The sequence below is a fragment of the Pieris rapae genome, chromosome 24, assembly GCF_905147795.1.
Source record: "Pieris rapae chromosome 24, ilPieRapa1.1, whole genome shotgun sequence".
Taxonomy (NCBI): Eukaryota; Metazoa; Arthropoda; class Insecta; order Lepidoptera; family Pieridae; genus Pieris; species Pieris rapae.
Window position 1 is genome coordinate 592266 of NC_059532.1, and position 576716 is coordinate 1168981.

Here is a 576716-nt window from a genome sequence, read left to right on the forward strand (position 1 = left end):
TTTATAATTGTGTTTTACCATCACTAACGTTCGATCAATATACGGAACAATTACTACTCCATTTCGAGTTTCATTTCCACTATAGCGGCGGTGCTTCAGATCGAGGCGCCGTACGCTTACAGTTTTGGTCCTTCGAGAAGCCGGATAACCAGAAGAAATATACTCAACGCATCGACGCCGAGAAGAAGGAAGATTTTACCTGCGATCCCAGGAAGATTTTCATCGGCAGTACTACCTGCGATCCCAGGAGTACGTGCAGAGAGTTGACTTCATTGCCTGTACAAAGTGACTCACCGCATCGACGCACTGCTGTCGTGGGTCGCCGACGGAAAGCATTATCCACCAGTTCATCGAAGCGAAGAATACAATCGACTTCAAAATGAACACAAGAAGCCGACAAGCGAGGAGGGCAGATGAAATCGATGAAGATGTACGGACAGAGAACGTGCCGTTACAATCACCATCGAAAGTCCTAGAACGTGGACTAGCTGATATTACACACGACAGGGAGTCAGTTCAGACCTCTAGAAATAAGATGAGGTCAAAGGCGTCCCGTGTAAAGCAAATTGAGTACGAAGCCCAAGAACGCTTAGTTGCATTGAAAAAAGAATATATAAGGAAACAGTTCGAATTAAAGATGCAGGAGATGGAACAAGAGATGGAGCTTGAAATAAAATTGTTAAATGAGCGATTCGCCATTGACTTAAGCAGAGCCGACGAAGAGAGAATCGTCAAATACTTGCCAGAACAGCGGAACGGAAACAAGTCCGCTGCTATGGTAGATAGATGGCTAAGAAGTCATAGCGAGGTGAATAATCTATCTCAAGGTGATAGACAAGAAGACACAGCGCTCCCAGAACACGTAGAGACATTGAAACACAATGTGTGTCGGGAAATAGAGCGTCCCATATCACCTATCGAAGAGGTCTCCGTACCGAAAACGATATCCCAAGATCAAGGGATAGAACAGCTTATCGGAGCCTTTGGAAAAATAGTTACAGACAGACCCCCTGTACGACATGCTCAAGATCTGACGCAGTTTAACGGAAATGTCTGCGACTGGATTTACTTTAAAGTTGCTTATGAAGACTCGAAGAAGCTCTACAAATACTCTAAAACAGAAAACATGGAAAGATTACGCACATGCCTTACGGGAGCCGCTAAAGAAACAGTGGCCGCATTATTGAGTACTGCTTGCGATCCCGAGCTTATTATGAATGCACTAGACCAGTGTAAAAGCCGACCGGAGATTATTATTGATAAAGCGCTGGTAGAAATAAATAGATTACCCAGACCGGGATATACAGCTGTTGAAATAAACCAGTATGCAATAAAAGTGGCAAAAAAGGCGGCAGGAAACGGCGTTTACAAAGAAACATTGAATGAGCGTCTAGAGGCGATATTAAAACAAAGACAAATAGATGCCTTAGGGATAAATAATAAAAAAAGGTTAACAAGCGCCGACGCACGTGCAGTTCAATTGTTCAATAGAACAATAGAGAAACGAGAATGGCGTTACTACCTGGGATTGCCATGGAAGACTGATAACACGAAATTCCCAGAAAGTTATAATATGGCATTTAAGCGGCTTAAAAGCATTGAACGGAAAATGGATCAGTCGTATGAGTTTAAACAGTCATATACGAGACAAATAAATAACCTGTTGGAGAAGAATTACGCCCGCCCTATTGAAAGACCCGAAATACCGACATCAAAAGATTGGTACTTACCTCATTTTGCTGTTACAAACCCTAATAAACCGGGAAAAGTTCGTCTAGTATTTGATGCAGCGGCTAGATCAAATGAAGTATGCTTAAACGATGAGTTGCTAGACGGGCCAGACTTATTGCAATCATTGCCTGGTATATTATTTATGTTTCGCGAGAGAAAATACGCGGCAACAGCTGACATTAGAGAAATGTTCCTGCAGATTAAAGTGAACGAAGACGATCAAGTTGCTCAAAAGTTTCTTTGGCGTGGAGAAAATCGAGATAAGCCCCCAAAAGAATACGTTATGACTTCATTGATATTTGACGCTAAGAGCTCGCCATTTCTAGCACACAGCGTAAGGGATTACAATGCTTCGTGCTACCGTACTACACATCCAAACGCTTATAATGCTATAACAAAAAATCATTATATGGATGACTACGTAGATAGCTTTGATACCGAAGACGAAGCCATAAAAACAATGCAAGAAGTGATTGAAGTTCATAGCTATGCCGAGTTAATATTGGCTGGATGGAATTCAAACTCACAAAGAATAGTGGAAGCTACGCCACCTGAGCTTCGCACTACAAGCCCCAAAGAGTTGGGAACCACACCCTTGTATTATGAGAAGACATTAGGAATAATTTGGGAAGCCACTGAAGACGTACTTTCTTTTAACACAAGCCTCCACAGAGTTCCTCAAGAAGTAAAACAGGGAATTAGGCTGCCAACTAAAAGAGAAGCTATAGGAGCCGTTATGTCGATTTTTGATCCGCTAGGATTAATAAGTTATTATACCGTAACGGCGAAGATAATTCTACAACAATTATGGAGATTAAAGACAGGGTGGGATGAAGAAATTCCTACTGACCAAGCTACTGAGTTTAAACAGTGGTTGAGCCAGTTAGAAAATCTAAAAACACTGAAGATACTTAGATGGTATAATTACACGAGGGGAGCTGAGCTACAATTGCATGTGTTTTATGACGCATCTGAACAAGCCAAGGCGAGAGTAGCATATTGGCGAATTGGAAGCGATGTAATTGACGTCAGACGCACAGCGAAAGCATGGGTGGCACCTATTAAGCCACCGAGTATACCGCGGCTAAAGCAGGCAGCCCTAATCGGAGCGAGATTGGCCGTGGCCATTACAGAAGGTCACAGAATTGAACCAAACAAGATCGTGCTTTGGACGGATTCAACGACGGTATTACAGTGGATCAGAATTGTAAAGAAAACGCATAAAGGTCCTGATGGAGAAACCCGATTAGTAGAACTGAAACATCATAAGCTGAGACGACTGGTATGCGCATCGTTGTCCTACCTACGGAAAGCTTCACATCATAGGAAGGTTTCGCTGAGGGGAGACTGTTACGGACAACGAACAATGCAACTTAGAAAGCTGGTAAACGAAGCTGCCAGCCAGATGTTATTCTACGAAACGGTCGGCGGCTACGCAGGTATCAAAAGGGACGGTCGGCCCCTTTTACCAGCGTGTAGTTTTAAGGCTTAGTTTTAAGTTATTATTTGTATACTTCAGATAGATTTACGCAGCCGTGCCGGACGGACGTTAGTCATAAGCTTGCTTCGCTTTATAATTGTGTTTTACCATCACTAACGTTCGATCAATATACGGAACAATTACTACTCCATTTCGAGTTTCATTTCCACTATAGCGGCGGTGCTTCAGATCGAGGCGCCGTACGCTTACAGTTCTTATGAAAGAAGAAAATAAGAAAACTGCGAAACTTTTAGAATACTTAACCAACATATTAAGTTTCTGACTTTTGTTACGGTAGAAAATTTATGATGCCTATTATAACTTTATATTGAAATATTATTACATTGCATTAAATCATTATGTATACAATTCTACTGTACGTGTAACGGGAGTCCTCTTAAACGGCTGGACCGATTTAAATGAATTTTTGTATGGGTTTTTGTGGCGCCATGGATGGTTTATCACAAATTAGCCCGGCAGATGGCGCTGAAGTCGGTATCTAGCTTATTTATTTATACTGCATTAATAATAATTAATAATGTTTAGGGCCTGTTTCTTAATGTATGGATAAAGTTCCAAATAGCAATGCAACACATAAATTATTCAAAAGATTAAAGTTCTGAATAAGGTACTTCGCGTTTCATGACGAATAGCTATCTGACAGTCGTGAAACGCAAAAATACTGATACTAAAAATATCTTACCAATAAGTAATAAATAGTTTATTTGGAACATATCCGGATATTGTGAAACAGGCCCTTAATATCGTAATAGGCTAAAAATATCACGCAAAAAAACGTTTGTCGTGTTATTAAATAAAAAAACCAGTTGATTTATCAAATGTTTATTTTATAAAATATATTTGGAATGCAAACATAGACACATAGAAATGTAACAAATTTAGGCTGTCAGTTAGAATATTAATTAGGTATAGAAATTGAAATTAGGTTTATTCATGATTTTAAGGAGAATTTGGTCTATAAATATTTATTAATCAATTTTCATGAAATGATTGACACTTTGGAAAATTTTATAACAAGTATAAATGTTATAAATATTTGTGGCAAAAAACGCCATGGAAAATGGTTCCATAACTGGTCAACAGATGGCGCTGTTTTAGTGAGAAATTCTGAACGAATTTATTAATTTGGTTGTTGTTACATCTGTATCAGCAAATAAGTTTTATTATACATATACTATTACTTTAAAACAAGAATATAAATATATATGAAGATTTATGTGTCTATTTCATTTATTTACTTAAAATACTTTTTGAGAAAAGTTAGTTTTGTTTTTGATGTTTTTTTCTGAACAAGAGATGGCGCTATCAACGAATTATTGTGAACAAAGCAGATACAATGTAGTTAGTATTTATTTAACCTATTAAAATTAATATTCTATGACAAAATATATGAGCATATAAAATTGTATATGAAGATTTCCGTGTCTATTTTTTGTAAGTATGGAATATATGTCGTCAAGATATGGCGCTATTTACAATCTGTACATAACATCAATGTTTGATATATAAAGATTTATGTAACTATCTGATTGATTTCTATTATTATTTACCGTAAAGTGAACAATGATTGGTCCAATTAACGAGATTTGCACTGAAACCTAAAAAACAATACTTTTTTGACTTATTTGTGTATTTTTTTTTAACAAAGGGCAAACGGTTAGGAGGCTCATCTGATCTTAAGTGATACCGCCGCCCATGGACACTCTCAATGCCAGAGGGCTCGCGAGTGCGTTGCCGGTATTTGTAAAACTTTTTCTTTAGCAAGGTTTACAATTAAATCCACAGATGGCGCGCATAATAACTGAGTAAAAATTCTATCAATTTATTACGGAAACACTTAGTTAGGTTTTAATATCATACTAGTCGTATTTTTTGTACGCAAATTTTGTAAGCAAATACGCTTCGTATTTATAGAAAGTACTTAAATATGTTAAACAAATAAGTCAAAATAGTATTTTATTAGTATAAAATTTATGATATCTATAAATACAACTAACATTATTTTAAATATACTTTTCACTACTATTGAAACCGTTAAATGTATAAAATTTAATTACAACAAAAATATTTATGGTTCGACAAAAAATAAAAATTTGCAAGTTCATCTTTCCAAAGGTAGATGGCGCTAAAGTCTTACTATTTAAATGTCCCAATAATATAAATCTCATTTATTTACAGTAAATATATATATTTTGATATATCTTTGCTATTTCTTAATATATTTTTAGAATTTGCACAGCACAATTTTTATTGATACCCCAGGGATATTAAATTAAAAAGTGATATATTTATATTGAAGTAGGTCAAAAACATTATTTTTGACATTTGGGAGTCGTTGGCGCTAAATTCCAGTCAATTCTTGGCACGATGTGGAAGAAATTTATATATTTTGTACAAGATATGCTTAAATTTTATCTACATCAGCAATTCTAACGTTATCTTCTGCCAAGTCTTCCACATCGTCTTGACTGGCTTGTAGTCTCTTCCCCTTTGGACATTTCTCATCATTATCTTCCGTCAAGTCTTCCACATCGTCTAGACTGGCTTGGAATTTCTTCCCCTTGGGACTTTTCCTATCATTATCTTCAGCCAAGTCTTCCACATCGTCTAGACTTGCATGAAGTTTCCTCCCTTTTGGGCTTCTTCTATCATCTTCTAGACTTTCGTCAATTATTTCTAAGCGAGATCTAGAAAAGAATCTATGTAACGACTCCAATTTATCTAAAACCCTTTCGGTTCGTTCGCTTTTGTCTTCAGTCATAGATGACGAATCGGTCTTTCTATCAATCGAATCCTCGCTCGTGGACGTCGATTTATCGACTCGAATCACTTTCGGCTTTATTATCAGACTTGGCGGTAGATCCGGTATGTTCCTCAGATCGACCAGACTCTGCGACTTCTGGCTCGGACTTAGCTCAAATTCACGACTGAACTCTTCAGTCGACGGGCCAGAACTGTCTTCGAAGTGTTTTTGGAGTTTATCTTCAATGAATTTCATAAGTTCCGCAGCGCATTCTTTCGCCTGTAGGGATATTCTATCCAATGCAGACGTTTCGTCTTCTTCCAAGATGTCTGATAGTTCTATGCTGTACGGTAAACTGTACTGTGGTGGTTTTGTGTAAGCGTTGTAGTTGTCTACATCTTCTTGTTCGCTCATAGTATCGTCTTCCATCATTTGGAGTTCGCAAACCCGGAGGATGGCCTCTTCGAAAATGTCTTCCAAATCAGATTTAATATTACTCATATCAACCACTGTTTCAGATATTCTTCTTGATCTGTCTCTTTCTATCACTGTGTCTTGGGTGAGTAGGGTTGAATCCGATTTGGTCTTACTCATATCACTAAATTCGTATTTCGATATAGTCATATCTGATTTTGATTTTTCCGATAAAGATGGCGTTAGTGATTTCTCTTTGCCATAGTGTTCCATGTATTTTAGAAGCATTTCTACCAATGTTTCATTTTCTTCAACCGGTGTTTCGTCTATATATGAAAGATTTTTAACGTTTATATCCGATTCGGATAAGCTCATCCCTTTCATGTTGATTTCGATTTTGGGCTTCTCCCATTTATCGTCTGGTCCGAATAGGAACTCCATAAGTGTGATTTTTTTATCATTGTTTTCCTCAACACCTGTAGATGCAAGAAATTCAATCAAAGTTTCCATCTTTTGTTCCAACTCTGTGTTAACTTTAGCTGGTATATATATCTCTTCTTTACTCGCTTCTGATTTAAAGCAACTGCCTTTTCTATCATCCTTTTGGCTTTTGACGATTGTGAAGAAAAAATCTATTAAATTTGCTACCCTGTCCGTTCCTTCTTCTTCATCAGAACTTAAATCGGACTCTTCCTTGACTAATGGACACCGTTTCTCCTCAAATTTCTTGCTGAAAACGGTTTCTTGGACAACTTGTAAGAGGTCTCTGGCAAGTTTTACAGGAGACCTGGATTCGATGGGTTCGTATGTTTGAGTGGAGCGACGTCTTTCTTTATCTATCCTGAAGAAGTCCCAAAGAGATCCCAGGTCCGATGATAGAGATGCACGATGATGCGCCAGACTCGTACCAAGTCGGCGAAAGACCTGAAAGTTTTATATTAATTTACCAAGATATTACTTCCCAGAATTGCCAGCCAATGTCAAGAGTGTCTGTATACGTATAGTATATAATATAGTGTATGTGTGCAAGCTGCACTAGAAATAAATATATGAGAGCGTGTGACGTAAAAACTTAAAAACCCTAACACATATGTAGTGAATATAAATGTTTTTTTTATAAAACAGGGGGCAAACGGGCAGGGCACCTGATGTTAAGTGATACCGCCGCCCATGGACACTCGATGCTAGAGGGCTCGCGAGTGCGTTTACGGCCTTTTAAGAATTTGTACGCTCTTACGGGATGCCTGCATCAAGAGACCAAAAGTAACAGACGGAGCCTTGCTAGGATCAGAGATTCCCAGTGGTGGGATGATTTCAAAGCTATCGAGTGTAGCTACGAAATACTCCTGTTTAGCAAAAATGTCCTCACCTGCCACACTCAGGATCTCCAAGCGCGCAACTTCCGTAAGGATACTCTCTTGAATCGAGCCATTTGCGCCGCAAAAGCCTCCGTTCCCAGGGAAGCACTGGTTTCACCTTCCGACTGGGCCTATTTAAAAAAAAAAGGTATCTTGACTGCATAATGAGGCTAAGGTGATAGAATCGGGAATATCCAATTTTGTCATGGCTGATCGTATATTTTATTAATGGTCTCAAACATACAAATAAGGGCAATTAAGAAGGCAACAGACCAGATCCATGTTCTTCTGTAGTAGCTTTATGGATCCGCCAATCCACGGCATTAATTATTATTTACTTGAATTATTTATAATATAATTTATTTTAATTAAAGAAATAATTTAAGTAAAATTTAGCGCGTTTTTACTTTTTTGTCTTTTGTTCAGACAGTATTGAAATACAATTTTCGTAACCAACCTCTTTAGTGATTTACTAACAATATTCCAAATTTAAATAACTAAATCCGAGTTTGAATAAACAAAAGAACGATCGCGTTTAAACGTTTTTACTTTTACATTCAAGTTGTCTTATCAACCAGTATTGAAATACAATAGTCATAAAACCTCTTTGGTGTACCAAAAATATTCCAAATTCAATTTAGGTTTTCTGTTCACAGAGTAATAAACGCTATTTAAAAATGAAAAAGACTTACATCTCTGGAACCAGATCTCCTTTGTAAAAATCGAATGTCTCTATCCGAATGGCCTTTAGACCGACCCAATCCTTTCGCCAGAGCATTTGATACTCGTCTGAAATAAGACTGCTTTTAAGAAAATCAGAGTTTACATAGAAATATGCTATACATCATCAGATATATCTTTAGACGAAGTTCTTGCCAGTAGGTACGAAGGTATAAAGTCGACGGCGTGTGTCAGGCACAGGCTGATTACTTACATGCCTATTAGATTGACAAATGATGAAACAGATACAGAACTGAGGTCTAGACCTAAAAAGGTTGTAGCGCTGTTTTATTTATAACATATTACATATATATCTTTATGAATAAACTTTTTAATATATTAATTTCTCGTAATAATGTCTTAAGAGTATATATTTTTTTTAATTTAAATTATTAATTGTCTTTACCTGCAATGTGTGGGATCGCTGTATGCAGTCTGTACTGGGGTTTTCTCTATGGTATCGTGTGACGTCATACTGCTTACTAGCGGAAATCCGGTTGTACCTGAAACGATATTTGAATATGACTTATTTTTATTTAACAGCTCATCTAATGTTAAGTGATACCCATGGACACTGAATGCCAGAGGGCTCGCGAGTGCGTTGCCGGCTTTTTAAGAATTGTTACTTATAGAACATGGGGCAAACGGGCAGGAGGCCCACTTCATGTTAAGTAGACCATGGACATACATACACAGCTACAAGCATGTTACGTCATCCTAAACAAATCACGTGACCATATCAAATTTGGTTGATAGTGTTACCTGTTATAGCCCCCCTTGTCATACTGAGACCCCGTTGGATCCTCGCTATGCAGGCTCTATGCCTTGGTATCTGCATGGGCACAGAACAGCCTTTTTCTTGTAGGACAAATCTGCCCAAGGTTTTCCAATTCGCCTGAAATTTTACGCTTTCATTTCAACGAGAAAACAAAAAAGAATCACAAGAAAAGAGAACGACGTACAAGTTCTCTTAACAAACACGTCCAATAAAATGTAGCGTTAGAGGCGTGTCAGGCAATATATAGTATTTTTCGTTTCTATATTGGTTTTGTGTGCCATTTTTATTAAAGTGAATATGAATGCCAGAGCGCTCGCGTTAGACTTTTTAGCATTAGTACTCTTTTGAAGAATCCTAAGTCGAATTAGTCAAGTAATACTTTTTTGCAGCACCATATAACTTGACACAGCGACATCTGTTAGCAATTATTAAGTTCATTAAAAGATTAAAACATTTAATTTTTAAATGTATTACCTGTGCTGTGTATACCACTTCATCATCAGCTAATGCTCTGTGCTGCGGACCGGAATTAGCTCGGCCCCCCCATTCCAACTCCTCTACTAATACGAATCTGAAATTTGAATTTTTAAATAATGCTGATGACAAAAGAATTATAAATTTCTAAATGGAGACAATTTTATTTGAGAAATTCTTTAATAAATTCACAAATCTTTGAAGACTTCTTTACCTACACTGTTAAATATTACTATTATTATTATTTTTTCTATTATTATTATGACATTATTTTTCTTTTTGTGCATCTGAGGCACACAGCACAACACACACACTATTAAACTGTGCTTTAATCCTTCATTTTTCTTTCCAATTTTTTTTATTATTTTTCTTCTTTTCAATATTATTTTTAGTTTGTGTGATTCTTTAGTAACACATGTTTTATAAATAATTTGTAATTTATTTAACACATAAAAAATATCTGTAAGTCGTAATGATACAGAGCGTAGAAAAAACATATACAATACAAAAAAGCGACTGACAGTTCGAAGGCTGGAAGTTTTAAATGACATTTAAAGAAGTAAAAAAAAAATTAAAGTCGTGAAATCGTCTTTAAATGAAGCCAACGCGATCACAAAAACGACATTAAATCTAAAGATCAGATTACAGTAGCACTATTTACCTCTTAGGATCGTCCGTACACCTTGCTTTAGTAAGCGCTTGATAAATGACATACGACGCTGATGCTGTCAGCGGAACCTGTCAAAGTTAAACTTGAAAAGTTAAACTTAAAATGAAGTTAAAACAACCCATATGGTTAGCTAGATAAAATATTATTACGCCATATCAGGATCGTGTCGTAACATGATCGTGTCGTAATATGAACCTGTCGTAATATGAACATGTCGTAATATGACAAAGTCGTAATATGAACGTGTCTTAATATGACTGATGTACTACGACCGTGCCCAACCAGGACCGTGTCGTACCAAAACCGTGTCGTGGAGCATTGAGAATTTTTGCCTGATACCATACCATAAATATAAATCATCATCAAAATGTAACATTGTGTTCATCAAAATGTAAAAATGTTCTAGCGGTGTTCATTTCTGGGATTGACACGTTCATAGCACGATCATTGTACAGTCTTTATTAATAAGAACATCGGACTTGCAGGAGTAAAGACGCCTAACCATAAATATAGTAAAAATATACGTATGAAGCGTACGCAATAATCTACGATAACATTTAATAGAGGGCACTGAATAGAGTTACGTACTTTTAGTATAGCATACGGTATCTCATGACAGACATTATGTACGCAGACTAAGAAATTGTCCGATTTCCGACTGTCTTCCTGAGACTCTTCATCAGACGGAAGTGATTGGGGCTTGCTTGATGCTGACCTGGAAACATAAATAACGTTTTTAGGCCCTTAGATTTCTGTATCTGTTTCATGTTTTGTGAATCTAGTAGGTAAATTGGTGATTAAACGAAAACAGAGAAACGCGAAGGACCCTTGAATGGAGACCACGGCAGAACAAAAGACCATGCGGCCGCCCACCAACACAACGCCAACTTCTAACATTTACAGTATCCATGGGCGGCACTTTACACCGGATGAGTCTCCTGCCCATTGCGTTGTTCTATTTAAAAATAGACAAAGTAAATTTGTCTTTAAATACCTAATACTCGTCAACCAGGCCCTGCTGCTTGGGTCGTCTCCGATCCTCTTCAGCACCAATCGACTTCCAGGTTTGGAGGCCTTTAAGACCCTCTCGTTAGGGCCCAGCACCCTCTGAGTAGGAGTCCTTGAAGGGACCTCTTCCACTAATACATAGTTGGCGCGTGCTGAACGACAGATTCCGGCTTTTGTGAGGCACTGGGCTATTGCCTAAAAGATTTAATTTATTACAAGCTTATAAAGGTACTGGTGTGTAAAGATCGATGGGAAAGAGGAGAAAATATAAAATAAAGAATACATGATTAAGAAGGATAACTAAGGTACAATGAAACTACCAAAAATTCAAGTGGAAGTGGGCACATGGCAAAAGATGCCGAAAAGTAGAGCATGAACAAAATAATGTACAATCTGGTGCCCAAGGTACAATGAACGCAAAAAGGAAGACAATTTAGAAGGTGGATGGACTAGATTAAGTAAACAGCAGAATTTTTACATTACTTTACCTCATTTGTCGTCGTATCATGTGTGACCTTCAAGATGGAGTAGGGCTCGCTCATCAGCACCGCGTGCACCACCACAAAGTGGATTTTCCTCCTTTGAGTGGGTGACGTCGGTTCCATATCCGTCCGAGACGATTCCCCCGCTAACTCTTCAGCGCATCGCGAAAAGATCAACAGAGACGCCATGTTCAGTGGCTGGTTGGTTGGCGACCTGTTAATGAAGAAAATTTCTGTATCTGTTTGATTATGCAAATTGGTGATGTTATTGGGTCCTTACTAATATACAATTTTTATCAGAAATAACACAGAACTCCTTGGCCTACGACCCAGTCCATATTCTTGATGATTTCTGTACTCAGGTCTGTGCGTGACTTTTTGGTCTGTCTTCTGTGCCTGACGTTTTGGGTCCACCGCAGAAGTGAGTGTTCAAAAAATACGTAAAGAATCCAGTAGCTACTAAGGACTAGATCACCGATTTCGGTAAGTTTCGTGATCATGAATAGATGATCAGCCATCTGTACCTGGACCTTGTGGGTTAAAGGTTTCCTCGCGTTGTTTTCCTTCTTGCAAATGGTAAATGGGTAAGATTGGTGCACAGCCGTGTTTCGAAGCTTCTGCCTCAGGATTGGCACGTTCAAGCCAGTTTGTGGCCCAATTAAAAAAAAACTTCTTGGACTAATAATAAAAAAAATGTATTGTATTGCCGCTGTAGCACCACTGGATTTAATAAAATAATTTTAAAGTGCCTCACCGCAGTCTTACGTGCCTGTACCCCGGCCGCAAACATAGCAGAGGAATGACGCGCTGCGACAACATATAGTTCGTGTCCGCGTCATACACCTCGAATCTTATTAGGGCGAGTTCGGGAAAATTCACCTGTAATAAAGAAAAAACTAAAATAGGAATAAAAATTAAAATAAAACGTGTTTAAAAGCCATCATATATTATTACTGAAATTAAATAATTATTTCAAAAACCCGCCGAAACGCTTGAGGCAAGATGGCGTCCGAGTGTTAACTGTCATTTAGACATTTACATGACAGACGACAGAGGACAGTCACGTCCTCGTCGGTTCGTATAATCTATATTTTTACGGAATTTATTGAAAAATAAATGATCATTAATTGGTCCATAACGCTTTTTGTGCAATGCCCCACGTTAGGCTTTCTAATATTATGTTGCCCCTACATAGGAATCTCACATAATTTTTAATATCTTTATTGTCTTAATTTAAATTATAGGCTTTTAAACATATTAACGTCGAGTTCATTTTCGCCCGTCCATCCCCAACAATCAAATTACTCCATAATAATTAAACCCATCGACAATCAAATTGCCCCCTTGACGCCCAACTTGCTCCCTTGACGCTCAACTTGCTCCCCTTAAAATCAATTTACCCCTCATAAATCAAATCTCAATAACACGATGCTGACAAAGCTAACTGAAGAAAACTGACCTTAAACGTAAATGTCTCGTTCCATATTGGGTTCAGGGCATTCTTCCTCGCGACCTTCGTCTTAATCTTCTTACAATCAGCGGGCACGCCCAGCATCTCCACTTCCACATAGGCATTGTAGAAGGAGTAGACGTTCTCCGCCACGTACTGGCCAGATATAACGCCCAAAGTGAGATGGGCAGCGTGTATACCATCAAACTCCTTGTCCATTGGGTTAAACCTAAAGTCCGAGAGAAATTAGTCGGAAATGGAGAGAAGGTGCAGTTAAAGGCCGGAAACGAACACACGCCACACTATGTGGTTCCTAGCTTCCTGTTTAAAAAATCCGTACCATGTAGGATCCTTTAAGAAAAGTACCAATTCATAAAGAGCCGGCAACGCACTTGCGAGCCTTTTGACATTGAAAGTGTCGAAAATGGAGAGAAGGTGCCGTTAAAGGCCGGAAACGCCCCCTGGCAGTATGAGAGTCTATTAACGGTATTACGTAACATCAGGTGAGAACCCGCCCGGTTCACCCTGTTCTATAAGTAACCATTTTTAAAAGGGCGGCAACGCACTCGCTAGCCTACAGGTGTGTTTGGTGCTACCACAGTAGAAATTTAACTAATAAACCAAAGAGTTAAATACAAATTTGGATTTTATATAAATATAGAAGAAATGGCTTTAACACACCACAGAGTACGACTGTATAAAAACCTTCTTTGAAACTGGCAAGTAATAAAAAAAGCATACCTTCTATACGCAATATGGCTGGGATCCCACATTACGCGCGGTTTTCTTACGTAACCATGGCAACCGTTGCTTTCAAACATGGCGGCGTTTACCGCCATCGCGGCGTCCTCCGTCTGATAGTTGAGTGCCACAAGCTGTACGCCACACGACCAGAATAGCACTGGATCGAAGTTTGACGAATCTATTCTTAGGCTGAAAAATGGAGTAAAAATGTATTATGTAATCTGTATATCATAATAGTATTAAATACCTATTTTGCTATATGTTAAGTATTAGTTCTTTATATATATCTCGGAGCAATGCCGCTGGTATCGGCTGCAATTTTCATTATAATTTAACATCAAAGTTATTATAGTTCATAATTGTTATTACGAATGTTTTATTAAATTTGTCAATGTTGCTAGATCTAAAAATTTAACGACTATTCGATTATTTAATGGTCGATAGAAATAATGACCCATAGTCATAATTATTATTATTAAAATTATTTCATTATCTACACTAATATTATAAAGAGAAAAACTTTGTTTGTTTCATTGTAATGAATAGGCTCATAAACTACTGGACCGATTTTAAAAATTCTTTCACCATTCGAAAGCTACATTATCCACGAGTAACATAGGCTATATTTAATTTTGAACAAAAATAGGGTTCCGTAAGATATTAGGGTTTTTCGGACACAAGGTGTAAAAAATCAACCAAAAAAGTTACTTCTTTTGCGTACCCTGCCAAAACTATTAAAGAAAAAACCATAAAATGTTCTAAGTAATAAATGATATACAAAACGACTTTTGCCAGGTCAGCTAGTAATATATAAATTTAATATATAATATATTTTATATATATAGTAATATATAATTTAATATATTATAATTCATCATAATTTCATTTTAATACAATATAAAAAATTATTGTTTTTTAATACTTTTAGGGCTTTTAGACATCGCGTATTCTGTTTTAAAAATTTATTCATTAAACATTTGTTATCTTTCGTCTTCTTATAGAAATGAATTACTTGTAGAAATTATAATCTGCATTTCTTTTTCATATTAAATTGGCTCTGTTTCGAATATAGCACATTTTCTTTACTAAAGTCTCTTTTTATCACAGCGTAAACACAACCTGACAAAACGACGAAATAATTTAATTCAATACGCGTGTTTGTAATTAAACTCCTAAACGGCTGGACCTATTTTGATGATATTTTTGTTCGGATGCGTTGCCGGCCTTTTAAGAACTGGTACGCTCTTTTTTTGAAAGACACTTCTTCCCCCTTTCCAAATACTTATTTGACTTACCCCGCGGGATAAGTCCTAACCAACTGACTCTCAGTATGAGCGATGATGGCCAAAGGATGTTTTCTGCAAATCTTCTTCGCAATCGCCTCATTAACTGACGAACACCTGTAGCATGGATGATGTATCGCAGGCGCGTTGAGGCAGCGACCTTTATGCCCACTAAGGTGTTGCTGGAAGTGATATGAAGGTTTCGTCGAATTATAAGACATAATGACGTCAATAAAACGTTAACTAAAATTTATTTTTTATACTACTTACATTACTTCATTATTAGTCGGTAGATAGTAAAATTATATTATACGAAACGCAATTTATTTTGAGCCTACTTTAAAGAGTGGCACTATAATCCTAAGTTAACGAATTATTAACGATTTTGTTCTTAAGTAGGTGATCAGCCTTCTGTGCCTGGCTTTTTGGGTCTAAGGCGATTTCCTGACGATATTTTGAATTGGAAAACTCGAAGACAACTTGCCCAATTTCAGTGTTTATTCTTTTATTAAGAGGGAAACTTAAAACCAGATTTTATTCTGGAAAAGTAAACAGATTAAACGGGGTAGCTAAATTCTTCATGTTTGGCTAGGGAAGAGGTATATAAGAGCGAAAAGAAGTTCGTGGAGGCAAAAACGTTTTGCTGAAATATTTTATATTAAGTTTGGTTTAAAACTAACCGTGCTATCACTACTTTCTGAAGATTCAAAGCTGCTGCAAGGCGCTGTATTGTCCTTCACAGTGTTCGGTTGTTTCACAGAACTACGTGGTGATAGGGGACTGAGTCCACGGAATTTAATTGCCTGAAACAAAAATTAAGGTAAAATCTGGCTGACGAATCAGACTGCATATCACACATGACTGGCAGTTGAGTAATGAAGACTAGGAAGAAAAATCCTGTACACAGAAGAGGACGGCTAAAGAAGGGAGGATGACCGATGGAGAAGGTTAGCTGGAGGTGGAAACAGAGCATATGTGAAAAGATTTCTAAAACTGTTTTAAGGGAATTATTTTCCTCCACCAATTTTAGTCTTTAATAAGGTGTATAATTTTGACAACTGAAATGGAGATGGGCAGGCCCGTTACACAGATGACAGATGGTTGGAAAAGGTACACGGTTGGACTGGCCAAAAGCAAAGAAAAAAGGACAGACGAAAAGAGCGATGGGGGCGAAGTCTTCTTCACATCATCAAGTCAAAGTCGAAGTCGTCTGAAGTCATCAGACGATGGCCCCATCTTAGAGCATATAATATACTAGCAGACTCGGCTAAGCGTTGCTGTGGCTATGGTTTTGTTATATTACATAGTAGTCAACTATTCGAGGGAAACGGTAGGAGAACTTATGTGAAAGGTAGATAGCTTATGTGAAACTTTATACTTTTAAAACAGCGCCATCTGTTAGAATTGTATCAAATAATAGACAAATATTTGCAATAAAATAAAATTGTGGTTATAATTTAACAACAAAACTATCCTATCTCTTAAGTTGGACTGCTCACGGTGTGCCAATTTAATTTAAAATCGGTTAAGTCGTTTAGCAGTCCATCGCGGACTAACATCGTGACAAGAGATTTATATCTTAATATATATAATAATATAATATATTAAAAATATAGGAAAATGTTGTAAACAACTATACCTGTACATATGTGACCATATCGCTAAGTTCTCTTGCGATTTGATTACTCCTCTTCCTGGCCGAGTGCTTCATACTTCCAGATGTGTCGCCATCACCCTCACTCCTACGAAAACTCTGGTACAGTGACAGAGAGCGTCCAGTCTTTTCCTCCATTGAATTTAGGATTTTGTTTAATTCTTTTTCTGAAAAGTTTCAAACATTAATTTCGGCTCGAAGGACCAAAATTGAATTTATTTGATAGCGATAATTTGCCCTAATATAGATACACAACAATAATATTGGTTTTAAAAATGCACCTTCAAAATCATCATCTTCATCGTAATCATCATCAGACAGATACTCTGTGAGTGACGAGGCAGCTGACTGGTTTGACATGATGGAACTGCTTCGGTTGCTAGCGTCTGGGAGGGATGAACTGGTGTGGCGGAGACCATTTGCCCTAAAAACAAAAACATCATTGAACACGGGGCAGCAGCAGGAGGCTCATTCTTCTCTCTCGCTTAGGCTTCATCAAGTGATATCACCATGGACTAAATTAAGTATTATAATTAAGGTAGCCGTCGTTCTACAACTGAGCTTTAAAGAGAATTTCTGCCGCGTACCACCACTATGTACAAATTCTTAAAAGGCAACGCACTCGCGAGCCCTCTAGCATCGAGAGTGTCCATGGGCGGCGGTATCACTTAACATCAGGTGAGCCTCCTGCCTGTTCTATAAAAAAAATGTCCTTTATCATTTAAAATTTATTGCTTTTTACTTTCGATGGGGTGACATGACACCACCAACTTCCGCGCCGGGTTCCAAGAAAGCTACGCCACAGATGTCATAAAAATATCTTATAGCATACCTGTAGGTAGAAGATAGTGCTCCCCCATGCACTGAAGTCGCCCCTGTCAAGCCAATGGTAGGACTGGACTCAATTGGAAATAGTTTCTTGTTTTTTATCAGCACCTTGAAAATTAATTTCTAGTTATCAAATCAAATTATGATATAATTATTATTATTAATATAATGTATAATTAACTAAATATTTTCGACGTCCTTGTGGACAGAAAAACTGTGTCCAGTTTATGTTTCCGCCATACAAACTTCTACTATTTAAGATTATTTTCTATACTAATATTATAAAGAGGAAAGGTTTGATTTTTTGTTTGTTTGTTTGTATGAATTGAATAGGCTCCGAAACTACTTGGCAGATTTGAAAAATTCTTTCACTGTTGGAAAGCTACATCATTCCTGAGTGACATAGGCTATATTTCATTTTCAAAAAAATAGGCATCCTTACTAAAATTACGATAACATTAACATTTGTTTATTATTTGATACAATTCTAACAGATGGCGCTGAGTTAAAGGTAGTAGTTTGGCAAGACGACGTTTGCCAGGTCAGCTAGTATACAATAAATAAATAAATCAAATCAAATCAAAATATCTTTATTCATATAGGTAACCTTTTACACTTATGAACGTCAAGAAAAACAAATTAAATTAATCGTAAATTTACATTTACAACCAGTTCGCAAGTCAAGGGCGTAGAGCGGGTAAGACGAACTGGCAAGAAACTTTCCGCCACTCTTTTCAATCGCCAAGTTTTTAATACAAATTGTTTGAACTGGAGCAAATGAATCCCAAGGATTAGGATCATTTAAGTATTCGTCACATTTATAATTAAATTAAAATAATTGTTTTCATTACATTAATCGATTGCATATAAGTTTTTATTTTTTTACCTTATATTTGAGTTGCTCTGGGCTAGGCAGTCGTGGCTCGTCCGTGTAATCAACATCAAACAGGAAAGAAGTTACCAATTGCTCTCCAAACACTGCCTGGATGAAAACGGAATTAGTAAACTTTTATCCTAGAAAAAATTACATAAAATAACATCTATAACGCGGCAGACTCGCGTTGGCGTAAACAACGTCACAGTACGGACAAGACGCGTGCACATAACGCACACATAGAAACATGCGGCTCGTCCTACCAAGCAAACACAAGAACCTGATTCAATGAGCGTAATGGGACAATGCGTCGTGCTTTTTGTGAGTGCAGCCGGCGTTCATCGGTTTTTTAGACGTTGTTACGTCAAAAACTTTATTAGACACTAGCTGAACTGGCAAACGTCGTTTTGCCATGTATCTCATTTATGGTTATTGTGCCTCACTCGACATGGATAGGTATAAGGTGTCGCGGACTTTTTTGTAGATATTTATAAGATCTACAATTACTTAGAACATTTTATGGTTCTATCTTTAATAGTTAGGCAGGGTACGCAAAATAAGTATCTTTTTTGGTTGATTTTTTACACCTTGTATCCGAAAAACCCTAATATCTTACGGAACCCTATTTTTGTTCAACATTAAATGTAGCCTATATGACTCGTGGATAATGTAGCTTTCGAATGGTGTAAGAATTAAAATCGGTCCAGTAGTTTATGAGCCTATTCATTACAATCAAACAAACAAAGTTTTCCTCTTTATAATATTAGTGTAGATAACAATGTATGGCACACTTTAAACATGACGTGGAAGACAATGCCTGTCCTCATCTGCGATGCGATGTTCGTAACAACTGACCTCAAATGTGCTCGCCATCACCTGCTGCTGCAGCAGGCTGCAGTGATTCTCAATACTTAAGATCAAGGGATATGGAGACGTTACGAAGGCACTTCTGAAATTACATTTATTTATTTATTTTATTTTATTTATTCACACTTCGTTGCTAGAAAGAAACACAAATAACACAATATATATAAATTACAAGGGATGCAACGGGCGACCTTATCGCTAACAAGCGATCTCTTCCAGGCAACCCTAGTAAGAAAAGAAAACAATAAATAAAAAAAATGATGAGTGCAAGAAGTGCATAACCAGAAGTTATATAAAAAACAAAATATATTTATATTTATCTATAGAACCTTAATCTAGAGAAAATAATAAAAAATGTAATTCTAAATGAGCTGGGCATTTGATAAGAAGTAATACGGAAAAATGGACCAAAGAAGTTATGGAATGTTGCCCTAGACATAAAACGAGAAGTAAAGGTAGACAACATCGTAGATGGGAAGATGATATTAAAAAGGCAGGACCCACATGGATGAGGAAAGCAAGAGATCTTTGTGGAGAACACTTGGGGAGGCCTATGCTGAAAAGCAAGATAAACATTAAAGCAAAATTAAAGTAGAAATAAGATAAAATGTAACTTACAAGATTGTTAATAAAGGCTAAATTTATTTATATAATATTACTTCTAAACCGATTTAACGCCAACGAAGCGTGGGGCTCTGATGTTCTACTTTCTTCAATTATCAATCTTTCAGCCAAGCCAAAATATTTTCTTCATATCAAATGCACCAACTCAAGGTTAATAGTTGCGTAGGCCATAAAGTCAAAGTAAAAAATAATTTATTCATATAGGTAACATAATGTACACTTATGAACGTCAAAAAAAGAAATATTAAATGAATCTAATTTTACATTTACTGCCAGTCCTCAAATAAAGGGCAAAGAAAAGTAAAAATAGGGCTCAATTTGAAAAAAACGATCCTAAAATAACGAAATCAGCTAAATTCTTTGTGCATAAATAATTATGCTATCCAGAACATGACTTGAAAAAGCGGGTTTCCGATTTCATAGACGGAGTTATAGGGGATCGAAAATGACTTGAATTGTTTGAAAGTATGGCCTAATAGCTTCTTTGCTCAAATTAGCAGACCCAGTACCGTATAAGATAAAATAGTTCGGTTCTGTGTCTACAGTGGAATCTTTATAAATAGTTTTTTTCTTATAGAGCAGGGGGCAAACGGGCAGGAGGCTCACCTGATGTTAAGTGATACCACCGCCCATGGACACTCTCGATGCCAGAGGGCTCGCGAGTGCGTTGCCGGCCTTTTAAGAATTGGTACGCTTTATGATCACTCCATGTATTTTTACTTATAGTTTAATCACAATGTTAACAAACTCTGCGTTTACTGCAAAAGATGCTATCTAAAGTTCTAATATTTATGTAACTAAGTACTAAATGAATACATCAACGTGCGTGTATTTTTATTTTTTATCTCCCTTTCTCACTCTCTCAATCGTTCTCAGCCGCTCTCTCCCTTTTATTCGACAAAAACGCTGCACATCTTCGTGACGTTGTGTAAAAATTTTAACCTTAAAGAAGTTTCACATCAAAACCAATCATCACCTGGCAATAGTTTCGACAACCCGTCGAAATGGTATTTTGGTGGTGAATGTATGGCCGTGGTATATCACAGGATTTCCATCATCACCATCCCAGCAGTCCAACTCTACGCACCTGCAGCCTGTTAGTAACACCTGGAAATATATTTTTTAACTTTAAGCTTTTAGTACAGTCACTATAGTAATTGGTTTCTTTTCGTTAATAATAAACTTAAAAATTTCATGTGACACCCGGATGGAACAAAGTTACTATAGATTACTCTCTTATCTCTCTCTCTCTCTTATCTTTAAAGGAGCAATTCTATCTTTAAGTTTATAAAACACGAATAAAACGACATTTTCTAGAAATGATTCCTAGCTACATCGAATTATCCCCCCCGAAACCCCCCGTATACTAAATTTCATGAAAATCGTTGGAGCAGATTCCGAGATTCCAATTATATATATATGTCACCGTAAGATTGTAAACATCGTTATATTACAATCTATCTAGTAAGATTGTAAACTATCGATAGATTGTAAACCGTATCATTATGATTGCAATTTAACGCATCATTATTCGCTATATTGTAATCTACCGAAGTGAAACCGTTAAATTACAATCTGTCCCGCGTCAAATTGTCAACTGTCTGCAAGTTCTTCCTGATTGGTCGGTCTCATTTCATTTAGAAATGAAATAGACGTGTCACTTAAATAAAATAAATTTATTATTTAATAGGAAAGTAGAAATCCTGACATATGTTAGAAACAAATTGTAACGAAATATTTATTCTACAAACACAAATTCTAATTAAAAATTTCAAAAAAAAATCATCAATATGTCTTTAAGTACAAATTATAAAAATAGAAATAACAAACAAATATGATGTGTGGCCGGGGTGGCGGGGGCACATACCGTTCAACCAATCAGAGCGCGAGTTGCATTCCGTCCTACGCCGGTTCACAATTTGACCGCTTCCCATCGATAGATTACAATCAAGCGAAAAATAATGCGTTAAATTGCAATCATAATGATACGGTTCACAATCTATCGATAGTTTACAATCTTACTGGATAGATTGTAATATAACGATGTTTACAATCTTACGGTGACATATATATACAAGAATTGCTCGTTTAAAGATATAAGATAAGATTTATTATTTGTATTAGTATTTCGTGGTTCAGATGTTTTCATTCATTCTCATCTGGTTCATCTCCTTTTATAAGCTGTTGTGATATTAGTTTATTAAGTTTTGAATTCGCAGAATTTCATGACATTTTCCTGAAACACTTTTATTTTATTTATTAAAATGAATATTTTTTTAAGTTGATGATTTAATTTGCAATGTACAGGGATTCTGGTGTACATTTAATCTCTCGAAACAAAAAAAAAGACTAATTTAGTTAAGTGATTCCAAATATAATTTATATTGTTTATTCCAATGAATAATATAGAAAGCCAACATCACGAGGTGTTCCCAGGCGGTCACCCATCCAAGTACTGACCTCGCCCGACGTTGCTTAACTTCGGTGATCGGACGAGAACCGGTGTATTCAACGTGGTATGGACTTTGGCAACAGTGTATTCGAAAATATAAAACAGAACACCTATAGCAAAAAGTGTCGTTATAACTTTCAGTTTAAATATAATATCAAAGTTCAGTTATTTACTATTACTAATTGGTGTCAAATTAACGTTTTGTTGCTAAATATTTATACAGTGGTAACTTTTTTAACCTTTTAAACCATTTTTTACCAACTTTCACAATTTTTTTGTTATTGTGAAAATTAAAAAAAATCTTAGTCAACATTGCAAAAAATTTTGGATGTAAGAAAAACGGATCACACTCTTATTTAAGAAAAGATAATTTGTCTATGGATGTCAGAAAATCAGAGTAAAGAGACAAAGTGGGAAGTCATTCCCAGTCAGACAGTCCCAAAAAGAGAAACAAAACTATTCGTTAAAGGCATCATAGTTTCGTGACTTTGATCTTTGTTCGAAGTAATTTTCTTAAAGATTTTTTTAATTTATAATAAAAAAATAACAAACAAATTGATTTTTAGAGTATTTACTCTTTTATTATCTTATATATTTGGATCTTGTTATTATCTCAAAATTATTTTTCCTTGATAGTGATCCTTCTTTGCCTGTACTATATTTTATACTCTTAATACTGTTTGATAGCTGAAAGAATGATCATAATATTAGTTATATCTCCTAGTTAGAGTTAACTATTGTGTTACGGTAATTAAGTTATTGCTTAATTGAATTAGTTATGTACGCAATGTTTCGATTGAATAGGCAGTTTAATGGTTATAATCTGTGAATGTTAACGTAATCCGCATTTGTGCACATACTCGATTAAACAATACTCTTTAGAATGTTTAAGCTTTTGCGCATGTCCATAACTATTGATTTGGACTATTAGTTCAGTCCACTTTGTGCCCTTGGACAATTGGTATCGCAAGACAATCGGATAAATTTGATATTAATCCATTACTAGTCGTTGACTTTGACAGTTACTAAAAGTCAAGCGTCAGTAAAGGAAACAGGACGTCTGCCACTCTGCTGTCAATTCACAATTGTCATATACTGTGTAAACTTTAATGTTTTGCTTTTGTGGTTAGGAGCCGGGTTTTAATAATTTTGGCTGTAATTAAAATAATTTTGTCGTGAAAATGAAGGAAGATTCCGGTGAAATTGATACGAGAAATGTTGTTAAGAACCGAGAGTTGATGTATCGTATGATTATAAGGTAAACTTTGATAGTAGACTTTAAAATGTACAAGTTAATACTTTTTGTTTTATTATCAACATAAGTTTTTATTTTCATTGAGGTAGTACAATTATAAAATATGTTATCAAGCAGATGTTGTCTTTTGGAGTGTTGTAATAACTGTAAAAAGTAACTTGGCTGTAATATTACATATTATTTGGCTTGTACAAACAAACAAGATATGTGTAAACAACACACAAACAACGAAATGTTAATTAAGTTTCAAGATTTAAATACATACAAAAAGTACATTATTACTTTACAGTAATAAGTATAGTAGTTTATTATTTAACAGTGGCTTTTTATCTGCTACATAAATTTAATCAACCAATATGTGATTGAAACTAAACTATTGTAAGACTTTACGCAGCTATTATCTACTAATTGAAGTGATTGAATTAAATTATATTCTTTAATACCCATATTATATTTCAGTCAACTGTACTATGATGGATTCCAGCCTATTGCAGCCACATTGGCAAGTGCCGTGCATGCAGACCCACCCTGCCCCCCAAGTGACAGGTAAGAAAAGCTCATACTTTACTTACACAAACTTGTGCTTTTATATAAAGCATGATTCAGAGAATTAGATAAAGTTTCTAATAGTATGTATGTAGTTTCTGCACTTGCCTTTTTTGGTTGTGTGGCATAGTTCCTAATAGTAAAATACTATCAAGTGCCACTTACTCAATGAAGTTTAATAAGTCATGTTAAAAATTTTTACTCAAAATATTTAAACACAATGCCAGCAATACCATCTATAGTTACATACTAAATAAAAGATAATATTAATTCAGTTTTTATTTCATGAACTACTTTTTAATGGACTATATTATGACTCCCACTAATATACATTAATATCTTAATTATTATTACAGCTTACACTTATAAAGTACCTTGCTATAGCTGAAATAATATATATTTTTTAATTTTATAAAATTAAATTCATCAAATAGATTCTATGTTTATACATTAGTAATATTAATGCCAAAAACATGAAAAAAATATGTATTGCGTTTGTAGTGCTTATTTAATTTTTTTGCAATTATAAAACATTTTTTAGAAATAAAATTATTAATTTTATTTCTGAACTAAAATGACCAGAGAACAAATATCATTATCATTACCTGCCTTATCTACAAGGTGACTGGTTTATGAAAACTTGAATCGAACAAATTATTTTTTACCTGTTTGTTACAATGACTTGTTAATTTTTCCGGATTTATGTGATTACTAAAGAATACACAGTATATAAATATGTAGCTAAAACCGAGTCATACAATTAATAACCTTTATATAAAACAATTTTCAGGCTTCTTAACCTTATGATGGTTGGACTTCAACACGAACCTGACAGAAAAGACAGATTAGCAGCTGCAAATGTAGCCGAACATTTAATGGGGACAACTGGCTTTGGTGAGTAATTCTATAGATTTTATACAAACAAACAAAAATGTCTTTATTCATATAGGTAAACAAGTACACTTATGAACGTTAAACAATAATTAAATTAATTGTAAATTTAGTATATTATTTTTTAGGGTGGTTTCTGGGGCGATAAATTGCTATATTTCTAGAAAATGTCATTTTATTCGAGTTTTATTTTTTATTATTCTGTCGGTAAGATCGAAAAATATTATTCATATTTCATCATTTCATTAGTATGTAATTCGTACTTAAATGTAATTTCCTAAAAACACAATCATAAAAAAATACTGGGCAAAGCTCCGTCATCCAGTACTGTATATTAGTCTGTATTAATATAAATATAACTATCATTTTGGGTATAAATATAATAATTAAGTTAGTACTATTATATATTTATTGCTTAAAATTGAATAATAAAATAAATAAAACAATGGCGCTTTAACCGTTTTATGACTGGGCCTCACAGTTTGTATCTATTTTATGATTTTCATTTGTCAATCGAATAGGCAAGTAGGTGATCAGTTGAGTGTACTATATCCACTCCATCTAAAGCCAGTTTCCTTACAATTCAGCTAATGTTAAATGCAGACATAGAAAAAAATCAATTGGTGCACAACTGGGGTTCAACGACCTCAGTGACCTATTGAAGTATGGGCTACTCTCAATACTTATGTATAAATTTTAGATTTGGAATTCGAAATGGACGCGTCCTCATTGGCTCCCGAGCCGGCGACGTACGAGACGGCGTACGTGACGTCACACAAGATGGCGTGTCGTGCGGGCGCGTTTAGCTCCTGCGGACAGCTGGTCGCTACGGGCAGTGTGGATGCTAGTATTAAGGTAACTTCATCAGGGCAGTTGGCCTAGTGGATTAAGGGCCTGTTTCACAATGTCCGGATAGGTTCCAAATAAGCTATTTATTACTTATTGGTAGGATAAATAGTATTTTTGTGTTTCACGACTGACAGATAGCGCTATACGTCATGAAATTCGAAGTATCTTATTTGGAACTTTTATCTTTCGAATAATTTATGTGTTGCATAGCTATTTGGCACTTTATCCATACATTGTGAAACGCCCTTAGTGTGATCTTATGTCTGATATTGTATATTTGATGTGTATAGCAATAGACTTTTTGTTTATTTGTTTGAATAAATAGTTAAAGTGAAACTTTTTTTACATCGTCTCAAACTTTTTGGTCTGTGTGGCGTATGTCGCGTGACGGTCGGCCGCGGAGTGGGGATAAAGTGAAAGGCGCTCGTCATAGCAGCCAAGGCCAATATGGCTGCGCACATAGTTCGCTGCAGCTGACCGTGAAGTGACTATTATTCATTTGTGTCAGTGCTCCACGCTATTTTAATGTGTATATATAATCTAAATAATTGTTAAGTATTATGTATGTCGTACTCTCACAGAATTCAATAAAAATATTAGTTTGAGACTTAGTCTACTTTTATTAGTCCCATTATCATTCCAATTTTCCAAGTAAAAAATTAAGATTGATAAAGCGATTTTATACCCTTAATGGAATATTATTCCAAAATTTTTGTGTTTCAGAATGGTTTTTTTACGTTTAGGATGTGTGTATAAGGTCTGTCTGGTCTATTATAAATTATGACTGAATTAGATTTTAGATGTTGAGCGAATGTTGGCGAAGTCTGCTCCGGAGGAAGTGGAAGCTGGAAGGGAGCAACAGGGACATCCGGTGATACGTACTTTGTGAGTGTTTGTTAATATTTATTAATGTATCATTGTCAGGAGAATTTGTTAAATGATAGCGCCCTCAACGGACACTCCTAATGCCAAAGGGCTCGCGGATGCGTCACCGGCCTTTTAAAATTACTATGACCAATCAAAACTATATTGTCAGGAGAATGTATTAAATGATACCACCGCCAATGGACACTAAATGCCAGAGAGCTCGCGAGTGCGTTGCCGGCCATTTAAGAATTTGTACGTTCTTTGAAGGACCCTAATTCCAATTAGTTCGGAAACACCTACGGATACGCCCACAGAGGCTAAATGCCAGTGGACTCAAGAATGTGTTGCCGGCCTTTTAAAAATACTATAATCAAGGCTTTATTCTTAGGAGAGTGTTTTAAATGATACCACCGCTAACGGACACTCAATGCCAGATGGCTCGCGAGTGCGTTGCCGGCCATTTAAGAATTTGTACGTTCTTTAAAGGACCCTAATTCGAATTGGTTCGGAAATACCTACCGCCCATGGACACTCAATGCCAGTGGGCTTATGAGTGTGTTGCCGGCCTTTTAAAAATTGGTACGCTCTTGTCCTTATTATTGTATACAATATTTTTAGATATGACCACACAGACGAAATAACAGCGCTGGACTTTCACCCGCGGGAACAGATCCTGGTGTCGGCGTCTAGAGATTGCTGCATCAAGCTTTTTGATATCACAAAAGCTTCAGCGAAAAAAGCTTACAAGTCCATAACGGTGAGTAAAAAATATATTGACAAAGCTTTCATGAGCCCATAGTGACCAATTAACTTCGGAACGCACACTCACCAGAAAAAATAAATAAAAAAAAAGTGTGTGCAAAATGATTCTATGAATATCTTATTTATTATTTATTATCTATCTTATACACAGAACACTATTAGTATATAACTCTTGACAAGTGTCAGAAGAAATATCTCTGACAGTTGAGAGTCAATTTTAAATCCTTATTTCAATGTATATTTTAAACTCTCAAATACAATATATGACGCACTCAGTAGATTTGTAGAATCTATGTTGCACAGAATACCATTAATATATAATTCTTGACAGGTGTCAGACGAAATATCTCTGACAGTTGAGAGTCAATTTTAAATCCTTATTCCAATGTATATTTTATCTCAAACATACAATATTTGATGAATTTGGTAGTATATATGATATCTTTATTGCACGGAACACCATTAATATATAACTCTTGACAAGTGTCAGAAGAATTATATGACAGTTGTCAGTCAATTATAAAATTCATATTCCAATATATTTTTTTTATCTCAAACATACAATACTTGACGCTTTCAGTAGAGTCTATGATATCTATGTACCACAGATCAGCATAACTATATAACTCTTGACAGCTGTCAGAAGGACTATCTCTCATACAATACGTTCACATTTTCCTCAGGACGCCGAACCCGTATTGAGCGTAGCCTTTCATCCATTAGGTGATCATATCATAGCTGCAACCACTCACCCCGTGATACGACTGTATGACGTCACCACCAGCCAGTGCTTCGTTTGTCCAATCAACAGTCATCATCACAAGAAACAAGTTAATTCTATTCAGTAAGTATTAAAAAAAAAGTTCTTCGTAAATTAATTATTACTATGTAAAAGCCCCAATAGATGATCAAGTACTAGTATATGATCATATGTATTTGTGTATCTATATTCACACTAAACGTGCTAATGATAATATAAAATTAAAAATCTGCATTTACTGTGTTTCTCCCGATCTTTCTATCTCACTCTCTCTCAATCGCTCTCTCCCTTTTCTTTGACAAAAACGCTGCACAACTTTGTGACGTTCCGTAAAAATTTTACCCTCACGCGCCCAAAGAAAACTTGAAAAAATATTATTATTCTGGTATTTAGTGCCCATGGGCGGTCGCTATCGTTGTTATTTTCGTATTTTATTAAACACCGCTTGCATTCAAACACTGTATATTGCGAAAAATCGGCCCCACATGGAGCCATATTTTTCAATCTAATAGACAAGTAGGTCACCTGTGTCTGACATGACTTTTTGAGTCCTAAAAGCAGAAAGTTCCAGAAAGCCTTTTTCAATATGCCTAAGTTAAATTATTTATATAAAAGTTTAGTTTAATAAGCTAAGAGAAAATATCCAATCTATTTTTAAGAGTCCAGTGAATGAATGGTGCACTGATTACATTTTCCGGAAGCCTATTCCAGTCGGCCACTACCCGCTTTGGGAGAAAATTCTTTAGGGAATTTGTTGAGTGGTGTTAAGTTTTAGAGAACTACCCTCAAATGTGTATTTACACTGAAAATAAAAAGCTTCTTAGTAATTCAATAAAATTACAGGTTTTCGCCAAACGGCAAATACTATGCCAGCGGAAGCGCTGATGGAAGCGTGAAGCTTTGGGATACAGTGTCGAATAGGTGTTTTAACACCTTCCGTAACGCACACGAGGGAGAGGTGTGTTCGGTGGCGTTTACGCGTAATAGCAAGGTATGTATTTCACAATTTTAAATAAAAAATCTCTAACACTGACGTCTGACAGCTGTCAGACGAAATGTTGTGATGACCGAATTGATATTAAATTATTTTTTCTTAAATAAGTTGTATATGTATGTTAAATGAAAAAAAATACAGCTGAAGGAAGAGACTGACAATTTAATATTCAGTATTTATCATTTTCATATGTAAAATTCTTAAAATATATTTGTCATTTGACTAATGTCAACTCTCAGAACATTTGACATTTTACTGATGTCAAATCTCAAATCATATTTGTTATATGACATGCGTCAATTCTTAACACAACTGTCTGACATACAAAATGAATACATATTTTTATTAATACGTAAAAAATAATTTTATTTTACTTAATTTTAGTACCTACTGACATCTGGAATGGATTCAACAATTAAATTATGGGAACTGGCTAGCAGCCGATGCCTCATACAGTACACCGGGGCTGGTACCACTGGTATGTTCATGAAATATAATTAAAAAGCAATTTTTTTGATTTCTACTATAAATCTACCCCACCACACCTGAACACCACAGCTGAATAATTTATCTATAATAAACTTTATTGTCAAGGCAAATATAGAATATGATATTTAAATATCTATAAAAATGTCTTTTACATTATCAAGAAATTAATAATTTCTCGATTTCATTGCAATATTATCCTATCCAGAGTATCTTTTTGACTAACTTTAAAGAAGTGGGTCTGATATATTTATGAGTTATTTTCAAGGCAAGAAAGACACAATTTTTTATATAAGTGAATTGTAATCCTTGTTATCTGTCAAAATGTCTAGGTAAGCAAGAGCACCCGGCCCAGGCGATATTTAACCACACCGAAGATTATGTCCTGTTCCCCGATGAGGCCACAACTTCACTCTGCACTTGGCATTCCCGGAGTGCGAGTAGATGTCAGCTCATGTCATTGGGGCATAATGGTGCTGTTAGGTAAGGGCTTCTGACATTTTATTTTAACTTATGACATTTTATGTTAACTTATGACAGTTTTTTTAAATTTATGATAACAAATAAGTTTTTTTTGATAAGTTAGTTTATGTTTAAAGAACTTTATTTCTCATTACAAAAACAGAAATATTTTATTTACATGAGAAACTTAATATTAATATGTGTATATTATATACGAGCGAGATACACGTCGCCATTAGCCGTAACAATTTTAGTCAGCTATGTTCATTCTAACATGCATCTTTAATGCCTTTTTGAATTTGTCAAACACTCCAATATTGCGAATTTGAGATGGTAATTGGTTAAATAATTGCACACCCTCATACCTAATAGATTTCTTCAAATAATTTGTACGCGGCTTCGGTAAGATAAGCAAACTCGCTCGACGAGTATTGCGTGTCGTTGTGTATTTGATTTTTTTAAATGACAAGCAACTATGGATAGAGTTATTTAAATTTTTTTTTATCAAAATACAGGTGCTATATACATACAGTTGTTTAATTGTCATAATTTTGGTTTCTTGGTAGATTTTATTAGTTTAATTATTATTTATGTAAATAAATAATTATTCAATATTTAATTGTGTCAATCACGAGTCTAATCTAATAAGTTTTTGGACTAATGCTAGGCTGAATATTTTCTAATACTACTATTTTATTTTTTCAGACATATCGTACACTCTGCTACGGCGCCAGCGTTTTTGACTTGTAGCGACGATTACAGGGCTCGATTTTGGTATAGACGCAATACGCACTAAATAAATGCACTTTTTGTGATGGATTTTTTATTTTTTCCCCTATATCTATAATATAGCTATCTCTTGAAAAAATTAACTCTAAGGAAATACATTTTTAAATTGTATTTTATGATTATTATTATATTATTAAATTTAGGTCGCTTTAAATATAACTAAATAAAGGCTAGATTAAGAAATAAAACTACGCAACCCTTAAAGAGTCGGTTTCAGATAATTTGCGATAGATGGCGCGGATATACATTTCAGATAAACTTTCAACAGAATACGAATTAATTTGTATAATTTGCTTAGTCGAAGAGAAATGCCTGGTAATACTTGTGTAGATAATTATTCAATATTACTAAATTAAGTAATAGTACGCTGCGCTTCCAGCTTCGGAGTCCTGCCTTTTTAGAAATTTTGTATTGATTCAGTAAGTTTTGGATAGAGGGCGCGGATTTACATTTTAGATATACTTTAAACAGAATATAAATTAAATTGTATAAATTGCTTAGGTGATGAGAAATACCTGGTAATGTTTGTATAAATAATTATTTAAAATTATTAAATTAAGTAATACTACGCTGCGCTTCCAGCTTCGGAGTCCTGCCATTTTAGAAATTTTGTGTTGATTCAGAAAGTTTTGGATAGAGAGCGCGGATTTACATTTTAGATATACTTTAAACAGAATATAAATTGCCCTTTATTTTTTCTAAAATAAATCTCGTTTCCGATAATTTACAATAGGTCGCCTCGTACTTATATTCTAAATAGGAAAAGTTTAACGTAGATTTAAGAACCCTTCAATAAATTAAGTTTTTTGGTATCGTCGCAACCCCTAATTTTTTTTAGTTATAAGCTCATGTTTAAAATATTAAAAACAGTTGACTTAGCTTCAAACAAAGTGTTTTATTTACTTTATCCTCCGCCATTGAACTTAACTCAGGTTAATAATTATTATTAAACATTCTGTTCATAGAGTAACCCTGCTGAATTTTATAGAACCTACCATCGCGTTAAATCAGAGTAGCACTACTGAAAATGCGTTTACGGAGTAACCCTGCTGATATTAGTTTTAATGACCCTATCATCGCGTTAAGATGAGCAGAGCAGCGTTGGCCGAGTGGCTTCAGCGTACGACTCTCATACCTGAGGTCGTAGGTTCGATCCCCGGCTGTGCACCAATGGATTTCTTTTCTATGTGCGCATTTAACAATAGCTCGAACGGTGAGGAAACCATCGTGAGGAAACCGACATGTCTTGGACCCAAAAAGTCGACGACGTGTGTGAGGCACTGGAGGCTGATCAGCTACTTGCCCATTAGATTAAAAATGATCATGAAACGGATTCAGAAATCTGAGGCCAAGACAACAACCTCTTTAGTTGTAGCGCCACTGATTTATTTATTTTCCACCATCGCGTTAATCTAGAATCAGTAAACTACTGAAAATGAGTTTACGGAGTTTACCCTGCTGATAATAGTTCTTAAGAACCTACCACCGCGTTTCATCTGAGTAACACTACTGATTTAAAGAAAAAACACTTTTTTTAACGGATTATAGATATGTATTATTATATTTAAACTTATAATTATTTGTACGCTGTAAAGCACGCGAAACGTCGGTTTAAATTTAAAATTATGTACAAATAATTATAAGTTTAAATATAATAATACATATCTATAATCCGTTAAAAAAGTGTTTTTCTTTAAATGTGTAAAAGTTATGTAAATAAAAGACAATACTAAACACTACTGATATTTATAGAGTAACCCGGCTGTTAGACCACTCACCTGACTGTAAAGCTCGACTGATGACTCTCCCTTCAGCTGATGTCCAGTCAAATATGTGTTGTGACTGCTGGCGATGTAATACTGACTCAATGGTCCAGACATTTCTCGACTTAGCTTTTCTTCATTTTCAGAGGATTTTCTGAAAATTGTAACCCTAATTTAGGAAGTTGCACTAGTGGCTTCAGCGATTCTCATCCCTGATATAGAACCCTGGCTCCAACAATAGGCTTGTTATGTGCTAATATTCGCTTATGAAATTTTTTTAGGAAATATATTTCGAATCCGAGTGGTCGGCATACAGCGATGTCGAATACTCGGATCTGAGAGCTAAAGATGGCAATGTTTAAAAAAAAGACAGGACGCTCGCACGGATCCGAGTGGGCGGCACCGCTACTATGACCCCGCGTCACTCGGATACATAGACATATTATTTATTACAAACAAAACATAATACACACATAAACACAAAATACCAATAATCAAAGAAAAAAATTAAATAAAATATATAATGAGAGGTAAATATTTTTTTTCCCATTCGGTTCGTCGTAGTTTGCGCCTCAGTCGCAAAAAAAGAACATAATAATAATATTAGTGAAAGTTATCAATATCGGTAATGAATTTTTGTGTGATATGGTGTGAAGTAAATAAAATTAAAGGTTAAAAATAAGAATAATTGTTGAGAATTACATTATTTTTTTTGGGGCTGAATAAAAACTAGATTTTAGATAGAAGACAGCACTTAATGTGTTAAGAGTTATAATTTTCTAGACTCACCCAAGATTCCCAGCTCTTCTCTGTTCAGGGACAAATGCATAATTGTCTTTGTCTGACAGAAACCTCACAAATCCCTCGAACGAAAGACAATTGTCAGCTCTCAATGTGGGGTCTGGTTCGTGTCTCTAAAAATACGTCCAGAAATAAAAAACCATGTAGTACCATGACTCTAGATCTAGAAAAAACTGAAAATGATAAACAAATGGTGTATAATTCTGAGGGTTGGGGGGAGGGGAGGTTTGTCTAAATCTTTCAGCAAGTTTAGTCTTGCCTGTGAGATATAACCAGTTGTTTTAAGGAAAATTATCCTCAAGAAGAAGTCTCTAAAAATCTGAGGAAGGTCTTGAAGGAAAAAATTTCGACAGAAAAACTTAAAAATAACATTTCTTTGTCAAAAAAAAAACAGTCAAAACAACAGTTAAAAATAACAGTCTCTCTCAAAGCTAAATGTTCCATGTGTTGGTATGAACTTAGCTCATAAGGCGAAACGACGAAAAGGCGGGGTCTGTTTACTCACCTGTATAATATCTTTCAATTGCTGTTCATTCTTGGGCTCCAATTGTCTTGTTTCACAAAATTTTCCAAGGGTAGGAAGAGAAAGGACTCTGCCACTTAGATCTGGGTTAGCACCTGGAAAAAAAAGTTATTCGACAGATGTATTATATCATCGTATTCATCAGAAACTATGCAGCAAAAGCAATGTTCATTAGGGAAGTGTTTACAGACCAAGGACTAGGGATGGAAGGAGTGTAACTCGTAAATTATTTTATGTTTCTTACTTTACTCTTCTGTATCTGTTACATCATAGTTTATCAATATACTATGCAAGGAAATGATATAGTGAGTGTATACAATATAATAATTGACCTGTATCGTAGTTTTATTCAAGGAGTACATTGTCTTCACATATAATTATTTAACTAATGTTCTAAATATTGTTAATCCTATTTTAAAAGAGTAAGTGTGGAGTTTCTTGCCCATTTTCGACACGAAACTAACCTTTGGAAGGGGCAACTAGAATCATCTTTATATTTTATTTAACGTTCAAAAGTGCCATTTTAGGTGGTCTAATTGGAATACATGATTTGACTTTGACAAGTCGGTGATTAATCACCTGTGCCAAGCTCTCGACTTTTTGGGTCCAAAGCCTGTTTCCTACGATGTTTTCCTTCACCATTTGAGCGCATGATAAATACGCATAGAAAGTCCATTGGTGCACAGCCGGGGTTTGATCCTACGACCTCAGAGATGAGAATCGCACGCTAAAGCCTCTAGACAAATTACAATTCTGGAATAATTCACGAAATGGTGAATAGAAGTACCTGGTAGGGCTGCAGCAGCTAAAATGTCGAAAGCCTTTTTCCTTCCGACCTTATCGCTGGGCGGCTCCAAATCGAGCGAACCGTTTCTAGTTAGAAGACCTGTGGAAAAACAAACGTACAAGCACTATATATAGATAAATATATAATATACTTAACCTACATAGTAATAATGATTAGTGTTGTATGTAATGAGTAATTTATTTATTTATATCGAGACATAACCTAATCTCTCCTCCAAACTCAAACTCAAAAATATCTTTATTCATATAGGTAAACATGTACACTTATGAACGTCAAAAAAACAAATTAAATTAATTGTCAATTTACATTTACTACCAGTTCGCAAGTCAAGGGCGTAGAGCGGGTAAGAAGAACGGCAAAAAACTTTCCGCCACTCATTTCAATTGCCAAGCTTTTAATACAAATTGTTTGAACTGGAGCATGTCAATTATCACATTTATAAAAGGCTTTATTAATTAATTTACTTTTAACGAGGGTTTTGAATTTATTTAGTGATAATTCACTAATTTCGTTTGAGAGTTTGTTGTAAAAACGAATACAATTTCCAGTTGAGAAGTGATGGAACTCTTACCAGTTCTAAACGCTGTCTTGTTCCTGAAGAGTTCTGGCGAGCTTCTACTTTTCTCCGCTCCTAGAAATGGGCATCTCCCCCTTGGAACTGCAAGTTGTTCGAAGACATCACGCAGCTCTGATCGCATCACAAGACTGGAAAGCATTTCATAATTTACCAGCTGCCCCTGCGAACTTGTTCCTAATTCCCAGCCTAGCTTTTTAGTACGAATATGGAACATTTTGCTATGCTACCCCAGAGATTGTTTGGTGGAAATGAAAACTTACCCTAAGTTTTCATTTCAAACCAAACATTCTCTAATTCTCTCTCCAAATTTTTCCCTAACGCGCCAAAGAAGTATAACTTCAAAAATCCCTTTTGGATAGAATTTGACTTGATTATGAATTGGAGTTTATAAGAGCGGTCACACATTTATAGTACGATTTGTTTTCCTCAAATACCACAATACAATTACAGTAGTAGCCTGGAAGAGATCGCTCGAAAGCGATAAGGCCGCCAGTTACTTTTTTCATTTAATAATGTTCAGTTTTTATATTGTAATGTTGATAAATAAATACAGTTTTGGCGATTGGCGTAATAGGTAAACGCATGAACTGATGAAATCATCAGCGCAAAATTTTGCAGCACTCTTGAGGCCTAAGAACAGGAAAACGTCGCTGCAGGTCAAACCTGGGTAATATTGTGGATGCGAAAGTAACTCGAATATAAATTTTACAAGCAATATGATTACTTACCTAAAACTTCTAAAGAGTGAGACAAAATCCATAAATTCTAACTGGGTCTCATACCCCACAGAACCGGTGCGAAGGTGCTTCATGTTCTCCCAAAACCGTTCGCTTGTCTCCAGTCTTCGTAAACTAAAAATAATTATTAAGTCTTAAACAAGAACCATGTTTCAGGGCGTGTCCACATGTTTTAGGGACGACACCGCTGTTTATATTTTCGTATGTAAGTTAATGTTGATATGTGTTTGTCCTAATTTTGTGGTCAAAAAAAAAGACAATACTTAGTCAAAACAGGAAAATGATGTTTCAAAGTCATTTTCATTTAGTTAAATGAAATTACGTCTCGTCGTATTCCAAATTGTACATACGCGAGAAATGAACTCAGACAATTTGTACATTTATACAAAAACATTATACATATTTTATTATTTATTTATTTCATAATCCTACAGCTAACATATAAATTATATATAATAACAAACAAATACACTGAAAATATAGCCAAAGATGGAATACATGATTCATTTTACTACAAAAAGATTTACAAATAGGAACAAACAAACAAAAAGTATTTAATACATTAAACTAATTGTGATTCAATTTATTTAACTAAACCTAATTTGGTTGTGTTGTGTGATGGTGTAAAAGTGTGGGTATGTACGTGATGGTGTGTATGTTGGGTGTGCTCATGATGTAGGTGATTTTGCGCTATGGATATTCTTAATACACTTTTTAACCACATTCCGCGATTACATAACAAAGGCTTAAATACTGGTAATTGTATGTCCGGGCTGCGCGATACAAAACTCATAAAATAAATAGTATTATAGGCAAATAATGTTAGACGATATTTCAACTAAATAGTTTTGGCTAGATTGCGACAGCGAGAACAATATTTAAAAAAACCTTAAAAGGCCGACGACGAACTCGAGAGCCCTCTAGCATCGATAGTGTCCATGGGCGGCGGTATCACTTACCATCAGGTGAGCCTCCTGCCCGTTTGCCCCCTGTTCTATAAAAAAAATTGTTGTGTAAAATGTATCAGTGAATTTATAAGCTTTCTCAAGAAAGACACTAGCTATTGGTAGAAGTACTTTTATTGAATGAATCTTACCTACTCCTGTTAGGAGACCCAGAAACGAGGCTGGTTGCTGTGAGACTGCTATGACGTGGTCCGCATGATGTGTGGTGGGTTGAAGCAGCCGAGTATGAACTGGTAAGATTATCATTTATTATCAATCAAAATAATATAATAAATAATAATCAAAACAAGCGTGCGTACAAAGACAATATGTCCACACACATTCTTCAAATACGTGCGCATCAGCATGATGCTGTGGAAGACATCGACTCCACAGCGTGAGTAAAGGAAAAAAAAATATTAAATTACATAAGGTAGGAAAGAAGTGCAAAAATACATATTACAAATACAATAAGAAGGAAAAAAAACATACTAAACAGAAACAAAAAAAAAACTAAACTGATATAGGATACACAAAAAAACAAAAACTAAAAAGTGATGAATCATGATAATTTATCTAGATCAGTCTCACGTCAGTTAGTAGTTAGTACGCAAGTTGGGGATATGACGTGGATAGGTAATGTATGTACAGCAGAAATTTAAAGGAAGAGAAGGAGCTAAGCAAATAGCAAAAAGAAAAGTGCATAATGCAGTATACACTATCTTGTATGTGGGGCTACGAAAGTCTACTAAAGCATATTCATAAGTTTGCGAACTCAAGGACGGTGTGCGAATCGAAAGGTGTTTTAAGGGCCCACAAAGCCTCGAATCAATAATTAATCCCAGGTATTCGGTTGTTTATATACTACGTAATGTATATATAATGGTGAATGTGGTAAATCACAAAACAGATTTTTATTTTATTTTTTACTTATGTAACTTAAATGACGTTATGGTTTATGACATTTTCCTTTGAATTATTGTTATTTAGAGGGAGGGTAAAACTTGCTCAGTTGCCCGTTCTTCTCAGAACAAGGCCTCCTGGTAGTTTTGCTCTTTCGAATTTTGTAAACGTTTTTGACATTTATAAGCACGCCCTAAGAAGTATCTAAATTGAATAAACTAATTTTAATTGATTTAATAGGTTCCATGTGGTCGACGAAGGTTTGCCCACAGTTCCCCATAGACAACAGAAGAAAAGACAACTAACCTATGTCGAGGTGATGAGGTATACTCCTCCTCACTCCTGGTTCCAGCAGTGCTGTAGCTCCTTGGAGATCCCTTCAGTTCTGATGAGGATCGGTTCTTCTTAAATTTGAGGCCGCTTTTAGTAGAATCGGTGTGAGATTCAGCGAACTTGATTGGAGTGGAATGGGTGGAGCTGCCGTATATAGATTCTCGACCTCCAAATATCTGAAAAAAAATTAGACTTTTCATTCAAGATAAAGATTTAATAGGCAATGGTGCACCAATATAATACATAATATACCATGTTTTGTTTCATCATCTATGTCAAATGAGCCATGAAACTACCTTTTGGAAGGGGCAACAGTATTTTTTTTATAGAACAGGGGGCAAACTGGCAGGAGGCTAAACTGATGTTAAGTGATATCGCCGCCCATGGACACTCTCGATGCTAGAGGGCTCGCGAGTGCGTTGCCGGCCTTTTAAGAATCTTCTTAATAATTTATTTAACGTTCAAAAGTACCATTTTAGGTGGTCTAATTGGATTAAATGGATTGATTGTGATAGGCTGTGAAATTTATCATACCCGTATAGCATCAGAGACCAATGGTTCGCAGCAGCAGCCATCTTCATAGTAGAGACCGGTGTATTTATTCTTCAGCCAGGCGAGACTGCGATCAGCTAGCTTCGTTTGGCTAATTAAGGCTTTGATCACAGAATGGAGACCCACCGCCCATACTCTGAAACGGAAAATAACAGTTTTGACAGTACATGTCAAAAACTCCCCATATGAAACCAGAAGGTATTTTCTTTCTGGTATTGAGTGTTCATGGGTGTTGTTTGATCCCTGGCAATAAAAAGGCGGGGTACATGACAGGAAGAACAGAAAAGTGGAGCAAAAAAGTTGTCCCCCTGTGGGGCTTCACGTCTGGAATCACTGCCTTAGACTCAAATGTCTCTGTGCTCCATGCTGATCAACTTGCTTAGATTGACATGACCATGATACAGTTTCAGATTTTTTTTTTTAATTCCTTCGTGAGGCAAAAGTCTTACCTGAAGGCATGTGGTGGTAATAAAAAGTGTATATGTCTGTTATCACTAAGCGTGTTCCCATACAGAAGTGATATGACATGAGCTCGTTGACTGGTGTCCAGACCGTTCCGCTTCGCACTGGCCACCAGCTCAGCTATGTCTCTCGGTTCTAGAAGTTTACCACCCAGCCGCATGTCTTTGACACACTGGAGATCTATAAATCTGAAATGATATTTTTTTTGGAATAGTACGAATACTTAGCAACAGATGGCGCTTTACACAATTTGTATATAATTAAATTTTAAGTTTTTATAATGCAGGGATTGGGTAACTTTTTTAAAGAAGCGACCTCATCTAATGCTAAGTGATACCGCGGCAATGGACACTCAATGTCCGAAGGTTCGCGAGCAAGTTACCGGCCTTTTAAGAACGCACCCTGAATATAATTAAAACTTCTTACCCCTCTTCACCAACAACACCGGCCTCCGTCTCATGAACAATGTTTCCAGAGTATTTCAGCGGTATTACTTCTTCCGGGTTATATGATAGACTGATTTCCGGCTGTTGAACATTTTCTGATGGGGTTTCTCCTGGGAAAATGATTGAATAGTAAAAAACTCAACTTCAGCATCCACGCAGTCAACTATTCTAGATTGGAAGCCTGCCATTCTTACAGAGACTCAGATATCCTCCCCGGCTGATACTACCTACCTCTTCTACCCAGGATACAAATTGGAACCTTTATTGTGAGTTTGTACGTCAGAGAGGATATCTGTTCTCGCCGCATGGCTTGTAGGAAGGGACCTATCAAAGCTCTGGCTACGCGTAGACTGCGATGATAGCGATTCTATGCGCGCTTGTATAAATGGTGAAATTGACTTATCATCACAGAGAGAAGACTAAAGAAGAGAAGAGGTTTAGGAACTTAGTGAGAACTATGACTCCATTTCCAACTATTATATACACAGATTTATTAATCATAATAAATTAGTGATTTTTTGTGGGACCCCTACATCTTAGCCTATCAGGCACGCCATCAGGCAGACATGTGAACGAGTGGCTAAGCAGCAGGGGAGTGTCAAAACCCCACTTTCCTAAAAAGGGACATTATTAACATAGAGGGTTGGCGTCTCCCGCCGGCCCTGGGCGACAACTACTCCAGACATATTGTCATTACCCCACAAATATTGGGGCCCGCTACTCGGCATTAGTTATATTAATTGATATTATACAAAATTTCTAAGTTGCTAGGTTTGGGTGGAAGAAAAAGTTTATAAACATAGGTGCTCTCAGCTCATAATTTGCTTTGCTTTCCAGGATCTGAGGTACACAGATGAAACTTGATGCGTAAAAGTAATTTAAAAATCGCGATTTAAAAAATTACTCAACGCATTTCGATGAAACTTGGACTGTTTCCTAGACCCTTATATGATTTTGATTTTCCGAGAATATTTGCCAGTGCATCATACTCAAATTTTACGCCGGCGTTCTGACTGATTAGCGTGAGCCTTGTGGCTTTATCGTGTGACTATCATCCCTGAGATCGTTGGTTCGATTCCCAGCTGTGCACCAATTGATCAAAATTCGTTCGAACGGTGAAGAAAAAAATCACGAGGTACTAACCATTTTGCTTTAGACCCTAAAAGTCAGCATGTGTCAGGCACAGGAGGCTGATTACTTGCCTATTAGATTGACAAATGATCATGAAATAGATACAGGAATCTGAGGCCCAGACCTCAAAATGGTTGTAGTGCCACTCATTTATATGATTCTCCCACTTGACCTTACAATTAAAAAAATAAAACACTAACCACACTGAGCAGTCGGCCTATGAGCAGTTTTACACCACGTCAGCAGTGCGCATGCGCGCTCCAGTCTTAAATGGACAAACGCGCCAGCCCACTCTGACTCTCCCACTATACAGGCAGTTCCGTGATGCATTATCTGAAAAAGTATCAGCTATACAGAGCTAATCTTCTTATTCAGCTGACAGCAGATCAGAAGATGAATTTGGTACCTGTAATATATGCCTGTCGATTCTATCACCATTCTGCGGTGCCAAAGGGAACATGGTCACTCCATGGTCATGAAATAATGGTTGAACTGGACTGTACCCACTTCCTTCCAACTCATAAAGCGCCTCGTTCTCAAAGCTTGCTCCTGTCTTTTGTCTTGATTGGGTAAATACTGGCTCTTCACACGAAGAAATTACAGTTCTGAAATTAATAAAAAAACATCAATCTCTGATCTTTGGACAAACTGGTTTTGGCTGATAGACGCCCTTATTAAAACTCTATCATTTAAATGGTGCATGACCTGATATTTTGATAATAAAGAAAATGAGACAAATCCACGTTTTATAAAGTACAAAATTCCAGTCGCTCTACAACTTTTTAGGCCTGGCTTTTAGATTACTGTATCTGCTGCATGTTTTGTTTTTTTTGGGAATATTTTTTTGGAAACTGCGCTATCTATGCTTTGGATTAGCTAACTTTATATCAGCGCCATCTGTTTTCAATTATTGAAAACACTCAAAGACAGTTCTCAAATCAGTCTAGAACGAGATGAGTAAAATAGTAATTCTATTAACCGATAAATATTATAGTTTTACACGTTATTTGTAATGGGCGAATAGATAGCTATTTGCTGTCTTCAAGAATATAATATAATATTATAATAAAATTTATGAGGATGCAGACATTTTCCACTAGAGGGTGTGAGGAAATATTAGAAGAAGCGAGAAGACTTTGACTTTATATAGCAGTAACAATGTAGTTTAGTTTTAGTGGTTGCCTGGAAGAAATCGCTTGAAAGCGATAAGGCCGCCAGTTGCCCTCCTTTTCATTTAATTATGTTCAATTTTTATATTGTAATGTAACGAGGTGTTAATAAATAAAAATAGTTTTTCTTTAAAATATTAAGTTATTATATTTATTTTCAGTTTTTTCTTATTTGCTTTATTTATTTAATTATAAGTAAAGTTTATAATGTTTCGCTGTAACATAAGTTATAAAAAATAACTTACTTCAAATGATCACCAAACACGGGGTTACAAATTCTGGCCAACGCATGCCGGTGCTGGTGGAAGCTGGCTATGTGATCCATGACTGCTTGGGTCCGGTACACCTTCTCCAAATTCAGGAGACCTTCGGGACCAACTCGCCTGAAGGCCTGCTCCCCTTCCTCATCAAATGAGGCTATATACTGGAAGATTACAAATATATTTTATTTACAAGATTTTTTAAACATTAAACGTCTAGTCAAGTCTACGGGATGGCCATTTTAGTGGGTGCGTTGCCGGCTTTTGAGGGAGAAGTATATTATTTAAATAATTGGAGGTTCTATCTTCCAGGACGACGCCCCGGAAGCAACAATCAAGCAGTCAACGACGTATTTTGTTGTTTGTTGTTTAATAGCGTTTTAAACACTTTTCTAAACTTAAAAAAAAAATCATTTAATTTATGTAATGTACACTTATCAATAAAGAAATACATATTAAATGCGTCTAATTTTACATTAACTGCCGGTTCTCAAATCAAGGGCGTAGAACGGAAGAGAAGAACTGGCAATAAACTCTGCCTGAAATGGACTAAATAAAGAGGCTGACGATTATTATTTGTCGGACGAGCAGACTTTATACTTCTTTTCTAGAACGTGGGGAAAACGGGCAGAAAGCGCATGATGTTAAATGATACCCAGTGACCAAGAAGAGAGTCCATAGGTATCATTGGCATATGGCACTAGCTGCCTACTAAAGTACTTCCGAACCAATTCCACTTAGTGTCCTTTAAAGAGCGTACCGATTCTTGAAAACCGGCAACGCACTTGCGAACCTTCTGGCATTGAGAGTGTCCATGGGCAGCGGTATCACTTAACATCAGATGAGCCTCCTACCCGTTTGCCCCCTGTTCTATAAAAAAAAAATCCACTTAGGATCCTTCAAAGAGAGTACCAATTCTTGAAAACCGGCAACGCTCTTGTAAACTTTCTGGAAATGTGTCCATGGGCGGCGGTATCACTTGGCCTCCAAAAAAATAAAAAAATGATGACTGCAACGGTTGATGAAGCTTTTGCTTACCACTTGCCTGGCAGGCTCGCTTCGGGACTCCCGCTTTTCTCGTAATGGACTTGTTGTGTTTTGTTCGTTCCTTTTACTGCTGTCACGTCTGCTATCTCTTTTTAACGATCCTCTAAAAAGGAAAGCTTTTTAAGAAAATTCGATTTTGTTTATAAATATACAGTATTGAGTAATAATATGTTAAAGGTTCGGTTTCTGTGATATCCCTTTAATGCTGGCAGCTATATTGCGATACAGTAGAACTCCAATTATCCGAATTAATGGGGACCGGGACCCATTCGGATAATCAAATATTCGGATAATCGGTTTTTTTTTAAAAAGTTACCATTGGAGAGAACAAAAGCTACATTTTGATATTGCACAATTTTTTTGTTGAATTAAATGAAAGAAACATGAAATTTTCACATGTTTTAAATATAAATAAAATGTACTTATGTACAAGTTTAGAAATAAAAATCATTGTTTTTTAAACATCGCCGTCAATGTAAGCTGTTTTGCGGTCTTTAGAGGCGCGCCGGCCCTTAATAATTATTAGTTATGTAAAACATTAAATTTAATGTATTTTGTTTCTGACATAGATTACTTGGTTGCGATAGAATATATCGTGTATTTATTAAATAATGTTCTATATACATTTTCGTCAAATGAATTCAGTCTCAAAAATTGCCTATGTTGGGATTTTTTTTATCTAGCGAATTTATTTAAATCGTGCATTGATCTTTCAAAATTGATACATAATCTACTCAACTCCACTATATAATTTTTCCATTCGCCCTTCTTCAAGAAACGATTACGAAAAATGGAAAGAAACAATATACTTTTTTGGAGTTTGGCGACGAGATAGGTTGTCTTCTTGGTCATCACTACATCCTTTTTAATGAATACTTTTTCTTACCTGTCTTTTGTTGATTCTCTTTTAAAATCTCTTCGATGTGTTGGCGTCGCAGCCACAGAATGACTTGTAAGAGATGGTGTCGCCGCTAAAATTTCCCTGTAATTATATTTCTTTTATCAACGCAATCTAATTTTGGAATATTGGTGATTATAATAAAAGTAAACTAATTAATAATACAATAACGTAATGTTTTTTTTTGACATGACAACGTCTTATAATTCGATGGACACGAAAATTATTTAATAGAAAACTATTAAAAATTAAATAAAAAGCTAAATGATTATGCTAATGCTTTTTGATTAGAAATTTTGAAAAAGAAGTAAAATTGTCTTCCAAAACCGAAGGCCCGCAACGCACTCGCGAGCCCCCTGGTATTGAGAGTATTAATAGACTCTTTACATCAGATGAGTCTCTTGTTCGTTTGCCCCCTGCTCAATAAATGCCAATTCCTAAAAGGCTGGCAACGCACTCGTGAGCCTACTGACATTAAGAATATTCATAGACACTTAACATCAGATGAGCCTCCTGATCGTTTGCCACCTGCTCAATAAATACAAATTCCTAAAAGGCCGGCAATGTACTCGCGAGATCTCTGACATTGACAATATCCATAGACACAACATCAGGTGAGCCTCTTGCTCTGTAAGTGCAAATTCTTAAAAGGCCGGCAACGCACTCGCGAGCCCTCTGAAATTTTGATTATCCTTAGATAGTTAACATCAGATGAGCCATCTATCCGTTTGCCTCCAGCTCTATAAGTAACAATTATCTAAAGGCCGATAACGCACACGCGAGTCCTCTGACATTAACAGTATCCTTAGACACTTAACATCAGGTTAGCCGATGTTCAGATAGAACAGAATACCAGCGCTGGTAAGGACAAAACGCGGTAACACTTCAATTATTGCGTCAAGAGTAATTATAATAATTAGTGAGTGATGAGGGGCGCAACTATGGAAGTAATTAAAAAACAACAGACGTATGACTGGGATCATTCGTGTGTAAATTGTTTCTATGATTAATATCTGTATAGAGCTGAATATGATTTATGTCTAGGCTCTGAATATGATTTTGTCCCATTCGGTGTCGAGACCCTTGGTCCGTGGGGTCCTAGCGCGTTAAGGCTTTTTAGGGAAATATCAAAAAGGTTAGTCGACATCACAGGAGAACGAAGAGCTGGCAGCTACCTCGCACAAAGATTTAGTCTAGCTATTCAAAGAGGGAACGCTGCCAGTATCTTCGGAACCTTGCCTAAAGGGACTCCTTTTAATAATAATTTTTAATTATTAAATTTTAAGGTTAGTTATTAGATATATTTTTATGTATTATGTTAATTGTTTTGAATTGTGTGTAAATAAATATAATAAAGCTGAATATTGTCCAAGCACGTTTAGAAGGATATTCAAATACAATACTTTTTCTTTATTACTCAAAATGTCATTAGGAACATGGTGTAATGGTTGCAGCTTGCAGCACAAACATTGTGTAAAAAAAACTCGGTGATTAAAAAGAGTGGCGGATAGTTTATTGCCAGTTCTTCTCTTCCGTTCTATGCCGTTGATTTGAGAACTGGCTGTAAATGTAAAATTAGAATCATTTTATAAATATTTCTTTTCTTGTTTGACGTTCATAAGTGTACATTATGTTACCTATATGAATAAATGTTTTTTTTTTACTAGAATTAGTGTAAAATCGATACGTTTTTAACATGAGCTTATAACTGTATTTTCTTTATGTCAAAAACCGATATTCTAAATACATTTATAATCGCATAAATAAACCTAATATATAATTAATGGAAAAATTCTACGAAAGACTAGGCGGTATGGTCGAAAGACTAAATGGTCGAAAAAAAAAACTTTGAGAATCGAACGAAATTTTTGTCTACGTTTTTTTTCATATAGGTAAACAAGTATATATGAACGTCAAAAAATTAAATTAATTGTAAATTTACATTTCCTAACAGTTTGCAAGTCAAGGGCATAGAGCAAGTAAAAAGAACTGGCAAGAAACTTTCCGCCACTCTTTTCAATCGCCAACTTTTTAATACAAATTGTTTGAACTTGAGCAAATCAATCCCAATGATTAGGATCATTTAAGTATTCAGCCTGGTTGGTCGTACAATCAAATTAGTTCTATTTCGCGCATAATACTGGTGAAAGTCACCATTTGTTTTAAAATCGTTTACATTTTTTTGTTTTCTAGTAATTTCAAAACTCTCAATAAAACATCGGATTCAACCTGCGATCGATGAAGCTATTTGTAGTTGATATTCAATAATTTAGTTCATACTACACAACACAGTTTGGCAACTTGATTTTGCGTGCTTAATTGTGAAGTTTGATGCGTAACCGAAAAATGTGACGGTATTTTTTTTCCAACGCCGAAAAAGACGCTTCTCTTCAAAAACTTAACTTATTGAACTGTTCTTAAATCTAAGTTACACTTCTATTGCCTATAAAGAATATAAGTATAATACATTGACGATATTGAACGAATTCAGAGGAAATTTCTCAGAATTTTATGTTATCGTATAAAACCTGGCCGGTCTAACTTAAATTATTGCGATAGACTCCTGAAATTTAAAGTTCAACCATTAGAATCCAGACGCATAGTCTTCGACTTAGTTTACCTTTACAAAATCACCCACTCCATTATAGACTCTCCCGAACTACTAGCTCACATTAGCCTTAACATTAGATTTAGTGCCCGTAGAGCTAACGAAGTCAATTTATTTTCCCTTCAAACTTATAAGAATAACATCTCTTTTTACAACCCTTTGACCAGGATGGCTCGTCAATATAACGAGATGGCAAAGAGCAACCACTTACTTGTGGACATATTCTGTCGCAACATCAATAAATTCATTAGTGTCGTTAAAGACATCCTCCATCGTAGGTTAAGTGCTGACCCTTGTGGTCCTGGTTAACGTTACGTTAAATTGGTGTCGAGGAACTTATTATTATTATTATTATTGTTTTTTTTTTTTTACTATGTTACCTTTGTTAGTTATGAGCCTTTTATTGATGTAACATTAATTTTGCAGTGTGCACATGGTTTTACATTAGAATCCTGTTCATAACTATTAGTTTTAAGTTTATTTTTGTAAAGATTATAATGTGTTTTGTGCACCAAATAAATAAAAATAAAAATAAAATATAAGTGTAGTCGCGATTTTGTCAACGAAAATGTTATATTATAATTTATGAGTCTAGGGAAAAAGTAAAGGGCTCTTAATACTATACTGACGTTAGTAATTTATTGGCTACAAGTGTAAAATGATTGTTGTAACATGATCAGAAAATGTTCTTTTCAAATAGATCGTAGATTTTTATTGAAGTGAAACTTCTTTATCCGCGTTAACAAAAAACCGTCACATTTTTCCGTTACGCGCCATCTTTTTCTTCTACCACGGTTGATTCGAAGAGATTCGAAGCCATTAACAAAAATATATTATAATAATGATAGTAATAATTACAGTCAATGAAATTCTGTAAAACGGTGAAATGAAATAATTGTATTATTAATTGTATTCATGTCTATGATATTAAAAGCCTTTTGTTTGTTTAAACTTTAACCAATTTCTGGAAAGTTGCATATTGTCGATCATTGTTCGAAGAAAAAGGTCATAAGTATTTTTTTTATTTTTATCTTATATCTTTAAACGAGCAATTCTTGTATATATATATAATTGGAATCTCGGAATCGGCTCCAACGATTTTCATGCAATTTTGTATACGGGGGTTTCGGGGGCGATAAATCGATCTAGCTAGGAATAATTTCTAGAAAATGTAATTTTATTCGTGTTTTATCAACTTAAACATAGAATTGCTCGTTTAAAGATGTCAGTCAAATGAAAACTTAAAATTGAATATAATCATCTTTAAATTCGATAATTATATTTACATTTCATCATTTTATTAGTATGTAATTCGTACTTAAATACTTTCCAAAAAACACAATTTATAAAAAGAAAAAAAATACCGAGCAAAGCTCGGTCATCCAGGTACTTAATTTATTAAGTCTACAACATCATATTACATATTACGAAATCTACTGATAATTTTATGAAATCTTCTATCTAATATGTACGACAATATAATATGTAAACATAAGTTTTGGTAAAAATAGGAATTAAAAAAAATACAATTAAAAACATAAACAAGATAAGATAATTACACAATAAAATAAAATAAAATTACAAAGAATGTTGGTACTTAACACTTCTTACTTATATACGGCACAAATTTTTGTTTTTAAGAATCACAATTTAGAATGATTAACAAATACAACTACAAATTTACTACCAGAGAAGAAATGCCTCAAGTGGGGTCGAGGTGCCATCTTGACTTTAGACAGTGCGTTCAGGGAGCGAGAGATTGAGTATTCAGTGGAGCATTCTAAGGATGGAGAGAGTTGGGTATATGTGATTAAAAGACGCCATTAGATCGATGCAAATAGCTGCTCGTTCTTTAAAGTAAAGTATTATTTGTAGTGTTAAAAGGAACTCGCACTTTACCGACATGACGCCGCTATATCATAATATCATCTTAGAGTGATGATATTTAATCGACATATTATATGTCTTACGTTACATACGCGACACTTAAACTAACAACTATGGTGTTATCTACACTAATATTATAAAGAGGAAAACTTTGTTTGTTTGATTGATTGTAATGAATAGGCTCATAAACTACTGGACCGATTTTAAAAATTCTTTCACCATTCGAAAGCTACATTATCCACGAGTAATGTAGGCTATATTTAATTGAACAAAAATAGGGTTTCGTCAGATATTAGGGTCTTTCGGACACAAGGTGTAAAAAATCAACCAAAAAAGTTACTTATTTTGCGTACCCTGCCTAAACTATTAAAGATAGAACCATAGAATGTTCTAAGTAATTGTAGATCTTATAAAATATATCTACAAAAGTCCGCGACATACTATACCTATCTATGTCGAGTGAGGCACAATAACCATAAATGATATACATGGCAAAACGACGTTTGCCAGTTCAGCTATAATTTATAAAACAGTTCCTGTGTTGTTGATAAAGATACCGATTCGTCACAACAGATAGCGCTGTAAAACATTAAATTAATGTACTTTTATCTTCTTTTTATATTTTGAATTTTTTTTATAGAAAAATTCACTATCATCATTTTTCTCCATCACGCCAAAAGGCAACTTCAAAAATAAATACGTAAATAATATCGGCTTTTAATAAGTTATACTTCAAAATGTCTAGACACAAATACAATTCCAATTCCTTAAAATGTACCTGTCTATACTATCACAAACATCTTTAAAACACAATACATTTAGTTTTAAAAGCAAAATGCAATAACAACTCTGTGTAAATCCCTAAAAAGCGGAGAAAAATACGTTAAAATTTTTCGCGAATTATTCTGAGCAAGATTTGAGTGCTCATAATGTGTTAATCTGTTGGCTCTTGGTTAAGTTGTCAATTTTGAAATTTACGAGAATTTATTCCACCGCATTCTTCAGATGTGGCCCAAATGTTAGCCAACGATAGTTAATTGCCAGTTGTTCTCGTACGGTACCTTATTTGAGAACTGGCAGTAAATGTAAAATTGTAAGCATTTAATATGTAATTTTTTATTGAAGTTCATAAGTGTTATCTTAATGAATAAATGATTTTGAATTTTATTTATTAATGAAGAAGTACTTGGAGAAGCGGGAAGACTGATTTTTTTAAGTAGTAGTTTTATATTCTTAGTATTATTTGTTGCTTTTAAATGTCAAGTTTCAGTTTTTCAATTTTATTCTTTGGTTTTTTTAATGTATTTTTGTCTTTTAATGCGCTCCCTTGTTTTCTGTTTTTTATACATAAAATGTTTATCTATGTAATCTGTTTTGGCTGTCTGTATTTTCTTAGTATTTTGTTTTGTAATATTTATAAGTATAAGCTGTTAGATTACTTATAATTAAATAAATTAAAAAAATTAAAGCAAGTGTTTAATTAGTTAAAAGGCGTCACCCATAAGTTTAAATCTACTAGCAATATCTACGTGACTTCAATCAAATAATTTCTAGACAAGTCCTTCTCCAGGATCAAGGGTCATGAACTGTATGATCTGCCTAAGCACCCAAGTCAATGACTTGGAATCAAATCAAAATTTAATAAAAAGTTACATTGTTTTAGCTAGTAAAGCTCTTGGACTAAGTATAAAAAGACAATGACATGTACATTAGAGTACTCTAATAATTGAACGATTAATTGAAATTGTAACTTAACAATCGATCTAACATCAAACATATATATAATATATATAATTAAAAACTAAAAAATAAGGGTTCTGTGAAAATAATTGGTTTTCTTTCTTTTGGTGTAAAAAATAAACCTACACACGATATTTCACAGAAATCTGTCGAGCCATGTCGGTGGAGTTTAAATACATTTTTTTTTCATAGAACATACCGCCGCCCATGGACACTCTCAATGCCAGAAGGCTCGCGAGTGCGTTGCCGGCCTTTTAAAAATCGGTTCGCTCTTTTCTTGAAGGACCGTCGAATTTTACATTTACTGCCAGTTCTTAAATCAAGGGCGGAGAATAATATTGTCATTGAATAGTGCCATTCATTCACAAAACAAATTGAAACATCAACGCTTCATAGATAGCCGATGCAAGAATTCTGTTTCGACGAGAATTCTTATTTGAATAAAGGTTGTATTCCTGTATTTGAATTACTTAGAATTTAATGAAGACGATGTCTGAATAGTAAATTTTTTTGTTTGATTTCAATTTACTAATTGTTTGATTTAAATTTCGAATTTTTAATATTGTTTCTTGTATCAGTAAGCGAGTTTAGACTAAATAATTTTAAAATTTTGATTATTGTATTTGTCATACATAAGTCAAACTTGGCCTACGACGAGCAAAAATAATCAAAAGCTAGTAGTTTGTCAAAGCAGCATGGAAAGGAGGAAACAAAAATAAGAAAAAGAATAAACATCAGACGTGCTACAAAAAACAAGAAAGCTTAAATGGAACTGGAATGGACATATAATGAGGATTAACAAAGAAAAATGGACTAAGGATGGACTAATAGTGGTATCCGAGGAAAGGGAAAAGAAAACGAAGAAAAAGACGATCTCCAAAAGGATGGAGAAGGTCTGCCAAGGATAGAGAAACGTGGAAACAATTGGCCTATGTCCTGACCAAAGTGATTGATAATAAATTATTATATTCATACATAATTTGAATACTAATGTTTAATAAGAATAGCATGTAAGTTAGTTGAAGTAATAGTTAAAGTAAAACTTTTTTTCACATTACAGACATTTAACTAAAAAAAATTGGAATAATAATGGGACTAATAAAAGTAGACTAAGTCTCCAACTAATATTTTTATTGAATTCTGTGAGAGTACGACATACATAATACTTAACAATTATTTAGATTATATACACATTAAAATAGCGTGGAGCACTGGCACAAATGAATAATAGTCACTGCACTGTCAGCTGCTGCGAACTATGTGTGCCGCCATATTGGCCTTAGCTGCTATGACGAGCGCCTTTCACTTTATCCCCACTCCGCGGCCGACCGTCACGCGACATGCGCCACACAGGCCAAAAAGTTTGAGAGGATGTAATAAAAGTTTCACTTTAAAAGAGAATAACAATGTAACAAATATTACTCTCAATTTCCATCTCCTCACAACCTTGGGAACGGTAGGAAAAATTCTCTCTTTTCTCTTACCTAAGCTCGCGTAAGAAGGCACCAAAGAAGGGTATCAGTCGACACTCAGGCATTGCCAACGCTCGACTGAGGGCTCTCTCGTACTCAGCTGACAGCAGCGCAGCGGAGAGGAAGTCCAGAGCTGGTATTGGCTCGTCTGATATGCTGAGCCAGAATGGTTTCAGCTTATGTGACCTGAAATCAAAATTATTGTTAAGTTCAAAATCAAATCAAATCAAATACCATTTATTCATATAGATAACATAATGTACACTTATGAACGTCAAAATATACTTTAAATGATTCTTATTTTACATTTACTGCCAGTTCTCAAATCAAGGGCGTAGAACGGAAGAGAAGAACTGGCAACAAACTCTCCGCTACTCTTTTTTATCGCCAAGTTTTTTTTACACAATGTTTGTAAGGAGCTGCAACCATTACACCATGTTCCATATGACATCTTAAGTTGATGTAGACGATATCTCGAATATTATAAGATTTCTCACAGACGAAAGTTCAGTCTTTGGCGGCACGCGTCTGCCATTTGTAACATGATATGTCAATTACTTTGCGTCTACGTTGAAGATATTCTAAAGATCCTTTGAAATGTCATTCCTTACCACCTAATGGCTTCAGCTGAAAGGTACTTGTGAATGAAAAGCATTTAAAAACATCATATTTCTATTTTATGTTTCGTGTTCTGTCATCTGTGCCCCCTGAAATTGATACAGCCGCTGTATGTACACTCTCAATGCCAGATGACTTGCGAGTGTGTTGCCGGCCTTTTTTTATAAAACAGGGGGCAAACGGGCAGGAGGCTCCCTGATGTTAAATGATACCGCCGCTCTATGGACACTGAATGCCAGAGGGCTCGCGAGTGCGTTGCCGGCCTTTTAAGAATTAATTAGAATGTTCGGATTATAGTGAAAAAGTCGTAGGTCAGTAATTAATAAAATAAAGCATTTCATGGAGGGAATTAATGTATGTAATGTATAAGTTATGTAGGTACATATGTAACTAACTTGTTTTAGAATATAGTATTGTCTTTTATTAACATTTAAAGAAAACTCTTTTTTACCGGATTAAAGCTATGTATTATACATAGACAACACGTTTTATCTTCAGTCACCGTGACCACGCACGCTGTAAAACACCGAAACGTCGGATAAATTTAAAAAAGGCTTGTGTGGTTTTATGAAACCACGGTAAAAGTGAAACTTTTTTCACATTATAGTATATATACATTTAAATAAAAAAATTCGGAATAATATTCCGTTAAGGGTATAAAATTCGCCTTATCAATCTTAATTTTATACTTGGAAAATTGAACTAATCAAAGTAGACTTAATCTCCACCTAATATTTTTATTGAACTCTGTGTCATAGAGAGTACTTACGAAATAATAATACTTAACAATTATTTAGATGTAAAAGCTCTAACTACGGTTAATCTTAAGATTTAAGTGTAAGTCTTAGGATTTACCGACATGAGTTGGTATGTACTTCTGTAAATATCTCATATTTTATAATCAATTTAAACTAAATAAATGAAATTAAACCGTACAAATAATATTAAAATATACATGTCTATGTTTAAAACCTATCAAATAGCTAAAAAATTTCAAAAAATTAAAATTATCTATTTTTCAAGCCCCCTTAGGGGAATCAACTCCCGGTGGGGGTCTCCCCTGAGGGATACGACCTACAAAATTCAAAATTCGAGCGTACTGCTGCCTCAAAGGCCGGCAACGGACCCACTGAAAATGGGTGCCTACGGGCTGCGATGACCCTTTTTGGGCGTCTCGCAGGCTCGTTTGCCCCCCCTAGTAAGTGTTTATTGTGACAGTGACCTTATAAATCTATTTATGTTTTTATAGACGTACATAATATTTTCATACACAACTGTTAAAATACTAATTTATTTAAATAATTCTCTAAGCCAGCCTCGCTGTTAATGTATATAACACAAAAATATCTTGAATACCGCCGCTACTCACAGTTAATACTTAGTTACATTGATACCTTTATGACCGACAATATCCTAATATATATAAATCTCCTGTCACGATGTTTGTCCGCGTTGGACTCCTAAACTACTTAACCGATTTTAAATTAAATTGGCGCACCGTGAGCACCCTTGTCCAATTTAAGAGATAGGATAGCTTAGATCTTTAATTATAGTCGCAATTTTATTTTATTGCAAATTATTTGTTTATTTTGATACAATTCTAACAGATGGCGCTGTGTTAAAAATACCAACGTTTCACATAAGTTCTCCCACCGTTTCCATTGAATACCTTACTACTATGTAATATAACAAAAACATTAGCCACAGCAACGCTTGGCCGAGTCTGCTAGTATATTATATAATATTGGGCAAACGAGTTAATCTGATGATAATTAATACCTCCGCCCGTGGAGAGATTTGCCAGACTCCCAAGGCGCCTTCTAAGACTTGGTGCCCTTTCTATCTTTAACCTATGTCGAACCATCATCATCACTACATAGTATAAAACAAAGTCGCTTTCTCTGTCTTAACTTTTTTTGTCATTTACTTTTTACGACAAATAATGGCTAATTTTCGAAGCGATTTTAACCAATACAGCATTTATCCTTAACCAATTAAATACCTTGAATACATTGTTCATTTAATATAGTACTATACAGCCCATTACAGCTTATTTAGCAGCGATCGAACGCGTATATTATCGGAGCTTTCCAGCGACGGAAATAACAATACATAATAAAACCCTGCTTTTCATCAGCACCCGTGCGAAGATGGGTCGGGTTACTAGTAAAATATATAACTCTATGATTACACGATATTCATCTTGCAGCCGGGTCTACCAGTCGTATTCTCGTTCTTCGGATATCCTCTTCATCAGATAGGCTGCGTGATCACGCCACCTGCAAGTAGTTTCCGCCGGCCTACAGTCTACACAGCTGAAGGCCGAAAGAAACCCCTACAGGAGACGTGCCCTTCTTCAATTCTTCTGTATTCTTCTCTCTTGGTCTCAACTGGTGTCCCGAACACAATTTATAATACGTTTATTTATTAATATCACATCTTAATGCTATACCTATCTCATTGACAGAGGGCTCGCGAGTGCGTTGCCGGCATTTTAGGAATTGGTACGCTCTTTCCTTGGAGTACCCTAAGTGGAATTGGTTCGGAATTACTTACTGCTCACAGACACTCAATGCCAGAGGTCTCACGAGTGCGTTGCCGGCCTTTTAAGAATTGGTACACTCTATTTTGAAGTACTCTAAGTCGAATTGGTTCGGAATTACTTACCACTCACTAACACTCAATGCCAGAGGTCTCACGAGTGCGTTGCCGGCCTTTTAAGAATTGGTACACTCTTTTTTGAAGTACTCTAAGTCGAATTGGTTCGGAATTACTTACCGCTCACATACACTCAACGCCAGAGGTGTCGCGAGTGCGTTGCCGGCGTATTAAGAATTGGTACTGGTAAAAGGACCCTAAGTAGAATTAGTTTGGAAATACTACAGTGGGCAGCTGGTCCCTAAGGGCGGCAAAAATTCGTTACAAATTGTAAGTAAACTAAACAATTTGGAACGAATTTCCCACTAACCATGACGACAATGTCACAGACAATATACCTCCTCGATTGACATCATTTGCATTTAATGAATATCTTAGATGATGCCACAGTCTTAAAATAGCTTTGCAAGAAATTATGTATGCATTTATGATATTGTCCAATCATAAATTTAAAAAGGAAACCGCTGCAGACAGATGAATCAAACAAACCTTCATCTCTGATGCTGAGGAATGAATAGTGTAATGGTTGCAGCTCCTTACAAACGTTGTGTAAAAGAAAAAAAACTTGGCGATTAAAACAGTGGCGGAGAGTTTATTGCCAGTTCCCTTTCCGTTCTACGCCCTTGATTTGAGAACTGGCAGGAAATGTAAAATTAGAAGCATAAAATGTATATATGTCTGTTTTTGACGTTCATAAGTGTACATTACCTACATGAATAAATGATTTTGAATTTGATGTAACAAGCAAATACACACGCAAACTCATAATACTTATATTAATATTATTGTTGACGCGACAAAGTCAAAGGGCCGAAACACATAACGCAAACTGCTTATTTTTGCGGCGCCGCAACGCCAAAATCGGCAGTTGCGTTATGTGTTTCGGCGTCGCGAAACAGGGCATTATGGTAGGGTAACCATTTTCTCGTGATTTTTGAGTGTGGATAGACGTCTCTCTGCGATGGATCGTAATAAACTTATTGCTTATTTGTTATTAAGAAGACATTATTCTATCTTAAAAATACGACAAAGAAGATACTGGATACATCCATTAAGTAAGGGTATGAATCCAAATGGCGAGTTCTTTTCTAAAAAATACGAAGCATTAAAGATAGACGAAAAAAAATTTGTTGCCTACTTTAGAATGAGTATATCATCATTTGAAGAGCTATTAAGCGAGTTATCAAAATATATACAGAAGAAAAAAAATAAAGGAAGGAAACCAGTTACTGCTTTGGAAATGCTGGGCTTAACTTTAAGGTAAAACAAATAGGTTTCTTATTTTTTTTTTATTGATGTTTATGGCACTCGGAATCAAATGTTTAGTTTTATTTGTACCCCTGGCTTTATACACCTGTGGTACTAGCGGGGTGTCGATAAAAATTTTGCATCACTAGTGTTCATGGTTTGGGGGTACCTAGTGGTACAAAGCCAGGTTCAAATGAAACAAGACAGAATCAAATTAAGCTTTTTGCATTATACAATTTTCTTACTTTAAGAATACTTAAATAGGCCTTAAAAAATGTAATGATCAATTTAAGAAAAATCAAACTCCTCATCTTGTGAAACATAGGAAGTAGCTGACGTTTCGTCCAGTAAAAATGGTGAATTTATTGGACGTTGTTGGTTTGATGATGAGGTATCAGTCTGTTCAGTCATCGAACTTCCAGGAGTAGAAGTGTGGTAGCCACTCTGAACCGTATTATCGTATCTCATAGTTGAATATCCTTGATTATAACCCTGATGCTGATATTCTTGATTATAGCCGTGATGTGTATTTTGATGAATTGAAGGTTGAAGAATGTCCGTTAATATTTGAAGCACCCGACTTTGAAATATCAATGTTTGATTCTCATTTAACGTTTGTAGAGATGGTAAAATCCCCTTGAAAAAATGCAAATGTCTATTCTCCGGTGTTTTTAATATTGCCAATAAATCTTCTTCAATATCATCCTTATCATCTGCCTTTCGTTTTCGTGGTTGACTTTTATAACGAGGCAATGCCGTTATTTCATTCTCAATATCTCCTTCCGCTACACATAAACTGGAATCAGTTGCATTTTGTGAAACCTTTTTCAAAAACTGTAATTGTTTATTCAAGTGATATTCTTTAATTTTTGCAGCTCCAGCTCCTGATCGATTGGCATCTTTTAGTTTTTTTTGATATTTAGCAAAATTATCTTTTATGGCCTTCCACTTCTTGACTAAATCATTACCTGCAACAAATAACTTCACAAGTGAAAAATAGTAATAAAGACTAAAATTCCCTAGATTCCATTTATACTACATATAAAATTACATATAAAATTTGATATAACTTTCATAAGTACTTTCGGTCCATCCAATTTCATATAAATGGCTGGCCGCCGAAAAAGAACAATTTTCTGCTTTTTCTTGACTTAGGCAAGTTAAAAACTGATTGACTTTGCCTAGAACAACCATAATGTAAAATATTTCTTGAGTACTTCTTTGAAAAACTACCTGTCTATCTTTGAAAATCTATTCCTTTAGCAACACTATTACCTGCGCAGTTTGAGTTTGATTATACCTACATTTGTATTATTTTATTATTTGCCTACTAATTATTATTTCATTTTAGATTTCTAGCAACCGGCAGTGACTTTAAAACCATGCATACGAATTACTTCCGAGGAGCAAGTACAATAGCAAAAATTGTAAGGACAGTTTGTCGCGCCATATGGAAACATCTATCAAGTCAAAATATACCTCCTATAACAAAACAGGTTCTAGAAGATGTCGCTATTGAGTTTGACAAGAAAGCAAATTTTCCTAACTGCATAGGAGCTCTTGATGGTAAACATGTCCGTATTACATGTCCTGCGCACAGTGGATCACTGTTTTACAATTATAAGGGCTATAATTCAATAGTTTTATTAGCTCTTGTAGATTCTAGATATAGATTCATTTTTGTCGATATAGGAGCGTATGGCAAGGAAAGTGACTCCACCGTTTTCCAGAACTCTAAACTTTATGATTTGATTATGACACGCAAATTACCTATTCCTGTACCAAAGCCTTTACCAGGTTCTCAAAATGAAACTCCATTTGTTTTTGTAGGAGATGAAGCATTCTCAATTTCGAATAACGTCATGCGCCCTTACTCAGGGAAACATTTGTCGGTACAACAAAGAGTTTACAATTATCGACTGAGTCGTGCCCGAAGATATGTCGAGTGCGCTTTTGGCATCCTAGCCAATAAATGGCGCATATTTCATCGATCTATGAATGTGCAATACGAATTTGCGACAGACATTATCAAGGCATGTTGTGTAATGCACAACTTTGTTTTGAATCGAGATATCGGTCGCTTGTACTCCACAAGCGACCGATGACATTATCTTTGATGATTCTGATCTGCAAATGTTGCATTTGCCCACAGCAAATGAAAATAATTTAAGCCCACATCTAATACGGAATGATTTTTGTAATTACTTTTCCAGTGATGTTGGCGCCCTAAGTTGGCAATTAAACAAAATATGAATGTTCGTATACCTACTCAGTTCAAAATACAAATAATACCTTAATACATTTGATTCAAACTATTTAACATGTTGTGAACTGCGAATAAACAATTTAAATGGCAATTTTGTTTTATTTATAGTATTTGTTTACCTTTTTGAATAAGAGCGCGAGAAAAAATATAATTTTAACTTAGAGAAAATCTTTTGCATAGGGCATTAAAATAAATGGTGTATTTCATATGATTAAAAAAAAAAAGATACATGCTACTTACATTAAACTACAATTTTTACAATTTAAACCGCGGATCAGATTTTTACGTTTTTACTACAGTAAAAATTGTAGTTTTATTGTGAATAGTGATCGCGTAAACCTAAGACAATACTATGTTACTACTTACCCAGTTTTGATTTTTCGGTTGAGTTTTTTTCCTTGTAATCAACATAAAAGATCTCACAAATGCTTTTCCATGCTTCTTGTTTTATAAATTTGTCTTTATAGGTTTTGTCACTAGTATCCCACAAACAACGGTGTTCCTGAACCGAAGATATAAACAGATCGACGTCAACGTCAGACATTTTAATTTTAAAACTGCTTCTCGGTTGACACGTGTTGTTTGCAAGAGTGTTAGAAACAAACTGCATCCTTGTCAACAAGTATGACGTCATAACGCTGGAATTCGCGTCGTGCGTTGCGGCGCCGCACCGCTATAGCGCACTGCCGATTTCAGCGGCGCGGCGCCGCAACGCGCTTATGTGTTTCGGCCCTTATAATTCGATAGAGCTGGCTGCACGCACGAAAAAATATGACTCATGCAGCGTTACCTCGCGGCGCGGCGTTACCTCGCGAAGCGTCGTTACCTCTGATGCGTTCCATTTAAAGTTTGAAGTGCAAGCGTATTTATGCGTACAAATAAATGTAACTTGATCAATTCATTTGTGATTTCCATTTACCTCCTCTATATCCATACAAAATTTTCTTTTGAAGATTCAACCATTCCATCAGTAACTGATTTTTTATCACCAGTTTATGTGTATACATATTACGGAGCCAGTATTCTGAAGAACGCTGTTAAAAGAGAATTTCCAAATAGAAGGTAACATACTTTAACCCAGCTACGATCTCCATGGCTCCGTTGAAGTTTCCTATGTTCCAGCACGTCAGTGCCACGCGTAGGATGCAGGCGAGAACTTCTTTTCTCTCCTCTGTCGAGCCCTGGTTGAGGACAAGATCTGTCACCCACGCAGACACCTGAAAAGAAAGACAAGGATTGAATGATTTTTATTTAATAATCCGTTCCGAATTAATCGATTCCCATATCACCCACCCGCATAATATATGAGTCAAGTAAAAAATAAACGTAACTCGGGGTCTCCCGCGGTAAAGCTATTATATATAAAGCATAGCATTATTCACCATCTTATGCAATTATAATTATTTATTTATGCAGTATTTGTTTTTCTTTGATATTAATTCAATGTACCATTCTATCAGACTCAGTCTAACAGGCCTATGTAGTCTGTCTTACTCTAATGAGTACCGGTCGCGCTTACGCTACGTCACCGATCTCGTCAGAGAGATGTGAGTACAGAGTATGCGTTCTGTCCCGCTCTAACGCGTATTGGCCGCGTATTACGTCATCGAGTGTTAGGTTTTAATTTTCGTTACGGAATTTCTTGATTCGGTCGCTGCGCTCAAAGCTCGCGATAAAATCTTTGCTAATAGCTTAAATATGTTTAGACCCACATAAACAAAAGTAACATGTCCTCTATCATAGATTTTAATAGGTATGCTATATTATGTATGTATAGTGACCATTTGTTCTTTGACTCGAAAAGGAATATTGGTTTAATTTAGGTCAAATTATAAGTAATATATTTAGAAAAAGTTAGTTCATTTAAAAGTTACCAAAAAAAAAATGTTTATCAGAAGAAGAAATTTCTTGTGACGATTTCAAATTAGAATTGAACTTCTCTCACGTTTTTTTCATAAGCCGCTGCTCAAATTGTCACGCGATTTCTGAAAACAGGACAATTTGAGGCCCGTTCATTTCAGAGAAACCAGGTCTCCTTATTGGAAAAAGGGACACTATAATATAATATAATGTGACTTACGCTCTATGGCTCACACAATACTCATCACTACATATTATAAAACAAAGTCGCTTTCTCTGTCCCTATGTCCCTTTGTATGCTTAAATCTTTGAAACTACGCAACGGATTTTGATGCGGTTTAATAGATAGAGTGATTCAAGAGGAATGAAAAAGTTTATATGTATAATAACATCCATTAAATAGTGGAGAAGTACTGTTATTTTTGAGGTTTCTAATGTGATGTCGTAAATAATTACATTTTTTCCGCTTACATTGCAAACGCAGGCTGAACCCTACGAGTTTTATCAAAATATTGCACTTAGTATTGTACACATTGAAAAGGTCTACAGAAAAGTCCGTAATGGTATATGTCTATCTCTTATGGATAACCCACATTTTTATATAGGTACAACGTTCACAGATTTTCTGTAGTGTATTTAGTATCAGCATTGCACCCGTGCGAAGCCGGGGCGGGTCGCTTGTTTCATAATAAACACACTAAAATTATCCATGACATGTCCCTATGGAAGGAATTTCATTAATTATTCAGCGAATCGATTTTCAAAAGAGTCGGCCATTCCAATTAAATAAACTAATTTGGTTAACCTATTAAAAATGGTGAGTGTACAGTAGTAGGGATTCACGGGTTCTGCCTCACTCGCTGCCTCAGTCAACCTAACCCCCCGTGCCGGGTCTGCCTCACTCGCTGCCTCAGTCAACCTAACCCCCCGTGTGTTTCTGGCTCAGCGGCAGTCCCCGCCTAAAAAAAAAAAAAAAAAAAAAAAAAAAAAGTTTGGTCTCTTTCCCCACTAAACAGACCGTGCTGAGTCGATAGCACTCACTCCCGAAGCGATATTTCTCTCTGTTTCGAAGTTAGGTTTTGCTATACGTTGCAAATTAATCGATTTACTAATCACCTCATAATAAGAATGTAACGTCTCGTCCAAATCCTCATTTACTAATCACCGAGTCAGTTTCGTATCCATAATTAGCAAATTACCATGCGCATTTACCTGCAAATGCACCAAAACAGATGGGAAAAGTATTTACTGAACATTAAAAATATGATTTCCGTGTTTTATGTGTTTATTTGCATTATGTTACAATACAACTTTACTAGTGTCATTTCTTGGTGAGTCATACGAAAAATTTCTGAGGTAATCTTCCAAGCTGAAACCCCAGAACTTGTAGTACAAATATACTACACAATACTCCCCACAAAAGGCAGAATAGATGTCCTGAACGCTAGCTGTATTATAGCTCCATACCCGACAATTTCTTCTTAAAAAATCCGCTATTACTCTAATAGGTTTACGTCCAAATGAATCAAAATATTCTCCAACTTTTTCGTGGTTGATATGAATAGCTACCCAATGAGATCCTGGTTGTGAGTCAGGGTCGAGATTGCATATAATAAATGTGGGTAAGTGTACGTGCATTGGTAGGCGATTCGAGGGGTACACGCTATACTGGATGCTGGGATGTATTTTATGGAGACTCATTTGCAGGTTTAATGTATTCATTTTTACTCCAACGCGTTTGACCTTCTACTCTTTGTATTTAACAAAAACGGAAAGGACCCTTGAGAATCACGTTGTGCTTACTTAGCAATTTAATACTGTCTTCGAAAACTATCGGAAGTTTATCAGAGCGAATTCGCAAAAGCGACATTAAATCCATAACTGTTAAGATACTTGTATATTTAGAAATAAATAGATCCGCTTACGTTCAATATTTATTCATGATTTGACAAACTTACAATATTTAAAAAATTACACAAACACGGATAAAATCATTACATTACTTATTGTACATACGTTATATGACTGTTGTATTATTAACAAGTTTGGTATAAAAAAATAAAAACATTTTGATTACAATATACTATGATAAGAAATAACAATTATTTTAGTATTCAGAGAAACTTATTTTATATCAAAACATGACTTAAAATGAGTAGACATACTTTTATGATTGCATTAATTATGACAGATTCACATAATACTTTCTCTTTTCATAAAATACAAAAGTAGAAAAGTTGCAACGGAATGTAACAAAAATGAGATTCTGTAGTTGAAATATTATTATATTATCCCATACATTTTCAGATAATGCATCAGTCATACATAATAAAAACTTACAAAATGTGATGTATCCTAACTTTAGTGACAAAAATAGCATTTTTTCTTTTAAACATTATATTTGGCGGTTAAATAGAAGCAACATTTACTAATAAAATGTATTAAAATAGACAGAAATTATAATAACATAGGGCAGGAGAAAGTAAATTAGATATTTAATTATAAACTATAAATTCTTGTTAAACAGTAAAAATATTAACAGGTTTAATGAAGATCTAAAACAATAACAATACTTGTCTTTTTAGTAATAAAAAATCAAAATTGTTATACAATTATAAGAAGAAACTAAAAAAAATTAAATACTATTACCTATTTTAACACCAACAATAAGATTTAAAATGTACATGTTGTCATTAATAAATATTTATCCTAACTATAATTTTTTCAGAACTTTACAATTACTTTTTTTTACAATTTAAAGCTAGTCATTTGTCAGGTTATAATTTTTATGATACATTGAATTCCTAATTACCCTAAGACCATAACTTTGATTACACTACTTATTTATTAATATTATGATACATTTATATATGATACAATTATAAATCTTAAATAATCCATAATACTAGTATTGGAATCTGTAATTAATTATTAACCATAAATATATTTATGTTGTGTTGTATAGATCTCTCAAAATCCTATAAGTAATTAAAATGTCATAGAACATAGACAAATCGAAAAGTGTATGTAGGTAAAACTCATGTGCGTATTCTAAAATATTTTATCTGAATTTTTTGGAGTTTAAATTATGTAGGTACTGATTTCGAATAAGCCTCTTAGACCTTTAATGTGAATAGTAGAAAAATAATAGCAATAGGTGAACAAACAGTCTACTAGTAATAAATAAGACGCAAATGTTGACGATTTGTTAACACAAAAATAATCACATAATCTGGAGTTCCTCTTAGAGTGGAATAATATAGTTTTATACACTTAATTAGTTCTTATAGTGTTTTAATGCCATCCACCAAATTAAAACTTACACAAACTACAAGGTACATACGCGAATGTAAATACAGATATTAGTTTTATAAACTGTTCTATTAAACTGGCATTATTACAAGAGTTACGTTTAATTTTGACAAAACTTTTGCTGGAAGTATGTACGAAATTTGTTTAAGTAATTTACTTTTTGAGGGATTCGTTATTTACTGATAAAATTTCTTCCAAATATTTAGAAGAAATCTTTGTATTGTAGGTAGTAAAAAAACTTAATGTTTTGAAGCATATAAAAATAATACTAATTCTTTTGTGAAATCCTTCAGTGTATATATTTCAAATTATTTTAACTTTATTGAAAGGTGTATGTATTATATGTATAACAATCTAAAAATAATCAAAGAAATACAAACAATTATTTCATTTAGGTTTGAAGTGCCACAAGTATTAATCATCATTTTTTAAATATATAGCAAACGAGCCTGCGGAACGTCCAGTAAGGGACGACTCGATTTATTTTTATATGTTATAGTAAAATTAAAAAAAGACAAATACCTTCCACAAAAACTGCATAATATACTTTAAAATCTTGTAATTGTCTAGAGGTAGCTTTTCGAGAATCAATATTTTCACCTTTCTTGCCTTCCTAGGTATTACCCAGGCTGAAAATATAAATTAAATACATTCCTTTAATTATGACCAACTTCATTAAAATTAGATTAACAATTCTACTCCTGTTTTGTACATATATTTTCTGTTAAGGAAAACTAATATTTTTATGCCAAGACAGAAATAGTTGTTTCCTAGAACTTTAGGACGAAACACGAGAGTAGTTTATTATTTTATATGAGTAAATATATTTTAGGGATTAACCTTAGCTTTATAGTATATACAAGTAAATACACAAATATACTAAACATGTATTTAGTAAATTTCTGTAGCACATTTTAATCACATATTATTGAATTTTCCATCTATGAGTTTTATTCACTAATTGATTTAAATAAACTCGGTTATCATGTTATAAAAATGTAACAGATTTTAATGTATTGAAAACTACAAATAAATTTACTTAAAATATGCATAGATAACCCGCAAATTCTTATACCCACTAAGTACAATTATGATAGTATGTTCATAATACAAAAAACAAATTTTATTATTTCAGAAATAAATAACATAAAAAACCAATATTTATATTTACTAACCTTCATATTTGCTAACTACGTCATAAAAAAATTTGGTTTTTTATGTTATTTATTTCTGAAATAATAAAATTTGTTTTTTGTATTATGAACATACTATCATAATTGTACTTAGTGGGTATAAGAATTTGCGGGTTATCTATGCATATTTTAAGTAAATTTATTTGTAGTTTTCAATACATTAAAATCTGTTACATTTTTATAACATGATAACCGAGTTTATTTAAATCAATTAGTGAATAAAACTCATAGATGGAAAATTCAATAATATGTGATTAAAATGTGCTACAGAAATTTACTAAATACATGTTTAGTATATTTGTGTATTTACTTGTATATACTATAAAGCTAAGGTTAATCCCTAAAATATATTTACTCATATAAAATAATAAACTACTCTCGTGTTTCGTCCTAAAGTTCTAGGAAACAACTATTTCTGTCTTGGCATAAAAATATTAGTTTTCCTTAACAGAAAATATATGTACAAAACAGGAGTAGAATTGTTAATCTAATTTTAATGAAGTTGGTCATAATTAAAGGAATGTATTTAATTTATATTTTCAGCCTGGGTAATACCTAGGAAGGCAAGAAAGGTGAAAATATTGATTCTCGAAAAGCTACCTCTAGACAATTACAAGATTTTAAAGTATATTATGCAGTTTTTGTGGAAGGTATTTGTCTTTTTTTAATTTTACTATAACATATAAAAATAAATCGAGTCGTCCCTTACTGGACGTTCCGCAGGCTCGTTTGCTATATATTTAAAAAATGATGATTAATACTTGTGGCACTTCAAACCTAAATGAAATAATTGTTTGTATTTCTTTGATTATTTTTAGATTGTTATACATATAATACATACACCTTTCAATAAAGTTAAAATAATTTGAAATATATACACTGAAGGATTTCACAAAAGAATTAGTATTATTTTTATATGCTTCAAAACATTAAGTTTTTTTACTACCTACAATACAAAGATTTCTTCTAAATATTTGGAAGAAATTTTATCAGTAAATAACGAATCCCTCAAAAAGTAAATTACTTAAACAAATTTCGTACATACTTCCAGCAAAAGTTTTGTCAAAATTAAACGTAACTCTTGTAATAATGCCAGTTTAATAGAACAGTTTATAAAACTAATATCTGTATTTACATTCGCGTATGTACCTTGTAGTTTGTGTAAGTTTTAATTTGGTGGATGGCATTAAAACACTATAAGAACTAATTAAGTGTATAAAACTATATTATTCCACTCTAAGAGGAACTCCAGATTATGTGATTATTTTTGTGTTAACAAATCGTCAACATTTGCGTCTTATTTATTACTAGTAGACTGTTTGTTCACCTATTGCTATTATTTTTCTACTATTCACATTAAAGGTCTAAGAGGCTTATTCGAAATCAGTACCTACATAATTTAAACTCCAAAAAATTCAGATAAAATATTTTAGAATACGCACATGAGTTTTACCTACATACACTTTTCGATTTGTCTATGTTCTATGACATTTTAATTACTTATAGGATTTTGAGAGATCTATACAACACAACATAAATATATTTATGGTTAATAATTAATTACAGATTCCAATACTAGTATTATGGATTATTTAAGATTTATAATTGTATCATATATAAATGTATCATAATATTAATAAATAAGTAGTGTAATCAAAGTTATGGTCTTAGGGTAATTAGGAATTCAATGTATCATAAAAATTATAACCTGACAAATGACTAGCTTTAAATTGTAAAAAAAAGTAATTGTAAAGTTCTGAAAAAATTATAGTTAGGATAAATATTTATTAATGACAACATGTACATTTTAAATCTTATTGTTGGTGTTAAAATAGGTAATAGTATTTAATTTTTTTTAGTTTCTTCTTATAATTGTATAACAATTTTGATTTTTTATTACTAAAAAGACAAGTATTGTTATTGTTTTAGATCTTCATTAAACCTGTTAATATTTTTACTGTTTAACAAGAATTTATAGTTTATAATTAAATATCTAATTTACTTTCTCCTGCCCTATGTTATTATAATTTCTGTCTATTTTAATACATTTTATTAGTAAATGTTGCTTCTATTTAACCGCCAAATATAATGTTTAAAAGAAAAAATGCTATTTTTGTCACTAAAGTTAGGATACATCACATTTTGTAAGTTTTTATTATGTATGACTGATGCATTATCTGAAAATGTATGGGATAATATAATAATATTTCAACTACAGAATCTCATTTTTGTTACATTCCGTTGCAACTTTTCTACTTTTGTATTTTATGAAAAGAGAAAGTATTATGTGAATCTGTCATAATTAATGCAATCATAAAAGTATGTCTACTCATTTTAAGTCATGTTTTGATATAAAATAAGTTTCTCTGAATACTAAAATAATTGTTATTTCTTATCATAGTATATTGTAATCAAAATGTTTTTATTTTTTTATACCAAACTTGTTAATAATACAACAGTCATATAACGTATGTACAATAAGTAATGTAATGATTTTATCCGTGTTTGTGTAATTTTTTAAATATTGTAAGTTTGTCAAATCATGAATAAATATTGAACGTAAGCGGATCTATTTATTTCTAAATATACAAGTATCTTAACAGTTATGGATTTAATGTCGCTTTTGCGAATTCGCTCTGATAAACTTCCGATAGTTTTCGAAGACAGTATTAAATTGCTAAGTAAGCACAACGTGATTCTCAAGGGTCCTTTCCGTTTTTGTTAAATACAAAGAGTAGAAGGTCAAACGCGTTGGAGTAAAAATGAATACATTAAACCTGCAAATGAGTCTCCATAAAATACATCCCAGCATCCAGTATAGCGTGTACCCCTCGAATCGCCTACCAATGCACGTACACTTACCCACATTTATTATATGCAATCTCGACCCTGACTCACAACCAGGATCTCATTGGGTAGCTATTCATATCAACCACGAAAAAGTTGGAGAATATTTTGATTCATTTGGACGTAAACCTATTAGAGTAATAGCGGATTTTTTAAGAAGAAATTGTCGGGTATGGAGCTATAATACAGCTAGCGTTCAGGACATCTATTCTGCCTTTTGTGGGGAGTATTGTGTAGTATATTTGTACTACAAGTTCTGGGGTTTCAGCTTGGAAGATTACCTCAGAAATTTTTCGTATGACTCACCAAGAAATGACATGACACTAGTAAAGTTGTATTGTAACATAATGCAAATAAACACATAAAACACGGAAATCATATTTTTAATGTTCAGTAAATCCTTTTCCCATCTGTCCTGGTGCATTTGCAGGTAAATGCGCATGGTAATTTGCTAATTATGCATACGAAACTGACTCGGTGATTAGTAAATGAGGATTTGGACGAGACGTTACATTCTTATTATGAGGTGATTAGTAAATCGATTAATTTGCAACGTATAGCAAAACCTAACTTCGAAACAGAGAGAAATATCGCTTCGGGAGTGAGTGCTATCGACTCAGCACGGTCTGTTTAGTGGGGAAAGAGACCAAACTTTTTTTTTTTTTTTTTTTTTTTAGGTGGGGACTGCCGCTGAGCCAGAAACACACGGGGGGTTAGGTTGACTGAGGCAGCGAGTGAGGCAGTCCCCGGCACGGGGGGTTAGGTTGACTGAGGCAGCGAGTGAGGCAGAACCCGGCACGGGGGGTTAGGTTGACTGAGGCAGCGAGTGAGGCAGTCCCCGGCACGGGGGGTTAGGTTGACTGAGGCAGCGAGTGAGGCAGAACCCGGCACGGGGGGTTAGGTTGACTGAGGCAGCGAGTGAGGCAGAACCCGTGAATCCCTACTACTGTGTACACGTCAATACATACGTAAGAATTGAAACTTCTTTATCAACTTATTTACCGAAAAATAGTCTACTATATGCACTACTCGTGTTGGCCTAGTGGCTTCAGCGTGCGACTCTCATACCTGAGATCGTAGGCTCGATACCCGGCTGTGCACCAATGGACTTTCTTTCTATGTGCGCATTTATCATTTGCTCGAACGGTAAAGGAAAACATCGTGAGGAAACCGACATGTCTTAGACACAAAAAGTCGACGAGGTGTGTCAGGCACTGGAGGCTGATCACTTAACAAAAAAGATCATTTTTTAAATCTTATAGAAAAGTATGATTCAGAAGACTGAGGCCAAGACTAAAACATAATTTCAACTACGAAGTACGTGTATTTGGCACGAAGTCATAGCTAAGTGTTTAACCTTGCTATTTCACTTGAAGCGAGCACTTGAACACTTGCCAGTGTGGAAAGCCAAGAAAATATTGAAAAACATCGCTTATCTTGAGTTTTCTGGAAAAATCCATGTTTATTTTCAAACTGGCATATGAATATGTCGGAAAAGGCCCATACATAAGTAAAACACAAGATATAGTAATATCATATCAGATATCAATTATTTAATCAAATTCTAATAATAATTAAAGTCAAAAGAAATATCTTCTAAAATCTTATATCATTGTTACATTATAATAATAATAATAGCCTTTTTTATCGGACATTTCGGCATATTCTTTATTTTTATTTTTCGTAAATTGTTTCCTTCCACCCGAAACGTATCGGGGAAAGGATACTCCTACATTTCTTATGTAAGTATTATAAGAAATGTAGGAGTACTTAATAAACCCTTTTTATAAGGAACATATGGGGGCCGTCGCCTAGGATGACTCTCAATGCCAGAGTGCGTTGCCGGCCTTTGGAGGAACCTAAGTCAAATTGGTTCGAATACTTATGCATATATTCTCGTTACGTTCGTTATATCGTTAATAACGACACCGTTAAACTAAAATATTTGTAACTAGCGGCATGTCCCGGTTCTGCACTGGTAGATAAATGTCCACCATGTTTTGAAACATTTTTTGTGATTTTTACAGCTTGGGAAACATTGTTGTAGTTTTAAAAGGGATCCTTATTTTCTCTCTCTCTAATGCTCGATTACGCTGTCTCATTTGTACCAACAATCAAATACCGCCGACACATATGGTCTGGAATTGTGGACACTTATTGTGGATTAATTAAAAAATAATAAAGTATAAAATATAATATTACAATAAACAGTGATATGATATTTACGACGTATTCTGTGTCCGCCTAACAGGCACACACTTGGCCTTTTCGTAGACAATTTAAGTTCGCTATTTGATTTCGTTCCGTTCACTTTCTTTAAAGCGTTGACGTAATAACATTACCTACCCTCTGTAGGGTGACAATAAATTTTGCTTTTTCAATAAATCCCGTGAATTAAATAAATCAGTGTCGCTACAACCCTTTTTAGGTCTGGGCTTCAGGGTTCTCGGTTTGTTGACCGTTTATCGAAAGTCCATAAGTGGGAAATACAGCATTTCCATGCAGTGGCGTAGCTACATTGGTAACCCGGTGCGGAAGTTGGTGGTGTCACCCCATCGAAAGTAAAAAGCAATAAATTTTATATGATGCACATGGATCATGTCAAGATCGCGAGTATGGGGAATTTGTGGGAATCCCCGAATTCTACAGAGCTGAGCTAGTGCTAGTGGAGGAATCTCTGGAAGAGAAATTTTTATGCTACAGATTTTGTTTTGTTTGTACATACTTAAAGTTGAGAGACCGGGTGGGTGTCACCCCAAAATAGGTGACACCGGTGCGGACCGCTTTTTAACGACAAACTATGGTTTGTTTGTAATAAGTATTTATCCTTCGACAAGACGGCGTCGCACTTGACGAAAATAAAAAAAATCACTGGCGCTTCAGCGGCGCTTATTTAGGTCTAGGCCTCAGATTTCTGAATTTAATGATCAATGTAAAATTTGCCTGATAAAGGTCATCGACTTTTTGTGTCTAATGCATTTTGCAGTTTCCTCACAATGTTTTCCTTCATCGTTTGAATGTAAAATGCGCAGATAGTTCATTGGTACAAAGTCAGAGATCGAACCAACGACCTCAGTATTGATAGCACGCTGCCACTGGCCCAACACTGTAAAATAATAATTTTTTTTTGAACAATTGTTTAAAATTGTAACGTTAAAATTTTCTCGTTAATTAGGTTCTAAAACATTTTATAGGCCGGCAACGCACACGTGCGCCCTCTAGCATCGCGTCTATGGCACTATCACTTTACAGGTGAGCCTCTTTCCCGTTTGCCCCCTGTTCTATAAAAAAAAAACATATTCCACGTTTTCAGCAGAGGAATGGTTACCATCCAGGAAGTTGTCAATCCAATTAATTACGCAAACCTTTGTGGCCTGTCATCTACTTACGTCAGAACTAAGACATTTTCCCATTAATTAATAAAAATTGGCTTTTAAATAGAATAAATATGGCCCATTTTAGGGCATGCCTCAGATTTCTGTATATGTTTTATGAATAATACAGTGCGTGACACATGTAAGGCAAGCTGGTTTTCGAAATTAATTAATAATAATTAATCATAAATTTCTTGAAACTTACAATAAACTTAGCATTTTATTCAGAAATAATTGTTATATTTTCAAGGACCTCTAAAATAAAAATTAGATACAGATATCACTTATTCCACGTCATTTAATTTGTCACAAAATCCTTACTCATCGGCAAAGAAGACAGAGGGTGTAGGCCGAGAGAAAAAGCCGGCAACACTTAGTATTTTCTTTTATTAACATAGCTTTTACACATTTAAAGAAAACACTATTTTACCGGAAGCTAGGAAAGCGAAACGTCGGATAAATTTAAAATTATGTTAAATAATTATAAGTTTACAATAATACAAAGCTTCAATCCGGTAAAAAAGTGTTTTCTTTAAATAACACTTATTTTAAAACAAATATTGCAAATTAATTAGAAGTAGCCTAGCACTAATCCCAGGCCCTTGTATCAACAAGATAATTGTTAACTTTATAGTAAGCCTTTTTACACAGCTTTTCTTTAATACATTTAAATACATATACTCTCTAGGACCCTTCCAACTGGCTTCTGGCATCTTAAGCATTTTTCTTTCAATCCACCCGATCAACTTAGTATCGATTTAGAACTTAGTTAACCTTGCTTCTCTATTTGTTCATGCGAGTGGTGTGGCCCATATTTTATATTATTGTTAACATTACTAGTGTATTGACAACCTTTTCATGTGATGTGTTTCTTAGGTGTTCAGCCTGCCATGAGTCATCATGTCGATTTTAATGGTCTAAAACAATAATTACACAATGTTTTCCTACCCCATTTAAGCGAATGTAAAATCAATAAAATAATAATTGAACCCCATTTAGTCATTGAAACATCGTTAAAATAGATTACTTAACACTTTATACATATATGGTTTTTCAAAGACTTGTTATAGACTTTCTCCAACTGTTTCGTCTCTCTCTTCTTCTATTTCTCCCAATCTCTACCATTCCGTAAGCTCATCAGCCCACCGCACAACGGCGACCTCTCTGTCTTGGTGGCTCTTAATACCTTATTACCCTGTTTGTCCATCGGGAACGTTGTGGCCCGGTTTTTATTATGATTATCATTACCAGTGTCTCGTGAACCATTTAGGTCCATTCGCTATCACGATATTATGTCAATCCTATAGGTAAAATCATCAGCCCAGTGCCTGACACATATCGACTGGGTTCATTGGCTTTTGTGACCTCGGGGACAGCCCCAATGATAAAGCTACTGGCTAACACTGGTCCTGCCCACTTACCCAGTTATATCAAAAAACCTTAGTGTAAAAGTTCTTGAATATGATGGTCACCCTACAGAATATTGTCCCCAAAGCAAATCATGGTCATCCCATATTCAAATAGGCTTATACATGTTAATGTGATCGAATTTTGATAAAGGGGAAACATTTCTGTCGCCGTTCAAATTCTAATACATTGAAGGAGCTGGGACCAGCTTCATCAGGACTAAAGGGATTTCCATTAGTTTCACTGAGCTTTTTAAGGCAGTTTTTGACGCGCACTATGTGGAACCAGCTGCCCACTGAAGTATTTCCAAATCGACTATGTCTTTCAAATTTTTCCTATGGTTCCTGCTGGTCTGGGAGTGTCCATGGGCGGCGGTATCACTTTACATCAGGCCAGCCTGCCAGTTAATGGAGAAGCTGGGTTTTAATGATGAGAAATATAACATTGAGTTCTAGAAAGGAGCATGCAGCGGCAATAAAATTATGTTTTAAATAGTGAATTGGTTAATAAATTTTTATTGTCATGTTGTGTTCCGTCAGAAACGCATTTCGTGACAGTTGTCATTATCATTATATGTCACGGGGCGGTGTTAATCCGATCAGACATTAACATTGTTCATTTGTTCTGTGACATAATGACAATGACAGCTGACAGCTGCGCCATTACTCTGACATAAACATAAATAATAAATAAGCTATTAATAGATAATTATTTCCAGATTTCAACAATAAGGACAAATCAATATCAATTCAAAGTTTATAGTACGCATCTCAAGCCTCAGGTCATCTACCCGGCTTAAAGATTAGGGATGCGCTCGTATCGATTTTTATAAATACTAATCCGGTACATCCCTGCATTTGCAATCCCTGCAATTTTTCGTAGATTGAGGCTGCGTTGTTGCGAGTTTGCGATTTGCCAGATCCTATGCATCATCCCCTGCATATTTCAACTATACCGAGGCAAAACACTAAATGAACTGTTGTAGATCCAACAAGCAGATGGGAGATTTTAGTATTCATATTACATGAAAAAAAAATGACAAACACTCGAAAAAAATCAAAGTACAGACACCAAAATAGATGAGTGTTATCAACTGCAGCTACAAAGTCTTTTTCACCACTAAGAAGTGTAAAAAGTTATTTGCGCTCCACAATCCGCCAGCAAAAACTTCGAGCGCTCTCGCATCTCTCTCTCTCTCTTGCATGTACCTATAAATCTTAATGTATTACGCGGTTACACGACGTTTTGACTGCTTATAATTATGCGTTGTTTTTATAATAATTCAATTATTTTTGGCCTAATTTTTTTAATTTATTGGTCGTTAGCTGACCTGGCAAACGTCGTCTTGCCAAACTACTACCTTTAACTCAGCGCCATCTGTTAGAATTGTATCAAATAATAAACAAATGTTAATGTTATCGTAATTTTAGTAAGGATGCCTATTTTTTTGAAAATGAAATATAGCCTATGTCACTCAGGAATGATGTAGCTTTCCAACAGTGAAAGAATTTTTCAAATCTGCCAAGTAGTTTCGGAGCCTATTCAATTCATACAAACAAACAAACAAAAAATCAAACCTTTCCTCTTTATAATATTATTATTTATTGGTCATAAATAGCGGATGGCACATAGTAGATTCAGACGGCCAGTGCATGGTGTACTTCGGACAATTGAGGGACTACCAGAAATTGACCAAATTACAGTTATTTGGTCAATTTTTGGACTTAGTATAAAAAAAAAAAATACTTTTATTTTGGAACATAAGATCTTCTAGGTATCACTTATTCCACGTCAATCAATTCAAACTTGTAGGCATCCCTACTCATCAGCAAAGAAGACAGAGGGTGTAGGCCGAGAGAAAAAGCCGGCGTAAAAAACTCTCGGTACTCTTATAAAAAAGCAAATCATCAAACAATAACAACAATATCATTATCTTAGCCTGTGCTAATGATACTAAAAAAATATTCTAGATTTTAATTGTGAATTATAAAAAAAAATATGTTTATTATAGAACCTAAGATAGACATCACTTATTCCACGTCATTAAAATTGACCCTGTATCATCCCTACTCGTTATATATATTTCTAATACACTATGTTGTGCTTGTATATAAACTATATAGAAATACTATCAATGTAAAATAATTTTAATTTTATTATCGACCACGCCCCATCACTAGACGGCGCTGGAAGGGACAATCCTGTATAATTATCCGGGTTCTATTTATCGATAATTCGATACTAAAGAGCATTCATTAGACAACTACGTCACTTTACCAAATTACGTCATTTTCAAGTCGTTTACAACTGAGCGTTTTTTAATAATTATTATTTGTTTATTGCAAGAATATGGTACAAAATGTTAAGAACTTGCGAACTGGTTGTAAATATAAATTTACGATTAATTTAATTTGTTTTTCTTGACGTTCATAAGTGTAAAAGTTTACCTATATGAATAAAGATATTTTGATTTGATTTGATTTGATAAGGTTCTACAATCGTAAGTCGTTCGCATATTCTGGCACAAAATGGCAAATTTATCTTAAATTTACATTTGACATTATTAGTTAGTTAGTTAGACGTTTGCAAATGCAAGGACTGGTGCGATGCCATCTTGTCTAATCCAAGTGTTTTTGAAATTATAATTAAATTTGACTTTGAAGCCAATTAACAAAATTAAATCACTTGTATATTTTCTATAAAGTAAATAAGAGGCGCAATTACCCTTTAAGGGTCAGATTTCTGAATCTGTGTAATAATTTTTATATATGTTCACGTCAGTAATGAACTTCTTTGTCAATTAATTATTACTAAGGTAAAAGCCCCAATAGATGATTATGTACCAGTGTATGATCACTCCATGTATTTGTATATCTATATTTACACTATGTACACACTGTATACGTACTAATGATAACATAAATAAATAAAAAATCCGCGTTTACTGCACAAGACGTTTTGCGACAGAATTGCCATCTAAAGTTCTAATATGTACTGAACGAATACATCAACCAACAGGGTGTATTTTTTCTCGATATTCGTTTCTCACTCTTTTTCTATCGCTCTCTCCCTTTTCTTACACAAAAACGCTGCACATGTTCGTGACGTTCCGTACAAAAATTTACCCTCATGCGCCTAAAGACTATAGCTATACTAACAACATATGGACTAATTAATTCGTCTGAAATAAATGATTTTTATTTTTAAAGAAGTTTCACTTCAAAAAATCAGTGGCGTTAAAATCTTTTTAGTCCTGGGCCTCAGATTTTTATCTGTTTCATGATCTCAATGACATACGCCATCGTGCTGGATCTAAGGCACGCCGATTGCCGGCCTAACGCCATTTTCTTTCACTTTTCGATAGACTTGCAACGAATAAATATTCGGCAGTATACGGCATACCGAATATTCGGCGAGGCCCCTGACCGAATAGCCGAATATTCGGCAAAAGTATTCGGCTGGATTTTAGCGCCAAAAACTTGTACAGACGTGATTGTTTCACGCTCCTTTGTCTTGTTCTAATGTACTCATCGCTGTTGCTCTGCGCGGTATATGTATTGCTAACGCATTGCATGTCTACTTAATTATTGATTATAAAAGAAATGAAAACCTTACCCTTCCAAATTTTCATTACCACAATAATTCAAATACATAACCCTCCATTTTTCCAATTCAGGAGATAATTATGTACCTGTTTTATGTACCAATGACTACTTAAATGATTATAACAGAAATGAAAATAAGAATATATACGTAATCAATCGATTTGAATTTTTCATTTTACCAATTATTTAACTATGACAAAATATAATTGAAGTATTCGGTATTCGGCCGAATATAATAAAAGCCGAATAGGCCGAATACCGAATAGTAACTGAATATTCGTAGCAAGTCTATTTTTCGAGCGAATGTTTGCGCACTTTAATAAAGTCCATTGGTGCATCCTCAGGATTGAACGTACGACCTCAAGTGAACCTACAACAACACTCAAATATATACTTACTTTTCTAAGCTAAAATGTATCAGAATCTCTCTAATGGATGCGTGCGAAGTGGATATAAACCGTTCAACTCCTAAATGTAAAATGTCTTTTAAAAGCTCTTATTAAGAGGTTAAGTTTAAGTTCAGAATTAGTTGTGTTTTTGAAGTTAAACCTCTTTTGGCGCGATGGAGAAAAATGATGAGTGTGAATTTTTACGATGCACGTACCGACACCTAAATTCGACATCGTAAAGTTAGGTCTAGGTGGCATGGAAATCGATAACTATGTTCGAGTTGTATATTCTAGTATTCTTATATTTAGAACACGTGTTTCGTAACAATACAATTAATCAGTGTGAATATTTAAATATTATTTTGGTGTTTTTAAATTAATTTCATATACGACGGTGATAGTATTTACCAATAATTTATTTATTAAAATAAAATCTTTTTGATTAATTTTAATATTTATCGTTAATCACTACTACATTTTAGTATTTTTTTTGCATACGCCAAAGAAGTATAACTTCTAACGCGTGTACATAAGTACGCACTCTCTGTTTTTTGCTCGCGTTATTAATGACATTATAAATTAATTACTGAAGTGAAATTTCTTTATCGGCGTTGGAAAAAAAATCTCCGTCACATTTTTCGGTTACACGTCACATTTTTCGGTTACCCGCCATCTTTTTCGTACATCTTTTTAGGTACAAGTACCTACAACGGTTGATTCGAAGAGACTCGAAGCCATCAATAACAAAAATACATTTGTATTGATATAATAACGATAGCAATGATAGTAATAATTATGTTTCAATTAATGAAATTCTGTCTTTATGGTAATCTTATCTTAGTAGTAATAAGGTAAAATGAAATTATTGTATTATTTGTATTAAACTTTAACTAATTAATATTTAACCAATTTCGTTAAGTTTTCGAAAAATATAGTCATAAAGAAGGTTCACTTCTTACGTACGCACGCATTTAAAAAAATATATTTATTGTTTAAATAAAATCCTATAATGGTAATTAGTTTAATTCGTCCCGAAACTTTGTCCCTATCTCAAAGCATAATTGCTTGGGGATAATTCCCCATTGAAATTAATTCAAATGCCATTAATCAGCACTCAATGCACACCTGAGTTTTGTTAAGTCATTTGGATTTAGATTTTTAGCTTTGGCTTGAGGCCTTTACCTGCAGAGGAGTTTTTACACAGTGAAGAATAATGCGTTGTAGTCAATCACCTAAGGACGGTAGCTCATCGGAGTAAGCGGAGTACATACACAAAAAAATATGACCTTCCACAAATATAATTTTTTTTATGACAGAGATACAAAATCATAATTTCTTAGCCTATATTCCAAATCATGTCAAATATCACGAACTGCATTTGATTGCTTCGCTTTATACACTGTAATTTGTGATTTAAATTAAAAGCCAATTTAATAAAAGAAATTCTCGAAAGGAAATTATGAGTGGCTTTGAAATTACTATTTAAAATAAAACTATTAAATTCACCAGTATTATATTGGAGTTTAATACTTTTTAAACTTCTAAAAGCAATATTTTTTTGCGTTAAAATAAGTTTATTTAGAGAGTAGATTGGGCAGACGCCTAGCACCAGATACCAAGAAGACGGACGATTTTAGCCTTGACGTCCGACTATGAAACTATTATTAGTGCGAACAACTCCTTTAAAAAGTCTCCATGATAAATTACAAACCCTTCACACATTCCACACTTAAAACGTATTAAAAGAAAAACAAATATTATCTTTCATTTTTTTTTATTAATATTTTGTGTGTGTTTTGTTAGTAATTCAAGGAGAAGGTGATTAAATTTTTAAAAGCCAGATGTTTTTATAACGATGGTGTGTATCTACACTAAAACTTTTAATTCAAATTCGTGATCGATTCCTCTGTTTTATAGTAGTATATCTAAACAACTACTACTTCAATAGAAACTAAGTATATCAGGAAATTAAATATTTCTGAACGGATACTTAGTTGTGACAATTAATTTTATTAAGGTTCATTACATTTTCAGTAACAGTGAAAGCTTTTCGTGGGCGCGTCAGAGGAATTGCGATTGCGTTGCCGGCCTTTTAAGAATTGGTACGCTCTTGAAGGACCCTAAGTCAAATTGGTTCGGAAATACTTCAGTGGGGAATTCTAGGTTCCAGGCCCAAGCCGAGGTCAAAGTATCTTTAAAGACGCACTACAATAAAGCAAAGCCGCGTTCAAAGTTTGTTTGAACCTGAGCCAATATCAGGAGATTGATGAGCGTCGAAGACTGATGTCGGAGTGTAAATTAAACTCGAAAATTGACATTAATTTAGGTGCTATTTAGATAAAGTCCCCGGATTTAAATGGTTGGTTATTTAGATAGATAGATATTGATGTCCTCTACAAAACTGTAGAACATTACTTTGCTCTATTGTCTATAGTTTCCTCAGCATACGCGATTTAGTATTTTTATTGGTATTTAATACGGTAGCACAATTTTATACTAAGCTTTTCTATAAAAAGACTTTTAAATAAAATAAAAATTGTTAGACATAAGATGCGGTGGACTTTTTTTAGATATTAAAGTCCTCTACAAAAATTTTGCTGTATTGTCTACAGTTTGTGCGTAATAAAACCTTTTTAAACAAAACCCTTTGATTTTTTCATAGAATTTGATTTGATTTTGACAATTTCATGAAGAATCTCTCCCTCCATGGTAATGATGATGTGAGGAAATAAGATGTAAGGAAGAAATTTAAGGACGCGGGAAGACTTTCATTTTAATTAGCATTTAGTATTCCTTTAAAATATTAAGTTGTTATATTTAATTTTCAATTCTTAAAAGGCCGCCGACACACTCGTCAGCCCTCTGGAATTAAGAGTGTCTATAGGCGGTATAGCCTCTTATCATCAGATGATACTTCTAGCCGCTAACCCCAGTTGTATAAACAAGTACCAATTCTTAAAAGGCCAGCAACGCACTCGCCAACGCTCTGGCATTGAAAGTGTCCATAGGTGGTTAATTTAGTTTTTAGTAAAAGCCTCCTGCGCGTTTGCCTTCTGTTCTATAAAAAAACAATTATTAAAAGGCCGACAACGCACACGCTACCTCTCTGCCATTGAGTGTATATGAGCGGTATCATTAAACCATATGCCAGTTTACCCCTTGTTCTATAAGTACCAATTTATATAAGGCCGGCAGCGCACTCGTCATGCCTCTTGCATTGAGAGTCGCCATGGGCGGTATCATTGACATCAGGTTAATCTCCTTTTGCCCAAACAGAAAAAACCTTACCTCGTTAAATCTACGAATGAGAGATCGGACGCTGCTCTTCACTGTTGGTGTATGGGTGGCTGGTGAGCGTCTTATCATATGCCGATCGGTGACTGTTCCCAGCACACCCTCACCACCAAGATCCAGTGTCACTTGACGTAGATAATCTATTGGTGGGACCTGGAACAAGGAGAAAATTCCGTTTAATTCGAATTTAATAATAAAAAAATCCTCCACTGGTGAAGGCCGCCTTCAAGGAACTCCATATATGTTTGTCAAGCTGAATCCAGGTCGATCCAGGTGTTTTTATAGCCACCCATTTCGTAAGCGTTCCTCTGTATCATTTTCCGATACATCCTCTCAAACAGATAGCTTGTCTGACAGTCTTGCTGCATGCCGTGCTCATCTCCTCAAACTCCTCTTTAGAACATAGTTTTGCCATTGGGAGCTTTCGCAATATTGTGTCTTTTTTATTATTTTTTAGACCCCTTACAAAAGATCTGGTTTTTTTGTGTGTGTTCGAATCACAGCTGAGCGTCTCTTTTCTATTCATGCTTAAGTCCAGATAGTAAAGAAGACTTCGTGAGGACACATTTGACCTAACCAACATGTGTCAGGCAGAGAAGGAATAACTGTTAAACAATGATCACGAGACATATACAGAAGATAGAATTGACCAAGAGGTTCCAGCAGTGCTGGCCTAGTGGATTCAACTTGTGACCATCATTCCTGAGGTCGTAGGTTCGAGCCCCGGCTGTGCACCAATGGGCTTTCTATTTCTGCTTAACATTCGCTTGAAATATGAAGGATTGTTATCCTTCATCGTGAGGCAACCGGCTTGGCTTAAGCCCACATCTAAAAAGGCCAATGATTTTTTTTTATTTCTTCTCTAACTTCTAATTTCTACTTAAACAAATCAAATCAAAAGCATTTATTTAGGTAACATTGTGCACATATGAACGTTAAAAAGCTTGCTTCTAATTTTACATTTACTGGCAGTTTCCCAATCAAGGGTTTAGAACGGAAGAGAAGAAGTGGTGATGAACTCTCCACCACCCTTTTTTTTAATTTTCAAGAATCATAGCTTCCAAAAGTTTTTTGTCTCGTTCCTATCGGTGCCTATTTACGTATTCTTCTTTTTTTGAAGAAGGAGAAGTAAGATTAAATCGATTTTCTTGAAAAGGAGTCATTATGATGGGGAGGTCAAACCAGTTGTTAAGTAACACTTCTCATGAACACTTACATTACCTTAGTCTTCTCTTCATGCATCTTATGTGGAGTTTTTCGATCAAATAAAATAATGCACCACTAGATGCTAGATGCTGACATACTTATAAAACGCGCTATCGTTATTATTTTTAAATATCGGAAACTACACAGACAGCGTTACTTTTGCCAGAAAAAAATCCGAGTTAGTTTTCTTCAAAAATTGGTCTTAAACTGTATCCTCCTGATGGATACCATTATCTTTACCATATAAGTAATAGCAATAAAGTATGAATGTATATGAAAATCCCTAGAAAACCTACTACCTACTTGCTGAACATCTAACAATATTCAATTATCTTTCTTACTTTTATTGGCCATTAACCACGCATCGGTGGTTCAAAGATAGTAGAGCGTATTCTAGCGACTTAATTTTCCCTTCAAAACTTATAAGGTTTTGTGGTAATTTCGTATGTCTCGAAAATAAAGAAATATGAATAAGAAAAATTAAAAATAAATGGACCAAGCAATAAAAGTGTTGTGTATTAAAACCTTGCATCTAAAAATAACCTTAATTTATTTTATTTATTTATTTATTCACACTTCGTTGCTAGAAAGAAACACAAATAACACAATATATATAAATTACAAGGGATGCAGAGGGCGGCCTTATCGCTAACAAGCGATCTCTTCCAGGCAACCCTAGTAAGAAAAGAAAACAATAAATAAAAAAAATGATGAGTGCAAGTAGTGCATAACCAGAAGTTATATGAAAAACAAAATATATTTATATTAATCTATAGAACCTTAATCTAGAAAAAATAAAAAATAAAAAAACTAAAAGTAAAATGGTAAAAGGTTGATAAAAAATATGAAAAAAAAAATACGAAAGAATGAAAAAAAAAGTCGTTTGCAATTGTGTTGACAGTTTATAGGTATATATATTTGTCAAATGTGCGGTTTGACAGTGACTTATTTTAATTTGTACTTACCTATCTGACATGAGTTGACAATTGTCTGTTTTTTATATTTAAATTCGACTTGATATAAATTTAAAAATAGTATATTTATGAAAGAAATATGACCCCAAGCTTGAAGGTCATGGTCTACAAGATACCAACGAAACTGTTTTCAAAGCAAATAAGTGAACTTGAGGCGAAGTTGGCAACTCAAACACATGCTAACCTTGTTAATGGTATCTATCCTGAGAGGCCTAATGTGTATATGTTATATTTTACATTTATGTAATAAATATATGTATAATAATATGTTTATTATCAGGACATTGATATTTTCCACCCCAAAAAAATGTGACGAGAAGACTCTGATTTTGTTTAAATTTTTATGAATTACTTGTTTTCTGTTTCATATAATATATTATATTGATTATATTTGTAATCTGTTTTGGCTTTCTGTATAGTCTTTTGTCTTATAACATGTATACGTATAAGCTGTAAGATTACTTAACATTAAATAAAACAAAAATATATAAAACCTTATTTAATATTATATATAACACATTCATTTGTAATAATATCTTTCAATGGGATAGTGTGTGGCCAAATATGGCGCGGCCACAGATCATACCGAATTGAAATATGTCACTGTTAAAGTACTAATACAATAACAGTAAAGTTAAACACTTAGCACTTAAAATGTCGAGTACTTTAGTAAATTTTACTAAATTATGTAAATTTAATAACATAAATATTTCTCTATATTTTAAAAATTTTCAAGAACCAAATTACGCAAAATATACTTTTCATCAATAGATGGTGAATAAAGAAATTAATTATTATTTTTATTTATTATTAATTACACCGCAACAATAGTTCATATCTAATATCAAATTGTCTACCACATTAATGGTCAATCATACTCACAAATTAATGTGATAATTATTACCAAAACGTTGAGTTACCTATGTATTAAATTTTCATTTATTTAAATAGTAATTTATGTGATTACTAGCGGATCCGACAGACGTTGTCCTGTCTACACGTCTTTAATTTCAAAATTTCAATTTTTAATAAGCCATTTTGATGAAAATTATTATTCAAATGTTATGACAATATCTAACGATCCAGCACATGGTCACACACGATATAACACAATGATAACAAAACTTTTTTTAAATTTCGGGACAGACTAAAATTAAAATTCGAATATTATTTAAAATTTGACACTGCGATGGTAGCGCCGTCTGTCGGATCCAATGTAAAACATTCCAAAATCAACAACAACTGATAAATTGAAAATTAATTAAAAAAACATTGTCCAGCGGACTAAATTGTGAATCTAAACCATTCCCAGATCCCCTTGAACACACACAAAAAATTTCGTCTAAATCGGTCCAGTCGTTTAGGAGGAGTTCAGTCACATACACACGCACACAAGAAATATATATATTAAGATTATTTGCAAATACAAACTTATTATATTATAGCAATGATTTACTAGATTATAATCATAATAATTTACCGAATAATTGATAAATGTGACCATAATTGCCTAGTTTTGTTATTAATGCAGTAAGTTTAAATTTATTTAAATAGTAATTTACGCTTAATTGTTTATTTTTATTCATTAAAAAGTAATGACAAAAAATAGGACGGGAGAAAATTACCGCCAACTATCGTGAAATAAAACATGATAAATGTACTTTTATCTCCTTCTTACACGTATGGATAGTCGTTAGAAAATAAAGGACCACCATATTCTGACATTTTTGTTATCGACGCTTTAGTTTCTATTCTAAAATGCAATTTGTATTTATTTTAACCAAACAGTGGTAAGTATCTGTCTCTTTTTGTCACAGCGTAAACACAATTTGATAGAAATAGACTTTCGACTTTCGTTAATATTTTGTTTTTGTATTGAAATAATGAAAATTACAAAGAAATAAGCTGACTAGGTAAAACCATTTGGATATTTTGAATATCACAATACTAATATCGGTAATAATGGGAGTTGGTGGTGAAATAAAAATGATAATATAAACAAATATTCTGCTATACACAGAACCCCCTGCATTTTGGAGAGATTTCATGACAAATACAACAAAATTCTATACATAGCACTTACTGGGCGATAAATTGATACAAAAGTTTATCCAAAACTTCAAAAGTAATAAGCTTCGACCCTCGTCTAATGTTTTGTCCCTTTCTAATCAATATAGCAGAAAGAGATAGATATACGTTGCATGATTTTCATGTAAGACTGAATAAAACTTCTAGATTCTTGTTTTATGATATATTGTTAAAAAATGTCATATTAGTTCTGTGTATATATTATGTAGTTATGATAATACAAACATTTTTCTGTGGTTTTTGAAGAAACCTTCTGTTTTGCGGCCATAAATATGTCCACAAATATTACGTACCTAATATGTATGTCAAATAGACAGTAATTACAATTGGCGATGAAAAAGAGTGGCGAAGAGTTTATTGCCAGTTCTTCTCTTCTGTTCCCTTGATTTGAGAAATGGCAGTAAATGTAAAATTAGTAGCATTGCATATATATATCTCTTTTGACGTTCACAGGTGTACATTGTGTTACCTATATGAATAAATGATTTTGAATTGAATTGCAAAGAAAATATTTATTTCCCATGTCGTTAAATGTCAAAGGATGTACATTGGTGCACAACTGGGAAACGAACCTACGATCTCAGTGATTCGAGTCCCACGCTAAAGCCACTAGGCTAACACTATTTTTTTTAATATTCTCGAATTATCCAAAAATATTGACGTGGTCAAAATTACTTTCATATAGAAACCTAAATTCTTTGAGTATGAAACAAGGTCATTTTCAGATAAATCCCGACCCCCAGAGGGTAACCATGATTTTTAGATTTAAAATACTTTATTTTAATTTAACTTTTCGTCTCTGTCTGTGTGTAAAAGTGACGAAATTGTCTAAAATATTATTGAAGTGAAACTTCTTTATGAGGGTAAAATTTTTACGGATGAAACGCAATAATAATTAGCGTCACTAAGATTTGCAGCGTTTTGGTCGAAGAAAAGGGAGGGAGCGATTAGGACCGATTGAGAGAGAGTGAGAAAGGGCGAACCGAGCAGGAAGGAAATAGCCATGGAGTGATAATAGCGAGGAAGGATGTGAGAATGATCGAGAGAGAGTGACATTTAAGATAGAGCGAATGTCACATTCAGAGAGGGAGCGGGAGAGAGCTATAGTGAGAAAAGTTGAGAAACAGAGTATAAGGGAGATCGTGAGAAACACGCTATTGGTTGATGTACCTATTCGTTTAGTAGAACTTATAGTACTTGGCAATTCTCTCGCATAACGACTTGTGCAGTAAACGCAGATTTTGTATTTATTTCTATTATCATTAGCACGTATACAGTGTGTAAACCGTGTGAATATAGATATACACATAGAGATAGCACAGATATATTAACAAAATTTATGAGTATATCTAATGCCACAGAGCAGTGTTGGCCTAGTGGCTCCAGCGTGCGACTCTCATACCTGAAGTCGTATATTCGATCTCGGGCTGTGCACCAATGGAGTTTCTTTCTATGTGCGCATTTAACATTTGCTCGAACGGTGAAGGAAAACATCTTGAGGAAACTGACATGTCTTAGATCCAGAAAGTAGACGACGTGTGTCAGGCACTGGAGGCTGATCACCTACTTGCCGATTAGATTTAAAAATAATCATGAAACAGATTCAGAAATCTGAGGCTAAGAACTAAAGAGGTTGTAGTGCCATTGATTTTTTATTTATTTATTATCTAATGCCTCAAATCATACTTACCCTACATGTAAGCCACAGTGATGCGGGGTTTAAAATTAGACGAGATCAATACTTTTGCTTTCCGGTTTAAACTAGTTTTTTAACATTGTGTTTTTGACATTTCAAAAGACGTCTTTATGATTCTCTTACTCCTTATATGGAAATTGTATTTAACAACAAACTCCCAAGCGAAGTTAGAGATTTATCACTAAATAAATTCAAAGCTCTCGAAATAATGCTTTTTATAAATTTGACTTATTTAAACGGTTTAGTCATTTATTCATTTAAATCAAGGCTACAACTTCTTTAGGTCTTGGCCTCAGATATCTGAATCTGTTTCATGATCAATTTTTAAATTTAATAGGCAAGTAGGTGATCAGCCTCCAGTGCCTGACTCACTCGACTTTTTGGGTCTAAGAGTTGTCGGTTTCTTCACGATGTTTTCCTTCACCGTTCGACAAAATGTTAATTGCGCTCCGAGAAAATGAGAGATAATCCATTGGTACAGCCCGGGATCGAACCTACGACCTCAGGTATGAGAGTCGCACGCTGAAGACACTAGGCCAACACTGCTCATACATAATATTTGCCTAAATATATTGCGAGGGAAAGGTAAGTATATTCATTGCCTGGAATCTCTCAGATTCCTTACATTTTAAATTATAGATTGCACTCGCACCTTTGGTGTTAAATGTCCATATACTGTATCACTAAACAGCAGATAAGCCCCCTGTCTCATTGACCCCTGTTCTTAAAAATATAATACTAATTGATTATGTTTCCTTTGGAGTTTTGGGTCGTGGGGTTTATGTGCGCAGCTAATCAAAGATTTGGGTTGCTTGGTGGTTCTGGTTATTTCTTCAGCGTAAGTATCGCAATCGAAAAGCTAGTATTAAAGCAAAAAAAAAGAATCTATTAAAAAAAATATGTATAGGACAAACGAGCAAACGGGCAAGCTCACTTGATGTTAAGTGATACCGCCGCCTATGGACATTCTCAAGGACATACGGCTCGCGAGTGCGTTGCCGGCCTTTTAAATTATTAAATTTTTTTATATATATATATATTGTAAATACTGTATTTTTGTGTTGGAAAGACATATATGCATTTTGATAATGAAAAGTTATATACATAAGTATTTACTTTAAGTTACATACTTGATAAAACAATTTATATTCTGTGTCTGTCAGCCTCAGGGCGACTTCCTCTGGAAAATGGAGAAGTGTCCTCAGAGACGCCAGCTCCTCATAGCTGTCTTCAACACCTGCAGATCCTGGAATTAAAAAAAAACATGCGAACATTAGATTGTACCACCAAAACATTATTGTATCATATTCTTGCAAATAAATATTATTATTATAACAATTTTAGTAAACCAAAACACGCATCTAGATGTATTTGCTTTGTGGAGGATGGTTGGTGACTTGTAACATCGACTGGTCTGACTGCCCCAAAGGCACCAGTGGCTAAGGTTTTTGCGTTTTTTGAAGTGACAACGTCTAATAATTCGATGGAGCCGGCTGCACGCACGAAAATACAAGACGCATGTGGCGTTACCTCGCTCTGAGGCGTTCCATTTAAGGCTTGAAGTGTAAGCGAGAGCGCAGAACATGCCGAGTTCGACATTTGTCTCTTATTAATTATTATTATAAGTGTATTTATGTGTACAAATAAATGTAACTGGATCAATTCAATTGTGATTTCCATTTACCTCCTTCTCTATATCCATACAAAATATCTATCAAACAAATAAAATTGAAATTTTCTTTTGAAAAATGCAACCATTCTATCAGTATTTTCTTATAACATTCAACTATCGTCAGTAAACCGACTTTACAGACAACCGATTTTTTTAAATGGAATCTCGCTGTTGGCTTTAAGGGCCTTTTAATAATAAAGATTACTTCACAGTTAATGACTACCTAGAAGATAAAAAACGCTTGGCAATAGTTCTAATTATATTGTTATAATTTGCTTTGTTATCTTGGAAGTGTTCTGAATATGTATGAAATGTGGTAAATAACGTGTAATGTGCTGAATGTAAAATAACAGAACAGACTTTTTATTTTATAATTTACTTATGTGACTTAAATGACGTTTTGGTTTATGACATTTTCCGTATGAATAATTGTTATGTAGAGGGAGGGTAAAACTTGCTGAGTTTCTTGCCCGTTCTTCTCAGAACAAGGCCTCCTTGTAGTTTTGCGAACGGATGGCGTAGTTTTGCTCTTTCGCGAATAGATAATAATTTTGTAAACGTTTTTAGCATATGAATGTCCTAAGAAGCATCTAAATTGAATAATTGAATTTTGATATGATTTGGTGGAGCACGGCAAAAACTGTCTAAAAAATCGATCAGTTGTGTCACAAAAATGTTGTGGAAAATTTTCGAAAAATCTGGATTTGTTAAAGCGATTTTGTTAAAGCGTTTGACAATATATACCATCTGTGTGAAACATCTTTTGAATTATTAATATTTAACAAGGGTCGGACAAACTCATTATTCACCAATTTGTTGAATAATTTTATTCGTTTCCACGACACGTTCCGACCAATTCAATTTTAGTTTCTATATTTTGATTATTGTTTGGGCAACATAAAATAAATCAGTGGCGCTGCAACCTTTTTAGATTTTTTAGCTCAAATTTCTGAATCTGTTTCATGATCATTTTTAAAACTAATAGGCAAGTATCTGATCAGCCTCCAGTGCCTGACACACGTCGTCGACTTTTTTTGGGTCTATGACATGTTGGTTTCCTCACGATGTTTTCCTTCACCGTTCGAGCAAATGTTAAATGCGCATAGAAAGAAAGTCCATTGGTGCACAGCCGGGGATCGAACCTACGACCTCAGGTATGAGAGTCGCACGCTGAAGCCACTAGGCCAATACGGCTCGTTTTGGCCAACATAGTACTGTTTAATTTATTTCTGGGGCAGGGGCGTTGCCAGCCTATCGTCAAGCGAGGGGCAATAGAAACGGGCACAAGGGAAAAAGTATGATTATTTAATTATTGAGTATGAAAATCGATTGTAAAATCAAGACAGGTTCTATAAAAAAATTAACATAGTAACTTATAAGATAAAGTTCGCATATTCTGTCACACATATGTGTTAAAAATAATTTTACACAGAAATTACATAGTCAATTCTTCTATTTATTGTGATAAAATATCACTATATTATAATAGATTATTAAATATCTTAAAATACAATCTTAAATTAGATTGTCATGATTCATGTGTACTTTTTACTTTTTTTTATGTATCCTATATCAGTTTAGTTTATTCTTATTTATTTTTGTTTCTGATAAGTATGTCTTTTTCTTTCTTATTGTATTTGTAATATGTATTTTTGCACTTCTTGCCTACCTTATGAAATTTACTCACAGTGGTTGTCTGGAAGAAATCGCTCTAAAGCGATAAGGCCGCCAGTTGCTTTTCATTAAATTATGTTTAATATTTTTTTTACCTTTTATGTAATGCAACGAAGTGTTAATAAATAAATTATCAAATTAATATTCACTGTAATGTTTTACGCAACTAATCATTAATATAATAATACATTATTTCAAAAATTAGTTCTATGTTATGCCTGGGTCTGCTCTATATGACAATCATAGAGCCTTGACAATATCATTGGGTTGTTGATCTAATTTTACATATTTTTGTTATATTTTGTTTTATAATACTACAAACTGTAAGTATTTTATTTTTATCACACAAACTAATGGATAATAGTCTACAGTTCCGATATTTAAAGATGTGAGGAAAATGTATACTAACAATACTATTATAGACCTGTATAGTAGACCTGTAATTAAATTCTAGAAGTACATTGTCATGACATATAATTATTTAATGTATACAGATATTATAAATTATTTTTCAAAAGAGTAAGTGTGGAGGTTTCCATTCTTCACACAAAACTACATTTTGGAAGGGACAACTAGAATCATCTTTATAATTTATTTTACGTTTATAATAAAATTTGGAACTAATAATTTGATTTGAGTCGATTTTCAAAAATTCAACTAGGATTGAATATTTTAGGTAAATTATTATAATCCTTGAACAAGAAACAAAAGATAGCAAAGCCACTTTCTCCCCATGTTGACCCCTTTGAATTGGTCCTTGCGAACTTGTAATAAATGTAAATTAAAAATCAATTCAACTTATTTTTTGACGTTCCTAATATGTACTTGTTCTATATGAATAAAGATATTTTGAGTTTCAGTTTGATACTTTGCTCCACAAATGGTAATAATACATTTGAGCCTTTTACTTCTGAGTTTTTTTTTAATAGAACAGGGGTCAAACGGGCAGGAGGCTCACCTGATGTTAAGTGATACCGCCGCCAATGGACACTCTCAATGCTAGGCTCGCGAGTGCGTTACCGGCCTTTTAAGAATTGGTACGCTCTTTTCTTGAAGGACCCTAAGTCGAATTGGTTCGGAAATACTTCAGTTGGCAGCTGGTTCCACAGAGTGGTGGTGCGCGGCAAAAACTACCATGAAAAACGCGCAGTTGTGGAACGGCGGACGTCGAGGTGATACGGGTGGAATTTCGTATTCTACCTCGACGTCTGATGATGAAACTCAATGAGTTTCCCCAATCTATGATTCCATATCTAAGTATAGATGCAACGTACCTTCAAAATCCGTGTCAAACGCCTGCCCTGATGAGCCTCCACTGGGGCCAGGTTTGGATCCGTCTCGCATTTCACTTAATTCACTTCTTAACACTACACTACATTACACAAAAAACACAGCGCCATCTAGTAGCCAGTTCACAGCATTATCTGAAACAAAGAAAAAATTAACTTGATTTGGTATTTAATTGACAGACAGACAGACAGACAGACATAACATTAATTACAAACAAAACACAGACACATAACCACACAATATAACAATAGTAAGAAATAATAATAATAAAATATATTTTCTCTTTCGGCTCGTTTCAAATCTGTAATGCGTGTGTGCTATGACTGTAATTGACCCTGGCTTAGCATTATGATGAGAAGGAGAATGTTCCACAGCAGCTCAGTCGCAAAGGAAAGAAAGAAAAGGAATGTAAATACCAAATATAGAGTACGTAATGCAGTCTTGTGTAAAGGTGTATAGTAAAATTTATAAAAATTATATAAATGCAACAATGGACTTTCTTTCCGCTGAAGAAGAAGATCGTGAAGAAGCCGGCTTTGTCCAGAGTCTGCCCTTGGGGCAATTATGTGATATTATAATTTAATAATTAATTATTTATATATAGATATTGATAATATATAACTAAACATAACAAACAAATATGTATACAGTATTTACAATCATCATAAATAATTAAAAACTTACAGAAAGACAATTATAAGAAATTTAACAAGTTAAGTCCCTGTGTGTACCTTTAACGCTAGCAGCATTTTATCGCTAGTTGGTGTTTGGATAGTTTAGATGACCATAACGCTGGTCAATCCCTCAACGACTAAGCATCGCAACACTGCGAGGGTATGCTGCCAGCGTTAAACGTACACAGGGACCAAACTTTTAATATTTGTTTTAATATTCTTTTTATTAAGTTTTAATAATTATTCTTACTATGTTAAGAAAAAAATACTGATATGAACAATTATTGTACGAGCTGTACAATTTTCTCACTCAGGCTTTTATGGTTTTATAAGCGTCATGTTTTCCTATGTTCCTATGTACACTTGGATCACTTATAAGTCAAGATGATTTCCTAAATCGTCGGAGACACGCCCCGAGAGGATAGCCGTCCGCAGGCACTCTCTTCATCTGCAACTAACTAAGTCATGGGAGTTACAACCCGAGAGCTTAGCCAGATGTAAGCTCTTCGACTGTTTAATTGTATAGCAATTATCATTCTACTATTTCGCTCTATTGTTATACGTAAGTGGTGAAGACAAAAATCTTCATATAAAATAAAAATTTATGCTATGATGAAAAAGGGAACAAAGGCAATTGCTGTAACCAATTCTTAATATATAACTGGATAGTCCTTTCTCCATCTACACGACACTGGCAAAGTACCATGTACCCAGTTGGCACAGAGTACTTTGCCAGTGTCGTGCAAGCCATTAAAAAAAACTGGATAAACGTTTGTCCACAATCTTATCTGATGGTTAGTGTAATGCGGCCTTTTAGCCAGGAGATGCTCATTTTTAAACGCTGTTAAACTGTCTATGGATAGAAGAGGGCAAGAAGTTCCATCTCAATGCTGTAAAAAGAAATGATGATCCAATTTGTGCTGTGCCAGGGGATGTCAACAACAAAACTATCGTGCTTAAAAATAAGATTAGAAAGGGGATAACGTTAATTGTTAACCGCGAGCCTTCTATCAATACATTGGCCTGTCAATTAACACCAAGAGAGCCTTCAGCATCAGCTCCCATTCTAAACATATTTAGGTCAACCACAACTGGACATCATAAATATACTATTCGTTTACCAGAATTTTATGAACACACAGAAAACATTTGACAGCATTTGTCGTGGTTGGTTAGAAAACTTCCAGAGTTGATCGAAGTAATTTCGCCGACTGAATATCATGTAGAGTCGGCAAATAAAGAGCGGAAATAAAATTCCGATACAGTGATTTTTTGGAGTAGTCTTAGGCCGTGTGATTCAAATGCAGAAGTCTAATAAAGATTTATGGCGTCTGATAGTATCGGTTACCGCAGACCTGGTGCTTTCCTCGCTCAAATGTAAGAGTCTTTCCTCCAACTTTGATTTTGTTTCCTTTGGAGTAGAGACACTTGGGTCGTGGAGTTCAAGTACACAGCTAATAAAAGATTTAAGTTGGTGCCTGGTGGTACCAGGTGACCCCGGATCTGGTGTTTTCCTTAAGGAATAGGTATCGCAGTACAGCTAGGAAATGCTGCCTGGTTCGAAGGTAAACTGCCACAGAGACCAACTATTTTTTTTTAAACTCCCTATTATTATACTGCATATCTGTAATATATAATCAGAAATCAAATGTAAAAACCTGAGGCCAAGACCTAACAGTGCACAGGTGCTAATTAAAGATTTAAGTTGGTGCCGGTAGATAGTACCGGTGTGATCTCCAAAGACTTCTCTGGGAAGTTGTATTCTATGTTGCTGGCTTCTGCTGAGGAATGCATGGCAGGCCTTCTTAAGTTCTCGTTTCATTTGCACATGTGTTTCTGTATGATGATGGTGAGCATAAATATAAATTGTTAAGAGAGCAAAATTTTAATAATATATTTATAAATTACGATGATGCCGTTGCTGCTGACGCTACAAAAGTTGGAGCAATTCATCATGTTCCATCTGTTGTGACTTGTTCAAGTTAATGAGTTGTGACGAATATCATAATAATAATATTTCAGTAATTTATCTTGTTCTCGTGACAATGCTATACTGATCTCTCTACTTGGGTTTCTGGCTCTTAGGGGCAGTTCAAGCACTATATAGGGGGGGAAGGGGGGTCTTTACTTATTTGGTGATTACGTCAACTGCAATTAATTACTTTCTTATACATATAACCCACTCTCTGTTTGAAAACGAAATGCGAGGATTCGTAGAAAAAAATAATATTTATGTACTATTGATTTTTATCTATATATATATATTGATTTTTATCGGCACCGGCAAATTTGACCTTGGATCGGGAGTTCCACCTTGACATCTGGGGTTCCATGACAGAGCGTTTTCCAGGAGACACGTCTGGTTATGGATCCAACTTCTATTCCAGGTGTTTTCACCATTACGACTTCAATGGAAGAGCGTGTCATATTGGCTGGCAAAAAAAAATGGTTTGCGGTCATCACAAATTTATTTATGAGACACACACCCAACGCCAATTTAAGGTTCCAGGTATTTCAAACATTAAAATCATTGAATCATAAATATATATGAAATGTTTCTTAATTTTATATTTACTTGTGATAAACCCTCCGCCACTCTTGTTAATCACTAAGTTTCGATCTGTTTTGACTTTCTATGGGCGGCAGTAAATTTGTCCTGGGAAACTCTCTTTCTCTCTCTCTGGGAAAGTCGAACCGTGCCTTCTAAGACCTTAAAACCCTTAGTAACTATACATGTTCAGCCGAGCAAAGCAGCGAGACGTCGTAAGTGATGAAGCCGGAGTTATGGTAATAGGTCATGTAAATTGTAACATAATTCACCAATAAGATCTCGTAAGAAAATCTTTGAATCAACTGAATTCTCGGAGGACTAGTGATGCCATATATTTTATATCGATAAAGCCCAATATAAATAAAGTTTATTTATTTATTTCATTTATTTATTTATTTTGTACTCCTACAGCTAACACAAATTACATATAATAGCAAACAAATACACCGAGAACATAGCCACAGATGGATGGAATACATGATACATTATATAACAAAAAGATTTACAAAAGGGAACAAACAGACAAAGTATTTAATAAAATTAACTAACTGATTAAATTTAATTAATTAATTAAGCCTAAATTGGTTGTGTTGTGTAATGGTGTAAAAGTGTGAGTGTGTACGTGATGGTATGTATGTGGGCGCGATGTAGATGATTTTGCGCTATGTATATTCTTAACCTTCGCCTTCTACTTCTACTACATAGCGGTCAATACCGCTCTGCCAAGAGCGAAACGAATGAGAAGAAGAATATTCTTAATACATTTTTTAACCGCATTCCGCGATAACCTAAATATATTTATTATAATAAATTAACATAGAAGGATATTGAAGTGAAAACTTCTTTAGCGGCGTTGTACACTTTTTTTGGAATGGTTAAAAAATGTTAAACTCGCGTCAGGACACGTGACTTTAGATTATTATTATTACCTACTATGTAGGTTGGGAATATTGAAAAATACTGTATATTTGTGTCACAAGATGGGGCTTCATTAAGGAATACTAATCGCAGCCTATCATAGCTCGTCCCGGTAGAATGCGATAGCGACCCCGGAGCCTCTGTAACGCGGCTTTGTAGGTATTTGTCGAGGTGTTTTTAGTGGGTATTGTTCACCCAGTCTCTGAATAGCAGAGATTTTGGTGTGGGTCGAGTCCCACATACCCCTGCAACTTCCTAGGGCAGGGGATGCGCAAATGCATTTCCACCTCGAATAACAAAAAAAAAAAAAAAAAAAAAAAAATCATAGCTTTGTTGTTGAGTAAGCCCATAAAGACAGTAATAGTAAATCATTCATCAAGAGTTTTAGATTTGCCGCCAATTCACAGAAACAAATGACAATCGAATGCAATATACTACGTCAGGTTGCCAAAGAGTTCTGAAATTGAATTTCAAAAAGTTTTCATTAGCAATATTTCTAACTGGCCAGTTATAAACATTTTCAGACCACGCATTATTATTATTTGGTTCCATTTGGAGCCGAGACTCTTGGAGTCTCTGGTCACTAATTAATGGTTTAAGCGCGCAGTGGTACAGATGACCCCAGGGCTGGGGTTTTCCTGAACGCATAAGCCACAGAGACTAAACTTTTTCAATTTGATTTAAATTTCTTTTAATTCATTTTTAATTATTATAACCCGTTAATTTTGGGTTAGGTTAAGAATATTGTATTTGTGTTGGAAATTTAAGAATAAAATATCGATAATATTTGCAAGGTACATCACTAGCGTCACAGCTGTGTTACATCTCCTAAAACCGTTCGCGCTGAAACGTTCAAAACCTACATTGTGTTTTATATTTCTCAAGCGCGGAATTGTTCGTAAAAATTAATAAAAATGTATATTCCTGAGGTTTTAGGCGGTAAACTCTGGATATACTAAACCGATTTTGAAAATTCTTTTTAATAATGCCACGTTCAGACACACTGGCCCCTTCCAATCTTCATGGAACTAACAAGAGAGCTGGTGCGGCTGAAAAAGCTAAAGTCTGCAAATACAGGGGTCTAGGCTCTGAATATGATTTTGTCCCATTCGGTGTCGAGACCCTTGGTCCGTGGGGTCCTAGCGCATTAAAGCTTTTTAGGGAATTATCAAAAAGGTTAGTCGACATCACAGGAGAACGAAGAGCTGGCAGCTACCTCGCACAAAGAATTAGTCTAGCTATTCAAAGGGAAAACGCTGCCAGTATCTTCGGAACCTTGCCTAAAGGGACTCCTTTTAATAATATTTTTTAATAATTAAATTTTAAGGTTAGTTATTAGATATATTTTTAGTTTGTAATTGTATATTAATATAATTAAATGTATTTTTTAAATTAAAACCAAAGTAATATAAAGTTATGCCACGTTATTTATAAGTGTATATACAGATATATGTATGTATATGTTTTTACAGAAGAATAATATTTTAAAAGTAGGAAAAACTAACACAACTAAATTTAGAATACAAATTTAATTACTCACAAAACTTTTTTTTTATTTATTTATTACACTAGTATGATAGTGAACTAACTTAATCCAACTTCTTGTTCTGCTGTAAGAATTAAAAGGCTTTTTTTATATTTATTTTATTCATTATATACTATGTATAACTCATATTAATATTAATAACAGTAAATAAAATAGTTATAGGTATATATATAATATAGAAAATAACTAAAATAAGAAGGTATTCATTTTAATTAGTTAAGTAAGCGTTTGGAGATGGGTTAATGTAAAAAGTTATATTTGTAGGAAATAAAAGGCTTTTTTATTTTTTTATTTTATTTTATTTATGTATAACTCCGAATTGTACTGTAATTGTAGTAAGACTTTTCGTTATCGTAAAAGTAAAACGGGAAAAAACATCTGACACGAAAAAAATATTTCTTTAAAATATTTTTTTATGTCAGACGTTTCACCTCTATAATTTCTGTCACATGTTCATGAGAATGGCCTAAGCATTAGACAGCTTATTGAATGTAACGAACGCTAGGACTGAATACCTTTCAGGCAGCTAGTTTAGCGCCGTTCAGTTAAGAGGCTAGGCTGTTAATTCAACGGCTAATTACACTTCTTCGCTGCGACATTAATTATGTATTTACGCCTTTCCGTGGCTGAGACCACGGATATCCACTTACTCACTCTACCGCTCTCACTATATCAAATAATAACATTCACCATTCATGCTAAATACTTTTAATCTGTACAGCAGTACATCCCTTGGTTCAGGTCTCGACATGTCCTACCTACTTCACCATCCACGGTGCCTGGTCTACATGGTAACTGCTTCTCGTCTCATCCGTTCTCCCACCTAAGCATATTATTTCGTATCATTGTCACTAGACCCCCCTTTGAATTTATTTTTATTTGTAAAACGCGCGGAAAATTGTGAAATCGTAGTTGTTAGCTGTGTTTTTGTTTTTCATCATTTCTCGCAGATTCAAAAACATTTCACAAAATCTTTTGATTCACTGGATCCATTGAAGTAATTCGATGCATCGTGGTGAGTACGATTTAGGATAAATGGAGACTTTTATGAAAATTTTACTGAAGGAAACTTTCAAGTATTATAAATAAAGAACATGAAATATTTATTTTTTATTTTACAAAATTATTACAGTATGTTACAGTAGAAAACAGCTGTGGTTTATATTAATATATAGCAGTCTTGTTTAGGAGCGCGACAAATGCACCAGTTGCCTTCTGAAAGTATTTTCAATTTTTTTTATCGATTATTTATGACGATATATTTAATTTATTTTTATTTTCATCGATTCGACTCCTTCAAAGTTTCTTTTCAATTCTTAAAACGGCCGGCAACGCACTCTCGAGCCTTCTGATAATATGTGTCTATGGCCATGGTATCACTTAACTTCGGTGCCTGCCCATTATATGCAGCATTATATCCATTATAAGCTTATAAATTATTTATTATTGAATTACCTCGAAAGCCTTTTATAGACAAAAAAGGTCGGTATGCATTTTTAATTGCCACGTTGCGCAGATAATTATTTGTTTCTCTGTTAATCATTGAGGTGTCTTTTTTTATGATTGTATTCTTAACTGTTTATATCGTTTTGTTACACTATATATAGTTTAGCATTTCTATCCAATGTAGTTGCTAAAGGCGATTTGATGCCTTCTATTTCATTGTTTTATATTAATTATACTGTATTTCTATATTATTACAATGTAGTGTTAATAATAAAATAACATTCAATTATTTATCAGATTACAGAAAACAAAAATAATGTTTTGGAGAACTGAGAAATTCTGAGAAATCAGGGTAGATGTTACAGGGAAATATGTATGAACACAGATGGCTATAGCAGCTAGGGAAATCGACCAGAATGTAGTAGAACAGAAACGTTAAGTTCCTTAAAACTAGTATTTACCATATTTTGATCAGAGTTCTGGTCAATTAATGCAGCGGACCCAATAAGATATACGAGATGTGTGGTTCAAAAGAAACCAATAAATCTTTAACCAATTCTTAAAAGGTCGGCAGGGCCTGCCCCTGCCGTATAAAAAAAAACAACAAAAAAAAATGTGAGCTGTCACGGGACGCCTGGCATTATTTTGTAAAAGTAATATGCAGAAAAGAACAGAGTGTGATAGGAACCAGGTAAACATGTCATAATGATAAAATAAATTATTACGATTCTTTTCCAGATAACGATGACTATTTGTTGAATAAACATTATTTTCATTAAATATTTTTAATGTGAAATTTACTATTGCATTTAGACTGTATATCATATAGCGTGGTGATGCGTCGCCACGGCATGCGTTGCCACGGCATGCGTCGCCACGCCAGAAATCGGTTTTACATGCGGCTATAGATGTTTCACATCAAAAATCACAACGAGACTGTCATGTATAAACATAGGTTCTTAGTTACTTTGGCCATATTGCCTGGAGAGAACCAGCCTTTGCAAACTATTAATGATGGACTGGAGTGATCGTAGAAGTCTCGGTCAGACCAACATTGACGGTTCGGGCTTTTAAGACAGACAAGATCAACAAACTCTATCCATAAATAATTACTAGACAATTTAACTGATTATTTGAATCAGCTGGATAGATCTAGCTATCTATTTTTTGGCGGTTCATTCTCGGCTCCAAATAGCAGAATAAGTAAAAGCAATACATAGATTTATAAATTTTACGAATGCAAACAGCATGTTTGTCCTTGATAAAACTGCGTAACACATATACATTTTGAGGTAATTGAGGATATGAAAAACAAGGCTTTGATCTTGATCAAATACTTGTGTCACATATCAAAAATACACTTTATTATGCAGCGATATATTGGAGCTAGAGAGAAGAGGCCTATTGTGTAAAACTGCCATTCTTCTTTCGCATTGGCAAGCAATAAACTGTATTTACAAAAAAGTTGTATTAATTAAATCCTATATCAGGTTTGACTGAAGTTAACATGATATTAGTAGACTGTTAGGCGAAGTTTGTCGGGTCAGCTAGTAATTTATAAACCTCTGTCAATCAAAATATTTAACGTATGTCAAATTCTGAAATGACATAACTTTGTCCCACTAATCCCATATCGAATGGTTATCCTACCTGTCATTCTAGTGAGTACCATAAGTGGTTCATCCCGTAACTGGAACAAGGTTATATTGATCCGAAAACATGTAGCCATATTTGGCATCAAGCTTCATCAGACCATTAAAAGTTTTGTTATATTTTTCGGGTGTTAAACCCCTATAGAATTTTTTAATTGACTACAAAAAAGATTATATGGCGTATGGTATCGGAAAAATTCTGAAAATGAATGAGGAGTGAATGTTAGTGATAATGCTCATGGAAAATGCGTTGCCGGCCTTTAAAAACTTCATACACTCTTGAAGGACCCTAAACCGAAATGGTTCGGAAATACCTCATGGACACTGTTACTGGCAAAGGATTCGCTAGCTTAGCCCTTTAACAATTGTTACGTTCTTGAAGGACCCTAAGTCGAATGGTTTAGAGATACCTACCGCCCATGGACACTTTTAATACCAGAGGAGTGCGTTACTGGCTCTTTATGGTACGCTCTTGAAGGACCCTAAGTTGATCGAAGGTTTGGAAAGACATATCGCCCATGGACACTGCCAATGCCAGGGTTTCACTAGTGCGTTGCCGGTCCTTTAACAATTGGTACGAATTGTATCCCTAAGTCAAATGGGTTTAGAGATATGAACAGCCCATGGACGTGCCACAGGGCTCGCGAGTACGTCACCGGTCTTTTAGGTCGAAGTCGAATTGGGTCGGAAATATATCAGTGAGCATCTGGTTTCACATAGTAGTGGTGAAAATTGACACAATAAACCCTACTTAGCTATGATGAAAACACTTTAGTTTTTCAGTTAAAACTTCTACCTTAAAGTATTAATGCGATGGAAACATACGGCTGTCCATTGCGACAACATTAAATATTTTATAGGTGAAAATAAAATGGCGCTAGAACTCTCAGATAATGTGAAAGTAATCTCCGATTCCTTCGGAGCGTAGGAAGGATTTCAATAAACAGTGTTCGTTAAAGTGTTAGCAAAGGTAATCCACTTATTGTCCAGAAGTTAGATGGGGTGGGCCAAACGCCCAAGTCCATCAGACGCAGGTCTAATGTCCAGTTCCTGTTCCTTATTCTGGCTGACGAAGAATTCCGTCTGGTTTGAAAAATGAGGCTCTATCAACCGTCTCCGCTGGAGCAGGCATCGCCGACGATGGACAGACTACATTACCCGTTTTGCTACCGTTTCCCACTTCACTAAGAAGTGGAATCCTGGCTGTGCACCTATGGACTTCCTATGTACACCAACGAACGGTGAAGGAAAACATCTTGAGAAAACCGGCTTGCCTTGGATCCAAAAAGCCTATGGCGTGTATTGTGTTGACAATTGCCCACACATAAAAAGGTTATCACCTTAAATTTATGTTAAAGGTAAAGGCAAAGTTCTGATGATATCTCAGTTATACATATTATAGTTATAGGTGGGCCGTTCGTAGACATAGACAAACTTTTTTGTGCAAAGATTTAGATTTGATTATTCAATAATTCGAGAGCGAAATAATTACTTGATTACTTCTTCATCAGCGCAAAATGTGTCACAAGCAAAGCTATAAATTCTCCTCCTTATTCTCCTCTTATTCGTTCCAGCTTGGCGATCATCATGGCTAGTTTAATTTTGGATTGTGCTTTTAAACAATATCTTGGGGATTTGGTTGTACAAAGGTTTGGTACCTTTGTCGTCGGTTACTCAACCAAGACTTTTAACGATTAGTTGAAGAAACTCATATTTTTTTTTATAGAACAGGGGGCAAACGGGCAGGAGGCTCACCTGATGTTAAGAGATACCGCCGCCCATGGACACTCTCAATGCCAGAGGGCTCGCGAGTGCGTTGCCGGCCTTTTAAGAATTGGTACGCTCTATTACCTAATAATTAATTTGCTGTATAGTTATAGCTAATTAATGAGCTACAGTTTTTAACCCCGTATGTTTACAAAATGCCTACACAACGACAAGTAAAACAGCTGCCTGAAAGTTAAAACAATCCTCTTCATTCACCTGTGAGGGTTGCTAGTGGTGTGCTAGGTGATTTATCGATATTTTTATAATTATTTAATATTATGTACGTTATCTGATATATCGCAACATCCATTTCGACATCTCCTTCAATAGATCGCACACTGCATCCTACCTAGTAGGTGGAATGATGACGTCATCAAGGTTGGCTTTCAGTGTCAGGCAGGAGGCCTACGTTCATAAATGAACCTAATAATGAGGCTGATGATGAAATTTTCTATAGACAGATAAGTATGTTATTTTATATATTATATTATTGTCTCATATAAATAATTACTCACAAGTTAAAGTGAACGATTGTGACATCCAACTAGGGTTTTTTTATATAAAAGGCTTTCATATAAAAGATATCGTTAAAGTCATAACTACAGTTTCAATTTCAAGCTAATATATTTTTTAATTTATTAATTAGTACCGCCCATAAGTTTGTATGTATCCATAACATTAGGAAATCAATAAAATTAATGTTAATTTTGGAACATAAGATCATAATATCACTTATTCCACGTCATTAAATTCAAACCTTTTGGCATGCCTACTCATCGGCAAAGAAGACGGAGGCCGAGAGAAAATGCCGGCGTAAAAAAAACTCTCGGTACTCTTTTAGTAGGCTCTAACAAAACATTTAACAAGACTCTTTTTCTCTTATAGAAAAAAAAAGTAAATTAAATATTTTTTAGAAAATTTTTGGTATCCCTCAAGACCTGACACACTGATATTTTTGAAAATAAACACCGACCTCACATCATATATAACGCAAAACTCACTCACTCACTTAGTTCAACGATTTTTCTCTTTAATCTTTAACCACTTTCAAAACTTTAAACATTAACTAACAATCTTCAGTGCAACAGTTGTTATAAAGTGTTATGTAGAATGTATATACGATAAGAGATAATACAAGTTAATGCAATATTGTAGGTATTCAGGACAAGGCAAAAGAAATCGAGGAAGACCGAGAAGAGAAGATCATAAAAGCAGAAGATAGAGAAGGACAGCCCATAAGTTTATTATATTTTAGTTTGTTTATTATGTTTTGATTTAAGATTGATTATTAGATGTAAAAATTGCTTATAATACAAGCTTCATTCATTCATGTATTTATTTCGCCAAGTATCTACAATGTTTCAAATGGAAGATGCCAATCCAGGGAAGGCTGTGGAGAGAAAGAGAAAAGGAGTGTCTTTTAACTGTGCTTTTTCATACATCATTCGATATGAAAGATTAAATTAAACGACATCCAAAGCAAAAAGGCCTTTTAGATTTTATCGATAATTGCATAGAACGTCACTAGAATCCGATAAGGGGAAATAGGGATGTGCCCTGAATATGACGTTAAGAACACATTGTAAAGTATCTGAGTATTTTAATGGAATTTTCTCTTTGTATAAGAAAATCATTTGCTTATTTTAAGGCAATATTTTCTTACGAAAATTTGTTGCGAAATTAATATTCTTTTTAAATGCGTGTGACTTGAAGTTGTGTGTTTGGAACCTCTAGTGTGTTTTAACAGATAATGTCTGGGTCTGTTGATCTTCACCACCGTTAGAGGGATCATATGCATATGCACCCTTGTTTTGTTTTTTGCGCCCTGCTAAAACAGGGCAGTACGGGCGAAGTAAGCCCTTAATAGGGACTGCAGCAAAAGTCTTCTACATGCATCTTCAGGCGATTCGTATTGCAAATTGGCGTGGTGTTGCTTCCAGCAGGTCATTGGGAACCTTCTAAATATAACAAGAGGTCTCTTAAAGGCAACGCCTACTCATTTTTTTTTATAGAACAGGGGGCAAACGGGCAGGAGGCTCACCTGATGTTAAGTGATACCGCCGCCCATGGACACTCTCAATACGAGAGGACTCGCGAGTGCGTTGCCGGCCTTTTAAGAATTGGTACGCTATTTTCTTGAAGACCCTAAGTCGAATTGATTCGGAAATACTTCAGTTGGCTTAAGGCTTCCACAGCGTTATCATAAAAAACTATGTTAATGGGTTGCAGGGTTGCCTGGAAGAAATAGTGTGGCGTAAATCGTGGTTTTAAAATCGCTTACACATGACATCGTATCAGATAAAATTAATTGTAGCTCTCTTATAGAATTCTTTAAAAAAATTGTTATCTTTAATTTTTTTTATTGAAGTAAAATTTATTTAGGCGCGACTAGGAAGTAACTCTGTGATTGCCCATGGGCAATATCACTTAATATGAGCCTTCTATTACGTATACAAAAATAACTTTCAAGTATTTTATTTCATGAGGCGGAAGATTTATTGTTAGATACGTAGCTATACATTTTTATCGTTTTTATATTTAAGATACATATACTAAAGATAAGATTTCAGTAAATTTCATTGGCAGACTAAAAGGAAATCAATTGGGTTTGTCGAAATGGAATTATATGTGTGAAGCCTGATTCTGGATAAAGTATTTATTTCTACAAGGAGCAATTGATATCCCGATTTATCAACGACACATTGATATTTTGTATATTGCGTTGGTCATCCCCTTTTTTTTATAAAACAGGGGGCAATCGGGCAGGAGGCTCACCTGATGTTAAGTGATACCGCCGCCCATGGACACTCTTAATGCCAGAGGGCCTTTTAGGGATTGGTACGAAAATATAGCCATAGGATATAATAATGATTTCTATGCCCAACTGTAAGCCATTCCAGTTAGTAACGTAACCTTCACTTACAAAGGCAAATTTAAACTACATACGTAGAAATATTGTTATCATAGGCCGACCGGACGCGGACCGGCTCAGGCTACGTCCGGACCGGATGACCGGAATTTGCTCGTAATGTATCATTTACCTGAATATAGCTTTAATAAAGTATTCAGTAGTTTCACGTCAACACGAATTCAGATAAATTTAATTAAAAGTCAAAAACTGTTATTAGTATCAGCTCATCTTGTGTTGACAATGCCAGAAGACACGCACAGCCTTTTTAGAATTCTTCTGAAGCCTTCTGAAAACTCTCTTCTGAAGGAACCTAAGTCGAATTGGTTCGGAAAACTTTCCATTATTTGTTAGTGCCTATAATAGTAAATGTCTTGAATTTTTAATATGCAATTTGGTTTTTACTAAATTTTTTTTTATAATAATAATATTTTTTTTATTGTTTCTCAAATTTTTACATCAATAAATGAGTATGAGATAATACCCGTAAGTAGTCAAGAGTGTGATAATTAATTTCATTTGTTTATTCATTGTTCACTCTTGTCAATTTAGGGTCACCAGTTAAATCAAATCAAATCCTTTATTCCAATTAGACCACCTGAAATGGCACTTGAAAGAGGTTGTAGATTGTTTTTTTTTAAATCATAAGGTGAAATAATTTTTAATCGATCCAGTACTTTTTGAGCTAATTCGTTACAAACATACAAATCATTATAATATTAGTATAGATAATGATTTAAATACTGATTTGATACTTTATATGAAGGCTTTAGATGTACGTAAATATATTTAGGTCCCTTCACGTATAAATACAGCTTATGTGTCCTTCGGGGCTTACGCAAATAATTTGCTATACATTTTTAAAATCGTTTCAAAGGTCATTGACTGAACAGGTTCAATAATTTGACGTGATGTTTTACGTTAACATTTTTAAACATACACCACTCACGACGAGATTCTGATACGAAATATCGACCTGAGTCTCTGATCATGCACACACACTGTGTGTGAGAGACACCAATATTTATTACATTAGCAGCGCGGGCTGCCTTAATATTTTTTTTAAAGTGAAGCTTTTATTACATCGTCTCAAACTTTTTAGTCTGTGTGGCGCATGTCGCGTGACGGTCGGCTGCGGAGTAGGGATAAAGCGAAAGGCGCTCGTCATAGCAGCCAAGGCCAATATGGTGGCGCACATAGTTCGCAGCAGCTGACCATATAGTGTATCTAGACTATTATTTATTTGTGCCAGTGCTGCATGGTTTTTTTTCTACTTGATATTATGGACAATTAACACAATATCTTTCTAAATGGTATCCTATGTGTCATTCTGATTTAAAATTGTATAGTTTCATTAAAATCCATTCAGTAGTTTTTACGTGCTATTTCTCCTAGAACCTTACTCAGAGTACTATTAAAAAATCTGAATAATCCAGCCGTCTCCGAGTTTTCACATATTTTGCGATTAATTTTTATTTTTATATGTTACCTGGTTTTACGATATATATATATATATATATATATATATATATATATATATATTTTATATAACGAGCAGGAGGCTCACCTTATGTTAAGTGACACCGCCGCCCATGGACACTCGCACTACCACTAATAATAATAATAATTTATTAATTGCAAGAATATGGTACAAAACTGTCAGAAGGCTCGCAAGCGCGCCGCCGGCCTATTCTTGTTTTTTGTTAATTTTCGCTACCGTAATAGATAAATAAAACTCGAAAATTATTAAAATTTATTTATCATCCTCAGTACGCCTGTATTCATTTGGAGTATCATGCTTTTATTCCGAAGTTTCGAACCCTGGATTTGTACCAATATACTATGTGCGTATTTAACACTCGGAAGGAAAACGCGAGGAAACCGGTATGAGACCAAAAAATCAGGTCACAGAAGGTCAGGCTTAATAGACAACGCGAAACGAATACATAAACTTGAAGCCGAGAACAAAAAGGTTGCAGTACCGTTTTTATGTATTTATTAAATAATAAATCGTTTATATACAAAGATATAATTACATACATAGGTTATATAAATCCGCACAATCAGCCAGCGAAAAGAGGTACGCAAATGTCATATCTAAATAATAATAATAGTTGATATCCCTTCTATAACATTGAGAGTGTCCATGGGCGGCGGTATCACTTAACATCAGGTGAGCCTCCTGCCCGTTTGCCCCCTGTTCTATAAAAAAAATATAATTGTCATTATTCTCTCCTTATAAAGACCATTCCCTCAACAAATGTCCCCTACACTGCAGTGATATATTATGTATTAATTTAGTTAACAAAATACATAGGTTAACGAACCTTTTTCATTGTCCGTTGAGTGAACTGACAAAAGTTCTATTATTTGTTAGTGCCTATAGTAGTTAGATAATTTCTTGTATTTTTTATGTAATTTTTTTCATAATTAATTTCATATGTTAGTTTTTCTTTGATTCGTTACATCACATTTTTAATGGGGCAAAACAGACGGGCCGCCCAAATGGCCGGCAGTCATAGACACGTTTTGTGAGTGCGTTGCCGGCCTTTGAGCAGGAGTACACTCTTACTTTGAACAATTAGAACGCTTCCATAATTCGGTGATAGGAAGAAGAAAAAGCAGAAGAGCGTTCTACTTCACCTCCATGCTTGTTTTCAGTGGGGAAGTGGTTTTTCCTGGACTACTTTGACTGCGCTGGTGAAGAAATAGTTGTTAAATTATCACCCCAGAGGGCAATGTCAAAATCAAACCCGTGGGAGTCGAAAACACCGTTAAACAACACCCATGGGTTGAGATAGGGAGTTGTTCTATAAGCCGGCAACACAAACAACGATACAAGAAAGCCATTTCTAAGTTGATCTAAATTTGTAACATCGACAATTTCGTAATGTTCTGATATTGAAGAACCAATCTAAGTTGTGTTAACTTATCCTATCAAGGGAGGTAAGTTTCAGCTTCACTAACCACAAATAAGTCTATTATTCATATTGTTTACAGTTATATAATATAATACATAAAAATAAATACTCTCCTAATGTAATAATTAAAAATGGCTAATGGATTTTTCCTTCGAGTTTTTGTTCACATTGAGAAGTGTTGGCCTGGTGGCTTCAGCGTGCGACTCTCATACCTGAGGTCGTAGGTTCGATCTCGGGCTGTGCACCAATGGACTTTATTTCTATGTGCGCATTTAACATTTGCTCGAACGGTGAAGGAAAACATCGTGAGGAAACCGACATGTCTTAGACCCAAAAAGTCGACGACGTGTGTCAGGCACTGGGGGCTGATACTTGCCTATTAGATTTAAAAATGTTCATGAAACAGATTCAGAAATCTCAGGCCAGGATAAAAAAAAACAAATGTTATAATAATAACTAAAACTAAAAGATAAAAAGAACAGTAATAAACAAACAAAATGAAAACTTAAACCACATTAATAGCCTGCAAAACGGTATATTACGGTTAACGGTAAATTTACGGTAAGTTGGTAAACTATTGTAAAACACATCAATATTTTCATCAATGTTTGTTATAAAGTTGTAAGAGCCAGATAGCCTATTCACTGCACCATTAAAACTAAAACCATTTCGATGCAGGGTTTTATGAATACTATCAATATCATAATAGTGGTATAAAAAAAGAGTGGCGGAGAGTTTACTGCCAGTTGTTCTCTTCCGTTCTACGCCCTTGATTTGAGAACTGGCAGTAAATGTAAAATAAGAAAATTTTCATATGAATTTATGTTTTTGACGTTCTGTGTTACCTATATGAATGAATGATTTCGAATTTGAGTTTAAATATGTTTAAATTACAAATAGAAGTACGTTTAGTAAAAAGATTAGTTATATATTTTAAAATCCCTCCTAGGTATGCGACAAGATATTCAAAATTGTTCAGTCTGCCTCGTACGAAATCGAATTACCGGCATAATTCGCCAATATTTCGGGTTTTATCGAACTATGACAACCATTATCAGGATATTAATCTTTTCCACCTCAAAAAGAGAGATGTCAAGAAGATTGAAGAAGCGGGAAGACTCTGATTTTGTTTAAGTAGTAGTTTAAAATTCTAAGTATTATTTGTTTGTTTTTAAATGTTAAATTTCAGTCTGTTTTATTTTTATTTTTTAAATGTATCTTTATCCATTAATGCACTAGCTTGTTTTCTGTTTTTATACATAAATTGTTTATCTATGTAATCTGTTTTGGATTTTTGTATTGTCTTAGTGTTTTGTATATCACTACATAGTATAAAACAAAGTCGCTTTCTCTGTCCCTATGTCCCTTTGTATGCTTAAATCTTTGAAACTACGAAACGGATTTTGATGCGGCGATTTTTTTAATAGATAGAGTGATTCAAGAGGAAGGTTTATATGTATAATAAAACAACTACAAACGTAGGTTGAACCCTACGAGTTTTATCAAAATAATGTACTAAGTATTGTACACATTGAAAAGGTCTACAGAAAAGTCCGTGATGGTATATGTCTATCTCTTATGGATAATCCACATTTTTATATACAACGTTCACAGATTTTCTGTAGTGTATTTAGTATCAGCATTGCACCCGTGCGAAGCCGGGGCGGGCCGCTAGTTATGTATAAATATAAGCTGTTAGATTACTTATAATTGAATAAAATAAAAAATATCTATATATGTAGGCAAACGAAGGCCCTTAATACATTTAAATTATACTAACAGGCCGTCTTGAAAACCTCAAAAACAAAAGAGAATTTTCGACGGAATAATTGAATTTGGGCAGCTAATTATAGACATTTTGTGAAGTTTGGAGAATCCCTCTTTAATAAAGTTTTTCTTTGATAACTTAGAATTACAGTACCTTAAGTATTTGGGTCGAATTCGTTTGAATTTAATAATAATAAACCCCGAGTTATGTAACCTAACATTACTAAAGTGTATATATATAAGGTTCTTACATATAAAATTGGCGTTTTGTATGGAAGGAACAAAAAGTGGAATATTTTTAAATATAATATATTTAATTAATCAAAGTATGAACCATTGTTTTGTATGTACTTTTACCATCTCATAGGTAGTTCATTGATCCCTTTACTAAAATAACCAGTGGGACGGGAATCAATAAAATCTGTGAAGGCGGTTTGGACTGCCCCATCAGAGTTAAATTATTTTCCCTTGCAAGAAGTTGTCCAAATTTCGAAAAAAAATGGTAATCTGTTGGAGCAAGGTCCGGAGAGTACTGAGGATGTCTTAGACATTCCAATTGAAGCTCTTCTAAATTGTGTCGTTCTTCTAAGTTGTTGTGCAGTGTGTGGTCTAGCGTTGTCGTGAAGTAGCAGTGGTGTGGAGCAATTGACCAGCCTATATATATCGAAATCTGTCCCGCCGTGTAGGATAATATACCAGGTATTAGTGTATAGATAAAGACCGCAGCGCCATCTACCGGGCTGATTTGTGTATTTTTGTACGCTGTATAATAAATGTTATCTAAAAAGTACTTTTAGGTGTCCGATTCGCACACCGCAAACAAAATATCACGAAAATCGGTCGAGCCATTTCGTAGGATTTTAATTACAAATACCGTGACACGAGAATACAAAACCTTTTGATATGTATTAATCCGTTCTCCCCTCAAATCATAGTATTAGTATGTGTCGAAAGCTACACAGTACACACACTAAATTAAAAAAATCTTTATTCAATTTACCAAAAATAAAATTATTCGACTATACACATATATTATTCTGTATTCGTATGAGATTTCTCATCTATTACAGGTTTCTTACATCGGCTATCTGCGGAGTGTCAATATTTCCATTGGTTTGTTAAATTTTGCGTACAATTTTAATGGTTATTATATTATAGTGGTTATAATTTTAATGGTTATACACACACTTTTATGCTGGCCATTAATATTAAAGTTTTTAATATAAAAGTTATTTATTTACATATATGAACTGGCAAACTCCGCCACGTGTTTACAATCGCCAAGTTTTTGTTTCAGAAAATGTTTGTACGGAGCTGCAACCATTACACCATGTTCTTTTTAAGTTTTTACAATATTAGATTGAAGATAATCTGTGGCCTAGACCTAAAAATGTTGTTGCGCGATTGTTTTTTTTTTGACAATTTTTAAATATCTGTACTGTTATTATATTTTTGCCCTGTCTTTTGTTTTTTCTTATAAGAATTTTACTCTTAGATAAACTTAGGTAGGGAGAGTGATCAGCCGTGCCTGACGGTAAACGTCTTGATCGCGCATGTGTATATATTTGGATATAGCTTGACAATGTGCTAGAATATCAAAATAGGTAACTCGATGAAACAATTTACCTGCTTTTACCGGCTATTACCGGACAAATCCAGTTATCGTCTATAGAATGAAGTTATACTAATAACTATAGGAACTATGTAGAGAAATATATAAGTCAAGTTAAATGATTATTTCAATTAGGCCAATAAAAGGCAATCTACTAAAAGTCTGGCAGGCTTTGAGAACTCAACTGATCTTAAAAATCTCGATTTTTTGTATTTAGGAGCTATGAAATGAGGAATTCGAGAATTATCTTAATATATATATTTCTTGTGTGCGTGTGTATGTGACTGAACTCCTCCTAAACGACTGGACCGATTTTGACGAAATTTTTTGTGTGTGTTCAAGGGGATCTGAGAATGGTTTAGATTCACAATTTTGTCCGCTGGACAATGTTTTTTTAATTAATTTTTAATTTATTAGTAGTTGTTGATTTTGGAATGTTTAGGATCGCAGTGTCAAATTTTAAATAATATTCGAATTTTAGTCTGTCCCGACAGTTAGCGCTGCGATCAAATTAAAAAAAAGTTTTGTTATCATTGTGTTATTGTAGACCATGGGCTGGATCGTTAGATATTGTCATAACATTTGAATTATAATTTTCATCAAAATGGTCCAGAATGTTTTAGCTTATTAAAAAAAGTTTGAAATTTTCAAATTAAAGACGTGTAGACAGGACAACGTCTATCAGGTCCGCTAGTCACTTAATAAATTCAAAGCTCTCGTTAAACGTAAATTAATAAATAAAGCTTTTTTATAAATTTGACGAATATTTTAATGATCCTAATCCTTAGGATTAATTTTTATGACTCAAAACTTAGTGATTAATATGAGTATAGGAGTTTCTTGCCAGTCTTGCTAGCCCGCCCTACGCGCTACGCCTAAATTTAGAATTAATTTAACTTCTTTTTTATTTTGCCTTTGACCTTGATATACGACGGTGACGGCCAGAACTGGTCTGATGCTGATCAGGTACTGTTCACAAAGCCGTTGCCAACTGATACCTGTATCTTATATTTCATAATAAAGATGTTTTATTTTTTAAGCTATTTCATAGATTTTATCGCGGGTTTTGAGCACAGCGACTGAATCAAAAAATTCCGTAACGAAAAAAAACCTAACACACGATGACGTAATATAGGTGCGGCCAATACGCGTTAGAGCGGGGCAGAACGTATCCTTGGGTAGAATGCCTAGCGTACCCCGAGGGCCGATCTTAAGGGTGCCTAGGGCTGAGGTGTTTTTAGTGGGTGGGGTCTCGCTACCCCTATGAAAAGCAGAGGGATTTGAGTGTAGACCCAGCCCCACAGCCCCGTCAAGCTCAACATCCTTGATGCGGGCATCTGGCGTGATCGGTGACGTAGCGCAGATCGTTAGAGTGGGACAGACCTCATGCTGCGTATTCACATCTTACTGACGAGATCGGTGACGTCGCACGCGTTAGAGTCAGACAGACTATATAGACGTGTTAGTCTGAGTCTGGTAGAGTGGTAGATTGAATTAATATCACATAAAAAAATACTGCATACATAAAAAAAATTGTATAAGTTGATTAAAAATTCAATGCAATACTTTACCACGGCAGACCCCTAATGCCACAGGTTTTCTTTATTTTATTCCGATTTCGCTGGGTGGCTTTTAATATGTCATTACTGTTATGGGATCATCCCGATCCGTTAAAGTATGTTATGAATAAAGCTAGAGTGTATAATGTATAGAGTGTATAAATATTATGATGTGTGACCTGGTCTCGCGTCAGTCTGGACCCGCATATAGCTGACATATCCAGAAGTCTGAAGTATTCCTATGTTACATAGAGTGTTATCGATCTATTTTAATGGCTGGATTAGATAAAAGATAAACGTGATACGGAACCTCGGTTTACGACTGGTGTTCCTAGTGTGAACATCGACATTATTGGAAACGATTTTGATTATATATGCTGGAGTAATTAACATAAGTTGCTTAACATTGATTGTTGCAATGGATACAAAGTAGCCGGAAACCAAAACTTTATAGCAAATTTTGATTTAGTTAATATAAATATGTGTGAATGTTTATTGATTTTTTTTAATTATTTTTCGGATCCGAGTCGTCGGGTGCCGAATACTCGGATCCGAGAGCTGGGAATGGCAATGGTTTCAAAAATGAACGGGACGCTCACACGGATCCGAGTGGGCGGAACCGTTACTATGGCCTTGCTGCATTCGGATTCGTTAAAAGAGCCATTAATATGTAACCTATAACATATAGTAATGAAGCTTTTTTAGCAGTTTTCATCGCAATACAGCGATAAAATGCCGTATAGAAATAGACTTTTTTTATAAAACAGGGGCAGTAGGCTCACCTGATGTTAAGTGATACCGCCGCCCTAGGACACTTAATGCTAGACGGCTCGCGAGTGCGTTGCCGGCCTTTCAAGAACTGGTACGCTCTTTTCTTGAAGGACCCTTAATTGAATTGGTCGGAAATACTTCAAAAAAAATTTTTTTAGTTAAATGTCTATAATGTGAAAAAAAAGTTTCACTTTTACCATGGTTTGATAAAACCATACAACATTTTAAATTAATTTTTTTATATTAACGAAGTTATTATCAATACCCATTATATTCAAACAATAGACTTGTTTCATATAAAAAAGTTTTATGTTCGAGCGAGTACAACGATTTGTGTACATTGTTTGTTTTTCAAACGTGTCCTAGATTTCTTGTAGTGCTGCATGCATTTCCCTTTTCAATGTAAAATTTTATATACAATAAAAAGGTCGATATTAAGACGGAAGGAATATTATTTATTAATGTGAAGCTTCTTTTTCGGCGTTGGTAAAAAAATTACGTCACATTTTTCTGTTACGCGTCACATTTTCCCGTTACGCGTCACATTTTTCCGTTACGCTCCATCTTTTTCTTGTCACTACCACTGTTGATTCGAGGAGATTAATAACAAAATATATAATAACGATAACAACGATAGTGATAGTGCAACCCAAGCGTACTCCAAGAATTGGGTTTCTTAGTGTATATGGGATATGTGCACAGATCCCCGTTATACAGGACCTACTGAATGCTGTCTCCGACACTATCGACATATTTGTATGTTCGCAGAGTGAATTCACATCTGTATATTATGTGTTTAATATTATATATGTACTTTATATTTTTATTAAATGATTCTCAACATTAGCGTATTGGCATAATCTGTAAGGATAATGTAATAAATATAAAACTGTGAAATATTCAGAGGCATATCGATAAAGGTACATCCCTAGTACCAGAGATGATAATAATTCAGAGCAACGTACGCCCGCCGGCAACCAACTACAGACTCCCAATTTCATATTTGTGAAGCTTTTTATCAAATTGTGTTTTATAATTCGGCATTATTTTCGCTGATTTATCATAATTTAACTGAAAAGAATTTTACGATTCGAGGAAAGAAAACGATATCAATAATTCTTAAGGCAACTCACTCGCAAGCCCTCTGGCATTGTCAGTATCCATAGACACTTAATATCAGATGAGCCTCCTGCCCGTTTAACCTCCTATTCTATAAGTACTAATTATCTATAGGCCGGCAACGCACTCGCGACCATCTGACATTTAGAGGAACAGTTATTATTAGGCCGGCAACGCTAAATTATTTTCCAACAATGTCGGCTACGGTCATTCAACTAAACAGCATATCAATTCTTAAAAGGCTGGCAACGCAATGGTGATCGTTCTGGGAGTGTGTCTATGGTTGTTATCGCTTAACATCAGTTGAGCCTCCTGCTCATTTGTTACCTATTCTGTAAGGAACAATTTTCTAAAGGCCGGCAACGCACTCGCGCCCCTCTTTCATTTCATAGGAGCAATCCTTAATAGGCCGGCAACGCTGAAGTATTTCCCATCAAAATCGGCTACAGTCACTCAAGTAAACAGCATATAAATTATTAAAAGGCCGGAACCGCAATCGCGACATTTATAGGAGTCATGGGCGGTATCACTTAACATCAGATGAGCCCCCAACCCATTTGCTCCCTGTTTTAAAAGTTCCAATTATTAAAAAGCCGGCAACACACTCGCGACCCTCTGGCTTTGACAGTACCCATGGGCCTAACATTAACCCATTTCCCCCATTAATTAGAATGATTTACATTTTCTTTTGTATTTTTGTCTCATTAAAAACTGTATTATCTATTATTATTATTATCAATCGTCTCAATTATTAATAATGAACAGTATTGTCAAAATTTGATTGAATGCCATGAATGAAGCCAAATTTGCAAGTAATTTGTGTGTAGATCTGACCGGATCTCGGCTGACAAACATTTAATTACGTTTGGCATCGGCTCGCGTTAACAATACCTGCGTGAAATTTGTACGCGAAAATTAACGATACATTTACTTTAGGTTTAAATACATTTATTCTCATAATAGACATTAGTCACTTACATGAGAACACTTATATTCTAACGTTACAATTTGAAAAAAAAAAAAGAAACTTGGTAGAACTTGGATGAACTTTCATTTCCGTAGATTGGGATAACTCAATAGATGGTCTTTTAATCTTAATTTAAATATTGCTAGGCTGCATGTACTTTTTACATTTTTTAGGAGTCTATTATACCGCAGTACTCCCCCAACGCTCAATGTTTTTTTGCCGTAATTGGTTCTATACTTAGGTAGAATTAAATTATGAGTACTTTTATAAGTCGTATAGTAAGATATAAGTAAGTAATAGTTAACACTAATTGATAAGTAATAAGTCACATTGTTCAATTTTTTTATAAGAAGAGAGAAAAGATCGCTTGTGTCCACCCGCCCGATGTATGCCTTAATTTTTTTTATAGAACAGGGGGCAAACGGGCAGGAGGCTCACCTAATGTAAAGTGATACCGCAGCCTATGGACACTCTCGATGCTAGAGGGCTCGCGAGTGCGTTGCCGGCCTTTGAGGAATTTGTACGCTCTTTTCTTGAAGGACCCTAAGTCGAATTGGTTCGGAAATACTTCAGTGGGCGGTAATAATGGTTAATTTTATATTGAAAACGTCTAAAAAATTTATATTGTTTAAATTGATAGCTCTGAGATACAAAGTATCTCAGAGCTATCAATTTTTACAATAAATAAAAACATAATCAAGTTAGATAAAGCTATTCATAGATGGGGCTTTATTCAAATAAATTAGTTCCGCTATGAATTATGCTTTTAAAATATTTACACTTAAGATTATATATATATATATATATATATATATATATGTCTAGAATCACTAAAGTTCATTATTATATTATTTAATGTGAATATCTGAACTTTTTTGACGATTGACAATCTTAGAATAAATTATATTAGAAGGGTTTTAATTAGAATAAAAGTCTCGTAACAATTGTATATCACTTTATTGTCATTAGGAGCTATCAATTAAGTTGTAACTCTGCATTGGATTTTTTCAATAATCAAAAACATAATCAAATTAAGTAAAGCTGAACATAGATGGCGCTTTATTCAAAGAATTAAACGACTTATTCACAATAACAAGAGTGAAAAATCCGGTATCTGAAAACTACTCCGTGCCTTCAATTGTACTACTACTACTTTGCATTGAATTTTTCAAATAATTAAAAACATAATACAGGGACTTATCAAGCCTAGGCCAACACGATCTCTTTGGTTTTTTAAATTTCTTACCCGGATATCATTTCCACGCGACCGGGGCAAATATTAATATACATTTAGAAAATAATTTTTCGGTCTGGCAACTACGAGGATCAAATATGAAACATTGTCTTTGAAATGGGTAAGGACAAAGGGACTTTGAGATAATACAATTATGTGATATCTAATAAGAAACTAGACAAAACTATTTATATTTTTAATAAGCTGGTGAAGAAGATGAGGTATACCTGACTTGACCAGATTTTTCCAATTACAAGTCCCGGTGTCCCGGAAATGAACTGTGGGACTCAGAATTGTCCCAGTCAGAAAGAGTGCTTAAAAAGAAATTCATTACCCACTTGAAGAATTTTTCCTATGGAGTATTATAAATTTACTAATGTCGCAAATTCTACGTATATGATGTTACGAATTGAAATATGTATAACGAACTATATTGTATTTTTATCTTATTATATAACACATTTTTTTTTAATAAAAACAAATAACATAATACATAGAAAAATACCTAATAACTAACCTTAAAATTTAATAATTTAGAAATATGTATTAGATATAATATATGCGTTATATAGTAAAACCTGTATATTGATTATGACTGTGTGTATCTAATCAATTTTTGACCATCTAAGATAGACATATTAATCCAAATATTTATAAAAGTGTGCCAATAACCACGGATTGTAATAGCCATCTGTCAATATAAGCAATTCAAGGTAGGAGGATCGGTGTATGTGGATCGACCATTGTATGAAAATGACAGTTCAACTGTGCCAATATCCTATCGTAAGATTTTAACTTACACCAGTCTTTAAAATAATTAAAAAGCTTTTTGATATGTTATAAACATAGATATGTATATTTTAATATTATTTGTATGGTTTTATTTACTTTATTTGGTTTATATTGATTATCAAATATGAGTGTAAAGAGCGAAGAGATTGCATTCTATCCGTCCCCAAAAATGGATTGTCTTCGTAGGGTTTGGTTATTGGGATGCAGTCACAGTCTGATCTCATTAATTATTTGGTTCACGCGTAGGTAAACTACGAAAATACTAGGGTCCTTGAAGAAAAGAGCGTACCAATTCTGAAAAGGCCGGCAACGCACTCGCGAGCCCTCTGGCATTGAGTGTCCATGGGCGGTGGTATCACTTAACATCAGGTGAGCCTTCTGCCCGTTTGCCCCCTGTTCTATATAAAAAAAATTAAAATAAAACTTTTATGATAATAAAAATATATCTATAGTCTTAGTAGACATTCTACAACGATGTATCCACTTGAACGAAACGCATTTGTTACTTTTATAAAATTGTTCATTATATTACGCGGCATTTCAGTAATATCTCCGTTGGAAAATCAAGTTTGCTAAAGGAAAACCTTCAGTGGGTAGATGCTTTTCATACCTTCCCTTGGGCCAAATTATAAACACATAATTCTGAATTGTACATTAATGTTAAACATTTGAGGTTTCTCTATTTCTTTTCTTTGTGTATATAAGCTTAAAACGAAATGATATGTTAAGAAATATTTATATTTCTTTGATACTTTATTCATGTAAGTAAAGTTAACTATCAAATATACAGTATAAAACTAAACCTATAGATATAAAAATAATTTAAAAAAATAATAGTAAAGTTGGCGCCTGTTAGTACCGGTGACTCCAGAGGTGGTGAACCCCTCAAAGCATAATTATCGCAATACAGCGAGGCAATACTGTCAGAAGTAAAGGTATACTATCACAGACTATAAAAAAAATCAGTGTTCAACCTCTTTAAATTAAAAAAAAATTGGAATTTAAGATACAAGTATAACCACGTCATTTAATTTGAACCTATAGACAACCCTACTAACCGGCGTATGAAACTCATTTAAAATAGCAAATCATCAAACAACACTTATTTTCAAACAAATACTGCAAATTAATTAGAAGTACCATGCCTAGCACTAGTCCCAGGCCCTTTTATTAACTTGATAATCGCTAACTTTATAGTAAGCCTTTTTACACAGCTTTTCTTTAATACATTTCTTAAATTCACAAAGCAGAGATAAAACAGCCTCTGGGATTTTATTAAAGAAGAGTGTCCCTTTTCCCAAAAAATAATTACTGAATTGAGATAGTCTAGTACGGGAAAATTGCAGCCTGCGTTTGTTCCGAGTATTAACATTGTGCGTATGTTCTATTCGAGTAAACTTATCACTATTTTGTATACATACATAATATTTTCATAAATATATTGCGAGCCTAGGTCTGCCTTAGGTGTCTGTATCTGTGTTATGATTTGTCAATCTAATAGGCAAGTAGAATAACCAGTGCCTGATATACGTCGCCGACCTTTTGTGTCAAAGGCAAGCCGGTTTCCTCGCGATGTTTTCCTTCATCGTTCGTGCACACATAGTCCATTGGTGCACAGCCGGGGTTCTAAGAGTTAATGGAGGCACATTTGTGACATAAAATCTATTTGAAAACCATTTCATTGTCCTTCGTAGATAGTTATTAATTCATATATATAGATAGATAGCTCATTAATTCAATATCGATGACACATTTGCATGCCCCATACCCCAGTGGACTAGTAGCTATTAAAACTTCAATCGCTATAAATGAGATCACTGGAAGGCTGTCGCTTTCACTCGACCCATGTTGGAGCGAGAGGTAAGCCTGTGTTTGAAATCGTGATGTCACTGCAAAGAAGCTTTTCTAAAGTTTTACCTTCAAAGTCGGTATGAGGTTTTATAAGTTCGTGGACACAATACTAAAAAAGCTAATATAAAGAGCTTAATATGATATGATATAATGTACCACTTTCTTTGCAAATTAACAAAAAGGTTTGGGACTTTGAAATCCTGTGATTAATTAACGCTATATTGTCGGGAGAATGTTTTAAATGACACTCTCATTAATAATAATAATAATTTATTTATTTTTCTCCCTTAAACATTAACAATAATATAATAACATTGCCAGATCGATCGCGAGTGCGTTGGTGATCTTTTCAAAATCTCATGCAAGGCCATATTGTAAGGGAGAATGTGCTAAATGATAGCGCCACAAATGGAAAAAAACCTTTTTAAAAACATATTATCAATGAAGAATATATCTGAGAATCTACTAAATGACAGCGCCACTAATAGACACTCAATGCCAGAGGGCTCGCGAGTGCGTCGCCGGCCTTTTAAACATCATATGATCAATCAAGGCGTCAATTTCAAAGTAAAGGGAAATATCGTTTTTGTAGATTGGTACACATATAACGGTGATGGCTTAGTAACTTCAGCGTGTGACTTTCATCTCTGAGGTGATAGAACCCTGGCTGTATCAACGAATTTTCTTAGCTCACTTAACATTCGCACGTACGAAGAAAATTGACAGGTAATCTCTTAGATCCAAAAAGTTGACGGCGTATGTCACCAACTTGCCTATTAGATTGACAAAATCAATAGCGAATTCTTAGGCCCACAACCAAAAGGTTGCAGCGCCATATGTTTGTGTTATAAAAACACTTTTATTTAATGAAAATAAAGTAAAAAGCATTCTGTAGCACTTGCTATGTTGTACCTTATCGCGTGTAGCTTGTTACGACCAAATTGCTTTCGTACGAGCTCGTAGCACATTGCTACGGAAGCGTAAATTCTTTGCTACGAACTACGCAGATACATTTGCAGTAATATATGGTTTTGATAATAAAAAAACGTAAAAACAGCAGGTTTTTCTTAAATTCTGTTTGCAAAAATCTATCGAGAACAGGCTATCTTTTAAATTCTTCTAGAATATAACAGAATAGAAGAACTAATCAGAAGAACTAATGATAATAACTATCATTAGCAGTTTGATTTGGTAGTGGGTTGATAAATTTAAAAATAGTTAAATACCTTATAATCAATCTATCGACATATTATACTGTGGATATAGCATTATCTTATATATAAAACTCGTGTCGTGGTGTTTGTGGTTAAACTGTTCCGAAACGGCTTTCCTGATTTTCATGAAAGTTTGTGTGCATATGGGGTAGGTCTGAGAATCGAACAACATCTATTTTTGAATGTTAAGGGTGATCAACCCTCAAATTTTTTTTTTAATTTTAGTTTAAAAAAAATTATGATACAGCATTAGTTAATACATATAACCCCTAATTTTCCCCTCTACGATCAACCCCTATAAATATAAATTATATAAATGGCAAAACGACGTTTGCCAGGTCAGCTAGTATATTATAATACAAATACATATTTTTAAGGCAAAAACCAAAATATGTCAAGATTGTTTACAAAATTCGCGAAAGATCAAAACTACGCCATCCGTTCGCAAAACTACCAGGAGGCCTTGTTCTGAGAAGAACGGGCAAGAAACTCGGCAAGTTTTACCCTCCCCGTGCATGACAAATTACTAAAAGGAAAATGTCATAAACTGAATCATATATATAAAAACAAATTGTTTAAATTAAAAATTAAATTACAAACCGCGATTCTGTTTTATAAACACCTACGCGTCGTAGTGGCTCTACGAAGCGTAGGCGTAAGTTATCTCGGCCTACGCGTATAATATTGAAGAATATTCTGAAATTTTTAACAGAATCCTTGAATTTATTTTTTATTACAAAATGTACTATTTAGAAATTAGATTTCATAAAGCTTTACGCTGTAAGCGACCAAGGGGGAGATGGAGAAGGCACCCAAAAACAGGTGGAAAGAAGAATTAGAAGTAGGAAGCGAATGGAGAAAGAAATCCATGCACAGAGATATTTGAAATAAGCGTGAAAGGTTTCCGACCAATACTCATAACCCCCCAACAGTTATGTCAACATAAAAGATATTTGTCAAATTGTCTATAACACATAATTCTATATATAAATCCATTTATTAACTATGTTTAATATATGTAGGTTAAGAACACTGTAATTACTGTATATTAGAATGTTATGTTAGGTTTACTAAAGGATTTATTTATTGAAATACACCACGTCATATACACTGTATTTTATACAGTATAATTTATATATCTATTCTTAAATGAACATATAGAATAAGAATACTCTTCAACTACAATTTTTTGATATTTTTAGTAATTTCTTATTGAGAATTACCTAATATTATTCACTTAACAATGCTTAATTAATAATATTTACTGTCCTATGGTTCTAATAATATTTGTCACCATTGGAGTAATCTATTTTCTGTGTAATATTTTTTTTCTAAAATATCGAAATTGTTCGGGGCAGACTAGGACGCAATAAATCACTATAATAATATTTAATTTTAAATAACAAACATAAAATATTTGTCGTAATAATTATATATGTTGATTTTCATTTGTTTGCTTAACCGTAAATACTTAAGAAAATATTGTATTACAAACAGTTTCCATTAGTGGATTTATTTCACTTCGCAAGATGACGTTAGGTATTTTAATACACATAATATACAGGTCTAAGCCCGTATCTTACTTGATATTTAAGAGGCTAAATATTTTAATATTTGTTTTGTATCGTTGGAAAGACATACACAAATACTTTAACCCAACGATAGCATATATATATACTTCTATCATAAAGAATTAGACATCATTAAATGATTAAACAATCATTACTTACCATTAATGACACACAACATACACAATCATTAATCCGTAAACTTAGACGAAACGCGCACAACCGCTCGTGATGAAGCGTTGGAATCGACTGACGAAGGGAAACGCGATAAGGGTATATATACTTTTATAGGACGAAGGGTGGCTGAACACTGAGCGGTTAAATGATTTAATACGTTCACTTGTCTAATTTTAGATTATGCATACATTTTTTCTCCAATATAAAAAAAACGATATAAAAACAATACAATAGAAATGCTCTTTGAAAAATCTCTAGGATAAATTTTGATCTTAATTTTTGATCGTCAATTATACAAATGAATAGCCGGAAACAAGAAATTTTTATGGCGAATTTTTGAAAGTAAATATGAATGTTTGAAAATATGTAAGAAATTATTATTATTTTTTAATCCTAGTCCAAGTATTCGGCACTAGACGTGCTGTATGCTGACCACTCGGATCTGACAGCTAGGGATGGCAATGGCTTAAAAAATGAATGATATGATCGCACGGATCCGAGTGAGTGGTATCGCTACTATAGCTCCGCTCCAGTCGGATCCGAGAAAAGAGAATAATAATAATAATAATAATAATAATAATAATAATAATAATTTATTCATTGCACGAATATGGTACAAAATGTCAAGGTGGTACAATCGCAAGTCGTTCGCATATTCTGCCACACACAGTGGCGCGCAAATTTATCTTAGTTTAGATTTTACATTATTAGTCAGATTCATATCAATTAAGTCAATTATCATACATAATTAAATTTATATAAATTACCATGTCTCACACAAATAATCGTTTATTGAGTAGTACGTTTTTTCTAAAAGTAATGCACTAAGTCGCTTTTTAAAGATTCTTGTCGGAAGATCTTTAAGTTCTTTCGGTAATCTATTGTAAATTTTAATTGCCATACAGAAGGCGTTTTTCCGAAATAATTCTAAATTTATTTTTGGCACAGCCAATTTCTCCCCATGTCTACTACTTACTACATTCGATTTAAAAATATGTATATTTCTGTGTACGAACAGGGACATTTCTAATATATAAATACATGGAAGAAATAACACTTTGAGTCTCTTAAATAGAGGCACGCAACTATCGATGCAATTTGCTCCACAAATTTAGTGTTGCACGAGAAAAAGCAGTGTTGGCCTTGAACTCCTTCAATCAATCACAGTAGGAGACCTGGCCGCAGACGCACGACTTCTTTGAGAAACAATAATTTCATCAAAAATTACGGTAACCATGATGATCGCTAACCTTCGAAGGGACTTCAAAGGGACACTATAAAAAAAGTGTTGGTTATTTGCTAAGTTCAGCGTGAAACTCTCATCCCAAGGAGTCGTAGGTTCAAACCTAGGCAACAATGAATAATGTGAACAGTTAACACTTTCTCTAGATAAAGAAGATGTTTTTTAATACTACAAAATAAATAAAAACATTTAGAAATAGATAATCTTGCTCTTTATTTTGTATCGTCAGTTAATATATCGTTTATTCACAAAGGAAATGGTACATTCATAACCGGTACATGATCATCTATAGGGACTTTCACATAGTAGTCTATCGAGCTGATCTATGGCCAAAAAGATAAAAAAGAAACGTAGAAGAGTTAGTTAATTAGTCTCTCTCGCCGGTTTCCCTCGCCCGGGCGACACCCACTCCAGATATATCGCCATGATATGTATTGGGTGTCTCCGAGATCGCTGGCCGACGGAACCTGCGTTCTTGTGCATCTTACTGACATATTAAAACTGTGTCCAGTTTATGTTTCCACCATACCAACTTCTACTATTTAAGATTATTTATACAATAAAGAAGAAATAAAAAATACATATTTAGACCCCAGATTTGTTGCGCAGTGAAAAAAATATCTACTGAAAATTCAAAATAACAGTTAAAAATCGGTGAAATAGGTATTTTTATTACTTTTATTATAAGTCGTAATATACATTTGTTATTAAAAATATTATTTGACCTAAAAACGTTCGTTAGTAAACAGCCTTAAGCATAGTATAGTAAAGCGATTCTTGGAATTTATTGTTACCGTAGTATGTAGAGTAAAACTTAGAAAATATATTGGTGTTTGGAAAATGTTAATTTTCTTTTTTCCAACATTTTTTTACGTAATTGCTATACAAATGTTCCGTTTCTTATTAAAACTATTTAGTGAGAAATGTTCGTTGTTCTTCTTTCCACTCAGTAAAACATTTAATTCGGAGACAAGAATTCATTAAATTAAATTATTATTTAATCATTCATCATCAAGCCATTTGTCTCCTGTCAAAGTATGTTTATGAAGAAAGAGGCAGGAAGCGTTGGCAATAAATTGTTTTTAAATTAATTATTGTTTATCTCTCTCTAAAATTATATAAGTAATATAAGTAATGAAAATATAAAAAAGTAATTTAAGATGACCAAAACATTACATTATATTTGCTAGTTTATTTGTAAAATTCAAAATCATTTATTCATTTAGGAAGCTCAATGTACACATATGAATGTCAATAAATATATACATATTAAATACTACGAATTTTAAATTTAATTTCAATTCTCAAAACAAGGGCGTAGAACGGAAGAGAAGAACTGGCAATAAACTCTCCGCCACACTTTTACATCGCACAATTTCTGTAAGGAGCATTACCTTATTTTGCATTTTGCAGAATGTCTGTAATGAGCTGAAACCATTACACCATGTTCCATATGACATCTTGAGTAATAAAGAATAATAAAATAAATTAAAAACAAAGATCTGTCCTCTATCAGCAGGAGGCATGGTGGAATAGGAGCATGCACTTATATTCTCGTGGGAATAACACGCCAATATATATCATATACCCATCTTTGCTCTGTCTTTGCCTATGCCTACATCTGTCTCGTGGTTGCCATGTAATTCTTGACCAGTTCAATCTGCTATCTCTCTTCGTATGCCCGGTCCAGCGCGATTTCAATTGAATTATTTCCTTTATAAAATCCTCTCCTTTGGTTGTTGATTTTATAGAGTCGAGAGAGATGGCATCGAAAAAGAGCAGAGATTGCGTAGAGTAGAGAATAGAGTTACACACACCATTCTTCTATCCATTCCTCTTTGGTATCTTCTTAACTTTTAAATTCATACGTGTACATTGTATTACAAATATGAATAAATGATTTTGAGCTTTTTGATATTAAAAATAGGAGGCATAACTTGGGCGAGAGCTACCCTTAGAAAATAGATTACCAAAACCATATGTCGCGGTTTTGACACTTAAATAAGTGTAAATATATATTATACTAAGAGTCTGTTTCACAATGTATGGATAAAGTACCAAATAGCTATGCAACACATAAATTATTTGTAAGAAAAAGTTCCGAATAAGATACTTCGCGTTTCATGACAAATAGCGCTATTTGACAGTCGTGAAACGCAACAAACTCTAGTTTATCCTACCAATAAGTAATAAATAGCTTATTTCGAACTTATCCGGACATTGTGAAACAGGCCCTAAGTGTCATCAATAAAGGCTTAATAATAATCTAAGCGTACCAGGCTCCAGAATATAAACCAATCCTTGTATGGAAATTGTATTCGTTTTTACAATAAACTCCCAAGCGAATTTTGAGAATTATTACTGAATAAAATTAAAATTCTCGTTAAATGTAAATTAATCTATAAAGGTTTTTAAAAATTTGAGTAACATTCACTTGATCCTAATCCTTGGGATTGTTTAGCTCTAGTTAAAACAATTTGTGTGCCTCAAAACTTGGTGATTAAAATCAGTGGTGGAGAGTTGGTATGATCTGAATTCTTCTTGCCCGCTCTACGCCCTAGACTTGCGAATTGGTAGTAAATGTAAATTTACAATTAATTTAACATCTTTTCTGTAGTAGTTCAAGTATAACTGTTTACCTATTTCATATAAAATAAATAAATCAGTGAAGCTACAATCTCTTTAGGTCTTGGCCTCAGATTTCTGAATCTGATACATGATCATTAAATCTAATAGGCAAGTAGGTGATCAGCCTCCAGTGCCTGACACACGCCGTCGACTTTTTGGGTCTAAGACATCTCGGTTTCCTCACGATGTTTTCCTTCACCGTTCGAGCAAATGTTAAATGCGCACATAGAAAGAAACTCCATTGGTGCACAACCGGGGATCGAACCTACGACCTCAGGTATGAGAGTCGCACGCTTATCCTTTAGGCCAACACTGCTCTATACCTATTTCATACAGATAAAGTTATTTTAGGTTTGAGTTTAATTTTATAAAAAATACTCATAATAGAATAAAAAAATCATTCAACAACTAGGTTGGAAATTTACGCCATACATTTTTAATAGAACAATCGACACTTCACCGATCAAACGTGTGTTCTGGCTGGCGTTCGACGCTCGAATGACCAATTTAACGTCACATTTAAATATGGAACGCGCCGAGCGCGAGTAATGATTGGTCAGAGGCTACCATAGATAAGCTTAGACCCTTTGATCATCTTTCGCTCAGTTAAGCTAATCATATAAAGGTGCTTTTCTTTTGATTTTTAGACCGTGCTATGTGGGGTAAAAAGTGGCCTAGTTTTTATTCTAGATGTAGCTACTGTAAAATAGAGTGATGTGTGTAATACAGTGGTGAATGCCTTATAGATAAAAAAAAATAAAACATTTGTGCAATTCACACATGGTAGAAGTGAAACCTTCAAAAACAAATATAAATTAATCATTTTCCACTACCTAAATGTGTGTGTTCTTTAAAAACAGTATATTTTAATTATACATTTTAATTTATAAGTTTAATATAAATCTTTAATTTGACAAAAACTAAAACAACGAAAGTTTGAAATTCGATCAAAAAAAAAGCGGCAGTAAATAGAGGCTGTATAATGCCTCCTATCTCATTTTCTCCCACGTTAAATCATATGAATTAATGTTTCTGTCTCTTTTTACTGTCGCTTTTTCGTTGCATCCGGTTTGAAATCACAACGATTCTAAAGAAGTTTCACTTCAAAAAATCTATAATAATCAATGATAGAAATAGGGAATTAGGTTTTTGAAGTCATACTTCTTTTGGCGCGTTAGGAAAAAATGATGATGGTAAATTTTTACGATGCCCACACACCGTCGCAAAAAACCGACACCCTGAAGTTATCTACAGTCAACATTTTAGTTTTTCAAAAAAAGTTACCAACAAAGTGAAAGTAATAGTAGGGGAACCCACGATACTAAATGGCGATTTACTTGAGTGTCATAGTGACCTATTGGGCATCGAAGCTTATAAAATATTAAGAAAATAATTTATATAACGTGTACCTTTTCATCGGCAGGGGGATATATTTTAAAAAAATGTCTAAAAATCTGTGCCATATTGATAGCATTAATCTACTACGTAATTCTATTATTGTACGATTGTTTGCATAGTGGGGGTTGTACGCATGTTAATTTGATTGTTTTTTTTTTCATAGAACAGGGGGCAAACGAGCAGGAGGCTCAGCTGATGTTAAGTGATACCGCTGCCCATGGACACTCTCAATGCCAGAGGGCTCGCGAGTGCGTTGCCAAGAATCTAATAATCTTCAGATCCAAAGTAATCTTCAGATCTTAAAGATTTGTGCAGTAGCGGAGATGAGACGAGCATTCTATGAATATAGGATAAATAGTAATCTATACTAATATTTTGTATGTAAGTTTGTAATTTAACACAAAAACTACTTGACCGATTTCAAAAATTCCTTCACCATTAGAAAGCTGCATCTTCATTGACTCAGTCTATATGACATTTTCAAATCTAATCAATCAAAAATAGTTTATTCGTGTAGGTAATGTACACTTATAAACGTCAAAAAATAAATATACATTGAATGCTTCTAATTTTATATTTACAGCCAGTTCTCAAATCAAGGGTGCAGAACGGAAGAGAAGAACTGGCAATAAACTCTACGCCACTCTTTTCACTTCGGCACGTTTGTAAGGAGCAAGGATCAAAATGACGGGATCCCTTACAAAAATGCAATATAACCCCAGGTGAAAAAAATATCCATAAAAAATCTGTCATTGTGTGCTCTGTGAAAACTATTGATGTACAAAAAAATGTTTGTTATAGAACGTATCAATATTTACAAAAATAATGTTTTATTGGCAATTGTATGCAGGTCTATCCCGAGTTGGAACTTCAGAAGATGATATTTTGCTGCCACAAAACAAAACTACATACGTCAAATGGGAAATTCTAAGACACAGTTCTACAAATAAGACTCTTCTCTAATATTATGGAAGAAAGTTTAGCAGCTCGAATTGTTGTTTTCTGTGAGAAGTATTGTTCTGGGCATCTACAGGCCTGAAAAAATCTCTAACGAGCAATTTCGGAGCGCTGGTGAGAACCCCCAAGAAGATTGGATGACGCAAAAGGAATTTGTTTGGAGGTTCGCAAAAGGAGGTTGACAGTCTGAACAAGTTGCAATGATGGTCCCGCACGTGTACTGAACAACTACTTTTAATACAGTTGCGAAAAAATTAATCAATTTAATAAAACTATTTGATTTTTTTCTCTTCTCTCTACGGAATAATTCGTTGCACGTAGATATGTATCGACTTATATGTTTCCGGTAAATTGTTATCCGAAGCATTTTGTGCAATTGCACATTGAGTTCGGTTGGTATTAATTCAAATAAAATATCGTCGAAATTACCACTTTTTGAGATTTTTTTTGTCTATTCTTCCCCAATTCTGGTAGGCAAAGGGAACTTCGCCCGTACAGCCAAGTCTTCAGTAGACTATTTTTATTGAAATGAAATGAAAGCAAACCTAACTTATTGAATCCAATCATTAAATCTGATATTGAAACAAATTAGTAGTAGTAGTAAAACTTTTTAAAATATTTGCATGAATCATAAAAACTTCTGTGATTGTTTTTAGTAAAAACTTCGTGGTTGGTTTTTTTCATTTTTAATAATATTTTTAGTACATTATTGAATCTAATTATTTGTAAACTTTTTAGAAATATGTATTTGTATACATAAAAACGTCTATGAATTTTTTTAGTAAAACCTTCGTGGTTGTTTTTTCTTTTTAATAGACATTGTTTTGACAGTTGGGAAAGAGAACGCACGAGTGCGGGAAAGGCAAAGAAAAAGCACGAGTGTGCCCACATCCCAAACGCTATACGTCCCTGCAATATGACACTTTTTGAGCAACTGTATTAAAAAATCATTTACGAAATCTTTTCATGGTTTGATAGTGTGTTAATTATTCATAGTAAAGTTAAAGGCGATACTGAAACCGCCAGACTAAGAACTAGATAATCTGTTTACAGTGAAAAGCAAAAAGCATTAATGCGTGTGAGAATCGAACCTGTATTCACCCATGTGTTTTGCTCACAGCACTGATCAAAGGGATGAACATCCTTTGAACGATTTTGTCACATAGATGTATCTATATACATATATTTTTAAAACGTAGTTGGGTTATAATTATAACGATTATATTATAATATATATAAGGATGTTTTTATTTTATAGTACCTCTTACTAATAAATATAAACTCCGGGAAATAAATACAGATAAAATATTGCTGTGATATTTGTGATGTCAAAGGTGCGACGCCATCTTGTCTAGAAACGTTTTGGGGTATTTCTTTGAAATTATGATATCTAAAAACGTGGCGATTGGCTTGGAGATTTCTGTAGACCGTTTCAATGTGTACAATATTTTATACATTATTTTGATAAATCTCGTAGTGTTCAGCCTGCGTTTGTAATGTTAGCGGAAAAAAATGTAATTATTTACGACATCACATTACAAACCATCGAAACGAAACAAACATCAATAACTCTATCTATTAAAAAGAAACCACAATCGATCAAGTTAAGTAGTAGAGAGACAGATTTCGAACGTTGCCGAACACGGAGGCCTCATGATGGAACGCCTCGTGCGAGGTAACGCCGCATACGTCATGTTTTTCATGCGTGCAGCCATCGAATTATAAGACGTTGTCACGTCAAAGATCGCATCAAAATCCGTTGCTCAGTTTAAAATATTTCAGCATACGTAGGGATATAGGGGCAGAGAAAGCGACTTTGTTTTATGCAATGTAGTGATAATAAACTTTGTTTTATTCCCTATCCTTAATTTACATTTAAAATGTTAGTTTTTTTCTTAAAGCGAAATATTAGTAGCCTGTGGATGTGAACGCCTCTTGGGTAGAGGCCTCTTCCAAGCCTTTTGAGATGACTCTCCTTTTGACAAGTCTCCCAGTCTTTTCCTACTACTCAGTCATCAGCCCGCCGTAATTTTGGGCTACTCATCCCTAATCCCTTCCATTGTGCTGTCTTCAATTAACAGAAATGGGTAAATCTAGGAGTGTTGGTAAAAGGAAATTATTATGACTTCGTAATTAGGAGGCATGCATGGATACGCCCTTTTGCCGATACGATACCGATGCCGATATTCTTAAAAAAATACCGCCAATTCCGATATTGATATAAAGGCTTGTTCATTTAAAATAAAATGAAGGTGAAGTATATCAAGTTTTTTTCTAGTTTTTATTTTTTAATAAAAAACATAAACAGTTACAAACTTAGAATACGATTAAAGGTATATAAAATTAAGAAAAATAATTAAAATAAAATAAATAATTGTCAATAATTCAAATAAACATTAATAATTTTGTTTTAAAAGCATTCTCATGGTTTGCGGAGAAAGTCTATTACGCAAGTCTGTCTGTATTAGACCTGTACATTTTTTTTTTTAATTTGTACAATATCATTGTTTTGGCCATGGAAATATCGCTGCTGACGATATATCGGCAACCCAAAGTATCGGTATCGGTATCGGCAATATTTCTATAAGAGTAGCGAGCAGTGTTGGCCTAGTGGCTTCAGCGTGCGACTCTCATACCTGAGGTCGTAGGTTCGATCCCCGGCTCTGCACCAATGGAATTTCTTTCTATGTGCGATTTAGCTCGAACGGTGAAGGAAAACATCGTGAGGAAACCGACATGTCTTAGACCCAAAAAGTCGAAGATGTCAGGCACTGGAGGCTGATCATCTACTTGCCTATTAGATTTAAATATGATCATGAAACAGATTCAGAAATCTGAGGCCAAGACCTAAACAGGTTGCAGTGCCACTGATTCTTATTTATCGGCTGCATCCCTATTAGCATTTTCATAATTGTTTTTCTGGGAATCAATGAAAAGGATCTATATTTTGAGGCTGACTAATTGATACAGGTTATATTAAATTCTTTATTAACAAATATTTTAACTACAAAATACTTAAATATAACTTAAACTATTGGTTTATATACAAAACCAGACGTATTTACCACGAGTCGTTATATAAACTGTTCATGTAATCGAAGCAAATTTTTTAACGGCCCGTTATATGTACATATGCATTTGTTTTAGCAATTGTTATAATCCCGCCCCACACATTCCCCACAGACAGTGTCCATATAGGCGAATGGGACTAGAATTACAGTTTCATTGTGCTTCTTATAAATCAAGACACCAGTTGCTTCCGACGCTATCCTGACGCCATCATTAATTGGAATCAATCTGAAAAGGATAATTGTCAATTAGTACATGTAGGTTTAATTGACAGTAATTGTATATTTAAACTAGATGCCCCCGCGATACTTCGTTTCTGCTTTTTTTTTGTTATAGAACAGGGGGCAAACGGGCAGGAGGCTCATCTGACGTTAAGTGATACCGCCATTCCTCCTGCCCGTTTGCCCCTGTTCTATAAAAAATAATAATAATAATACTCACGGAGATTCTGTCTTAGTAGAATTTCCCGCGCTGTGGTCTATGTCATACATCTTAATGCCACCAGCACTTTCTCGTAGTATTACAAAGCTGTAAACATAGTTTAGTTAAAACACCTTTATAGGAATTTCAAATAGGTGGAACTATGTATGATATGGAAAAGTATAAAGAACACATGATTAAGAAATAGCAGTGTTGGCCTAATGGCTTCAACCCATCCCTGAGGTAGTAGGTTCAATCCCCGGATGTGTATGCACGGTATATATGCGCATTTAACATTAGCTACTACGAAGGAATCAGATGGGCCCCCACTAGTATATGAATATAGAACAGAAGTATGTGTGAATATATATATATATCGGAACATTTCGTTGGATATCTACGGAGCGTAGATGTTTCATTTGGTTTATGACGATTTATGTTATAGTGTATACTAGCGACCCGCCCCGGCTTCACACGGGTGCAATGCTGATACTAAATACACTACAGAAAATCTGTGAACGTTGTATATAAAAATGTGGGTTATCCATAAGAGATAGACATATACCATCACGGACTTTTCTGTAGACCTTTTTAATGTGTACAATAGTACTTAGTGCATTATTTTGATAAAACTCGTAGGGTTCAGCCTGCGTTTGCAATGTAAGCGGAAAAAATGTAATTATTTACGACATCACATTAGAAACCTCAAAAATAACAGTACTTCTTCACTATTTAATGGATGTTGTTATACATATAAACCTTCCTCTTGAATCTCACTCTATCTATTAAAAAAACCGCATCAAAATCCGTTGCGTAGTTTCAAAGATTTAAGCATACAAAGGGACATAGGGACAGAGAAAGCGACTTTGTTTTATACTGTGTAGTGATTGATGTCACTGGCTTACTATGAAGCTTGCAGTTATGTATTATTGGAAACTTATAATTATTTATTTCGTCGATACCAACTCCGGGGAAATAAACACAGATAATACAATATTTCCTATAGCTGTAATACTTTTTTGACATTCAACACCTTTTGTCTTCAGTCACCGTGACCACGCAAATCACGGGAAACGTCGGTTAAATTTAAAATTAAGTATGTTTAAATAATTATAAGTTTACAATAATACATAACTATAATCCGTTAAAAAAAGTGTAAATGTTATGTTAATAAAAGACAATACTAACTAACTTCTATTTAACATTATGTATACAATAAATAAATAATTTTAAATACCTTGGTAATTCAGAGCAGTCAGCAAGTACTAGAGTCTCAGCGCATTGAATTGGTTGCAATTGATCAACACTTCCTGATAATGTCTGGACTGTTAGACCTTCAAGCCTGCATTCTCCTGAAATAATTTGGAAGCATTTATGTTACTATCTGCCCCCGCGAACTTTGTAAGTACATACATGTCTGAAAGGATAATAAATGTATTTATGTAAATAAATAAATAAATAAAATATAAGATGACATTTGCATTTGCATGACTATTCATATGTGGCGGATTTTGTAATTTATGTAACTAATTGTAAGACTATTCTAGCAAATAAACGATTTGATTTGAAACTCCGTAGGCTTTTTAGTATCCTTTTTAGTAAATACCGTGGAATAAGTGATACCTGTCTGTCTTATGTTATATGAAAATATATTTTATTTTTATTTTAGTGACAAAATCAAGAACTTTGACCAGTTATAATTCTTAAACTACTCGTTCAAAATTAAATTTGAAATATACCATGTTATATATTATATCCTCCTTGGTATTTTTATAATTATATCCACAATTCTGTTATAGGAGCTCGAAAATGGATAAAACGAGAAAGCAACGGTTGTATCTTTTGCTTTAGTTGCCGTGCCCCAAGATATGCCTATTTAGGGGCAATATAATAGTTAAATACAAAGGTGTGTATGTATGTACACGCGTTAGAAGTTATACTTATTTGGCGTATGGAAAACAAATAACTGAAATGCAGTAGTGATTAACGATAAATAATAAAATAAATCAAAAAGATTTTAATTGAAATAAATAAATTATTAGAAAATACTATCATCGTCGTATATGAAATTGATTTAAAATTACCAAAATAATATTTATTTATTTACACTGTTTAATTGTACTGTTACAAATCACGCGTTCTACATATAAAAATACTAGAATATACAACTTGAACATAGTTATCAATTACCATGTCACCTAGACCTAACTTAACGATGTCGAATTCAGGTGTCGGTGTACGCGCGCATCGTAAATTCACTCTCATCATTTTTCTCCATCGCGCCAAAAGAAGTATAACTTCAAAACATACATTTAAAGGTTGTCCTTTCTCAAAGCCACCTCTAGAAAAATCTGTCTGCCTCTCTTTCGTTCTTTTTTGGTTCTCTCTTATTATATGACCTGTCCTTTGTTGTGATGTGTTGTCTTTACATATTGTTTTAATATCACAGATTTGTTTAATTAATATATAATTAACCACATATTATAGATTATATTAGCCACTGGACTATGTTAGAATTGAGTTAAATCAAATTAATTAGGACAAGATACATGTCCTATTAACTGTACTAGCCATTCTCCCGGGTTTTTCTACATTTAGCGAGGTCAGGTTGGCGGATTTGGGTCAAGAACTGGTGGCAATTAAATGTGGTAGTTTTAATAAAAACTCAAAAAAAAAACAAATTTCCAATCCAATATGCGATTAATTTTAAATACTTCCTATTTTTTTCCTTTTTCTTCGTTATACCTAGACATGTCGATCTAGCATCATCCTTTACCAAACAAGAGTTAAATTATATCGTATATCTGGAAGTCGAATCCATGACCACTTACTGTAAAATCCAAATTTCTTCATAAGTTGCATTCCGGTCACACTATCCAAAAGCCACGCAATATTGTCAGACTTGAACTTCATCTCTGGTCCATGGTTGACAACAAGAGATGCCACTCCGTTCTTCTCCTGAAAAATTGTTTAAAACGTCGCCTGCCAGCTTACTCTGATTTTAACATTGAGTACCACGCACAAGATGAAAAAGAAAAGTGACTTACATTATGCCTTAAAACAGAAGTGGCAATAGTATATATCCACAGATAAAAGGTGTACTTTAAGTCAAGACCAAGGAGAAGAGAGCACCTTTTAAAAGGTGGATAGATATAGCAACATTACCAGGTAGCGAATGGAGAAAGAAAGTCATGGTTTGAGATTTTCGAAAAAGGCTGAACTTTGAAGACAACTAAACATAAGTCTGTATTAAATTTATTTATTGGCTTAGTGGTCATAAAACCTTTCTATGGCTAACATTTATATTTATATAGCTCTAAATTTGAAGGAGAACATCATAAGGAAACCGGCCATAGACCCAACAAGTCTTCTAATCATGAAACAGACACAGAAGTCTGAATCTAAAAAGGTGACTATTTTTTTAATATATTTATTATTAAAATTAGTATATATTTATACCTTGACAACTGCTGTAGCATTTATAGTATCCTTGTCAAGACTCCCGAGGATCTGACCAGCTGGAGTACCACCCATCAGACCCAGTTTTGGAAGCAGATCGAAGTCGTGTAGCTGAAATACAAAATATATTGAAGATAATGTTTGAGAGTCATTAATATTTTTTTTTTTATAGAACTGAGGGCAAACGGGCAGGAGGCTCAGCTGATGTTAAGTGATACCGCCGCCCATGGACACTCTCAATGCCAGAGAATTTTATAGGACAACTAAAAGACTAGGCCAAGCGTTGCTGTGGGTAAGGTTTTTGTTATATTACATAGTAGTAAACTATTCAAGGGAAACGGTAGGAGAACTTATGTGAAAAGTTCTGTTCTGTCTGTTAAATTTCTATCAAATAATAAATCATTTGCAATAAAATAAAATTGCGACTTTAATTAAAGATCTAAGCTATCCTATCTCTTAAGTTGGACCAGACTGCTCACGGTGTGCCAATTTAATTTAAAATCGGTTAAGTCGTTTAGGAGTCCATCGCGGACAAACATTGTGACAGGAGATTTATATATATTAAGATAATAATAATGACAATCACAATTATTACTATTGTCGAATGTTCATATTGAGAGGAATTTAATGATAGTTTATTTAAAAACTGATTTTACCACTAATACTATGACCTATCATCGGATTCTTAAACTACGAAAACTCCTAGATACCTATTGTTTATTATAGAGTTCTGGAGTGTTATGTCGTTACTACTTCTTCCTTCCTTTACTTTAATAATAAACATACCCGTTCTCCCACAATCTGAAATTCCACATTCCTCTCCAATCCACCATCTCCGTGTTTCGGAGTCCCTCGGTACTTGACTTCAATCGTGCTACTCTGGTCCGTGGAACAGCTGACGAATTTATCAGAAGACCTGTACGTGATTGTGACGAGACCTTCGTATGCTGAGGGCGTGGTGGTGATGTCTTCGTCTGATGGGGCGTGGCTGACGTCATCTTCTTTGTAGCAGAGCTGATAAGAGACAGTAGAATTTCAGGGCATACATCGACCTTCAAACATTGTTAGGACAAATATATTTCTGCGTTTGATTAATTAGTTTTAAAGGAAAATATGTTTTCTTCCAGAAAAAGAAATAAGTATTCTTTTGATAAGTTCTGAAACTTCAAGTGTATATTGTCAGGTCAATGCTTTACTTAATCCAAAAAATTTGCAAGATAACTAAATTCTATTCTAATATTGACTCAAAATATCAGCTATTTAATGAAGATTGAACTAAAAAAGGTTTTTAATACTGTTTGGGCAGACATTTGTCCACAATCCCACTTAACCTAAGTGAGATGTGGACTATTGGAGGGCACGCCAGTCCAGAAGATGTCTGTTTAAACGCTGCTTAGTAGGCAAGAACTCCTACTTCTCTGCTGTTTATACGATTGAAATTTAAGCAAAGTTAAAATTTGATTTCTATATCCATCACCAATTAGTACCACAGAGTATATACCTTCCAATGAGTCTTCTTTGGGTCTGCTGCTTGCGGCTGCTTCACATATAAGTTCCACTCAGCTGAGACATTCCTCCCTGTACTCTTTATCTTTGTATTAGAATCTATCTTTAAGAAGACGGTCTTTTCATCTAAGCTGTAATTAAAAAAAAAAATTTAAATTATTATCAAATGGTTCGTCGACGACCAGTCACTTTTTGAGCAGCTTGGTCCCTTGGCATTGCGTAGAGATTTCGGGTCTCTCTGCATCTTCTACTGCATTTGCCATGGAAAGTGTTCAGAGGATTTGTTCGGACTAACAGCTGCAGCTGAGTATCATCATCACAAAATACCATCCGTATCACCACGAACTCCATGGTTCCACAAGTGAGCGATACTTAAGGCAGTTTTTTCCACACACCACCACTATATGGAACCAGCTACCCATTGAAGTATTTTCGTACCAATTCTTAAGAGACCTGCAGTGTACAGCCTTCTGGCAGTGTGAGTGTCCATGGGCGGTATCCCTTTACATCGGATGAGCCTCCTGTCTGTTTACCACCTGTTACATAATCTATATATAATACCTATAATAACTTAAGACGACTCCAAAATTAGCTTCAACACTATCTACTCGTTCCAAAGAGATGTTTCCCAAACTAAACTTAAGTCGTATAACTTCATCTCCTCCTTGATCCTGTCTCGTGGGGGGAAGAATGAGTCCACAACCTGGTAGAGGAGTCAGCTGGTGTAATGTGTCCACGAAGGTTTTTTGGGTTTGGGGAGTACTGAAACAAATTTAAAAATTAACCCAGTGACTATATAAGCTTGGCGATTCTGGGTGTTTTTGGTTCGACTTCTGATGATGTATAAACAAATGTGTTCCGCAGATACAACACGCAGATAATCTATTGCAGAGATATTCTGTATCGTTGATGTTTTTCCATCAATTGTTTACACAAATTACTATTACACCATACAAATTAAATGTGAATTAGATGTGCATTTCAAAGCCTGTTACATATATAAGCTGGCTGGCTACTGCCTTAGGCTTCGTAGAGTGAACAGTACGTACGAACGTAGAAATGGCAAAAATAATATAAAAATGAAACATCTGAAATAAAAAATATTTATTTAAAAATTAAACTACATTCTTTTAGTACTATTATATTGGTATATTGTATCAAAGTTGTGGTTTGCCGACACCATTTTGATAGGTTGAAAAATTTCGACACTCGCCGCTAGGTGGCGGAAAGTGGAAGTAAATTTAAATTAACAGGCTAGTAATGAAACGTCAACAATCCAAGTCATTTGCGTAGCTGTTTTATCAACTAAATATCTTTCAGGCCGCTAGTTAAACGGCGATGTTTGGTTAAAAGGCCAGGCTGTTAAAACGGCTTTTAAGCTAGTACGCTGCAACATATATTATGTAACATAAATAGACACTCCTCACGTCTATTACATATAAATTTAACACAAGTTTCACAGTCCACTGGCTGGAATTGTCCATGGGCCGTAACTAATAAATTTTCCAAAAACCAAATTCAAGTGCGTCTACTCACTCGTAATTTATAATTTTCGACATCAAATACTTCTCGAGAACCTCTGCTGCTGAGGTCTGCTGCTCACAGTCGAAGAATATGCCATTTTTATTCACCTGTAAACCAAAAACAGAGGAGTAGGGTAGACTCTCATCTCATCGCCAACTTTCTATGGACTTTCTATATACTTGGTTATCAAAAATGATCACGTATCATACATTGGAGACCAAGATCTTGATCTTGATCTTGAAGGCTGATCACATACTTGTCTTTTAAACGAACACGAAATGAAAAAAAATGCCCAGGCCCTCGCCATGGATGTCAAGCTTGACGTGAAGACTGGATAAAGCCCTTTGCTATGCAGAGGAGTAGCGAACCCTTCATCTAGCAGACACTTAATAAGACTAATAGGCTATGGCTAAAGCTTGCCGTCCACTCTTTCGTTCTCGGTGCTACCCTATTTATATTGTTAGTTTATTTAATTAGGTATTTAGTTAAATCTAGACATGTCATAAATGCAAATCTCATCTAAATATTGCATAGATCCCAGTTTACCTCATTATTAATGTTAAAAATTATAACTTTAGTTTTTATCTGTTTTTTTCTTATAAGTTTTAAAAATAGGAATACTTAATTAATTACTTTAGATATAGGCTTCGAAGATACGGTATAGGAGTCTCTCCCAAGTGCGGAGTCTGTTGTAATTTGTACCCTGGAGTGGATTGCGATTCCCGCCCGCTGTGCGAAGGGATTCAACCACGTAAACCTGTAATAGTATATTTCATTACAAGTGCGGAAATCCTGTCATTGCAACGAGTTCCGACGAATGTCTACCCGAGCCGAGGCGCAGCCGAAGGTGAGGGTTGACAGTCGGGACGAGTACTGAACGACTAATTTTAGTACAGTTGCGAGAAAATAAAGCAATTTAATTAAACTATTTGCTTTTTTTCTATTCTCTCTACGGAATAAATTCGTTGCACGAAGATATGTAGCGACTTATATGTTTCCGGTAAATTGTTCTCCGAAGCATTTTATGCAATTATACTGCGTTCGGGTGGTATTCATTCAAATAAAATATCGTCGAAATTACTCATTTTGTGCAACAAATAACTCAACTCGAAAGAACATCTTTGGAAAATGGCGCCAACCGCAAGAATATGAGCAAAGCTTGTTTTTTCTTTTCTTCACCGATTCTGGGTAGGCAAAGGGAACTTGGCCCATACAGCCAATTCTTCAGTAGACTATTTATATTGAAAGAAAACCAAATATAACTCCATTGAGTCCAATCATTAAATCTGATATCGAAACAAATAGTAGCTTCTTTATTATTATAAATATTTGCATGAATCATAAAAACTTCTGTGATTTTTTTTAGTAAAAACTTCATGGTTAGTTTTTTCTTTTTAATATTTTTTTATTGATATGAAATAAAATAAACCTAACCTAACTTATTGAATCCAATTATTAGTAAACTTTTTAAAAATACGTATTTGCATATATTATAAAATTCTTTTTAATATTTTTTTAATTGATATGAAATGAAAAGAAACCTAACCGAACTCATTGATTCCAATTATTATAATATTTAGAAATCATCATACAGCCAAGTCTTCAGTAGAATATTTTTATTGATATGAAATGAAAAGAAACCAAACCTAACTCATTGAATCCAATCATTAAATCCGACATTGAAACAAATTAGTAGCTTCTTTTTAAAATATTTGCGTAAATCATAAAAACTTCTATGAATCTTTTGAATAAAACCTTCGTGGTTGGTTTTTTCTTTTTAATACACATTGTTTTGACAGTTGGCAAAGAAAACGCACGAGTGCGGGAATGGCAAAGAAAAAGCACGAGTGTGTAATAGCCCACTTTCCGAACGCTATACCTCCCTGCAATATGCCACTTTTTGAGCAACTGTATTAAAAAATATTTTTTAATACAGTTGCTCATATTGCAGTGACGTATAGCGTGCGGAAAGAGGGCTATTACACACTCGTGCTTTTTCTTTACCGCTAGTGCGTTATCATTCCCAACTGTCAAAACAATGTCTATTAAAAAGAAAAAACCAACCACGAAGGTTTTACTAAAAAAAAATCATAGAAGTTTTTATGATTCACGCAAATATTTTAAAAAGAAGCTACTAATTTGTATCAATGTCGGATTTAATGATTGGATTCAATGAGTTAGGTTTGGTTTCTTTTCATTTCATATCAATAAAAATATTCTACTGAAGACTTGGCTGTATGGGCGAAGTTCCCTTTGCCTACCCAGTACTTATTATATATAAATATATAAATAACAAAAGAAGCTACCATTACGGCAATGCCACATAAAACAAGGAACCATAGTCGAATTGGTTCAGCTCATGGACACTTAATGTCACAGGACTCACGAGTGTGTGGCCGGCCTATTGGTATGCTCTTTTCTTGAAGGACCTTTAGTTGAATTGCCAAAGCTCTCAATGCCAGAAGGCTAGCGAGTGCGTTGCCGGTCTTTTAATAATTGGTACGGTCTTTTCTTGGAGGACCCTTAGTCGAATTGGTTCCGGAATGCTACTGTCTTTGGACACTCAATGCAAGAGACCTCGCGATGGCGTTGCCAGCCTTTTATTAGAGCTGTCGAAATTTTTTGTTTAACAAAAATTGCTAGTATTTCTATAAAATTCGTCTACTAATTCTAATTAAAATTAATAAATAATTAATTTACCTAATGTGCGTTTTATCATACAGTATACGAATTGACATGAAGCAGACATTTTGTTTACTCAAGAAGAGGCAGGAAGCTCACTAGAGCAAAGTAACCACGCCTTCCGCGATGAAGGCAGTTTTTAACTCCTATCTGAATATTTGCATTATCTTATAGTTTGTTCTTGGCTAAAGTGACTGGATCCTGTCCTGATGAAGCAGCAGGGCACAGTAATTATAAAATACTTACGCAATAGACCGTGTTGATGCTTGGCAGGTAACATTAAATTTGATGGGCAGATGCGCCACCAGCGATTGTTGGACTCTTCCTGTATGCTCGGATTGTACCAGGGGCGCATAAGTGGAAAGTGATGTGACTTTCGTTCCTTGGAACCTGTTTACAATATATATGTATGGGTTGTATGCGTTGCCTATTTTAGAATTGGGACGCTCCTTTCTTGAAGGACGCAGTCGAATTGGTTCCGAAATAGCTACCGCCTATGGACACTCAATGCCAGAGGGCTGGCGAATGCGTTGTCGGCCTTTTAATAATTGGTAAGCATTTTTTCGAAAATAACTACCGACGCACTCAATACGCATGTCTTTTAAAAATACGCTCTCGCTTTTTTGTTTTGATTAACAAAAATTGCTAGTATTTCTATTTTATTCGTCTAATATCTCTAATTGAAATAAATAAATAATTAATTTACCTAATGTGCAAGTCGTTCTCCCAATCTAGATCCAGTGTGGGGTCAGCTGGTGCTGTAAGATTACCTCTGACAGAGGTAAAACCCATGCTGAGGGACTGTAGGCGAATTGGAGTACCTGAAAAGGCAATGTTATACATTTTCGAAACCTAGCTTTTATTTAAGGGATTGTCTCTTTCTGTCATATTGCGTTTACAATGTGTTAAAAAGAGACAGTTTTAAATGTTTTATTTTACTTGAGAATTCACATTTATTTAATATATTTTTATATTTTGTACTGTTTGAAAAACAAAACTAAACTATGTATAAGCGGGATTGTTATCAACTCTCGGCTATAGATGGCAGTCGTATCAAAACTACTATAAAATAATTAAAATATAGTTATCTGTCAACTTGTGGCAGTCTCTCGCTTGGCGAATATTAATATTTGTTGAGTATGGATTTAAACAGTTGTTTATCTTTGCATATTTATAAGTAATATTTAATACATTACTTACAGCCATCACACAGGGCTGTTTTTGCACATACCCTTCCCCTTGTATTTAAACAATAATTTTGCGTTAAGATAGTTTGCCTACTTACCAATAGATAGCGCGATACGCAACTTATAATTTTATTATAATTTTTCTACAGATAGGTATACCGCGATTATTTCATAATAACTTTTTGTAAATTAAACATTCTTCGGCGTGAGAGTGAGAAACAATACGACTATCTTTCCCTTTTCAATGTCTATACGGCTATTAATAATCAATAATAATAATATTTATTTGCAAGAATATGATACAATAATGATTTGGTGGTAGGTACAATCTGATGTTCGCATATTCTTATACACATACAATGGCGTGCAAATTTGTCTTAAATTGAATTTTACATAGATATTACATATGAGTCATAATATAGTCAATCCTTGTCATATTTTATCACTTCATCATAAATTATTGAAATATATGATTACGTTATCAAATTAATATTAATTATAATAATTCACGACAAGTCAATTATTAAATAACTATTGCATTTTTTTACAATATTGCATTATTTGTGAAATTCATTACTTATTAAAAAATTTTTAACTGAATTAAACGTTTATTATCGTAATTACGCTACAATTTTTATATAACAGACGCGGTCAGCGACTTACACTTCGTATTAAATTCGAGAACACTTCGTATTCGTACATAAGCATGTTAATTAAATACTTATATACATACATACTTAATGCTTAAAGATCCTTACCATCATCAAAATAAGGTCTATATTAATCATTAATGGATATCGGGATACCCTATACTCACACATGTGTAAAAGAACGCGTCTCGCGAGTGAGCATTTCGTGTTGTTGAAATAGCTGCCGTAATTTGATTGTAGTAAGGTTGAAACTCATTTAGAGCTTGCAAGGGGATTTTGTGAATCGGACTAAGCTTTCTAAAGCGAAACCTAGTGTTTATTTAAACTTGTGATAATATGTATATATATATATATTTACAAACAATACAAATATATATAATATACAGTAAACACTTTAAAGTGAATTATAAAATCGCCTTTTTTTAAAGAAATTATTTTGTATATTTATTATTTACATAGGCGTTAATTGGCAGCAAAAATATCCAAAACGTCCTTACCCAGCTCACTCGGTACATTCATCTCCATTTGTGATGGATAGTAGACCATCTGTTGGTTGATATGACTTCCGAATCTTAGAAACTCCATTATTGATTTTGCCACTGGAATTATAATCAACATTAATTATAAAATTATTAATATATAAATTATTCATCTGCTTAAAACATGGCTTGAAAAAGCTGAGTAACATAAATTATAAATAATCATAGACAAAAATATTTTTTTAATCGAGACAAAACGATCATTGATTAGTCAAAATGAATGTGTAAATAAAATATATAATATTTATATCTTTATCTAGGTAATATCTCTATCTATATCTAGGTAATATTTATATCTTTATCTAGGTAATATCTCTATCTATATCTAGGTAATATTTATATCTTTATCTAGGTATATCTAGGTAATATCTCGCTGGAAATAAACTCGTAAAGTATAACGACTGTTTCAATATTTTCTCATTTTGGACTTCTTTGGCTAATGTAATTACAACTGTATTTTTTCAGAATTTTTTAAAACATTTTACTATAAAAAAACACGAGATGGCCTTTATTCTACAGAAATTATTGTCAATGTTAGTAATACTCATTTATCTAATTTTACTTTGCTGTAATAAATCGCAAAAAACAAAAAGATAGTTTTAGTTTCGATTGAAATTCTGCCAAATAGTCATAAAAATTAATGTATCACTTTAAAAATAAATAAAGGGTGGTGAAATTATATCTCTGCTTCACTAAGGTCATAATATTTCCACGAAAAGAGTCGTAAATGATTACGTTTTAGACATTACCGTGGTAATGTGCGATTACTGTGTGATACATATTTTTTTTTAATAGAACAGGGGGCAAACGGCAGGAGGCTCACCTGATGTTAAGTGATACCGCCGCCCATGGATACTCTCGATGCTAGAGGGCTCGCGAGTGCGTTGCCGGCCTTTTAAGAGTTTAAAAAATTATTATGTTGAAACAAATCTTTTGTTCTTTAACTAGATAAATTACTCTTATTTAATTTTATTATTTTTTAACTATTTACACTTTTCAAATTCAAAATCATTTATTCATATTGGTAACAATGTATACTTATAAACGTCAAAAAAAGAAATTTTATGTATGTCAATTCTTCTAATTTCCCACTTACTGCCAGTTCTCAAATCAAGTGCGTAGAACGAAAAAGAAGAACTGGCAATAAACTCTCCGCCACTCTTTTTAAAAAGTTTTTTCTTTTACACAACGTTTGTAAGGAGCTGTAACCATTACACCATGTTCCATATAACATTTTGAGTAATAAGGAATAATAAAATAAATTAAAAGCGATTGTCCTCTGTTACACAAATGCATAAACACTGTATATTATCTTACTTTTTTTAAACAACTTTATTCCCCAGGGCAAGTGATATGTTTACGAGCAAAATACATTTTGCCCACTCAGGCATTCTTAGTTTTATAAGGCGATTAACAAAACAGTCGGATTTACGCCCCGAGAGTATAGCCAGACGCAGGCACTCCCTTCAACATTTAAATTATATAGTAATGAACAATTAATTTAAGCATATATTAAATTGTTCGACGCGTTTATTAAGCGTAAAACTAATGAAACCGTCAATATGTGATAGGTATGGCAATTAATTTTCTCAGGTGGATAAGAGACTCGTTTAATCTACTCTCAAGACGTTCAACCATGCATGCTCATTATACTTCTTACAAGTCACTTCTCTGGTACTTCCTGGTTCAAGGCCCACGGATCTCTACTTACTCACTACCTCTCTCACTGTATCCACTTGCATTCTATTCACCACTCATGCTAAATACTTTTATGTCCCTTCTCTAAGTCACCAACCTAAGCTGATTTTTCCATCCACGGTAGACCTATGTACCATGCCTATTTCTGACGATCACCCCTTTTGCATTTATCAGCCTCCTTCCAAAAACGGCAATGGCAAAAACCATGGATCTCCACTTCCCCACTTTAGCTCTCTTGCTTCATCCACTTTTATTACACTCACAATTCATGCTAAGTATTTTTAACAAGTCCCTTGTCAAGTACGTATGGTTCAGGAGTACCTGTACCCGGCCTACCCAACCCGACTTCATTCAAGGTGGCCTTGTCTACTTGGTACCTGCTTCTCATTCATCTGTTTCACCACCTAAGCATTCCCTTTCGTATCCTAGTCACTAGATCCTCTTTATAATTATTTGTACATACTTTCCACTCCGTTCCAGGTCTCAAATCTTGATTGGTTGATGTGCGTTGCATATACTGTCTTATCTTCTACCTTTATCACTATATCTATATGTACCTGTAAAAAGATACGTTATGACATACATAATTTTAAAATTTCATTGTCTTGTTCATATTCAACTCACAATAGGTAGGAATCACTACGAAATTGTAAACGAAACAGCAAATTTTTCAAATTCAATTTAACAATGTAATGTAAGGAGCATGGTCTCAACCTTGCGAAAAACTGATTCAGAGTAATATTAGAATTCTCTTAGAAAGATAAATTACAATGAACATAAGTTATAGGAATTTTCTAGCGTATTTGCCACATAGTTCAGAGGGGCGGTTCAGAGCCTTTCCATTTGTTTTACGTCTTCCGTAACACGATTGAGGGTTTTTAATCTTCGCCTAGCAATACAATTTGCAACCAGCTGGCCTCTGAAGTATTGGTAAACCAAATTCCAATGGAAGACCCTAAGTCGAATTGAATTGGAAAACCAAATCAATTTGACTTAGGGTCCTTCTTAGGGGAAGTCTTTAAAGGATGCACTCGCAAGCTTTCTGCCATTGAGAGTTTCTATTGGCAGAATCATTTATCATCAGCTTAGCCTCCATCCTGCCAGCCCCTGCGATTCTATAAAGGTGGTGCCGCAGATGCCTTAAAAGCACTTCAGCGGCGAAATTCAAAATATCTGGTGATATTTGATTACGCTGTTTCCTCACGATGCCTTTCTTTGCTTGTGATCTATTGAACACGACGAATAAATTATTTAGAAATTAAATAATTTATTCGTCGTGTTAGTCGTAATAGTCTGGGCGTATCATTAAACCGAAATACGAGAAGTTCTTTAATAGTTCTTTAAAAGGCCGGCAACGCACTCGCGAGTACTCTGGCATTGAAAGTGTCCATGGGCGGCGGTATCACGTAATATCAGGTGAGCCTCCTGCCCGTTTTCCCCCTGTTCTATTAAAAAAAAAAGAACAGTTCCGTTAATATGACTTACTTCTTGTGGAGTCTTCAATGTCCAAATTTTCATCTTCTCCAAAACTTTAACCAGGGTCTCCACATTCAGATCAGCTGAGACACCACGCATCTTTTTGAATATATGAGACGATACACCTTCAGCTATTAAATAAATCTGTAAAATAAAGCATTTGAAATAAATTATGGTGTATTTGTCTTCTTCGACAGCTGGAAATGTTTTAATATTTTGTAAACTAAAACTGGGTTCTAACGCCCGTCGTGAACTAGAACATGGTGGTTGATGGCAAGGTGGCAGGTTGGCATGGGTGTGACCAAATCATGATTATCATGGATCTCCCCATAGCAGCTGCGCTAAGGGTCCTTCAATAAAAGAATTCCATTTCTTAAAAGACCGGCAACGCTCTCGCGAGCCCTCTGGCATTGAGAGTGTCCATGGGCGGAGGTATTACAAAGTTATAGTACGCACACACAATGGCGCTACAACCTCTTTAAGACAAGCCGGTTACCTCACGATATTTTCCTTTGATGAAGTAAATGCGCACATAGAAAGCCTATTTGTTATTCAGCCGGCTATCGAACCTACGACCTTCTGAGAGTTGTCAACAGTCAATGTTTAGTTTTCACCAAGTTTCGACGTCGAGGCAGAATGCGAAATTCCACCCGTATCACCTCGACGTCCACCGTTCCACAACTGCGCGTTTTTCTAAGCAGTTTTTGCCTCGCACCACCACTTTGTGGAACCAGCTGCCAACTGAAGTATTTCCGAACCAATTCGACTTAGGGTCCTTCAAGAAAAGAGCGTACCAATTCTTAAAACGCCGGCAACGCACTCGCGAGCCCTCTGGCATTGAGAGTGTCCATGGGCGGCGGTATCACTTAACATCAGGTGAGCCTCCTGCCCGTTTGCCCCCTGTTCTATAAAAAAAAAGTTTCCTTACCGAAGTGTCATAAGGTCGACGTCCTCCCAAACTTAAGGTGACCCCAGCCATAGCAGGCATCGCACTGAACTCTTCACCAATGCTGAACACCTGTAGTGATGGCCCAAACTCTTCACCATTGGTGATTATGTAGTTGTTCGTGGCCCAATATGTTGTATCTGGATTAGTCACTTGCTTCGCTACGAATGGGATGTAGTATGATCTAAAACATTATTAATAATAACATAAATAATAAAATAAATAATAATATTTGTGGCGTTATACAATTGAGGGTGTTTTAATTGTGGCCACGCACCAACACCATTAGGAACCACTAAAATGTTTCAAAAACAAGTTTCTAATGTGATGTAAATAATTACATTTTTTCCGCTTTCATTGTAAACGCAGGCTTTTATCAAAACAATGTACTAAGTATTGTACACAGTTTTTCTGTAGTATTTAGTATCAGCATTGCACCCGTGCGAAGCCGGTGCGGGTCGCTAGTATAATTATATATACGTGTCCACACACGTATATATAATTATACTTTACATAACATTACATTTATGTAGGTACATATACATATATTAATTTTCTTAATTTTGTCTACTCTGTGATACAGACAATAGGTCTGTAGTATGCTTATATATACGGAACGTATTTGGCTATGAGTGGAAGAGAGAAAGAAAATGTGCGCGCGCGCCGCTATCTCTCTCAACTTCCGTTCGCCTTGCCCGATCACATTTTTCGTAACGCTTACGTCACGCCTTCACCAGCTTACTCCCCAAGTCATTCGTGCGTAAAGAAATTTAACTTAAAAAAAATAACTTATGTACCTATAATCTAAAATGTGTTTTAACATCCTATCTTATTGGCGGGGCGTTAGTGTAAAATACTTACGCAAAACGATATCCCTCAAAGAAGCGATTGGCTTCTAGGCTCTTCACCGTGGAGTACCAGAACCTCTTGAGTTGATCATCATCGGAGCTGGTTATGAAATTGTGGATAAAGAGGAAATCCGTAGCTTGTATTTCTGAACGTAGAATAGCGTGCAACGCCGCGATGCGAAGTTGTATATGCTCAGTTTCGTTTGTTAGGATTGGAAGGCTCACTTCAAGGGCTTGTAAAGCCTGTAAACAGAAATATTTAATTCAAAATATCCTTTCAAAGGTGGCAATTGGCAGTTCTTATCCGCTTTACGCTCTTGCCTTGCGAACTGGAAGTAAATATAGAATCAAACGAATAAACAAAAATCATTTATTCATATACGTAACACAATGTACACATATGAACGTCAAAAAAAATTAAATGAATCTAATTTTACATTTACTGCCAGTTCTCAAATCAAGGGCGTAGAATGGAAGAGAAGAACTGGCAATAATCAATTTACAATCTTTTCTGTGGACGTTCATAAATGTACTTGGTTACCTATATGAATAAAGGTATTTTGAGTTAAGTATTTTAATACTATGTACATTACATATACCAATATGATCAAAAATATACACATATAGTTTTTTTAAATAAGAAGGGTAACATACATACACAGTATATACATATATATACTGACACTACTCACTTGAAACTACCGACTTAAAATAAAAGCTATTTTTATATTCGACGATTTAAAAATTTTGTTAAATATTAAGTGTAAATAGTTATAAGATAACTAAATGTGATTCCAGTTATTTATAAGAGAGAAAAATCGTTTTACGATTATTTCACTGTTTAAACATACGAATGACGCAGTTACCGCTTATTACGAAGGAAATTTTGACAAATGCCTAGACCAGTGATTCTCAACCACTGTTCCGCCAAATTCCAAAAGTGTGCCGCTAAATTATGCAAATATATGATGTTAATATAATTAAATTATAATATCAATTTTTTTTTTCATTATTAGCTTGTAATTAATCCCTTATTAAATGTTTAAATGTTATTAAAGCATGTATTAATTAATTTCGTATATTAAAACTTAGTTATAAACTATTTATATGGTGTGTTGTAAATTAATAATTTTTAACTTTTTCTTTGTGTGCCGCCAAATTTTGAAATCATTTAATATGTGCCGTGACAATAAAAAAGGTTGAGAATCACTGGTCTAGACCGTAATATTGACGTATTATCACTCTCTTCGCGGAACTATTTAACTTTATTAAAAAAGAGATATTTTACAACAAGTTTTGGTTTGTTTTAAAACTGTCGCATTAACTTTGATAGAATTATGATTATTTGTTAGAATTACAATCTAAACTAAAACCTAACCTTAGGTAAACTAGTATTACTAAGATTGAACACGAAATAATTTCCATAGAATAATATGAATATTTTTAATGAAATGTTTTGCAAAAAATCTGAATAAAATTACAGATATATTACATTACCCAAGGAAGTCATAATTGAGGAAACATTAAGACAGTCGTAAAGACCTTATAATATTAAAAGACATATAGTCATACCATATACCCTCTAGCTTCCTGTCCACAAGCCATAGAAGACCATAGACGCTCGTGTCTATTCCTAGACGCGTCACTGTATATCGTCCGAATATATGCCTCTGCGCCGAAACCCAAACTACACAGACCCTGGAGCCAGATCATTCTATCCAGATATTGTGGACAATCTGAAAATATATATTATTGAAGTGAAAATTCTTTAGAATCGTTGGAATTTCAAACCGGATGCAACAGGAAAGCGATGGTAAAATTAGACAGAAACATAGATTTAACGTATGAGAAAATGAGATAGATAGATAAACTTCTTTAGAATCGTAATTTCAAACCAGATGCAACGGAAAAAGCGACGGTAAAAAGAGACAGAAACATATATTCATAAGATTTAACGTGGGAGTAAATGAGATAGATAGATAAACTTCTTTAGAATCGTAATTTCAAACCAGATGCAACGGAAAAAGCGACGGTAAAAAGAGACAGAAACATATATTCATAAGATTTAACGTGGGAGTAAATGAGATAGATAGATAAACTTCTTTAGAATCGTAATTTCAAACCAGATGCAACGGAAAAAGCGACGGTAAAAAGAGACAGAAACATATATTCATAAGATTTAACATGTGAGTAAATGAGATAGGAGGCATTGTACAGCCTCTTTTTACTGCCGCTTTTTCATTTAATCGAATTTCAAAATTTCTTTGTAGTTTTTGTTAAATTAAACATTTATATTAAAATTAATCAATAAAATATAACGTTTATAAAGAAAACTTTAATACATTTAGATAGTGAAAAATGTTTAATTTATACATGATTAATTATAAAAACTTTGTTTTTGAAGGTTTCACCACTTCTACCACGTGTGAATTGCACATAATGTTTTTTATTAACTATGAACTCCTCTCATTAACTCCAGCGTCAGCAAGCTCTCTTTCGTCTGCTCTTGCAGTGTAATAGTTGTCCAGTTTTGCCGGAGACTGACCTTCATAGCTTATGGAACTATGTCGAGTTTTTCATGAACACATTTATAAATATACAAATGGTTGATAGAAACATGATGTTTTTTTTCTGTTAAGTATGTTTTTTCCCACTTATTGTATTTGTAATATTTATTTTTGCACTTCTTGCCTATCTTATGTTATTTAATCCATGTTTTTTTTCCTTTACTCACAGTGGTTGTCTGGATGAAATCGCTCGAAAGCAGCCGCCAGTTGCTTTTCATTAAATTATGTTTATTTTTTTTTCTTTTATGTAATGCAACGAAGTGTTAATAAATAAATAAAAAAACGTGTGGCAAAACTATTGCATAGCATTTTCAATGAACTTATGCAATTATAATTATTTATTTATATTTCATTTATGTAGTATTTTTTTTCTTTAATATTAATTTAATCCACCACTCTACCAGACTCAGAATAACATGCCTATATAGTCTGTCTCACTCTAACGCGTAGCTTATGCTACGTATCCGATCTCGACAGAGAGACGTAAATACGCAGTATGCATTCTGTCCCACTCTAACGCGTATTGGCCACACCTATATTACGTCATCGTGTGTTAGGTTATTTTCGTTATGGAATTTCTTGATTCGGTCGCCACATAGCCCGCGATAAAATCTATGCAATAGCTTTAAAAATGCAAATATCGTATATTGCATTTCAGGAAATCAGAAGAGAGTGAGATTTTAATATTCATCACGCTCTTCTGAATAGCTCTATTTTTGACATGTCACTTGAATGTGAAAATGGATTCCCTCAAACGACGGCAACGCACACGCAAACACTCCGATGTTACAGATTCCCATGCGCAGTGGATAGCACTTTAAAACCTGCACTATGTAGGGAATCTCTGAGAGACAAATTTAAGGAATTTAATATTCTTACCTTTCCCTCGCAATATATATTTTATGAAAATATTATGTTATGTATACAAAAATAGTGATAATTATACTAGAATAGAACATACGCACAATGTTAATACTCGGAACAAACGCAGGCTGCAATTTCCCAGTACTAGACTACAATGTAAAGTTAGTAATTATTTTCTGGGAAAAGGGATACTCTTCTTTAATAAAATCCCAGAGGCTCTTTTATCTCAGCCTTTTATTAAATTTAAGAAATGTATTTAAGAAAAGCTGTGTAAAAAGGCTTACTATAAAGTTAGTGATTATCTAGTTGATAAAAGGGCCTGGGATTAGTGCTAGGCTACTTCTAATTAATTTGCTATATATTTTGTTATATTGTAGAATTGTTTGATGATTTGCTTTTTTTTAAAAAAGTACCGAGAGTTTTTTACGCCGGCTTTTTCTCTCGGCCAACACCCTCTGTCTTCTTTGCCGATGAGTAGGGATGCCTACAGGCTCGAATTTAATGACGTGGAACAAGTGATACCTAGATGATCTTATGTTCCAAAATAAACGTATTTTATTTTATTTAATTTATTTTACTAATAAAAAAACTCACCACTATACATCCGAAAATACTTGACGATAACATTGTCGAAGTAATCCTGTTTCACTTGGCCGGCTTCAGCTGTCTTGAACACCAAGATCGCGAAAGACAAGATCCCGGCGTGGCGTATATCAAGTGGAAAGTCCAGACCTAGTTTGGTGAACGTCTCCAATTCTTCGAGAAGACCCTGGCTGTGATTCGCTACGTTGAAGGGTAGCTTTCGAATAAGAGATAGGAGGATTGCATCCTCGATTTTCGTCTGCAATAAATGAGATGCCAATAAATATTTAATACTAGCTGAACTGGCAAACATCGTTTTGCCATGTACTTATATCATTTATGTTTATTGTGCCTCACTCGACAGACTATAGATAGGTATAGTGTGTCGCTTTTTTTTGTAGATATTTATAAGATCTACAATTACTTAGAACATTCTATGGTTCTATCTTTAATAGTTTAGGCAGGGTACGCAAAATAAGTAACTATTTTGGTTGATATTTTACACCTTGTGTCCGAAAAACCCTAATATTTTACGGAACCCTATTTTTGTTCAAAATTTAATATAGCCTATATTACTCGTGGATAATGTAGCTTTCAAATGGTGAAAGAATTTTTAAAATCAGTCCAGTAGTTTATGAGCCTATCCATTACAATCAAACAAACAAAGTTTTCCTCTTTATAATATTTGTGTAGATATACAATAACGAAGACAATGTTTAGTAATACGATTAATATAGTTTAGTACTTTGTTCCTCCACTTTTCTGTTCTTGCCATGTGTCCCGCCCATTTATAAGAATAAAATAAATCAATGTGTACAATACTTAGCACATTATTTTGATAAAACTCGTAGGGTTCAGCCTGCGTTTGCAATGTAAGCCTAAAAAATGTAAATATTTACGACATCACATTAGAAACCTCAAAATAACAGTACTTCTCCACTATTTAATGGATGTTATTATAAACATATAAACCTTGAATCAGTCTATCTATTAAAAAAACCGCAACTAAATCCGTTGCGTAGTTTGAAAGATTTAAGCATACAAAGGGACATAGGGACAGAGACAGCGACTTTGTTTTATACTATGTAGTGATAGTAGATTTAGTTCTAGGTACGGTTAGGTAGGTCTTCACATACATAATCTAATACTAATGCCCCGTACGGGTTTAGGCATCCACCTCGCGAGGGAGGATGTAACAAAAACTACGATGACTTGAATATGCCTTGCAGTCAACCATATCCATGGTAAAAATACCTTCTGCTCCACAACAAGATATCGTATGAATCTTGCACAGGCATCGCTCCTGGCGTGAGGCAGTACTTCCAGGAAGATATTTCTGGCTGTCTCCAGGTCGTAGCTGGTCCCAAGGACAAGGTCATCGAAAAGTTTCGTCAGAGACTCGTGCGATAGTTGGGATATTGTACTGAAAGAGAAAATAGATTTAAAAGTAATATTATTACAGTATTTAAAAGATATTGTTATATCGAACTCGTTATTTATTGCATTGTTATTTGTATATTATATTGTTAATAATTTTAAAAATAAGCAAAATTTGGTAATGGCAAAATAACCTTCGTTGTGTTCACGTTAAGATAATTATAGTTTTATTCGAGTATCTTTTAAGGAAACAATGACTGAAATTTAAGACATGCTCCATTTGTTTTGCTTTTTGTGTTTATCAACTACATACTCGTGGTATTACTAGGATAAGGCAACACGAATCGAGTTAAGAAGCCTTAATTTAATAAATGTAAAAACTATAAAAAATAAAAAAAGTTACGCCAGAGCTGGTGTTTTCTTTGACGAATAAGTATAGCAATACAATACGCGTTCACACACTCGCTCACACACAAACACACACAGCACACACAAACATGCGCACATACACACACAAACACGCATGCATAGAATAAGTTTATAGCTATTCTTTTTAGAATTTGTATAGATAAGGGAAGTAGCGAGTCAACCCCAACACAAATGTCTCTTGACTACTTACGGGAGCTGTCTCATACTCATTTATTGATATAAAAATTTTAGAAACAATAAAAAAAAAAAATACAGCGAGGAAATGCTGCCAGCTTTAAAGGTACACTGCCACACGGACCAAACTATTTAAATTTGTTTTGAATTTCATTTTAATTATCTATTTCTATTCTTATTATTATTTAATTAAATGAATTATTATTCTTCTATTGTATTATTACTTTGTATGTAAATTTTTTTTTTTTATATTGTATACTTGATTTTAAAGAAATAAATGTTTAGAGGTTTTAATACTGTACATTTGTATGTTGACTTTTTTTATAAAATAAAGATTTAACACTAATGTATATTTATGATAGCGACACTGCGAATCTCACCCCTGATGTCGCAGGTTCGATCCTGGCTGTGAACTGGTGTTGACCAATCAACTTTTATATGCGCAGTTAACATTCGCTCGAACGGTGAAGGAAAACATAATGTTCATAAGGAACATTTGAGGCCGGCAACGCACTCGAGAGCCTTCTGGCATTGAGAGTGTCCATGGGCGGCGGTATCACTTATCATCAGATGAGCCTCCTGCCCGTTTGCCCCCTGTTCTATGAAAAAAAACATCGAGAGTAAACTGGCATTAGTAAAAAAATCTACGTTTTGAAGCATGGGTTACGTAGATATTACTTACTTAAGCAAATCTATGAAATCCAAACTGTGTATCAACGATTCGTTTCTCACTATATTATCAGCATCTATCCCACGTTTTGCGATCTTCATAAGTATCTGTAATTATTGTTGTTCACGTTAAATCAGTGTCAGTCGAAAAAGGATGACAATTGTCGATTTTGGATTTCAAACATGAATCTGAAATTCTGGCGTAATGGCACAAGGATGAAGAGCTGGAATTAATTCCAGCTCTTCATCCTTGCCCTTCCCAGCCGAGGATTGGATATCATACTATCATTTGGATTTAGCACAAACATTTTCAATCTACTTAAATTATATCAAGTTTTCAATAATACCTCATAGGTTTTATTTTTCAAATTCCCTTCACTCATATAGCGTATCCCATTTGTGGGGTCGTTGAAATCACTGGCCTCGTACTGTATGCTATCCCGGGTCACATTTAATTTCTCAACACTGGGTGCCGGGGCATCGCCATCCAGGTAGAAGGACAGTCTGAAATTATGTGTGTAAATTAATTTTAGAAACTCAAAGATTCGAGACATTAGTGTTCGCCATACATGACTGATTCTTGGACTGGGCATCCAAATGGCGGTGGATATATGCCCATGAAACATTGGAGGCAGATGATCAGGATTCTGGACAGCGAAAAGGACTACAAGTGACTTATCTTAAGTGTGTTACTAAAGGGTCCTCAACTTCTTTGGGCAAATAGCAGCGATCCTGATTACTTGGAGACTGTGCATGCATCCGAAAGGGGAATAGACGCCCTGGAAATCAGTCATTGGAGACGGATGATCAGAATTCTGAACAGCGAAATTCACAGACAACTACAAGTACCTTTTCTTCAGTATGTAACCAAAGGTTCCTGAACTTCTTTGGACAAAATAGCACCGATCATATTTACTTGGAGACTGTGCAAACATGCGACAGTAGGATAGATGCCCTGGAAATGTGGAGTGGACTCACTGGAGAGCGAAAAGGAGCCATTTTCAATTCTCAATATTAAGGAAAACAGTGTTAGACCCAAAACGTCAACATAGGAGGCTGATCACCTACTTGTGTCTTAAAAATGACCATGAAACAGACACAGAAATCTGAGAACCAGACCAAACAATGTCAGCCTAAGTTTTATTTATTTTACAGAATTCACTTACTCTGACGAAACACTAAGAATGTGTTCATTGACCTTATACCGGAAGTCGCCTTTCATATAAAGGCTGGTGAGGCCGTGCTCATCCAATTCATAAATACGTTCGGAGGTCGCTACGTTTTCAGGCTGGAAGAAAAATCATAGATGTTGATGAGAATGTTTAGTATTCATAGTCGGTGGGTAAACATCACTATTAATTAATTCCCGCCAATTTTGACAATTAGGCCCAGTCCATTGAAATGTTACAATTGAGGGTCAAACCGACCATTTTTAGAGGACGCTATCTTATTAATGGGACATGTAGGAGGTCAATATATTATATACAAGTTTGTGGGGTTGGAGCCCTTGGCCCTCAGCCGCCATCTTGGAAAAAGGGGTGAAAACACGTACAAAAAATTATTATGACATATTTTGTAGCAAATCGCTTTGCCTACAGTTATGTCGGTTCGACTTCAAATATTTATTTTTTATTTTTATTTTTTTATAGAACAGGGGCAAACGAGCAGGAGGCTCACCTGATGTTAAGTGATACCGCCCGCCCATGGATACTCTCAAAGCCGGAGGGCTCGCGAGTGCGTTGCCAGTCTTTTAAGAATTGGTTTTATTTCTTGAAGGACCCTTAGTCGATTTGGTCTATTTAAACCTTTGATATTTTGATCAATCTCGCGAGTGCGTTGCCGTCCTTTTAAGAATTGGTACGCTCTTTTCTTGAAGCACCCTAAATCGAATTGGTTCGGAAATACTTCAGTAATTAACTTTAAACTCTCTATTTAAACCTTTGATATTTTGAATATTTATAGTTTCAGCAATAATATTTAAATAGCCTCACCACACGACCATACTCATTGCTCCAGGGAACGGAGCTCCAGGTGTGTTCAGTTCCAGATGAAGATCGCTGAAGACTGCTGTATTTCTTAATTGTGTTCCGCCGAGCTGTGTACACCATAACGCATAGAGCGTAAAGGCATGGCTGCAAAAACGTGCAAAAAGTTTTTATATATTAACGTTTCTATCTGGCTTGCAGGTATTAGTCCGATCAACTTCTCTGAACAGTCTGCATGGTAATTTTTTTTTATAGAACAGGGGGCAAACGGGCAGGAGGCTCACCGGGTGTTAAGTGATACCGTCGCCCATGGACACTCGTTGCCAGAGGGCTCGTGAGTGCATTGCCGGCCTTTTAAGAATTTGTACGCTCTTGTCTTGAAGGACACTAAGTCGAATTGGTTCGGAAATACTACAGAGGGCAGCTGGTCCCACAAAGTGGTACGCAGCAGAAACTGCTTAGAATGCTTGGAATTTCGTATTCTGCCTCGACGTCCGATGATGAAACTCAGCTGCAGGTATTAATCCGAACAACTCCTCTGAACCTCTCCATGGTAAATGCGGCAGAAGATGCAGAGAGACCCCACATCTCAACGCAACGCCAATGGTACTATCTACCAGAGGCGATAATAATACTATCTATTACTTCTTAGGATAGGGAGGCAAGCTAGCCCGGGTGACATCCAAAAAGAGCAGCATGGACATCGATTTCAGTGGGTGAAACCACCGGGAGTCGACGTCAATAGTCTCAAAAACAATACGGGTTTTTAAATAAAGATAGTATCATTCATGAACATTTTAATGTACAATTTTATTATGCTTTAAAGTAGTTTGACTAAATATTTAACAAATATTGTTCGAACTAGCTAGAAGATCACTCCTTGTATGGAAATTGTATTAATTTTTACAGCAAACTCCCAAGCGAAAGTAAAAAATTAACGAATATATTCAAAACTCTGGTTATACGTAAATTAATTAATAAAACTTATTATAAACTTGATGATTATTTAATTGATTCTAATTCAAACAATATGTATGACTCTAAACTTGGCGATTAAAAATAGTAGAGAGTTTCTTGCCAGTTCTTATCATCCGCTCTACGCCCTTGACTTGCGAACTGTAGTTAATCATTTAGAATCAATTTAAGATATTTTCTATTGACATGCCTATATAAATAAAGTTATTTTGAGTTTGAACCATTTAGGTCTCGGCCTCAAATCTGTTTCGTGATCATCTACGAGCGAATAGATTAGCGTTAGTTGCCTGAAACCTTTGGGTCTAGGATTACTCAGGATATTTTTTTACGAGCGAAGTAATATTCTTAACCTGCATAATATGTAGTTATAATAATAATGAATAAATAGAAAATTTAAACAAATTTGAAAAGGTTTGATTACTCGTTGTATTGCGATACTTATTCGTTGTCTAAATCACCAACTCCAGGTTTACTGGTATTATCTACCAACTTACAACTTAAATATTTACTAAGCTCTATTCCAAATGCAACACAATCAAAGTTGAAGGAAATAGTCTTATATTTGAGCAGTTTATTTTCTGCTCTGCCGCCGTCCAGTGTTATTCCATACGTTATATTTTTTTTATTTTAGCATATTTCGAACTCTCACACATAGCATACATATACATACTGCGGCTATATATGCATCAGGCTTTTTCTCTCCGCCAACACCCTCTGTCTTCTTTGCTGATGAGTAGGGATGCCAACAGGTTCGAATTTAATGACGTGGAATAAGTGATAGGTGATGATCTTATGTTCCAAAATAAACGTATTTTTTTTTTCATACATACATACCTCGTTATTGGTATATGACCCTAAATCTTTCTTCAACTGAAAGTTGATGGAAATCGCTCGTTTCATGTTCTTTGACCATGATGGCTCATCACCGAAGTATACTGAACTTATGAAGCCTGATTCCTGAAAACCATATTTTTGTCGATAATTTTTTTGTTTAATGTTTATAGAACAGGGAGCTAGAAGCTTAATGTCAGACGGGTCGCGAGTGTGTTGCCGGCCTTTAACGAATTGGTACGTTCTTTTCTTGAAGGTCGAATAGCTTTGGAAATACTTCAGTGGGCAGCTGGTTCCACATAATTGTGGTCAGTGGCACAAATTTATTTTTATTTTTCTATTAAATGTTTCTCCACATTGTCGTATTGGCATAGGCTGTAACAATTATTTGTGTATGTTTGAAATAAATAAATAAATTCTGCCTCGACGTCCGATGATGAAACACAGTTGCAGTTATTATTCCGAACAACGTAAAGATATCGTCATCGGACATCCGTGGTTCCATAACTGAGTGTTTCACAACTTTTTGCTGCCACAAGTATGTGGAACCAGCTGCTCATCGAAGTATTTCCGAATAAATACGTCTTAGAATCCAACCTCTACCAATTCTCAAAAGGCTGGCAAAGCCTTCAGGAGGCCTCTGCCATTAAGAGTGATCATGGGTGGTAGCATCATGTGAGCATCCTGCCGGGTGTTCTAAAAATATATGATGGTGCAAATCATCTTTAAATTAAAATTTCTTACCAAATACTCTACTTCCCATTGTTGTTTCAAGTAGGAGAGTGCTTCAAATGACTGCTCAGAGGTATGGCCTCTGTACTTCGTGTATACTGTGGGCTATAACAAAAGGTAAATAAGAAAAGAATAGACAAAATAAAGAATACAGCCTTAAGAAAAACAACTATGTTACAAGAAAAATAAATATTAGTCCACTTGAAATGGGCTCGTGGCAAGAGTAAAAGAAAATGGAGCAAGTATTTAACTGGTCCATGAAAAACAGGAAGACAATAGAAGATGAAGAGAACAGGTTAAAGAAACAGCAGTTACATGGCTCAGAGTGGCGCAGTGCAAACAGAATAGCGGGTTTTAGTGAAAGCCTTTGCCAAAAAACACACTCAGATACCTAAAAGAAGATTGGTTGACACAGTATCTGTATTGAAGTCTATTTCTATTATAGTACAGCTAAACCTTTTTATGAATGTGGGTTATCTTAATAACGAAATCGGATTTTCTCCAGCGTAACTCGAGAACGGACCGTTGAAGCGAATGTTAAATGCGAACAGCCCTAGGTAAGAGTCACGCTTAACCCTGTTGGTTAATACTCCTTACTTCTCCTCTGCCAAGCTCCAAGACAGTACGAAAATATTTACAATCTACCTCATCGTGGATTTGATAGGACAATCATAGAGCTTTGACAAAATCAAATTGGTTGCTGGTCTAATTTTAGATATTTTTGTTATTTTATATTTTATTAAGCTACGCATACTACATTTTAATTTTATCTCATACACTGTTTTATTGTTTTTTTTTTATTACAATTTAATGTTTAATATTCTACTTTCTTTTTTCATAGAACAGGGGGCAAACGGGCAGGAGGCTCACCTGATGTTAAGTGATACCGCCGCCCATGGACACTCTCAATGCCAGAGGGCTCGCGAGTGCGTTGCCGGCCTTTTAAGTTACTGTTTACTGTTTCTTATAATTGTAAATATGTGATAAATATGTATACTAACGATACATACCTATACAGGTCAATTACCTGTATAGGAGTTTTATTCTAGGCGTACATCATCATCACATAATATAATCATTTATCTAATATATACAAATATTGTAATTCATTTTTTAAAAGAGTAAGAGTGGAGTTTCATATCTTTTTTATATTTTATTTAACTAACTATGGATTTATTGGTCTGACAGTGCCATCTATTGGCAGGATTAGCAACTGATTTTGGGAAAGTTTGCTGAGTCATCCTGGTAATAAATGGCAGGATGGATAAAAACTAACCTTTAAATTATCCAACTCGAATCTTGCTTTAGTATAATTGTCATAAACAAGAACTGTAAGAGATCCACTAATAGTCCAATAACTGAGAGTTAATACACTCCCAGATGAAACATTGCCTTTGAACTCATACGTGTATTTCTTTAGTTCTGGAAAGATTGAGTGGAGGCCTGATGCTGACGTCAAGGTTAGACCTGGAACAGTTGCAGACAATTGCTTAGAAAATTAATAAGAGAGATTTGCCAGTTTTTCTCTTTGCCAATTCAACTTAGGGTCCTTCAAGAAAAGAGCGTACCTATTCTTGAGAAGCCAACGGTATCACTATAGAATGCACTCACATTACCAGAGGACTCGCGAGTGCGTTGCAGGCCTATTAAAAATTGGTACCTTATAGGACACAGGGCAAACAGGCTAGAGGCTCATCTGATTTCTAGTGATACGGCCGCTAATGAATACTAAAAATGCCAGAGGGCTTGAGAGTGCGTTGCCGGCCTATTAAGAATTGGTACTTATAGGACCCAAGGCAAACAGGCTGGAGGCTCATTGATCTTAATTGCGGCCGCTAATGGACACTAAAAATGCCAGAGGATTGGTGCGTGGGTTGCTGGCTTTTAAAATATATAATAAATACAATGTTTACTTACCATAAAATAATATTAAACCCAACGTCAACATAGCGGTTGATTCTGACCTGTAATAAATAAAAAGTTTTTAAAAAATCAAGGGCGTAGAGCTAGCAAGAACTGGCAAGAAACTCTCAGCCACTCTTTTTAACCTCTAAGTTTTGAGTCATATGTTTGAACTTGAGCAAATCAATCCCGAGGATTAGGATCATTTACATATAATGATTAATTTACATTTAACGATAGCTTTGAATATCTATATATTTGCCTATAAGTGCCACTTTTTTTTTTTTTTTTTGTATGTATTAGTCTGCCAAGGATTGGCTTTCCTTTTTTTATGATATAAGTGGCTCCCGAGAAGACCCATCAGATGTTAAATAATACAGCCCAACGACACTGATATTGCCAAAAAGCTCGCTGAAGTAGCGTTGAATTGGTTCCAAAATACTTCAGTGGACAACAACATATACACCAGCTTAATTTAGCTTAGCTTACTTAGGGCCTGTTTCACAATGTATGGATAAAGTGCCAAATAGCTATGCAACACATAAATTATTCGAAAGATAAAAGTTCCAAATAAGATACTTCGAATTTCATGACGTATAGCGCTATCTGACAGTCGTGAAACGCAAAAATACTACTTATCATACCAATAAGTAACAAATAGCTTATTTGGAACTTATCCGGACATCGTGAAACAGGCCCTAAGAATTACAAAAAAAAGTAAGTACGTACAAAGGAAGCCTGTAATCACTAAAACTTGGTGTGGCTATTAACCCTAAAGTCTAAATCAGGCAAGACACATTTCTTATCTTGGCTTATTTTAGGCACAAAAGTCGTCTGTGTCAGGCACAGAGACTACTCAGGAGGCTCATCTGATGTTAAGTGATACCGCCGCACATGGACACTCAATGCCAGAGGGCTCGCGAGTGCGTTGCCGGCCTTTTAAGAATTGGTACGCTCTTGTTGTAATGTTATTGAATTTTTTTTAACGGAACTGAACTGACGTAAGTGTTTTCTCATTATTGTTATAAAATAACTATTATTTATATTTTAAACTGTCAAAACTATTTAATATAAATGATATTAATGCCGACCCAATCCATAAAAATTCAAATAACGCTTTCACATAATAAAATGGTGCACCAAACTCAAATGGTCGCAATAATTACCTATTTTTTATTGTCTTACGCCCGAACCCTATATATAATCCACAATCTCAGATTGAATACCATCTGACCAATAATCAAGAAAATAAGAATGAATAGGACCATGACAGTAGATCGATCTCTGCATCGCATCCCAATAACCAAACACTACGAAAACAATCTATTTTTGGCGACGGAAAGAATGCAATCTCTTTGCTCTTTACAATTATATTTGATAATCAATATAAACCAAATAAACATAATAAAACCATACAAATAATATTAAAATATACATGTCTATGTTTAAAACCTATATAATAGCTTTTTAATTATTATAAAAACTGGTGTGAGTTAAAATCTTAAGATAGGATATTGGTTGTTGTACTAACATTTAAAGAAAAACACTTTTAACGGATTATAGTTATGTATTATTGTATTTAAACTTATAATTATTTAGACATAATTTTAAATTTAAACCGACGTTTCGCGTGCTTTACAGCGTGCGTGGTCACGGTGACTGAAGACAAAGGTGTTAAATGTCAAAAAGTATTACAGCTGCAGAAAATGTTGTGTTATCTGTATTTATTTCCCCGGAGTTGGTATCGACTAAAAGATGTAGGGTTTTTGCAGAAATTGCTCACGGTGTCACATTTTCACGGATTGTTTATTTTGAGATTTTAATTTGGATATTATTGGATCCCAGGTGTTTGATAATTTTAGGCCGTCCTCTCTATTGAAATTTTTGGCGTGTTTTTTGATTTCAATGGCTTCGCGTACCAATCTTGGGAAGAATCTTTTTTCTTTCGCAAGTACTTTCGGTTAAGACAATACTACTAACATTTTCATACAAAGATCTATCCAAATACACCGATTCGACTCACCATGGATAGCTAGTATCGACCGTTGGCTAATACAATCCGTCAATTGGTTATTGGCACACTTTTATCAATATTTAGATTAAGATGTCTATCGCAGATGGTCAAAAATGGATTGAAATAGATTATTGGGTATCTAGAAATGCCGGCCTAATCATTAAAACTTTAAAACAACTTTTGCCCAGAACAAAAATGTCCATCAAAAACAAATTTTCACTATCAGAAACCTATTTTTAAGTCTAAAAACTCAGACAACAAAATAAGAAGAGCACTAGAAAGAACATTGTCTGTAGACACTAAATGCGTTTCCTTGCGATATTGACTGTCTCCTTACTACCAGACGCGGGCTAAAATCGAAGGTATATATTGATAATTTAAACAATACTTACAAATTAAACACACTGTTTTCGTCTCAAGAGAGACATCTGTAATGATTCTTCGGTGTAATGAGATTGAAGCGTCTGCGGTTGTAACTCGGGATTAAAATATGTTGGTGATTTTTAAACGTATCGTTGACAACAAATTCATTTATGTATTTTTTAGCGCCTATACTTTCTACAGAGGGCTCGCGAGTGCGTTGCCAGCATTTTAAAATTAGTAATTAAAGGTGCACACTGGAGGCTGATCACCTACTTGCCTATTAGATTTAAAAATGATCATGAAACAGATTCAGAAATCTAAGGCCAAGACGTAGTAGTAGTAGAAGTAGCGCCACTGCTATTTTTTTTAATTAAAGGAAGCAAACGGGCAGACTACTATGCTATGTAATACATTAACACACTGTCAGAAGTCATGCAGCCTTTAAAGAATTGGTTCTCTCTGTAATGGACCGTAAGTCATTGCTTCAGAAATACTTCGGAGTTCCAGATAGTAATGGTATATAGCATTTGCCTTAATAAACGCTCCTTGTGGAATGACGGATGTCGATGTTTTTTCTATTTTGCCTCGACTGATGAAAGTTAGTTGCAGGTGCAAACAACTGCTCTGAACAATCACGGTACATGCGGTAGAAGACGGAGACCCCATATCTCTACGCAACGACAAGGGATTAAGCTGCTTGGAAACTCGGGTATTCTTCTCAATGTCAGTGAAAAGAATTTCTACCACTTCGAATTTAAGGGCGTAAAGAACTGGCAAAACCCTTCGGCACTGATCGCCAATGGTTATTTAATAGAGTCATATAATGTTTCTTAATCATATTGTAAACTCAAATCCTGTAAGGAATTAATAAACTGACTTGGTTGGACTCTCACCTATTACGGCAGAGATATATTTTCCGTGGAATTTAATAGTTTTAAAATAATAGTACCTGGATGCTCGGTATTTTTTTTATTAATTGTGTTTTTTGGAAATTATATTTAAGTACGAATAGCAAACTAATAAAATGATGAAATATGAATTATATATTTCGATCTTACCGACAGAATAATAAAAAAATATTAACTGCTTATAAAAGAAAAATCCATCATCATTCCTAGATCTAGATCTAGCTAGATCGATTTATCTCCCCCGAAACCCCCCGTATACTAAATTTCATGAAAATCGTTGGCCGATTCCGAGATTCCAATTATATATACATATATACAAGAATTGCTTGTTCAAAGATATAAAATAAAGAAAAATGCATTTATCCTAAGATTAACAAATATATATAAATAAATAAAAGTTGCAACCGTGTTCACTCATCATTATCGCTGTTCGTTGACAACGTTTGACCTTTCACCCATAAATTAAAGACCCGTTATAAACGACCAATCAACTTGACCTCTCGTTTCGCGTACTATTGTATTTTTGATAACGAAAATTCTATGAACCGAAGAATCGCAGAGGTCTACAGAAAGTGGTTATAGCGATTCATTAAGATTGCCAAGGCTAAAAATGTGTAAAGAAAAAATACAGTGAGAAAGTGAGATGGGAGTTATTTTTGTGAACAAATTAAATTCCAAGCCTTCCGAAGCCCTGGACCTTCCAACTCCATCATCAGAGCATTTTAACAAAACAAAAAACAAACAAAAATATATTTATTCATATAGGTAAACAAGTATACTTATGAACATCAAAAAAAACTAAATTAATTGTGAATTTACATTTAAATCTCTCTTTCTTCGTTCTCAAATCAAGGGCGTAGAACAGAAGAGAAGAACTGGCAATAAACTCTCCGCCACTCTTTTTAATTGCCAAGTTTTTTCACATAGCGTTTGTAAGCTGCAACCATTACACCATGTTCCATATGACATCTTGAGTAATAAATAATAATTTCGTGTATCATATGTATATAAAAATAAAGGTAGCAGTGGGATCTAGAAAAACTGGCACCTTTTTAGACCCTGAATCATTTCGTTCTTCTTAACGGTCAAAAATGTCTGACAGAGAGTTGGATAATAGATAAGAGAGATGGAGGATACCTCTTTCTTTGGTAGTCTTATCTACCAGGGAGTTGTTTCTACAGTTTGCTAGGTCCCAAAAGAAAGTGCGACCAAGAAGAAAAGATTTCCAGCCATCCTGGTGCTGCTGATGAAATTTTATTATACGGCTCGTAGGGTGATGCTACAAGGATCAACTCAACTCTTCAAAACACTCAATACTTTGTAGAATACGCATAGAAACGGAATGTATAGAGATAGAGTATCATGCTCTGTATGTATTGGAGATTGACAATTCGAGACAAGTCCCACAATTTGGTAGATGAAACTGGTACTTGAGAGGACGATTCGCCTGTATTTATCTCCTATAGACAAACAAAAAATAACATACCAACGATAATGTTAATTAATAATAATGATAAAAGTGTGTGGCATTGTACTAAACGAATTGACTGATTATCATGTTGTTATAATTAATTCATTTTCTAGCATAAGATGCTGTGTTTCTCTTATAGACTTGGTACGGAATAAATTAAAGGAATTATAATATTACTAGTGACCCGCCCCAGCTTCGCACGGGTTTAATGCTGATTAAAAGCAGTTTTTTATTATGTATTGTTATTTCCGTCGCTGGAAAGCTCCGATAATATACGCCACATATACCGTATACCAGACATATACCATCACGGACTTTTCTGTAGACCTTTTCAATGTGTACAATACTGAGTACATTATTTTAATAAAACTCGTAGGGTTCAGCCTGCGTTTGCAATGTAAGCGGAATAAATGTAATTATTTACGACATCACATTAGAAACCTCAAAAATAACAGTACTTTTCCACTATTTAATGGTGTTATTATACATATAAACGTTCCTATTGAATGTTCCTATCTATTAAAAAAAATCGCATCAAAATCCTTGGCGTAGTTTCAAAGATTTAAGCATACAAAGGGACATAGGGACAGAGAAAGCGACTTTGTTTTATACTATGTAGTGATGACACTATCTGGTCAATATATTATTGAAACCTTGTTGTATGTACAAAAAAAATAAAAACGATTTTGAAGCAAATTGTGACTTTCACCAGTATAATACTCCAAACAGAACTAATCTAAGCGTACGACCAACCAGGCTCCATAAGATAAACCACTCCTTATATGGAAATTGTATTCGTTTTTATAACATTCTCCGAAACAAAATATAGTCACTAAATACAATAAAAGTGTTTGTTTTTTATTTATTTTTATATTATATTTCTTTTATTTTATTTATAGCCTTATATCAGTATACAAGATATATACATTATAGCTATTGTTTTTGTTGTATAGCATTGAAATTTAAATTTCAGTATAAATAAATAGGTAATATTGTTTTAATGCATGCACATATGTAATAATTAATTATATGATAATAAAAAAGAAGAGTAAGAGTCTTTCCTCCAACTTCGATTTTCTTCCCTTTGGAGTAGAGTACTCTTCGCTGCCACTTTTTGGTTTTGTTTTTCATTTTAATTATTTCTATTATTACTTTGTAGGTTAAGAAAATTGTAAATATTTTACTGTATTGTAAATCTTAAAAAGTCTATTGTGTTTTATTTACAATTTCTAAGTAATTTCTTACATCTATTGTTTAAGTGTCTTGAGTACTTAACTCAATTTTAGATATTATTTAAAATTATAATTTATTTTAGTTCTTTTAATTAAATATATTAAATAAACTTGTAGGACAAAACGTACTATTAATTCGACTTCATTAAGGTAGGTACAAACCATTTGTTTTTTAAAATGTAAAATTAGGTTGTTGTGAAAAGTTTTATTGAAACGAAACTGAAGTTAAATAAAAATTACATGGGGTCGTATCATACTGCATGGCACTGGTTTAGAGAGTGATGTTGTATCTTATAATTACACCCGCATCGGTGATTAAGCATTTCAAATATATAAAAAAATTTACAAACATATTTTTATCAGTATAAAATGTGTCGCATCGCTCTCGTTTTGTTTCTGCTAATAAATGATGGTAAGTTTTTAAAATACAAACGTTAATTAAATACTCATATCATCTTAAATGTTTTTTTATAAGACATGGGGCAGGAGGCTCATCTGATGTTAAGTGATATGCCCATGGACACTCTCAATGCCAGAGGGATCGCGAGTGCGTTGCCGGCCTATTAAGAATTGGTACGCTCTTGAAGGACCCTAAGTCAAATTGGTTCGTAAATACTTCAGAGGGCAAGACAAAGACAAGAAAGGCAAAAACTGCCTAGATAACGCGCAGTTGTGGAACGGCGGACGTCGAGGTGATACGGGTGGAATTTAGTATTCTGCCTCGACGTCCGATGATGAAACTCAGCTGCTATTAATCCGAACAACAAATAAACAAACGTAACATATAAAAGGCCGGTTACATAACAACGGGCGACTTTAATAAAAAATACACGCAACACTAGAATTGCAGAACTGAAATCTAAAAACACATTTGTTGTGTTACAAAAATAATGACAACTTTTTAATTCGACTTAAGGTCCTTCAAGAAAAGAGCGTACCAATTCTTAAAAGGCCGGCAACGCACTCGCGAGCCTTCTGGCATTGAGAGTGTCCATGGGCATATCACTTAACATCAGATGAGCCTCCTGCCCGTTTGCCCCCTGTTCTATAAAAAAAATTAAAAAAAAAGTATCTGTTTCTTGGTTTTCAACACATTGAATGCTTAAACAATGGATACAAAGTAATAAAACCAAAAGTTTTTATTGCGAATTTGATTTAATATGTTTGATAATACATATTATGAACGTACATAAATATTTTTAGTCTAACACTTAGATCAATACATAAATGAATGTTATGTTTGCCTCTAATTGCTTGTCACATTAAAAAATTTAATTTGTGTTTGTTTTTACCTATGTATCGGTGTGCCGAGCGTTGGCAAACTTTATCAATAAAAAAAAATACAGACAGATCTGGAGTAAAATAGAGGAATCTCGTAAATGATTTATGACTTTGATTCTTTTTAATTTATTTATCATTTAAAATTTATATATATATTAAAATTTATTTATTTATTAAAGTATTCCTATAGCTACTCACTAAATAATATTCAAATAATTATTTTATACACAACAGCCAAAACGGAATATTAAATTAAAATTAATTTACATTCAAATATGAATAAAATAAAAAATACGGTTGCAATTTCATATCTCAGTTTGTTTCAGATATATTCGGAAATGCACTGCAAAGACAGAAACGGTTAGTTGAAATTTTTCATATATTTTTATATATTTTAATATATATTTTTTTTTTGTTTTGTTTTCCAAAAATTATATTATATTTAAAAATATATTAAATAGAGCCGCGTCTTGTCTGAACGCGATAAGCAATGGTTTTGATAAAATGCGTTTTTTTTAGGTTGCTTCAACAGAAAATGTCTTTAAACAATTATTAATCTATACTAAATTTTTTTTTAAAAATTCGTTTATTTTGGAACAGAAGATCATTATGGTATCACTTATTCCAAGTCATTAAATTCGAACCTGTAGATATCCCTACTCATCGGCAAAGAAGACAGAAAGAGGTGTTGCCGAGAGAAAAAGCCAGCGTAAAAATCTCTCGGTACTCTTTTAAAAAAGCAAATCATCAAAATCTAATACTAATATACTAATATAGGCAATATAAAGCGGAAAGATTTCTATGTAAGTATGTTTGCCTCATAAAGTCAATTTCAGATGTGCACAAATATTTCATTAGGAATGTTGATAAATTATGTAATTATTATTATCTGACAATTATCATTTATTTTTTTAAATAATCCAACCAAATAAGAAAGTCGCGCACCAAACAAGTAACGAGGTCATTCATCAGTAGATTTTACCTGTCATATGTTTCTCATACCGGGCGCCTTATATATGAAAATCGATTCTTTAGGAGTAAACTCCAAAAACCTATAGAATATCTTTCATATCATGCGCTGTGTAAACAATTGATGATAAAAAAATGTTCCACAATATTAAAGAACTACATATCTACGAAAATAAATGAAATACCTAAAGGTTTTTCAATCACTATAATATTTAAAAAAACATTTGATTAAAACACATAAGAACTAAACAATTGCTGGAACTACAAAATTGAAATATCCAGAACAAACAAAATTGCTTCTATGGCTATTGCTGTCTTCCGCGCTGCACCCGTGGGTGGCGCCGGGAGCCCCGTTACGCCCGTGGGCTTGCGGGGGTATCAGTTTCGCGCCCCGCTCATGGGCGGGGCGGTCGTTGTGGCGGGCCTGGAGCGCCCTGGGTCTTGTAGATGTAGCGTCTTGGCTGCAATGTTGTTGTGTGTCATGGTGAGCCCACGATGCTAAATGGGGATTTACTCGAGCGTCGTGGAGACCTATTGGGTTGCAAAGCTTAGATGATAAGAAGAAAAAAATATTAAATGATATATACCTTTTCATCGGTGGGGAAAGCGGCTATAGATGTTTAAATATGTAAAAAAAAAAAACTGTTGCATGGACATACTCGAGCGCGTCAGATATTGATAGCATCAATGTCCTACGTATTTTTAATAATGTACGTATGTTAATCTGATCATTTGCATGAAATCCCCTCTTGGGCTCCCCTACTATCAGCGGGAATGGAGAAAGCGTAGATACTTCTTCAGGCATCGGAGTCCTCCTCGCGTACTAGCTCGCGCGGGTAGGATCGGCGGTGGTCGGGAGGCCTGGTGTGATGCGTGGCGAGATTCTGGAGGTGCTCGAACATGCGTCTCGCCAGCGCGCTGATGAAGTCATCCAGGCTCTCCTGTTTGAGGTCTCGTATGGTGGAATTTCTTACGTAGCTTCTATCTACAGGTGTATCGTGGTCCAGAAGCAGTCAACAGGTGGCGCGGAGAGCAGTTCAGAGGATTCTGACAGGCGATCCAGTCACCGATTTTCAGACAGACGATATGAGGGAATCAACCGTGATTCGGAGGTAATTAGCCTGTTTAAAAAAAATGTGTGCGTATACTAGAACACACACATTTTTTGTATCTACGTAAAAAACTAGAAATAAAAAATTAAACGTAAAAAATTAAACTATCCCAATATAGACTCTTTAAAATACAATTAAAATATTTACATTAATTACAATTGTCGTCGCAGATAAAATGCAATAAATTTTTACAGGTAGGTAACGTAAGACATGAAACTTCATTATTACTTTATTTTTCGAAAATGATCTAATATATGCAACTTTATGGAAGTTGGTTAAAGTTAAATGAGATAAAGTTAACAAAGGGTTTTATTATCATAGACATCAATACAAATAATACAATTATTTTATTCTACCTTATTACTACTAAGATTATTATAGAATTTCATTAATTGTAATTGAATTATTACTATCATTGTTGTTATATATAATATTAAATTTTATTTTCCTTTGAATTGTAGCAAATTCAAACAAAGATATCTTATTAATTCTTATTTAATAACAAATATGTATATGTAGTATGTGAGAACTATCACAAGAACAAATGCTCTTTAAAATACAATTAAAATATTTACATTAATTACAGTTACCGTCGCAGATAAAATGCTATTAAATTTTACAGGTAGTTAATGTGAGAAAAGTCATTAGCATTTGTCATTGAACTGTGTTTAAAATTAATTAATAAATAATTTATCTACCATTACATTTAGTTTTTACAGAATTTCATTAATTGTAATAGAATTTTTATTATCATTGATATCGTTACTGCTAATGTAAGAAATCTCTACTGGATTGTCATTGCACTGTGTATACATGATGTATTAAATAAATAATCTTTCAACCATTAGATTTATTTTTTACAGATTTTCATTAATAGTAATAGAATACTATCATTGTTATCGTTATTATATATTTTTGTTATTAATGGCTTCGATTCAACCGTGGTAGGGACAAGAAAAAAATGGCGCCAAACGTCAAAAAAAAAATTTAACTGACTCCAAAAGAACCAAAAAGTATATATTTAATGAATACCTCCTTGATATTAACTAAGATGTATTATTAAAACTAGTCCTTTTAGACAAGGTTCCAAAGATACTGAAAATACTAAAATATCTGTCTCCGTTTTATCGTGTACGTTTTTCGTTGATGGCGTATGTATGTATTCACTTCACACATGGCAATACCCATACTTACCTACATAATGACCTAATCTCTATTTTTTACCTTGTATAAGTAACCCAATTGTTTACGTAGTGATAAGTTAACGAAAATGCGCACATTTTTATGTTTTACAGTTTCATTACGATTATTCATTTATCTACTTATGACTGTTTATTATTGCAGATACTCCCAGAATTACTAAACTACAAAGTGCCGATGAAGAAGATCCAGGATCTATTCAATATAAGGAAATTCATTCAAATCTAATAAAACAAATGAACACATTAATTTTTTTATTAAAAACTTGTACAATCACAAAACACCAAGCAACGCCGAAAGTGATTTTTCAATTGTCATTGATTTTTAAGTCATCATCATCAATCATGCCTGACGTCATCGACTCTTTGGCTCTAGGGGACAATTTAGTTACGTAAGCAGTTTCTCCCCCTCCTCGAAAAGCAAAAAATAATAACTGTATATTAACGTATTATTTTAGTTTTGTAAGTTTCTCCCCCCCCCCTCCCCCACTTTTAAGTTAAGGCCGGCAACGCGCTCGCGAGCCCTCTGGCATTGAGTGTCCATGGGCGGCGGTATCACTTAACATCAGCCCGTTTGCCCCCTGTTCTTTAAATAAAAGAAAACCTTTTTTTTGGAGGGAAAATGCATTGCATTGAAAATGCGTTTTTAAGCCCATGCTTCGGCCATCCGATATGTGGGTAAAAGTTTATAAAAGTAAATAGTTACTGTTGACGTATTTACCAAATAATAAAACCAAAGACAGCCCCCCCTTCCCCCACTCTCTCCATAGTGCTTACGTATTACTTGAACCGCCCCTAAAGCAAGACGGATTCCTTACGATTTCCACAGCCAGGGTAGGGGGTGACACATTGATGACAATTGAAATATCAACTTTCTCTTATATTCATTTTATATAAAACAATTTAACTTATCTATGTAAAACAATTTAAATCGCATAGTCGTGAGTAGACATTTTAATTAATATCACATTTAAATGTCTTAAGAAATCGTTTAGAGAGGCTATCTGCATGGTCAGGGTCATGTGTCATTGCAATAACAGCTAACGCTTTAGTAAGACTAGAACTGACTTTTGACTGTCAGACCCTTACTTTTAACCGACTATATCTTCAACTGCATGGTCATGGTACGGTGTCATTCACGTCGACACGTCAGAAACAGCTAACGATTTATGTAGGTATTAGAACTGACTTTTGAAAGTCAGAACATTGTCAGAACAATTTTTACTATGTCTCATACTGCATGGTCAGGGTAACGCCTGCGTTATTGAAATGACATCTATGTCATTTCAGTAACAGCTAAAACTTTAAAAAGGTTCAGGTCAATCAAAAACTGACTTCTGACTGATCGACTATATCTCAATTATTCTGAAACAAAGACTATATCAACCATGACCATGCAGACTATAAATACAAAACAGGATAGATCTGATCTGACATAACTGTCAATCGAAATAATTGTAATATTTACATATGGTTCTTCCTTCTTCCATTGGTTTTTGAAAAGTCTGAGTACATAATACATAATAGTACATAATCATAAAACATAAGCCAAGCTCCAAGAGATACATTGGGTCCTATTAAACGTAGTCAAAGAACCTTTCGTTGCCATGGCAACGATATCAATAACACAGATGTTAAAGCCTTACTGTGAACCAAGCTTTAAACTGGGGTCCGTAGTATTAAATTACGAATTAAATTTGACACCCATAGTAAAAAAATACTATCGAAAAGTATTCGTGTATACTATATATAATAATAATAAAACAGGTTCTATCTGTGTTGGGGTTTCCACAGGATTTGTCTGACAATGGCGTTAGTGTCAGCTGTCATTGTCCTTTTTCTGTCACAGAGGTCGTAAATTAACAAGATCTGACATTACTGATATTATAGACTATCAGTCTCGTAATATTGACAAATTGAATACACACAAGTATTAACAGTTACAAACTGATTCGACTTTGACGTTGTTAATTTACGACCTCTGCGACAGAAAAAGTACAATGATATCTGACACTAACGCCATTGCTCTGACATTACAATTATTACAGACTATTAAAGTCTCAAAATATTGACAATCGAATAAACACATGTCGAATTAACATTTATAATCTTTTTAGACTTTGACGTAATGACCACAGCAGATACTATCAGCACAGGTGAATAGTATTAGTTTACTACACGAATACTATTCGATAGTTTGCTGTGGTAAGTAAGAAACTTTTGGCACACTGTTTCATTAAAGTATAGTCTACGCAATCACTTATCAAACCCACTTAAAACATAACTTAAATATAGACTTAGGCAAACTTTTAATGTTGTACGCTAAAAATCATCATTTAAAATTCCAAACATCAATCACGCATGTTATTATTACAACAAATTTAACACCACCTTTTAATGTAAATATGAAAACATTTTTTTTTATAGATGAGGGGGCAAACGGGCAGGAGGCTCAGCTGATGTTAAATGATAGCGCTGCCCATGGACGGATTGGTAATTTTAACATGTTGAATTATTATTGTCCCTTATATAAATAAAAACGAATCGCAAAGTATGTTAGCTGTGATCCTTCCAATTCCAGTATTTATTCCTTGAACTCTGAGGAATGTTTTTTTTGGAGGGAATTTGGTATTAGGTGGAATAAGTTTTCCATGTTGGTAATAAATATTTACGAAATTGCAAACAGCTGAGATTAATTGGTCGTCGAGGAAAACAAAATTGCACCCAAACGATATGTCGTAGTAAAGTAGTTAAAACAGAAAGTTAATTGAATCTCTAGAGTCTAGACAGTTAATTAAAAATCGATATTCACCGACCGTTAACGGTCTTCTTTTACATTATTACAAGACGCTGGCGTCGATCAGACAGATACTGAAACGTTTTCGACGCTTCTATATTCAAATGCTAGCGACTTGATTGAATATCGATCTTTAATTAAGTGTCTAGAGTATCTATTAACTCTCTGATATATCTACTTTACTGAGACAGATATACAATTGCAGCATGTGTTGAACCAGCTGCTTCAACCTATAGTCTTTCGGCCTATAGTTCTTCAAAAGTAAAAATGCAAAAGGGCAGATCAGTCGCCATTTGCCTCATAGTTACAGGAGTTAGGAGTTCACAAGATTTGCTTGCTATATTGTTAGTTATAAGATTTAGGAATTTAAGTTTAATTTTCTAATGTTTGTATGTAGGTTAGTTGGTGTGGGTAATATTTTGGAATTCTATCGCAATAGTTGTAACTGTTAAGATAGGAAAATTTACTGGAAATAAATATGTTTTCTTAAGGTGGTGTTAAAAATTCCTATATAAACTTAATATATCTAAATATACATTACGCTTAGGATACAATTCGCTTCAAATATAATATATATGTGAAATGATCTATGAATATACAATATTTTTTAGTAAAAAATTGACAATTAATTTTTAAATTCTGGGGAAAGCCTTGACAGTCTTAAACAAAACTTATTCATTTTAACGTATCAACGTTCTAATAAAAGCCGGCTGTCCTGCTACGCTCATTGTACGCTTGCGCCTTATTTATATTTCTTCCACTCGATTGGCCTATGCATCCAAGTATTCAGCCCCTCTTTGTATCCATTAAAAATAGTGCTAATTCAATAAAAAATAATCAATTTTATTCATAAAAGTCTGCAATCATTTAATCAATGTTTTGTTAATATTGTACTTTAAGAAAAGGGACTAAAAAAAGGAAAAACAAAACAGTTCGATGAACCATTTAATATCCCATCACTGCTTTAAGATGTTTCAGTTTTATAAAAAAAATAATCCGTGGCGCTACAACCTCTTTAGGTCTTGGCCTCAGATTTCTGAATCTATTACATGATCATTTTTAAATCTAATAGGCGAGTAGGTGATCAGCTTCCAGAGCCTGATACACTTCGTTTTTTTGGGTCTAAGGCATGTCGGTTTCCTCATGATTGGTGCACAGCCGGGGATCAAACCTACGACTTCAGGTATGAGAGTTGCACGCTGAAGCCACTAGGCCAACACTGCTTTTTTCAGTTTGGCAGAAATCCGTTTGCTAGAAATGGAGGTCAATTTTGTATGTCATGTTAAATATTATTGTACTTCACAGATCATAGGTAGGTATAAAATCTACAGTTTGTCAAAGTGTAATTCTAACACAGACTAGAGCGCACAAACAGTGCTCGTCAACGTCAAAATGACATTTCAATATTATATATCCATCGATATTTTTCAATGCAAAACCAAGTCCTGGGAATAATTAATATATATATATAAGATTATCAATTAATAGACATAAGGTTTGAAGGGTACGTAGGCATAGACATTAGTTATCTTTTACATAATGGGTTCCTAAAGTACACACAAGTCCACAGATAAAACTGATAGAAAGACAGATATTAAAAAGCGTATATTTGAATTACAAGTACAGTAACACAAACTTTTCTTGTCCGGTGGCTAACATTAGTACTACCTTGATGGTTGGAAATCTTCTCAAATCAAGGGCATAGAACGCAAGAGAAGAACTGGCAATAGAGTCGCATTTGGCGCTATTGATGTCAAAATCTTTTATTTATTCAGTTCACTATTCTCAGCTGTCTCTTTTCATCGCAGCGTAAACTCAATTTGTCAGAAAGAGATGAACATACTTTAGTTATATTGTCGATGAATGTATAGAAGTCCCTTCAAACCTTTATCTATAGATATGAAAATATAGACTATAAAATTACACTTTGGTAGTCTAGGCAAGTATTTGAACATGTTTTTTCTCCCGCGGTTCCTTTAGTACGTAGGACGAAGTTCGTCTGAGGGTAGATGTTGAATCTGAAAAGCAAGAAACTAAGACGTAATTTATTATAACATACATTTAATTATTCAAATCATTTATTCATGTAGTTAACTTAATGTTCACGTTAAAAAGAGAAATATACATTAAATGCTTTTAATTTTACTATATATGGAATATACTATCAATGGAAACAGTTGAATATATAAAAAATCTGTGTATTATTTTAACTTTACAATTATTAACATAATTTTTAATTTATCCAACATTTCGCGCGCTTCACAGCGTGCGTGGTCACGGTGACTGAAGACAAAAGGTGTTAAATGTCAAAAAAGTATCACAGCTATAGAATATGTTGTATTATCTGTATTTGGAACCAACTTAAAGATGAAGGGTTTCTGCAGAAATTGCTGTGTCCTCCATTTTCGCGGATTGTTTGTATTGAGATTTTAATTTGGATATTATAAATTAAACAAATACTTATTTTGCATAACATAATATTATGACAGTCGACAAGTTTAGATTGAATATATTTTAAAAAAATATTATTTTTATTGCATGCTTGTATTCAAGTTGATAAGCGAAATACGTCAATTGAATTTATGATTTAAAATTATTTAAACACCGCTTAGTTACTTAAATTTAAAGGACCTGGATGACCGAGCTTAGCTCGGTTTTTTTTTATAAATCGTGTTTTTTGGAAATTTTATTTAAGTACGAATTACATACTAATAAAATTATGAAATATGAATATAATAATCGAATAAATATAATTATATTCATATTTAAATTTTTATTTGACTGACATCTTTAAACGAGCAATTCTATGTTTAAGTTGATAAAACACAAATAAAATGACATTTTCTAGAAATGATTCCTAGCTAAATCGATTTATCGCCCCCGAAACCCTCTGATTTTCGAATTTCATGAAAATCGTTGGAGCCGATTCCGAGATTCCAATTATATATATATATATATACAAGAATTGCTCGTTTAAAGATATAAGATATATAAGATAACGTTTAAGTACCCTCTCAAATATCGGTTTATAGTAGAAGATAATTAAAATACAGTTTAAAACGTTGAAAGGCGGGGGAGCTAATGTATATGAAGTACCAGGCTAGCATAAACTTACTGCAGTAAGCAGGCGGTCGCACGCAGCGCGGCAGGGAGTGCGAGGGGCGGCGGGGGGAGGAGGGTGCGGACGCCCCCCTCCGCGCCCCGCGCTACGACCAACGCAGTTCCTTCAGCTCCACGGTGCTTGACGCGTCTGCCTGAAATATTTTTCACCATCTCACTGCGAGTACTACATGGTTCCTAGAGAATGGGAATACTTCAAAACTCAAAGTCAAATAATAAAAAATATATTATTTGAGTTTGAGTTTGAAATCTCAACTCAAACTCAAATCTTTATTGCATTCCTTAATATTTAACGTGACAATTTTTTTTTATAGAACAGGGGGAAAACGGGTAGGAGGCTCATCTGATGTTAAGTCATACCGCCGCCCATGGACACTCAATGCCAGAGGGCTCGTGAGTGCGTTGCCGGCATTTTAAGAATTGGTACGCTCTTTTCTTGAAGGACTCTAAGTCGAATTAATTATAATTGAGTTTTAATTTATTACAATAAGGACCTTGGTTAGGCACAGCAATTTTAGAGGACACCACCATAGTTAATAAGTACATTTCTAATCTTACAAGTTATTTACTTGCTTTGGCTTCACATTGCTAATAGTAGAATATACATTATTAATAAACTTAACCTCTATACAATAAATTAAAGTGTAAGCTCAAACTCAAAAATATCTTTATTCAGATAGGTAAACATGTACACTTATGAACGTCAAAAAAAACAAATTAAATTAATTGTAAATTTACGTTTACAACCAGTTCGCAAGTCAAGGGCGTAGAGTGGGCAAGAAGAACTGGCAAGAAAGTTTCCGCCACTCTTTTCAGTCCTACACCCTGTAAGAGTGTCATGCCAAAGAACTATTTTCTTTTTTGTGTTTTTTTTCATTCCTTGAACTCTTTTATCCCGGAAAAGAGAACACAGCAAAATGTTCAGAATGTAGGAAGTTATTGATGGAGATAAAATAAAGGAAAATCGTGTTAAAAAAATCGTATTAAGGCGAAACGAATTTTTGAAGCTAGTACCCAAATATATCTAAAAACTTTTACAGTTATCTGTGGCTGAACGAAACCAAACCTCATATCTAGAAGGTGCAGGTGGAACATGAGTAGCTGGTGAACATCTGGAACATCCAGGCTTCAATACAGTCCGCGAGGACCCACCTCGCATCGCTGTACGCAACTCCTGAAAACATGATGAATACCAGTTTTTTTTTTTCAATTTTGTTTTCCCCGGGAATCAAAGTCGTAAACCACTATTACGACTGTTGTAATATTTTTACATTTTAGCTGTATAGTTTTTAGACTTTTTCAAAACTTTTGAAGTTATACTTCTTTTGGCGCCATGGAGAAAAATGATGAGAGTGAATTTTTACGATGCGCGCACACCGACACCTGAATTCTACATCGTAAAGTTCGTTCTAGAGGGCATGGAAATCGATAACTATGTTCAAGTTGTATATCCTAGTATTTTAATATTTAGAACACGTGTTTCGTAACAGTACAATTAAACAGTGTGAATAAATAAATATTTTGGTGTTTTTAAATCAAATTTATATACGACAGTGATAGTATTTACTAATTATTTATTTATTTAATATTTTTTTGAATAATTTTAATATTTATCGTTAATGAATTTTAGTTATTTTTTTATATACGCCAAAGAAGTATAACTTCTAACGCGTATACATAAGTACACACACTCTTTTTTATATAAAACGATCTGTATTATACGGAAATTATTTTGTGTACAATGTTAGTAATTATCGTTTACCAAATATTACTCTCCTGAATTAGATCGCAGTAACCTTAGGAGTTATATATTTGATATTATAAGGGTCTGTTTCACAATGTATGGATAAAGTACCAAATAGCTATGCAACACATAAATTATTCGAAAGATAAAAGTTTCAAATAAGATACTTGGCATTTCATATTTATTATTCAATAGCGCTATCTGACAGTCGTGAAACGCAAAAATACTGTTTATCCTACCAATACAAAAAAATAAAAAGAAACACAATTACACCAGTCACGATTGATCAGGATAGGATATAAACAAATAGAGTAGTTATGAAATGAATGAATATATATATATATATAATACATAATCTTTATTCAAAGGCTAGTCGACATCACAGGAGAACGAAGAGCTGGCAGCTACCTCGCACACAGAATTAGTCTAGCTATTCAAAGAGGGAACGCTGCCAGTATCTTCGGAACCTTGCCTAAATAGAATTCCTTTTAATAATATTTTTTAATAATTAAATTTTAAGGTTAGTAATTAGGTATATTTTTATGTATTATAGACACATAATACCTGAACTATTTTAAATATATATTAAATTTCGTATACCTGCCCCATCTCGCTGCACAATGATTGCCGTCCCTGAGACGCGGTCTTTCTTGTGTTCCAGCAAAACTCTAATATCGCGACAACTATAGCTAGCACCAGCCCACAGAGCAGGGTCACGAAGACTCCACCTGTTAAAAAAAATGCGTGAGTGCAAAGTACACTTGTCAGAAGTGAAAGTTCTTTGTAAATTAATTATTACTTATTAGGTAAAAGCCCCAATAGATAATCATGCACCAGTATATAATCACTCCATGTATTTATATAGAGCGTACCAATTGTTAATAATAATATAAAATCTGCGTTTACAAGACGTTGTGCGACAGAATTGCCATCTAAAGTTCTAATATGTACTAAACGAATACATCAACCAATAGCGTGTATTCTTCTCGATCAACCTTCTTCTCTCTCTCTCTCTCAATCTTTCTCACTCTTTCTCTCGCACAAGCAGTATCTTGCGTGATGCGACGTTCGCTCTATCTCACTCTCTCATAATCGGTCTCAATCGCTCTCTCAATTTTCTTCGATAAAAACGCTGCACACATTCGTGACGCTATTATATTATTGCGTTTCAGCCGTAAAAAAATTATCCTCATGCGCCTAAAGTAGTTTCACTTCAAAAATCTTTATTAAAAACAAAATTGACTAATTATTGCAACTAAAAATATTTCAACCAGTAACGCCACAACCTTTTTATGTTTTTTTATAGAACAGGGGGCAAACGGGCAGGAGGCTCTCCTGATGTTAAGTGATACCGCCGCCCATGGAAACTCTCAATGCCAGAGGCTCGCGAGTGCGTTGCCGGCTTTTTAAGAATTGGTACGCTCTTTTCTTGGATGTTTTTATAATTCTCCTATTACCCAATTGCTTGTACCCTGATACCCTAGGCTGTTTGATGGTGAGGTGAGGTCTGATGATGACCCCAGGTCCCTCAGAATGTCACTCCCCTCACATTTTGACACTTATTCTATATACCTTCATGATTTTTGACTTATTATTTTCCCTACTACTGATATGGATACAACTTTTCTTCTTTGCCAATGGCGTCAGATGCCTTACCAATATTCTGTACTCCAAGAGGGCTGGCCTTGCTGTCTTTTCCGTCTCTGTTGCAGACGTCACCCGTATTCTTCCACCACTTGTCATATAATATTTGTATCACCCCTTTCTCTTGAAGTTCCAGAATGGCTAAAGAGATCTTATCTCTCCAAGGGCTGCCTTTCCAGGTGGCTATTCCGTAACCCTAGACACCAAATATTTATATAATGAGAATAATTTAACCACATCTGACAGACAATATAGAAGGATTGACCAAGTATTAACGTAAGCAGATTTCTTGTAAATTTCCCCCACCCTTCCTCTTGTCAGCAAAAGTAAGTTTTTTTTCAAGCATAGAAAATGTGAGGGTATGAATATGAAAGCCCCCCCCAACCTCTTTGCAGATTTCTTGCAATTTATCCCCACCCCCTTTCTCTTGTCAGCAAAAGTAAGCTTTTCAAGCATAGACGATGTGTGGGTATGAATATGAAAAATTGTAGTTTCCTGAAAACGAGAAGAAAAGAAAAGAAGATACATTTTTCAAGCCGTCTTCATAAAAATACGGAAATAATGTGATTCTCACCTTCGAGTCCAAGAGTCCGCCAATTTGGGTCAAATTGCAGTCCCTCTGGACCCTGTGGTCCAACATGGTGGACTCCATTAGAAAAGCATAGTTACCCCCTAAAACCCGCCTTACCCCCTCTTCATAAGACGACACCAACGCGGGAGGAGTGGCAGATGACATGTGCTGCCACATACGTTGGTAGATGTCTATATTCGAGTCCTGGAAATAGAAACATAACTTGTTCCAAAAACAAGTCTCGCAACGCGTTCTTCTACTGTTTAATCAGATACTGGTGTGAGTGGGAATGTGTGATTATGTGTGTGTGTGTGGTCTTAAAAGCCCATTCAACTTTTTTAATCGTTTAAATATATCTACTGAATATACGAGGTTTGTAGGCTAACATTAGTTGAGTTACATATTTATATTTTAGTTGATAATTAGAAGTATAAACCAAATGTAAACAATCCATGTAACAACAACAATCAATGTATAAAAACCTTGTACTGACCAGTGAGGTATGTGGGAATGTGTGCGTGAGTATGTGTATGCGTGTTGTAGAATAAAGCCACGGGTTATATATAATGGATATTTACTACTTTATCTTTATTAATGAATGAATAATTGACATGAAATTGAATCTGAATTATCATAATTTGTGATTTTAATGTATTGTACTAACATAGCTATTAAGTAAATTGTTACTAACAAATAATTATGGAACCTTGTTTTCTGATAATAAATGAATATATATATATATATATATATATAATATACAAAGAACACTATAACTAAAACTATGTACTACTACTTACCTTGTTGAGGTGTGTGTAGAAATGTGTAAGTGTGTGTGTCTATGCGTGTTGTTTTAAAAGTTAATTCGCAATAATAAGAACCACGGGTTATACATGCAACGAACATTAAAACTTAAACCATGTTCTAATAATTACCCTGTTAAGGTGTGTGTGGGAATGTGTGGGTGTGTATGTCTGTGCGTATTGTCTTAAAAGTTAATTCGTAAAAATAAAACCCACCCACTTCATATATACATACAACGAACTCTATAACTAAAACCATGTAATCATTTGCTCATAATAATTTAACTTTTCACAGACTACTACGCGAATTAATTTTGACAATACACTTACTCGAAAGAACGTCATCGTCGACCCGCCATTCAGAGTGCCGTACTGCACGCTGTTCTGTGCAGCCAAATCTGCCGCGCTTTGTATGGGCAATACGGTTCGTTCCACGGTGAGGAAGGCAGCCAAATTGGCAGTGTATGAAGACAAGATTATCAGCGTGAAGAACCACCAAATACCACCAACTATACGGGTCGAGGTTGCCTGGAATATGAGAGAATTTGAATTTTTGAAGTTAGACTTCTTTGGGCGCATGAGAGTAATTTATTATGGATGCAACGTCACGAATAAGTGCAGCGTTTTTGTCCAAGAAAAGGGAGAGAGAGATTGAGACCGATTGAGAGAGAGTGAGTAAGGGAGTCATTTAGTAGTTAAATAGTAGAATTTTAGATGGCAATTCTGTCGCATAAAGTCTAGTGCAGTATATGCAGATTTTTTATTTATTTACTATCATTAGCACGTACATAGTGTGTGAACAGTGTGAATATAGATATACAAATACATGGAGTATCATATGCTGGTACATGATCATCTATTGGAGCATAGTAATAAGTCACCTGATGTTAAGTAATACTGCCGCCCATGGACAGTCGCCAGTGCCAGAAGGCGAATAAAAATTGGTACGCTCTCTTCTTGGTCAAAACAACAGGATCTAACAAAATGCAAATCAAAATAACCAATGATTTTGGCCTAATCACTACAAACCAAGACTTACTTTTGGATTCAGCCCCGAACCCTGCCTCAGAAATGTTCCTGTGATGAACCAAATGGAGTTGCAGACGCTGAACTGATTCGTCAGCATTTTGGTTTCGTGGCCACATACGTGTGTGCTACTCGACCTGAATTAAAAAAGCGCCTTTGATTTAAGGGGCATATTCCTACCATACCCCCTTTGGGTGGTATGGTAGGTCGCACCCTACTGATACAGGGAGGTACGGGGGCAGTCTATATAGCCCTTGGTGGGGCTGCTTCGCGCGAGGAGGCATTGTCTCGCTGCGCGCAGCCGATGAGAAACTCTTGCAAATCAATCATTTTTTTAATAGAACGTGTCAAAGGCAGGAGGTCCACCTCATGTTAAGTGATACCACCACCCCTGTATGCACAACGCGAGATGGCTCGCGAGTACGTTGCCGGCCTTTTAAGAATTGGGATGGTCTTGAAGGGCCTTTAGTTGATAGTGGTGGTGCGCGGCAAAATAAATTACAATTGCACGAATATCTGTACAGTATAACGCGTTTTCCTATAACACGATTTACGTCCCTCTTATAACGCGGAGAACTTTAGTTATCTCTGTAGTGTGGAATTTATAATTCAAGAAAAACTGTCAAGGTACACTTGTCTACATAAAAAAAGACAGCAAATCCTCATTTGATATAATAGACACTGCACAGACTATATCCGTATACTCTTTAAAGTTGACAGATATCTATTATAATTAATAGTGTAGATTTACTTTCATGCTTTTGTGAAATAAATGTTTCTTTGAAATATATTACTTACCATTCGTAAGGCGAGAATCGGGCCATCACAAACAACGTGAAGGATACTAATATATAGGCCGCCAGCACATACAACCATATCTCAATTGCAAGTGGGTTTAAAAAGCTAAAGAGCCGCGTCGGCTGCGATGATGGTACCTGGAGTAAATTGAATAATGTCATTTTTAAATAAACAAAAACTGTTGTATTGTAAAGACGGTTTACGAACGATAGTTCAACGTGACATCATGTCAAAACATTGCTAAAATATGAGTGCATACTGCATAAGTACTTTTTAAATAAAATTGAATCATCAATATCTTGTATGGATACAAAGAATCAGTCCTTTATCTAGGACCCATAGGCTAATCGAGTGCAAGAGATATAGATGAGGTGCAAACGAGCATAACGGGACAATGAGCGCATCGGGACAATGAATGTAACGGGACAATGAGCGCAACGGGACAATGATATAATCCCCTTTAAAAACATTGCCTACCGAATGCTGTCCGTGACTTCTGACATCTTTAGCGATAGTTTAACGTGAAATTTAGTGCATACTTTTTTGAAAAAATTGAATCATCAATATTTTGTATGGATATAAAGGAGTGAATCCTCGGACGCATAGGACAATAGAGTACAAGAGATATAGTCGCGGCGCAAACGTACAACGAGCGCAACAGGACAATAAATGTAACGGGACAATTACACATTCCCCATTAGAGACATTGTCAGCCGAATGCTGTCTGAGACTTCTGACATCTTTATCTACGCATAGTGAGTTCACAGGAATTTTATACCTTATGTTTTCATTTTTCGACTTTATCGCTTAGTATTGTAATAGTGTATGTATTTTTGTAGAGAAATGTTGGTCAAGCGGGTTCAGCGTACGACTCTCATCTCTGAGGTCGTAAGTTCGATCCCCGGCTGTGCACCAATAGACTTTATATTATGTGCGCATGTTACATTCGCTCGAACGGTGAAGGAAAAGGCTTGCCTTAGACCCAACAATTCGATGGCGTGTGTGCGCAGGTTGATCACCTTCTTACTTATGACAAATGATCATTATACAGATATCTGAGGCCCAGGCCTAAAAAAAATTTAGCGTTACTGATTCTTTTGTTTGTATTTTGTAAATAAAGCAAATGTTTGGTGCTGGTGTTTTATACATTTTAATTGCGTATTGTGCTAACCTTCAGAACAAAAAATTTGACCCAAAGTCTGATCCTACTATTAGAAGTATGACATCAAAATTATAACTTAAAAAGATTCGCAACGTAGTTTTACCAAACGGATTTTTATACAATTTACCGGTTTTACAGCGTAATCTACCGGTTTTCCTGTTCACCATAGATAGACTCCTCTTCCTCTATTTTTTTTACAGTTTTATATCTGAAATATAAGGTTTATTGTTGATGAAGTTTTCTGACCTTGAATAAAATTCCTATTCCCAAGTTCATGAAAGGCTTTGTGAAGTCAATAACAACTTCCCTGGCGTAGGATATCGTCATGGAAGCCACGGCGATGTCTGCTTTCTGAAAAGATACCATTAAAATCTCGCGAGTGCGTCGCCGGCCTTTAAGAACTTGTACATAGAATAAAGGGCAACAGAAAGTCTGATCTGATGTTAAATGATACCGACCATAGATACTTAATACCAGAGACCGCGCGTGTGCGTTGCCGGCCTTTTAAGAATTGGTACGCTTTTTTCCTCAAGGACCCTACGTCGAAGTGGTTCGGAAATACTTCCGGGGCTGCCTTCAAAACTGCCTTAAGAAACACTCAGTTATGGAGCGACGGACGTCTATTATGAAGTGAAGAACTCACCCTATCAATCAGTTCCCTGACGATGCCATTCCATTGCCCCGTTTCCGGGTCCCACGCACCATACATGTTATCCGGGACGAGTCTTAACCGGTAATCGAAGCCGGCTCTTGCTGCTACCCGGGCGAGAAGGTCTATACAAAACCCCTCGAACCTGGCGTTGCCTTGCAGGTTCCAGCCTTCTTTCACCATCACGTATGGCTTCTCCTGAAAACAAGCCTGGAATGTCTCTGAACCCTTGATGCATTAGAATGGGGAGCGTACTAAACGTATGTCTGCAGAAGCTGGTACGGTGAAAGTTCAGTGTCATAAAGGTGGGACAGGATTAGAGTGACGTCAGGCAAGCCTGGTAGAAGATGCACTGGACTTTCTCTCATTAAAGCGGTCTTAAAAATGAAGTCTTCCTTCACCGTACAGGCAGCCTGAGCCGTGGTCCAAGACTCGTAGGAGACTCAGACCAACAAGGAGATTCCATTAAAAAAATTCTACACCACTGGGGCCTTGAGACCAGTCAGTTGGAGGCCGATCACCATCCTTCCTCTAGAAGAGAATATTACATTGATATTCGATAGGAAAAAAACTATTTCCTCTTGATACCTTCCCAAAGTCAGCCATTCTTTTTGTATGGTCACGCTTAGACCAATTCATGAAACTTCAGGATATAATTTTTCAGGGCGTAAAGAAACGGGCCGGAAGATCTGATGTTAAGTGATATCCTAAAAAGAATCTTGAAGACCCTTTGAAAGACCCTAAGTCGGAAAAACAAAAATAGGCAGCTACAGAACAGCTCTGCGGTGGGTGCAAGTGCAACTTCATGTTCTGTCTCGTCTTATAGCAGGATTCCCTTACCTCAACTGTGACCACTGTAAGCGTAACATTCGGTGGTGGATCCCGTCTGTACGCCGCTGGATCTGTGACTTCCAGCCCTTCGTCTGGACTCCAGGTGCCAGACATGACCGTTCCTCCATCTTCTCCTCCCACCAGCCTCATTAGCTGAAGGTTGAAGGTGGTACGGACGCCATTTGTGAACTCTATGGGACCTGTGAGGCCGTGTGCTTGGACCTACAAAGGTTTTGATTAAGTAGAAGACTCGGTAAACTTTGTATTTACAAATGTCAAAACTTAAAACAACATTTTAAAAACAGACACAAAGATCAGATCTTCTAGCTATGAAACACAAATTTCTGTGTCAAAACGATAAACGATATTTTGTTGGGCATCCATTACCTTTTTTACCCGGTTTTGTTTCTTGGTCCTAGAGTTATATTATTATTATTATTATTAATAAATTCATTGAAGACATCGTTTTTTTATTTATTTATTAACTTGCACCGACTGCAAGTTAATAAATAAATAAATAAATAAAAATAGTTTTATTTTTATAAAATGTACGTTTAATAGTCAAGAATTAGAGAAGATAGCTTGCAACATACATTGTAGATATAGCATTATATTTCAACTCTAATAAATAAACTTGATATAGCGCCATCTGTTTTAATACCTGAAACTGTACTTCACACACACACACACACACACATACCTTATGAATATTCTGTAGAAGCGTCGTGCCATGCGCCAGAGGCACCTCCGTATCACATGATACGTTGGTCTTCTGTTCATCCTTGGTCGACGCCAGCGCCAATGCCAGCACTTGCACCGCGTCGTATAGAAGTGCTGGATCAGTCTAGAATATAGGCAAGATACTGGTACCAAGATCTAGCTTTCACAGTCATATAACGTAATCTGGCTGGTGTGAAGGGCCTTTACAGCCTGAGCCGTTGCAGGGTCAATCGACTGCAAGACAAGAAGGAAGCTCACTGGAGTCAGTAAAGCATCCACGCCTTCCAGGGTAGATGGTTTCTTATAGCTGACTATGCTTAAGTATTTTAATTTATCATCAGCCAATGGTCTGACATGGTCCTTAGAGACTTCATACATAGATGGCTTACTCAGAACAGATGAATGAGGCAAAGGATTCGAATTGGTTCGGAACCGCACATGGACACTCAATGCCAGAATGCTAGCAAGTGAGATAAGGAATCGATATGCTCTTGAAAGACCTAGGCCGAAATGGTTCAGAAATACTTTAGATCCAGTCTCGTAGCAGGTTTGGTACAGACCTTTTAGCTGGATCTCGCTGTGGGGCCGGACAGCTCAGCTGTTTTGGAATAGCTCGGCTGGGATGGGTTTTCTCGCGACTAGTGCAAGGACTTCTTCAAGACTCGGACCACGGTTTGGGCGTTGTCAACCGACTGAGGACAGCTCACTGGAGTGAGTGAAGTGAAGGAAGTAATTATATGCAAACCTTAATATATCCACCAGAGAGTATCGACGCTCCAATTGGATGGAACTTCTCCATCACTTGCAACGCGTCCTTCACTTTATCAGAGTCTCGGTTCACGAGACGCCACCCGCTCATGTTCACGCGATTGTAATAAAAGTCTTCCAGATCGAATAGTTCCATATCCTGAAAATTTAGATGCAATTAAAATAATTCGTGATCTCCTCCAGGTTCTTCTTCTTCTTCTTAGCTGTGAGGAGAGAAAAATTAAATAAGGTGAGTCAGTTAAAGGAACTAGGCCTGACAGATAATTCCCTGTGCAAACGCAGTTTCGGTGCAGAGGAATCAGACACCCACGTAGTCCTGGAATGTGTGGGTATTTCCCAACGAGTAGAAACCATCGCACTTAGAGCACTTAAACTTCTGAGTTTCTGGAGACTTTTTTATAGAACAGGGACAAACTTTACCAAGGACCAAATGGGCGTCTAATTACGGATATTAGGTCCACACTGAACTTCATCTAAATGTCATCAAAATCTGTCCACCCGTTTAGGAGTTTCATAACAAACACATGCACAGAAGACTTACATATACAGCTGTTTGTGTATCGATAAAAACCTAGATACCGACTGATTTTTGAATCCTAACCATCCAGGACGCCACCCAAACGCATACAAAATTCATTCAAATCGATCCAGCCGTTTAAGAGGAGTTCAGTTACACACGTACAGTAGAATTATATATATAAAGATATATACTTACAAAAGATGTAAAAATATAGTGATAATTTTCGTTGTTCATTTGTAATTGGAGAATCTGTAAAGATGTTTTTTTTTAATTATCACACTGTTTGGAACTGTCATCGTAAACTTGAAAATACCGCGAGGTTGTAGCCATCAAATTACAAAAAAAGTAAAAACAAAATAAAAATAAAAAAGCCTTTTATTTCCAGTATTTAAAATTTACACTGCTTACAATTTATTTTAGTGTTAGTTCATGTAGTTTAATCTATGTTAGTATAATTTTTCTTTCCTTAACTTATTTTATGTGTACCTAAATTTCTATATATTTTTACTGGAACCCCGAGAAAGTTACTTTTTTAGTCCATCTATGATCAGTTAGCCGGGCATCAAATTACAAATCAATGTCAATTGTCAACTGTCAGAAGGCTGACTCTGATTGGTCGACCGTAGAACAAACAAATATGGTGGGGCGTTCAACCAATCAGGGTGCGAGTTGCGTTCCGTTTCACGGTTTTGACGCTTTCACTTCGATAGATTATAATCTAAGGATTAATAATACGTTGAATATTGGTATATATTAAAAACTAAGATTATATATTTTCACGTGTAACAAGAGTTTACAACATATGTATATTATTTAATAATGTAATAACATTTAATGTTTTTTTTTATATAGAACAGGGGGCAAACGGGCAGGAGGCTCACCTGATGTTAAGTGATACCGCCGCCCATGTACACTCTCAATGCCAGAGGGCTCGCGAGTGCGTTGCCGGCCTTTTAAGAATTGGTAAGCTCTTTTCTTCGAAATATTTCTGTCGAATTAAAAACGAACTTTAAACATTATCCTCATTACAGAAAGCTCTGTGAAGGAACCGAGTCGAATTGTTTTTAAAAAACACTCCATGGTCTGGTTTAACCTGGTGCTGCTGCAGGTATTAATGCTACTCCAAATGGGAGAAAATGATTAATTGTAATTTATTATTACAGTTATATTATACTTACAGCTCTAGCCAACTGTCGCAAATGCTTTGGATCTGTATCGACAATGATCCGGGAGATACCCTGCGCCTTCAGCTGCGAAAGCGCACGCCTGTACTCGTGTGACGTACACCGCATCGCGTACATGTCCCTACCGTCGTTCGCCATTCGCAGCACGTTCAGTTCACCTGCATTATATTAAAAAATTAAACCTCGGTCTGCACCTCTGATTCCTGTATGTGTTTCATGATTTGTCAATCTAATACAGACCGGGAGAGTGACACAAAATATTGGGTCATTAATGCCAGTATGGCGGTTCTTCTTTCATTATGCAATGAAAAGAATCGGTTGACTTTAGTCGGCACATAGCTGAACGTGACGTCATAAGAAAATAAGGAATGGTTGCATTTTTCAAAAGAAAATTTCAATTTTATTCGTTTGATAGATATATTGTATGGATAGAGGAGGTAAATGGATTGTGCCTCTTTGTCGTTCGTTCCAATCTCTGGATTGCACTTCAAGCATTAAATGGAACGCCTCAGAGCGAGGTAACGCCGTATACGTCATGTTTTTTCTTGCGTGCAGCCGGCTCTATCGAATTATAAGACGTTGTCACGATTCCTCGAATGCACCGCATTTACGAATTCAAGTTCGACCATTCACCACAAGTAGCACTTGTTCACAAGCATGACGCATGGCCAGCCATCGGCCCTATGTACACATAATATCGCTATACATACCAAATCCATAGTCTTCATAAATTATTCCCATCCTTGTCCAATTCAAATAAGCTGAGAGGTCTGTAAATGCTACATCCAGGAGTTCCCTGGAGGGATATAGGTTCAATGTGAATGATGCTGTGCTGTTAGACGCTGAAATTTTAAAGTTTTTGTTGTCTATATTTATTTCCAACACACAAAATATGGAGTCATCGATAAAATCAATTCACAATTACTTTATTCATAGAGATAATCATGTACACTTATGAACATTAACAGAAAAGTTACTGATTCTAAATTTACATTTATTGCCAGTTCGCAAGTCAAGGGCGTAGACCAAGCAAGAAGAACTGGCAAGAAACTCTCCGCCAAGCTTTGTAATCGCCGTTTGACGTCATACAAATTGTTTGAATTAGGATCATATAAATAATCGTCAAATTTATAGAAAGCTTTATTGATTAATTTATGAAGACATATTTTTTTTAATGTACCAAAAACTCTTGGTAATTTTATTTTATTGTATGTTTGTCTTATCTTGTATATGTTTTTAATTGTATTTTTTAAATTTCTATTTTTAGCAAAACTTATGTTTACATATATTGTCGTACATTTTAAATAGAAGATGAATGAATAAATTATTAAATAAAATTCAGTGATAATTCTCTAATTTCGCTTGGGAGTTTGTTTCCATATAGGGAGTGTAGCTTAGATTAGTTCTATTACGAGTATTATACTGGTGAAATTAATTTGTTTTAAATTGCTTATATTATTCTGTACGAGGCTTCAAGAATATATTGACCAGACAGTTTACTTCATTTGCATGGACACTCTTTTTTAGAGGCATACCTCTCCTCTCTCTTTCTGAGTCTGAGAAAAGTCAAAGTCAAGAAGGAAGAAAAACAGACCAGTAAGCAAATTTTACTTACGTGTGTAATAACTAGGATCTATTGTGAAATGTGGAGTGTGAAGAGAGTTGCTCATCGCTGACAGAGTAGAACCAAGCAGAGGTCCCGCGTTGCTGAATATTGCAACCGCACCCGATTTTATCTGGATACAGGCTGAAAGATTGAATAAACCACATCAGTTATAAAACCCCACGAACCGCTGACTTCAGATTTCAACCGTCACATTGCAAGTGCGTTACCGGCCTTTGATCAATTGGTACACTCTTTTCTTGAAGGACCCTAAGTCGAATTGGTTCAGAAATACTCACTGCCCATGGACAGTCTAAGTAGCAGAGGGTTCGTGAGTGCGTTGCCGGCCTTTTAAATTGGTACAGTTTTTTCTTAAAGGACCCTAAGCTGAATTGGATTTGAAATACCTATCACCCATGAATCACGATAGCAGAAGGCTCGAATGTACGTTGCCGGCCTTTTAAGAATTGGTACGCTCTTTTCTTAAAGGACCCTAAGTTGAATTGGATTAGAAATACCCACCACCCATGAATCACATTGCCAGAAGTCTCGCAAGTGCGTTGCCGGTCTTTTAAATTGGTCTTTGGCAGTAATACTAGGCAGCAGATGAGGGAAGCCTCCAATCTAAGTGACAGCACCAAGGAACAGTTTCGCTAATTTCTTAGGCCGATTGCAAATACTCGCAGAAAGTGTGTGTATGTACTTATATACACGAGTTAGAAGTTGAACTTCTTTGGAGTACAAAGATAAGAATCTTTTCAAATACTTTTTTCTACATTTGTAGAAAATCGAGACTAGCAATAGACAAAAGGTATTCAATACATTGAAAGTTTTATTTTTACGCATTTCTAGTTAAATAAAGTTTATTCAAATCACAAAAAATTTTGACTATAGCTAACTTCAGGGTATCGGTTTTTTGTGACGATGTGCTTACAAAAATTACTCTTAATTTTTCCCTAATACGCTTAAACTATAGCTTCATAAAACGACTGATTGAATACTTTCTGGAAAAAGTTACGTCATTATTTAAACGCCGATTAAAAATTAAAACTTGTTTCAACTCTTAAAAGTAGAGTACTTAGAAGGCGTTTTATATTAAAGAGTTGAGCGCTCTTGTTTGCATTCTATGAAACCGGAACCACCTACTTCACGTGAAAGCCTACCGGAAGTGGGAATTCAAAATAAGAAAGCTCTGCACAAATTGTATGACTTTACTTTTAATATAATTTCGCATATTTTTTTTGTGTTAATTTATTTTTCAATATCTTCATTGATGCAACAATAAAAGAAATCAACTCAATAATAGGTAGAGCTTTTGACTCATGAAAATGTAATTAAAAGAAAGCTTCTCATTACTTGTGCATAACTCGCATTAACATATGGATCTTAAACTTTTCCCACTAATCACACACAAAGCTATATGTCAAAGATCGATGGAACGATGTGGAAATAGAAGAGACCTAATAGAGAAAAAGCTTTAAGAAAAACAACTAAGATATCAGATGTTAGAGAAATACTAAAGTGGGAAAAGGAACACAGAAGAAGAGCAAAACACAACTTATCTGATGCCTAAGGTACTGCAACTGATAAAACAATTTAGAAGGTACTTGGTAAATGGCAGAGACTGCCACAGTGCCTTTGCACTATGGCAATCGCAAATCCTACCATTTCTCTTTAGAAATGGTAGGATTTGCGACCTGGCCGCAGACGGACTTTCTGGTTAAAAAACTTGAGACAGTGGTTTGGTCAAAGCACCAAGATGTTCAGAAGCGCGGCATCCATAAATAAAATAGCCATTATGATAGCCAAGCTTAGCAAGGAGAGAGCACTATAAGAAGGGTTTGCAGGAGCCTTTGCCAAACACACACGAAAATTTATAAATATAGAAAAATATGTTTAAATGTAAAACTGTGTTAATTAAAAGCGTAACGTGGGTAACACTGAAAATGTTTAGAACTGGCCAGTTAGAAACATTGAAACAAATAAAAACTCTTTTCTAAATTTCAATTTGAGAACTCTTTGGTAACATTCGATTGTCATTTGTTTTTATGAATCGGGGGCACTGGCAATTCTTAAATTTTTTCTTACAACTGGAAATGAAACAAACGCGAGAAAATTTTCGGTCAATGATTTATTATGACTTTCGTCGTGGGCTTACTCAACAACAAAGCTATGATAGGGTGTGATTAGCATTCCACAATGAAGCCCCATCTCGTGTCACTATTTACAATTGGTTTAACGAGTTTAAGCAGTGGATTCCATCGAATCCGACGATTACTTCGAAAAACAATAAAAATGTGCCAAGTTCCTCATATCAACTGTTTAAAGCACTAAGACTTGTTAAAGTATAATGGAGCTTAAAAGGAATATTAAGAAATAATATTTAACTAGTGTATTTAATATTTTTTAAAGATTTTTTCGTTATTTTTTTAATCTTCTTGCCACGCGTTCGTGGAAAAATCCACTGAAGTATTTCCAAACCAATTTGACTTGGGTCCTTCAAAGATCGTACCAATTCTTGCACTTGCAAGGACCCTGGAATTGTGAGTGTCCACGTGCGGCGTTATCAGGTTTTTTTTTTATAGAAACTCAAACCTCGGATTGGGCTCAAGAAAAAACCTCAACCTTTTTTGTGGGTAGAGTCTTGCTACCTCTTTAGCTATTCGGATGTTGACCTTAAATTATAATATATATAATGTGTGTATGTTTGAAATAAATAAATAAATAAATAAACTGGTGAGCGTGCGCATCTCAACCCTGCTGCGTTCGACATCTTACTGCACCAATGACTTTCATTTCTACGTAACACTCGAATGCAAACTGGCTCACCTGAGCCTCCTGCCCGTTTGCCCCCTGTTCTATTAAGAAAAAGAGGGGGGGGGGGGATGAGTTACAGTAAATCTCCTTACGTAATATTTAAACAGTCCCCAATCCAACTTTACCTTTTTTATACGCCCTGAAAGTGTCTCTCGGAGTGATGTATTGTATGTCGTACACCAAAGTTGATTCTGGTAATATACTCCTTTCTTTATTAACTCGGTAGATCGCGTACTTGAATGCTAGCTCTGTGCTTCCACCTCGTGCTTCTTCTGCAAAAATTGCTCCTGTAACAAGATACTGTGGGTTAGAACTCTTAGGTGGGTGTAGATAACGAAAACAATAAAGGAATCCTTCTAAACTACTTAACCGAGTTTAATAAAATTTGTACACCACGTGAAGTTTGATCTCATTTACAAGATAGGATATATATATCTTCTTATATATAAAATTCTTGTGTCACGGGGTTAGTAACCGAACTCCTCCGAAACGGCTCGACCGATTCTCATGAAATTTTGTGTGCGTATTGGGTAGGTCTGAGAATCGAACAACATCTATTTTTCATCCCCCTAAATGTTAAGGGTGGTCCACCCCTAAATTTTTTTATTTATATTTTAGACAAAATTTTTCGTTATTTTTTTACGATACACCATACACAGTTTGATCTAACTTAAAAGAGAATAGCTTACACCTCAATTTCAACCCGCAATATTATTTTATTGCAAATATCTGTTTATTATTTTATACAATTCTAACAGATGGCGCTGTGTTAAAAGTACCAACGTTTCACATAAGTTCTCCTACCGTTTCGCTTGATTAATTTACTACTATGTCATATAATAAAAACCTTAGCCACAGCAACGCTTGGCCGAGTCTGCTAGTGATGAAGTGTGTACGGAATTGTAGTAGAAGACGATAAAGAAGATTACGTCAAAAATAAGGTGTGATCATAAATGCTCGTTTTACTCACCAATCTTAATAACAGGCGACAGACCAGCAACCACATTGACCATCACCAGAATCGAACCCAGACAGCTCCACATGATGTCTCCTCATCACAGCATCCAAGTATTTGGCCTGCACCTTAAAAAACCCAAAAATATCATGGCGATAAAGTTTTTAATTTAAGTTGGGGCATGGTTCCGAGGAACTCTTCAGAACCTGTGACAAAATTTCATCATCAGACATCAAGACCTTGACGTCTGGCATTCCACAGACACAACTGAGCTGAAGACCTGCCCCGTAGGATGGACAGAGCTACAATTCCAGGTATTTGAACCATTACGACTCACTTCAAGAGAAGACTAAAGGGCCAGCAACGCACTTGCAACAGGTGTCGATGGGTGGTAAACAGTTATTTTAGGTAAACCGCCTGTTCAAAAAAGGCTTTGACAAAAACACATACATACACACGAAATTATTACAATCAAGTATACAGTATTTACAATTCTCTTTACCTACATTGTAACAATACAAATAACTTAATATATCAATTATAAGTTATCGTCTATGTATTGGGCAGGCTACTGCTAATTAATTAGCTACATTTGTTTTAAATATTGTAGAATTGTTTCATGATTTCCTTTTTTTAAAAAGAGTACCGAGAGTTTTTTTACGCCGGCTTTTTCTCTCGGCCAACACCCTCTGTCTTGTTTGCTGATGAGTAGGGATGCCAACAGGCTCGAATTTAATGACGTGGAATAAGTGATGCCATGATGATCTTATGTTCCAAAATAAACGTATTTTAATTATTAATTATTTTATTCTTGAACTGTGTAATATCAGGACTTGTGTTGAAAACATAACAATTAAGATTATTAGACTGCGATTTACTTTTTAGATGTTCAAAATTATTATTTTTTGAGTATTTATTGTTAAATACGTATTTGTAGACTTATTATCATTGATAATAATTATTGTATCCACTTCTCTTGGTAATACAAATAAGAATTATTTAATAATGTTTATAGACGATTCATGACAGAAGAAACAAAGGAAGACAAATAGAGCGATGGTCTGACGGGATCGAGAGGATAGCTGGAAGAAACTGGATGATGCCACAAAATAAATTAGGGTGCAAAAAGTTGGATGAGGCCTTCTCCCAGACAGGGACCGCATCTTAGTTAAAATTGTATTCATATCTATTTTATTTATGTAAATAGGATGTGGAAGGATAACGGCTTATTATTATTATATTATTTAGGTATCTAAAATCTAATCAAGCTACCTAATAAAAATAGTAAATATTACATATGTAGTAGCAAATATTATATAGTATAATATTAATAATAGTAAATAAAATAGTTATAGGTAAATAATATAGAAAATTAATAAGAATAAGTAGGTATTAAGACCAATTAGTTAAGCGTTTAAATGGTATTGTCAAACAAGTATAATAATACTAGTAAATAGCTACATAATATAGGACATAAACAAATAAGTAGGTATTAATATTAATTTTAAATAGTTTAAAGATAGTTAATGTAAAAATTATATGTAAAATTAATTTGTAGGAAATAAAAGGCTTTTTTATTTTCATTTTATTGATTTATTTATTATTATTATAGACGATTCAATTGGTTTAATCTTAAAGATCGAAGGGCATTTTTCTTTCCAAACTGCAAAGCCAGTGTTAAAGTAGGCGTTTACTTTTCCTAGTCGTCAAAATTTCAATGACACTCAACGTCAGTGGTCTCACGCGAGATCGTAGATAAACACATGCCCTCTTCAAATCTGCGTCAGCAAATTCTTAGTGGTTTGACTACGATTTGAAATTATATATTACTAGCGACCCGCCCCGGCTTCGCACGGGTGCAATGCTGATACTAAATACACTACAGAAAATCTGTGAACGTTGTATATAAAAATGTGGGTTATCCATAAGAGATAGACATATACCATCAACTCGTAGGGTTCTTCCTGCGTTTGCAATGTAAGCGGAAAAAATGTAATTATTTACGACATCACATTAGAAACCTCAAAAATAACAGTACTTCTCCACTATTTAATGGATGTTATTATACATATAAACCTTCCTCTTGAATCACTCTATCTATTAAAAGAAACCGCATCAAAATCCGTTGCGTAGTTTCAAAGATTTAAGCATACAAAGGGACATAGGGACAGAGAAAGCGACTTTATTTTATACTATGTAGTGATCAATAATAATACGAACTTGGAGAAACTGATCGTGGTTGGTAACACAGAAGGCAAAAGATCACGTGGGTGTTATACTTGGGAAAAGGGATATTCTTGTTTACTAAAATCCCAGAGGCTTTTTTATATCTGCCTTTTAATAAATTTAAGAAATGTATTAAAGAAAAGCTGTGTAAAAATGCGTACTATAAAGTTAGCGATTATCTAGTTCATAAAAACCTGGGACTAGTACTGGGCTATTTTTAATGAATTTTCTATTTTTCTTTAAAAATAAGTGCTGTTTGACCATTTGCTATTATAAAAGAGTACCGAGAGTTTCTTACGTCGGCTTTTTCTCTCAGCCTACACCCTCTGTCTTCTTTGCCGATGAGTGATTCCTGGATGATCTTACGTTCCATAAAGCATATTTTTATTTTATTTTATTCATAGCTTTCCTCTCACTTTGAAATAAATTTTCCTTTAGTTTTTATATTAATTTTTCTCTGTGTTTATGTTTACCTTTAGTATTACCTAAGAAGATTTACTGAAATTTATTGCCCCCTCTCCTTCCAATTTTCAGTAAGCAAAGCTCTCAGAAATAAAAGTAGGTACATATTATTTTTTTAAAAAACGTCAGTAATTACTGTTGACGTTATCACCAAGTAAGAAAATAAAAGACTTCCCCACTCCCCAATAGTTCTTATGTAATACTTAAACGGTCTCTTAACAGCAAGAATATTTGAAGGAACCGTGAAGGAAAAGAAAGCGTCAAATAAAGTGATGAAAAGACGATCTCCCGGATGGATGGAGAACAGCTCGAAGGAGGCGAGTGTAAACAAGGAGATTCCAATGTCAGAAGACAGCCTGGCCAACTGGTGTGCTATACGGAAAACCTCAGCGATGACTTTGGTAAATGAAAAGTTTTTTATTCAGTTCTCTTTATGTCCAAACTCCTGTGGCCTACATATGTCGTAAACGTATAATAGAAACAGCAACCCGACATGAACACTTTTAACCTACATTCATGCATAATACTTTGTAATTTTCACAGCTGATGCATTGTGCTTTGAGAAAGTTTTGCTTTAATCTCGCTTGTTTAGCCACACAACATTTATAATATTATAATAAGTCATTGTTTTTAAGCTGAATCAATAAATTCCGTAACGAAAATAAAACCTAACACACGATGACGTAATATAGGTGCAGACAATACGCGTTAGAGCGGGACAGAACGCATACTGCGTGGTCACATCTCTCTGAAAAGATCGGTGGCAAAAGCGCGGCCGGTGAACCCGGTACGCGTTAGCGTGTTAGTCGGAGTCCGGTAGTGATAGAGTGGTTGATTGAATTAATATCAAAAAAATCAAACTGCATAAATAAATAATGCTTTCTTTAAAGAATAAGTATCGCAAAACCGCGAGAAAATGCTGCCAGCGTTAAAGGTACACTGACAGGGACCAAGCTTTTTAATGTGATTTAATCTAATATATAAAATTCTTGTGTCACGGGGTTAGTAACCGAACTCTTCCGAAACGGCTCGACCGATTCTCATGAAGTTTTGTGTGCGTATTGGGTAGGTCTGAGAATCGAACAACATCTATTTTTCATCCTAAATGTTAAGGGTGGTCCACCCCAAATTTTTTTTATTTATTTTTTAGACAAAATTTTTCGTTTTTATTTTTTTACGATACACCATACAAAAATACATGCAACCCTAAATTTTCACCCTTCTACAATCATCCCTTATGTTTTTTTTGTTAATTATAAACATTAATTTTTTGGCACAAAAACATGGCAAAACAACGTTTGCCGGGTCAGCTAGTTATTTTATAAAAAATTTTAGTTACTTATATTATTTCTATGTAGGTTAGATATTTGTAAATACTGTATACTGTTCATCTAAATACATTTTTTTTTAATTTCACGATGAGATATAAATCAAGACTAAAAAATATATGGAATTTCATACAGCCTATACGCTCACATACGAATTAGCTTGTTGAGGTGTGTAAAGGTATGTGCAGTGTGTGTGATCTCCAAAGAAAAGAAAAGTCCTAAGTTAAGTACTCATATAGATCCACAATAGTTGTTCGCATATTTATGTGATACGCATGTACAATTAATTCCATAGGTATCGCGACTACGTCGCCGGCCTTCTCAATATTTCCAACGCTCTTTACGCTCGATTTGATTCAGAAAATACCTATGTTATGTAGAAGTAGATTCATAGATATCGCGAATACGTCGCCGGAATTCTAAAAAATTGGAACGCTCTCTTTTTTTGACTTGGTTCGGAAAATGTCTGTGATACCCATGTGCAATTAATTCCATATGTAAGGCGAATACGTCGCCGGCCTTCTAAAAATTGGAACGCTTCTTTCTTAACTTGCTTCATAATATTTATGTGATATTTGTACAATTAATTCATATCAAAGTGCAGGGTTGGCCTAGTGGCTTCAGCGTGCGACTCTCATACCTGAGATCGTAGGATCGATCCCCGACTATGTACCAATGGCCTTTCTTTCTATGTGCACATTTAACATTTGCTCGAACGGTGAAGGAAAACATCGTGAGGAAACCGACATGTCTTAGACCCAAAAAGTCGACGACGTCTGTCAGGCACTGGAGGCTGATCACCTACTTGCCTATTAGATTTAAAAATGATCATGAAACAGATTCAGAAATCTGAGGCCAAGACCTAAAGAGCTTGTAGCGCCACTGATGTATTTATTTATGTACAATTAATTCCATAGGTATCGCGACTATTTTCCCAGCTTTATACAAAATTCTTGCTTCGGAAAATTTGCTTTAGTATATAATTCTCACATCGGTTCAAAATGTATGTCAATACTATGTTACAGTTGACACAAATATCTCAGGGCTTCACTTTAACCTATATTTTAAACTAAAAACCATCTTTACTTGGCTCATATCTTTTTATTTATTAATAGTTTTCATAAAAGATATTGCAAATAAATCTTCAATTCTTAAAAGGCCTGTAACGCACTCGCGAGCCCTCTGGCATTGAGAGTCCATGGGCGGCGGCACAACATCAGGTTAACCTCCTGCCCGTTTGCCCCCTGTTCTATAAAAAAAAATACGGACTAGAAATTTAATCTTTATACAATGTCAAAGCAAGACTGAAAGACATGTGAAACAACATTACTTTAAATTGTACTGCCTTATTAAAGTTACAAGGATGTTATAATGAAGACATTGTCACAGTTAAATAGAAAAAACCTCTGACAGCGATAACAGTAAGGCAGCGCCGATCACAAATTACAAATCCAATTATCAATATCCACTAATTAAACATCAATATCGATGGCGCGTTTTGTAATTTTCAAAAAAACTAACCTCAAATGTCAAACTCACCATCAAAAAATTCCTCGTTTCTTGCAAAGAATCACGAATTTCATGTCACCAGTGTATACATTCTTACAATCTCCATAATAATGAATTTGTTATTATTCACACAAAACACATTTGGAACTAGAATCACGTCTCAAACACTCATTCTCATTGTAATAATCGATAGATTGTTAATTCTGTATGAAAAATGCGATGATTTTTGCATATAATCTCTACGTTAAATACACGGGCGTATCGTATGCGGAAACGGGATATACTGAATACTGATTATTTCATAGCAATACATAGCTATGATTATGTAAAATAACATAAATTTGTTAAAACAAAGAAAAATGATCCTTATAATAACTCATAGTGAGTTAATATTGCGATCATCACGACAGGGTGGTAAAATTGCACCCTCAACTCCATAGGGTGTTGGTAAGTAGGGATGTGCTTAATGTAACGCTGTTTGCAATTCTATTGTCTTTTTCTATTGTCTACGTTTAATCGATTCCGATAGTATTTCTGTAGCAATTTAAATACACGTTTTCTTATTGATACCAAATCACTTTTTGTTTAGATTGATAATAAAAATTAGAGGCACACAAACAATTGATTACTTAAGATGTCATGTGGAAGACGGTGTAATGATTAAGAGGGGCGGAAAGTTCAACCATGATACGCCCATGATTTGGAAACAGGCAGAAATTAATTAGAAGCATTTAAAATATATTTATTTTTAACGTTCATAAGAGTACATTTTGTTACCTAAATAAATAAATGAATTTGATTTGATAAAACTACTTAAAATAATAAAACTTGGCACTGATTCGACTCAAATAATAATAATAATAATAATTTATTCATTGGAAGAATATGGTATAAAATGTCAAGGTGGTACAATTGTCAGTCGTTCGCATATTCTGCCACACACAGTGGCGCGCAAATTTATCTTAGTTTAGATTTTACTATATGCACTAAGTCGCATTTTGAAGACTCTTGTCGGAAGATCTATAAGTTCCTTCGGTAATCTATTGTAAATTTTAATTGCCATACAGAAGGCGTTTTTCCGAAACAATTCTAAATTTATTTTTGGCACAGCCAATTTCAAAAAATAGTAACAGGACAATAATATAAACTGATACTTATTGGATCTATTATTTTCAGCCATTATATTACTTATTAATTAAACCTCTCAAGTTTAAATATATTATTAATAATAATAATTATAGGTCGATTATTATAATTCGATTCACTACATAAAAATGTCAAAGCCATAAAACCTTTTCACTATCCCAAGTCATTTTGTGTCCCGAATGACATTTGACAATTAACATATATTGTGTTTTGAATTTTTGAGTTATTTATTAACCTATAAAATAAAAAAGTTAGATTTTTAAAAGATAAAATATTTATTTAAAAAATATAAGCTATTAAATATAAACACTTAAGAAGCAGTTTCATATTTAAGTGAAAACAATGAATATTGCAAGGAAATTAACCACAATACCCTATAATGTGCGAAAAACTTTTTACAGAAAATTCAAAATTTCAGCTATAAACAATGATACTGTTGAAGCAACTCAGCCAAAAGTGCAAGAAGAGAAGTTTGATTTTGAAGATTTAAAGGTGTTTGAGCGCACAGAACGAAGGAGCGCCAAGATAGACCCGTTTATGAAAGAAGTTTTCGTATCAAAATTTAACCGTGACTTGCTCGCTTTTCCGGAAATTTTAACTAAAGAAGAGGATACAGCCCTCGAAAACAGGATATCCTTTCTCAAAAAGTCATTTTCTAACGCTAACAGTACAAAAGAAGAACGCAAAAACACGTTAAGGCGAGCAAGTATGTATGCGGCTACTGTAAATCTCACTAAGAACGGTTTAGCAGCTAATTATACAGAACTATTACGATATTTAGAAATAATAGGAGCTGATTTAGAATTAGGACAGGCTATAAGCGAGCATTGGGTTGGTGTGACAGCTCTTTCACAGGGTTTATCAGCAGATGACTACACAGATATTATTGATGAAATAGTGTCTGGTGATGATACAATTAGTATTTGTATTAAAGAGAGGATGTCTGATAAATTGACTCAACCAGACTTCAGGACCACAGCTGAAATTGATGAGAAAGGTTAGTTGAAATATTTTTTCTGCCAAGTAAGTAACAAACCTTTAGGTAAACTATATATATAGGGCTAGGTAAATTCATGATAAAATGAAACATAACTTCTACCAACAAAGAATACTAATAAATTAAAATTATTATAAAGTTAGAAATTCTTTTAATGCTCAAATTCAAATTTAAAATTCATGTAGGTAACATAATATACACTGAACGTCAAATAAGAAATATACATTGATTGCTTCTAATTTTACATTTACTGCCAGTTGGCAATTCAAGGGTGTAGAACGGAAGAGAAGAACTAGCTATAAACTCTCTGCCACTCTTTTTAATTGCGCTTTTTAATCTCTTTAATTAGGATGTAAAATTGAGTTTGAACACATTTTGGTATTGACTTGATACTGTTAATTATATATTTTTAAAGTACTCTGATGAAGATCATACATTCATGGTAATTTTTGAAGTCAAAGCTTTGACAGTTATAAATGATGATTATTGCTTTGAATGTTAGAAAATACATTATTGGTGTACACTGACTTTTATTTAGCCTTTTCTATCCAATGACTGTGAAACTGAATGTTATTACTATTAAATAATTATAGCATAAAATAAAGCTATGAGTTTCTCAAAAATTGGACAAACATGTGGCAAGAGGTGTCTGTGGAGTGTTAGTACTTAAGTATTATCTTCATCAATTTGTGATTTTCAGGAATTTGGAGAATAAATGGGGAGAAAATTCACATAAACAAAACTGGTTATATTCTTGTTCTGGCTATAACGGACGGCAGTATACTAAAAGCGTTACTTATCCGACCTGGAGCTGAAGGAATAAGTTATAAGGACAATTTTGTTACCTTCTCCAATACACCTGGTACTTATTATGAATATATATAAAGCTTAGTTTAACTGATATTGTTAACATTATAAAACTTAAGACCACTCAACATAACACAATACCCTAAAGAACTTTCTCCCGAACCGGGTAGTGGCTGACTGGAATAGGCTTCCGGGAAGTGTAATCTGTGCACCATCATTGAACTCTTTTAAAAATAGATTGGACATTTTCTCCAAATCTCAAAATAGGCGGGCAACAGCTGCTAGTGTGTTTAAATACATAATAATAATTATTATAATTAATTTCATATTTACCAGCTTGTTGCCAGCAAAGTTTGCTGCCAATTGTTGTTCTATGCCCTAAAATTGAGAACTATTTTTTTACCAACCAATTTATAATAACATACGAACTACGAACTGGTTTAATATAATATATTTTTTTATGAATTTAATATACACACAGTTTTAATACTTTAGATTTTAGATATTTTGTGAAACGAATGTTGTTATAATTATAATATCCTGTAAGTTAAAGACTAAAGTTTAACAATATGTGTAATTAATTACAGCTTTAGAATTGAATATGGCAAATGAAGCAATTCTAAGTCAGACATTAGGTACGAATCGCCTGCATACAGCAACACTGTGCCGGACAAGCTTACAACAGGCAACACAGGCTTGTATGGAGTATATTCGTCCGCGGTTTATAAATGGTAAGTGATGTAAAATAAATTTAAAAAAATTTGAGATTATAGCCTATAAATATATGTCAAATAGTGTATATGATAAAAAGAGGTAGAAAAAGACTCATCGGAGTTACCAATATCACTTATGTAAGCTATTTAATACCTCCAACGACATTAGGGATTTATCTAGAAAATTTAAAGCTTAGCTTAGCTTAGTTAAATAAATTAAATCACAATTAGTCAAATGTATTAAATAATTTTTGTTTGTTTGTTCCCTTTTATAAATCTTTTTATTGTAAATGTATCATGTATTCCATCTTTGGCTATATTCTCAGTGTATTTGTATGTAATTATGTATAATTTATGTTAGCTGTAGGATTACTAAGTAAATAAATAAATAATAAATAAAAATATTTATAATAAAAAAAGAGGCAGATATCATCTTTAATTGAATTAAATTGAGGCTGATTTAACTGGTTTAAAAATAATGTAGGACCCTGTTATTAAAATAAGTAATTATGTTGCATGTTCCATTACATTGCATAAACAGGAAATTGAAATAAATAGATAAATTATTTATATATTTAATTCTGTTGGTAATACAATTAAAAATATTGAATATAATACAGTACTATTTCTGGATTATGTTGGATTATATTAATACAAATTTTAAGTTGAATAAGAAAAATGATATGACGGTTTTATCTTAATACTACCGACCCGCCCCGGCTTCGCACGGGTGCAATGCTGATACTAAATACACTACAGAAAATCTGTGAACGTTGTATATAAAAATGTGGGTTTTCCATAAGAGATAGACATATATAATCTCGGACTTTTCTGTAGACCTTTTCAATGTGTACAATACTTAGTGCATTATTTTGATAAAACTCAAAAATAACAGTACTTCTCCACTATTTAATGTATGTTCTTATACATGTCCTCTTAACTCTATCTATTAAAAAAAACCGCATCAAAATCCGTTACGTAGTTTCAAAGATTTAAGCATACAAAGGGACATAGGGACAGAGAAAGCGACTTTGTTTTATACTATGTAGTGAAGTAAAATGTTTTTGGTAAACCTAATTGCTAATTTAAAATACCTTACTACCAACTTAAAGGCATTCTATTATTAGTCAAGTATGGGGAGTTAATAGAAACCCATGTTGATTGCATACCTTTTAATAACTTAGAATACTTAAATGATCCTAATCCTTGGGATTGATTTGCTCCAGTTCAAACAATTTGTATTAAAAACTTAGCAATTAAAAAGAGTGGCGGAAAGTTTCTTGCCAGTTCTTCTTACCCGCTCTACGCCCTTGACTTGCGAACTGGTTGTAAATGTAAATTTACGATTAATTTAATTAGTTTTTCTTTACGTTCATAAGTGTACATGTTTACCTAAATGAATAAAGATATTTTGATTTTGATTTGACTCTCCTTGGACCACTATTGTATACCAATGCTACTGCTGCATCACATCCAGTCTATGAGGATTCCGCCTAGAGCAGCCCTCTATACCTGAGGTCGTGGGTTCGTTCTTCGGTTGTGCACATGGACTTTCAGACAGTTTTTTTTTTATCTCAAATTTTTACATCATTAAATGAGTATTCAAGAGTAGTAGTCAAGAGACACTTGTTGGTTGTACTAAACAAACTTTAACTAAATCTAAATTAACTTAATCTATGAATGCGTGTTTGTGTGTGTATGTGTGCATGTGTGTGTATGTGTGCCTGTGTGTGAGCGAGTGTGTACACGCTGTCTAGTATACAATTCGGCCTGTTTCAAACTAGCGAATTCGTGTTCGAAAAGTGCACATTTAACTAAGAAAACATCGTCTGGAACCCACAGAGTTTTTTTTTTAATTTTCATATTCCATCTTTAGGCAAACCGCTATCAGAATTATCAACAATCAGATCGACGATAGGTGAAGCTTTATTATATATATACGCGAGTGAAAGCGCCGAGTACTTCACAGCTGGTATACTCGATGGCTTCATGGATCCTGATGCTGAACTGGAGATGGCTATGTGCAGGTATAAGGCTTTTTTATAAACATAATAAAACAATTTGTATAGAATTTAGTCATTGATAAATAATTTGATATCATTTTATATTTAATTTTAAAATAATATGTAAAGGCAGAATAAATTGGTAAATATAAAAATATTTTGTAAGGTTACAAATAATTAGTAAATGTAAAAATAATTTGTAAATGTAAGAAATCATTAGTAAATTAAGTATTTCTAAAATTAAAAATTTGTAGATGAAAAATTATTTTTGGTTAACGTAAAAATAATTTGTAAATGTAAAAATATTTTCTAAATTTAAAAATAAATGGGATATACTCTGATTTTTAATTCCGTAGAATTCTGACATCTGTCATTTTGTGACATGTCAGAGATGACAAACCTTTCTGACAGGGCACATTTTTCAATACGAATCTGAACATCTGAATCTGTACATACATTTTATTTGTTAGTGAATCTATCCATTTTAAGTGCGCTGCGGCTAGTGATAATTATGTCCCTTTTTTTCAATCAACTTATGCAATTATAATCATTTATTTACTTTTTATTTATGCAGTATTTTTTATAGACCGTCTCACTCTAACGCGTAACGCGGCGAGCATATGTCAATTTCCTGAATAATAAATGATTGATATGTTTCTTCAGAAATTTTATATCGCATCACGGGCAGCGTGTACTTCTGAAACTTCTGGCGATACCAGGAGTGGAGAAACAGAAGGACTGTCTCCGTTTGCTGGAGAATATGAGGTCGTTAACACTTCGAGGGGAGAACGTTGAAGAAGTTAACATGTTTATAGGTTAATTTTTTTTGTTTATATTTGATATCTTGACATGAATGTCCATGGGCGGTAGGTATTTCCGAAATCAATTTAAGGAGCACAAAAGAGCGTGCCCATATTTAAAAGGCCGGCAACGCACTTGCGAACCCTCTGTCATTTAGTGTCCATGGGCGGTATGTATTTTCAAACCAATTCGACTTCGAAAAAGAACAGCAAGTACCAATATTTAAAAGGCCGGCAACACACTTGTGAGCCCTCTGTCATTTAGGATGTCCATGGGCCGTAGGTATTTCCAAACCAATTTGACTTAGAAAAAAGAGGGTACCGATTTTAAAAGGCTGCCAACGCACTCGATATTCCTCTGTTACATAGATTGTCCATGGGCGGTAGGTATTTTCGAACCAATCTGACTTCGAAAAAGAACAGCCGGTACCAATATTTAAAAGGTCGGCAACGCACTTGCGAACCTGAGAGTTACTATTCCTGCTTACTTAACATCAGGTGACCCTCCGCCTTTTAATTAATAAAAAATCAGCGTTTACTGCACTATACGTTATACGACAGAAAATAGCGTTAATAATTCTCAATCTCACTTTCTCACTCTCTCTCAATTGGTCTCAATCGCTCTCTCCCTTTTCGTCGGCAAAAAACGCTGCACATCTTCGTGACGCTTCATAAAATTTCTACCCTCAGCCTTGCACGGAGTCCATTACGCCACCAAATCAATGGCGGAAGAGATTAAGAAGATAAGGAATCCATTTTTCAATCCCTCTTTCGTCTTCAAGAAGATGATTTCCAACAGGCATCAGGTGAGTGATCAAACAAACCTTTACAACCTTTTTAGCTCTGGGACTCAGGTTTCTGCATCATAATCAATCTAATAGGCAGGTTGCTGATCAGCTGTTCCAAGAAGTTCTTCAGGGAGAGAGTCACACGCTGCTGCTTGATTTAATCATGTAAATATCGAAAGAAATTTACAAAATAGGTTCAATTCTATTCGTTACATAGCGAAAGGCCGGCAACGCACTTGTGAACCCTCTGTCATTTAGTGTCCATGGGCGTTAGGTATTTTCGAACGAATTCGACTTAGTAGAAGAATAAAGAGTATTTAATAGACCGGCAACACATTTACAGACTCGCGAGCCCTCTGTAGTTTAGGGTATCCATAGACGTTAGGTATTTTCGAACGAATTCGACATAGAAGAAAAGCGCGTACCCATATTTAAAAGGCCGGCAACGTACTCGAAATCCCTCTGTAATTTCAATTGTCCATGGGCGATAGGTATTTTCGAAGCAATTCAACTTAAAATCAGAAAGGAGCGTAGCAATTTTCAAAAGGCCGGCTACGCACTTGCGAGCCCTGACAATGTGAATGTATGGCCATCACTTAACGTCAAGTCAATGCTCGTTTGCATAAAGTAGGCACCAGTTTATTAAATGTTGTAACAAACGCTACGGCTGAATATCTTTCAGGCCGTTAGTTAAACGGCCCCGTTTAGTTAAAAGGCCAGACTGTTAATTAAACGGCTAATTAAGCTAGTTGGCTGCAACATAGGTAGCAACGAGGCAGTGGAAAAATGATCATAAAGATTTCAAAATAAATTTTAATATCATTTTCAGGAGAAAGACGATCCAAAACTGGATCTACACTTGTCCGAACATCTTCACCCGAGTCTAAAGCCACCATCAGAGAGCCTAGAGTATTGCGTCAAACGCATGCGGTTCGTCAGTGAGACCATTATGGCCAGGCATGGCTTGGAAGTCGCAAGCGCATACACGTAAGTGCAAACTATTCATAAATTTAATACTTCTTATTGTGTATTTTTTGTATTAATTTATGTAATTTATTGAGAATTATATTACATATGTAAATACTTAATAACATTTATAAATACTCTACAATTAATACTTCTTATTTGTCTTAGTAATTTTTGTATTAATTTATGTAATTTAATGAGAATTATTTACAAAGTTAATAATTTATTGAGAATTATTTACAAAGCTATTCCTATTACAAATTATAAACTGTATTAATTATATGACATATGTAAATACTTAATAACATTTATAAATACTCTACAATTAATACTTCTTATTTGTCTTAGTAATTTTTGTATTCATTTATGTAATTTATTAAGAATTATTTACAAAGTTAATAAGTGATTTGTATTGTATTAATGGATGGTGCATTTTAAAAATTATAGGCTGGCATATATTTTTAATGTCCAAACAATTTAATACTTCTCATCTGTATGGATTCTTGTATTAAAATTAATTCGGTGAAATTTGTTCGATATTTGATATATAAATATTTTTTCCAGGGAGTTGAACCGGTTCGCTGAGGCTGCAACTGAAATATTGGTGTGTACCGCTGTCCTGGCGAGAGCTTCGAGGTGAGTTAAAATAGTGCTTCTGATTTGGTTTTTGGTTAATAGCCACCATTCACTATCCACCATACACCTTCCACCATTCACCATCCACCATACACATTCCACCATCCACCATCCATCATCCAAAATCCACATCCACTATCCAACCACTAATATTTTTATTGAATTCTGTGTCTTAGAGAGTACGACATACATAATACTTAACAATTATTAAGATTATATACAAATTAAAATAGCGTGGAGCACTGGCACAAATGAATAATAGTCTATACACTACACGGTCAGCTGCTGCAAACTATGTGCGCCGCCATATTGGCCTTGGCTGCTATGACGAGCGCCTTTCACTTTATCCCTACTCCGCGGCCGACCGTCACGCGACATGCGCCACACAGACCAAAAAGTTTGAGACGATGTAATTAAAGTTTCACTTTAAAAAAAATTATTCTTTTCAGATCTTACTGCATCGGACTGAGAAATGCGGAGAACGAAATGAAGTTGGCAGCGTGCTACGTAGAGATGACTAAAGCTAGGGTCAAAACTCTATTAACAGAAATTATTGATGGAGAGTACCTCAATTTAGACCATTTTAAACTGCAATTTGGTCGGAAATATCTGGATACGAACGAAAGTTTGACTGTAAAACCTACTGCTAGGGTGTTTTGGTAGAAAAATTATTAAAATTAGTGAATATTTAACAATTTAAAAAAGCGCCATCTATTGAGCTCAAATGTAAACTTTTGATATTTAGATTTTCAGTTTACTAGGACATTAAATTTGTCTATGGTTTCAAGAGCTCTGAAACCATTTCTGTAAGTTTTTGACATTTGAGCGCTCAAGACTGGATTGTGACTTGAGATGAGTCTACATGGTATAACAAGAAATTTAATCTTTTAGTAATTGATAATAAATATCTTACTTTAATAGATAAAGTTAACTAAAATTATAAATACAGTTAAGCCTCATATAACACGATAAATTCCGCGTTGTAGGAGTATTATCGCGCTTGTATTATATGTTAAGCAAGAGAATAAAACGCGTAATATTAAAATATTTAAATGTATCGTCTTATTAGAGGGTGTACTTTATTGTCTTTAGCGCCATCTATTAAAATATATGAAAATGGTGAAATTTTATTGCAACGCCATCTATCGAGCTTAATTATAACTAACCTATACTACATTTATTAGAAACATTTTAATTTGATATATTAATGGCCTGTTTCACAATGACCGGATAAGTTCCAAATAAGCTATTTATTATTTATTGGTAGGATAAACAGTATTTTTGCGTTTCACGACTGTCAGATAGCGCTATACGTCATCAAATGCCAAGTATCTTATTTGGAACTTTTATCTTTCGAATAATTTATGTGTTGCATAGCTATTTGGCACTTTATCCAGACATTGTGAAACAGGCCCTAAAGATTGTAAATTATTGGTTTATCCAAGAAATATATTAGCATAAGAAACATTGTATTTCGTTCATATTCAGAATCTTGTCTTCAGCGCCATCTATTGGATGTTTAAATCATACAAAACTGTTTTATTAAATTGCCACTTTCATGAATTTTATATTATTTATTTAAAGATATTATATCTACATTACGTACTTTTCTTTGATTCGAATCCAGTTCCTAGAGAACGCATTTAATAACCCAATTGTATCCCGCTATCAAAACATGTTTTTAGTAACAAAAGTTGTTAGAAATAATAAGTATTTTAGTTATTTGTTAATAAAAAATATAAAATTCTTTGTTTTATTTAATATTTTTATATCACTTATCACATCGGTTATATGCAAGTCGGGGGGGAATTGGCTGCGCCATACTTGTCTATAGTTTATTTATTTAATTATTAGTTGTTTTTTTATAGAATAGGGGGCAAACGGGCAGGAGGCTCACCTGATGTTAAGTGATACCACCGCCCATGGACACTCAATGCCCAAAGGCCCAAAGGCCTTAAACCTTATACTTATGCATATTATAAAGAAAAGACTATACAGAAAATCAAAACAGGTTACATAAATAATCAATATATGTATATCAAACATGCTAGTACATTAAAAAACCTAACTTAAATTTAACATTTGAAACAACAAATAATACTTAGATTTTAAAATTAAACAAATCAAGTCTTCCTGCTTCTTCAAGTACTTCTTGACATCTCTTTTTAAAAGTAGAAAAAAAGCACTACATCCTTATAATGGATATTAAAAAAACTTTAATAAATCATACCAACCAATCAACCTAAAAAATATTTTTAATAATGGATGTCATAGTTCGATAAATCTCGAAACTTTGGCGAATGATGCGGGTAATTCGACATCATACGAGGCACACAGAACAATTTTGTGCATCTTCTTTCTTTATTTGGACAAACACGTCAAAATTAACATACATACGAAAATATAAAAAGCGGCGTCGTCCCAAAAACATGTGGACATGACCAGTATCTCGTCGCAGAGGGATTTAAAAAAATGCGATAGGAAATAGGGTTTATCTATCCGCCTAGGAATAGCGTGTAAATAGAAAATCTTACTGACTCCATCGATATTCTAATGTATCTAAATTAAACTATTTGAAAGAAACTATATAACTATCGAAACATTGATATTTTACATAAACGAAAATTTTTTGAGAACTTTTTAATGCGTAAAACTTAATATTATTTTCAATTTAACGATACAAGGCTATTTTTTTATTATTCCCTCATTATTTATAAATTATATATATTATATAGGTTATAAAGAAAATATATAATAGTAAATAAATAGACATTAATGTTTTCTACGACGCAGTAGCGTAAATAAAACATAGAACTATGATTGGATTTGTATAATAAACATATACAGACAATGTATTCTTTGTTCATTATAAAAACTAGATGCAACGTTGTTATGCTTTCTAGTTGACATTCATCGCTCTACGACATTTACGAAAATATTTCCCGGGAATGTCATTGTAAGTATTTCGTTAATTTTAACATATTTTAAAAGAAAATATAACATATTAGAAACAAGATGGGACTTGAAATAATACGTCGTTAAAACTGAAAATGTTTAGAACTGGCCAGTTAGAAACACTACTAATAAAAGCTTTTTAAATATCAATTTGAGAACTCTTTGGTAACCTCATGTATATTGCATTCGATTGTCATTTGTTTTTGTGAATTGGCGGCAAATCTAAAACTCTTGTGACGCGTGAAAATGAACCGAACGCGAGAAAATTTACGGTCTATGATTTATTATGACTTTTGTTGTGGGCTTACTAAAAAACAAAGGGATTGGGTGCGATTGGCATTTCTTAATGAATAAAATAATTAGTTGCAAGAATATGGTACAAAAATGTCTAAAATCGTTCGTTCTCATATTCTGCCACACACGCAAATTTGTTTTTAAAAGAATTTTACATTTAACAGTCATATGAATTGGTCAATTCTTATATTATTTATACTGTACACATCATAATGTCATTAAATTTATATCAACTATAGTGTCTTACGCAAATAATCATGTATTGAATTACATTTTTTCTAAAAGTAATACACTAAGACGATTTTTACACATTCTAGTATATCTTTGTCTTATGTAAAAGCCATTATATACAATGAAAATTGATAATTTATATCTAATGCAAATTTGTTAGTAATTAACTGATTACTAAATGAAATAGATACTTTAATTCACTTCTGATATATAAAGTAGTTAAATTATGTCCTTCACGATTTCACATCAATATCTATTTATATTTTCTTGTATAAATAGAAATTGGCTTAGTAATTTGTGTTTCTTTATTAACAGTTACGCTCAACGAAGTACCACTCTTCTCTTCTTGGTTCTATCACTACACATGGGTGGCGGTGATGCCTTCTGGGACGTTGGCACCAGCACACCATACCCTTTACGTCTTGACAATTTGGGGCGCACCAGTTTCTTCCGATGGCAGAAAGCAGAGTCAACCTATATGGCTTTCTCGAAACCAGTTTTGGATTGGAATGAAGAATATAATAGATTCAGGCTGAGGGTCGTAGCTGGGATTTCTATTGGTAAATTGCTGCTTCTTCTTCATTTCTTCTTTTAAAGTTCTACTGGTAATTCACGGCACGGCCTATGTTCAGACTGAATGCTATTACACTCATAGTAAGATAGGCAAGAGCATCACGATTTTTTCTTTAGGAACACGTACTCCTGGTGTATTTAGACTTCCTGACTGACACGTATCATGTCAATGCTAGAAGACTGTTGCGTTGCCATCCTTAAAATAATTATTACGCTCTTTTCTTGAAGACCTCTAAGTAGAATTGGTTTGATAATTTCGTACGGGCATACATTAAGAGGAAAATTGGAATCATGAACAGCTGGAACATATCTGTGTGTGTCGAAATTCGAGCGTACTCCTTCCTTAAACGCCGGCAACGCACCCACTCAAAATGAGTGTCTATGGGCTGTAACGACTGCCTTTTTTGGCGTCCCGCAGGCTCGTTTGCCCCCCTATCATATAAAAAAAAGAAAAAAGTGTAAAGACTGTTTTAAATGTTAGAACTGTAAGTTCTTCGCTTTGGATTACCTGCATCTGAGTTTTATCGCCAGAAATCCAGGTAGAATATAAAATTCCACCCGTATTACAACGTTCTGACCGTTTTTAAGGTAGTTTTTTCCGTGCACCACCACTAAGAAATAGCTGCTTACAGATGTGTCCTTCAAGGAAAGAGCGTACCATTCCTTAAAAGGCCGCACTGGCGAGCCCTCTGGCATTGTGAGTGTCGGGGCTGTATCACTTAATATTAGGTGGAATCCTACTTGTTTGTCCCCCGTTGAAACATGAATCAACTAAGGCGTTTCCATCTGTAACATTCTAATTGTCTTCTTTCTTCCGCCCACTTATATCAAGAGAACCATTTTCAAACAACAAGTCTAAAACCACCTTGATAGCTGGATCTTATGGGCCCTTTACCGCTCTTTTGTGAACTAGCGAACTGTGAAATCGGCTTCCAGGGTCTCACCTGCTGAGCTCCAAGTTTAAAAAAATAACTCCTCAGGCAACGCTCCCACTAATATGGTTGGAGTGCGATGACTGCCTTTTGGGCGTGCCGTTTTTCTCCCCCTCATATACATAGCCAATTTAAGTCTCAAATGAGTCTCTATTTTCAGACATGACCCCACTCTCAACTGCTGCAATTCTGAACAATCGAATATTGCTGACGTCTGCCAACTTCCTGATGCCGCACATGCACAGGCAGACTGACCTTCGTATCTGGGCTTTGGGAAAATCGGGGCTGTACAACACGCCCTATCGGTACCGAGTCTGGCGGATCTGGCGATTGTTCAGCACAAGTCTGAACCCCGAACACCAGCATGGGCCGAAGGGGGAACATACCCCGCGACACGATGTGGCGATAATCTTCACCCGGGATCAGATGTTCGTGTTCTGGAAGCCGTCCAACGCTGAGCAGTACCCGTACCAGACCTGGCTGATCTATCCTCACTGGACGATAGTTAACACAAAAACTGATGATGAAGACAAGCTTCTATTCGCCGGGTCAGGCTACGAGTATATGGAACACGTGCGGGAGAACTACAAAATCTACTTTGCGCTCCCCAAAGAAGAAGATATCGTTGACTGTTCCAAATACATACCAAAGTTTTGGGGGAAGTTTATATGTTTTAGGAATGTTATGAGGTTTTCTGGGGTTCAGAACGGTGGTCCACTGTTACTAGGGTCACATATTCTTGGGGTTGGTTGCTTCGAGATTCGAGTAAATGAGGATAGGATTTTGGTGTTCACTGATTTGAGGTACTACGTCCATATAATTAAACAAGTGGCGGAACTGAAGGCCCATCAGTATTATGAATACGCGTATCCCCAGTGGGGCATATACTATGGATACTTTGGTTCCATATCCGGGAACTACCCGAGAATTCCCGAACTCTACACTCCGTGGTGGGTGAGGATTGATCACCTTGGCTAACCCGTAGTGTATACGAGAGCGTTCAAGTATTACGTAACGAAAAACGGTAAAACGTTACGATGCGGGGCGGGTATTGAATTATGCGTTATTGTTAATATTATTTTCGACTTTCCGATACTTTACACCACATAAATGGCAACTTTTGGGGGGGGGGAAACTATGGGGGGGGGGTCAAGACTCTTCAAAAATTGCGTGACGTCATACTTGAATGGTCCTTAAGTTGTTGAATAAATTATTAAACAAGATTTTGTTGTTGATTTAAACCCTCACTAAAGTTAAACTCGAATTTATTAGATTAGAGTCAATATTTGGTCTGCTTTAATAATATAAAAATGGAAAGCGATGTAAGGGATGTCTTGATCCCTCGGAAGATGAGACAGGGTTTCGATAATAATAATAATTTATTAGCAAGAATATGGTATAAAATATTATGGTAAGTACAATCTAAAGTTTGTATATTCTGTCACACATAATGGATTAATGGCGTGCAAATTTGTCTGAAAAGGAATTTTACATAGAATTTACGTATAATATATTTATAATAATATAATGATATGATATCATTATATTATTATTTTATCCCTACATCATCAGATTTTTTTATAATAACGGCAAACGAGCTTGCCGGACGCCCAAAAAGACAGTCGTTGCAACCGATAGACACCCATTTTTAGTGATTGCGTTGCCGGCCTTTAAGCAAGAAGTACGCTCGAATTTTGAATTTATTTATACTATTACATTGCCAAATTAATTTTAATTATTTTTTCACGCAAATATTATTAGAATAATATTTTATTTTATTTTATTAAAGAAATATTTCAATAAAATATTTCATAACACCTTTAGTAATGTGGAAAATATAAAATTCAAACAATCTTCACAATTTAAGTCGTAGTAAAAACGTTGGCGAATTAGGCAGGGACCGAATTTTCTACATTTTTACAAAATTATATGTTATCCGTATTAAAAATAAATACGTAGTATCGCTAGTCCACACAGTCCATGGACAAACAAATCCAGATACATCTAACAGGCGTTTTTAGGGCCCTTCTTTAAAATTAAATCTTTCAATGGATTGACATCACTACATAGTATAAAACAAAGTCGCTTTCTCTGTCCCTATGATCCTTTGTATGCTTAAATCTTTGAAACTACGCAACGGATTTTGATGCGGTTTTTTTAAATTGATATAGTGATTCAAGAGAAAGGTTTATATTGTGTATAATAACATCCATTAAATAGTGGAGAAGGACTGTTATTTTTGAGGTTTCTAATGTGATGTCGTATATAATTACATTTTTTCCGCTTACATTGCAAACGCAGTCTGAACCCTACCCTACGAGTTTTATCAAAATAATGTAATAAGTATTGTACACATTGAAAAGGTCTACAGAAAAGTCCGTGATGGTATATGTCGCGTATATTATCGGAGCTTTCCAGCGACGGAAAGAACAATACATAATAAAAACCTGCTTTTCATCAGCATTGCACCCGTGCGAAGCTGGGTCGGGTCACTAGTATATTATTTTTAATCCATAATTAAATTAAAATATTTACCCGTATCACCTCGACGTCCACCGTTCCACAACTGCGCGTTTTTCTAGGCAGTTTTTGCCGCGCACCACCACTTTATGGAATTAGCTGCCAACTGAAGTATTTCCGAACCAATTAGACTTATGGTCCTTCAAGAAAAGCGTGCCAATTCTTAAAAGACCGGCAACGCACTCGCGAGATATCTCAATCCAAATATTGATGAAAGTGTGCCAATAACCAATCAACGGATTGTAATAACCAATCAATACAAGCTATCCATGGTAGGTCGGATCGGTGTATGTGGACCGACCTTTGTATGAAAATGACAGTTCAACTGTGACAATATGCAATCTTAAGATTTTAACTTACACCAGTTTTTATGATGATATGTTTCAAACATAGACATGTATTATATATATATATATTATCAAATGTCAGTGTAAAGAGCGAAGGGATTGCATTCTATCCGTCGCCAAAAATGGATTGTCTTCATAAGGTTTGGTTATTGGGATGCAGACAGGAGACTGATCGACTGTCACTGTCCGATGTTAAATTATTGGGTTGGTACCAATTCTTAAAAGGCCGACAGCGCGCTTGCGAGTCTTCTGGCAGTGTGTCCATGGGCGGCGGTATCAGTAAATTGTTGAGCCTCCTATAGCATAAACGGGTGACTAGCAAAAGATAAATTGCCACAATGCATAAGTCATGAACAAAGTTTTTATTATTATTAACTATTACGGAAGTTGAAGAATGTATTGTATAATAAACATAGGTTTAAACAATCTTATTGACAATTTATATAAAAAGAAATGCTTGCAGTTAGTTGACATTTAGTTGTTGGAAAGATATTGAATATGTTTTTGTAAGTATGTTGTTACTAATACTTCACGAATTATATCTTATACATAAAATTCTCGGGTCGCGGTGTTTGTGGTTAAACTCCTCCGAAATGGCTTGACCGATTCTCATGCAATTTGTGTACATATTGGGTAGGTCTGAGAATCGGACAACATCTTTTATACAATATTTATTAAAGTTTACTACATCATATATTTGTGCTAAATTAGGCTAGTTTTAATGGTCCAGTGAATAGGCTATCTCGCTCTTATAACTTTTACACAAACATTGATGAAAATATTGATGTGTTTTGCAACAGTCTACCAACATCCCGTCACTTTGTTTTGCAAGCTATTAAATATTAATGTGGTTTAAGTTTTAATTTTGTTTGTTTATAACTGTTATTTTTATAATCAAATCAAATCAAAATTTATTTATTCAGTTTAGATGCATCTTAAGGCATGCTTATGAATGTCAAAAACGTTTACAAAATTCGCGAAAGAGCAAAACTACGCCATATATTTTAGTTTTAGTTATTATTTATATTTTGTTTTGTTTTATTTTATTTTTGTTTATTTAGTGGTCGTCTGTTTAGTTTTTTCCTTTGATATATTGCAAAGTTCTAATGTAATTGATGTGTATGTGTATGTTAAATTTGTGATGTCATATTTTCTTGTATTTTTTAGTTACACATATTTTAGCATACACATTGTTTTAGAATGTATATATAAATAAAAAAATCCACGGCATATTTTACCAAATCTTCCATCTAAAATGCCAATTTACGTAAACAAAAGTGTTACAAAAAGAAAATATTAAAAATATACAATACTAGCGACCCGAGTAGACCAGAGAGTGATATAAAAATTCTTTGTTGGTTTTTCCGGCGTGTATATAAATAGTTTTGTTGGTATGGACACGGGAACACGCGGCCTATGAAAACTATGTGAAAAACATGGATTTTCAAGATTTAATTAAAAAAAATAGCGACTGTAATTATTATTTTATATGTTTATCAATACATTGACTCCCATCGAAGCATTTGTTAACGATATTATTTTTTCTTACATCCTCTTTGACGATATTTCTGTCTGTCAATGGCCATAAGGTTACATCTAATGCACAAAAAAAATGCTGTACCAAAAATCTGGATTACTTAATTAAATTCTGTATTTTTTTTCTTACATAAGAACCTTCTCCAACAAAAATAAAAACAATAAAAAAATCATGTCTAATTCTGATTGCATATTTTGATCAGCTATTAGCTCTTAGTTGTAATAAATAACTTCTATTCAAATGGTACAGTTCTATAGTCTATTACTATTTTGTTGAACGACAACATTCTTTCTTTTAGATTACTTCTCTCGCTAAGTGTGCCTGTGGGTGAAGCATTCTGGGACGTTGGCACCAGTACACCGTTCCCTGATCGTCTTGACAAATTGGGGCGCACCAGTTTCTTCCGATGGCAGAAAGCAGAGTCAACCTCCATGTCGTTCTCCAAAGGAACTATTGACTGGAGGGATGAATATAATAGATTTCGTTTGAGTGTCGTCGCTGGAATATCTATAGGTATTTATTTTTGTTTATTCTTAGCGGATAATTGCTTGAACTATCAGGTTGTCTCTCTCCCTAAAATATGGCGAGGGGGCCGATGGCTGGCCATGCGTCATACTCGTGAACGGGTGCTACTTGTGGTGACTGGTCGTACTTGAATTCGTGTATGCGGTGATATTAGTTGTTTATACTACGTATTTGCGTGTTATTCTCACGAGTATGTAAGTGCTCCTATTTCACCATGCCTCCTCCTGATAGAGGACAAATCTTTGTTTTTAATGTATTTTATTATTCTTGGTTACTCAAGATGTCATATGGAACATGGTGTAATGGTTGCAGCACCTTACATACGTTGTGTAAAAAACTTGGCGATTAAAACGAGTGGCGGAGAGTTTATTGCCAGTTCTTCTCTTCTATTCTACGCCTTTGATTTGAGAACTGGCAGTAAATGTAAATTCACAATTAAATTATTTTTTTAGACGTTCATAAGTGTACTGGTTTACCTATATGAATAAAGATATTTTTTTTGTTTGTTTATATATAACAAAAAAAACAATTACACTAACGATATAGCCAAAGATAAACGCAAAAAGGTTCAAACATTTACAAAAGAAAATGTCAGTGAACATTACTGAATACATTTAAATATGATGAAGCAACGAAGCATTGCGTGCTGACTAACTAACCTTTTTTTTTGTTTCCTACATCTTATACTATATCTTTCTAATTAAAAACAATTATACCAAAGATATAGTAGAAGCCAAAGACACAACAACGAAACTTAGAAAGAATAAATTAAATAAAAAATATTAAATACATATAATTTGTCGTACATGGATGCTTGAAAACGATGTACCAAAAAAAATATCCTTATGTTTGTCAAGATATATTATCTATTATTATAGATATATGTATATTCACCGATCAAAATCCTTCGTGCCTTCTCCACGACACTGGCGAAGTTCCTTGTGCCCAGTTGGCAGAAATTAAAGCCATTAAATTTTTTTTTTATCTATATAATATGTTCTGAGAGCAGTGTTGTGCACCAATGCACTGCAGCAATGGATAAGATTGGCCTTCTCGCCTATCAGGATTCGTGATCGTTTATCACGTAAATCACATAAATCTGCAGCCCAGACCTAAATGGTGCCATTCGTTTTTTTAAGTTTGAAATAAACGCGGGTTACATCACTTCAGATGTTATTAAATACAAGAAAAAAAGTCTAACGTTTAAATCGTTGTATTTTTTAGATAAGAATTATTACAAATATTGGTGTCTAACTAACTCTGCGCTGTCAGTTTTATAAATGAAAGATTTAGGGCCTGTTTCACAATGTCCGGATAAGTTCCAAATAAGCTATTGTTACTTATTTGTAGGATAAACAGTATTTTTGCGTTTCACGACTGTCAGATAGCGCTATACGTCATGAAATTCGAAGTATCTTATTTGGAAATTTTATCTTTCGAATAATTTATGTGTTGCATTTTTGTTGCTATTTTTAACTTTATCCATACATAGTGAAACAGGCCCTTAATAACTAGTCTTGTTATTCAATAGATCAAATAAATAAATAAAAAAAATATAAAATGACATTTGCATGCCTATTCATATGTGGCGGATTTTTGTAATTTATGTAACTAATTGTAAGATTATTCTAGCAAATAAACGATTTTGACTTTTTGACTTTTTTTACTTTTGACTAAATGTAATTTATACGGCTAAAAATCACGGCAATATGTGGATAGGAATTGGAAAAAATGTTATGCATAGTACTTATAAACATGTCTTCTCATTTCAGACGCAATTCCCCTGTCCACAGCTGCGATATTAAACCAACGCATTTTGCTGACTTCCGCCAACTACCTCACTCCCTATCTCCACAGACAGATGGACCTTCGTATCTGGGCTTTGGGCAAGGTTGGCTATTATAATACACCATACCGTTATCGCGTCTGGAGGGTCTGGCGTATCTTCGCACCCAGCGCCAATCCCGAACACCAGCACGGTCCAAAAGGAGAGCACACACCAAGGCACGACATCGCTGTGATATTCAGCCTGGATCGTATGTTCGTCTACTGGAAACCGTCGCAAACCTCACAGTATCCTTATCAAACGTTCCTAATCCAGCCGCATTGGACAATCATCAACACGGAGACACCTGAAGAGGATAAACTGCTCTTCGCCGGCTCGGGATATGAATATATGGAGCACATCAGAGAGAATTACAAAATATACTTCGCATTGCCAAAGGAGGAGCACATTGTGGACTGTTCCAAGTACCTTCCGAAATTCTGGGGGAAATTTCTTTGCTTCAAGAATGTGATGAGATTTCCTGGGGTGCAAAACGGTGGTCCACTGTTGCTGGGGTCGCATCTTCTTGGGATTGGATGCTTCGAGATTCGTGTAAATGAGGACAGGATTCTTGCGTTCACTGATTTGAGGTACTACGTCCATATAATTAAACAAGTGGCGGAACTGAAGGCTCATCAGTATTATGAATACGCGTATCCCCAGTGGGGGGTTCATTACGGGGCCTTTAGTTCCGTCTCCGGTAATGTCCCCAGAATTCCGAAGCTGTATACGCCGTGGTGGGTCAAGGTGGATCATCTTGGCTAATATTTGGTCAGTGAAAGAAGAGAGATAATGCAAAACCCGATAGACTTATACTCAGATTTTAAATTCCGTTTTTTTTATGTAATAGAAGGACCATGGACATTTCCAGGAGGCTCGCAAGTGCATTGCCGGCCGGCATTTAAGAATTGGTACGATCTTTTCTGACCCTAAGTCGAATTGGTGCGGAAATACTTTAGTGGGCAACTGGTTCATATAGTGGTGGTGCGCAAAATCTGCCTTAGAAAACGCTCAAGTGTGGAACTACGGACGTCGAGGTGATACGGATGGTATTTTGCCTGGACGTCCGATAAATTTCATAGAATTTAGCATTTTTTCATCTCTGAGATTACCAACCTTTTTGTCGGCACATTTCTCAATTTCAATACGAATTTGAACAACACATGTTTTCATATGTTGGTGAATGTACTAATTTTATTAAGTGCGATGCACCACATTAAAAATGTTTTTACGGCGAATGGCGTCCCATTTCATGACAAACAGTAAAATACGCACAAGTAAAGATAACATTTTTTGTAAAGGTTTACTAAATCTGGAATTAGAAGAAGGGATGCCAGCTAAGGAATAAAATAAAGTAATTAAAGTTAATGCGATATGTTGTTCGTGATATTGAAATAGTTGTTTTTTTGTATTAGGTCACTTGAATAAGTAAATATTTAGATTTACCTTTTTGTAGGTAAAACATTTCATTTTTATTGCTCACAAATGTTTTTTTCGTGGGACAACTTTTTTTGTGGCAACACTTATGTCGAAATTCTACGTAAAAAGCAGTATTTAGTAATTTATTTAAATATATTTTACTGTTATAAATTATTGTACAATTTTTTTTTTACGTTTATAAATGTAATCTGTACTTTTTAATAAAAGACTTTTTATCAAGACTCATTTTTATTTAAGTGTTGCAATATGAATATACTGCGCAATTGACTCTGGTAAGGGAACCATGAGAACCCTGCTCATCACAATTCTATTAAAAAAATTACAATCCATGCAGTAATCAGTAGCCAAACTAAAAGTATGTACTGGCATTTCAAAATTAAGCGTTTGAAGGACCAAATCGCAGAACTCCATTTGAAAATGAAGACAGTTGTGTTTCATCAAGAACATTCAACACAAATCAATGAATAATTTCAATAAAGAATTGCTTCCATACTCCAAATTCGGTTCCCAGTGACATTTCCTGTCCTCAAACCTCAAGAGAATTCTTGCTGGAAATTTGGCACTAATGATGTAATCGCCAAAATCGCCTATAGCTCTCGACGGCTTATTGAATAATAAAATCAAATTCTATACAAATAGATTTCTTTTTAAATATTTCAAAACATGCTGGTATCATGTTGTATGCTTATCTGTAATAAGTAAAAGTAATGTTTGATATGTCGATGTAAAGTAGTTAAATCAGAGAGTTAATTGAATCTCTAGACAGTTAATTAAAGATCGATATTCAATCTAGTCGCTAGCAACAGAAGAATGTTCGTTGGAATGTTCGGCGGTTTTTATCATCATCAAGGGCGGATGCAGCTTTGGCGCCAGAAGGTGGTCACATAGTCATTGTCAACTCAAGAACTTATACGTCATCATAAAAAGTTATTATATTATATTTAATTAAATACATATTGTATATATGTAGTTACATAAAATCTGGATGGTAACAAAATATTGAAATAAAATCATTATGTTTTAGTGGTCCAAAGTCCTGGAACCACCTCAGGGGGGAGGGGGTCATGACCCCCATGCCCCCCCCCCCTGGATGAGCCTGATTGTAATAATAAAACATTGTTAGACGTGCTTACTTTTTATTAAGACAAACTATGTTAACAAAACAAATACATAACTTTGATAAGTAACATTACTGAAGTTATACTTCCTTTGGCGCGTTAGGGAAATAGAGAGTATTTTTAGCGATGCGCGCGCACACCGACGCAAAAAACCGACACCCTGAAGTCAGCTGTAGTCAACCTTTTAGAGTTTTGTGATATTTTTACAATCTTTATTTAAGTAGATAATGTGTAATAATAGTAAATGTATAAAATACCTTTTTCTATTGTTAGGGTAGTTTTTTTCTACAAACGAGAAATCAATACGACGAATATCTTGTTACGCCAAAGTAGTATAACTTCTAACGCGTGTACATAACACATGTTTTTTTACATTAAGGCACACTGACGAAACACAACACACAATATTTGTGGGCATTATAATTAATAAATGACTAAGAAATACAAATATGTCATATGGAACAGGGTGTAATGGTTGCAGCTCCTTACAAACATTGTAAAAAAATTTAGCAATCAAAAAGAGTGGCGGAGAGTTTATTGCCAGTTCTTCTCTTCCGTTCTACGCCCTTTTGAGAACTGGCAGTAAATGTAAAATTAGATTCATTTAATGTATATTTTGACGTTCATAAGTGTACATTATGTTACCTATATGAATAAATGATTTCTGTTTTGTTTTATTTTAAGGTATGTAATCGGTTTTTGGATTTACACTGATGTGTGACACTGGTTTGAACCTGTCCCCAATCGTGACCTGGCCTTTCCTCTTCTTCGCTTTGGAAAATGCAATTTTCTTCGGCTTTTCCCACACATCCACTTTTCTCTCCTTTCGTTTGTAGTAAAACACCTCCCAGGCTAAGGTGATCATCGCTAAACCAAGTCCAAATAATGTCGCAATAAACACCCCACCTGTCATACAATTGTGTTAATTTAATTCGTAATAAATAAAAAAACAGTATAGTTAGTTAGCACAGTTCTATTTCCTCGGATTCTAATGCCCATTTGCTCTCTGTTCTATAAAAAAATCCGTGCGAGCGAATAATTTTTTTCAAACATTTCCCTCTTGGATTTTTTTTATAGAACAGGGGGCAAACGGGCAGGAGGCTCACCTGATGTTAAGTGATACCGCCGCCCATGGACAATAGCAGAGAGTTAGCCTTCTAACTCACTTTTAAAACGAATAATATAAAATATATTTTACTCACCAATGATTTCGTAATTATAATAATTAAAGTTATTTTTATATGAATTATTAATATCTAAATGTCGCTAATATTATTGGAGCAGCTTGAATAAAACATTAAAACAGTGTTGGCTTAGTGGCTTCAGTGCGACTCTCATACCTGAGGTCGTAGGCTCGATCCCCGGCTGTGCACCAATGCAGTTTCTTTCTATGTGCGCATTTAACATTTGCTCGAACGGTGAAGGAAAACATCGTGAGGAAACCGACATGTCTTAGACCCAAAAAGTCGACGACGTCTGTCTAGGGCATCGAGCCCGGGTTTACCCGGGCCGTAAAAACCCGGGTTTTCCCGGTTCTGCGGATTACAAAAAAAACCGGGTTTCAATTTTTAAAACTCGGGTTTTCGGGTTTTTCGGGTTTTTTTTATACTTTTGTTTTTGTTGTTTATTAAGTTTAAAGCACTTTGAATGCAATAATAAGTAAATTGAATAAAAATTCGCTTTGATAAATTATTATTTATGACACAAAAAGTAGCTTCTTTGCTACGTTCCTACCCATAAACAAGACATGCAAGTTAAATGCGCGTCCATCTCAGGACATGAGAGGGGTGAACTGTGGAGTAGTTGAGAGGGGAGGGTGTATCGTTGCGCGGGTGATGAATACCGGCGCCATTTGAGACTGATGCCAACCCAAGTATGCAGGTTATGGTGTCTCATATGGCTGCAGTTGATGGAATTTCTCTTAGAACGTTCTCAAAATCACAAAATTTAAAGTACCTTTCTGAAAAGACCGGCAACAAATTACCAACTACTGCTGATACCGTTCGCCACATAATTCTCAAAGACTTTGATAAAAGGAAGCTAGAAATAATAAACGAGATAAAAATTATACTGTCAGATGAAAAGAAGTTTTCGATATCATTCGATGAATGGACATCCATGAAAAATAGAAGATATATAGGGATCACTTTACATTCACCAAATTTTGCGAGGGATAGCAGTTTTCGAAATCTAGGTCTCATACGCATTCACGGGTCCATGAATGCTTACAATTGATTGAGGCCAAGTTGGATGAATATGGGGTATCTCTAACAAATGGCATCGTCGCTCAAACCACAGACGGTTGCAGGCTATTGGTTGCATTAGGGAAGTCCATTAAGTCATGCATCGCTCATGCCATTCAGCAGGCAATTGTAGACGTAATGTAGAAACGCAATGCTGGCTTCGAGGAAAACGTTGACGAGGATGAAGATTTGCCTTTATCGGTATTGGCTCAAAGACTGCAAACTGTTGAATTTAACGACGACACGAATTCTACAGAAAATGACGAGGATGGCGTTGAATTTAATAATGAATCCTCGTTTATGGAGTCCTTCAGTTCACAGTCTTTGCGATACAATGATCTGCTATCAGAAGTACGAAAAGTTTTAAAAATTTTCAAGAACTCTCCGACAAAAAACGATGAAATCCTTCAAAAACATTTCAGAGCTGATTTTGGACAGGAGTACTCCCGCTGTTAGATGATGATGATCAGGAACTGAACAGACAGTTATGTCAAGCTGTTGCTACTGATAATTCAGCTCCTGACACTGGATCAACTTGTCCATCAGACGATTTGCTTAATACTGTGAGGGTTGAAATGGCACTCTTCGAGAATGGAGGTTTAAAAGGCACTAGATAACTTATTTAGTTTAAAGATATTCTGAAGAAAAAATAAATATTTATCACTTTTTTAAACATTAAAAGTGTTTTTGTAATTTGTAAAGTACTGTTTCATTTATTTACATTCTTCCTCACCCTTTATATTTTGTACACATTATAGGAAATCGATATTTAAACGCAGATTAGTGTATGTAAAAAAAATGCAATAAAAAGATCGAAATGCTCGAAAAAACCGGTCTACCCGGGTTTTGATTACTCTTAGACCCGAAAACCCGGGTTTTCAGAATTGAACCGAGTTTCGATGCCCTACGTCTGTCAGGCACTGAAGGATGATCACCTACTTGCCTATTAGATTTAAAAATGATCATGAAACGGATTCAGAAATCTGAGGCCAAGACCTAAAGAGGTTGTAGCGCCACTGATTTTTTTAAAAAAAAACCCGAAAAGATATTCGAATCGAAGATAAAAGATGCGTTTAAAATACTAAATGGTGTCTTTGATTGATAAATCAAATCTGACTGAAGTATGTACGAACCAATTCGACTAAAATAAAATGAAAATTATGTTTTAAAAAAAATACCTAAACTCTCTAGAGTGATCCCTTCAGATTCGTCAGCATCAGGACATGTATGACGGGCTGTTTCGTTCCAGTATCTTAAATGTAAAAACAATTGATATGAATTAATCTTTTTCAATAATTTTTTTTATACTTCTTTGACGTTTTTATTTTCACTTTTGATCAAATCAAATCGTTTATTTGCCAGAATAGTTTTACAATTAGTTACATAAATTACAAAAATCCGCCACATATGAATAGGTATGCAAATGTCATCTTATATTTTATTTATTTATTTATTTGATCTATTGAATAACAAGACTAGTTATTAAATCTTACATTTAGATAAATACATTTAGAAAAATGACAGCGCAGAGTTAGACACCAATATTTGTAATAATTCTTATCTAAAAAAAAATACAACGATTTAATCGTTAGGCTTCTTTTTCTTGTATTTAATAACATCTAAAGTGATGTTCCCCGCGATAATATTAAACTTATGATCTAGGTAGTCGCCCACGCTACAAAAGCACCTTGCCTTTAAGAACCCAATCACCTTCCCCTTGAAAACATTACATGGCAGCGATCTATAGCTTCTAGGAAGGTGATTAAATATTCTTACGGCCATGGCGTAGCAATTTTTGGAATATATCTCATCTTTCATATTTGACAATTGTACATATAGTAATTCTAATATACCTAATAACTAACCTTAAAATTTAATAATTAAAATATATTATTAAAAGGAGTCCCTTTAGGCAAGGTTCTGAAGATACTGGCAGCGGTCCCCCTTTGAATAGCTAGACTAATTCTTTGTGCGAGGTAGCTGCCAGGTCTTCGTTCTCCTGTGATGTCGACTAACCTTTTTGATAATTCCCTAAAAAGCTTTAATGCGCTAGGACCCCACGGACCAAGGGTCTCGACACCGTATGGGACAAAATCATATTCAGAGCCTAAACCCCTGTATTTGCAAGCTTTAAAAATGATGAGGGTAAATGTTTACGATGCGCGCGCACACCGTTACAAAAAACCGAAACCCTGAAGATAGCTACCGTCAACATTTTAGTTTTTTTTTTATATTTAAATAAACTTTATTTAACTTATGCGTTATAATAAAACTTTCAATGTATTAAATAGCTTTTTTTTATTGTTCGTGTCATTTTTTCTATAAACATAGAATATGGCGAAAGATTTCTACCTTTTTACGCCAAAGCAGTATAATATCTTCTGATGCAGTCTTGTGTAAATGTGTATAGTAAAATAAATAAAAATTTAAATAAAATAATAAAAAGAATTATATAACAATTTTTTAAACACAAGTTATGTTTTATTACTTTAACTGCGTGTGTGCTATGGCTGTAATTGACTCTTGCTCAGCATTGATGAGGAGCGGAATGTTCCACAGCACGGGTCGTTCTGCCGGAGACTACATCAGCTAGCAATTATAATAATAATAGTAGTAAAAGCTAGCAGTTTAAGTAATGAAGTCTTGTATTGTATCGTATTATATACATACAATACAATAATATATGTTTTCCTAAATAATAAATTTCGTGTTATATTGTCTACTTAGTTAACGTTCTGCTTTGTATCTTATTTTGGAAGTGAAACTGAAAAAAAAACAGGCATTGAGCGTGTCCATGGGCGGCGGTATCACTTAACATCAGGTGAGCCTCCTGCCCGTTTGCCGCCGGTTCTATAAAAAAAAATAACTTCTTTAGGCGCATGAGGGCGTATTTACGGATGAAACGTCACGAACATGTGCAGCGTTTTTTGTCGAAGAAACGGGAGAGAGCTATTGAGAGAGTGAGAAAAAATACACGCTATTGGCCGATGTATTCGTTTAGTACATATTAGAACTTTGGATGGCAATTCTGTCGCATAACCTCTTGTGCAGTAAACGTAGTTTTTTTTACTTTTTTTATTTATATTATCACTAGCAAGTTATGTGCCAGCCCTGCACATAACGATATACTATTTCTGCTGCCGGCGTCGCTTCGATATCGTACTTAGTTTTAAGAATTCCTTTCTTAGCATCGCGCTTCAGAGGACTATGTTAATTTGTAATTTTATAGTAAATTCGTTTGTATTAAATTGTTTTTTTTAAGTGCACCGGCGTGTGAAATATAATTAGTACGTATACAGTATATAGTGTGAATATAGATTTACATATACGTGGAGTGATCATATACTGGTACATGATCATCTATTTGGGCTTTTACCTTAGTAATAATTAATTTACGAAGAAGTTTCACTTCTGAATTGTACTTTGTATGCACGCATTTTATTATCAGTGAAATTTCTTGTGGATATATCCAATGTGTTAATTTAATATTTTATTAAACAAAACAGAGTTATCTGTTTATTTTCTAAATAATCCACTTTTAGTGTGTGCCGTGATGGATCACAACTTAACCTTAAAATCGGTCAAGCAGTTTTGGATGAGTTGGTAACACGAAAATTTAATACATGCTTGTTTATTTACATTTAAATTCTGTCTTAAGGATATTTTTTAATATCAAAATCTCACTTAGAAGCCAGCTGTTCCAGGAACCTTTCCTTCTGCAAATCCAGAAGCGTCCTTGACAAGTCCTCTTGTAACCTGGAACCTAATGTTTTATTTAGAATAACCTTCACAATTTAACCACACCCCGATCTGTTCTTTTGTGACCAGCTAGAGGAGAACCGGCACTAGCAGGCATCCTTTCTTTTGAACCCGTGCTTCCCCACTTGGGAACTTTTTAGATGACGATGGCAGTAAATGTAAAATTAGAAGCATTTCTTTTTTACCACCTCCATAAAAATATATAAAAAAATACCGGCAAGTTTGAAGAGGCGAGGCAAATAACTTAAGATTTACCAAATCTTTAAAGAAATTATTATATAAGAAGTATTAGATTTACCAAATCTTTAAAGAAATTATTATATAAGAAGTATTAGATTTATCAAATCTTTAAAGAAATTATTATATTAGAATTACACTGTTTCAGAGTATCTTTTATTTGACTTGCGAACTGGTAGTTAACGTAAATTTACAATTAATTTAATTTTCTTGACGTACCTAAGTGTACTTGTTTTCCTATATGAATAAAGATATTTTTTTTTTGTTTGTTTGAATAAATACCTTGTTGGACTGCAATTGCGTAAGGCTGCTCCGCGAATACTTCACCCACTTCAGTGAGGTTGCAATTTCTTGTTATCTCGTATCTAAAACGAGTTCTCTACCTCAGAAATGTCTTGACTCTTCTCTTAGGAGAACCGTGAGGAAACCGGAGTGTTTTAGAATCGTCAGAAGATCGCTGATCACCTACTTCTGTACAGTAATGATGTATCCCGATAACCCCTTTCCTCGGGTCAGCAAAAGTAAGCAAATATCTCACAAATCTTTATATATATAATTCTTCTGTGAGTGTGTATGTCACTGAACTTCTCTCAAACGACTGGACCGTATTTGACGAAATTTTTTGTGTGTGTTCAAGGGGATCTGGGAATGGTTTAGATTCACAATTTTGTCCGCTGGACAATGTTTTTTTAATTTATTAGTAGTTGTTGATTTTGGAATGTTTTACATTGGATTTTTTTGAATGATTTACATTGGATCCGACAGACGGCGCTACCATCGCATTGTCAAATTTTAAATAATATTCGTATTTTAATTTTAGTCTGTCCCGACAGTTAGCGCTGCGATCAAATAAAAAAAAAAGTTTTGTTATCATTGTGTTATTGTAGACCATGTGCTGGATCGTTAGATATTGTCATAACATTTGAATAATAATTTTCATCAAAATGGTCCAGAATGTTTTAGCTTATTAAAAAAAGTTTGAAATTTTCAAATTAAAGACGTGTAGACAGGACAACGTCTGTCGGGTCCGCTAGTAATAGTATATTAACGTGTTATTTTTATTTTGTAAGTTTCTCCACCCCTCCCCCCATACATGCTATAAGGCTGTAGCGCTGCCGGCTTTTGTTAGAAATACGCTCTTTGAAGGACACTAACGCCCGAACCCAATAATTAATCCACAATCTGGGATCAGACCGTGACAGTCGATCGATCTCCTATCTATATCCCAATAACCAAACCCTACGAAGACAATCCATTTACGACAACCAATAGAATGTAATCTCATTGCTTTTTATCGTTGTATTTTAGCGACAATAAATATTTAAATTTAATGTCTACGTTTAAAACATATCAAATAGCTTTTTAATTATTTTAAAAACACATAGAAATTAAAATCTTAAGAAAGGATATTAGCACAGTTGAAGTGTCATTTTCATACAAAGATCTATCCACAAACTCCAATCCGACCTACCATGGATAGTTTTTATCGACAGATGGCTATTACAATCGATTGGTTATTGGCACTTTTATCAGTGTTTGGATTAAGATGTCTATCTCAGATGGTCAAAAATGGTTTGAGATGGGTTATTGGGTTTGGGCGTAAGTCGAAGGTTTTGGAAGTTCAGTGGGTAACTTACTTCACTTCTGCTGAATCATGTATGAACGCAAAGTCGGCTTCTGTGTGTTCATTCACTTGTCGAAAGCCGGTTTTCGCATCTGGTACTGGACCTGCGAAGACCTGGATGTGAGATACTTCTGTCTGATCAGCATAGGATCGTTAATTTGTGAGGCTTAGGCTGATCTAATTTTACATATTTCGTTCGAGCATTGTTAAATGCTAAAGAAAGTTTATTAAGCCAGGGTTCAAAGACCTCAACTTTTCTGCTTTCTCCACACATAGTTATATATATTAAAAAAAGAGTGTGTGTACTTATGTACACGCGTTAGATACTTCTTTGGCGTATGGAGAAAAATAACTAAAACGCAGTAGTGATTAACAATAAATATTAAAATTACTCAAAAAGATTTTATTTAAATAAATAAATTATTAGTAAATAATTACCGTCCCAATATGAAATTGATTTAAAAACACCAAAATATTTATTTATTCGCACTGTTTAATTGTATTGTTACGAAACACGTTCTAAATATAAAAATACTAGAATATACAACTTGAACATAGTTATTTCCATGCCACCTAGACCTAACTTAATTCTGTTAATTTTGTGTCACGGTGCGCGCGCATCGTAAAAATTCACTCTCATCATTATTCTCCATCGCGCCAAAAGAAGAAGAAGAAGAAGCTTTACCTGATGCATTAATAGCGAGCAATATATGACCATATTGCTCACGAATTGGATAATCCCAAACTCTGTACTGCGCTTGATCAGTGGTCGCGTTTAATGTTATTTCTTTCCACACTCTAAAAATAATTTAGAATATTAATGGATTAAAAGGCCGGCAGCGCGCTTGCGAGCCTTCTGGCAGTGCGAGTGTCCATGGGCGGCTTTTTTTATATAACATGGGGCAAACGGGCAAACTCACCTGATGTTAAGTGATACCGCCACCCATGGACACTCTCGATGCTAGAGGGCTCGCGAGTGCGTTGCCGGCCTTTTAAGAATTTGTACGCTCCTTTCTTGAAGGGCCCTAAGCTGTGTCACTTAACATCAGGTGGTCCATAAAAAAACCTTTAAAAGGAACAGTTTATAACCATACTTAATGCATATATAGGCGGATGCCCTTCATCATCAGAATCGGCCATTTCGTATTTAAGTTGAAATGAGGGTAGGAATAGAAGAATCATCGAAGTCACAATAAAAACCGCACAAAGAAATTCAGAAATTCACTTGTAATTAGGGAATCATTTAATCAATCATTTTCAATTAGTTTTGAAACAGCAAGGCACTAGATTAATAAAAATAATAATCCTTTATTCTTCCACATCCTATTTACATAGATTAAATAAAATAGATATGATTACAATTTTAACAAAGATGCGATCCCTGTCCGGGAGAAGGCCTCCTCCAACTTTTTCCACCCTAATTTATTTTGTGCCAACGTCATCCAATTGAATGAGAATATATATATACTAATAGATATAAAATAGTGATTATATTCTGGTACATGATCATCTATTGGGGCTTTTACCTTAGTCTACATCTACACTAATATTATAAAGAGGAAAACTTTGTTTGTTTGTTTGTTTATAGGCTCATAAACTACTGGACCGATTTTAAAAATTATTTCACCATTCGAAAGCTACATTATCCACGAATAATATAGGCTATATTTGAACAAAAATAGGGTTCCGTAAGATATTTGGGTTTTTCGGACACAATGTGTAAAAAATCAACCAAAAAAGTTACTTATTTTGCGTACCCTGCCTAAACTATTAAAGATAAAACCATAAAATGTTTTAAGTAATTGTAGATCTTATAAATATCTACGAAAAAGTCGGCGACACACTATACCTATCTATGTCGAGTGAGGCACAATAACCATAAATGATATAAATGGCAAAACGACCTTTGCCAGTTCAGCTAGTAATAAATAATTTCGTTTATATATATATAATATTATAATAATAATAATAATAATAATTAAGTTTCACTTCTGACATGTACTTTGTACGCAATTAGTCAAACCTGTATAATGTGTCTTCAGCGAACTTCATGTTAATAAAATATTGGTGTACTGTCGAACCCTCGACTACAGTGTAATTGATGCGTGACTGCCGAGCCAACTGCTCCAATGATGACACAGGTGTCTGAAATATGTCTTAAATATTAAGACATCGACAGACAGATAGACAACAAACAAACACACACATAAATACACAATATAACAATATTATAAAATACTAGCGGATCCGACAGACGTTGTCCTGTCTACGTCTTTAATTTCAAAATTTCAATTTTTAATAAGCCATTTTGATGAAAATTATTATTCAAATGTTATGACAATATCTAACGATCCAGCACATGGTCACACACGATATAACACAATGATAACAAAACTTTTTTTAAATTTCGGGACAGACTAAAATTAAAATTCGAATATTATTTATAATTTGACAGTCTGTCGGATCCAATGTAAAACATTCCAAAATCAACAACAACTAATAAATTGAAAATTAATTAAAAAAACATTGACCAGCGGACAAAATTGTGAATCTAAACCATTCCCAGATCCCCTTGAACACACACAAAAAATTTCGTCTAAATCGGTCCAGTCGTTTAGGAGGAGTTCAGTCACATACACACGCACACAAGAAATATATATATTAAGATATATAATCGGATATTAAAAACAATTGATGTCTCATTATATTTTTTTATAATATTGTTATTTTGTCTATGACTGTTTCATAATTAAAAATCATTTGTGGTGTTTTGAGGTGTGTATAGTCTAAAGTCAGAGTTCCCCAAACTTTTTTGTGTCGTAGACCCGTTGCCATGTTTTTCCGGGTTGGGTAGACCCCCTACTTCCCTGATATTGATTTCCTGTAAATTTCTAACTGTAGTGAAGTTTAGTATTAAAAACTGAAAGTAAAAACACATGTTAATTTATACATTTATTAATTGAATTGATCTTTTTTGTTTTTACAAGTTCAGAATGTATTGCAACCACAAAGCGAATACTTTTATAAATAATGTATATGTTTTGATATTATAATACAGTATGATGTAAGTAAATAGGTACTATCAGTGTATGAAAGTGAACCACCATTTTCATTTCATGGGCACCCAAATTTTCGCTGACGTAGACCCCTATATAGACCACTTTGGGAATCACTGACTCTAAATCAAATATTTAAAAAAAATCTATAAAGGAATACCTGCATCCTCTCAACTGTAAGGAACGCAGCCAGATTGGCTGTAAACGTCGCCAGCATGAGTACCACAAACAACCAGTATGCAGCCACAAGTGTCCGACCCGAGAGGGCCTTGGGCGCCTCACCACCGCCTTGTGGTGTAAAGGAGGTTAGGGCGAACCAAAAACTCTCTTTTAAAGTGAACTCCCTAAAACAGGAATTTAACAAATCAAAAGTCCAGTGTTGGTGGAGTAGCTTGATTCGAAAACAGAAGCTCTCTAGGAAAGCTTATTATAAAATGTCAGATTACCTAGAAGAAAGGAAGCTTGTTGAAGTATTTATAATTCATGTAAATATTTTAAAAAGAAGCTACTTGTCTGTTAAAAACTTCTTTGATTTTTTAGTAAAAACTTTGCGGTTGGTTTTTTTCTTTTTAAAAGACATTATTTTGACAGTTGGGAAAGAAAAAGCACGAGTGTGTGAGCCCACACCCCGAACGCTATACGTCCCTGCAATATGCCACTTTTGAGCAACTGTATAAAAAAAGTGTTTTCTCTAAATGTGTAAAATAAAATTAATAAAAGATTATAATATATATAATAAACGACTAATAGTTATAATATATAAAATAATAATACTAACAGTTAAATTATAGTTTTAAAACTTGTTATAAAAACTCTAGTACCTGCATGGGTACGGATATGCATCTGGATTATTCCTGGCCGAATACGGTGAATATTTCTCCAGAAGCCATATCATCAGGCCAGTTAGTAATAGGGCAGCGACGATACTGAGCCACACCTCCGTCCGTAAAACAGTCATGAATTTAAACAACGAAGTCTTACGGATTGGCTTACGAATTACTGAAAAAACAATCATTGATTTTTATGGCACTGGCATCTAGTCATCTGAGGGTATGGCAGAGCATCAACCAGGTCGAGCAAGAACCGGCACAGCCATTCTTTTCTCGAAGCAGTTCAGGTCTTTTATAAGCCCCAAAATTCCGTTTTAAATGAAATGAAATGAAATCGTTTGCTAAGATAATGGTACAATTGGATCGACTATTATAAAACTCCGCACAAACAGCCATATATAAAGCATGCAAATGTCATATTGATTTTTATAATGTCATATAATAAGACCATAAACAGAACGTCATAAGATTAACTTAAGTCATTTATAACTGTTGTCAAGATTTATGGTCTGAATACTCTCCCTTGCGAGACACCTTGCCTTTAAATTTAATCACCTTCCCCTTGAAAGAATTACATGGCAGTGATCGATAACTTCTAGGAAGGTGATTAAATAGTTTAATAGGCATGGCGTAACAATTTATATGGAAAAAATAAGAAACCTGAATTAGCCATCATTTACCAAGTAAATAATAAATAAAAGTATTTTATACATTGTATATTTCAAATTTCATTCGATTTGAACCAGTGGTTGAAACAAAAATTTGGCGGTTAAAAAGAGTGGCGGAAAGTTTATTGCCAGTTCTTCTCTTCCGTTCTACGGCCTCGATTTGAACTGGCAGTAAATGTGAATTTAGAACCATTTGATACGTATTATTTTTAAGCTTCATATTATGTGTACATTGTGTTACTTAGGTAAATTATTTTCAATGATTTTTAAGTAGAATATAAAAATTATTAATTTTGTCATTCACTAGCATGTATAGAAGCTTCAAGAATACAAATACTGTTTAATATTAATATAGTCACTAGTTAACGTAGTTAATTACTTAATAACTTAATAGTTTTTTTTTCTAGTTATATTTTTTCATGGCATACATTACCAATAAGTATTCCAGTTTGTTCGAAATAAGGCGCTACAAAGTCAATAACCTCCTCCCTTTCAGCCGTCATGGTTAAAGCGGATATCGCTATATCAGTCTCCTAAGGTAAAATACATTTTATTAGATACATTGTCCATATGTATTTTTCAACATCAGTAGAGGTTGCTTCCAACTCACACAAACTGTGTCAGTTATGGACGGACGACGATGCGCCTGTGTGGCAAAGTGAAATCAGACTAGGGTAAAAAACCTAAATGGTACTTTGCACTTCGCTCGCCATAGTGTCAGCAACCTAATAAAGCCTATTCCGGCTAAGCTACCAAGCATAGGCTATAAGATCAACAGCTAGATTACATTTAAAAATAAAGTGTTTAACAGAACATAAGTAAGTAGAATTAATAAGTTTTCCTTTATGCTAAATCCTTATCTAATATGTAAAATTCTCGTGTCGCGGTGTTTGTGGTTAAACTCCTCCGAAACGGCTTCACCGATTCTCATGAAATTTTGTGTGCATATTGGGTATGTCTGAGAATCGGACAACATCTATTTTTCATCCCCCTAAATGTTAAGGGTAGTCCACATCTATTATTACACTTTTTATTTTTTGGAAAAAAATATATTTCTTATTTTTTTATAGTACAGCATTAAAATACATACAACCATAAATTTTCAACCCTCTACGATCAACCCCTATTTTTTATTATAATCGATATACATGGCAAAACTAACGTTTGAAAGGTCAGCTAGTATTAGTATGAATGTATATCTGAATGTATTTTTTAATCTTTGAATGTATCTTTAGATTTTTCGTCTTATTATTTACGAAATAAACACATTACCCCAGTCATCAGATCACCGACAACACCATCCCACGTACCATTTGGTAGTCTCTTGCCAAAATCACCAGTCCTTGGAGTAATTATCTCATAGTCAAAACCCATTTCCTGAGAAATAAGATCACTTCTAATTATTATTCTTATTTATTTATTTATTCACACTTCGTTGCTAGAAAGAAACACAAATAACACAATATATATAAATTACAAGGGATGCAACGGGCGGCCGTATCGCTAACAAGCGATCTCTTCCAGGCAACCCTAGTAAGAAAAGAAAACAGTAAATAAAAAATGATGAGTGCAAGAAGTGCATAACCAGAAGTTATATAAAAAACAAAATATATTTATATTAATCTATAGAACTTTAATCTAGAGAAAAAAAAAACAATATTAATAACTAACTAAAACTAAAAAGCTAATCTTACAGATTTAAGAATAGCAAATAGTGAATTACATTTACAAAAAGAACAGGAAATTTATCTTTCAAGGAACGCTAAATAAGTGAAATAATTAGGTAAATATCATAAAATAATATGTCATAGACAAATGGCGGGCTTTTTGACATCACTTTCATCACTTTACTCTATTGTCAATAGTTTCCACAGCGTATGCGATTTAAGAGTTTTATTAGCATTCACTTGGCTTACATTATCTTTTTAAAAATATTCTATCGTCTTTGATCATTTGGACTAATAAGGTGAAGTTTTTAAGTAAATCTGAATAATATACTGAGCTGTGCTCTGCGGCACGTACATAACCTAAACATTTTTAAATACAAAATGATATATTTTAGTGTAGATATTGATGTCCTCTATAAAATTGTATTACATCACATTGTCAATAGTTTTCGCATCGTGCGCGATTTGCGATTTTGATTTGTATTCACATTAACTCAGTCGAACGATTAATAATTATACTAATAATACGAATAAGTATAATTATTATTACTTGTATTTTTTTAAATTAATGAGTATTTAAGTATTTTTTTATAGGTGATATAGGAACATAATGTCCACAAGCCACATTACATCTTTTAGGATTGATTTAAAAAAACGATTCCTCATAATCTTTGCATATATACTAAAAACCCTTAAAAGAGTTTTTTTATTGACTACTTAATATTTGACCTAAACTAACCCAATATGTCATTTTGAGTCTCAGAATAAATGACCACGTTATTTATTTATTGATACTTCGTTGCATTACAATATAAAAATTTAACATAATTAAATGAAAAGAGAGCAACTGGCGGCCTTATCGCTTTCGAGCGATTTCTTCCAGGCAACCATTATAAGTGACTAAATTATAATAATGGAAATAAATTCATTCAAAAATAATTGAAATTTAATAGAGCGTTATTCTCGTCTTACCTCTGCGATTTTTTCTATAAGATCCACACAATATCCTTCGTACATTGGCTGTCCTTCTTCTGTGAACATAGCATCGCCTGTCACTGGATCCAGTTTTGGGAGAGTCCAGGGCACAGCCTGTAAATTAAATGACGCTAGAACTTTTTAATCCTCAGATTTGAGTATAGGCAGAATATGAAATTCCACCCGTATCACCTCGACGTCCACCGTTCCACAACTGCGCGTTTTTCGAGGCAGTTTTTGCCGCGCACCGCCACTTTGTGGAACCAGCTGCCGACTGAAGTATTTCCGAACCAATTCGATTTAGGGTCCTTCAAGAAAAGAGCGTACCAATTCTTAAAAGACCGGCAACGCACTCGCGAGCCCTCTGGCATTGAGAATGTCCATGGGCGGCGGTATCACTTAACATCAGGTGAGCCTCTTGCCCGTTTGCCCCCTGTTCTATAAAAAATCAGTTACGTCATCTTTTCTTCTTCTAATGAAGAAGTAGTAGTTGCTGCCAGTTCTCTTGTGAATTTATTAGAACAATATAGAACATTCTATAAAGTAGTAGGTACTTACCGGATAAGTCCCAATCCTAAAGAAATCTCTCAGAGGCTCAAATTCAAACCCCGGTATTATTTTAAAGTCTTCATTTGAGGACCAAGAAGCAGCTCGTTGCAGACCTTCATTCGGTTTGAAGGTGGACAAGATGAACGGAGATCGGAGGTTTAAACTGGAACTAAAAATGCTACAATTCAGATACTGAACTGACAGATGACAGTTGTCATAAACGATTGACATGGCAACTGGACTCACAAAAATTAAACTCTTATTATTATGATAAAACAAATAAATAATATATATCATATAATAAATAATTATTATTATTATTTATTGCAAGAATATGGTACAAAAATGTTAAGTAAATCTGTTTAAATCGTTCGCATATTCTGCCACACACAATGGCGCGCAAATTTATTTTAATTTACATTATAAGTCAAGTCTGTTCTATTCTGTTCTGTTCTATTCTGTTTTATTCTGTTCTATTCTGTTCTATTCTATTCTATTTTTGGCTTTACTTTACAGTCTTTATTACCTTATTCAAAAACATACACATAACAAACAAAAGTTACAAGGCAACGGACGGCTTTATCGCTTACAAGCGATTTCTTCCAGGCAACCCTAATATGAAAATATAATTTTTTTTACGATATTACCATTATAATACTCACTCTTCTTCATTCCAATAAAACATGCTGTCATTGCCACCATTTTGAAATATGTCAATTTGATCCAAAGTGTCATTCTTGTGTGCGTCACATGTCATCTTCGATAAACCTATGTTTAATTTAATAAACGCGTCTGATATGTACTGAAGTAAATTTGTTAGTATCAATTGTTTACGCTGAAAAGACAAAACTTTATTAGTAACTTTTTAGAATTTGCATAGATAAGGGAAGTAGCTAGTCAATTCAAAAATTCTTTTATTCATATAGTTAACATAATGTACACTTATGAACGTCAAAAAAAAGAAATATACATTAAATGATTCTAATTTGACATTTACTGCCAGTTCTCAAATCAAGGGCGTAGAACGGAAGAGAAGAACAGGCAATAAATACTCATTTATTGATGTAAGAATTTGAGAAATAAGTTTTTTTTTTTAATTTAATAACTAATTAAATTAATTAATTCACCAGCTCTGGAGTCACCGGTACCCATATACCAGGCGCCAACTAACTAACGCCCGAACCCAATAATTAATCCACAATCTCAGTGTAATGAATTTATGATTACTTATTACTATCTTACAAATTTATTATTTATAAATCACGTTTATATTTAATTAATATTTATATTCAAGTTACAAGCTACTTTATTTGATTGTACTTTGTACTTGTCGATGTAACGAATTTATGATTATATGTTATTATTTTACAATTTTATTAGCTAAATTATGTTTATAATTAATATTTATAATTTACAGTATAGATTATTTGATGACTGTAGTTGTTTAATATGTTTTACTCGATGTTAATAATTTTATTGATTTTGATAAAGACGTTTTGGTACGATCTAAAATAAATGAGGGTATTCTGATTCGCTTGACCAAGACGGACGTTAAATTATTATTTGTGTGGTTGATTAAGAATAAGACTTATTGGAATAATATAATTGTTGTAACGAAGCCAGCATTTTTATTATACACCAGAATCGAATTGTGAGAATTCATCACATCAGATTAAAAACAATCTGGGATCAGACCGTGATAGTCGATAATATATCTTCTGTCTGCAATTCATAACCAAACCCTACGGAGACAATCCATTTTTGGCGACGGATAGAATGGAATCTCTTCGCTCTTTACACTCATATTTGATAAGTAATCAATATCAAAGTAAATAAAACCGTACAAATAATATTAAAATATACATGTATAAAATCTTCAGATAGGATATTGGCACAGTTGAACTGTCATTTTCATACAAAGGTCTATCGACATAAACCGATCCGACCTACCATGGATAGCTTGTATCGACAGATGGCTTAAACATTCCGTCGATTACTTATCTACCCTACTTTTGTAGTTTACTTCTACTTTTTACGATTTATTGTAAACTTTTGTTTAGATTTTGGGTTTTTTGAAATATATAATGTATTGGATTGTTTATTAAGTTACATTAAGTTATATTAAGGTATAAGTACTACTTAGTATGTAAGTTCATTGTTTTGTTTAGATTAGACCTTTGTTAAGAAACAACATATAGGAAAGAGTGTGCATCCCTAACACAGGTTATAGAACTTAAAAGGGATGTACTAAAATGTATATTTAAGACCAGGAACTTAATAAAGGGAATTTTTGTTTTTTTTTTATTTTTGTTTTTTTTGATTGCTTATTGGAACACATTTATCAATATTTGGATTAAGTTGTCTATATCAGATATCCAAAAATGGATTGAGATTGGGTTTGGGTGTATGAATAAATGTTTTTTTTTTAATTCAGTAATATTGGTAAAAGTTTATTAATTTTGTCACTACAGCAGCAGACGTTGAAGCTTCAAGAATACAATTACATACTTAATATGTAAAAATAATTCTAATATAATAACTATCCTTAAAATGTAATAACTAAAATATATTATTAAAAGGAGTCCCTTTAGGCGAGGTTCCGAAGATACTGGCAGCGTTCCCCCTTTGAATAGCTAGACTAATTCTTTGTCCGAGGTAGCTGCCAGCTCTTCGGTCTCCAGTGATGTCGACTAACCTTTTTGATATCTTTCTGAAAAGCTTTATAGCGCTAGGACCCCACGGATAAGAGTCATGTTGATGTTCATATTAGTGTTATATATTTTAGCTAATTACGTTATAACATGCAACAAAAACATGACGCATGCGGCGTTACCTCGCGTGAGGTGTTCCATTTAAGGATTGAAGTGCAAGCGAGAGCGCGGAACGAGCGACAAAGAGGCAGCATAGGCTTCGTTTGTTCGTTTAAAAATTGACATAATTGTATTTATGCGTACAAATAATTGATGCCTTGATGAATTCAATTGTGATTTCCATTTACCTCCTACTCTATATCCATACAAAATATCTACCAAACAAATAAAATTATAATTTTCTTTTGGAAAATACAACCATTCCATCAGTATTTTTTTATGACGTCTTTTTTCCAATAGAAGAACAGTGGGATTTGTTTTGATGGCATTACCTGAGTATTCGAAGGACAAGTACACTCGCTGACACCCAAAAGCTTGCAACATTCATTTGTATCAATTTGCAATATGACAGATGGCAACACCAAAACTGCTGGGTCAAACGGCTCGTAATCATTTAGTACCAGGTTCCAGCGGTAATCTCGACGCACAAGCTTTTCTTTAACAGCCTAAAAACATTTTAACAAAATAAGCAGATTACAGATTACGTACTCCAATGACCAAATTTTTAATTAAAAATAAATCACATACGAAACAACACATAGTGTTTAACATTGAGCATATTGAGCGTTAAATAGCATAACATATATATATTATTGGTCTTGATTAATATTTACGTTTAGCTGAAGACTAATATAGGTAAAAACTTTGTTTAAAAATTGTGTTCACAATAATATCAACAATAGATGCGACATCTATCCACCTGTCGTCGACTACCCTGAAACGCGGTATAGTCTATAGGGTACATTAATGGTAAGCACGCATATACAACAGCTGATGGACTCCTTGAGTCACGTCTCCATTAGATAGACCAGAAGACCTTCGAGCAACCCACCCAAGAGATGGATGTGACATCACAAAACATGCAAGCCAATGGATGCAAAGGGCTCAATGCTGGGAGTATGAAAGTCAACATCCAAATATGGACGTCAAAGAATGATGATGGTGGTGATGAAGATGGTAACAGAATTAAGTAGGGTGGTTTCAATTCAGTAGACTAACCCGTTTATAAGTACTTGTGACGAAATTTCTATCTCCGGCAATGATGTAGAAGCTCGGATCTGGTCTCATCTTTGACAGGGACCTGGCGGAGTCCCTCGTTAGACCTGAATTGACCCACACTCTGACGTTCGATTTGCCCAGGAGCGTGTATAGCGTCCTGTCAACATCTAAAAAAAGTCATTTATATAATCTTATATCTTTAAACGAGCAATTCTTGTATATATATATATTTCACAGCGTACGCGATTTACGATTAATAATTATCTTATATCTTTAAACGAGCAATTCTTGTATATATATATAATTGGAATCTCAGGATCGGCTCCAACGATTTTCATGAAATTTAGTATACGGGGGGTTTCGGGGGCGATAAATCGATCCAGCTAGGAATAAAGGATAAAAAATAACAAAAAGGTGGTGTTTGAGTCGTCCCAATTTAAACTGAAAAATGAATCTTCCTGACATCTATCGGCGAATAATAATACTATTTTTTTTAAATTGCTTTAACGACACAACAACACTAAAGCATATATAATATATATTGTTCATATTTCATCATTTTATTAGTATGTAATTCGTACTTATATATAATTTCCAAAAACACAATTTATAAAAAATAAAAATAGCGAGCAAAGCTCGGCCATCCAGGTACTTTAATTTATTGATCAAATCGCTCATCCTAGGCAATTCTCCGCCATTAAGTTCTGGAACAGCCCGACTCCATACGATTGGCAGCCTCCCTATCTTTTTAATCTCTTCTACATAAACATTGCTTACTGCTACTTAATTCTTCTGTAATGCATCGCATGAATCCGTGTGATTAGCGTTTTAGTTTATTTTATTAAATATTTTTGTATTATTTTTATTTTTTTCGTAATGTTAAATCTTTATTTTTTTATATGATTTGGGTTTTGAACTTTATGCACTACCAATAAATATCTGGATCATAGAAGTAATCGCTTGTTAGATATATAGCCACCCTTATTATTATTATGTAATTATAACGAAGTGTAAATAAATAAAAATTAAAAAAAAACATTCAGCATTATTTACTTATTCAAACTTACCATTTTCAGTTTTAACTAAAATGGCTGCATCCGTCGCATTCCTTGATTCCAAATAGCTATTGATAGCGGTAATCAGATCCTGTGAGTCCAAAGACGATCTGATGATGGGCAGACCAGATCCAATCTTCCAAGAGGCCCACGACAAATCAATTATTGAAGATACACCCTTAGAGAGTGAGGAACAAACTAAAAAAGATATTAAAATTCTTATCTATACTTAATATTATAAAGAGGAAAGGTTTGATTTTTTGTTTGTTTGTATGAATTGAATAGGCTCCGAAACTACTTGGCAGATTTGAAAAATTCTATCACTGTTGGAAAGCTACATCATTCCTGAGTGACATAGGCTATATTTCATTTTCAAAAAAAATAGGCATCCTTACTAAAATTACGATTACATTGTTTATTATTTGATACAATTCTAACAGATGGCGCTGAGTTAAAGGTAGTTTAGTTTAGGTCCGTGTCGTGGTACCAACGTTTCACATAAGTTCTCCTACGGTTTCCCTTGATTAATTTACTACTATGCAAAAACCTTAGCCACAGCAACGCTTGGCCGAGTCTGCTAGTTTTTTTTATAGAACAGACGGCAAAGTTGGAGGAAAGTCTATTATATTATATTTGTGTCGATTATCATTTTCTATCCGCTCTGTGGCCGCCGCATTTTCCAAGGGATCAACGACAAGCAAGAATACTGGGGTGGCAGCCCCCACTAAATTATGCGCTAAGTAAAATATTTAGCTTAAACCGATAACCTGGTGATTTCTAAAATTTTAAAGGTACAGGGATCAAACTTTTAAATTATTATTAAAATTGTTTATTATGGAATATAAGATAGGTATCACTTATTCCACGTCATTAAATTTGAACCTGTAGGCATCCCTGCTCATCAGCAATTGACAGAGGGTGTTGGTCGAGAGAAAAAGCAGGCGTAAAAAACTCTCGGTACTCTTTAAAAAAGCAAATCATCAAACCACATTTAATTTAGAACAAACTAGTGACCCGCCCCAGCTTCGCACGGGTGAAATGCTGATGAAAAGCAGGTTTTTATTATGTAGTGTTATTTCCGTCGCTGGAAAGCTCCGATAATATACGCGTTCGATTGCTGCTAAATAAGCTGTAATGGGCTGTATAGATCTATATTAAATGAACAATGTATTCAAGGTATTTAATTGGTTAAGGATTAATGCTGTATTGGTTAAAATCGCTTCGAAAATTAGCCATTATTTGTCGTAAAAAGTAAATGACAAAAAAAAGTTATTGTGGGTTATCCATAAGAGATAGATATAAACCATCATGGACTTTTCTGTAGACCTTTTCAATGTGTACAATACTTAGTAAATTATTTTAATAAAACTCGTAGGGTTCAGCCTGCGTTTGCAAAGTAAGCGGAAAAAATGTAATTATTTACGACATCACATTAGAAACCTCAAAAATAACAGTACTTCTCCACTATTTAATAGATGTTATTATACATATAAACCTTTCTCTTGAATCACTATATCAATTAAAAAAAACCGCATCAAAATCCGTTGCGTAGTTTCAAAGATTTAAGTATACAAAGGGACATAGGGACAGAGAAAGCGACTTTGTTTTATACTATGTAGTGATATCGCTAATTAATTAGAAATAGCCTGCCCAGCACTAGTCCCAGGCCCTTTTATCAACTAGATAAGCCTTTTTACAGCTTTTCTTTATTAAAAGGCAGACATAAAAGAGCCTCTGGGATTTTATTAAAGAAGAGTATCCCTTTTCCCAAAAAATAATTACTAACTTTAGGTAGTCTACATTAAAAAAAAAGTCTATCTTAAAAATATTTGGGTATTTGAAATCAGTAAGATATATTTACGTTGGTTGTAGGCATCTTCTTCGTTTTCTCTGTCTAGAAATATGATGTCATCAGAGACATGGAGTCCTGGTTTTGCTTTCTCAATTGTTTTGATTGCTGTGGCAATTTGTTCTGGTACATCAACATCGTGTTTTTCAAGGATGAATACTAAAAAATATATAAAGACACTCCATTTAAGGAAGCAGAAATAAAAAACAAAGAACAGTTTTGTTTAGAATTAATGAATTTTGTGTAAAAATATATTTTTTCATGTATATTTTTTTTTTATGTTACAGTTGGCAAACGGGCAGAAGGCTCATCAGATGTTAAGTGATACCGCCGCCCATGGACACTCAATGTCAGAGGGCTCGCAAGTGCGTTGCCAGCCTTTTAAGATTTTTTTTTTTTATAGAACCGGGGGCAAACGGGCAGGAGGCTCTTCTTTTTTTTGCTTGCTGTTTTCTTTCTTTGAAGAACCCTGAATGGAATTGGTTCGGAATTTGGAAATAACTACCGCCCAAGGATCCTCAATCCCAGAGTTCGTAGTCGGCCACCAGCCAATCGCCTGAAGGCTCACTGAAGTGAGTGTGAAATACGAAGTAGATATCCAAATCATCCACAACTCACAACTTGAACTGACCCAGATGTAGGCGGTTTTTACTTTTAACCCTAATTTGTTATTATATATTGTTGTTGTAGACTGCATTGCCGCACGGGCGGATTTTAACTATTAATTATTATTATTAGGTACATTTTGTATCAAAGACGTGGTTATTCATGAGAAATTACTCTACGTATACATGCTTAGTTGAAAATACTTCGTCAGCGCGTTTGGGGATATGACGTCATCGCATTGATTTTAGCTGGCGCGGCGATTGTACACCGTTGTATAAGTATTTTTAGTATGCGCAATATATCAATATGTAAGATACTTACTGTACCTAAGACTAGCCTCAGACGCGACGCAACATAGATTAAACAAAAAAATAAATAACAGTAAATAATAAATCTCCATCTCAATTTCCACAAGTTCTACAAGTATTGGAACGGCCGACTTTATTAATAAGAATAACCGTGATATATTCTTGTAATAAATACGGAATTAATAACATTAAACAAACATAGAAAATTATACGCAATTTCTCAAACATGTCTAAGACATCGCGTCACAGACTACAAAAAAGTCAATTAAACCCCCTTTGTCAGCGTTCACAAAAAGACTATAAACTTCTTAGAAGAAAGCGGCAAGTGACGGACGACAAATGGCGCCAAAAACATGACGTGATTTTAAGTAATAACACAGTAATCAAATATTTAAAATGAAGGGTTAGTTTCGTTAAACAAAGCAAACAGTGATTTTCATTTATTATTCGCGTGTACACTCGTGCAGTTATATCTATTTTATGGAGTTTATTTTCAAGTAAATGAAAAGTCAAGAATTGCATAAACGAATGTAAACTTTTTTTTAATTTGTCGTGATTAAATAGGTATTGTTTATTTCTTTGGTATTCCTACAGCCACAACTTATATATAACGAAAACTAATACTAAATATATTGCAAAATATGGTATAAATATATAAAAAAAGGTTCAATCATTTACGAATGGAAAATAATAACAATTATTGTTTTCCATACGTAAATGATTTTATTGACCTATTTGTCAACTACAACAACAACACTGGCTGAGTTCACAAGAGTTGCTTGCTTTATTGTTAGTTATAAGATTTAGGCATATAAGTTAATTTTTTTAATGTTTTATGTAGGATAATTGGTGTGGGAATTATTATGGATTTCTATCGAATTAGTAGTAACTGTTAAGATAGAAAAATGTAGTGGAATAAATAAATAAATTAATTAAAAAAAAAAAACATATGTGCAATTCACACATGGTAGAAGTGAAACCTTCAAAAACATTTTTTTTATTATTAATCATATATAAATTAATCATTTTCCATTATCTAAATGTGTGTGTTCTTTTAAAACAGTATATTTTAATGATAAATTTTAATTTATAAGTTTAATATAAATTTTTAATTTGGGAAAAACTAAAACATCGAAAGTTTGAAATTCGATCAAATGAAAAAGCGGCAGTAAAGAGAGGCTGTATAATGCCTGCTATCTCATTTTCTCCCACGTTAAATCATATGATGAATTGATGTTTCTGTCTCTCTTTACCGCTGCATCCGGTTTGAAATCACGACGATTCGAAAGAAGTTTATCTATCTCATTTTCTCCCACGTTAAATCATATGAATTAATGTTTCTGTCTCTTTTTACTGTCGCTTTTTCGTTGCATCCGGTTTGAAATCACAACGATTCTAAAGAAGTTTCACTTCAAAAAAATATTCCTAATTCGCTGCAATGCTGTTGTGTGATCACTTATATCCACGACTGTACCCATTATTCACCCACACGGGACTAAGAAAGGAAATCGTGTGAACTACACCACTTGCAGTTCAAAGGCAAGGTATATACTATCCTCATGATGCTTTTAATACGTAGAAGTAGAAAAAAAATCCAGCAACACCAAGGGATCTCTCGCGAAGTCAGTTATCTCTTTTTATACAAAGTAATAATTAAAAATTTAAAAAGAAAATCTAAACAAATTTTAAAAGTTTAGTCCCTATTGTACCTTTAAATAAATTTATTATTCACGTCAAAAGAAATAATCACGAAACTTTAAAAAAATTGCATCATGTGTGGAAATAAAAAAAACATTATATTATAATTACCGATTCATTTAAATGATTGCGTAAAGAGAATTTAATATTTAAAGTTAATTATCAAAGTCTCTTCGTTTACTCTATCCAATACCTAAAGGATTTTGGCCTTTTATACTTACATTACATCTATTCTCATAATAGACATTAGTCACTTACATGAGTACACTTATATGCTAACGTTACAATTAAAAAAAAAACATGTGCAATTCACACGTGGTAGAAGTGAAACCTTCAAAAACAAAGTTTTTATAATTAATCATATATAAATCAAACATTTTTTACTTTCTAAATGTATTAAACTTTTTATTAAAAACAGTATATTTTAATGATAAACTTTAATTTATAGGTTAATATAAATCTTTAATTTGACAAAAACTAAAACAACGAAAGTTCGAAATTCGATTAAATGAAAAAGCGGCAGTAAAAAGAGGCTGTATAATGCCTCCTGTCTCATTTTCTCCCACGTTAAATCTTATGAATATATGTTTCTGTCTCTTTTTACTGTCGCTTTTTCCGTTGCATCCGGTTTGAAATCACATCGATTCTAAAGAAGTTTCACTTCAAAAAGAAACTTGGTAGAGTATACTTTACATATTTTAAGCAACTCTCAACGGCCTTTCGGTGTAGTCAAAAATTACCCTTCGGTTTTCTAAAAGAGCCAACAGGCTATTATACTTTTAATGAAATATGTGGCTACATGATTGCTGACTGTGTAGGTAGCCCAAAAATACAAAAAACTTTTTATTGCACAATACATGGCTGAAAAATGTTTATCTCCGCATATTTTGGCAACTGTATATGGCTTGGCTAAAAAATACTTTGCCCCGAAGTATTCTTGAGTATTTCACACCCTCGCTGTCGTTCGTTACAAAATGACCCGTCTATGAGTCCCTATAAACTGCCACGTATTCTGTAAGTTTTTTAAATCCATGAATTCCGCCTTTAGAAATTATCAAATCAAATCAAAAATCATTTATTCATATAGGCAACATAAGGTACACTTATAAACGTCAAAATATATGATTCTAATTTTACATTAACTGCCAGTTCTCAAATCAATACTTTAGTACCTACTTAACTTTGAGTATAAGTTAGTGTGTTTAGTCTAATATCACATTTATTTTCATTTGTAGCATTTAACTCATCATGTTTACCAGTGCCCGATTAGCCACGTAGCAAGAGTAGCAAATATATATATAGTATATATATATACGCGCTCTAGCGTACTCGTATTAAGATATAGAATGAAAGATATAGCAATGAAAAAAGGCAGAAGTAGAAATAGATTTTATTGAAATCATATTGCTTAAGACAAACATTATTAACATTGCTTACAATTCACAATTGATCGCATCTTTGTAAATAAAATAATGAATATAATCTGCAGCTGAGTTTCATCATCAGACGTCGAGGCTGAATACGAAATTCCACCCGTATCACCTCGACGTCCGCCGTTCCACAACTACGCGTTTTTCCAGGCAGTTTTTGCCGCGCACCACCACTTTGTGGAACCAGCTGCCCACTGAAGTATTTCCGAACCAATTCGACTTAGGGTCCTTCAAGAAAATATTATACCAATTCTTAAAAGGCCGGCAAAGCACTCTGGCATTGCGAGTGTCCATGGGCGGCGGTTTAACATCAAGTGAGCCTCCTGCCCGTTTGCTCAGTTCTATAAAAAAAAAGTATCGCTACTGTGAATTCACTCTGCGAACATACAAATATGTCGATAGTGTCGGAGACAGCATTCGCAACGTCCTGGATAACGGGGATCTGTGCAACAGACTGATTCTTGCCCCTGGTAACGCAAATAACCTAGTCCTTCGCCGTCGCCCATATCCCATAGGAAGTAAGAAACCCAGTTCTTGGAGTACACTTGGGTTGCACACTGTAATACTACATTATGGGTAAAGGCCTCTTGTATAACAGATTGAATTTCAATTGCAGCAATGGTGCTACATTTTTAGATCCTACTAGGCAAGTTATTAACCATCTGTGGCACCTACTTTTTGGGTTTAAAGCCTAACGATGTTTTCTTTCACCATACGAACTCCAACGTTGAAGGAACAAGTGCAGAACCGGCTTGCGTTAGACACAAATGTCGATGCGTCAGGCACAGTAGTCTGATAACCTACTTTGCCTTGCCAACACATGAAACAGATATAGAAATCTGAGGCCCAGATCTAAAAACTTTGCAGAACTTAAAACTTAATAAGTAATTGAATGTAGTTTAGTTTTATAGGTCATAAAATGCTTCAGACAGAATTCCATAGGTGATATTAAATCCTTAAGTTAGGGATTAAAATAAAACGACCAATCAATATATAATAACTATTTATGTAAGTATATAAACAGTACATCGATAAGAAAAAATAATTCATTTACCTAAATCGAAATTAAACATAATATAGTAAAACTATTGTTGACGAAAGACATCTAAACTAATAATAAAAAAATATTCAATTGTTTCGTTATATTCAATTTGACAACTGCAATAAACACATTTCCCGCGATTGTGTGACAATTATCGCGTTGACAGATGACGCGTTTGACAGTTCCAATTGAGTTATAGACAGATGTCACTGCGTTATATTATGCGCTGTTTAAACAGAATTGTGTGCTAATAAGGTTTTAATATCGGAATATATTGCGATAGCTTAGCGCCATTTTGGAGATTTACGAAGTATTTTAAACACGCTGTCCCCTTTTGAAATTAACATAGCAACATACACTTGTTTATGGACTGTATTAAACAAAATGTCTTAAGTACCCTCACAATAGCTAAACTATATTTTAACATACAATCACACTACATATATTAAATAAAAAAACCAATAGAAATTCCATTTTTAAAAAAATTCATGTCCATTTGCAATTTATCGATCTATTTTACGCTAACTTAATCTATAAACACTGCACGTTTCAACAATTTTTCGGTCCTGGCAACAAAGAGAAAAAAACAAAAATATTTACAAATCCATGACAAAACCAGTGATGTGCACTCGTAAACATTTATCGATACTTTGCGATTCCATATACGAATTTCGTTCGAAGCCGAGGACCCAAAACTTGCGCACTATGGACAGGGCGGAGCCCTAACTTAGACGCTACCTCACCGAAAAATCTCTATAATAACCTATTTTATACAAATTTCCATACACCCCGAAAAAAAAACTTAAATACCGGATTGAAATGAAATTTTAGTACAAAATTCCATAAAAACGCTTCCGCGGACTCCCAAAGGTTGGACACAAAAATCAATTCCTGTAATTGGTCGCCCGCACTACAACTATATAATTATAATAATTTATGAATAAATGCATATTTTCATAAATACATTTCGCTTTGGGAATTATAAGAAATGTACATCTTTTTTTTTAAAGGCAAACGAGCCTACGGGGACAACCATAAAAGGCAGACAGTCCTCCTGAACCCCCATTTTAGTTGCGCCTCTATAACTACTTTCGCCACTTTACCGGCAGCGCAGGAGTCGATTTTAGGTCCCATACGCTATGTCCCCTAAAAGCTGATTTTTAGCCATATGAAAAGAATTTTCCCAAATGTTCGTCAACCAATGAAACTTATAAATAAAAATACGAATCTAGGAACATTATATCTTAAACAAAAGCTAAAATAATTTATATTAAAAATGGAAGATGTGATACACCTATTTCTTTCAATTTTGAGATTGAATGTTCAGTGTGAAAACACATTAAAACCAAAATCAAATATTTTTAAGCAAATAAAGAGCCGATAGCACTAAATTGATTACACAATTATTCTTATTAAATAAATATAACTGAAAAATCTTTACTTAAAATAAATATGGAATTAAGTAATCTTGGCTAAAAACCGTTGTCAATATAAAAAAATAATGTTAAAACATCAAAAAACCATTCAAGCAATACTAATGTATTAATACACAATACATTTAGATGTTTAAATTAATTCTATATAAAAACATATATTCGAAATAAAATTAATATCGACATGTATAGAACATCACTATTGCGACAATTTGAATAAAGAATTTACACATTCGATACACAAGATGGCGACGAAAAAAATTTCCTAAACTGCCAGTCCATAAAGATTCAAATTTCGAACTTCAATTGTGCGAAACAAAAATCGTCGACACAATAAAAAAAATTGCAAATGAATTGATTGAGGTCCTAGCACGAACTAAACAATTACATATACAGTGCGAATCGTTTCGCTTAATCGTCAATATCGTGATTAAATTCGTGCTAGGCGCGAAGAATACTTTGTATTTTAAACAGTAGCCAATATCAATACATATATCTACTGTGCTATATTTTGGCAGATCGTACCGTTATGCATCAATAAAAAAGTATGAAACCACTTAGAACAGGTCGAAAACATAAGACGTCCCCGTTCCAAACTTTCATAACAGGAAGCTCGCATGTCATAACGCTGACAACCCGCCAAAATTCAAATATAGAAAACGGTGCACTAAAATTAATAAACGCGCCAATCGGATCGCGCGGGATTGCCAACATACCGGTCTCCCATTTCTGAGATCAGACTCGCTTGAAATGGCGCCAAATTCAAATTTCGAAAAATTTACTAAAAGCCGCGTAATTTCAATTCGATATTCAAAAATAACTCTACGCTAACGTGACGCACACACTGAAACGACACTCCACGTCGCTGACATCTGACAGTTGACAGTTGGCGCCATTACGAGTCAATGTATAATCCCGGTATGTTATGTCGAACCCCGCTCACTGCATAAAGTAGTCAGGGTGATCTGGGTCCTTTTCGAATCGCTTCGCCTCCTCTTGCATGCTCTCTTTAATTTTCAATATGGCGGCCGATTCCGTCTGGTCACTTTGATCCCCGCCGGGCCCACCGAAACCTTTCAATCAGAAATCAACAACACCACCTGTTTTAAATTATCATCTGATGCTCTGAATTCGAAGGCCCATACCCCAGAACGTATGTCAAAACAGCAACTGTCACAAATATCAAAACAGGCGACACGTCCTGGGGTAGGAGCCCGTGTCCATTATGACCATTTCAGTGGTGGCAATAATTATGATTTTAATTTAAATATTTGAAATTTGGAAGTACATTACAAAATAAAACAAAAGTTTCAAAATATAAGTTTTAATGTACTTTTACAATTCAATTAAAAAATGAACAAAATTATGTCAAACCGTATTTACATATGTTGTTTACAAATGTCAATTAATGTCACACGACACTTTACAATGGGTTTCTAAATCAGAGCAACAGATGGCGCAAATAGCAATGGCAAGATTATTATATACATAACACGACTTTACGCCAACACCTAGTCTACTTAGCCTATTGGGACGGTATTTTCAAATTGTTTGTAAGCTCGCAATGCTAAAATTAATAAATAGTTCATTATTAAGTATCAAGAGCTTTAAGAGCTTTAGCAGACCGAGCTTAAAACATTAGCAGTTTTACAAGGATATTTTGGCAGTTAATAAGGCGAGAACGCAAACATTACAAGTGATTGAGAAACGAGACTGCTGTCAAAATGTCTCGTATCTGACGAAGACGTTTTAGACTGACTTCAGTACGTCAAAAACGTGATAGATTTTGACATACGAGAGTAACAAGTCGTTTCTAAACCCGACTCGTAGAGTCGAGACTAATAAATTGTGGCCTATGGGAGTCTCCACACTGAATCATCCAAAACTCCTTAGCTGTTAACAAAGTCTAGCCAAAACAACCTTGTAAAACCCAGGCCTATATTCAAAAACATTTCTTGAGCAGTGTCAAACAAAATGTCAAGCTTAGAGAGTTTAGGGGCCTACCACGACATTTTTCCAGTCAATTAACTCCCATTTGTACCACAACACAGGGGCCATGGGCCCGAACATTTCAACCAAGTAATATTTATTTTTCTACCATTCCGTACTTCCGAATGATCTCCATAACTTCCAATTGCGATTCCGACATTTTTCTATCAAATTTGTTCTGTCAATATTCAGTTAATAACCGCCAATTGGAAGTTAGAGAGTCACCACATTGGTTTCTTTTCTAGATTTTCGCTAGCATGGTAAAAAACCTGTTCATTTTTGATTTGGCTGGTCAGCCCTGGTAAGCCCCCAAGAATAATACTATTCATCTCCTAAAGTGCTTAATTGACAAACGCGCCATCTAGTACTTCATAAAACACTTACTTAAGTTGTAATCCCCCATTCCAGAGGCCGAGTCCTCACGGGGCGTTCCCGGCCCTCCTCCACCGACGCCACCCGGAGATGACTTCATACCATCAACACCACCTAATCCTGTAATACATGAACCACGCATAACTAAACTAATTAGTTGTTGGTCATATCCAATCCGATTGGATTTTTACAAATCTTGGTTAATGTCAAATGGGTTTTGACATATTCTGCGAACTTAAGCTTAGTAATTACTTGACCAATATGTTCAAATGCCATCGTTTTATACAAATCTTTGTCAAATGGGTTTTGAAATTTACAGGCAACTTAGGCAAATAAAAACTTTACTACTAATTAACTTACGCATCGGCCATCGGATGTGTAAGGCAAGAATGAGTAAGATACATAAGGAAAAAGCAAAAAAATCCTACGACGGTTCTCTTTCCGCACAGTCTAGTCCAAAAGCCATCACAAGCCACAATCTTCGCTAAAGCACTGTCAAATATGTTAGCTTCGAATAGAAAAAACTATTTGACAGCTCTTGATAGATAAAACTTGAGCGACATACAATAATACATAAACACGGGCATACATGAAATTATGACAGATTAAACTTTCTACTGTATCTGTTCTAAAACCTACTTCTGTAATCCACGAGTATATGTCAATTGTCAATCCAATTTGCTTCATTCTCATTTTTAGAACTGCAAAGATTGGATGTACGCCCAAGGAGGTCACGGATTTCATCATCTGTTGTATACGATATCGACATTTTATGACATTAACAGTCCGGAACATATAGCTGTGCTTGTAGTATACTTTACCTAATAGGATTTTCATGATTCCTAATTCAATATATTGCCGTTATCGATTTATATCGATATCGAGATATCGATTAATATCGATTTTAATAACCACTTATACAATTACAGATAAAGGCTATCTCTGTACTATATATTATACAACATTGCCCCAATTAGAGACATACCTAAAATACGTTCCAAAAGAGAAAAAATATTTAACTCAATTTAACTGAACTCAAACTAACTTTATTCATATAGTTGACCAAGTACACTTATGAAGGTCAAAAGAAAAGATGTTAAATTCTAAGGTTACATTTAGTAACAGTTCGCAAGTCTAAGAAATGGCAAGAAACTCTCCGCCACTCTTTTTAAACGTCAAGTTTTGAGTGGTACAAACTGTTTGATTAGGATTTAAATAATCGTCAAATTTTAAAAAGTTTTATTAATTAATTGACGTTTTCAGTGATAATTCTCCAATTTCGCTTGGAAGTTTGTTGTAAAAACGAATACAATTTCCGTATAAGGAGTAACTACTTCTAAGATAAACTTATCTTCAGAGTTCTAGTTCTATTTCGAGTATTATACGGTATACAGTCACAATTCGTTTTAAAATCGTTTTATGGTTCTATTTCTATCTATTTGTTAATACCTATAGCAGTTAGTTCATTTCTTGTATTTTTTATTACGTAATTTTGTTATTCCTAATTAATTTCCTGCTTTTATTTGCTTTTAAAAGCAAAATAATTTACTTTTATTTGTTTCATCTGAAATTTTTATTCACATATTGTACACTTTTGTCAATTTAAGGTCGCCTGTTAGGGCAGGAGTGGTTTTTAAAATAATTACGAAGCGTTTCAATAGATTCATCATTATGCTTAGACGCGTCAATATTGCGGTAACAAAAACTCTATTTTGACACGTGACGAAACATGAGATAATCTGTCAAGTTGCTAAGTCAGCGCGTGGATAAAAAGAAACTAGCTTTGACATATGTCAAATCTCTAAGTTAATTGTTATGCCATTATTAATTATTACCATTCAAAATTACAATTATCTCTTAATTATTAATTAGTAATACAAATTTATAGATAGTTAATTAATATAGATAATCGTGATGATACAATATTTTTTAGGTCTCGGCCTCAGATTTCTGAATCTGTCTCCGAAATATATTTATTTACGTAATAGCTAACAAATAATCATGAAAAATCGTGACGCTACAATATTTTTAAGTATCGGCCTCAGATTTCCTTATCTCTGTCTCCGACATGTTTTTTTACGTAAAAACAAATAGAATATAGAAAATCGTGACGCTGCAATCTTATTAGGTCTCGGCCTCAGATTTCGACATCTATGTCTAAGACATGCCTTCTACGTAATAACTAATAGAATATAGAAAATCCTGATGCTACAATATTTTTAGGTCTCGGCCTCAGATTTCTGAATCTGTCTCCGAAATATATTTATTTACGTAATAGCTAACAAATAATAATAAAAAATCGTGACGTTATAATCTTTTTAGGTCTGAGCCTCAGATTTCTGTATCTGTTTCATGATTTGTCAATCTGATATACAAGTAGGTGATCAGCCTCATACTTGACACACTCAGTTGCAGAACCGGTGATTCTACCATCTTCAGGATATTGATGATCTCATGTCTGTGGTCAGCAAGAAAGCATTTGAAGCGGACTATTGGTTTCCATCGGTATCTCTCCAGTGCCTCTCTTACGTGTTCATCATTCCATCTGGCATCTTCCATCACCGTAGACAGGCAAGTCCATATGCTATGGATGGAGATGGACCAGAATGTGTTCAGCGCAACATCTCAAAGGCATCATTCCTTTGCCAAGATAGTCCACATTTCTGTCCATACATCCCGGGTTCCCACTACGCCGGCCAGGTATATATTATATATAATAAAATAAATCCTAATAGGTTCACATTACACCGGTGTAATGTGAACCTATTAGGATTTATTTTATTATATATAATATATATTTATTTTATTATAACCTAGGATCCGGATCCCACAAGAGAATCGGACAACCAAGTCGGTCTCAGTTGAGGTGGTTAATAGAAGGCAGAATAAAAGAAAACATTGGGTGCAGTATTTCACGGGAAAGAGTTTCACTTGGAACAATTGAAAGGATCATGAATTGAATTGACGAATCCAAGTTCATCCATTATATTCGTACTCCCCGTACGGGCAACTCGTTCATATTTCTCCGGTTAGGTGGTTCTACCAGCATCAAAATCGACAAAACGCCGTTAAAAAGTGGTTAAAATGGCGGAGTCGTGATGATCTGAATAGCTTTATAGAAATTGTTCAGCCAACCCTTCCTGCAGTTTCAACGTACTGGCAGATCTGCCATCCAGCCTACAGGAAAATAGGGAACGCCAGACCCCGTATCAGTCTTTTTGGTGTTGTTACCTTCCTCTTCTCTTCTTTTAAAATTGGTTCTTCATAATACAGGAGTAAAATATCAAATCTAATTGTGTATTGTTACTACATTCCAGCAAATTCCAATATACAGATAACCGATTCCAAGTATAAGACAAAAAAATCACTTACCTGAGTTCGATGAATCCTGTGGGCTCGGCATTATGGGTGTAGGGGGCCCCGGGGGTCCATTTGACCCCGGCGGCGCCCCGTACGCACCCGGCGAGCCGCCGCTGTAATTAAGGGGGGCTGAGCCCCCGGCTGACCCACTACCGCCCGCCCATGCGCCCCTCGGCCCCATGCCCATCGGAGGCATGCCTGTACAATCATTCAAAATATTTTATTAGCTACCCTAACTTAAAAAATTTGCGGCGATACAAACATTTGAGGTCTGGGCCTCAGATGTCTGTATCTAACCTAACCCAAAAAACAGAGAGAGATTATTACGATGTTTTGTGTATTTTTAGTTTGTGATATTTGGGATTCAAATGCATACCCCCTAATTTTCAAGTTTCCGCCATCTATTTCGCCAACTTTTCTTCTATCTTACAAAATCTTATTTCTAAATTAAAAAATGGTACTACCAAATAAAAAAAAACATTAAATTTATTTCAATGTATATAGTTTCAAATTAAAAAGAGAAATTTTTAATTAAAAATGTGAAAATACCAAATTAAAAAAAAGTTATTTACAAATTAAAAAAGTGAAATTTCCAAATTAAAAAGTGAAATTTTCATATTGAAAAGTAAAATTAAAAATTTCATATTTGCTAAACAGTCATTTTTCAATTACCAATATAATAACAAATAACTTTGTCACCACAGCAATTAATTACATACCTGCTCCCTGCGGCGGTGGGCCTCTCATACCCGCAGCGTAGGCCCCGGGGCTCATCGGCCCCATGCCAGGTCGAGGAGGTGTCATACGAGGCCCGCCCAACATTCCCGCACCTCCAGCACCACCTCTTTCCAATGAGTTGCCCATCATACCTTGTCCTGAGAAAAAAAAATTAATCTATATTACATATATTTACATTTATTGACATGATAAAAACAAACATTTAAAATATAGGTTAATAGGAAATTTATGGTATAAAAAATGTGTCAATTTTTAAGGATTCTCAAAGGATCTAAAAACACCCTAACCTTTAATCCTACAATACATTTTAATCACACAATACATTTTTCAAAAGAATACTATTTTTCACAGCCAGTTTGAATTTAAAAAAAAATATGGATATTTGATCCCATATGCTTACAAACCTAAATTATAAAAAGTATATTATATACTTATTTTTATACTATATCTACTGCATACTAAAAACTAAAAATTTCTTAATCCGTACCTGGTGGTCCATTAAAGTCGTTGCCCATTCCCATTCGTACAGCTGATCGTGGTCCGCCTGAATACCATGGTCCAATAAACGGTTGTCCGGAGCCCATCAGCTGCGGCTGTGGCCCGTGCGGTGATGGCTGAGAGCCTGGATGTGGGGCTGGTGGTGACGGCCGTAGTGAGGAGTTGGGGAAGAAACCAGGTGGCATACCACCTCCACCCATGCCTGGAATTATCATTTAATTAAGAATATATCGAGTCTTCCTGAGGTTACAATTCAACATTACAAGATGTGATGTTAAGTATGAAAATGCTTAAATTTAATTTTCTCCCAATCATTATTGTGACAATATTATTCTGACTGGCATTAGCCAGTGCCCATACTTTTTACGGATTACGCACAACATAGCTAATAGAAGTCTAAGTGCAAAAACTAGGTTCACCAACAATTAATCCCATACTGGGAATATAACTAAGGGAGTACCTGTATTGTAGGCTAGACTACTCTTCCTACCACAGTAAATATTTAAAGAGTAATATTGAAGAAAAAGTTATTAGTAGAATAAAGTATGCATGGCCTGATTAACACTGTCTCATTTGACATGTGAATGTTAATTTCAAACATACAAGTTTTATAATTATACTTATCATAATTATGGCAAGAGAGCAGCGTCACATGCCACATACAACTCTAATATTCCCATCGAAAGCAATATTTCTCATTTTAAATGCAAAACCATTAATTAGGCAATATTGTGAGAAATCAAGACAGTATAATGTTAAGATTCAATCTCATAAAAGTTTTTACATTAGTAAAAATACAAATTTCATAAATGTTTTCTGTTTTAATATATATAAACACCTGAAGACACTCCAATACCAATTAAGTTTATAAATACACAAAATAAGTTATTTATGATTGACAAGGTTTTAAAAATACTATGTTAATAGGATTCAATATATGCAACATTTTTCATACAAAATACAGTATGTTTTATGACAAATCAGACCTTAAAAAAATATCTGAAACATTATACTTGTACTATATTATATATAAGTGTGTTTTTAAGAATTAAGGTAAATACTAAGTTTTTAAGCATATATGTTGCACTTTAGCTTCCCTGAGATGAAATAAGTGTATTTCAGAAAGTATTGAATCTAATGATTGAAGAGATGATCATGATTAAGATGATGAAATTGAAATATAATGATCATACAAACTCAGATTGGCCTCATTTTATAAAATGTAAAGGTATTGAATATTCCTATTACTTATTACAACTATTTACTTAATTAATTACATTTTTTTTATCACCTTCCTCAACATGCAAATTCAGATTGAACTTTTATTGTTTGCATTATTTTATATTCTGTTACTAATTGATAGAATATAATATATAGTCAGACTATAGTATACATTTTTATTTCATTTCATTTCACATATAGTTTATGTATATTGTTTTTTTAATTATACTGGCTAGATGCTTTAATTTTAAATTATATTCATCATTTAAAATTAAAGCCACTTGATACTTATATACAAAAAGTGATCTAATAGATGGGTCATAAAAAATTATGTTACTATGCCATTTTCACATCTACTCAGCACTCTTTTCATAGATAAATTAACAATGTAAACTCATTATTACCAAATGAAAAACGTCGAAAACACATTATTTGCACAAAAAGATAAGAAACATAGTGTCCTAGAAATCTAATTTCTAGATGTTAACAACCTCATTTCTGTTGGGTGAATGTTAAAAATAGCTCGCTTACCATCGTTCGGCGGCGCTGGGCCTGCATTGTGACCGATTCCGTTAACACCATATCCAGAATTGACAAAACCATAGTCGTGAAATGCTTTCGCTTCTGAAGAGTGCTCACATGTGTCCCGCCGTTCTGGCGCGGCGCAGTAAAGATCCCAAAACACACACCACCACGAGTGGAGGAACCCAGGGGGTTCTCCAAGCGTTATATTCTTCTCCCATCGGATTTCCGAAAGGAAAGTTTGCGCCGCTTTCTGTGCCCCAACATGCAGTAAGTATTCGTAGACATAGAGGGCCAACTTCTCGCGTGCCTGAGCGTCCGAAGGTACCGTAGAGCCTTTGCCCTTGGCATACATATCGACTGAAAGCCGACGTTTATGTTAGAATTGTTTATTATTTACATTAACGCTTTATATCAATAAATTCAACTACACAAAATGTCATTGATCGATGGCGACATTTGGCGTCTGTGGCATAGAGAACTCGGATTGTTTTCTATTTCCAACTGTACATTTTTGTTATGTCATAAAATATTCACTATGGTTTTATACAGACCAAATAAACAGTGTTATGTAGTGTAATAGAGTATAAATAAAAAGTATTTAGCTTTTTGTAGGTATTTTCACTCAGTTGAATTTCTATATCAAATTTAATAGTACATAATTATAGTTCAAAATTTACTTATTTATTTGACAATAATAACGAAAAAGTAAATATAGGTTGCATTTAAATAAAATAACTATATAAATCGAAGATTCGACTATAAATATGTTTGATTATTTTAAAATAATTAACTTTAATGAATACTAAAACACTTTTACATTTATATTTTTATTTAAATATAAAATAATAATATTAATTTATTTTTATAATCGTAATTACTCTTATAAATTTGCCATAAAAATTGCCTCAGAGATGGAGAGGTGAAGTACCATAGTCGAAATAATATACAGAATTGGTTTAGTATATTATAATCAAACAAAAACAATAATTAATCAATATCTTTATAATATAAGTAGGTATATACCATATACACATTTTGACCTCAAGTTTCTAGATTGGGTACTTAACGTTTAATTTTTCACTATAATACATAATTGATAACACAAATCATAAATAATAAAAAAAGTATGTGCGTACAAAGTACACATGTCAGAAGTGAAACTTCTTTGTGAATTAATAATTACTAAGGTAAGCCGTTGGCAAGCTTTATCAATAAATAAATAAATAAAGGTAAAAGCCATAATACTCCATGTATGTATTTGTATATCTCTATTCATTGTACGTATAAGTGCTAATAATAATATATATTATAAAGAAATTAACTAGTAAACGAATACACAAACCAATATAGCATGTATTATTTCTCAATATCCCTTATCTTTCTCAATCTTTCTCACTATAGCTCTCTCCCACCTCTCGCTCCATGGCACTGTGCGTGATACGACAATCGCTCTATCTCACTTTTTCTCTCGATCTTTCTCACTTGCTTGCTCCCTACTCTCACTCCATCGCTAGTTGCTTCATGCTACGTTCGCCCTGTCTTACTCTCTCTCCATCGGTCTCGATCGCTCTCTCTCTCTTTTTCAACACTTCCGTTGCATACTTGCATGACGTTACATTTGTAAAAAATTTACCCTCATGCGCCTAAAGAAGTTTCACTTCAAAAATGTTGTGTGGTTTTATGAAACCACGGTAAATGTGAAACTTTTTTTCACATTATAGACATTTAACTAAAATTATTTGGAATAATATTCCATTAAGCGCATAAAATCGATTTATCAATCTTAATTTTATACTTGGAAAATTGGAATGATAATGGGACTAATAAAAGTGTCCGACTACTGACTTTGTCTTTGTATTTATGTTTTTTCATTGCAATATGACGTCTTTGTTCACATATTGCATAAGATAAATGATTGTTTGACGCAAAATCGTTTAAATTTATGAAAACTAAGTGGTGGCTAAATAGTAATTTCGATATAAAATAATCATTGAACCAATTTATGAAAAATGTTTTCAAATAATTATTCAAAAGAAGGAATTTTTCTGTGGAAACTCATAGACAATATATTTCTTATAAAAATAATTGAAATATTGACAGTGAAAACACATATTACCTCTAGGAATTGTAATTGTCTATAACTTCTTCCTTTTTGTGCGGCCGTGTCACCGCGTGGTTCACAGTCGTGTTTCGTTTAAGAAACAAAACTTAAAATGGCAATCAGACCTGTATATAGGCCTACTATCGTCAAAAAGAGGACGAAAAGATTCATCAGGCATCAATCGGATCGCTATGACAAACTTAAACGCAACTGGCGCAAACCCAGAGGTAAGATGGTGTTTTTTTGCAACTCGTGCACGTTTTAATCTAAATAATTAACATTTATTTTCTTTTTCATATTTCTATTATCATTTGTTTCACATTGTATAATCCTGTACCATTTCGTTTTTAGCATTACAAATAATCACACTGTCTATATTTATTAACCATACTTTTTCAGGTTGAGGTTATATTTATACTTGATAGCAAAAACTAACGCAAGATGAAATTAAATAATTGATGTCGTTAAAAATGTATATAAACCATAGCGCTTTCTAGTCTCATAAGCTTTCTGTACAAGCTCCTGTGGTTATTATCGGCTAGAATATTTTTTTATGTATGATCCATCACTTTAAAACAATATTACAAACGTTATTTAAATCTTACAATAAAAGCAACCGCGTGAATCTAATTAGAAGACAAGATTATAGAAATTGTGACAATAACGCAAGGGCACTCTGTGCTAATTTACCTATAAGTTAGTAGCAATTTGTTACCTTGCTATAATAAATCTACTAAACCCTATTCCGAGAACTACTAAATTGTTACTTGGTCATCTTAGTAGAGACAATTCTTACACACTAACTATATTTAGTTGTATCCTTATTATATATGTATATTTTAAGTGTCAATTTATTGGAGGCATAGGTATAATAATAAATATTTAATGTTTAAATTATGAAGAAATTCGATTTTATTTTTACATAGGTCTTTAAAAGACAGCAATTAATGGTTTGTGTATACAACTTGTTCCTTATTTTCAATCCTTAAACATCCCAATGTGAATTTCAGGTATTGACAACAGAGTCCGTAGGCGTTTCAAGGGACAGTATTTGATGCCCAGCATTGGATATGGTTCAAACAAGAAGACACGTCACATGCTACCCAATGGCTTCCGCAAGGTAATTAATTCATCTATACTCAGATTCATTGTACTGACTAATCTACTTTAAACTGTTTAGCTCTATGTGACATCTTGCCTTTAATGCAACTGTCTATTGACTTAAAAGTTTATTAATATATAAATAGCTCATGACAAAGAATGTTAATACAAAAGGATTTCTCAATTGCAAAGTATTTCTATCAAAGCACCTCAGAGTTAGCAGGACATTAATAAAATTAATTGATGAGAATATAGTAATTAAATTTCAGTTATTCAAAAATACTGAATTTTAACTGTTTTATTTTATACATACTTTCTTTTACATTTTATATGCAAGGGCACTCTGTGCTAATCATTATTAATATGTTAGTAACAATTTGTTACCTTGCTAGATTAAATTCTACTAAACCCTATTCCGAGAACCACTACATGGTTACTTGGTCATATTAGTAGAAACATTTCATTTTCAAAAAATAACCTCTAACCTCACATAATTTGATGAAAGCAAACCAGTCAGATAAACCTTTCAAGATCATTTGAATAATAATTTGGTTTTTTCATTTTTTATATTTATTTATTTATAAAAACACTCCTGCCTTAACAAGTGACCCTAAATTGACAGGAGTGAGCAATATCCTACAGAAAAAGCAAAAAAACAAAACATATTAAATTATATAATAAAAAAATACAAGAGATTAAGTAACTACTATAGGCATTAACTAATAATAGAACTTTTACCAGTTCACTCAACGGATATTGCACACTAGAAAACTGGTCGCCTTTACACTTGTAAGCAATCTTCAAACAGTTCTGTGCTTATTGAGACCATAATAAAGCAGAAACACAGAAAAGTGCAAACCATATTCTTAATATAATAGAACTAACCATTGACTTCTTGATATCTGCTAGATGGATCAGAGCGTTCGACATTGCTGTTTTGCCTTATCACTTCATAACTAACACAATACTTGTCAAGTGAATTTATGCTTGTCTGCATAAATAAATATTATTCTAAAAACATCTGAACGAATCAGTGGCACTACAACCTCTTTTTAGGACTTGGCCTCAGATTTCTGAATCTGTTTCAAGATCATATTTAAATCTAATAGCCAAGTAGTTGATCAGCCTCCAGTGCCTGACACACATTATCGACTTTTTGGATCTAAGACATGTCGGTTTCCTTACGATGTTTTCCTTCACCATTCGTATGTTAAATGCGCACATAGAAAGAAAGTCCATTGGTGCACAGCCCGGGTCGAACCTACGACGTCAGGTATGAGAGTCGCACGCTGAAGCCACTAGGCCAACACTGCTCTAAAAACATCTATATATATTGTTATAGGAAAAGACGTGGTTAACATGTTTTTGTCTCAAATATGTTGAAATAAAAGTTGGTTGTTTTCAGCTAGAAATTAATTTGTATTCCAGGTGCTAGTACACAACGTCAAAGAGCTAGAGATCCTTATGATGCAAAACCGTAAATACTGTGCGGAGATTGCACACGGTGTATCCTCCAAGAAGCGGAAGGCGATCGTCGAACGCGCCCAACAGCTCAGTATCAGAGTGACAAACGCCGCCGCGCGTCTCCGAAGCCAGGAGAATGAATAAGCTAACAAATAAATTTAAGAAAGTTTCTTGAGTTTTATTTATAAGTGATTGACCATTTCTGTTGTAGATTTAAATCTATATTGTCTATGGCAATTTCATATATACATTATTTTTAAATATGTAGTGAGGTCTGTGGATGAAATTGATTTTTTATTTATTTACTAGCGGATCCGACAGACGTTGTCCTGTCTACACGTCTTTAATTTCAAAATTTCAATTTTTAATAAGCCATTTTGATGAAAATTATTATTCAAATGTTATGACAATATCTAACGATCCAGCACATGGTCACACTGCACACACGATATAACACAATGATAACAAAACTTTTTTTAAATTTCGGGACAGACTAAAATTAAAATTCGAATATTATTTAAAATTTGACACTGCGATGGTAGCACCGTCTGTCGGATCCAATGTAAAACATTCCAAAAGCAACAACAACTAATAAATTGAAAATTAATTAAAAAAACATTGTCCAGCGGACAAAATTGTCATGAATCTAAACCATTCCCAGATCCCCTTGAACACACACAAAAAATTTCGTCTAAATCGGTCCAGTCGTTTAGGAGTTCAGTCACATACACACGCACACAAGAAATATATATATTAAGATTGTATATAAGTTGCCAGACTTTTTTAAAAGATACAATTAAACAAGAAAGGGTAGCCTAGGAAAATATGGTGTAAATCGAGCCGTAGCTCACAAATATTATCTTATATGCAAGATTTACCATGTAACATTAAATTATTTTGACTTATATAAATAAGTATTATAGTATTATTTTACTTATATAAGGGTGTGCATTCTGTATAAAAAATAGTTTTCTCTTTTTTGAATTCATTTCAACAAACACCTAATATTCTTTTTATCGTGATTTTATTAATTTAACATAAGTAATATAAATTATTAGATAACACTAAAGTTTAAAAGTAATCAAAATGGAGATTTTAGATGAACTTTGATAGATTCTTAGTATACCTTTTCAGTAGCACATTACAGTATTTTTGTTGTCTTGATTATTGTATGTAACTTTGTACTGCTGAATAAATTAATTTTACTTATAAATTAAGTATAGTGTTCAATTCAAACTTGAGATATTTATTTTTAAGAAATCAATTAAACTTTAACTTCCCTACTTTAATTGTAAAAACTACAATGAAGTATCTGATTCTCAAAAAAATCTATGCGTGATTGCATCGCGTGCTTTGCAAATATAATTCAAGCCTTACCGAACTTCTGTCAAAAGAAGGATGTGCTTATGCAACATTACAAAATTTATTCATGTTAGATTTCTGTAAATATTGCTTTGCCCGTTGTTTATAGAGGCAAGTAAGTAGGATTAGCTTTTTGAAGATGCTTGCGAATTTTGGATTTTAGTTCTACAACGTAGGATATATTATTATATAAAATTTTCCTAAATATATGTTTATACTGATAATGATGTTTATAACTACATTTTTAATTTATATGTTTTGAAACAGCCGTTTTCATTGTATATTGTCAACATATCTAACGCACATTAAACAAAGTAGAGTAAGAGAAAAGCGTCTATCTGAAATACGGCTAGCCTGTCTACCACTGCCCTATGCGTTTCCCCATTGGTTTTCCCTCCTTTAAGAAGTTATTACTTCAGAAAACTTCCTAAAACCTTATATAAACAAAAGGCTAAGGTCGGGAAACACTGATCTAAAGCCTTTATCTTGATAATAATTATTATTGAAATCGCTATCATTGAAAGAATTGTGTTGCATACAGCGGTCCAACGAGCAGATCACTCGCAAAATGGTATGGAAAACGATCATTGGCAATGTTATGATATTTTTTATGATGCACGAGCTCGTACCAAGTACGGCTTGTTAGAGTTTTATACGGTATGTTCACTAAATTAATTGTATATAATATGTAATTGTTTTTGATGTGAAACATCTATACCCGCACGTAAAACCGATTTCTGGCGTGGCGACGCATGCCGTGGTGACGCGTCGCCACGCTATATGATATACAGTCTAAATGCAGTAGTAAATTTCACATTAAAAATATTTAATGAAAATAATGTTTATTCAACAAATAGTCATCGTTATCTGGAAAAAAATCGTAATATTTTATTTTATCATTATAACATATTTATTTCCTATCACGTTCTGTTCTTTTCTGCATATTACTTTTAAAAAAATAATATCGATGTTTCACATCTGCCAGGCGTCCCGTCACATTTTTTTTCCAAGGGGTTAGGCATATAGAACGGATCTCCACTCGCCACTTGCTACCTTTTTCGCTTCTTTCGATGGCTATTATAATCCGTCAATTGGTTATTGGCACACTTTTATCAATATTTGGATTAAGATGTCTATATCAGATGGTCAAAAATGGGTTGAGATAAGTTATAGGGTTTGATCATAAATTTATAACAAATACGATTAATATAAATAATATAATATATAACAATTACCATATTTATATTTATTGTTAGTTCATATGGATACAGTTGATATAAGTAAAAACATTATTTATTCAAAACAAATAACATAATACATAAAAATATACTAATCTTAAAATTTAATTATCTAAAAAATATTATTAAAAGGAGTCCCTTTAGGCAAGGTTCCGAAGATACTGGCAACATAAATAATTTAAATACAACAAGTAGTTGATATATACTTGTTGTATTTAATAATTAGAATATAAATGACACTTCTGTTACCGGCCGGATATTCGGCCACATGGTTAGCCGAATATCCGGTATCCAGGCGTTTACTGCTATCCGTTTCATCTCATTGAGAGTGTCCATGGGCGGCGGTATCACTTAACATCAGGTGAGCCTCCTGCCCGTTTGCCCCCTGTTCTATAAAAAAAAATACCTAGAATGAACGTGAAATTGTGTTTAAGTGTAAATATATCTGAAACAAAAGGATATTATTATATATATATTTTTACGTATTACCTATACGTAAAAATATATACAATAATAACCCCTAATAAAAGTAATGGTTAGGAGTTTCAATATAACGAACATCCTGTAAACACAATTGGGTGAATTTCAATGTACGAAAATTCATGCAAAATTCAACTGATCAACGAAGCGAAAGCTCCTGGTAAGAATTTACATCTATTTATTTATATATTTAAAATTATAGTTTAATTATTTCGTTTCTGACTTTGATTATGACAGCGAGGCATTTTAGTATTTTAAATTTAATATAAAAAAAATCAAATTCAAAATTCTTTTTATTTAGCAATATGTATAATAGGATTCAGATTAAGGCCTCTCTAGTAGTTCAACGCTTCAACAAGGGGTAATCAAAAACAATTGGTTTAAAAAAAATGAGGGTACTGTAAAAATAATAAATAAATTATGATGAATTTGTACTTGTGTATGTTATATAAGACGAAAAAAAGAAATCTAAGCATGTGTGCATGAAAAGATGGATATAGGAAAAATGTATCTTAAAGGATTTAAATTAAAAATCAATAAATATAATATTAAAACGAATTAAAAATAACTTTAACGCTCGCATTTCCTTGTTGTACTGCGAGGAAAGCACCATCTCTGGCGTCATCGGTACTATCCTCTTCAGATCTTCTCTTCCGTTCTACTCCTTCGATTTAAGAACTGGTAGTAAATGTAAAATTAAAAGAATATATATTTCTTTATAGACATTCATAAGTGTACATTGTGTTACCTAAATGAATTATTTATATATATTATCTATCACTAAATAAATTCAAAGCCCTCATTAAAAGTAAATTAATCAATAAAGCTTTTTATAAATGTGATGAATACATAAATGATCCTAATCGTTGGGATTGATTTGCTCCAGTTAAAACAATTTGTATTAAAAACTTGGCGATTGAAAAGAGTGGCGGAAAGTTTCTTGCCAGTTCTTCTTACCAGCCCTTGACTTGCGAACTGGTAGTAAATATAAATTTACAATTAATTTAATTTGCTTTTTTTGACGTTCATAAGTGTACATGTTTACCTATATGAATAAAGATATTTTTGAATTTGAGTTTGAATAAATTATTTTGAATTTCAATTTACTTTTTTATCCCATCTATACCATCGAGTCAAACTTCTAATAAGTTTAGCTAAGTATATAGAAATATAAAATAAATGTTTATTATGGAACATAAGATCATCAAGGTATCACTTATTCCACGTCATTAAATTTGAACCTGTAGGCATCCCTCATCGGCAAAGAAGAGGATGTAGGCCGAGAGAAAAAGCCGGCGTAAACCTTTCGATACTTCTTTATAAAAGCAAATCATCAAACAACACATATTAACACAAATATAGGAGTTACAGTTCGCGCTTTCTCTGAATCACATCGTAGTGCCTTCTGTTTGACAATTGACAACGTGATGGATTGCCACTCCCGTTCTCCTGTGAAATGTCAAGTGAGTTTTGATGTTACAGAAATGTCGCTGAAACTGCTCCAGCCCCAAAAACATCGACATCACACCGTCAGATTCTCCAGCGATGAATTACCCAGATATAAATCCCTGGTAAGATGCTTCAATACAGAGACGGTAATTGTGTGGTATTGAAGCTGATGAAGAAGATGCTGGTCTGGCGTCTTGTCTCTCATGTTATTCACACGTGTCACTACGTGAGAGTATTAGTATAAAAAAATATTATATTATTAATTATATAAATCAAATAGGTATATAGTCATTACAATTTTCCTAATCTACATAATAATAATTAATAAAAAGAAAATTAAAACTCATTTTAAAACTTTGGTCCATGTGACATGTCCCATCCCATGTGTGCAGTACCTTTAACGCTGGCAGCATTTCCTTGCTGTATTGGGACACTTCATCAGAGAAAGTACCAGCTCTGGGATCACCGGTACTATCTACCAGACACCAACTTAAGGGCCTGTTTCACAATGTACATATGGATAAAGTGCCAAATAGCTATGCAACACATAAATTATTCGAAAGATAAAAGTTCCAAATAAGATCCTTCGAATTTCATGACTAATAGCGCTATCTGACAGTCGTGAAACGCAAAAATACTATTTATCATACCAATAAGTAACAAATAGCTTATTTGGAACTTATCCGGACATTGTGAAACAGGCCCTAAATCCAACTTAAATCTTTTATTATCTGTCCACTTGAAGCCGACGGTCCAAGAGTCTTTTACTCCAAAGTTTAAGGCGTTCATTATACAATCAAATAAATTATATTTGTATGATGCCGAAGCCAACTGGTTTGATTAGCTGTTCAATTAATAGCCTAGCCGTTTAACTAGCGGCCTGAAAGATGTTTAGCCAGTTGATCAAACAGCTAGCTTGGATCTAATTCCACCTTATGCAACTCTCAAACTCGAAACGAAACTATTCAAACTGAAAAATTATAATCATTTAATTTAATGTATTTTTATTTGACGTTCATAAGTGTACATTATGTTACCTATATGAATAAATGATTTTTGTTTTGGTTTGTCATGGCGTCGGCAAACCACAACTTTGATTATGTTTTTCACACTTTAAAAAAAAACAACAAGTACGATGGAAGTGTGTTCTGACAATACTAATGAGAATTTGACTCAAGCATGTCACATCTTTCATCTTTTTTATATCTGCCAAATAATGATACTATCGTACGAATGGCCTAAATAGTAGTTTATTATTGTAACAAACGCCACGTAAAGTCTGACTTTCAGGCCGCTAGTTAAACGGCGCCGTTTAGTTAAAAGGCTAGACTATTAATTGAACGAGTAATTTAGTTCAAGAAAAGAGCGTACCAATTCTTAAAAGGCCGGTCTTAACGTTTTCGCGAGCCCTCTGGCATTGAGAGTGTCCATGAAGGGCGGTATCACGGTATCGGCATCAGGTGAGCCTCCTGCCCGTTTGCCACTGTTCTATAAAAAAAAAAATTTTAACCTGCTCTCTCTTCCATTTTTTCTATATGCATAGTAGTATAGTTCAAATGCCTTAATAGATTCAATCCCCGGAACTATGGACTTCTAAAGCCATCAACATTCTCCAAAAACCTGAACCATGTGTCAGGCACAGATATAGACAAAAAACCAAACGAAATTCCAGAAATCTGAAGCTCTTGAAGAAGATTTCTTCATTCAGCACATATATATAACAGGTCGTTCCTTCGAAAACTACCACAGATATTACGAGAACAATATTTGCACACGTTGCAGGAACAAACCGAACCATCGTTGGCCGAGTATGGATCGCCGCAGTCTTATTCTGGAGTCGATTCTGGTGCTCCAAGTCCAGACCTTCCTTTCCAACCAGCTGCTGAGAGGTTCAGGCTTAATGAACAGCGTGAGTATTTGGATAAAACACCAGTTAGTGTGGATTTTTTGCGTAAAACTTTATTTTTTTTAACTGTTTTTTAGGTCAGGATGTGGTACACTATTACACTTTGTAATAGTGTACCACATCCTGACCTAAAAAACAGTTACCAATAATAAATCGTATTTTCAAAGAAAGTAATTCAGATAGATTTAAACTCCACCATCAGCCATATAGACATGCTTATTATCCTGTTGGCCTGTTTCACAATGTATGGATAAAGTACCAAATAGCTATGCAACACATAAATTATTCGAAAGATAATAGTTTAAAATAAGATACTTCGCGTTTCATGACAAATAGCGCTATCTGACAGTCGTGAAACGCAAAAATACTGTTTATCCTACCAATAAGACGTATTAAATAGCTTATTTGGAACATATCCGGACATTGTGAAACAGGCCCTAAGAATTAAGACATTTATTATTTCTAAATCTTATAGTCAAAAATTCAGTGATTCCCAAAGTGGTCTATATCCCCTAGGGGTCTATGACAACCTGTAAGGGGTCTACGTCAGCGAAAAAAAAATTTTCCACAAAGGGGGGTCCACGATAGTGGTTCTCACACATACACTGATAGTACCTATATACTTACATCATACTATCTTATAATATCAAAAACATATACATTATTTATGAAAGTACCTATGAAGTAAAAAAATATTATATATGTTAATTAAATTGTGTAATTTGTAGGATGTTGGTGGTCGCTTTCTGGTAGCAATACATTTTGAACTAGTAAAAACAAAAAAAAAATTCAATGTATAAATTAATGTGTACAATGTATAATGTAATGTAAATATGTATTAATGTGTGTATATACTTTAAGTTTTCAACACTACACTTCACAACAGTTAGAAATTTACAGGAAATCAATATCAGGGGGTCTACCCAACACGGAAAAACATGGCAAGGGGTCTACGACACAAAAAAAGTTTGGGAAACTCTGGTCTAAATACTCTCCCTTTAACAACACCATGCTTTAACTTAATTCTATAATTTCCGTATGAGTTCTCCAAAGTAGAAGTGTATTTATTTTGCAGGTATCAAATTACTAACAGCCATCAATCAAATTGTACAACAGAGGGCTGAACATGAATCAAACCGACTGACCCTCTCTTCCCTTCTCGATGAGTTGAGGAGGAAATTGAAGAGGAGAGTAGAAGACTGCCATTTAGACAAAAGGGATAAGTTAAAAGTAATTGGATTAGATTATCTGTGTACAATTTTTTTTTACATGTCTCTGCACAAAGACAGACTTTTGTTTAAGACTAACAATAACTCTACTTACAGTATTAATGAAGGTAAGGCACTCTTTTTGGGTACTACTTTAGACGTAACTCCGGCATTCAAAATTACTTGGGTACCTTTGCCTCGTGGCTTCAAAAAAAATCAAAAATCATTTATGTAGATAGGCATAATGTATACTTATGAACGTCAAAAAAAGAAATTTAATGTATTTAAATGCTTCTAATTTAACATTTATTGCCAGTTATCAAATCAAGGGCGTAGAACGGAAGAGAAGAACTGGCAATAAACTTAAACTTTCTTCACCCACCTAATCACCGAGGTCGTAGGTTCATTACCCTGCACCAATGGAGTTCCTTTGTGCCCCTTTAATTGTCGTTGGATGAAGGGAAACATCATGAAGAAATTCCATTAGACCCAAAAATCGCCTCAACACAGAAGTCTACACTACTTGCTAGAAGAACAAATAATAACTGATTAGGGTCCTTCAAGAAAAGATAAAAGGGGGCCGGCCTCTGGGATTGAGAGTGTCCATGGGTGATAAGCTTAACCTGAGCCTTCTACCCGTTTGCCCCATGTACTATATAAAAAAAACTTTTTACTTTTTGTTTTTTTTTTATTTATCCTATATCAGTTTAGTTTATTTTTATTTATTTTTGTTTCTATTTGTACTAATTTGTGTATTGTATTTTTGCACTTCTTGCCTACCTTATGTAATATACTCATAGTGGTTTTTTCCTTTACTCACAGTGGTTGTCTGGAAGAAATCGCTCTAAAGCGATAAGGCCGCCAGTTGCTTTTCATTAAATTATGTTTAATATTTTTTTTACCTTTTATGTAATGCAATAAATAAATAAAAATAAAGTAGTCATTAAATTAACAATAAGCTTTAATAGGCATTGAAGCAAGCTAACCAGCGACTGGAGAAAGAGAAGTTCAGCATAACAGTGGAGATAGGGCATCTCAAACGGCATCTGGAGAAGGAGGAAGCTCATCATGTCCAACACGCGAGGAATGCTGTTGCTCAGGTATTAGGGTTTTGATTTTCCCGTCAGCGTCACAGCTAGTGGACTAGGAAATGTGTATTCTTTATTTTTGAAGTGAAACTTCTTTATTGGCTTTGAAAAAAAAACCGTCACATTTCTCGGTTACGCGTCACATTTTCGGTTACGCGTCACATTTTCGGTTACGCGTCACATTTTTCACTATTTCTTATCCCTACAACGGTTGATTCGAAGAGATAACAATTAATAAAATTCTGTAATAATCTTAGTAGTAATAACTAATAAGGTCTATGTATATGATATTAAAAACCTTTGGTTAAACTTTATCTAATTTAAATTTATTTAACCAATTTCTGTTACCTGTAATTATAAAATACCTTAAATTTTACTATTCGCAAAGGTTAACTAGGCACTTCAGCAACTGTGATTATCGCCAAATCAGGTGCCAAGTTGATTTGTGTGTAAGCCTCTATCGACGATTTAAAATCTTTTGTAGGCCATCCAAGGAGTAACCAAATCGCCATTGGAGGTTTTCACGTCATGCTCTGTGTCACAACTGCCAGATATTGTCTGTAGAAGTGTCGCTAAGAACGCGCCATCAAAAGTTGTGAGTGTTATATTTATTTGGCTAACACAACAAAATTTGTCGTAAGATTACTTGGATGAATACAGACTATTTTACTAGCATTTCAATCATAATAAAATAAAATACGTTTATTTTGGAACATAAGATCATCTAGGTATCACTTATTCCACGTCAATCAATTCGAACTTGTAGGCATCCCTACTCATCGGCAATATTAAACATTTTCTACATGTAAATTGCCAATGGTTCCCCCCCCAAAAACTGTTTCATGCAATATTTAAAAAAAACATTCTCTATTCTGTAGCAATAATAATATGTATAAAGGCCATCCTTCACTTTTGGCGACGCCCTCGTTATTTTGTATTATAACGAACACACAGTAGTGTAGTTTATATCTAGTCTGACCACGATTTCTTCACTTACGAGCCTCTGGCATTGGGTGTGTAATAAACCTGATGCCCATGGGCACTCCATGCTTTATTGAGAATTGGTACGCTCTTTGAAGGATCCTTAACCGAATTGGATCGAAAATACTTCAGTGGGCAGCTGGTTTCACAGTAAGTTTCACAGTGGTAAATTCTTTTAAAACACTTAGTTGTGTAACGAACGTCGCAAAACAAGTGGTATCTCGAATTCTGCCTCAATGTTCGATCGTGAAAACAAGTTTAAAGCTGTCATGTTTTAGGCTGACTACAAACTAAACGCCGCGCGACTGATGCGCGACATAGTTGATTTGCGACAGCGTCTAGCGCAGGTTGAAGCCAAACTATCCAATGAACTCAAGGTAACTATTGAAAGTGCTACATATATATATATTAACATATACCCTGTTGGTCGAATCACTGCTGGGCACTAATGCATTTTATATATGTACTGCTAGCCCATAAAGGAACAACATAGTTAGGAAACCTCTAATGCAGGTTGCCCGTTAACTGGCTGCATTTCTGTATATCTTAATCATTTTTCTCCTAACCCATCTGCCAATGTTGCAAAATATTGAAATATCCAAAAAATTATGATAAACGCCATTAGCAAAACAGAAAATGGATGGCGTGTAACAAATACTCACTTTTCTGGCTCGCATAAGTTAACAAGGCACCTCACCAAGTGTCATTATTGCCAGGTGCCAAGTTGATTTGTACGTGTAGTAAGCTATTATAATATATTATTAATTTTTATTTACACAGTTTATAGATGTAAAAAATTATCAGTCGATTTCCAGCGTAAACGGCAGGTTGAGAACGACATTGTTCGACTGAGGAAGGAGCTGTCTGCGTCTAAGAGCAACGTCGCGTCATTACGTCTTTTGCCCGCGCCACAAAAGAAGCCATGTGCAAAATTCGCCTAACTTTTTGAACAAAATGTAACATTTATTAATCTTACCAATAGTATTTAAGGTATATTATTATTACTAAAAATGTTTAATTATTATACCTTGAACGAAAATGAAATAAAATTTTTATCCTTAGGATTTCTATTAGTTAGATTTTATTTACCACAGACAAAACACAATTCACGATTTAAAAATTAAAAAAATATCCAAAGAACGAAATTGTTTATGGCTAATTTATTCAAATTAAAGTACTTGAGAGATTTTATTAATTACTTAGGTACGCTGTGATAATAAGAGACATACGAGTTTGTAAACTGCAAAAACGATGCTTTTTTGTATTAATAATAGGTCCCTTATCAATATGGATTATTCTTATTTTCTACGTATATCCCATGCATAGACTCACAATAAGATTGACTTTACTTCCTCTTTTTATTTTCCTCTCAATTTGATAAAATCTCTATTATATGAGTATTACCTGCGCAAATCGTAGCGCTTATATATAATTTCCTCTCATAATCTCTATATTAATACCCTTTACTATATTGTTTTATCTTTTCTAACATCCACTTCCACTGAAATATTCGATATTACTTATTATTTCCACCCATATTTATTTATAGATAACATATAAACATAAGCGTAAACGTTTGTGTCAGTTATTATCATTATTAAAATATACAACTGAATCCGTTGACACGAAGAATAAATAAAAATTAGATTATCCGGGAATACCGAATAATGTGTGAAGAATGCGGCGGGTGACGTCACTGACGCTAGCCCGTCGCCAGCTCCCCGCAGATGTATCGCGCTATTTAAGCAGGAAACAAAAATAACATTTTCTCAGGCACAGATACTAAAATGGTGTAACTTATTGGTTATTATTTATTTAATAAAACCATGTTGAATCTTATATACCTTTATATTTATAATATATCATTATCTCGTTTACCTTGTAAAAATAATTGTCTCAATATGTTCCATTATGTATATTTTTAGGTGTATGTAAAATAAACAACATTATCAGTAAAATGGCTTTTATTAACTTACTAAAGGACCAAAACGGTTCCCGCCAAAAAAGCTTAAAAACAATCTTTGCTTAGACAAAAGAAATATTTGAAACAATAACGAGTGAAACGTTCTTTTGTTTTTTTTTCGTACTTGACATCACAAATTAATCCCTACCTGCGCTCTAGAGATTAATTTTACAATTCATATCATGTATCGATCAACGCTTTTAGAACGAAACTTGCCGCCAAAACAAACAGAGTAACTACATTTTCACAGACAAACTTCAACTTTTGACAATGTGTAAACAATTCAACAGATTAAAAATATCATTTTCCGTGTGACAAATAATGCGTTTGAAAACTTTGCTTGCCTTTAAAATATCGTAAACACACATCGCATTGATATATGGGTTGGCCTGTGTGCGTCCTCATATGACGATCGAGCATTTCTCGTGATTTAAGGTCCTTCCCACAGACAGCGCATAGATACTCCGGCTGTTTTTTATGCTCTCTCTGAATATGGGTTGCCAGATGCTGTGCGAGAGCATATTTTTTGGGACATTCGGCGCAATAGTGTTGATGTAATTGAGGAAAATGGCTCTCTGTTCTTCCTTGATTTAAGTTTCTTGAACCTAAACTTAATCTGAAAGAGTGGGGTATTGTATATTGATTTTATTGACAAAGTTATTTGTAACTGTGGTTTGATTTTAAGGTTAAAAATTTTAATTAAAAATACCTGCTTTTACGTTTCATTTCGTTCCTCGTGTGATTTTCCAAATGTTCGCGTAATTTATTCGCCGGCAATATAATATTACACTTTCTGCATATTGTATTACGCGGTGCCGATTTCTTTTTACAACGCGAACATACGAAAATCTTCGATGTTTTCGTTGGTAGCAACATTGGGTACCTTAAACATTAATTTAGTATTAGTTTTGGACCGCGCAATTATGTATAGTCTTCGCAAAACGAGAATAAATATTATATATTTTTTTAATAAACTGTTTCCGCACAAAGAAACATGATATAGATAACTTTTACTAGATAAATCCAAAACTATATATGATAGTCTAAGATCCGGGATTAGAAAAATATCCTCATCTGTTATTTTAATGAAACAATTTTTTATAAGTCGATTTCAATATCATGAACTTTTAAAAACAACCTCTGCCATCATAAGCCTGCTGCATATAATTAATTAACAACTAATTTATTTTTAATTTTTACTTTCTCATGTTAGTTACATGTAGTAAGTTACGCCGTTTATTGTACTTAGATTTTTTATTTAACATGTGAGGGAAATAAGCTACATTTATTTACCTTTTCTCACCTGGCTGCAGGTAAGTATAGCAATCATAGAGATGGGTGCCTACTACAGTGAGGTATATAATATCAAATATTGACGGTTTTAACTTACTACATGTAACTAACATGAGAAAGAAAAAATTAATTACTATTAATTGCAGATATCACAGACACATTAATAATAAATGTTACAGAAAGTGACAGTGATAGCGTAGCGATGACGGCGACGATTGGTAAAATTATACATCTATTTGTTTTATTTCTCACTTCTCACGTCTTCATGATTACTAATAATACACAATTATTTAAGAAAACTCTCAAACCCTTAATAAAATAAATCGTCATAACTAAATTATCCGTTCAGATATTTAATTTCCTGATATACTTAATTTCTATTAAAGTAGTAGTTGTTTAATTGTATAAACCAGAGGAATCGATCCGGAAATATTCCGTTTCCGTCAATAATTTCGCAACGTCAATATTTATTACTTTTCATAACGTTGCAACACTGAAATTGTCAAATCAGGAATCGAATTAAGAGTTCTAGTATAGAACGATATCTACGGCAAGATAGTTCATGCCGTTGACAACCTTTGGACCTTTGGACCTTCGGAACATCATACAAACCTTTGCTTACACATGGAACAAGCCACATTTGTCCTTTTGAGTTGAACATTCGTGTTTAAAGAGGACTTTTTGGAACTGGCCCTCTTCACGTACGCCTTCGAGTCATTTTTCAGATATTCCGAAATTGACGATTTCTTGCCTTTGATTTTTGCCTTCTGACTTCCTTTTCCACTTTTTTGTGATAAACGCGTGGAATCTAAAAATATACCTACTTTTATTGAGAAATGAAACACCCCGGCAAGTCAACGACTGCTATACCAGATATATTTGATAAGTCCAAACCAAAAATATACAATAAAATCAAAATTGGCAGTGTAGGTAATATTATTTTTGTAATATTTATGTTCACCATTATTGACATATATTATAGGAAAGATGGCTTGTAGCATATACTGTAGATATCTAATATATAAAATTCTTGTGTCACGGGGTTAGTAACCGAACTCCTCCGAAACGGCTCGACCGATTCTCATGAAATTTTGTGTGCGTATTGGGTAGGTCTGAGAATCGAACAACATCTATTTTTCATCCCCCTAACTGTTAAAGGTGGGTCCGCCCCTAAATTTTTTTATTTATTTTTTAGACAAAATGTATCGTTTTATTTTTTTACGACAAAAACACATGCAACCCTAAATTTTCACCCCTCTACAATCATCCCTTATGTTTTTTTTGTTTATTATAAACTTTAATTTTTTGGCACAAAAACATGGCAAAACAACGTCTGCCGGGTCAGCTAGTAATATTATATATTGTCAAATTTATCGCTTAGGTCTATCTGTATCACCATGGCAGCATGGCACGTATAGCAGTTTTTTCCGCGCACCATCACTATGTGGAATCAGCTGCCAGAAGGTTCCAAAAACCAGATGTATTTCAAAACCAATTTGACTAACGGTCCTTCAAGAAAAGAACCTACCAATTCTTGAAAGGCCGGCAACGCACTCGCGAGCCTTCTGGCAATGTGAGTGTCCATGGGTGGCGCTGTCACTTAACATCAGGTGAGCCTCCTGCCCGTTTGTCTCATATTACATTAAAATATACGATAAAATATTTAAAATGTGTTAATAGGTTATATAGATGTCGAAAGAGTCGGAAGAGGTAAAGTCTGGGAGCTATCATCAAAGACGCTACCTTATCCCTTATATAAGAAAACGGTATCTTAAAGTATATAATATATGTATATATAAACAAATAATACTCACATTCACTGGAAGCCCTTGCAAAAGCAGCTAAAACCAAGCTTCGAAATCTATTTATATTCCGAAGTTGTCTGATACAATTCTCGCAGACCAGGCAATCTGGGGGTGATACCTAAAAAATACACATATTATTTAGACCCTTCATACATTAATGCAATCTGTAAGGCAATATAATAGTTACAATGCCGGTACGGAAAAGGTTAATTGAGAAACATGGCGCGAACTTTTTTCTGTTTGTCAAAATAAAATTGATTTTTACACTACAGAGTTTCCGCTAAGAAAAGTTAAAAAAGAAAAAACACGCAACAAAATCGTTTTAAATTTGACTATTATATTGCAAGGTTACTATTACCCTTCTATGGGAATTTGTCCCATTTCATTACGCATAAGTCGCTTATGTCGCATCATTATTAGGTACGTAATTTGACAAAATGACAAATTTTTTAACTACTGATGCAAACTTCAAAATAACGCGGCAAACATCTAGTTATTATAGAACAAATGTCAAGTTTTATTATGGCAACATAGATTGATTGAGAAAATAAAACCTTTTTCAATTGACTATGTTACAAGAGTTATTCTAAAATATATATTTTGACTTTATTAAGACATTGAATCTTGTAATTGTAAGGTGTATCACACCTTAACCAAAAATATATTATAAATTCAACACACAAACAGAAATTCTATTGCCATAGATAAGATATAATTAAAAAAAGTTTAAATGCCATAATATGGATATTATCTATTATATAACACGTGTTGGAAAGTGCTCTTTTATTTTTTATTAAAGTTTATTATCTATTTATACCTTTTTTACATTACTACTGTAATTATATTTTTTAATGTTGAAGCAAGTACATTTTTAACTCTCATCTAATTCACACAAGTTGTTTGCTTTTTTATAATACGAATCACCTTACGAGTTGTGTTTGTCTTATAAATGAAAAGCAATAATTCTATAGATTTTTTTTAAAATTAATATATTTTTTTTTCAATATACTCACTCTTATTCCAAAGCTATTGAACAGCATCTGATCGTATCTCTCTTCCACCCCTTCGCACATATAAGAAGTGCAAAAGCATCTAAGATTATTTTCGCTTCCACACAACCTACAGCATCTGTTTAAGACGCCATCGCCCGACGCGTGCGCAACCGCTAAACGAATTGAACTCTGCGAAAATTCACAAAGGTGAATATTTTAATGTTTTAATGAGAACAAAACAAATATTTGAGTGAAAATATAATATACGGAAGTGTCTGAAACTGGATCACTTCACACCTTGCCCGAGAAACCTTCTCAAACGCGTCGGCCTGAATGACAGTCACAGAGTTGACTCAAGGTTAAAATATTCAGGTCCAACGTCTTCCACCCTTGATGGGTAATGCTGCATCGACCTACTATCTATATAAATTTCTCGATGACTCCGTTATAAATAAGAGAGTGATATGAGTAAGTATTACTATAAAAAGGTAAGCTTTGTAAAATTTATCATATCAAAACACAAACCATGATAATTTTTTTTCTTTTTTTATAATAATATTTATAAAATACTGCTTGAATACTTAAATCACATTCTTACTTTACTAAATATTTTTAGCAGTCTTTCTTGTGGCCATAAGTAATCCATATTTACGTTTAGGCTATTAAAAACATTTTCAAAATAATTTTATGATAGAAAATATAATATATTGTGCTTTCGAAGAATAGAAATGACATTCCTATTTTGACAGCTGTTGCGGTAGTACTTTTTTATTGAAGTCTAAAAAGAATTTTCATTAGAGTATCTCACAATGTATCTCAAAGAGTTTACATAAACGTACGATTCCACCAGTGTGCTAATCTGGCTACAGCACAAAGCACCACGTTTTCCTGTCAGTCCAAATTAGCTACTGCCAGCTGAAAATGTTCTCAGTAAACATGTGTGTCAAATTGTGCGCTCACAAAAGTTACTCAAAGCATTGGCGGTGGAGACAGAAGCCAAGCACCTCAGTTCAGTTTGAACAGTTCAGTTCAAAATGTTTCTAAACAAATGTGCTTCTCGCTATTTTGTATACGGCTAGTAGTAAGTTAGTATACAATAAATCAAAGTACATTGTAGCGGTGGTGAAGTTAATACTTATTTTATGATAAATTATTATTTAATTAATGACTTAGACATAAATTATTACTTATTTAATGAATACGTAACACGAGAATCAATGACTGTTACGTGGGACAAAAAAGTGTTTAACCGAGTCAGGTAACCTAACATTAGTTAAATAACATAATATAATATATATATATACATAAATTTTACTTGATAATAATTAGAAGAGCAAACCAAATGTTAGCTATCTTCTCACAAACTAAGCTCCTAATTTTATATTAGTTATAAGCTTATGTTTTAAATTATTAAAGCTAGTTCACACTTCAACCAAAAAGTTTGTTGAAACAAACATTTTATATTATGAACCAACCACGGCCACCGAATTTAACTTTCGTAGTTGCATGTTAAACGGTCGATAAAGATTTCTTTAATATATCTGTGGGTTTTCTGCACCGTAGTTACTTGACAGTTTTGTGAATTGACATTGAGATATTGACAACTAGCAGTCGATTTTTAATAATAGTGTTTGTGTTTTCTTGCTTTCTATTTTCTCAATGTTGATTAATCTTTATACAGTGTTTTGTTAATTAAAATAAGGTGTAATTAGTTTACGTTTAAGCCACTATACTAAAATAAATATCTGTATATCTACAGAACAAACTACGTTTTTGTTAGGCATCAAAAACTTCTTCCACAATGGGTGGAAAGGCAGAAAAGGGTACTCCGAAATACATAGCAAACAAAATTAAGGCTAAAGGCTTGCAAAAACTTCGTTGGTATTGTCAAATGTGCCAAAAACAATGTCGTGATGAAAATGGTTTCAAGTGCCACACAATGTCGGAGTCTCATCAGAGACAGCTGCTGTTGTTTGCAGATAATTCATCCAAGTACATAGATGACTTTTCAAAGGAGTTTGCTGATGGGTACCTTGAATTACTAAGTCGACAGTTTGGTACCAAACGCGTGAATGCCAATAAGGTATATCAAGATTATATATCCAATCGGTAAGCTAATTTACTACTTATTTGACCACCATTTGGCCTTAAACAAGATTTATATATAAAAAAACTACTTGTAATTCCAGAGACCATCTCCATATGAATGCTACTCAGTGGGAGACCTTAACTGATTTTGTGAAGTGGCTGGGACGTGAGGGTAAATGTGTTGTTGATGAAACGGAGAAGGGATGGTTTGTGGCATATATTGACAGGGACCCAGCAACAATTGCTGCACTGGAAGCAAAGGCTAAGAAAGAGAAAATGGATAAGGATGATCAGGTAATGTCATGTATATAATATTACCAACATTATGTACTATTTATTATTGTTGTAGCTGTGATCTGAGGGTTATCCGGTGTACTTTATAAACAATATAAAAGAGTTAGGCAGTACATAATAACTCAACACACACATATCTGTAGAGAATGATAAAATACACATTGCCTTAGATACTTTTAATGTCTGAACATGTTTGAACTTCATTCTATATGGTAGCATAATTAGAAATTTGTTGAAATTTTATAGTTTTCTAAGTATGGCCTAAAAATTATAAGTGTTATGTAGTTTTATAATAAACAAATCTTAATAATTATTATTGGTTTGCAGCAATCTTTAATTATTAAATATAAAAACTATACAATAACACATTTATCATAAAGGTTTTTATAGATGAAAAAAATTTAAAATTGCTTCATTACAAAAATAATGCTTATCTTTGTGTTGGAAATAAAAACAAATATAACATGTATGAAAAATAATTTCAGGAAAGAATGTTAGAGTTTATACAAAAGCAAGTAGAAAAGGGAAAGAAAGACAAAGTCGACGAAGAGCCAAAATACACAGAGTTCAAAAGAGAAAGCAGCCAAGAGAAATTAACTCTTAATCTTAATTTAAAGAGGAAAACAGAAGGTGAGTAATAACCTTTTTTATATATGTATTAAAATTAATTAGATTTTATATTGTAAAATCTGGTGGGAGACGCCAACCCTTTATGTTAATCTTATATCTTTAAACAAGCAATTCTTGTATATATATAATTGGAATCTCGGAATCGGCTCCAACGATTTTCATGAAATTTAGTATACAGAGGGTTTCGGGCGCGATAAATCGATTTAGCTAGGAATCATTTCTAGAAAATGTAATTTTATTTCTGTTTTATCAACTTAAACATAGAATTGCTCGTTTAAAGATGTCAGTAAAATAAAAACTTAAATATGAATATAATTATCTTTATTCGATAATTATATTCATATTTCATAAAGTTATTAGTATGTAATTCGTACTTAAATAAAATTTCCAAAAAACACGATTTATAAAAAAAAAATACCGAGCTAAGCTCGGTCATCCAGGTCCTACTCCCTATTTAAGAAAGGGGAGATTTCAAAACTCTCCTGCTGCTTAGCTACTCGGTCATATGTCTGCCTGATTGCATGCCCGGTTGGCTAGGATGTGGGGGTCCCAAAAAAAAAGTGCCGGTATTGAGTGTTGCTAAACCAAGTTTACTCTAGTCCTAAATCACAGACAGGTTTAATTTTAAAATTTATCTTGAACCTTCGTTCGTGAATGACGGTGAGCACTCAAAGCTTAAATAATTTAATAAATATATGTTAATACATAAATCATATTATAATTTGTTTAAAAAAAAATTGTTACAGAAAAAAAGGTGGATTTACCCAAACCAATATTATTTACTAAGACAAAGGAACCAAGTAAGGAATCATCGAAGAAACAAAAGTTGGATTCAAAATCGGCCCTCGATGAGATTATGGAAATGCAGGAAAAGCAAAAAGAACGAGCTAATAGGTATGTTTAATCTTATATCTTTAAACAAGCAATTCTTGTATACATAAGTATATATAATTGGAATCTCGAAATCGGCTCCAACGATTTTCATGAAATTAAGTATATGGGGGGTTTCGGGAATCATTTCTAGAAAAAGTCATTTTATTCGTGTTGTATCAACATAAACATAAACTTACTTTTTTTTGTAAGATCAAAAAAATATCATTCATATTTCATCATTTTATGAGTGTGATTCATTCTTAAATATATTTCCAAAAAACACAATTTATAAAAATAAAAATACTGAGTAAAGCTCGGTCATCCATCTTTATATAATAATAATAGCCTTCATTAATGTAAAATACCTAGTATATGAACACTAATAATTAATCGGTAAGACGGTGAATTTCTATTTTGACTTAAGCCTTTACTAAGAGATGCCACTCCTCTCAGCGTCTGGCTTTATGTAGTCACAAAATCCAGCTGTTCTTCATCATCTTTCCATCTTTTGTCTACCTTGTTTTACTTCCATTTATCATTGTCTTCTCTCATCTGACCAGGCTATTTCCTTTCAATGTTTTACTAGAAATAGCAGCTGTTTCCACAAACTTACGACCGAACTAATAGTGGTTAATATTATACAGTGAAAACCATATTATCTATAATCTCAAAGCTTAGAAAATATTATGAAATCCTCGAAACTAAATTTTTGGTCCTTCGAGCATGATTTGGACCAATATTTTATTATATTCTCTAAAAATTGATTTAGTTACCTAAATTTTCATTTGATAACTATATTTTAATGGATTTTTCAGAAAAGATTACTGGCTAACCGAGGGTATTATAGTGAAAATTGTAACCAAATCCCTTGGTGATAAGTTTTACAAAAGAAAAGCGATTGTGGAGAACGTTTTTGACAAATATGGCGCTCAGGTCAAATTAATTGATGAAAATGTCAAATTAAAGTTGGATCAGGTACGCAATTTTTCTTGCTTTTTTTATGCATATCTGGAGATTGAATCCACAACTTCTGGGTTAGATTAACTATAGAAAAACATGTTTATTTAAAAAAATCTGATAAGTAAATATAATAAAATTGAACAAAAATAATAATTGCCCTTGTATTAAAATCATGTATAGGTTCTAGTTTCCTTTGAGAAGTGTATTTAAAAATATATATGTAATAGAGTATTTAAAAAATTCTATCTTATCAATTACTTTAATAAGGATTATAGAAAGTTTTTTATGTTATATTTAATATTCACTCAAATCAAAATAACTTTATTTATATAAGTAACCAAATGCAATTATGAACGTCTACAGAAAAGATTTTTTGATTGATTCTAAATTTACTTGTATTTATTTATATATTCAGTGATCATTCTCTTATTTCGTTAGGGAGTTGTAAAAACAATTTCCATATTAGTACCCAATCCCCATGAAAGGCCTCTGCAAATTCTTCCATTTGTCTCTCATCTTCGCTATCTTCCAATCTTTCTTTGGTATTCCTTTTATTTTACCTTCCCAGGTTTCTTCTATCTTTTTTTCCCACTTGGCCATTCCAATTGGATTTTTGAACCATTTGTCATCAAACGCTGTCAAACTGACAGCACGTCTTTGAAAGTCTATGAATACTTGTCAAATTTAGTTTGACATTCAGTATCATGACATTGACGTTTCATAACTGTACAATGTAAATTAATTTTGATTTTTATTGCCACAGATTCTATAAGTGTTATTTTTTTTTTAGAATCACGTGGAATCAGTGATTCCGAGCGCGAATCGTTCCGTACGATTTGTGAACGGAGCGTACCGTGGTCTACGCGGTGTTTTACGAGATATAGATACTGATAATTATTGCTGTACTGTGGAGGTATGTAGGAATTTTAAATGGCATATATTTTGTATTTATTTAATCGTTATTTTTAAAGTGCACCTTTATTTATAAAATACACATGTCAGAAGTGAAACACATTTAAATTACTTATTACTTATGTAAAAGCCCCAATAGATGTATATAACTAAATTCAGACTGATTACACTGTATACGTGCTAACGATAATATAAATAAATTAAAAATCTGCGTTTATAGCAATAACATTAGACTTGCAACGAATAGCATAATCTGCAGTATACCGAATACCGAATATTCGGCGAGGCCCCTGACCGAATGTTCGGCAAAAGTATTCGGCTGGATTTTAGCGCCAATTTGTACAGACGTAATAGTTACGCGCTCCTTTATTTTGTTCTAATGTACATTTATAATATTACCAATTATTTCTTTATGACAAAATATATTATTGAAGTATTCGGCCGAATATAATAAAAGCCGAATAGGCCGAATACCGAATATTCGTTGCAACTCTAATTGCCATCTAAAATAATAATATGTAACTACTAAACGAATACATCGACCAATAGCGTGTTTCTCTTAATCTCCCTTTCTCACTCTCTCTCAATCGTTCTCAATCGCTCTCTCCCTTTTCTCCGACAAAAAACGCTGCACATCTTCGTGACGTTTCTTATGCGCTTAAAGAAGTTTCACTTCAAATTGCTTCATTTGGCGAAAATATTATAAGATTTTTTTTCTTTACAGGTTTCAGAGGGTCCCCTTACGGGGCGAATAGTGAAGAATGTACAATACGAAGATATTAGCAAATTGGCGACGTGATATTAAATAATTTATTTTTTACATTTGTTTTACTGTCCTCCATTAAAATAAATTTTAAATAATCCATTTTTGTTACAATCCCATATTTCGTAAACAGATTTTGGGTTCTTTCAATGCTAAGGTTATGAAATAACTAAATAAATCAATGGCCGGTAATAGGTCTAGGACTCAGATGTCTGTGTGTTTCATTATTGGTGATGACAGCCTCCTGTGCCTGACACTGTCTATTTTTTATATCTAAGGCACGGCGGTTTCCATTGGTGCACAGCCGACTTCGCTAGACGCAAGCAGACTATATTCATAATAAATAAAATAGGCTGCTAAATATCTACCTGTTCATCGTCTACAATCTAAAAACATGACTAAAAGACTGGCTTATGAACACGCCCTATGCAGTGTTAGAGCTGCTTTTGAGACCTAGTATGTACTTACACACTATTCATTTACTCACTGACTCACTCATTCACTCACACACTTATGCACTCAGTTGATAATGGTTGAAAAAATAAAATAAGGTTAAATAATATTACTATTATAAGGAATTAAGTTTGTTTATGGAAGAGCTGGGAACCCTACATAGGTATTTCTTTCTTAAAAGGGTTTCCAAATCTTACACCTAGTAATGAAAATGTACCTACTTAAAATGAATAAACACTTTTTATTATTACAGCCGGGGATCGAACCTAAGACCACGTCGCACTCTCAATCCACTTACTCAACACTGCTCACTTACAAAAAATAAATTAAATCTAATTTATTCCAATAAGAACACCTAAAATGGCACTTTTGAACGTTAAATAAAATATAAAGATGATTCTAGTTGCCTCTTCCAAAAGGTAGTTTCGTCTGGAGAAGAATGGGCAAGAAACTCCATACTTACTCTTTTAAAATAGGATATACAATATTTGTATACATTACTACATAGTATAAAACAAAGTTGCTTTCTCCGTCCCTATGTATGCTTAAATCTTTGAAACTACGCAACGGATTTTGATGCGGTTTTTTAATAGATAGAGTGATACAAGAGGAAGGTTTATATGTATAATAACATTCATTAAATAGTGGAGCAGTACTGTTATTTTTGAGGTTTCTAATGTGATGTCGTAAATAATTACATTTATTCCGCTTACATTGCAAACGCAGGCTGAACCCTACGAGTTTTATCAAAATAATGTACTAAGTATTGTACACATTGAAAAGGTCTACAGAAAAGTCCGTGATGGTATATGTCTATCTCTTATGGATAACCCACATTTTTATATACAACATTCACAGATTTTCTGTAGTGTGTTTAGCATTGCACCCGTGCGAAGCCGGGGCGAGTCGCTAGTTTTTTTATATTTTGGAATGGTTAGGGAATAATTTTGAACGAAGTATCAGTATAAATATCATTAATTATGTAGTAGAATACAATATGTATTTATTGCATTATCGTATACAAAAACGACAATTTATATTACATTAAATACGTGGCGCCAGGTTTCTACTCTCCATCCGTCTCACGAATTTTCGATCACATGTCCTGACGCGAGTTTAAGATCTTACCCATTCCAAAAAAGTGTCCAACGTCGCTAAAGTTTTCACTTCAAAAAATCCCGCCAATTTGTTATATTTTTAGTGGTTAAATAAAACACATGTAATCAATGAAACATATAATTCACATTCGATTGTACATTAATTCATAAATATAACATTTAAGCTTACCTAAGTGAGTTAAAACTGACAGAATTGTCTATAACACCGGAGTATATTGACATAAAAAATTAACAATTTTCGCTGTGAAAACGCTACCTAGAAAGCGACTTGTAAAAACTAGTGCGGCCTTCTTGTAAAACCAATGAATTTGGCATTTGCTTATAATTAGAATTTGACATAAAGCTACACACGCCGGAAATAGAGTTCTAACGTCGCCATCTTGATAAATTATTTGTTCTAAAATTTTAAAATTCAAATTTGACCGCGAAACGAAGCGTCACCGGAAATCAGTACTAGCGCCGCCATCTTGAAACATCTATGGCTCCCAGTTTTAAATTCGAATTTGACCGCGTAACGTAGCTTCGCCGGAAATTAGTACTAACGTCGCCATCTTGTAGTATCACACTTAAAATTAGAATCAAACCTTCTTTTTAATATTCGTAAAAATCACTTACAGATAATAAATTGTTACATTTTTTACTTATAATATTAAGTGTGATACTCAAGACTTATATATTATTATTTAGTCTTTTATATGATTTGATTTTTATGGACCGTCGAATTCACAGCGAAAATCACACGAATAAAACATTACAAAGGTAAGGCACCATTGGAAGGATTACGCATGATTTATTCAAAAATAAATTCTAGCGTTCTTCTAGAGAATTAATAATATTGTGATGCTTGATTTAAAATGGACGATTATAGTAAGTACCACAATTGCACTTAAAAACTAGAATCTAAGCCTTTAGACCGATCAAATAATTTAATTTTGTAAACATTGATTAGTGTTGCCATTTTCCATAGAAACTTTTTAAGCTTCTAGAAATGGGTAATTTAAGTTTGGAATTTATAGCTTAGGGTAACAAAGTCGAGACTAACCATTACTCTCGTATGTCAAATTCAATATGTTTTTGAGACTTAGGAGTATAGTCTTAGCAAATTTTTAGGACAGCAAATAAATGTTCTCCATCAGTTGATTTTTATATTAAATTATTCGACCATCTAAAAACAAGTTTACACTGTCATCTTCAAAATGCAGCAAGCGTAAATAACTACGTATAAAATGCTTTTAAATACTTCAAAAAAAAAACTATATCTAATCAAAAAATTCTACTTAAGCATTCGCCGCGAAATTGTCATAAGGGCCTGTAAAAAAAGCACAGCGGATTCAAAGATTCAATAGTTTGGCAGTTGTCTATGGAATATTGCAATGGATGTGGCAACATTTTAATAGATTACGTATATGAAACATAAATCTAGTTACAAGAAATGTCAAAGAATTTTCGTCTGACGTTTGACATTTGACAGTGCGACCCGAGATACAAATTAGAATATGGAGTTTAGTCACGTATTTCAAACGCCAAACATGAATGTAGGTACAATAGCTGTCAAACGATTTCTGCGTGACGTTCGACATCGCGAAATTAGCACCAAGGACTTCAGTATGTCAAATATATAAATAAAATATATGTATGTATTCTTAACCTTAAATATGTATTGGATTTTGACATTCGTAGGACGCGTCAAGTTTCTCGTCCTTGACAATTTATATGGGCAAAATATTTCTATACGAAGCCAAGTATATATAAAAGAATTTTGACATATCCAATTTATTGTTACCTAAGTTTGAGATGTCATCTGTCATCAACAAACTAGGGTTTATATGTGAAGTTGTCTTAAAAATCGTTTATCATTGCCACGCCCATCGCAAAGAATTCGTAGGTTTGTTTGTGATTAGATTATTAAAATTATTTAAACCTTTAAAAAACTAACATATTTCAATTGATTTTTGAATCCTCTGTAATGCCTTTAAAGCTACATTAAAACCTTTTAAAAAACATGTTATTTGTGATGTAAAAATGGCGCTAAAAAAATCTGAATTTGACATTGACAGTTGACACTTTCAGTTACCCAAAAGGATCATATTGGTTTGTGCTACTTCTTAAGTAGTTTTTCTTCCTCTGGATTGTTCTCATCGGTTTTGTATGTTGAATTTGTGAGGAGGCTGGATGGTAGGAACTGTAAAAAATATAACATATATTAATGTTACATACATATACATATTTTGTTTTACAATAACATTTATATTACATTTACATATTTACACATTTAAACGCAAAAATAATGTCTGTTTAGGATGAAGCTGGTTCATCGTTCAACACTAGAAATAACACATAAATAATGAGCTTCTGTTTGCATCGATCTCACTTTTTTTGCTCTCTGATTGGTTGTTACAATATTAAATTTTGTTTCTTTAAAGTAATAGATATAGAAAGAAACTCAATCAGAATATTTCCTGATAATCCGAGTATTCATTAACAAATATATATATATATGAAAAACTATTATAAAATTTATCACCCGTAAACAGGCACAATTTTACAATTATTTTGTTGTTTATCATTGTCAGATGATTCTTATGACTTCAAAACATTAGTAATTCCACAATATTCATTTTCAGACAGTACGCGCTAACGGGTAAGATCTAAAGCCAAAAATGTACATCTTTATTTAGCTCTTACAGTCGAATTTGAATAGAAATTGGTGAGCTCCACATAGAGGCGGTAATAATTATCCTAATTAATTCAAAAACCTCTACAAACCTTTAATATTTCATTTTAGGAACTTCCAAATTCTAGCAGCATAAAGAAGTAATATATATTAATATAACAGTTATAATAATAACACATCTAAACACAGTTAAGGCATACATTTATGAAGAATGTAATAATTTCAATAATAAATAGTGTAACACAACTGCGGAGTGTGTGTGGTGTGCTAACATCTCGTTCATTCGCATGAGGACACCTACAATGGACTTTGGATCCATAAATAGTTGCTTCAAATCCGGCTCGAAGGACCAAAAGTACGGTACTATAGTGGACTGTAGATCCATAAGTGAATGGTTCAAATCCGGCTCGAAGGACCAAAATATTCATGAGGCGAATAAATAAAAGAATATTGTAGTGTGCAACTACGGAAGCAGTACTGCTAGTGTTGTGTTCAGTGACCTCATGTGTATGAACGAGACGTTATCATACGCTCGCCTGATACCCCCTCCAGCATTGGAGTTTAAATCATCTGCAGCGATAACTACAACCTGCTATGACGTCATATTTCTAGAGCACTAGGGCCTTTGGGCCAGTCAGTAGTCAGACAGGATAGAACCTCCCTTTAATGAGGAAAAGTACACCATCCTTCCTCAACAATATTTATCCAAAATAATGTGGGTACTTTAAATAATTTAGCTGATGACGTCATATGCTACCTACAACTTCTTAATCACTCATTCCTCTCTTTTAGGAGAAACTGTTCACCACCATTCCTCTCTAATTTATTAGCCATAGTAATACAGTTTTTATAACAAAACTAAGAAAAACTACCCTTGCGATTTTTTCTTAAGAGTCTCTTAACTCAAATGGTATTTCGGTCGTCGACTCATGTAACCTGTATTTATAAGTAAATATAAATAAATAAATCGCTCACCTGCTTAATTGGCGACTTTTCATTTTCAATTATATCATCAAGCCTATCTCCTTCACGAAGTAACTGGAAAAAAAGAAGTGCGTTAGTACAAAGTATACATGTCAGAACTGAAACTTCTTTGTAAATTAATTATTCCTATTAAAAGCCCCAATAGATGATCATCTCCATGTATTTGTATATCTATATTCACACTGTATACGTACTTATCGCTACATAGTATAAAACAAAGTCGCTTTCTCTGTCCGTATGTCCCTTTGTATGCTTAAATCTTTGAAACTACGCAACGGATTTTGATGCGGTTTTTTTAATAGATAGAGTGATTCAAGAGGAAGGTTTATATATATATATATAATAACATCCATTAATTAGTGGAGAAGTAGTGTTATTTTTGAGGTTTCTAATGTGATGTCGTAAATAATTACATTTTTTCCGCTTACATTGCAAACGCAGGCTGAACCCTACGAGTTTTATCAAAATAATGTACTAAGTATTGTACACATTGAAAAGGTCTACAGAAAAGTCCCTGATGGTATATGTCTATCTCTTATGGATAACCCACATTTTTATATACAACGTTCACAGATTTTCTGTATAGTATTTTTAGTATCAGCATTGCACCTGTGCGAAGCCGGGGCGGGTCGCTAGTGATAATATAAATAAATAAAAAATCTACATTTAATGCTCTAATATGTACCAAACGAATACATCAACCAATAGCGTGTACTCTTTCTCAATCTCCCTTTCTCACTCTCTTTCAATCGCTATCTCACTTTTCTTCGACAAAAAGCACATATGTCTGTTTCAAGCGCCTAAAGAAGTTTGACTTCAGAAATGGTAGTAAAGTCACGAGACTTCGCGAGTGCGTCGCCGGCCTTTTAAAAATTCGGACGCTCTTTGAAGAACCCTAAGTCGAATTGGTTTGAAAATGCCTGTCGCGTATTAATCGTTAAATAGTACACTCAATGCTAAAGCTTGGGAGTGCGTCACCGGCCTTTTCGTGTTTTACCTTATCAACTTCTGGTTCGATTTGTTCATTAGTTCCACCTTTGTTCAGAACTCCCTTCTCCATCAGAGTGGCTCGTTTAGCTGCCAAGTACATGGATCTGGAAATAATTATTGGCTTATAGAAAACAAAAAAAAAATCGGTAAAAAATTACTAAATGTCTGACTAATGTGAAAACAATTCAATCAGGTCTTTACAAACTTATTCATAAATAATAAAAAATACTAGACAAAAACGTACGATTAATCTTAAAAAAATCATAAGAAAATTCATTTTTAGAAACACACATGAAAAACCTTAAAATAATAAAAAAAATTTTGAACAAAAAGAGTTTTGAAAAAAAATGAGATAAAAATGAACAAGATTTAAAAAAAATTATTAAAATACCTTTCCGCGTCAATAGATGGCGTTTTAGCAACATTCAACACAAAAAGATATATGCGAAAGTATGTGTCATTTTACTAATAAAAATAATATTGAGTTTGGAAAATATAATATGCAAAAAACTATTTAGCAAATAAAAAAAACTAATATTTATAAAATGATTAAAAATACCTCTCTGTGTCACTAGATGGCGTTGAGCAAAATTTAACACAAAAACTGATATTCAAAACCATGTGTCATATTACTCATAAACATAATATTTAAAAAATATATTTTGAAAATAAAAGAAAATAATATTTATAAATAGATTAAAAATACCTCTCTGTGTCACTAGATGGCGTTGAGCAAAATTTAACACAAAAACTGATATTCAAAACCATGTGTCATATTACTCATAAACATAATATTTAAAAAATATATTTTGAAAATAAAAGAAAATAATATTTATAAATAGATTAAAAATACCTCTCTGTGTCACTAGATGGCGTTGAGCAAAATTTAACACAAAAACTGATATTCAAAACCATGTGTCATATTACTCATAAACATAATATTTAAAAAATATATTTTGAAAATAAAAGAAAATAATATTTATAAATAGATTAAAAATACCTCTCTGTGTCACTAGATGGCGTTGAGCAAAATTTAACACAAAAACTGATATTCAAAACCATGTGTCATATTACTCATAAACATAATATGCAAAAAACTATTTAGCAAATAAAAAAAACTAATATTTATAAAATGATTAAAAATACCTCTCTGTGTCACTAGATGGCGTTGAGCAAAATTTAACACAAAAACTGATATTCAAAACCATGTGTCATATTACTCATAAACATAATATTTAAAAAATATATTTTGAAAATAAAAGAAAATAATATTTATAAATAGATTAAAAATACCTCTCTGTGTCACTAGATGGCGTTGAGCAAAATTTAACACAAAAACTGATATTCAAAACCATGTGTCATATTACTCATAAACATAATATTTAAAAAATATATTTTGAAAATAAAAGAAAATAATATTTATAAATAGATTAAAAATACCTCTCTGTGTCACTAGATGGCGTTGAGCAAAATTTAACACAAAAACTGATATTCAAAACCATGTGTCATATTACTCATAAACATAATATTTAAAAAATATATTTTGAAAATAAAAGAAAATAATATTTATAAATAGATTAAAAATACCTCTCTGTGTCACTAGATGGCGTTGAGCAAAATTTAACACAAAAACTGATATTCAAAACCATGTGTCATATTACTCATAAACATAATATTTAAAAAATATATTTTGAAAATAAAAGAAAATAATATTTATAAATAGATTAAAAATACCTCTCTGTGTCACTAGATGGCGTTGAGCAAAATTTAACACAAAAACTGATATTCAAAACCATGTGTCATATTACTCATAAACATAATATTTAAAAAATATATTTTGAAAATAAAAGAAAATAATATTTATAAATAGATTAAAAATACCTCTCTGTGTCACTAGATGGCGTTGAGCAAAATTTAACACAAAAACTGATATTCAAAACCATGTGTCATATTACTCATAAACATAATATTTAAAAAATATATTTTGAAAATAAAAGAAAATAATATTTATAAATAGATTAAAAATACCTCTCCGCGTCAATAGAACAAAAATGTTAAACAAAAATTTAACACAAAAATCTAATCTCAAATAACAATCCCGTCTCGCGCTGTCAAATGTCAAACTTCATCCATAACCGTTTTGACAGCTCACGCCACTAGATTTAAGTCCTCAATAATTGATGTTGAATAATATATTTTACTTAAAAATCGGCGGCACTTCCACCTTATTAGGTCTAAGCCTCAGATGCCTGAATCTGTTTCACGATTATTTGCCTGATAGGAAAGTAGGTGATCAGCCTTCTGTGCCTGACACATCAAGCCGGTTTCCTGACAATATTTTTGGGCAAATGGCAAATGGGCAAATAGGGCGGGGTTCTCTAGGCCAACACTGCAACAACGCCACGAAGAAAATTCTTTTTCTTACCTCTTAATGGTTAAATAGTACAACTCGACGATGGCCTTAACGGAGTAGTCTGGTACGAAAGTGTGACGCAGCATGGAGTCCATGTTCAGGTTTTGAAGCGAGCCGAGTGTAGAGGGCGCTGGAGACTCAGCTGAAAAATGAAAAGGTTAGAATCGAATTGTGTAAAAAAATTAAAAAGAACTGAAGTGTAAAGAAATTAAAAATAACCGAAATTAAAAAGAAGCTAAGTGTAAAAAATACAAAGAATAAAAAAGTGAAAAGAAATTTAAAAGAACTGAAGTTTAAAGAAATTAAAAAGAAGCTAAGTGGAATAAATACAAAGAATTAAAAAGTGTAAAGAAATTAGAAAAAAAACGAAATGAAAAAGAACTGAAGTGTAAAAAATTAAAAAGAACTGAAGAATTAAAGTGTAAAAACTTAAAAGAATCCCGGTAATGTTTTTACATTATTTTGGTTTACCAAGCCATTTAAAGTTCTTAATACCATTTTAAGGAATTTAAAAAAATGCCACTCAATGCACACATTGAATCTTATAACCAAAAAGTGTACGAACCAAGTCCAACATTCTGCGTGAGCGCCTGAACACCAAAGTAGGTGAAGGGACCAGCTTCGAAGACCAAGTTCTCACGGCCCACTGTCACCTCCACGCGACCTTCCAGGATCAGCACGAAGTAATCCGACTGGAAACAATAGGTTAAATAGAAAAAAAAACTACTACCTATTTCGGCCCGTTTTTTAATTCGTTCGTCTCTTTTTCTATATATGCCCATCTTTTGATTGTCCCCATGTTCTATATTGCTTTTTCTACTCTTCCCCTTTTTATTTCCCATATTACTTGTTTTTTATACACTCCCTTTCTTTAATTTCACATAATACTCTTTTTTCTAAGTTTTTGTGCCTATGTTCTGTATTATTTCCTACACCTTTTATTTAATATTTTTTTCTTGTACAACCCCCCCCCCCCCCCCCCACCCCTTTAATTGCACGAAGCTCAATATTGCTATTTTTTACTCTGCCCCTTTTTAATTTCACAAATTACTCTTTTTTCTATTAAAAAGGGATCATGTATCTCCCCCATTTTAGATGCCCCAATTGCCTATACTGCCTTCCTCCATTGTCTATGCTTTTTATTCCATATTCCCAACAGCAAAAGAACCCTTATAAAAATCTCTTACCGGCTTCCCTTCCTGATAAACAAATCTCTTCGGATCATTCTTCTCTTCATCTCCTCGCAACTTGATGTGCTGTATGACATCCTGCTTCAGCAGTCTCCTCAGAACAGTCTCCGATATCATATCAGCACGGAACGGGTCCACACCTATTTTGTGTATATCTTATATCTTTAAACGAGCAATTCTTGTATATATATATATATATATATATATATATATATAATAAGCTGTAAAAAGTCAAGTGACGTGTAGCAGTGGGGTATACTGGACTAAACTGGTTTTCAGGCTATATAAGCACGGCGCGCTGTATGGTCGGGCGCACTTCTTCGACGCTCGCACTAGATATAGGACGTTACTATTGTTGTTAAATTTGTGGTTAATTTCGTGTAATTTAATTTGGTTATTTTTAGTAATTTTATTTGTTAATTTCTAACTTCAGAAGTGGGATTCGTTCTCATTTCTGATTAGTTTAAATTAACGCCCACGTGGTTTTATTTTAGTCAGTTTGAAACGCGAGTGTTATACGTTTAATAAAAATAATGGAGGGTAGGCGGTGAACACGTAAAAAAATGACGGTGTGCCTGTCTCTGGGCTTGAAGAAACGTTACAGTCGATATTAAACCGTCAACCGACGCAAGCGACTGAGCTATGTCCACCAGTGGTGTCACCACAACAGTGCTCAGCAACACCACCGCGAGGGGATCGGCCCTTTGCACCGACATGCGCAACACCATCGGATTTGCTGCTTTCTTCCTTAAGTGACACTCGTTACCACCTGGTACTGACGGTTCGCACAATGGTACTGAGAACGCTCCGGTGCCAAGTTCAAGCAGCGCATGCGAGTCAAGCACTGATCTGGTACTTAATCAGGTGACCGACAAACTAGTAAGTGCATTGAGCACAATTCTGGTAAGATCTAACTCCATTTATATTTCTAATTTTGATCCGTCTTTCAAATATTTCGATATATGGTGTGAGCAGGAAGACTGCGCGGTTGTCTAATTATTGGGATGACCGTGAGTGTGTATCTCTGATTGGATATTGTTTGAAAGGGGATGCTGAAGTGTGGCTAAATGAGTGGCTTAGTAATGATCATAGTTGAGAGAATTTAAATAGCTTTTTCCGTAGCGACTTAGCAAATATTTTATTCGACGTACCTAATGACAACAGACTCTGATAGTTATCTCACGTATTGCGTGTTGTACGAGGAATGAGTGAAGAGTTAATTGTCGCAGTAGTTATTTGGGGTATTAAGGACCCACAAGTTCGCGCCGCCGCGACTAGTGCTAATTTATCATCGGTAGGCTTAGTTAAAATCCTCTCATTTTATACCAAGCCCCTAGAACCGCGCTCTATAATACAAAATCACGTTAAAAGGCCAAATTTGCGAGATAATTCCCGAAAACGAGATAATTTTCAGTCTAATATTAACTGTTTTTCATCTGGGGAAATTGGTCATATACAAATTTTGTGTCCTAAAAAAAACTAAGTATGAAACCGCACCAGAGACTCAATCTACAAACAATTCAAGTTTAGAAAAAAGGCAGTTTTCTAATATCAAAATTATTTGCACATTTTGTAAGAAGGTAGGACATAAAACGGAGGACTGTTTTGTTCGACAGCGTTCCGAGTCGAGCGGTAGGCTAAATTAGTTATAGTTTACCGCCCTTATAAAATGTCGTGTGATGAAAAATTACGCGTTAGAGATATCATAAAAGATGTGTTAAATCAATAAATAATTAGAGATAGAGATTTGTAAAGAAAAAAAGCGATTCAGATAGGCTTTGTGTCGACTTTAAACTTAAAACTCAAAGACAGTTAAAATACCCGCTTCCGTTAATTGAGGACCATATTGTTTGGCTAGGTAAAGCTACCTATTATATTTACCTTGATATGTCTACTGGCTTTCACCAGATAAAATTAAATAAAAAAATCGACACCACTCCCGAGATTCGTAACACCTGAGGGTCATTATGAGTAAATACGTTACGATTTTACATAGATTAGGCAGAGCCCTTGTGTGTTGTAATTGTGTATATGACGTATTATTACCTAGTAAAACAATAGAAGAGGGTTTAGGTACATTACATGATGTGTCAGAGATGGGGGTAAGGGTAAGGGACCCAGGCAGACTTTTTCATTAATAAAAAAAAAATGTAACTTTCAGACTACGGAGATCGAGTATCTATGCCGAGTCATTAGCAATGGTCAAGATATGAAGACATCGTGCTTTGCGAGGTTGACTCGCAAGGGTGTGCATTTCAATGGCGGCGATTTTGCATTTGTGCCAAGCTGTTGGTAAGCTAGACTCCTGTATGCGCGGACAATATGTGGTTTTAGCGACGTTGTCGCAGGACAGATATGAACTAAAATTAGTCGCTGGTTCTTATGGTAAAGCTGCCGCGGAATACATGTTGCCCTGGCGCGGGGAATGGACCCCTGATGTGTGTGCCGCATTCTTTGAGAGTAAGTAATTTTTACTTGCCTTTTAAAACTTATGTATGTTGATAAATGTTTGTGAGAACTGTAATTTTATTAGGACTGCTTATCATATAGGTAGTACCTATTTTGGTAAAGACCTGCGGGAGTCTTGTGTGACAGTAATGGAGTCGCTCTTACTGTTAAAGCAATGGAGTCGCTCTTGCTTAGTGTGATGTACAGTAATGGAGTCGCTCTTACTGTTAAAGCAATGGAGTCGCTCTTGCTTAGTGTGATGTACAGTAATGGAGTCGCTCTTACTGTTAAAGCAATGGAGTCGCTCTTGCTTAGTGTGATGTACAGTAATGGAGTCGCTCTTACTGTTAAAGCAATGGAGTCGCTCTTGCTTAGTGTGATGTACAGTAATGGAGTCGCTCTTTCTGTTAAAGCAATGGAGTCGCTCTTGCTTAGTGTGATGTACAGTAATGGAGTCGCTCTTACTGTTAAAGCAATGGAGTCGCTCTTGCTTAGTGTGATGTACAGTAATGGAGTCGCTCTTACTGTTAAAGCAATGGAGTCGCTCTTGCTTAGTGTGATGTACAGTAATGGAGTCGCTCTTACTGTTAAAGCAATGGAGTCGCTCTTGCTTAGTGTGATGTACAGTAATGGAGTCGCTCTTTCTGTTAAAGCAATGGAGTCGCTCTTTCTTAGTGTGATGTACAGTAATGGAGTCGCTCTTACTGTTAAAGCAATGGAGTCGCTCTTGCTTAGTGTGATGTACAGTAATGGAGTCGCTCTTTCTGTTAAAGCAATGGAGTCGCTCTTGCTTAGTGTGATGTACAGTAATGGAGTCGCTCTTTCTGTTAAAGCAATGGAGTCGCTCTTTCTTAGTGTGATGTACAGTAATGGAGTCGCTCTTACTGTTAAAGCAATGGAGTCGCTCTTGCTTAGTGTGATGTACAGTAATGGAGTCGCTCTTACTGTTAAAGCAATGGAGTCGCTCTTGCTTAGTGTGATGTACAGTAATGGAGTCGCTCTTACTGTTAAAGCAATGGAGTCGCTCTTGCTTAGTGTGATGTACAGTAATGGAGTCGCTCTTTCTGTTAAAGCAATGGAGTCGCTCTTGCTTAGTGTGATGTACAGTAATGGAGTCGCTCTTTCTGTTAAAGCAATGGAGTCGCTCTTTCTTAGTGTGATGTACAGTAATGGAGTCGCTCTTACTGTTAAAGCAATGGAGTCGCTCTTGCTTAGTGTGATGTACAGTAATGGAGTCGCTCTTACTGTTAAAGCAATGGGGTCGCTCTTGCTTAGTGTGATGTACAGTAATGGAGTCGCTCTTTCTGTTAAAGCAATGGAGTCGCTCTTTCTTAGTGTGATGTACAGTAATGGAGTCGCTCTTACTGTTAAAGCAATGGAGTCGCTCTTGCTTAGTGTGATGTACAGTAATGGAGTCGCTCTTACTGTTAAAGCAATGGAGTCGCTCTTGCTTAGTGTGATGTACAGTAATGGAGTCGCTCTTTCTGTTAAAGCAATGGAGTCGCTCTTTCTTAGTGTGATGTACAGTAATGGAGTCGCTCTTACTGTTAAAGCAATGGAGTCGCTCTTGCTTAGTGTGATGTACAGTAATGGAGTCGCTCTTACTGTTAAAGCAATGGAGTCGCTCTTGCTTAGTGTGATGTACAGTAATGGAGTCGCTCTTTCTGTTAAAGCAATGGAGTCGCTCTTGCTTAGTGTGATGTACAGTAATGGAGTCGCTCTTTCTGTTAAAGCAATGGAGTCGCTCTTTCTTAGTGTGATGTACAGTAATGGAGTCGCTCTTACTGTTAAAGCAATGGAGTCGCTCTTGCTTAGTGTGATGTACAGTAATGGAGTCGCTCTTTCTGTTAAAGCAATGGAGTCGCTCTTGCTTAGTGTGATGTACAGTAATGGAGTCGCTCTTTCTGTTAAAGCAATGGAGTCGCTCTTTCTTAGTGTGATGTACAGTAATGGAGTCGCTCTTACTGTTAAAGCAATGGAGTCGCTCTTGCTTAGTGTGATGTACAGTAATGGAGTCGCTCTTACTGTTAAAGCAATGGAGTCGCTCTTGCTTAGTGTGATGTACAGTAATGGAGTCGCTCTTACTGTTAAAGCAATGGAGTCGCTCTTGCTTAGTGTGATGTACAGTAATGGAGTCGCTCTTTCTGTTAAAGCAATGGAGTCGCTCTTGCTTAGTGTGATGTACAGTAATGGAGTCGCTCTTACTGTTAAAGCAATGGAGTCGCTCTTGCTTAGTGTGATGTACAGTAATGGAGTCGCTCTTACTGTTAAAGCAATGGAGTCGCTCTTGCTTAGTGTGATGTACAGTAATGGAGTCGCTCTTACTGTTAAAGCAATGGAGTCGCTCTTGCTTAGTGTGATGTACAGTAATGGAGTCGCTCTTACTGTTAAAGCAATGGAGTCGCTCTTTCTTAGTGTGATGTACAGTAATGGAGTCGCTCTTACTGTTAAAGCAATGGAGTCGCTCTTGCTTAGTGTGATGTACAGTAATGGAGTCGCTCTTACTGTTAAAGCAATGGAGTCGCTCTTGCTTAGTGTGATGTACAGTAATGGAGTCGCTCTTTCTGTTAAAGCAATGGAGTCGCTCTTGCTTAGTGTGATGTACAGTAATGGAGTCGCTCTTACTGTTAAAGCAATGGAGTCGCTCTTTCTTAGTGTGATGTACAGTAATGGAGTCGCTCTTACTGTTAAAGCAATGGAGTCGCTCTTGCTTAGTGTGATGTACAGTAATGGAGTCGCTCTTACTGTTAAAGCAATGGAGTCGCTCTTGCTTAGTGTGATGTACAGTAATGGAGTCGCTCTTACTGTTAAAGCAATGGAGTCGCTCTTTCTTAGTGTGATGTACAGTAATGGAGTCGCTCTTACTGTTAAAGCAATGGAGTCGCTCTTGCTTAGTGTGATGTACAGTAATGGAGTCGCTCTTACTGTTAAAGCAATGGAGTCGCTCTTGCTTAGTGTGATGTACAGTAATGGAGTCGCTCTTACTGTTAAAGCAATGGAGTCGCTCTTGCTTAGTGTGATGTACAGTAATGGAGTCACTCTTACTGTTGATAGCAATGGAGTCGCTCTTTCTGTTAAAGCAATGGAGTCGCTCTTGCTTAGTGTGATGTACAGTAATGGAGTCGCTCTTTCTGTTAAAGCAATGGAGTCGCTCTTGCTTAGTGTGATGTACAGTAATGGAGTCGCTCTTACTGTTAAAGCAATGGAGTCGCTCTTGCTTAGTGTGATGTACAGTAATGGAGTCGCTCTTACTGTTAAAGCAATGGAGTCGCTCTTGCTTAGTGTGATGTACAGTAATGGAGTCACTCTTACTGTTGATAGCAATGGAGTCGCTCTTTCTGTTAAAGCAATGGAGTCGCTCTTGCTTAGTGTGATGTACAGTAATGGAGTCGCTCTTTCTGTTAAAGCAATGGAGTCGCTCTTGCTTAGTGTGATGTACAGTAATGGAGTCGCTCTTTCTGTTAAAGCAATGGAGTCGCTCTTGCTTAGTGTGATGTACAGTAATGGAGTCGCTCTTACTGTTAAAGCAATGGAGTCGCTCTTGCTTAGTGTGATGTACAGTAATGGAGTCGCTCTTACTGTTAAAGCAATGGAGTCGCTCTTGCTTAGTGTGATGTACAGTAATGGAGTCGCTCTTACTGTTAAAGCAATGGAGTCGCTCTTGCTTAGTGTGATGTACAGTAATGGAGTCGCTCTTACTGTTAAAGCAATGGAGTCGCTCTTTCTTAGTGTGATGTACAGTAATGGAGTCGCTCTTACTGTTAAAGCAATGGAGTCGCTCTTGCTTAGTGTGATGTACAGTAATGGAGTCGCTCTTACTGTTAAAGCAATGGAGTCGCTCTTGCTTAGTGTGATGTACAGTAATGGAGTCGCTCTTACTGTTAAAGCAATGGAGTCGCTCTTGCTTAGTGTGATGTACAGTAATGGAGTCACTCTTACTGTTGATAGCAATGGAGTCGCTCTTTCTGTTAAAGCAATGGAGTCGCTCTTGCTTAGTGTGATGTACAGTAATGGAGTCGCTCTTTCTGTTAAAGCAATGGAGTCGCTCTTGCTTAGTGTGATGTACAGTAATGGAGTCGCTCTTACTGTTAAAGCAATGGAGTCGCTCTTGCTTAGTGTGATGTACAGTAATGGAGTCGCTCTTACTGTTAAAGCAATGGAGTCGCTCTTGCTTAGTGTGATGTACAGTAATGGAGTCACTCTTACTGTTGATAGCAATGGAGTCGCTCTTTCTGTTAAAGCAATGGAGTCGCTCTTGCTTAGTGTGATGTACAGTAATGGAGTCGCTCTTTCTGTTAAAGCAATGGAGTCGCTCTTGCTTAGTGTGATGTACAGTAATGGAGTCGCTCTTTCTGTTAAAGCAATGGAGTCGCTCTTGCTTAGTGTGATGTACAGTAATGGAGTCGCTCTTACTGTTAAAGCAATGGAGTCGCTCTTGCTTAGTGTGATGTACAGTAATGGAGTCGCTCTTACTGTTAAAGCAATGGAGTCGCTCTTGCTTAGTGTGATGTACAGTAATGGAGTCGCTCTTACTGTTAAAGCAATGGAGTCGCTCTTGCTTAGTGTGATGTACAGTAATGGAGTCGCTCTTACTGTTAAAGCAATGGAGTCGCTCTTTCTTAGTGTGATGTACAGTAATGGAGTCGCTCTTACTGTTAAAGCAATGGAGTCGCTCTTGCTTAGTGTGATGTACAGTAATGGAGTCGCTCTTACTGTTAAAGCAATGGAGTCGCTCTTGCTTAGTGTGATGTACAGTAATGGAGTCGCTCTTACTGTTAAAGCAATGGAGTCGCTCTTGCTTAGTGTGATGTACAGTAATGGAGTCGCTCTTTCTGTTAAAGCAATGGAGTCGCTCTTGCTTAGTGTGATGTACAGTAATGGAGTCGCTCTTACTGTTAAAGCAATGGAGTCGCTCTTGCTTAGTGTGATGTACAGTAATGGAGTCGCTCTTACTGTTAAAGCAATGGAGTCGCTCTTGCTTAGTGTGATGTACAGTAATGGAGTCGCTCTTACTGTTAAAGCAATGGAGTCGCTCTTGCTTAGTGTGATGTACAGTAATGGAGTCGCTCTTACTGTTAAAGCAATGGAGTCGCTCTTGCTATGTAAAAAAAAAATGAACTAATGTTGTGTCGAGAGTAATGGATGCGTTCTTACTTTCGATGAAGTTATGTTAATTTAACGTTATAATAACAAAAATGATGTAATTTTTAGGTGGCGCTGATGATGACGATAGTCCTTCACCACAACCACCGCACGTGATACAAGAGTCATCAGCAGGTCAAGTTTCAACATGCCAACCTGCCTATCATCACACGGGCGAGGACGCACCGTCGTCAGGAGAGGCCGAATAAGCTGTAAAAAGTCAAGTGACGTGTAGCAGTGGGGTATACTGGACTAAACTGGTTTTCAGGCTATATAAGCACGGCGCGCTGTATGGTCGGGCGCACTTCTTCGACGCTCGCACTAGATATAGGACGTTACTATTGTTGTTAAATTTGTGGTTAATTTCGTGTAATTTAATTTGGTTATTTTTAGTAATTTTATTTGTTAATTTCTAACTATATATATAATTGGAATCTCGGGATCGGCTCCAATGATTTTCATGAAATCTAGTATACAGAGGGTTTCGGGGGCGATAAATCGATTTAGCTAGGAATCATTTCTAGAAAATGTCATTTTATTTGTGTTTTATCAACTTAAACATAGAATTGCTCGTTTAAAGATGTCAGTCAAATTTACTTAATAAAACTTAATTCGAATATAATTATTTTTATTTGATAATTATATTCATATATCATCATTTTATTAGTATGTAATTCGTACTTAAATATAACTTCTAAAAAACACAATTTATAAAAAAATAAAAATACCGAGCAAAGCTGCGGCCATCCAGGTACTTATTAATTTATATTAAAACTTAAAATAACTTTATTCATATAGGTCACCAAAATTAAAGTGATTCTAAATTTACACAGACATCGCAAGTTAAGGGCGTAGAGCGGGTAAGAAGAACTGGCAAGAAACTTCCATTCATTTCATCAATCATCATTCAACATTCTTCCTATAGCTTAAGGATATGGGCCTCAGATTTCGGTATTTCTGAATAGGCAAGTATGTGATCAGCATGATACCTGGGACTAAAGTTTCCTCACGATGTATTCCTACGTACGAGTACGAGTACCGTACGAAAAAGGGGGGATACGTACTTGTACTAAGGAATTGGAAGGTGGCCAGGATCAGCTGAGGTGAGACATGGACCCTCTGGTGCTGATGTCCAGCAAACGCGGCTATATCATGCAACTTGTTCAACGGTCTCGTTAAGCGCTTCTTCGTTCTGTTGTCAGCTGAAAAAGAAATTTTAAGAAATGTAGTAGTGTATCTACTTAATTCATTCTTTATCTCACTTTTAACCTCTACTGTGGAAGAGATCCACTCAAAAGATCCGCGTGGTTCGCACGGCAGAAGGGGATCACCTGATCTATCCATGGATAGATCAGGTCATGCATCCAAGAGCCTTCGCTCATAAGGGACCCTTCAACTATTACGTATGCAGGTTTATTACAATTTATCCCCCCCCCCTTTCTAGTCATCAAAAGTAAAGCTCTAAAAAATAATAGTACATAAACGTATTATTTTTTTGTAGGAATCCTCGAAAATTCATTTCGTTTTCAAGCATAGACAATGTGTGTGTAATATGTGCAAAAATGTAATAACTGTTAACTTAAACACCAAATAAGACAATAAAAGACCTCCCCCTATAGTGTGTGTGAGGGTGTATATATGAGTGTGTGCGAGTGTGTGCGCAATTGCCTTAAAACGCTCAGTGTAAAATTTGCCCAATTACTCCAACTTACAGATGACATCACTCTCGTCCACTATCTCCGCCTGTATCATCTCTTCTATGACATCCTCCAGGGTTAGGAGACCCACAGTCTCATACACGGGATCACCATCACCTTCCTCAATTCGCTGCACGAATGCCATATGACCTTTGTGACCTGGAAACCATCATATTCGAATTAATATGACATGCCCAAGCGATGTTTTAAGAACTGGTCAATCTTTTATTGACTCTATGTATTCTGTAGTTTATGGTTCTCTTGCAAGAAATCACCATAAATGCTCAAACCTTACCTTCTTTAAACTGCTTCAGCATGACGTCCAATGTGACGTCTTCGAAGACGAAATTGCATGGGTTCTGGTAGTACTGGCAGAGGGTCCGCAGTGGTGTGTTATCGTCAGGATCCACGAAGGCCAGGTCCTTGATGAAGAGCACCGTCACTATGTTACCGCGTTGACCTTCATATACCGGGATACGGGAGTAGCCTGGAAACAGATTATTTAAACATTAGAGATAGAAGATATGAAGAACTGGACGTTTGACCACAATCTTTAAATCTTTGGTTTACCTATACAGGGCACCCCAAATATCTCTTTGATCTGACATTAAAGTTCCTATAACCCTTAATCTTCACCCATCCATGGAAAAACCAGTTCCTTCAAAAGATAGGACTCTCGACAAATCTAACCCAATCTCAATCTTTTTTTTTTGAATGGAATCTCGCTGTTGGCCTTAAGGGCTCAGCTCAGCACGGGCTGTTTTGGCAAGCTTAGCTCGGCCTGATTGGGCTGGAAAGACAGGAAGCCAATCTCAATCAATCAATATAGGTATATATACATATACTTAACTGGAAATACTTTGATACCGCGTTTTAATTTATGACGTCATCAGTGATTGTAGCTTACCTGACTTGACAATCTCGGTCATGGTCTCAAAGTCCAGTATGGAATTGATTGGCAGCATAAAACAGTCTTTCAGTTTGGTCATGACATCCCTCACGGTCTTCTTACGAAGATCAAGAGCACCAGAGATGATATTCACTTCCTCCTTGTCCAAATCGTTCACGTGATTTGTAACCTGCAATATAGGTTCCACTATACAAATTATCTTTAAAACTCAGATTTCAAGAACCGGCCAATACTTACTTCTCTAAGCAAGATGGCGTATAATTCGAATATATGACGTCACATGCTTGTAAACATGTAAACAGACATCATATTTTTAATGTGTCACTTGTCATTCTTATCATACATATTTCATGTATATCAATGTCCAGTCTCCGACGAAATTAAACTCTACAGTATAAGGATTAGAAAGCCGATTGTTTACAAGCATGTTACGTCATCTATTCGACTTATCTGTGACAGTTTTGTGTCACGTGACTTGATTCATCAATATTCTTAGAAACAGAACTGCTTCTGATGAAACTGTTACCTATGGAATATACCTGATTTAACTATTCTCTATTATTCTTTTCTGTGAAAGCTGTGCTGGTCTAGTGGCTTCCTATGACGTCGTAGAAACCCGGCTGTGCACCAATAGCCTTTCAATCTCATCATTTCAGAAGGAAAACATGAAGAAACCGGCTTGCCCCAGAGCCAAAAAATACAACCGCATGTGTCAGGTACCGGGGACTGATCACCTACTTGCCTAGTACACTGACAAATTATCATGAAACAGATCCGAAATAGGTTCAGACCAAAGGCTACCAGGTTGTAGCGCCACTGATTTACCAACAACATTATTGAGCTTAAATTAATCAGCTATTATCTTCTCAAAGCCCTGGTGATGAGCAACTCAAGTGTTCTCCACGAACTCTTGAAAAGAAACAAGTTTCTTAATAGTTCAGGGATTTGAGGTCAGGATCTCATGTCAAGTGTCAAGTCAAGTCAACAATCAAGTGTTCTCTAAGAACTCGGATTCCTTGTACCTAGGGAAAACGAGAGGACCAATTAATTATGGTAATAATATTTTTACAATACCTTGACAAGTTCCTTTAGTCTTTCCCTGTTGTAGTGTGTACCAATTTCCTCTCCCAAGAAGTAATCTAGCAATTTGCTAGTCGGCCATGCGAGCGGTGCGCATATGCCCATTACAATCTGAAAAAATATTATGGAACTAACGAAACGAGCGTCATTACGTCAAGCAATATTTGGTGATTCATGCCCCTCCAAAATTGTTACATAATACTTGAAAACGCTCTCTTAGCTTTTTTTAAAGTCTCGACTCTAAATTTTCTTTTATAGAAAAGGAGGCAAACAAATGTTAAGTGATACCCGTTGTCACTCACACTGCCAGAAGGCTGACTCCACCATGATTATTTTGGTGTGATCGTGAATAGCTGAATGCTTGGAAATTGCGTGTTTTGATTGACTGTTAAGATATGTCAGGTTAGTTTTGTTGCCGTTAGTAAACTCGTTAAATGTCTGACGGCACTTTAGCGACTTGATTGAATATGTATATTTAATTATGATATTAATCAATCAATTTACTCTCTAATTTAACTACTTTACTGTTGTATGTACACAACTGTTTCATCAAAGCAGTGTTAGCCTGGGGTTAACGACTGTGCACCAATCTTTATATGTGCGCAATCGCTTAGGTATACGGAATACGTAAGAAGGGCCTGATCACCTACTGGCCTATTGATTATATCTGAGGCCAAAAAATCTCTTAATTCCAATCAAACCAATTTCTTAATCTAAGATTTACCGCTAAATCTGACTCCAGTACAAAAAGGTACTGAATTAAACGTTCCTAATTTTACTTCCAACCAACCACCAGGTTGGAACCAGGTTATTTTAGTGCCTACCTTCATTATCCATATACTTTTAGCACCGACAAACAGCCCGTGTCTAGCACAAATCGCCTGCGGGGTGATCTCAGCAATGAACACAATCGCGAGGGTAGATCCAATGACAGCAACCAAGCCAGAGGTCAGATCATCCAAAATCACCGTAAATGTACTGTTCACGGCGACATTACTCAACAAAATCGTACACAGAAGATAATTCCCGTGCGCACGGACCGGCATAATCGCTCTTGCGTACTTCCTCTCCTTCTCCGTACCCGTATTGGCAATGATACGGAGTTCTGTACGGTCCAAGGCCATGAGACCGAGGTTGAGGCCAGAGAAGAGAGACGCCAGGACCAGTAGAATAACTATGAGGACGAGGGAAGCCCATAACGGAAGCAACTTGTTGTGGATACCCAGGATCTTCCAGGGTTCCTTGCCCTGATGAATGAAATCCGCTGTCTCATCTGTTGCATTGTTGGAAGCGCAGATGTAAAAGGTTAAGTCCTGTTCTGGTTCTGGTACCTTCAATTTGAAGATTGCCGAGTCGCCTTCCAGCTTTGAGGTCTGGGGAATTTATTACTTACATTAAAATAACTATATTTTTATTATTATTACAAGCACAAATAAAAGTTATCAATATTATTAAAACACTTGCTAACATAATAAAAGAATGTATATCTTCTGACTTCTGATTCAAGACTCAATAAGAAACCCTTTTTCATATTATGACTCACAAAAATATGTTTTGCATACGTTTTTATGTCAAGCCACATTTAAGCCTTTCTTAAATTATTATGCCCCTCTACCGTACAAACATAATTTTTATATTAAGATTTTATCTAGAAAATGGTTCTGGAAATGCAGTAAGTCTTTTAGAAAAAACTGAAATTCAAATTCACGCCTGTAGGGAGGGAGTGAATGTGAATGAGTGAAAAGATTTATAATTGCTATCATGAAAATATGATTTACTTTATAATAAGCAGTACTAAGAATACATTAATATAAATTTTCTGACATGACATAGGCCTTTGATACACCTTAACACGTTGCAAGTAAAAGATTTAGAATTGCTATCATGAAATCTTATTTACTTTATAATAAGCAGTACTAAGAATACATTAATATATTTTTTCTGACATGACATAGGCCTTTGATACACCTTAACAAGTTGCAAGTAAATAAATTAGAACTGCTACAATGAAATCATATTTACCTTATTATAAGCAGTACTATGAATACATTAATATCTTTTTCTGACATGACAAATGCCTTTGATACACCTTTACACGTTGCAAGTAAAATATTTATAATTGCTATTATGAAATCTTATTTACCTTATAATAAGTACCATATTGGAAATGGCAGCTCGTTCCATACTCCTGCGGGTGACTGGTGAACACGATCGTCGTATCCTCTGTAAAACCTTCACCAAACAGCCTTAAGACAAATTCCTTTTCACTCAACACACTTGGTATAACGCCATCAATAATTTTCGGTTCCTTCTCAGATTCATCCACTCGCAGACCAAGCAGTTTGATAACTGCTTTTGTTTTGTCTGGCTTCTCTTCCTCATCTGGCACAGTGGCGTTGGCTTGACGTTTCTCTCTTTTGTCTTCGTTTAAATCGATTGTGTCTTCGAGATCAGGGTTATTGAGATCATTGGTATATTTGGCATCTGTTTCTTTTAAGTCTTCTGGTGCGATTTCATTCTCTTGCGACCTATGAACAGATTGTTATGTAGCCAATCAAATATTATATTCTACTGGATACTTATATTGGGTATAATTAACACTTCAACAGGTTTTTCTGTTTTTAAGTGATACCAGAAGGCTGCGAAATGTCCATCTGCATGCATGCATCTTTTTTTAAGAATAGCTACGCTCTTGAAGGAGCCTTATCAAATTGGTGGGTAGCTGCTTCCATATACTGGTGGTGCTGTGTTAAAAACGCCCATGAACTAGTCTTAATCCCCAAAAAACCTACCTGCCTATAGAAATTATCATAGAAATCCCACCCTTATTGACGTTCGTCGTTCCACCAATACGTGGAACCAGCTGCCCACCGAAGTATTTTCGAACCAATTCAACTTAGGGTTCTTCAAGAGCGTACCAAATCCTCAAAGGCCGGCTACCCTCTTGCAATTTGAGTGTCTATCACTTAGTATCAGATGAGCCTTTTTTAAAGAAGAAAAAAAAAACTATAAAGTTAGCGATTATCTAGTTGATAAAAGGGCCTGGGGACTAGAGCTAGGCTACTACTAATTAATTTGCTATGTATACTTCTTTGAAGATAAGTGTTGTTTGATACTTTGCTTTTTTAAAAGAGTACCGAGTTTTTTACGCCGGGTTTTTCTCTCGGCCTACACCCTCTGTCTTCTTTGCCGATGAGGGATGCCTACAGGTTCAAATTTAATGACATGTAACTTATATTTAAAAAAAATATATATTTTGTTATCATTCATAGAGCCGAGCAGACTCGTAATTACTCGACCCACTTTATGAGTACACATATGCAATATCAGTCTAGTATATCTACACTTCAATAAATAGGTCAAAGTTACTCAGTAGATACTTCATCGATTGACATTTAAATAACTAATAGGCATAGCAAACATTATATGTTTTATATTAACAGAACTTCATACACTATTACAGTACTAAGCAATAAAGCTGAAATTAAATATGTAATTAATTTTTTTTTACATAATAGGGGGGGGGGGGCAAGCCATCGCAGCCCATAGACACTTATTTTTAGTGGGTGAGTTGCCGGCCTTTGATGGAGAAGTACGCTCGAATTTTGAACAGTTGGAGGTCGTATCTCCCAGGGAAGACCCCCACCGGAAGTCAATTCCACAGTTCGCTAGTTCGCAAAGGAAAATGCCTTGTGAAACGAAATGATGATAGTCAAAAAAGAAATATGCATTAAATGATTCTAATTTTACATTTACTGCCAGTTCTCAAATCAAGGACGTAGAACGGAAGAGAAGAACTGGCATTAAGCGATATGTAGTTTTGAATAAATGGGTGTTAATTGCTATGTTAGTAAAAATAAAAATATGCTATATTTAAGAAGTACGCTAGTGATATGCAAGGTAAAGAAATATCAACTTCACAACGAAAATAATATTATCGTATTTTACAAGTCTAAGATTATTTTGAAGTTATACTACTTTTGACGCGTTACAGAAAAATATGTAAGTAAATTTTTACGATGCGCGCGCACACCCCGTCACAAAAAAACGACACCCTGAAGTTACTTAACTACATTTTAGTTTTCTTGTGATATTTAAATAAACATTCAATATACTAAATATCTTTTTTCTATTGTTAGTATTTTGAAAAGATTTTTATCATGCTACGCCAAAGAAGTATAACTTCTAACATACATATACACACACATACATTCTGTGGTTGCTTGTTTAACTATTTCCCTTGCAAACTTATATTCTAATAAGATTTGTATGTGCGTACAATTTTTAATGTAATATTTTCATTTACATACACATTGTTTGTACCCTATTCTTGCAATAAATAAATTATTATTATTAAGAACTAAACAAATTTAATATTGAAATCAGCAAATACGATACACCGTAGTCACGCGATGTCCATTCATTTAAAAAGATGAGGTCATGCCTCCAAACACGCTAGCCGTCGCCATTTTACGACTTCTAATTGGAACGAATCTTTTAAAGTGAAACTTCTTTAGGCGCATGAGGGTAACATATTTACTTAGTCTTGTGCAGTAAACGCAGATTTTATCACTAAATAGTATAAAACAAAGTCGCTTTCTCTGTCCCTATGTCCCTTTGTATACTTAAATCTTTGAAACTACGCAACGGATTTTGATGCGGTTTCTTCTAATAGTTAGAGTGATTCAAGAAGTTATAAGTTTATATGTATAATAATATCCATTAAATAGTGGAGAAGTACTGTTATTTTCGAGGTTTCTAATGTGATGTCGTAAATAATTACATTTTTTCCGCTTACATTGCAAACGCAGGCTGAACCCTACGAGTTTTATCAAAATAATGCACTAAGAATTGTACACATTGAAAAGGTCTACAGAAAAGTCCGTGATGGTATATGTATATCTCTTATGGATAACTCACAATAACTTTTTTTTGTCATTTAATTTTTACGACAAATAATGGCTAATTTTCGAAGCGATTTTAACCAATACAGTATTAACCAATTAAATACCTTGAATACATTGTTCATTGAATATAGATCTATATAGCCCATTACAGCTTCTTTAGCAGCGATCGAACGCGTATATTATCGGAGCTTTCCAGCGACGGAAATAACAATACATAATAAAAACCTGCATTTCATCAGCATTGCACCCGTGAGAAGCTGGGGCGGGTCACTAGTTTATTTAAATATTATCATTAGCACGTATACAGTGTGTAAACAGTGTGAATATTGATATACAAATACATGGAGTGATCATATACTGGTACATGATCATCTACTGGGGCTTTTACCTTAGTAATAATTAATTTACAAAGTTACACTTCTGACATGAGCACTTTGTACGCACGCACTTTTGTTAAAATACTTCACTAAAACATCATGGAGCATGACAATCTAGGCTTACGAGTTACGATTAATATTTTTTTATATAGAACAGTGGGCAAACGGGCAGTAGGATCCGCATATCCAATATCGCCATAATACCGCCCGCCCATGGACACTCAATGCCAGAGGGTAATAATAATAAATTATAAATTCCCCAAGGGAGTCGGTACAGAATAAATTTAAAGAATTAAATATAATGACACTATCTAGTCAATATATTCTTGAAGCCTTGTTGTTTATTAAAAATATATGCGATTTTAAAATAACTTTCACCAGTATAATACTCGAAACAGAACTAATTTGAGTGTAAGATCAACCACACTCCAGATAAACCACTCCTTACATGGAAACAAACTCCCAAGTGAAATGAGAGAATCAACACTGAACAAATTCAATAATCACAAATCCATCAAAATAGATGCATTAATTGAGGATAAGTGTATTTGCTACTATATATATCATATTTACTACTAGATAATATTTACTATTACATTATTTTATTGTATTATTAGCTAGCTTGGTTAGATTTTAGTATACTTAAATAATATATATAGTGGCAAATATTATATAAGTAGTATATTAATAACAATACATAAAATAGTTATAGGTAAATAATATAGAAGATAAATAAAAATAAGATGGTATTAATTTTAATTAGATAAGTAAGCGTTTGGAGATGGGCCAATGTAAAAAGTTATATTTGTAGGAAATAAAAAGGCTTTTTTATTTATTTTATTTATTTATTTATTTAAGTGTATTTGAAGTTAGTGTCTCTTAATCCTGAAATGAAATCATCTGCGCCGGCGCACAAACGCCGTCTAGCCGTTGTTGGCGCTTTGTCAAATGACGTCACAATTATTTTAAGAGACATTGCGAAAATGTCATGACGTCAATATTGTCACATTTCACATTCACAATTTCGCAAAAATATTTTCATTATTAAATGTGATGAAAAACGTATCGGTAGACATTTTCAGCCACTCTTTTTCATTTAAATGTTTTATTTTGTTTATTCGCTTGGCGAACCTATCTAACCAAAGTTTCCAATTTTCAATGAAAAATGTAATTGTTCAATTATATGTACTTTTAAATAAGGAATAACTGGGAAATCAACGAAACACATTTAGGGCCTGTTTCACAATGTATGGATAAAGTACCAAATAGCTATGCAACACATAAATTATGCGAAAGATAAAAGTTCCGAATAAGATACTTCGCGTTTCATGACGAATAGCGCTATCTGACAGTCTTGAAACGCAACAAATACTAGTTTTTCCTACCAATTAGTAATAAATATGAATTATAGGGTACTAAGAAGCCCGGTTTCTGGAGTACACACTATCAAGACTTTCAGTAGGTCAACTGTAAGTCCCGTCTGTTTCCAATTTGTTAAATAAAATAAATAAAAATAAAATACGTTTATTTTGAAACATAAGATCATCTAGGTATCACTTATTCCACGTCAATCAATTCGAACCTGTAGGCATCCCTACTCATCGACAAAGAAGGCAGAGGGTGTAGGCCGAGAGAAAAAGCCGGCGTTAAAAACTCTCGGTACTCTTATAAAAAAGCAAATCATAAGTTATACCCCACTATCCCTAATACAAATATTGTTGGGTACATTAAAGGATAGTAAGGACTCCATACAGTCTGTTTCAGAGGTGTCTTGCAAATTTATTTGTGTAATGGTTGCAGCTCCTTACAAACATAACATGCCATCGGTCGTTATACTCACTGGAGAGAAGAAAATACGGGCGCGTAAGCAAACAGTGTGTATTTGACAATAAGAATACCAAACACAAATTGATATCAATCAAGCGTTAATTGGGCGTTATCAAGTTGTGTTACAACCGCCACGGATGACACATGCGGTCCAAATTATTATCACACGTCAAGTGATACGTACCAGGGTTTACCAGATCGGAAGCGTCGTTTCGACTGGATCAACAAGGCCCCAATCAACAATCGCACTAAAGTATTTCCGAATCAATTCGATTCCGAAGGGGAGTACCAATTTAAAAGACCGCAGTCTCGCCCTCTAGACAATGAGTGTCCATGGGCGAAATCACTTATCAAAAATGTGTTCGCGTACTAGTGTACACGTAAGACTTTACAAAAATTGGTTGAATGAAGATAGTTTAAAAAAGGCTTTTATTATCATAGACATGAATACAAATAATACAATTATTTCATTTTACCTTATTACTACTAAGATTACAGAATTTCATTCATCGTAATAGGATTATTACTATCATTGTTATCGTTATTATATATTTTTGTTATAAATGGCTTCGAATCTCTATCAACCGTGGTAGGGACATGAAAAAAAAGGCGCGTAAAGCAACGTCAAAAATATTCAGAAACGAGACGCAGTGATGTAAATAAAAATGGCGCCACACAGACCATCGTGTAATAAAAAATACAGATAATAAATGCTGCCATAAATTCAGATAATTAATGGTGCTTTTGTTTCACTTTTACAGCGCAGTAAAAGTTACTAATTATACATTAATTTATGTTTATATAAAATAAAATTCTCTACCAAAAATGATTTAAACCAGACCATGACGTTTGACTACGACAGTATAACATGTTACATTTATTATTATTATTATTTATTTTTTATAGAACATGGGGCAAACGGGCAAGGAGGTTCACCTGATGTTAAACCTGATGTTGATACCGCCGCCCATGGACACTCAATGCCAGAGGACAGCGCGTGCGTTGCCTGCCTTTTTAGAATCGGTACACTCCATTCTTGAAGGACTCCAAGTCGAATTGTTACGGAATCATCCTTAAATTATCCGAACAATCTGGAATTTGTGTATGTTATATGTTTGTTTGTATGTATGTCTACATTTGAAAACGAAATGCATTTTCCAGGATTCCTACAAAAAAATGAACTCGTTTAAATATGTACTATTATTTTTGAGAGCTATGCTTACTTTTGCTGAGGAGAGGAAAGTGAGGGGGGGGGGTGCAGTATATCGGCTTACGTAATACCTGAACGACCCATAATGATGTATTGAATACAAAGAGTACTAATGAGTTGAGTGCTAAATCAAACTCAAAATAACTTCATTCATAGATAAACAAGTACACTTGGAACACAAGTACAATGAACGTCAACAGAAAATATGTTAAATTGATTCCAAATATACATTAACTAGTTCGCAAGTCAAGGGCGTAGAGCGGACAAGAATTATAAACTCTCCGCCACTTTTATTAATCGCCAGGTTTTGAGTCATACAAATTATTTGAACTTTTGCAATCAATTAATCAATCAATTATTGTCAAATTGAAAGATTGATTAATTTACTTTTAACAATTGTTTTTAATTTATTCTGTGATTATTTTCTAAATTGGCTTGGTGTATTTTTTTTTAAACTTATTCACCATTCTTGTCATACATTTTAGATGTAAGATTTTGTAAAATATTATATAGACTTAGAATTATGTATGATGTCGTAAGCTCAATAAATAAAATATAAGATGACATTTGCATGCCTATTTATGTGTGGCGGATTTTTGTAATTTATGTAACTAATTAATAAATGCATATATGTCGGACGCCTTCTAAAGTCATCTCAGTGTTCCACGTTCTCCTTTCAATAACATAATTTTATATATGTCCTCATTTCAAAATATAACATATATAAAACTTATATTGTGATTAACCGCAGATAGCACGCTCTCACTTTTCTGGCACATCGCCAAAACGTAAATCATTTAGCACTAATTTCACTTTCAGACGACTATTATTACATGACCTAGAAAATATCTTAAAATCTTTGTCTGGAATAACATACCTATATATATTTTAAACACACATGTCAGAAGTGAAACTACTTTGTAAATTAATAATTACGGTAAAAGCCCCAAAGGATATATTATATTTTCTGATTCGTAATTATTAATCCAACAAATTTTTGAAGTGAAACTTCTTTAGGCGTATGAGGGTTAATTTTTTGCGGAACGTCACAAAGATGTGCAGCGTTTTTGTCGAAGAAAAGGGAGAGAGCGATTGTGAGAGTGAGAAAGGGAGATCGAGAAAAATACACGCTATTGGTTGATGTATTCGTTTAGTACATATTAGAACTTTATGTGTGAATATACATACTCGTATACAAATACAATGGAGTGATTATATACTGGTACATGATCATCTATTGGGGCTATTATCTTAGTAATAATTCATTAAAGATTCAATTCTGACATGTATACGCACGCACTATTTTAATTTCTTCCCTTACCAGGGTTGCCTGGAAGAGTTGGCTCGTTATCCGCCCGTCCCTTGCATGCCTAATGATTGTTATGTATTGTGTTATTTTTTTCTATAAACTTTAATCTTTAATATAACATTGGCAGTGTCCCGAAGCAACTTGTTCTGAACAGTTATTTATTTCTAACTAATACGGAAGTAAAAAATTATCACTATCTTCGTTAAATAACGTCAGTGTTTACGTTTCATGAATTGTATGTTTACGTTACGTTTAATGAGAGGCGATTCTACTGAATAGCTATTGTGTTTAAATGCTAATTATACATGGTTCATATATGCCAAAAATAATTATTTTTAGACGCCACAATCCCACCTGACGATATGTGAGCTTAGGGCACGCCTATCCAGATGCCAATTTAATCAAGTATTATTTAACGAATTCGGGGGGGGGGGGGATGTTTGGGGTAAAACGTTACGATGCGGGGCGGGGATTGAATTATGCATTATTGTTAATATTAATTTTCGACTTTCCGATACTTTACACCACATAAATGTTAACTATTAGATTTATTGAGTCACTGGATACGAAGACAATCCATTTTTGGCAATGAATAGAATGCAATCTCTTCGCTCTTTACACTCATATTTGATAATAAATATAAAACAAATAAAGTAAATAAAACCGTACTAATAAAATTAAAATATACATATCAAATAGCTTTTTAATTATTTTATACACGGGTGTAAGTTAAAATCTTTAGATGTCTATATATGAATCTATATATGTGTGTGTGTGGATAGCTTGTATCGACAGATTACTATTTTATTAAAAATAACCAATCGACAGATTAGCTATTACAATCTCTCGATTGGTTATTTTGCTTTTAACAATATTTGGAGTAAGATGTCTATTTTAGATGGTCAAAAATGGATTGAGATAGGTTATTGGGTTTGGGCGTTAGCCATTGAACAAATCAATCGTTTCCCAACAATGAAACTGATACTACTGTGGCTTCAGCGTGCGACTCACAAACCTGAGGTCGTAGGTTCGATCCCCGGCTGTGCACCAATGCAGTTTCTTTCTATGTGCGCATTTAACATTTGCTCGAACGGTGAAGGAAACCAACATGTCTTAGACCCAAAAAGTCGACGACGTGTGTCAGGCACTGGAATCTGATCACCTACTTACCTATTAGATTTAAAAATGATCATGAAACAGATTCAGAAATCTGAGGCCAAGACCTAAAGTTCCGAATAAGATACTTCGCGTTTCATGACGAATAGCGCGAATCTGCAGTCGTGAAACGCAAAAATAGTTTTTATCCTACCAATAAGTAATAAATAGCTTATTTGGAACTTATCCGGACATTGTGAAACAGGCCCTTATGGTAAATACAGACATAATCACACAACCTGACAGAATAAATATGACCAAAGATTGGCAAGAAAGAGACACACAACCTGACCAAATAAACACAACTAAAAATATGTAAGTAAAAAACATGTAAATTCCCTTGAAGCGATGTTACACAAATTTGAAATTTAAATTACTTGTGATTAACATTTATCCTCATGAGTCAGTCTGGGGTGTATAAGGATAATTGTAATTCTTAAAACAGAAACAGTCGCAATATTTGTAAGACAAAACTTTCAACAGTAACTAAAAAACATGCTTGTGTTAGGCACAGGAATCCATTGGCATTTCATAATAGAGGACAACATTGATTTAATAACTTTTTTCAGAATTGGAGTCCTACATTATCACAGATAAACAAATATAAGCATTTACAAAATCCAAGATTCACATGCCTTTTTTATATATGACAAATTGTTAAAAAAAAAATATCAAAACTACTAATTGAATTGTGATCTACAAAAAAACTTGAACATTAGTAGAAAACAAAATTAATAATAAATCAGATGCATGCCTAAATGTAAAATTAGAAGCATTTTAATTTCTTTATGACTTTAATAAGTGTTAATGTTACCTACATGAATAAATGATTTTTGATTTTTTTTTATCGAATGGGGGCAAATGGTTTGAATAGTTTGACTGGGTTGAAAGGTCTTAGAAATTCCAGAATGGTTGTAAAGAAATAATCATTTAAATACTTTACTGTAATTATCTATATGTGTAAACTCATTAGTTTTTTATGCCGTGGAAAAGGGACAAAATGTTATTTTGGTTTATCATTTGATTTTTTCTGTTGGGACATTTTGAATTTTAAATTTGTTTTCAAGAGCATATATACACTCTTACAAACTCTAACAAATAATTGCTATAAATTTTAGGTAACTGATTAATTATATTGCCTTCATCTATTTAATTTTTGAGTAATTAAATAGTTTATTCAAAACTTTTCGTTTCTCATATGTTTAAAATCTTTCACTTAGGCAGCTGTCACCAGACAAACAGTAATATTGAAGTTCAGTACAAATCAATCTCTGTATTGTATTGTAATTTGCATCATGAGCACTATAGAAATTAAAAGATTTCACAAAACACTCAATATTAAAGTTGGTATAACTTTAACTGTCAGTTTTGGATGGCAGCATTAACTGGAGTTTCAACAGCTAAGCTGATAGCAATAGCTCATTTATAAATAGCTTAATATTTAATAAATAAGCATGATGAATATACTTTGGTTAATTGAACATTGCTTTTTAATTGAGTTCTACCAGAAAGGAAAGTTAGTCTTCATCCGGTTAATGAAAGGATTTATCATTTAACATAAATAATTGTAATTAGTTTGTACAGTAAAAGCTTTAACTGTAACTGATTACTAAAAATACCCACTGCATAACATAAACAGATCAATCAGACCTAAATGGGTTTATTACTTAAAACTCTTTGGATGTAAGTAATCGTGGCAACCATCATTTAAAAAATCTTAATTTTGCAAAGTGCCAGTGCAAACTACAGATAACATAACTACGAACAACTATGTGTTAAAAATACTCAACAAAACAAATATAGATTTAAAAGTATAGTTGATGCTTTATTTACTGCTGCCTCAAATAGCCAGTAAATATTTTCCGTTATCACTCTTGTGTCACTTTGATTAAATGAATGAACTTTTATTTAATTATTTAGTCATGCTTCTAAACATCTCACATGTTTGCTATATCATCAAGATAAAACTAAATAACTATATTTATATATATATATATTAATAGTGTTAAAGTTAGAAAATAATTCAAGTTCAGAACTTGAATAATCAATATTTCTAGAATTTTCTTTTTCCCACATCATGTTTGAAAATTTAAAATTTACTGCTTATCTTCACCTAAATCTACAATTTCCAGTTCACTTTATGTATAGTCCTTCCTAAGATCATCATTCATCGAAATATAATTTCTAATACCAAAATTAGTCAAGCTTCAAAAACATTTTCACACACCCTTTTACTGTTGACTGACTTGGCAAATATCTACCCACAAAAAAATATGATTCATCTTCAGTTTAAAATCATGTGCTAAAAATAACTGTAGATGCTAAGTGTGATATACTTTTGTGGCGACAGACTTATTATAATAATTGTATAAGGAATTATATTGTTACAATACATTTACAAAAGCACTTGACAAATTTAAAACATCATTTCACCATTAGAATCACTATAGGTATTAGGTACATACACATGATAAATGTATGTCCAAATAGTGTATGGAAATAATGTTCTGTAATGAATTCAAGCTATTAAAATGTCTGTACTATCTAACTGTTTACGTTTTGCAGAAGTGATAAATATTATATAATAATAATTTTAAAATTCTCATCTGTACTCAGATAACTAAGGTATATACATAAAGCGACCAAAAAAATTACGTTTTTTTTGCAAATGGTCGTATATCAAGAATGGATGGACATCCAAGGTATTTCCAAGATTGTGAATCATTAAAAAACTTAGATTTATATTTTTCGCTTTTTCATATTCATTACAATGCCAACAATATTTTGGAGAAACTTACCAGTCCAGGCGGGTGACGTCATCGCCGAATAAATACAAATTCTTCCCTTGATGATACCAAACTCCATCCTTTTCGACACAGAAATACGCCTGTCTGGATACAGGCAAACTAAATTCTAACAAAACATTTGATTTTTCAACTAATAATTTATCATCACATATTTCTCCGCGTACTTTTTCATTCGAGGTTAAAGACCACTGATCGAAATCACCAAGCACTTTTATACGATAATCACATTTTATGTCATTACATGTAACGTTATCTAATTTCACCAACGTAAGCCATGGCGATACGGCAAGTGTGTTTACTAAAAATAATAGGATTAAACCACTAGTCCGTGAGAAACACACGACCGCCATGTCACACAGAACGTGAATGAATGATCGAATTTGTAAAATGTAAATACGAATTGCGAATGTCAATGACTCTGAACTCGAATGACATGACAGTTTGACAACTGACAGCTGTGAGTGATGAAATCTGAAAGGTGATCGCCCATTGATTGGTGGATTAGATTGCTAATTACAAATTCACAGATCATTGATGACTGCTGGGGAACCAAGAGTGATTCGTTAATTACTTGCTAAAAGAGAAAATCTAATTGTAAAATTGATCATACATTATTTTTAGCCTAATAAAGTTTAAATAAAATAATAACTTAACGTGCAAATATAATACGAATTATGTAACTTAACAGGACAAATTGTAAAAATAGTATACTAATATAATATTATTAACGATTTTTGTTATACATATATCTTTTTATCTTGATTTTATCTATGGATTGTTGGATGGTATTAGATTCTAATTGGTATCGCTCAGGGGAAGTGCGAACCGAACCTGATTATCTTATAAAAAGTAAGTAGGTTACCTAAGTTTAATAACTTAATGTTGGTTGCCCAATGGCAACGGGCGGCTAGCAAGCGATTTCTTCCAGGCAACCCTAATATGGAACAATAAAAGAAAGAAACACCTAAAAGGGTAAAGTACAAGAAGTGCATAATTAATTAACAAAAGGTAACTCAAAGCATGCAACTGTATCTAAAGTTAAATAAAGTAAAATCTAAAGATAAAATATAAATAATAATAAGTTTAAATAGACATTTAAGAGCTCTGCAATATGTTTTTTTATATAGAATAGAGGCAAACGGACAGGAGGCTCACCTGATGTTAAGTGATACCGCCGCCTATGGATACTATCAATGCCAGAGGGCTCTTTTCTTGAAGGACCTCTAAGGCGAATTGGTTCGGAAATACTTCAATGAGTAGCTGGAATTGACTGACAATTAATATATGTAAGTAGTAGCTAGTTACGAGGCAGAAGACAAATGATCATGAAGAAGATTTTTAAATTAATTTTAAGGCTGAGCTTATCTGATATAAATTGGTAAGGAATTTCATAGCAGGATACTTTGCACTAGCACAACATGATTATAGTAATGTAAGACTTCAAAATACACTAAAAACTATAAAATAAAAATATTTCTATTGATTGTTCGAATATATAAAATTATTTTCAAACTATAATTATTATTAGTATCACTGTAGGTATTAATATTTTTTTATTACGAGTACGTATGAGCCCGGGCCCGCTAAATCCGCGGTGCCCGTAGCATTTCCTATTGTAGCTAATCCGGCACTGTGTATATATTTTATTTATATATTATAATGTATATTTTTTAAAGGTAGTTCATAATGTAACTGTATTTTGCAAGGACCCCGCAATTATATTACAGGGATTCTACTGTACGTTTGATTTTCAGAAACAAAAACAAGACTTAGTTAAGTGATTCCAAATATAATCTTATTTCTTATCCCTACGAAAAGTTAAAAAGCCAACATCACGAGGTGTTCCCAGGCGGTCACCCATCCAAGTACTGACCTCGCCCGACGTTGCTTAACTTCGGTGATCGGACGAGAACCGGTGTATTCAACGTGGTATGGACGTTGGCGACAACTTTGTCGAATATATAAACTACAACAAAAAGTGTCTTGACAACTTTTTGTCTTAATTTTTTCCGTCTAGCCTCCTTTAACAACGCGCGATACTTCGTAAACTTCATTCCAAAAGGTTGAACGGCGTCATCATGTCTACGCAACATTAGGGAGTGAATGGAAATCAAAAACTCGCAGTTCGATGAGCTGAAAAGTTTGCTGTCAAAGAAAAATGCTGTGAGATTACTTATAATTATTAATTGTATAAATAAATATAGCATGAATTAATAGACAAATTTTTATATTGATTGGCATTTAAAAGTCCGAAGTACGAGTATAAACATTTGTTGTTTCTTAGCAAATTCTTCCTTATTCTCAAAATAAATCTTTTATTAATTTGTATACGTCAACACAAGGAAAAAACATCATTAGTTTATGGGTATTGCGACTTTTTTTTTATAGAACAGGGGGCAATCGGGCATAAGGCTCATATGATGTTAAGTGATACCGCCGTCCATCCATCCAGTTCAATGCCAGAAGGCTCGCGAGTGCGTTGCCGGCCTTTTAAGAATTGGTAGGGTCTTCTCTTGAACCTAAGTCGAATTGGTTCCGAAATACTTCAGTGTGCAGCTGATTCCACAAAGTGATGGTGCAAAAACGCGCAGTTGTGGAACGGTGGACGTCGAGGTGATACGGGTGGAATTTCGTATTCTGCCTCGACGTCCGATGATGAAACTCAGCTGCAGGTATTAATGCGAACAACTCTGAACACTCTCCATGGTAAATGCGGTAGAAGATACAGACTGCCGAATTAGAGGATTATATTCAAGATAAGAATGCTTGGAAACATGCTGGTCCTGCTTCATAGGACAATCATAGAGCCTTGACAGAATCAATTGGTTGCTGATCTAATTTTACATATCTTTGTTATTTTTTGCTGTATAATACAGACGCATTATTTAATTTTTCTCTCACACACTGTTTTAATGTTTTTTTATTAATCTTAATATATATATTTCTTGTGTGCGTGTGTATGTGACTGAACTCCTCCTAAACGACTGGACCGATTTAGACGAAATTTTTTGTGTGTGTTCAAGGGGATCTGGGAATGGTTTAGATTCACAATTTTGTCCGCTGGACAATGTTTTTTTAATTAATTTTCAATTTATTAGTTGTTGTTGACTTTGGAATGTTTTACATTGGATCCGACAGACGGCGCTACCATCGCAGTGTCAAATTTTAAATAATATTCGAATTTTAATTTTAGTCTGTCCCGAAATTTAAAAAAAGTTTTGTTTTCATTGTGTTATATCATGTGTGACCATGTGCTGGATCGTTAGATATTGTCATAACATTTGAATAATAATTTTCATCAAAATGGCTTATTAAAAATTGAAATTTTGAAATTAAAGACGTGTAGACAGGACAACGTCTGTCGGATCCGCTAGTCTTTTATATATAATATTCTACGGTTTTGATATTTGTAAATATATATATGTGAGGAACATGTATACTAACAATATAATAATAGACCTATAGGTATAAAACTACTATATATAGTAGTTTTATTCTAGGAGTATATTGTTTTCACATATAATTATTTAACCAATGTTCTAAATATTGTAAATCCTATTTGAAAACAGTAAGTATGGAGTTTCTTTCCCATTCTCGACACGAAACTAACCTTTGGAAGGGGCAACTAGAATCATCTTTATATTTTATTTAACGTTCAAAAGTTCCATTTTAGGTGGTCTAATTGGAATAAATGATTTGATTTGGAAGAGTTGCTGCATTCAAGACACGCTTGAAGAGACTGACAGCAAACCTCCAGTAATGGAGAGGGAAGAAGAAGATACGGGATATGAAGATCCTATGTTTTTGTAATCATTCATCGAAATCAATCAATCATTAAAATTCTGAGTCTAAGAAGGGGTTTGGATACATTTAAATTTACTATATATTTAATAAAAAACAACAGATAACACATGTTATATAAATTGACATATTGTTCGTATTTGATATTGTTTACGATCAAGATAACTTATTTTTATCATATATCCTTGGATTAGTACATTTATGCACTGTACGTCATTTATACTATCGTACTTTATGTAACATAGTTTTGCAACAGTTATGTACATGTCGCAGGCAATTAGCTTAATTAACCGATCAATTAACTGCCTGGACTTTTAACTAAACACCATTGTTTAACTAGCGGCCTGAAAGATATTGAGCCAGTTCCTTAAACAGATAGGCAAATGACTGGGATCAATGACGTTTAATTACTTAACATTAATTATTATAAATATATGTAAGCTATTCTATCCTTAAGTTAGATCATATTGCACATAGCCATAGCGGACAAACAACGTGACACAAAATTTATATATATTTACTAGCAGACTCGGCCAAGCGTTGCTGTGGGTAAGGTTTTTGTTATATTACAGAGTAGTAAATTATTCAAGGGAAACGGTAGGAGAACTTATGTGAAACGTTGGTACTTTTAACACAGCGCCTTCTGTTAGAATTGTATCAAATAAACAGATATGTGCAATAAAATAATATTGCGGGTATAAATTGAGATGTAAGCTATCCTTTCATTTAAGTTAGATCAAACTGCACACGGTGTGCAAATTTGATTGATATCGGTTCAGTAGTTTAGGAGTACATCGCGGACATCATGTCACTATCACACGTGTATATATCCATTCTATAACATATAATCATATTTATTCCAGACTTTTCCTCAAGAGAATGCTATATATAATATATATTGACTAAGCAAATTATCTGGAATTAAATATAATCTCTGAAAGTAGGTTAATCCCTTGCGAGATAAGTTTAATTCAATTTATACTTATAAGTTAATAATACATTTTGAAGTAAAACTTCTTTAAGCGCATGATCGTAATTTTTTAACGTAACGTCACGAAGATGTGCAGCGTTTTTGTCGAAAAGGGAGAGAGCGATTGAGACCGATTGAGAGAGAGTGAGAAAGGGAGATTGAGAAAAATACACGCTATTGGTTGATGTATTCGTTCAGTACATATTAGAACTTTAGATGGCAATTCTGTCGCACAACGTCTTGTGCAGTAAACGCATATCTATTTATTTATATTATCATTAGCACGTGTCAACATAGTGAATATAAATATACAAATACATGGAGTGATCATATACTGGTACACGATCATCTTAGAAGATCGATCATCAGAAGTTTCACTTCTGAGATGTGTAGGTACGCACGCATTTTTTTACGCAAATTACATAGCTTGTTATTTTCATATTTAATATATTATGTTTTAAGTGATATAGCTGATTTAATTCTCCGGTTGAAAATTTTCATCACAGTGGATCACACTGCCCGCGTTTGTGGGTACAGATCAAAGATACATTTGGTACCCTTTACCTCATTACATGGAATTGCCTAGTATAAAGAATAGAGGTCGCCCAAAACCTGACAAGATGAAATAGAAGAGATAGAAAGTAATGGATGGATTTGGAGGCCTTCACTCTGCCCCAGATCGTGTACTATTATTAAATATTATACGATTCATTAATGTAATCATTGTTATATGTGGGTAACTCTGGAAATGTTAAGAACTGGCCAGATAAAAACATTGCTAATGAAACCTTTTTGAATTTCAAATTTAGAACTCTTTGGTAACCTAATGTTATATATTGCATTCGATTGTCATTTGTTTTCGACTTTTGTGAATTGGCGGCAAATCTAAAACTCTTGTTACACGTGAAAATGAACCAAACGCGAGAAAATTTTCTGTCAATTATTTATTATGACTTTCGTTGTGGGCTTACTCAACAACGAAGCTATGATAGGCTGCGATTAGCATTTTTTAATGATACCCCATCTAGTGTCACTATTTACAATGATTGGTTTAAAGAGTTTAAGCGTGGACGTAGCAATCACAATGATGATCCGAGGAACATCCTTTAACAGCGACTACTGATAACAGATAACACCAGTGCTGTCCGACGCATGATACAGGAAGATAAGAGAGTGAACTATCAGTAGATACGGCATTGGTGTGAGTCAAGTTCAAAAAATATTACACGAACATCAGGAAGCTTTGTACCAAATGGAATCCCCAGCTTTAACCGTCGACCAGAAACAGCTTCGCATGGACTGGTGTCTCCAAATGTTAGATAAGTTAAAGGACGGTGACTCAAATGCTGTATTTGACATCGTCACAGCTGATGAATGCTGGATATATTGCTACGAACCCGAAACCAAAAGACAATCAGTTCAGTGGGTGTTTCCTTTCGAGGATCGACCCACTAAGGTAAAGAAAGGAAGAAGTTAAGGAAAAAAGATGATTGCCTCATTCTTTGGTCGGAAAGGTCATTTCAGTTGTGCTAGAAGATGAAAGGACAGTTACTGCAGACTGGTATGTCAGTCACTGTATGTATGTTAATAAACTCTTCCAAAATAAACTCCTTACTTTACTGCTATTTTATTTCTTTTGATCGGTGTGCTCAGTACCAAGATTTTTCTTAATACATTTATTAATTAACAACGCAACAGTCTACGAAAAATGAATCAATCAAAACCAGTATTATAATAAATAATAATTCGATGCCTATATTGATATGTGCATAACGTAAATCACTTTATTCAATTATAAATCAATACATCGTTAATTGGTATAACTAATCTGTTTTTATCATAAATACACACTTATTTTTCGATTGCTTATTTGATAAATACCATCCATAATTATAATTTAATCATCGGTGGCAAGTATCTATTAATGATTATATTAATTAAAATGATACGATGCAAATACATATATCTTTATCTAAAATAATAAAAATGGTGCCATGACGACGCATCAACAGCGATCTTCACTAAAATTATTATTTATGAGAAATTGAGCCAACTGAATATTCGAATCGAGTTTGCTGTAAAGAGTGAAGATATTATATTAGTTTTTTATTTTATATTAGATTACACGAGTAAGAGACAAAGTCAATAACAACAATAGCTCACCGTTTGTCACGTGACCATTTACATACAACGTCGAACGAAGTGAGTCTGTCTATAGCCCGTTGTATGTTTTATAGCAGTCTGTGGTTGAGTCAGTAATGAACCACAGATTTGGTCATGTACCGAATATTGATAATAAAAATTTATTCCAAAGCAATCAATTATGCCTTGATAGCCTTTTAAAATGTTTAATATTATTGAAGAAATATCGAAATGGATATAATTATAATATATTATTGTGTTAGATAAGTTAATAGTTTGTCCTCATGATATTCGATTTCTATTTCTATTTATAAGTTTTAAAACGACGTGTATTATGCCTACAAGAAAATATGGCATCTCATACATATACACATAATTGATTATATTTTGAGTTTGTATAGCAAACACATAAAAGGAACAAAAAATAATAATGCTATATTCATGAGATTTACGATTATATAAATAATAATCTTACATCTCATTAGGAGTGTGATAAACAAAGTTACCCACGTTATGTTGCTGAGTTGTGGCTGAGTGATATAAGAATGTTAGTATGTTATTAGAGATGGCCTATTTCACTGTACCAGTAAAAGTAAGCAGATAAGGGAGATGTACATAATATGTATATAAGACCTTTTAGTTCTAGGATTATAAAGAAAATAAACTTTAAATGGAAGTTAGAATTTAAGTTAAAATATTTCATACAAATAAACTACGTTTCGTTACGCATAGTTTTAAATAAAATAAAAATTGGTTTTAATAATGAATAAATTTTATGAATACACATTAGATGAATTTTCTAAAATTATATATTGACTTAGCTTGTGCCTGTAAAATTTGTATATAATATTGATATAATTTAAACTATGTCTGTGATATATATAAATATGGCACTAAGGATGATTTTTTCTAAATTAAATATTTGTGGTATATAATGTACCTACCCGTTTATCCTATATGGATGTGCTTTATCTATTATATGTATTTTTTGTCAAAACAGATTAAAATACTGATTAGGGATGAAATAATAAGTAATACTACACGCACAAATCAACTTGGCACCTGGGATGTGCTTCCCCTCCCACCACAACCCCACCGCTGTCAGCCTTGACGGGTCAGTAAATTAAATACTACGTTGTCATTTTATTCAAAATAAACTAAAATTATATTTGTTTTATTAACCTATGGATATAGAACTATTATCAAAAAATATACCTACATTTAACCCCTTATTGATAAATGTTGATATTATAAATATATAATCAATAGATACCTACTATCGCGAGTGTCGAGGGGCCTTAAAGATTACTAAATTTTTTTATGCAGTTAGTACATCACTATGATGTCATTACAGCGAGGTGCCAAGATAACTTCTGCGTGTAGTAAGTTAACTTTAAAAGATATGTTTGATAGACGTTAAAAAAAGAACGATTCTGTCAAACATGTAATGCTTCTTAAATAGGATTAATAATTGTCATTTTCGTAACATCTTCTATTCATACTCCACACCTATTGATGTATGTACAGATTTCTAGATAAATAGACTTTCTAAAAAAGAGCGTTAGTTTTCTTCGTGTCATTTTCAAATCAGAGTACCATGTGGTCCAACTACAAAAAACATCTGTTGTCTGTAAAGTCGATTTACTGAAGATAGTTGGACATGACAACGCCATAAGAAAATACTGATAGAATGGTTGCATTTTTAAAAGAAAATTTTAATTTTATTTGTTTGATAGATATTTTGTGTGGATATAGACAAGGTAAATTGAAATCACAATTGAATTGATCAAGTTACATTTATTTGTACGCATAAAAAATACGCTTGCACTTCAAGCTTTAAATGGAACCTATCAGGGGTAACGACGCGCCACGAGGTAACGCTGCATGAGTCATGTTTTTTCGTGCGTGCAGCCGGCTCCATCGAATTATAAGAAGTTGTCACGTCAAGAATGTTAATATATTAAAGATTAACGTGTAACGTGTACATACAGCTAGATTATAATAAAATGCCTACCTACCTAATCGTTTAAAAACATATTATAGACACGCGATATCTACTTATTTTTTCGTAGATATCGCGTGTGTATAGATAATTATCTTTTGTCATCAATCAGGAGTGCCTCTATTAGGTAACAGACAGATAATATGGTAGCAGGGATAAGAAATCTATGTTTTACCCTTTTCTTTCTCATTGAGTTTACAATGTGCTATCACACTCTAGAGGTGAATCTATGGTTGACATAAAATAAATAATATTCAAACTTCACAGACCACATAAATTTAATTTACTAGACGTATCGACTAAAGAGTTGTTTGCTACTATAGCTATGCGCCTTTGTGATTGGTGAATACATAGCCAATGAGAATCCATACTTTTCGCTCAATAATTTGAGTTTGACTTGCATTTCGTGACTTGTGTGTGTTGTAGTATAAATACATTTCTATTTTTGATATCAAGAGAATTGTAAACATCGAGATGCTAACGAATTTACGTGGTGTATCACCGCTGTCCGAAACAATGTCGGATAATACCATTGAAAGGCAACGTGCCGAGAAAGCTTTAATCTCAAAAACCTCATCTTTGCCTCATAAGAACATTGGTTTGCGAAATTATTCTGATAAAAATGGAAACGATGTTTGTAAAAATGTGTACAGAGGACGAAAAACTTTTGCTTTCTGGACGCTGGTTTGTTTATTGTTCGTTCTGGCGATTGGAAATCTTATTTTAACTTTTACTATACTTGCAGTATTAAGACTGGGCCAAGGTAAACATCTTTTCCTATACTACACTATACATGAAATTCCGAGAAATAGGTTGACCTACTCAATTTTCTGATGGTCTATTTGTGGCCTTAAGCAGCTGTTGATAGAATAACTATAAACATTTGTGTACAATCACTTTTAATATTTTTAAGTAAAACTTTTCTTATGTGCTTCCTAATTTGTGTGTTCCTAGTTAGAGGTGTTCTAAAACCAATTTTTTTACGTTTGAAAATCCACTTACTTAAATAAGAATTAATTATTTTACTGTAGAACCTTTAGAGTAAACATAAATTGATAATTTCTATGACATATCATATTATTTTCAAACAAATGCCTGTCATTTCAGGGCTAGAAAGCATGGAATTTCTCCCTGAGCACAATGCCATCAAGTTCTTCGGAGAGACAAACTTGGATCATCTTTATAAGAAGGATGGCCTAATTGAGGGCTTTAAAGATGTGCCTATGACTGTTGTCAGTGAAAATGGATCTGTTATATTTAATTTGCAGACCAGGTGAGAAACCATTCAATTTTAAACATTCTTTATTATGTTGTACAACAATTAATAGTGCTACATGTCCAGTCCGTATTTTTTTTTAAACTTATAAAAACAGATAACTAAAGTTATACTTTTTTGAAAGGTTTAACAATAACAAACTAAATTTGATAATGAGTTAAACTACCTGGGAACTATGCAATCTTTAGATGAGATTTGCATTTGAGAACATATTGGTATATCTTGAGTTAGGTTGGTTTTCCTTAAAATTCGTAACCCAAAATCCTCAAGAGGTCATAAAATATTTATTTCTATTAATTAGGTACAATGATGGTGTAAGTGAACTTCAAATGATTAAAAAACCTTAAATTAATCATAAAATGTGTAACGAAAATGCTCATTTGAGTATTTCGCAAGCCTTATTTTTTTTTAAAGCATACATATCAAAAAGATGAGTAAAATAGCTTTATTATCAATCTCATTTAAGCACTTTTGATAAATGATTATAAAGTGACACAGAAATGCAAAAACATTCTTAACTAGAGTAATAAAATTACATACAAACATGTATTTGTGTTAACATTCTTTTTATATTAATTTGTTGCGACATCAGGGTTATTGGTATGGAGAGAACTTTATCAACATAACAAACACCATGTATATTGAAATTTACAGAGTACCAGGGTGCAGAAATGGTTGGATGGTTTAAGCTAATATATTTCTGTTGTATTTCAGACTATCTCGCTCCGACACACGACTAACCGTGAACACATCTGGAATCTTTGTGCGAGGAGTGAATTCATTTGAAATAGTCGAACCTGTGACCGGTGAAACTGTGTTCAGTACTGATAGTGCGGAGTTAACACTCACAGAGTCTGTTAATAATTTGCTTGCCAAGGTTAGTGTTTTAGTGTAAATGCTATTGATTCAAGTACTTTATCCGTATACTTGCTATGTACATTTGTATATATTTTTTTAGAAGATAAAAAAGATTATTATACAAAAAATTAAAAAAAACTGAATTTGCTTGATAGGGCAGGTAGTGATATATTTTTGTGTATCATAGATTTGTATATCTATATTCACACTGTTTACACACATGCAAAAGATAATATAAATAAATAAAAATCTGCATTTACTGCTCAAGACTTTATTCTAATATGTAACTACTAAATGAATACATCAACCAATAGCGTGTATTTCTTCTGGATCTCCTTTCTCACCCTCTCAATCGCTCTCTCCCTTTTCTTCGACAAAAACGCTGCACATCTTCGTGACGTTCTGTGCAATTTTTACCCTCATGCGCCTAAAGAAGTTTCACTTCAAACATGATATACAATTATTTTCTCCGGATTGTGCCTTTAGGATGAATATGGTATCCTATATATTATTGTTTATATACCTTTAAATAAATAATTTCCAGCAAGTGTCAACAAAGCGTATATCGTCTCCAGTAGATGAGGACCTGTTAATCCGGGCAGACAGTTCTCTTCATCTGCAGGGTGCTGAAGGCACTCATATGGAAGCCAAAATGCTCCACTGGTCTGCAGACCAAGACATCTATTTGAGGTCCATTAATGGATCCATCGTTATAAGCGGGAAAGAAGGTGTCTTCATTGACGTCAGGTAATATGACAATATCAGGTTCACTATCCATTTTATTCTATAAGTATCAATTTTAAAAGGCCGGCAACACACTTGCGAGAACTCTGGCAATGTGAGTGCCTATGGGTGCTATCACTTAACATCAGATGAGCATCCTACCCGTTTGCCCCTGTTTAATAAGTATAAATTCCTAAAAGGCCGGCAACGCATTCGCGACCACTCTGGCATTGAGACCATAGGTGTCCATAGGTGGCGGTATCACTTAACATCAGGTGAGGCTTCTACCCGTTTGCATCCAGTTCTATAAGTACCTATTCTTAAAAGCCCGGCAACGCACTATCGACATATTTTTATTTTCTTATTTTTGGCAAGAACTTCAGCCTTCTATGCCTGACACATTTTTGTCTATGGACAGTTCTTATGTTTACCTTCGTCTGAGCAATTGTTTTCACATAAACAAGTGCATTGGTTTCATCAAAATCGGTTTAGTAGTTTATGTGATATCCATTTTTAGACATGTATATTAAATTGTTTTTTTACAGGTATTTACCCATAGCCGCCCCCCTGACACGGGGAGGGGGTATTGGGCAATTCAAAGTGTGTGTTTGTATGCCCCAGGGTAAGTTGTTCAGGGTGGCCGTACCCTCTGGCCAGAAAGTGACATGTTCACATGTCAATATGACAGGGGATTTGAATCCATGTCTGTAAATTGCTTTAAAAGAAGAGAAAATTGTCCAATCGTATTGTTGTCGTCATTTGTTATTTTTGTCCTCGTTGCTATAGTAACGGTGTACGTAGATGAAGTACGTAAAAGATTGGGTCTTATTACGAAAGAGAGACAGTCATATATAGAAATGTATAGGAGTGAACAAGACAGTATGTTTATTTGCGTCTATTTTTATGACTTTAGTCTCGTTCTACAGATTATTATGACAGTGAACTTAGATGAAGTACGCAATAGATTGGGTCTTATTACGAAATTGAGACAGTCATATATAGAAATGTATAAGAGTGAACAGGACAGTATGATTATTTTGTTTGACTTTAGTCTCGTCCTACATATTACTATGACAGTGAGCTAAATGAAATGCGCAATAGATTGGGTCTTTTTACCAATTTGGGACAGTCATATATAGAAATGTATAAGAGTGAACGAGACAGTATGGTTATTTGCGTCTGTTTTGTATGACTTTATTCTCGTTCTACAGATTATTATGACAGTGAACTTAGATGAAGTACGCAATAGATTGGGTCTTATTACGAAATTGAGACAGTTATATATAGAAATGTATAAGAGTGAACAGGACAGTATGGTTATGTTGCGTCTATTTTGTATGACTTTATTCTCGTTCTACAGATTATTATGACAGTGAACTTAGATGAAGTACGCAATAGATTGGGTCTTATTGCGAAAGAGAGAGTCATATATAGAAATGTATAAGAGTGAACAGGACAGTATGGTTATGTTGCGTCTATTTTGTATGACTTTATTCTCGTTCTACAGATTATTATGACAGTGAACTTAGATGAAGTACACAATAGATTGGGTCTTATTACGAAATTGAGACAGTCATATATAGAAATGTATAAGAGTGAACAGGACAGTATGATTATTTTGTTTGACTTTAGTCTCGTCCTACATATTACTATGACAGTGAGCTAAATGAAATGCGCAATAGATTGGGTCTTTTTACCAATTTGGGACAGTCATATATAGAAATGTATAAGAGTGAACGAGACAGTATGGTTATTTGCGTCTGTTTTGTATGACTTTATTCTCGTTCTACAGATTATTATGACAGTGAACTTAGATGAAGTACGCAATAGATTGGGTCTTATTACGAAATTGAGACAGTTATATATAGAAATGTATAAGAGTGAACAGGACAGTATGGTTATGTTGCGTCTATTTTGTATGACTTTATTCTCGTTCTACAGATTATTATGACAGTGAACTTAGATGAAGTACGCAATAGATTGGGTCTTATTGCGAAAGAGAGAGTCATATATAGAAATGTATAAGAGTGAACAGGACAGTATGGTTATGTTGCGTCTATTTTGTATGACTTTATTCTCGTTCTACAGATTATTATGACAGTGAACTTAGATGAAGTACACAATAGATTGGGTCTTATTACGAAATTGAGACAGTCATATATAGAAATGTATAAGAGTGAACAGGACAGTATGATTATTTTGTTTGACTTTAGTCTCGTCCTACATATTACTATGACAGTGAGCTAAATGAAATGCGCAATAGATTGGGTCTTTTTACCAATTTGGGACAGTCATATATAGAAATGTATAAGAGTGAACGAGACAGTATGGTTATTTGCGTCTGTTTTGTATGACTTTATTCTCGTTCTACAGATTATTATGACAGTGAACTTAGATGAAGTACGCAATAGATTGGGTCTTATTACGAAATTGAGACAGTTATATATAGAAATGTATAAGAGTGAACAGGACAGTATGGTTATGTTGCGTCTATTTTGTATGACTTTATTCTCGTTCTACAGATTATTATGACAGTGAACTTAGATGAAGTACGCAATAGATTGGGTCTTATTGCGAAAGAGAGAGTCATATATAGAAATGTATAAGAGTGAACAGGACAGTATGGTTATGTTGCGTCTATTTTGTATGACTTTATTCTCGTTCTACAGATTATTATGACAGTGAACTTAGATGAAGTACACAATAGATTGGGTCTTATTGCGAAAGAGAGAGTCATATATAGAAATGTATAAGAGTGAACAGGACAGTATGGTTATGTTGCGTCTATTTTGTATGACTTTATTCTCGTTCTACAGATTATTATGACAGTGAACTTAGATGAAGTACGCAATAGATTGGGTCTTATTACGAATTTGAGACAGTCATATATAGAAATGTATAAGAGTGAACAAAACAGTATGGTTATTTTGCGTATATTTGTTTGACTTCGGTCAATAATGTCAAGCATATGATTTTAAATGTATAATTTGTTCTTAAATAATTATTAATGTTTGTTTTAGTCTACATAGCATTTATTTGTTAATAATTATACCGTTAAAGCTGCATATGTCAATGCGTCATGAGCGCTGTCAGCTGTCAAACCTGCATAATGTATACTTGTATCCACGCCATCTAGTGACAAGTCACCCAATTTAAGGAGTAGTTATCCTCCAATGAGGCGAAAGTATAGAACAACATTAGGTATAAGATGCTTTTACATACCAACATAGGACTATCATCCGGACCCTAAAATGCTGGAAACCATTCGTGACTGACCCATGCCCTCATGATACTTAAGCGAGCTTTTTTAAAGTCCCTAAATAATGGGTTTATATATAATAAAGTTTCTTTGTCTATTACCTAAATATATGTCTTAGTTTATAACATATGTTGTTGGATACTTCTGGTCCTTCGGGAACGGAATATATGATTTGTAATTAATTGCCGATATTTAGCAGAATTGTTTGATATTGTTGTAGTTGTAATAGCACAAATTATATCTAGTCAATTGTCTAGTCGATGTAAAAATATGTAATATATAATGTATATTATGCTGTTTTTTATTTCCACCACCTACCTACCTATGACCCTTGTTAATATTCCTGGAACAGTCTAAACACTGATTTGCTGGAACGATTTTGAAGTTTTTTCTCTCTTAATAGTATATTACAATACTAGCGACCCGCCCCGGCTTCGCACGGGTGCAATGCTGATACTTAATACACTACAGAAAATCTGTGAACGTTGTATATAAAAATGTAGGTTATCCATAAGAGATAGACATATACCATCACGGAACCTTCCTCTTGAATCACTCTATCTATTAAAAAAAGTAGTTTCAAAGATTTAAGCATACAAAGGGACATAGGGACAGAGAAAGCGACTTTGTTTTATACTATGTAGTGATGTTACATTAGAAAACCGCCGTGGAAGTGAAACTTCTATTGGCGCATGACGTAAAAACTTACTCGAATAACGCAATAATAATAATATTAGTGTCACGAAGATGTGCAGCGTTTTTGAGAAAAGCGAGAGAGCGATTGAGAGAGAGAGAGAGAAACACGCTATTGGTTTATGTTTTCGTTTAGTTGTTACATATTAGGATTTTAGATTTGGTAGATATTTATTTCCTTTAATTTATTTAATTCCATTAATTTATATTAAATAAAATTAATCTGTATTGCCTTTGTATCAAACTCAAACTCAAAAATGTCTTTATCCATATAGGTAAACATGTACACTTATGAACATAAAAAGAACATATATACAGACATACAAGAGATATATGATTGTACATAGTGTTTACTTTTACATCAATAGCTGTAAGAAGAAGATATGTGTGTTTATATAAAATAAAGTTGTGTTAGTTACACCACTTATAACTCAAGATCGGCTGGACCGATGTTAGTTATCTCTTTTTTGGTGGATTCTTCTCCGCTCCGAATAGCAGAATCAGTAATAAAATATTGGAAAAGTTATCGAATAAAAATAAATTAATTAATTAATGCTAATAGTATGTGGTGCCATCTCTTGACAAAACATTACTGTGTTTGCGAAAAAAGTTGTACTAATAATATTATTAACACATTAAGTGCTCTTTTCTCGGATCCGAGTGGAGCGAGACTATAAAATAAAAAGTAAAAATCGTTTATTATGGAACATTAGATAGACAGACGCGATCACTTATTCAATTTTCCAATCCACGTCATTAAATTTAAACCTGTAGGCATCCCTACTCATCGGCAAAGAAGACAGAGGCTGTAGGCCGAGAGAAAAAGCCAGCATAAAAAAGTCTCGGTACTCTTTTAAAAAAGAGACCCACATAACCCCACACACCGCGGGAGTGTATGCGTAACGCATTTCCCAACGAAAAAAAAGGTTGCCCAGTCAGCTACTTACTTATAAATTACCTTTTTTTAAATAATTTATTTATTGCAAGAATATGGTACAAAATGTTAAGGTGGTACAATCGTAAGTCGTTCGCATATTTTGCCACAAAATGGCGCGCAAATTTATCTTAATTTACATTTTTCTTTATTTAATTTGTATCAATAACAATGTCTCACGCAAATAATCATTTATTGTATAGTAAATTTTTTCCAAAAGTAATGCACTAAGTCGCTTCTTAAAGACTCTAGGTCTTTTAATTCTTACGGTAATCTTTTGTAAACTTTAATCATGACTTGAACTTAACTTGTCCGATTTGACAGTCGATTTTTTCATTCGTCCTTTGTTGTAAAACATATCCATTCTCTTGCATTGGACGACTGACATTTCCAGTTCTGATAACTTCGATAACAATTTTTTAGAGCGCTCCAAATATCGAAACGCCTTTCATTTTTTAATCGGAATAACTGTAAATATTAAATAGATAAACTGTATCCAGAACAGATCTTTGTAACCTACAGATTTTTTTTTATAGAACAGGGGGTAAACAGGCGCCTCACCTGATGTTAATTGATAAGCCCATGGACAATCTCAATGCCAGAGGGATCGCGAGTGCGTTGCCGGCCTTTTATAGATAATGTACCAAAAATTATGTGTCCTAGGTGTGGTACAATAAATAGACTTAGAGCTGGCCTCACATCATCATCGAACGTCTAGGCAGAATACGAAAATAATATATTAAATAATTAACATTTACAATAAGACAAATAAAGTTGCAGAAAATTCTAATATAATACCTAAGCTTAAAATGTAATAATTAAAATTGATTATTAAAAGGAGTCCCTTTAGGCGAGGTTCCGAAGATACTGGCAGCGTTCCCCCTTTGAATAGCTAGACTAATTCTTTGTGCGAGGTAGCTGCCAGCTCTTCGTTCTCCTGTGATGACGACTAACCTTTTTGATAATTCCCTAAAAAGCCTTTGAGCGCTAGGACCCGACGGACCAAGGGTCTCGACACCGAATGGGACAAAATCATATTCGGAGCCTAGACCAGTATTATTCTTATTAGCAAAAAAGTAAAATTAAATTAAACCGAACTGAGACCACTTGTTTAAAGAATGTGTAAGTGCATGCAAAAGTAGTATACCTTATAGCAATAGAGCAATATAATTTAAATACATATAAAAGCCAATAACACATAGATATATATTAGTACTTGGCAGAAACTGTTATACAGTTTGGCGATTTTTTGATATTGTCGTAAATTTTTGTCCATGTTTTGATAAGAAGCGGCCAGCACTTTTTTTGCATGACAGTCCGTGATGTCCTAGTTTGTCGACATCGCAGCGACAGGGATATTTATTTTTATAAGAAATTCCACAAAAACTGGTGAGCTCTTTGAAGGACCTTTATGAAGATATCCAAATAAAAGTTCACCAGTATTAAATTCTAAGGGAATATTTATCGGCAGACGCGAATCGTGAAACGCAAGAAGTATCAATCCATAGATGGCGTTCTAGGGGACATGTAATCAATCACCTTCACTAAATCTTATCTTATATCTTTAAACGAGCAATATATATAATTGGAATCTCGGAATCGGCTCCAACGATTTTCATGAAATTTAGTATAGGGGGGTTTCGGGGGCGATAGATCGATCTAGCTAGGAACAAATGATATAAAATAACAAAAAGGTGGTGTTTCAGTAGTCCCAATTTAAACTGAAAAATGAATCTTCCTGACATCTATCGGCGAATAATAATACTATTTTTTTTAATTGCTTTAACGACACAACAACACTAAAGCTATTCCAGCATATATAATCTATATTGTTCATATTTCATCATTTTATTAGTATGTAATTCGTACTTATATATAATTTCCAAAAACACAATTTATAAAAAAATAAAAATACCGAGCAAATCTCGGCCATCCAGGTACTATGTATGATCTATGTATGATACTTCACACTCGATTCCGCTCTTAGGTTATAGAAGTCGAATTGGTTTGGAAATACTTCAGTAGGCAGCTGGTTCCACATGGTGGTGCTTGGCAGAAATTGAATTAAGAAAGGTGGTGGTTGTGGAATGAATGCTTCCACTATGTCACTACAATGTCTTCCACTATCGGCTTAAATATACGACATGGACAAAATGAGCATCCATATTTATGATACAAATAGAAGATACGATACGACTGATCGTGATACGTCAACATACTACAAATGTGGACCCGGCTTTAGTATTCGCAGAGTTTACAGCGATATTGTAATTATCGTATTGGTTTAGTACTGTATTAGTATGTATTTATGTATATAATAATCGGCGGAGCGAAATAAAATATATGATTATTTGTATGTCAATTTTCTGTTCACCTGGTCAAATATTGTCTAATACTTTACGTATTAAGTATATTGACTTTTTTTACGTATTTAAATTACTCATACACATGTGCCCCATAATGCTGAGTCAGATTCATTTACAACCACAACACACACAATACACACATAAAATGTGCCTTTTAGCGTTCAGGAATGAAAGAATTAAGGCCTGGTACTGGTGGTGTTTAGGCACAGAGGTCAGATTTCAATCTTTTGTCTTAAATTGTATTCTTGTATTTTAGTTAAGCTAAAAGTAAGTAAAGTTAAAAGTTAGTAAAGGAAATCTCTAAAAGTGGCCTGCCTATTACCATAAAAACAAAAATTATGAATTCCAACCTTCTTCCAAGTTTGACTTATGGTTGCCAGACCTGGAAATTCACTTCAAAAGTAAAAAATCTTATCACCGCCTGTCAAAGAGGACTGGAACGCAGCATGCTTAAACTGAAGAAATCAGACAAAATACGACACACAATAATAAGATCAAAAACCAAAGCAACATATGCACTGAAATACGCACAAAAACTTAAATGGAGATGGGCTGGCCATGTCGCGAGGCTTAAAGACCGAAGATGGACCACAGAAGTGACCGTTTGGAATGGACCTCAAGGTAAAAGAAATCCACCACATACTCGTTGGGACGACGAGATCAAAAAAGTAGCCAGCCCAAACTAGAAACAGACTGCACAGGACAGAGACAAATGGGCTTCTTTGGAGGAGGCCTTCACCCAATAATGTGGTTCCTACAAATTATATTATTTAGGTATCTAAAATTTAACCAAGCTAGCTAATAATAATAGTAAATATTATCTAGTAGTAAATCTTAATATATATATTTCTTGTGTGCGTGTGTATGTGACTGAACTCCTCCTAAACGACTGGACTGATTTAGACGAAATTTTTTGTGTGTGTTCAAGGGGATCTGGCAATGGTTTAGATTCACAATTTTGTCCGCTGGACAATGTTTTTTTAATTAATTTTCAATTTATTAGTTGTTGTTGATTTTGGAATGTTTTACATTGGATCCGACAGACGGCGCTACCATCGCAGTGTCAAATTTTAAATAATATTCGAATTTTAATTTTAGTCTGTCCCGAAATTTAAAAAAAGTTTTGTTATCATTGTGTTATATCGTGTGTGACCATGTGCTGGATCGTTAGATATTGTCATAACATTTGAATAATAATTTTCATCAAAATGGCTTATTAAAAATTGAAATTTTGAAATTAAAGACGTGTAGACTGGACAACGTCTGTCGGATCCGCTAGTATTATATATATGTCAAATCAAATCAAATCAAAATTTATTTATTCATGTAGGTAACAATGTACACTTATGAGTGTCAAAAAAAAAAAGAAAAATAAAATGAATTTAATTTTACATTTACTGCCAGTTCTCAAATCAAGGGCGTAGAACGGAAGAGAAGAACTGGAAATAAAACTCTCCGCCACTCTTTTTAATCGCCAAGTTTTATATGTAAATTAACATCCATTATAATAGCAAATATTATGTAGTAGTAAGTAGTATATTAATAACAGTAAATAAAATAGTTATAGGTAAATAATATAGAAAATAAATAAAAATAAGAAGGTATTAATTTTAATTAGTTAAGTAAGCGTTTAAAGATAAGTCAGTGTAAAATTAATTTGTAGGAAATAAAAGGCTTTTTTTTTATTTTAGTTAAGCTAGTAACTAGTTAAGTACTAAATTAGCCCTTTAGTTTTTCCCTCACACATAAATAATAATTGTAACACAAGTTTGGCTTCCGATTTTTTTTATAGAACCGGGGGCAAACGGGCAGGAGGCTCACCTGATGTTAAGTGATACCGCCGCCCATGGACACTCTCAATGACAGAGGGCTCGTGAGTGCGTTGCCAACCTTTTAAGGATTATGCGGGATGTGGTTACAGCAGAGCCTTATCCGCTTCCCGACAGGCGATGCGGCGGTTGCGTCCGCCTCTTCACGCCCATTGTTTGTCCTTCACAGATCGGGCCATACACATTTACAAATAGCTAGGAAAGATAGATCACAATCGTCCTCTCCCTTTCCTTCGACAGAAACGCTGCACATGTTCGTGACGTTTCATCCGTAAATATATTACCCTCATGCGCCTAAAGAAGTTGCATTTCAGATAATGTTGATTACTCCCTCAAATTCATTAAATAAATCTACCATCTACCCCCTAAACATATAATTTCCACCTAAATGTATAATTCTATACTAAAGTTTCTTTATCATTTTCACTGAAGTATTTCCGAACCAATACGACTTTAAGGGTCGAGAGCGTACCGATTCTTAAAAGGCCGGCAGCGCTTGCGAGCCTTCTGGCAGTACTAATGTCCATGGGCGGCGGAGTCACTTAACATCAGGTGCTCGTCTGCCTCCAGTAACATAAAAAAAAATTATGTCTTAAACTATGACGATTTCCACTCCATTGACTGTAGGCATCCAATGTATTCCGCATATTTATTATTTTGAGCGCACAATATCAGAGTTGCTAGTCCAAACAGCTCATAAATCAATTTTATCCTTACGCTCGTAAAGTGTTAATCGATTTGCCATAAAAATACTGTAAAATTTGTGCTTGATAAACTGTGCGACACATATTTGAAGAAAAAGGCGTTTAAACGTAAGTACTTGATTATCGATTACGGATATATATATATATGTGTAAAGAAAACCACTATTATTGATATTGTTTTTCTTAATTAATTTGATTCTTATTCTAATTCTCTATTTTGAGTTTGGCGCCATGTAGTTGGACAGATGTCTCATGTCATTGTAACTGTCAGTGGGTGAATGTGTTTGCGAAGATTGAAGGGGTTATGTTTTTGATTTTATATAGTATCGATACCTGAAGTAAGGGCATTAAATGTTGCTTTTTTGTCTTACAGAAAAACAATAAGTATAATAATAATTAAGTCTTATTTTATAATATCTATATATTATATATATATATATATATCTCTCTTGGTCACGGTATCATGCGTGAATTACAACGTCTTATAATTCGATGAAGATTCACGCTTTCGTGCGTGAATCTTCATCGAATTGATCAAGGGCTTGACGTATGCGGCGTTACCTCGCTTTGAGGCGTTCCATTTTATGCTTGAAGTGCAAGTGAGAGAGCGGAACGAGCGACAAAGAGGCACATTCAGCCTCCGCGTTCGGCAGCGTTCGACATCTGTCTCTCTCCTACTAGGCTGCCGAGCAGCCAAACTCGGTACAAGTAATTGTAACTTGCAAGCTTTTGTAGTATCTGGAATATGTCTGTCGGCTCCATATTTTCTTTAACACCCCAATCCTTATTGTTAACACAAAAAATATGTGAAATGGTTGTTTGAAAAAGATACGTGTTCAAAACTCAAAAGATTAAAAAATCGAAAAAAGAAAAGTTTTAGATAATACTAGCAACCCGTCCTGGTTTCTCATGGGTGGACATTAATTTGTTTAAACATTTTTTTGTAGATAACTAGTTCTTTAATATCGTGGAATATTTGTTTTGTTTTACGTTCTAATAGTTTTCGCAGCGCAAGCGATGAAAGATATTTTATATACATTTTTTACACCTTGGGTAACATTATTGTAGTTTTAGTAAAGAATCTTATTTTTTCTTGCAATTTAAATTAGCCTATTGTAATCACTGATAATGTAGCATTCAAATGGTGAAAGAATTATTAAAATCGGTCCAGTACTTTTTGATCTAATCCGTTAAAAACTTACATAAAAATCTTTCTTCATAATACTAGTACATATATATAAAGTTGTAGATATAGTAATATTTGTTTAGTATTTACGAATAACACTTGATGTCATGTTAAATACCCGTTCCATTAATCAGTATGATTAAATATTTCTTTATGTTAATGCACTATACGCCACTCTTAATGCACAAGAGTCAATATTTTTTTAATATAGGTTAATTCTAATATACTTAATAATGTAATCATTAAAATATATTATTAAAAGCAAGGTTCCGAAGATACCGGCGGTTAGAACTAAACACATAATTACATATCGCAAGCGAACATTGTCGTACTATTGTCAACTCTATTTCATACAAACAAATTAGACATAGACATAGACATAGACATATTATTTATTACAAACAAAATTGAGGTACTGATGTTGACAAAAACATAAAAATAATATTATTTTAATTTAAATTTGGTAAGGTCATACATAATTCTGGAATTAACTAATTAATTAGGAAAAAACCTTTGGTAATGAAGGTATAACAGGTGTTATACCTTCATTACCAAGGTGTTACATGTTCTGACCGACTGTAAAATGGATACAATAGGTTTAACACTGAGCAAGCTATGGGCATTTTATGTATATAATTTAGTTTGTTTCTATTGTTAATGGAACTTTGTCTTTTAGTTTTATGTTAAGTACACTTCTTTCCATTTGACGTTGACAAATTTCTGGTTGGTTGAATATTTTTGTAATGTACATACATTACATTTTTACATAAGAAAACAAACTAAAATTATAGACATAAAATACCGAATCATACAACTAAAATGGAAATGGGCTGGGCATTGATAACATGATAAGAAGTAATACGGAAAAATGGACCAAAGAAGTTATGGAATGGTGCCCTAGACATAAAACGAGATGTAAAGGTAGACAAGATCGGAAGATGGTAGGATAAAAAATAATCATCTTATTATCTATAGATAAATATATCTATCTATAGATATATTTGATCTCTTGCTTTCCTCATCCACATGGAAATGGAATGAATTGATGTTCTTTGTGGGGAGGCCTATGCTGAAAAGCAAGACAATCAAGAAACCGGTGTCTAATAGGAAATAATATGATAATATTTACATTTAACTAAATTTCGTTAATAAGTATAAGTAGTATATAAAGTAGAAATAAGATAAGATGTAACTTACAAGATTGTCAATAAAGGCTATATTTATTTATTTATAAGCTACTAGCGGATCCGACAGACGTTGTCCTGTCTATACGTCTTTAATTTGAAAATTTCAAACTTTTTTTAATAAGCTAAAACATTCTGGACCATTTTGATGAAAATTATTATTCAAATGTTATGACAATATCTAACGATCCAGCACATGGTCTACAATAACGCAATGATAACAAAACTTTTTTTTAATTTGATCGCAGCGCTAACTGTCGGGACAGACTAAAATTAAAATTCGAATATTATTTATAATTTGACAGTGCGATGGTAGCGCCGTCTGTCGGATCCAATGTAAAACATTCCAAAATCAACAAGTACTAATTAATTAAAAAAAACATTGTCCAGCGGACAAAATTGTGAATCTAAACCGTTCTCGAATCTCAACGAACACACACAAAAAATTTCATCAAAATTGGTCCAGTCGTTTAGGAGGAGTTCAGTCACATACACACGCACACAAGAAATATATATATTAAGATGGGCATAAAAGTAACGGAGACGAATTTAAAGGAAATAATGTTCAACGTTACATTAAGACGTATCTTTTTGGGATTTGCTGTAATGGTAGTGTTTTATCATCCGTGTTACCTATACCATTTACGTAATTTTATACCTTCGACGACTATATAGTCGGAGAATTATTTAGAAAATATTTATTTAAAAAAAATTAAGTTTTTAACTAAAAACATTCAGATCTTCCTCCTAGAGTTTTTAAATCACCTTAAATGTCTACTTTTGGAATATTATTCTATTAATGATTTGCGTAACATATATTAATATTGATTTGATAACGGTATAATATATTTCAATAATCTGGTGTAGTGATAAAAATGTATGTAACTTAAAATGCATTTTAAGACGAATTTGCACGCTTTTTTGGCAGAATATGCGAGTTTTAGATTGTACCACCAGAACAAATAAATAAAATAAATTAGTGGCGCTACAACTTCTTTAGGTCTTGGCCTCAGATTTCTGAATCTGTTTCATTTTTTTAATCATAGAACAGGGGGCAAACGGGCAGGAGGCTCACCTGATGTTAAGTGATACCGCCGCCCATGGACACTCTCAATGCCAGAGGGCTCGCGAGTGCGTCGCCGGCCTTTTAAGAATTGGTACACTCATGATCATTTTTAAATCTAATAGGCAAGTAGGTGATCAGCCTCCAGTGCCTGACACACGTCGTCGACTTTTTGGGTCTAAGAAATGTCGGTTTCCTCACGATGTTTTTCTTGACCGTTCGAGCAAATGTTAAATGTGCACATAGAAAGAAACTACATTGGTGAAAGCCGGAGATCGAACCTACGACCTCAGGTATAACATAATTCTTGCAAACAAATAATTATTATTAAAATTCGTCAATAAAAATTAACGCAATTGTAAATCATTCATACAGAAAACCGGCTACTCGTATTGGCGTGCTAGTTCGGTAAAAACACGGACGTAAATATAATCGCTAAAGTTAAAAATTTCCACACAAGCTGTGTCGAAATAATTACATTCAGATTTATTTATCAGTTCTAAAACAACGTATATGCATTTATACAAGAAGATATGACGTCACAAATTTAACACACACACATCAATAATTATTATTATTTTATTATATTTTTTTATTGGACCACAAAATTAGGACAAACACATGTCAACATCAACTTAAATACGAAAATATAAAAAAAAAGCGGTGCCGTCCCTAGAACATGTGGACACGACCAGCGAAATTAAGTGAATACAATAAAGTGTCAAAACAAAAAACAAACAAAAATCTAAAAATAATAGCTATAAAGAATTAAAACACTATAATCAAGAAAATAAATTATTGGTACAGAGTCCTAATTCTACTCTTAGCTGAGGCCAGCGAACCATGAAAAATGTCAAAACTCTGCAATATCACTATTATATAGAACTAACTAAATAGAAACTTAAATCTGATTAAGAGTTCACATTACAGTGAATAAGATTGTCGTAAAATATATCAATATTTTCATTAATGTTAGTAATTGAATTTTTAGACCAGCAATTTTTTTAATGAGGTGCGAATGCTATTCAGAGGGTTAGCGAGACCCAACCTACTTAAAACACATCAGCCCTTCACAAGCCCTTAAGATGGGCCCTCGCTAGGAATTCTACCCAAGGAACTATGGACAACCTTTGACATATTGAGGTCCAAACTTTTGCGAATTCGCGGGCCGCGTTTAATAATATTTTTTGTGATAGATTTCACTACATAGTAAAAAACAAAGTCGCTTTCTATGTCCCTATGTCCCTTTGTATGCTTAAATCTTTGATACGCAAGCGATTTGATACGCAACGGATTTTGATGCGGATTTTTAATAGATAGAGTGATTCAAGAGGAAGGTTTATATATATATAATAACATCCATTAAATAGTGGAGAAGTACTGTTATTTTTGAGGTTTCTAATGTGATGTCGTAAATAATTAAGTTTAATTAAGTATATATGACTAATTTTCGAAGCGATTTTAACCAATACAGCATTAATCCTTAACCAATTAAATACCTTGAATACATTGTTCATTTAATATAGATCTATACAGCCCATTACAGCTTATTTAGCTGCGATCGACCGCGTATATTATCGGAGCTTTCCAGCGACGGAAATAACAATACATAATAAGAACCTGCTTTTCATCAGCATTGCACCCGTGCGAAGCTGGGGCGGGTCACTAGTATGTAATAATAACGACAATGTTATTATAGTACAATTTATTTCAATAATTACAATTGAATCGTTAAATTTGCTATTGCAAACTAAGATACAATCACCGAAATCAACGAGGTAGTTGCAATTGAATCCGGGAAACTTATCCATTGATATTTGGATTAATTTCACCCATACAAAGACGTAAAGAATTTCCCAAATTATCGTCAGTCAGTAATTCGATTATTATTAATTAGGTTTGATGTGTCGGCCGTAAGTATAAGTACCTAATGTAATTTTTTTTAATTGTTTTTTTTTCTAAATGTGGCGCGGGAAGGGTCAATTGTTACAGAGGGTCGCGGGTCGGTGGTTGCCCATGCACTAGACCATAAAAAGCAAATAATCAAAAAAAGCGAGTAGGTATAGACTCTTAGTTCTAGTAACTCTAGGGGTACAAAGAAAGGACAACTTACCTGATGGATTGTTTGAGTTAGAAGCTGGCCACTTGGCTTTTTTTATAGAACAAGCGGCAAACGGGCAGGAGGCTCACCTTATCTTATGTGATACCGCCGCCCGAGGCCGCGAGTGCGTTGCCGGCCTTTTAAGAATTGGCTTGGTATTTCTGTATACGTATAATTGGAACTGTCTTCTGCAGTCTTTTAGTTCCCTCATGGTTTCGTCAGGTCCCGCCCTTTCAGAACAGAAATCCTCAATTGGATTAAGATGTCCTCCGAGCTGCCCAATATAATCCTGGGACTAGTATTTTTTGCGTGCAACTCTCAACCATGAGGTTATAGGTTCCATCACCGGCAGTGTCAAGAATTTCCAAAAATTGCGTGACGTAATACTTCAACGCTCCCTTATGAGTACATATGATATAACATAGTATGTTTTTGAATTGGTAATTAATCAATTAGCGATGTTGACGATTATACCATAATATGTAAAACTGTCGTCATTAGCATTTACTTATAAATCAGCGGTAATATATGTTTTTACACAATTATATATTTAACAACGATGTTCCTAACGTGTTGAATCTTTTGTTTTATCTTTGGTTGGTTTAACCTATCTTCCATAATGATACATCCTATATAGTATATCTTATATATACAATTCTTTTGTCACGGGGTTAGTAACCGAACTTCCCGAAACGGCTCGACCGATTCTCATGAAATTTTGTGTGCGTATTGGGTAGGTCTGAGAATCGAATAACATCTATTTTTCATCCGCCTTAATGTTAAGGGTGGTCCACCCCTAATTTTTTAATTTATTTTTAGACAAAATTTTTCGTTTTTATTTTTTTACGATACACCATACAAAAATACATGCAATTTTCACCCCTCTACAATCATCCCTTATGTTTTTTTTGTTAATTATAAACTTAAATTTTTTGGCACAAAAACATGGCAAAACAACGTTTGCCGGGTCAGCTAGTATCTCTATATGTATAGTTCTTTTGTCGCTTTACAACAACAAAACAAAATATCTTTATTGAACTTGGGCAAGCAGAATTGGCAAGAAACTTTCCGCTACTCTTTTCAATCGCCAAGATTTTAATTCAAATTGTTTGAACTGGATCAAATCAATCCCAAGGATTAGGATCATTTAAGTATTCGTCACATTTATAAAAAGGCTTTATTAATTAATTTACTTTTAACAAGGGCTTTGAATTCATTTAGTGATAGTTTTCTAATTTCACTTGGGAGATTGTTGTAAAAACGAATACAATTTCCATATAAAGAGTGGTTTGTCTTCTTGAGCCTGGTTGGTCGCACACTCAAATTAGTTCTATTTCGCGTATTATACTGGTGAAAGTCACCATTTGTTTTAAAATCGTTTTGTACATACAATTTATTATCCTAGTCCGCAATAAACTCGACTATCGTCTTCACACGAACTTTCTGAGAAATTCGTTCGTTTGTTTTGAAATTGGGATTTATTATGAGACTTTTGTTGAGTAGGAGTCATGGATTATCTTCTACGTAATTATTATGACAAAGACATTTTACATTTAATGAGAATTTCTGTGGATCTTCTATCGCATTTACCATGGAGAGTGTTCAGAGGAGTTGTTCGGATTAATACCTGCAGTTGAGTTTCATCATCGGACGTCGAGGCAGAATACGAAGTTCCACCTGTATCACCTCGACGTTCGCCGTTCCACAAATGCGCGCATTTCTAGGCAGTTTTTGCCTTTCTTGTGACTGCCCACTGAAGTATTTACGAACCAATTCGACTTAGGCTCCTTCTAGAAAAGAGCGTACCTCAATGGACACTCTCAATGCCAGAGGGCTCGCGAGTGCGTTGCCGGCCTTTTAGGAATTGGTACGCTCTTTTCTTGAAGGACCGTATTTTTTATTTATTTATCTTTATTTATCTCAAACCATTTTAGACCATCTGAGATAGACATCTTAATCCGAATAATGATAAAAGCCATCTTTCGATACAAGCTATCCATGGTAGGTCGGATCGGTGTATATGGATAAACTCTAATAAAAAAAATCCTATCTTAAGATTTTATCTGAAACCAGTTTTTAAAATAATTAAAAAAGCTATAATATTATTTGTACGGTTTTATTTACTTTATTTGGTTTATGTTGATTATCAAAATATGTGTAAAGAGCAAAGAGATTGTTTTCTGTTCGTCGCCAAAAATGGATTTTCTTTGTAGGATTTGGCTATTGGGATGCAGTTATGAGATCGATCGACTGTCAAGGTCTACGAAATTACGCCCATACAGGCAAGTCTTCAGTAGAATATTATTATTGATAGGAAATGAAAAGAAACCAAACCTAACAATGAGTTATTAATATAACAATCCAATTATTAAATCTGATATTGAAATAAATTAGTAGCTTCTTTTTAAAATTTTGGAAAAAAAACTTCTGTGATTTTTTTTAAGTAAAAACTTCGTGAAAATGGCTGGAAAGATTGATATACAATAAGGAAAAATGGAAATAAATGGGGGAGGCCTTTTAAAATAAAAATAAAATAAAATACGTTTATTTTGGAACATAAGATCATCTAGGTATCACTTATTCCACGTCAATCAATTCGAACTTGTTGGCATCCCTACTCATCGGCAAAGAAGACAGAGGGTGTTGGCCGAGAGAAAAAGCCGGCGAAAAAAACTCTCGGTACTCTTTTAAAAAAAAGCAAATCATCAAACAATATTTAAAACAAATATATTAAATTAATTAGAGGTAGCCTGCCCAGCACTAGTCCCAGGCCCTTTTATCAACTAGATATATCAACTCAATAACTTTATAGTAAGCCTTTTTACACAGCTTTTCTTGAATACATTTCTTAAATTTATTAAAAGGCAGAGATAAAAGAGCCTCTGGGATTTTATTAAAGAAGAGTATCCCTTTTCCCAAAAAGAATTACTAACTTTACATAGTCTAGTACGGGGAAATTGCAGCCTGCGTTTGTTCCGAGTATTGACATTGTGCGTATGTTCTAATCTAGTATATTTATCACTACCTTTGCTCGTGGGCACACAGAATCAGTTATAGTAGAATAACAAAAACAATAGCTATAATGTATTTTGTATTCTGATATAAGGCTATAAATAATAAATTCATTAATTCGTAGTGCAACGAAGACACGGCCTTAATAATTAAAAAAAACAATTGAAAGATTCGGTTTCGTGTATTAAATATTTCGTGGTAAATAATTGTATTAAAATTTATTTTTCAACTTCAGAATTTTATATCTATATATGAAGGAGCTGGTACGATACATGTAAATATTTACGTTTTTTTTGCATCATGACATTGTTTTTAACTCTATATTGACAACCTTCAATAAAGGATAAATGTAATTATTTTCCGTTAATCAATAATTTTATATTTTTGTTGTTATTGTAAACAAATTCAGTGTCGTGTTCCTACACTCTGATTTTAAATTCCGTAGATTTTTGACAGCTACCGTAATTTGACATGTCGGAGATGACAAACCTTTTTGGCGGGGCAGATTTTTCAAGTTCAATACATCTGAGTCTATACTTACTTTTTTATTAGTCTGTGAATGTATCCATTCTATTATCTACGGTGCTCCACAATAAAATTGGTTTATATTGAGATGTATTGAGTCCCTTTTCACCACAAACAGTTAAACAGTAATACAATAGTACATACCGACAATTAACCTCAAATCTATAAATGCACTCAAAACAGTTTATTCAAATCAGTTTTATCACTAATATTCTATATATATATATATATATAATTTATTATTTATTAGTATATATATATACGAATAAATAATAAATTATTAGTATCACCGTCGTATATGAAATTGATTTAATAAAAACACCAAAATAATATTTATTTATTCACACTGTTTAATTGTACCCTTTCGAAACACGTGTTCTAAATAAAAAAATACTAGAATATACAACTTGAACATAGTTATCAATTTCATACCACCTAGAACTAACTGCATGCTGTAGGTGTCGGTGTGCGCGCGCATCGTAAAAATTCACTTTCATCATTTTTCTCCATCGCGCCCAAAGAAGTTTAATAACTTCAAAAAAAATGTTTTAAGAAGATTCTGTCGCACAACTACCCTCTAGTATAGATTGCCTTCCTCTCCTCCACTTAGTGTTGTAGCCAGATACCCTTTCAGTGACTTTTTTTGGAGAAAATAAAATTGGGAGAAAATAGAAATTATTATTATTATTAGGAATGTATAACGTTTAGTTTTTAATAATGTGGTTTAAGAAAAGTTATGTGAAAAAGCTTTGGGTGAAGTGCGTTTTTTGGATAGCGTATATGTAATGTGATGTTAGTTTCAAAAAAAGCAATTATGTATAGAGTCTAACCGTTAAAACTTAGATTTTATATAGAAAGAAGACACAGAAACAGGCCAACACTGATATGATGAAAGTTATTTAATAATAATAATTATTTATTTATTTTTCTCCCTTAAACATTAACAATAATAATGAATAATACAGTGATCTTGATTTGCATCTCTCAAATTCTAGATCCAGAGAAGAAAATATAAATAGCATAACCAACAAAAAGCAAGACCTAAAAATAAACACGAATTTAAATTTGACTCATTTTTTCGAAAATCATCGTAAAAACTATAAGTAATTTTAAAATATTAATTGCAGTCGGATTAAAATTAGGATGAAAAAAATCTATTTAAAGAAGTTATAACTATATTTTAGTCTGTCAATGTAGAATCGAAGGTCAAAAAATATTATGATATCAAAATATACCCGGTTATATTCCACATCAGTGAGCAGTGTTGGCCTAGTGGCTTCAGCATGCGACTTATACCTGACGTCGTAGGTTCAATCCCCGGCTGTGCACCAATTGACTTTCTATGTGCGCATTTTACATTTGCTCGAACGGTGAAGGAAAACATCGTGAGGAAACCGACATGTCTTAAACCCAAAAAGTCGACGACGTGTGTCAGGCACTGGAGGCTGATCACCAACTTGCCTATTATATTTAAAAATGATAGTGAAACAGATTCAGTTTTTTTTTTGCATGATGTCCAAATCATCATCCGATGTTTAAAACATCGTTTCGCCCACGAACCCACGAAAAAGCCAAATTAAGTAAAACAGTCGTCCGTTGCAATAAAATTATAATACTTTATACAAAGTGCACTATATTTAACCAATGAATAAATAATAATTACATATAGGTATGTATTTATTATTTATCAGCAGACTGGTGACCTTTTAGAAAATATAAAATTCAATATTTTGCAAAAAATCACGTGTATTATGTTTAGTCTAGTAAAAACTATACAATTTGTATATTTCGTATATTTAAAAGTATGTTGAGTTAAATAAGTGTAAAGATTACTATGACTAATAAAGTAATTAGTAAAAAATTGTCAGACACTCTTGTGTCGATAATCCCTTTTACTTGACTTCGCAGATTATTATTAGCTAGAGATCAACGACTTTGATTCATTAAGGATTTCAGTGTACCTACCTACAATTGCACTCACTATGTTTAATAATTAATTAATTAATTAGCTAATTAGAGTGTATTACAACAAATTGAATGGTGGCCTGTATGGCAGTCACGGATGCTGACGCGTTGAATCAAGATTAAAATATTCGGATCCAACATCAAGTCTGTGAAACGTGGAAGGTCACCAAAGACATCTCGCACCGACTCCAAGTCTTCGTCAACCATCTTCTTATTCTGGGCATCTACTGACCTGAAAAATCTCTAACGCCCTCTGCCCCACCATGGGGTTATAGGACATTAATTAACAACAAATTGAAACATTAATTCTTAAAATATCATAATTTTAAAATCACAGGATTCCTGCGTTGATTTCGTGTATTCTACCATAGACTCTTAGAGACTTATTCAACCTTCTTTTATAAGTAAGAACTACATAAATAGCCGAGGCGTCTTACTTAATTTGACAATAAATTTATTTTATAATAATACTGCATGCATCATTAGTCTTTATTAAAATTAAAAGTTTCCTTAGTTTATGAATTGTATTTTTCGCTTCACTCCGTTTTGTTTCGTAATGACATTTATGTATTAAAAATATTCCATTTGAAAACATTCTAATAATAGTATTATTAATATGACGCCATAAAGATAAAGATGTCTTCTGGGAATGTTCAATTAGGTATTAAACATGTATTTATATAATTCATTCAGGGGCTCTTTCTAAAATATATTTTCTCTCACACTCTCTCTCAATTCAGCGACTTTGTCAAGTTTAAGGTGTAGAGAAAATATAATTATTTATATTATATGAATTAATTAGATAATAAACTAAATTTGTACAAAAGGAATTTATTTTTATATTAAAGTTATTTACGATTTTCGAGTTATAAGTCGATTTGTAATATCTTTTGGAAAGAGTATTATATCAAGAATTTCCCATCGTGTTTATAAAACTGAAATTTTGCAAACATTTACAAATTATCATTTTAAATTAAAAATTAAATTATTATTATTTAGTTCATATCAAAATTTGACGAAATAAAAATATATAACACCAGAAAACTTTACGTTTTAAATATATCAAAAGAATAGTTTTAAGTTAAATTAAATATATATATATATATATTAGCTTATTGTGATTGATAAGTTATTGAAAATAATGTTTTGATTTTATTTGTTATTATTTAAAAACTAAAATTATTCTTCCGTCGTTCGGTCTTATGATCGTAAAACGATTCATTTTAGGAGGACACAGTACGAAAAATGCTATTGAATTTGGGAACCTAAACGAATTATGATTTAATTATAAATATGATTTTTCATTTCTAATCGCGGCAAAGGAAAATCCTTTTAATTATTAAATTTAATTAACGTCCAATTTTAGTCGCAGCTATAAAATTCATCTATTAACTCATAAAAAAACCCACAAAATCTAGTTTTTAATCTGCCCAAACAAAAAAATTTATTCTTAACAATTATTCTTATTTTTAACCCTTAATTTTATTTTATTTACTTCACACCATATTACACAAAGCTTCATTACCGATATTGCTAACTTTCAATAATATTATTTCCTGCTAAGTGTTAATATCTTATTTTTTTGCGACTGAGGCGCAAACTAGCTGCTGTCGTCTCTGGCAGAATGTCCAGCGCTGTGGAACATTCTGCTCCTCATCATAATGCTGAGCCAGGCCTAATTACAGCCACAGCAAACACGCATTACATACATTGCAAGACGAACCTAATGGGAATAGGAAAAAAAATTACATACCTCTCATTATATCTTTTATTTATTTTTTTTCTCTTTGATTATTGTTATGTGTGTGTTTTGTTTGTAATAAATAATATGTCTGTGTACGTAAGCAACACAAATTTCCAAAAGTATTGCCGAATTTCACTTCTTCTGTTCCTCTTTTCCATTTCCCCTAAGTTACACAAAATGTGGTCCCTGACCACCTATAGCACTATATCGCTTTTTTTTATAGTCAAATATATATATATATTATGCATCTTATATCTTTAAACAAGCAATTCTTGTATCTTAATATATATATTTCTTGTGTGCGTGTGTATGTGACTGAACTCCTCCTAAACGACTGGACCGATTTAGACGAAATTTTTTGTGTGTGTTCAAGGGGATCTGGGAATGGTTTAGATTCACAATTTTGTCCGCTGGACAATGTTTTTTTAATTAATTTTCAATTTATTAGTTGTTGTTGATTTTGTAATGTTTTACATTGGATCCGACAGACGGCGCTACCATCGCAGTGTCAAATTTTAAATAATATTCGAATTTTAATTTTAGTCTGTCCCGAAATTTAAAAAAAGTTTTGTTATCATTGTGTTATATCGTGTGTGACCATGTGCTGGATCGTTAGATATTGTCATAACATTTGAATAATAATTTTCATCAAAATGTCTTATTAAAAATTGAAATTTTGAAATTAAAGACGAGTAGATAGGACAACGTCTGTCGGATCCGCTAGTATATATATATAATTGGAATCTCGGGGTTTCGGGGGCGATAAATCGATCTTACTAGGAATCATTTCTAGAAAATGTCATTTTATTCGTGTTTTATTGTCGTATCGGTAAGATCGAAAAATTTGATTGATATTTCATCATTTTATTAGTATGTAATTCGTACTTAAATTTCCATAAAACAAAATTTATAAAAAAAAAGAATACCAGTCATCCAGATACTGTGTAATAAGACGTTATTAAATTACAATGTAGTAAATAATAAATCCAAATTCGTACATCACAACTGGATTATATAAAGAAAGCTCATATATATACGTAAAACTATATAAATGCCGCCCGTCCACTGTTTTAAGTTAGTCGGTTTAAAGTTTTTGTGATAATAGGACCCGGTGAATACTGTAAGTTTTTTTAACTAAAAATTTAGCAGACATTTTAGTGTTATTATATTTGAGAAAAAGGATAATAATAATTCAAAATTTTCCAAATTTATGTACGTAATAATAATTGCTAATTATAAAATGAAAAATTATTTAAGTATCGCGATACTTAATCGAGGAATAAATATATAAATATCTAAAGCTCCCACAGGATTTCCTATGTCGTGGGTTCAACATATTAATGATTTTAAGTACTTGACGTTTTAATTGTAACAAAAACAAACAAATTACAAGGTATTAAAAATGTTGAGGAACATGAAATTTTAAATATTTTTGAAGTTATACTTCTTTTGACGCGATGGAGAAAAATGATGAGAGTGAATTTTTCCGATGCGCGCGCACACCGACACCTGAATTCTACATCGTAAAGTTCGTTCTAGAGGGCATGGAAATCGATAACTATGTTCAAGTTGTATATTCTAGTATTTTTATATTTAGAACACGTGTTTCGTAACAGTACAATTAAACAGTGTGAATAAAAAATAAATAAAATACGTTTATTTTGGAACATAAGATCATCTAGGTATCACTTATTCCACGTCAATCAATTCGAACCTGTAGGCATCCCTACGCATCGGCAAAGAAGACAGAGGTTGTAGGCCGAGAGAAAAAGCCGGCGTAAAAAACTCTCGGTACTCTTTTAAAAAAGCAAATCATCAAACAATATTTAAAACAAATATATCAAATTAATTAGAGAATAAATCAATATTATTTTTGTGTTTTTATTAAATTAATTTATTATACGACCATTATAGAATTTATTTAAATAAAGTCTTTTTTATTAATTTTAATATTTATCGTTAATCATTACTGCATTTTAGTTACTTTTTCCATACGCCAAAGAAGTATAACTTCTAACGCGTGGTACATAAGTACACAGTAGAATTTTAATATCTCGAAAGGTATGTGTATTCACAATATTCTTAATATTGATAATAATTATAATTAATATATATAAAATTAAAACAAATTAAAATGTTTGGTACTTATGCTGGCATTTCTTCACATTGCTATTATATTCATTGGGGAAAGCACCAATTCCGGAGTCACCAGGTACCTACCAGGGCCTTGCATAAAAAAATGCTAATTACTTTTTTGCTAGCTAATTAGTTTCTGTGACAACTGGGTAAGCGAAAAATTCTATTATAAAGAGTTCCGTAATTTTGCCATCGAAATACCTCGTAAGTGAGAATTATGAACCTGTTAAAGTAACATTAATTGTAACGAACGTGTGTTATCTATAATTCGTTATTGGCGTCAGTTAAATTTAACTTTTTATGACGCACTTTTAAATTTCTAGGGATATTTAATTTATTATTTTCTATAATTTTAAAGACATGGAAGATCTGTAGATAGTCTAGGTGGCATGGAAATCGATAACTATTTTCAAGTTGTATATTCTAGTATTTATACATATTTAACACGTGTTTCGTAAAAGAACAATTAAACAGTGTGAATAAATAAATATTATTTCGGTGTTTTTAAATCAATTTCTTAACCGACGGTGATAGTATTTACTAATAATTTATTTGTACATATATATTGAATATTAGTGATAAAATTGATTTGAATGCATTTATAGATTTTGGGTTGAGGTATATAGGTATAATAAATGTTATATTAACATAGTATATAATAGTATTTAAAATATAATATTAATCCAACTATTTTCATGAAATTTTGTATACGGGGGGTTTCGGGAGCGATAAATCGATCTAGCTAGGAATCATTTCTAGAAAATGTCATTTTATTACATAGTATGTAATTCGTACTTAAATATAATTTCCAAAAAACACAATTTATAAAAAAAAATACAGTCATCTAGGTATTAAACACATAATATACACAAAATCGCTACTGTGAATTCACTCTGTGAGCATCTATATATATAAAATTCTCGTGTCGCGGTGTTTGTGGTTAAACTCCTTCGAAACGGCTTGACCGATTCTCATGAAATTTTGTGTACAAATTGGGTATGTCTGGGATCGCACAAAATCTTTTTTTCATCCCCCTTAGTGTTAAGGTTAGTCCACCCCTTAATATTTTTATTAAATTTTTAGATAAATTTTTATTTTGTTATCAACTGTATCAACAGCATTAAAAAATACCTACAATTTACCAACAACCCCTAATTTTCAACCCTCTACGATCAACCCCTATTTTTTATTATAAATTATATACATGGCAAAACGACGTTTGCCAGGTCAGCTAGTAATATAATAATATCTCTGACTCTTCATACCGCCAATTTGACAGTTTTGACAACGTATACAGTACGAGTACATTATATTATATTTGATATGTACTAATATATTTACGAAAATTCAAGTTTTATTATTCAAATACATATATACATAAGACATTTTTGTCTTGTGTATTTAGGCAAAAAGATATTTGTTTATGTCAACATGAGAACACGATTTCCTATTGATACTCGATGATTAAATTCATATGGAGCCAAACCTTGGTAGGTTTGTCCACTACTTATCAATTTTAGTGTGTTCCCTTTGAGAGATAAACATAACACACAAATTTGGTCGTAAAAACCAATAAAGTTGTTATATGTGGTTGTATTTGTGATTAATATGTATAAAATAAAACATTTTTTTATACAGACAATACATATGTAATTATGATTTCTTTTTTTTTTCTTTTTTTTTTTATAGAACAGGAGGCAAACGGGCAGGAGGCTTACCTGATGATAAGTGATACCGCCGCCCATAGACACTCTCTCGATGCTAGAGGGCTCGCATCGAGAGTGCCCATGGGCGTACCATAGTTTATTGTTTATTAACATAAAAATAAACTACTGTGGAAGGAAAGTTCCAGCCAACCGTAAGTTAAAGAAAACAGCTAGAATTGTATTGGAAATCCCGTACAAACCGAAGTCATTATTAATTTACATTGTTATTTGACATTGCTAAAATAAATAACAAAACCTACTTACGAGATAATACATTTTTCTGCAATAAAAAAATCTGTTTTTTTTTATATGCAATAACAGCCGGGACCTTTGATTTTGATCAATATAACTTAGTTTGTTTTTCTAAACCATGTCGAAGTATACGGTTTTGACTGTACTTATGAAGAAGCAATTAAATATTGTTGAATTGTTTGATGATTTGCTTTTTTTTAAAAAGAGTACCGAGAGTTTTTTTACGCCGGCTTTTTCTCTACCAACAACCTCTGTCTTCTTTGCGGATGAGTAGGGACGCCAACAGGCTCGAATTTAATGACGTGGAATAAGTGATACCATGATGATCTTATGTTCCAAAATAAACGTATTTTTAAGCTGCTATTTTTAATTATTGAATTAAGCACACAATTTACTTAACATTTTTTTATTCTATATAAATTTTTACACCTCGATTACATTATTGTAGTTTTATTAGAGAAGCTTAATTTTTCTTGCAATTGAAATATATATTAATCAGTGTTAATGTAGCATTCAAATGGTGAAAGAATTTATAAAATCGGTCCAGTACTTGCCAATTCGTTACAAACATACATACAAATCTTAGCTCTTACATTCATAATATAGGTAAATACATAGGGTATGTAATCATTTCCGTCAGCCATTTCGCACGCGTCTTACTAGAAATACCACTTGCGTCAATACAAACAATATTTAGGCATGAACTCGGTAAATTACGTAAATATTTGTACAGGAATAAATTATTTTCATTAATATATACTACTTACATGTAGTATATTATAATTAACATACGGTGTATATAATCTAACTAATAATTAATCGTATTTATAACCAACATAATATATTTACAGTGTTTACAATATTAACCTAATAATTAATACATCAGTGGCGCTAAAACCTTTTTAGGTCTTAGATTTCTGTCTTTGTATTGGATTTGTCAGTCTAATTGCTGGTGTCAGCCACCTGTGCCTGACACACGCCGTTGACTTTTGGGTCGAAGGCAAGTCGGTTGCCCCACGATGAATGCTAAAGCCACTTTTATCTGGTGAACATTCTTCTTCCCCGTGGTCTTCTTCCACAGTCTTTAAAAGTCCATCATCCGTTGTTATTATTACTAGTATTATTATTAGTACTAAGTATATTTATGCGAAAACTTATTTTTGATTTTCGTGAAATTTTAATTTTAATACAATGAGTTATTTAAATTATAATAACACGAGTCAACGAGATACAATTGCAAATACGTAATATACCTGTAAAACAAGAGCGTATAGGCCTGTAACACACCCACCAACGTGGGTGTGTGGGCTGTGGTAACAGCCTTCTTGGCTTCGTTAGCTTGCTATATTTGTTTTAAATATTGTAGAATTGTTTGATGATTTGCTTTTTTTTATAAAAAGTACCGAGAGTTTTTTACGCCGGCTTTTTCTCTCGGCCAACACCCTCTGTCTTCTTTGCCGATGCGTAGGGATGCCTACAGGTTCAAATTGACTGACGTGGAATAAGTGATACCATGATGATCTTATGTTCCAAAATAAACGTATTTTCTTTTCTTTTCTTAGTATAAGAAATTTTGCAGATAGAAAATATCATCCATAATTAAAATCCGGTTTACCCAGAAGTCTGTCAGCTTAGCAGCAGGTTTTTCCAGCTATCACTTCCGCACTGTATTTCAAAGAAGCAACACAAGGAAATACCAGCTTTAAAAGCTCAGAACAAACTTTTTAAATTTATTAAATTTTCCTATCTATCAATTTTATTGGCCTTGTGGCTTGCGAATTGAGGTCGTATGTTCGACTCCCAGCTGCACCAATGGGCTATTTGTATTTAGCAATCGCTCGTATTAAGCATGATGGGGAAACCGGCTAGCCGACTAAAAGTCGACGCAGTCAGGCACAAGAGGCTGATCACCTTGTCTGTTATAAGTCATCAGGACAGAATTCTGAGGCCCAGAGCTAAAAGGTTGGCGTCACTGATTAAATTTAACCAAGTGAGACGCCCAAGAGAGTGGCGTAAACGCGTGACGCGCTCACTAAATCCTCGCCACCTAAAAAGTGCCTAAACGGGCAGGGGTCCATGCGTTTAAAAGAAGGGATGATGACCTATCCCTGCAAGTGCTGGCCCCGATCTCCCCTAGCTATTTATGAATGCGTATGGAACGGTCTGTGAAAGATGCTTGCTGTGCCAAGCATCCTCACAAACCAACAATGGGCGGGAAGAGGCGGACGCAACCGCCGCATCGCATGTCGGGAGGCGGATAAGGCTCTGCTGTTACCGCATCCCGCATAAGGCGATTGTTGGTGGCGCCTTGGGGTTTTAGTGGGTTTGCACAATGGCGAGTCCCACATAACCCTTCTGCACCAAGCATTCGCGCCGCGGAAGGGTATGCGCAATGCATTTCCCAATGTAAAAAGAAAGGTATCTCCAAGTCTTTAGTTATCGCTAATCATTGTGTTGTCTATGGGCTATAATATAATATATTTATTATTCATTCCTGTTGTATCTATCGGTATCATCCTTTTGGGAATTCAAGAACTTACTTATTAATTAACAATCAAGTATACAGTATTTACAATTTTCTATTTTTTTTTGTTTATTTTTTTAATATATGGAATTTGACGTTTACTACTGGATTTTTTGCATTGTAATTAATATTAATTGATAACATAATATATTTTAATAATGTGATATTTTATTACTACAAATAATATAATTTACAAATTGATATGACTCAATATATCTTCGGAACCTTGCCTAAAGGGACTCCTTTTAATTATTAAATTTTAAGGTTGGTTACCAGGTATATTAGAATTACTATATGTACAATTTGTTCAATAAATTATCTACAATATACATATGTGTAACATATAAAATTCCTTTTAAGACGAATTTGATCGCTTTTGTGGCAGAATATGAACTTTAGATTCTACCTGGCAAATTAAAGTTGTACCTACTTTAAGATATAATATCTCATAAGAATGTTTTGTTATTTATTTTATCAATGTCAAATAACTATGTAAATTAATAATGACGTTGGTTTGTACGGGATTTCCAATACAATTCTAGCTGTTTTCTTTAACTAACGGTTAGGTGGGACTTTCCTTCCACAGTAGTTTATTTTTATGTTAATAAACCAAACCAGTTGTTTACTGAGAAGCAAAATTAAAATACATTATAATTTAAGACAATACATGCAATCTAAGTTACTGTCTTAGTACAGTCAAAAGCATTTTCACTTCTGTATACAATACTCATTAACCACTGTCGTTGGTCTTTTTATCTGTTGACGTCAGCCTATGAAAGAATAAAATTTATAACTTACTAGATCCGACAGATGTCCTGTCTTAACTATGAATATTAACGAATTGGTTTAATTGACTAAAAAAATGTGTGCACTAGTGTTTACACGAGTAGTGAAGCTCCCTTATAACCTTATTAATTATCTACTATATGCAACTTTACAGAAATTGGTTAAATAATGTTAAATTAGATAAAGTTTAACAAAAGGCTTTTATTATGATAGACGAATAATACAATTATTTCATTTTACCTTATTACTACTAAGATTATTACAGAATTTCATTATTCGTAATAGGATTATTACTATCATTGTTATCGTTATTATATATTTTTGTAACTGGCTTCGAATCTCTTTGAATCAACCGTGGTAGGGACAAGAAACCGATGGCGCGGAAAAATGTGACGTTAATTTTTTTTTTTTTCAACGCCGATAAAAAAGGACACACAAATATTTCAGAAACAGTCTTGATTCTGATGCTTTATAATATAACATTTGTTTGTTTTTCTGGCGCGTATATAATTAATTTAATAAATTCTAATATAATAACTAACCTTAAAATGTAACAACTAAAATTTATTATTAAAAGGAGTCCCATTAGACAAGGTTCCGAAGATACTGGCAGCGTTCCCCCTTTGAATAGCTAGACTAATTCTTTGTGCGAGGTAGCTGCCAGCTCTTCGTTCTCCTGTGATGTCGACAAACCTTTTTAAAGCTTTAATGCGCTAGGACCCCACGGACCAAGGGTCTCGACACCGAATGGGACAAAATCATATTCGGAACCTAGACCCCTGTATTTGCAGACTTTAGCTTTTTCAGCCGCATTACAAGCCGCACCATCTCTATTGTTGGTTCCATGAATATGGGAAGGGGCCCAATGAGTGATTATCAAGCTTTTCCGAGCTTTTGACAGATTTCGTACTGTCGATTCTTCATTTAATTTAGATACTAAAATCTGCCTTCTGCTTGTAAATCCAGATTTCATTTTGTGTTTTGTCCCGGTCTAGTTGAAATATGCAGGGGATGATGCATAGGATCTAGCGAAGACGCGATTTCAGCGCGCTCCCCTAGATCGTCGTGCCCTAGGCTGCAGCCTAATTATCCGAAAGGTTAATTAGAACAAGAGATCAAAGCAAGTAAACTTCAATACAAATTTATGCATGTAAAGAAAGCTACAAAGGAAAGTAATTTTCATTTTTTAGCGCGCGACGCGGCTAACAGCTCAATGTCAACCTATAAAATGAGTATGACACCTAATTAAAAGTCGTTAGCCCTGATACGGTTCGATTTTAGTAAATATTGTGAGTTATTTACTCACAATATTTACTAAAATACTTATATATATATACATATTAACACTTATACTTATACATATTAACACTTCAGAATTGGGTTAAATTAAAAAAAAAATTGGCGTAATAACGTTTTATAAGTAGAACGAGTGTCACGTTCCCCCTGAGCCAGCGTGCAAGCGAGAGCGTGACAAACAATTGAAAGACACGATCGGCCTAACTTATTATTTATTATATATAATAATAATCCATTAATCTGTGTAATTTGATAAAAATATTTGAATGACTTTACCTATAAGTTTTACATAGAATTTTATTTGATTATTAAATATGCCTTCGAGAGTGATGCAACGAAGGCTGTCATACAATGATTTCCATTTTTATATTACGATTTACCTACTGTATCCAACAGGGAGGTAATTTAGGACCATTGTTATTCACCACATATAATAACCGTGACACCTTAATACAGTCATAAAATATAAATTAGTCTTATTGTACTTTTAGTTAGGACTCTTACGTCGACATGTGTCCAATTGTGTTAACGCTATTAAAACCAGTGGCAACAGTACATAGACGTGAGTGAAGATCAAGGGTCTTCCAGGTGTTTCATGATATTTTTTCATAAAGTAGGTTAGATGGCGATATTTGGAATGCCGATTTCCATCACCGTCAAATGTACAGACTGTTGGTGTGTTGCAGGATCATCCCTGTCCTCTCTCTCTCTTCTCACTCTAAATTGCTTGTAGACAGAGACCACATATCTTGATCTGCTCCTCTCTCTCTCAAGTTATGCACTCTCGTAAGATTTATGGAACCAACTACATTGACAAACTGAAATAGCTTTATAATTCGCAAACAATGTCCTTTTAAATTGATTTTTTATCTTAATTATAATCCGACTTAAAAATAAGTTAAAGTTTTTACGACGATTTTTTAAAAATTGAGTCAAGTTCAAATTCGTGCTTATTTTAAGATCTCGCTTTTTGTTACTGCTATTTATACTTTCTCTGTATTACCTAATCTGGACTTGATTATGAATCTGGACTTGCCAGTATCCACGTTCTACTTCCTCATATCAATGTTGGCCTGTTTCTGTGTATACTTTTATAAATCTATAAATTTTCACACACAAACAACGCAACAACACTACACAACATAAACAACGTAAATGACCCTGGCTCAGCATTATGATGAGGAGCAGAATATTCGACAGCGCTGGTCATTCTGCCAGAGGTCACATCAACAAGTTTGCGCCTCAGTATATATCTTAATATATATATTTCTTGTGTGCGTGTGTATGTGACTGAACTCCTCCTAAACGACTGGACCGATTTAGACGAAATTTTTTGTGTGTGTTCAAGCGGATCTGGGAATGGTTTAGATTCACAATTTTGTCCGCTGGACAATGTTTTTTTAATTAATTTTCAATTTATTAGTTGTTGTTGATTTTGGAATGTTTTACATTGGATCAGACAGACGGCGCTACCATCGCAGTGTCAAATTTTAAATAATATTCGAATTTTAATTTTAGTCTGTCCCGAAATTGTTATATCGTGTGTGACAATGTGCTGGATCGTTAGATATTGTCATAACATTTGTATAATAATTTTCATCAAAATGGCTTATTAAAAATTTATATTTTGAAATTAAAGACGTGTAGACAGGACAACGTCTGTCGGATCCGCTAGTATATATATATATATATATATATATATATATATATAAAAACAGTTATGCTTTAGCATTTAACAATATTCCCTCTCTGAAATTGTTATGCCAAATTTTTAGTATGATGGCGATATTATGATAAACTTTTCAGATTGTTAAAACTAATTTATAATGAACAAAATATAAGTCTTTCCTTCGACTTTGATTTCCCTGACTTCCCTTCCTCGACTTTCCCTGGAGAGACGCGTCGTGTGGTTATTGCTACATCCTCCCTCGCGTGGAGGATGTTTAGGCCCGTTCGGGGCATATGCCCCCTTCGGGTGGTGTATTGGTTCGCACCCGGCTTACACAGGGTGGTACTGGGGTGGGCAGTATAGCCCTTGATGAGGACTGCAGCGCGCGGGGAGACGCGGTCTCTACTCCCTGCGTCTAGTCGGTGGTACACAGCTAATTTTAACAGCAAAGATTAAGCCTGGTAGATATCGATAACCCCAGATCTGGTGCTTCCTCAATAAGTATCGACAGACTAAGCTATATAAATATATTCATTTTTATTTTCTATATAGGTTAAGAAAATTGTAATTGTTTAAATGTTGGAATAATATTTATGGGATGTTGTATATTTATAAATCACAACCCATTTTTATCTTTGTTAAATTGATATATTACTTCACAAACACCGGTAATTCATTTATATTCTTATAGAAAAGTTCATAGGAAAAAAATACATGCTCACTCGTCTTAAAAGTCTGTTCTGAGTGACGTCTGTTTTATTCTTTTCTTAGTGTCCTGTATTTATGTTGCCACATACATCAAAATCGTATAGAAAATACTACCATATAGTATGTACATTTTAGTGCGTATCTACGATACGCTACATATTAAAATCTAAATTATGACCGTGCCAAGTGTCGCTTAACCTTATAAAAAAACGTGGATCACGATTGTTTCAATTAAATTAAAGGGATTGTTGTTTTCCTCGTATTTGGAGCTTTTCCATTAAACGTGAAAGATGACCTCTGATATTCAAGGAATTATTTCGTTCTAAAAAACTATATAATATTTTTTCTTTGTTTGTTTGTAAACATTACACAATTTACAATATCAATAATTATCTGGAAGACAAAAATTCTTAACAGTCGCCATCACGTTTTGTTTTCTTTGCATCAGCAGCAGGTTTTTCCAGCTATCACTTCCGCACTGTATTTCGAAAAAGCAACACTAGGAAAAGCCAACCTTAAAAGCTCAGAACACACTTTTTAAATTTATTAAATTATCCTATCTATCAATTTTATTGGCCTTGTGGCTTGCGAATTGAGGTCGTATGTTCGACTCCCAGCTGCACCAATGGGCTATTTGTATTTAGCAATCGCTCGTATTAAGCATGATGGGGAAACCGGCTTACCTTATACCCAAAAGTCGACGCAGTCAGGCACAGGAGGCTGATCACCTTGTCTGTTATAAATCATCAGGCACAGAATTCTGAGGCCCAGAGCTAAAAGGTTGGCGTCACTGATTAAATTTAACCAAGTGAGACGCCCAAGAGAGTGGCGTAAACGCGCGACGCGCTCACTAAATCCTCGCCACCTAAAAATGCCTAAACGGGGAGCAGGGGTCCATGCGTTTAAAAGAAGGGATGATGACCTATCCCTGCATGTACTGGCCCCGATCTCCCCTAGCTATTTGTGAATGCGTATGGCCCGGTCTGTGAAAGATGCTTGCTGTGCCAAGCATCCTCACAAACCAACAATGGGCGTAAAGAGGCGGACGCAACCGCCGCATCGCATGTCGGGAGGCGGATAAGGCTCTGCTGTTACCGCATCCCGCATAAGGCGATTGTTGGTGTCGCCTTGGGGTTTTAGTGGGCACAATGGCGAGTCCCACATAACCCTTCTGCACCAAGCATTCGCGCCGCGGAAGGGTATGCGCAATGCATTTCCCCAAGTAAAAAAAAAGGTATCTCTAAGTCTTTAGTTATCGCTAATCATTGTGTTGTTTATGGGCTATAATATAATATATTTATTATTCATTCCTGTTGTATCTATGGGTATGATCCTATTGGGTATTCGAGAACTTACTTATTAATTAACAATCAAGTATACAGTATTTACAATTTTCTATTTTTTTTTGTTTTTTTTTTATTCCAGAACAAATTTTAACTGGATGGAATTTGACATAATTACTACTGGATTTTTTGCATTGTAATTAATATTAATTGATAACATAATATATTTTAATAATGTGATATTTTATTACTACAAATAATATAATTTACAAATTGATATGACTCAATATATCTTCGGAACCCTGCCTAAAGGGACTCCTTTTAATTATTAAATTTTAAGGTTAGTTATCAGGTATATTAGAATTACTATATGTACAATTTGTTCAATAAATTATCTACAATATACATATGTGTAACATATAAAATTCCTTTTAAGACGAATTTGATCGCTTTTGTGGCAGAATATGAACTTTAGATTGTACCTGGCAAATTAATTATAATGAAAGTTTTTCTATTATGTTGTACCTACTTTAAATGTAATGACTCATACGTAGGTTTTGTTATTTATTTTATCAATGTCAAGTAACTATGTGAATTAATAATGACGTTGATTTGTACGGGATTTCCAATACAATTCTAGCTGTTTTCTTTAACTTATTGTTGGGTGGGACTTTCCTTCCACCGCAGTTTATTTTTATGTTAATAATCACTAAACTACGGTACGCCCATGGACACTCTTGATGCGAGCCCTCTAGCATCGAGAGTGTCCATGGGCGGCGGTGTCACTTAACATCAGGTGAGCCTCCTTCCCGTTTGCTCCCTATTCTATAAAAAAAAAACAAACCAGTTTACTGAGAAGCAAAATTAAAATACATTATAATTTAAGACAATACACGCTCAACACAAAGCATAATTCTGTAGCTATCTAAGTTACTGTCTTATTATAGTCAAAAGAATTTTCACTTCTATATACAATACTCATTAACTACCATAGTTGGCCTTTTTATCTGTCAGCCTATGAAAGAACAAAATGTTTAACTGACTAGCGGATCCGACAGATGTCCTGTCTTAACTATGAATATTAACGAATTGGTTTAATTGACTAAAAAAATATGTGCACTAGTGTACACACGAGTAGTGAAGCTCCCTTATAACCTTATTAATTATCTACTATATGCAATTTTACAGAAATTGGTTAAATAATGTTAAATAAGATAAAGTTTAACAAAAGGCTTTTATTATGAGAGATGAATAATACCATTATTTCATTTTACCTTATTACTACTAAGATGATTACAGAATTTCAATAATCGTAATAGGATTATTACTATCATTGTTATCGTTATTATATATTATTTTTGTTATTAATGGCTTCGAATCTCTTTGAATCAACCGTGGTAGGGGCAAGAAACCGATGGCGCGTAACGGAAAAATGTGACGGTAATTTTTTTTCCAACGCCGATAAAGAAGTGCACTTCAATATATAGTTCAGAAACATAGTGTTGATTCTAATGCTTTGTAATATAACATTTGTTTGTTTTTCTGGCGCGTATATAATAAATTTAAATTTCTCTTCGTTCTCCTGTGATGTCGACTAACCTTTTTGATAATTCCCTCAAAAGCCTTAACGCGCTAGGACCCCACGGACCAAGGGTCTCGACACCGAATGGGACAAAATCATATTCAAAGCCTAGACCCCTGTATTTGCAGGCTTTAGCTTTTTCAGCCGCATTACAAGCCGCACCATCTCTATTGTTGGTTCCATGAATATGGCTCCCCAATGAATGGTTATCAATATACTTTGGTATCTTTTTTCAGCTTTTGTCAGAAGTACTGTCGATTCTTCATCTAATATGGATACTAAAATCTCCCTTTTGCTTGTAAATCCAGATATCATTTAGTGTATTGTCCCGGTCTAGTTGAAATATGCAGGGGATGATGCATAGGATCTAGCGAAGACGCGATTTCAGCGCACTCCCCTAGATCGTCGTGCCCTAGGCTGCAGCCTTATTATCCTAAAGGTTAATTAGAGCAAGAGATCAAAGCAAGTAAACTTCAATACAAATTTATGCATGTAAAGAAAGCTACAAAGGAAAGTAATTTTCATTTTTTAGCGCGCGACGCGGCTAACAGCTCAATGTCAACCTATAAAATGAGTATGACACCTAATTAAAAGTCGTTAGTCCTGATACGGTTCGATTTTAGTAAATATTGTGAGTAAATAACATATTAACACTTCAGAATTGGGTTAAATTAAAAAAAAAATTGGCGTAATAACGTTTTATAAGTAGAACGAGTGTCACGTTCCCCCTGAGCCAGCGTGCAAGCGAGAGCGTGACAAACAATTGAAAGACACGATCGGCCTAACTTATTATTTATTATATATAATAATAATCCATTAATCTGTGTAATTTGATAAAAATATTTGAATGACTTTACCTATAAGTTTTACATAGAATTTTATTTGATTATTAAATATGCCTTCGAGAGTGATGCAACGAAGGCTGTCATACAATGATTTCCATTTTTATATTACGATTTACCTACTGTATCCAACAGGGAGGTAATTTAGGACCATTGTTATTCACCACATATAATAACCGTGACACCTTAATACAGTCATAAAATATAAATTAGTCTTATTGTACTTTTAGTTAGGACTCTTACGTCGACATGTGTCTAATTGTGTTTACGCTATTAAAACCAGTGGCAACAGTACATAGACGTGAGTCTTCAAGGGTCTTTCAGGTGTTTCATGATATTTTTTCATAAAGTAGGTTAGATGGCGATATTTGGAATGCCGATTTCATTCACCGTCAAATGTACAGACTATTGGTGTGTTGCAGGATCATCCCTGTCCTCTCTCTCTCTTCTCACTCTAAATTGCTTGTAGACAGAGACCACATATCTTGATCTGCTCCTCTCTCTCTCAAGTTATGCAAACTCGTAAGATTTATGGAACCAACTACATTGACAAACTGAAATAGCTTTATAATTCGCAAACAATGTCCTTTTAAATTGATTTTTTATCTTAATTATAATCCGACTTAAAAATAAGTTAAAGTTTTTACGACGATTTTTTAAAAATTGAGTCAAGTTCAAATTCGTGCTTATTTTAAGATCTCGCTTTTTGTTACTGCTATTTATACTTTCTCTGTATTACCTAATCTGGACTTGATTATGAATCTGGACTTGTCAGTATCCACGTTCTACTTCCTCATATCAATGTTGGCCTGTTTCTGTGTATACTTTTATAAATCTATAAATTTTCACACACAAACAACGCAACAACACTACACAACATAAACAACGTAAATGACCCTGGCTCAGCATTATGATGAGGAGCAGAATGTTCGACAGCGCTGGTCATTCTGACAGAGATTACATCAACAAGTTTGCGCCTCAGTATATATCTTAATATATATATTTCTTGTGTGCGTGTGTATGTGACTGAACTCCTCCTAAACGACTGGACCGATTTAGACGAAATTTTTTGTGTGTGTTCAAGGGGATCTGGGAATGGTTTAGATTCACAATTTTGTCCGCTGGACAATGTTTTTTTAATTAATTTTCAATTTATTAGTTGTTGTTGATTTTGGAATGTTTTACATTGGATCCGACAGACGGCGCTACCATCGCAGTGTCAAATTTTAAATAATATTCGAATTTTAATTTTAGTCTGTCCCGAAATTTAAAAAAAGTTTTGTTATATCGTGTGTGACCATGTGCTGGATCGTTAGATATTGTCATAACATTTGAATAATAATTTTCATCAAAATGGCTTATTAAAAATTGATATTATGAAATTAAAGACGTGTAGACAGAACAACGTCTGTCGGATCCGCTAGTCAGTAGTAATCAGTTATGCTTTAGCATTTAACAATATTCCCTCTCTGAAATTGTTATGCCAAATTTTGAGTATGATGGCGATATTATGATAAACCTTTCAGATTGTTAAAACTAATTTATAATGAACAAAATATAAGTCTTTCCTTCGACTTTGATTCTGTTCACTGGAGAGACGCGTCGTGTGGTTATTGCTACATCCTCCCTCGCGTGGAGGATGCTTAGGCCCGTTCGGGGCATATGCCCCCTTCGGGTGGTGTATTGGTTCGCACCCGGCTTACACAGGGTGGTACTGGAGTGGGCAGTATAGCCCTTGATGAGGACTGCAGCGCGCGGGGAGACGCGGTCTCTACTCCCTGCGTCTAGTCGGTGGTACACAGCTAATTTTAACAGCAAAGATTAAGCCTGGTAGATATCGATAACCCCAGATCTGGTGCTTCCGCAATAAGTATCGACAGACTAAGCTATATAAACATATTCATTTTTATTTTCTAAATAGGTTAAGAAAATTGTAATTGTTTAAATGTTGGAATAATATTTATGGGATGTTCTATATTTATAAATCACAACCCATTTTTATCTTTGTTAAATTGATATATTACTTCACAAACACCGGTAATTCATTTATATTCTTATAGAAAAATTCATAGGAAAAAAATACATGCTCACTCGTCTTAAAAGTCTGTTCTGAGTGACGTCTGTTTTATTCTTTTCTTAGTGTCCTGTATTTATGTTGCCACATACATCAAAATCGTATAGAAAATACTACACCATATAGTATGTACATTTTAGTGCGTATCTACGATACGCTACATATTAAAATCTAAATTATGACCGTGCCAAGTGTCGCTTAACCTTATAAAAAAACGTAGATCACGATTGTTTCAATTAAATTAAAGGGATTGTTGTTTTCCTCGTATTTGGAGCTTTTCCATTAAACGTGAAAGATGACCTCTGATATTCAAGGAATTATTTCGTTCTAAAAAACTATATATGTTTTTCTTAGTTTGTTTGTAAACATTACACAATTTACAATATCAATAATTATCTGGAAGAAAATTTTTGATATTGCAAAAATTCTTAACAGTCGCCATCACGTTTTGTTTTCTTTGCATCAGGACAATAAGGTTTTAATTATATTTACATGATACCCTTGAATAAATTATAAAAGATTAAATTTTATTTTCCGTTCATTAATCATTATCGTTAATTTTTTTACTATTTTTGGCGACCAATTGTTATTGTAAAAGACTCTTTCCGTGTTTATTATTCTATTTTTGTCTCTGGTCTGTGGTTTAAGTTTGACATATAATATTGAAATACTACTTTAACGCCCGGCTTGATATATTGAAAATCGCTTTTTCTAGTTTCTTTAATCAATTAATCAATAACTCAAGATGTCATATAGAACATGGTGTAATGGTTGCAGCTCCTTACAACCATTGTGTAAAAAAAAAACTTGGCGATTAAAAAGAGTGGCGGAGAGTTTATTGCCAGTTCTTCTCTTCCGTTCTACGCCCTTGATTTGAGAACTGGCAGTAAATGTAAAATTAGAATCATTTTATATTTCTTTTCATTCTTTGACATTCAAAAGTGTACATTATGTTACCTATATGAATAAATTATTTTTGACTTGACTTTGACTTTGAATTGTATTAAAATCGTTTTACATTTTATAATGAAATGTTATGAATGGTTTAAATTTTAAATTATGTACAAATAATTATAAGTTTAAATACATAACTATAATCCGTTAAAAAGTGTTTTTCTTTAAATGTTATGAAATCGTTTATTTGCTAAGATAGTACAATTAGATGCATTACTTAATTATAAAAATCCGAACAATCCGTCATATAGCATGCAAATGTCATTAATTTTGTTATGTCATATAATAGAAGCATTAACATATTGTCGTAATAATAGGAAAGTTAATTAGAATTGGTGTTAAACTTATGATCTAGAATCTAGATACTCGCCCACGCTATAAAAGCACCTTGCCTTTAAAAACCTAATCACCTTCCCCTTGAAAACATTACATGGCAGCAATCTATAACTTCTAGGAAGGTGTTTAAATATTCTTACGGCCATGGCGTAACAATTTTTAGAATATAGCGTGGTGCAACATGCAGGCACCCGCGGCCGTGTTTGATCCCTCGGTATATACAAGCAAGTTTCTTTATGTTTTAAATAATTGTGGATGCTTCTTTACAGTCATAACTGCTTCAAAGATATACAAACTTGGTATCAGAATACCGAGTCTCCGAAAAATTTGTCTACAGCTTGTAAGACGTCCAACGCCCATGATAGCCTTATTTTTTCTAAGTAATAAAAACTTTATTCACATCTACCGAATTTCCCCATAAAACTTATACTATACTAGTGACCCGCCCCAGCTTCGCACGGGTGCAATGCTGATGAAAAGCAGGTTTTTCTTATGTATTGTTATTTCCGTCGCTGGAAAGCTCCGATAATACACGCGTTCGATCGTCGCGTCGCGATGGTCGTTCTATATTAAATGAACAATGTATTCAAGGTATTTAATTAGTTAAGGATTAATGCTGTATTGGTTAAAATCGCTTCGAAAATTAGCCATTATTTGTCTTAAGAAGTAAATGACAAAAAAAAGTTTTTGTGGTTTATCCATAAGAGATAGACATATACCATCACGGACTTTTCTGTAGACTTTTTCAATGTGTACAATACTCAGTACATTATTTTGATAAAACTCGTAGGGTTCAGCCTGCGTTTGCAATGTAAGCGGAAAAAATGTAATTATTTACGACATCACATTAGAAACCTCAAAAATAACAGTACTTCTCCACTATTTATTGGATGTTATTATACATATAAACCTGCCTCTTGAATCTCTCACTCTATCTATTGAAAAAGACCGCATCAAAATCCGCTGCGTAGTTTCAAAGATTTAAGCATACAAAGGAACATGGGGACAGAGAAAGCGACTTTGTTTTATACTATGTAGTGATGACTTCAAAAGACAAAAGGATCTGATAATATACAAAATTTATCTATCATGGGTCTGTGGTATACGCAGGTGTCAAACTATTTGTCAGTTAATAGTGAAATACTATAACGCCTGGCTTAATAAGAAAAATCGCTTATCTTAAAAATAGCAAATTATTAATCTTTTAAACATAGATGCAGTTTCATAATCCTGTTTCTTAATAAATATGCATATGTTTATTAATAATAAAACACGTGGATAAAAAGATTTATTACATGTGCATAAATTCATAAATTATAATTATAAATTAATTAGAAGAATCATGGAACATATAATAGTTGTGGAAAATATAATAGAAGTATTGGATTTTAACGGGCTACAGTTATCTCTTATCTCAGAGATGCTATATATACAATACAATAGTCGGCGGTGAGTTCCACAGATCACCAACTTGCCTATTAGATTTATTTAAGAAGGTTTTAGGGCCACTGATTTATTTACATTATTTGATCTACAATTTGCGTCTATAAACAGTAAAAGACAACAGACTACTACTGAAGTAAAAATCTTTTTTTTCTTTCAACAGACATATGTACATATATATATCTTTTGTTGTTTGTCTGCGATGGACTCCTAAACTACCGAACGATAACAATTAAATTTGCACACCGTGTGCAGTTTAATCTAACTTAAAAGATAGAATAGCTTATATTTCAATATTATTTTATTGGAAATATTTATTGATTATTTGATACCATTCTAACAGATGGCACTGCGTTAAAAGTTCCAACGTTTTACATAAGCTATCTACCTATTACATAAGTTCTCCTACCGTTTCTCTTGAATAGTTTACTACTATATAATATAACAAAAACCTTAGCCACAGCAACGCTTGGCCGAGTCTGTTGTATATTATAAAAATTAATCATAGCGGTAAAACCCAATAAATATGTAATAAACAGGACGTATTTTTATTGACAAAACGGTTTTATCCAACGGAATGATACTGGCCATACATCCTTGAACAAAACAATTGTAATCGATATTTCTTTTTCCGTTCAATATAGGTTTTATAAATTTGATCGCGCCATTAAAATCGTCTTGTATTGATAAAAATTGTGAATGTCGTAATAACAATCGTGCACTCTAGCTTCCTTGTTTTTGTTTTGTTAATACATGAATAAATAAATTGTTTATTGTTTCGTAATTGTCTATACTAGGTATGTGGGCGATTATGAGTCTGAATTTTTTGGGGCTAAGATATGCTGTGGCCAACACTGATGAATCAGTGAAAACTAAAATATGTAAATGGTTTTATTTACATAAATTCCCTTAAAGGCCGGCAAAGCAATAAAATGCAGTTTATTAACGATAAATATTAAAATTTATTAAAAAGATTGTATTTAAATACATAAATTATTAGGAATTACTATCACCGTATTTAAAAACACCAAAATAATATTTACTTATATAAATATACTAGAATATACAACTTGAACAAAGTTATCGATTTCCATGCCACCTAGACTTAACTTTACAATGTCGAAATTAGGTGTTGGTGTGCGCGCATCGTAAAAATTCACTCTCATCATTTTTCTCCATCGCGCCAAAAGAAGTATAACTTCAAAATCAGAGAACCGTCATGGAAAAATCTTTTTGATTCCCGAATTTGCCGCCCTATGCTGCAGCCTACTCAGCCAGCTGGTAATTCCGCCATTATATACGAAATTCCACCCGTATCACCTCGACGTCCGCCGTTCCACAACTGCGCGTTTTTCTAGGCAGTTTTTCCGCGCACCACCACTTTGTGGAACCAGCTACCCACTGAAGTATTTCCGAACCAATTCGGCTTAGGGTCCTTCAACAAAAGAGCGTTCCAATTCTTAAAAGGCCGGCAACGCACTCACGAGCCCTCTGGCATTGAGAATGTCCATGGGCGGCGGTATCACTTAACATCAGGTGAGCCTCCTGCCCCCTGTTCAATATAAAAAAATTGTGGGATTTAGGAATCTAATATCAAAACTTGAACCTAACACCTAACATATAAAACTAATAATTTCAGATAAGACATGGCTCCGAATATATCAGAAGAAATTGGTTTAGAATCGTCGGAGGCGAATCTGGAGAAACTGGTTGCACCACAAGCTGGCCCCAGGAAATATGAACTGATATATTCTGTGACAATGTCACTGATTTATGTGCATTCCGCTTCAGCTTATGCCTTGTACTTGGGGTGGACGAGAGCGTATTGGTCGACTATATTTTTTAGTAAGTTTCTAAAGCCATACTTTATTTATTTATTTCAAACATACACACATTATTTATCATTTATTTATTTCATAGTTATCAGGTTAAAGGTGAAACACATCAGGTGAACCCGTTTGCCCCCTGTTCTATAAAAAAAAACTTATGTTCCTAGAAAAAAGACAGTGGCGCTATAACCTTCTTAGGTGTAGCGATGTCTGTATCTGTTTCATGATTTGTCAATCTAATAGGTGAGTAGGTGATCGGCCTCCTGTGACTGACACACGCCGTCGACTTTTATGTAAGCCGGTTTCCTCACTATGTTATCCTTCACCGTTCGAGCGAATACTAAATAACATAGACATTGGTGGACAGCCGGGGATTGTACCTACGGCCTGAAGGATGAGAGTCGCACGTTGAAGCCAGCAATGTTCTATATACCTATATATTGCTCGATGATATTTTATACTTCATTAAATACAACTATTCAGGATTTCTCGACATAGGCCTTATCCAAAAATCGCTATTGATACTGCCTGTAGGAGGGTTGTTTCTATTTTGTACCATTCTACCCTGCCTAACATACACACACATATGTATATGTCGCAGCCAAGTAGCTTAATTAGCCGTTCTATTAACAGCCTAGCCGTTTAACTAACGGCCTGAAAGATGTTTAGTCAGTTGATCAAACAGCTAGATAAATGACTTGGATCGATGACGTTTCTTTACTTGCTTAGCCAGTTGACTGTTAATTTTAATTTAATTTCACTTTCTTTGCTAACATCAGGTGAGCCTCCTGTCCGTTTGCCCCATGTTCTATAAAATAAATCTTTAATTATCTGGGCACTTGAACCAAGCCCCTAAAATCAACTTTAATGAACATAGTCATCTACACTAATATTATAAACAGGAAAACTTTGTTTGTTTGTAATGAATAGGCTCATAAACTACTGGACCGATTTTAAAAATTCTTTCACCATTCGAAAGCTACATTATCCGCGAGTAATAAAGGCTATATTTAATTTTGAACAAAAATAGGGTTCCATAAGATATTAGGGTTTTTCGGACACAAGGTGTAAAAAATTAACCAAAAAAGTTACTTATTTTGCGTACCCTGCCTATATCCTGCAATATACCCTGCTTATAAATATATACAAAAAAATACGCGACACACTATACCTATCTATGTCGAGTGAGGCACAATAACCATAAATGATATAAGTACATGGCAAAACGATGTTTGCCAGGTCAGCTAGTTTAAGATATTACTATATTTTATTCACACTTTTACACCATTACACAACACAACCAATTTAGGCTTAATTAATTAAATTTAATCAGTTAGTTAATTGTATTAAATACTTTGTTTGTTTGTTCCCTTTTGTAAATCTTTTTGTTATATAATGTATTCCATCTGTGGCTATGTTCTCGGTGTATTTGTTTGCTATTATATGTAATTTGTATTAGCTGTAGGAGTACAAAATAAATAATTAAATAAATTCTTTTACAGCATACGTTTTATATGTCTTGGCACAAATCGGCGTATGTGCTGGTGCTCACAGGCTGTGGTCCCACAGATCATTCAAAGCAACAACACCGCTGCAGATTCTTCTAATGGTCATGCATTCTTTGTCCTACCAGTATACGGCCTATAATTGGGCAAGGGACCACCGTTTGCATCACAGGTTAGTAGAACAAACTTCTATTGTGTATCAAACTACACATGTCAGAAGTGAAGCTTCTATGTAAATTAATTATTACGAATGTAAAGCTCCAATAGATGATCATGGACCAGTATATAGTCTTAGATCCGGGATTAGAAAAATATAGGGTATGGCTCCCATAGCTGCCACTAATTTTTATTTTTATTATTTATCTTTTGTTTGTTGTTTAAAATTCGACGCCGTTTATTATGATTTTTTAATTAACATGTGAGGGAAATAAGCTACATTTATTTTTTACCTTTTCTCACCTGGCTGCAGGTAAGTATAGCAATGATGGAGATGGGTGCCTACTACAGTGAGGTATATAATATAAAATATTGACGGTTTTAACTTACTACATGTAACTAACATGAGAAAGTAAAAATTCAAAATAAATTAGTTGTTAATTAATTTATTATTATTAATTGCAGCAGTCTTATGATAGCAGAGGTAGTTTAGTTTAATTAAGTTCATGATATTGAAATCAGCTTATAAAAATTGTTTCATCTAAATAACAGATGAGGGTATATTTTTCTAATCCCGGATCTTAGAGTAATAGTATTGTTTGGTGATTTGCTTTTTAAAAGAGTACCGAGAGTTTTTTTTCCGATGAGTAGGGATGCCTACAGGTTCAAATTTAATGACGCAAGTGATACCTATCTATCTTATGTTCCATAATAAACGTATTTTATTATTTTATTTTTATATTACCACTCCTTGTATTAATATAAGTTGTATATATATACATATATATATGAACGTTAAAAAAGAAATATACATTGAATGCTTCTAATTTTACATTCTCCGGTTCTCAAATCAATGGCGTAGAACGGAAGAGAAGAACTGTCAATAAACTCTCCGCCACTCTTTTTAATAGCCAATAAAATTAGTCAATAACAAAGATTTGTCCTTTATCAGTAGGAGGCATGGTGAAATAGGAGCACGCACTTATATACTCGTGGGAACAACACGCCATATATTAATATGATCTCATGTTTGTTTGAGAGCAAAACTTCTTCTTCTTCTTTAAGTGCCACTCTATTACTGGAGGTTGGCCGTTAGTTACTTGAAGCGTGTCTTTTCCTGCGCCAGATGTAGCAACTCTTCCGCATTTGCAATACCCGTCCACTCCCTTTTTTTTTTTTTGGGGGGGGAATGCATTTTCGCACAGAGTGTGGGACTCGCTCTTAAAGCCCTACCCACTAAACCCATCCCACCAATCACGTCACTGTTGGGGTAACTTGGGGTCGCGTTAGCATTCTACCAAGAGACCTGTCCACTCCCCAACGTTGCGATAATAATACGATATTTGTCCCAAGGTATGCAGACACAGACGCAGATCCTCACAACTCTACTCGTGGATTCTTCTATTGTCACGTTGGATGGCTGATCGTCAAGAAGCACCCAGAGGTCGCACGACGAGGCAAATTCGTTGATTTCAGCGATCTTAATACTAACGCTGTGCTACAGTTTCAAAAGAGGTAATCTGAGTCTCTATTGTAAAATGACCCTCTTCTTTTTACCAACACCAAAAATACAGGCAGGTATATCATCTTATATATAAAATTCTCGTGTCGCAGTGTTTGTGGTTAAACTCCTCCGAAACGGCTTGACCGATTCTCATGAAATTTTGTGTGCATATTGGGTATGTCTGAGAATCGGCCAACATTTATTTTTCATCCCCCTAAATGTTAAGGGTAGTCCAACCCTAAATATATTTTTTTAATTTTTAGATAAATTTTTATTTTTTTATCAACGGTATCAACAGCATTATAAAATACATACAACCCTAAATTTTCAACCCTCTACAATCAACCCCTATTTTTTATTATACATGATTAGTCCATTGAATTGTTACATTTAGACCTAACCTTGCGTTTTTTATAGGACGCAATTTTATTTTTTTTGATGTGTCGTCACTCATCATCTCATCGAAAAATATAATTTTTTTCTCGATTTTCTGAAGATTTTCGCTTATAACTTTATTATATATAGTTCTACGACAAAAAGTTACTGAACCAAAGTTGTAGAGAATTTAATTTGCAACAAAAAATGTTAACAATTTTTTTTTATCAAATAAATAGTTTAAGAGATATATCATAAATACCATTTCAACCAATTTTCAAACCATTTTCAAGATGGCGGCCGTGGGACAAGGGTGGTGACCCCACAAACTTGTTTTTAGCGTTACACTGACCCCCCCTACACATCAAAAAAATAAAATTTCGTCCTCTAATAAACGCAACCTCAAATGTAACTTTTCAATGGACTAGATATACATGGCAAAACAATGTTTGCCAGGTCAGCTAGTAAATATATAATATTAAATACATAAGATACACATAAAAATGTCAGTCATTGGAGACTGCATTCAGCAGGCAACGTCTTTAACTGGGATCTATCCAACAGACTGGTTATCACCCATATAATAAACTAAAGTTTAGTTACTATATTTTACATATCGTGATAATATAGTGATGACGTTAAGTAACATGGCTGATACTCTTCTTGCAGATACGCCATTCCATTCATCGGATTAGTGGGCTTCGTTCTCCCAACAATAATCCCAGTTTACTTCTGGGGCGAGAGCTTCAACGTCGCCTGGCACTTCTGCTTCCTCCGTTACGCCTGCAACCTCCACGCGACCTTCACAATCAACAGCCTCGCCCATCTGTGGGGCTACAAGCCGTATGATAAGAACATCCAACCCACCCAAAACGAGATTGTCAGCGTAGTAGCACTAGGCGAGGGTTTCCACAACTACCACCACACATATCCATGGGATTACAGAGCTGCTGAACTGGGTAACAATGTGCTTAATTGGACGACACTGTTTATAGATTTGTTTGCGAAGATCGGATGGGCGTATGACCTGAAGACGGTGCCGAAGGAAGTGGTGATGAAGCGGGCGGAGAGAACGGGCGATGGGACGGATTTGTGGGGTAACAAGAGATTAAGCAAGTCTGAGTCATAGTATTTTATTATATTAATTTATTCACAAATATACAATATCCTTACTTAAAATATATAGTTTTAAATACATAGGATACACAATATCGCTGTGATCTAACTCTACAAACAGATTTACTACACACACAGTCTGTAAAGAAAACGCTTAAGCCCAATACACACATATCAGTGTAGCCACAGATTCGACACAGTAGGTACCGACACAGTGCAAAAGATTCATACATTCTCTTGATTCATTCTTCTCATCAGCGCCGGCTTCCTAGTTTCTGCAGCAGAATATTGAAGCAACTCTCTGACATTTTAAAATAATCAAATTATTTTCTTTCATCTTTAACTAATTCTTTGTATAATGTGATGAATTCTCCTTCCGTCTCTCTTAATTGCCAAGTTACATGGACCCATTTTCTTTTTTTCCTTGATGCTGCTCTTCTTCTTCGTCTAAAGCAATGGCTATCATCTGCTCTGTAGTATTGAACACAGCCATAATCACGTTTCTTGATGACGTATAGGTTCAGAAGCTCTGTAAATTGAGAACTGACATGGGCTTTACTGATATGTGTGAATCGGGTTTTAATCTTAATCTGTATGCGCTCCAACATGAGACAATTTATTATATGTTTGTATACATATATATCATTATATAAATCGTTGATTTAGTTAAACTTTTCGCAGGGGTACTAATAGTTTAACACATTGAATGCTTAAACAATGGATACACAGTAATAGCCGGAAATCAATCGTTTTTATGGCGAATTTTGTTTAAGTAAATATGAATGTTAAAAAATAACATATTTCAGATCCGAACACTCGGATCCGAAAGTCAGCAATGGCTTACGGATTACGGATTATTGAACAATCAAGCCAAACACTATAACAAAAGATGTTTTCTATGTTAGCCTAAGAACTTTTCAGCGCATTAGTAGTGTAGGCACAGGTGGTAAACGAAAGCGCTCCTAAAAGTTTCAGAAAGTGTTTATAGGTGTAATTTAAGTCATTTTTTACAAAGTTATGTATTCTACGTAAATGTGATAAACAAAATAAGTTATAAGATGGGGGATTATTTGTAAAAGTGGCTGTTTTTAGATGATATTAAAATTATATTTTAATGACGTTTTATTTATTGACACTTCTTAATATCTAAAATTGACATAAATGAAAAGTACGATAAATGGCGGCCTTATCGCTGAGCGATCTCTTCAAGGCTATGACTGTGTTCATTGAATATCGATTTTTAATTAACTGTCTAGAGATTCAATTAACCCTCTGAATTATATTACTGCGATATATACATGAAAGTACTGCGGGCTGATTTGTAAATCCAATCGGTACAGTTATTTATGAAGCGGATTTCTGTGACATACACACTGTACAAGCCAAGGCTGTAGATTTTGCTCACTTAGGTTTTCTTAGTTTTATAAGCGTGATGCTCAAGAAAAGAGCGTACCAATTCTTAAAAGGCCGGCAACGCACTCGCGAGCCCTCTGGCATTGAGGGTGTCCATGGGCGGCGGTATCACTTAACATCAGGTGAGCCTCCTGCCCGTTTGCCCCCTGTTCTATAAAAAAAAAAAATGTTTCTCTATATACGTGCCAAGGCTCATACATCATGCTCAGCTACAAACGTGAATATTTCCAATGTATGTACGTGCTATGGTTATACACTTGAATCACTTATAAGCAGGACGATTTCCTGAATCGTCGGAGTCACGCCTCGAGAGGATAGCCGTCCGCAGGCACTCTCTTCATCTGCATTAAACTAAGTCATGGGAGTTACACCCCGAGAGCATAGCCAGACGTCGGCACTATCTTCGATTGTTTTATTTTATTTTATTTTATTTATTTAAGTATTCCTACAGCTAATACATTAAACAATAACCAAACAATTACATTACACACAAAAGCCAAAACGGAATACACATATAAACAGAAACATAAAGCACAGTTTTACAAAGCACAGTTGTAAGATTCGAGATCGGTAAATCAAAACATATATTCAACATGAAACAACAAACAAAGCCATTATTGGTAAAAGTTACCTGAATTTTTTAAAATATTTATTTTTTAAATTTTATTATAATTTTATTATATCGCTCAGTCTATTGTTATACGGAAGTGGTGAATGTAAGATAATCTACAAATCTTCTATTATTTCTACCACCTGATGACCCAGGAACCGTAAACACAAACAGTAGAATATATATATATATATAAGATATGATATATTTTTAATTTAATCTAACTGCAAATGGTGTGCAGATTTGTATAAAATAGTCCATAGCGGACAAACAAGGTGACGTTAAAGTAACTAGTGTAATCTTATTTAAATATGTAATTTACATATAACTTAAGTTAAATTTTAATTTTCATATAGAGAAACCAATTGATATATGAGTAATATCGAACACATTAAATATGACCTCAATAAAGGAATAATGGTTGTACAAGGACATATTGGGTAATTGATATTGCATAATGGAGCTTTTATTATTTTAGGAGTGTGATATTTATAGCTTTAAAAAAATGTGTGCGTACTATTTTTCTTTTAAAAGAAAAAAAAGAAAATAAATTTTAGGAGCGAAATTTTTTTTTGTTAATTTCCATAAATGGAGTGGTTTGTCTTAAGACACTTACAAATAATGTGTATATATTATAGAGATACACATTATTTGTGTCTTATGTAATAACCAATAGTGGTAAAGTTGATTATATCTGTTTATTATAAACAGAGATTACAACCTCACAAATTTGAGCCTCAAGCCTCAGATTTCTGTATCTGTTTTATGATTTGTCAATGTAATGGGCAAGTAGGTGACCCTATGTGCCTGACAAACGCCGACTATTTGGGTCTAGAGCTAGCCAGTTTCCTTGTGTTCCTTCGTATGAACGAGTGTAATGGACACACAGAAATTGGTGCACAGTTGGGGATCGAACTTACGACCTCAGACTGCACTGCATTTGCAATATAGATAATAATTTTCCACACGGCATCAACTTCTTTCCCTTGAGACTTTCAACATACTTAATATATATATATATATATTTATATGTTTACTTTGGTCATATGGTTTACTTCATTTCCCAATATTTATATATATACAAATTAATGACTATTTTTGTCTGTAGTAATATAATGATCCAACGCCATTTATCCTTATATTTAATACTTGTGTATAAATATTAATACATATAAAAACATCTGTGGCGCTACAACCTCTTTTAGGTGTTGGCCTCAGAATTCTGAATCTGTTTCATGATGATATTTAAATCTTAATAGGCAAGGAGATCAGCCTACAGTGCCAGACACACGCTGTCGACTTTTTGGGTCTAAGACATGTCGGTTTCCTCAAGATATTTTCCTTCACCGTTCGAGCAAATGTTAAATGCGCACATAGAAAGAAAGGCACAGTCGGGAATCGGACCTACGACCTCAGGTATGAGAGTCGCACGCTGAAGCCACTAGGCCAACACTGCTCATTTATACATATACTCTGATTTTTAATTCCGTAAAATTCTGACAATTAATAAATGTTGCTACTAAAAAAGTTCTCCACCGAAAAAGGGATAAATTTGACACATTTGAGAGAAATAAAATAAAATGCCATGTAAGTTTTATATGTCGAATTAACTTTAATTACTTTATTTCTCGTATCACTGCCTATTAATTCCAGGTTTAGTAAACTTTTATAAGATATAACATGTTATATTTACTTGTGTGTTTTTACTGTTTGTGTAAACAATGACTTAATTATCACTCGCCGTTAAACCACTTTTAATGTGCAGCACCGCAGTTGTATAGTCAGATGTAATAAAATTGAAAAATTTGCCCGGCCAAAAGGTGTAATCTGGGACATGTCAAAAATGATGACTGTCAGAATTATAAATTAAAAATCCGAGTATTAAAAACTGGCATAAAGTTATAGCCATAAAAAATCAGAGTAACAGTAAGGAAAATTAAATAAAAAACATTTGTATAAATTCACTTTATTACAACTATTCCGACATATATACAATATCAAAAACCTATTCAAACATTCTACGCCACACTTATTTCACCCGATTATACGGTATTATAAATAACATTCTCAATAGCTTAAAATTGAATAAGCAATAGCTTAGAATGCCTGCTTAGTCTAAATTGTAGGACAAAATTATTCTATTTCACATTAAAAGACATACTAAGAGATTAACGCTTGAAATGCATACTCGTGCGGACAGAAACCGATGGAAATAGATAGTCCGTTCTAGATGCTTCGTTGCTGAAAGAGAGAGATTATAAAGCCAGGTCATAAACGAACAAAAATAATCATCATCACTCTCTAAAGCTAAAATAAACGACCATACGTACGAACGTACTACGTATACGTGCGACGTATACGTACGCGTAAAATACAATTTAAGATTTTATTTTTTTAAATTATCTGTTGCGAACATAAAATGTGGTTTAATATCAAAAAGCCACAAGTCGTAGGAAACAGTAAAATAGGATAGTGTTTGTGATAGCACACCTCCAGAACGGTTCAACCGATATTTATGGATTTTTATATATTTGATAGGTCGTCTGTATTTTTTATTAGATGATAAACGCACGAGGCAGCTACAATAAAACGACCGTTGCAACAACGACTCGTATTTAAACAGGGCGTAAGTAAATTTAAAACACAGTATATACTCTATACTGGGTATATACTGCTGGGTATATATATAGGGTGCAAATAACGCAAAACTTCGATAAAATACTACTAATAAAAAACTGCATTTTTTAAATCATTTGTCATTCACAGCCTGTACTAATAAGGCTGTAACTCATCAGTGTTGGTGAACAAAAACTATAGATTTTTTAGCAAATAGTTGGTAAAAGATAAAAATCATTATTGTATATAAACTTGGCTATTTTTTAAAAGGCCGTCATAGTCCAAGCCAGACTGTAAGAATTTTAAAAACATGGTGCAGAGATACAACCTTAAGCCTCAGATTTCTGTAGACAAAGCCGTTAAGATCCTCTGAAGTGTTTTTGAACTTAGGATCAAGAGTCTTAAGCCGGCAACGCATTTGCGAGCCTGTCAGTGGGTGCCCACTGTTTCATTAAAAAGTATTTTATCTTTAATGAAATATCTTAATCACGAAACGCAAGGCGTAAATCAAAACTATCGACATTTTGGCTTGGACTATTAATACACCCTATATATAAGATATCGAACAAAAACATCTTAGATACGATAAAATCTACAAATGTAGATTCAATTGAACACGATTCCTATATTTAATGAACAGTATAACAACCTTTTAATTGGCTTATAATATTTACACGTTCCAACACTCGCTTCAGACACAGTTCTGTGTTCGTTTTAACATTTTTGTAAAGACTATATTCACAAAATTGTGAAACTATTAGGTGGATTTCGTAAACTATGAAATAGAAATCAGCGGGATTCGAATCAAACACCTTAGAGCTAGACCAAGGATTAAAATTAAGTCCCAAATATTACACAACACATTCTGACATATGTCATTATGTTGACATGAAACGTCAAATTTATTAGATGGACGTACTGGATTGTTTTTTTACTAGCAGTGTTAATAATACAGAGATCCTTTCCTTATACAAAACGACACAATTTCCTGCATTTGAATGTCATTAGTAGAATTAAAGGCTAATGACATATGGCATTAGCCTTTATAAATTGACATGTATTATTTATGCTTTTATTGGTTTATTAGAATACTGACATTTAATAAACCCTAATGGAAGACATCTTCCAATATTCAAATGAAAAAGTTTAATAATTTTACAAAAGATAGGTTTTAAATGAAAATTGTTTTAAAATACATAATAAAAAAACTTTTTTTTTCATTTGACATTGACATTAATTTATTAGAATACTGACATTGGATAGACATAAAAGCAAGACATCTCTCAATATTCAAATAAAAGTTTGACTGAAATTTTAGTTGTAATTTATTAGTAAAATTTGACAATTTCATAAGTCACATTTACAGAATTGTACAACGCTTAGGATTTAAATGACATTTGACATTTCTGTCAACTTTCTATAGTTCGTAATACTTTTACGTAATACATAACGAACAATTCGCTACCAAATTATGCTAATCGGCTCTTCACTGGCAATATTAAAGGAACTGACACATGTCATTAGCTACAATACTGACATTTTACGTCAAGCTGTCAACTACACGTCACCTTGTGGCTCCTCTTCGCAGACTATTTGATACGTTATAAGGTATTCGGGGTACGCCTGAAAAATAAATCTCCATTAGACCTCTCATCACAGAACATATATGATGTGAATAAGATTTATTAACAAAAGAATTTAATTTCCCGATACAAAAAAGAATCTTCAAAGTGAAATTTAATTAAAATCATTAATGGTAATGTAAACTTATGAACGTCGTAAAAATACATTGAATGCTTCTAATTTTACATTTACTGCCAGTTCTCAAATCAAGGGCGTAGAACGGAAGAGAAGAACAGGCAATAAACTCTCCGCCACTCTTTTTAATCGCCAAGTTTTTTTTAATGTCGTTGATTATTGTTTATTTGTGTTTATTTAGTATTAAATGTTATGTGTATGTCTAACCAGAAAACTCACCTGTTCTCCTCTATAAACAACGTACTCTGGGTAGCACAGACCCCCGGTGGTAGGACGGCCGGCAACGCTATGATGCCCCGGAGGGGCATGAGCCATCTTCATCGCTGTGGCAAGCTGAAAGCCCCGCCCCAATGTTACTCGACATAGGAGCATTTGTCTGAAACGAAATATTTTTTTACAACGTGAATACAAATATGTACACATGGCCGAAGCGAAACTTCTTTGGAAAATGTTTTTTCATATTTCTACTAATCTAAAACTTAAGATATCCGAGACTTAGAGGAAAAATGAAGATACGTTAGGAATTTAATAAAGTTAATTGTCATTAAATAATAAAATTTGTCAAAATTTAATACAGATTATATATACATATATCTTTTTAAATTATATTTTCCGTTATGTAAGTTATGCGACGCGATTTCTATTAGTATTGCTGTAACTGAAGCACTATGATAAATGAAATATGCAACAAAATAAAAAATGTTCGTGTTTCAATATAATAAATAAATATCCTGTAAAAATAGCATCTATTGTCGTTCTAGTCTCGCCCTTTCTCACTCTCTCTCCATCGGTCTCAATCGCTCTCTAATATTATTTACTGCCGCAAAGTTATAATAATCTGAAATAATTTTTATTTTTTGTATTTTTTTCAATACTCACCGATGACATAGGTAGCAGCTCCGGTCCTTGTGGGCCGGACATCCGGACCCACCGCCAAAGCCATAAACATATTGATTACTCTTCGACGAATGTTCGGCAAAGTATATTCCAGCGCCAAACATTCCCCCTAAAAAATTATTTAAACGTTCAATTTGTTTGTTTAATTCAATAATAGCTATTGCATGGATTTTATCGGCGACCGAATCAAGAAATTCCGTAACGAAAACAAACCTAACACACGATGACGTAATATATGCGGCCAATACGCGTTAGAGGGAGAGAACGCATACTGCGTCTCACATCTTCACACTGAAAAATACTTAAAACAAAGAATATATTTTCTAGACTCCAATAATAAATTTCTCACCAATATAAGCGTGTCTTTCATCGAATCCCTTCTGAACGATAGCATTGATGAATGGTGACCCGTGGAACAGCATTCGTTCACTCGCGCCTCCCGCCTCTTCAGTCACCTCGCTGCGTCTACGCGCATAACGCTCCCATAGACGGCCGTTAACAATTTTTTGTATCTAGACAATTTTATATATATAATAGACTAGTGACCCGCCCCGGCTTCGCACGGGTGCAATGCTGATACTAAATACACTACAGAAAATCTGTGAACGTTGTATATAAAAATGTGGGTTATCCATAAGAGATAGACATATACCATCACTTTTCTGTAGACCTTTTGTAGTTCTCTGTTCTCGTTCTGTTGCGTAGTTTCAAAGATTTAAGCATACAAAGGGACATAGGGACAGAGAAAGCGACTTTGTTTTATACTATGTAGTGATATGGAAATCGTTAGCTTTTGGAGGATTAAACAAAGCAAATATCATATATCTTAATATATAAAAGTCGTAGACAAAACTTATAACTCAAGATGGGCTGGATTGGTTTATAGAACAGGGGGCAAACGGGCAGGAGGCTCACCTGATGTTAAGTGATACCGCCGCCCATGGACACTCTCAATGCCATTTGATGGATTCTTAGAATAACAGAATATAAAAATGATCTTATATGTACTAAACGAATACATCAACCAATAGCGTGTATTTTTTCTCAATCTCCCTTTCTCTTTTCTCAATTTTTCTCACTTTTACTCTCTCCCACCTCTCGCTCCATGACATTGGTATCTCTTTCGATCTTTCTTACTCTCCCCATGGCTATTTGCTCCATGCTACGTTCGCCCTATCTCACTCTCTCACAATCGGTCTCAATCGCTCTCTCCCTTTTTTTCGAAAACGCTGCACATGTTCGTGACGTTGCGTAAAAATTTTACCCATTTTAGAAAAGTTTCACTTCAAAGCTATACTACTCACCCTGACCACGTTGTATCTGGTGAAGTGTCCACCGGCGTGATCACGATGAGCTCGCACCGACGCCTGCATCTCTCTCTCTATTATCACATATTCACTATCACCACATTCCCCGGCGCTACATGCAACATCTACCAGAGTTGTACCGCCGTACCATTCTGAAAATTACATTTTTGCTACAGGAAGCAGACGGGTAGGAGAGTCTCATCTGATGTTAAAAGACCATCATGAGATTCAAGAATGCTTGGAAACATGCTGGTCCTGCTTCATAGGACAATCATAGAGCCTGGACAAAATCAATCAATCAATTACATATTTTGGTTACTTTTAAAGTGAAACTTTGATTACATCGTCTCAAACTTTTTCGTCTGTGTGGCGCATGTCGCGTGACGGTCGGCCGCGGAGTGGGGATAAAGTGAAAGGCGCTCGTCATAGCAGCCAAGGCCAATATGGCGGCGCACATAGTTCTACTCCACGCTATTTTAATATGTGTATATAATCTAAATAATTGTTAAGTATTATGTATGTCGTACTCTCTAAGACACAGAATTCAATAAAAATATTAGTTGGAGACTTAGTCTACTTTTATCAGTCCCATTATCATTCCAATTTTCCAAGAATAAATTTAAGATTGATATAGCGATTTTATACCCTTAATGAAATTACACAATGAAGTTTCACATTTACCGTGGTTTCATAAAACCACACCTTTTTTTAATACTCTTTAATGTATAATATTCTACTGTTTCGATATTTGTATATATGTTAGGAACTTTTATGAAACCTGATTTAAGTTTGATAGACATTCTAGAACACTCCAACTTCCGTCTATCAGAAACCAATTGGATTTTGGCAAAGTCAAATGTCAAACAAATTGACAGAACCTGAAACTAGAGCTAAGTTTGATAGACGTTCTAGAACACTCCAAGTGTCGTAAGGCGCTGTCAAATGTCAAACAAATTGACAGCACACGATTCTGGATCAGATCGTGAGGGTTAGACCTTACCGGAGTGCGATTGCAGGCTGTGCCTGGCGGCCTTCATCAATCTGTGCCTGTGCCCATACGCAGCCACGCCTATCGCCCGGAGATCTTCATGAGACATCTCCGAGAGGATGTCCACAGTTATCTGTTCCCTTTCCAACACCGTCGCCAGCTGCTCCAAGCCGATGCTGAAAAGGTCAATTCAGTCATTGAACAAGTCACCGGCTAAACGTGGGCTAAATGTAAATCGCGGGCTCTGAGCGTGGCGACCGAAAAAAGAAATTCCGTAACGAAAATAACCTAACACACGATGACTTAATATAGGCCGTACGTAATGGGCAATACGCGTTAGGCGCGAGACAGAATGCATACTGCATATTGAACAGGGGGCAAACGGGCAGGAGGCTCACCTGATGTTAAGTGATACCGCCGCCCATGGACACTCAATGACAGAGGGCTGGCGAGTGCGTTGCCGGCTTTTTAAGAATTGGTATTCTTTTCTTGAAGGACCTGGGACTGGACTTACCTAGTAAGAAACGTTTGAAGCGATTCAGAAGTGGAGAGGGCTGATGCAGGTCTACCGGCTGCGTCTTCCAAGCTTCCTCTTGACCCCTCAGACCAGTAATTGCTTGCCATTACCTGGAATATATATATTACTATAAAAATCCGTATGTTTGTATTCGAAGACATACTGATTGAAGCCGGGTTGAATCCACAATCACAGATTGAAATCAATCTGAGATTGTGGATCAATTATTGGGTTCGGGCGTTAATGTACTTACAGTATTTTGTAATAATTTCCGGTCAATTCGTGTTTTCAAAATCCTCATTAATTAATTTAGAAACTAGCGACCCGCCCCGGCTTCGCACGGGTGCAATGCTGATACTAAATACACTACAGAAAATCTGTGAACGTTGTATATAAAAATGTGGTTTATCCATAAGAGATAGACATATACCATCACGGACTTTTCTGTAGACCTTTTCAATGTGTACAATACTTAGTGCATTATTTTGATAAAACTCGTAGGGTTCAGCCTGCGTTTGCAATGTAAGCGGAAAAAATGTAATTATTTACGACATCACATTAGAAACCTCAAAAATAACAGTTCTTCTCTACTATTTAATGGATATTATTAGACATATAAACCTTCCTCTTGAATCTTCCTCTATCTATTAAAAAAAACCGCATCAAAATCCGTTGCGTAGTTTCAAAGATTTAAGCATACAATGTTTTATACTATGTAGTGATAAACGCTTGAAGAAATTCTACAGCATCTCCGATCCTAGCTCGCAATACATATACTTACCGGAAGCGGAAGTGGCACTGTATCCCCACTGGGCAAGAGCACCGGCAGTTGTGGTGGGGGTAAGAGCGAGGCAGTGGGGACGGAAACGGCCTCAGATTCGGGAGAACCGCCAGCCGCTCCCGTCATTGCGTCTGACAGAAGAGACCGTACGTCATCTGCCCCCGCCAGTTCCAGGGCCGTTTGACCCTCTTGGTTCTTCAGGAAGGGATCCGCCCCATGAGCGAGCTATGAGTTTAAAATAAAACTGATTAAATCAATTAATATTTTAAAAACTATCCGAGCAAGAAAAGAGAAGAAAAGAGTATTATTCAACGGAAAGTGGCAAAGAGATTTTAATCTTTTTTAATGTGATTATGAACAATTAGAAAAACGAGTGTGCTTATGACCACACAACTGAAGTGAAACTTCTTTTGCTCCATCTGTATGTATTTATATGTGTGTGTACAATATATACATGTATGTACATATACATATATAAATTTTCTACAAATATTTAAATTTATTTCATAGTTTCATTGGGAAATTAATATTTTTACATAGATTTTTTTTTTATTATTTTATTTGTTATTATTTACCCAAAAATTCACAAAACATGAACTAAAATGAATTTATAGTTTTATTCACTTTAAACGTAGAATATTGAATGTATTAAACAAAATATTAATTCATAAAATTGTTAAAAACGAAATAGAATTACGAAAAATAACCAAAGAATCACCGTTCGCGTAACGCTAGTAAACTCGCAAACGAACTACTGACTGAAATATATATATTTCATTTACTCGCTATAAGAGAAAGAGAGAAAGAATATGTTCGCGCGCACTTCTATCTCTTGCTTATATCCCCCACTCAACCTCCGTTCGCCTTTCCCGATCACACTTTTCGTAACGCTTACGTCACGAGTTCGCCAGCTTACTCCCCAAGTCAAGCGTGCGTAAAGAAGTTTCACTTCAAAAATATGGGGTTGGTCCCCACCAGACTCGTCGTTAATTGATGGGACATTAAGAGCAAAATACCCGAAGGGGGACAAAATACCGATGGGTACTCACCAACAAAGAGCACAATTGGGTCCTGGCTTTATGAGCAGCTTCATGAAGGGGGGTAAAGCCCCACCGATCGGCAGCATTGGGGGGCGTTCCGGCTCGAAGTAACAACGCTGCGACTTCTAAATGCCCGTACGACGCTGCATTGTGAAGGGGCACTAGGCCTCCTTTGTCCCTGGCTGATACAGCTGCCCCCGCTTCTAGTAGGGCTTCTGCTACTTCCAGGTTGTTGTAGCCGGCTATATTAAATAAAATTACATAGACCCAATATTTTTTACTAACACAAAATATTAGCAAAAAATTATGGGGAAAAAAAGAAATATTAAGAGTGAAATTTAACTTTATTGAAGCGAGTGGAAGAGAGATAGGTGCGTAACCGTACAATGAGCGTAACTGTACAATAAGCGTTACGGGACAATGAGTCGTGTTTTTTTCGTACAGTGATTTTTTAGACGTTGACACGTCAAAATAGAAATTTTAAACGATTTTCTCAAAATTAAGGCTGTATTTAACGTTTGCACATTACCTGCGAGATGAAGAGGTGTAGAATTCCTTCCATGCGCGTCACGACAATTGACGTTTTGTGCAGTTATTAGTTTTCTGAAATTGTACAAATGTTATTTACATTACATATATTATTTTTTTCATGACAAAAAAGTTGTGACAAAATTAATCCAAGCTAGTCCCCACACCTCGGAGTCCCTGTGTTGTGGGTGACTGAATAGCAAAGAGAAATACATATATTTATTTTATCTATATCTTTTAGACAAGAGTCTAAAAGGACCAATTTTAAAATATTTCATTGCAAAACTGTTACATAGGCTGTATTTTTCAAAATAATTTATATTGGCTGGTATTTAAAAAAATGACGTTTATAATACATTCCATCAAAAATATATTCAAGTTAATATTTACAAAAAGTTTTTTAGTTAAACGAATCACCTAGCTCTAGCGAGGTCTCCCCTCTTAGCCGCGTCCAGTAACGCCGCATCACCCCTCAATGCATCAGCCGTATCACTATCACCAGCTCGCACCAACTGGAGTGGTGTTAAACCATCGCGATTCCTACGCGTCGGGTCAGCTCCATGCTGTAAACAACCACAAGTTTATAACTTCCGTCTGATGATTTAAGAATAAGATATATCTCTTATTATACAGATTTGCACAAACATTTGGTCATAATCCCACCTGATGTTAAGTTATATGTGATCTATGAGTCCTTCTGAATCCAGAAGTCCCATATTAATCTGTCTATGAGAGATTGTTGTGAAGAAGAAACTATGATCCGTGCTATGCTTTGGGATGTCAACAACGAGGGGCTGAAACTCCAGCGTGCTTTTGGATGAGCGTTGTTGGAATGAGGATGACGGAATCAGGTGTAGTTCCATGGAGCATTCCCTATAGAATAAAAGGCAGGCTACTGAACAGCGATAGTAGAGAGAGATTGTTCATCACTCTCTCAATAAGATATGTCTCATCCAAGATGATTTGGCAGCACCGTCCCAGACCTGATTGCATTTGGCACACAGACAAAAGGAGATTGAAGAAGATGAAGAAACTGTTCCGGTGTGAAGTACTGTCGTCCAAAGTAGAGATCGGCAGACATCTTTTAGTTACATAACATCAAAAATCATTTTTGGACCTGATCCCCCCAAGAACATACCTTCAAAAGCAGCCTGACGATATCCGCCTTGCCCTTAGCCGAAGCCTCGTGCAAGGGTGTGAAACGCCACAGGTCAGCAGCGTTGACTCCAGCCCCAGCTGACACCAACAGTTCTGTCACTTCAAAATGGCCGTACGAGCAGGCGTTGTGAAGAGGCACTAGACCGCTGGAATTTTAATGCTCATTGCAGGTGTGTTGGCCTGGTGAACCAATGTATACATGTCAGACACAGCTGATCACCTACTTGAGAAAGAAATTGTAAGAGATCAAACGTAACTTGTATAAGAAAATCTTCGTCTACCATTTTTATTTCTGAAATTTTATTCATTTCTCATTTTATGAAAAAAATAAAAATAAATCAAAGTTTATTGATTTTGCACATCATTTTTTTTTTCAATTCAGAAAATGATGAATTACTCACAAACCTAAAGTTTATACACGGTATAATGCCTCATATCTAATTTTCTCCCACGTTAAATCTTATGAATTTATGTGTCTGTTTCTTTTTTACGCTTTTTCGCTTTTTTCGTTCAAAAAAGTAGTAGATATATTGAGGGCCCTTTAAAAAAATCAGTTTTCATGTCCAATACATAAATTATAATAATTGTGCAATACATATAATAATAAACAAAACTCACAAAAATTTAAATACAAATATCAGCAAGTATTATTATACATACAGTTATTATATTTATCAATATCCAAAAAGATGATGTTCACGAAAAATATTTTATTTAAATTACCCTTTATCCTTAGCGTGAACATCGGCACCTCTCTGCAGAAGAAGCTGTGCTAGTGGCAGTCTGTTGTATCTGAAAAAGTATTTTTTTGTTTCCATTCTACAGCCGCTTATGTATACGTAATCTCTACGTACACGTGCGCGTTCGAATGCGTGACATCTTCATTCATTCGAGCCGGGTGTTACCACCACCTTACCTAGGGCTGACTTATCAAATTTAAGAAAGATTTATGCGTCGCTTGGTTCTGTTATTAAATAAATAAATAAAATATTTCGGTATTCCCCTATTCAAGCCCGGATAACAATAGGCCGCCACATACCCAGCAGCAAAATGCAATGGTGTTGAATGCCTGCCATCAACATCACGACAATTCACCAATCGCGGCCGAGAATCCAATATAGTTCTAGCAGTTTCTACGTCACCCGTTCTAGCTGCTTCTAGAAGCCGAAGAGCGGCCGCGTTTGAGCATGCATCTGAAATATTTATACATTATTATATTAAGACTATGTAAGGGACTGTTTACTTGTCATGTGAAATGGTGGAAGCATATAAAATATACTATGGTAAATATATAATAGATCGTAAGACCGAAGTGGAATATTCTAAGATACTAAAAAAATATTCTTAAATAGGCACTATAAAAACATCCTCATATTATCAAAATGTGGCCTAAAAATAGAGCTGAGGAAGCAAGAAGGATACACTAAATAAGAATAAGTAAGAAAGGATAGTCTGAGAGAGAAAGAGTATGAGAGGAAGACAACCAAACCATAAGGAAAGATTTCAAGAAAGAGCAAATCATACCTAGAACGTATAATGAAGGGCTCGAATAACAAAAAATTCAAGTCAATTTACAGACGACAGTTAAACGTGACAACGTCATAAAAAACATAGATGATGTGATTGCATACTTTAAATAAAATTTAATCGTTTTTATTGAATTAACACAATTTTGTATAAATACAAAGTAGTGAATCCTGGAAAGGACACATAATGGGACAATGAGCGTAACTATACAGTGAGCGTAACGGGCCATTCATCGCTTTATTAGACGTTGTCGCGTAAAAAAGAAGATAGAGATAGTCAAAGAGTGACTTTTAAAATATGAACATTTGACGGGGGGATGATTTCGACATACCATGCTGTGTATGTTGCGAGTCCAGGGTATCCGCCCCACATGCTAACAGTAAACGACAAGCGGCAGCCGAATCTCTTCGCGCCGCCAACGACAAAGCACTCTCTCCGCGACCATCGCAAGCATTAACCTTCGCACCTACGAAATTAAATCACATAAAACTTGGTTCATTAACCAAGATCTAACCATCTAATGGACCCAAACTCAAAACTATTACCTAAAACTGATTCTAAATTTACATTTACTACCAGTTCGCAAGTCAAAGGCAAAAAACTCTCCACTTTTTTAATCGTCTAGTACAGTGATTTCTAAAGTTGTCTATATAGACCCCTAGGGGTCTATGACAACTTGCAAGGGGTCTACGTCAGCGAAAATAAAATTTGGGGTCCACGATAGTGGATCTCAACATATACACTGATAGTACCTATTTATTTACATCATACTACCTTATAATATCAAAATATATTACGACTATGACATTATTTATAAAAGTACCTATGAAGTAAAAAAAATATTATATATGTTTATAAAATTTTATATTAGTGAAACCTATTGTGGATACATCCAATGTGTTCATTTTATTTTTATTGTAAATATGTATCTGTTTTGTTTCCAAATAAATAAATCAATAAAACTGTGTATGTAGTATGTTTGTATTCGCTTTGTTTGAGGAGGCGACCATTTAACGACACTCTCTATAACGCCATAAAATGCACCCTTCACTGTCGTTATATAGAAGTTACACTGTACATGCAAACTTCAGATTCCAACATTTGAAAGGTAGGCTCTAAACTAGAAAATAAACTTATTTTTTTGAAGTGAAACTTTTCTATCGACGTATGGGCAATATTGAAATTTTGTTAGTTAATTTTGAGAAAATCGTCACGTTTTTCGGTTACGCGCCATGTTGCTTTTTTTATCGAAGTTTAGTATAGTGACGTAAAGAATATAATGTAATATATTATGATAATAATAACAACAATATATTAGTTTTGAAGTTTGGTTTGAAATAAGAATAACAATATATTAATTTGAAAGTGATAAAATAATTAGACTTGTTCAAATTTAAGTGAATTTACAAGAAAAGTGAAAGTATACATTTCGTTTTATAAATTCAACACGTATGAGCATGATTTTAGTATTTATTTGAGGTTAACCTCACTTTTTGATTGTAAGTATCAGTGATATATAAATCTGTTAAAATTAGCAAGTATTAATAAATATGACTGAAAATAGTACATTTCATTACAAGTGCGGAAAGCCTGTCATTGCAACGAGTTCCGACGAATGTCTACCCGAGCCGAGGCGCAGCCGAAGGTGAGGGTTGACAGTCGGAACAAGTTGCAATGACGGTTCCGCACGTGTACTGAACGACTATTTTTAATACAGTTGTGAAAAAATTAAGCAATTTAATTAAACTATTTGCTTTTTTTCTCTTCTCTCTACGGAATAAATTCGTTGCACGTAGATATGTAGCGACTTATATGTTTCCGGTAAATTGTTCTCCGAGGCATTTTATGCAATTATACTGCGTTCGGGTGGTATTCATTCAAATAAAATATCGTCGAAATTACTTATTTTGTGCAACAAATAACTCAACTCGAAAGAACATTTTTGGAAAATGGCGCCAACCGCAAAGAATATGAGCAAAGCTTGTTTTTTCTTTTCTTCACCCATTCTGGGTAGGCAAAGGGAACTTGGCCCATACAGCCAATTCTTCAGTAGACTATTTTTATTGAAAGAAAACCAAATCTAACTCATTGAGTCCAATCATTTAATCTGATATTGAAACAAATAGTAGCTTCTTTTTAAAATATTTGCATGAGTCATAAAAACTTCTGTGATTTTTTTTAGTAAAAACTTCATGGTTAGTTTTTTCTTTTTAATATTTTTTTTATTGATATGAAATAAAATAAACCTAACCTAACTTATTGAATCCAATTATTAGTAAACTTTTTAAAAATACGTATTTGCATATATTATAAAATTCTTTTTAATATTTTTTTAATTGATATGAAATGAAAAGAAACATAACCGAAGTTATTGATTCCAATTATTATAATATTTAGAAATCATATATCATAAAAACTTCTATGAATCTTTTTAATAAAACCTTCGTGGTTGGTTTTTTCTTTTTAATACACATTGTTTTGACAGTTGGCAAAGAAAACGCACGAGTGCGGGAATGGCAAAGAAAAAGCACGAGTGTGTAATAGCCCACTTTCCGAACGCTATACCTCCCTGCAATATGCCACTTTTTGAGCAACTGTATTAAAAAATTGTTTTTCTTAAGGCTTAAGCCTTATCTACCCCATTTTCGTGAAGTTGCAAATAGTAGAAAAATGATATGTCGTAAAGAAGTTTCACTTATTACCTGTGTTCTCTGGTACACACATTTTTTTTTTAAAACACAATTTTCACCCAAAATTTTTTAGACATTGGCTGGTATTTTTGTGTTGGCAACACTAATCTACACTAATATTATAAAGAGGAAAACTTTGTTTGTTTGTTTATTTGATTGTAATGAATAGGCTCATAAAAGACTGGACCGGTTTTTTTTAATTCTTTCACCATTCGAAAGCTACATTATCCACGAGTAATATAGGCTATATTTAATTTTGAACAAAAATAGGGTTCCGTAAGATATTAGGGTTTTTCGGGCACAAGGTGTAAAAAATCAACCAAAAAAGTTTCTTATTTTGCGTACCCTGCCTAAACTATTAAAGATACATAAAATGTTCAAAGTAATTGTAGATCTTATAAATATCCACAAAAAAGTCGGCGACACACTATACCTATCTATGTCGAGTGAGGCACAATAATAAATGATATACATGGCAAAACGACATTTGCCAGTTCAGCTAGTTAAATACAAATTCAAACTTACCATGTCGTAACAATAGATCCATGGCGTCCAAATGCGAATGTTCGGTGGCTATGTGCAAGGCACTTTGTCCCGCATTGTTCTTCTCATTGACACGCGCGCCTTTGCGTAAAAGGGTCTCTATAACCTACAAATTATGTTTAAATTAACATATTTAGGGATGTTTAATTAATACTATGTACATAGGGAATCTTGAATTAGATTATCATGATTTACTTTTTGTTTTTGAAGTGAAACTTCTTTAGAATCGTTGTGATTTCAAACCGGATGCAACGAAAAAGCGACAGTAAAAAGAGACAGAAACATTAATTCATATGATTTAACGTGGGAGAAAATGAGATAGATAAACTTCTTTCGAATCGTCGTGATTTCAAACCGGATGCAGCGGTAAAGAGAGACAGAAACATCAATTCATCATATGATTTAACGTGGGAGAAAATGAGATAGGAGGCATTATACAGCCTCTATTTACTGCCGCTTTTTTTTTTGATCGAATTTCAAACTTTCGTTGTTTTAGTTTTTGTCAAATTAAAGATTTATATTAAACTTATAAATTAAAATGTATAATTAAAATATACTGTTTTTAAAGAACACACACATTTAGATAGTGGAAAATGATTAATTTATATTTGTTTTTGAAGGTTTCACTTCTACCATGTGTGAATTGCACAAATGTTTTTTTTTTTTTTTTATGTAACCTATATCAGTTTAGTTTATTTTTATTTCTTTTTGTTTCTGTTGAGTATGTTTTTTTTTTCCTATTTTATTATTTGTAATTATATTTTTGCACTTCTTGCCTACCTTATGTAATATAGTCACAGTGGTTGTCTGGAAGAAATCGCTCTATAGCGATAAGGCCGCCAGTTGCTTTTCATTAAATTATGTTTAATATATATTTTTTTACCTATTATGTAATGCAACGAAGTGTTAATAAATAAATAAATAATACGTCTCATTTGGAAATACTCAAACTTCTTAAAAACATCTTGATCTTTAAAATTTTTAATTAAAAAAAGGTCACTTAGTCACATGACATTTTAAAGAAGAGATGAAACGGATATCCGGTAACCATCCGGTATCCGGCCTATTCGGTGGTCTTTATACTATCCGGCCGACTACCGGATAACTAACTACTAGGCCGAATAAAAGCTAAAGTAATTATTAGCTTTATTCAATCTTAGTATCACTTAAGATATATAATTATGTAGTTGTAAATTTTTTAATCACACAATAGTAAATGAATGCAATAGAAAAAAATATGAATTAATTAGTACTCATATTGTATGTTTTTTTGAATCGTCAGTTATAGTTTTTTTTTTAGTTAAAGTGATTGAAGTGTGCGTGTGTGCGATAATTTAAACGGCTAAGTTCCGCCGGTTATCCGACGGCCGGATATAAGGCTATTCGGTCACATAGTTGGCCGAATATCCGGTATCCTGTATCCGGCCAAACTGCTATCCGTTTCATCTCTAGTATTCAGTGCTTTGCAACCCTTTCTGCTTTCACACTCTTTTGTTCAAACTCAAACTCAAAATATCATATAGATACACTTGTAAAAAACAACAGTATCTTAAATTGAATCTAAATTACCAGTTCGCAAGTCAAGGGCGTAGAGCGAACAAGAAGAACTGGCAAGAAACTCTCCACCACTCTTTTCAATCGCCAAGTTTTTAATACAAATCGTTTGAACTGGAGCAAATCCCAAGTATTCATCATTATCCCAGATCCCCTCTGCAACTTCTCACTTCTGGAGTGACCCAGGCACTTTGTAAAATCACTACATAGTATAAAACAAAGTCGCTTTCTCTGTCCCTATGTCCCTTTGTATGCTTAAATATTTGAAACTACGCAACGGATTTTGATGCGGTTTTTTTTTAATAGATAGAAAGATTCAATAGGAACGTTTATATGTATAATAACATCCATTAAATAGTGGAGAAGTACTGTTATTTTTTAATGTGATGTCGTCATTTTTTCCGCTTACATTGCAAACGCAGGCTGAACCCTACGAGTTTTATCAAAATAATGTACTAAGTATTGTACACATTGAAAAGGTCTACAGAAAAGTCCGTGATAGTATATGTCTATCTCTTATGGATAAACCACATTTTTATATACAACGTTCACAGATTTTCTGTAGTGTATTTAGTATCAGCATTGCACCCGTGCGAAGCCGGGGCGGGTCGCTTGTAACATTATATTACCCAAAATTCCCTCACCTGCTTTCGCTTCGGATAAACACTACCAGCCACACAGTGAAGGGGTCGATCGCCTGTACTAAGGTGTTGAAAGTTAACCAATTCAGTTATTCTTTCATTTGGAATCGAACCCGCTATCGATTGACCGCTCATCGATTGGACGTCCTGAAATTTAATTCATTATTATCTATTTATATACTGTATTCATAAACATACACATAACAAAAATATTTTATTTTATTGTAGTATTTATTTGTCTTATCTTGTATAAGTTTTTAATTGTATTTTTTTTTAATTCCTATTTTTAGCCAAACTTATGTTTACATATACTGTCGTACATATTAGATAGAAGATTTTATAAAATTATCAGTAGATTTCGTAATATGTATGATGTTGTAGAATAAATAAATAAATAAAAACAGATTACACAATACAGACAACGGGCGGCCTTATCGCTAACAAGCGATTACTTCCAGGCAACCCTTATGTGAAATAAAGATTTACTTACATAGCCCCATGCCCCCGTAAGGGGACATAAAACATACCTGTGAGTTCGTTATTGACAGATGTTTCTTCACTCTTGTTGGTTCAGCTAACCGGCACGCTTCCAATAAACAGTAGCCCCGATATTCAACTAAAAAAAATTAAAATAACAATAGTATGTTATGTTAATCATTTTTTTTTTATTATTTATTTCACTACAATTTTCTATCTTAACAGTAATTACTAATACGATATAATTCCAAAATAACTCCCACACCAACTATTCTAGATAAAAACATTAAAAAATTAAACTTATATTCCTAAATCTATCTATCCATAACTAACAATATAGCAAGCAACACTTGTGAAATGTGTAATAGTTATGTTAATAAAAGACATTTTCTTAACATATCTATTACACATTTAAAGAAAAACACTTTTTAAGCTTAGCTTAGTTAAATAAATTAAATCACAATTAGTCAAATGTATTAAATATTTTTTGTTTGTTTGATACCTTTTATAAATCTTTTTATTGTTAAAAAAAATACGTTTATTTTGGATCATAAGATCATCTAGGTATCACTTATTCCACGTCAATCAATTCGAACCTGTAGGCATCCCTACTCATCGGCAAAGAAGACAGAGGGTGTTGGTAGAGAAAAAGCCGGCGTAAAAAACTCTCAGTACTCTTTTAAAAAAGCAAATCATCAAACAATATTTAAAACAAATTAAGTTATATGTATCATGTATTCCATCTTTGGCTATATTCTCAGTGTATTTGTATGTATTATGTATAATTTATGTTAGCTGTAGGAGTACTAAATAAATAAATAAATTAACGCTGTAAAGCACGAGAAACATCAGGCCAACACCCTCTGTCTTCTTTGCCGATGAGTAGGGATGCCAACAGGTTCGAATTGATTTACGTGGAATAAGTGATACCTAGATGATCTTATGTTCCAAAATATATGTATTTTATTTTATTTATTTTATCATCGGTTTAAATTTAAAATTATGTTTAAATAATTATAAGTTTAATAATAATACATAACTTTAATCCGTAAAAGTGTTTTTCTTTAAAATAGCAATAAGTAACAAAGTAAATCGACGTGCGACAGACAGAAGGCTTCTTGATAAATAGGCACTGTATTGATACTATATTATTTATATATTACAAAAAATAAAGTCTTGTAATAAAGGCTTTGAAATTTATATATTAATTAGTACTGTTTTTTTTTACTGGGTTTCTGCCATATAAATGATAATTAGTCTGTCTGACACCAAGCCGTAGACTTTTGCGTTTAAGACATGTCGTTTCCTCACGATGTTTTCTTTCACCGTTCGAGCAAATGTTATATGCGCACATAGATAGTCCATTGGTGCACAGCCCGGGATCGAACCTACGACCTCAGGTATGAGAGTCGCATTGAAGCCACTAGGCCAACACTGCTATATATAATCTATATGCTATCTATAATAATAGACAAGGTTTTTTAAAACTTATTGCTATTTTATTTTTATTTATTATATTATCTGTTTCATGAATATTTATAAATCTAATAGGCAAGTAGGTGATCAGCCTCCTGTGACTGACACACGTCGTCGACTTTTTGGTTTCCTCACGATGTTTTCCTTCAGTTTTCCTTGACTTGGCTTTAAAAGTCACACTTATACGAGAACCATCTACTGGATATACTTACAGGCAAGTCTATCTCGGAGTTCTCTCGTTGGTGCAACATCAAGAGCTGATTTTCCATGACAGTTCAGTAATGTAGGGTCTGCACCTTCGCTGAGAAGTAGCGAGCAGACCTACAAATAAAAAAATAATAATGAAAACAGTTTTTTTAATTCATAATAGTAAAAATCTGTATTAAATTTAAACTTCTCTCTTCTTCGTCTTAAACCTGAATTAAATTTATTATTTAGTCTGCAATTTGTTGTAAATTTACTCGTCAGTAATAAATCTAATATTCAGTCCTAATTTGTATTAAATTAATCTTCAGTCTTATATCTGAATTAAATTTAATCTTCAGTCTTAAATCTGTTGTAATTATATACTCGTCAGTATTAAATCTAGAATAAATCTAATATTCAGTCCTAATTTGTATTAAATTAATCGCCAGTCTTAAATTTGCAACAGTCTTAAATGAATACTCTAAATTGTAAAAGGCGACGACTTACATACGTCATTTGAAATATGTCGATGAATATTTGAAATTTTGTAGAGAAATTTTAAATGAAAATATAACTAAATACCTATACTAAAGCTTTTAATTCGATTCCTGATTCCTGATTTCAGTGTTGCAACGTTATTAAAAGTATTAAATAGTGACGTTGCGTAATTATTCGATACGGAAATGGAATATTTCCGGATCGATTCCTCTGCTTTCTAGTAGTATATCTAAACAACTACTACTTTAATAGAAACTAAGTACATACATGTATATCAGGAAATTAAATATTTCTGAACGGATAATTTATTTATGACGATTCATTTTATTAAGGATCATTACTTTTTCAGTAACAGTGAAAGCTTTTCGTGGAGTTTTTTTTTGTATGTTGTTGATGTACTTAGCTGAGGATTCATTTTGATGGAAAACCAAAGCAAATAGATTCACTCAAAGTTCTAATTAACTTTTTATAAAATAAAGCAGCGATTACTAATTAATATATAATTATTATGAATAATTATTTATTTATTTAAATAAAAATCAACAATTTAGTCTGTAATTGGCACATCAATATTAAATAAACATAAATCGCGATTGTTTATCAATTTTTGTGTACATCACTTCACTATTATATGTGATATCATTATTATACAAAATGACAGTAGCTTATGTCAAATGTGGAATCGAAATAAAAGTCGTGGTATAGTTGAAACTTGAATCTGTCAAAAGGAATTTCAATTTATTGTATTTTTATTAAAACAATTTCATTGTATTTCAGTCCAAAAGACAGCCTTCTTAACGAATCCTCACAGTAATTGTAAAAACTTGTGAAATGTGTCGATAAATCGTGTTACATTTACCTTTTGTTTTGCATCTACCTGGAGTCTTGGGGATTAGGAACGGTCCCAAAACTACCTGACATCCACTCATAATCTTTACTTAGATATTCAAATCCATTTGTTAATTATAAATACAATTTAATAATAATTTATTTATTGCAAGAATATGGTACAAAATGTTAAGTTTAACACACAATGGCGCGCAAATTTATCTTAATTTACATTTTACATCTACTTCTTACTTCGACTTTAAAATATGTTTCTGTGCACGAATAAGGATATTTCTAAAACATAAATACATGGAAGGGATAAAATTTTGAGCTTTTTAAATAAGGTACGCCGCAACTATCTAGATTCTAGACAGTCTGCTCCAAAAATTGCTCTAATAATAATTGGATATTAGCTTACACACTCATAAAACAACTATACACAAACAATTAATCAGAATAATAAATGGTATGAAACCATGAAGTGTTATAAAAATAGATATGTAGAATTATATTGATATACTAGTGGCCCGCCCCAGCTTCGCACGGGTGCAATGCTGATGAAAAGCAGGTTTTTATTATTTTTGAGGTTTCTAATGTGATGTCGTAAATAATTACATTTTTTCCGCTTACATTGAAAACGCAGGCTGAACCCTACGAGTTTTATCAAAATAATGCACTAAGTATTGTACAGTACTTCTCCACTATTTAATGGATGTTATTATACATATGTCACCAACGAGCTTTTGATAAGTCTAAAGGAAGTATTGGTACCTACTTTCACCGTTCTCTTTAATGAGATAGTTAGAACGGAATCAATACCGGAACAATGGGCAAACTCGACGATAACACTTATACACAAAAAAGGAGACAAGAGTGACATCAACAACTACAGGCCCATAAGTTCTATAACGAATATATACAAAGTCTTCGCTAAAATAATTCTACATAGACTTGGTAAAATCTTAGATGACAACCAACCTATAGAGCAGGCAGGTTTCCGGAGTGGATATTCGACAATAGACCATATCTTCGTAGTAAGGCAAATCTTAGAAAAAAGCAAAGAATATAATCTCCCAATCTACCTATGCTTTGTTGATTATTCTAAGGCGTTTGACTCTCTGGAACATGAAAAAATATGGCAAGCCTTGCAAAGTCAGGGGATAAACAATAAATATATAAAAATAATCAGGAATATATATAAAAATGGAAAAACTAGAATAAAAATGGATAAATTAGGAGGGATTATAAATATTGAACGGGGAGTGCGACAGGGAGACCCTCTATCACCTAAACTGTTTTCGGCTGTTCTGGAGGAAATTTTCAAAAAACTAAGTTGGGATAAGTACGGACTAATGATAAACGGCGAAAGATTGAACCACTTAAGGTTTGCAGACGACCTAATTCTATTTGCCTCAACACGCGATGAACTGGAGAAGATGGTCTCAGACCTTGACACAGAAAGTAGGTGTGTCGGTCTGAAAATGAATACCAAGAAAACCAAAGTAATGACGAATTCCAGAAAGGAAAAAGTACTGTTAAATAACAATATTATAGAATACGTAGATGAGTACTTGTACCTCGGGCAGACAATATCTATGACCAATTCAACAACAAAAGAAATCGACACAAGAATAGCAAAAGCATGGAAGAGCTTTTGGGCGCTTAAAGAAGTCATGAAAAATAAGAAAACAAGCATGGTAATTAAAAGAAAGGTCTTTAATACTTGTGTACTACCTGTACTAACATATGGATCACAAACTTGGGCGCCTACTAAAGCGCAGTATACAAAGCTACAGGTGTGTCAAAGAGCGATGGAACGATGTATGATAGGGAAAACAAGAAGAGACAAAATAAAGAATACAGTATTAAGGAAAATAACTAAGGTAACAGATGTTACAACAACGATCAAGAAGCTAAAGTGGAAATGGGTGGGACACATCGCAAGAGGTACAGAAAAGTGGAGCAAAAAACTGCTTAACTGGTGCCCAAGGTACAGCAAGCGCAAAAGAGGGAGACAACTGAGAAGGTGGATTGACCACATTAAAGAAACGGCAGGTGGTACATGGCAGAGAGTGGCACAGTGTAGAGAGGAATGGCGGGATTTGGAGGAGGCCTTTGCCAAAAAAGGGCACACAGATGCACCTGAATTAGATTAAAATGAAAATTTGTTTAAATGTATAAAATATGTAATGTAGATTATCTGAATAAAGGCTATTATTATTATTATTATTATTATACATATAAACCTTCCTCTTGAATCACTCTATCTATTAAAAAAAACGCATCAAAATCCGTTGCGTAGTTTCAAAGATTTAAGCATACAAAGGGTCATAGGGACAGAGAAAGCGACTTTGTTTTATACTATGTAGTGATTTACAGTCAAAGAACACCTACCTCCAACCTCGCCTTGCTGGCTGCCTCATGCAACGGTGTAAATGCCCAGAGATCAGTCGCGTTGACATCAGCACCAGCTCGCACCAACAGTTCCGTCACTTCATAGTGCCCATACGAACAGGCGTTGTGAAGGGGCACGAGACCGCTATAAAATATATGTTAATCTTCACAAATACATAATCAAACACAAATTTAAGATCACAAATCTAGTGTAAAAATACGATACGCACGTACGCAGTCTACGAACGCTACGAACGCACTGAACGTACGAACTGAGCGCTAAGCGTCGCATAATTTTGAAAAAACCTGCGCTTGAGCACCCAAAAAATACTCCAACACTCCAACAGGCATCTATTGATGCTCATGATGAGGAAAACTATTTAAAGAGATGAAGTAGCACCTCTGATAATTAACCTACAGGAAGATACAAATGAGAAGAGAGAGAGAGCCTACAGTTTATCTATGACATAAACATTTTATGTTATGTCTTTAATTATAAGTATCTTACACATGAAAATCATTTATTTTCAGATAGCGAAACTTTATTAAATCAATCAAAAATCATTTATTCATATAGGTAACATAATGTACACTTTTGAACGTCAAAAAAAATTAAATTAAATGATCTTAATTTAACATATACTGCCAGTTCTCAAATCAAGAGCGTAGAACGGAAGAGAACTGGCAATAAACTCTCCCCCACTCTTTAATCGCCATGTTTTTTACACAACGTTTGTAAGGAGCTGCAACCATTACACCATGTTCGATATGACATCTTGAGTAATCAAGAATAATTAGATAAATAATAATATATAATAATAGATCTTGAATTAGATTATCATGATTCATGTGCATTTTTTACTTTTGTTTTTTTTTATGTATCCTATATCAGTTTAGTTTATTTTTATTTCTTTTTGTTTCTGTTAAGTACAAGTAAGTTTTTTTCCTATTTTTATTATTTGTAATATGTATTTTTGCACTTCTTGCCTACCTTATGTAATATACTCACAGTGGTGGTCTGGAAGAAATCGCTCTAAAGCGATAAGGCCGCCAGTTGCTTTTCATTAAATCATGTTTAATTTTTTTTTTACCTTTTATGTAATGCAACGAAGTGATAATAAATAAATAAATTAAAAACAAAGATTTGTCCTCAATCAGCAGGGGGCATGGTGAAATAGGAGCACGCACTTACATACTCGTGGGAACAGAGTCATTATATATAAAAAATAATTGAAAAAGAGTTAAACGTAGACTATTAAATAAAGGCTTTTATAAATATGACGGTTATTTAAATGATTGATTTGATGTTCAAACAATTTGTATGACTCAAAACTTCGCGATTAATAAAAGTGGCGGAGAGTTTCTTGCCAGTTCTTGTCCGCTATACGCACTTGACTTGCGAACTGGTAGTAAATGTAAATTTAGAATCAATTTAACATCTCTTCTGTTAACGTTCATAAGTGTACTTTTTATTTATTTATTTATTCAGAAGATTTACAGCACAATACAGAAACAGATGTATTTATATATATATATATATATATATGTATATATATTACATTATGGGCCACAAATCTTCACAAATAGTTCTATTTTATAACAACAAGGTAAACCTTCCAAACATTTTTAGTGTAAAACAAGAGGAGAAGAAAGAGAAGAAGCAGAAAGAAGAAGAAATAATATGTATGTATGAAGAGGTAATGTGAATCTCACCCTTTATCCTTGGCGTGAACATCTGCCCCTCTCTGGAGAAGCAGCCTCACCGCCCTTGCCCTGTTGTAGCCGGCTGCCAAATGCAAAGCAGTGGACCTCCTTCCATCACTGGCATGTACGTTCACGTTTAGTGGGGTCAATAGTGACGCCAGACGGTCATCAGCGCCTGACCTGGCTGCTTCCAACACGTCTGAGGCGCAGTATTCACCTGGACAAGTAAAAACTTACAAAATCTTCCATCTAAAATCTATGGTAAAATAAAATTACTAGAAATTTTTGGTAAAGCAAAAAAAAATCATCAGCAAAACAGCGAATTAGGTTCGAGAAAAGCACCCGACAATGCTTTCTCTAAAACCGATCAGCCCACTACCGAATATATCCAACTCCGGATGAGCTGTCTTTAATCAGAGGTGCCTGAACTCCAAGATTGGTTTCGGCAGAAGGAATTTGAAAAATATCGCTGATTTTTGAGGAAATTAATTAGGGACGACAATTTTAATATCCCGTAAGATTATTTAGATTAATTAATTAATTTATGTAAGAATGTATCACCACCTAAAGTTCTTTGATCGTACAGTGATATAATATTAAATTTTTTAATTCACTGGTGGTACGTGTATTTGAAAGTCGAGTTTTGGCTGTGATTTTAGTCTACCATTCGTGGGTAGAAAATAAAGGTTGTCCAAGCCTCACAACTCCAAATTGGACTGCAGCTAACACAAGAGAAATACAAAAAAAACTTTTTTGTTTGTTTGTACCAGAAAAGTGTATTATTTTTGGACAATGCATTGCCTAATCACTTTGCAACATGGCGTGGTACATTTTTTTCAACGCGGAAGATTTGTTCATAAGAAAGCTCTTTTGAATAGTAATAATTTATAAAAAACTTAAGATTTTCTTAATTAATTTTCTTGGATTAATGACTACCTGTCTTATCACCCGATTTCATCTTGATGCTGACAGCCAACTAGCTTAATTAGCGGTTCAATTAATAGCCTAGCCGTTTAACTAACGGCCTGAAGGACGTTCAGGCAGTTGATTAAACATCTAGGCAAATGACTTGGATCGAAAACGTTACATAAGTAATGTCTAGTGATGCCTAGCCTGTTTAAAATATCTAATTTAAACAAAATTAGAAACTTTTCAAACTGTCAATATGGCGTCGGTAAACCACAACTTTGATGGTGTTTTCCAAAATTTAAAAAAAAAACAAGTACAATGGAAGACTGTAGTGACAATAATAATGTGAATTTGACTCAAGCAATTTAATTTTAAAAGAAATATATCTATATCATATGTTTTATTTTTTTTATTTCTACCAAATGTCTCTATCATACGAATGGCCTAAAGTCTAAACACTAGCCACCCAGTTTATTAAGGGCCTGTTTCACAATGTCCGGATAAGTTCCAAATAAGCTATTTATTACTTATTGGTAGGATAAACAGTATTTTTGCGTTTCACGACTGTCAGATAGCGCTATTTGTCATCAAATGCGAAGTATCTTATTCGGAACTTTTATCTTTCGAATAATTTATGTGTTGCATAGCTATTTGACACTTTATCCATATGTACATTGTGAAACAGGCCCTTAATGTTGTAACAAACAATACGACTGATCTTTCAGGCCGTTAGTTAAACGGCTAGGCTATTAATTAAACGGCTAATTAAGCTAGTTGGCTGCGTATATACTTCACATCTTATTGGCGCAGGCAAAATTAAAGTAAGAAAGATAAATGAAGATGAATGATTTAAATTACCTGTGAGCACAGGCCTCGCCACAGAATCTGATAGGTCGAGTGGTGTCTTTCCTTCTGTGTTTCGTATGTTGGGATCAGCTCCATGTTGAAGCAATGCTAAAAAAATATTATCTTTAGTATATAAAATAATGTAATAAATTCGCTTTAATAAATATTTTTTTTTCTTGTTGCAGGAGGCAAACGAACTCATCTGATGTTAAGTGATACCGCCGACCATGGAAGCACGGCCAGAAGGCACGCAAGCGCGCTGCCGGCCTTATAAGAATTGGTACGCTCTTTTGAGGGACCCTAAGCCATTATTATGTCAATACGAAAAATATCAAAAAAGAAACTGTCATGCTTTAATTACAAAGACGTCGTGTGTCAGGCACAGAAACCTGACATATTAAACAGATACAAAAATGTGAGTATCATTTCTAAAAAATAGTTCAAAGCACAACTGGTTTTTAAATACACTATATTAAGGTGATTATAAAGTGTTATGAATTTATGAACAATTACTGGATATGTATGATCTGCATCGATATTGTCGCAGTAAAGTAGTTAAATCAGAGAGTTAATTGAATCTCTAGACAGTTAATTAAAGGTCGATATTCAATCATGTCGCAATTTGATTTAAATAAAACAGCGTCGAAAACGTTTAACTATCTGTCTGACCGAAAGCCAGCGTGTTGATTAATAATGAATAAGGAGATAGCAAGAAGAAGTGGTAAAAGTTGCACACGACAGAGAAAACTAGAAGAAAATGGTCAAAATATGTAGAATGTAAAATAACTGTATAATAATCAATTTTTATAACAGGCACAGAGATAGATTACTAACAAACATCATTAACCAAATTTATTTAGATTTAATAGAGCTATTACTACCATTGGTAATATTTTTCAACTTACCTATACAGACATCAACCTTCCCTTTAGCAGCAGCCTCATGTAAGGGTGTGTAGCCCCAATTGTCCCTGGCTGCCGGTGGAGCTCCTGCAGACAGTAAAGCCCTGACCACATCAGCATGACCAAAGGAACATGCATTGTGTAATGGCTGCAAGCCACCTTCATCGCGAGCTTGAAGTGCTGCACCACCCGCTATAAGGATCTCAACCACTTCACGGCGGCCATAACCTGTAAATTTTGTGTTTTATTGTTGTTTGTAATAAAAAATTGCTGCAATTTTTAAACTTTTGGTCATGATTTGGGTTGTGATGACAGGAACATATTATCAATCTCAAAATCAAAATCTATGGTGATTATTGTTTTGCTGTAGAAAAATACAAGGTATCATTTTCAAAATGTTCAATGGTTTTACGCTATAATTCTCTGATTACTCATTTTAAGTAACATGCCTACAAGCTACCATTGAGGCCTCTTAGATTACCCTAATACAATATTTCAGTTATGTGATTATCCTACTGAACTATCTTAACCCATGATTGCTGATTAAATGCATTTATTGGCATGATATGAAGTCACATAATTATCATAGTCAATAAATTAGAGGAAATTTTATTTAAAAAATTTGTTCTACTTGATTCACAACACACTAGTTTTCACTGGTAAGTCTCATAGTTAGGGTTTTTTAAAATTGCGACAGTTAGTTATTACCTTCACACTACATTTTTAATTTTATTATATTTCAATACATCCCAGCCAAGATTTGTAAATACCCAATACAGTAATTAAAAAATTCTTATTATTGATTAGTACTAACTTGAGTTACTTTTATTTAAGTTTCATTATGACCTAATTACTTATACATATATAGAATAGATTAATATTATTATACAGATTTCATTTTTTAACCATAAATCAAAACTTACTATGTCAGTAAAACAAATAAACATAATTATAGATACTTACTTTAAAACAATAGTGCATTCTCGTGTTCACAACACATTAGTTAATGACCTTAATACACTTAATTTACATTTTAATGTTTTTTAATGAATGATCTAGTTAATCTTCAATATCAAATTGATTTTAGTGATTCATGTATTAGTAACAGTAAATAACAAATAGAATATGACAAATTGACAGTAAGGAAACACAAAAAACGATAAAACATGACTGAAATCAGCGACCGTAAAGCAATTATGCAATTTTAATCCCAAAAAACCTTTCACTATTTTTTTTCGATATAGTAACTATCGATGACACAAATCTCGTTGAAAACAATACAATTTACCTGCGGCAAAGTGAAGAGGAGTAGATTTGCGTCCTGCAGTATCTCTTGCGTTTACAGTTTGAGGATTTACCAACTTTTTCACTCGATTTGCGTCTCCTGTTTTGCAAGCTTCAAACAATTCACGTAATGGGTCAGTTGGAGCCGGCAACGAATCTAAAGCCGATCCGAGCAACGAACGACGGCTCGACATTTTGTTATTAACTATTTAACCACGGTAAATGAACATAATTAAACAAAAATACTGTATAAAAACACAGGAAAAGTTGATACAGCTGCTTTCAGCAGGTTTTTTGACATTTAATTATAGTATTGCCATTTACCATTAACCATATGATTATCTTCCTCTAAGAACTAAATTATATGAGAAATAAGATACATATTAAAGTTTAAAGTAAAGTAAAAGTCCTGCTCCTGCTTTTTTCTCTGAATGTTAAATGTTTTCTATTTAAACTCAAGGCACGCATTTAAGGCTAAAAATACTAACACACTTAGTTTTTTAGTATTTTTAGGCGATTGTGTAAAAATGACCACATTCTTATTTCTTAAGTCAAATTATAATAACAAGCTTTCATAAGAAAAGTCTGCTAAAACTCTAAAAAGTTAAATAAATTAGAATTAATTGGTGATTTAAAAAAATCAACCAGTCTCGTGTAATTGGATATTAAAAATGAAGAAACCATGAACTTTCATCGGTTTGTATCTAATAAACAAAAATTTCGTGTTTGAGTTTAAAGTCTATAAAAGTCTTCTAAGTCTGTCTTAGTATCTTTATCGATAACAAACTAAATTAGAACAAACTTATTGCAAGCAATACCTTAACATAATATTAAACTTGACAAATTTGTTTTTACTTTACATTGTTCATTAGATTATTTTAACATAAACATAGGTCTGATAAAAACTGATTTAGGACAATATAATTTTACTCCAAACCACTACAGTTGTAAGTATGGATTTAAGGAAAAACTACAACGTTACAATAAGTTATACTTAATCTTATGAATGCTGTCAACTGTAAGTAATATTGTAAATATATCAGAATTAAAGGAACTATCTTATTTCATTACCCATGAAATAAAATCGGTGCTTTTGAGCTTAATTAACTTTAATTGAGAGAATTTTATAGTAGTAAGGTAGAAGATATACTATTCTTATCTTAATTTTTTAATCATTTTATTAGTTAGAATATTAGTAGGTACAAATGTATTAATTGTTTTTTTAAATAAAAAAAATATAGGTAGTACAAAATGTTAAATCTTTAATATTTATTATTTTTCATTTCTGAACGATACAATTAAATTGTCTATGTCAGACGTTAGTTGACGAAATCAAAATGGCGTCTTTCACGAGATAGGTACATCCGCCGCATACGGTAGTGCGATAAAAATAATCGTGATATCTAAAATTTCATGTGCGAATTTAAACTGTTTGTGAACTTTATAAAGTGTTTGTGCTAAATTACTAACAAAGTGCAGTTTGGAATTTATTATCATCAGTTTTCTCAAGTTTCTACAAGGTATGTCCCCTTTCACTCATCAAATAATTAAGGATTATTCTTTATTAAATTAAAGTTTTAGGACTGAACAATTAATAGAGTGTATGTAGTAACCTTATAAGTTTTTATATTCATGTATTGCGGCCAAGAAACTGCGTTCTTTAGTTTAGTAGGTGACTCAAGTATCAAGTTTTTTTTCCGAGGACGCATAGGCGAGGTTGCAGAACTTAAATTTTCATACTAGTTTCTCATTCTTGTATGTGTTCACTTGACTTATCAGTGCTGTTCAAATATTTGTCGCCACAACGTCGGCTTCACTAATTAAATTAGGCAAAACTGGTCCCTGCAATTTCTCGACTGTTTGTGTACATTTTCACTTTTGCCATTCGTATGTGGTTTGAGTATAAATTACGTGTTAATGTAATATTCTATGTTAGACAATATTGCCATCTGGAATTTCTAAAGTTAAAGATAGAACCAATAAAGTGAACCTCCATTTAAGCTAATTTAATTAAAGAAATGTGTCAAGACATAATGAACACAATTTATTAGAACTTGTTTTGCTGGATTATATTCTCATTTGCACATATATTGAAGTAAAGTGGCATTTGTAAATGTTATCTTATTAGGTAAAATTTTGATTGTTAATCTTATCTTTTATAACTTTAACTTGGCAAGGTTTACATAGTTTTTAATATACTACAACTATTAGACCTTACTAGACATCTATTTAATATATATGGCTTAAAAAACAGAAATATGTTTTATATGTTTTACATGTTATTGTTATGTATTATTTTTACATTATAACTTGCCTCTAATCACTGTATGCATTATTTGAACTGTCAAGTTACAAGTTATTTATAAATGATACTTATTACATAAAGGAAGTAATATAAGTGACCCTAGTAAAAAATAATACTTAGTATGGATAATTAATGCAAATTTTATGTTTGTTTTTACTGAAGGCCACGGAATATTTCGTAATATAAGTAATTTTAATTAGATAAATATTGTTCAATGTTGATTTCTAATTAATAGAATTATTGATATGGATGTTTTAGACTTAGTACTAATTATGTATCTTATATTTCAATTCCAATGTTTTTCACATACAAGAGTGTTAAGTCTCAGCTCTACACCTTCATCTTTGCCTGGTCATTCTTTCTAATTCCCTAAATTGTCTAATAATACATATAAATAAGGATCTAGTGCCAATCTGAAAAAAATAAAATTATATTTTTTAATTTAGTAATAAAATTTGTTGTTTATCAGTTTAGAATAAAATGTGTATGAGGTTGATAGGCATTGTGACATAATCTTATCTTCATATATGTATATATTGCTGATACCATTAACATTCATAAAACTATATTAAACTAGAAAGAAAATATTTTGAAGATATTAGATTTTTGACTTTGACGACCAACCCTCCTTGGTCATTTATTAAGTTTTGGGAAACAAAGATGTTTTTGTTTGATACTTATGATATAACAAAGCATTGCAAATTTTTAATGAATTGATAAATTGTCGGTAGTGTAAATTAAGTATCATAATGAATGCTTATTGACTTAATTTGATGAACATGTTAGTTAACAGACTTGCCAAACATGCATTAAAATAAATGTTTTTATTTATTTACTCATCAGTATGAGTGTTGAATATCATATTATGTTTCTGAAATTTTTAGACTTCAAACTAAATCAGAGTTATTAATAATACATCATATCAAATTATTAGCAGTTATGTCAGTGGGTCACATTGGTAGTCCACCTTAATGTTAATTAAATATCATTAAAGACTCAATAGTCTGCTCACATTAATGTAAGAATACTGTTAAAACTGCTGCTTGGTATTTACCAAGTAACTGCTTTTGAAATCTAAATCTATGTGTGGAACAGCATTACTTAATGTATGCTCACATTCAAAGGAGGGCTGAGTGTCTGAAGTGAGCAGTAACATTTCAGAATTAAAATTAGAAATCAGATGGGTGTGACTCTAAGGGCCTGTTTCACAATGTCCGGACAAGTTCCAAATAAACTATTTGTTACTTATTGGTATGATAAATAGTATTTTTTCGTTTCACGACTGTCAGATAGCGCTATACGTCATGAAATTCGAAGTATCTTATTTGGAACTTTTATCTTTCAAATAATTTATGTGTATACAACACATAAGCTATTTGGCACTTTATCCATACATTGTGAAACAGGCCCTTAGTCTATGTTAGTTATTGTTACTTCCATTATTTTGTGTTCCTGCAGAACACAAAGTAGTTTTGTGTAAAGGCCTCGTACTGAATGTTCCATTTGGATCTGTTCTTTGCTTCCAGAATCCATTTCAATCCTTTATTATGCTGTCAGCCTGTCAAGAGCTATGTTTAAAATAAATAAAATCATTTATTTCAGACCAATTAATAAGTCCATATATTGTTAGTATAGTAAAACTTATAACTATGTCAGTAAAATTATTAAAGAAGAATTTTAAGGAGTACCAAGAATATTTTACGCCTGTTTTTTCTCTCAGCCTACACCTTCTTTCCCGATGAGTAGGGATGCCTACAGGTTCGAATTTAATTGTTAGTGTCTTGTTTTGTGCCAGATGAAGCAACTCTTCTGCAGTGATAAAGTCACACAGTAAACACACTGTTTATTAAAATATTGCCACACTCAATACTACTTTATACTGGATTTGAACTTAATTCGCATTCATTTATACAAATGAATTGAATAAAAAGTCCTTATTCAACGTGTTTGTAATATAGGCACTAGTGAATAATAAAATTAATTACCAATTGTAATTTATTACAAGAATCTAGTGTGACTGATTGGATCTATTGTAGATTCCAAGCATTCTTGATAAACTGTGCATGTGTTTCGAGTGATGCTCGTAAAGATCATATAAGTTTCATAACAACATATTGTCTATGTCTGAGTGCTAAGTTATACACCTTCTTGCCTTGTAGGTTGGGCTACAATAGATATGGATGTCTAGTCAGAAGAAAAACCTGCTGCATTGATCATTAATGTCTAGATTCAATTTCAAATACTATTTTGAGACTATCCTGACTAGGAGCTAGTACTTGGAAAAATCAGAACCTTATACGATTGCAGAAATAAAGCCTATTTAGAAGCGAAAATTTACAACAGCTTGCCTCCAGAGATTCAGGAAAGAGAAGCAGTGGACCTGTTCTCAATATGTTTGCAGAGTTTTGTGGACTTTTATACACTAATACAACGGTGGCGTTATATATTTTACTATTTATGTTTTATTCTTTGACGTGACAACGTCTTATAACTCCACGGAGCCGGCTGCACGAACGAAAAACATGAGTCATGCAGCGTTACCTCGCGGCGCGTCGTTACCTCTGATGCGTTCCATTTAAAGCTTAAAGTGCTAGTATTTATGCGTACAAATAAATGTAACTTGATCAATTCAACTGTTGACGTTGTCACGTTCAACTATTGTCAGTAAACCGACTTTACAGACAACCGATTTTCTAAATAAAAAATAGCTTTTGCTTTATCTACTTTGTTCCCCGGGTCAAGCGATATAAAATAAAAATACGTTTATTTTGGAACATAATATCATCACGGTATCACTTATTCCACGTCATTAAATTCGAACCTGTTGGCATCCCTACTCATCGGCAAAGAAGACAGAAGGTGTTGGTAGAGAAAAAGACGGCGTAAAAAACTCTCGGTACTTTTTTTTAAAAAAAAAGGAAATCATCAAACAATTCTACAAAATTTAAAACAATTATAGCAAATTAATTAGAAGTAGCCTGCCCAGCACTAGTCCCAGGCCCATTTATCAACTAGATAATCGCTAACTTTATAGTTAGCCTATTTACGCAGATTTTCTTTAATACATTTCTTAAATTTAATAAAAGGCAGAGATAAAAGAGCCTCTGGGATTTTATTAAAGAAAAATAACTAGATATATAAGACTTTAAAGATGTGACCTCATATGTAGCATACATGTTTGTATCTGACTTATCGGTGACGTAATAATGTAAACACTCTATACGACTGCGTTTTCCTATGTGCGATTTGTTCAAATAGGAAAAGTATATGAGAGCAAACAGACATGAATATATACAGTTATCGCATAATAATAATATAACAGTGCTTATTACTAAAACAGGTCGTAGGTTCGATCTCCGGCTGTGCACCAATGGACTTTCTATGCGCACTTAATGGACCCAACAATTCGACGGTGTGTGTCAGGCATATGAGGCTGATTAACTACTTGTCTATTAGATTGACAAATTATCATGATACAGAAATCTGAGGCCCACGCCTAAAAAGGTTGTGGCGACACCCATTATATGTATTGACTTATTTGCCTCAAGGTCTTCCCCAAGGTAGTGAATTGGGGATGTTTTATTTGTATATCTCAGTTCTTGTGTTGTTGAAGATTTGACCAAACGTTGTATTTTCAATAGAAAGTTAATACTCGAATTGCTGCATCTGCAAGTTAGTTTATTAATAATCTTTGAATAATGGCGTCGGAACTCTTAATCCTATCATGTTTTCTAACCCCCAGCTGTGCAGTTTCGATTTTTATGGGTAAAAAGATTACCTTCTCGCCGTTTAATTTCAAACCTCGATTAATTCTAATCTTTACATATGTTGTATCTGCTACTAACTTCATGTAGTACTATTGATCAGAACTTCTTCACAGGTAAACCCCATCCCAACTGTTTCCAAATATCTCTGTCGATAGCTTTCTTTCTCTATTCGCTTCCAACAATTCTATACCTTCTCTCTTCTCGTATGGCCGAGTGAAGAGAAATTCCGCTGCTGGTCAGCTTCGAACCAACGACTTGAGGGTTCAGACGCACTTAATCCACTGGGGCATGGCTCCAAGTATAAATGCAAAATTCTTAATTAAGACAAATTCCATAACTAAACAGTTAAGTTACGCTTTCCTCTTTAATTGAGTGATTTCGTTTAGATTTTAAGCCGTTACTAAGTTGACAGTGCAGTGTTGACTCAGTGGCTGGGGCGTGTGATCCCTGAAGTTATAGGTTCGATCCCCGGCTTAGCACTAATGGACTTGTATCGACAGATGGCTATTACAATCCGTCGAATGGTTATTGGCACACTTTTATCTATATTTAGATTAAGATATCTATCTCATATGGTCGAAAAAGGATTGAGATAGGTTATTGTGTTTGTGCGGTTTTGACTGTATATGCATTTGTAAAGGTTCTATACCACGAGAGGGGATGTTGAGACATTTATTTAAAAAAAACCTAAAAACCTCTTTAGGTTTCGGCCTCATTTCTTTATCTGTTTAAGAATCATTTGTCAATATAACAGCCTCCTGCGCGTGACACAGACTTTTTGTGTCTAAAGCGGCTTCCCTCACAATGTTTTCGAGTGGTATGCTCACATGGAAAGTCCATTGCTGCATAGCCTGGGTTCGAAGGTGAACACTCTGAACAGGCAGGAGGCTCACCTAAGTGCCACCGCCGCTCATGGACACTCAAAACGAGAGGGCGAGCGAGTGCGTTGCCGTTTTTTAAAGATTGGTACGCTCTTTTATTGAAGGACCCTACATCGAATTGGTTCGGAAATACTTCAGTGGGCAGCTGGTTCCACAAAGTAATATTATATGGTTTGGTTAGTTTAAATCTTTCATGGGAGATTGTAATGTTATAGCCATGATATCGAGTTAGGTATTTAACTTGTAGAGCGGCAAGTGTCAAATGAAAGCGTGTCACTAGGCCCGTCCACCTTACACCTGTACACTCTTGTGCAAAAGTGGTTACGATTCAAATGAAATGAAATCATTTATTACAATTAGACTACCTAAAATGGCACTTTTGAACGTTAAATAAAGTATACAGATGATTCTAGTTGCCCCTTCCAAAGGTTAGTTTCGTGTCGAGAATGGGCAAGAAACTCCACACTTACTCTATTATACATTAGTTATAAATATGTGAAGATAATGTATTCCTAGAATAAAACTATTTTACAAGTCTATTATTGTATTAATTAGTACTTAAGTCATTTTTATTTGGAGGGTAGGGAAAAATATCACTGTCAAAATAAGATATTTTTGTGATAGTGACAATAAAAATATTTTTGAAGAAGAGAAAAATGATGAGTGAATTTTTACGATGCGCGCGCACACCAACACCTAATTTCGACATTGTAAAGTTAGGTCTAGGTGGTATGAAATCGATAACTATGTTCAAGTTGTATATTCTAGAATTTTTATATTTAGAACACGTGGTTCGTAACAGTACAATTAAACAGTGTGAATAAATAAATATTAATTTGGTGTTTTTAAATCAATTTCATGATAGTATTTACTAATAATTTATTTATTTAAATAAAATCTTTTTGATTATATTTTTATTGTTAACCACTATTGCATTTTAGTTATTTTTCCATAAGCAAAAGAAGTATATCTTCTAACGCGTGTACATAAGTACACACACTATTTTTTATATAATAGGGGGACAATCATGGGGTTACAATTAACATTTTGTTTAAAATAAATCCTCTATTTAAAGCACCCCTGATGACTCCGGTTTATTATTATGACATTATTAATGTCCTGGATACATAAATTGCATCTTTATAAATAATAGAACGGTTTCAGAACAACGTACTTCGGGACATTGTTCAATTGTTTTGTTTGTGTATTGCAAGAATTCTTGCAAAATTCGCGCAAAATACAAAATCAATTTCTATTTACGGAATTTTCGTGTTTGAACTCGTGTGAAAAATTTAATCTTTCAATATCTACAATGGTGGATGTTCGAATATTATCGTAATTTATGTTTTATATGTGAGCATCGTCAATCATTCTAAGCCACTTTATGTATATCTAAAAATGCGGCTTCGAAAACAACTCTCGCATTCCCGTTTAACGATGTTTTAAATTGTTAACTGTTTTTATTGGATAGAAGTTTATGATCGCGCGTTGCGAATGGCGGGTAGACGGAAAAAATTCAGACTAAAAGTTGTAACGACACTTTTGTTGCTATAGTAAGTACAACTATCTTAACTATATCTTAATATATATAAATCTCCTGTCACAATGTTTGTCCGCGATGGATTCCTAAATACTTAATAGATTTTAAAATAAATTGGCATACCGTGATATAACTTTTGATATATTGCAGTTTGATATAACTTAAAAGAAATGATAGTTTACATCTCAATTTATACCCGCAATATTATTTTATTGCAAATATTTGTTTATTATTTAATACAATTCTAACAGATGGCGCTGTGTTAAAAGTACCAACGTTTCACATAAGTTCTCCTACCGTTTCCCTTGAATAGTTTACTACTATGTAATATAACAAAAACCTTAGCCACAGCAACGCTTGGCCGAGTCTGCTAGTAAGACATATAAAAATAGGCACGCAAATGTCACTTAAATTTTCATTATGTCATTTAGTAAGAGCATTAATATTCTGTCATAGTAAACATCGAAGAGACTACGGATATTTGGTCGTAAAAACCGATAGTCGTTACAGTATATACATATATGATAATATACTTGGTAAGTGGAAGACCTGAAATATTTCATACATATATCTAACGTTATCTAAGATAAAGACGATATAAGATAAACTGTTCTAGAATACAGATCGTGTAATCGTAGTACATAAATGACGTCATGAATGTAGTCACAAGGTAATATATACTTTAGCTCTGATCCTCAGATCTGTATCTGTTAAAATAGGCAAGCAACTTTCTGATGCAATCTTCGATTTTCCTGATCTAACGCATGCTGGTGTGGTGCGACAGTCGGATGACTCCAGAGACGATAGTTGTTGAAATCGCTGCTAATTTTTTTTGGCTCATCTGATGTTAAGTGATACCACCGCCCATGGACACTTGTACTGCCAGTAGGTTCGAAAGCGCGCTGTTGGCCTATTATTTTATTTTTTTCTATTATTACTTTTTAGATTAAGCATTTTTAATAAGACATCTACAATATTTTGAGAAATTTGTAAAACCAGTAATTCAAGTGGAGTATCAGTTCTACCGTTCTATAAAAAAAATGTATATTAATGAATTGAGCAAAGCATGAAAAAGCTGCATATCTGGAGAGTATAGAAAGCTCTTATAAAATAACTTTAATTAAAATTGAAGCACGCCGGTGCTTAATTAAAAGTTCGCGTTGTTTTGAACTTTGTAGTGTAAGCCGATATTAATGAGGTTAAAATAGCATTGACCTGTATATTGACCGCGTTTTATGTGAGGTAAATAAGTGTCTGAGGTCAAATCCTTATGTTTAATAAACACTTGGTTGGAGCCCAAACCCAATAACCTATCTGAATACATTTTTGACCATCTGAGATAGACATCTTAATCCAAATATTGATAAAAGCGTGCCAATAACCAATCTACGGATTGCAATAGCTATCCATGGTAGGTCGGATCACTGTCTATAGATAGAACTTTGTGTGAAAATGACAGTTCAACTGTGCCCATATCCAATCTTAAGATTTTAACTAACACCTGTTTTTAAAATAATTAAAAAGCTTTTTGATATATTTTAAACATAGACATGTATATTTTTATATTATTTGTACGGTTTTATTTACTTTATTTGGTTTATATTGATTATATAATATGAGTGTAAAGAGCGAAGAGATTGCATTCTATCTTGATTGTCTTCGTAGGGTTTGCTTATTGGGATGCAGATAGGAGATCTATCGACTGTCACGGTGTGATCTCAGATTGTTATCAATCTAACATCCCACACATATTTATTAAACCCCCATTGTTTTTAAACCGAAAAAACAAATAAAAAAAACTTATAAAATCCATTTTTAGTTAATACAATGTTTGACAAGAACGAAATCTGTTGCGTGGACTTATGTCAGCATTGTTAATATATTATTAGTCAGACGCTAAATAATATCTTACTTGGAACGATGTTTAGTATGACATCATGTATGGTTGTATGGTCGAGGATGCGTTGTTGAGCGGAGCGATAATTAAATGTCAATGATTCATTTATTTATTATTGTTGACCACATCATTATATAATGCTTTAAATATACAGTATATATTACAATATATTTATGACAACTAGCAGACTCGGCCAAGCGTTGGTGTGGCTAAGGTTTTTGTTATATTACATAGTAGTAAACTATTCAAGGGAAACGGGAGGAGAACTTATGTAAAACGTTGGTACTTTTAACACAGTGCCATCTGTTAGAATTGTATCAATTAATAAACAAATATTTGCAATAAAATAATATTGCGGATAAAAATCGAGATGTAAGCTATCCTATTAGAATCATTTAAGTAATCGTCAAATATATTCGAATTGAACACACAGCTGTTTAGGAGGAGTGTAATTACAAACACAGAAAGTTTAAATATCTGTGGCCATAGGTCAGAATATGATAAATGCAATTTGATTACAGGACAAGCAAATTATCAAGAAATCGTGAAGGCACTATTAAAATTATACGAAGCAAAAATGTACTCATCATTGTCTGATCTGTGACCAGAGATATATAAATATCGCTAATCGCTCCGCGTATCACCTTACGCAGACCGCGAGACACTGGCAGACTGCATAGTGGGGTCGTGTTATCCTGCGTTTAATTATTCTCAATCCCTAGGGAGTGCATTCACATTGCAGGGTCACAATAATTGAAACAATCTCGAGAAAATACAGTTAATGGATTTAAACGTATTCATATTGATTATTAACGTTATAGTAAAGTATATTAAAGTTAAACATTATTTTCATTAAAGAAAATTGTTAAAAAAAATTTTTTTAACTACCCCCGCGTACTTTGTGAATATGATTTTACTTAGCCTACCCTCTTAGTACATACCAACATATGGAACATTGTGCTTTGCTACACCATAGTGACTGTTCGCTTTTACGGTATTAAAATTTACGTACTAAAAAAACTAAGTAAAAGTTTAAAAGAATTTAATTCCCCTTTCCATCAAAAAATCTTCCTTACTGTTCAAGGAATATACAATTTTTTGAATCGTATTTGTCTTCTTTTTCTATAGCTTTAGTAATCCTACAAAAAACATGAAAATTATGGATTTTGACATACAGCAGTCATTGATAAGTCTCATTTCTGTCAAATATCTCATATGTGTCAAAAGCTGAGGAAGTATTTATAGATTTGTCATTTTACAATATGTATTGTGTAATTATCGCGTGTCGGCGGAAATTTGTGATACTATTATAGTGGATACGATAATGTATCATAGGATTGGTTTATGTGATGAGAGGAAGCGATTTATATGACAGATCTTATAGGATTGTTCTGATCGAGTTAATAGCTATTGTTTATTTACACCCGAATCCAATAATTAATCCACAATCTCAGATTGAAAACAATCAGACGGTGACAGTCGATCGATCTCTTATCTGCATCCCAATAACCAAACCCTACCAAGACAATCCATTTTTGGCAACGGATAGAATGCAATCTCTTCGCTCTTTACACTCATATTTGATAATATAAACCAAATAAAATAAATAAAACCGTACAATGAATATTAAAATATACATGTCTATGTTTAAAACATATCAAAATGACTTTTTAATTATTTTAAAAACTGGTGTAAGTTAAAATCTTCTCTAGACTTTGGACGGTGCGTTCAAGAAACGCCGGGTAGAACTAATACCTAAAAAATACCTTCAACCACCAAGTCACTTAAAATTTTTGCTAATTTCGCTTTTTTTCAATCATGGCTAGTATTATGGAGCCAAAATAAACTCTCTGATTTAATTACTTTTCTGCCACATATATATTGATTGTTTGTGATATGCCTGTGACTTGACCCCCATACACCGCCCACATTTTCCTCCGAATGCCTCGCTGCAAGAGATAAGGCTCACGGTCCCTTGAGAAGATGCAAGGGCGAGTTTTGAGGTCGCGGTGTTGCGATGAATTCATTATCGGAAGTATTTTGTAGGAAGATTTGTTGCCCTAAAACTTTAGGTCTTGGCCTCAGTTTCTGTATCTGTTTCATGATCATTTTTAAATCTAATAGGCAAGTAGTTGATCAGCCTCCAGTGCCTGACACGTCGTCGACTTTTTGGGTCTAAGACATGTCGGTTTCCTCATGATATTTTCCTTCACCGTTCGAGCAAATGTTAAATGCGCACGTAGAAAGAAAGGTCATTGCTGCAAAGCCCGGGATCGAACCTACGACCTCAGGTATGAGAGTCGCACGCTGACGCCACTAGGCCAACACTGCTCCTTTGGTTAGTAATGGTACTGATTGAATTAGAACTGATACTGTATAAACTTTACGATGCGGGCAGGGATTTATGTGAACGCTGCATTTCCTCGCTGTATTGCGATCTTTATTTCTCGAGGAAAGCATCAGGTTTGGGGTCACCAGTACTATCTACCACTACCTTTAATCTTTATTAGCGCCTGTGTACTTCTTGTGCTGTATTATAATAGCCATCTGTCGATACAAGCTATCCTTGATGTAGGTCGCATCGGTGTGGGAAGCGGATAAGGCTCTGCTGTTACCGCATCCCGCATAAGGCGATTGTTGGTGGCGCCTTGGGGTTTTAGTGGGTATGCACAATGGCGAGTCCCACATAATCCTTCTGCACCAAGCAGTCGCGCCGCGGAAGGGTATGCGCAATGCATTTCCCCAAGTAAAAAAAAAAAAGAAGGTCGCATCGGTGTATGATAGACTTTTGTATGAAAATGACAGTTCAACTGTGCCAATATCCTTAAGATTTTTTAATTTATACCGGCTTTATAAAATAATTAAAAAGCTATTTTATATTTTTTAAACATAGACATGTATATTTTAATTATATTTGTCTTTGTAGGGTTTAGTTATTGGGATGCAGATAGGCGATCGATCGACTGTCACGGTCTGATCTCAGATTGTTTTCAATTGTGGATTAATTATTTGGTTCGGATGTAACTAATATCATATTAAGTATTAAGGCGAAACTTTGTTCGCGGTGACAGCTAGTAATAATCACTACATATTATAAAACAAAGTCGCTTTCTCTGTCCCTATGTCCCTTTGTATGCTTAAATCTTTGAAACTACGCAACGGATTTTGATGCGGTTTTATAGATAGAGTGTTTCAAGAGGCAGGTTTATATGTATAATAAAATCCATTAAATAGTGGAGAAATATACTGTTATTTTTGAGGTTTCTAATGTGATGTCGTAAATAATTACATTTTTTCCGCTTACATTGCAAACGCAGGCTGAACCCTACGAGTTTTATCAAATTAAAGTACTAAGTATTGTACACATTGAAAAGGTCTACAGAAAAGTCCGTGATGGTATATGTCTATGTCTTATGGATAACCCACATTTTTATATACAACGTTCACAGATTTTCTATAGTGTATTCAGTATCAGCATTGCACCCGTGCGAAGCCGGGGCGGGTCGCTAGTATACTTATAATAATGTATTAGTGTTACAACAGGCACTCATTATATTTTTAATTTTTTTCAGACGCAAGCAGCGGTGGTAGCATAATGTATCAAGGCGGGTGAGACGCTAGCGCGTCGGTCACGGCGCGTACGCAGACATGTCGTTCTTCAATAATCTTAAGAAGGTACCACATTTCCACAGAACTACTAATTAATAGTAATACTACTAACTTAGGTTTCTAAGCAGAAGAGTAAGATTAATCAGGTTTCTAAGTAGAAGAGTGAGATTGGACTAAGACGTTCGTTGTACCACAACTGAACTTTTTTTACAACCACCGTGTGTAAGTATTTACGAACCAATTCCACTTAGTGTCCTTCAAAGAGTGTATTAATTATCTGGCTGTGAGAGTCCATGGTTGGTATCGCTTAAGATTCATAGAGCCTCCTGCCTGCTGACTTTCTGTATTATAGCACTGTATATACATAGATTTTAGTATTTTTACTTAAAAGGCCGGTAACGCAAACCAAAATGCAAGCCTGCTGTCACTTAACAGCAGATAAGCGTTTGCCTGCTATGAAAAAGTGCGTGCGTACAAATTGCACATGTCAGAAGTGTAACTTCTTTGTAAATTAATTATTACTAAGGTAAAAGCCCCAATAGATGATCATGTACCAGTATATGATCACTCCATGTATTTGTATATATTTATTCACACTGTTAACGCACTAATTGAGGTCCAGTCGTGAATCCCAAATAAAAAAACAAAATATATTTAAATAACTTGAATTAAATTATTACTTACAATAACTAAGAACTTTACTAAATATGACAATTGAGTCAGCCCGATTTTAGTAGCGCGAACAATTATCTATATTATATTGTTAGGTTGTTGTTGTTAGGTATCCGGTATTATTTTGTGTTTCTGTGTGTGTGTGTATTTTGTTAGTAATAAATGCTATGTCCGTTTATCTGTAATTTTATGTTAGGTTAAGATAGATTTATTTATTATTTATTTATTTACACTTCGTTGCTAAAGAAATACAAACAACACAATATATATAAATTACAAGGGATGCAAAGGGATTTACTTTTGTCCTAGACTAATCTGTATAATTGAAGGCATATTATTAAATCTAATATATATATTTCAGGTGCTACACCTCGGCGGTGGAAATGACGCGAAAAAGAAAAAAGTTTTCAGCAACATTAGGGATAATAGCGATCCAAATGAACATTGGGACATGATTGGGGAGTTGGGCGATGGCGCCTTTGGAAAGGTATGAGATTAAATTATAAATTAAATAATTAAATAGAATATTAAGGGCCTGTTTCACAATGTCCGGATAAGTTCCAAATAAGCTATTTGTTACTGATTGGTATGATAAATAGTAGTTATGCGTTTCACGACTGTCAGATAGCGCTATACGTCATGAAATTCGAAGTATCTTATTTGGAACTTTTATCTTTCGAATAATTTATGTGTTGCATAGCTATTTGGCACTTTATCCATACATTGTGAAACAGGCCCTAAATAGAAATTTATTTAATTTAATAAACAATAAGATAACCATAGTTTTTAATTAGCACCGAATGAGCAGTGTTGGCCTAGTGACTTCTTCGTGCGACTCTCGTACCTGAGGTCGTAAGTTCGAACCCCGGCTGTTCCAAAGCACTGCCTATGTGCCCAATTAATCCTCACTTGTACGAAGGAAAACATAGTGAGGAATTCGGCTTTGCTTAGACCCTAAAAGTCGTAGGTTTGTATCAGGGAATTGAAGCATCGCTTATCATCAGGTGAGTCTTCTGTGACGAGGGCTACCGGCTTCAGCGACTCCCATCGACGATCGTAGGTTCGATCCCCGGCTGTGAACCAATGGACTTGATATGGCTGTTTCTCTGCTATTTGGAAACTCGCCCATACAAGACTGTCTTAAGAAAATTTTATTAAATGTTGAGAATGTTAGTTAAAAAAATCAAAAACAATATTAAAATAAATATAACTCTTAGAAAAGCCCACTGATAAAAGAATTATATATTATTATACTTATATATAATATTTATTAATTTATTTTTAAATTTTTTTGAATTCATATCTAAATAATACCTTAAATGAATAAAGACTTATTTTTAAATATTTTATTTATTATGGTTTTATTAATTAAAAGAAACAATAGAAATTATAAACACAAATTAAAGTTTTAGAATAATCAAAATCGATATTACCCGAATATTTCGATAGATTTTAGGTTAATTTTGATAGATGCCTTTTCTGTAGCACATTGCAGTATTTATGATGTCTTTTTTATTGTGTTTAACCTTGTGCTACAAAATAAATTTATTTACGTTTTAATTATAACTTGAGTTGTAAAATTAACTGGTTTTATTATTCTTTCTATGTTTTATAAAAATACATAAATGCATCTTCAAAGTATCGGCTCTTATCAATGTATTAAAAAAATCGATTATTTTTCACATCACTCTAACAGTATTTTTATATTCTGGTCCTTTACGTTAAGGATGCTTCTTGCGAATGTACAAGTGCTTTTAATAATAATAATAATTTCCAGGTGTACAAAGCCCAGCATAAAACTACAGCCCAATTGGCCGCTGCCAAAATGTGTGTGTTGGACAATGAGGACGATTTGGCAGACTTTACAGTGGAGATTGACATTTTGACTGAATGCAGACACCCGAATGTCGTGGAACTGCATGAAGCGTACTTCATTGACAATAAGCTATGGGTAAGTGTGAAGTTATAATTTTGGAGGGAAAACGTTGAGAGTAAATATAAAATAAAGTAATTTTTATGATGGGCACGCGCAATATCACAAAAATCGACTCCCTCAAGTTAGATATAGTCAACATTTTAGTTTTTTGAAGTGAAATTTCTTTAGGCGCATGAGGGTATTTTTTTACGCAACGTCACGAAGATGTGCAGCGTTTTTGTCGAAAAGGTAGAGAGCGATTAAGACTGATTGAGAGAAAGTGAGAAAGGAGATCGATAAATTATAAGAACTTTTGGTGGAAATTCTATCGCATAACTTGTGCAGTAAACGCAGATATTTTTTATATTATTTTATTTATGTTATTATTAGCACGTATACAGTTTGTATGATCATCTATTTGCGGTTTTGCCTTAGTAATAATTAATTTACAAAGAAGTGTAACTTCTGACATGTGTACTTTGTATAAGTGATAAGTGATGCCGCCGCCCATGGACACTCGCACTGCCAGAAGGCTCGCAAGCTTAAAATATTTATATAATAAATTAACAATAAGTAATTATTTTCGCAGATGCTCCTCGAATACTGCGACGGTGGCGCCCTCGACTCGGTGATGGCGGAATTGGAGAAGGGGCTCAACGAATCGCAGATTGCCTACGTCTGTCGCGAGATGTGTAAAGGATTGGAGTTTCTGCACTCCATGAAGGTCATCCATCGGGATCTGAAGGCTGGAAATGTCCTGGCCACGATGACTGGTGGTGTTAAATTGGGTTCGTATGCTCATTTCCTTGTTGATGACTGTTTCGTGCTTAAGAATTACTATTTTTTTTGGGTTTGATAGTGATTTAACTGGTTTTGGGAATAATGACACTTATTTTTAATTCCGTAGAATTCTGACAGATATCATTTTCTGACGTGTCAGAGATTACAGCCCTTTTTGGCCGGGCAAATTTTTCAATTTAAATATGAAACTGATCATACATTTTATTTGTTAGTGAATCTATCCATTTTATTAAGTGCGTTTTGGCAAGTGATAATGACGTCACGTTTTACACAAACAGTAAAAAAAGCACAATTATAGATAATTAAAAAAAAAAAAGCTTTATATAAACTGGAATTAATAGGTAGTGATACCAGCTAAAGAATTAAATAAAGGAATAAAAGTTAATTCGATATATTGTTCGTGGTGAGAACTTTAGTAGCAACACTTTTGAAGCCAGAACTCTACGGAATTAAAAATCAGAGTATATTTGAATTGTCATAAGTAATATTTTTTGCAGTGTTGGCCTAGTGGCTTCAGCGTGCGACTCTCATACCGGAGGTCGTAGGTTCGATCCCCGGCTGTGCACCAATGTACTTTATTTCTATGTGCGCATTTAACATTTGCTCGAACGGTGAAGGAAAACATCGTGAGGAAACCGACATGTCTTAGACCCAAAAAGTCGACGACGTGTCAGGCACTGGAGGCTGATCACCTACTTGCCTATTAGATTTAAATATGTTCATGACACAGATACAGAAATCTGAGGCCTATAGATGTTTTGTGCCATTGATTATTATTATTAATATTTTTTGCAGCGGACTTCGGTGTGTCAGCGAAGAACAAGTCGACACTGCAGAAGCACGATACGTTCATCGGAACACCTTATTGGATGGCGCCTGAAGTCGTCCTCTGCGAGACGTTTAGGGACCATCCCTATGACTTTAAGGTGATTCATTTGGCTAACAAGAAAGAAAGAAGAAAGAATTTTATTAGACACAATATATTACATGAATGTTTCTATAAAGGGCACTGGCCCCCACATTAGGATTCCCTGTGTTGTGGGCAGCAACAAACAAACAACAAACAAAAATCATTTATTCATATAGGTAACATAAGGGGGCGTCCATAAATTACGTGAGGTGTTTTTTTTTTTAATTTTCTGCCCCTGCCTCCTCCCTGGTGAGATGTCGTGAGATTTTATTCAACCCCCTCCCCCATCACCCAATCTCACGTAAGATTTTTCAAAAAGTGAGTTTCTTACGTAAACGCATTGGATTGTTATTGTAAAAAGAAAAAAACAAATTTGCTTCGTGCTTTTATTTACGACTAGTGATCTTAATCGTATTACGATTACGCTTAAGATTACATCTTAAGCATGTACAATCTGGATTAAATGGACCAAAATATTATATTTTTTTGTTTCAATCAGAAAAAAATGCATGGGATTTGACTCCCCCCCCCCCCCCCCCCCTAAACATCTCACGTAATTTATGGACGCCCCCTAATGAACACTTATAAACAAAAAGAAAAGAAATAATTAATAATTTTACATTTACTGCCAGTTCTCAAATCGAGGGCGTAGAACGGAAGAGAAGAACTGGCAATAAACTCTCCCCCACTCTTTTACTTAAGACTTGACAATAGAGCAGTTGGTCTTAGTGTCTTCAACGTGAGACTGAATTCCTGAATTTGAAACAAAAATCTCCAAAAGAAAGACTCTACAAGTAATTAGTTTTCGTGACCACCGTCTTGTTTCACATTATTAATCAACACGCTGGCTTTCTGTCAGACAGATAGTTAAACGTTTAAGACGATGCTTAGGCACTATGCTTATGACTTTAAGATGATTCATTTGTTATTAGTTCAAGACGTTGAAATCACAAACAAATAATGGGAAAATATCTGGTTTTTAGAATAGATACATATTTAAAGTGGAACTTTCATATATCACACACAATTACCAAACTAAAATCACTTATAGGCAGATTTTGGTCAATATCAAAATGTATTCCTCAATCCGTACTTTATGCATACTATTTACAATATTTGGATTAAGATGTCTATCTCAGATGGTCAAAAATGAATTGAGATAGTTTTGAAAGTCTGATTTAACTACTTTACAGCAACGTATACGTTAATACGTACGTACGTCGACGTATACGTTAATAAGTGTACGTTGACATATACGTTAATAAGTGTACGTTGACATATACGTTAATAAGTGTACGTCGACATATACGTTGATAAGTGTACGTCGACGTATACGTTGATAAGTGTACGTATGACATTTGTGTTTAGGTGGACATTTGGTCGCTCGGCATCACACTGATCGAGTTCGCTCAAATAGAGCCCCCGAATCACGAGATGACTCCGATGCGAGTGCTGCTGAAGATCCAGAAGAGTGATCCTCCGACACTTGAACAGCCTTCGAGGTGGTCGAAGCATTTCAATGATTTTATATCCAAAGCGCTTGTTAAGGTATGTTTTTTTTATAGAGCAGGGGGCAAACGGGCAGGAGGCTCACCTGATGTTAAGTGATACCGCCGCCCATGGACACTCAATGTCAGAGGGCTCGCGAGTGCGTTGCCGGCCTTTTAAGAATTGGTACGCTCTTTTCTTAAAGGACCCTAAGTCGAATTGTAAATGTATTTTAGTTCTTTTCTTAACATAGCTTTTACATATTTAAAGAAAAAAAAACAGTTTTTTTAACGCAGGCAGTAAAGCACGCGAGACATCGGTTAAATTTAAAAGTTAAAATACAATAATACATAACTTCAATCCGTTAAAAGGGTGTTTTTCTTTAAAGGTATGTATTTTGTTTTGACCTGAAGCTGCCCACTGATGTATTTCAGAACCAATTCTATTTTGGGTCCTTCAAAGAGTGTGCCAATTAAAGGCCGGTAACGTACTCGCGAGTTCTCTGACAACTATTTTACATAATGTGCATAATGTAAAAGTTTACATTTTGAATTTATTTTTATTGAATCATTATCGGTACTCGTACGCAACTATAAAACCTGGTGTTGCACGTTCTGCGATTATTTGTACGTGCACGTATTTAGCGGAAGTATTACGTGCGCGAGTATGCATTGTTTATTATAATAATGTACATGGAATTTTTTTCGTATTTTAGATTTAGTTTTAAACTTTATATATAGTTAAAATATTTAATGAATACATTAATTTGAAAAAGGTTGTTATTTAATAATGCTAGAAACAAGATAATGGAAATCAGTTTTATGAGTAGGACTCTTAAGAACTATATATAGTAATATTATATTATATATCAGTATATCAATAATCTATAACTAAAAGACTCTTCCGTATAATATAAATAATTGTGAGGTTTAAAAAATCATAGGACCCAGAAAAGCGTCCAACATCAACGGAACTTCTGAAGCACGAGTTCGTCAGTGGAAATCTCGACTCGAAATCTCTGAGGGATCTCTTACTCGAGTACAGAGCTGAGGTGGTCGAAGAAGAGCTGTTGGATGATGATTCCGAGGTTAGTTTATATTTAAGAAAGCTTTCTGGCACAAAGAAGTATTTAAATTTAATGATATAGAGAAATTGCAAAAAAAATATTAATTTTGAAATTTAATTCGAAAAAACATTTATTGGAATGTTCTTATTTAATAAATAAATTTATATTGTGTGTAAAAGTATATTAACAATTTATAATTATTATTTTATTGTATTACATATTTAAACTAACAAGCACTTATATATAATCGCACGCTTACTAACGGACAGAGGAAGAGACGCGCGCGCCTAAACCGCGAGCAATATCAGAGGGTTGGTTAGTATGTGTATCGGCAGTGCTTTCAGATCAAAGTAAATTACAGTATATTCAAACAGTAGTTATTTTCGAGGTCACTCCGGCTCGAAGGACCAGATAGGGTAGATACATAGATCTTGGAATTTCAAATAAATTTTTAGTTTTTCAATGAAATTCAGTGTTTCTGCTGTAATTTCAATAGGTCTGGAAGTAATTGTCTACGGGCTTACAGTCGTAATCTTTACAAGAGCTTTTGGTACTCGATTCTGTCATTGAACTTTTAAATCTTTATACTATAGATGTTATAAAACGTGGACTAAACATAGCGTCGTTTTTGTTATCATGAATACATTTTATATATGGTAACCATGGTAACAGCATCATTTCCAACGTTTCATAATACGGCCTTGTTAAATCATTTCCTAAATGCCAAGAGGTTCTTGTAGAATTTATGTATATAATAACACATTAATACTTATACATCAGTACTAAATGACTCACAGGAATTATTAATAAATACAAAAATATATAATCGATATTAAGATTAGAGTTATAAAGAACTTTTTAACATAGTTAGGTTCTGATTGGTTGACAATAATTGGCAGACAAATATGAGAAATAGGAACAATGAAAAACCGAATATTATATAGACCTAGAGATTTTTTGTGAATGTTATAGTTCATTTGTTATGATCTAGGATAGAGCAGATAATAGAGCTATTCTCAGTCAGGGTCGTAGGTTCGATTCCTGGTTGTGTACCAATAGACTGTCTATGTGCGCATTTCTAATTAATTTGCTATATTTGATTTAAATATTGTAGTAATGTTTGATGATTTGCTTTTTTTTAAAAAGAGTATCGAGAGTTTTTTACGCCGGCTTTTTCTCTCGGCCAACACCGTCTGTCTTCTTTGCTGATGAGTAGGGATGCCAACAGGTTCGGATTGATTGACGTGGAATAAGTGATACCTTGATGTTGTTATGTTCCAAAATAAACGTATTTTATTTTTTTTATTTTATTTAACATTCGCTCGTACGGTGAAGGGAAATATCGTGAGGAATCTGGCGATCACCTACTTGCATATAAGATTAACAAATGATCATAAAATAGATATTGAAATCTGAATCATTGAGGTTCTAACCGTTGCTTTTGGTACTCGCACGGGGAAGAAAAACACTCGCTACTGAATACTTTAAAAAAAGTGCGTGCGTACAAAGTACACGTCAGAAGTGAAACTTCTTTGTTAATTATTACTAAGGTAAAAGCCCCAATAGATATATACCAGTAATTGATCACTGCATGTATTTGTATATCTGTATTCACACTGTTTACAAACGTGCAATTGCCATCTTAAGTTCTAATATGTAACTACTAAACGGATACATCAACCAATAGCGTGTATTTTTCTCGGTCTCTTCCTATCTCACTCTCTCTCAATCGCTGTCTCCCTTTTCTTTTGAAAACGCTGCACAAGTTCGTGACGTTTCATCCATAAACACTTCACCCTCATGCACCTAAAGAAGTTTCACTTCAAAAATACGTATTCGACACATTCACCCACATATATTTAATATATATTATTATGTTTATGACTGTAATACCTTTGAGTGTTGTATTTAGAATTAGCTTTTTATTTGTATTTTTTGTTTATTTATATACTTGCCGATTTTAAATATATCTTTAAGATTTAGTGTCTGGTGAATGGTATATGTCTGACACATATATATCAAACTTTGTCTATTCATATATATAATTCTACTGTATGTGTGTATGTCACTAAACTCCTCTGAAACGACTGGATCTATTTGAATCTACGTATATGCGTGACGGCCTGGATGGTTTACATTCACAATACAGCCCGGCAGATGGCGCCGCAGTCGGTTATTTATGTAAACAGCTCGTTTTACAGATACGAGTCTTGTATAATAACTTGTATACCTCTTGGCGCGTAAAGAACGATCTGGGTTCGATTCCCAGCCTGAGCCGTCTGAATTATTTTTCGTTTCTGGTTCTACTAGAAATTGAGACAGACTCTTCTAATATTACAGATGGAATGGAAGGAATTTAATGCTAAAATTAATTACAAAGTATATCTTAATATATATATTTCTTGTGTGCGTGTGTATGTGACTGAACTCCTAAACGACTGGACCGATTTAGACGAAATTTTTTGTGTGTGTTCAAGGGGATCTGGGAATGGTTTAGATTCACAATTTTGTCCGCTGGACAATGTTTTTTTAATTAATTTTCAATTTATTAGTTGTTGTTGATTTTGGAATGTTTTACATTGGATCCGACAGACGGCGCTACCATCGCAGTGTCAAATTTTAAATAATATTCGAATTTTAATTTTAGTCTGTCCCGAAATTTAAAAAAAGTTTTGTTATCATTGTGTTATATCGTGTGTGACCATGTGCTGGATCGTTAGATATTGTCATAACATTTGAATAATATGTTTCATCAAAATGGCTTATTAAAAATTGAAATTTTGAAATTAAAGACGTGTAGACAGGACAACGTCTGTCGGATCCGCTAGTTTTTTTATAATTCTGAACATTGGGTTATAAAGTTACCTACGAAGTAGAATCCTAATCTATTTTTAAGGTAGTTAATTTTTTAAATGTTTTTTTTTGTGTACTTTGCTATCATTTTGGATCTACAGCCGCGAGAGTTTCATCCCTTGTTGAAGGTAAAAGTTAGGAAATATAGTTTCATCAGGTTACGGATATTAAGATAAACCTCATCAATATATATTTGGCCATTGTTCCCCAACGTGGGGCCCACGGGGGAGCAATTTGATAGTTAAGGGCGTCATTTGATTTTTTTAAATTTGTAATTACAGTTTTTAATTGTGTTTTAATATCTATGATGTCATAAGAATTTTGGACACAAAAAAGTTGGGATTTAGCATTAGACAAAGATATGTATACAATCATTCAAGTCATTATTGTCAAATCAAATCAAAATTCATTTATTCAGTCCAGATGCGACCTAAGGCATGCTTATGAATGTCAAAAACGTTTACAAAATTCGCGAAAGAGCAAAACTACGCCATCCGTTCGCAAGACTACCAGGAGGTCTTGTTTTGAGAAGAACGGGCAAGAAACTCAGCAAGTTTTATCCTCCCTTTACATACAATAATTCAAAAGAAAATGTCATAAACCACAACGTCATTTATATGCGGAATTTTATATGCGGATCCCGTCTGGGAGAACGCCGCCTTTAACTTTGTCCACCTTATGTTATCATTTGCCCCTCTCAATCTCCCTCTTTTGATCTGCATTTGTTACTTTGTACTTTTGGGCCAGTCTATTCGGTCACTCATGCTGATAGGTTAAGAAAGGATTTTTAAACTGCCAACTGCATTTCAAATTTTATTTGCATATCAAATACGGGTGGGGGCTCGAATTACGTACGCATTATCATGCGCATCTACGTACATGTGCATGTAAATATGTATTATGATACGTATCTACGTACACGTGCACGTAACCTACAGTCACAATAGAGATGCCGCATGCTGTCACCGATTTTAAGCCCTGAATAAATGATTGCAGGAACATCGCAGCTCTCAAATGCAGATGGAGATCGAAGATGACTCAACATCTGTCCGGTCGGGCGAGACGCCGGACATAAAGAGTGAGTGTTTTTCATGTTTATCTAATAAATAATTTGGTAGAGCCAGCACTGTGAATATTGTAAAACTGTGGTATACCTGCCGCCAGAGGAGCAAATAGAGAAGATAACTATTGTGCAATTAAACGATTTGAATATTCTTATTAAATTCAAAACCTCAGTTCAACTATTCGAACATTGATTTATGTTACCGCGGAACATACTTAACGCACACACACCTTCACTTTCACATCATCACACAACACACAATTTAGGTATTACACAATATATTCAATTGTTTTTATTGATTTTTTCCTTTTGTAAATGATTGAACCTTCTTGTATATGTTCCGTATCATTGTTTTTTGTTGTATATAATTTTATGTAAGATTAGGAAAGTTTTTAAAAGTTATACATTGCTCTAATGACTGCTTTAATTTATGATTTTCCGAAGTTTATATCGAACATACATTTCCAGTCAGCAGATTTATTTGAAATAGAAATGAAATAAACTAGAAAGAAGAGAAAGAAGAAATTTGAAATAAACCGGCTAACCGATTAATTATTAGGATTTTTAATAAGTAATTACAGCAATAAATGCTTTTATTTACTCTTGGATCGTGACTCCGACGTTAAGCGCCACACTTTTAAAACGTAAGAAAGCCCGATCTTAGAGCATTATGGACTTCCAGTGTCGGAACAAGAGGCGTCCGCCCCCCGCGCAGCCGCCGCGGCCCCGCCCCGCTCCCCTCGTGCCGCTTCGCCCGCGCCTCTTCCGCCCTCGCAGCCAGCCAAGAGGCCGCACGACGACGCGGACATCGATCATCGGCACGCTGACAGGAAACCGCCCGTGAGTTATAATATTTGTTTGAATTATTTAGAATTTTTTAATTACTTGCTACAATCTAACTTTTAATTACGTAGAATTCTGACAGTTTTAATTTTCTGACGTGTCAGAGATTACGAACCTTTTTGGCCGGGCATATTTTTCTATTTCAATACGAGTGAACATCTCGAGTTCATATGATTTTATTTGTTTGTGAATGTATCCATCTTATTAAGTGGTTTTACGGCGTGTGATAATTACGTCCTTTTTCATCACGAAATATTAATTAAAAAGCTTTTTGATATGTTTTAGAAATGGATATTTTAATATTATTTGTACGGTTTTATTTACTTTATTTGGTTTATATTGATTATCAAATATGAGTGGATAGAGCGAAGAGGTTGCATTCTATCCGTTGGATCGTATATTTAATGTCATATCTAAAAATAATAATATATAATTATGACTAATTAGTAATTTAAAACAAAACTTATTTACTAAAAGGGTTATTTAACAGTCTTTGTTAAGACCTCAATATGTTAGACTTAAATATAATAAACTATTAAAATCCAACGATTTGACAAGATCAATTTTTTATATATGTATAATAAATTCTGCAATTGTTACAATTTCAGGCCCCAAAGAAAGAAAAAGGCCCTGCGCCCCCTCCCCCTGCGCTGTCAGCGACCCCGCCGACCCCAACAACACCCATTACCCCAATACAGTCACCGTCGACCCCCACGCAAACTTCCATACCTCCAGCCCCCACACAACCTGTTCAATCAACGACACCAGTCACACAATCTACACAGAGTACCCCAACACAATCACCTACCCCTCTACAGACGCCAACGACCCCCACGACCCCCACTCCAGAAACGGCGCCTTTGACCCCCTCACAGGCCGCTACGCGTGGGGGCCGCAAACAGCCCGCGCCGCCCCCTCCCGCCCCCACTCCCGCCAGTCCCACTACCGCTGGCAAGTTTATTGTGGACCAGGTGAGGGAACTCTTTGTTTTCTATTCCAAAATTTATTTGACTGACTTTCAAATAGTTGTAAGCATTTGCTTAATATCAAAAAATATTTCTAGAAGAGATTTTTTTATTTTTTTTAATGTGATATTTTATTTTATCTAAAGATTTTAAAGGCTTGTAACTAAAGAAACATCTACAAGGAATTTAAGTCTAGTGACTGAAACAAAAATAAGTTTTTTTTTATTATAAGACCGGTTTTACTACGATCATTTACATCACAGTACAAACGCGTTCGTACGCGTACGCAGACCAAGGATCGCAAATACGAATATATACACATATATGCAGTTAACAATTTTTCTCAAAGCAGGTGAAACCTGTTGGAAAAAATAAAATATTTTAATAAATTCATTCTAGGTGTGTCGAGAAGCAGAACAGGCGGTAGAAAAACAATCGATAAATCCAGAGGTGCAGTTAGTAGATACAAAACCAAAGCCAGATAGACCCGAACTGACAGAAAACGAAGCTGTCAGTGTCACTGTCAAACATGACGTTAATAGAAATAGCACGGAAATTGACAGGAATAATGTCAAAATTGACGCCAAGACAGACGATAAGATAAACGACAGAAACACAGATGTTAAAACGGAAATTAAAAGCATAGACGATTCTAGGAAACAAAAAGAAGTGAAGAGAAGAAGTATGGAGATCGAGAGCAAACTCGAAAAGTCCAAAAGTCTAGCCGCGCAGAGGCAGAGTCTCACCGACGTCAGAGAAACCTACGAGAAGAGAGCTTTGGAAGAGAGGAAGAGCTTCGATTCAGAAGTGAGAGAGGTTAAAAGAGAGGGAGAGAAGGAGAAGGCTAGATCGACGGACGAGATTGGTGCGAGCGAGACGAAGAGAGTCAGTGCTGAGATCAGTAGGATCGAGTCCAGGTCGCGGAGTATGGACGATAAGGATCGACTGGATCGAGCCATTCGGGATTATTCCAGGTCCAGCTCAATAGATAAGAGTTCCATCGAGATAAAGCCAGCTGTGGTAAGAGATTCTTTTATCAGTAAATAGCACTGTCTCTGGAATACATTTCTTCTTTTCTAAAGTGTAGATAGACAAATTTAATGTAACAAGGCTGTATGTGTGTTTGTAATGTAACAAAAACTACTGAACAGAATTCAATAATTTTACAGACTATTTTTGAAATTTTGTTTTTAATTTTTTATTTATCAAGCTAAAAATACTTCGTAGATGATGTTACGAACTTAAAATGTATTAGATGTAATTGTTATTAAAATAAATAAATCAGTGGCGCTACAACCTCTTTAGGTCTTGGCCTTAGATTTTTGAATCTGTTTCATGATCATTTTTAAATCTAATAGGCAAGTAGTTGATCAGCCTCCAGTGCCTGACACACGTCGACTTTTTGGGTCTAAGACATGTCGGTTTCTTCAAGATGTTTTCCTTCACCGTACTAGCAAATGTTAAATGCGCACTTGAAAGAAACTCCATTGGCGCACAACCGGGGATCGAACCTACGGCCTCAGGTATGAGAGTCGCACGCTGAAGTCACTAGGCCTATTTAAAAATGATCATGAAACAGATTCAGAAATCTGAGGCCAAGACCTAAAGAGGTTGTAGCGCCACTGATTTTATTTTTAGTGCAAGACAATTTATTTAATTAAATAAGGTACATAATCTTATATACTTTCAGACACCAACTCAGCCATCACCGTCTCAAGCGGTAACAGTTGTCTCAGTGAGCGCTGAACCTAACTCTTTGGATGCGGTCCCTTGCGGTCTCGTCACCGTAACCACGACTCATCCTCCCGTGCTTAGCACAGGCGCCAGGGTGAGTAATCCAAACTATTTTTGGACTACCTTCCTTAAAACCTCGATATAATACCTTTTTTGTAGGTAAAACCGCAAGTGGGTCAAATTTGTCCATAAGAAGGGACAAATTTGACCCAACAAGGACTTTGGGGAACTTTTTGAGGTGTCGTTAGCATATGCACCTAATGGATAATCCCAATTATATTATAGCTGTTTTTTTCTTTTATTGTACCAGGATAGCAGAAAGTAGAAAGAGATCTCGAATCATATAATAAGTGCATATGCACCCGATGGATATTCCCAATTATATTATAGCTGTTTTTTTCTTTTATTGCACCAGGAAAGCAGAAAGTCAAAAGAGATGTAGAATCATATAATAAGTGCATATGCACCCGATGGATATTCCCAATTATATTATAGCTGTTTTTTTCTTTTATTGCACCAGGAAAGCAGAAAGTCAAAAGAGATGTAGAATCATATAATAAGTGCATATGCACCCGATGGATATTCCCAATTATATTATAGCTGTTTTTTTCTTTTATTGCACCAGGAAAGCAGAAAGTCAAAAGAGATGTAGAATCATATAATAAGTGCATATGCACCCAATGGATATTCCCAATTATTAAGTAGAGATTAGTAGAGGTAGTTTAATTTCATGATTTGTTTGATGTTTTAAATTCGGTTCCAGCTGCCTCCGAATGCAGTGACGATATCTAGCACCCCGCCCATCAATGATGAGGTGGTGGTGGTGGGGGGTTCGGCCAGCGTCGTCACCACCGCCACGGGCTCCTCATCCGACGACGACTGCTTCGCGCCTTCGTCTCTTGACTCGCTGGACTGCACCACATGCTACACGGGTGAGTTGATGGCCTATATAAAAATAACTTTTTTCAAGGACACTCTCAATGCGAGAGGCCTCGCGAGTGCGTTGCCGGCCTTTTAAAAATTGGTGCGCTCTTTTCTTGATGGACTACCTCTTTATGTTACAGAGAAGAGTAGAGGCCGTCGCCTGGACAGCAGTGAAGTGCTGATCCTCAGCCCTGGAGCTGGTGATTCGGGTCTTGGGTTCGACGATTCCCATAATCTCAATTTGGTGTGTATTTTTTACAGATTAATTCTAAATCAGGGTATATTTTTGAAAATCACGGGTCAATATCGTTTAAAGGAGTGGCTTATGAATTCACCTTACGCGGTGTTGTACCTCAGATCTAACATGTAGTTACATTTTCATACACTCACACGCACCCACTAATGCATCCACACACTCATTCCCTTAGATGAACCCTCGCACACTCATACACACACTCATTCACTCACATGCACCCACAAAGCTTTTTTACTCATAAATATATAATAACGATATTTATTTATATATGATACATGATTAACAATGATAGTAATTATATTACAATTAATGATGTAATAAATCTTAGTAATTAGGTTAAATTAAATAATTGTATTATTTGTATTCACGTCTATGCCTGATATATAAAAGCCTTTTGTTAAACTTTATTTAACTAATATCTGTCATATAAATAGTAGATTATTTCACGAAAAATTAGGTCATAAAGAAGTTTCACTTGCGTGCGTACACTAGTATACGCACACATTTTTTCAAATATTTGTGGGTAGTCCATTATACAGCTAGGTACGTAGGTAAATATTTTTTATATATTTATGGGTAGTTCATTATATTTTATATATTTGTGGGTAGTTCATTATATTTTATATATTTGTGGGTAGTCCATTATATTTTATATATTTGTGGGTAGTTAATTATATTTTATATATTTGTGGGTAGTTCATTATATTTTATATATTTGTGGGTAGTTCATTATATTTTATATATTTGTGGGTAGTTCATTATATTTTATATATTTGTGGGTAGTCCATTATATTTTATATATTTGTGGGTAGTCCATTATATTTTATATATTTGTGGGTAGTTCATTATATTTTATATATTTGTGGGTAGTCCATTATACAGCTAGGTACATAGGTAAAAATTTTTTTCAGTATTTTTTTTGACAGATTCAATTTGAATATTAAATTTCAGGACACGTCCCATGTCTCGGTGGTGACAGTTGGGGCAGAAGAAGTGCGGGTTCGCGATTCGGCAGCGACGCATATAGCCCTGCCGCACAACGACCACGCTAGCAGATTGAGTCCTGATAGCTTTGAAAGGTATTTATATTCATTTTTAAAGGGGATGTGGACAAGGGTATGCTGAGGGATGAAGAAGCTGTTTCATAGGATATAGGAGCCAGATGTGGATGGTTAAATTGGTGTGGATAAATTATTTTGCTGCCATAAAATTAAACTACGTCCAATGTTGTTAATAGGAAAATACTAAGACAAATAAATTACAGTAGAACTCCAATTATCCGAATTAATGGGGACCGGGACCCATTCGGATAATCGGATTTTTTTTTTAAAGTTGCCATTGGAGAGAATAAAAGCTACGTTTTTATATTGCACTATTTTTTTTATTGATTAAATGAAAGAAACATGAAATTTTCACATGTTTTAAATATAAATAAAATGTACTTATGTACAAGATTAGATATAAAAATCATTGTTTTTTAAACATCTCCGTCAATGTAAGCTGTTTTGCGGTCTTTTTTTTTTAATTTTTTGTGATTCGGATAATCGGCGATTCGGATAATCCGCGATTCGGATAGTCGGAGTTCGGATAATTGGAGTTCTACTGTATAGAAGAAAATTTATAAATGTTTGTAAATCTTCCAGTCGGCGCTCCGACAGTGGTTCCGGAAGGTCGGAGAGATCACGTCGTGGTGATGCGGATTCTTTGGCGACGACGGCATCACATGACTCCCCGCACCTGAATGGTGGTGGGCGGTAAGTTTACCAATTCATCATATTCATCTGTCGCACGTACGTATCGATTATATTTTGTAGCTGGTATTGTGGAACTCATAAATTTCCGTTTTATTTCAGGGTAAATAAAGACAGTCAGAGCATAGAAGAGAATGGAGAAGTGGAAGTGGTATTGAGAAGGAAACCGCAAGAGAACGTCAATAGGATACAGAGGTATGGGGTTTTTGACCAACTTTAATTGTTGAAGCCATTCGAAGATATTTTTGTCTTTGGTTCAAGTCGACTGAAGTATTTCCGAACCAATTCGATTTAGGGTCCTTGAAGAAAGAGCGTACCAATTCTTAAAAGACCGGCAACGCACTCGCCAGCCCTCTGGCATTGAGTGTCCATGGGCGGCGGTATCACTTAACATCAGGTGAGCCTCCTGCCCGTTTGCCCCCTGTTCTATAAAAAAAAAGTACGTCACGCAATATTTGGTGATTCTTGCCCCCCCCCCCCCCTGTAACGCGCCGTTACGTTTACGTGTACCCAATAGTAAAATGTTTCGTTACCACCCGATGACTCATAAAACCTAAAAGTTGCCATTTATGTGGTGTAAAGTATCGGAAAGTCGAAAATAATATTAACAATAACGCCTAGTTCGATTCCTATTCCGCATCGTAACGTTTTTCGCACACATCCACACACAAACACACCACACATACCCACACACACAACACTAACACACACACCCCAATTTCGCTACGTAATACTTCAACGTTCCCTTTGAGATGGTGGGGTATTAAATTAGGAACAAGTCTAGACTTTCAGTTGTCATCCAAGTCTCTCCAAGACTTTGGTTTCTTTGTACCTATGCATAGGCCAGGGTGTCGTCGATGCCAAGGACCAGAATCTGGTGCACAGATTCTACAAAGACATTGTCTAATGAATGCTGTCTCCGAAATATCCAAAAATGTCAGAGGCAGTGGGTGGAAAAGGGATTTTCTAGACTGTAATGGTGAAAAAAAAAAAAAAACTTGGCGATTAAAAAGAGTGGCGGAGAGTTTATTGCCAGTTCTTCTCTTCCGTTCTACGCCCTTGATTTGAGAACTGGCAGTAAATGTAAAATTAAATTCATTTAATATTTCTTTTTTTGACGTTCATAAGTGTACATTGTTACCTACATGAATAAATAAATTTTGAATTTTTAATTGATTTCTTCCAGGTCAAAAGAAGACATACATATGGCGAATCTGAAGAAGAAGACTCGGAAACGCACGAGGAAGTTTGAAATTGACGGCGTTATCGTTACTACTACGACTCATAAGGTTAGTTTTATGGGCCGGCAACGCACTCGCGAGTCTTCGGGAATCGAAAGTGTCGATGGGCGGTAGGTACTTTCGGGCCAATTCGACTTAGGGTCCTTCAAAGAGCGTACCAATATTAAAAGGCCGGCAACCTACTGGCAAACCTTATGGCATCCAGAGTATCCATGGGCGGTGGGTGTTTTCGAACCGGTTAGACTTAGGAACCCTCAAGAAAAGAGCGTACCAATTCTTAAAAGGCCGGAAACGCATTCGCGAGCCCTCTCGAGTTAAAGTAAGGGTCCATGGGCGGTGGGTATTTCTGGACCAATTCGGATTAGGGTACTTCAAGAAAAGAGCGTACCAATTTTTGAAAGGCTGACAACGTACTCGCAACTCTCATTGAGTGTGACCATGTGCTGAGCCCTCTGCCCATTTGCCTTCAGTAACAACTAACAAAAGCTTAATTTAGAAATAATTAAAAGATTTAAACTAGACTTTTAGAAGAAATTTGACTTTTCCAGGTGATATGGGGCGACGAAGAGAGCGGTCGCACGTGGGACGACCACGCCCTGCGCAAACAGGAGTTGCGCGAGATCAAGATGCTGCAAAAGCAGGAGCAGAAGCAGTTCCAGGACCTCAGCGCCAAGGAGGCGCAGCTCAGGGAGCAGCAGGACAAGAGGTATGGCGTATAATGTAAAAACGTCACGCAGATGTGCAGCGTTCTTCGAAGAAAAGGGACAGAGCGATTGAGAGAGAGTGAGAGGGAGATTGAGAAAGAATACACGCTATTGGTTGATGTATTCGTTTAGTATATATTGGAACTTTACATGGCAATTCTCTGGCATAACATATTACTTATTTTATTATTTATTTATTTATATTATCATTAGTACGTATACATCTATAAACAATGTGAATAAAGATATACATATACTGGTACATGATCTATTGGGTCTTTTACCTTAATAATAATAATAGCCTTTATTTCCAAAAAAAATATCATTCAGTTAAGTTTTGGTTTGTCCACCGTTGGACATAGGCCTCCTCCTTCCGGTTCCAATCGCGTCTGTCGCTGGCCAGGCGCGGCCAGGTAACCCCGGCGACGGCGATGATGTCTGTTACCTTAGTAATAATTAAGTTAAATTAAGTTTCACTTCTGACATGTGTACGTAGTTCGTACAATATATGAAATGTCTAGATAATTCTTAAAAAGCCGGCAACGGCAATTCTTAAAGAGCTCTCTGGCATTCAGTGTCCATATCACTTCAGATAAGCCTCCTGCTGGTTTGCCGCCTGTTCCATCAGTACCAATTCATAAAAGGCCGGCAACGCACCCGCGAGCCCATAGCAATTAAACAGTATATCACTTACTATTAGATGAGCCCCCTGTCCGTCCGCCCTCTTTCTATCGGTACCGATTCATAAAAGGCCGCTAACGTACCCGCGGGCCCCTAGCAATTAAATAGTCCATATCACTTACCAATAGATGAGCCTCCTGTCCGTCCGCCCTCTTTCTATAGGTACGAATTCTTAAAAGGCCGGTAACTCATCCGCGAGCCCCTAGCAATTAAACAGTCTATATCACTTACCATTAGATAAGCCTCCTGTCCGTCTGCCCACTTTCTATCGGTACCAATTCTTAAAAGGCCGGCAACGCACTCGCGAGCTCCTAGCATTTAGACTTTCCATATCACTTTACATCGGATGAGCCTCCTGCCCGTTTACTCACTTTTAAAAAAGACTAAAACTACTTTTTTCCAAAATAAAATCCTGGAAAACATTCATAAGAGAGTTTCGCCAGGTTCGAAGCGGAGTTGGCTTCCCTGTGTCGAGCCCACGAAGCAGATCTGGATACGTTGGCTCGCGCTCAAAGGGCGGCTGCCGAACGGGCTGAGCAACAGCTGGAGGCAGAGTTGCGCGCCCAAGCGAAACGCCTTCGTGCTGACCACGAAAGGGATCTTCGGCATTTTAGGGATACCCTCAAACAGGAGTTGCGGCTGCTGAAGCAGGTTCGTTATTTTTTATGCGGCGTTACCTCCCTCTGAGGCGTTCCATTTAAAGCTTGAAGTGCAAGCGAGAGCGCGGAATGAGCGACAAAGACAATTGATTTACTTCCTCCTTCTATATCTATACAAAATATCTATCAAACAAATAAAATAACACATTTCTTTTGAAAGACAACATTTTACAGATAACCGACTTTCTTTAAAGAGTATGTTGTATTTCCTAAAAAAATCATTTAAATTGATTTAATTGGTGTGTCAAAACTTATCTAGGAAATTGACACCTCTTTGTCAAGAGGTGTCAATTTCAGAATTACTGATATTAATGAAACTTTAGGTCTAAGTTGGATTAATTTGAATTAAAAAACACAACATTATTTATTTATGCAGTATTTCTTTCCTTTCATATTAATTCAGTCTACCTAGACTCAGATTAACAAGCCTATATAGTCTGTCTCAGGTCTAACTTTACCGATCTCGTCAGAGAGATGTGACACGCAGTATGCTTTTCTGTCCTGCTCTAATGCATTTGGGCCCACCTTTATTACGTCATAGTGTGTTAGGTTATTTTCGTTACGGAATTTCTTGATTCGGTCGCCGCGCTCAATGCCTACGATAAAATATATGCTGTAGCTTAAAAAAACACGTGGCACTAGGGAACCGCGGTGAAGCTTTTGCATAGCATTTTTGTAAATTTATGCAATTATAATTAAAAGCTTGTGGCGGCGTCCATGCGTCAGGTTGTCTCTCTCCCTAAAATATGGCGAGGGGGCCGATGGCTGACCATGCGTCATACTCGTGAACGGGTGCTACTTGTGGTGACTGGTCGTACTTGAATTCGTGTATGCGGTGATATTAGTTGTTTCTACTACGTATTTGCGTGTTGTTCTGAGTATGTAAGTGCGTGCTCCTATTTCACCATGTCTCCTGCTGATAGAGGACAAATCTTTGTTTTTAATTTATTTTATTATTCTTTATTACTCAAGATGTCACATGGAACATGGTGTAATGGTTGCAGCTCCATACAAACATTATGTAAAAAAAACTTGGCGATTAAAAAGAGAGGCGGAGAGTTAATTGCCAGTTCTTCTCTTCCGTTCTACGCCTTTTTGAAAACTGGCAGTAAATGTAAAATTAGATTCACTTAATATTTTTTTTTGACGTTCATAAGTGTACATATATGAATAAATAAATTTTGACTTTGACTTAACATTATATACATTAACAGGAAGTAGAACTAGTCGCAAAGGACCGTCGCAAAGAGGCATATAGGCAGCGACGGACGCGCCTAGACGCCGAGCACGCAGCTCGCGAGCGCGCGTACGTCGCCTCATTGGCCGAGAGCGGAGACGCCGTACTAAGACGCGTACACGCCACGCACCGCGAGAGGCAGGCCTTGGCCGATAGGCAGCATTTGCAGCAGAGGCAGCAGGTGATACATTTATATTATTTAATACTATACTACGGACGCGGAGCACGAAGAATTTCGTACAATGACCTTTGGGCCTATTGCCAGTGGTTGAAAACATTTTTTTTTAAAGTACGAATATTAAAAACGGTAGTTTAGAATTTGAGTTAGCTTTGTAAATAAGATCATCGACTTAATATAGGTAAGTACCCAAGGATAGCTTTTTACCCGATAACCAGACCCTAAAATGAGACATTTTGCGTTTCTTACGCGGAGACACAAACTCCTTGAAAGTACGGGACGTAGACGGGGTTGGTTCTATTTAAACTTCTTACCGTTATAATTAATAATAACAGCAAATAAGTTCAACGACCAAACACACAAACACCACGCACAACAAACTTAACCTCAAAAACGAAACTACTCACAAGCGAATCCCAGCACGGAATGATCTTTTATTTCAGCGTTAAAAAAGGAATTACTACTTATAACAAAACAAACAAATGGTTATGACTAAAAGGTTTACAATCTCTGAATACGGCGGTCACTGCATCTGTGTGAGCGCAACGGCAATATGTTTATGCGCGAGCGACAAAGACATAAGATGACGGGTCATTATACGAAATTCTTCGTGCTCCGCGTCCGTACTATAGTGACCCGCCCCAGCTTCGCACGGGTGCAATGCTGATGAAAAGCAGGTTTTTATTATGTATTGTTATTTCCGTCGCTGGAAAGCTCCGATAATATACGCGTTCGATCGCTGCTAAATAAGCTGAAATGGGCTGTATAGATCTATATTAAATGAACAATGTATTCAAGGTGTTTAATTGGTTAAGGATTAATGCTGTATTGGTTAAAGTCGCTTCGAAAATTAGCCATTATTTGTCGTAAAAAGTAAATGACAAAAAAATTTTATTTTGGGTTATCCATAAGAGATAGACATATACCATCACGGACTTTTCTGTAGCCTTTTTCAATGTGTACAATACTTAGCGCATTATTTTGATAAAACTCGTAGGTAATATTGTCTTTTATTAACATAACTTTTACACATTTAAAGACCTGTACGCACCTGCACGCGAAACGTCGGTTTAAATTTAAAATTATGTCTAAATAATTATAAGTTTAAATACAATAATACATAACTATAATCCGTAAAAACTGTTTTTCTTTAAAAACTCGTAGGGTTCGGCCTGCGTTTGCAATGTAAGCGGAAAAAAATGTAATTTTTTACGACATCACATTAGAAACCTCAAAGATAACAGTACTTCTACAGTTATTATACATATAAACCCTCCTCTTGAATCACTCTATCTATTAAAAAAATCGCATCGCAGATAAAGAAAATGTGCGCGTGCACTGGCTGTCTTTTGCTTATATCCCCCACTCAACTTCCGTTCGCCTTGCCCGATCACACTTTTCGTAACGCTTACGTCACGCGTTCGCCAGCTTACTCCCCAAGTCAAACGTGCGTAATGAAGTCTCACTAATAAAAGTTTCTTGCCAGTTCTTGCCTACTTCTACACCTGGTAGTAAATGTTTTTTTAAGTATTTTACCTATATGAATAAAGATATTTTCTTTATCATAACGTTTTTAAAGATAATGCGGACACGAGAGGCAGCACTCTGGGAATTGGAAGAGAAGCAAATCCATGAGAGGCATCAGCTGGCGAAACGACAGCTGAAAGACGAGTTCTTGCTCCGACGGCATCAGATGCTGGTCAGGCATGATAAGGAGTTGGAGCAGATTAAGAGGTGAGAATTAGAAAGATTGTTGTTAAAAGAGGTGAGAATGAACAAGATTGTTGTTAAAAGAGGTGAGAATGATCAAGATTGTTGTTAAAAGAGGTGAGAATGATCAAGATTGTTGTTAAAAGAGGTGAGAATGAACAAGATTGTTGTTAAAGCTATTTGAGTGGATTTTGACTGATCTGATTAAATACTGACTAAAACACCATCACGTCATACACAACACAACCAATTAAGCCTTAATTAAATTTAATCCTATAGTTAATTGTATTAAATACTTTGTTTGTTTGTTCCCTTTTGTAAATCTTTAAGTTTTATATGTATTCCATGTGTGGCTATGTTCTCGGTGTATTTGTTTGCTATTATATGTATTTTGTGTTATCTGTAGGAGTACTCAATAAATAATTAGTACATACATAAAAAAAACATAAACATTTTTATTGTATATATTGAATCCGTTAAAAAAAATATTAATTCTGTTAATAAATATTATTAATTCCGTTAAAATAATTATGAATTCCGTTAATAAATATTATAATGAAAGGGACAGAGCGATTGAGAGAGTGAGAAGGGCATTACTTTAGAGAAATTCTGTTTTCTTAATTAAATTTTCGCAAAGTACTTTATGAAATAATATTTATTGAATTGTCAAATAACGTATTGTAAATTAAAATAGCAAATTTTAAAAAAATCGAAGAAATAATTTAAAAAAATATAATTTGTATAAATATATTTGAGACTTAATATTTTAATCACTATTAAATTCCTAACTTATTATTATAAATACGAACAAAACTTTGCCAAAGAAGTTTCACTTCCGACATGTACGTATACGTTGTACGCACGTACTTTTTTATTTAATTATTTTTTTTATAGTGGACCGATACAGCTATATTAAACAAAAATTGGTAATTTTAGGAAAAATCAACGCAAAGAAGAGGAGTTGGCGAAGTGCCAGGCGTTGGAGAAGAGATCTCTTCCCAAACGTATACGTGCGGAGCAGAAGGCGCGAGAGATGATGTTCAGGGAGTCTTTGAGAATCGGTGCCGCTACTCATAGTCATGATGATGAGAGGGAAAGGCTTAAGAAGGTATTGTGAAGACATTAACATTTTTTCAGGTTTTTTTTGTAAATGGTCTTTACTGATAAGTGATACCTATGCACACTCATATGAAGACTCGCAAATGCGTTGCCGGCGTTTGAAATTTACTGATAAGTGATACAGTCTATGCACCCTCATATGAAGGCTCGCAAATGCGTTGCCGGCGTTTCAACTTTACTGATAAGTGATACAGTCTATGCACTCTCATATGAAGGCTCGCAAATGCGTTGCCGGAGTTTGAGTAATAGTTGCTTGCTTGCTTACAATAGAATGCTTGTTGATTTTTTTTTTAGAAATATAAATCTAATTTTATTACTTTGTAGATGTATGTTATACATTTAACAGACACATTACAAATACAAGAATTAAATAAGATAGTAGAAATATAAAAAAAATATATTGTTTTATCTCTAGTAATATACCTCCGTAGCATATAGCGGTTATAGCCCGGTGACGTACCTGCGATTAATTGTTTTGAGATGCTTATTTTGATGTTAAATTTTGAAATAGTGCCTTTTAATTAATAGATAAAAGAACTGAACACTTACTCCATTCAACTTCACTGGCACAAAAAGAGTTTTGGTCTCCAAAAGGAGAAACTTCCATCTCTCTCTATCCTGGGTCTTAGCTTCTGTTGACTTTGGCTGTAACAAAGGCGGTGGAAATCGCGAGACTGTGGGTTACTTGCCTATATATAAATACAAGGATATTTGGGTGGCGGTATCACTTATCACGAGCTTCCTGCCCGTTTGCCCCCTGTTCTATAAAAAATATTACTTACATTTCAAAAATCAAAAAGGCCGGCAACGCACTCGCGAGCCCTCTGGCATTGAGTGTCCATGGGAGGCGGTATCTCTTAACATCAGGCGAGCCTCCTGCCCGTTAGCCCCCTGTTCTATATAAAAAAATATTATTGGAAGTCGACGACAGTCTTATCGCGAGGTTTCTGAACGATATAAGTAGGTCCTCTAGTAGATCCAGATTAGACATAAACATATTAGTTATTACAAACAAAACACATACACATAATCACACAAAATAACAATAATCAAAAGCATGAAAAAAAAATTTTTGGCTTTCTCATTCTGCTGTGGCTGTAATTAGACCTGGGTCAGCATTATGATGAGGAGCAGAATGTTCCACAGCGCTGGTGATTCTTCCAGAGACCACATCAGCTAGTTTGCGCCTCAGTCGCAAAAAAAAAATTAACATTCAGTAGGAAATGATAATAATATTAGTGAAAGTTAGCAATATCGGTAATAAAGTGTGTAATATGGTGTGAAGTAAACGAAATAAAATTAAAAGTATAACAATAATTGTCCTTCAAGAAAAAAGCGTACCAATTTTTAAAAGGCCGGCAACGCACTCGCGAGCCCGGTGGTAAAAATTAGTTTTTTTTTTCATGATTCCATGTTGTTCTTTCAGTTCCAAGAGAACGAGAAACGTCGTTATCGAGCTGAACAGCAAAGGCTGGCGACGAAGCACGCGAAGGCCAGGGAGGAGCTGAAGGCTGCTGGCGAGGTATTGAAAAAAAATCTAATATAACTAATCTTGCCCCAGAGAACCTTTAATGGATTCTCTTAATTGGGCCTTGTGGCTTCAGCGTGCGAATCTCATACCTGAGGTCGTAGGTTCAATCCCCGGCTGTGCACCAATGGACTGTCTATGTGCGCATATAACATTTGCTCGAACGGTGAAGGTAAACATCGTGAGGAAACCGACATGTCTTAGACCCAAAAAGTCGAAGATGTCAGGCACTGGAGGCTGATCACCTACTTGCCTATTTAATTTAAAAATGATCATGAAACAGGTTCAGATCTGAGGCCAAGACCTAAAGAGGTTGTAGGGCTACTGATTTTTTAATGGATTCTCATCTTTCATTGTCTTAACATTTTTTCATTAAAAATCACAATGTCTTTATTCTACGGAAATTATTTTGAGTACCATGTTGGTAATACTCGTTTATCTTTACTTTCCTGTAATAGATTGCAACAAGTATAAATATAGTTTTAGTTTTAATTCTACCAAATAATCATAAAAAGTTAATAAGTTTTAACAAAGTGGTAATACATTATTACAGTCTAGACATTCGCCAAATTACCGCCGTAATGTGTGTCGTCTGTAATGTGTAAACAGTGAAACAATTGTATAACGCCTTTTACATTTAGTTATATTTAAATATTTACACTACATATACAACAACAATATTTAAATCGTTGTATAGGAAATATATATACATATGTATATGTACTTAGTATCCAAGTAATAATAGCATTACCATTTGAAAAACATAGATTTTGATTACGACTTTAACATATAGTTTGGCCGCCCTCAGTAATATCGCTTTGGATATACGCCATTTATCGCAATACTAATTTTGATATAGGCCATATTAAATACATATATTAATTAAATCAGAATACAGAAGCTACAATATATGTATATCGATGTAGAAATGCTTTTCAAACTGAGACCCATTTTTAGTATGTGTCGGAAGTTTGAAGGGTCATAAAGCTTTCTGGGATTGATTTTTGGGTCCATTGGTGCACGATCGTGATACGAATGCGTACGTACGCGAGCGTACGCGAACTGTATTAAAAATTTGAACAATTCCAGGCGTTACTCCGCGAACTGGAGCAATACCAGAATGAGAAGCGCAAAGCGCTGATGAATCATGAGAGCAATAAGATGAAGGCGATCGAGGAGCGGTATGGGCTGGAGTTGAAGGAGTGGCGCGCCACTTTGGGAGACAGGAAGCAGGTAGGCCTTGGCTAAACTACTTTGCGTCGTCCATACGCGAACCTTTATCAAGAACTACCCTCAAACTTTGATGAAATCTTGTGTTTTTAACTAGCGAAGTCATTTTAAATAGATTAATTAAAATGTTGAATTCGGTTTATAAGTAATAACTTTAACGGGCCTCTTAAAGTTGAGAGATGTTTATTGGTAAGTTTCGTGTTTTTTCAGTATTTTGACTTTGAGAAGCAAAAGGTCGAGCATTTTGTGTTTATGTGTAAAAAATGTGTCATTTTGACACTAATTAGTTTTTAATTGTATATATACAATTATGTTTTTAGACTGTCAAAATTCAATAATTTTTTGACAAATGGGAGTTAGACTTAGTGTCAAGTCCCCATTGCTCTCAGCAGTTGTCTAGATTTTTCTGAATCCTGTAAAATTATTATGTATATAGTGAATGTTGCTCGAAGGAAATTTATCAATTTCTTTCGTGAAAATTTGAATGTTATATGTAACTAAAGTCGCAATTTTTATAATTCATTATTAACTACAAAAAGAGGGTACTTCGGTAATGTTTGCTAATGAAATTGCGACTTGTAGTTTTTGCATGTGTGCATGTGTGCTTGTGGTGATGGGAAAAGGCTTCTAACTAATCCCCCCCTATAGGTTGAAGTGTGATCGTTTTGTATCGTCCGAGGATTGAGTGTGACCAATCACACTAAAACTAGAAAATTTCCTCAGAATCTTGTCGAAGCCTTCAAAAAGCAACTCGACGATCACGAGAACAAATTCGGCATTGCCATACCGGACCGGGAGGGTTACCTTAACGTACCCTGGCCGAAGAACGTCTTGCAGCACGTGCTGTCCACTTACCACCATCGGAACTCGTTCATCGGCTCCCTTTCGCGCTCCAGGACCAGCCTCAACTTGGCCCTGTCCAACGCGAACACGCCCAACATGGAACGCAGGAGTTCCTCTCCCAATCGTCTCACGAAATCCGCGGCCACCAGCGCCACTAACACCGCCAAACGTGGCAGACTGACCAAGGCCCAAAAGTTTGGATCCACGTCCAATCTGAAACTGGTCTCCGAGAAGATATCAGGATTCTCCGTGTTTAACAATGACGAGACCAAACGTCTTCCGATAATGGCGTACGATGATATTCCGCGGGAGATTGAGGAGGAGCCGAAGAGACTGGAGCGTTCGAAGCCGGTTCAGAAGAAACTGAACAGGCAGAGTTTGAGTGAGCAGCTGTTTAAGGAAGTGAACGAAACGATGAAACGGAGTATGTCCCAGCAGAGTTTGAAGGATGTCAGCATGGAGGCGGTGATGATAGATATGCCGTCGCTGGAGGGGAGGGATGATAGCAGTGATGATGAAAGGCATTTCAGCAGGTGGGGCGCGGTTAGGGGGTCGAATAGCTATGCGAACGCTTCGGGCGTGCCGGTCAGTCAATTGTCCACTCTGAATTTGAAGACTCAAGTCAATAAAGCCAAAAGTCCGGATTCTGTTGCTTGAGACGTAAAAGTCGTAATAAAATTGTTCAGTAAAAGAATCCCTTTTGAAACAAAAAATGTTTTCTGTCTCTTTCTGTCACAGCGTAAACACGTACTCGATGTACGTGTACGTAATTGGGATTTCATATTGCGGGTAGTTTTAAAAATTAACTAAAATTTGTCATAAATCGCGGTTTTTTTAATTACAAATAGAGATGGTTTTGTAAATGTTTTAAACATATTAAATAATTATGATTTCGCGTGTCAAGTAATGTGATAACTGACCATAGACAATGCTGTATATATGAATAATCAAATACAGTGGTTCAACTACGCCAACACACAACAGGGACATTAATTGTGACGAAATTATCAATTTTCCATCCACGCCCTAATAAATTCTAGTATACATTATCAATTAAAAATTAATTACAGATAGTATTAATTAGTATCCAAATTTAAAGAAGATGCCATGTACGATGCCAATCGTTTAGTATAAGATTCGATGTTGCCTTGTAAATTTTTATGCTTCCGAGTTTGTGCCTAAATAGTGTAAATGCATTTATCATGGCAGACATGAAGTGTTCGGAGATGAGAAACATTTTCAGTTGAGAGTACTTACGAATGTCACATAGATGTTTTTGTCTCACTCTTTGAAAGATAGGCAGGGTTTTATATAGATGTAGTTAATTATTCTTAAAAGTGTGATCGCTATTTCCCTGATCACAGGTCTAAAGTTGGCATTAAAGCATTATATTTGTATATCTGTCGCAGTAAAGTAGTTGAATCACAGAGTCAATTGAATCTCTAGACAGTTGATTAAAGATCGGTATTTAATCAAGTCGCTAGAATTTTTTATTTAAATAAAGCGTCGAAAACGTTTAAGTATCTGTCTGACTGAAAGCCAGCGTGTTCATTTATAATGTAAAACAAGATGGCGGTCACGACAACATTAGCAGCATTACTTTTAGAATTTTCTCGGTCTTTGTTGACATTGTAAACATGTTGTAGACTCCGCCATGATTATTTCTGTGTGATCGTGAAGAACTGAGAGCTTGGAAATTCCGTGTTTTGTTTTATTGAAAAAGGTTAGGTTTTGCTTAGGAACATTTAGGAAACTCAAACGTTTCGTTCAGGCACTTGTCTGACGGAATTTTAGCGACTTGATTGAATATCGATCTTTCATTAACTGTCTAGAGATTCAATTAACTCTCTAATTTAACTACTTTACGGCGACATATCTACGACCGTCCATCGTTCCACAACTGAGCGTTTTTTTATGCAGTTTTTGGCACCACTATGTGGAACCAACTGCCTTATATTAGGCCTTTATTATATAGGGCCTTTCAAAGGGCTTACCAATTATTAAAAAGCCTGTAGTACACTGGCGAAACCTCTGGCTTTTGACAATGGACAGTATTAACATTCGATGAATGGGGTCGTTATAAAAGCTTATCTCCTATAAACAAAAGCTTTTCATATCATATTTTTCAGCTTAATACAAAATAACTTGTCTATAGGAGATACATCCGTTTAAAATCTGTGCTCGTATTTTTTATACGTGTACGTCTACGTAAAACACTGATCGCACGACCGTTTATAAATAAGTATTATATCACAAAAGCAAACTTAATAAGAAAAAAATATTTTTTCTTTTTGGTGCATTAACCGAAGAATCGTAAAATAACATTGGGAGATAAGATTTTTTTGTTGTCGTTATCAGTGTTTACATGTGAGACGTAACTTTCCTATTTTAATTAATCTCTAAAGAATAATGACCACAGATGGAATTGATTAAAAATCTACATACTAGTACCACCCTGCCTACATATATACTTCTGTAATCGACCGAGTCGAAACAGCGTTGATTGAGGCATCGTACTCAGAAGACTTCCTGTCTTCCATGGACGTTTTATTTAAATTTTTTAAGAATATTTTACATTATAATTAGTCTTAATATATATGCATAAAATAATCACACTAACACACAGAATTTAACACATTTAAGTTAAAATGTGTTAGAGCGGGGCTCTAAGTAATCACTGAAAATGTCGCAATTCGTAGTTTTTCTACGAAAATTCCAGGAAAATCAAGTGATTATTTTTATGAATATACAAATTTCTGAGAATTTTTGAGATACTGCTCGCTTTAACCAGCAAGCAAGTAAATACCCTCTTACTTATAAACGCCTCTGAAGTTTATTGATTAAGTAGAATCATGCTATTGTCGAATGTTAAAATTCTTAGTACTTTGAGATATTGGATCTCTGAGGTATGGATTTATTAAATTGGGTTAAGGCCCATGTATTATTAAGTAAATTTTAAACATGGTTTAGAGGCGTACCCGCCTCTAAACCGTTTAAAGTTCAGTTGGTTTTGACCCAAAGTTTTCGACAAGCGTGACCCACTAACGATGTGTGAAGTGATTCGTTTGGAAATAGTCTCTTTTTGTGTAATAGCGATTTAGTCTCAAGTCACTGGTTTGACACATCACTTTTAGACAAGTGTGACCCATTAACGACAAAGTGATTAGCGGGTCACGACTGTCGAATAGTGATTTTGACTCAAGTATAGGTAAGGTGGTATATTTAGACATCTTGCCAAAATTATATTACCCAAATGTTAGGCTAAATAATTGTTTTTATATATGTTATTAAAGATATAGCATTTAAAATCTAAATCACTTTAATATATTCCTCATAGATTTTGTAGTTGTTTATTTTGTGCATGTGAATATACGAAAGGACTTTGGATCTTTTCCGTGTCTTTGATATAATTTATTTCCCATATAGATGGCGTTTGACGCAATTTTTATTTTAATAGCAAATTGAATTGGTATTTCGAAATTGCTTGCATAACGATGTAAATAAAGATAATATAAGATTTCCTGCGGAACTAAAAATCTTAAATATATTTAAAAAATTCATAGTCAATTCTATACATATAGTGGTGGTAAGACTTAGCGGAAACAATACATCAATTCGCCATTTTAGTTTATAATTGTAATGTGCTTTTTTTAATTTAAATTGTAAATAAACTAACAAATACCGCAATTAAAAGATTACAAGATATTTCTGCATGTTGCTGTCTTCATTTCTTTGCATGGAACTTTTGGATTGCATGGTATGTATTTTTTCTATTTATAACTGTTTTAGTAAAAATAATATACCCAGGTATAGTATTGCAAATTCTACTGAACAGATAGATTCAGAGACAAGGCTCAACTATCTCTCTGACTAAATTATTATCTGACAGATGGGCGAGTGCTCTTAGATTTGTCTCTGAATTGTCTAACACTGACCCATCAAAAACAAATCTCATAGATACAGGCTTATACATCTGATACCTTGGAATGGATAATCTAAGATTATTTTTGTTATGGAAATAATCAAAACCAGCCGAACGATCCGGTAAAATAACAAGGGCGTAAATGTGTGTATTTCGTTATGTAAACTATTTTTTTAATATTATTCAAAGTAGTTGTGTATACAACCACAGAGTACAAGAAATTTTAATTGTGTGTCTTTAGTTAATGGAAGTTTGACATATGACGTATGAAAAATCTGAGTTTAACCACGTCAGATTACTGTAAGAATTGACAGAAAATTCTAATAAATATTTTCTTTAGGCTTTGGATGATGAATTCGCCGCACAGTTAGAGGAGCAAGAGCGTCTGGCAGCCAACGCCAGGCTACCGCCCCCAACCTCTACAATGCCACAGCACAGCTCAACACTACATTCTTCAAGAACAAGTCTTACGTCTAGCCATTACGAGTAACTGTCAAATAACATTGGTCTGTCAATGCGTCTACTGTCAGAATGTAATCTGGTTTGTCAATGTGTTTATGCCAAGCTGAGATGTCATTTGTAATTGTCAATTGTCACAGATTAAGTCCGCAGATTTAAATCGTGCCACAATCGATTACAAAATTACTGTTTCGAGTTAGTAAGCAGGACATAGATTTTGGTAAACGTCTGATATTTTAACTATGGTCTGAATTGATATTTGTAAATAGATTATGTTTTAAATCATTTTTTATCTTTGCTTTCGACTTAACAATTAGCCTATGTGTTCAGAGGAGTAATGTTAAATTTTGCGATAAAATGGCCTAATGGAAAAATGGCCTTGAAGTGCCAAATAAAAAATATTTATGGCTTTTTTTGAAATGGCGTTTCTAGGGTTAGGCGTGGTTAGTTTAGGAATTGAGAGATTCGAGGTGCTTACTGGAGACTGCTTAACATAAATCAGCCCCAAGTTGGTGGTTCCAATGGTTTACGATAGTTCTGGTAGAAGCAACGATGGTAAGGTAGACACAATGCAAAGAATCAGGCCATTGGATACACTTGGAGACTTTTCGCACACGTAATGCAAATGGAAACACAAACGACGCCATTTTAAAAATGGTTGGAATGACGTGTGCGTAATGGGTTGTTTGAAATTGAAATTGACGGATATTTTTTTATTTCCATAGATAAGATTGGATAGTCAAAATTTTTGTGAGTGTATATTTGTATATACAAATGCTTTTCGAAGTCTTTTTGACGTTTAGATAGTAAGTGGAAAATATTTTTTCATGTACAGTATTTCTTGTCTACTTATTTCCGTTCTATAGGTTAACCAAAGACAATCAGAACTACGACTAGTCTCCTTTGTCTGTTTACTTTAACAACGATATGCACTGCACTAATTTGTTATGTAGATTTAAGTGTTTCAAAGCCTATTTTAAACTATTTTATTGAAATGAATCTATTGTTAAATTAAAATACTCTCGCACTTCCCGTCACACACTTCCGGCCAATATTTCCTGTTTGAACTATGTATTTTAGTTTTAACAGAGCCTTCCATACGCTTAACACCGTCACATGTACAAACATATCTTTAGAGGTTTATTTTCTATGTACAATAGCATAATTAAGATTATCAGACAAAAAAAAATAGTTTACTAAATTAATTTTATAAAATTTTGAGGGTATCTAAAAATTTATGAAATGAACAGCCGATTTCTCACAGAGATTAATTTAGTAAACTAAAGCATTTTATAGTCCATGCACTAGTAGACTCCGATTGTTTAAGGTTCATAATCCGTTTGCATTAATCTACTTAAAAACTCTTTTTAAACAAATGGCTAAAAAGTGGGTAGTTGCATATTTTAAACAAGCTAGCATATGTAAGCACTTCAAGTATTAGAACCAGGGATTCCAATTGGTAAACAACTGGTGGTATTAAAGTGGGTAGTTGCATATTTTAAACAAGTCAGCATATTAAGTATTAAAACCAGGGGAATTCCATTTTTTATACTTAACTAGGGATTAACTTAAAAGTGGGTAGTCAAGTATTAAGATCAGGGAGATTCCAGTTTTATAACTGATTTAGAAGTGGGTAGTCGAAAATTTTAGACCGGCCGAGCCCATTAAAATTAGAGCCCTCACTATGAAACTTCCAAAAGCGATCCTGACTTTTGTAGTTCTCTGTCCATAGTACTGATCCTAAATAGAGATTCTTGACATTGCTTATGAAAGTTGTAGAGTAAGGATGCGTTGATTGGAAAGCTACGATCAGAAAAGTAACGATATATTTTCATATGTAATTACAAACGCAATCGTGACATATTAAAATGAGAATTTTGCTCAAAACTGCTAACTTTTTATACAAATTTTGGGTCTTTTAATCATCATTAAAGGTACCCGCGTTTTATGATATTGATACATCTGCGTATTTTTAGTTTCCAAGGGCCTTGGGGTCCGATTTAGTGCAGACGGATTTCTATTATTTAACATTATTTGATGTCGTTTTCAATATTAATTTTACGCGATTAGTGATACCTGTTTACGGTTTATTAGGTCAAGCTTCCAATTGGTTGATAACAGAATTGTCCAGGGACTCATGAGCCTATCACTTTTCGACGGCTGAGACCGTCTAAGGTGTATATGTGCATGAAGAACTAGAACTACCGTCGAAAAGTAATTGTCTCAAGCCCCCAAGTAACGTATTTCGAATTTGACAGATGCTGTCATATGAAAGTGACAGAAGCATTTTTTTACCTTCATCTCCATAGACTATTTATTACACTTTGTTAAGAGAAATATTGAAAACGACGATATTCGAGATTACCGCAGTATTGATGTAATGTTTTAGTTTAATGTAGCCATTTTAAAGTTAATTTTATTTTGTCTATATGCAGTAAAAAGTAAATTATTGTTACAACTTTTTGAAATATAAAGATCTTAATTTGTAGTTTTATTTTTTTCTCAATCGAATCCCATATAGTCTATCAGATCCTAAAAAACCATATAAATCTGCATCCATTGGTGCACAGACGGGGATCGAACCTACGACCTCAGGTATGAGAGTAGCACGCTGAAGCCACTAGGCCAACACTGCTCTGAGTTAAGAAATATAATCAACTAGCAGACTCGACCAAGCCTTGCTTTGGCTAAGGTTTTTGTTATATTACATAGTAGTAAGCTATTCAAGCTTATGTGAAACGTTGATACTTTTAACACAGCGCCATCTGTTAGAATCTTTTGGAGTTAACAGATAATTGTCTCTGTCAATTAATTATAGACAAATAATTTGCATTACAATAAAAATGCGACTATAATTAAAGATCTAATCTATCCTATCTCTTAAGTTGGACCAGACTGCTCACAATGTGCCAATTTAATTTAAAATCGGTTAAGTAGTTTAGGAGTCCATCGCGGACATTGGACAAACATCGTGACAGGAGATTTATATATATTAAGATTATAAAAATTTGGTCATTAATTAATATGTTATTTAAACAACCTTATAACTTGAATTATAACAAATCGGTCATTAGGTATAAGACGATTGAAAAGTATACTTCAGTAATATCTGTGTAGAAGTAGCAGTGATATATAAAGTCCCTGCACACGATGGCAGGGATGGCAGTAGAGTAAAAATTTATATAAAAACTAGCGAATCCGACAGACGTTGTCCTGTCTACACGTCTTTAATTTCAAAATTTCAATTTTTAATAAGCCATTTTGATGAAAATTATTATTCAAATGTTATGACAATATCTAACGATCCAGCACATGGTCACACACGATATAACACAATGATAACAAAACTTTTTTTAAATTTCGGGACAGACTAAAATTTAAATTCGAATATTATTTAAAATTTGACACTGCGATGGTAGCGCCGTCTGTCGGATCCAATGTAAAACATTCCAAAGTCAACAACAACTAATAAATTGAAAATTAATTAAAAAAACATTGTCCAGCGGACAAAATTGTGAATCTAAACAATTCCCAGATCCCCTTGAACACACACAAAAAATTTCTTCTAAATCGGTCCAGTCGTTTAAGAGGAGTTCAGTCACATACACACGCACACAAGAAATATATATATTAAGATAATCTGTATAGAAGATTTCATTATTCCTTTAAATATTAAGTTGGAGTTTTTGGTTTAACATTAGAAAAATTCTATGAACACAGGACTTGTCAAGGAAGAGCATTTATACCCATTAATTAGTGACTAATTAGATGTTCAAAATTTGTTTAAGTGAGTAAAATGAATGATTTTACTCTATAATTTCGTAAACAGTAAACATAAAAATCAATATATCTGGCGCAATTGCCTATGCGGCAGCGAGGCAAAGTCAAAATCAGCATCACAAACCGCCTTCACCGAGGAAGGTGTGGACTCTTCGCTTACTCCAGTAAACTTCAGTCTTGCTCTTCATTGCGCGATTGACCAACTCACGACGCCCCAATCTGGGGTCCAGTTCTCGAACATCCTTGCGCTAGAGGTGGGAAGCCCATTCGGCTGAGCTACCAGTAAGATTTCATTTAAAAATAGTGCATACACAAAGTACACATTTCAGAAGTGAAACTTATTTGTAAATTAATTATTACTAAGGTAAAAGTCACAATAGATGATCATGTACCATATGAACACTCCATGTATTTAGTATATTCACATTACTTACACACTATATTCGTGCTAATATAAGTAAATAAAAAAATCTCCTCTTTACTGCAGAAGACATGAGACAGAATTGCCCTTTTAAGTTATCAGGACCTGGATGACCGAGCTTAGTTCGGTATATTTTTTTTTATACATCGTGTTTTTTGGAAATATTATTTAAACGCGAATTACATACTTATAAAATTATGAAATATGAATATAATTATCGAATAAAGATAATAATTTTATGTTTAAGTTTTTATTTGACTGACATCTTTAAACGAGCAATTCTATATACTGATAAAACACAAATAAAATGACATTTTCTAGAAATGATTCCTAGCTAAATCGATTTATCGCCCCCGAAACCCTCCGTATACTAAATTTCATGAAAATCGTTGGAGCCGAATCCGAGATTCCAATTATATATATATATATATACAAGAATTGCTCGTTTAAAGATATAAGATATGAATACATCTCAATCTCTCAATCGCTCTGTCCCTTTTCTTCGACAAATACGCTACATCTTCGTGACGTACCGTCAAAATTTTTAACTTCAAAAAGAGGCTCAACCCAATAGCACCGTCCACACTCGCGCTTGCGTACCCAGAAGTCGTTCGTGGAGAGTATGGATGTGGAATTAAGTTGTCTATTGAATGAAAATAGGTGACATCTGTCACTTTATAAAATTCACGTGAACCATGAAATAAATTGAAAATGCCGTCCGTTGGAACACTAACGTGTTTTGACGACAATGAGAAATATAAACGTTGCGATTTCCTAAACTGCATCCAACACCTGGATATATACGGAAAGGTCTGTGCAAATTACACCAAAAAAAGTTCAGCCGTGTCATCAATGTCGTCGTATTCCAGAAGCTTTACACAACCATGTGCGACTGCGTGTTCAAGGCTCAAAAATTTCTCAATCAGAACAAAGATATGTGAACTGCACCCGGGAAACGATATTCTGTCCAAAAAGAAAAACCGAGCAAAGAGCCCTGAAAAAAGTAACTTCGTTTGTAATTCTGTTTTGGTCAGGTGAAATATATAAGTCCACTCTAAGGTTGTCTTATTTCAGTCGCTGGCCTATGTTTTATTGTTTGTGTTTGTGGGGGCAGGAGCTCAACAAATCCTGTTCACGTCTTGGTGGTATATCCGTGCGGCATGAATGAGGTTTCGTAAAGATGTGGGTTCTCTTTACATCTTCTATCTTTTTTTTTATACTTGGGGAAATGATGAAACAAACTATGCTGTATCTATATCTACAGGCCTTTTTCTCGAAGGGTTAGTTGGGTCTCCACTTCCTATTGCCTCTAGCTCTTTTGCTTCATCGACTTCCATGATCACCATGCATGTAGGACCGACATGCCGTGGCGACGTTAGCCAGCGGGATGTTATTACCAGCGTAGCAAAATGATGAAATGAAAAAATATGGTAACATCAGTTTGTATCAAACCGAAACCAAAGCGGTGTTTTTCTAATCCACTTTTTACTATCTGAGATAGACATTTTAATCCAAATAATGGTAAAAGTGTGCCAATAACCAATCGACGGATTGTAATGCCATAATATGTCCATACAGGCTATCAATGGTAGGACGAATTGGTGTATGTGGATAGACCTTTGTATGAAAATGACTGTTCATCAGTACCCATATCCTATCTTAAGATTTTCAAATAATAAAGCTTTTTGATATGTTTTAAACATAGACATGTACATTTTAATATTATTTATACGGTTTTATTTACTTTATTTGATTTGTATTGATTATCAAATATGAGTGTAAAAAGCGAAAAGATTGCATTGTATTCGTACCCAAAAATGGATTGTTTTCTTAGGGTTTGGTTATTGTGATACAGATAGGAGATCGATCGACTGTCACGGTCTGATACCAGATTGTTTTCAATCCGAGATTGTAGCTTAATTATGCAGTTCGGGCGTATGATTATATAACTTGTTAGTCTTTTAAATTCAGCAGTATTAAACTCTATAAGTGAGAGTAATAGACAGGACCCGTCATTTTAAGCTCCCAAAACCTCTATTAGCGAGAAACAGAAACCTCTGTAAGAGAGAGTCGTTATTCCCTCATGGACCTCCGTAAGTGAGACTGCTACTTATCTATACCTCTATAAGCGACAGTCGAGCTTCATTTTTTTATGTATATTATTTAGGAGGAACAAATGACAAATTTAACATCTGCTATTTTATGACTCATTCTTAACTTTCGTGGAACTTCTTACCATTGTTAAGATCACCAATGAAGCTAGCTTTAAATGCGTTGGATACGGTCCATCGTACTTTGAATACGCGGCGGTTGTTGATCAAGCAATATTCGACAAAATTTATGATTTAGCGAAAAACATTCAAAATACAAAAACAGAAACCCAAACGAAATTGACGGATTTTTTAAGTGTAAATAAGTTCTAAATAAAATAAAATTACATAGTGCATGAATATATTATTATGTCTTGTTATTGCTGATTACCTCTATAAGAGAGAAACGCTATACATGTACCTGCATTAGCGAGAAACTCGGGTTAGTGAGAAACCTCTATAAGCGAGAATGAGATTGTGCTTCCTTGAACTCTCGCTTATCCAGGTTTGACTGTACATACAAATGTTGTTATGGCGCCATCTAGTGGGACTTCAAATCAATGGGCTTTTGACTACAAATTTTAAACTCTTATTAGCTAGGTACATCAGCCACTAGCCCATTTATCATGGCTGATCATTGAATTGGTAAGAAAGTACGTAAGGGGATTAATAAAAAACCAATCATATACTTAAATATATTATTTTATAAATTCACACTTATGCAGCAACGCCATCTTGTGCTCCGTCTTCCTCTGAAAAAAAATCGAATATTATACATATGTATAACGAACCAAGAAATCGTGTTATAAAATTGTTTGATACAAAAGGAACACGAATTTTTTTTTTATATAACAATTTAAACATGCAAAGGTACGCTTAATTGTGGAATTGAAGTTAACTTGATAAATCGCGTTATAGGGGAGAATACCGCGTTATATGGAGAACGGAAAACGGAAAGTTATTATTAATATTTCATAAATCAGTGGATTACTGTAATTAATTTTTTTTAAATTGTTAACTGTCATGTGTCAAAACTGATGTATTAATAGTAATGGAGTGTGTCTGTGGAAAAAGGCGCGAATTTTGGCTTGACACTTGACATAAAAAGATTTTTATTAAAATTACTACGGATTTGAATTAGGAATTCGATTAAAATAATTATTTTTAAATGAAATAACAGACTCTGTTTCTGTAACTATGTCCCTTTGTCTTCACATATATTTGGTTGAGTAAAAATTTACAAATAATTTGCAATGAAATAAAATTGCGACTATAATTAAAGATCTAAGCTATCCTATCTCTTAAGTTGGACCAGACTGCTCATGGTGTGCCAATTTTATTTAAAATCGGTTAAGTAGTTTAGGAGTCCATCGCAGACAAACATCGTGACAGGAGATTTATATATATTAAGATATATAGACCGAGTTGGATTGTGATTAAAAAACCCCATTGAAGTCCTCTGGTATAGCGATTGTCTATGGTTGGTATCAATTAGGTTTAGATGAGTCTACTGCTAGTTTTGGTCCCTGTTCAGTATCATTTATTAAAAGGCCGCCAACGCACTCGCGAGCCCTTTGGCATTGAGAGTGCCCATGGGCGGTATCACCTATATAAGCCTTCTCTCCGTTCCCGTTCAAAAAAAATATATCCATTCTCCTCATCACTACCTTTGTCGTCTGTGTCCATCGGCTCCGGCGTTTCGTGGTACGCTGGGGCAAGGGGCGACACCACCACACCGTCCCATACTGTGATCTCGGTGGATATATCCTTTCCACCTTCGAACGCCTGCAGGCCAAGCACGTATCGGTGACCACCACGAGCGACCACACGGAGGAGGCTGAATATTTTATTAATATTTAAAAAAAAGCCAAAACAAGATGGCGTCGCACCCTATGACGTAACATGCTTGTAAACAAATTTCGTATCGATCCAATTTTGAAGATAATATTCAAGAAAACATTAGAATCAGGCGTATACATTATTTACAAGCATGTTACGTCATCGTTCGACTAATCTGTGGGCGTTGAGTCACGTGACTGACGTATGATTAATATTTTCATGAAACTAGTGACTGACGTATGATTAATATTTTCATTAAACTACATATTCGCCAAATAAATAAATATATACATATATATATTAACGACTATAGAACCTACACAAATTAATAATTTCACACCAAACCGCTTTAGACAATATGGCGTCGCATCGACCCTATGACGCAACATGCTTGTAAACAAATTTTTACACCTATATTTTTATAGGTTATATTGTTACAAGCGTTGCTGTGGGAAAGGTTTTTGTTATATTACATAGTAATAAACTATTCAAGGGAAACGGTAGGAGAACTTATGTGAAACGTTGGTACTTTTAACACAGCGCCATCTGTTGGAATTGTATCAAATAATAAACAAATAATTTGCAAATCAAATAATATTGCGGGTATAAATTGAGATGTAAGCTCAATTTATACCCGCAATATTAGCAGCTTTTAAGTTAGATCAAACTGCACACGGTGTACAAATTTCATTGATATCGGTTCAGTAGTTTAGTTCATATTTCGTTTTTAACAATTATCGACTAAATTGAGTTATACATTAAAAAAACTCATTTTAAAGAATTTATCACTCTGTCTACTTTCAGTACAAATGTTTTGGGCTTTTTTTTATTATTTTATTTTCCTAATAAAACTATAAACAAAAAAAATATACTCACGTCTGCGCAGTCGCCGCTGCATGATCTTGCGCAGGTAGATCCAACGCCGTGTGTGCCCGGGCATGTGCCGCCTCGCACGGGTCTGGCAAACCCGCGCACCCCGGCAGGAACAACCCACCAGCAAGGAGGGATAGGGCACGCCTGTTGATTATAACACTTGATCATGTTGTGACCATGCAGGTGACAAAGCATATCGTGACCATGCAGGTGACAGTGCATGCCGTGACCATGCTAATTTGGTACTAAGAGAGTTTTTTGCAACACTGCTCTATACCACAATTAGGGTAGGACTATAGCAAATCATTGGTACATTAAATTATGTCTGAAAATTACGCGTTTAAATCCAGTACTTTGAAGAATTCAAATTTCTTACCTGAAAGCCACATTGATAGGCAGAACCTGTCGTGCCGGGTTGTTCATGATGCAGTGGTGGGCTAAGAGATCTATCATCCAGGGGGTCAGGGGCTCGAGGCCGGAGTGGCGAGAGCACATGTCGCGAAGTAGGCGGATTAAGACCTGGAAACATTTGAGTTCTTGACATTACCATGGTAACAAAATAATTGTCTCATTATAATAGAACAAGACAGTTGCTAGGCTGAGTCAAATCAGATTCTGTACATCCGGTACCATTGACCTCTTTATAATGAGCTTCTCTTTTCAAGATAATATTGGTTTGGGTCAAACCAGGTTCTGTACTATTGAAGTCCAAAATCATGAGCTTCTGTCCTCTAATTCTATATAGTCAAATCAGCTTCAGTTTTAATTACACCTGGGTTTAGATCAAATCAGCTTCTGTACTATTGACCTCCATATATCTTTTGACTAATTACCTACTTTAGTCAAATCACTTCTTTACTCATGACCTGCCTAATGTCAAATCACTAAATATCTCTCCATTTTCTTGATAAAAATGTACCTTAATTGATGAATGATGTGCATTCTCCTCAAACCACCGGCTGTGTCTGATCGCTGCCAAATGGCTGCTAATTACTTTATACTCCAAGTGGACCTGAAAATATTTAAAAATTTAACACACACAATGCACCTATTGAGAGTAGTGTTAAAAACTTGGCTGAAAAAATACATAACTAAAAATATTTTTATACAGTAGTAGTCAACAATGAGTTAAGATGCTTGTTAATAATTTCTTTGTCTGTCTTATTTGAACAGTGTATAACTGTTGAACACTTGACAAGTGAATGATAATAATGTATTAAACAGATTTTTTTTAATTAGCTTTAAAGGCCTTCACAGGTCAGCTTGGAATTCTGACAAGCATAGCTATCCTTGATTTGTTACAAGAAATGAAAGGCCAGCAACGCACTTGTGAGCCCTCTGTGAATATGAGTGTCTATGGGGAGCAGTACTTCACATCAGACCAGCAAAAAGTTTCAGATTACCTCAGGCTCCAGTTTCCTTAAGTTATGATGCAGCGTAGTAACCAACACTCGAACAGCACTACTTGCCGCTGTGACCGTAAACCCTCGCTCGTGACATGCACTCGACACATTACCCAGACCTTCAGCTCTCATCAGTTTGTTTACTTCCTCATTCACCTAAAACATTAATTAACAATACACATAGAAAAGAAGGCTTTTAGTAGTAATTATGTTTAATAAAAGTACATTTCCGTATAAAATACTGTAACGAGCTTGGGAAAATCCTAGAAACTCAAATGACTACAGATAAGAATCACAAATATAAACAAGTTACCTTATTGGATAGTCCTTCAACAGCTTCTTTGGTAGGTAAAGTTTTCATAATAACTACAATATCTGCAACATTCTTGCCTGCCATCATTGTACCTTTTTTATATGAACCCACTTGTCGCACTTCCTCCAGTTGCTGCAAAGTATCATAAACTAAATCAGCTTTAACACAAATGACAAGATAATTAACAATTATCTAATTTTTCAATACTATTAAGAATAAAGGTTACTTTAAATGTTATATTTATTTATTTATTCAATTACAGCCGGATACATGGCCAAAATCATACTCTAAATAAACTAAAATATATAAGTATAAAAAAACATAAAACACAGTAGATGCTAACATCTAATACACTCCAAGTATACCCTCAAATCAGAGTATAGCAGCGCCATATGCTTACCAAATAGGTTGCTCTCTGACGAAGAGTTGAGAAACCCATTAAGCAGCGACAGTAATCAAGGAATGGTAGCCAGTTGACACTGGACAGTGTAAGCCAAATGCACATTAAACTTTAGAGAAATTTTGGTATTAAAGATATTATTTATAACTTACACAAGCAGCAAAGTCCCCAGGAGCAACCACTAAATTATCAAGAACTGTCTGTAATTTTGTGACAAGACTCAAGACAGCAGCCTGCTCAGCTGGTGTAGGGCATAGCTCTGCATGCCTCTTCAAAAGAGCCTAAAACATGTAAAATTTTGCAAATAAATATATATTTTTTAAACACTACATAAATTACTTCTATAACTTAAATGAAACAGATTCATTCTGGTACCTTATTTACCCACAATACACTTGTATTTCTGAATTCAGATGCTTGGCTAGTTAAAGAATTGAAGTTGAATTATTGATGTATAATATACATTATATTGTAAGATTGTTTTTGGTATATAACCATATTTATATGTGATACAATGGTAGTACTGACATTACAGGTGAAAAATACTTATTCGTAAGTAGTGGCAATTTAATATAGTTACGCTATAACCTAGTTTGGCTAACCTGTGTTAAGGCTGAATCATCAGGGGCCGGTTTACATCTAGGGAAAGCGGGCTCAGCAAGGATTAGATCGAAAGGAGGCCTTAGCATCATAACTCGGGGCCTATTGAAGGGCGGACGACCCATTCCACCACGTCCAGGCATACCTCGGCCCCTGCCGCCGCGAACCATTGTTTCACTAATCCCTATTTTAATATCTTAATTTGCATAAACACTTTTATGTATAAACGTACAAAAACTAAATACTAGGTTCTCTGATGTACAATAATTGTTAGGAATAGAAAATTTTGTATTTGAAAACAGCAAAATCTAAAATTTATATATTGGAAACACAGACGCTCTTTTGAAAGTTTGATAAATGTACATCAATGTCATTGACTGTCAAGTGTCAGCCACAGTATATGACATGAGTGAAGAGTTATGGGATCATATCACGTCGGGGTCACCATTTATGGGATGTTCTATATTTATAAATCACAACCTATTTTATCTTTGTTAAATTGATATATTTCTTCACAAACAACGGTAATTAATTTATATTCTAATAGAAACGCTCAAAGTAAAAAATACATGCTCACTCGTCTTAAAAGTCTATTCTAAGTGACGTCTGTTTTCTTCTTTTCTTAGTGTCCTGTATTTATATTGCCACATACATCAAAATCGTATAGAAAATACTACACTATATAGTATGTACATTTTAGTGCGTATCTACGATACGCTACAGAGTCAATTGTCATTCTTGAGTAGCAATTATATGCTGTGTGATACAGTATGTAAATTGTAACTGAACTACGTAATAACTCTTTAAATCAAATATCATGTGAAGTGTCAACGGCAATGGTGATTGGTGAATAGTGATTCGAACCACGATGACAGTTAACGTTTCACAATGACGTGGAGTAGTTTGTTAGAGATTTGTATTTTATCTCATATTTAAATAACTACAAATGATTAATGTAAAATAAGTATTAGAAATTGTTTTTACAATCATTAGGAATATACAACTATCAACATGATTGAGATATCTGATACACAAAGTAAGCAATTGAGCCTTTTTAACGTATGGTTATGCCAAAGGATTTTTTGTATATTTAGGTGTTCATTTATTAGTAAACTTATACAATGGCATGTTTGAGGTACATATGGATAAGTTAAATGTATTCTAATCGTTTGTGTCATTAATGTTTGTTATGAAAAAATTAAAATTCTGGGTAGTTGACCCAATTATTGCCCTCATGCAAGTTATTCAAATTGATTCAATTATAATTTATTATAACAGACTAGAAACTACATATAGAAAAATATTTTTTTAATTGAAAAGAAAGACCCATACAATGCCATTAAAGCTTTATTTCTGGATTTACTAACCACTACCTAATCAAAGTGATGTCTGATAGATTTACTTTATTTTTTGTTTATTTCTAAGCCACACATGATTAGTGATAACTTGGTTTCTTGGTAAACCAAGTTATCACTAATCGTGTGAGGCACAAGGCTCAATCATGTCAAGCTTAAGGTGAACTAAATAATATAAATGTTTTTATATTTATGCCTTCTGTAATAAATTTTCTGCAATTACAGAGATAGGTGTTGGTCTGGCTGGGTTTGGTATGACGTTTCTATTCCTTGGAGTATTATTATTATTTGATAAGGGGCTTCTGGCTATTGGAAATGTAAGTGTTAAATTTTTCCTTAACTTGGCTTTTTACATTTTTAGACAAATGTTCTCTAATGTTCATATAGGTCATAATAATGGACTGAACTATAAATTCTTAACTTAAATAGCTTTTATTTTATGTTAGCCTATAATATTTTATTTATCAATATATAATTAAGTTTAGCTTATAAATTAAAATCTTTGTAAAAATCTGTTGATTATTATTTATAGTATCACCTTTAATAGTTGTTTATTAGGATCTCTTCAACTCTTCTTATAGTCTTTGATTCTTCAATCTGCTACAAATAATTACCGTTTAACTTTTAGACAAAAGCTATACTGGTTTGGATTTTTTTTTACTTTTATAACTAATTTTTATTTTTCAGATTTTATTTATAAGTGGTCTTGCATGTGTTATCGGGCTACAAAGGACATTTTTCTTCTTCTTCCAAAGGCATAAGATTAAAGCATCTATTGCTTTCTTTGGGGGCATTACAGTTGTTTTGCTGGGATGGCCAGTGTTTGGCATGATTGCTGAAATATACGGGTTTTTATTACTATTTAGGTAAGCATGATTTTATTTATAAAATAGTGTCTAATTGGAAATTGGTTAGTTGTTAAAATTATTTCTGTTATAAATGTTGAAGCCAACTAATGTTAATTTTAACTGCAGTCTAACATCAACCACCCTTTAAATAGAATTCTAATATCGACTACAGTTTAAAATAACAGTTGTATTATTTCTAATACACATTAGCATACTTTATTGAAAGTTTCTTATTTTTTAAAAACCTTTTAAATGCCGTCGTGATTTGACTAGGTCTTCTGGAACAGTAACTATAAATAAAAACATAACAAAAAATATTACCATTTTAGAAATTCACGCATACTTAATTAATAGTTATTTGTCTGTATTTATTTTAGCTTTGTTTTGAATTTCTGTTGTATATTTTCAGGGGTTTCCTACCTGCCGCAGTAAACTTCCTCAGAATGGTGCCAGTTGTTGGTTCACTACTTAGTCTACCGATCATAGGAGGGGTAATGTTTTTGAACTAATTCTGCCAATTTTGTATGCTTATAAATTTAATGTAATACAGGATGAATTTAGCAATTGTTTTCTGTTGCCAAAGCATTTATTAGTTGTACTGTATGTCTGATAATTACTCCCAGTGAGTTGAGATTTGAAGAAAGTGGTATTTTAACACCCCTGACATGAGGAAAGTCTTTCATATTCATTCACTAATATATTTTTTTCTTTTATGTAATGCAACGAAGTGTTAATACATAAATAAATAAATAATATGTATGCAAATTAATCAAATGAATGAAGTCATACAAATATATATATGTTAAGTCAGTGTTGTAGTAATAATTTTTTTATTATATTAACAATTGTTTTCTTTACAGATTGTCAACCGGATAGCAGGTGACAACGGCAGAAATATGGTATGATAATGTTGCCATACCGAAAGACTGTATCGTGAATGTGTGAATGCGTTTGTAAAATATACTTTTTAATGTGTATATGTTTTTAATTTTGGAGGATTAAATAGTTTACTTAATTAGTTTAATTTTTTTGTGAGCATTGATGAACATGCTCTTACCCGAGGTATTACAAAACATTTTTGTATTAGGGTATAATAAGTCAAGAACTAAAAACAAGTATGATTTAGTGAATATTTAATTCCATATTATGTCAGTAATTTTGACAATAAATAATATATCTCCGTAGTAAACACATTCCTGGGTTCGCTTTCTGGTGAAGTTTTCAAATTACCAATGAAAATCACAAAAATGCCACACTAGTATTTAGTTTAGCAATATAAATAATTTTTATAATTAGTTATTAGTTCTAATTTTTTAAGTTTCACCGGTGATGGACAATATACACATATAACAGGCATTAATTGAATAAATTAATATTAGAAAATGTTGATAGAGCCTTCAGCTTGGCCCAAGTGAAAAGTGTTTAAGTCTGAACTTAAATCATGAGATTTATGATTATTTCAAAATACTTAAGGTACATTTTTTACTTATGGGAGTCGTAAATATAGTAAGGTTAACCAATAGATTATAGCAGACAGAAAATAGGGTTTGTTTACTTTTTAAGAAGTATTACATGTAGAACGTATGAGAAGCAGTTTATAAGTGGGTTGGTTGGGCAGGCCTATTCTTACCTGGACCACTAGAGAAGGGACAGGCCAACCTTCCAATACTATGTTATGCTTGGTCAGTATCATTAAAGACAAGAGATAGAGAACCGTGGCAATTGGGCATTCGTGGTCTCTGCTGCCCCTATAGGCGGGAAGATTAAAATAAATAAGATTGTATCAGTCACTATTTTAACTATTAACTAGCTTACACTATTTTAAGTATTGTCCGTTCTGTTTACGATGAAATTAAAACAAAGTTAAATACTGTTTAAACGGTGCAAATAATAATTGGCAGATAGTCAGTAAACATAACAAATCTTTCGACTTTCGAAATAACTAAAAACAGATGTCGCGGATGTTGGGTTAGCTCATGCTCAGCGTAATAATAGCGCGCCAAATGTGTGGTAATGGCGCCAACTGGGATGTCAATTGTCACTTATAATAGACGCAGACAGCTGGTCAATAATGGCGCTCAACAAAAGTCAGCATACTTTTATCGTAATTGTAACCTAATTACTAATGTTATTTAACATTTTATGATTTATAGTTTAAATTACATAAATTTTAGCATTAACTAACATATGTTCGCGACATCTGTTTTTGATTATAAGTACTTATTTAAGTTTGGCGCTCAGTTAATTATTTAATCCAACATCGGATTATGTAATGTACATAATGTCGAACTGACTTTACCATAGATTTTAGTGGATTTTGAAGATTAATTTATTCTAAAATAAATGTGTTTTTAGGATGGAGGTCTATAGTTCCTGTTGAAGATTGCAATAAAAATTAAATCAATATTATTGTTTTATTTATATATTTTGTTAAAACAATCAAATAAAATAATTTAAAGAGTCAAAAAGTATTATAAAGCGATCTCTTCCAGGCAGCCATATCCAGGGAAATGAAACACTAAGCGTAATTGTTCGGGAATAATTTTGTACGAATTCGTACTTTAATACTGATAATTATCAGTATAAAAATACTATCATTTATGTGTTCGAATACAATATTTATTTATTGCGCTATCGTACACAAACATGATGCGAGGAACGGAAAATGTTAACATTTTTTACCCGTTCCAAAAAAAAGTTTACAACGACGCTAAAAAAATGAATAAAATACGTTTATTTTTGAACATAAGATCATCAAGGTATCACTTATTTCACGACATTAAATTTGAACCTGTAGGCATCCCTACTCATCGGCAAAGAAGACAGAGGGTGTAGGCCGAGAGAAAAAGCCGGCGTAAAAAACTCTCGGTACTCTTTTAGAAAAGCAAATCATCAAACAATACTTATTTTAAAACAAACATAGCAAATTTATTAGAAGTAGCCTGCACAGCACTAGTCCCAGGCCCATTCACTAGTCCCTAGCGATTATCAACTAAGTAGATAATCGCTAACTTTATAGTAAGCCTTTTTACACAGCTTTTCTTTAAAACATTCCTTAAATTTATTAAAAGGCAGAAATAAAAGAGCCTCTGGGATTTTATCAAAGAAGAGTGTCCCCTTTCCCAAAAAAGAATTACTAACTTTTATATAGTCTGGTATGGCGAAATTGCAGCCTGCGTTTGCTCCGAGTATTAACATTGTGCGTATGTTCTATTCTAGTAAACTTATCACAATTTTTGTAAACAAACAATATTTTCATAGATATTATATTGCGAGGGAAAGGTAAGTATAATATTCATTTCCTTGAATTTATCTCTCGGAGATTCCCTATATTTTAAATTATAGTTTGCACGAATAGCTCTCTTCTGCAGCATGACCCCATAATAATAAGCCATAAGTAATTAAGCTGTGAAAGTAACTAAAATAAACAAGTCTAGCTGTATCGACATCAGTCAGTGATCGATTTTTTTTAACCGCGTAAGCTGCAAAACTCTTCGCCAATCCGTTGATATGAGGGGACCACTGAAGTTTTGAATCCATGGTGATTCCAAGAAATATTCATTATTTATAATTGGTCTAGTATAAGAAGCTAAAAAATTATTTCACTTCAAGAATATAAAAGATGCGGATTCTAGTGGAACCGTTGAAACGTTAAGTATACTGTTCTGATACAGTTAGAATAATTTTGATTAAAGAGCAGTATTAGTTGGTCAGTTTTGACTCTATGCCAGTTTCAAGTGAAACGTGACACGCGATAAAAATCAAAATATCTTTATTGATATAGGTATAACATTTACATTTTCTACCAGTTCGCAAGTCAAGGGCGTAGAGCGGGCAAGAAACTTTCCGCCACTCTTTTCAATCGCCAAGTTTTTAATACAAATTGTTTGAACTGGAGCAAATCAATCCCAAGGATAAGGATCATTTAAGAATTCGTCACATTTATAAAAAGCTTCATTGGTTAATTTACTTTTCACTCTAACATGCATCTTTAATGCCTTTTTGAATTTGTTAAACGCGCTAATATTGCGAATTTTGGACGGTTTGGATTAATGATTTTGGTTGGTGATTAAATAATTGCACATCCTCAGAATAACAATAATAATTAAAAATAGACAATAAAAACAGATTTTAAAAGTTTGGCGGTTGCATTTTATGAATTTCACTTTACCATCACTACATAGTATAAAACAAAGTCGCTTTCTCTGTCCCTATGTCCCTTTGTATGCTTAAGTCTTTGAAACTACGCAACGGATTGATTGACGATGCGGTTTTTTTTAATAGATAGAGTGATTCAAGAGGAAGGTTTATATGTATAATAACATCCATTAAATAGTGGAGAAGTACAGTTATTTTTGAGGTTTCTAATGTGATGTCGTAAATAATTACATTTTTTCCGCTTACATTGCAAACGCAGGCTGAACCCTACGAGTTTTATCAAAATAATGTACTAAGTATTGTACACATTGAAAAGGTCTACAGAAAAGTCCGTGATGGTATATGTCTATATGGTATATGTCGCGTATATTATCGGAGCTTTCCAGCGACGGAAATAACAATACATAATAAAAACCTGCTTTTCATCAGCATTGCACCCGTGCGAAGCTGGGGCAATTAAATAAAATAGAATTTCAATATTAGTCAAGAATATTCTTCATTGAAATATACGCCAAAAACTAGGCGTCGCAAACAGGGCCGAAGATTCTTCCGAAGAATATTCCGCTCGAAATAAATAATAAAATAATTAAATATTATTATTTTTATCACCGGTAAATTAATATTTAATAAAGATATTCAAATTATATTTAAATATTATTAAATAATAAATGATATTTAATTCAATATTCTTATTATTTATTTTTTATTTTTTTATTATGAAATATTATATTTAAATAAATAGCGCAAGCTCGTCCGTCCTGATGCATGCCCAGGTTTCTCAACTATAAGGAAGCACTCGTAGCAGCAGAGTTTTGTATACTATAAAAGCGTGGTATTCTTTAAAAAGCCGCGATCGGATATATTATTTACCAAAAGTTAAAGCGATTTGCTATACTCGTACTACGTCTACTGATCTCTTGGCTGGGAATATTATTATCAATAAGCACAAATAAAAGAATAATTTTATTATACTAAAAAAGTTAACAGTGAAATTAGAACGTGGATTTGTTTGAAGCAATAAATTCTTTAGAACACAAAATTATACTTCTGCTGCTAATAAATTAACTATCGGCATAATTAGTGTTGACCCAATGATAATTCAATTTGAAACTAATAATAAGAAAGAATAATAATGTAATTTCATTATTACAAGTTCTAAAAGTATTCGTCAGTTGCGATCGTTAAATTATGCAACAAACGGTACGAACCTCATTTAATTTAATTAAAACTATGTTGGAATAACTTTCACACCCTTGCTAATAAGTAATTAAACATTTCCGTGTCTGTGCTCCGTGCTTAGTGATTTTAATGGAAATCTCAGCATAATAATATTTCATGCAAACACCGACTATTAACATGCAACATCGAACCACGGACTATTTTAATTCTAATGACATTTTATTTCCATTCAAATCAATATCTCCAAAAAGTCTCAAAATGTTTTTATATTCAACAGGTAGACTATATTAAAAAAGCATAAACTCCAAATGTAAATTAAAATGAAACGCGTCTATGGCTGTGAATTTTGACAGCTGCGCATCGATAATTTAGATGGCAGCACTCGAGTTGTCAGAGCCCAGTTACCGCCCGTCCCGGGCTGAGATTGACGCGCGTAAGGGTGTTACTAAAATAAATCGATAAATGGATTAATTTATGTCCGTTATTTCTATTACATGTAAAATATATTATTATAAATGCGATACACAGTGTTGAAACGTTGCAAACTACGGACTATCGCGCGAAATTTCTCGAGTTATTATGTTGTGTAATTAATTTCGTATTAAATTGTGTGATTTTACTGTTGAAGTGTTCTTTGGTTTTTAAAGGTAGGTTTGTAGAATTTACGTTTCTAAATCATTGAAATATTTTTCGCTAATTTATTAGTGTAATCAAGCAAAATCGACTGCGAAAACAAATCATTTTTTAATTAAAAAATATATAACTAATTAAATGTATTTTTTTAAACCTTTCTGCTACGATGGGTACAGAAATCATATTTACTCTGTCCGTGGCTAAATATAGATGCCCTTTACAAAGCTTTATATAATATGCAAATTCATCGAAATTAATTATTATTATTTATAAGAACACTTATAAAGCTGGTGATATTATTAATTTAAATTAATGTGATTTTTTTTCTCAATAAATAAATTACTTAAAGAGTTATGATTTTAAAAGGCCGCACAAACCTGACAATGAGTGTCCATGGGTGGAATCACTTATCACGATCCTTGCCACCTGTTCTAAAAAAATCTACAGTTAAAATTGTATATTTTAATTAAATAAAAACAGTTCTTTGGTAAACAGCGAAACATTTTAAACGTTAAAGTATTTTTATGATATTGTAAGTAAAATAATAAATCAGAGCCAGTACAACTTTTTGAGGTCTGGGCCTCAGTAATCAGTTTTATGATTATCACCTCGACGTCCGTTTGTTGTCGACTTGAGCGTTTTTCAAGGCAGTTTTTGCCGCGCACCACCACTTTGTGGAACCAGCTGCCCACTGAGGTATTTCCGAACCAATTCGTCTTAGGGTCCTTCAAGAAAATAGCGTACTAAGTCATAGGCCAGCAACGCCTTCTTGCGAGTGTCCATGGACAGTGGTATTACTTAGCATCAGATGAGCTGTTTGCCTCTTATTAACTGGCAAGCTAATTTCCTAACGATGTTTTCCTTCATACGAACGATAAAATGCGCACATATAAAGTCCATTCAAAGCCAATTTACGCCCAAACCCAATAACCTATCTCAATCCATTTTTCACCATCTGAGATACACATATAAATCCAAATATTGATAAAAGTGTGCCAATAACCAATCGAAGGATTGTCATAGCCATCTGTCGATACAAGATATCCATGGTAGGTCGGACCGGTGTATGTGGATAGACATTTGTTTGATAATTACAGTTCATCAATATCCTATCTTAAGATTTTAAAATAATTGAAGCTCTTTTTGATACGTTTTAAACATACACATGTATATTTTCATATTATTTGTACGATTTTATTAACTTTATTATAAAATATGAGTGTAAAGAGCGAAGAGATTGCATTCTATCCGTCGCTAAATGGATTGTCCTCGTAGGGTTCACAATCTCGGATTGAAAACAATCTGAGATTGTGGCTTAATTATTGGGTTCGGGCGTCAGCTGAAGTCTCGAACACTTTGCATTAAATAACATATAGGAGTCAAAGGGCTGTCTAGACTCTGAACTGACTTTTTTTTTAATTATTAGATAAAAGCCCCATTAAACGACCACACGTGATGAAGCGTCGATGGCACTCCATCGAGTGTATTGGAAAAGGTTTAAAAAAAGAATAAAACTTCGAAGTGCTTTTGAAAATGGAGTGATGTGTCAACTGGATTTTAAATTTCGAATGATTTCGAAATTCGAAAACTTATGAAGTTTAACTGTATATTTAAAAAAAGAACACCTGTTTTAAAAATATATTGACAATATTTTGAATATTTTTAAATACAAGAACAAAAAGATTAAATAAAAGTTTGCTATCCTATATGTGATTATAAAGATTATTAAGAAAACAAGAATAAATTAATAAAGAAGTGCGTGTGTACAAAGTACACATGTCAAAAGTGAACCTTCTTTGTAAATGAATTATTACTAAGGTAAAAGCTCCAATAGATGTACTTGTATATATCTATATTGTTTACATACGTGCTAATAACAATACTTTAATAAATAAAAGATCTGCGATTACCGCACAATACGTTATGTGACAGAACTTCCATCAAAAGTTCTAATATATACCTACTAAACGAATACATCAACTAATAGCTTGTATTTTTTCGCTATCTCCCTTTCTCACTCCCTCTGAATCGGTCTCAATCGCTCTATCCCTTTTATACGACAAAAACGCTGCACATATTCGTGACGTTCCGTAGAAATTTTACCCTCATACGCCTAAAGAAGTTTTACTTCTATATATAATTTACACTTAAACTGATAATGTGTTTTAATGTATAAATAAAATACTTAAATGTACCCTAATTATTCCTCTCGACCGGGAGCCCATCATGTAATGTAGCTGCCTCATCAGTAAGCGATTCTCTGGGGTACATAAAGTGTTTACCAACTTCTGCTGTGCCCTGCGCTATTTCTTATGCCCTCAATGTAATACATAATTTTAAAAAAAGATTTAATTGTTCACTTAATTTAAGTTTACACTACTATCATCGCTTGTCTCAGTGCATGCGGGGTGTTGAGACACACCTCTTATTATAACTGAATAAATTCAAAACTCTGGTTAAACGTAAATTAATCAATAAAACTGTTTATAATTTTGACGATTATTTAAATTATATAATTTTCAAACTCGGTTTTGTAGATACAGAGATTACCCGCTGCAACCTTACAAACTACGTTACTTATTTATTTACACTTCGTTACTTACAAAAACATACATATAAAAAGTCAGGTTCAAGAAAGAACAAAAACTAACTAAAAAAAAGTAAATTAAACAAATATAAAATCCTAGGTACTGTTAATGTCACAATTAATATATATATAAGTAGTGATTTACGAGGCAGAAGATAAATGATCAAAAATGTTTCTTATAATACGGCTAGTATACGATATAATTCAAGTTTAAGACCATTTAGAAGCTAAAAATGAAAATTCAACAACTCATGCAACCCGAGTCGCGCCACAGAGTGACAGATACTAAACGGCTATCAGATGTCATTTATCATATTTCATTGTATAATCTGTGGCGTGTTTGTCGTTTTGGCGGGAAAGTTTATTCTTTGTGGTAACGTGAGCCAACTCGATTTGTGTTCTATTTTTAAATTTAATACAACTACATGATTTGGTCAATGTTACTACGTTTTTTAAGATTAGAAACTAGTTTGTTTTCTTTAACGCGTTAATTATATTTAGTTTAGATTTGTTGTATATTTTTATTTATTATTATAGTTTTTTGTTCCGTGTACTAAAAGCCAAACGAACCCACTAACTTTGGATTACTTTAATCACGGGTTTAGTGTTATTTAAAAACAATGCAGAAAATGCGCTCTTGCTGAGTTCTTTTTTCATTCTTTTGTCTATGACGTTTTATTTTTAATTTCTTTAGTGTCAAACACATTTATTTGATTTGAACTGTGCCCTTGCGTGTTTTGTTAACAGTCAATAATCACGCTAGTTAAATATAAACTGGTCACAATGTTTTATTGATATTCCAACTTACTTAAGTTAATTAAAAATTCATATTGTACTTAAGTTAATTTATTTATAAGTCCTAAAATAACATGCATGCTTAAAATATACAAGAAAATATGACTTTAGAAATTTATCACCCTCACCTCACATAAAAATTTCGTGGAGATTGTTGTACATATGTTCAGATATTATTGAAGCACTGTTTGAAGCTGTGATGTGACTTTAATCGTTTATCGGGAAGTGAGGTTGCGATGATAACTAACTTCTATTGGGTTTGGGCGTAAGTAGGTTATTACCTATCTCAATCCATTTTTCAGAGATTCTTCTTCTAAAAAAATTCGAACCCCGTACCAGATATCTGTTCAGCAGTTCGGCACACTAACTATTCACTAGGCAAGCGAGAAAATTTCATTAATCATTTATTAAAAATTAACTTAAATAAATAAATAATACGGGGCATGTAGAAAATACGAAACTAACCTTAGACCAAAGACAGTTATACCTGTGGTCACAAACATCATAAATACAGAGCAGTTCTTTCATTCGGCGCCAGCCTCTTCCTCGTTATCATGTGTTATTTCAACGCGATGCCACACTGTCTGACATGTCTAGGGCTGGCATCTATCGATTTTTTGACAACTATTGTCAAACTGACAATACCGGTACACAGATTAAACAGAATTTTCAAATCAATTCAGCACTTGTGCAGCCTATTCAAATAAATACTCTTTATTATAATATTTGATATGATTTTTATAGTCACGAAAACATTTGACATCTGACAGAACAGATACATAGATTAAACATTTGTATACGATGTCTTTTAATGATCTTTTAATTTGACAATAGTTGTCAAATGATGTGGTTCGTGTTGAGTGTCGATATCTACATTAATATAATAACAATTGTTTAAAAGGCTACATGTGCTAAACTGAATTCCTTATCTAACATAGGCTATAGAATATTGTCAAATAAATGAAAGCTTTGATAATTATCAAAATTTCTATTTATTTATTTCATTATAAATAATGTAACGCAAATACGTATTAGAAACAACTAATATCACCGCATACACGAATTCAAGTACGACAAGTCACCACAAGTAGCAACCATATTTTTTATTTTTCCTATGCTACAACCCTAGCCATTATGAAGCTCTATAGAAACTGCTTGAAAGCGCTGGCCACCATCCAATATTCGGACATTAATATTGAAAAGAAAACTTGTGCCGAGTACAGGGCAGTTATAGTTTATTGCTTCACTGATATTTGCATTTGGTTACTTCTTACACATCCCGGGAACAAAGTGGTAAAATAAAAAGAAGGTACATATGTAAAGTATTACTTAAGCGTATTTACTGCAATTTGGTTTTATAATATTACTAGTGACCCGCCCCAGCTTCGCATGGGGGCAATGCTGATGAAAAGCAGGTTTTTATTATGTATTGTTATTTCCGTCGCTGGAAAGCTCCGATAATATACGCGACATATACCATCACGGACTTTTCTGTAGACCTTTTCAATGTGTACAATACTTAGTACATTATTTTGATAAAACTCGTAGGGTTCAGTCTGCGTTTGCAATGTAAGCAGAAAAAATGTAATTATTTACGACATCACATTAGAAACCTCAAAAATAACAGTACTTCTTCACTATTTAATGGATGTTATTATTCATATAAACCTTCCTCTTGAATCACTCTATCTATTAAAAAAACCGCATCAAAATCCGTTGCGTAGTTTCAAAGATTTAAGCATACAAAGGGACATAGGGACAGAGGAAGCGACTTTGTTTTATACTATGTAGTGATAACGTATTTAGTTTTGTAGAAATCCTCGAAAATGTTACGTTGCATATATATAAAAGCAAATAATTACTGTTGACGTAATCACCAAATAAGACAATGAAAGACCCCCCTCCTCGCCTCTGCTTACAATACTTGAACGGCCTCCATTGTATGAATATTGTTGAATTCAGAAAATATACAAATGGTAAGCTTAAATCGTGCCCAGGGAAACAGCTATTTCATACCACAAACGGATAAATTAGGATGCAACATTAAACGGAATTATGTATGAGCTGTATACCGAAAGTTCTAGTGTTTAAATTACGCAACCTATTAGGCGGGACATATTCAATTTAAAGGATTAAAAAATATATTTTTAAAACAGCCTCTCCTGTTATTTATTGTAAAATATTTTTTTAGTTCTAGGCCTCAGATTACTGTCATGATGTAATAGTAGGTGATCGGGGATCAGGGTAATGGGCGGCGGTATCACTTCGGATGAGCCTCCAGCCCGTTTGCCCCCTGTTCTATAAAAAAAAGGGATGGGAGTCGCTGAAGCTACTAGGCCAAAGCTGCTCATTCGAACAATCTGAAAACGTATTTTAGATATATTATGCTAAACCGCATTGCTACGGCGTAGACCTTGCGTGGCTACATTTCGAATTGACCACATACACCGTAGAGACCGCTACGTGTCGTAGCTAAGACCTACACTTACTTAGTTGGTTAAAATTTTAACTTTAAAAATCTGTACTGACTATCTGTATCTGTCATGACTTTATTTTACGATTTTGTTTATATAAGGGTAATTTTTTACGGAAACGTCACGAAGATGTGCAGCGTTTTTGTCAAGCTCAAAAATTAAGCTCGTTAGCTGGAAGAACAGGATGGAAGGCACTACGGCAGGTCTATGTGAAAATAGAGCTAAAACTGTCTATCTATATTTAGGGGGCTATTCGTGAATTACGGAACGAGTTTAACTGCAATTTATCCCCCCCCCCCCCCACCGTCCTCAAAAGTAAGCAAAGCTCTCAAAAATACACGAAATTAGTTTTTTGTAGGAATCCTCAAAAACTCATTTCGTTTTCAAGCAGAGGCAATGCTATGTAGAAAAGTATAGTATATAATCAAAGAACCCTCCAAAAAGAAGAAGATTCAACAGAATGGCGGAGAGTTTACTGCCATTTTCTACCGTTCTACGCCCTTGATTAGAGACCTGGCATTGAATTGAGAGTGTCCATGGGCGGCGGTATCACTTAAAATCAGGTGAGCCTCCTGCCCGTTTGCCCCCTGTTCTATAAAAAAAATGTAAAATTAGAAGCATTCTATGTATATTTCTTTTTTGACGTTCATAAGTGTATATTATGTTACAATAATAAATGGTTTTTTTAATTTAATTCTGCGTATTACTTGAATGAATTGCATTGAAGGCATCAAAACGATACTTTGGTGTTTACGATTTGCGATTAGGTGCTTATGCCTCAAAAGGCTCACATGTTTTGAATAACTTCGCCTTGACCCGCCCTAACATGTATCTGTATAAATTATAAATGGCGTCTACAGAATGACAAATGAAGTGACAGAAAGAATATTTAATGTGGACGTAATTGAGGTGTATATGAGTTAGTGACACAAATGTTAAGTGCAACACACTAGGTAACGAAATATATTTTTAAAGGGACGTCTTGCCAAATCGAAATTCCAAATATAATAATATAACGGTTGTATAATAAATAGAAAAGTAAACAAGGAAAACAATAACTAACCTTAAAATGAAATAACTAAAATATATTTTTAAAAGGAGGTCTATTATTATATTGTAAGTAAAAAAAGAATATTATACATTAAAGAGTAATAAAAAATAACAAAAATATGTAAAATTAAATCAGCAATTGATTTTGTCAAGGCTCCATGATTGTCCTTTGAAACAGGACCAGCATGTTTCCAAGCATTTTGTTACAAAAGAAAATAATAACTAATATATATATCTTATTAAAAGGAGTCCCTTTAGACGAGGTTCCGAAGATACTGGCAGTGTTTCCCCCTTTTGACTTTAGATACTTGATGTAAATTTAATAGGACTTACAATTAAACTACTAGTATCACAAAGAACGGTTCGGTGGTCGTCGATACAGAATCTTATACTAGACTAAGTCCAGAGTACATACCTCTTTAGAATGTCTTCATACCAGGAAAGGCACACAATATTATCAGCCGTAAAGATTTGGAGAAAGTCTATTAGTTTGGGAAGAAAGAGAGGTTAGACTAATGCTGATTCAATTGATTTGATTGATTGATTTGACCTTGCCTCGCAATAGTTCTTAAACACGCACTATACACTCACTATAAAATTGTAAATAGTGGACATAACTATTATCAAATTATCAAAATAAAAATGTAAAGTAAATCTTAACAAAGACTGAACAAAAAATGTGAGGATCGGCCAAGTAAAAATATTTGGGAACACCCTATACACCCTATAAAATATTATAAAAGATAAAAGAAGAGTTTATCTTTGAGCATAGCTTTAAGAAGATGATGAAGATTGTTGAAGTCGTGGTATAGTAAATGTGTTAAGTTTTGAACGTGGTAAAATAATGGGCCTGTGAAAGAGAAAGAGGGCGTATTTTGTATATATTAACAGTGAATGGTACTACGGGCTATAAAGTCAAGTCAAAGTCAACATTAATTTATTCATATAGGTAACATAATGTACACTTATGAACCTCAAAAAAAATGAATCTAATTTTACATTTACTCTCAGTTCTCAAATCAAGATTAACAAGATGATTACCATTTATAACAAACAGGCGAAGATCTATGTTTGGTAATACCGCCAATACTCACGTCATTACGTCAATTTGTTTGACAGAACAGATTATATTCAAAAGTTACATATAAAAAAAAATCGAGTTTTTCCATATCATTGTTCTAGTAAATTTCTAATATCGACGTATATGACGTAATTGTAGTTTACGTTTGAATGCTAATTGTGTCATTTCACCACAATATTCCATTTATGCAACAGATAAGTGAACTAGCTGACTCACTTGGCGAAAGGCCACAGCCAGCCATTTGTACGTTTAATTGAATGTGATATGGAATAACGGGATACGGTATCAATGTTAAGCGATTTAAAAACCTAGTACAGTAGCCTCTATTACGCAAATATATCGTATATTCATATAATTCTTAACTTCTATTAGGGCCAGTTTCACAATGTCCGGATAAGTTCCAAATAAGCTATTTGTTACTTATTGGTATGATAAATAGTATTTTTGCGTTTCACGACTGTCAGATAGCGCTATACGTCATGAAATTCGAAGTATCTTATTTGGAACTTTTATCTTTCAAAAAATTTATGTGTTGCATAGCTATTTGCCACTTTATCCATACATTGTGAAACAGGCCCTTAATATTATACGTTAGTTATTTTTACATATTACTTACAAGTCTTTATTATTATGTTTCTCGAGTAAACAAATATCGTTTTGTAATTAGAAATAAAGTTATTTTATTCTAAACCTATAATAATAATCAAAAATATAAATTTAAAAGTTTGGTACACAATCTTTATCGCTGGCAGCATTTCCTCGCTGCATTGTGATACGAATGCAACGAATACGTTGAGCGAGAAAACACCAGCTCTGAGGTCACCAGTACTATCTAAAAAAATTGATGAAGCCGGTTTTATGTGAATACTCCCATAAGGCAAAACAAAGTACAAAGTAAGATTGTTAAACAAAATATACGAAACAGACAACATTAAAGTATATTTTACATTGAATATGTCGTCAACCTAAATAAGAAATTTACGCTTATACATATGAAAACATGTACAATAGTTTTATTAAATCTACAATGGTTTAAGTAAACTTTGTCACAGTTCTAGTGATCACAGATATGCAGATCACTGACTGGTCCATAGCATACCGTATTGATTGTGCCATGGAATATTACTGTCACTTTTGGCGGGAACAAGCCGCCATGTTGTTGTTATTCGTCTGTCCTCTATGGTTTTATTGCCTTGTTTTTCGGGGTTGCCCTAATTGAATATATTATTGAATTTACTCTTTTGACGGTTTTGTGGAGTTGGAGTTGTATTTAATGAAAAAATATGAAAATAAATATATGTTTTTATGATTAAATTAGGTTTATTAGTAATCATAACAATCAAATATGTACAATTACACGTACAAGTATTTAAAATTTAAAATTAAAAGATGCTCTCTTTCAAAGTCAAAGTTAAAAATTAATATGAACGTCAAAAAGAAATACACATTAAATGCTTCTAATTTTACAATAACAGTTCTCAAATGAAGGGCGTAGAACGGAAGAGAAGAACAGGCAAGAAACTTTCTGCCACTCTTTTCAATCGCCAAGATTTTAATACAAATTGACACATTCTAAATTCACATTTATAAAAAGCTTTATTGATTAATTTACTTTATCGAGGGCTTTGAATTTAGAGCTATCCTATCATTTAAGTTTAGATCAAACTGCATACGGTATGCAAATTTGATTGATATCGGTTCGGTAGTTTAGGAGTCCATCGCGGACAAACAACGTGACACGTGATTTATATATATTAAGATTTTGACATTATCGTAATGGTTAATAGGACTTTTAGAGTCCTTCAAGAAAAGAGTGTTCGCATTCTTTCGTGTGAGAAGTGATTTGTGAGCAATGTGAGTGTCTATGGGCGGTGTTTAGCTGGTAAGCTTGCTGCCCGTTTGCCTCCTATTACATTAAAAAAAGGAATACAGAGAAATGTTCGCTCGATTCTCGGCATATAAATAGCGGATTCGAATTTAAATATTTTTCTTGCCAGGTCTAATTAAATCAACATCACGACCTAATTAGATGATTGCCAGACGCAAAAATATTCAAGTGGCTAGTTTAAATATATATTTTGAAGTGTAGAACTATATAAGTATGTGGATCAGTTAAGAACATAGTCCAAAAGACGTAATAAATAAATCATGGCTTTTAGGTCTCGGCTTCAGATTTCTGGATATGTTTCGTGTCAATTTGTTAATCTAATAGGCAAGTGATCAGTCTTCTGTGCCTTACACACGCTGTTGACGTTTTGGGTTTATGGCAAGCCAGTTTTGAGCACAACTGGGGTTCAATTCATAGATGAGAGTCGCACGCTCAAGCCACTAGGCCAACACTAGAAACAACTGTTTCCAAAAGAAACAATAAAAAAATCAGATGCAAAAATGTGTTCCCTATTATGGGTGACAGAGACACAAAACACTCAATCACAGAGACAAAACAAATATATAAAAAATTGTCAAGAGAGAGATGTGTCAAGAAACACCTGGGTAGAACGAAGTTCCTTTCAATTAATTAGTAAAGGAATTGTAATAAAATTTAATTTTTTTAAGTTATAATATTTTTTTATTATTCCTTCGTTCTCCACGGGCAGTTCTCGCTTTGCTGTTCTGCTATAACTAGATATATAATAATTAAAGAACTTTACTTCTCATTACAAAAAACTAAATATTTTGTTTACATGAGAAACTTAATATTAATATGTATATACGAGCGAGATACACGTCGCCATTAGCCGTTTTAATTTTACTTTACTATGTGTTAACATAATTCAAAAAGGCATTAAAGATACATGTTAGAGTTATCTAATGCGAAATTTAGATTGTAATTGATTTAATAACTGCACACCTAATAGACTTCTTCAAATAATTTGTACGCGGCTTCGGCAAGATAAGCAAACTCGCTCGACGAGTATTGCGAGTAGTTGTGTATTTGTTTTTTTTTTAAATGATAAGCTACTTTGGAGAGAGTTATTTTTTTTTCAATTAAGATACAGGTGCTATAAACATATTGTTTTGGTTTCTTGGTAGACTTTATTAGTCTGTGTATGTTGTATCTAAGTAATGCTTTTATTAATTTATTTTGTTGTGTTTGTAAGTTAGATATTTTGTTTTTGCATGCTCTACATATTTCAATTAGATATATGAAATGTGGCTTGACTAAACAATTATAAATTAAATGACGTAAGGAATATATTTGATATACTAAAATGAAAAAGCTGTTTTTAGCTAAAACATTTTTATATTTTATGGTATTCTTTTATGAGGGCGTTATACACCAGGATGGATATGATTTTAGCTTATAATGTATATAATCACTACATAGTATAAAACAAAGTTGATTTCTCTGTCCCTATGTCCCTTTGTATGCTTAAATCTTTGAAACTACGCAACGAATTTTGATGCTGATTTTAATAGATAGAGTGATTCAAGAGGTTTATGTTTATGTATAATAACATCCATTAAATAGTGGAGAAGTACTGTAATTTTTGAGGTTTGTAATGTGATGTCGTAAATAATTACATTTTTTCGCTTACATTGCAAACGCAGGTTGAACCCTACGAGTTTTATCAAAATAATGTACTAAGTATTCTACACATTGAAAAGGTCTACAGAAAAGTCAGTGATGGTATATGTCTATATGGTATATGTCTATATGGTATATGTCGCGTATATTATCGTAGCTTTCCAGCGACGGAAATAACAATACATAATAAAAACCTGCATTTCATGAGCATTGCACCCGTGCGAAGCTGGGGCGGGTCACTAGTATATGTATATAATAACTTTCTTAAAGTTCTTTAGGCGCATAACGTTAAAATTTTTACGGAACGACACGATGATGGGCAGCGTTTTTGTCGAAGAAAAGGGAGAGAGCTATTGAGACTTGAGAGAGTGAGAAAGGGTGACTTAGAAATAAATACACGCTATTGGTTGATATTCGTTTATTAGTTAAATAGAACTTTAGATGGAAATTCTGTCGCATGTCTTGTGTACATGTTAATTTATTTTATTATTCTTGATTACTCAAGATTTCATATGGAACATGGTGTAATGGTTGCAGCTGCTTACAAATGTTGTGTAAAAAAACTTGGCGATTAAAAAGAGTTGCGTAGAGTTTATTGCCAGTTCTTCCCTTCCGTCCTACGCCCTTGATTTGAGAACTGTCAGCAAATGTAAATTCACAAATAATTTAATTTTTTTGACGTTCATAAGTGTTTACCTATATGAATAAAGATATTTTTGTTTGTTTATTTGTTTAAAAAAATTTTGTTTTTGAAGAAGGGATTCTACCACGTGTGAACACACATTATTTATGTATTTAATACGTCTAATTGAAATAAATCATTTGACTTGAAAATCTGGGTACATCATTATATTTCCCGTGTTTAACTGAGGGTGTTTGTCTTAAATATCTACAAATCATATACACAGAGCGATACAAACTAATAAAAACGTATCTGATAGACATGTTTATGTATCGTTCTTGTAATGGTTTGGTAGAGTACACATTATTTTTACAGTCTTGGATTCTGTCTAAATTCACCTTGATACACATTTGCGTACTAATGTCGATACTCGCGTTTCACCGCGCCCTGCGCGAAGCGATTCTTATTGACTGAGTTATGTAACATTAGTTTAGTTAAAAAACAGAAAGACTAGGAGGAACGAAGAGGAAAAACGTTTTTTTATAGAACAGGGGCCTAAACGGGCAGGAAACTCAAATGATGTGATACCGCCCCCCATGGACACTCAGAAACCCAGAGGGCTCGCGAGTGCGTTGCCGGCTATTTAAGAATTGGAAGAAAATCGCTGACTTGAAGGATACTAAGCGAATCTGGTGCATGGATGGACAATTATGATTACCTGAACCGGCCGGTGACCAGTGCTGCTGTATCGACAGAGTGCACGAGGATCTGATGCAGCTGAAATACAGCAATGCTGCTGGAAGAGCTGGAAGATTCTGATTTCGGAGGCCATAACACTTTCCGCATTTGTTTGAACTTTTTCTTACAATTCTAAACCCCAATTCTCGCAGTTAATATATTTTTGTAATATTTTTATCCGGCTTTACAGATTATCAAAAACTTTTCCCTTAGCATAAACAATAGAAGCCAAACAACGAACAAGAACAATGTTTCTGAAGACGATTATATAAGCTTTTGTAAGATATCTTTAGATACGATATTTCGTGTTAGGCACGAAAAAAACTTAAATCAGTGGCACTACAACCTGTTTTAGGTCTTGGCCTCAGATTTCTGAATCTGTTTCATGATCATTTTAAAATCAAGACAAGTAGGTGATCAGCCTCCTGTGCCTGACATATTCGACTTTTTGGGTCCAAGACATGTCGGTTTCCTCACGATGTTTCCTTCACCGTTCGAGCAAATGTTAAATGCGCACTTAGAAAGAAAGTCCATTGAAAAGCACAGCCGGAGATTGAACTTACGACCTCAGGTATGAGAGTCGCACGCTGAAGCCACTAGGCCAACACTGCTCGCATAAAAATCGAATAAAACTTATATTCCACGACGTCTTCTAAGAGATATAAAAACGCTTTTCTTTGCAAAATAAAGTAAACTTAACCCTACTATAATAATTTATAAGAACATAAATTACACAATTTCCTAATTTGTATTTGTAATATCACAACTATATAGTACCTATATACAATAATATTCTTAAACTTTATTTTTTTAGGGGAATGCATTTTCGAGGTAACTTGGGGTCGCGTAAGCTCTACCGAGAGACCCCGTGACTGGCTGACTGCAGCAATCATCTTCCATTACATCGCCTTAGAAAAGGAATGTTGAATTACTGACCACTGTAATTACCATCCTCAGCCTAGAACATAGCAATACGTTCTGACACAGGAATCTCTATAGTTCCCACTGTATAGTATATAAACTCAACCGTGCTCGCTCGGTTTAACCACTCGCCTGGTACCGAACAACCCTACCAAAGGCCAAGTAATAGTAAAAAAATGTTCCTTGTATGGCAGTGTACATAACATATTTGTTTTTTTGTCTACGAATTCATTTACTTTTGGGTTTATAGTTTAATTCCAAGAATAATTATGTAATTGGTCAGACAATGATACGTAAATTTTTGCTCAGTATGACTTATATATCAAGTGCTTCATATTTTAATTGCATTTATCATATTCTAATCAATGGCTACAGAATTATTTCACGCTGGCACGAAGGTATATTTGGCTTTCGTTTTGGAATTATTTTTACCCTATACTAGCAAGTAATTGACTTTGAAACCGCTGTGATTATATTGTGGTGCATTGGTCACGCGAGGTCGACGCTGATAAAATCTTCAATTGGTAATTTAATTATGAAGTATTGATTTTTATTTAAACATTATAGGAAAAAATGGCACTCAAGGTTGACAATAATTTACCAAAAACTTTAAAAGATCACCCGACCCTTTAAAAATCGACTTAAGATACTAATTTTGGAAAATGTATTACACAGTGAGTTATTTCTGTGAAACATTATAATAAACATTAATTTGATAACATTATAATAAATATGTATGATACAACTAATTAAAGAATTGAATTTGTGGCAGAATATGCGAACTTTCGATTGTACTGCCATATTTTTTCACCAGCGAATGGAGCGTTCTAATATATCCAGTTTAGGAGAAACCTGAATTCGAATGTGGTGTCTGAACTACTTGGTTTTTCTAGACAGAATTGTTAAAGGTTCTGCTGATTTTACACCTTGGGAATGAGTAGGAATTATTTAGGGTATAGCTTAATCTGTGCTACCATCTGACTAGCTTGTCTATGCCGGATATACGAAAACATTGGCTATTCTTGGCTATAAAGTACATTGTATCACGGTTAATGTTAGTTTTACGAGTATTTTAAATGCAAATGGCGGTTTAAGCGTCGTAACAGTCTATCACTAATGCGATTAAAGTTATTTGATTTTATATTTATAGTCTATAATCTAATTTTGCTTTGTACTACTCTTTGGGTGATATATTGTCGTAGACAATGTCTTGGACTTTATGTCTATTATTTTTCATTAAAAAACGGGTTTTATAATTTATGATATATGTATAATCTAATATATATACAGTATTTCCATCTATAACGCGGTATTTCCTCATATAATGCGTTTTGGTATAACGCGATTTTGCTCCCATAAAACGCGGTATTTCCCCCCTGTATCGCTACTTTCGTTCGCCTTTAATTTGCTATTTTGCCCTATATATATGTTATATGTCTATATATATGTGTTCTTATAAAGCGATTTCCGCCACCGTAAAACGCGGTAATTCTCCCTATAACGCGTTATTATGTAACGCGATTTTAATTGGGCATAAAACGCGGAATGTCCCACTTATAACGCGTTTAACGCGATAACGCAACTTCCGTCCTCTATAAAACGCGGTATTTCTCCCTATAACTCGATGATTTCTCAAGTTATATTGCTGATAATATTGTAGTTGTGTGTAGGTAGTAGTTATAACCTAGCCTTGTTTGTAATGTTTTTCATTCGCTAGTGTAAATCCAACCAGTATACTTAGCGCTCGTAATCTACACTAATATTGTAAAGAGGAAAACTCTGTTTGTTTGTTTTATTGTAATGAATAGGCTCATAAACTACTGGACCGATTTTAAAAATTCTTTCACCATTCGAAAGCTACATTATCTACGAGTAATATAGGCTATATTTAATTTTTAACTAAAATAGGGTTCCATAAGATATTAGGGATTTTCGGACACAAGGTGTAAAAAATTAACCAAAAAAGTTACTTATTTTGCGTACCCTGCCTAAACTATTTCTTATAGAACTAGATCTTATAAATATCTACAAAAAAGTCGGCGACACACTATACCTATCTAAGTCGAGTGAGGCACAATAACCATAAATGATATACATGGCAAAACGACGTTTGCCAGTTCAGCTAGTAAATAATATTCACTGAATTTTTATTAAAGCAAATATTGACTTTATCCGTCCTACAAAGTTCCTACATCTTCTTTCAAAACTTTACAATCACAAACAATATTTTGCTCGGAAATTCTTGCAACAGTAGTTTAAGTGTTTCCTCTCTCACCACCCTCGGATAAGCCTAAAACCTAGGACGGCCGCAAACTGGTATTATCTCAAAAATTCTTTCCGCCAGCTCTGCGGAAATAATCTATGAACGGCTCGGCTCAAAGATTATTCCAACTTCGGTTTTTGGTCCTTTTGGAGTCACATGAGTCGTTCAACGCATAAGTATCGCAATACAGAGGAAATTGCTGCCAGCGTTAAATGTACTGGCAGTACCAAACGTTTTAAATTATTTTTCTTTGTCTTTTCAGTAATTTTAATTATTACTTTGTATGTTCAGATTGTTAATATTGTTTAATTGTAATAAAGTTAAAATATTTTGTAAAGAAAATAAATAAAAGTTCATCGTGATAACACCGGCGTGATATTTAATCAGTCAAAATGGCGGGAATGAATTTCATTTATTAAAATGCATTTAAAATTACATTTCATACATATTCGTAAATTTTCATTTCATAAATTAAAATATTCAATAATGAAACTATGTGCATGAAATATTTATTTTTAGAAAATTCTTCTATCCTACATAGTAAAAAAATGCGGGTACCACACAGCTGTCACCTCTATATAAATTTGAATTAATAATAGAAATTATTTTATGTAGTTTTTTATAGAACAGGGGGCAAACGGGCAGGAGGCTCACCTGATGTTAAGTGCCACAGCCCATGGACACTCGATTTGTTGCCGACCTTTTAAGAATTTGTACGCTCTTTTTTATAGTTTAAGAAAATTGTTAATACTCTACATATGATTGAAATAATATACATAAATATGTACTATGTAGTAGTTATTACGTCAAGTAATTAAAATCTCATTTCTCTTTTAACATATTATAAGAAACGTTTTTGTAAGGTTTTGCATACGTTACAATGCATAGTTCATATTTTTAGCAAGTTAATTGGTTTTGTAACCGGAAACCAACGACATATTGTCAGGCTTCCTTGACGATAAAGAAGAATTCACAGATTATTATATCACCGAGTTGATTCAAGTTCAAACTACTCAAATGACAAAACACTATTAAATGTTTTGTTTTAAGTTGCGACAGTTTACAGGAGACGAAACCAATTTTTACAAATCTTAAACACTTTTATCTTTTGTTATATATCTTTAAAAAAAATCAGTGGCGCTACCAACTCTTTAGGTCTTAGCCTCAGATATCTGAATCTGTTCCATGATCATTTTTTAATCTAATAGGCAAGTAGGTAGGTACAGTGCCTGACACACGTCGTCGACTTTTGGGTGTAAGACATGGCGGTTTCTACACGATGTTTTCCTTCACCGTTCGAGTAAATGTTAAATGCGCACACACAAATACACTCCTATGAACACTCTCCTTTGTAAATGCGGTAGAAGATGCATAGACATCTATGCATCCACATCTCCACGGTTTGGCTTCTTAAATTGTTTAAATCATTTATTACATTCAATCAGGTTGTGGGCATTTTTATAACTGTCATAAATGAAACAATTCATATACACAGCCTATGTCAGTTTATAAAAAGAAATAAATTAATATTCTGTGCACGTCAAATATGAATAAATCCAATTAAATTGATATCAATAAATATTGAGCTCGATTCAATTGTCATCGCTTCCCGCCAATGTTGGCACGGCGCCATTTTGAAATGTACTCTTATTTTTTATCGAACGTGTTGTTGTTCTTTTGTCTATTAGAAGCTAACTCTATGATGTTCTCAGTTAATGTTTCTATTGTGTATGCTCACAGGGATATTTGTTACGTTTTGAAAAGATTTTTTTAGCTTTACCCACGTGGCCTACACACACTTGAAGATTAAGTAGTAAACGTATTCTATTTAACTTTTTTTTAATTTTAAATAATTTATCAACCTTTTATGTTTCCAATGAAATTGAACAATAGAGAAATACAGTTTGTACGGTTTACAACCGTGTAGGTATTTGCAATGTAAATGATACCATGGAATACGATTTGCTAGTGTGTTAATTTTCATTATATGTATTTCATTACATTTACCTTATTTAGATCGCATTCAGACGTCGTACCGTGCGTGACTCTTATGACTTATCCCAATCTCATCTTATTCCATTAGTTAAGTCCAATAATTAGCCCTTTAAATATCTTTATAATTTATCCCAACCCCGAACGCAGGTTTTTTTATTTTTGTTAATTTAGATACGATTTTTTTCTTAATAAGTTGGCAACACTCCCCGGAACAGGAATGAAATATTCGAAGTTGATACTCGTCTACATTAAATCAATAGATTTTCCCATTTTACAACAAATATTATTAGAATTATCTTATTTATAGTATATTTTTAGGTAGAATAATGTAGTGGAATAAATAAATATTTTTTTTAAACTATACTTAACTCCGAGCTTCTAATACTAGTCGGTGCATCAATTTTTTTAAATCTATGTCCACAGACTAAAGCTTGATTAGTTTGTAGGATGAGAGATAACAATCACTAAAAAAAATTGTGGGAGTTAAACCTCACTCACTCACGCTGTCTTTGCCTCCAAAATGAGAAACATCCCTCCTTTATATAGATAATATAGAACATTTAATACCATTATTATATTCTATATATTAACCAAATGAAAAATCCCGCCATTTTTCTATCATTGCAACATTTCCAAACTATTAACATAACTCTTTGTTACAGATAACCTCCTTGTGCCTCGAAGCGCGCGAATGTCAACCGTCAAAGTGTCAATGAGCCATAGACAAAATGTGTCATAGATTAAAATAGATTTAAAGGGGTAGCAAGAAGCTTTCTATAATGGCTACGCCTCCAGAGTCACCCGTGGAAGAGCATGCTTATGAATTGGAACCGAACCGACCACCGAAGCCAATACCAGTGGCGTTAGAAGAATTATGTAGACAGACTAAGTTCTCAAAACAAGAAATTAGAGTTATGTATAGAGGATTCAAGACGGTGAGTTTAAAATCATTAACTCTTTATTAAAAAAGGCAAAGGCAAAGACAGAGCCGTGTTATCCTAGTGGCTCAGCAGCTCAACCCATAGGTCCAATAACATTTTTTTTCTTTTTTTTTACTTGGGGAAATGCATTGCGCATACCCTACATAGGTCCAATAACATTTTTTTTTTCTTTTTTTTTACTTGGGGAAATGCATTGCGCATACCCTACATAGGTCCAATAACATTTTTTTTTCTTTTTTTTTTATCTGGGGAAATGCATTGCGCATACCCTACATAGGTCCAATAACATTTTTTTTCTTTTTTTTTTTACTTGGGGAAATGCATTGCGCATACCCTGATGCGGCGCGACTGCTTGGTGCGGAAGCGTTATATGGGACTCGCTATTGTGCATACTAAAACCCCAAGGCGCCACCTACAATCACCTTGTGCGGGATGCGGTAACAGCAGAGCCTTATCCATATCCCACCATGTAATCCACGCCCATTGTTGGTTTGTGAAGATACTTGATACAGCACGTATCCTTAGCACCAGTTATGTAAAGTAACATGAGATAAGTTACATAATATATCTAAACAATATATTCTTGAAGCCTACAAAAAAAAGCGGTTTTAAAACAACTTACTCGTGACTTATATGACTATAATACTTGAAGGTACAATTTGAGTATCACCAACCAGGCTTCAGACGATAAACCACTCCTTTTATGGAAATTGCATTCGTTTTACCACTGACTCCCAAGAGAAATTAGAGAGTTATCACTAAAATTCAAAGCCCTCGTTAAAAGTAATCAATAAAGCTTTTTATAAATGTGACGAATACTTAAATGATGACTTGGGATTGATTTGCTCCAGTTCAAACAATTTGTATGACTCAAAAAGTAAACGAATTAAATGTTAATTTACAATTAATGTAACTTCTTTTTTGACGTTCATAAGTGTTTTTGTTTAACTATTGTTTCTACTACGTATTTGCGTGTTGTTCTCAGTATGTAAGTGCGTGCTCCTATTTCACCATGCCTCCTGCTGATAGAGGACAAATCTTTGTTTTTAATTTATTTTATTATTCTTTATTACTCAAGATGTCATATGGAACATGGTGCAATGGTTGCAGCTCCTTACAATAATTATGTAAAAAACCTTGGTGATTAAAAAGAGTGGCGGAGAGTTTATTGCCAGTTCTTCTCTTCCGTTCTACGCCCTTGATTTGAGAACTGGCAGTAATTGTAAAATAAAAAGCACAACGTTCATAAGCGTATATTATGTTACCTACATGAATAAATGATATTTCAATTTGAATCAGAACAAAGATATTTTTCAGTTTCTTTCATTTTTGCGCGATCTTGCCCGATTCAAAATACCATGCAAATTGACCTTAATAACCCATTTTCCAGCAAAGCACTTAAATTTTCAGTTCTAAAACTAGCCAGACACGAACGCGTCACTCAAAGTTAGCGTCGTATGGTCCAAGTAAAACATTAACTCTGCGGAACTCGTTTTAAACTATTAGTGAGTTGTCACACAGTTTCATTTATTTGAACGACAGCCACCGAACTTAACGAGGAAGAAAATTAAATGATTAAACGTAATTTAGCATGACATAAACGATCAATACAGTATTTTACATTTTCTGAACTTAATGTTTAGTCCGGTCAATTTAGACATTCGAAGTTACATAAAGTCCCATCAAGCTGAAAATCAGTGAAATTATTCAAAACATATTTTACATACAATTTATATAACATTATTTATACATATAAATGGCGCGAAAGAAGTTTCACTTCAGTGTGGTCATAAGCACACTCGCTTTTTTTATTTCCTGCCTGTTCTGTTGCCACCCTAACTATTTTCTTGTCCGAGGAAATGCAAACGTGTCCACACAAGTAACATTCATACTAAAGTCCATCCCATCTCCCAAGGAGTTAACGATTAACTAAATCCAATACCACAGCAATTCTAATTAATTTAAAATAATATAAAACCTTTTTATTTTGGACCACAAACAAACCTCTTTTGACTCGGCGCAAACCTCACGCCATTTCGCGTTTTTCTTTCACACTCCCATTTCAAAACTAAATTGCATTCATTTGCGAATTAATGATTTAACTTTGTAAATTTAAGTGACCTTAAAGTTAACACTTAAACTAATATAATTATAAATATATTGTTTTGTATAGTTTCTTAGCAGTGTTGGCGAAATGGCTTTAGCGTCTGACTGTCATCTCTGAGGTCGTAGAACCCCGGCTGTGCAGTTAACTTTCTATATGAATAAAATAAAAATAAAATATGTTTATTTTGGAATATAAGATACATATTTCAGCCTCCCGGGACTGTCTGTCGTACCTCCGGTGAGGTATGATGTATTAGAGTCGATAAGCTTGATTTGCTTTATTTTTTTAAAAAGCAATGAATCATTTAATAAAAGATCCCGAATATGGGACGAAGAATGCCCCACGACTGGCTCTTTTTTGCAGAAATCCCCTAATTTTATATAGAGTTGAGCAAGTGCTAGTGGAGGAATCCCTGAAAAGAAAGGGACCCCCCCCCCCACTTTGCTATCTTTGCCACTGCGTCCTGCTTTGCTTTTGCCACTGCGTCCATGTGAGTAGTGAGTAGGTGAGGACAATGTCAGGCTGTTTCTAGATATCCTGACAACTGTAAGAACCCTTGAACATAGAAATTACATTGGTATTTCTAGGAAATACATAATTTCTAATAATATTTAGCAACATAGTTGGCAACTCGAGTGTTTTGCGACGTGTTACGCGGAATTAGTTTTCTTGCGAGTGCCAAACTATTTATTTTAGATTCTATAAACACGTGTTTATATTCAAAGATAGTGTTTGCGACCTTTTACACTTTAGTAGTTTTCACATATTTAACTAATGTATACTTATATTGTAAATTGTATTTTAAAAGAGTAAGTGTGGAGTTTCTTACCCATTCTCCACACGAAACTACCTTTTGGAAGGGGAAACTAGAATCATCTTTATATTGTATTTAACGTTCAAAAGTGCTATTTTAGGCGGTCTAATTGGAATAAATGATTTGACTTTGACTTATATTAAGTGACATTTAGTATACGTCAAAATCTAATACAGTGCCAAATACTGAGATTGGTATCGGCGCCATTTTGAAATGTCAGTATGACATTTAGCCCTTAAATACAACTGTCAATCGACATCTAATAAAAATTCAACTGAAATGTATGTAATTGTATTCCTATATAATAATGATATGATAGGTTTTGTTACATGTATTATTAATATCTTAAAAGATATTATATCATTTGTTCCTAAGTTTGTGTTTTTAAAACAAACTCCCAAGCCAGAGCAAGAGAGATTAGAGAATGATCACTAAATAAATTCAAAGCCCTCGTTAAATGTAAATTAATTAATAAAGCCTTTTATAAATGTGACGAATACTTAAATGATCTTAATCCTTGGGATTGATTTGCTCCAGTTCAAACGATTTGTATTAAAAACTTGGCGATTGAAAAGAGTGGCGGAAAGTTTCTTGCCAGGTCTTCTTACCCGCTCTTCGACTTGCGAACTGGTTGTAAATGTAAATTTACTATTCATTTAATTTGTTTTTCTTGACGTTCATAAGTGTACATGTTTACTTATATGAATAAAGATATTTTGATTTTATATTGATCTTTAATCTTAGATTGTAGATTTATTATTGGGCTCGGGTATAAATGTATCTGTGGCACATTTTAAATTCGGAACACGATGACATAACATGTGTCACGCGAGTTATTTTTGGCGCGAACGGTCATCGACTTCGCCCACTAACCTTTCACATGTATCATGTGTTCATAATGTATGGCTGGATTATTTATGAGGAAATATCACCACAAAGTGCTCCAACTGATGGATTCTTTATCCGATTAAAATATTGGATATTAGGATAATAAGGGAAATATTATATAAGAAATTTATATTTAGGGTTTTAAGGGAATTATCAAAAAGGTTAGTCGACATCACAGGAGAACGAAGATCTGGCAGCTACCTCGGACAAAGAATTAGTCTAGCTATTCAAAGAGGGAACGCTGCCAGTATCTTCGGAACCTTGCCTAAAGGGACTCCTTTTAATAATAAATTTTAATTATTACATTTTAAGGTTAGTTATTAGGTATATTTTTATGTGTTATTTGATTTATATAACATTAAGCGACTACAATGTTATGTTTACCTGTTTAATGTTGTATAATGTTTGAAAATTAACATTTCGTTTCGTTTCATGTCGATTCGTTGAAGGGCTCTATTTGTCACACTTTGGAGCCCATGCCGACATCATAAATCTTTTTAGTATTTATTTGCGCAAAAAGTTTTTTCTAAAAAAAACAAAGTCTTTCCCTCGGTAAACAAGTGAAACTTCGCTTTTCAGCGGAATCATTATTGTCGACGCTCGACTAAAGTGCAATTCTTTGTGAAAACGGTGAAAACAGATCATTTTCCTCAAAACAATAGAGCGGGGAAATGAAAACATTTTTAGGTCGAGCTTTTCACAAATAGGGTTCGGTTCAATCTAGATTGTCGAAGAAAAGGGTGAGTGTGATTGAGAGAGAGTGAGAAAGGGAATTAAAAAAATACACACCATTGGTTGATGTATTCGTTTAGTACATATTAGAACTTAAGACAGAAATTCTGTCGCATAACTATATTATTTATTTCTTTATATTATCATTAACTGTTACGAGAATAATGGTGATCAAATCAAATCATTTATTCCAATTCGACCACCTAAAATGGCTGTTTTGAACATTAAATGTAGATTGTCGAAGAAAAGGGTGAGTGCGATTCAGATCGATTGCGAGAGAGTGAGAAAGGGAAAAAAAAAATACACAGTATTGGTTGATGTATTCGTTTAGTACATATTAGAACTACACCTTTGGTCAATGTTCAAATGAAATCCGAACAGTAGTTATCAATTAATTGTTTATTTCTTTAATGAGTATAAGTTAAATTTTATATATTTTTGTCATTAATTCAAGTACTTAAGTTTGTTTATGGAAGAGCTGGGAACCCTACACAGGTATTTTTTACTTAAAAGGGTTTCCAAATCTTACACTATGAAAAGAAAATGTACTGAAAATGAATAAAGACTTTTTATTATTATATTATTATTATATAGATATTTTTGACGTTTTAAAATCAAACGCCGGCTGATGATGAAAGCATGACTTAATGTCTGGTTACGCTCATTGTCCTGTTACGCTTATTGTATGTGTGCGCTGCATCTGTCTATCACTCGAAGTATGCAAACATTTCATTAATGTTTTGCTGTCCGGAAAGTTTAAAGAGCGTACGAATTCTTAAAACGTCGGCAACGCACTCGCGAGCCCTCTGGCATTGAGATTGTCCATGGGCGGCGGTATTACTTAACATCAGGTGAGCCTCCTGCCCGTTTGCCCCCTGTTCTAAAAAAAAAAGTTTTTTACACCTTTTTATAGCCGCAAGTCTCTGCCAATTTTGCTAGCAGTACCGAGGTAGCTGCGAATTTAATTTATAATGAGGATCTAAATTTCATCTTCTATACATATTTAAAGAAATCTTTTTCACCGGCAGATTTAGTGCTAGTGTTCATTTTGTATGCATTAAACTGCTTCTTCAGACATTTCAAGAACTTTAACGTCTCTTGCTTGACGTTTTTATATAACTTTCATAACAGGCAGCTATCACTAATGGACCAGAAGTTGTGTTGCTGGCCTTTGCATTTTTTGTATTGTATTGTATTTGCATTATTGTTTTAGAATGTATATATAAATAAATAAATCAAATCAAATCTTCAAAACTTGTTGCGTCAGCCAGTATATATAAATAATTTCTGATTTTGCTTTTACAGGAATGTCCTGAGGGCGTGGTGCACGAAGAATCGTTTAAGGATATTTACGCGAAATTCTTTCCACATGGCAGTAAGTATACTTAAGGACCTATATCACCAAACTCCAAAAAAGTACATTGTTTCTTTATGGAAATTGTATTCGTTTTTACAACAAACTCCCAAGCGAAATTACAGAATTATCACTAAATAAATTTAATTCCCCTTGTTAAAAGTAAATTAATTAATAAAGCCTTTTATAAATGTGACGAATACTTAAATGATCCTAATCCTTGGGATGGATTTGCTCCAATTCAAACAATTTGTATTAAAAACTTGGCGATTGAAAAGAGTGGCGGAAAGTTTCTTGCCAGTTCTTCTTACCCGCTCTACGCCCTTGACTTGCAAACTAGAAGTAAATGTAAACTTACAATTAATTTAATTGGTTTTTTTTGACGTTCATATACTTATGTTGACCTATAAGAATAAAGATATTTTTGAGTTTGAGTTTTCATGTTTCGTCAACGTTTCTTAAAGTAGGGCAAATAGAAAAAAATATATGGTGGAGTTGAGTAGTTTATGTATACGTTTTGAAAGATACACGAAATAACTTCAAACTGAAAAAATAAAATCCAAACATAGCCAATGTTTGACACTGAATTCATTTTATGACGATATTATAGAACATGATTTTGAAATTTACAGGATATATTTTATCGCAAGCCAAGTAATCCATTTCAGAATAATTGTTTTTACATTATTTTATTACATTTATTTATGGGATATTCTATATTTTTATAAATCACAACCCATTTTTATCTTTGTTAAATTGATATATTTCTTCACAAACAACGGTAATTAATTTATATTCTTATAGAAAGGCTCATAGGAAAAAAATACATGCTCACTCGTCTTAAAAGTCTGTTCTGAGTGACGTCTGTTTTATTCTTTTCTTAGTGTCCTGTATTTATGTTGCCACATACATCAAAATCGTATAGAAAATACTACACCATACAGTATGTAAATTTTTAGTGCGTATCTACGATACGCTACAAATTTAGGGCCTGTTTCACAATGTATGGATAAAGTGCCAAATAGCTATGCAACACATAAATTATTCGAAAGATAAAAGTTCCGAATAAGATACTTCGCGTTTCATGACAAATAGCGCTATCTGACAGTCGTGAAACGTAAAAATACTGTTTATCCTACAAATAAGTAATAAATAGCTTATTTGGAACTTATCCGGACATTGTGAAACAGGCCCTTAATGTATTACATAACTGTTATTAAGGGCGTGCCTCTGCTTTCCACTGTATGTGGTCTATCCCACATACATTGATCCGACGTACGGATAGCTTGTATCGACAGATCGCTATTACAATCCGTCGATTGGTTATTGGCAGAATTTTATCAATATTTGGATTAAGTTTTCGGTCTCAGATGGCCAAAAATGGATTGAGATAGGTTATTGGGTTTGGGAGTAAGCACAATGCACCATATATATATATATATATATGGTGCATATATCATATAATACAAACATTACCCTGGTAATTTTTTTATCGTAATAAAAGGATTTTTTCATTATTTCAGATTCTGCGCTCTACGCCCATTATGTTTTCAAGGCATTTGATGTCAACTGCAGTGGTGCTATAAGCTTCCGGGTAAGTTCTCCATGCCTTTAATGGGGTTTAAGTTTTTATTTTTTAATTGAAACTTCTTTAGGCGCGCGAAGGTTGATTTTTAAGGAAGAAACGTCACGATTATTTGCAGCGTTTTTGTCGAAGAAAAAGGAGAGAGTGATTGAGAGAGAGTGAGAAAGGGAGAACGACAAAAATACACGCTATTGGTTGATGTATTCGTTCAGTACATATTAGAACTTTAGATGGCAATTCTGTCGCACAACGTCTTGTGCAGTAAACGCAAATTATTTATTTATTTATATTGTGATTAGCACATGCTAATATGTGCTGTATAATGTTCTGAAAATACCAGAGCATCCATTAGGGCCTTTACCTTCGGGCTAGTACCTTAGTAATAATTTATTTATTTAGTACAAATAATAATAGTAATTTACAAAGAAGTTTCACTTCTGACACTACTTTTGTGTCCATACGTTTTTTGGCGTTGTTTGTTTAATTTTGTAGCTTGCTTTATAATATAATTGATATGTATGTGTATAATTTGAGTTAATATGTACATATGCACTTTGTTTTAGGACTTAAAAATTAATAAATTTATATTAATTTAAATAAAAATATTAGTTACTAAAAATATGTAGGTACAATGTTTTTTACAAAAGTGCAGGTAGGTCGCATCGATGTTACAGCACGCATTGCTAGAGTTAACATCTTCACGGTATTAAGGAATATATTTATTCATAAACCAAACAAGTTCATTTATAAACTTCAACAGATAAGATATTAAATGAATTCTAAATAAACACATACATACGCAAGTCAATTACCACTTTATCTACAATTTGATTTTATAAAATTTAAATTTATACTCGTTTTCTTTTTATTCATCATCATGAACTGGGGTTATAGGTTGCAAAACTAGCAATAAATAATGCTGTTTACGTATGATAACAATGCGATAACGTCGAAAGTTTTCCTACAGTTTTCCACGATTTTCCTTAATATACGATTTATGTTCGTATTTTGTTTCCCCAAGTCTGCGCATTGTTTGTTATTGTTCTGTACTGTCTGTCATTTTCGAGGATTTTAGTCAAAACATAAACGCTAAATTTATTTGTTTTATTATAGAGTCTTTAACTACATACGTACTAACACTATAGGGTAGGGGGTTTCTTTGATTTTTATATTCGGTGATTACGTCAATATTAATTATTTACTTTTTTACACACTACCAACAGATTGTCTATTTTGAGAAATAAATTTTTGAGGATTCTTACAAAAAAATAATACGTTTGTGTACTTATGTTTGAGAGCTTACTTTCTCTGACAAGAGGAAGGGGGGGGATAAATTCCAGTAAATCTGCTTACGTCATACTTTAATGGTCCCTTACTAAGACATCATGGAACTTACGATCTAGCCTATCTTAAGACTAATAAGTAATGCAACTCTAACCCAAATTACATATAAGGATTTTTTTAACATAATATGAAAGTGTCCACAACACACTAATTAAGGCGTAGACACTATGATCTTGTGTTTCTATTTTTCACATATTTAATATAAACAAATTCACATTTTACAAACAAGCTTATTTCTGTTACATATAAGTGGAAATCCTTATATTTTAATTGTTGACCTACCTAAATGTACTGTCGCTCGGAGCATTTGCTACGCAACGTAGCGTTTGCTACAGCGCGTAGCGGTTACTACGCCATATAGCCGTCTCTCTACTGTAGCGAAAACATGCCTGTGGTCAATTCGATATACAGCTACGCTGTAGCCAGTATCTACGCCGTAGTACATACATTGAAATAGTGCATACTTTGAAATTGTATTATATTTTTTAATTAATCAACGCGTGAGACTTCTTAACTATAAATTATCAAAATTTTATACGTTTAAGTTAATATAAATTATATCTATTCAAAAACGTTTTATAATTTGTGGTCAAGAAATAAGGACAAAGTTTATTTACCAGCAGTGTTGGTCTAGTGAATTCAGCATGCAAGTCTCATCCCACGACTTCGACTTTTTGACGACTAAGACATGTCGGTTTCCTCACGATGTTTTCCTTCACCGTTCGAGCAAATGTTAAATGCGCACATAGACAGTCCATTGGTGCACAGACGGGATCGAATCTACGACCTCCAGAATGAGAGTCGCATGTCGCACTATATAGGTGATTTCTTAATTAAGTTAAATGGCTGGTGCGTTTGATTTTTTTTTATAGAACAGGGGGAAAATGGGCAGGAGGCTCACCTAATGTTAATTGATACCGCCGCCCATGGACACTCGATGCTAGAGGGCTCGCGAGTGCGTTGCCGGCCTTTTAAGAATTTGTACGCTCTTTTCATGAAGGACCCTAAGTCGAATTCGTTCGGAAATACTTCAGTGGGCAGCTTATGTTTATCCTACAAAGACGGTTCTAAAACTTAAAATAATTGTGAACGCGTTCAAATGAGATACGACACCTTGCCATTGTAGGTCACGCCAACTTACGTAATAGGCCCAAAGCAAGGACGGAAATAATCACCAATGTTAGGCTTTTTAGTTTTGATTATATAAACTGACATTCAAATCATTTATTCATTTAGGTAACACAATGTACTTATGCAGTGAGCAGTGTTGGCCTAGTGGCTTCAGCGTGCGACTCTCATACCTGAGGTCGTAGGTTCGATCCCGGGCTGTGCACCAATGGACTTTCTTTCTATGTGCGGATTTAACATTTGCTCGAACGGTGAAGGAAAACATCGTGAGGAAACCGACATGTCTTAGACCCAAAAGGTGTGTGTCAGGCACTGGAAGCTGATCACCTTCTTGCCTTGCTGAACCTTCTCCAGTCAATAACAAACACAACAAAAAAGTAATAAGCGAAATGGGTCCAACAGTTCACGCGTCATGCCTTGACCAAGGGAAATAGGGATTCCTTTATATACATATATAGCAGCAGGCTCGGCCAAGCATTGCTGTGGCTAAGGTTTTTGTTATATTACAAAGTAAGTAGTAAACTATTCAAGTGAAACGGTATGAGAACTTATGTGAAAGGTAGATAGCTTATGTGAAACGTTGGTACTTTTAACACAGCGCCATCTGTTAGAATTGTATCAAATATTAAACAAATTTTGCAATAAAATAATATTGCGGGTATAAATTGAGATGTAAGTCTCTCTATTCTATCTTTTAAGTTAGATCAAACTGCACACGGTGTGCAAATTTGATTGATATCGGTTCGGTAGTTTAGGAGTCCACAGCGGACAAACAACGTGACACGTAATGTTTATATATTAAGATATATAGATTGAAATTTGCACATATCCACATAATGCTATCTACAGCATATGTTACAAGCTATCTTTTCTAAAATGTATTACAATTTTGAAATGTTACAAAATATTTATACGTTGCGTTGGTTTCAAGTTGTCAATTGTATTTGGTCAATTGTCACTATTTGAACATTTAACTCTGCAATTAAACCTGCCGTTTACACCTCTGTCGAGTGCCTGGCACTATGCCAAGAGTAGTTTAAGCCTAGCTATTCTAAAACTAGACTTGTTTTAGTAATTTTTAATCGGGCTTTTTAACTGGAGTACACTGTTTGGTAAGAGAGGATTTTGTCTATGACATTTGACTTTGAAGTATTTTTTTGTTATTTAACAAAGGTCTAACGGTTATGAGGCTGATGATGATAAGTGATAATTATAGCAAGTGCCTAGCCAGCCTTTATATAAAAAAGTACGTTCGTATAAAGTACACATGCCAGAAGTGAAATTTCTTTGAAAATTAATTATTACTAAGGTAAAATAATAATCATGTAGTATATGATCACTCCATGCATTTGTATATCTAAATAAACGTATATTTTTCTCGATTTATTTACTCTCTCTCTCGTTTTTTTCGCTTCATTATTATTATTTCAACCATAGAATGTGTATAGCCTATGAGAACTAGTAAATATTATATTATTAATGAACTAGTAAATATATATATAACAAAAACACATTAAAGGATTAATAATATACAAAAACGTTCAAACATTTACGAAAAACGATGTATGTATGATGAGTATTTATTATGTCTTGACAAAATAAATATGTTTATTTTGGAACATAAGATAATCAAGGTATCACTTATTCCACGTGATTAAATTTGAACCTGTAGGCATCCCTCATCGGCAAAGCAGACAGAGGATGTAGGCCCAAAAAAAATGCCGGCGTAAAAAACTCTCGGAACTCTTTTAAAAAAGCAAATAATCAAACAACACTTATTTTAAATCAAATATAGCTAATTAATTAGAAGTAGCCCAGCACTAGTCCCAGGCTTTTTTATCAACTAGATAATGGCTAACTTGTTAAGTTCAGAGATTGGCTATATAAAGCCTTTTTACACTCGGTAAATCAAATATAAATTCAAAACTAGGCAGTCTATCGCAAAAATAGCAATAAGTCTAGAAGAGTGCTCAAATGATCTGGCAGGGCGCCAAAAATGACAGCTTAAGCGGCTATCATATCGTGTCATTTGTCAAAAACTTTAATCTCACCCTGAAAACTATGTCAAGTACTTTTAAATACCCTAATTTAAATGGTTTTTAATTCATTAATAGTATAATATACTGACCGACGATGTCCTGTAACTATGAATATTGATTTGCAATTGGTATTATTAACGAAAAAAAATTTTCAGAAACAAAGTGTTTATTATTCTAATGCGTACACATACAACATTCTTTGATTGTTTTTCTGGCGTGTATATAATTCGTTTTGTTTGTATTCCGACACGGGAAAACACGCGGCATATGAAAACAATGTGAAAAATATACATTTTAATCTTGAAAATGCCACAAAAAATTAGCGACTATATTATATGTGTTATTTATTAATGTGTATTTTATCAATATAATAACTGTTCGATTTTCCGAAATGAAAACTTTTTAGGTTGTTCTGTGATTTTTCTCTATATAAACCTCAGAATTTAAGTTATTAGTTCTTTAATAACAAAGAAAAATAAGGGTTGATCGTAAAGGGCAAATGAAATTTAAGGTTTGTGTGTATTTTTGTGCAATGTATCATAAAAAACAAAAAACTTCAATCACTTAGATTTTTGAAAGATAGTAGCCGATTCTTACTGATCATGCATAAAAAAATCATAAGAATCGGTCGAGCCGTTTCAAAGGAGTATGGGAACAAACAATGCGACACGAAAATTATATATATGTGTGGAGTGGCGGAGAGTTTATTGCCACTTCTCTTCCATTCTACGCCCTTGATTTGAGAACTGGCAGTTAATCTAAAATTAGACGCATTTAATCTATTTTTTTGAGGTTCATTAGTGTACAATGTCACAAATGATTTTTGACATTGACATATAGAGATAATAATAATAGAACCTTGCCTAATGGGACTCCTTTTAATAATATTTTTTAATAATTAAATTTTTAGGTTAGTTATTTGATATAATTATGTATTATGTTATTTGTTTTGAATTGTATGTAAGTAATTTCTGTATTAAATGATATATAATAAAAAAATAATAAAAAATAATAGTAGTAATTCAATTCCAGGAACTCCTAGTAACTCTATCGACGCTGCTACGTGGTTCGGTATATGAGCGACTCCGATGGGCATTTCGCCTCTATGATGTGGATGGTGATGGAGCTATCACGCGTCAAGAGCTAAGCGAAGTGGTGGTTGCTGTTCACGAGTTGTTGGGCCGCCGGGCGCCACCTGGATCACCGGCTTCGAGGATAGATGACGCTAAAGCTGCTGAACAGGTGCCTTTCTTGATGAGACTCTGTGTAGAGAGCACAGAGCTCCGTTAACAAAGTCTGTGGACAATTGTTTTTATAGAATAGGTGTCAAGTAGACAGTCACATGGCCCTTTAAGAATTGATACGGTTCAAATAATAATAATAATATAAAGTCTTTATTCATTTTAAGTACATTTTCTTTCCTAAGTGTAAGATTTGGAAACCCTTTTAGTTTGATCTAACTTAAAAGATAGAATAGCTTACAATATTTGTTTATTATTGGATAATGAATTATATGAATTGTAACAGATGGCGCTGTGTTAAAAGTACCAACGTTTCACATAAGCCAACTACTATGTAATATAACAAAACCTTAGCCACAGCAACGCTTGGCTGAGTCTGCTAGTAATATTATAAAGGCGTGATAAATAAAACAATTTTTTTTATTTTTATGGAAACAATTTATGGTTTATAATATAATATCTCATATATGCTGATGCTTTAAATCAATTAACCGTATTATTTCATAAATACTATAGGGTATTAAAATGCGTTTGTCCTGCACACGTTTGATTGACCTACCCATGACCATGCAGAGCAAAAAATGGCGATACCTTTAAATTAATAACTAAAAATTTATACAAATTCCTTAAAACAATAATGACATGAAAACAATGTGAAATCTTTTAGGCTTTTAAAGGATTAAAATAACTAAATGGCCGGCAATGCAATCGCGAGCCCCCTGGTAGTGAGCTAGTTCATGTCTACTTAACATCATATCCTGCCCGTTTAGCCGCTATTATATAAAAACATATTTTTTACTATTAAATATTTCGACTTTTCCAGGTCGACCGCGTGTTCAGAAAGCTAGACCTGAACCAGGATGGAGTCATCACCATCGAGGAGTTCTTAGAGTCGTGTCTGAAGGATGACGTCATCACTCGGTCGCTACAGATGTTTGACACGGGGCTATGACGTCAAAGTGACACACCGCCGCCTAACACTAGGTATTAAAAAAAATCTCCAATTTCCAGAAACAATAAAAATATGTTTAAAAATTGTCTATGGTTTCCAGAAACTACAAGGTAGGTTTTAAAAAATTGTATCTGTTTCCCAGCAACTACAAACGTAGGTTTAAAAATTATCGCCTTGGATTTCGAGAAACTAAAAAAGTAGGTTTAAAAATCAGTCTTGGATTTCCAATAACTACAAAGGTAGGTTTTAAAAAATTGTATCTGTATTAAGTAAAAATTTAGTTTAATTTGTGTAGGGAACCTTCTTTAGGCGCGTGAATTTAATATTTTTTAGTTAAGAATATTGTACTGTATATTTATGTGATTACTCGTTAGTTTTTAAATTGTTCTAAGATATTTCGTCTTCTACGTTTTATTAAATTTCAATTGTCTTAATGATTCACTGTATTTTTATTGCAGCAGATTAGTACGTCACTGCGAGTGCAAGCATGGTTGGCTTCACAACATGGCGGCCGCATACCGTCTACGCATCACACAGTACGCGCAGTACATCGCTACAATAGAACGCTTCTATGTTCGTGTTCTACGTCCAAACATTCGTTCTGTACTCGTTTTACACTTCTAGATTTGTCTATGCTCTTGTCACCACAGATTAATACAACTTATGATTTCATTGTTTTTGTCGATTTATGATTTGTAACTAGGATTGAGTTTATTTAAAAAAATAGAATGTTTCAAAGTAGATTGGTTCACTTTACATAATATTGTTATATACTTATCGAAACGCCTTATCAGCGCATTTATGACAAATGACATAATTGTTTATATATCGTGTAGAGATCGTTCGGAAATGAAAAAAAGTAATTTTCGGGCTCCATCAGAGATAGTAATGCTGATGATTACTGTATAAATAGTAAAAGCTGAAAATCATACCACACCAACAATAAACGCATCCTAATTAATCAAATCATAGCAACTACGAAGCCCACACACAATCGAACTTTATCTGCGTTGGCTCTTAGTAAATAATATAATTTACAAACACATAATATTTATATATAGGACCCCAATAGCTTATCAATCCGTCTTTCGCAGTCTGTGGCTGAGAAGTCAGAAGGCAGCAAGCGTCCTCTTTCGTAGAAAGGGACATTTATAGTAGATCTGGTTGGCGTTTCCCGCCAAGCGACTACTCCGGGAAATTTCCTCATGATAGCGAAATGGAGATCGCTAACATACTATTAAATCATAAATTAATATTTCCCTAAGTAAGTTAAAATATACATCAAGCGAGTGTCATTAACAGTTGTATGATGTTGTCTGTGCGTATTGCCAAATTATTGCCTTGTAAAATTTTTGATGAACACCGTAATTTTAAAATGTTCTGAAATCTTGCGAATAACTTGGTCGTTGTTATTTGTAATATATAGTAATTATAAGAATTAGGATGTTCGTTGTATGTGGAGTTTTCTGAATAATAAAAACGTTCACAGACCGGTATTTTTAGATTAGTACATGAGTTGACTTGTCAAAAAATTTCGCGCGTTATTTTGCGATAGACAACGTTATGATAGTCTGTGTTAGTGAATTTAAAATTAAATCATACCCGTTTACATTCAAGCATTGGTTTTATAAAAAATGTAAATTATAAATCAACATTGCTGGCATTCGAAGCGTATTTTAGAATAGTCCTTGTTTAATTCCGAGAAACAGGGTATTTTTTTGAATATTGTCCAATTAAAATTTGTATGCGTTTTCAAATTTTCCGACTGTCAGCTTACATCCGACCTACCTCAGTGTCACCTATTTAAACTTGATTCCTACATTCATTACCGCTAAGACGCTAAAACTACAAAAAAATAACTATAAAGAAAAGAGTAATGAACCACAAACAATTGTAAAGCGAGTCACGTGATTTAAAAAAAAAGAAAAATCTGTTCCGTGTAATAAATGATCACAGATAATTTTGGTAATATGATAAAGATTGTCTGCCATCTCATTAAACTTTATCTCTTTTCATCACATTGTAAACACAATTGGATAGTAAGAGAAGAAAGAACACTTTAGCTACTATGGAATCAGGCTGGTTCATGTTTCATCTAATACGGTAATATGGATTTAAAATACTTATAAACAAATTATATTATAGCCCCAATGCCACTATTAGAAATGATATATTAATTTAAATGCAAAAATTTATAAGTATTTATTGGACGACGAAATCACTGGATCAGATATGTTTGTGGCACTTTTTTGGACTATAAATATGTTATATTTCCTCGATACAATGTTATGTTTTAAAGTTATATCTACTAAATTTATGTTCCTGTAAGTTAAGCTATTTTTGTAGAATTTCGTTGATATTTCTGCAAAGTTTATTGTAGTTTTGTAAGCATTTGAGTGAGATACATACATAGATTAGGGTGAGAGACAGAAACGAGACTTGGCGCGAACAACTCACGTATCTGACACACACGTATATGACATACGTAAGTATGACACCAAAACTGTGGTCAAAATGACTTGGGGTACATGTTCAGTCTCATTTCTGACTGTCCCCCTAAAGCCTAAAGCTTAATTTCCATAACACTTGTCAAGTTTACAACTACTTGAGCACTGTCAAAATGTTAACATGGCGAGTGATGGACAGATTCAACTTGAGAATAAAAAGGCGGTTGTAGTTTCGACAGATAAAGTATGTTAATATATGACACAATGTTATTTGACAGTTTGACGTCAGAATCGTCTTAAAATATAAAGGAGGTTGTAATTTCTAGTGTCTGAGATTTCTTTTTCAATTCTGCCAATGAAATCAATGCGTGTGCGTGTTCCAAAACATATCTTGTGTTAATATTCGTAAATGCAATTATTATCATATCATAATTATAAGTTTATTTATTTTAAGATTTCTCTTTAGTCGCTCCTCTAGCAATAAACGACAATTTTAGATTAGTCAAATGTACAATAATTTTACGTATAATAAGGCGTGTAATTTTTTATATTAGATTATAACGCCAATTTAAAAATTAATCAATACGTAAACATTTTGGAATGGTAAGGAGGTAAAGTTGGCGCGAATCTACGCAGACATCTGTGACATCTGTCAAAGATGCTAACAGTACACAGATTCAGCCAATACTTTTGGATAGGTGTGATTTTAGTCTACTAACGTGATAAGAATTGAGAATGACAAGACGCTTTTTCTTGTTTACGATTTGACCGGATAGATGGCGCGTCGCGTAGACTAGCATCAAAACTGCGCGAACCTCCGATTACAGTTCTTCAATCTCATTACACAAATTACACGTTTTATATTGAAATCTTTTGATTAGAAATATTTAGTAAACATGTTTTTTAGCTTTTGCTTTAGGTACCAGACCTTAAAATTAAGACTGAGAAAGAAGTATCTAAATTCTCGGTTTTTAGTGACCTCTAGGCCTAGTGATGTCTAGCGTTAGTTTCTTGTTACACTTTAAAATATAATGTTCAAAAATAGTATTTGAAAAATAAATTTAGAGTCCATTTCCCCGCTTAAAACACCAGATTACGTTGGTTAATCAGATGTTTATTGTTATTACGAAATTATATTTATACATGTCTACACAAGGTTTTGCGCTCGCTGCAAAAAATCATAAACACAATAGAAAAGGGGAATAGTGTAGTTAATAATATATATATATAGTTTATGTATTGTAAAGAAAATATTACACATCGTTTTGTTATTCATATGAAAAGTGGTGTGGAAATAAGGTCAATTTTATAAATACTGGCTACCTTTAAAAAAAAATTTGCAGCTGTCAATGTCATAGGTAAATGTTTCCTAAGCTGTGGACGGTATCAAAGTAATAAACTTTAATTATGTAATGAATAGGTTAAATATTTACATATTTTGGTATTTATATTAATATTGCTAATATTTTGTGATCTTTTTTTAGTTCATACGTTTATTTTCCCGCCATTTTTTATGTGAAAATAATTTAGACTTTAAAGTAAAATATTTGACGAGCTCCTTGTTATATAAAATAAGAATTCTTACTATTGCTATTTTAATAAGTTAAATAAATCCGAATTAACAAATAATAATTAATAATAAACGTCCACCAAATTGTAAATGCTTTACAGCAATTATTATAATAATAAACAATTTAAAATGTCATGATAAACTATGTATTCGAAGCGATATTAAGAATTCTTTAAGGTATAAATTTATAATTATTGTAAATATTGTGTCGCTGTGTTAATTGAACACGTCCACGTTAAATATAGTAAAAAATTTCTTCATGTTTATATGTGTTTTATTGGTTTTGTTTCCTGTGCGCCATCTTTATTTTGACGCATAGACAAGAGCAGAAATCTATTAAACTATCAGTGTCGGTGATTTTTCATATTTTTTTTAATTAGTGCGAGTAGGCTTCGTTACTGAATTTAACTGTTTCCTAATTCTTACTTTTTTGTGGCGGCTGCCTTATAATATAGGATTATAGTATCGATGAGCGCCGGATAAATAAAATGAACACGAGCCAACCCGCCAACCTGCCCCTTTACCTATATAAATATTTATTCAGATATTTTTTTATTAAAATATGTCAATTTTCGATTTAAAGCGAAACGAAGTATTACCACTTGATGTAGTCACATTAAAATATGTTTAGTTTATTATTGGTAAAATTACTGATTTTTTCTAGAAAATTTGTCTCATTTAAGTATTGTATATCCGTTAATGTTGATTCTCTGTTTAATCTACATTAAAATCTCTGAACCATAAGCTCCTGCTGACCACAAGCTGGCCACAATGGTCAGAGAAGTGTTGAAGACTTGTTTTTTTTTTATGTCACGAGGCAAATGGGCTGGGCTGGAGAAGACTCATCTGATGTTTCGCGATAAAGCCCCCCCTGGACATTGCTAGATTGCTTGTAAGTTCTAGTATTTGGTTCGCTGTTTCCTTGAAGCACCTTAATTTTTTTTTTGCCCATGGCGTAGGCTATAGTCTTTCGACCATACCGCCTAGTCTTTCGTAGAATTTTTCCATTAATATATATATTAGATTCATTATTGAAGGACTTATCTTTTATTTCATTTATTTAAGTCGAAATGGTTCGGAAATACTTCATTAGGCAGCTTGTTCCACATACTGATGGTGCGCGGCCTTAAAAAACGGTAATTTGTGGAACATCGATAATGAAACTTGGCTATTACAAACTTTAGGTTTTCTGTACTTACTAGGGGATATATTAAGGCCTACTAGGAATTTGCTACGAGATACACTGCCTGCTGCGCCCTTTATCCAACATTAATCTTCGAATATTTACAGGCACAGTTTCATGTTATATATATCAATGTTTGTCAGATGTCGATGAAGGCTAAAACGTCAATCTCTGACATCTCGTCACGTCCTACGTCAACCTAATGTGTATTTGTTTTCGTAAAGATTTGAATACTAATAAGAAATAATTCCTATTAAAGATTGTTTTTATAATGTCGAAAATAGCAAATGTTGTTGATGGTGAAGCTTCCGAATCAGATTCTGAAGTTGAAATTGAAATAGGTCGATCTCCTGTAAGGTTTATATTGTACTTGAATTTTTATTTCAAACTTGTGTTGTTACGGAATAAGTTTTGTTTCATATCTTATTAAATATTGATTTTATAGGATATATTACCGACGACCAAAGGTTTTGTAATATCTGGCGAAGCACCTGAATCTGATGATGGTATGACCAAACTCTTTGTAGATGTTGGGTACAATAATTTATATAATTCCTGTGATTATATACACCTTCATCTAAACAAATTAGATATGAAATTGTTACAGAATCAAAGCTTCCTTCACCATCCGCTAGAATTGAGGTTGACTCACCACTACATATATCTATGTATCCTCCAAAGTCACCGACTAAGATAATGTACAAATCTTTACTTCACCAAAAGTTATGTAAGTATCAATTCCATGTTATAATCTTGATTTTAAGTTAGAACTGATCTATGTAATTGGAAAAGTTAATAAAACAATCTATTAAATTTTATCAATCTTTCAACGAGGTTAAATACATTAACAAATATTTGTTACAGGGGAGAGTAATGTATCATTTCGGGCATCCCTTGAAGGCCTAGTTGGACAGACAACCGAGTTAGCAGTTGATAAACTTACCAAAGCAGACAAAACATTACTTAATGTCCAGGTAAATTACTATTTTACATGTTTCAAACTTTTATTTCATCACACAAACATAATATTGGCGAAGATATATGTAAAAAAGTTGCCTTTGATATCTTTATAAGTTAACCTTGTTTAGTTTCAAGCCAACTAGTATTTTTCATATATTTGACTTTTAAATTATTTGTATCAGTAGTTTCACACATGTAAATAGTATAAACATCATTTTCAGGAGAGCATGAGGGCAACAAACGCATCTCTAACATTAGCTAAAGCAAGATTAAAGCAAATACAAGCAGAGTTGGACAAAGTTAACTGCAGTAGTGCACTTCCTAATGTTAAAGCGAAATAGTGCCTTACTTATCAAAGATATATTTTTTATACATTCCCAAATATATATATATATATTTAATATTTTGTGAAAGTGCCTTTTGAGCAAGAATTTTTATATAAAACATATAATGTAAGATAGATAAGAATGTCTGGTTGTAACTGGCTCAGCATTTTGCTGCTGGAACGGAATCATTCTGCCAGAGACAACAACAGTTAGTAAAAAATTAACAGTATAAGGGCCTGTTTCACAATGTCCGGATAAGTTCCAAATAAGCTATTTGTTACTTATTGGTATGATAAATAGCAGTTTTGCATTTCACGACTGTCAGGTAGCGCTATACGTTATGAAATGCGAAGTATCTTATTTGGAACTTTTATCTTTCGAATAATTTATGTGTTGCATAGCTATTTGAAACTTTATCCATACATTGTGAAACAGGCCCTAAGTCTTGGAAGGATTGTATATAGTAAATAAAAAAATATAAGAATAATGTTTCTTTGTATGATTGCTACGCTAATAACATTACAAGGCTTTTTTTTAACTATAAAAAGACCATCTTAGTGTTTCATGTAGTTCTCACAATTATATTAAAATATCAGATTGGTATGTTGTAACCATAATTATGACTTGTTACTTAGCAACTGAACTGTAAATTAACTATATATTAACCATTCAATAAACAAAAGGTGTTCATGCCACATCTGTGTATTCAAAGGAATTTGTTACAATTTGAACAATTTAATTAATAATACTGTACTTAGATTTTCTATTAAATTGTATGTAAAATTGTTATATCGTTAAAATTTTAAGAATTATATTTGTTATGATGCGAAAATTTTTTTTTATTGCGCATTAACAAATAAAAATTTGCAGAACATTTTGAGGTCCGGGTCTCAGTTTCTTGTGCTTCTGAGTTTCATCATCATTTGTCAAGAGGCAAACAACACTGATTTTGTGGATTTAAGGCAAGCCGATTTCCTTCATACAAGCAAACATTATATAGAAAGGAGCTCTACCTCCTCAGCAATGAGTCATCACATAAATGAAATATTTATTAAGCTTTAGTATAAGTTTCAGCTCAAATAAAGCTATACCAAAAAAATATATATTTATTAAGTTTTCGTTTGAGTTTCAGCTCAAAGCTATAATTTTTTTTATTAAGCTTTCATTTGAGTTTCAGCAGCTCAAATAAAGCTATACAAAAAAAAAGAAATATTTATTAAGCATTCAGTTAAGTTTCAGTTCAAATAAAACTATACCAAAAAATTTAATATTTATTAAGCTCTCAATTTCAGCTCAGAAAACTAATATTTTAATTAAAAACTAAGAAATAAAACATTTTTTTGATACAACTCCATTTAATCCTTATTTTATTCGGAATCACTTGAATCCGACGCGGCCTCCTCCACATGAACATTAAACTTATATTCTTGATCAGCGCCCAAATACGCGTCAGACATGAAGTATAGTGTGTATGTGTGTGTTCCCGCACTCCCACACACAAAGTCTAGCCGAACATTGGCTGATCGACCGAGAGACACTCGTTTTATGGATAATAGTGTGTTTGACTTCGGGTCACCTATGACTACCCACCAGCCCTCCTCGCGTTTCTATAAAAAAAATATTTAAAATCAATCAGTCCTATTACACACATGTCAGTGCCTTATTGAGCCTTGACCATGCAGAGTTAAAAATAGCGAGAATTTTAAATCAACAAAACATTTTTACAAGTTCCCTTTAAATGTAATAATAATAGGCGTTTTATAAAACTTTTAAGAGTAAAAAAAACTAAAAAGGCCGGCAACGCACTCTCGAGTAATCTGGAATTGAGTGTCAATGGGCGATATCACTTATCAGATAAGCCTCCTAGCCGTTTGCTCCCTGTTCTATAATCTAAAGATAAAACCATTTATACACCGTCAACGCACTTGCGAGACCTCTGGCATTGAGTGTCCATGGGCAGTAGCATCAAGTAAGCCAAGTGCTATAAAAATATTGACACGTGACACAACGCTCAGGATTGGTCGATTCCACGATAACGTAATACGTTATATCACAAATAATAGACACTGACAGCTGTAATAAAACGTCAAAGCAAACAATAAATAATGTTTTTACCTGTGGGAAGAATGGCGCTATAACTGGTCCGATGACGTCATCCTCTCTCTCTAATGTCACTTCCACTATGATGGGTTTTCCCGCGCGAAGGCGTCTTTCATTTTGGACCTAATAAAAATAAGTTTAAGGTATCGTCATAACGTCTTATAATTCTATGAACGCCAGCTACAGGCACGAAAAAACATGACCCACTGTCACGTTCAGCTTGAGCCGAGCGTAACATGACTCATTGTCACGTTACGCCTGAGCCGAGCGTAACATGACTCGATGTCACGTTCCACCTGAGCGGCGATAGATGCAAGCGATCGGCCAATGCGAATGAGTATGAGAGAGCAGCAGTGTACAAGTTTAACATGAACTGTTTTGGTGGGCTGATCAATGCTAGAGAAATTGTGAAGTGCCTTATCCAATCAAAAACAAAACACACTAGGTAAATAACAATAAACATAAAAAATTTTTTTTTAAAAATGGGAGATAATTATGACATTTATTTTCAATTGTCATGCATTTTTGAAAAAAGATTTTGTAAGATAGAGTATTATGTATAATAAATAAATAAATTATTTAATTAAATTTACAAATGTTCTACACGTTATCACATAAATATATTTATTTGATGGACAAAAATATAAATCTCACCTGATAATTCAACTCGACGTTAGGATATCTGTTGCAGAATCTCGCAACGTCAGCCATTTCGCTCGCAGACAGCTGCAATAACTTCGCACGGGCGTTGTCTTCCAACTCCATAACATCAAACACCGTTTCCACGCCCTTTAATAAAATGACAAATCAAACTTTCCGGCCTTCCCTTTCCCCATGCCCACTTTGTCACTACGTCCCCTTTTATACCTCAAATCAAACTTTTTTACCTTTTCTTTCCACATGCCCACTTTGTCACTACGTCCCCTTTTATACCTCAAATCAAACTTTCTTACCTTTTCTTTCCCCATACCCACTTTGTCACTACGTCCCCTTTTATACCTCAAATCAAACTTTCTTACCTTTTCTTTCCCCATACCCACTTTGTCACTACGTCCCCTTTTATACCTCAAATCAAACTTTCTTACCTTTTCTTTCCCCATACCCACTTTGTCACTACGTCCCCTTTTATACCTCAAATCAAACTTTCTGGCCATCCCTTTCCCCATACCCAATTTGTCACTACGTCCCCTTTTATACCTCAAATCAAACTTTTTTACCTTTTATTTCTACATGCCCACTTTGTCACTACCTCCCCTTTTATACTTCATCTAAATATTCTTAAACTAATAAAAAAAGTGCGTGCAAACAATGTACACATGTGAGAAGTGAAACTTCTTTGTAAATTAAATTACTAATGTAAAAGCCCCAATAGATCATGTATCAGTATGTGATCACTCCATTTCTTTGTATATCTATTTATTTATGTATTTCGTAATCCTACAGCTAATATAATTACAAACAAATACACTGAAAATATAGCCAAAGATGGAATATATCATTTACTACAAAAAGGTTCAAAGATTTACAAAAGGGAACAAACAAACAAAATGTATTCAATACATTTAACTAAGTGGTACCTAATGTATATCTTTATCTATAATATAAATAAATAATAAATCTGCGTTTACTGCCCAAGACATTATGCGATGGAATTTCCATCTAAAGTTCTAATATATACTAAACGAGTACATAATCCAAATAGCGTGTACTCTTTCTCGATCTCCCTTTCTCACTCTCTCTAAGTCTATCTGTCTCACTTGCTCCATACTTTCGCTCCATGGCCATTTACTTCATGCTACATTCGCCCTTTCTCACTCTCTTTCAATCAGTCTCTACCGCCCTTTCCCTTTTCTTCGACAAAAACGCTGCACATCTTCGTGACGCTAATATTATTATTGCGTTTCATCCTTAAAAATTGAACCTCATGCGCCTAAAGAAGTTTCCTAAAAATTACACATTAGTCATACCTTCTCAGCACAGCGCTGGACAATGGCCGGTGTGAAATGGGGCAATTGCCTCAAATAGGAGTCCTTGGCCCACATCGCCTGGGTGACCATTTGGGCCAACTCCATGGCGGCCACCGCTGGGGACAACCAACCACTGCTCGACACCACATCTACGCACGCTTGGATAAGTCGAATGGCCTGTAATAATATTGGAAATATTACAATATTACAATATACTATTTTAGGAGCAAGTGATGATAAGAAGAGGTAAAACAGTGAACTAACGATTGGTTAATGAGAACTAACAAATATATAAGATAGAACGATTAACTTTTTTATTGAATGAATAAATCATAATTGGGTCAAGTAAATTAATAATTAAAGAATAATTTATTCATTAATTTCGACCTATTAAAAAATAGGTCGAAACTACTGAATAAATGAAGAAATAGAGGGGTTAATACCCTTGGGGTAAACGAAATAAGTGAATGATTTTTACCTAGGTGAAAACTGATGAATAAATGAAGAAATGAATTACACCTGGGTTAAAAGAATGAATGAATTATTGTTTCCTAGGTGAAAATGAATGAATAATATACCAGGGTAAACCAAATGAATTAATTAATAATTCTTACCTAGGTAGAAACTAATAAATAAATAACACCTGGGCCAAGCGAATAGATGGATGAATTAATGCTTCTTGAATGAACGAATCATTCATTTACTAGTTTTATCATACACCGCACTTGAGTGAAACAAATGAATAAATGAATTATTCATACTTAAGTCGAAACGCATGAACTAATATATAAATAAACCATAACAGGGTAAACGAAATAAATAAATAAAACCTTCTTACCTAGACGAAAACTAATGAATGAAGTAAATCTTATTTCGACGAACACCATTAATACTTACAATAAATAGTTTACAAAGTTTTACATTTTTTTTAATAGAACAGGGGGCAAACGGGCAGGAGGCTCACCTGATATTTAGTAACACCGCCGCCCATGGACACTCAACGCCATGGCTCGCGAGTGCGTTGCCAGCTTTTTAAAGACCCTAAGTCGAATTGGTTGGGAAATACTTCAGTGGGCAGCTGGTTCCACATTATTGTTAAGAATCAATACCTTGGTGATGACAGTGGCTGTATCGGCCTGCAGTTCAGCGGGCAACTGCATCCTCGAGAGATGAGCTTGCAGCAGGATGTGAGCTTTGACTTGGGGCTCGTTGTACTTGACCGTACCACTTGTGGTTGTCGGTTTGTGGGGCACTCTGTGAATACATTAATTACAGATATTGGTTGGCAACTGTCAAAGTCAAAGTAAAAAATCATTTTATAGGTAACACAATGTACAATTATGAACGTCAAAAAAGAAATATACATTTAGGGCCTGTTTCACAATGTCCAGTTAAGTTCCAAATAAGCTATTTGTTACTGATTGGTATGATAAATAGTATATTTGCGTTTCACGACTGTCAGATAGCGCTATACGTCATGAAATTCGAAGTATCTTATTTGAAACTTTTATCTTTCGAATAATTTATCTGTTGCATAGCTATTTGGCACTTTATCCATACATTGTGAAACAGGCCCTAAATTATTTTAATTTTAAATTTACTGCCAGTTCTCAAATCGAGGGCGTAGAAAGGAAGAGAAGAACTGGCAATAAATTCTCCTCCACTCTTTTTAATCGCCAAGTTTTTTTTACACAATGTTTGTAAGGAGCTGCAAGCAATACACCATGTTCCATATGACATCTTGAGTAATAAAGAATAATAAAATAAATTAAAAACAAAGATTTGTCCTCTATCAGCAGGAGACATGGTGAAATAGGAGCACGCACTTACATACTCGTGAGAACAACACGCAAATACGTAGTAGAAACAACTAATATCACCGCATACACGAATTCAAGTACGACCAGTCACCACAAGTAGCACCCGTTCACGAGTATGGCGCATGGCCAGCCATCGGCCCCCTCGCCATATTTTAGGGAGGGAGACTACCCGCATGGACACCGCCACAAGCAATGACATTTAAGCGAGCATGACGATCCTTGAAATGTGTATGGCTATGACTATCTGTGCCTTACACATCGTTGATTATTTAGGTATTAAGATGTTTCTTCACGATGTTTGCCTTCACCGTAGCAGCAAGAAATCACATTAAAAATGGTTGTTAGTAAAGTCGATGTACGGAGGGTAGTTTAAAGTGACTGGTCGATTTGTAGTACCCTCGGATTGAGAGTTCTAAAATGAAAGTGGTATATTTTTATAAAAGTACTAGCTGACCCGGCAAACGTTGTTTTGCCATGTATTTGTGCCAAAAATTAAAGTTTATAATTAACAAAAAAACATAAGGGATGATTGTAGAGGGCTGAAAATTTACGGTTGCATGTATTTTTGTATGGTGTATCGTAAACGAAACATTTTGTCTAAAAAATAAATAAAAAAAATTTACGGCTGGACCACCCTTAACATTTAGGGGGATGAAAAATAGATGTTGTTCGATTCTCAGACCTACCCAATACGCACACAAAATTTCATGAGAATCGGTCGAGCCGTTTCGGAGGAGTTCGGTTACTAACACCGTGACACAAGAATTTTATATATATAAGAAAATAGTTAATGGACAATCTGACCAATAAATTTGGGGGAAAGCCCGCCATTTCGCATGTCTGACTCCCAAGTTACGTGCACGTATATATACGCAGGGAACGTACAAGACCAGTTTTTGTTTGAAAGTTATATAGAATTAATAATTTATGAGGTGTGAACTCACTTGGCAGCCAAAGCCTTGATGATGTTCTCCTCCCGATGCCTGATGCACAGCTCGGAGTACTCCGCTGCTGACGAGATGATTTCCAGGAGACCACGGATCTTGGTTTTGGACGTCAGCGACAGACTGAACAGCTCTGTAATAGATTAAATTTATTTTAGTCAACATTTAAATATGAATCAGAATTAAGTATCATAAAAATTGGTTTGTCATTTTTGAGTGACCAAAGATCTATATTATTTTTGGACACTCACACTTTTATTTTATAATATATTAACAACATCGGTAGATTGATCGTCAAATTCTGTAATTCGTTGCTATTTCATTTCGTTTTTTGGGCAATCATGCAGAAGGATTACCCGATGTTATGATATAAGACCTAGAAGGCTCGAAAGTGCGTTACCAGCCTTTTAAGAATCAGTCTTGCCTTTTCTCCCCATATAACAGACCTTTTCATCCCATATAACAGACCTTTTCATTCCATAAAACAGGCCTTTTGTACCCATACAACAGGCCTTTTCTCCCCATACAACAGGCCTTTTCTCCCCATACAACAGGCCTTTTCTCCCCATACAACAGGCCTTTTCTCCCAATACAACAGGCCTTTTCTCCCAATACAACAGAGCTTTTCTCCACATATAAAATCTCTAAACCTGTCCCAAAACATCATAACTTTTCCAAGCTTTCTCTGCCACAACTTTACTTACCAATTGTGGTATAATTGATGTAATAGTAGGAAGCGATCATCCCCAAATTGAGAGGCTGAACGTCCATCTCATCTTCAATCGCTATGCATTTGGACTGCTCCAGGTCCGTTAGAGTCGTTTCCACCAACTCCGAGAGGTGGTCTGACAGGTGCCTGGAATTATGGAAAACCTTTATTTCTGTTACAACTTAACATTATGACACTATCAGGTTTGTATTCTAGGTAGGAATTAAGTATTTAGTCATTCTAGGGGGGTCTCCTTTCGACGTGGAAATGTTAGGGGGTAAAAAAAACATCACGTGATTACAGAATTAATTTGAGTGTATGACCAACCAGGATCCAGAAGATAAAACAAATTCCTAACGGATTCCTACAAAAAAATAATATGATGATCTTTGCTTACTTTTGCTGACAAGAGGGTGTGTGTGAGAGTGTGTGTCTGTCAGAGAGTGTGTGTGTGAGTGTATACACAAAAAACTTACCTATGAGTGACGCCTTGGAGGTTATAATAATTGGGATTTTGCGTGAGACGGCGGTAGAGGAAGGTCCACGTCAAATAGTCGACCGCGTCCTGTTTGTTCTCTATGGTCTTCGTTACGATCTCCGCGTTCATGTGGTCGTGTAGTCTATGGTCGAGGTGACTCTGGAATATTTGTCAAATTTAAAAAAAAAATAGTGCCATCGCTACTAACCTAAAAAATAAAGTCAATTGGTTTAGATAATTACAAACGTGGTCATAATCACAATTAATTAAGTTTTTTTAAATACAACGATAATATTCTCAAGACAAACTAAATGCCTGACAGAAACTTTTAAATTATTTATTCATTATACATTATTTAGATAATTATTTAATTATGGAAAATTTAAAAAAATCTAAATATATTTGGTCTAATTTAACTAATATATTGACCTTGAATAGAACGCGAAATAAAAAATTATCCTTGAATACAATTGAAAAAAGGTTTTAGTCAATTAATGCAATACAGTGAAAAAAGATTATTGTCATTGATGCAAAACAGTAAAAAAAGATTATTCTGATTGATGTAAGACATTGAAAAAAGATTATTGTCATTGATGAAAGACATTGAAAAAAGATTATTGTCATTGATGCAAGACAACGAAAACAGGTTATTGTCATTGTCAAAAAACAGTAAAATTTGTCATTGAATAAAATTGAAAAAAGATTTTTAGTCCTTGTACAATCTAAAAGCATTTATAGTCTTGAGCAACTAAATAACTGTCCACTCACCTCAAGCGGCAGACAATCGTTCAGCAGCTTGGTGAAGAAGCTCTTATGATGAGCAGCGCACATGAGCACGGCCACCGAGTGGTCGTCTTCTAGAGGTCGACAGGCGCGACCGAGCATTTGGAGAATCGTTGTTATTGGATATTGCTCGTAGCAGTGGAGTTTGCCGTTATATCTACAAAATATTAAGTTCATTAGGTTTGAACTTTTTTATTAATTTCATAATCGTTAAGCAGCGAACATATCTTAATATATATAAATCTCCTGTCACGATGTTTATCCAATGTCCGCGATGGACTCATAAACTACTTAACCGATTTTAAATGAAATTGGCACACCGTGAGCAGTCTGATCCAACTTAAGAGATAGGATAGCTTAGATCTTTAATTATAGTCGTATTTTTATTTTATAGCAAATATTTGTTTATTTGATACAATTCCAACAGATGGCGCTGTGTTAAAAGTACCAACGTTTCACATAAATTCTCCTACCGTTTCCCTTGAATAGTTTACTACTATGTAATATAACAAACACCTTAGCCACAGCAACGCTTGGCCGAGTCTGCTAGTATACAACAAAAACAAATACTTTTTTAAATTGCTTTAACGACACAACAACACTAAAGCTATTCCAGCATATATATTCTATATTGTTCAAATTTCATCACTTTATTAGTATGTAATTCGTACTTAAATATAATTTCCAAAAACCACAATTTATAAAAAAAATAAAAATACCGAGCAAAGCTCAGCCATCCAGGTACTAATGTATAATGGATGGAAACACATACATACAAATCGATGTATAATAAAAATACACTCACACATGCGTATCAGCCACAATGACAGTGTGCGCGTGCGCAGCGAATGCGAACGCCAGCTCCGCGGCAACCACGCACACCTGTATGGCCCCACACTCCACTAACTGCTGGACCACACGTCTGTCGTTACTCTCCACGCCCTCGTGGAGATACGCCACGCCCGCCGATACTGTCTCCTTTAACATCTGCAAAATAATGGCCCAGTTTATACTCAATGATTCTAACACCTGGAAAGACTCCAGGTGTTATAGCAAGACGTGACGACTCAAAGATTCTTCGAAAAATCTTTGGACCTGCAAAATAATGGCCCAGTTTATACTCAATGGCTCTAACACCTGGAAAGACTCCAGGTGTTATAGCAAGACGTGACGACTCGAAGATTCTTCAAAAAATCTTTGGACCTGTTTGCTGCCGGTGTTTGGGGTTTTCACAAAGAAGAACAATTCATAAAATGCAACTTGCTCAAGGTTGGAACGCACATCGAATGATGGACGACAGAACCCGAAGGTTCTGGACATCAGGACTGAAAAAGCTGAAGCGAATCCGGTAGATCAAGACTGAGCGGGATGAAATTTCCAGCTCGAAACAATAGGTCTTCGAAGTTGGACGCTACAAGTGGCGAAAGATTTGCAGAGGAAAAGGACCACAAATATGGCCATTGCTGATGAATAGGATGAACCGCAGTGGGCGCTTGAAAAGAGTTCATCATCACAAAAACTAGAAAGACCATGGAGTCTTCGAGATATAATAATAAATAAATCTGTCTTTGGTGATTTGACTCCCGTGCGTCCGGCTCGTACGTCAAAAACGTTCTGGATTCTGACATAGTCAAAGTCAAAGTTCTGACACTCACTCTAACTGCAACGTTTTGACACAACTATCTCTCTTCATAACAGCGTATACACAGTTTGACAGAAAGAGATGAAGAATCCTATTTATTTATTATTATTTTATAACACAGGGGGCAAACAGGCAAGAGTCTCACCTGATGTTAAGTGATACCGCCGCCCATGGACACTCTCACATGGCTCGCGAGTCCGTTGCCGGCCTTTAATCCTGTCTCAATATTTTTATCCAGGGAAAGTTTACTTAACTAATCTCTTTAAATAAGGTTATAAGATTATTATTTAGACAAAATTTAGCATTTAACCAATATTCAAAATCAACTCAATGCTGCAAAAACTTACCTTATCCTGCAATTTGGTCAAGAACGGCTGCACCAGATCAGACCGAGCGTGCAAGAACCTCCCAGGTCTACCAGCAGCCGCTGCCAAAGCCAACAAATCGGCAGCGAGAAGACGGGAATGTCTCCTAGAAGGCACGAACACCACTGCAGGCTTGGATCCCGCGTACCGCAGTATGCTGTTGTAAATTGGCTTCGTCATGGCTGCCAAACGAGATGGCGCATGGGAGATATTGAATCCCTGAAAACATTTTTTTTTTCAGACGATATCCATTCGTCCGTTTTTTAAAAACTGCTGCCGGCACCATGTGGAACCAGCTAGCTAGCAGCTAGCTAGAAGAGCTAGAAGACATTGACAAGTGTTGGTAGAGCGAGCTGGTATACTGTATCTGTCTCCGTCTATCGATAAAGAATTGGGAGCCAAAACTATATATTTCGGTCAGGATTTCTTAGTATTATAAAAAAAATCAGTGGTGCTACAATCTTTTAGGGTCTTGGCCTCAGATTTATGAATCTGTTTCATGATTAATTTTAAATCTAATAGGCAAGTAGGTGATCAGCCTCCAGTGCCTAACATCGTTGACTTTTTTGGGTCTAAGACATGTCGGTTTCCTCACGATGTTTTCCTTCACCGTTCGAGCAAATGTTATATGCGCACATAGACAGTCCATTGATGCACAGCCGGGGATCGAACCTATGACCTCAGGTATGAGAGTCGCACGCACTTATTATTTTTTTGTGGCCGCATGCTGTGGTCTCTGGCAGAATGACCAGCGCTGTGGAAAAATGTACTCCTCAGCATATTGCTGAGACAGTTACAGCCACACCACACACGCATTACTTAAAACATACCATTTTCTTTAAAAAAATCTGTTTTTTTTTTAATTTTTTTTTCTTTGATTATTGTTATTTTATATGTTTCTGTGTGAATTTTGTTAATAATAATGTTATGTCTATAAAGAAATACGTTTATTTTGAAACATTAGATCAAGGTATCACTTATTCCACGTCATTAAATTCGAACTTGTTGGCATCCCTACTCATCAGCAAAGAAGACAGAGGGTGTTGGTAGAGAAAAAGCCGGCGTAAAAAACTCTCAGTACTCTTTCTATAATATTGAAACAAACAAAGAACATTGCTATGGAACCTAGTCAAATCGCGACAGTATTCAAAAGATTTAAAAAAAAATGTAAACTTTATTAAAGAGAATTACAAATATTCTTAACTATGGTCGATGCTAGACCCTAATTCTACGGTGGTCGATATTAGACTGCTTATATTTTAATAAGCTCCTTACATCTGAAGTGCCTTACATCATCAAAAGCTTACAAAGTTAAACACTTGAAGTGTGAAACTACCTTGTTTTCCGAAATAAACAATTAAATAAATATAAAGTGCGAAGTAGTGCGTGTGTGTGCATAATTATTGAGTGTGCGTTTGTGTTTATGAATTCTCTATTGATTTATCACGAAAAAAAACTGTATTTTAATACATATTTGAGAAATACATGACTGATGCAATAGAAACTTTATACTCTAGAAATGTTGGCAATTACATTGGACGAAGTTCTCACCTGTATGTGCAGCTCCAGGGGCAAAGGCCTAACGCTGGGGTGGAAGTTGAATGTCGCGTTTGTGTTGCAGCCCAGCCATTGGGCCACATCCCTGGCGTCTGCCAGAGGAAGAGATAGAGCAACGATGCGTATTCCACGACCTATCATAATAATTTTTTTATTATAGAAGCTGTTTTATGTAATTCCTGAAAAGATTCCCAGGGGATCCGCAAACCCAGTAATTATGTATTAAGTAAAGCATGTTCATTCTTAAAAGGGCGGCAACGCACTTGCTAAACTTGACAATTTGAGAGTCTATGGGCGATTAAATTATTAAATTACATGAGCCCCGCTTGCCCATAGTTCTACAAAAAAAAACAATTCTTAAAAGGCCGAAAACGCACTTTCGATCCGTCTAGCAATGTGAATGTCTATTTTCACTTAACATTACATCAGCCCCGCTTGCCCATAGTTCTACAAAAAAACAATTCTTAAAAGGCCGACAACGCACTTTCGATCCCTCTAGCAATGTGCATATCTATTTTCACTTAACATTACATCAGGCCCGCTTGCCCTTAGTTCTACAAAAAAAAACTATTCTTAAAAGGCCGACAACGCACTTTCGATCCCTCTAGCAATGTGCATATCTATTTTCACTTAACATCAGATGAGCCTCGCTTGCCCACTGTTCTACAAAAAAAAAAATTTTTAAAGGCCGAAAACGCACTTGCGATCCCTATGTTACATATAAAAACAAACTATTTCGTATCATATATTTTCTAGTAATCTATAATATCCAAATTTATATTTCAAACTGTGCTCTGTGTGAATTCTAGTAATTTTATTATCTATGGTCCAAAATTCAAAAATTACCAATCTGTGAAGCGATATATCTCATTCGGGAGCAGACCACCTCCATGATGGGTCCCTCTTCCCCTCCCAACAGCTGCAGGGCGTCCACTATCAGCAGGGAAACGCTCTGGACCGATTTGCGGACTTTCCATCTGAAAAACGTAAAATATATGTCGTAACTTAATCAGACGTCACGAAGATGCAGCGTTTTTGTCAAAAAGGGAGATAGCGATTGAAATCGATTGAGAGAGAGAAAGGGAGAATATATGATCATCTATTGGGGCTTTTACCTTAGGTAGAATTAAATTACAAAGAATTTTAACTTCTGACGTGTTCTTTGTACGCACGCACGTTTATTTTTCTAAATTATCTATGGTTCTGTGATATAACGAGTGTCATAATTATTTCAATTCCTTAATTTAATAATGAAGCTATCAGTTATTTGTATTATTTATACGCTATTTCTCCAACGTATATAATATCTATTGCATATATATAAGCATCTATTGCATTTCCCCCCCCCCTCTCTCTCTCACTCTCTTGTCAGCAAAAGTAAGAAAATCTCTCAAAAATAATAAACATAAAATGGATTTATTTTTCAAGCATAGGTAATGTATCCAAAAGTAAATAATGACTGTTTACGTAATTAGAAAATAAGAAAATCAAATAAACTCCCCCTCCCCCTATACTGCTTACGTAATACTTGTACCCATAACTCGAATATATTAATAGAAAAAAAACCAACAATACCACAAATTGATTGCTCATTTGAAAGCGACGAAGACCAACAAACACTAGAAAGAATAGGTTGCCGACCCATTTATATATTTCCACTTACGATAGGACCTAAACCCAATATTTTCATAATAAACGATAATTTTTACTATAAGGTATACGTTTAAGAATCGTATTCTACAAAAAAAAAAAAACCTTACCGTCTCGAGAGAACGTCCCATTTATCAGCTGTGGTGATTATAATCTGTCCTTTGTTCAATAGTTTGTGATCTGTGGCCGTTTCACCTGTGAGCTGGACGACCTTTAAAAAAAAAATTAGAGCTGTCACAGCACGCCTGGCAGATGTGAAACATCGACATTATTTTGTAAAAGTAATAAGCAGAAAAGAACAGATTGTGATAGGAACTAAATATGTCATAATTATAAAATAAAATATTACGATTTTTTTCCAGATAACGATGACTATTTGTTGAATAAACATTATTTTCATTAAATATTTTTAATGTGAAATTTAAATGCAGTACATTTAGACTGTATATCATTTAGCGTGGCGACGCGTCGCCACGCCAGAAATCGGTTTTACGTGCGGCTATAGATGTTTCACATCAACATTAATTTTAGAAGTTAACAAAGCCGTGGTTTCAGCGTACGACTCGTATCCGAAGTCGTAGATTCGAGTACGTAGAAAAACATCGTGATGAATCTTGCCTTAGGCCCAAAAAAGTGGACGGCGTGTCACAGGCGGCTGATCACCTACTTGCCTATTACATATGAAACACAGAAATCTGAGGCTCAGATCTAAAAAGCTTGTAGCGTCACTGATTTACTTTATTTTTTTAACCAACCGATTTCAATTATTAAAGACCGGCAACGCACTCACGAGCCCTCAGGCATTAAGTGTTCATATGCGATGTTATCAATTAACATCAGACGAGCTTTCTGCCCGTTTTCCTTCTGTTCTATTAGTTTCCTTTCCTTAAAGGCCGCCAACACACTCGCGAGCCCTCTGCCATTGAGTGTCCATGGGCGGCGGTGTCACTTAACATCAGGTGAGCCTTCTCCCCGTTTGCCCCCTGTCCTATAAAAAAAAACAAAAAAAAAAACATCCATACCTTCAAATTGAACCTCGAGGCGAATTTATGATACCAATCAGCAAACACAATGTCCGCCAACGCATCTCTGAAAAGAAAAGTCGGTTTACTGACGATACTTGTACGTGACGTCATAAGAAAATACTGATGGAAAGGTTGCATTTTCCAAAAGAAAACTTTAATTTCATTTGTTTGTACTTTGTATGGATATGGAGGATGTAAATGGATTCTGCCTCTATGTCGCTCATTCCGCGCTCTCGCTTGCACTTCAAGTATTAAGTGGAACGCCTCAGAGCGAGGTAACGCCGCATGCGTTATGTTTTTTTGGCTCCATTTCCATCCTCAAAAAAACTCCTTCATTTGTGAAGAACTGGACATTTGGACCACACTGTGTACTTATATTTGACAGCTGATCATGACCGCTGTCAAATGTCAATCTTCATATAAAAAACGCTTTGACACTGTTGAAAATTAAGTTTGACTGACGGGCATAAGACTTATTAAAATAAGTACGAACTAGCATAGGAATCAAAGTTTTTTTTAAATAGAACAGTTGGCAAACGGGCAGAAGGCTCATCTGATGTTAAGTAATACCACCGCCCATGGACACTCAATTCCAGAGCGCTCGCGAGTGCGTTGCCGGCCTTTTAAAAACGGTTACTAATAGAACAGGAGGCAAACGGATAGTAGGCTCATCTGATGTTAAGTAATACCACCGGGCATGGACACTCAATTCCAGAGGGCTCGCGAGTGCGTTGCTGGCCTTTAAGGAAAGGAAACTAATAGAACAGGAGGCAAACGGATAGGAGGCTCATCTGATGTTAAATAATACTATCACCTATGGACAGTTAATGCCAGAGGGCTCGCGAGTGCGTTGCCGTCCTTTTTTTTAATAGGCTAAAGACTATAAACGTAGGTAACAAAAAATCTTACTTTGGTACCAAATATACAGCCCTTCCAGCTGGGTTAGTGGACAGCAATCGGAGTAGCGCCAACTCGGCTACCACGGACTTTCCAGAACCACCAGGCGCCCCAACGAACACGTTATCATCCGAATTGTATACAGCGTTGAACACCTGGAACGATAAATAGCTTTACTACAAGGATTTTATGAAACTTCTTTAGGCGCATGAGCGTAAACTTTTTACGGAACGTCACGTACACGTGCAGCGATTTGTTGAAGAAAAGGGACAGAGCGATTGAGACGGATTGAGAGGGAGTGAGAAAGGGCGAACATAGCATGAAGCAAATAGCCATGGGGAGAGTAAGAAAGATCGAAAGAGATGCCAATGCCATGAAGCGAGAGGTGGGAGAGAGCTAAAGTGAGAAAGATTGAGAAAAGGAGAAAGGGAGATTGAGAAAAAATACACGCGATTGGTTGATGTATTCGTTTAGTACATATTAGAACTTTAGGTGAAAATTCTGTCGCATAACTTTATTATTTATTTATTTATATTATCATTAGCACATATATAGTGTGTAAACAGTGTAAATACAGATATACAAATACATGGAGTGATCATATACTGGTACATGATCATCTATTGGGGCTTTTTTAGTACATAAACAATATTTTTACAGAACAGAAAATCCGTAGAGCCTCACCCGATGTTAAGTGGACTATCCATCTGGAAACACTGTCACGCTTGTGCGTAGGCGGCCTTTAATTGGTACGCTCTTTTATTGAAATATCGCTGAATAAAAAACTAATTAACCTGTGTCTGAACTGGATTGAACTGGTCGAACGTCTCCGAATAGAGTTCTTCATACTTGGAGTTCCGTAGAGCTGATATCGGAAGAGGCTGGAGATCCAGGAGCTCTGTTGGAGGGAGATTCTTCTCGGGAAGTATGAGATGACGGAAGGAGACTGGGAGCTGGGTTTCTGCTGCTATCCACCTGGAAATATATATTTAAATGGCGGCTGTTTTAAAATATATATAAATATCATCACTATCACATTGGTTACGATGCTCAATGGCAGAGGGCTCGCGAGTGTGTTGCCGACCTTTTAAGAACTAATATTAATAAAAAAAAGAGGCAAACAACTCATCTGATGTTAAATGATTCTACCGCCCATGGACACTCAATACCAGAGGGCGCGCGAATGCGTTGCCGGCCTATTGAGAACTGATACTAATAGAACTAGAGGCAAACGGGCAGGAGGCTCATGTGATGTTAAGTGATACTGCTCATGGACACTCAATGCCAAAAGGCTTGCAAGTGCATCTTCATAAAAAATGGTACGCTCTTTCAAGGATTCAAGTCGAATTGCTTTGGGAATACTCCAGTGGGCAGCTGGTTCCACATGGTGGTAGAAAAACTGCCTTAAAAATGCTCAATTGTGGAACGACGGGCGTCGTGATACTGGACTTAAGCGAACTCCTCTGAAAACTCTCCATGGTAAATGCGGTAGAAGATGCAGAGATCCACATCTCTTCGCAGCCTCTTGGAAAGTCACTGTTCATCAAAGATTCCAATCGCTCATCATCATCAAGCGCAAGGATAATTATTAAATATTCCTTATTAAAAAAAACTTATTAATGTCCACCAACAGAGAAATATTAAAAAAAAAACTTTTTTTGCTTTGACAGGTACGAACTATAACTCACCTATCAGAAACTACCCGCAAAAAGTATTGCGGAGGTAGAGGCTCGAATACCGGCACAAACAGTTTAACATGATGCTCATCCTTGCAGTACTTCTCTTTGAGGAGGAAGAACTCATGATGGAGTATCACCTCCCCATCGACGTCTTCCACCAAGATCCAGAACGCTTCCGATTGGCCATGGATCTGATACATACCAAGTCAGAAATTTAAATACTTCATGTCGTCTGCTATTTTACAGACTCCCATTACTTCCAACTCGCGAGTGCGTTGCCAGCGCATTTTAAGGACTTTGGTGTATCTACAGATTTAGCCCATATTTCAACACTGAGATCGGGCATTTGAATTTTGGCTTCCCCAATGGACTTTTGTATGGTGAAAGTGTCTTGTTGTAAAAAAAAAATAAAAAAAAAGTGTTCTTCATTTTAAGTAAATTTTTATACTTAGGTGTAAGATTTGTTTAAAGTAAAAAAAAAACTGTGTCAGGATTCCCAGATCTTCCATAATGAAACTTAATTCTAAATTCCTTAAAAAAATTACATTATTTAACCTTTTTATTTATTTTTCAACACGCCTGAGTGCATGAGTAAGTGTGTGGTTGCAAATGTGTGAGTGAGTGTGACTCACTCAAACACTCACTCACTCTCTCTCTGACTCACTGACGTGAGTGAATGAATAAAGTGTGTAATTACATACTAGGTCTCAGAAGCAGCTAACACTGCTGCAGGTTTATTGCAGCCCCCCCCCCCCCTCTCCCCTTCTTATCAACAAAAGTAAGCAACGCTCTTAAAAGTCATAGAACATAAACGTATTATTTTTTTGTAGAAATCCCCGAAAATGGCGCACGCCTATAAAGTTTCACTTCAAAAATATCTTCGATTATAGCAAAATATATACAGTCGAATTGTGGAACCTCCTTTTTTGCGGCCGGCCAAGGGTTGTAACACCCAGTTTCTACTCACCTTCTCGTCCCACTGAAAGTCCGGTGTGATTGTCAGCTCCACCCTCAATGTGGACCTCGTGATCGGCTGTATGTGCGTCGATAACTCCAGCTTGGGGAACTGATGAACGTATTTGTGAATCATTTTGCCGAGTTTCGGCGCTCGGACCAGTTCACCGATCTCATTCGGTCCCAGTTCGTACAACTTCTCCCATGGGAAGTTCTTCTTTTCAAGTTTCTTTATCACCTGGAATAATTGTGTTAGATCAGTTAAATTTTTGCCAGCAGCCCATTTTGTATTTTCCAGCTCGCTCGAGCCTTCTTACATTGAGTGTCCATGGGCGGTTGAATAGCTTTAATTAATTGAGCCTCCATTAAAAAAATTGTTCCAATTATTTCTGTGCCTGACACAAGGATTTTTGGGTCTAATTTCTCATAATGTTTTCATTCACCGTACAAGCAATTTACAAATAGATTGATGCACAGCTGAATATTGAAGCGTCGCCCTCAGGACGCACCAAATTGACTTTTATTAAATCACTTCAGTTAATGATCATACCTCTTCCGGCATTTTTCTAAACTGCCTCAACGGTGACATAGATTGCCACATTCGCCTGTCCACCATTTTGCATAACGCCAAAGTTTTGTCCACCAGCTGAGCCCAACCTTTAAAAAAACATATTTGAAATATTTTCCAATGGAGGAGTAAGAGGTTAATCAGGTTGAAACGCCTAATATTTCTTTAATCATTATAAAAAAAATTGATAACGACTAAAAGGTTTTGGACAAAGTGTGCCTCCTTGCTAAAGCCCCCTCTTTAACAGGAAATTCCTCTCCTCGTTTTTCCAGTCAGACCGTCACTGTTAATTTTTCTAAATTTATTTTATAATTTCAACATAGTTACTATCAATATCTTGATTTGTTAAGGACTTCCAAATGCTAATAATGTCTTAGAGAATCAAAAGCTTTACTATAATCTACAAATGCCGTATAGTTACGATGACCATATTCGTTTAGCATTTTTGCACAGAATATTTATATTTTGAAATAAACAAATCTGTGTTGTGTGTGTATATACGCACCTCTATGTAAAACAATTTCGAATATAGCTCTCAACAATCGGCAAGCGGACTGAGTGACGTACACCATGTCGGCCATTAACGCGAACCCTTCCAGCTTCAGCTGGGAGATGTACGCTTGTAGGAGCACGTTGATTTTCGCTGACGGCTCTTCAATACTTTCTTTTATTGGAATTGGTACCTGAACATATTATAAAATAAATTAATATATACATTAAAATAACAAAATAAACTAAAAAGCTAATCTCACTGATTCACGTGTTACAGAAAAATTAAGCAGCATCATGGTTAAGAAATGTTTATGCAGAAGAGTTTTAAAAGATGTCGGGGTAGCCAATCGTATATCCTAAACGAATTGCCTAAGAAGGATGTACCGTGAGATGGAATTTCCAACAAGCATCTATTAAAGGATCCTTTTGTTCATATATTGGTTACATGATATTTTGAGAAGCAACTGTTCTTCATATATGGGTTCATTTAAGCGGCAGTTAAATAGGCATTTCCTGGAATGCCCTCTTATTAACATCAGGTGGGAATTCCAGTTCTGTTTTATAAAAACAATGATGAACCCGAAACCGAAACCCTGGTATATACATTTTGACTTTATCATTACGAGACGATCAGCCTTCCGTGCTTGGCTTAGGTTAATGTTCTAAAATAACGCCAGTTGAGAGCCAGCATCAGTCAAACCGGATTTTAGCAATCTACCTTTGAAAAGATCATTTAAGATAGATACTTAAATACAAAGCTGGCCATCAGCTAGCAGATTACGCCACTTCCTCGTTTGAGATTTTTTGACTTTGAATCCAAAGAACCATTTACTCTATTCCCAGCATGTCTTTCGTTTGTCCAGAACCTCTTCATCATGCGTATGCGACAAGATACTCAAAATTGTTCAGTGTGCCTCGTAAGTCGAATTACCTGCACAATTCGCCAATGTTTCGGGTTTTATCGAACTATGACAACCATTATCAGGACATTGATCTTTTCCACCTCAAAAAGAGAGATTTCAAGAAGTACTTGAAGAAGCGGGAAGACTCTGATTTGTAGTAGATTCTGTTTAAGTAGCAGTTTTAAATTCTAAGTATTATTTGTTGTTTTTAAATGTCAAATTTCAATTTACTTTAGTTTTATTGTTTTGTTTTTTTTAAATGTATCTTTATCTATTAATGTACTTGCTTGTTTTATATACATAAATTGTTTATCTATCTAATCTGTTCTGGCTTTCTGTATTGTCTCAGTGTTTTGTATTTTAATATATATAAGTAATCTTTATGTCATCTATATAAAACATCAATATACCCAGAAAAACATGTCAGAATTTTCACTCACCCGTTCCATCAGCTTATGCAGCTCCAACTTCTCCTCATCTCTCACATTAATATGCTTGAATTCAGCCGATAAAGAGAACACACGGAACAATTCAATCTCGCCCAACGTGGGTTTGAGAAGTTGGTTGTAGTTCTGCATCGTCTCAAATGTGCAGTAGAAATGTGAGGCGATACGACCGAGTTCGGTTGGTTGGAAATGTCCGGATTTTCGCTCGTATTTAATTAGACCCGCCCTGAAATATATAATAAATCAAAACAACCTTCTTTGTGCCCAACTATACTTTCTTATACCCCCCATATATTTTTAATATTAAACAATTTAATTGTTCAAGAACCTTGAATGGGTTTTAGGAAGAAATTACTAAGAATTTTTAAGCAAGTATATTGACAAAACATTAAAATCAAATTAAAAATAAATTTCTCAATAACCCCACTATACAATCAAATTGCCCCCCGTGGGGCTTAGGCTCCATCTTAGGAAACACAGGAATAACACATTTTTGTCTCGAATATGCTATGAAAAAATAGTATTAGTGAAAGTATACATTACTCTACTCAAAAAGGCTTTTATTAATTTTAAAAATCCATCAAAATTTTGCAGACGGTCATAATAAATCCAAGTAACGATATTCTAATCCTATTTAATTTTGGCGGATATAGAAAATATTTTTTTACGTCTACCCTCAAAAAACTCTTCCATGTAAACTTAATTGTTTCACATACAAGACAACATTGTAATACAGTTAGCAGAGTCTAGTGTAGTTAACTGTTTAACAAGCTACCCTTGGTGGCCGCAAAATTCTTAATCTATTTCGTGATATTTTTTTGGAATACGCAAGTACGTGATCAGCCGTCTGTGCCACACAACTTTTTGATCTAAAGCCATCTTCCTCACAAATTTTCCTTCGTACGAGCAAGTATTAAATGCACATAAAATCTATACTTTTAAGATCTACCCTCCTAATACTTTTAAAATCTAGAGCAAGTATTAAATGCACATAAAGTCTATACTTTTAAGATCTACCTTCCTAATACTTTTAAAATCTAGAGCAAGTATTAAATGCACATAAAATAACTAAGGAGGGTAGCACGCTCAGGCCTACACTGCTTTTAAAGTCTACCCTCTTTATAATTTCTGAGACTCACTTATCCAACAAAGCAGCGGCCGTATGAACCAAATCAGCTCTGTGTAACTCCAAAAGGTTGTCGTCTTTCATCTTATCCGCTTGGATGCCGTATAGAGCTGGTTGGCGAAGCATTCTTATATACAGATAGGTATACCCTGGAAAAGCGTAATAATATGCGTAATAATAATATACATTGTAAACTAAAGTCTTTGGTTGGTTTAGCTTGTCTGCCATATGGTAGACTTAAAATAAAATTACACCCACTCTCAATAACGACAACATTTAAGTGAAAAAGTACTGTTTAAGTTGCTAAATTTTCAAACTGGACTGCTGCTCAAACAGGGGGCAAACGGGCAGGAGGCCAATGTTAAGTGATGCCGCCGCCCATGGACTCAATGCCAGAGGGCTCGCGTGTGTTTAAAGATGCTAATATCAAATTCCTCGAATAAATTTTCTTACCCAGCCATGTTACTGCATCTCTGACACTCTGAACTGAACCCAGGACAATCTCAGCATTCAGCATATCTGGTAACTTAGCAATCATTTGGGACTCAATTGGGAGTTGTTGGTTGAGCAGCGATAGGTAATACTGAAGTTCTGAGTGGTTCGTGATTAGGATACCTGGAAGAGAAGATTTTTTGAGTCATCGTAATAGTCTTCTTTAACGAAAAAAACTGACTACACTTTTTCTACTATTAATTACTCAAGATGTCATGTGGAACATGGTGTAATGGTTGCAGCTTGTAGCCATTTTGATTAGCGTTTTGAGGAGTTCTTGAAATAATTGAAAATTCTAACATGTGTAGTTTAAACAAAAAGTGGGCCCAAACAGGATTTTCCATTTCTTGTCTTCCATTTGACACATTCATGATTTTCTTAATAAATTCTACATAACTGTAATTGTATTATTAAACTACTGCACAAGAATGTTAAATTTGAATTATGAAACCTAATGCTGAATAGAATCTCGGCTATAGCCATTAATAAATCACTTTCACACCCTCACACGAAATAGGTATTACTTATTGATTTCATATTATACATAATATGAAATACATTCCATGTTTGGCTATATGTTTAGTATATATCTATTTGTTATATATAATTTATGTTAGGTAAATAAAATAAATTTGAAATGTTTTTTCTTACAATATCAAATCATTCCACCCATCTCTTTTACTATTTCCCAACGAGAGAGATACACTCCTTTGTATTTTAATCTAATTCTTACATCGTTCTTAGACATCTACAATATCCTACAGTCAACCAACTAAACACCTCGCCATAGAACATACATTTCTCTCCTCCATCCATCTCTTTCACTCCTAAACCAACGGACAGAGATCAACAAACATAGATTCTTGCTTCTCTCTCAAATATAGATTCTTGCATCTCTCTCAAACATAGATTCTTGCATCTCTCTCAAACATAGATCTTTGCATCCCTCTCAAACATAGATTCTTGCATCTCTCTCAAACACAGATTCTTGCATCTCTCTCAAACATAAATTCTTGCATCTCTCTCACACATAAAGAAGACAAACTCACCCTCTCCCTTCGTATCGTACTGCGGCCGACCGGCACGCCCCAACATCTGCAGAACATCCAAAGCCCCCAATTCCGTCCACCTGCCCTTCTCCGGACTATAAACCTGGGTCCCTTTCACAATTACCGTGTGAGCTGGAAGGTTCACACCCCAAGCCAAGGTGGCTGTTGACACTAAGACCTAAGAAAACATTAATTATTTATCAATTAAAACTAATAACCTCGATGACCTCGGATGCCTCGTGCGTATACGAGCACGGACGCGTTCGTCGAAATAATTGTTTTCTATAGAGATCCAAACAAACTAAACCCTAATTTTGCATTCTGTAGAATTCTGTCATTTCTTCTTTTTTTCTCGTCTTCTTTCTTTCTTAATTCCACATAGAGGTGCGGAAACGGCTTCAGAGAACACTCAGTTGTGGAACGGACGAGGTGATATTCTGACGTCTGATAAGGAAACTCAGCGCAGGTATTAATCCGAACAACTCCTCTGAACACTCTTCATGATAAATACGGTAGAAGATGCAGAGAGACAGATCTCTAAGCAATGCCAAGGAATCAAAATGGTCTGAGGGATTGGTCCAACGAGCTGGTACTGGAGAACTCCCGCCCAGAGACGAGAACAGTTTTTGACACAACTTTAACAGTCTATAGCTAGAGAGAAAAACAACCAAGCAAAGAAGCACATCTATTGCTAGAAATCATCCATCGCTACATCTTAATATATATATTTCTTGTGTGCGTGTGTATGTGACTGAACTCCTCCTAAACGACTGGACCGATTTAGACGAAACTTTTTGTGTGTGTTCAAGGGGATCTGGGAATGGTTTAGATTCACAATTTTGTCCGCTGGACAATGTTTTTTTAATTAATTTTCAATTTATTAGTTGTTGTTGATTTTGGAATGTTTTACATTGGATCCGACAGACGGCGCTACCATCGCAGTGTCAAATTTTAAATAATATTCGAATTTTAATTTTAGTCCGTCCCGAAATTAAAAAAAAGTTTTGTTATCATTGTGTTATATCGTGTGTGACCATGTGCTGGATCGTTAGATATTGTCATAACATTTGAATAATAATTTTCATCAAAATGGCTTATTAAAAATTGAAATTTTCAAATTAAAGACGTGTAGACAGGACAACGTCTGTCGGATCCGCTAGTATATATATATTTCTCTTGGTACGGTATCATGCGTGAATTACAACGTCTTATAATTCGATGAAGATGCACGCACGAATAGGCTTGACGTATGCGGCGTTACCTCGCTTTGAGGCGTTTCATTTTATGTTTGAAGTGCAAGTGAGAGAGCGGATTGTAACTTGCAAGCTTTTGTAGTACCTGTATATGTCTGTCAGCGAACAGGTCTTCCACCAGTGTCCTGTCAACACGGCTCATTCCAGCATGATGAATAGCAAATCCATACGGAAGTAGCTCCCTCAACTCTGGATTCTTCACTTGCTCCGCCTCCGTACGTAGAACTTCGACGCTAGCTGAACCCTCCCTGATAGAATTTGAATTGTCAAATATTTATTGATAAAAGACCTATGAGAAAGCTATTTTATTTCTTTGACACAGATTTGACAACAAAATTTACTCTTAAGGGAATGTAAAACTTGAATCGTTAAACTGAATTCGTACGTTCGTACGCACGAATCACAACACGCTCGTAAAATGTATCCCTTACCCCATATCTTGTGTCAACCACAAAAGGGCCTTTATTTTCTACGTACAACCTTTACACTGAATTCGTACGTTACGTACGCACGTTTGAATCACGACACGGTCGTAAAAGCCATACCATACTCCATGTCTCGAGTCAAGCACAGAAAGCACTTTCTACGTGCAATCATTACACATAATTCGTACGTACGCTCGTACGTTCGAATCACTAGACGCTCGTAAAAGGCATCCCCTACTCTCAAATCTCTGGTTTAAATGTAAACCTATTGGGAACGAAAGCGTTCATGCGTTGGATGGAGAGAATTTAGTTCAGTAGTAATAAATTAGATATTTATCCATAGAGCAGTGTTGGTTCCAACGTGCGACTCCCATAAACGGTCATAGGTTCGATCCCCAGCTGTGCACCAACGAACTCATTTTACATTCAACATTTAACATTCGCTCTTATGAAGGAAAACATCGTGAAGAAACCTTAGCCTTAGACCCAAACAGTCGACGGCGTGTCACAGGAGCCTGATCACCTATTTGCCTATTACATAACATTTAAAACAGGTACAGAAATGAGGCGCAGACCTAAAACTCACCTAAGAAACTGTCCCAAGGTATCTTTCTCGAGACACATGTCGCGAATAGCACGCGCAGTCTTCCCAGTCTCTTTCCGAGAATGTACGAACACCAGGATCTGGAAACACATAACGTAAAAGATTCCACAATTCCAAAGGTACGATGTTTGTCCGCGATGGACTCCTAAACTACTTAACCGATTTTAAATGAAATCGGCACACCGTGAGCAGTGTGATCCAACTTAAGAGATAGGATAGCTTAGATCTTTAATTATAGTTGCAATTTTATTTTATTGCAAATTATTTGTTTATTATTTGATACAATTCCAACAGATGGCGCTGTGTTAAAAGTACCGACGTTTCACAAAAGTTCTCCTACCGTTTCCCTTGAATAGTCTACTACTATGTAATATAACAAAAACCTTGGCCGAGTCTGCTAGTTAAATATATACCTGATTCCTTCCAGCGTGTTCCATAGCTTTTTCATAGACAATATCGTTCATGACCTGGAATCGTTTGAGTGCCTTTTTCTCTGTCACACCAATGTATTGCTGTTCGAGAGCGACCGGTCTAGAAAGAGACGGACAAAATACATAGTCTAAATTAAAGTATACGTGATATTCGCAGACATATATTCCATAATAAAATAAAATAAATAAATAGATAAATAAATAAATAACTAAATAAATAAAATATAAGATGGCATTTGCATGCCTATTCATATGTGGCGGATTTTTGTAATTTATGTAACTAATTGTAAGACTATTCTAGCAAAAAAACGATTTGATTTGATTTGAAAAACAAAAGATCATAACGACATGATGCTTTATTTTAAAAATATGGCTCCCAATTTTCCCAAAGGTATATTTTAACCCAATCAACATTGACAATTCAATCAAAATATGTTCAGTTGTTTTTGATATATCCACGCCTTTCTCGAGGAAACAGTAATATAATGTTTCCAGTGTATTTAAAGTTGTAATTATTCTAAAATCCTTTCAAATTTGATTTTTTGTTATTCCAGAAAATATTTCTTCGTTATAATATATATAAGAGTTTCGTTCCGATTTTGAGAGTGGCAGAAATTTAATTTAAAATAAAAGTCAGCAGACTAGGCAAGTAATGAGGCGTCATCGATGCAAGTGATTTGCCTAGCTGTTTGACCAACTATCTGAAAATCTTTCAGGCCGTTAGTTAAACAGCTAGGCTATTAATTGAACAACTAATTAAGGTAGTTGGATACGAAGTATATTAGTTTTTCTCATATATATGCCTAAAATATTCATTATCGACCGATCTTGAATTAGATTATCATGATTCATGTGCACTTTTTACTTTTTTTTATGTACCCTATATCAGTTTAGTTTATTTTTATTTCTTTTTGTTTCTGTTAAGTATGCTTTTTTTCTATTTATTGTATTTGTAATATGTATTTTTGCACTTCTTCTATCTTATGTAATATACTCACAGTGGTTGTCTGGAAGAAATCGCTCTAAAGCAATAAGGCCGCCAGTTGCTTTTCATTAAATTATATTTAAAAAAATTTGTTAACTTTTATGTAATGCAACGAAGTGGTTAATAAATAAAATAAATAAAAATAATTAAAATGCAATAATTACCGGAAAGAGTTGTCGAAATAAAACAATCCTTTTTCCGGTTTCACACGCAAAAAGGCAGCCACATCTGTGTAGTTAGGCAATGTGGCTGACAATCCAATCAGACGAACCTGAATAAAAAAGTGTCATTAAAATATTAATTAGTACGAAAAGTGATCAGGCACAGACGGCTGATCATCTGCCTAATATAACATATACACAAATCTGAGGCGGAGACTTAAATTTGTTGCGGCACCGGCTCCAATTCAAAGCTCAGCTGTTTTTATCCAAATATTTTGAAGTTATACTTCTTTTGACGCATGAGGGAAAAAATTTAGAGCAAATTTAAACGATGCGCGCGACACCGTCACATAAAAACCGACACCCTGACCAACTATATAGTCAACATTTTAGTTTTTTTTGACGTTGTCCTTCTTCTGGCGCATAACGGTAAATTGTTTCAATGCACGCACACCGTCACAAAAAACCGACACCCTGAGTTAGCCACCGTCAACACTTTAGTGTTTTTGGTGATATTTAAATAAACTTTATTAAACTATATAATGCGTTATAATACTTTCAATATATTAAATAACTATTTCTATTGTCAGTGTCGTTTTTTTCTACAAAGGTAGTTTTTTTTTCTTCAAATGGGCCCTTTAAAAATTAATGGAAATCATCTTGTTTGATCTAGTGCGTTGCAAACGAGATACAGACTACATTGCCCCCTTTTCCCCGCGTGTTCCACTTCGCTAGACACTTACGCCCAAACCCAATAACCTATCTCAATCCATTTTTCCATGTGAGATAGACATCTTAATCCAAATATAGATAATGTGCCAATAACCAATCGACGGATTGTAATAGGCATCTGTCGATACAAGCTATCAATGGTAGGTCGGACCGTTGTATATGGATAGACCTTTGTATGAAAATGATAGTTCAACTGTGCCAATATCCTATCTTAAGATTTTAACTTACGAGTTTTTAAAATAATTAAAAAGCTATTTGATATGTTTACAGACATGTATATTTTAATATTATTTGTATTAAATTTATTGACTTTATTTGGTTTATATTGATTATGAAATATAAGTGTAAAGAGCGAAGAGATTGCATTCTATCTATCGCCATAAATGGATTATCTTCGTAGGGTTTGTTTGGGTTGCAGATAGGAAATCGATCGATGTCACGGTCTGATCTCAGATTGTTTTCAATCTGAGATTGTGGATATTGGGTTCGGGTGTAAGATTATGATAGTAATACTCTGAAATAAATTTTTATCATGCTCCAAGATCCAGTGTATTTATTTAAGATTCTTACGGGTAGGGTGCATAATCCATATAATGGAGACTGGGTATACAGGTACCAAGTAAGAAACCTGAGGCTTACGACTAAACTTTTGGATGTACCGCACATTCCAAACTTTAGCAAAGTGCCAAATACATACAATTAACGAAATTCCTGTTTGGTGGTGTAGTGGTTGCAGCTTACAAACATTGTGTAAAAAAAAATGTGGCGATTAAAAAGAGTGGCGGAGAGTTTATTGCCAGTTCTTCTCTTCCGTTCTACGCCCTTGATTTGAGAACTGGCAGTAAATGTAAAATTAAATTCATTTAATATTTCTTTTTTTTGAGGTTAATAAGTGTACATTGTTACCTACATTAATAAATAAATTTTGAATTTGAATTTATTTGTTTGTACACTGGCTGAGTTCACAAGAGTTGCTTGCTATATTGTTCATTATAAGATACGCATATAAGTATATTTTTTAATGTTTTTATGTAGATTAATTGGTGTGGGAATTATTTTGGAATTCTATAGTATTAGTATAGTACGGACGCGGAGCACGAAGAATTTCGTACAATGACCTTTGGGCCTACTGCCAGTGGTTAAAAACATTTTTTTTATAAGTACGAATATTAAAAACGGTAGCTTTGATTTTTATTAAGACTTAACGGCTTGATGGATTTATAAAAAGGAAAAGTTATGATTGCGACTAAGATTTGGTAAAAAAAACAGAAATACTCTTAAAAAAAACATTTAATTTTAGTCAGAGGCATCTATTTCTGATGAACTATCACATGTTTCGCCAAATACGTTACTACTTATATACTATACTATAACATATATACTACTTATAACAAAACAAACCAAAGTACATGTGCACCACCACATGTCTTTATGGTTATGACTAAAAGGTTTACAATCTCTGAATACGGCGGTCACTGCATCTGTGTGAGCGCAACGGCAATATGTTTATGCGCGAGCGACAAAGACATAAGATGACGGGTCATTCTACGAAATTCTTCGTGCTCCGCGTCCGTACTATAGTAACTGTTAAGACAGAAAAATGTAGTGGAATAAATAAAAATAAAATAATTATTACCTGTTCCTGTGTTTGTTCAACTGTCCTCAGCGTTCTGGCAACGAGGGCTTCCAACACTGGACCCCTCTCATCATGCAACAGATGGATTTCGTCAATGATTATCAGACGGACCAGATTCGTGAACGACCTTTCGCCACCTGCAATTTACTGACTTATAAAAGTCCGATAAGGCCACGCCCACTACGTATATGGTATACGTAACTTTACGTACGCGTAGTAAGATCAATAAAGTTTTTTATAAATGTTCCTAATCCTTGGGATTGATTTGCTCCAATTCAAACAATTTGTATTAAAAACTTGGCGATTGAAAAGAGTGGAGGAGAGTTTCTTGCCAGTTCTTGCCTGCTCTACGCCTTACATTGCGAAACTCTCGTTAAAAATGAATTAATCAATAAAGCTTTTTCTAAATTTGACGATTAATCCTTATCAACTTCAGCAGCCATTTAATACACAAACACATAGTAATTTAAAGAAAAACCATTAGATATACATTAATAATGGCGACGTTCCATATTTCGTATTTTTTTTTACTGGTGTCTCACCTGATGTTAAGTGATACCGCCGCCCATGGACACTCAATGCCAGAGGGCTCGCGATTGCGTTGCCGGCCTTTTAAGAATTGGTACACTCTTTTCTTGAAGGACTAAGTCGAATTGGTTTGGATATACTTCAGTCGGCAGCTGGTTCCACAAAGTGGTGGACGTCGAGGTGATAGGGGTATGACCTATCTATAACCTCACCTTTCCTGGTGACAATGTCCCATTTCTCCGGCGTACACACGATCAGCTGCGTGGCATCGATCTGTTCCCTCGTCAGCTGATGGTCTCCCGTCAGCTCCGACACCTTCATGTTGTACGCGGCTAAGCGCTTGCCAAAATTTCCCACCTAACACCCATTTAAAATAAGTATCACTACATAGTATAAAACAAAGTCGCCTTCTCTGTCCCTATGTCCCTTTGTATGCTTAAATCTTTGAAACTACGCAACGGATTTTGATGATGTTTCTTTCAATAGATAGAGTGATTCAAGAGGCAGGTTTATATATATAATAACATCCATTAAATAGTGGAGAAGTACTGTTATTTTTGAGGTTTCTAATGTGATGTCGTAAATAATTACATTTTTTCCCCTTTCATTGCAAACGCAGGCTGACCCTACGAGTTTTATCAAAATAATGTACTAAGTATTGTACACATTGAAAAGGTCTACAGAAAAGTCCGTGATGACATATGTCTATCTCTTATGGATAACCCACATTTTTATATACAACGTTCACAGATTTTCTGAAGTGTATTTAGTATTAGCATTGCACGGTGCGAAGCCGGGGCGGGTCGCTAGTTTTTAAATAAAACCATTTGGAGAAAAATTGGTTTTGATTTGTCCAGATGACGAACTGTGTATAGAATTTAAAACTAATATTTATATATATATATATATGTATATGTTCAGGTGTGAGAATTGGCGACTATCTATCTATCTTTCGAAACCCTAAGCGATAAGCGAACATGCAAAAAAAAAACTTTTTCGAAATTTTTTTTATGATACAGCATACAAAAATACATTCAACCCTTAATTTTCACCTCTACAATGAACCATTATTTTTTATTCGTTGAAGGTTGAAAAAAATAAGAAAAATAAAAAATAAAAACAAAAAAATCATTTTTTTTTAGTTATCGAAAATATTTATTTCGAAAGATAGAAGTTGCCAATTGTCCGACCTGAATATGCATAGTAAATTTCATAAGAATCGGTTGAGTCGTTTCGGAGGAGTTAATAAACGAACGAAGAGAATTTTATATATATAGATTAGTTTTAAATCCTTTACACAATTCATCACATGGACATCAAAATCAAAGCAAAAAAAAACTCACCATCTCCTGCACAAGGGAGCGCATTGGGGCCACATAGATAACCTTAAAATCGTTGACATTGACAGTTCCATCATCGTTGACATGTTTCCCCACTTCCCTCATAATGGTCAGCAAGGCTACGTTGGTCTTACCAGCACCGGTTGGAGCACAGACCAGTAGATTCTCATCCGATTCAAGGGCCGCTTTTGATATGCGGCTCTAAAAGGCAGATAAATAAAATAAAAAGCCTTTTATTTCCTACAAATATAACTTTTTACATTGGCCCATCTCCAAATGGGCCAATGTAAAATTAATACCTTCTTATTTTAAAATAAAAAAATAAAAATAAGAAGCTAAAAGGTAGATAGGAATCAATTAATATTTTAATTTCGCTTGCCGCGGGGAATTAACTCGTAAAAAACAAATCTATAAGGTTACTATATATTACTTGGATACTTTATATGTATTGTATATACATATACAAATATATATCAAAGAAAAGCTATTTTTTTAAAGTGAAACTTCTTTACCGGCGTTGGTAAAAAAAATGCCGTCACATATTTGGGATACGCGTCACATTTTCGGTTACGCGTCACATTTTTCAGTTACGCGGCATCTTTTTCTTGTTAGGGACATGAAAAATTATGACCTTGGAGCATTTCGTTTTTAAGCATATACAATGCATATGTAAAAAAATTAAAAAATTACTGTTGACGTTATCACCACATAAGAATCCCCCCCACCCCCACTTACGATTACGAAATACCGAAGTAGTATTAACTTGAATGGCTTTGTTATTCTTATCCTATAATATTAATTAATGCACTCACCTGAATACGATTTAACGTTTTGAAACCCTCAAAGGCCGGCTGCACATACTTCGGCAACTTCTCAACCGCCACCAACGTCTCATCGTCTTCAAACGGCTTCGGTTTTAAGGCCGGTACGTGAACTTCTTCATATCCTGAAAAAAAAAACATTATTAAATGATTTTGTAGTGAATCTCCTTTAGATGAGGGTAAATTTTTTACGGATGAAACGTCACAAAGATGTGCAGCGTTTTGTGTTTAGTGCGAAAGGGAGAGAGCGATTTAGAGAGTGAGAAAGGGCGAACGGAGCAGGAAACAAATTGCCATAGACCTAGAACATACATAACAAAATACAGCATTAATCCTTAACCAATTAAATACCTTGTATACATTGTTCATTTAATATAGATCTATACAGCCCATTACAGCTTATTTAACAGCGATCGAACGCGTATATTATCGGAGCTTTCCAGCGACGGAAATAACAATACATAATAAAAACCTGCTTTTCATCAGCATTGCACCCGTGCGAAGCTGGGGCGGGTCACTAGTTTATTTATATTATCATTAGCACGTATAGTGTGAATATAGATATACAAATACATAATTATTAATAGCATTTATAGAATTTTCGACACACAAAACTGTCTTTACAAAATATATTGTCAAACGAACTTTAAGAAAGGTTTTTACGGAGAAAAAATTAAGGAAAATTCCTGGGAAAACTTAGTCTCTATGGAGTATAGCAAATGTACTAAAAAGGGGGGGATAAGTAAAAAAATCACCCAACAAAATTCAAAGAAGCATACCCTTTCTCTGCTTCCTAAAAGATCCAGCAGGCAACTGACATCTCTTATTCGCCATCAGATGCGCACCAGCTGCAAACACCAGCTCCTCCAGCTGAAGAACCTTCCTGTTACCAGTCACCTGGCCACCTGTAATGCCCTGCTCTGTTGTCTTCTGCCGTTTTCTTGGCTGCTCCGACTGTTCTGTCATCTGTAGTACACATAATGAACGGAGAACTAAAACTTGGCCAGCTCTTCTCAATCAAAATGTCAAAATGTTACATGGTTTTGACATTTAATTCAAGAATTTGACATTTGAAGCAACTTTGAAATATTTAGAATTTTTGAAAATATGAGGGTAGCCGAGAAAATTTGTGCCAACAAAACGCAAAAGACGCTATCCTGCTATCAGAGTTAATATTGCTAAGTTTGCGTTCAGAAGCAACCTCCTTACCTCTTCATCACCCTTCCCTGTCTCCAGCTGAGCCAGAATCTTCTGCAGATGTGGTTGTTTTGACATCTCATCACGGATGGACACTCTCTCATTTTCCGATTGGGACGAAGCCAACTTCGTACAGTAAAGGACTGAAAACGTGTTTTTTATTAATTTGATAAATAGGTACAAGGACAATATTATAGGTTTTGACGTGACAACGTCTTATAAATTGGTTTGCCGGGTGACACTTCAAGAAACTGCGTTACGCTCCGCTCACGTTATGCGCTCACAATGAGAGCGAGTGAGAGGCACGCGTCCCTTCCACTCGGGCATGGTTAGCCCGCCTAAGAGCGAGAGAGACAGACATAAAAAGTGATTCATCCTTCTTCCTACTATACGAATGAATATTCACATTAAAATTATTTTACCACTCAAAGTCGTTGTCACGTAAAACTTTCGCCCGTATACCGACTTTATAGGCAACCAATTTTTTTAATATTATGTATTGTATTTCTGAATATATGTAACAGTCATATATGTACACTTATGAACGTCAAGAAAAACAAATTAAATTAATCATAAATTTACATTTACCACCAGTTCGCAAGTCAAGGACGTAGAGCGGGTAAGAAGAACTGGCAAGAAACTTTCCGCCACTCTTTTCAATCGCCAAGTTTTAAATACAAATTGTTTGAACTGGAGCAAATCAATCCCAAGGATTAGGATCATATAGGTATTCGTCACATTTATAAAAAGCTTCATTAATTAATTTACTTTTAACAAGGGGAATTAAATTTATTTAGTGATAATTCTCTAATTTCGCTTGGGAGTTTGTTGTAAAAACGAATACAATTTCCATATAAGGAGTGGTTTATCTTCTGGAGCCTGGATGGTCGCACACTCAAATTAGTTCTATTACGCGTATTATACTGGTGAAAGTCACCATTTGTTTTAAAATCATTTTTATTTTTTTGTACATACAACAAGGCTTCAAGAAGTTAAATCAGAGAGTTCATTGAATCTCTAGACAGTTAATTAAAGATCGATATTCAATCAAGTCGCTAGCATTTTGATTTAAATAAAGCAGTGTCGAAAATGTTTAACTATCTGTCTGACCGAAAGCCAGCGGGTTGATTAATAATGTAACAAGACACGACAACAGATTACTTTTAAGAGTCTTTCTTTTGTCAAATGTTTTGCAACGTTGGTTTGCTGTGTCAGTGGTTTTTTGTTTTAAATTAAATGTTTTTAGTGAAATGGTCGACTCCTCCATGATTATTTCATTTGTTATTGTTATTTCGGTGTGACCGTGAACTGAAAGCTTGGAAATTCCCAGTTGTTGTTTTATTGTAGATGGTTAGGTTATAAGGTATGGTAGGTAAACGTATTCAGTCACTTGTCTGACGGAATTTCAGCGGCTTGATTAAATATCGATCTTTAATTAACGGTCTAGAGATTCAATTAACTCTGTGATTCAGCTACTTTACTGTGACATCTATACTAATATTATAAAGAGGAAAGGTTTGATTTGTTGTTTGTTTGTATGAATTGAATAGGCTCCGAAACTACTTGGCAGATTTGAAAAATTCTTTCACTGTTGGAAAGCTACATCATTCCTGAGTGACATAGGCTATATTTCATTTTCAAAAAAATAGGCATCCTTACTAAAATTACGATAACATTAACATTTGTTTATTATTTGATACAATTCTAACAGATGGCGCTGAGTTAAAGGTAGTAGTTTGGCAAGACGACGTTTGCCAGGTCAGCTAGTAAATAATAAAATAAAATAGCGTAAGTGTGCATGTTCGTCAGGATATTAATGCGTGTGTGTGTGTGTATGAGACTGATTTTGTATAAATGTGTATAAAGCCTTAGTTTTAATACTCACTCATATATCTGTACTTGTTCAAAACTTTGACGAACTCAAAGCAATCATAACCCAACAATAAAACGAGTCTATTTTCCAAATCTCTGTCGTCTGAAGCCTCGGCCAGCGCTTGCAGCACTTCACTCGACTTTGCCTAAAAGAAAATATTTTTAATTACCAAGCTTTTTGAAGTGGAACTTCTTTAGGCTACTGAGAGTAAAAAAATTACGGATGAAACGTCACGAATATGTGCAGCGTTTTTATCGAAAAAAGGGAGAGAGCGATTGAGACCGACCGAGCGATGGAGTGAGAAAGGGAAATCGAGAAGAAATACACGCCATTTTGGTGTATTCGTTTAGTAGTTACATATTTAAGATGACAATTCTGTCGCATAACATCATATGCAGTAAACGCTGATTTTTTACTTATTTATTATCATTAGCACGTATACGGTGTATAAACAGTGTGATTATAGATATACATGAAGTTATCATATACCATTACATGAACTTCTATCCGGCTCGAAGGACCATATGGCGAGGTCGTAAGATTTACAAGTAACACGTCTTTACTTCATAAATGTATATTGACAATTAACTGAATCGTAAAACAGACTCAACGGAAATAATTTAAAACATACCTGTGACAACATAGCATCAGGAAAATGCCTTGAAAGCCTCCTTTGTAGCCAATAAGCATCAATATCCATCGGATGAAGTATCACATCCCGTCGCTTTTGGGACTGTTCTTCCGATAGCTGGAGAATATGAAAAAAATCATTTATTTATTTATACGTTCTACAACAATGTGTATGAATTAAAAATAGAAGACACACAATAGAATATAAGTAATATATTGGCGTCATATACATACACATGCCGTCGGCATTCATTGAATGACTGTAAATGTAACTGGGATGATAATGCAGTAATTAATTAATAGAAAAGTATCAAATGAACTATTGTGGAACCCAAGGCACATGTATTTCAAGCATTGCAACAAAAGAATAGATGCTATTAGCAAATTAATTATCAAAGGAAAAAATTAAACCTAAAAAAAAAAACTAAATGAAAAACTTGAACCTCATTAAGAGCATTATAAAAAAACTAAGCAAAAGCAAACTGTTAGAACACATCAATATTTTCATCGATGTTAGTAATCAAGTTTTTAGAGATAGCCTTTTCACTGGACCATTCAAAGTCGTAGTAGTCCAGGTATCGAAGGTTCCAGTCACTCTAGGATTACAAAGAAAAGAAAATGTAAGAAGATTAGTGTGAATGTTAAAGTTTAATATTTTATACAAATACATCAGATGCCCATTTGCCCACTGTTATATATATATAAAAAATAACTTACATTTCCATGTATGGCATTCCGCTTCTCTCCGTCACTCTCCTCTTCCCCGCTACTCTCTTTCTCCTTTTCATTTCCCGAACCCTCACCATCTTCCTTCTCTTCTTCCCTTATCTACATTACATATACAGATACAGTAAATGTAATAAATAAATAAATATTTACAATTGTTTCAATTAATAATAATAAATTGTAATAAAAAAATTAAATAAATAAATATACTATTAAAAAAATATAACTTTTACAATCATTAATTACACTTAGCAAAGAACTAAGTGGAAATTACTTCACGAAGCTAAAGATTATATTATTATTGTCAATTTAATTACAATTATAGATAACACATACACACCATCACGTACATACCCACACTTTTACATCATCACACAACACAACTAATTTAAGCTTAGTTAAATAAATTAAATCACAATTAGTCAAATGTATTAAATAATTTTTGTTTGTTTGTTCCCTTTTATAAATCTTTTTATTATTAAATGTATCATGTATTCCATCTTTGGCTATATTCTCAGTGTATTTGTTTGTAATTATATAATATAATTTATGTAAGCTGTAGGAGTACTAAATAAATAAATAAATATACCTCTCCAAAAGCATCTTCATCATCCTCCTCCGATGATTCCTCAAACTGAACATTGATTCCATATGTTTCGTCAATTTCAGTGTTGCCCTCAGTGGCAGAGTTTATATTAAAGTCTGTTATTTTCTTGCCTGTGAACAAAATAAGGTTGGGTTTGAATGGTTAATGAGCAGTGTTGGCCTAGTAGCTTCAGCGTGCGAATCTCAAACCTGAGGTCGTAGTTTCGATGCACAGCAGAAAAAAAAAGAAATTAAGCATGATAGTTAAAAGAAATGTCTTCAATACATGTATACTACCTGTACCAACATATGCATCACAAACTTGGCCGCCTGCTACCTACAAAGCTACAGGTGTGTCAACAAGAAGAGACAAAATAAAGCATACAGCATTAAGGAAATTAACTAAGCTAATAGATGTTACAATAACAATCAAGAATCTAAAGTGGAAATAGGTGGGACACATGGCAAGAGGTACAGAAAAGTGGAGCAAAAAACTGCTTAACTGGTGCCCAAGGTATAGCAAACACAAAAGAGGGAGACAACTGAGAAGGTGGATTTACAACATTAAAGAAACAGAAGGTGGAAACATGGCAGAGAGTGGCACAGTGCAGAGAGGAACAGCGGGATTTTGAGGAGGCCTTTGCCAAAAAGGGCACACAGATACACTAGAAGAGGATTCAAATGGAAATTTGTTTAAATTGTTGTTGTTGTTAAAAAATGTATTAAGAATATCCATATCGCAAAATCACACACATCATGAGCACACCCCACATACACACCATCACATACACACACTTTTACATCATCACACAACACAACTAATTTAGGCTTAGTAAATTAAATCACAATTAGTCAAATGTATTAAATAATTTTTGTTTTTTTGTTCCCTTTTTTAAATATTTTGTTATGTTAAATGTATGTATCATCTATGTATTCCATCTTTGGCTATATTCTCAGTATATTTGTTTGTAATTTTATAGAATTTATATTAGCTGTAGGAGTACTAAATAAATAAATATTTAAATAAATGTACATATAAAATGTATCTGAATAAAGGCTATTACTATTATATTACTCACCTAAATTCACGAGCACGGCAAATCTCTCATCAGCTATTGGACCAAGTAATAATTCAATTTCTTTTTTCCTCTCTGGATCTTTTAATTTGTCATTCTTCAGAACCACTAACACCTAAAAAAAGATTCCAATTTTTACACATAACCACTACCTAATTGACTAATACAAATATTCATAAACTAGTAGACTCGGCCAAGCGTTGCTGTGGCTAAGGTTTTTGTTATATTACATAGTAGTAAATTAATCAAGGGAAACCGTAGGAGAACTTATGTGAAACGTTGGTACCACGACACGGACCTAAACTAAACTACCTTTAACTCAGCGCCATCTGTTAGAGTTGTATCAAATAATAAACAAATGTTAATGTTATCGTAATTTTAGTAAGGATGCCTATTTTTTTTGAAAATGAAATATAGCCTATGTCACTCAGGAATGATGTAGCTTTCCAACAGTGAAAGAATTTTTCAAATCTGCCAAGTAGTTTCGGAGCCTATTCAATTCATACAAACAAACAAAAAATCAAACCTTTCCTCTTTATAATATTATATATATATTATATATAAGTATAGATTAAAATAAAGATATATGTAGTAATAATATTTTTTATAGTATTGCAATATAGCGAGGAAACGCTTCCAGCATTAAAGTACACTGCCACAGAGACCAAACATTTAAAATGTGTTTTAATTTTCTTTTTTAATAAATTTTTATTATTTCGTAAATACTGAATTGTTGTTATGATTACAAATAAAGATTAATAAATAAAATATAATATGACTAGCAGCCCGTCCTGGCTTTGCATGGATGCATATTTATTTTTCAAACATTTTAGCATAAACATACAGTAAATGCGGACAAACCGAAATAATAATGTTATAGTGTATCACTAGATTCATTTGTGAATGGGACTGGTTGAAAACAAAATGATAACCATATAAATTACATCTATAGGTAATTTTTAAAAACATTTATTTTTTTTTATTATTGCAATTAAAACAGCTTTTATGTGATAATGGAGGATTCAAATGTTAAATATTTTTTTAAATTTGTACAGTACTTTATGGGCTAATTTGTTACAAACATACTTCTATACAAATCTTTCCTGTATATAATATTAGTATAGATTACTATACTATACTCCAATACTATTAAAGGGAATGAAGATTACCTCATCACAAGCCCCACACAAAATATCCCTTGGCTGATCTCCTAATGCACTTTGCATAAAGGCAAGTAACAATTCATATGCATGACGTGTATGCTGAGCTCTTGGTCTGTATAAAACACCCGCTGGAGTGTCATCTGCCCAAGCCACTCGTGCAGCTTTGGATTTAGACAGTTCATAGGTTGCTTCGTCACGTTTTTGACGTCTGTGAATAATAATAGCTTTGAGTTGCGAGCTAATAGCTTTAAATGAATTAAAATTTAGCTCTGGCTTATACCAAACTGTAGTCAGCTCTTGCTCAGTGTAAACTCAAGTTTTCAAATTATAGACTTGAGTCCTGCTACATAAAAATGAGCTGAGAACAGAGAGAAAAAGAAAAAGCAAGAGTCAACCAAGACATCAAATTGTTATTCTGGTAAGGTTAATATATTCTATTTCTCATAAAAATACAAACACATATGAGAAAACTTACAATATGAACTTAGGATTTGCAGCCTTTATAACATTTAAATATTGTAAAGTTAGTTTTTAGTACAATTTTCCTATCGAGCACATCATCTGTGCATAAAATACACTTTAAACATAATACTCAAACAATAAGAAACAGACTTATATCTTCATTCCTCATTATATTGCTTGGACACACAAAACATAGTTATAACTGATTAGTCATACCTGTGCTGTCCAAACTGAAATATAAATCCAACAAAACTTACTTAGCCTTTCTTTCTTCAGCTTTGTCAGGTTTTGTTCTTTGTGCTCGATCACCCATCTTTGTACCAGTAAGCTTTCCTGAAAGCGATAGAACCTCTCCTGTTGCCTCATCTCTACCACGGCGCTCTATTAACCTCACATCAGCTTGAAGGACAAGATTAGAATTCTGCAAACATATCACTCCCATATAACGTTCGTTCAAGAGAAAGGTTCAGTAGCTCTGCTAGTGGTTTAAAATGGATGAAGTTGTCAAAGCAGAGGTAGATACTGTTCATAGAACCTGCGTATTCGCTAAATGTTATGAATTTCATTATTAACATTTATGTGATTAAAACAGGCGCATAAATAATGTCACGGAGAATCAGACTGAGGAATTGTTATCATCTACATTCAAAAAACATTTCGTAACAATATAAAACAATCATACCGCTTTGTACTCGTACTGCAGCTGTCTCGCCGCAGCATCCGCCATAGTGAAGGTTGTTTATATAAATTTACTGAATAAAAATGCAGTTTTAAACACACAAACGAAAATTATTATTCCTGGATAATATTTTGAACAAAACGGCGTTCCAATTATTAAGGTTATTCAATATTTACGCCGAAGACGCCATTTACATTTTTGACATAAGGACTATGACTTAAGTTTAGACAAATGATAACTGACATTTTTCACTGTTATAAGTCCGATCGTTCAAGTTTCAGGAGTTAGGAGAAATATATATTATGTAAACGAAACGGTACCTTACCACTCTTATATTTTTATTTTAATACTGCCAATACTCCTAGAAATATAAAAATTGCTAGCATACAAAGTAAAAATGTCAGGAGTGAAACTTATTTGTAAATTAATTATTACTAAGGTAAAAGCCCGAATAGATGATCATGTACCAGTATATTATGATCGCTCCATGTATTCGTATATCTTTATTGACACAGTTTTCACTCAGTATACATGCCAATAATAATATAAATTATAAATAAATAGAAATCTGCGTTTTCTGCAAAAAACGTTATGCGATGGATTTGCCATCTAAAGTCATCATCATCTTAATATGTAAATGTATGTACTAGACTAATACATCAGCCAATAGTCTCTCAATCTTTCTCAGCTACAGCTCTCGCCTCTCTCCCATCTGTTGCTTCATAACACTGTGCGTGATGAGACGTTCGCTCTATCTTACCCTTTCTTTTGAGCTTGCTCTCTACTCTCGCTCCATGGCTATTTGCTTCAAGCTACGTTCGCCCTTCCTCACTCTCTCTACTATCGGTCTCAATCGCTCTCTCCCTTTTAATCGACAAAAACGCTGCACATCTTCGTGACTATAATATTATTATATGTAATTGCGTTTCATCCGTAAAAAAATTACTCTCATGTACCTTAAGAAGTTTTACTGCAAAAGGTTATTTATTTCAATAAAAAAATTATTAATTTTTCTAAGAGAACATTTTTATCATCCTCTTTAATTCGCATACATATGTCAAAATTTTTGTTTTTTTTTAATTATGATATAATACTTATGGCTGCTAGTTGCCCCCTAAAACAATTTTTTTATTAGGTACAGTCATGGTAATACCTACTACACACACAATACAAAAGTCGTAACTTGTAACCACCTCGGATTATACACAATTTGTAGACAAAATGTATATCTGCAGGGGCAGCACTATGCTACACGTATGGCTTAAAAGTAACCAAAAAGCCAATAGCACTATGTTTTTCAGTGGTCTAGTCCTAGTCTGTGATTTACAGATAATATACGTAGATAGTACATAGTCCCTTTGACGCAGAGTCGCAGAGCATGTGTGCCAATGGTTGTGTGTTGAGATGTTGATAATGTAAATACTAAATAACTGTAACAAAATTAATCAAATTTAGTGTGCCAAGATGGCTGCTCCATCCAACGGAACTGGAAATCTTGTAGACGAGTTTGAAGAGTCATTTCAGGTATGCATTTGATAATAATTTTTTAAAGATATAAGCTTTAATTGTTTAGTGTTTAGTATTTGGTTCTAACCTTCTTTCTGTTCCGGCATCTGTCAAACAAGAAGTACCAACATAAGAAAGTAAATCCGTGTCTTGTTAAAACCAACTTGAAGCTTCATAGGGTAAATTTTGACGTTTTTTCATAAAACAGTCCATATGAATGGTCTACGTGACCTAGTTTTACTTATGCGGCTTCAACCGATTTATAGTGATTTTTGTTGCAAGCGTATCGAGTCGGCCATTTTACTAATCATTGATGTTTTTACTATAATTAAATGAAGGTTGCTCTTAATAAGTTAATACAAAACTTAGAATGAAACATATGCAAGATAATCAAACAATTGAACGTCGATCAATAAATTATGGCTGCTAATATATAAGTGAAAAGTGCGGTTAATAAGTGACGAAATATTGTGATTGACTGTGATCGTGTTGATATTCGACAATGTCTGGTGGAGATGAGATCTGTTCCTCGGGGACAGGTGTTAACATCCAAGTTTTTCGTCCTACTTGGGATGAATTCAAAGATTTTAACAAATACATACAGTATATGGAATCGAAAGGAGCAAATAAAGCTGGTCTTGCTAAAGTTATACCTCCACCAGAATGGGTTCCCAGGCGAAATGGTTATGATTTAGAAGACCTGAACATCACTATTCCTTCACCGATTTGTCAAGTTGTGACTGGAAAGCAAGGTTTATTTCAACAAATTAATATTCAAAAGAAATCAATGACAGTAAAACAGTTCTCTGTACTTGCGAACTCTGCGAAATATTGCACACCACGACACACTAGTTTTGAAGACTTAGAACGAAAGTATTGGAAGAATGTCACCTATGTAGCACCAATTTATGGCGCAGATGTGAATGGAAGCATCACAGACCCTGATGTTAATGAGTGGAACATCAACCGCTTAGGTACAATCTTGGACTTTGTTAACTCTGATTATGGTATTGAAATAGATGGTGTGAATACGGCTTACCTCTATTTTGGTATGTGGAAGACAACATTTGCTTGGCATACAGAAGATATGGATTTGTATTCCATTAATTATTTGCACTTTGGTGAGCCAAAAACTTGGTATGCAGTACCTCCTGAACATGGAAAACGATTTGAACGAATAGCTGCTGGTTTCTTTCCGACTTCAGCCAAAACATGCCAAGCATTCTTAAGGCACAAGATGACTTTAATCTCACCTCAAATTTTAAAGCAATATTCCGTACCTGTTAACAAAATAACTCAAGAGGCAGGTGAAATTATGATTACATTTCCCTATGGTTATCATGCTGGGTTTAACCATGGTTTTAACTGTGCTGAGTCAACAAACTTTGCAGCACCAAGGTGGGTTGAATATGGAAAGCGAGCTACTCAGTGCACATGCAGCAATGACATGGTAAAAATTTCTATGGATACATTTGTGAAACGGTTCCAACCTGATCGCTATGAGTTATGGCTTAAAGGTCAAGATATAGGCTGCCACCCTGAACAACCAGAAAAAATGGTTCCTGCTCCACATCCTTCTGGTCAAGATATTCTTTGTAATAAAAATAATACAGAACTCCCACAAACATTTATTGAAGCTGAAGAAGAAGGGTTGAAGAAGAAGAAAAGACATCCATTACATTTAAAACGTGCCATGGCAAGTAAAAGCATTTCAGAAGGGGCTATTGCAGTGTCAATATTGGGTCATGACGTCATGGATGATGATGAAATGGCTATGGCCGAAGGGGATCTAGACATGATGACATCAATGAAAAAACCTATAATGCCAATGGAGCCAGGAGACCCGCAGTTAGATGCCCTAGAAGATATATGGTTGAAAGGAGACGAGATGGATCCTTCAGAAGCACAGTTGCCAGATGTTGGTTACATGGATTCAGATAAAGACTCAGACTATGAAGTACCTAGGTCAAAAAAGCTTGCTAAAGTTAGAAAACCTAGAAAGGACAGTATTAAAAAAGAGAAAAAAGAGGTGGATGAAATAGACAAGCCAAAATCAACACCAAAAAAAAGGCAGTTTAAAACAAAAAAATTATCAAATAAAGAGCTTGAAGATATGTCAGATGTCATTTTGAATTGGGACTTACCACATCACAACATTGGAACTGAAACAGTAGTTAGTCAATCAGATCCATTAAGTAACATAACTGACTCAAATACAGAGGCTAAATGTAACACAACACCACAGACAGACATCACAAATGAACCTAAAAAGAAAAAACCAGGTAGAAAACCTAAAGACCCTAGTCAAGGCACACTGAGAAAAGATGTTATTAAAAAAGAACAGACTAAACGCTCACCTAGGCCAAAGAAAGAAAAGCTTGAAGGGGACAAAAATTTACGCAAACCAAGAAAACAAAAGGCTCCAAAATGCAATCCAGACTTTGAGTATCATTCACCTTTACAGCCTGTTATTTCCAGACAGAATAAAATTTATAACGAACAGTCACCAAAACATCATAAAAAGCCGCCTGGTTGTTCTAAAGTGTACCCAGGACTTGCCGACCCTAATTTACGAGTACCTTCAGTATTGCCACCTATAAATAAGAATCCTAGTGCTTTTGAAAGTGAATTTCACAAATTCATGTCAAGAAGTCAGAACGAATTAACGCCTATATACCATAAGAAGTCCCCACCAAAAACGAAGAGAACTGAAACTAAACCAGTAAAAGAAGCTATACCCCAGAGAACAGACTTTCCACTACCAATTGGGCAGTATAACGATAATATTTTCCTAGACACACCCATAGATTATAGAATGTATCAAACGCAAAGTATGCCCCCACCGCAGATGGCAAACCCCTCACAAGATAGTAAAGTATCTAGAGGAGATTATTATTCAAACTCATATAATTTTAATAACCCTTACGATTCCATAAATAACCCATTCTACAGAAGTCCGTACCAAACGCCATGGTATAATTATCAAAAATAGGCAATATTATTGGTTGTATGTTTCTCTAAATATGATTTTATGTATAAGTAATAAATAATGTAAGATTTAAATTTGATTATTATTTCACCTCTCACATTTAGCGGAACATACCACACTTTCAATATAGCTGTAAAAAATAACTGAATTGTTTTGGATTCTGTAGTCTAGTAGATTTTTTTTTTTAATACAATAGTCTAGTACAAATTAAACAAGAATATTATTATTTGCATAAAGATCTCTATATTAAAACTAATTGTGAAATTATAGATTTTAGCTGTTTAAATAATGAAATTAATTGTAAATTTTATGTAAGGTTACAAATAAAAAGGCTGAATTCACAAATATATAGAGATATAATTTTTATTTATTTCATGTTTAAGTTATTTAAATTTATCAGAAGACAAACAAGTTTGTGGATTAGGAGTGTTTTTTGTATGGTCAAACATTTGGTCTTCCTAATGGGAATTAAAGATTTAACGGGCTTATAAAAATATGATTGAACTGAAAATCATTTTCTGATTTAATTACAATTTTTAATTCAGTTAATCAGTTATCTCTACCCTGCTCTGCTGTTAGGTTAATGGTGGATTCAGGGGGGGGAGTCATGGTAGTTATAACCCCTACTGAGCTGGTTCCAGGACTTAGGTCGACCACTAACTGAACATAATGATTTTATTTCAATACTTTGTCTCCATCCAGATTTTATGTAACTACATATCTTTATAGATATTTAAAGTTATTATATTTAATTAACTAAATATTATTATTTAGTTAATTAACCTTATATGATGACAAACATATAGGTTCTTGACTTGACTACAAATATGTGATCCCCTCCTAGCGCCAAAGCTAAATCCGCCCTTGAATGAGGTACTGCAATGTATGTCTAGTCGAAGAGAAGATGCCAGAAAAGATCCAACCTGTTTTTTAATACTATTTCGGTGGTTAGGCGGACGAGACCAAGCATTTGTTCTTTTGTTAAATGTGATGCTAGCCATTTTAGTTGAATGATTTTAATGATTTATTTATTGAGTTCTGAAAATTTGTAATAATAATTATTATAAGTTAAGAAAGTTTTCGCATTTGTTTTAGTTTTACTACGGTATTGTGTAACGCCCAAACCCAATAACCTATCTCAATCCTTTTTTAACCATCTCAGATAGACATCTTAATCAAATATTGATAAGTGTGCCAATAACCAATCAACGGATTGTAATAGCCATCTGTCGATACAAGCTATCCATGATAGGTCAAATCGGTGTATATGGATAGACCTTTGTATAAAAATGACAGTTCAATTGCGCCAATATCCTATGTTAAGATTTTAACTAACACCAGTTTTTCAAATAATTAAAAAGCTATTTGATATGTTTTGAATATAGACATGTATATTTTAATATTATTTGTACGGTTTTATTTATTTTATTTGTTTTATATTGATTATTATCAAATATGAGTGTAAAGAGCTAAGTGATTGAATTCAATCCGTCGCCAAAAATGGATTGTCTTCGTAGGGTTTGGTTAGTGGGATGCAGATAGGACATCGATCGACTGTCACGGTCTGTTAAAAAATGGTCATTTTAGATTTTCAATCTGATCTGAATGAATCTGATATTGTAGATTAATTGTTGGGTTCGGGCGTATGTCATCGTTTCTCAAGCGGGGGTCCAATGGGGGGGATAAAGTTTGTTTTACATAGGGTCTGATAAAAATAATACAAACTCTAATAAAAGAAATACAAACTGCATATTTTAATAAAAGATTCGGCAAGAAATAGCGCCCTATGTAGGTAATATTACGGGGTCGCTAGACTGTGTTACAACTTTGGCTTTTTCGGTATATATCGGGTTGAGAAGTTGATTAAGCACTTACTTGGGCATGTATACAGTAATTATTTATTTAGCGTATTGTCATATGCTTAAAAACGAAATGCATTTTCGTGGATTCCTACAAAAAATTAATACGTTTATTAACTATTATTTTTGAGAGCTTTGTTTGCTTTTGCTGACAAGAGAAATGAGGGGGAGGGGGGGGGGGGGTAAATTAGTAAATCTGAACAGAATCATCAAATATTAAGAACAGTTATTAATATTTGAAGAGTTTCAAGAAACCTCCGATATCCAAGGAAAACCATCGTTGTACGTGTGTACTAAAATGTTATTTTTAATTTGTAATTTTTTGTTTTAACTAATAAGACTGTAAATAAAAATGTGTTCTCCACTCTTTATTTTCATTTAATCCCACAATGTAAAGTCAACTCTCATAAACGGCGCGTTTCAAGGCGGTTTTTGTTTTGACCGCTTTTTAAACACTGCAAAATACTGCCAATGTGAAGAAGGAGGACTTTTTAAACACTGCAAAATACTGCCAATAACAGAAAAAGTAAAAAAAATGTCTTCTAGTCGAGCACTTTTTTCGAGATGACATAAAAAAAACGTGTGGAGCATGACGTACAGACTAGAGCGGTTACGCAAGTTCGGCTTTGTACATCGAGAGCGTACAACGTATATGGCAAGAGAACGTTACGGTATTTGCTACCGCGGCTAATAAATAGTCTACCCAATCGCTTAACAGATAGCCTAACACTAACCAACATAAATTCTAAATTAATAAACTACTTTAACATGCATTTGTCGCTCTCCTAAACAAGACTGCTATGGTTACATTAATACAGACCACAGCGGTTTTCTAATGTAACATTGTAATATACTATATTATTTCGTAAAATTAAGAGAAAAAACTATTTTTTGGAACCAGCTGCCCACTGAAGTATTTTCGAACTAATTCGACTTAGGGTCACTTAAGAACCCTTACAAGTGAATGAGTGAGTAAGAGTGAGATATATTTTTTTTGTAAGTCCCGCGTTGCAATACTACTCCTAATTTGATGTTAGTTGTAATCAAATCAAATCAAAAATCATTTATTCATATAAGTAACATAATGTACACTTATGAACGTCAAAAAAAAGAAATATACATTAAATGATTCTAATTGTACATTTACTGCCAGTTCTCAAATCAAGGGTGTAGAAAGGACGAGAAGAACTGGCAGTAAACTGTAAGCCCATATAACCCATTTTCAAACGATTTTCATTGATCATCGCTCCAGCCACTGCCACTGAACTTAACTCGGTTCTTGTTTCTTGGATGCTTTTTTAAATATAAACCCGAGATTGTAAAGTATCGTTAATATTATAAAAAGGGCGTGCGTACAAAGTACACATGTCAGAAGTAAAACTGCTTTGTAAATTATTTATTACTAAGGTAAAAGCCCCAATAGATGATCATGTATATTTGTGTATCTATATTCACACTGTTTACACTGTTATAAATACAAAATCTGCGTTTACTGCACAAGTCGTTATGCGACAGAATTGCCATCTAAGGTTTTAATATGTACTAAACGAATACATCAACCAATAGCGTCTATTGTTTCTCGATCTCCCTCTCTCACTCTCTCTCAATCGCTCTCTCCTTTTTCTTAGACAAAAACTGCACATCTTCGTGACGTTTCATCCTTATTTTCGCGCCGAAGAAGTTACACTTTAACAAAATGATAGTCCATAATTAATATTTCAGCATTGTCTCAACGTGTTTACGAAGCAAGAAGCGTCAACATGTGTGGAAAAGGAAGAAGTTAAGGTTGAAGTTGAAAGGTTCATTGACCTGGCGAGGCAGATGGAAGCTTCCTTCTTACAGAAAAGGTAGGGGATCGTTCATAATAACCCTGGCTCTACCAAGGATCCATTCTTCATCTTGGACTTGCTTATCATATTGAATTTATACCCAAACATAGACCATTTGACTCCTTCAGGAAAAGAGCGTACCAATTGTTTAAAGGCCGGCAAGGCAATCGCGAGCCCTCTGGCATTGAGAGTGTTTATGGGCGGCGGTATCACTTAACATCAGGTGGGCCTCCTGCCCGTTTGCCCCCTGTTCTAAAAAAAATATGTGTGTGTACCAGAGTACACAGGTAAGAAGTGAAACTTCTTTACGACATATCATTTTTCTACTATTTGCAACTTCACGAAAATGGGGTAGATAAGGCTTAAGAAAAACAATTTTTTCACTCATATTTATTAATACTTGCTAATTTTAACAGATTTATATACATTCACTAATACTTACAATCAAAAAGTGAGGTTAACCTCAAATAAATATTAAAATCATGCTCATACGTGTTGAATTTATAAAACGAAATGTTTACTCTCACTTTTTTTGTAAATTCACGTATATTTGAACAAGTCTTCTTATTTTATCACTTTCAAATTAATACATTGTTATTCTTATTTCAAACCAAACTTGTCACTACTAAACTCTATGAATGACCAATTTCCAGATTCTTACTATCAGCTATGAAGCCGGAACTACTAGTAAAAGAAGAGAACAACGACTTGAAGTGCGAGTTGCAGCGCAAGGAAGAGTTGCTCAGACGTCACTACGACAAGATCAGCCAGTGGCATAACCTGCTAGCTGATCTCCAGGTTTGTGTTACCTTCAATCATGGTGGCCAAAGGAAAATGAGGTCAAAGAAGCTAAATCGCTCATATCTGGTCAGTTCACTCAGGAACATACCTTAGATAACCGGGGAAGGAGGGGGACTATCTTCTGATGATATAGACAAAGGAGTGAATGCTGGGATTGAATAGAGTAATGGTGCTTTGCGTTATAGTAGAAAAATCTCAAACGAGGCAGTGTGGCCCTGAAAAATTAAATTTTTATTCTAGCAATTTTTTTTTGTTTGTACATTGACCTTAAAGTTGAGGGACCGGGTGGGTGTCATCCCAAAAAGATGACCCCTGGTGCGGATTGCCCCCTCCGCCCCCCCTTTCCTACGCCACAGCTCTCTTGTGACAGTGTAGAGTTTTGATTCGCTACAATATCAGAAATTTTTAGGGTCACACAGTATACAACAAGTGTCAACAGCAAACGACACCGCAGCCGATGCAACAAGCCGCCTCACCGATGCAGCAACCGTGTAGCGTGCAGCAAAGCGTGCAGGTACAATGCAATTAGTTTTACAAATTTTCGTAAACTACCCTCATAAATATTTTTCTGAGGTAAACTACCCTCATAAATATTTTTCTGTTTGGCCTTTGGATTTTTCTGGTATAATTATGAAGTATAAAGATTTATTTAGGTTTTAAGACGTGTGCTAAATTTCGTAAGTAACCCCCTTTATTTATGTTTGCCATAAATTGATATCGTATTGATGTAATAATAATCATTTGAGATTTAGATTAAGCATCCTCTCAACTTGTCTTATGTTCCGAAAGGATTTATGTTTATATTACGTTAAGTATCTACATTCATTAATGAAATAGACCAGCTCATAGGGTATCCTGTAGGGGGTTTACGTTAAGTATGTACATTCATTATTGGAAGAGACCAGCTCACAAATAGGGTATCTTGTGGGGGTTGCACTTTCTCTCTCTGATAACCTTAGTTATAATTATTTAGGCCCAGCAAATGGCAGCTGCAGCAGCTGCGCAGCAAGTGGCACTCCAGCAGCAAGCAATGCAGCAACAGCAGGTCAGACCCCCTTTACCGCCCGCGTATCCCAATACCGTCACGAGGCGGTAACAAATAATACAAACTGACTAAGATATAGCTATCTCTCTTTAACATCAACGATGTTGTCTCTTTCTATTCGTATTAAAGGGTTGCCTGATTACAAAGCCGTTATTATAAATGTTGTTGTACTAAAAATTAAAAAAAGCACCAATGGTTGATTATTCAAATATATAATTATGTTTAGTGTAAAACAACTTAATAAGCTTTAAAAAAATTAATTGATTAGTATATAAACACTGGCATCTACAAAAAATATTTAATTAAATAATTCTTTTAAAAAATTATCGAAATCAACCCAGCCATTTAGTATTTAATTATAAATAGAAGGATTATATAATGTAAAGATTATGGCAAGCCTAAAAGAAAAGATGTAATTTTGGAAATTAAAAAGTAATATTTGTTGCTAAAATAATAAATAAATTTGTACTTTTAAAATAGAAACATCATATGAAATGATGTTCTGTACATTATATACAATTCTAAAGTTTGTTTTTTAAATATAAAAGTGTTAAATAAGGTTTTATAACAATTAAATCCGTTTCCTATCGGAAAGTTAACTTTTAGTAACAATTAACCGTTCATAAACGTCTGTAGTATTAAATCAAACGCCTTTAATATATATATCTAGGCATAGATAACACTCAAAGTGTCAATTTGTGTAATAAATTCGCATTTTTATGTTATTTTTATTAGTTAACGGGATTGTTAAGGTTATAATATGAGGAATGGTGATTATGTGTTTGTTTCGCAAATTCTTAAATGTTTTGTATTTTTGTCAAATAACTTTTCCCAGGTAAATTTTAGATTATTGAAGAAAAATCATTATATAAAGAACGTAATACCTAAGTTTACGTAAATAAATACGCGCTATGGCTTCCAACAACAATTTAGCTAAACTTTTTTTGAATGAAACGTAAAATAAAAGTTAAACGATGCTCGCGCTTTTTTGACCTTGAACCCCTGACCGAGTTAAAAGAGTTCAAGGTTAAACAAAACGGAATAATTTAGTCGAAACAAAATCAGTTTAAAAGCTATTTAAAACTTTTTGGAATACAGATTTGTGCGGTTATTCTTATAGATATAATTTTAAATTAATGTTTATTGTAGTGTTTTATTTTTAAGAACGCATGCGTTGTAATTTTAGTAGCAATTGGTAGTAGCCACTGTTCTATTAAATAAATACATTTTAAGTTTATTTTTTGTTTTATTTTGCATACACCTGCTTTTTAGAGTATGCACGCATGTTTTTTTGAGGCACAAAAGCTTATCAACTTGTATATAATATTTATATAAGGGAGTTAAACTCAGATGTGTTACAAAAATAAAATTTTAAGAAACAACATTTAGTTTGCTATTTCAGTTGAAAATCACTTATAGTTCTTTTGTAATCAATCCAAAATGTACTCATAAGTCATAACAAAGAATTCAAATTACAGACACATACATAGACAAACAAAACTAGTGTCTTTTCCACAGACTAACAAAACTAAACGAACGTTTGTAAAAACAAATAGATAATTTATAGAAACATCTATTCTTTATATTTATATATAATAAGGATTATCAAAGATTATGTAATCTGTGAAACAGAAACACTAATATAATAGAAATGGGGCTTGGGAAATCATTATTAAACACGCGTAAACAACGTTAATTTGCTATGAAATTAAATAATTCAATTATGAGCTTCCAAGTTCCAGTATTTAGAGACGTAATGTCAGCGGTACTTTTGTCAAATGATATACGAACAACAATGTTTAATTTAACAAAATTTAACGTTGGTTGGTAGTAAATACTTTTAATGTTATAAATGCCGGTATGATCGGCCTTTGATACACTACCTTTTTGGTTTCGCTTGGCTTATGCTAGAAGCATTTTGAATTTGATTACCTTTTCGCAAATTTATTAGTATCGCCCCCAATTGTAGATTTTTTTAGTATCCGTATGTGAACTTTTTTAAGTCAAAGTATTCGTTATATTATATAGTCTGATAATAAAGTCAGTGTTTGGGGCTTGGGGCCCATGCCCCAGGGGAGCAATTGATTATTAAGGGGGCCTATCCGAAAATTATATTTTTACTTTTTCGTTAAGAATTTCTTCCTAAAACCTATACTTTAAGTGTCTTAAGTAATACAATTTTAGATATCAAAACTTATATGTTAGGGAGAGTTATTGCGTAACGCAATTTAGGGTAGGAGGGGGATATTGTAAAACGTTACGTTACAAGGGCGGGATTAAAACGACGCGTTACGTAACATTTTTTATTTAAAAAAAATAAGACACCTCTTTTAATGCATATTGGGACATGCCAGAGCGGCACAAACTTATTACTTCTGTATCTTCTTCTTAAACTTAATCGTCAAAAACGTTACGTTGAACGCTCCCTTATGAAGACGGGGTGACTGACAGGAGACTGGTGTGGTGTCCAGCCCAAAAAAAATGTCATTTTTAGACAATTTTTTTGTGTTTTTTTGCATACAAAAATTTTTTTAGACAATTTTTTTTTTGTTTTTTGCCTTTAATTTTTTAATATATACAACCTTTAATTTTCACCTCTCGAAAATTAACCTCTATTTTTTATTTGTTTGTTTTATACAGAGAAAACTACACGGAAAATCCTAAATAGTTTTCATTGCAGAAAACCGAACAGTTTCTGGGGTAGCATAGCAAAATGTTCCATATTGGTATGAACTAAACTAAACTAAAACTAAACTTCGTGGTGGCAGCTAGTTATTTTAATATCATTGTGTATACGGCCACCGAACTGTCGTACCGTTAATAAACACATTATTATCAATTCAGCGGTTGTTGGTGTTTTCAAACATTTTAGATGCAGAGCAATTTGGCTCAGAGTATGTTCCTGGCTGGTGGCCGAGGTGGTTACGCGGGTGCCGCCTTGCAGGGACCACTCGCGTACTTGGAGAAGACTGCGACCAATATAGGTATAAATATTTAGAAGAATAGAGAGAATTGGTCTTTTTACTGGATAGAAGCGTTCAAGTATTACATAACATGATTTATGCGTTATTGTATATATATTATATTATATATTATTTTCGACTTTCCGATACTTTATACTACATCAATGGCAACTTTTAGTTTAAATGAGTCATTGCGTAACCTAACGGTTTACTATCGGGTATAGAAAAACGTTATGGCGTAATGTAGTCTCCAAAAATTTCGTATTGTTGCTAACATGAATACATATGTCTCTTTTCATCATGTCGTTAACAATATGTCAGAAAGAGATGAAAGATGACTTCGATTTAAAGTGCTTTATCTATAGTTTTTTGATTGTAAAATAGGTTTTAGTCTACGTCGATTTCGGCGTGCGTTTGTAA

The 576716-nt window shown here is 34.3% G+C and overlaps 25 protein-coding genes, 3 long non-coding RNA genes and 4 other non-coding genes across 41 annotated transcripts in view; 19 read left to right on the forward strand and 13 right to left on the reverse strand.

Annotated features, from left to right (window-relative positions):
* Positions 1–7215: 7215 nt before the first annotated feature.
* Positions 7216–122125, reverse strand: LOC110996604 (1-phosphatidylinositol 4,5-bisphosphate phosphodiesterase epsilon-1-like). Its single transcript, XM_045633642.1, has 43 exons — positions 122048–122125; positions 91033–91182; positions 87543–87658; positions 80443–80601; positions 60239–60384; positions 52390–52563; positions 44659–44754; positions 43764–43875; positions 42711–42889; positions 41703–41901; positions 41497–41629; positions 40146–40275; positions 39707–39907; positions 39240–39393; positions 38679–38881; positions 37622–37720; positions 36517–36639; positions 35783–35916; positions 35191–35289; positions 34386–34498; positions 33869–33993; positions 33095–33233; positions 21180–21310; positions 19568–19661; positions 18725–18820; positions 17843–17946; positions 17292–17434; positions 16996–17177; positions 16037–16159; positions 15369–15538; positions 14071–14262; positions 13339–13558; positions 12634–12758; positions 11886–12093; positions 11384–11592; positions 10978–11104; positions 10381–10457; positions 9720–9816; positions 9230–9362; positions 8874–8970; positions 8440–8536; positions 7759–7878; positions 7216–7313 (listed from the first exon to the last, which is right to left on the reverse strand). Exons 2-42 carry the CDS (start codon positions 91100–91102, stop codon positions 7768–7770), a joined length of 5640 nt encoding a protein of 1879 aa, XP_045489598.1. The 5' UTR covers positions 91103–91182; positions 122048–122125; the 3' UTR covers positions 7216–7313; positions 7759–7767.
* Positions 22615–22733, reverse strand: LOC123690396. Its single transcript, XR_006751059.1, has one exon. It is a non-coding gene; the product is annotated as a 5S ribosomal RNA (ribosomal RNA).
* Positions 23734–31342, forward strand: LOC110996605 (cleavage stimulation factor subunit 1). Its single transcript, XM_022264362.2, has 11 exons — positions 23734–23913; positions 24370–24456; positions 25247–25350; positions 26048–26202; positions 26990–27081; positions 27682–27820; positions 28509–28669; positions 29429–29576; positions 29964–30057; positions 30398–30548; positions 31233–31342. The coding sequence occupies exons 1-11, from the start codon at positions 23837–23839 to the stop codon at positions 31321–31323; spliced, it is 1299 nt and encodes a 432-aa protein (XP_022120054.1). The 5' UTR covers positions 23734–23836; the 3' UTR covers positions 31324–31342.
* LOC111002298 lies at positions 56615–59258 on the forward strand. The gene is made up of 3 exons (XR_006751019.1): positions 56615–56913; positions 58253–58467; positions 58732–59258. It is a non-coding gene; the product is annotated as an uncharacterized LOC111002298 (transcript).
* On the reverse strand, positions 56909–59832 carry LOC123690335. Its single transcript, XM_045633640.1, has 2 exons — positions 59534–59832; positions 56909–57869 (listed from the first exon to the last, which is right to left on the reverse strand). Exons 1-2 carry the CDS (start codon positions 59799–59801, stop codon positions 57190–57192), a joined length of 948 nt encoding a protein of 315 aa, XP_045489596.1. The 5' UTR covers positions 59802–59832; the 3' UTR covers positions 56909–57189.
* A 9134-nt stretch (positions 122126–131259) lies between the features above and the next one.
* On the reverse strand, positions 131260–163847 carry LOC110999468. Of its 2 annotated transcripts, none has more exons than XM_045633753.1 (29): positions 163786–163847; positions 161395–161441; positions 160754–160944; positions 159490–159582; positions 158749–158871; positions 156946–157086; positions 156121–156242; positions 155302–155458; positions 154968–155062; positions 153560–153728; positions 152318–152564; positions 149865–150028; positions 148306–148535; positions 147427–147628; positions 146508–146642; positions 145486–145579; positions 143283–143384; positions 141655–141769; positions 141195–141338; positions 138900–139023; positions 138279–138373; positions 137304–137504; positions 136738–136873; positions 136023–136250; positions 135237–135347; positions 134609–134735; positions 133015–133129; positions 131799–131885; positions 131260–131585 (listed from the first exon to the last, which is right to left on the reverse strand). In XM_045633753.1, exons 2-29 carry the CDS (start codon positions 161423–161425, stop codon positions 131432–131434), a joined length of 3933 nt encoding a protein of 1310 aa, XP_045489709.1. In that variant the 5' UTR covers positions 161426–161441; positions 163786–163847; the 3' UTR covers positions 131260–131431. The 2 variants fall into 2 exon arrangements, with proteins under 2 accessions (XP_045489709.1, XP_045489708.1); XM_045633752.1 differs by lacking the exon at positions 163786–163847 and adding an exon at positions 163403–163729.
* Positions 163848–168973: 5126 nt separating this feature from the next.
* Positions 168974–172165, forward strand: LOC123690352. Its single transcript, XR_006751029.1, has 3 exons — positions 168974–169008; positions 170609–170729; positions 172074–172165. It is a non-coding gene; the product is annotated as an uncharacterized LOC123690352 (long non-coding RNA).
* A 3760-nt stretch (positions 172166–175925) lies between these two features.
* Positions 175926–201456, reverse strand: LOC111001555 (glutamate receptor ionotropic, kainate 2). 2 transcript variants are annotated; one of them, XM_045633785.1, is made up of 22 exons: positions 201193–201456; positions 195653–195765; positions 194808–194969; positions 191878–192009; positions 190973–191104; positions 190257–190420; positions 189274–189327; positions 188536–188697; positions 187771–187914; positions 187080–187292; positions 186234–186437; positions 185837–185941; positions 184429–184565; positions 183644–183767; positions 182935–183132; positions 181808–182008; positions 181246–181429; positions 180190–180317; positions 178912–179019; positions 177841–177979; positions 176650–176743; positions 175926–175976 (listed from the first exon to the last, which is right to left on the reverse strand). In XM_045633785.1, the coding sequence occupies exons 2-20, from the start codon at positions 195723–195725 to the stop codon at positions 177932–177934; spliced, it is 2673 nt and encodes an 890-aa protein (XP_045489741.1). In that variant the 5' UTR covers positions 195726–195765; positions 201193–201456; the 3' UTR covers positions 175926–175976; positions 176650–176743; positions 177841–177931. The 2 variants fall into 2 exon arrangements, with proteins under 2 accessions (XP_045489741.1, XP_045489740.1); XM_045633784.1 differs by having other exon boundaries at positions 175926–176743.
* A 1098-nt stretch (positions 201457–202554) lies between these two features.
* LOC111001554 (complex I assembly factor ACAD9, mitochondrial) lies at positions 202555–210707 on the forward strand. The gene is made up of 9 exons (XM_022271483.2): positions 202555–203305; positions 204006–204167; positions 204700–204843; positions 206702–206852; positions 207492–207643; positions 208319–208434; positions 209246–209403; positions 209947–210018; positions 210468–210707. Exons 1-9 carry the CDS (start codon positions 202651–202653, stop codon positions 210679–210681), a joined length of 1824 nt encoding a protein of 607 aa, XP_022127175.2. The 5' UTR covers positions 202555–202650; the 3' UTR covers positions 210682–210707.
* A 3117-nt stretch (positions 210708–213824) lies between these two features.
* LOC123690350 lies at positions 213825–216001 on the forward strand. Its single transcript, XM_045633718.1, has 2 exons — positions 213825–214058; positions 215164–216001. The coding sequence occupies exons 1-2, from the start codon at positions 213863–213865 to the stop codon at positions 215979–215981; spliced, it is 1014 nt and encodes a 337-aa protein (XP_045489674.1). The 5' UTR covers positions 213825–213862; the 3' UTR covers positions 215982–216001.
* An 8966-nt stretch (positions 216002–224967) lies between these two features.
* Positions 224968–247742, reverse strand: LOC111000920 (ionotropic receptor 25a). The gene is made up of 19 exons (XM_045633782.1): positions 247624–247742; positions 246709–246855; positions 244860–245045; positions 243793–243959; positions 243066–243239; positions 240586–240758; positions 239933–240092; positions 239372–239488; positions 238005–238109; positions 237166–237265; positions 236056–236233; positions 235395–235578; positions 234202–234323; positions 232864–232976; positions 232192–232282; positions 230837–230919; positions 230243–230321; positions 227737–227810; positions 224968–225221 (listed from the first exon to the last, which is right to left on the reverse strand). Exons 1-19 carry the CDS (start codon positions 247700–247702, stop codon positions 224995–224997), a joined length of 2559 nt encoding a protein of 852 aa, XP_045489738.1. The 5' UTR covers positions 247703–247742; the 3' UTR covers positions 224968–224994.
* A 3982-nt stretch (positions 247743–251724) lies between these two features.
* LOC111000919 (single-stranded DNA-binding protein 3) lies at positions 251725–262416 on the reverse strand. Of its 3 annotated transcripts, none has more exons than XM_022270522.2 (6): positions 261923–262415; positions 260160–260372; positions 259654–259809; positions 258947–259132; positions 255587–255694; positions 251725–254286 (listed from the first exon to the last, which is right to left on the reverse strand). In XM_022270522.2, the coding sequence occupies exons 1-6, from the start codon at positions 262266–262268 to the stop codon at positions 254153–254155; spliced, it is 1143 nt and encodes a 380-aa protein (XP_022126214.1). In that variant the 5' UTR covers positions 262269–262415; the 3' UTR covers positions 251725–254152. The 3 variants fall into 3 exon arrangements, with proteins under 3 accessions (XP_022126214.1, XP_022126216.1, XP_022126215.1); XM_022270524.2 differs by having other exon boundaries at positions 254191–254301; positions 261923–262416; XM_022270523.2 differs by having other exon boundaries at positions 254200–254313; positions 261923–262416.
* A 1631-nt stretch (positions 262417–264047) lies between these two features.
* On the forward strand, positions 264048–266751 carry LOC111000923 (60S ribosomal protein L32). The gene is made up of 3 exons (XM_022270528.2): positions 264048–264244; positions 265028–265137; positions 266547–266751. The coding sequence occupies exons 1-3, from the start codon at positions 264130–264132 to the stop codon at positions 266724–266726; spliced, it is 405 nt and encodes a 134-aa protein (XP_022126220.1). The 5' UTR covers positions 264048–264129; the 3' UTR covers positions 266727–266751.
* On the forward strand, positions 265450–265580 carry LOC123690407. The gene has a single exon (XR_006751070.1). It is a non-coding gene; the product is annotated as a small nucleolar RNA psi18S-841/snoR66 (small nucleolar RNA).
* Positions 266752–271146: 4395 nt separating the features above from the next.
* Positions 271147–277289, forward strand: LOC111000925. The gene is made up of 7 exons (XM_045633841.1): positions 271147–271233; positions 272894–273020; positions 274093–274247; positions 275194–275325; positions 275798–275908; positions 276573–276671; positions 277110–277289. Exons 1-7 carry the CDS (start codon positions 271147–271149, stop codon positions 277233–277235), a joined length of 837 nt encoding a protein of 278 aa, XP_045489797.1. The 3' UTR covers positions 277236–277289.
* A 972-nt stretch (positions 277290–278261) lies between these two features.
* On the reverse strand, positions 278262–283058 carry LOC111000922 (zinc finger protein 432). The gene is made up of 6 exons (XM_022270527.2): positions 282946–283058; positions 282369–282536; positions 281365–281473; positions 280163–280358; positions 278967–279140; positions 278262–278873 (listed from the first exon to the last, which is right to left on the reverse strand). The coding sequence occupies exons 1-6, from the start codon at positions 282991–282993 to the stop codon at positions 278558–278560; spliced, it is 1011 nt and encodes a 336-aa protein (XP_022126219.2). The 5' UTR covers positions 282994–283058; the 3' UTR covers positions 278262–278557.
* Positions 283059–283958: 900 nt separating this feature from the next.
* On the forward strand, positions 283959–288924 carry LOC111000924 (DNA/RNA-binding protein KIN17). Its single transcript, XM_022270529.2, has 7 exons — positions 283959–284456; positions 284537–284729; positions 285215–285359; positions 286106–286253; positions 287048–287207; positions 287983–288105; positions 288829–288924. Exons 1-7 carry the CDS (start codon positions 284149–284151, stop codon positions 288901–288903), a joined length of 1152 nt encoding a protein of 383 aa, XP_022126221.2. The 5' UTR covers positions 283959–284148; the 3' UTR covers positions 288904–288924.
* A 1618-nt stretch (positions 288925–290542) lies between these two features.
* Positions 290543–323937, reverse strand: LOC111000740 (unextended protein). Its single transcript, XM_045633820.1, has 14 exons — positions 323550–323937; positions 312110–312494; positions 310791–311339; positions 309961–310077; positions 308884–309055; positions 308272–308463; positions 307992–308135; positions 307344–307481; positions 298687–298829; positions 298065–298191; positions 297512–297641; positions 295094–295190; positions 294088–294150; positions 290543–292620 (listed from the first exon to the last, which is right to left on the reverse strand). The coding sequence occupies exons 1-14, from the start codon at positions 323906–323908 to the stop codon at positions 292537–292539; spliced, it is 2700 nt and encodes an 899-aa protein (XP_045489776.1). The 5' UTR covers positions 323909–323937; the 3' UTR covers positions 290543–292536.
* On the forward strand, positions 299018–306373 carry LOC123690382. The gene is made up of 3 exons (XR_006751056.1): positions 299018–299568; positions 300851–301149; positions 306349–306373. It is a non-coding gene; the product is annotated as an uncharacterized LOC123690382 (long non-coding RNA).
* Positions 323938–325382: 1445 nt separating the features above from the next.
* LOC123690398 lies at positions 325383–325501 on the reverse strand. Its single transcript, XR_006751061.1, has one exon. It is a non-coding gene; the product is annotated as a 5S ribosomal RNA (ribosomal RNA).
* A 3832-nt stretch (positions 325502–329333) lies between these two features.
* On the forward strand, positions 329334–338881 carry LOC111000739. 2 transcript variants are annotated; one of them, XM_045633711.1, is made up of 5 exons: positions 329334–329890; positions 333581–333746; positions 334464–334626; positions 335152–335354; positions 335876–338881. In XM_045633711.1, the coding sequence occupies exons 1-5, from the start codon at positions 329866–329868 to the stop codon at positions 336039–336041; spliced, it is 723 nt and encodes a 240-aa protein (XP_045489667.1). In that variant the 5' UTR covers positions 329334–329865; the 3' UTR covers positions 336042–338881. The 2 variants fall into 2 exon arrangements, with proteins under 2 accessions (XP_045489667.1, XP_045489666.1); XM_045633710.1 differs by lacking the exon at positions 329334–329890 and adding an exon at positions 332843–333236.
* A 20069-nt stretch (positions 338882–358950) lies between these two features.
* Positions 358951–385083, forward strand: LOC111000744 (acyl-CoA Delta(11) desaturase). 2 transcript variants are annotated; one of them, XM_022270300.2, is made up of 5 exons: positions 358951–359015; positions 379126–379331; positions 380818–380992; positions 382330–382491; positions 383525–385083. In XM_022270300.2, the coding sequence occupies exons 2-5, from the start codon at positions 379133–379135 to the stop codon at positions 383982–383984; spliced, it is 996 nt and encodes a 331-aa protein (XP_022125992.1). In that variant the 5' UTR covers positions 358951–359015; positions 379126–379132; the 3' UTR covers positions 383985–385083. The 2 variants fall into 2 exon arrangements, with proteins under 2 accessions (XP_022125992.1, XP_045489743.1); XM_045633787.1 differs by lacking the exon at positions 358951–359015 and adding an exon at positions 378977–379022.
* Positions 385084–387948: 2865 nt separating this feature from the next.
* Positions 387949–416336, reverse strand: LOC111000743 (poly [ADP-ribose] polymerase tankyrase). 2 transcript variants are annotated; one of them, XM_022270298.2, is made up of 24 exons: positions 416048–416336; positions 414763–414987; positions 413870–413965; positions 412112–412319; positions 410399–410543; positions 406705–406813; positions 405067–405155; positions 404543–404686; positions 402327–402450; positions 399443–399577; positions 398624–398777; positions 398308–398376; positions 397565–397730; positions 396844–396989; positions 396428–396501; positions 395908–396140; positions 394859–395083; positions 394075–394187; positions 393573–393736; positions 392570–392724; positions 391615–391777; positions 391248–391374; positions 390588–390744; positions 387949–390233 (listed from the first exon to the last, which is right to left on the reverse strand). In XM_022270298.2, the coding sequence occupies exons 1-24, from the start codon at positions 416235–416237 to the stop codon at positions 390168–390170; spliced, it is 3477 nt and encodes a 1158-aa protein (XP_022125990.2). In that variant the 5' UTR covers positions 416238–416336; the 3' UTR covers positions 387949–390167. The 2 variants fall into 2 exon arrangements, with proteins under 2 accessions (XP_022125990.2, XP_022125991.2); XM_022270299.2 differs by lacking the exon at positions 399443–399577.
* A 1040-nt stretch (positions 416337–417376) lies between these two features.
* LOC111000738 (serine/threonine-protein kinase 10-A) lies at positions 417377–465282 on the forward strand. 2 transcript variants are annotated; one of them, XM_045633672.1, is made up of 27 exons: positions 417377–417563; positions 430006–430108; positions 431076–431201; positions 432492–432665; positions 433219–433417; positions 434226–434356; positions 435709–435888; positions 436772–436915; positions 440744–440825; positions 441493–441650; positions 442262–442624; positions 443018–443638; positions 444309–444446; positions 445116–445284; positions 445417–445520; positions 446484–446611; positions 447176–447286; positions 447386–447478; positions 448470–448572; positions 449073–449230; positions 450353–450560; positions 451783–451986; positions 453563–453717; positions 454630–454801; positions 456239–456334; positions 457430–457573; positions 462676–465282. In XM_045633672.1, exons 2-27 carry the CDS (start codon positions 430082–430084, stop codon positions 462823–462825), a joined length of 4338 nt encoding a protein of 1445 aa, XP_045489628.1. In that variant the 5' UTR covers positions 417377–417563; positions 430006–430081; the 3' UTR covers positions 462826–465282. The 2 variants fall into 2 exon arrangements, with proteins under 2 accessions (XP_045489628.1, XP_045489627.1); XM_045633671.1 differs by lacking the exon at positions 462676–465282 and adding an exon at positions 458294–461754.
* A 4484-nt stretch (positions 465283–469766) lies between these two features.
* LOC111001075 (interleukin enhancer-binding factor 2 homolog) lies at positions 469767–474859 on the reverse strand. The gene is made up of 9 exons (XM_022270782.2): positions 474516–474859; positions 474066–474194; positions 473514–473645; positions 473201–473356; positions 472717–472809; positions 472174–472316; positions 471801–471941; positions 470753–470922; positions 469767–469837 (listed from the first exon to the last, which is right to left on the reverse strand). The coding sequence occupies exons 1-9, from the start codon at positions 474681–474683 to the stop codon at positions 469803–469805; spliced, it is 1167 nt and encodes a 388-aa protein (XP_022126474.1). The 5' UTR covers positions 474684–474859; the 3' UTR covers positions 469767–469802.
* A 509-nt stretch (positions 474860–475368) lies between these two features.
* LOC111001079 (vesicle transport protein GOT1B) lies at positions 475369–479122 on the forward strand. Its single transcript, XM_022270787.2, has 6 exons — positions 475369–475549; positions 476094–476185; positions 476556–476734; positions 477126–477207; positions 477577–477615; positions 479072–479122. The coding sequence occupies exons 1-6, from the start codon at positions 475525–475527 to the stop codon at positions 479084–479086; spliced, it is 432 nt and encodes a 143-aa protein (XP_022126479.1). The 5' UTR covers positions 475369–475524; the 3' UTR covers positions 479087–479122.
* A 3328-nt stretch (positions 479123–482450) lies between these two features.
* On the forward strand, positions 482451–520147 carry LOC111001078 (Kv channel-interacting protein 1). Of its 2 annotated transcripts, none has more exons than XM_022270786.2 (7): positions 482451–482700; positions 501404–501676; positions 507529–507598; positions 509101–509171; positions 514706–514915; positions 515738–515898; positions 516325–520147. In XM_022270786.2, the coding sequence occupies exons 2-6, from the start codon at positions 501521–501523 to the stop codon at positions 515864–515866; spliced, it is 636 nt and encodes a 211-aa protein (XP_022126478.1). In that variant the 5' UTR covers positions 482451–482700; positions 501404–501520; the 3' UTR covers positions 515867–515898; positions 516325–520147. The 2 variants fall into 2 exon arrangements, with proteins under 2 accessions (XP_022126478.1, XP_045489701.1); XM_045633745.1 differs by having other exon boundaries at positions 516328–520147.
* Positions 520148–521250: 1103 nt separating this feature from the next.
* LOC111001077 lies at positions 521251–522630 on the forward strand. Its single transcript, XM_022270785.2, has 5 exons — positions 521251–521418; positions 521512–521572; positions 521674–521793; positions 521931–522040; positions 522248–522630. The coding sequence occupies exons 1-5, from the start codon at positions 521338–521340 to the stop codon at positions 522365–522367; spliced, it is 492 nt and encodes a 163-aa protein (XP_022126477.1). The 5' UTR covers positions 521251–521337; the 3' UTR covers positions 522368–522630.
* Positions 522631–523641: 1011 nt separating this feature from the next.
* Positions 523642–563505, reverse strand: LOC110999091 (putative U5 small nuclear ribonucleoprotein 200 kDa helicase). The gene is made up of 43 exons (XM_045633832.1): positions 563308–563505; positions 562883–563046; positions 562170–562371; positions 561004–561115; positions 559929–560056; positions 559331–559441; positions 558615–558731; positions 557996–558128; positions 556123–556253; positions 555693–555879; positions 554905–555038; positions 554096–554293; positions 552965–553109; positions 552225–552361; positions 549860–549966; positions 548693–548810; positions 548262–548359; positions 547336–547498; positions 545998–546175; positions 544910–545071; positions 544470–544605; positions 543325–543556; positions 541996–542173; positions 541473–541579; positions 540936–541160; positions 539978–540159; positions 539084–539264; positions 538302–538444; positions 537390–537456; positions 536478–536578; positions 535564–535694; positions 534712–534851; positions 533143–533379; positions 531959–532140; positions 531139–531310; positions 530369–530529; positions 529888–530039; positions 529184–529316; positions 527529–527673; positions 526420–526596; positions 525107–525241; positions 524468–524575; positions 523642–523959 (listed from the first exon to the last, which is right to left on the reverse strand). Exons 1-43 carry the CDS (start codon positions 563350–563352, stop codon positions 523720–523722), a joined length of 6435 nt encoding a protein of 2144 aa, XP_045489788.1. The 5' UTR covers positions 563353–563505; the 3' UTR covers positions 523642–523719.
* A 1157-nt stretch (positions 563506–564662) lies between these two features.
* Positions 564663–574570, forward strand: LOC110999090 (mediator of RNA polymerase II transcription subunit 28). The gene is made up of 5 exons (XM_045633605.1): positions 564663–564828; positions 571381–571505; positions 572141–572285; positions 572698–572802; positions 573262–574570. Exons 1-5 carry the CDS (start codon positions 564769–564771, stop codon positions 573382–573384), a joined length of 558 nt encoding a protein of 185 aa, XP_045489561.1. The 5' UTR covers positions 564663–564768; the 3' UTR covers positions 573385–574570.
* Positions 565039–567873, forward strand: LOC123690325 (probable lysine-specific demethylase 4B). Its single transcript, XM_045633604.1, has one exon. It carries the CDS (start codon positions 565313–565315, stop codon positions 567800–567802), a length of 2490 nt encoding a protein of 829 aa, XP_045489560.1. The 5' UTR covers positions 565039–565312; the 3' UTR covers positions 567803–567873.
* A 1513-nt stretch (positions 574571–576083) lies between the features above and the next one.
* Positions 576084–576716, forward strand: part of LOC110999089 — a 2423-nt gene continuing 1790 nt past the window's right edge. Inside the window, exon 1 of the long non-coding RNA XR_002600379.2 lies at positions 576084–576317. This is a non-coding gene — a long non-coding RNA (uncharacterized LOC110999089). The remainder of the gene's footprint in view (positions 576318–576716) is intronic.

Bases quoted from the DNA above. Each gene is read 5' to 3' on its own strand.
- LOC110999091 (XM_045633832.1), bottom strand. From the start codon at position 563,352: ATGGCGGATGCTGCGGCGAGACAGCTGCAGTACGAGTACAAAGCG. The intron at 527,674-529,183 runs GTGAGTTCACAC...ATGTATTCACAG, and splicing joins ATCAAGGCTTTGGCTGCCAA to AGTGCCCCACAAACCGACAA. The intron at 524,576-525,106 runs GTGAGATTTATA...TATTTTTATTAG, and splicing joins ACGTCGAGTTGAATTATCAG to GTCCAAAATGAAAGACGCCT.
- LOC111000738 (XM_045633671.1), top strand. From the start codon at position 430,082: ATGTCGTTCTTCAATAATCTTAAGAAG. The intron at 443,639-444,308 runs GTAAGAGATTCT...ATATACTTTCAG, and splicing joins TCGAGATAAAGCCAGCTGTG to ACACCAACTCAGCCATCACC. The intron at 454,802-456,238 runs GTATTGTGAAGA...TTGTTCTTTCAG, and splicing joins AGAGGGAAAGGCTTAAGAAG to TTCCAAGAGAACGAGAAACG.
- LOC111001077 (XM_022270785.2), top strand. From the start codon at position 521,338: ATGTCGAAAATAGCAAATGTTGTTGATGGTGAAGCTTCCGAATCAGAT. The intron at 521,419-521,511 runs GTAAGGTTTATA...TTGATTTTATAG, and splicing joins TTGAAATAGGTCGATCTCCT to GATATATTACCGACGACCAA. The intron at 522,041-522,247 runs GTAAATTACTAT...CATCATTTTCAG, and splicing joins AAACATTACTTAATGTCCAG to GAGAGCATGAGGGCAACAAA.
- LOC111001078 (XM_022270786.2), top strand. From the start codon at position 501,521: ATGGCTACGCCTCCAGAGTCACCCGTGGAAGAGCATGCTTATGAATTG. The intron at 507,599-509,100 runs GTAAGTATACTT...TCATTATTTCAG, and splicing joins GAAATTCTTTCCACATGGCA to ATTCTGCGCTCTACGCCCAT. The intron at 509,172-514,705 runs GTAAGTTCTCCA...ATTCAATTCCAG, and splicing joins GTGGTGCTATAAGCTTCCGG to GAACTCCTAGTAACTCTATC.
- LOC111000743 (XM_022270298.2), bottom strand. From the start codon at position 416,237: ATGTCGAGCCGTCGTTCGTTGCTCGGATCGGCTTTAGATTCGTTGCCG. The intron at 402,451-404,542 runs GTGAGGGAATTT...CATAATTTGTAG, and splicing joins TTTATCCGAAGCGAAAGCAG to GTTATAGAGACCCTTTTACG. The intron at 396,990-397,564 runs GTATGTTCTTGG...GGTTGTTTACAG, and splicing joins TCGTCAGGCTGCTTTTGAAG to CATGGAGCTGACCCGACGCG.
- LOC111001075 (XM_022270782.2), bottom strand. From the start codon at position 474,683: ATGGTTCGCGGCGGCAGGGGCCGAGGTATGCCTGGACGTGGTGGAATG. The intron at 472,317-472,716 runs GTACATTTTTAT...AAATGTTTCCAG, and splicing joins CACATCATTCATCAATTAAG to GTCTTAATCCGCCTACTTCG. The intron at 471,942-472,173 runs GTAAGAAATTTG...TATAATCAACAG, and splicing joins CCTATCAATGTGGCTTTCAG to GCGTGCCCTATCCCTCCTTG.
- LOC110996604 (XM_045633642.1), bottom strand. From the start codon at position 91,102: ATGCGAGACGGATCCAAACCTGGCCCCAGTGGAGGCTCATCAGGGCAG. The intron at 60,385-80,442 runs GTAAGGTTTTTT...CTTTCTTTTCAG, and splicing joins TCATTCGTAGATTTAACGAG to GTGTCTGCGTGGGTGACAGA. The intron at 41,630-41,702 runs GTACCAAATTCA...ATACTTTTTCAG, and splicing joins TCGACAGGCATATATTACAG to ATAATGCATCACGGAACTGC.
- LOC123690325 (XM_045633604.1), top strand. From the start codon at position 565,313: ATGTCTGGTGGAGATGAGATCTGTTCCTCGGGGACAGGTGTTAACATC.
- LOC110999468 (XM_045633753.1), bottom strand. From the start codon at position 161,425: ATGTTGACGTTGGGTTTAATATTATTTTATG. The intron at 156,243-156,945 runs GTGAGGCTATTT...TTTTTCTTCCAG, and splicing joins GCAATGAGTATGGTCGTGTG to CCTGAAAACGTAGCGACCTC. The intron at 133,130-134,608 runs GTAAGTGGTCAT...AAATTATTTCAG, and splicing joins GAAGAAATTTGGATTTTACA to GAGAATGCAGGCTTGAAGGT.
- LOC111000740 (XM_045633820.1), bottom strand. From the start codon at position 323,908: ATGGCGGTCGTGTGTTTCTCACGGACTAGTGGTTTAATCCTATTATTT. The intron at 307,482-307,991 runs GTAAGTTGGAGT...TTTCTTTTTCAG, and splicing joins GGACGAGAGTGATGTCATCT to CTGACAACAGAACGAAGAAG. The intron at 295,191-297,511 runs GTAAGAAAAAGA...AATTATTTCCAG, and splicing joins TACTATTTAACCATTAAGAG to ATCCATGTACTTGGCAGCTA.
- LOC111000919 (XM_022270522.2), bottom strand. From the start codon at position 262,268: ATGTATGCCAAGGGCAAAGGCTCTACGGTACCTTCGGACGCTCAGGCA. The intron at 260,373-261,922 runs GTAAGCGAGCTA...TGATAATTCCAG, and splicing joins CCCAGCGCCGCCGAACGATG to GCATGGGTGGAGGTGGTATG. The intron at 259,810-260,159 runs GTACGGATTAAG...TTTTTTTCTCAG, and splicing joins CGACTTTAATGGACCACCAG to GACAAGGTATGATGGGCAAC.
- LOC123690335 (XM_045633640.1), bottom strand. From the start codon at position 59,801: ATGACGTCATACTTGTTGACAAGGATGCAGTTTGTTTCTAACACTCTT. The intron at 57,870-59,533 runs GTAAGTAGTAAC...TATTTGTTGCAG, and splicing joins AACCGAAAAATCAAAACTGG to GTAATGATTTAGTCAAGAAG.
- LOC111001079 (XM_022270787.2), top strand. From the start codon at position 475,525: ATGATTGAGATATCTGATACACAAA. The intron at 476,735-477,125 runs GTAAGCATGATT...GTATATTTTCAG, and splicing joins GGGTTTTTATTACTATTTAG to GGGTTTCCTACCTGCCGCAG. The intron at 477,208-477,576 runs GTAATGTTTTTG...TTTTCTTTACAG, and splicing joins GTCTACCGATCATAGGAGGG to ATTGTCAACCGGATAGCAGG.
- LOC111000744 (XM_022270300.2), top strand. From the start codon at position 379,133: ATGGCTCCGAATATATCAGAAGAAATTGGTTTAGAATCGTCGGAGGCG. The intron at 379,332-380,817 runs GTAAGTTTCTAA...ATTCTTTTACAG, and splicing joins TTGGTCGACTATATTTTTTA to CATACGTTTTATATGTCTTG. The intron at 382,492-383,524 runs GTAATCTGAGTC...CTCTTCTTGCAG, and splicing joins GTGCTACAGTTTCAAAAGAG to ATACGCCATTCCATTCATCG.
- LOC111000924 (XM_022270529.2), top strand. From the start codon at position 284,149: ATGGGTGGAAAGGCAGAAAAGGGTACTCCGAAATACATAGCAAACAAA. The intron at 285,360-286,105 runs GTGAGTAATAAC...AAATTGTTACAG, and splicing joins TTTAAAGAGGAAAACAGAAG to AAAAAAAGGTGGATTTACCC. The intron at 286,254-287,047 runs GTATGTTTAATC...TGGATTTTTCAG, and splicing joins CAAAAAGAACGAGCTAATAG to AAAAGATTACTGGCTAACCG.
- LOC123690350 (XM_045633718.1), top strand. From the start codon at position 213,863: ATGGGTGGCGGTGATGCCTTCTGGGACGTTGGCACCAGCACACCATAC. The intron at 214,059-215,163 runs GTAAATTGCTGC...CTCTATTTTCAG, and splicing joins CGTAGCTGGGATTTCTATTG to ACATGACCCCACTCTCAACT.
- LOC111001554 (XM_022271483.2), top strand. From the start codon at position 202,651: ATGAATATTGCAAGGAAATTAACCACAATACCCTATAATGTGCGAAAA. The intron at 204,168-204,699 runs GTACTTATTATG...AATTAATTACAG, and splicing joins TACCTTCTCCAATACACCTG to CTTTAGAATTGAATATGGCA. The intron at 204,844-206,701 runs GTAAGTGATGTA...TTCCATCTTTAG, and splicing joins TCGTCCGCGGTTTATAAATG to GCAAACCGCTATCAGAATTA.
- LOC111000925 (XM_045633841.1), top strand. From the start codon at position 271,147: ATGTCGCTGAAACTGCTCCAGCCCCAAAAACATCGACATCACACCGTC. The intron at 274,248-275,193 runs GTAATTGGATTA...AAGCTTTAATAG, and splicing joins ACAAAAGGGATAAGTTAAAA to GCATTGAAGCAAGCTAACCA. The intron at 275,326-275,797 runs GTATTAGGGTTT...AATCTTTTGTAG, and splicing joins CGAGGAATGCTGTTGCTCAG to GCCATCCAAGGAGTAACCAA.
- LOC111000922 (XM_022270527.2), bottom strand. From the start codon at position 282,993: ATGGATTACTTATGGCCACAAGAAAGACTGCTAAAAATATTTAGTAAA. The intron at 281,474-282,368 runs GTGAGTATATTG...TGTATTTTTTAG, and splicing joins TCAATAGCTTTGGAATAAGA to GTATCACCCCCAGATTGCCT. The intron at 279,141-280,162 runs GTTTGTATGATG...TTAATGTTTAAG, and splicing joins TGTTCCATGTGTAAGCAAAG to GTACCCAATGTTGCTACCAA.
- LOC111000923 (XM_022270528.2), top strand. From the start codon at position 264,130: ATGGCAATCAGACCTGTATATAGGCCTACTATCGTCAAAAAGAGGACG. The intron at 264,245-265,027 runs GTAAGATGGTGT...TGTGAATTTCAG, and splicing joins CAACTGGCGCAAACCCAGAG to GTATTGACAACAGAGTCCGT. The intron at 265,138-266,546 runs GTAATTAATTCA...TTTGTATTCCAG, and splicing joins TACCCAATGGCTTCCGCAAG to GTGCTAGTACACAACGTCAA.
- LOC110996605 (XM_022264362.2), top strand. From the start codon at position 23,837: ATGAAGGAAGATTCCGGTGAAATTGATACGAGAAATGTTGTTAAGAAC. The intron at 24,457-25,246 runs GTAAGAAAAGCT...AACAATTTTCAG, and splicing joins CCCTGCCCCCCAAGTGACAG to GCTTCTTAACCTTATGATGG. The intron at 27,821-28,508 runs GTGAGTAAAAAA...CATTTTCCTCAG, and splicing joins AAGCTTACAAGTCCATAACG to GACGCCGAACCCGTATTGAG.
- LOC111000739 (XM_045633710.1), top strand. From the start codon at position 332,948: ATGCTAACGAATTTACGTGGTGTATCACCGCTGTCCGAAACAATGTCG. The intron at 333,237-333,580 runs GTAAACATCTTT...CTGTCATTTCAG, and splicing joins AGTATTAAGACTGGGCCAAG to GGCTAGAAAGCATGGAATTT. The intron at 334,627-335,151 runs GTTAGTGTTTTA...AATAATTTCCAG, and splicing joins TTAATAATTTGCTTGCCAAG to CAAGTGTCAACAAAGCGTAT.
- LOC111001555 (XM_045633785.1), bottom strand. From the start codon at position 195,725: ATGTGGAGCTGTCTGGGTTCGATTCTGGTGATGGTCAATGTGGTTGCT. The intron at 189,328-190,256 runs GTAAGTATAATA...ACATCTTTACAG, and splicing joins TGCGACAGTTGGCTAGAGCT to ATTCTCCAATTACAAATGAA. The intron at 185,942-186,233 runs GTGAGTTCTTCA...GTATCTTTTCAG, and splicing joins TCAGGGAACTGATTGATAGG to AAAGCAGACATCGCCGTGGC.
- LOC110999090 (XM_045633605.1), top strand. From the start codon at position 564,769: ATGGCTGCTCCATCCAACGGAACTGGAAATCTTGTAGACGAGTTTGAA. The intron at 564,829-571,380 runs GTATGCATTTGA...TTAATATTTCAG, and splicing joins AGTTTGAAGAGTCATTTCAG to CATTGTCTCAACGTGTTTAC. The intron at 572,286-572,697 runs GTTTGTGTTACC...AGAAATTTTTAG, and splicing joins ACCTGCTAGCTGATCTCCAG to GGTCACACAGTATACAACAA.
- LOC111000920 (XM_045633782.1), bottom strand. From the start codon at position 247,702: ATGGAGATTTATTATTTACTGTTATTTATTTTTTTGTTTAATCTATGT. The intron at 246,856-247,623 runs GTAAGTATCTTA...TATATTTTTTAG, and splicing joins TGAGGCTAGTCTTAGGTACA to TATTCATCCTTGAAAAACAC. The intron at 245,046-246,708 runs GTAAATATATCT...TATCTTTTTTAG, and splicing joins AGAAGATGCCTACAACCAAC to TTTGTTCCTCACTCTCTAAG.